We start from the raw sequence: 576,716 nt of genomic DNA, 5'->3' as shown, positions 1-576,716 counted from the left end.
GTCATATTCTAGTGTAAGAAATCTCATTTGTCTTTTAAAAGTGCATTCCTGTTTTCCATTTTTGCACCTATCTCGAAAAAAACGACCTCCACTAAAACGTTCATAACTTCCACAATTTTCATGCTAGAAACAAAATGTTCTGCTTGTAGCTAACATTCACAGCTTCAATTTGCATCCAAAACCGCATTCCAAATCCATATCGTTCTCCCATAATCGTGATTACCGCGCACTGAAAAGTTTGCTGCAAATTTTCATTTATGGAATTTCTGACACGTGTAAAACAGCTTTTGATTGCTTCCAACCTTAATTTTAAGATTTCACATTGTTCCTTAGTATCATTGCTAGTGTTTATGTGCAACTATCCAAAGCAGTTCCCGTAAGAATTATAACCATTTCAGCAATTTAGCCCATATTTAGTGTTTTGCACCTTCCATTCTGAAGATAATTTAAAAACCATTTTGACAGCTTGCCAATCAATTCTGTTTTTCTCTTGTTTTGCTAGGGGGAAATTGGGATTGATATTTTGTTTGAAATCTGCCATTCCTGAATACCCACTCTCTCCTCCTATCTCTTTACATTTTCTATTGGGGGTTGAGGGGTTTGCAGGGGGAAATAGTAACAACACTGCTATCTATTCTGGACACACACAAAAGTATTATTTCTGTGCTGAATTGTTTTGCTCACTATTGCTCCTTGTGCATTAAATATATTGCTTAGTGTTACATCACCCCATTGGTGATCATTGTGTACCCATTAAAATATAGTGTGATTGAATTGTGAATACAAAAATAAATATTTTAACTTTGTAAACCAACCTGATTCCTGGTTCAGTGTGACCAGGGGGTAGGGGGAGGGTTCCAGGAGAGAGGCAAGATATGAGTAGTACATTGTTCATAATAAAATAACTTTTAGACACAAATAAATAAGGATTTCAGTTGTGCATTACACGCTAGGCGTTGACTTAGGTGAAGTGCTGGATCGAAATCACTTACAACCATGTGCCCTTCCTTCCAATTTCTGGTGAAGGAATGCCTTTTGTCTAATAGGCTGACATACCTCTTCTAGATTAGCCTGATTTGACTGGAGAAAGTGTATGAACGATTGCATGTAGTGTAAATAAGAGGAGTAAAGTATAGTTTCAATGGGTGGCAACTGAGTTTCTCAGTTTGTGATGCATTTGTGTTTGGCACAATACATTTTCAAGATGATAGGCCTGAATGAAAACTGATTTACTTGGAAATGGTGTGCTTTGGAAGGGCAGGAACCTACTCGGGTTTCATATTATGGAATCACATATGTTGTTATACAATGCACAGACATAAGAAGATGTAAAATTAATGGGGCTGTATAGTAATTTTTATTATCAAGCATGCAGCATACCTCTACCCATGAAAAACATTGCAGCTGTTTGTGCTTCGAAGTTGGATATCAGGCTCTTCCCTGTGACCCCATATTAGTAACTGCTTCTGTGTCTGATTTGGTGCATTGTTTGAATGCAGTCTTAAATATGACACATCTTATGATGCAGTGTTGTTGATGAATGCTAACTTGGTTCTGATGTTGCAAATGCTATTTTCCTTATTTGCAGTAATTCATGGATTCTTCCATCTTAGAGGGAAAGTTAATTTAAACTGGTAAGTTTCCATTGAACATTTCTTCTGTTTAGAAGTGGTTTGAGAATTGTACTCTGAAGGTATGGTTACAGTATGGCAGGTATTACTAAAGAAATGTTCACTGCGATGAGGGCAATGGCAATATTGATGAGGTTCGCTAGCGTAGCTTTCTCTTGTGAGAGTGGGGATGTGCAGTGGAAGGAGGACACACATCATAACATCTTTTGTTGAGTAGCAGTAGTGGTGATTGGTTTGTAGGGGAAATGCAAGATAGCGGGTAAGGCCATTGGCTCTATGAGGCCTGAAAAGGTAAAAAGTGAGGTTCTGGACTTTGTACCTCACTTGATTAGGATGCCTATGGAAGATTGATTAAATAGGTGATGGGATGAGTAAGTGGCAGAGCCTGGTCAAGTGACCAGCAGCCCACTCAATGCTGTCTGCCTGGAGTTGGACTACAGTCCTTAAGTAGAGGTTTGTAAGGGATGACAACTAGAGCTGTTTGTAGCAGCTGAGTGGCAGTGCCTTACCTTGCAGCTCTCCTTCCTCATCACCTTCCTCATGAATTGAGGACACACCAGAGATGCTTGAATGGCAGGTTGGTACATGAAACCAAAGCTGTGTAACAGATTACCTTGCAACACCTTTATGAATGTGAGTGAACAAGATTTGCTCATTTATGCCATGTTTACTGTGGCCAGCACTAAGCTGCCCACGTTGCAGCTCGAGTCTATAGTGATCAATGAATTTAGATGAAGAAGACCATGTGCCCTTCCTCCACATTTCTGATGAAGAGATACCTTTTGCCTAGTAGGCTGTCATACCTCTTGTAGATTAGCCTCATATAATTGGAGAAAGTGTGCGAACAAATGCATGTATTGTAGATAAGATGAGCAAAGTCCAATTTTAACGGATGATAACTGAGTTTATCAGTTTGTGATCCATTTGTGGTTGGCAGAGTACATTTTCAAGATGCTAAGCCTGAATGTAACATGAGCTAATTGTGTAGATCATAATGACCATTTGTTTTGCAGCCTAAGAATTCATGATACAGGATGTATGTATGAAGTGAAAGATATGTCCCCAGTATGGGATTTGCCAGGTCATACCTATATAAAAAGAAACAAGGACATTTGATATGGGGACTATATTGTCGACGTACATATTGCATGAACACTCTTCAGAAAACAGTGAAATAAAATATGGTAAACTCTACTTTCCAAGTAATACCTATACAATGTAGTACATTACTAACCTAAATATATTATATTTCACATAAACAACAATATTATATATTGAAAATATTTTAAAAAACACAATCACTGACCTTCACCATTGTAAACATTTTTGTTTACAGCTTTTTTCAAAGATGCCATCAATCAAGCAAGAACAACGTGCTAGAATAAAGAATCATATGCAGGGAAGTATACATGTACAATATAATATTTTTTAAAGTAGTGTTCTGAATTCTGTACATACAACTTCTGTAGCTAATACAATACCTGGTATTGATAATACTATGAAAATGTGCAATTTCAAATTGTATGGAACCCAAAATGTTTTAGTGAAAGTAGTGAAAGAAGAAATGTATCAAATTTGTTAGTAGTAAAAAACAAAGATTTTTAGGAGAAAAGATAGCACATATACTATCAATTTGAAACAAAGGAATAAAGAGAATATATATATATATATATATATATATATATATATATATATATGTGTTGAAAAAAAGAGGAGAGGGGCGCACTCCAGTTCCCTGCATAGTAAACCTTCCCAGCCACAGGTGTTCTCCTCCGACCGGTTTCTGTGCCAATACACGTCATCAGGGAGGCTGTCTTAACTTGCAGCTCACAGCAAGTGCAGGTGTTACCACTTAGTGAGGATTCTGCTGCAAGGACTTCTGGTAGCTGTAGTCATCAGGTTAGCAAGGAACAGACTCACACCCAATCCCACAGTGGGGAAAGGGGGGGAGTAGCCTACAGTGAGGCACTCCAAAGTTGGGCATAAATTACCCCGGTGCAGCACCCTATTAGATTTCTGAAGATTCCACCCTTCAGAAAACTTACAAATGTGTTGAAAAAAAGAGGAGAGGGGCGCACTCCAGTTCCCTGCATAGTAAACCTTCCCAGCCACAGGTGTTCTCCTCCGACCGGTTTCTGTGCCAATACACGTCATCAGGGAGGCTGTCTTAATTTGCAGCTCACAGCAAGTGCAGGTGTTACCACTTAGTGAGGATTCTGCTGCAAGGACTTCTGGTAGCTGTAGTCATCAGGTTAGCAAGGAACAGACTCACACCCAATCCCACAGTGGGGAAAGGGGGGGAGTAGCCTACAGTGAGGCACTCCAAAGTTGGGCATAAATTACCCCGGTGCAGCACCCTATTAGATTTCTGAAGATTCCACCCTTCAGAAAACTTACAAATGTGTTGAAAAAAAGAGGAGAGGGGCGCACTCCAGTTCCCTGCATAGTAAACCTTCCTAGCCACAGGTGTTCTCCTCCGACCGGTTTCTGTGCCAATACACGTCATCAGGGAGGCTGTCTTAACTTGCAGCTCACAGCAAGTGCAGGTGTTACCACTTAGTGAGGATTCTGCTGCAAGGACTTCTGGTAGCTGTAGTCATCAGGTTAGCAAGGAACAGACTCACACCCAATCCCACAGTGGGGAAAGGGGGGGAGTAGCCTACAGTGAGGCACTCCAAAGTTGGGCATAAATTACCCCGGTGCAGCACCCTATTAGATTTCTGAAGATTCCACCCTTCAGAAAACTTACAAATGTGTTGAAAAAAAGAGGAGAGGGGCGCACTCCAGTTCCCTGCATAGTAAACCTTCCCAGCCACAGGTGTTCTCCTCCGACCGGTTTCTGTGCCAATACACGTCATCAGGGAGGCTGTCTTAACTTGCAGCTCACAGCAAGTGCAGGTGTTACCACTTAGTGAGGATTCTGCTGCAAGGACTTCTGGTAGCTGTAGTCATCAGGTTAGCAAGGAACAGACTCACACCCAATCCCACAGTGGGGAAAGGGGGGGAGTAGCCTACAGTGAGGCACTCCAAAGTTGGGCATAAATTACCCCGGTGCAGCACCCTATTAGATTTCTGAAGATTCCACCCTTCAGAAAACTTACAAATGTGTTGAAAAAAAGAGGAGAGGGGCGCACTCCAGTTCCCTGCATAGTAAACCTTCCCAGCCACAGGTGTTCTCCTCCGACCGGTTTCTGTGCCAATACACGTCATCAGGGAGGCTGTCTTAACTTGCAGCTCACAGCAAGTGCAGGTGTTACCACTTAGTGAGGATTCTGCTGCAAGGACTTCTGGTAGCTGTAGTCATCAGGTTAGCAAGGAACAGACTCACACCCAATCCCACAGTGGGGAAAGGGGGGGAGTAGCCTACAGTGAGGCACTCCAAAGTTGGGCATAAATTACCCCGGTGCAGCACCCTATTAGATTTCTGAAGATTCCACCCTTCAGAAAACTTACAAATGTGTTGAAAAAAAGAGGAGAGGGGCGCACTCCAGTTCCCTGCATAGTAAACCTTCCCAGCCACAGGTGTTCTCCTCCGACCGGTTTCTGTGCCAATACACGTCATCAGGGAGGCTGTCTTAACTTGCAGCTCACAGCAAGTGCAGGTGTTACCACTTAGTGAGGATTCTGCTGCAAGGACTTCTGGTAGCTGTAGTCATCAGGTTAGCAAGGAACAGACTCACACCCAATCCCACAGTGGGGAAAGGGGGGGAGTAGCCTACAGTGAGGCACTCCAAAGTTGGGCATAAATTACCCCGGTGCAGCACCCTATTAGATTTCTGAAGATTCCACCCTTCAGAAAACTTACAAATGTGTTGAAAAAAAGAGGAGAGGGGCGCACTCCAGTTCCCTGCATAGTAAACCTTCCCAGCCACAGGTGTTCTCCTCCGACCGGTTTCTGTGCCAATACACGTCATCAGGGAGGCTGTCTTAACTTGCAGCTCACAGCAAGTGCAGGTGTTACCACTTAGTGAGGATTCTGCTGCAAGGACTTCTGGTAGCTGTAGTCATCAGGTTAGCAAGGAACAGACTCACACCCAATCCCACAGTGGGGAAAGGGGGGAGTAGCCTACAGTGAGGCACTCCAAAGTTGGGCATAAATTACCCCGGTGCAGCACCCTATTAGATTTCTGAAGATTCCACCCTTCAGAAAACTTACAAATGTGTTGAAAAAAAGAGGAGAGGGGCGCACTCCAGTTCCCTGCATAGTAAACCTTCCCAGCCACAGGTGTTCTCCTCCGACCGGTTTCTGTGCCAATACACGTCATCAGGGAGGCTGTCTTAACTTGCAGCTCACAGCAAGTGCAGGTGTTACCACTTAGTGAGGATTCTGCTGCAAGGACTTCTGGTAGCTGTAGTCATCAGGTTAGCAAGGAACAGACTCACACCCAATCCCACAGTGGGGAAAGGGGGGAGTAGCCTACAGTGAGGCACTCCAAAGTTGGGCATAAATTACCCCGGTGCAGCACCCTATTAGATTTCTGAAGATTCCACCCTTCAGAAAACTTACAAATGTGTTGAAAAAAAGAGGAGAGGGGCGCACTCCAGTTCCCTGCATAGTAAACCTTCCCAGCCACAGGTGTTCTCCTCCGACCGGTTTCTGTGCCAATACACGTCATCAGGGAGGCTGTCTTAACTTGCAGCTCACAGCAAGTGCAGGTGTTACCACTTAGTGAGGATTCTGCTGCAAGGACTTCTGGTAGCTGTAGTCATCAGGTTAGCAAGGAACAGACTCACACCCAATCCCACAGTGGGGAAAGGGGGGGAGTAGCCTACAGTGAGGCACTCCAAAGTTGGGCATAAATTACCCCGGTGCAGCACCCTATTAGATTTCTGAAGATTCCACCCTTCAGAAAACTTACAAATGTGTTGAAGAAAAGAGGAGAGGGGCGCACTCCAGTTCCCTGCATAGTAAACCTTCCCAGCCACAGGTGTTCTCCTCCGACCGGTTTCTGTGCCAATACACGTCATCAGGGAGGCTGTCTTAACTTGCAGCTCACAGCAAGTGCAGGTGTTACCACTTAGTGAGGATTCTGCTGCAAGGACTTCTGGTAGCTGTAGTCATCAGGTTAGCAAGGAACAGACTCACACCCAATCCCACAGTGGGGAAAGGGGGGGAGTAGCCTACAGTGAGGCACTCCAAAGTTGGGCATAAATTACCCCGGTGCAGCACCCTATTAGATTTCTGAAGATTCCACCCTTCAGAAAACTTACAAATGTGTTGAAAAAAAGAGGAGAGGGGCGCACTCCAGTTCCCTGCATAGTAAACCTTCCCAGCCACAGGTGTTCTCCTCCGACCGGTTTCTGTGCCAATACACGTCATCAGGGAGGCTGTCTTAACTTGCAGCTCACAGCAAGTGCAGGTGTTACCACTTAGTGAGGATTCTGCTGCAAGGACTTCTGGTAGCTGTAGTCATCAGGTTAGCAAGGAACAGACTCACACCCAATCCCACAGTGGGGAAAGGGGGGGAGTAGCCTACAGTGAGGCACTCCAAAGTTGGGCATAAATTACCCCGGTGCAGCACCCTATTAGATTTCTGAAGATTCCACCCTTCAGAAAACTTACAAATGTGTTGAAAAAAAGAGGAGAGGGGCGCACTCCAGTTCCCTGCATAGTAAACCTTCCCAGCCACAGGTGTTCTCCTCCGACCGGTTTCTGTGCCAATACACGTCATCAGGGAGGCTGTCTTAACTTGCAGCTCACAGCAAGTGCAGGTGTTACCACTTAGTGAGGATTCTGCTGCAAGGACTTCTGGTAGCTGTAGTCATCAGGTTAGCAAGGAACAGACTCACACCCAATCCCACAGTGGGGAAAGGGGGGGAGTAGCCTACAGTGAGGCACTCCAAAGTTGGGCATAAATTACCCCGGTGCAGCACCCTATTAGATTTCTGAAGATTCCACCCTTCAGAAAACTTACAAATGTGTTGAAAAAAAGAGGAGAGGGGCGCACTCCAGTTCCCTGCATAGTAAACCTTCCCAGCCACAGGTGTTCTCCTCCGACCGGTTTCTGTGCCAATACACGTCATCAGGGAGGCTGTCTTAACTTGCAGCTCACAGCAAGTGCAGGTGTTACCACTTAGTGAGGATTCTGCTGCAAGGAATTCTGGTAGCTGTAGTCATCAGGTTAGCAAGGAACAGACTCACACCCAATCCCACAGTGGGGAAAGGGGGGGAGTAGCCTACAGTGAGGCACTCCAAAGTTGGGCATAAATTACCCCGGTGCAGCACCCTATTAGATTTCTGAAGATTCCACCCTTCAGAAAACTTACAAATGTGTTGAAAAAAAGAGGAGAGGGGCGCACTCCAGTTCCCTGCATAGTAAACCTTCCCAGCCACAGGTGTTCTCCTCCGACCGGTTTCTGTGCCAATACACGTCATCAGGGAGGCTGTCTTAACTTGCAGCTCACAGCAAGTGCAGGTGTTACCACTTAGTGAGGATTCTGCTGCAAGGACTTCTGGTAGCTGTAGTCATCAGGTTAGCAAGGAACAGACTCACACCCAATCCCACAGTGGGGAAAGGGGGGGAGTAGCCTACAGTGAGGCACTCCAAAGTTGGGCATAAATTACCCCGGTGCAGCACCCTATTAGATTTCTGAAGATTCCACCCTTCAGAAAACTTACAAATGTGTTGAAAAAAAGAGGAGAGGGGCGCACTCCAGTTCCCTGCATAGTAAACCTTCCCAGCCACAGGTGTTCTCCTCCGACCGGTTTCTGTGCCAATACATGTCATCAGGGAGGCTGTCTTAACTTGCAGCTCACAGCAAGTGCAGGTGTTACCACTTAGTGAGGATTCTGCTGCAAGGACTTCTGGTAGCTGTAGTCATCAGGTTAGCAAGGAACAGACTCACACCCAATCCCACAGTGGGGAAAGGGGGGGAGTAGCCTACAGTGAGGCACTCCAAAGTTGGGCATAAATTACCCCGGTGCAGCACCCTATTAGATTTCTGAAGATTCCACCCTTCAGAAAACTTACAAATGTGTTGAAAAAAAGAGGAGAGGGGCGCACTCCAGTTCCCTGCATAGTAAACCTTCCCAGCCACAGGTGTTCTCCTCCGACCGGTTTCTGTGCCAATACACGTCATCAGGGAGGCTGTCTTAACTTGCAGCTCACAGCAAGTGCAGGTGTTACCACTTAGTGAGGATTCTGCTGCAAGGACTTCTGGTAGCTGTAGTCATCAGGTTGGCACAGAAACCGGTCGGAGGAGAACACCTGTGGCTGAGAAGGTTTACTGTGCAGGGAACTGGAGTGCGCCCCTCTCCTCTTTTTTCAACACATTTGCAAGTTTTCTGAAGGGTGGAATCTTCAGAAATCTTATAGGGTGCTGCACCGGGGTAATTTATGCCCAACTTTGGAGTGCCTCACTGTAGGCTACTCCCCCCCTTTCCCCATTTATGGGATTGGGTGTGAGTCTGTTCCTTGCAAACCTGATGACTACAGCTACCAGAAGTCCTTGCAGCAGAATTATCACTAAGTGTTAACACCTGCACTTGCTGTGAGCTGCAAGTTAAGACAGCCTCCCTGATGACGTGTATTGGCACAGAAACCGGTCGGAGGAGAACACCTGTGGCTGAGAAGGTTTACTGTGCAGGGAACTGGAGTGCGCCCCTCTCCTCTTTTTTCAACACATTTGCAAGTTTTCTGAAGGGTGGAATCTTCAGAAATCTTATAGGGTGCTGCACCGGGGTAATTTATGCCCAACTTTGGAGTGCCTCACTGTAGGCTACTCCCCCCCTTTCCCCATTTATGGGATTGGGTGTGAGTCTGTTCCTTGCAAACCTGATGACTACAGCTACCAGAAGTCCTTGCAGCAGAATTATCACTAAGTGTTAACACCTGCACTTGCTGTGAGCTGCAAGTTAAGACAGCCTCCCTGATGACGTGTATTGGCACAGAAACCGGTCGGAGGAGAACACCTGTGGCTGAGAAGGTTTACTGTGCAGGGAACTGGAGTGCGCCCCTCTCCTCTTTTTTCAACACATTTGCAAGTTTTCTGAAGGGTGGAATCTTCAGAAATCTTATAGGGTGCTGCACCGGGGTAATTTATGCCCAACTTTGGAGTGCCTCACTGTAGGCTACTCCCCCCCTTTCCCCATTTATGGGATTGGGTGTGAGTCTGTTCCTTGCAAACCTGATGACTACAGCTACCAGAAGTCCTTGCAGCAGAATTATCACTAAGTGTTAACACCTGCACTTGCTGTGAGCTGCAAGTTAAGACAGCCTCCCTGATGACGTGTATTGGCACAGAAACCGGTCGGAGGAGAACACCTGTGGCTGAGAAGGTTTACTGTGCAGGGAACTGGAGTGCGCCCCTCTCCTCTTTTTTCAACACATTTGCAAGTTTTCTGAAGGGTGGAATCTTCAGAAATCTTATAGGGTGCTGCACCGGGGTAATTTATGCCCAACTTTGGAGTGCCTCACTGTAGGCTACTCCCCCCCTTTCCCCATTTATGGGATTGGGTGTGAGTCTGTTCCTTGCAAACCTGATGACTACAGCTACCAGAAGTCCTTGCAGCAGAATTATCACTAAGTGTTAACACCTGCACTTGCTGTGAGCTGCAAGTTAAGACAGCCTCCCTGATGACGTGTATTGGCACAGAAACCGGTCGGAGGAGAACACCTGTGGCTGAGAAGGTTTACTGTGCAGGGAACTGGAGTGCGCCCCTCTCCTCTTTTTTCAACACATTTGCAAGTTTTCTGAAGGGTGGAATCTTCAGAAATCTTATAGGGTGCTGCACCGGGGTAATTTATGCCCAACTTTGGAGTGCCTCACTGTAGGCTACTCCCCCCCTTTCCCCATTTATGGGATTGGGTGTGAGTCTGTTCCTTGCAAACCTGATGACTACAGCTACCAGAAGTCCTTGCAGCAGAATTATCACTAAGTGTTAACACCTGCACTTGCTGTGAGCTGCAAGTTAAGACAGCCTCCCTGATGACGTGTATTGGCACAGAAACCGGTCGGAGGAGAACACCTGTGGCTGAGAAGGTTTACTGTGCAGGGAACTGGAGTGCGCCCCTCTCCTCTTTTTTCAACACATTTGCAAGTTTTCTGAAGGGTGGAATCTTCAGAAATCTTATAGGGTGCTGCACCGGGGTAATTTATGCCCAACTTTGGAGTGCCTCACTGTAGGCTACTCCCCCCCTTTCCCCATTTATGGGATTGGGTGTGAGTCTGTTCCTTGCAAACCTGATGACTACAGCTACCAGAAGTCCTTGCAGCAGAATTATCACTAAGTGTTAACACCTGCACTTGCTGTGAGCTGCAAGTTAAGACAGCCTCCCTGATGACGTGTATTGGCACAGAAACCGGTCGGAGGAGAACACCTGTGGCTGAGAAGGTTTACTGTGCAGGGAACTGGAGTGCGCCCCTCTCCTCTTTTTTCAACACATTTGCAAGTTTTCTGAAGGGTGGAATCTTCAGAAATCTTATAGGGTGCTGCACCGGGGTAATTTATGCCCAACTTTGGAGTGCCTCACTGTAGGCTACTCCCCCCCTTTCCCCATTTATGGGATTGGGTGTGAGTCTGTTCCTTGCAAACCTGATGACTACAGCTACCAGAAGTCCTTGCAGCAGAATTATCACTAAGTGTTAACACCTGCACTTGCTGTGAGCTGCAAGTTAAGACAGCCTCCCTGATGACGTGTATTGGCACAGAAACCGGTCGGAGGAGAACACCTGTGGCTGAGAAGGTTTACTGTGCAGGGAACTGGAGTGCGCCCCTCTCCTCTTTTTTCAACATATATATATATATATATATATATATATATATATATATGAACATTTTTGGAGAAGTGTGAAACCAAAATCTAGATATGTTGTAAATCGCTTTTTGTAAAAGAAGAAAGTAGAAGTGATAATTAAAAAAGCTTTTCATATGAAGAGAACTTTGTTCATTTTTGTATTGAATAAACTTAAGAACTTACATATTCCATAGAAATATAGAAACAGTTCATGTACCTACACATGACAATTTTTGTGATGTGTTTGGAAGAGTGTGGAAACAAACTTCTCATACAGAATGAATTTTTAATGAGGAGAGTTACATTCAAAGAAAGAATGTGTCCCTTGCTATTAATGGTTGCGGACGTAGCTATGAAGTACAACATGGTGTCATTTCTAAAAAAAGAAATCCTAAGGTTTTATAATACAGAAATGGGAAGTTTAGGTCAGTCTAGAATAAAACTTAAAAAAAACAACATTACGTATGGACATGCAATGCTTTGTGCAATATTGATACGTTTTTATGTAAAGTCTTAAAGCGATTTTTGCAAGCTTTGCACAAAAATTATAATATTCAAAGACAGATCAAGGTGCTACAAAGAATAGAAGACTGTGAAGCTTGTGAAAAAACAGGATTTCTGGGTCACTCTCTAGCTTTTCTTGATAAAAGGTCATGTAGGAGACACTTTCATCATATATGAATGCTGGCTGCACATCTCTTGCACTTTTAAATCAAACACCTTTGACTGGAACTGTAGAAAGTTTAGTTTCTACAGTGCAAATGATAAATATCATGCATTTAACACTTACAGGAAGTAGAAATGATGATCAAAGGATTTACTGAAAGACCTGACATTTTTTTGTGGATCTTGGCAATGCACGATTTGTAAGTCTCAAGTGCAACTAGTGTACACTGAAGAGAAAACTACACAGAGTCTAAAAAATGTTTGGAAAGAACTGTATCTATATTTGTTTGTAGGAGACACATTTGACATTTTTGAGCACACTATGTTTGTAGACACTGTTTTCGGTTTTAATCAAACAGGTATTCCTCCAAGAAGTGTCTTGAACAACATGGCAGTGCCTGATATTCCTGTTGTGCTTACCAAATTGAACATGTTTGAAGTGATTCCATTGTAAAACTGTTAATCCTTTCAGGGTTATTGTTAGATTGCAAAAAAATATGTCAAACCTGAGTAAAAAATGATTAGTGCAAGGTGTGAGAGGGAAATGTGTGTATGTATCTCTAAATTTGGAAGAACATGTCAACACTCTAATAGTAAAGCATGACATTTTAGATTCTTTGTTTGTTTTAGTAAATGGTGTTGCCACTAAAAATAAGACCTTTTGGCAATAGCTTATAGATATTGCAAAGGTGAAATATGCATTGGCATGTTTATTGGAGCACAATGATTTATTCAAAGGCAGTCCGACTGCACCAGAGTTGGCTATGCTTGATGTTGGGTCCACAAACAAAATCATTGAAAGTCAGTTCCAATGTTTATCCTTTGCAGAAGGGAATAGTTAGTTTGAATGTTATACTATTCATCCTCTACACTCACGCAAAGTCATGGGCGACAGTTTACAATTGTATCAAACTAAAGCAACAGAAGGTGCACCTATCAGTGTCTGGGAAACGAGGTTAGAAGCTGTTTCCCTATGCTTTTTCCTACTGGTACAGGAGGCAGATTGGATGATCTCAAAGTTCCAATCTTTTCTTTACAATATCATTGTACAAGAATGTATTTTGAAGATTGCCAGTTCTGCACTAATGTTGAATATATTTTTCAATTATTGTATGAAAGTGAATTTTCAACATTATGTAATGCTGTTGCTCATACACTTCAGTCAAACTAGATTTCTAAATGTTTCTGCATCCGAGATGCTTTAACAGGTGAAAGAAAGAAATTATGTTTTAGAGGTTAAACCTACCAATATTCTTGCTAGAATTAGAGGCACTATGGAATATAGGTATAGGTGACACTCGAGGTTAGATACATGATCAGAAACGTGACCCGCCTACTTAGTTTTCCACTTTAAGTTGTGCTGAGTATGTTTGCGATAGTCTTGCAGAGTGGATTTGTCAAGGTAATCCTTAGAAAGAAGAAATAAAAACATGGCACTGCATGAAAATCATGGTTTACAAATTTGGTAAACTGCATGCAAACCTATGCAAACCATAGGTTTACAAAGGTTTACAAGTGTTTGAAACCTGTTTTGTAAACTTTTGGTTTACATTTTGTTTACACATAAGTAAACCGTGTAGTTATGCAAGTCCATTTGGACTTAATGTTCCAGAGATTTGCAAACACTAGGTTTGCCATGGTTTACAAATCATGAATACTTTGTAAACCTAATGTATGCTTAATATTTCACGCACAATTGAACATTTCATTTACAAAGAAAACTTATTTGTAAACCTTTGCAAACCTAGTGTACACCTCAAATTTGGTAATATTTGTAAACATTTGGTTTTCACCATTTACTATTGTTTGCAAACCTAGTGTACACCTCAAATTTGGCATTATTAGTAAACATTTGGTTTACAGAGTTTAGAATGTTTTTAAACCCTTGCAAATAGGGTTCAGTTTAGTCTTTTGAGTGCACTTTTACTTTATTAAATAGTAATGTTGTATACCCCTTAAAACACAATGGGCCTCATATGTTTGCCAGTACGGGAACTACGGTACAGGTAAGCATGCCGGTACCGTACTCCCCGGATCGGCAAACTACGAGTTGTGCTCGCAGGTGCCTTTCTGCCCGCCAGGTCGGACCTGGCAGGCAGAAAGGTCCCTGCGAGCACAGCGTGTCGGATGCACCGGCACCGTTATAAACGGCGCTGGTGCATCCAACCTCCCCATTCACATTTAGCCCTATGGGGCATGAATGGGGAGTAATGGATTCCAGCCCCTGGCAATGGGGACATACAGGGCCCTCCAAGGTCGGAATGGCCCTGTATGTCCCCATTGCCAGAGGCTGGAAAAAACACAACTCCGCCGGCAGCGCACGGCTACCACCAGGGTTGTAATGAGGCCCAATGTTTTAAAGGCTGTGTTTCAGGAGTTTACTAACAAAACCTCATACATACAGACCTGGAATCTACTGCAGTAGCTGTTCTCCCCTCTCTGCATCGACTTCGAAAAGGTACATATGATTTGACGAAAACAACTTGATTGTGCATCACTGGCAGAACCCCTAAAAAAAAGTTTATACAAATATTTAAAGCCCCTCAACCATGTGTTTGCATGCCAACATTACACTGCAGACATAACATAAGATGTAGATCTGTACAAAAACACGCAAAACAATAGCGGGGATTTAGGAGTTAATGACTTCTGACATTCCAGGCAAGTGGTGCTGTACAAACACAGTTATGCAATATTAACTGGGTAGGTTTGGGTATGTGCATAAAAGAGAATCATGGACACACTTAGACATTTAAAGCATATTGGATAATATATAAATGGACAATAAGTAGAGTGTGTGTCTTAAGCAAAGGTTACATTTTCTGTGTTGTATGCACTTGCTCCTCGTTCCCCCGGCATAGCTCCTGCCTAATTGGTGAAGCCTGATGCAAAATTTGCTCCTGGTCAAGAAATCCTTTCACCCCTGCAATTGTAACCACCAATTTTCTCTAGGACGCTAAACTCTTGCTACACCACACCTACATGTCATATGAATTGTTGGTTAATCATCCAGTTATGGCTCTTTAGTTTGTCTTTGATCTAAATTCAACTCACTCAAATGTCGTCAGAGTGCCAGAGTATCAAAATTAACTTTCACATGGCGAACTAGTATAAGCAACAGCTACATAACATGTATACAGCCATGTGAACCAAATGGTTAGCGGGTTTAAAAATGAAAGAAAACAATGTATGCTGAACATTAGGCATATATGCTGAACATTACATTGGCCAATGGCAAATGTAATTAAGAAAAAACACGGATTAAGGCAGATTGAGGTTCTACAGCACATAGAAGAGAACTGTAGGTGAAGCTAATATACGCTATATTGGAAACGCACAATAAAGGCATGCGATATACAGTGCCCTATATTTAGAGAAGCCCAGCATTTGCACCTCCGAGCATGCTAAAGTACTGGTGTGCGCTTCAACCCTGCTTTGATGCTAACCACCCATTCTCACCTCCCAGAGGTTTCATCAAAATCACCATTATCCCAGAAAGTATCTAGGATGATTTTGTATACTATAATTGGAGAGGGGAAATCTGACTGAAACGCAAGCAAAAACAAGGCACGTGCATTCAAAACAGAGTAATTGCAATGAGTGTGACACTGGTCAAGTAGTTGTACACAGTAAGCCTTCCAGGTATTGGAGCATGTGTAATGAGGTCATTAGAAATATAGAAACAAACCTATGGGCAGTTAGACACATCTGCTCTGTCAATTCCCTGCTGCATCATCTTCTTAGCATCAGCTACTGATTACTTTTCAGAGTTCATAAAATAGTATATTGACACCTAGAAATCAAAAATAAACAAAAAGGCCATCATGAGAGTATTGGATAATCTTTTGGAAGAATATTTCCTGTGTAAAAATCATTTGTGGCATATAAGGGACTAGAGGCCAATAGACATTGTAATTTGGCGAAGAACAGAGTCTTGTTAAGTGGGGGACTTACAAATAAAGTCTACTAATTCTCCAGTTTATTGAGGCATGTCACTTACTTTTGAAACAGGTGTCCACAGCAACGTGTTCCCCATACCCACTTTGTAAAGTTTGGTCTCCCCATTGTGATGGTCTTTCTTCTATGTGCCATCATTATGGAACTACGGTTCCGTTCGCCACTTTGTGAAGCCCTGTATCCCCCATGTGAACATGGGTATGAAATTAGCATTGTGTGACTGAGCACATACACACGCATAACTGAAATTCGAAAACAGCAAAACGAGGACTATTAGTTAATTGTGACTTACTGATTATAATGAAAAGAAAGGAAGAGAGACTGATAGGCATGAAGAGAAGAAGGGAGAAAGAGGGAGACAAAGACAACCATTAGCACAGAGTGGCAGACCGCTTATAGCGAGCGCCTCCTCCATGGCAGATTGTAAGAATGTAGGCTAACCATTAGCAATGAGTGGCAGACCGCTTGGAGCGAGCGCCTCCACAGTGCCTCTGATTCAACGAAAGGAAGAGGGTCATTAGAATAGTGTGAGGCTGCTTAGAGACAGATATTTACTTAGGAGCCAAGGGAGTGGAGGGATGTTGGAGAATTCCAAGCTGGAGTGAGAGAGAATTGCACAAAGAGGGTACAAACAAGACCAAGCTTTAAATGCTGGTCTAAAAAAAGTTAATTGGGACAGTGGTGCAGTTTACATCACTAAGCCTACATGCTAATGCATTATCAGACACAGAGGAGCCCTGCCTTACATTAGCTGTTTATTACCGCTTTGCATGCATGTGAGGTCTAAAAACGTCTAACCCTTTAAACATATTCCCTTGGCCCCTTCATTTCAAGAGGTAAAACATTCTTCGGTGAAGATGTTTCTGTGATGCTAAGTTCTATAGTGCTTTTAATCAACTACCAATAAATTCACAACTGAATCAAAATAGCCACCCCAAAATAAAGAGAATTTATTACCAATCGTGTTTAGCGTTAAAATCCATCACCAAGATAAGTCTGTGTGGTGCTGATGTTCCCTCCGACCTAATCAGATTGCCAGAAACCCAACTCATGATTGTAAAAGGCAGCAGGTGCAAACCCTGGCATGCAACTAGGTTTCATCTATTTTCAAATGCCCATCCTTACACTAGAAGTTGGCTAGCTCTCTTAACGGCCAGCTGGAATGGCATAGAAGTAACTCTTGCAACACAGATTGGGCTATCAGCAATTTTGCTTATAACTGAAGTGATTTTACTATCTTCTACCAGTCCAGTTATTACCAGCAATGATTTTGAGTGGGGACATGTTGCTACTACTCAAAATAAAGATTTGATGAGAAGGAGCTAGATAGGAGCAGCTCCAATGTATATGTTAATACCTAGTATACAGGAACTGTCTCTGGATAAATAGAAGCTAGTACATATGTTCATTTGAGATCCAAGCTAATTTCCATTATATATGCCTCGCTGTAATTTTCTTTTTATTATGGTGTGATTGTTTTGTGGAAAGTTTATTTTAAGCATGATATACACAATGTTTTATTATTAATATGCTGCATGTCATATGTGTCACAATGCTCCATTATACACATTCCCATCCCAAAAGAGGTTATTTTCACATACTTATATTTACATGGCGCCAGTTTGACTAGGGAGTCAAATGTAGCTCCTGGTATTGTTTATTGCTTGGTGTCAAGCTAACTGGGCTCTTTGAATATACAAGCATGAGTTAAATAGCTCCCAGCATTTTCACTTCCTTCATTCCATTTGAGGAGGACAAAAGATACCAAAACGATCAGTCTTGCACATGGTACTAACATTTTTCATATGGGCCAAAGCTTTGCACTTTCCACAATGCAAAATAGATAATCTACTGCTAAAACTGTATGGCCCACATTCCCTCCCCCACTCTTGTTACATTACATGTGAACCAACATGTGAACCATGCACATATACATCACCAGTTGCCAAGATTAATTCTGTGCAAGCCTCAAGCCACACATTTTTCGGTTATCCTCACACTGCTTTGTTCCTGGCACCACACCAACTGCACCTTCATTGGCAGAGACTGACACAAATACCAAGCAAGCACCATTATTACCAGTGTTGGCAGCAAATAATCATTTGAATGAGATAATAGCGACGTACACACAGACTGCCCAATATCAATGCATACATGGACAAATAATGGCACAAACATGAACAAATAACGAACACACACCACAGAGTGCACATGCAGACACAAAAATAGCCCCATGGCACCAATTTGCTTCTCCTGCCCCAGCATGGGTGAATGTGTGGATGAGTGACTGTTTAACCGTGAACAGAACAGTGGTAGAATAACATGGGGTTGTATGCATGGAAGACAGATTCATGCATTTATATGAACAGGACAGTATGTGATAAGGGATGATAGGATCCAGGTTTAATTGCCATACCTACAGTTTAATTGCAATACCTATGTAATTGGCACGGGGAAACAATACATTATTTTAAACATACCAAAGTTGTGAGGGTCAACAAGAGTGTCCTGCTGGCCGGTCCCGTCCAGTTAGTTGGTCTTCTGTTTAACCTATAGAAAACACAAAGAAAATCTTTTCACTGTCTAGCTGCATGGGACATTCAGAAGTAGTAATTTAAGTGAGGGAAGGTTAGCAGGAAATTTTACTTATCTGATGGGAGCTTGGATTTGCAACACTGCCATCTCTTTGATGGTCAAATAATGCAGGGGATTTGGAACCTGCGCGGTACATATGAATACATTTGTTTGGATTCCATGATTATACTTAACATACTTCCATCTTCTCACAAAAATCAAAAGGACAATGGCACTGCCATCCGGTTTTGGCTTGGCTTCGGGGTTCATTATGGTAGAGCACAGTGGCTAGTGTCCACAGTTACTGTTTGGGGGCCGTAGGGATTACTGAAGAAGAGCTAATAGGATGCATGTAGTGTCATCGTACCAGAACATCTATGGTGGTCACTGACCTCAATTGCCATGTGCTGAAGGTTCAAATTCAGCGCTGCAAGGGAGGAGCATGTACCAACTGTGTAAATATGACGCAACCAGTGACGTAGGTGGCGACAACCAGGGGTAGGGGCATCATTGATCACAGCACCATATTGCGTACATGCAGCTGTAGAGCGGGAGGTCAAATGGGTGCATGATGGGAGAAGGGGGGGCAGTGCACAAGGGTGAGGAGCTATCAGGGACTAGGGGAATGGGGCAGGGATAGACAGAATGGATGCTTTAACAATATGTCAACAAGGCAGAAGCCATATTTAGTGTAATCCCAAGTTAAGTAAAGCTTTATAGCATACAGCTCAGAGCTGCAGGCCCCATTTAGGTGCGGACATGAATTTCTTGAACTTGCAGTAGAAAACGGTGTGCTAAATTGTTGCAAAGCTGGCGGTTCCCAGGAGAATGCATAAACAATGGAATGAGACAAGCAGATACTTCGAGGCCAGGGAGCCAGGTACCTGGGTGCACACTAGGAATTGGCAGGTAAGAAGGAATTAAATGCAAATAAATAAAATTAGACCACCGTCTTGTGCAGCTTTTTTCAAACTACTGTTGGCAGCTGGGTGTGAGAAGAGGGCTGAGGGCTAGGGAGCACGCAATGGAGAACCAATCAACAGAGGCTTTGGTGTCCCTAAAATGGAACAGTGCTCAGTGGTCTCGCTGAGGTCTGCAAGGAATGTGACTGGTCGGATACGATGTGAATGTCTTGCCAAAGTTATTTTGTGTAGTGCCAACCAATGGCAGAAGAGTAAAGGTTTCAACTGGTCAGCAGAATCACATAATTGTGGGGTGGTTTGTGATGTCACAATGGGTGGTAATAGGGGGTCCGAAAATGTCTTATCCAATAAGGACAATACAACATATGCTTGGATATGGGGGACTGCACCAATCCACTCTTGGGATCTGCTTACAAAATTTGACTCAGTCGTATTATGTTCATCTCTGGTATAAAAGGTGTGGCCACTGTGGGCGTTGTTGACTGCGCATTTCATTCAGTTCAGTTCCACAGGACTGTCTGAAATGTGTTTCCCAGCTGTATATTGGGCCTAATTATGTCCGTTACTTCTTGTTCACCTCAGCCCTGCCACAGAACAAAGCCATGGGAGAGTAGGACGTGGCTCTAAGTGGGAGAGCAAGATATAGCGCAGGCTTCCAGCATCAGAACTACAGAAGGGTGGGCTTTCCCACCGAGGCACTGTCAATGGGCAGATGGTCACCACCCTCCGACGTAAAACGCAGACACCACTGTTGAGGCTGGTATGCACATCCTTAGGGGGCGAGACATTGTACGAGCAGTCCATGACCGTAGGAAGGGCATATCCACCCGAGCACCCCTCAGGTTCTGAGCCAAGGAGTTGGTGGGGCCTGTCAACTGGAGGAGGCGATCACGTCTGTCCGAGGATTTGATGTGAGGAGCAAAGCTCAGCCCTGTCAGTGGCTGGCTTTCTAGCACTAGCACAGGTACGGGTTTAGAAAATAATGTGCACAAACTGTATTGTCTGTCTTCAGCTGCCTTTAGTTAGGTTTACTTATGCACTGGTTAGGCAAAAGTGATCAGCTTTACACAAGTTACAGGAGAGTGGGGGGGGCAAAAAAGTACAGTGATATGGCTATGATACGGGAGGTGAACTGCTTTAGGCCCCACTGGTTGATTAGGTCCCCAGAGAGCTACCTTCTAGGTTAAGGATCTGGGTTAAACCAAATAGAGAGTGATAGACATGGAATGGGGATGCCATCTAAGGAATCGCCCATGTATCTTCCTTGAGGAAGGGGTAGGCAGATCAGAACTCGCAGGTCTGATTAGTGCAAGAGAGCCCTAAGGTACATGCAGAATATATGCCCACATGCACATGTCTAACAATTCAGTACTATAAGTCATCAACTCTAACTGCTTTAGCTTTTGTTTTAGTAAATTATATGACACCTATGACATTGCAGCAGGGTGCAAAGTTAATCTGCACTTTATACTCTGGCTGCTGCCACTCCCATCACACCTGACAACACTACTCACAACATAAGTACCTGCAACTCGTGAAACCGTAGAGACCAACACTTAGCACTACATCCCCTACCATCGTTTCTTATTACCATCAACGCTACCATCATAGACTTGGCTTCTCTTAACTAACCACCTGCTTAGAAAGCAAGAGTAGCACAGCCAAAGCTCCTGTAATAATAGGCTACATTAGCAAGTACCTTCACTTTTATTTTTTGCCTTTCAATTCATGACTCTGACCCTAGCCACTTCTGCATGGCACCAAGCACCCGCCACTTTGGATCCCAGCGTATGGAATCCCAGCGTAGGTTTTCTTTTCCAGAACTGATTTGAAGTGTAATGGCACACAGCATTGGCAATGCCAAAGGTTTTGCTGTGTGTAGGCATGGGAAATGCATTTTGCCAGGCACTGCCTTAGTGGGATTAACTGGCTATTAATGGTAGCATCTGCAAAACGGTGTGAATACCCGAGTATACAATAGCAGTGCATGGCAAATGTCCAATACTTATATACAAGACAAAACGGTTGGCTTTGCCAATGCTAGTTTGGTAACAGGATTTCAGTGAAAGACATGTATATGCAGGCCTGGTTAAGAAATGTTTTACATAGTAAGGTACATACTGCCCCAATTAAGTCATTCACTCGCAGAAGACTGCTTTAAAAACAACGCTGGCAGGCCCTTCCAGTGCAAGGTTTGACGGCAAAGCTTGAAAAAGGTAGCTCAAAGGGATCACAGGCAGATGTACTTTGGGCGGGGAGGGTCAGGAAGTGCGTTGCATTTTAATGTCGTATTTGCAGCTTAAACAAATATTGCGTGGTGCTGGGCAGCCAGTCGCACTGTGCCAAAATGGATGATGCTTGGAGAAAAACCCACTAATCGTCCCGATTCCTGAAGGTCGAATTGTTCAAAGTGCCACATCATTGGATCACACAGACATGTGCCTACTATTCAGGAGTATTGCAGCTGGGATGCGAGTGCATTCTAAAATGTGTCCATATTTCCACCCCAAAAGTCAATAGAACAGTAGAAAGACGGAAGCGAAAGCAAACATAAGTTTGCTAACATTGAAATTACACACTGCATAATGTTCTAAGTACTGTGTTCGACCTCCCTTGACTCAGGAATCTCTCTTTCCCTCCGTTACATGTGTGCAAAAATGTAACACAAGTTGAAGAACTGCACCGTGAGAGTGCATTACAATGCTTAGCTAGACGAGACCACCTCACACCCACGGCTCAGAGCTCTTCACAGCACTCCAGGCACTTGGTATCATTTAACAAAGTAATGCATCCGGAGGGCGATATTTCTAGTTTACTACATTTTCACATGCTAGATTTGAACACTTGGTACCAATGATTCTGGTAAAATGTAAAGAGATCCAGTATACCACCCTTAATTCTGCCATGGCCTCACTGTAAACTCTTCAACTTCCTTGTGTGCCTCTGGTGGAGTGGTGGACCCAAGATAAGTATGTAATAGCACGCAGATTGAAAACAAAAGTATTACCAGCTTCTCCTCTCGAGCAAAAAGGTCTAATTACCTATTTATTCTCTTTGCTGCAGTCCCTTGCTCTGAAAGAAGATCTGTGCCAAGAAACAGTGTGAGCAACAAAATGAAGTACTGCATGGAAAACAGCGTGATGTATGTTATAGGGAAACGCCCAGAGTCGTTGGTATGTGTGAGTTGCACACGTCTCCCCACTCTCTCGGCGAGTTGAATGACTCCAGTTGTGGGGGAAAAATGGTCCTGCCAAGAGCTACCTCAGTGATACACCAGAGGCTCGGGGTAACCTCCCCGACCCTCAGACATTCCACTTGTCTGCATTGTAAGGGGCATGGTGCTTACTTCGCTGTAACATCCCCAGGCGGGTAACCCCATCAGGACCTGGGAAACTGCAAGCGTATTGTGCATAGGGAGGGAATGTGTGACATAAGGCACTCAGGTGAGTACGCAAAATAAGAAGGATGGGTGACACTGCCAAATTAGCACGTTCCTGTTTCGTGCTACTTTTCGGTTGCATCGTGCAAGGTGTCTCTTACTTCGCCAGAACACATTTGATTTTGATTTGCTCCATGTTGTCTTCACCACAATCAAAAACATTTTTTATTTTTCTAAATGTATGCACTTTCACTGGCTCTTCTCCCACCTGACCAGCGGGGGGCACTTACTGCTGTCTCTTAATGTCTGTGTCATCTGTGCTTATATGTGATGCCACCTACCGCCGGAATGGAGTCACCCTGCTTGAACTTTCAGTTTACATTCCACGCCATGGGAACTGGTTTCTAGTGACATTTTGGTCTCATGACTTAAGGAACTAGATTAGAAAGATGCCAGGTCATGCAGGGCCCATACTCATTCGGCACATATGCCATCTGGACCCAAGAGAAACCATCTGCTAACTGGTCCACATCACATTTCAGCAGAGCACAGAGGAACACCAGTGCCTGCCAGGAGATGCCCAACAAGGCAGGCTTTGCCAAGGTAAACACAATGGGTGCATGCAGCAGCCCAGGGCGCATGGAGCTTCCAGACTGATTTCTTGGTAGTGTTGTGGTTTTGCGGGCCATGGTGATCCCCAATGACATAGTTTGCTCGTTGGCAAACACAATTATTCTTTTAAGTCCCAACGCTGCAAGGTGAGCATACTAGCAATCAAAGGCAAACGCGGTAGGTCGCTTATTTAATTCACATGTACGTTTTTCCTGTTTGTAAAGACAAATGTCAAGGTGTACGCTACATATGCGGAAGTAAATGTTACAGAAACACGAGGAAAACAGTAAGGTGTCTCAGTGGGTTAGGTGCATGTTGCACATCTCTCTGCCAACGTGCGGGAGACAGGACAGACTCAATCCAGCTTTTCAATTTTTGCAAGGCCTGAGACTGAGTCCGTTTTATAGGGTACTTTCAACTGGAGGCTTTTTGTTCAAGTGACCAGTCATAGCACAGGTGATACTCAAAAGAAACAAAACAGTCACCAGAGTTCGATAAATTGAGTTGGATCACAACATCCTGTAATGGAAACGATAAAAACAATGGCAGCAAGCACTGTACACAAACACATATTCGTTATTAGCTACGGTACACATTTCTGTGTGAGCTTAAAGCAGCAAAATGCTGTCCTTTCCAGCACCAGACTCCCAACCCTTCCCCTGCATGTAAACACTTGGGATGAACAGCGCTCAAAGACACTGTATGTTATATGGAGGAATGGAGCGGGGTGTTCACGCCGAGCATTCGAGCCACACACTTGGGCTCTGTCAACAAACTTTGTTTTTCTTAATTAATGTCTTTGTCGGTACCATGGCAGATTGTTGTTCCCTGCACGCGATGAGAAGCTCTTTATTCAAATACGAGAGGTGGGGAGGTCACACTCGATCACTGCTGTCTATCCGCCAGCCCGAACAAAAACACTCCCGAGTTGTATTTGGCGCAATTACAAAGGCTGCCAGGAAATACAAATCCAGCGCAAGGCATCCTGGGAACTGGAAACCAGGAGGCATAATGGGCGTTGCAGTCAGTGAGTGACACATGCTGGTAGATGATTCGGACATGTTAAAGGCATGGTCTAGTAAACATTTTTATTGTCCCAACGGGTCGGCCATGTTTTTTTAAGCCTAAGTGGCTCGATTTTAGAAAACTTTCCTATGGACCTTACCCGAGTTTTCGTCCATTAAACGCACGTGAAAACAAGCACCAGGGAGCTGCCATTTTCTGATAATCCTATCTTTTCCCCGATCGCCCTGGCTGACCTGCTTTTGCGGCACTAAATCAATTCCCCCGCCCCTGAGCCTGACATTATCAAAACATTCATATTCCCCGCCTCTCCCCGTGACGTTACTGTGCTGCGTAGGCAAACGCGCCCAGTCATCTTCTGCGCGACTTCACACAGAACCCGGAAACCAACACAGATCAACTCACAACACAGCGCGCCACAATTTGGAATATGAAACTGTACTTTAAAATGAAACAGCAACACGGTACATTTGGTAAAGTACATTTATTTGACATTAAATGTTTAGAGAATATTCAGCAATTGACATATGAACTCCGGAAGCCATTTATTTTCCTTTATCTGTATCCGCAATAACTGTTCCGTTTCATCTTGAGTCACACGCTGTTCCTTTATGGTACGCAGGGTGTTCATTTTCGTAAAAAGAATCACTTTGGAAGCACGGTGAACCACAAGGCTGTTCCATCAACTAGGCACTAGTCCATCCTAAAGGTTGATATGTTGCTTCTAGCCACTAGTACAGCGTAAGGGCATGTGGGCCCTTGGCGATTGTCCCATAATATGGTGATCGTGCTCCAGTTGTTGACACGAAGCTGCAGGTGTCTGCTGAAGAATCCATCCGCCGGTGTCTCAAACAGATGGCAGTGGCAGTAAGGGATCAAATACCTGTTATGAAAACAAAAAAATGATAATTAGTCTCGCTAGCCGAACTTCATTAATAATATCCATTTTATTTATTACGGCCAATCAGAAACTATTTGCTTGCAAGGGTAGTTCAATGGAGTATGTTTGTCTCTAAAATCAATGCGAAAAGTAACGAGATAAATCGAGGCCAACACACAATGATAAACGACAGTCTACATGCGTGAGGAATGATATGATATATGATATGGCATTTGTAACGCGCCTATTCTCAAGTGTTACTAGGCGTGACGAGGCAGGTGGGGAACAAGGGCAGACAGACAAGGTGTCTTTCTGATCGCGCATGGGGATGGGCTGTACAAGGTTAGTTGAATACAAATTAAATAATAGGGCCAGCTGGTGGCAAGTGCAAGGTAAATGCCGGGAGAAGGGGCTGAAGGATACAGAGACAGTCCCGTAGTGCAGGGAAAAGTGGCTGGGACAAGGAGCGAGATCGGTGAGACCAGTGGACCTGCATGCCCATGTGCCCACTACGAACAGTTTTACTTGCTTTTCCTAGCTCTTCATTCATTCATTTATTCATGCATCCATTCATTAAATCTTCATTCGGGTATAAAAGCGTGTAAAGATTTACTTACATTATATTTGAAATTTCCATTGTGTCTCTTCGTAATGCAGTCTGTAAAACGGACCGTGCTCTTAACAATGATTTTTCGTATACTGACCTAAAACTGAAACTCGGTCTAGTTTCTGAATTTTCTGCCTTATCGTCTCTTACGTTATTGTGCACTCCCTTCAAATGTAGTTCTTTCGGCATGGTCCCTGTCTCAAGGTCAAAAAACAATAGACCCTTATACTTCCAGTGCGACTTGTGGGCCTCATCTGGGCGCTGTCCTTCGCATTCTTTATTTGCAACATCACGTAGTATAGGCATCTCTGAGAACTTGAAGTTTAGAATCCGTCTATGTAGTGCGCCTCAATGTGCAAATGCGAACTGGCTTCTCTCCCAAATGCCACGGCCCGCTTGGCTGGTGCGTTCTAAGTGCCCCAATTGTGTCCCCGTTGTCTGCGAGCTTTGCAGCCCAAATTGAGACATTTAATTTTTGGCGGAAGGTCAGGGAAAGTATAAAGTACCACAGGAGTTGAGTTAAAAGTGAGATTTATTGTTTGTTTGTTTGTTTTATTATTTGCAATACACAAGCCTCCCCTCCGTTAACAGTGCGCAGCATTTACATTTACACGAGATGCGACATGAGAAAAATATATACATACACATATGTGAGGTGAATAGAGAGAATTCAAAGATGACACCCAGCTTGTTCGCCACCCATGATGGTGAAGGTAGGGGTTAGGTTTACAGGTACACTGTACAATAACATTTATTTACAAAAAGACAATCGTATTGCAATTATTTAAACCGGGATTTGTACTTCACAATCAGCTGTGCATTGGGTGAGCATGGCACAGTCGCAATGGATCACTGCTCTGCACAGAAACGTCCAAAATTCCATATCTGTGCTTCTCTAACACAGCAACAATAAGGCCTTTCACAAAGTCGAACTGCATTTCATCATAGACTGGTTTGATCACCCATTGCTTACTTCGTTTTGAAAACACCTTAGTGTAGCGAGGCATCCTTACTTTACCCCTAGTCCTAGATTGTTCACGTCTGACATTGCTGTTATGGGCCAAGACCGCTAGTAGAGTGCGATGTTTCATGCCCCGAAAGCTAAAATGCAAGTGCTTTGGCCTGTACTTTAGGCACATATTGTGGAACACCTCCAAATCTCCTGTGTGACAGAATTCTGTCAGTCCTCTCAAATCTCTTGATAGAGTTTTGTCGAAAACAATCTTCTCAATGGCTTTGTGTGTCGGTGAAGATGGAATCAACCACTTCTTCTTCCGTGCCTCCTCCGGGGACAAAGGGCCATGTTCACATTGGTGGAAATGTTCATTTGCTGTCCAGCGGTGAACGTTGGTACAGTGGTGCATCAGTGACCGCCATTTTTCAAGTAGTATTTCCACTGACCCCTCACAAGTTTTTGAGCTCCAACAAAGATGGTTGGTGATAGAATGTGACCACTGCAAAATACTTTCAAAACCTTTTTTTTTCCCTGCAGCCGAGATTTTCTTATTGATTGATTTAGCAAGATGCCATACGTCAAATTGAAGTTTAATATGTGGGAACTGCTCTCTCATTGTCTTGGCAATTGAAACGTGTCTATCTGTGGCTATGAGGTCGATGTGCATTCCCCTCGATTGTAGATATTCCACTGATTTTATAAAACCTAGTTTCTCCATGGCCACTGACGATGTACTGTTGTGTTACCTGCACGACCACCAAACTCACAATTTTCTTACTATCCATGTCCTGAAAGTGGTAGGTGCAGTACTTGGCAGAAAATCCAGGGCTGTCACAATGTCCATCGCCAGCTAGCCTGAATCGTTTGCCTTCGAATGCACTTGCTAGAGACAATTGTTTAATTTTCCAAGCATCACTAATGGCCGGAAACAGATAATCACGTTGGTATGTGTAATACAGCGCTTTAGAAATGAAATGGAGTCCCACAAACTGAAAGAAAGCCTCTAACTTTCTAAAACTGGAGCCACTAAAAAGTGATGCAGCTGCACACAGTAGATTGCCTGCTGGCATTTTCCCCAGCATTGGTTGTGCAGACCATGAGAACCTATGATTTAATCTACAGGCGGCATTTATTTTGACGTTACTGCCTTTTATTTGACGAGTCACATTAATCAATGGCTTCCCACATACTTTCCCTCTAATGGAATGCACACATTTCAGCATACCTATAATTTCCATCAAACAACTGTCGAATACAATGTATTTGCTCTCTTTCATTAGACTGTCATCCTGCGTCAACATTGTTTTGGCCTTTGACGTTGTGGAGATTTCAACACATTGGAATGTAATATCGCTGATATCAAATTCTGATGCGTCTATGGATGCTGCGGCTGGTTCATTCACTGTCATTTCAACATCTATTACTTCAACATTGATGGGAGAACACAACAATGTCGACAGGTTTTTTGGTGGCAAATTTTTGGCGGGTGTAGATTGTGTAAATTGATCTGCAACTACTTCAGAGCTATCTTCAATACATTCAATAACATCTTCTTGTGGTGGTGCGGTCGCACTGTAGCTATGGTCCAATGCAACTTTGCTGTAGTCTCCAAACACAATTAATTCATGTTCTGGCCATTGGGCATGAGCATCTCGAGCCTGAACACGCCTCGCCTCAATTAATAGTTCCTCCATAGTGTACATGGTCTGGCAAGCCACATCTCTCATTCGCTTCACTGTCTGTGTGTGTATAGTTCTGACACCCATGGGTAACTGGAGGAGATATTGGAAAAGGGATATTCAGTTTAAACACAAGTTGGAGTGTAGTAGAATTGACTGGAAAAAAACATAAAATAGTCCCCAGCACAAACATTTTTTTAAAGTTATGAACTGTTTGTAACTAACTTTTTTTTGTTTTTTTTTCTTTGCAACTTTTTTGACTCGATCTTCAACATCTGCACGCTGTAGCTCCGATTCGTTTCCGCATGTCCTCCCTTCCTCTTGCGCTGCAAAGACTATATTTTCTGTATCCGCATAGACAGCACGGAATGAGGCTCCATCGTCTCCCTGAAACATAGTACTTTCATTACTATGTATCAAAATATTTTTAGCATAAAACACATGTGAGGACGAACACACAGGTACATCTCAATAGCCAAATACTATTTAAACATTGTGTGCAACAATCAAAGGACAAGTATTCGACCAGTGATGATCTATTTCGATGGAACTGTCAGTATCCATACCTCTGGCTCTGCATGGACTGCCATGAATGGTTGTATTGGAGAGGAGGCATCCGCATCTCCCTGAAACACAGTACTTGCATTAGTATGCTTTTCAATATTGGAAACACAACACAGAGTTGGGGTCGACGGCACAGGTACATATAAAGAGATAACCGCAAATGATGCATTGTCCAAAAGAATCAAGGAAAATCCAAATATGATCACATTTCATCGACTTATTTCAACGATTCCTTTACATCTGCATCATCTAAATGAGATGTTGTGATTGTGGTGGAAGCTCCGTCGTCTCCCTGAAACACAGTACTTGGATTAGTATGGTTTTCAATATTGGAAACATAACACACACTTGGGGTCGAACGCACAGGTACATATAAAGAGATAACCGCGAAAGATGCATTGTCCAAAAGAATCAAGGAAAATCCAAATATGATCACATTTTATCGACTTATTTCAACGATTCCTTTACATCTGCATCATCTAAATGAGATGTTGTGATTGTGGTGGAAGCTCCGTCGTCTCCCTGAAACACAGCACTTGCATTAATAGGGAAGAAAGTATAGCAAATGGAATCACGTTATATGATCACGCATGATGGAGCTGTCATTATCCATACCTCGTGCTGCTGAAGAATATCTATGGATGTTGCAAATGTAGTGCGCACTTCCGAAAGTTGTTGCACCGATTTGTATACTTGAATTTCAGGCTCTGCATCAAGTGCAGGGGTTGACGCTCCATCAACTGCCTGAAACATAGTACTTGCATTAGTGAGGATTACAATTGTGAAAACATAACACACACCTGGGGTCGACAGCACAGGTACATATCAATGGCTAACCACGAATGAAACATTGTGTAGAACAATCAAACGACAAGAATTCCAGCTCTGATGATGACGCTCGGTGGAGCTGTCAGTATCCAAACCTCCTGATGTTGAAAAACATCTAGAAATGTTGTAGATGTGGCGGACGCTTCAGCATCTCCCTGAAAGACAGTACTTGCATTAGTATGGATAACACTAATTATAACTGAAAACAAACACCAGTGGACGATAACTAAGGTGTATATTAACTGGAAAGCAGTAACCAAACATTCGGTAAAATAATTACACAATAGAATAAAACTATTACTTGACATGCATAAAACAAGTATGTAGCGGATTAGCCTAGTAAGATTACCTGATACGCGCTAGAAATGGTTGATAACTGCGACCACGTCAAGAATGTAGAATGTTCTTGCTTCAGATTCAAGGGATAGTCAAGAAGTTGTAAAGGTCAATTAATGATTGATAATGAAATGCCAATATTAAAAATAGCCATGTAAGCCGACAGAATACTTGAAAAATGCTCAATACAGCACAGTTCCCTGTCCCCATATATATATACATTGCGTTTGTGGGTTATGAAATCGAAAAAGAATATATTGATAAATGTCATTATTCAAAAAACTATACACTCATATCAATATCGAAATTATTACAAGGGATAGAACACCTACAATATCTATTAATCCATTCGGCTACACACTACCGCAAGGCCTAAAGCTAAATCCGGACACTTGACTCACCGGTGGCGCAATTTGGACGAATAGAGTGGGAATAGCGTTTTCGCGCAATTTCCGTGTCGTTCGCCGTTTATTCTTCTTTGTTACCCAAGAAGTTGTGTACATGTCCAAGGAAAAGTGCTGGCTGCAGATACGGTATCGATCACCCCTCTTGTCCTCTAAGACTTGTTGGACTCTACTTTCCAACTCATCCAGTGGATATCCGCAATGTCTGACCCATTCTCTTATTCGATCAACAGTTTTCGGGAATACATGCATTGTAGTTCCTTCAGATTTCGCATGGGTCTTCGAAGGGCAACCGCTAATCGAACAGGCAGGCATTGTTGATAAATCTGAAAAGTAAATATGGACATTATTATACAATCTTCAAGAGTAAAGATTTGATACAAAAGTAAATGAATCATACAATGATCAATGCAAGGTTTGTTTTGGTCGCAGGAACTATACCAATTCATTATGTGCTGCTTCGTATTTGCATAAATTGCAGAAATGTATAATTGATGTGACTGAAATCTGAACATTTGACTCGTCCCTTGGATGTTCTGAGAAGGAAACATGCTAACATTATTGACTGGACCCCCGAAGGATGCAATTCAATCACAATAGTCACAGATGAAAATAAATAGATCTATTGATAGCATAGCAATGGAAACTCAAGTCAATACCAATGAGACCAATCAACGTAGCACTATTGTGTACTCTACTCGAAAATAGATAGAAATTTAAAAATCTGCGAAATATGACCAGGATACGTGGCCTTACCTTGACCAACAAACAGTTGGATTCAGCAAGCAGAGCAGTGTGTTGCGGGAGAATAGGTGGATGGCCACAGGTAGCGCACTGATGGGTATGCTCGAAGCGGTCACAGAAGTTCAGGGATAGCACGACGACGAGCAGATTAGCATAGATCTCAGTGGTTCCCAGGTAGCACGTTCAAGAGTTGACTTGAAAAGCACAAAGACGTTCTCATGAGACATATCGAGTGGTTTTTAAAGTATTAGAAACTGGGGTGTGTTTGTGAACGAATGATGTATGTATGTCGTGGTATTAGGGGGGCGGCCTGCCTCAGGGGAGGCCTGCCTGGAGACACGGGGTCTGAGGAGGCCATGTGACCGATGGCCCCTTAGCGTGGGACACCTTTTGAAGTGTACATGCAGTTTAGCACCTTTGCCTTTCATGCCCCTGACAGCCCCTGACAGCCCCCCATGCTAGCGCTCATCCCCGGGTGTGAACCGCCTTTGATAGAGGGGGGTGGGATGGATGGCCCTGGGGCGTGCAGATAAGGCACAGGAAGACTGCTGAATGGAGACACACTTATGTGGATTGCAGGGGGGCGGCCTGCCTCAGGGGAGGCCTGCCTGGAGACACGGGGTCTGAGGAGGCCATGTGACCGATGGCCCCTTGGCGTGGGACACCTTTTGAAGTGAACATGCAGTTTGGCACCTTGGCCTTTTGCGCCCCTGACAGCCCCCATGCCAGCGCTCATCCCCGGGTGTGAACCACCTTTGATAGAGGGGGGTGGGATGGAGGGCCCTGGGGCGTGCAGATAAAGCACAGGAAGACTGCTGAATGGAGACACACTTATGTGGATTGCAGGGGGGCGGCCTGCCTCAGGGGAGGCCTGCCTGGAGACACGGGGTCTGAGGAGGCCATGTGAACGATGGCCCCTTGGCGTGGGACACCTTTTGAAGTGTACATGTAGTTTGGCACCTTGGCCATTTGCGCCCGTCACAGCCCCCCATGCCAGCGCGCATCCACCGGCGCGAACTGCCTTTATATCAATATACAGTATATCGCCTTTATATCAATGATAGTATATTGTTGCTTATCAATAACAAATGCCACATACCGGAGATTCTTGTGAGCACAGACCCACACTTCAACCGGTGTATTATAGTGGTCAAGACCCTAAGGCCTGTATAATCCAATGGTAATTGTTAGTATAGATATATGTGTGACTTTTATAGACACATAACCTACTGAAAGACTTTGAACAAGTGTTATTTAGTGCATGCATTATCGAGAATATGTTATGTTAGCTTAGATAGATAGTGACCACCCTGCTTCACAGCAACCAGACCTTCACCCATTCGGAGCACAGATGTCGGACGTCCATCCTTGAATGGAGACACACTTGATTCATTTAAAAAATCGAGACAAACGTTGTTAAAATATATGTGGTGTTTTATTTTGTATCTTATTTTCATGACACAAAAATACAAGACTTTAAAGATTATACAGGTCAGGTTGCAGCACAGCGAGAGAAAATCCCCTGTACTGACCGCTGTCACTCGGGAACGTTTCTCTAATGGCACGAACGGCACAGGCGGGTATCACTCTTCGAACGCGGTGTCCAAGCCTCCCGTGAAGCCACCATGTAAAGGAACGATAGGCCACCAGCCAGTACCACGTGTGAAAAGGAATGAAACAAACTGTTTTTAAATGACCCAGATAAGTTTAATAAACGTTTGTTGTCAATGACAATTCTTGTAACTAATGGCATTTTACACAGACAAATGCTATCTAGACAATGCACACTATTGAATGCCTTACATGCGTTACAATGATATGTAGATATAATTTTGGATATAGTAGAAGAAAATGAAATAGGAGTGGCATGACAAGCAGAGTATACTTACTCGTTACTCGGATTACGAGGACGAACAGTTGCTCGAAGTTCGTGCATAAGCACCATCATTATTCTCAACACGGCCCGTGTGAGGCAGGCTGCCCTGAAGTCTGACAGCTCGGTGATGCATTGCGGTCGTGGCTCGCCTTCCGAAATGTAGGCCAGGCATCCCGAGTTTTCTCGGCAGCAGCAGTTCTCGTCCTCAGTTGGCATTAGCTCGCACCGATTGCATGTGCACCAGGTGGAGACGCCCTCCACTTGACTAGGCCCAGGCTCTTCATCTGTTGATTCGTCCTGCCAACTGCCGTCCGAATCCCCATCGTTTTCGCGTGCTTCCCTTTCCAGTAGTTCCTCCTCGGTATGCTCGGGCATGTACATGTAGGGCATTATTGTAGCCATTGTGTGTTAAACAAACTAAAATAATTGATAGCGGTGGTACTGGTATCTGTTCACACGGGCTACAAGCGGCGAAGGTAGCTGACCAGAGCACTAAAACGAGTCACGGAATACTCAAAGTAACACAGAGAGAGGAATGGAATCAAAAATCGGCTGCTGTGTGTTGTGAAACGGTCTGTTTATACTTATTGAGGAGAGAGGCGTCCTGTCATTTCCATGGCGACACATCATTAGCTGAAGCGCAGCGAATGTTGACACGAGACGTGCTTTGGCGTTGGGAAATGGGCGGTACGAGTCTGCTGATGACAGGCTCAGGGGCGGGGGAATTGATTTAGTGCCGCAAAAGCAGGTCAGCCAGGGCGATGGGGGAAAAGATAGGATTATCAGAAAATGGCGGCTCCCTGGTGCTTGTTTTCGCGTGCGTTTAATGGACGAAAACTCGGGTAAGGTCCATAGGAAAGTTTTCTAAAATCGAGCCACTTAGGCTTAAAAAAACATGGCCGACCCGTTGGGACAATAACATTTTTTACTAGACCATGCCTTTAAAGTGTGAGTGCATTGAGCAATATCTGAGACTGTTTATTTAGCAGCCACTCTGAAAAGCTAGATGTGCTTTAAACACAGTTGAAGAAATTATTTATGTGAATCTTGTAGATATGAACCTACAAGCTGGCCTCTCAAAGCTGTCTGTAAAACAAGCATTGGCAAAGCCACTGAAGCCCTGTTTAAAACAAGCATTGGTAAAGCCACTGATGCCATGTTTAAAACAAGCATTGCAAAGCCACTGAAGCCCCTTTTAAAACAAGCACTGGCAAAGCCACTGACACCATGTTTAAAACAAGCATTGGCAAAGCCACTGACGTCCTGTTTAAAACAAGCAATGGCAAAGCCACTGATGCCATGTTTAAAACAAGCATTGGCAAAGCCACTGAAGCCCTGTTTAAAACAGGCATTGGCAAAGCCACTGACGTCATGTTTAAAACAAGCAGTGGCAAAGCCACTGACGTCCTGTTTAAAACAAGCAATCGCAAAGCCACTGACATCATGTTTAAAACAGGCATTAGCAAAGCCACTGAATCCCTGTTTAAAACAGGCATTGGCAAAGCCACTGACGTCATGTTTAAAACAAGCATTGGCAAAGCCACTAACGTCCTGTTTAAAACAAGCAATGCCAAAGCCACTGATGTCATGTTTAAAACAAACATTGGCAAAGCCACTGAATCCCTGTTTAAAACAGGCATTGGCAAAGCCACTGACATCATGTTTAAAACAAGCATTGGCAAAGCCGCTTTCGTCCTGTTTAAAACAAGCAATGGCAAAGCCACTGACGCCATGTTTAAAACAAGCATTGGCAAAGCCACTGAAGCCCTGTTCAAAACAGGCATTGGCAAAGCCACTGACATCCTGTTCAAAACAAGCAATGACAAAGGCACTGACGCCATGTTTAAAACAAGCATTGGCAATGCCACTGACAACCTGTTTAAAACAAACACTGGCAAAGTCACTAACACCCTGTTTAAAACAAGCATCGACAAAGCCACTGAAGCCACTGAAGTCCTGTTTAAAACAAGCATTGGCAAAGCCACTGAAGCCACTGAATCCCTGGTTAAAACAATTATTGGCAAAGCCACTGAAGTCCTCTGTAAAACAAGTATTACTAAAGCCACTGAAGCTCTGTTTAAAACAAGCATTGACAACACCACTGAAGCCACGGAAGTCCTGTTTAAAACAAGCATTGGCAAACCCACTAACGTCCTGTTTAAAACAAGCATTGACAAAGCAACTGAAACCATGTTTCAAACAAGCATTGGCAAAGCCACTGAAGCCCTGTTTAAGAAAATGTTTGGAAAGCCACTAAAGCCCTGTTTAAAACAAGCATTGACAAAGCCACTGACGACAATGGAGAGAGTGCTATTCCTATTCCTGCAAATTGGTATACCCTGAAGATAAATCTTAGTGATTGGGCATTATTTGCTAAAGAAATAGTAAAGAGCAGTTGATCAATCCAAAATAAATAAAACCTAAACTCTTTGACATGTTTTACCACAATAAAATCCTAAATAACTGCAACCAAAACGTTGAAACTAGATTGAAATTATTTTTCCAACATTTAAATCCAGTCAAAATGTGTGCCTATGTTACTGGGTTGTTTTTACAGAGAAACAAGTTGGAACAAATTTAAAATACATCTTCCACTGTAAGACCATAGTCCTTGCTTGTAAACAATCCAAAATAAAACCAGTAAAAATGTGTGGTGTTACAGGATATCTTTATTGAGAAACAAGTTGAAATAAATCATCCAAATATCCAGTAACATTGCTTTGCTGGTAATTGGCATGAATGGATTGTTTTTATCTCATAACAAACCATTAAAACTCCAAAATAAATCTTCCAACTTAAGTCAAAACAATCATTGTTTGTAACAAATCCAAATAAATCCTAAATAAAACTAAAACAAATCTCACACTTGTCATGGGTATCAGGCAGGTAGTTGGGGCAAGCTGGGTGGAGGCTTAGCAGGCCTGGCATAGGCATACAAAGAACCCATAGCAAATCCTCCCTTTAATTCATTACTTCCTGGTTGCCACTTCCTGTTGCCAAACAGGAAGTGCATAATGATCCATGAGCTCTCTAGTGTTTTGGTGTGGCTGGCTATATAAGCCACACCCAAGAATCTTCCAGTGCTTCGTGTTGCTTACTGTGAGCTGCATCAGCAACACACTTGGCATGCTCTGAATCAGCTTACCTGCTCCGGATCATCCTGCTTCAGCTTACCTGCTCCGGATCATCTTACTTCTTTTTACCCGCTCCGGATCATTCTGCTTCAGCTTACCTGCTCCGGAAGAACCTCAGTTCTTACTCCACGCCGCAGCAATCTCCAGTCAAGAGGGGACTTCTACATGGGCACCTGTAAGAAAAAAGAAGAATTGCGTTAGCACGCGCACATCAGTAACGCTGCGCATACTCAACAAATCTTCCAAAGACGCTGGAATCCACGTTAGTTGTATGAGCGCACAAACTCCTGCAAAAGAAAGAAGAGACATTATTCATTGCGCTCGCCCCAATAACGTGGACACTTATTTCACTGCGCTCGCGGCGAATACTTACCAAAAGCCTCTGTGAATACTTACCCAACCTCGAAGTCTCCAGTAGCGCTAAACCTGAACTCGAGGCGCTAATACCCATAATTTCTCCTGCAAAAAAAGGGAGAGACATTACCAGGCGCCCTCGGATTGAAGGTGCTGTGCAAACCTACCAGCAGCCAGCTTCTACACGCAGAGCTGCTCACCCATGAAAATTCAGGCAAACAAAGACAATACGGACAATTTTGGACACTCAACATTCTCCGGGCAATGTTCACTTGTAGGAAGGACTTTCTAGCCAGTGAAGAAACTGGCGCCTTGAACACTCTGCCTCACTGTCAAGGCATAAAACAGCATTTGGCATCTGAACTCAGCCTACAGACATTGGCACCAATCACACGCGTGAATCGCGCCCTTTGCGAATGCAGGATGGAGTGCACACCCTACTAAAGATCAAGGTATTCCTCCGGGTGAAACAGGGGAAGTGAAGACTCGGGGTCAAGGGAGGCTCGTCCATCGCTCCTGCAGAGACACAGGTGAGTGTGACACACTTGAAAAGAAAACAGAAGTAATCCCAAAACAATCCAAAAAGTGGATTTCTTTTTTGCCTGACAGGACACAAATTGACAGGATTGTTAAGGTCAAGGCTGGGTTTCTTTAGAATAGTGATGACAGCGGCCAATTTGTAAGATGAAGCGAAAGTGGCCATGTCAAGGGAGGCATTGAAGAGGCATGTAAGATACAGGAAAACAGTGGGTGCTATATGTTTCACTAGTTGAGGGGAGCGAGGGTTGTGGGAGCACAAGAAGGGTTTGATGCATGTAGAAGGGCATACATTTCTTCAGTGTCAGTGGGGTCAAACGTGGATATGGTGGCGAGAGTGGAGAGTTGGGGTGGTCGAGTGTAGTGGGCAGGAGGAGGGATAGGAGATCATTTTCGGGGGTATCTCGAAAGGTATTTATTTCAGAAGCAAAGTAGACAGCGAGATCGTTAACAGAGAGAGTGGAAGTGATGGAGGAGGATTTAGGGAGAGAGAGAATAGAATGTAAAGATGTATGATGCTTCTAGATTGGGAGGATTTAGAGGAAATAAGAGAGTGGTAGAATTCATGTTTGGCAGTGTCGAGAGCCACGGAGTAGTTTGAAAGAGTGTAGAGGTAGATTTGGAGGTCAGGAGTGACTCTAGATTTTTGCCAGGTGCAATGTTTTTTCACATGACTGTTTACAGGATGAGAGATGTGATCCATGGTCATGGTGGGGAGGGTTTAGGACTAAAAGTGGATAGAGGGAAAATAGTGCAAAGGGGAGCCTGAAAACAGTGTTGAATTTGGAGAAGCTTCATTGGGTTGGGAAGGTGAGTTCAGCAAATGGGGTAAGCAAGTGTTGTAGTTTGGCGATAGAGGCAAAGACTATTGAGTGGTCACATGAAGAGGAGGCAGTAGAGATTTTGGTGCCTGATAGTAGAGATGAGATTAGAAAGGTTGAGGGAGTTCCTGTTAGCGTGGGTGGGCAGGGAGTGGATGGAAGAGAAAGAGTGATGATTGAGAAGGGAGGTAAAGTCAGTGGATGTGGCCGTGGAGCCAGAAAAAGGGTAAAGTTATCTAAGACAATGAAATGCTGATCTGGAGAGAGTGAGTCGATTAGTTCGGAGAGGTGGTCAAAGAATTGGCCTACCGGACCAGGAGGCCAGTCGAGAGAGATGATGTGAATATTGTAAATTGTATTGATAGTCGAGATAGTGTGTTCTAATGAGAGGAAATTAGTAGGGGATTGGGGTGAGATAGCGATAGGGAGTTTGGAAGATGAAAATAGAGCCACCCCACCACCCCTACCCATGAGGCCAGGAGAGAATAAGAAGGTATGGAGAGGGTCGAGGAAGGCAGCAAGTGAAGCAGAAACAGAGGGAGCGATCCAGGTTTCAGTGAGGGCAATAAGGTAGAGAGAGGGCAGATGGGAGTCCTTGTCCCAAGAGAGGAATCTCTGTGTGAGATCCCACTTACCATGGCCCCTACGGGAATATTGTATAGCGGGCTCACCTCCCTACTTTCACAGAGAATGGCTCCCCTATGGGAGAAGTGATGAGATCCTGTGAATCGTCACTTCTGGTAACACCTCAGAATGCTGCAGCGCCATAAACACATAATCTTAGCATTCAATACCTTTTTTCCCATATCAATAGAATTCCTTCTATATATTTTAAGGATTATGAGTACTCAGAAGTGCACTAATGAGAGGTCTGCCCCCAGACACTTTGGCATATTGTTAGCATGTGAATGATGTTGACAGTTGATTTTAAGTTAAAAGTCAAAAAAGGACATTGCGTTCTAATTAAACTACAGTTGGCCAATGTTGTCAACTATTGAATAACCTCAGCTTGCAACTGTTTACAAAGCTCCTTTCAACATTTCATGAACTTAATGTTTACTTACGTTTACACAATATTTAAATGAGTGTACACCTTGTGTGAGATTGGCATTATAGAAGGAGACAGAGACAACAAATTCAAAGATTTCCCTACCTAAAGAAACTAAGGAAGGTTTGTGCTAATATGTCCAACTGAAATGTCTGTCTGTGTCCAAAACCTATACTTACCCCCACAACTAATACAAAACAATGTGTTGGGATGTCAACCATAAACTAAATAGTGTTCCAAAAATAAAGGTTTGAGCTATTTCCAGATCAAGTTTAATCTTCAGCTTCTTTTCCCCCAAATACCAATATGTTCATTACAATGTTCAGTTTACCTTCTTTCTTTGAAGCAATCAAGTTCCACATTTTTGCAAGGTCAGGATGCCCTTCCGCACTTCAATAAGCAATTTTGTGCAACTGTAATGAACCTCGTACCAATCCGCACTTCATGCACTATCATTAATCAGAGCTTAGCACTGACCTGGGTTGGAAGCAGCAGTATGTGGAAAGGAGAATCCTCCTAGTCACCCTATTCCCCTGAACTAGTCAATAGGTCAGAGAGAACAGGATTCCCAGGGAAACCCTCTGGGGGGAAAAAACCCTGCAGCAACTCCTCCAGTTCTTTTAGAATCCTTCTGCAGACCTATCAGCTGGGCACAGGAGGACCTTCGCTGTGGGCATAATCCACTTCAGTGTCCTGCAGGAGATTTGTTAAACACTGAACAAAAACAGAGTAGAATGAAGATTACACGAGCTGTGACAAAGAGGTAAGTAATGACTTGTGGAAAAAAGGTTCTACACATAAGAACAGAGAGAATTACCCAGATGTATGTGTGTTGGAGAAATAATGGAGGACTGGTTTCCTAATAGCAGGCTGGATGGGTGTGACAAAATGCCTGTAGAGAGCCAGAAAAAAGAATCCGTGAGAAAGGGTAAACTAGGAGGGGAGGCGGCTATGGCAAGAGGATCTTCCTACCCGTTGTCGGGGAACGCAGCTCTGTCTCAGTGATGATCATGGACTGGCAATATTTTCTGTCATACTGCGAATTCTGCACTGAACAGAAGGTTCTGAATAAGTGGCCAGAGATTCCAGGTGGTGTAGTCGAGTGTCTGTGAAGAAACGAAACAATGCTTGTAAGTGAAAGAGCGAGTTCAGGTCCATTGCTATGGTGATGAAATGCAGAGTTCATACCCATAAAGGATGCCATGTATAGAAGGAGACTGTAGCGAACGGAAGATCCACATATTGACAAGGGAAATCTACAAGAGTGAGAGGGAGAGTGAAACAACAGTCAAGGCAGACCTGATTAGTTTGAAAACACAGGATAGAAAGTAGGATAGCTTTTGAAGCGATCACTTGGAAATGAAGCAATGCAGAGTGCTTGCTTCCATTCAAGAGGCCAGAAAAACAGTGTCGATGGAGGTGTGCTGATCCTGAGATACGCCTGCATCCAGAAAGAGTGAAACACAGCATCAGCTGGCAGGTGCCATATTAGGTGTATTACATATCGTAGAACCAATCCATTTCCATTGATGCCATAAGGACCAGCAAAATCTGTTCCTCATGACAGCGACATGTCTCAGGGTTTCCCTTCCCCAAGATCAATATCAAAAAGGCGACACAAACAAGAAGTCTCTAACAGCTTTGGTTTCATATTTCAACAATCCATTGCAACTTAGGGTGCCCTTCCAAAAGTCTGGTATACACCAATGGTTGATTTCTTTCTAACAAAACAGTAAACTTCCTTGTTAGCGTATAGAGGTTCTCTTGTCTTGGCGCAGTTTTAGACCACACGGTCCACCCATTACAGGTCACACAGCCAGGAACTTTGGATTCACCCTTCACCAGTTATTTGTTCCACAGATTGTAGTTCCCTTGTCTTGGTGCAGTTTTAGACCACACGCTCAACCCATTACATGTCACACAACCAGGAACTTCTAGTTCTCCTTGAGTATTTCAAAAGTCAGCCACACAAGTAGTTTCTCCAACGTAGCTCCGCAACTTTAATATACAAGATGGTTCCCAACCTTGACTCCTACTTTGCCCGCAGAGCCTTTAATTCAACTTGGTTTCATAATTACTTTCAGTTCATTATTCATTATTTGACAAGTTTGTTCTTCTGTTTCATTCAGGGTTTTAGTGATGCAGGTGTTGCTTATTTAATTTAGTTCAGTACTCAAAAGATTCAGATTTATATATTTCATTCACTTCAGTGTTCCACAAAGGAAACATATTTTCCTTCATTCAATTTGGTATTCCAAAAAGGCTGCTTTGTCTGATTCATTGAATGTGTTAATCAACAGATGCAAATGTGCTTCTTTCATTCAGTTATGTGTTCAAGAAAGGAAACTTTGCGAGTTTCATTCAATTCAGTATGCAGTAAAGTAATTGTACTTGTTTCATTTTTTTCGGTATTCATAAAAGCACCTTTGCTTGTTTCATTCATTTTAGGATTTCAATAAATGCAACATGGCCTATTTAATTCAGTTTGATGTTCAATAATGGTAAAGTTATGTATTTCATTCAGTTTGGCATTTAATAAAGGTAAACCTATGTATTTCATTTAGCTCTGTTTTCAGAAAAGATAACTTTGCTTGTTGCAATGAACCGCTACTACTTTCATGGTCCCTTGGATCACCCCAGTTGTTCCAGAGTCCCTGAAACTCATCCAGGCTTAGCAGCACAATTTCAGTGAACGGCTTTTCCCAAAAAGCCTGTGCACCAGGTGCTTCACTCTGCACTCTTCGGCTTTCAAGCGCAGCTCCACCTCCGCTTCTCGGCAGGTCTTGCTGCCAGTCTCCCCTTCTGTGGGCTCCTCGTCCTGTAATATAACACCAGCAGGACTCCCAGGGTTTTGGTTGGCTTCTCAGCATCTCATGTTCTCCTGCTTCAGCACGGCTCCTGGTTATGCTTCTTGCTCTTTCTCTACCTCTCAATTATGGTTAAACCTTCCACCTTTTATTCACCTGTGGTCCATTGATGGGCTGCAGGTGTATACCATTAACCAACACTGCCTGGCCCTGATTACATGGACATGGCTGACCGTTCCACATTTTCTTTGTCGCTGTACCAAAATGGTAAGAGGAAATTGTATCCATTACTCTCAGTTGTTTCTTCCTCGTCTCAGTACCAGAGTGGGGAAAATGTGTATTATTCATAACTCTCAGTTGTTTCTTCCTCGTCACAGTACAGTTATGTATTCCAAGAGGGGAACAAAGTGGGACTGCCTTATAATGACCCATAAAGTTCAGTAAAGGGTTAAGCTGGTTATCACAAGGATAAGAGGGATACTGTGTTTTTATCCACAGTACCTTATTCCTAGTTTTTCTCCCTCTCTGTCTAACACTTCGGGGATAATAGGATCTCCTGCTCTTTTCAGAGATAAGGGAGCATGGTGTGCAATATCCCATAAGTACTTCTTTCATACTTTCTTTCTCTTCAACTTCAGAGTAACGGCGACATGCAGGCTTTCCAGCTGCATCACCTTACTTACTGCTGTTCCCTCATCTTACTGGGGTAAGCCTGGTGTTATTTAGCGATCGCATGTCGGTGCAGTCACTTTTGCAACAAAAAAAAAGAAATTGCTTTTAAAATGGTCATTCTTTAAAAGTGCACATCGCAGATTGCACCTTTTGGACAGTGTGTGTCCTTTCTGCGCATTTACAGCCTTGTGCCAGTTTCCTCGGCACCATGCAGCCTTTTCCTCATGGTTTGTGGTCTTCCAACATGGCCACATTTGTTTTCTCTTGCCTTGCTGCCTGGCCCGGCCGTGCTTCCCCTCCCATTGATGGCACTCAGCTTGGTAAGCCAATCGCAGCAACCAGGAGGCAGGAGCCGGCCCATTCACCTAAGGCCCACATCGAGGCCCATCTCATTCATACTTTCTTTCTCTTCAACTTCGGAGGAACGACGACATGGAAGCTTTCCATCTGCCTCACCTTGCTTACTGCTGTTCCCTCATTTTACTGTGGTAAGCCTGGTGTTATTTAGAGAACGCATGGCGGTGCGGTCACTTTTGCACAAAAAAAAAATTGCTTTTAAAATTGTAATTCTTTAAAAGTGCACATTGTGGATTGAATCTTTTGGACAGTGCATGTGCCTTCTGCCCATTTACAGCCTTGTGCTAGTTTCCTCGGCAGCCTTTTCCTCATGGTTTGTGACCTTCCAACATGGCCATATTTGTTTCCTCTTGCCTTGCTGCCTGGCCTGGCCCTTCTCCTCCTCCCATTGGTTGCATTCGGCTTGGTAAGCCAATTGCAGCAACCGGGAGGCGGGAGCCAGCCCATTCCCCTAAGGCCCATATCGAGTCCCCTGTCTGCTCCCTGTCCACTCCCTGTCCGCTACCAGAACGCTGCTTGAGGTATTCACTTGTCACCCCTGCATTTGAACTTCCATGATGCTGCTACCTCACTTTACTAAGAAATCTGGACTTCCATAACATTCACACCTCCATAACTATGGGTTAATTCCCTCCTTCTGAACACGCTTCAACCCTCCGTTGACTAGTTTCCTTCTCTGCTTGTCTCCCATTTTTGCTCTCCTGATTGCATTGTGTTTTGCACCAACTGCTAGCATCTGATTCTGGTTGCTATTAAAATCTGACTGTGTTTTATGCATTTAGGTTAGTTTCAAATCTGGCTATGTTTTATGCATTTAGCTTAGTTGCAGATCTGGCAGTGTTATATGCATTTAGTTTAGTTTGAAATCTGGCTGTGTTTTATGCATTTAACTTAGTTTGAAATCTGGCTGTGTTTTATTCATTTAGCTTAGGTTCAAATCTGGCTGTATTTTATGCAAACCTGCTGTGCCATTTGTGCAGCCCCCCTGCTGTATGCTTGTGATACCTGTATGCCTGCACGTTGTTCTTTGCTCCACCCTACTGTATGCTTGTGATGTCTGTTTGCCTGCCTGTTGTACTACGTTCCCCCCTGCTGTATGCTTGTTATACCTGTATGCCTGCCTGTTGTACTTCGCTCCGCCCCGTGGTATGCCTGTGAGGTCTGTTTGCCTGCCTGTTGTACTACGCCCCCCTGCTGTATGCTTGTGATGTCTGTGTGCCTGCCTGTTGTACTATGATCCCCCCTGCTGTATGATATGATATGATGTGGCATTTATAACACGCCTATACACAAGTGTTTCAAGGCCCGACGAGGCAAGGGAGGGGGGCAGAGGAAAGACTGAGACAACAATCTTACTAGGCCAGGTGACATTGAGATGGTGCAAGTGCAGGGGAGGTGGGGAAGGGGAAAAGTGTGAGGGGGAGGGGAAGTGCAGTACATGGGATAAGCAGTAAATAAATAGAAACAATAAATAGGAACAATAAATAAGAAGTGCGGCCAGCTGGTGGCAGGTGAAGTGTAAGGGCAGACATCATTTGTCAAGTGCTGGAAGGGGGTTGTAGGGATACAGAACCAGCCCCAGAGTGCAACAGCTGCCAGGGGGACAGTGCAGGTGTGCAACTGCCAGGGAGGGGACCAGTGCCCGGGAACAAAGGGTAGCCAGGTGACCATTACAGTTTCAGTTTCAGCCAGGAGTTCAGCAGGGGAGAGGAGGAGAGAAAGCTGAGGCAAAGAGGAAGGACTTGTGGTGCTTCCGGAACCGGAGATGTTTCTCAATTTTCAGAGAGGCAGGGAGGCTGTTTCAGAGTGAGGCCCCTGCCGAAGAAAGAGATCTACCACCAACTCGTTGCTTGGATAAGGGACTGACCCTGAGGGAGTTGAAAGCAGATGAGCGAAGAGCTCAAGAAGGAAAAGAGAGTTGAAGGTATTGAGGCCCCAGGCCCCAGAAGGCCTTGAGGACAATGCAGAGGGGTTTGAACTTAATCCTTGCAGCCACTGGGAGCCAGTGGAGAGATATCAATCCTAGAGAGATACGATCCCTGGGCTTGAGGCATGTGATTTCTCTTTGTTTGCCTGTTGTACTACGCTTCCCCGTGCTGTATGCTTGTGATGCCTGTTTTCCTGCCTGTTTGCCTGCATCTGGTACTTTGCCCCCCTGCATGCCTTCTTCTCTTTCACCACATGCACCGTTTCTCAGTCTTCTCTTCCTCTCCCTATCTTTTTCCCTCTCCCCTCTCCCCCTCCTCCTCCCCTTACTATATTCTTTGCACTTACTCTATCCAAAATGTCACCACAACTAGTACGCTAGTAGCTTGTTTGTTTTCCTCTGCCTCCCTCATTGTTTGCTCCTCCCCCTTCCCCTCCAGCACTACCTGTAATGTCGTCAGGCCTAGTACGATAGTAGCTTGTTTTGTTCCTCTCCTCCTCCCTCCTCCCCACACCCCGCACTTCTTGTCAATTCTATGGCTCTATCAGAAATGTTGTCAGGCCTAGTACAATATTCGCTTCTCTGTTCTCATCTCCTACCCCCCAGCCTTATCTTTGTCATAGCACTTGCACTATATGAAAGGTCGCCAGGCCTAGTACAATAGTAATTTCACATTCTTAATGTCTCAAGGCCTTGTAATAATGTCATTGTGTGTTCCCTTGCTCCCTCCCTTGCCTTGAAGCAAGAAACACATTGTGAATAGGCGCTATACAAATAAACTATCAATCAATCAATCAATAGGGGTTCCCTCCTGAAAGGAGGATATGGAATACTGCATTTTACCTAAGGGTATCTCACCTCTAATCCCCAAGTACCCCTTTCCTCCCTCACTTATCCAACCTCAGGGGCAGGTTCCAAAAGCGATGGCCATTCCCTGGCCACCTGCACTGAGGCTACCAGGGTAGTAAATGTGAGAAAGCTCTCCGTTTTCTCACACATGTTTGTCAATGTTTTACAAAAATGTAAACGACAAGCAATACCTTGCATTTACAATGTTTGCTTTTTTGTAAACCTAAACAAAATTATGGTTTGAAAGGTTTACACATGTTTTTGAACCATTAAAACAAAAGGTATGCAGCATTGTTGTAAACTGTTGTAAATCTTTTGTTAATGGTTTACTAAATATTTGTAAATCTTTCAAACCAAAGGTTGGGTATGGTTTACAAACATGCAAACCATTATAAACACAATGGGCCTCATTACACGGAAGGCGGTAAGGGTTAACAGTCACCGGTAATGGTGCCGGTGACCGTTAACCCTTACTGCCTTACTACGAGGTCCCTTTGCGGGTTGGTACTTTAACGCCTGCTTTTTAGCAGGCGTTAAAAACCAACCCGCAAAGGGACCAGGGTGCTAATTACAGTACCGCAATTTGCGGTACCGTAATTAGCACCTTCCCCGTTCCCATTATGTCCTATGGGGCAAAAATGGGAATGGGGAAGGGCAATGGGTAAGGGGGAATTACCGCCCCGCCAACCTTGGAATAGGGCGGTAATTCCCCTTTTCTCTAAGGCGGTGCCGATATTTTACCGGCATGGACCAAGGTGCTAAAAGCACCTTGGTCCACCACCTACTGTGTAATGAGGCCCAATGTTTTGCATGTACTTTACATTGTTGTGTAAACTCCAAGTAGACATTATGTTTGCAAAATGTCTGCAATAGCTGTGTAAACTGTTGCAAAGTTGAGGTTATGCAATGGTTTACCAATCTGAGAACATTGGTAAATTATCTTTTTCATGCATTGTGACACAAGGAGAATTGTGTTCCATGGACCCTGTATGTGTATTGGAGTTCTTTCATCATATTTTTCTAGCCACGTTACACTTTACATGTAATTAAGAAAATGGTCCACTAGGCACTATGGAACATTTCTTTTGAAGGAAAAAGTACCAGACAAGTGGGGCTCCACATATACATATGCTGCTGTGGATTAAAGATGCTCTTAGTTTTGTAAAGAAAGTGATGGCTGTGTGATGGAGTTCAATAAAAGCATTTGTTACTTGTTCCATTCCTGCTCAGCATGTGAATGCTGATCTACAGAACAAGGTGGAAATATTTTAAAGCCACTCACGTGGAAATCACTGTCAAAGAAAATACAAAAGTAAAGACAAGTACTACACTCAATGTTGATTTGGCTTTCAAAGGTCTGTGACACAAGCTGGCCGTGTGAATGGTTTGATGTCATCTGTTCAACATCATGTTACTGATAAGTAACCAATAAATACCTACCATTTAAAGGAGATAAGGAATGCCAAATAATTAATGATTATAATCCTGTCATTGCTCATCTTTGGAATGCAACTACTGATGTACAGTATATTGCTGATGATACAACATCTGTTGATAATTTTGTCACAGCATATTTGACAAAAGCTGAAAAGAGCAATGCAGCTGAGATATTGGCATATTTATCAGCAGATAAAAGTCTTAGTCAGAAACTTCTAAGCTTTGGTCTGAAGATGCTCTCACATAGAGAGTGTGGTAGCTATAAAGCAGCAGATCGGCTAGCTAGGTTGCCTCTGTATTGACATAGCATTAATGTACTTTGGTTAAGTATTGGCCCAGCTAGTACTAGAAATCAGGTACTGAAGCCTTGGAGGGAAATTCAGCAGTTAGCTGAAACAGTATCTGTTACTACAGAGATTCTGGAAACTAACTTCATTGATAGATATTATCCAAATCGATCTTTAGAGTTGGAGGATCTATGTTTATATGAAGGAGATCAAATAATTGAAGCAAACAGTGACAGAGGACGCTTTAAAGTACATGGTCTGCTGGTTGTGTAGGGAGGCATGACAAGGCAAGTTTCATTAACAACATGAAACTGTCTTGCCAAACTGCAGAGACAAAGGAATTATTTCAGTTGTGTCTGTTGCAGGTGTTCTTCCCATGACGTGCAGAGATGTATTTGCTTGGAAGTTTTAAATCTTTTAAAGAATCATGGTTTGCTAAAAAAAAAAAAAGGTTCATTACATATCCCAAATATGACCAGTACTTGGAGTTGCATCAAGAAGAATACTTGGCAGCTGAGTTTTTGACAAAAGAGACTTCCTGAGGGAAGTCAAGATTCTGCAGCAGGAATTCAAAATGTGCATGGTGAGCTAATTATTCAAATGCATGTTAAGCTTGCCACGGAATAAGTTGAAAGTGCAATGCAGCAGACTAAAGTTGCAGATGCACATTATGGTGAAATAGTTAGTAAACTTAATATTAAATAAAAATAAGTTATTATACAATTAAAAATAATTTCTTACATGGTTTACAGCATGACAAGCATGAATGTTCTTTTGTCCAATACAAACCTGTATTGTTGTATGTTAGTGGACAAGCAGGAACAGGTTGTTGGGGAGAAGCTGGACCCCCACCAGGTCTGTGGGGGGCCAGCAGCTATGGGAGACCCCAACACCTCCCATTTGGCCCACAGGAATGCAACAGAGACCCAAGCAGGCAGCCACATGTTCCAAACTGCGTATATTCCTGGGCAGCAAAAAAAGAAAAAACAAACACACAGAGCTTCGTGCACATCGAAAGTCCAGGTGCCGTCTCCCCCGGGGCTGGCTTGCAAGCCAGCTTTGTAATCACACTGCCGGCTGACCTCACATAATTGGATCAGCTCCTCCTGTTATTGGCTGCTAAGTAATAGGTTACCTATGTAGCCCTTATAGAGAGCCTGATAATTGGACATTAGAGTTTTGCGTCAGTGGGTTGGTTTAGCTGTGCCACCCACCATTACTTAACTCTGAAATTGTTGCAGTATGAATCTGTTCCCATCAGTTTTTAGCTGAAACAGGTTTTTTCGCCCCTGGGCTCCCAGTGTTCATTGGCCAGGGCTGAACCATTCTTGTTACAATTATGTTTCAAATGGTGTGCAAGTCTTTGCGAAAATGTCTTTTGTTCCCAGAAAGAAAAGAAAAAAACACACTGGGCTTTGGTGCTTTGCCGTGGCTTAGTCGCATTCGTGGAGAATTAAAAATTGTTTGTCTGCAGAAAGCAATCTTATCTGACTCTATAGTCACACATGAAGCTAGATTGCCAAAGGGTTTAAAGAATTCTTATTTATTATTTTTAGAAGCAATATTTTACAATATATGTTTTATATTCTTTGCAAATACAAACATGTAAAATAAAAGTTTGAAATGGAAGAATAGGGTAATACATGTTTTATGTAAAGTAGGAGATGGATTGTTACTAGGATGTATTTTAAAATCAGAATGAAATATGTTTAGAGATAATATTGTTAAGATTATATAAATTCGAGAAAACTGCATTCTGCAATCTTCTACTTCTGTTTTATTGTGTAAAACAGTGTATATATTACTATTTACAAGTGTTCCCTTGTAGTGCTGAGCTACATAAATGGTTTCATGTGCATTATTTTGAGTGTTATGGAGTGTAGAAGGTCATGATTGTTTACATATTAAACAAGTAAACAGTATGATGTAGATACAAACACAATAAAGTGCAATGTTTGTAAAATAAATTAGATCTAACTACTAATACGAGTTTAGGGATTTAAATATACTGTGTTTACTTGGTATGTGTGTAGGTGGTCAAAATAAGGACGTACACAAGGTTTTAAAAAATATTCCAATTTAATAAATTAATGAAAACAGCTTAATTTAAGTGGTAGTTTGTTCAATGATTAAAGATGTTCTATTTGCAGTGTGGAAGTTTTCAGAAAAGTCGTACACTGTATTGAGTAATTACACTGCATTTTTTTACAGTAGTTTATAGCAAATTGCCATTAGCTTCTTAAGTGTGTAGGTGGCCAAAATAAGGATGCACACCAAATTTTTTAAAAATGGATTGTGATGGCAACTTTTTCATAAAAAAATATTCCACACTGCACACAATACAAATCGAAGTTTAAATAACAATTCCCAGTTTAAAAAAAAATCAAATATGATGTGTACATTTTGATATCATTGATGTCATCATTAACTTCTCATGTGTATATGTGGCCAAAGAAAAGACACACAGATTTTACAAGAAGTATGGACATGCCATTTGTTAGGTTATTAGTGGAGCTTTTGATATGTGTTAATATGTTTTCACACACAAAAGTTTGTATTGCCTAACTATTATTTCAAATATTGGTATGAATTCTTTAACAAGATGTATACTCAAAATAATGTTACAATGTCTGCATGTCTTCATTCATTTATTTGTAAAACTGAAGACATAGTTAGGTCATATGTCTTCGTGTCCTGCTTAAGGTTGCATAAATTAATCAGTACATTTGTCATAATTTAATATTAAATAATGTTTGTAGAGTATTTTAACGCATCTTCATTGTAGGGCAATGCCTTTATAGGTGCTTTAAAGGAGGCATGGTATCACATATATGACACTGACACAAGAGATACAATTTGAAAACCTTTATTCAATTTTTTGGGGTTTGGAAAAACTCCTGCTTTGCTCTATAGCTAGGATGGGAGTAGTCTTTACCATCAAATAATAAAGATAGCACAGTTCGAGTCAGTCTTTGTCAAATCAAATTGGCCTATATTAACAAAACCTAATCCCTGACCCATCTCTTATATAAAACTTGTGTAATGGGCAATATGTATGCAAAGAAAAGTCAGTGTTATAACAGAAAGAATCAATGTGGCTGAGTCAGCTCTTCTTACCACATTGGACAGCACAGAGTAAGGCAGTCCCCGTAAACAGGATGACACACTCTGGGTCAGTTTCTTAAAACAAAAGCAGTTCAAAATGTCGATCAAGGCCAGCTTTAGGAAATGTTCTTTCACAGTTCAACCAAAGTTCATGCAGGTCTCCCTTGGTCGGGCTCGGACCTCTCAAAGCAAAATGTTCAGGTCAGTCTCCCTCAGTCGGGCTCGGACCTTTCAACCAAATAAGCACCTGATTTAATGTATATCTCCCTGCGTCGGGCTCGGACCTTGCAGGGGTTCCTTTCCCCAAGCTTATTTCATATTCCTTAGGAGTTCCCTTCCCCTAATCTATCACACTTTTGGTCTCCTTCAGTCTGGTTCAAACATTTTTCTGATGTGGAAGACTTTTGAATGTGTGAGGCTTTTACTATAGACCTCCGCAGGAACACTTCGACTTTCCCTTCAGATCAGGGACCTTTGTTATTTGCCCCAGTGTCTCTTAGTCTGGGCAGTTCAGCATCACAAGCACAAAAGTTCAACATTCACCTTTTCACTTCGCCTTTTCCCGGGTTTAATTTTGATCATTTAGCATTTTAGAGTTCAATCACTTTCTTGCTTTATAACAAAACATTTCACCTTTTGCTTAGTCAGTCGGGTGGGCTACTTCCTTTCGATGGACCACTCTGCTACTTTCTATCACTGGCTTCACAGTTATCAGTAATTTAAAGTTCACCACAGGCCTGCTTTCCTTCGTGTGTCATCCACACAACTGCAGTCTTCAATTGTGAGATATACTGTTGCACCCTCAATCTTTCCTTAACACAGACCAGCCTTTCATGTTGCTTGCCAATTCATGTGCTGTGTGCATTCCTTTCTGGTCTTCGTGGTTTTAATTCACGAGTCAATGTTAATACCATAGTCTTGGCCTCGCCTCCCCAACTCTGTTGTTCACCTCGGAGGGTCGCTGGAGCCCTTGAAACCCAATCCAGTCTTCTTTTCTGGGATTTGGCCTCCTCTGTGTATCTTTCATGGCTCTTTGGAGGCAACGACCACCTGCAGGGATCACCTGGGTTTCTCTACCCTTTGCTCTCATCCCTCTGTCGGTCGCTCTGCTCCAGTAGGTTCACCTTTGCCCGAGAGTTTCTGCTTCTTCTCACGTTCCACCTTGCTCAGAGTGTGTCTCTATGTTCCACCTTTTATCCATGTGGGGAGAGATAATGGTTATCAGATGTATATAATTAAAATCAAGTGCCTTACTTTGCCTGACCCTATTAGTGGGACCTGTCCAATGTGATATGTAAGGGGTAACCTCTTTACTCACAGTCACCCTCTTCCTCTGCCCAGTGTTTGTGTAGAAAAGGACGGGAGTTGGGACATTGGAGGATCCTTTAAAATAGAATGGGTAATGAGTACGGGAAAGGGGGGAATAGCGTGTCTCACCCCCACTTCCCGAAGACCCCTCACCCAGGTGATCCTCCCGCACTGGTCCACCCACAGGGTCTGGAGTCGAAGGCGATGGCCGTGCCCTGGCCACCTGAGAGAGAGAAATCACTGGGGACTAGCAGGTGAAACACCCTTTGGTTTCTCACAGTGCACAGATTATTGACAATTCTATTTAGCAAAGTTTTTAGTTACTTAAATGGTTAGTGTAGTTGAGGTATTCATAAAGCATTTCTTTTTTATACTACAATGTAGATACCCCTTCTCTTTGAAAGTGTTATTCTCTTAAGTATTTTTGACACAATGTTTATTTTATGTATTTGTATAAATTTGTATTTAAGATGTTATATAGATCTTGTAGAAAGTGAGATGGTATATAATGTGTATATGTATATATAAGTATTGTTAATTATTTTAAAAAACTGAATAGTTTTTTTTTTCTCTACATCAAGAAGTCTTTTCCCCTCTATTGCATGATCAATGAATACAACTTTGTATTGGTTGACTACTAGGAATACATACAGTATTCTTGTTTTTATTTTATTATGGAATAAATTTCATTCTGATTCAGAGTTAGTAATATTCAAGAAAGAAGACAACACATATAAAGGTATTAGGTAAGACATTTGATGAATATGATATATATGTGCAATGCACCTATGTAAACATACGGATTTGTATATTTTTTTATATTATACAGCATCAGCCAATGAGTGGCAGGTGTATGCATGCGCGGCTAAGGCAAGCAATGACTGGAGTGGTTCTATCCACTACTGCATGCCCCCAACCCACATTAACATTGTAACGATGGTTACAAATAAACTTTTTCAGGGATTGTAGACACTCAAACTGCATAAAATAAAGTACAAAATATATTGTAATACATTTTTGCAGTCTGTGTTCAATTTTATCTATTTTTGTATTTAAAGGGTAGCCCTTAAAAGGGCCATTTGGGGGAAGAAAAGAGGAGGGTGGCACAGGGGAGGAGAACACATAAGGATGAAACATATAACAAATGGAATTAAAATAAAAAGAAACATATATTCTTGGGGGTATTTTCTTTGTATTACTTTTTTTAAAAAGGGGAAAAAAGGCCACTTGAAAAAAACAACTAAGGATGACAGTTAGTTGTTGCAGCTCCCGTGGCTACCCATTTGAGGCATCGTCCACACAGGACTCTCATCACTGATAGATTGGGTGCCGGTAAAATTGTTGCAAGTGCAGTTGACACTGCTGCAGAAGTTGAGGCTTCATACAGTGTCAGTGATGTCCCAATGGTGGATGCAGATGGTGGAGGTGGTGCTGATGTCCATGCACTTAGTGCATGAGTGCCATGCATTTTTATTTTGTGGTGCTTGTGCGATTTCCGATACACATTATCTACATCATACCAGTGTACTCGCACCAGATGATTTATCATGATTGATGTTACCAGGCTTTGTGACGGAACATCCGAAGGGCCACATCTTAGTGTTTGCTTGCACAATGTGCATAGTATGTCCTCTGCCTCTTTTTTAGAACAGGGTTCTTTCACTTTTAAATATCGCAAACTGTCTGCACTGGTCTTCATTCCAGTTGATTTTTAACTTGGGTCGTGAGGATTTGGGGACCCAAGTGACATCATTGCTGCTGCTATCACTGGGGAGGAATATGTAAAACAGCAAAAATGACAACACTAAAAAGACAACGGGCCTCATTACAAGCATGGCGGTCCGGGAACTATGATACCGTTAAGCATGCTGGTATCGCCATACTACGAGCTATGCTTGTGGGCACCTGTCAGCCCGCCAGGTCTGGCCTGGCGGGCAGAGCGGCACCCGCGAGCACAGCACGTCGAATGCACCAGCAGCATTCTGAATGGTGCCTGTGCATCCGACGTCCCATTCCCATTCAGCCCATGGGGCCAAATGGGGATGGGGAGTCCCTTATTGCTGGCACCAGCGAATGGCCAATTACCGGGTCCGCTGACCTTGGCTTGACCTGGTTTTTGCCCATTCGCGGGTGACGGTAAAAATGCAACTCCGGCAGAGAGGCTCAATCCCTTAAAATTGAAAAAGGAAAAAAAAGAAAAAAGGAAAACAAAAGATAGACAAACTTTACAAATCACAAGACAGAGGAAATGAGGATAAGGTGAAAAGTGGGTAAAAAGGAAGAAGAATTAATGTGTTAAAGTGCTAAAAGTTCTTGCAGTTACTCAGATAACTTTTCACAAACAAGCACTGATATCAATGATCAATATGAACTTATTTTTTGTGGATGGGGTGATTATTTGTGGCTACGCACTGCCGCACGCGCTGATTGGAAACTTTTGCTCACGTGGATGTCATCATACGGTGTGGGCATAGCTGCGGTAATATATTGCAACGTATGATTGGACTGATCGTTTAAGCAGATAACAATCATATGTGGGTGTGGAGCTGCAGCGTGGTATATGATTGGCTGGCACATGAGGCATGCAGATGTGTAGCCACGTTGAAGAAACTCAACCTCCTACTGAGTCATTTCGAAAGCACAGATGTCATCTGACTGCATGGGCTTAGTTGCGTCAAAAAAAATCACAATGTGATTAAACCATTCGTTAAAGCGTGTAGAAGTCATGTGTATGTGCAAAGCCGCAGCACGTGAAATGAGTGGCTGGTGCATCAGGCGGCAAGATTCATAGCCATCTTGCAAAAGCTCAACGTCCTATTGCGTGGATTTTATCAAACGCAATGGTCGTAGTTGCGTGAATACATTGCGATGTGTCATTGGCTTGTTTGTTGATGCGACTAGAAGGGTACTGCAGCCCATAATGTGATTGCCTGTTAAAAACAGGAGTAAAGCCACATAGCCACATCAACTTAACTTTGAAGTGACTGGGCATTCCATTGAAGTGGCTACTCGCACATGCAGGCACAACTCTTCATTGGGCCATGTGATTGGTCAATAATTTAGGAACAAACTTGTCATTGTGCTTGGGCATACCCGCACGTATGGAACACCCCTTCTGGTTTGCTATATCACGTGACTGTGGTTACACCCCTATCACAAACATCTTTTTCATGTTTTCTGTCATTGCTTTTCGTGTCTTGGTGGGTGAACTTCATTGTGAGCCTTCAGGAACTTTTAAAAGCAGTACCTTGATTTATCCATTCCTTTTTTACCTTTGTTCTTCCTATACCTTTTTCCTTTGTCTTGTGCTTTGTCATTAAGTTTTTTTTAAATATTAAGGGGGTAATTCATAGAATACAGCGCACAAGTGGCGCACGAGGCTGGCGCACAGTGTGCACGTGCGAATCCCTGCGCCAGCCGCGTGCGCCAAAACCCATTTCCGCGCACAGCGTATTCACGGATTCCAGCCACCAAAACCAGCCGTGGCGCACAGTGGCGCAGCGACCTTGCAGCAGCGCCAGTTACGCCCCCAAGAACGCCTTCCGCGCAGGGAAAAGCCATCAAAATCCCCAATCCAGCGCAAAGGGCTGCACCAACCCTGTACCAGCACGGCAAGCGGGCTACGTGTATCACTGGGGTGCGCGGGAAGTACCTCACGCGATTGGCCCCGTGCGAGCAGGGTACGCGTATTACAGGGGTGCGCGGGAAGTTCCACACGCGATTGGCCTGTGCGCGTGTATTTCAGGGGTGCGCGGGAAGTTCCACACGCGATTGGCCTGGGCGCGTGCATTTCAGGGGCTCGCGGGTGGTTTCACACGCGATCGGCCCTGGGGGAGCGTGTGCGTGCATTTCAGGGGTGCGCGGGAAGTTCCACACGCGATTGGCCTGGGCACGTGCATTACAGGGGTGCGCGGGAAGTTCCACACGCGATTGGCCTGGGCGCGTGTATTTCAGGGGCTCGCGGGAAGTTCCACATGCGATTTGCCTGGGCGCGTGCATTTCAGGGGTGCGCGGAAAGTTCCACACGCGATTGGCCTGGGCGCGTGTATTTCAGGGGCTCGCGGGAAGTTCCACACGCGATTGGCATGGGCGCGTGCATTTCAGGGGTGCGCGGGAAGTTCCACACGCGATTGGCCTGGGCGCGTGTATTTCAGGGGCTCGCGGGAAGTTCCACACGCGATTGGCCTGGGCGCGTGCATTTCAGGGGTGCGCGGAAAGTTCCACACGCGATTGGCCTGGGCGCGTGTATTTCAGGGGCTCGCGGGAAGTTCCACACGCGATTGGCATGGGCGCGTGCATTTCAGGGGTGCACGGGAAGTTCCACACGCGATTGGCCTGGGCGCGTGTATTTCAGGGGTGCGCGGGAAGTTCCACACGCGATTGGCCTGGGCGCGTGTATTTCAGGGGTGCGCGGGAAGTTCCACACGCGATTGGGCTGCGTGCAGGTATTAGGGGTGCGCGCAAAGTTTTACACGCGATTGGGCTGCGTGCGGGTATTAGGGGTGCGCGCAAAGTTTTACACGCGATTGGGCTGCGTGCGGGTATTACAGGGGTGCACGCACATTTTCACACGCGATTGGGCTGCGTGCGGGTATCAAAGGGGTGCGCGCGAAGTTTTACACGCGATTGGGCTGCGTGCGGGTATTACAGGGGTGCGCACAAAGTTTTACACGCGATTTCAGCAGGGTACGTGTATTTCAGGGGTGCCGGGGAGTCCTACATGTGATTTGCCAGTGTGGGTCCTCCCAGGTGTTCCCTGTACACCCTCCACGGCCCCTGCAGGCAGCCCACACCACAGGGGACTATCCTGCATCCCTGGTCATGTCCCGCAGGCAGCCCACCCAACATGGGCATGCCCCCCAGCAAAGGCACATGTCTCCTTGCACCAATGATCACCAACTCATGTCCCCTTGCACCCCCACCCCCAGCATTGCGGGGCACCTGCCAGCAGGCCCCCACCCATGTCTCCCAGCACCCCCACCCCCCCCAGTCACCAGGGGCAGCCTCCACCAGGCCCCCACCCATGTCTCCCAGCTCCCCCACCCCCCCAGTCACCAGGGGCAGCCTCCACCAGGCCCCCACCCATGTCTCCCAGCACCCCCACCCCCCCAGTCACCAGGGGCAGCCTCCACCAGGCCCCCACCCATGTCTCCCACCACCCCCACCCCCCAGTCACCAGGGGCAGCCTCCACCAGGCCCCCACCCTTGTCTCCCAGCACCCTCACCCCCCCAGTCACCAGGGGCAACCTCCACCAGGCCTCCACCCATGTCTCCCACCACCCCCACCCCCCAGCCACCAGGGGCAGCCTCCACCAGGCCCCCACCCATGTCTCCCACCACCCCCACCCCCCAGCACTGTGGGGCACCTGCCAGCAGGCCCCCACCCATGTCCACCTCATGTCTCCCACCACCCCCACCCCCCAGCACTGTGGGGCACCTGCCAGCAGGCCCCCACCCATGTCCAACTCATGTCTCCCACCACCCCCACACCCCAGCAGTGCAGGGGCACCCAACCACCAGGTCCCCACCCATGTCTCCCACCACCCCCACCCCCCCAGTCACCAGGGGCAGCCTCCACCAGGCCCCCACCCATGTCTCCCAGCACCCCCACCCCCCCAGTCACCAGGGGCAGCCTCCACCAGGCCCCCACCCATGTCTCCCACCACCCCCACCCCCCAGCCACCAGGGGCAGCCTCCACCAGGCCCCCACCCATGTCTCCCACCACCCCCACCCCCCAGCACTGTGGGGCACCTGCCAGCAGGCCCCCACCCATGTCCAACTCATGTCTCCCACCACCCCCACCCCCCAGCACTGTGGGGCACCTGCCAGCAGGCCCCCACCCATGTCCAACTCATGTCTCCCACCACCCCCACCCCCCAGCACTGTGAGGCACCTGCCAGCAGGCCCCCACCCATGTCCAACTCATGTTCCCCACCACCCCCACCCCCAGCACTGTGGGGCACCTGCCAGCAGGCCCCCACTCATGTCCCACTCATGTCCCCTTGCACCCCCACCCCCCAGCACTGTGGGGCACCTGCCAGCAGGCCCCCACTCATGTCCCACTCATGTCCCCTTGCACCCCCACCCCCCAGCAGTGCAGGGACACCCACCACCAGGCCCCCACCCATGTCTCCCACCACCCCCACCCCCCAGCAGTGCAGGGGCACCCACCACCAGGCCCCCACCCATGTCTCCCACCCCTCCACCCCCCCAGTCACCAGGGGCAGCCTCTACCAGGCCCCCACCCATGTCTCCCACCCCCCCACCCCCCAGTCACCAGGGGCAGCCTCCACCAGGCCCCCACCCATGTCTCCCACCACCCCCACCCCCCAGCAGTGCAGGGGCACCCACCACCAGCCCCCACCCATGTCTCCCACCACCCCCACCCCCCCAGTCACCAGGGGCAGCCTCCACTAGGCCCCCACCCATGTCTCCCACCACCCCCACCCCCCAGCAGTGCAGGGGCACCCACCACCAGGCCCCCACCCATGTCCCCCACCACCCCCACCCCCCAGCAGTGCAGGGGCACCCACCACCAGGCCCCCACCCATGTCTCCCACCACCCCCACCCCCCCAGTCACCAGGGGCAGCCTCCACCAGGCCCCCACCCATGTCTCCCACCACCCCCACCCCCCAGCAGTGCAGGGGCACCCACCACCAGGCCCCCACCCATGTCTCCCACCACCCCCACCCCCCAGCACTGTGGGGCACCTGCCAGCAGGCCCCCACCCATGTCCAACTCATGTCTCCCACCACCCCCACCCCCCAGCAGTGCAGGGGCACCCACCACCAGGCCCCCACCCATGTCTCCCACCCCCCCACCCCCCAGTCACCAGGGGCAGCCTCCACCAGGCCCCCACCCATGTCTCCCACCACCCCCACCCCCCAGCAGTGCAGGGGCACCCACCACCAGGCCCCCACCCATGTCTCCCACCGCCCCCACCCCCCAGCAGTGCAGGGGCACCCACCACCAGGCCCCCACCCATGTCTCCCACCACCCCCACCCCCCCAGTCACCAGGGGCAGCCTCCACCAGGCCCCCACCCATGTCTCCCACCCCCCCCACCCCCCAGCACTGTGGGGCACCTGCCAGCAGGCCCCCAACCATGTCCCCCTGCCCCCAGGTCCTGACGATACACAATCATGGCAGTAATGGGCAGCATACCCAGCACAAACACCCAGCCAAGGATTGCATCCACCCACATAGCAAATGCAATTACATGATACAACCCCAATGGCAAGTATGTAAATGAACACATGTCCGTCACACACACATACACAATGGGTGCAAGTGAATGTCAAAACCCATATCATGACATGCATGAAACCAATGAGAAAATACCACAAAAGAAAGTTATAAAAACATGTATTCTCGAAGAAAATGAAGTAAACTAATCAAACATACAACAATGGGGATAACAAAATAAATTGTCCATGTCCGATAAGTAATGTAAAAATCAAAAAAACAAAGGAATCCAAAAACCAATGTTGTCCAAAGCAAAATCATGGTGAAAAAAATAAGGAAAAACCATTGCCTCATGGTGAACACAAATATAAATCAAAAAAATGTATTTTAAAAAATCCAACTATACACAAGAATATTCCAGGGTCCATGAGCCCAACACTATAAATGAAACCTACTACTACCTAATAAAAAAAATATATACAGAAAAGTGGCCATTGTCCGAGCGGTCCAAAAAAATCTCAAAAAATAAAGGAAACCTAACACTAACTAACTAAAGAACTATATACAATGGCAGCGGCCAAGTCCTGCGGCTCACTCTGTGATGTTGCCGGCCAGGGCATCATCGAACTCCATGTCGATGTCCTGGAGGCGGGACTCTGTCCTGGCCCCGAGGTCTCGCAGGGATAACCCCATGTTCACCTCAAACTCCCTGCGAGCTTCCTCGAGGCACTCAGCCCGCCTCAACGCCCGACGCATGGAGAACTCCGCCCTGACCATGGTGAGCCGCTCCTCTTCCGCCCGCTGCCGCTCCGCACCTATCCGCTGGACCAACTGCTCCCACACGGAAGACACTACCATCCCAGGGTTCTCCTGCCCTCCGGCCGATGCCTGCCCCTCTGATCTTGATGGCCCCGAGCCATGATGCCTCCCACGTCGAGCCTGCTGCTGCCTCCGACGCCACTGCCTCTGCCAGCACGACGGCATCCAGGCTGATGGAAACCACCGACGCCGTCGTGCACGTGCCCTGCCCGATGATGCCGTCACATCCTCCATCTGCTGGGGTCCAGTTGCTGTGTTGTCCACCCCTGCTGGACCTCTGACTCCCGACTGTGGCAGGGATGGGATCCCCGCCGAGCTGGCTGCATTGGTCAGGGCAGGTCCACAGGGGGCCCTGGTGGCATCTGGGCCGGAAGACGGCAAGGAGAACGACTGGCGTATAGTCGCCACAGAGGAGGAGAGGGCCGCCAGATTGGCCGACACATGCAGGAAACCCCCGAACATGGCCGATCCCAATTGGGCCACGTCGGCACGGTGCTCTCCGTGATGACGTGCGTGCTCCTTCTGGAAAGCACGCACAGCATCACGAATCACAGCCGTGCGCATCGCGACCCCAATCAGGACCTTCTCCACACGGCCAGGAGTCCCCTCGTCCGCAGGAGGAGGGGAGTCAGATGACATGGACATCCCCTCTACCTGCGGACGGGCCTGGGACGGGGCATCCCTGCTGGTGCAAGGTGGTGCACCCACAGGTTCAGGGACAGCGACATGCACAGGCCCCTCCACGGTGACCTGTGCTGCCTCCTGCCCCTGCCCCTGGACTGCACCACTTGCACCAGCAGGGATGCCCCCAACAGGCCCCATGTGCGCCTCAGTGGCGGCCTCCTCCTCCTCTGTGGAAACCACCAACCTGGATGGCTCCTCGCCGTCTACCGCCGTAGCAGGCCCCTGTGGGGGCTCACCCACCCCTTCCGCTGCAGCCGTGGGGGCATCCCCGCTGCCTTGCTCCACAGCGCCGTCTCCGCCCTCTCCTTCACTAGCCGCTGCGTAGAGGGAGACATAGAACACAAGCATCAGGGTACTGTACAATGGTCCCCTAGACAGGAAGCAATAGCAGATGAGTGCCACTGTCAAAGTACACTTCCATCATGTCACACCACAACACATGTGTCAGTCCAGGCAAAACACACACAGTGACAGTCATGGTGCGTGCCATGGACATTTCAATGCATGTCCAATGGACTCTCGAATCATACAATGTAATGGGACTCACATGCATCATGGGTCATGCCTATCACATGCACACACTTCACCTCAGTCACATCCATCTGGCCCCGTACACCCCAATCACAGTGCATAAAAGGATGACTAGGCTGCATCAGTGAATCTGTACATTGTCACAGACATGTGTCATGCATCCATGGCACTCACAAGTCACAGACACGCAGGTCAGGCACACAGACATGGATACCACATATGTATCTGGCATCAACACCCATCCCTCGCCCCCACCCATGTCCAGGAACAGAGACTCCCATGCTCTCATGTGTGCAATCTGCACAGGGCTTCCCATGTCGCATTCAAACACATGCAACAACCGTGCGGTTCACACATTACAGGTCGCACATGCATTCCCATGATGTCCCTGCACACATACATGCGTACATGGCCTATGTCACACATGCAGGCAAGTATCAGACAACCAGCACACTGCAACATGCCCTGTCTCACACAGCAATGCTTGGCCACTTACCGCTCAACTCCAGACGGGTCTCCCTCTCAAGGAACTGGGCGTGGAGCGCTGGGTGTGCGCGTTCCAGGACCCTTAACTGGATGGAACTCATGTGGCCCCGGCCCCCCTCCACGAGGCGCCGGGCCTTCATGAGGGTCCTGGACCTCAAGTCCTCCCAGCGCTTCTTGACCTTCTGGATGGTGCGGGTTGCCACCCCCTCCACGTTGATGGCAACCACACAGTCGGCCCAGATCATCTCCCGTCCTTCCCTGTTGGCGCGGGAACTTCCGAAGAGGGCATCATACTGCCCCAGGACTTGCTCCACCAGGACACCAACTTCGGTGGCAGTGAAGCTGGTGCCCCTCTGCCCCTCTGGCCGGGGGTTGCCACTGGGGTCAGATGTGGATGTGCCCGACATGGCAACCCCAGGGTCAGGAGTGGGTGGGCAACTGGGTTCTGGGGCTGGGCTGTGGAGCGATGTTATTCGAGTCGGGAGTCTTCTGTACCAGCAGGGGTGGACACAGCAACTGGACCCCTGCAGATGGCTGATGTGCAGTCACCAAATGGCAGGCCACGGTGGCAGCAGGCAGGCAGGCAGGCAGGCAGCAGCAGATGGCACGTGGGAGGCTGCTCGGGGCACTGGGGGGCAGTGATTCGGCCTTCTGGGCAGGAGCGTGGTCTTCCGTGTGTTTTCGCGTGGCCAGCTTGATACAGAGTGATTTGGCACGTGAAAAATCTGCACGTCAGCGTGTAATTCGAGGAAAGGCCCTTAGCGCGTAAGCGCGTCTGCACGCATACGCATTGTCATTGGACAGAAGGCCCCTCGAGCGCAAGCGCCCCTGTGACGTGACGCGTACAGACGTGCATGGACATTACAGCGCGCGTGAATAAATGCACGTCCGCGTGTAATACGAGGAAAGGGCCCATGCGTAAGCGCGCGTGAAAAAATGCACGTCCGCGTGTAATACGAGGAAAGGGCCCATGCGTAAGCGCGCGTGAAAAAATGCACGTCCGCGTGTAATACGAGGAAAGGGCCCATGCGTAAGCGTGCGTGAAATAAATGCACGTCCGCGTGTAATACGAGGAAAGGGCCCATGCGTAAGCGCGTGTGAAAAACTGCATGTCCGCGTGTAATACGAGGAAAGGGCCCATGAGTAAGCGCGCGTGAAAAACTGCACGTCCGCGTGTAATGCGCGTAATCGCGCGTGAAAAAGTGCACGTCCGCATGTGACGTGACGCGCGCGTGCGTTTCCCTCAGCACGGGTTAAAGGTGAGCGGGCCCAGCAGTTCGCTGTACGTGCCTTTCGTGGAGACCGACGTGTGTTGCTGCTTCCTGTTGTTTCGCGCGCCATCACTACTTCACAGCTCTCAAGGACGTATCTCTTATTTTGACGGGGGTATTGGCTACGCCTGTTTTTCTGCATCGCGCTAGTCAGACGATGAGTCGTAAACGCTCCTTTTCCCACTGCGGGTGCCATTGTGTATCGCACGCATTTTCGATGTCATCGTAGCCTGTGTGTCCCACGCGTACGCGTTATTCGTGTTACTGGGTGCCACCGCGTACTGCGGGAGGTTTAATCCACGCACGTAGGCTGCAGGGTTGCGTGCACGGTTTTATAGCAGTTTTGGGGTGCCTGAGCGTTGCGTGACCCGTCACCACATCACCGGGGTCACATACAGCCTTGCAGGTGCAGGGGGGCTGTTAACATCTTGCTTCCCACCCCCTTCACCCCAATTGCCCAGGTCAATTGTGCTGTACACCTCCCATTGGCACCACTCCATCTGTGCCAGCACTATTACATCTGTGCCATGGTTGGGAGGCCACCAAAGGTGAGGGGCGCCTCAGCTGGGCGTACTCCTCGTGGCGGGCGTGGTCGGGGACGTGGCCGTGGTGACCAGGGAGTGGTGGGACTCCAGGGTGTCCAGGGCAGCCACAGAGGGGGAAGAGGCAGGGGTGCGCCACTTGAGCACAATGTTGTGCCATGTGTCGGTGCAGCCATGCCACCACCCCCTGTGGTTCCGGGGGATGCAGCTCCTGCATCTGGCACTGGCACCTGTATGACCCGGCAGTCCGTTCCATCGACTGCCACGGGCCCAAGGGTAGCGGTAGCTGCAGGTGCAGCTGTGGACACCGCCACCCAGGCTCAGGGTCTGCCAGCGCAGGCTGCGTTGGCACTTGAAGAGCCCTTGGTAGATCTCCAACAGGCCAGGGGGGAAACCATTGGGGCAGGCCGGCTGCTCAGACCAAGACACGTGTCCCTGGGGCAGTCATGTCATCTGCTGCCCCGAACAGCCGGGTGTTGGCAAGTGCAGGGGCAGATGCACCCAACAGCACCCCGGTTGTGAGTCTGCCAACCAGGACCGTTGCGGTCAATGACCCTGCCACAGCTGATGTTGCTGCGCAGGGTCCATTAGTGGGCACCCAGATGCCACTGACACAAGTCAGGCCTTTGGTCATCCCTCCACCTGCCACTCTCTCGGCTCAATCCACCGAACCCACTGGCCATACTGGTCAGGGCGGCATTAGCCAGCCAGGGTCTGCGCCACAGTCCAAGAGGAGGAAGGTTGCACCTGCAGCACAGGCTGGGACCCCACACACAGCCACGACCTCCTGCACGTCGAGGAAGAAGCCTTTCTGTAAGCAGGAACTGGACTTCCTCATGGACTAGGTGCGGGGCCACAGCCGTGACATGCTAGTGGGTGCCAATAGTCAGACTACGGCTGCCCAACGTGACACCCACTGGAAGCATGTTGCGGAACATGTCAGTTAATTCGGCCATGAGGTGCGCACGGCGCAGGAGTGCAAAAAGCGCTGGAATTACATCAAGCGCAGCACTAAGGCTAAGCGTGCCTCAAATTACAACTTGACTCTGGTGACTGGCGGTGGGCCTGCACCAGAGGAGGAAGAACTCACTCCGCATGAGGCTCTCGTTGCGGAGTTCATACCACCAGAATTGGTCGAAGGAGTGGGAGAGATGCTGGACTTTGATGCCCAGTCCAGTGAGTGTTGATGAGTAGTTGTTGAGGACGTGTGTGTTTCACTTGTGGGATGTGTTGTGCATGATTGCTGCTACATGTGACGTGTACATGGTTCTGATGTGTAAGTAATGCAATGCTACCGTCATGCATGTCTCCTCTGCCTGCATGCGGGACTCCATGTGGGCATGCTCCCTTGCCCCTCCTCCGCCACTCTGCACCCCAGTTCCACCTTTGCACTGGTCTGCTTCATTCTTGCCAATGTGTAGTTTCTTGTTCATGTGTCCTGTGTAGATGCTAACTTCCAGCGTAGAAACTGCCAGACATATGCCGTGTGGTACAGCCTTAGTACTCGATGCAGGGTATCCCACTTGTACTGTGCATGGGTCAGATGTCCCGCAGGGACATGAGTGCCCATTCATGCTCCATGTGCATTGCACGCATGCCCCTATGTGTCCTTGACTGGATGATCACTGTAATATGAGTCCTTGGTTACATACATTGCCTGCCATATTATCGGCCTCCCCATGTCAACTGTGGCTCAGTCCTGCGTTGCACACATGTTTAGGCTCTGACAATCTGTGTGGCTCACAGGCCTCAGCCTGTTCAATGGCCAATGACTCTGTCCAACTCTTGTCATGTCTTCTTCACACGTGGCCGGCCTCCGGATCTTCCATCATGTGTCCTGGCCACTGTCCCAGCATCATTTGCAGTGTTGTAATTTGAATCACATTAAGCTGTTGATGCCAGTCAACACTGCCTGTCAATACACAGGTGTATGGTCAGCCTTTTGATACCATGCTAGGCATCCCTGCTTTGGTACTGGGGTGGAGGGGTGCTTGGCTTCTAGACATGGTACACATTGAATACACAATGCACGTGATGTCTAATTTTGACATTGCACTGCCTTCACATTTCCTGGCACACACCATGGAGTGCTTGTACATGTAGGTAGTGAGTGGCGTACACATATTCTGCACTGCATAGACCCACTTGCATGGAAACTGCCACCTTTCAACAGGTCTGATCACAGAAGCTATTCAAAGTAGACCCAGCATGCATGCCAGGTCATATGTTGTGTGTCACATGTCTGCCGGATGCCTTTGCTGTCGGTGTGTGTGTGTGTGTCGTGTGCTTCTGACATGTGTACTGACCTTTTCCTCTCTATTTTTCAGGTGATGACGCAATGGATGCAGAGGATGGTGTTGTCATGCCAGACACAGGGTTGGTAAGACCACATCAACCCAGCACTAGTGGGGGTCGTGGGGTGGTAGGCCACGAAAACCCCCAAGTGCTGCAGTCCATCCTGTCTCTGGCTGCCTATGAGTCCAGCCTTGATGACGACTCTGACGTCCATGTTGAGTTGGATGAGCATCAAGTCCATGTGTCAGGGGTGAGTGATTCTGATGTGGACACTCCTCTGTCTGCGACACCTGCACTGAGGGATCAGACAGTCTTGGTTCCTCCGCCCGTGGTGGATCGGGACGCAGGGTCACCCTCCACACCAGTCACTGATGTGCCTGGGACATCACGTCGACGGGGGCATGTAGTCGTGCAGCCGCAGGCGGTGCCAACACAGCGAGGACCCCCGGTCCTTGGGTCCCGCAGGGGTCAAGCCCGGCAATGCGGTCGCCGCGCGCAACCGCTGTATACTGAGTGGGAGCAAGACATGACTGCCAATTCCGAACGGCAGGGGGCAGCAATGGAGAACATCGCTGACAGCATGGAGCGTGTGGCCCGATCTGTGCTCCCCCCTGCTAGGCAGGTGCTTCTCCAGCAGCAGGCGGCACGGTCCGTGGCCCGCTCGCTCAGGCTGGGCATGACGGCCTCAGACAGGGCACGCCAGGCTGAAATGTCGTCTCTGCGTCAAGCAATTGCTGCTCACGCAGAGGCGCACATGGATGCCCTGAGGAAGGAGTATGCCTCCCTCAGATCCACTCTGGGTGTCCTTATGATGTCCCAGAGGCAGCAGGCAGAGGAGAGGTTTCCACAGCTTGAGCGCACCATCTTGGCTGAGCTACAGGCTTGCCGGGAGGTGCAGCGGTTGTCCAGCCAGGCCTTGCAGGAGGAACTCCGTGTTACACATGCTACCTTGCAAGAGGAAGCACGTGTATCACGTGAGGTTCTGCATGCGACCTATGTAACATCGCCACACAGAACCAGGCTCACCTGTCTGGCAGACTTGCTGCCGACGAGGGACAAGCTGCGGCTAGGCGTGGCCAGGCTACTGTGCCACGTCCTCCTTTCCAGGATGAGCCAGACTCGGACGACCATCTATCTCCCACATAGGTCGTGCTGTGCAGGCGTTGAGCCCATGGAGGTATTTTTTTTTGGCTCAGCATCATCGCATGTGGATGTTGAGCAGCACCCTGTACCTCCCCCCTCCTGGGTGCCTCCCCTCCCCCCCGGGTCGTATGTGGCCATTTTTGATTTTTCTTTTAGTTTAGTTAGTTAAGTTTCTGTTTGATAGTTAGTTTAAATAGGTAATGTAGGTTTTCCATAGTTAGTGTAATTAGTTAATAGTTGAGTTAGTTTAAAATGTGTAGTCTATTGTGATTTCATGTGACAGTGCGGTGCCTTGTGGTTTTTGAAGGCATCCACTGTCTGTTCCAGCTGGGCCCTTCATGGTTGTCTTGTGTATGTGTTTGCTGCTTGGGTTCCTTGACTCACATATGCCACTCCTGCCTCCCTTATCCATGGGCTCGCAAGGATGGTTCGGTGTTACAGAATTTCATTGAGGCACTTGTATCAACCATGTAGCCTTCCGAGACATGGAAAGGGGAAGCTCACAGGGACATACAGCAAGGGACATACTCGGGTGCAGTGCATGTCTATTCCACGTACTTCATGATAAATGCACTGCCAACTTTGTTTCGGTCATGGTGGTACGCAACTTGCTCTGTAGTCATGGCTTGCTATATGGGTCTGTCTGCTTACCCAGGGAACATTGCATGTTGTGTGAATTGTGACACATTGGTGTTCCATTTGCCACGCACCCACCAGCGGCTGACTTACTGCATTGACTGTGTATGACCCGTCACAGGGGTGATGTTATATATGGGTACGAAGCATCGAGCACAGATTGTCTGTTTGTAGAGTAGTTTGTTGCTATGGGGCATGTTTGGTGTTGTGTTTTTGTGTAATTGGCACATACAGGTTGTTGACTGTGTCTCTCTTTGCAGCATTGCAGTGCTCCTGTAACCGGACCTGAGAGTGCGCAGGCAGGAGGCCAGCACTCAAAACCAGAGCTAAGTGTCTTGTTGTTTTTCTTACGAACTGCTCTGCATAGGTTTGCTGGGGAGTGTACTGATGCATGGATGTATGTGTGGTTCTATTTGGTATGTTTTGTTTCCCTAATCACCCGTGATCCTATGCAATTTTGAAACCTGTACCCTCTACCCGGTGTTCCTGCTTCCCGTGCCTATCCAAGCAACGTTCCCTGACCCTCTTTCCCCACTGGGGTTGCGGATGCCTGTGTAAGCCCCGAACTTGCAGGCGCCAAAACCCTAGAGGGGGTGGTTGGTTCGTACCACTCCTGAGCCTGGACTACAGAAGGCCATGACAATGATGTCCAAGTTTGTTTGGATTGTGTATGTGTTCATGCAGGTTGTACATTTTCGTGCATTCCCTAGTTTCATGTGTCATTCCTCCTCCCCTCACCTGCCACTCATTCCAGTCATCCAGTGTGTCTACACCTGTCCCGACTGCATATCCCTGAGCCTCATTCCCCACCAGGATCTCAGGGGCCTGTGTGAGTTTGACCTTGCAGGCACCCGGGACATGGTGTGGGTGGTTGTTTCATGACACTCCCGCGCCTGTACAGGGGACCTGTGACTGTACACATCCATTCATGGTGCATCATCCTATGTCATGTACCACACATGTCTCACATCCTGTCGTGACATTGTTTTGCTGTGCTACCTTGGTTGTTGCATCATTGTGGTAGTACTTGGCGTTTGTGAGGTACTGCTACGTCAAGTCATCTACTGGAGGGTGTTCGGGTTCGTTTTCATGCCTTGGATTTTGTGAATTTGGAAATGTGTGGATTCTGAGGGTTCAGGCATCTTTTTACACACAAGGTGGGAGATGGACACGAAGGGTAAAGGTGATCCTGTGGCCAGGTGGAAATGAGGGTTGGAGGCTCCATGACCCAGGTGCAGTTGTTCAGTGGGTCATGGTCATTTGTGAGGGAGGGGGGGTTGTTGTTGATAGTTGCGTTGCCCTGCAGTGTGATGGGAACTCTGACATTGTAATGTTGTTATCCTATGTACATGTTGGGTTCTGCTGATCAATGCCTGTTCATGTGTTGTGTTTTCCTTTCAGGTGCAAGGGGATAGTTGTGGTTTGACATGCTGGGGTGTACACATGGTGGATGTTCACATGTGATGTGTAGGGAACACTGATGTTCACTTGAGTGCACATGCATATGTGGAGTGCATGTCCTTGCAGAACCACACACTTGCACTCGGATGCACTCCATGTACTCCCACCCTTGCATATCCACGTGTACACTGTTTGCCTTCTGGTGCCCACTGTGTCCCGGCAGCACATGTACTGTGACCGATTATGGTTCCAGAACATGCCTAATTTGATGTTTGATGTGGTCTGTCACTTAGATGTGATGCTCAGGGTGTGCATCACACACAATGGCTGTTCACTGTGCTGTGCGCTGAGCAGTGTGATGCAGGAGTAGGACACTGCACACATGAGCTGCACTGTTGATTTTGCAATGCATAATGTGCATATAGACAGGCATTCATTGTGATGTTACGTCTACGACTGTTGTAATGCATTTGGAAACGACTTTATTTGGGTGGGACATTTTGTTGGTCTGTCATGTCATCTGATTCCGGGTCAGGCATCATTGTCCGATGCCACTGTACATTTAGGACATGGCAATGTGTACCTTATCGTTACTGCGTCGGTGTATGGGTATTGCTTGCCATGTCATGTTGATGTTTGGGAGGGTTTGACTGACATGACAGTGATGGCCATGGCCTGTTTTGCAGGTGTGTGTGATGCACACCTTGCATGTCCAGGTCATCCGCTTCTCAGAGCAACTAGCTGGGGGTGGTTTCTCTCCGCAGCAGGGCCCTCCCCCTGGAACAGACTTCCTGCCTGACTTGAACTTGAGGGGAACCATCTCCAGTTCTGGAAGCACCTCAAGACCTTCCTCTTTGCTTCTACTTACTCTCTGCCTCTCCCTTGCAGAATTCTTCACTGGAACTGCACAGGAGCTGCAACTGGGACACTCTCACCAACCTTGGTCCCTGGCCCAGCCACTCTCCACTTGCACTGCCACCTTGGCAACCCCTGCACTGCAGTACTGTCTCTCTATCCCTACAGCCCTCCCTTCCCAGCACTTGTCTGCACTTACCTTTGCAGTTGCCACCAGGCGACCTATGTATTATTTTTTGGCCTACTTCCCCTGTACTGGACTCCCCCCCACCCTTCCCCTTGCACTTTTCCCTTCCCCCTACCCCTGCACTTGCACAATCTCAATGACACCTGGCCTAGTAGTACCGTTCTCTGTGTTCCCTTGTCCCCCCCCCCGCCTCATTGCGCCTTGGAATACTTGTGTATGGCCCATGTCATGTCACATGTCATATGTGTGCATTTTGGTTGCACAGGATAGCTTGTGTTTAAGTAGCTAGGGATGCAGACGATGTGGCACTTCCATGGCAACTATCTCAGGGTGGTAGGGTTGCGACAGTTGACTGTCACTTTGTCATCATCGATTGTCACCTGGTATGTGCCAGGCCTGTGTGCACTCCGCAGGGGTGGGAGTTTAGGTGAAAAATGTGGCCACAAGCTGGGTCCGGGCTTCCTCGCCACGTGCCCTGTCCCCTCCCATGGGCAGCGCCTGTGCCTGTGGTTGGGGATGTGGGGGCACCACCATGTCCACCGGGACGCCCTGCCGTGTTGCAACATTGTGCAGGACACATGCTGCCACAATGATCCTGCACACTACTGGTGGTGCATAGAGTAGTTGCCCACCAGAGCGGTCAAGGGAGCGGAAACGTGACTTGAGCACTCCGAATGTGCGCTCCACTATGCCCCTGGTTGCAATATGGGCGGCGTTGTATCGTACCTGGGGTGGTGTGGTGGGGTTCCGGATTGGCGTCATCATGTGGTTGCTCAGAGGGTAGGCACTGTCCCCTGGGGAGGTGATAATAATTGAGATTATTAGGGTTGGGATATTTGTCTGTGTGTGACTTGCATGCATGTGCAAGGGCATTTTTACTGACCTAGGAGCCATGTGTCGCCATGCTGCCCAGCTTCCAGGGCCCGGCTCAGGGCGGACATTCTGTATATGAAACTGTCATGGGTGGAGCCAGGGTAGTTTGCATAGACAGAGGTGATGATTCACTTTGCATCGCATACCACCTGTACATTGATGGAATGCCAGTGCTTGCGGTTTCGGTAGATGTGCTCAGTGGCCCTAGGTGGACGTAGGGCCACATGGGTGAAATCTATGGCACCGAGCACTTTGGGGAAGTGTGCCACCCTGTAAAAATCCAGGACAACGGCCTGCCTTTCTGCGGGTGTTCTGGGCATGTATATGTGCCTGCGGACTGAGGGGCGCGCTGTCATGATTGCCAGTACCTGGTGTAGGCAGCGTGACTGCGTGGCCTGTGAGACCCCCCCCACTATGGCAGTGGTCCGCTGAAACGACCCAGTGGCCAAAAAATGCAGGACATTGAGCAGCTTCTCCAAGGGGCTCAATGCTTGGGAGCAAAGGGTGGGGGATGTGAGGTCATCTTCCCACTCCCTGACCAGGTCTAGGATGATATGGGGTGGAAACCTATACCTGCCGTAGACCTGGTCGTCAGGCATCCCAAAAAGGCTTGTCCGTGGTGCAAAAATGCATGCCTTGGCTATTCTCCTCCTCCTGCGGTGTACCACGATCAGTGCAGCAACAAATGGGGCATTCATTGTTGCTGTATATACGCGTTTGTTGTTTGCGCGCACTTTTATGCTGTGCGCGGGACGCCTCCGTGTGGGCGGACTCGTTGACGCCTGTGCACGTCTTTTGCCGTGCGCGGGTTTCCCGTATTCGGGTGTCATCGCGTGTGATCGGAGGGGAGTGAGCGTACACGCGATTGGCCTGGGTACGTGTGTTTCGGGGTGCGCGGGTAGTTCCACACGCGATTAGCCTGGGTACGTGTGTTCCGGGGTGCCGGGAACTTTCACACGCGATTGGTTGGAATCCACGTGTGTTCTGTCATCACGTGCAATGAGGGATACACCCTCGCACGTCACGTCACAGACGCGCTCACGCGCTGAGGGATTTGGTCCAATGAAAATGCGTATGCGTGCAGACGCGCCTACGCGCTAAGGGCCTTTCCTCGAATTACACGCTGACGTGCAGATTTTTCACGTGCCAAATCACTCCGTATCAAGCTGGCCACGCGTAAGCACACGGAAGACCACGCTCCTGCCCAGAAGGCCGAACTACTGCCCCCCAGAGCCCCGAGCACGCTCCCACCTGCCATCTGCTGCTGCCTGACTGCCTGCTGCCCACGTGCCCTGCCATTTGCTGCCTGCACATCAGCCAGGGGTGCTGTTGGTGTGACCACCCCTGCTGGAACCGAAGACTCCCGACTGGGATTCCATCGCTCCACAGCCCAGCCCCAGGACCCAGTTGCCCACCCACTCCTGCCTCTGGGGTTGTCATGTCGGGGCAAACTCCATCTGTGACCACTGACAACCCCCGGCCAGAGAGGCAGAGGGGCACCAGCTTCAGTGCCACCGAAGTTGGTGTCCTGGTGGAGCAAGTCCTGGGGCAGTATGATGCCCTCTTCGGAAGTTCCAGCGCCGACAAGGATGGACGGACTCGGATCTGGACTGACATCGTGACTGCCATCAACGCGGAGGGGGTGGCAGTCAGCGATTTACAACATGTCAAGAAGCGCTGGGAGGACTTCAGGTCCAGGGCCCTGAACAAGGCCCGGCGCCTTTTGAAGGCAGCGGATGCCAAGGGGCGCCGGGACCACTTGTCGGAAGAACAGATGAGGGTCCTGGAACGCATATCCCCAGCGCTCCACGTCCAGGTCCTTGAGAAGCAGACCCGTCTGGAGTCGAGCGGTGAGTGTACATGCATCCTGATTGTGAGCAGTGCGTGTGGTGATTGTTCAGTAGTGTGCAGGTTGCACATCTGTTTGTATGGGGTCCAGTATGGGTGGGGGTGTACAGGGCCGTGGGGCTGACACATGCGAGGGCTGTAATGTGTGAGACATGGATGGTGCCTGTGTGTGTGTGGGCTTGCATGCCAAATGCAGTTGTGTGGGCACACAAGTTTGGATGAATGTGTATGTGAGTAGACATGTCCGTGATGTCACGCATGTATGTTGTTTTCGGCTGCATGTATCAGCGCTGTGTACATGTGCATGTGTGTGTATTTGACAAGGGTGCAACAGTGATGCAACATGGATGCATGTGACAGCGGTATGTGGAAGCCTGATGGGCAGATGTGACATGGATGCCCGTCTGAACACTGCGACACTTGGCAGAGGTGTACACATGCATGCAAGTGTGGTGGTGTGTGTACATGTGTGGTGCACTTCCTGTGTTGCATGTGATGTCTGGCTCACCTTTGGCTGCTCATGCTGTTGTATGTGTATGGATGGTGGTGGCAGTTGCGATATGGCTGTGGTATGTCTCGTGTGTGCGAGTTGTAATGACATGTGTGTTGGGGATTGTGATGTAATGTCTGAGGTTTGGCAATGCCACTCATGTACAACTGTCATGTGTGTATGTGTCCATTGTACAGTGCCCTGATGCCTGTGTTTTGTTTCTCCCTGTCTGCAGCGTCAACTGATGAAGAGGGCGGAGAAGGTGCTGTGGAGCAGAGCGGCGGGGATCCCACCGCCAGCCGGAGACGCAAGGCCCGGCTCCCCTCCCGTGTTGTCATCTCGTCGGGGAGTGAGGAGTCCGGTGCCGCATCCCAGGCCGCAGCTGCCGGGGGGAGGTCCAAGAGGCGGAGGTTGGAGTTGGACTCCTCGGCAGCAGAAGGGGCAGCTGGGACCCCACAGGGCCCAACAGGGGAAGATGGCACGGAGTCATCCAGGTTGGTGGGGGGTTTGGTGGAGGAGGAGGCCGTGCAAGCACCAGAAACGGGGTCTGGAGGTGGGGATCCCACTGGTGCTAGTGGTGCAGTGCAGGACCAGGGACAGGAGGCAGCACAGGCCGCCACGGAGGTGCCTGTGTGCAATCCTGTCCCTGATCCTGTCCCTGCATCATCTTGCACCAGCAGGGATGCCGACGTCCAGACCGGTTTTCAGGCAGGGGATGAGCTGACGTCAACTGGCCTTCCTCTGCCTGCGGACGTGGCTATCCAGGCCCGGGTTGAGCCTGTCCTGGCTGGTGTGGCGTTGCGTCAACGGGCCATGCGAGGTGACATGCAGTCTTTTCATGAAGAGACTGCACGTCATCTCGAATGGCTCGTTGACCACGTCAGCCTGCTGGGACAGGTCACCCAGGCCGGATTCCTCCGTCTGATGGGTCTTGCTACGACCCCCTCCTCAGCTGGACCCCATACGCGCCAGTCGTCCTCTGTGCCATCTTCCCACCCATCAGTCACCTGGGTGCCCTGTGGAGCTGCCTCTGACGGTGCGGCCAGGCTGGTGGAGGAGGCATCCCTGCCACAGTCGGGAGTCGGACATCCAGCAGGGGTGGCCCCGTCAACGACTGCACCCCAGCCGGCGGAGGATGTGCAGGCAGCAGGAGGCAGTGCACGGGCAGAGGCACAGCAGCAGCAGCATCATGGTGGGAGCCATGAAGGCTCGGGGCCTTCAACATCGGAGGGGCAGGCATCGGCCGGAGGGCAGGAGGACCCAGGACAGAGAGTGTCTTCCGTGTGGCAGCGGTTGGGCCACGCCATAGATGCGGAGCGGCAGCGGGCGGAAGAGGCACGGCTCACAATGGTCAGGGCGGAGAACTCCATGCGGAGGGCCCTGAGGCGGGCCGAGTGCCTCGAGGCAATCCGCAGGGGTTTGGAGGTGGACACGTCGACGGCCCTGCGGACCCTCAGGGCCATGGAGGAGGACCGCCTCCGGGACATTGAGAAGGAGTTCGATGATGCCCTGGCCCGGGACATCCACAAGTGAGCCGTGTAACTAGCCCGCTGCCCTTGTACATAGTTATGTAGGTAGTGTTAGGTTTCATTTTTGTTTTTATTTCATTTGGACCTTTCGGACATTGGCCACATTTTTGTATATAGTTTTTTTTATTAGTTAGTGTAGTTAGATAGGTTTCCTTTATTTTGTTGGGATAATGGACCCTGGCGTGTTGCATAGTACATAGTTCACAGTTGGATTGTGTTTTGATTTCACTTTTTGACCATGGAGCAATGGCTTTCTTTTTTATTTCCCATTGGATTTTGTTTTGTGGACATTGACTTTGGACGACATTACTTTGGATTTTTATTTTTGGTTTTTCTTTTTTTGAACGGACATGCTTCTTTTAATTTTTTTACATTCACATTTCTGTTTCTTCATTTTTGATTCTATTTATGTTTCCTTTAATACATTATTTTTTAGGTGAACTTCAATGTGTGGTATCTCATTGGTTTCATGCATTTCATGATATGTGTTTTGAGATTCACTGACACCCATTGGGTTTATGTGAGGGACATGTGTTTGTTTCGGAACTTGCAATTGGTGTTCTGTGATGTAATTGCAAATTATGAGTGGGTGGATGCAATACTCGGGTGGGTGTTTTGCATTTGGAGGCTGACCATAGGGACCAGGGATCTAGATTGTGATGACATGTTGGGTGGGGAACATGAGTTGGACATGGGTGGGGGCCTGCTGGCAGGTGTCCCACAGTGCTGGGGGGCGGGGGGGGTGGGGAACATGAGTTGGACATGGGTGGGGGCCTGCTGGCAGGTGCCCCACAGTGCTGGGGGGTGGGGGTGGTGGGAGACATGGGTGGGGGCCTGGTAGAGGCTGCCCCTGGTGGCTGGGGGGTGGGGGTGGTGGGGGACATGAGTTGGACATGGGTGGGGGCCTGCTGGCAGGTGCCCCACAGTGCTGGGGGGTGGGGGTGGTGGGGAACATGAGTTGGACATGGGTGGGGGCCTGCTGGCAGGTGCCCCACAGTGCTTGGGGGTGGGGGGTGGGGAACATAAGTTGGACATGGGTGGGGGCCTGCTGGCAGGTGCCCCACAGTGCTTGGGGATGGGGGTGGTGGGGAACATGAGTTGGACATGGGTGGGGGCCTGCTTGCAGGTGCCCCACAGTGCTGGGGGGTGGGGGTGGTGGGGAACATGAGTTGGACATGGGTGGGGGCCTGCTGGCAGGTGCCCCACAGTGCTGGGGGGTGGGGGTGGTGGGAGACATGGGTGGGGGCCTGGTGGAGGCTGCCCCTGGTGGCTGGGGGGGTGGGGGTGCTAGGGGACATGGGTGGGGGTCTGCTGGCAGGTGCCCCACAGTGCTGGGGGGTGGGGGTGGTGGGAGACATGGGTGGGGGCCTGGTGGAGGCTGCCCCTGGTGGCTGGGGGGGTGGGGGTGCTGGGGGACATGGGTGGGGGCCTGGTGGAGGCTGCCCCTGGTGGCTGGGGGGTGGGGGTGGTGGGGGACATGGGTGGGGGCCTGGTGGAGGCTGCCCCTGGAGACTGGGGGGGTGGGGGTGATGGGAGACATGGGTGGGGGCCTGGTGGAGGCTGCCCCTGGTGACTGGGGGGGTGGTGGGGGACATGGGTGGGGGCCTGGTGGAGGCTGCCCCTGCACTGCTGGGGGGGTGGGGGTGCTGGGGGACATGGGTGGGGGCCTGGTGGAGGCTGCCCCTGGTGGCTGGGGGGTGGGGGTGGTGGGGGACATGAGTTGGACATGGGTGGGGGCCTGCTGGCAGGTGCCCCACAGTGCTGGGGGGTGGGGGTGGTGGGGAACATGAGTTGGACATGGGTGGGGGCCTGCTGGCAGGTGCCCCACAGTGCTTGGGGGTGGGGGTGGTGGGGAACATGAGTTGGACATTGGTGGGGGCCTGCTGGCAGGTGCCCCACAGTGCTGGGGGGTGGGGGTGGTGGGGAACATGAGTGGGGGCCTGGTGGAGGCTGCCCCTGGAGACTGGGAGGGTGGGGGTGATGGGAGACATGGGTGGGGGCCTGGTGGAGGCTGCCCCTGGTGACTGGGGGGGGTGGTGGGGGACATGGGTGGGGGCCTGGTGGAGGCTGCCCCTGCACTGCTGGGGGGGTGGGGGTGCTGGGGGACATGGGTGGGGGCCTGGTGTAGGCTGCCCCTGGTGACTGGGGGGGTGGGGGTGATGGGAGACATGGGTGGGGGCCTGGTGGAGGCTGCCCCTGGTGACTGGGGGGGTGGTGGGGGACATGGGTGGGGACCTGGTGGAGGCTGCCCCTGCACTGCTGGGGGGGTGGGGGTGCTGGGGGACATGGGTGGGGGCCTGGTGGAGGCTGCCCCTGCACTGCTGGAGGGGTGGGGGTGCTGGGTGACATGCGTTGGTGGGCAGTGGTGCAAGTTGACATGTGGGTTGGCTGGGGGTCATGGCCATGGTGGATGGGGTGCCTGCAGGACACGTGCAGGGTAGGCCCCTGTGGTGTGAGCCACCTGCAGGGGCCGTGGAGGGTGTAGAGGGAACACCTGGGAGGACCCACACGTGCAATTTACGTGTGGAACTCCCCGCGCACCCCTGAAATACACGTGGCCCGCTCCCCCAGGCCCGAACGCGTGGAAAACTTCACGCGAACCCCTGAAATACACGTAGCCCGCTCCCCCAGGCCCGATCGCGTGGAAAACTTCACGCGAACCCCTGTAATACACGTAGCCCGCTCCCCCAGGCCCGATCGCGTGGAAAACTTCACGCGAACCCCTGTAATACACGTAGCCCGCTCCCCCAGGCCCGATCGCGTGAAAAACTTCACGCGAACCCCTGTAATACACGTAGCCCGCTCCCCCAGGCCCGATCGCGTGAATAACTTCACGCGAACCCCTGTAATACACGTAGCCCGCTCCCCCAGGCCCGATCGCGTGGCAACTTCACGCGAACCCCTGAAATACACGTAGCCCGCTCCCCCAGGCCCGATCGCGTGAATAACTTCACGCGAACCCCTGTGATACACGTAGCCCGCTCCCCCAGGTCCGATCGCGTGATTCACGCGAACCCCTGACATACACGTAGCCCGCTCCCCCAGGCCCGATCGCGTGAATAACTTCACGCGAACCCCTGTGATACACGTAGCCCGCTCCCCCAGGTCCGATTGCGTGATTCACGCGAACCCCTGACATACACGTAGCCCGCTCCCCCAGGCCCGATCGCGTGAATAACTTCACGCGAACCCCTGTAATACACGTAGCCCGCTCCCCCAGGCCCGATCGCGTGGCAACTTCACGCGAACCCCTGAAATACACGTAGCCCGCTCCCCCAGGCCCGATCGTGTGAATAACTTCACGCGAACCCCTGTAATACACATAGCCCGCTCCCCCAGGTCCGATCGCGTGATTCACGCGAACCCCTGACATACACGTAGCCCGCTCCCCCAGGCCCGATCGCGTGACAGACTTCACGCGAACCCCTGATATACACGTACCACGCTCACTCGCGTGTGTAACTTCCCGCGCACCCCCGAATTACACGTGCCCCGCTCAATCGCGTGTGTAACTTCCCGTGCACCCCCGAATTACACGTGCCCCGCTCAATCGCGTGTGTAACTTCCCGCGCGCCACTTTTTTGATGCGCTGGGACTCTACCGCCTGCCTTCGTGTGGCGGACGTGTTTCAGCTTGTGCGTGTCTTTGGCTGTGCGTGGCTTTGCCCTATTCGATTCCATGAATACGTGTGGTTCGGGTGCGTGTGGGCGTTCCGTCTGCTTCCCTGCAGTACATCCCCAGTTACGCCCTTATTTTCGCGCGTTGTACCCCATTCCGCGTGTTATGCCCCGTGTCCCGCCCACTTTCTGGTGTATGCGCTGAGGTTGTGCGCTTTCACTGTGCGCGTCGCGCACGCCTTTCGGGATGTTGCAGTGACTTGTGCGCCATGCACGGGTTTGGCGCACATCCCGCGGTGAACACGCGCAGGGACTTCCATGAATCGCACACGTGCACGTGCGCCTGTTTTTTTCCGCTTGCGCCTGCTTGCGCATGCTTGCGCGAGGATTTTCGGCGCACGTTTGTTCCATGAATCGGCCCCTAAGTGTCAGAGTCCTTTCTGTGTTCTGTATAATTTACAGGTTATTTTTCTCCACGGTCCTGCATTTTTATAGGACGAGGGCAAGCAGTGATGATAAGGTGATGTGGGTTGCTTCAGCTTTACTGCCACGGAAGAAGCAATGTGCACAAAAATGTAGCTGACAGTTGGCAATATTTCTGTGTAAAGGACCAACACAGCAAAAAGGAGATTGAGGAGGTCATGTGCAATTTGTGCTGAATGTTTTTGCAGAGGGGACCGTCAAAAAATCCATCGCAAAGCTTGGGGACATCGACGTTAATTCAACATCTTGTCCATGTTCATTGGGATGAAGTGGATTAATCATATAGGAAGGCGCATGTGAAACATACGGTCAAAGCACATGGAGCAAGATCAGCACAGCTGTATTTGTCATCTGTGACACAAACTTCAAACATGATTACGCATTATTTTCCACCATCTAACACCCAACCTCCGTCCATCCTGCCTGCACCTGATCTTTCTAACTTTATTGTGATGTGCAAAACCTATTACAGCTTGACTGAGATGGGAGGTGGCACCCTAGACGCTTTGGGCAAGGCTCTTTCAGAACAAATGGTAAATTGCCAATGCAAGGTATATTTTTAAGTGTACATTTTATTTAACCCTATTCTTTGTTATATGTAGGAATCCTAGTGTTTTCCCTTCCCAGTTCCTACCTCTTTTTTCCTTATTCCCCAAAACTGTACTTTTCAGGGCCACCTTTTCAGTTATAAATGTAGACAATAAAAACACATACTGTATGTATGGATCAAAGACCTTTAAATGGATCCTTTCAAAACAGTGTGTGTAAAAACTGAACAACATACACTTATGTATTTCGTTATAGCCGCGGTTATGCCCTGTGGAAGCTGCAAGTAAAACCCCCCCTGTCATTGCCACACTTAACCACACCTGCATCTTGGTGGCTGTGGCTAGAAAACCGTTAAAAAAATATATATATATATACATATATATGTGGCCAGCCGTTTTGTAAAGATTTATTTCAGGAGAAATTGAGTGCAATCTTTGTACACAGTTAATGTAACCCCTCATTAACTTTTTTTTCATCAACAGTACATAAACATGTAAATACTTTAAAATGTTATGTAAATATGCAAAAAAAGCTTTTTTAAGAACAGGTTTATTTGGGGGACTGTGGTAGCACAATTTATTTGTATTTTATTTTCTACACACCTATGATACATCGTTTTAATTAGCCCAATTGTCTGTAGTAATGTCAATTGTTTATGAAATAACAAAACCCTTGCAATTTAAGGAGAACACTTTAGTTGCAGGGACGTCAAGGTGAGCAATACATTGTAACAGAACCTTTGAAATTCAAGGAATAACTTTAGTTGCAGGGACGTTAACGTAAGAACCTAATGCAACAAAACCCCTAAAATTCAGCTAAAGCCACCTTAACTTCCCACCCCCTGTTGTGCAGCCAATGACCACAATGATGAAATCACAGATCACATCACTAATGACATCACAAATTAGTTTACAACAGTAACCAGCATTAATGATGGCCTTCAGCCATGGTAAGTATGCATGGGCAAATATATTTTAACACATTAATGAGTACTAATCATGGCCTTCAGTCATGGGCACTGGCTACAGTCTTCTCCCATGTGTACTGTATATTTTAAAACACTAAAAGACCACCAACCATAGGCGTTGGCCTTCACCAGTGGGTACAGCTTTCAGTTGTGTCCACTGTATACATGAATCAGACACTAGTCATGGACTTTACCACAATACTGGCAGGTGGCCACAATCGTTGGCTGTGCCCACTATATATTCTAACATATAAATGGGCTTCACTGGTCATGCCCTTTGACAATGAGCAGTTTGTACATCTTTTGGCCATGTCCACTGCATATTTTAAAATAATAAAATGCAATAACCTATGGGCTTTGGCCTTTGGCTGTACCAACTGTATATTCTAACATATGAATGGGCACTAACCATGGCCTTTAGCCATGACCACTGACTACAGCGTTCAACGTTGCCCACTGTACATTTTTAAAAAGTGATTGGCCACTAAGCATGGCTTAAACCATGCACATTGGTATTTTGTTAACACTAATCGACCACTTGTTATGGCCTTTGGTGCTATCCCCAGCCTTTGTCATGGCAAAGTCCACTGCCAAAATTGCTATTAATGCAATCAACATTTTCAGGAACTAACTTATAAATGATGTTATCTCTAATTGCATGTACAATGTAATTAGTGCTGGCACCAGTGATGGCATAAATGATGGCATTTGTAATGTTATCAGTGTTCTCAAACAACATGTAATTAGTGATTTCATCAATGTGGTCAAAGGCTGTGCAACAGGGGGCAGAACTTCAGGGTTTTGTTGCATTCATTTCTCACCTTAATGTCCCTGCAACTAAAGTTTTTTGCTTGAATTTCAAAGGTTTTGTTGCAATGTATTGCTCATCCTAAAGTATCTGCAACGAAAGGGTTTGCCCTGATTTCCAAGAATGCATTTTTTTTATATTCACATATTTATGGAGAATAACACACGCCAAATGACATGACTAAGTTCCTGAGAGAATGTTGCCATTGTCTTGTGAAATCAACCAAGGAAGATGTCTTCTGTTCCAAAAAATCATCATTATGGCTGAACCTTGAGATTACATTGCAAGGCAAAATGCTGTTCTGGCCAAATTGGTTCCTGTGTGGTGTAAAGTGGCTCTGTGACCTATTTAGGCTAGAGGATTGGACATATGCTGAATACTGGAGAATGAAGAGGGCTGTTGGTGAAAGGATTCCTGAATAGAGGGGAGACTTTGCAGACTGGTTGAAGGAATTCAAACTAGATGGTCATATTGCTTTAACGGTTTATAAACACTTAGCGAAATACAAGACAGTTAATAAAAATCGACTTGACAAATGGTCTGAAGCAGTTGGATTTATAATTCATAATTGGTTATCATTAATACCCAGATGTTTCTAAGCCTCGACCCGAGGATCGAACCTGTGTTGCTACGCGTTGTCTTGTTTCCAAGACAAGCACGTTGCCCCTGAGCTATCCTCCCAAGACAATCTGAAATGAGTGTGTATAGATAGGACAATGTATGCGGGCAAATGCACATGACATCATTAAACCTTGGAGAAACTCAGCTAGAACCCTTCAAAAGGGGTTTGCTATGCTCAGAGGCATGTTGGAGATGCAAACACAGAGTGGGTACACCCGAATATATGATGTGGGAGTGCAGCAGGCTGAGGGTTTTCTGGAATTAAATCACATTGACTATGAACAGAGTTGTGATGCTAGCTATCGGTTATGATTGTACGACCATTATTTTGGGGGGAGGAGGATTTAATTGCAGATTTGTTGTACCTGAAAAATGTTGTTTCTTCAGGGCGTCATTGTCCGCTAAGAAGATTGTTCTACGGGAGTGGAAAAGTGAACTAGTGCCTTCTGCCTCTGCTTGGTTAGGGGATAAGCATCAAATGTCTTTAATGGAAAGGGTGATTATGTACTTGAATACGAAAAGCAACCTTTATGAAGGCATTTGGGGGAGGTTCTTGGAAATATGAATGTTGAAATGCTAACTATACATGTGGTTGTGGTTCTACAACAAAGGTTAAAGGAAGTGACATACATGTTTAAATGAGCAGGATTTTGGGGGTTTTCATTATTGAAATTATATGTGGTGTGTACTGTTCACCATACCTATGGGGGTGGGTTTCATATGTATTTGTAAAATGTTTTAACATGGCTACAATACAATGTTAATGCCAACATCTAGATATTTAACGTCTGGTTTGCCTATCAGAGAAACAAACGCACACAAGTAATTGCTGTGATCTATGTAAGAACATGAGTCTGCAAAAAATCAGACCTTGCCAAATACTAAACTTGTGATTGTAAATCCCCCATTTTACAATGAAACTGAAATGCACAGTAAAGTGTAAGTGCAGATCCACACATTGATAGACCATTTGCATGGACCTTGGCTATGATCACTAAAATGGGCGCATCACCAATATGTGTCGTAATGTATGCCAAAGTAAAAGCCAGTGTAAAATAGAGAGAGCATAAATAATTAACAACTGTTCAATATACATTGCCAATGACAAAACGAGAAAGACTCGTTTGAATTAAACCGTGTAAGTGATGCACGCCTCCCTATACACATTGAAAGGGATGTTTGTTTGCCATGAATTTACCCCACATTACTTTTTTGGAACTAACTACTGAAGCGCCATTTCATTTCCACAGGTACAGCCTCTGTACAGAGAATGAGTATTGAGAATTCAGATCGGCTCTACTTCTGCGCTAGACACAGTGGCGTCGAATGGAGTGCGGTGGCAAACGATATAAAGCCTAATCTTTTTCATTTGCCATTGATTTCTATTCAGATTCCAAATGTATCCAAAGTTAAATCCAGTGTCATAACACAGTAATTGGCAAGCGAAGGCCTCCTGTGTGCGCCATAAATCACCAGCTGAATGTGTGATCACAACTTCAGCACAAAAGCCGCTGATGAATCTCCGGGGTTGCATTTCTGTTTCCAGCCGCTCTCTGCCTGGTTAACGACTCATGATGAATGAAGGCTCAAATGACACAAGATAGGAATTGGAATGCGAGCAAATCTCCATAATATCAGGGTTCTGTCAGTCTTGCTACCCAATCTAATATATTCCATTTCTCTGTCTAGCACTATGTCCCCCACTACCCCTCCCTCTCATTATTTTAACCCTTCTCTTTTTGTGACTTAAAATACTCCAGCCTGCCTCACTTTTGCACCATTCTCCTTCACAATTGCTAGAGGCGCAGACCTTGGTAGCCTAACTAAATGAGTGACTACTATTTATTACATCATTGCTATTTAGAAAGTAACTATATACTAGAAAGAACAGGTAGTATCTAAGAGGAGATACAGTTATTGATCAAGTGAAATAGATATAAAGCTGATATGCTGGATAAGGGGTTGAATAATACATTTATATAGATTACCTATTTAGGAGACACTTCCGCAACCGGACAATTTTTCCAGCCCTTAATTACAGCATATGTTAATAGTTAGGGTAATAAACCTGATGGATGAAGGTGACACTGGGAGAGCGATTTTGATGGTGTGGTAGTGCTGCACTCTGCTGCAGTTGACCAACGCTCACACGGGAGTTCATTTTCTTCATAGTTGCCTGGAGGTGACCGCCAAATTTGCACTTACGTGCAAACAGGTCGCCTTGTGGCAATTTGCGTCATTTTCAGAATGCGCTCGAACCCCCGCGCACCTCCCCCGCCTTCCGACTTCAAAAACAATGAAAATCCCCCATAGCGTGAGCGCAAGCGTTCAAACAGACACACAAGAAACACTGTTTCGCCTGTCTTTATCGCCTACATTTACTCTCCAGGGACTATGATAATGAGTATGTGGTAGTTTTAGACTCTTGCACCCTTTATCTATGTGTGCTGCCTCAGGTGTTGTGTGCCTATCCCAATTGCCATCAGCAACAGAAGAATGGGCATTGGAGCTTACCTTGGAATAATAGGTGAGCGCTGTGCTCAACCACTTAGTGGGAGTCATTTTAAGTAAAATGCTAATTGCATGCAGGTGACCACCAACATTTGCACTTACATGCTGCTCGTCCCCTACATGCAATTTTCAACACTCAGAGTTAAGCAAGGTGTAATCACCATCATTTTTTACCTTTACTGTCTGCATTGAGAGAAATTAAACAAACAACTACTCTTTCCAGGAGGCATTTTATTATGGATTCCAGTGGAATTTGCCTGCTATACAACAGGTGTGAAAGGAAGCCAAATTACACAGCCATTTTGGGATTTACACCTGTATGAAAAGCTCATGCAGGTGTAAAAGCAAATCCTCTCCTGAGACATAGAAGGAGAGCAAAGCTGAGATGCATCTTAAGCCTCAGCACAGCTGTAAAATGAACTTGAACTTAAAGGGAATGTGGAACCTGCTTTTACGGTTCCTTTTAATGCTCCACTTCATTAGAAAATGACCCCCATTGTCTATTCCCGTATCATTGATGATGTCTACTGATTCCCCTAGAAACCAATCTTTGCTGCATTCTCTCACTGTCAGTACAAATGTGCCAATCCACTGTCTCATTCTTTGGGGGTAATGTGCAGAGAGCGGTAAATGTGTTCCGGAACTTGCCACCATTTCGGAACGGTCGATCACAAGGGGGCTGATTCATGGAATTTAGTGCACAAATCACACCATGGCCATGCACTGAGAAGGACACTTCGCCAGTTTACGTGCAGAAAATAAAATGCGCGCAAAGCGTATTCATAAAATTGTTTGCGCAAAGTATCCGTATTCACAAGCCAAGGCAGGAACGCCGCCGACACGCCCACACACAAAGCAGGAAACTGCCAGATTAGCTACCTTTGTGCGCTCACCCGGGCGCAAATACCCAAACGCTTCAAATAGTGCATGCGGTCCCCCATAAGCAGGCCTGCGACTCGGGGAGCCTGCACAGGGTCCCCCGTAACTGTATCCGGCACCACACGTAAAATGTTTCTGTACTCCGCTACACATCTTACGTGCACCCCTACATTACATTGGAACCTCGATTGAGTACACGAACCCTGAAAACTGACATGCAATCCCACCTGCGCACTGAAAATCCTACGAGCAAGTGTACTTACGCCAGCCTTCGGGTGGTGGATCCTATGAAGGACTTGCATGGGCATTTCCCAGCCAAGACGTTGCACGATTGATTCCATGAATACGTCTCTTGCTACGCAATAGTGAGCATGTGAGGGACTGCTTGCAGGCCGTCCCTCGGAACGCCCACTTCTTTGTGAGTTAGTCCCCATTTATGGTGTTCCACCCTCTTCCCAGCCATCTGCGCATGCCACGCCCACCCTCTGCTCAGAGTATCACGCAAGGCCCTCAATGGCTCGCATCAGCACGCCAGGCCAGCGCAAAATCCATGCAAATCCCGGAACAGTGCAGCACATTCGGTTCCATGAATCGACAGAGTTGTGCACGCAAATTGGGTGAAAGTAGTCTATTTTATGTGCATTTAATTCCATAAATCGGCCCCTAGGTGTATATGCTTCATTTTTGTTCCAAACAACCTGACATGCCTTTCCAAAGCAGAACGTATCTGGTGTTAAAGTGAGTTGGATTTGCATCGAGATAACACCACACCTTCATCACAGCGCCACATTCCTGTTTCTAGCCATGCATGTTTGGAAAGCACAGCCCATTTCAGTTGGGTGCTGGATCACTGACCTCAGGTCCACAAATGCACCAGAAAGCACAAGTAACCCTCAATTCCCATACCACCTGTACAATTCCCAGGATCAGTCCCACCACCAGGCAATGCCCCAATAAGCCTCTATTTCTTATGCAATCCCTCCATATGCCCATGCCTTCTTCCTCCACTTTTGCCAATTTAGCCCCGATCATCTGCTGCCATCACCCTTTCATTCTCTCCTTCCATTCTTGACTGAGGCTACCCAACATTGGCCCCTTCTACTAACCCGTGTCTACTCCTGTTCCCCTTCTTTACCTGTGCCCCCCTTGACTGCTGCTCTTCCCCTGTTGTTCCCTTGATTACTGATGCCCCCTTTGGCTACCCCTTCCCTTCGGCTGCCCACTTTACACTCGTCTGCCACACCTTGACTGCTACTGCCCCTTTTTCCCTTTTTGCCCCTTTTACTGCTGCTTCTCACCTTTGTCCCTGACTGCCTCCCTTCGCTGTTGCCACCCCATTTACATCTATACTGCCCTCCTTGACTGTAGCTGGTCTATTTTGGCCCCTTCTGCCACCCTTTACTATTGCTGTATCCCCATGTGTGTCCCTTATAGCCCCTACTTATACCTGTTGCCCATCATTGGCACCTGTTGTTCCCTCTTCGCTGCTGACTCTTCCTCTGAGGTCCCTTCTACCTTCCTTTGACTGATGTACCACCTCTCCCTTTCCTCTTATCATCCACCCACTCCCAGTCCACAACCCCTGCTCCTCGAACCACCTTCCTGCATCGGCTCCCTGTAACCTCCCTCATTTGCCACTGCATCCATGTTCAAACCAGGACCATGCTTTAGTCATGCCACTCTAAGTTTTTGGGGGTCATTGCGAGTTTGGAGGCAGCCATGGCGCTATTAGCACCATGGCTGCCTCCAAACCCGGGTCTGGGTCCAGTCTGAATGAATGGGGACTTACTGGGTCATTCCGACATTGGAGGGCCCGGTAAGTCCCCATTCAGTAAACCATCCCCCATAGGGCTCAATGGAAATGGGGAAGGCGCTAATAACGGGCCACAAATTGCGGGCCCATTATTAGCTCCAAGGTCCCTTAACGGGACCTGCAGAGAACGGCTGGTCAGACCGCCGTTCCTGCTGGGACCCGCTAAGGGACCTCGGAATAAGGCGGTAAGGGTTTAACGGCACCGGCATCCTTACCGGTGCCCGTAAACCCTTACCGCCCAACTCGGAATGACCCCCAATGAGTTGACGGTCCTGCCGGACTGTGTCAAGAAGGAGGTGACGTGTCTGTAAAGTCCAGAGCAGCAAAAGAGCCCATTCCACTAGAGCGACAGAATCTGGAAGGACGTCCTTCAGAATCATCAACACCTTGTTGGCTGGCACAGATCCAGATGCCTTGGCAGCCCCTACAGGAACATGTTCAGGAGCAGTGGCCACTTGCATGTATTTGTCTGTAACTCCACTAACATAGACTAGTGCTTGACAATACCGTACAGTAGGTGGAATAGCAGATACATGCAATAACGCCTGGATTGTCCTGGTTCCCAATGGGCTTATTCCACGGATAGCATTGCCTACCCCAGACCTCACCATTCTACACACGTTGACGTGCAAATGATGCATCTATGGGGTGGCTAAAATGGATGTCACGACATCACGACCTCATGGTTAACGCAAATGTAGTTGCATCATACCTTTTACAGACGTGGGGTGGCAATTACCTTGGGGCCCACGGGATACCCTAATTGAGTCACAGATGTCCGAAACTGCTGAACCATAAGCATTTTGGTTAGCTTTGAAAACGCATGTATGTGTACATGAATTCTTAAAGTGTTGGTAGATAAAAGGTTTGTGCCTGTAATATGAATGTAGTACCTTGACCCTGTTCCATTACCAAACAGTTTGACTTGTCCTGGTTCTGGAAAGCATGAGTGAAAGCATGCACCTACTTGTTATAAACGTTTGTATGTGTGCTTCAGAACTCTCGGGACATTGAACATGCTTTTTCTATAGGAGGGTCGCGCATGATTTTTTGTGTCAGACCCCATGTCAAAGCACTGATGTTTCTTCATAAATGACGGCATGATATTTGAGAAGTAACAGCAGGATTTCCAACTACAGTAAATCTGTCATCACTTACTGCCCCATGAATACCCTCATTGCATGCAACTAGCATTTCTGAAAAACATGCATCAAATATCCTCAGTTGTTGCATCAATATTACCAATGAGAGCGCAAAAGAACCCTCGCAACGCTATGGCCTCCACCAGCTGAACAATATGATTAATGAAACAGCAAAAGATGGTCACTCCATCATCTACAAGCATGCATGGGGAAACGCATAAGAGTAAAGTACAAGAGCACATACGCATTGTATCCAATCACCATAGCCTTGTTTGCTAGGTCATGCTGTGATACATTGGGGCACCCCATGTACCCATGCACAGAAAAGTCTGCATCTGACATGTCCTGTGCATTATAACTCCCCATACCACTCCTGCTTGGACACATGGAGAGCAAAAATTGTGTAAGATCATATTTCTTTGTGCAGACAAGGGAACATAAATTACGCATAGAGATATGTTGCAATCCTGGGAAAGCATCTCTCCAGTCCTAAAATCTCTCCACTGGCCACTGGCTCACAGTTGCTGTGAGGATCAAGTTCAAGACCCTCTGCATCATCCACAAGGATTTCTGAGGACTGGGACCCCTCTTCACCCATCTCTCCCAGCCTGAACACCTCTCTACTATAGCCCATTGGTCTTCTAGCTCCAACTTTCTGCAAATCAGATGCTTTTCCAAGCAGAGAGTGGGGGTAGATCTCTCTCCTCCACAGCTGCCTCCCTATCGAATGGCCTCCCTAACCCTGTCAGACTTGAGCCTGATTTCCATAATTTTCGGAAGCTTTTCAAGACCCTCCTTTTCCCTACCTCATTCCATCTTCCCCTTCCCTGCTAATTTTCCCTCTATGCTTCTTTTTGACTGGGTGCCTGTTTCCTTCTGATTCTTACAGGGCACCAGGCCCCCCTTGACCAGTCTACCCCTGCACTTGGTCTCCCCTGATGCTCCCCCCCTCTCCTAACCTGCACTTGCCCTTCCTGGCTCCCCCTGCTCAAGCCTGGCTGGGTCTGCACCCCATTGAGCCCTACCAGCCCCATCCCCCGGACTTAGAACATGGACGTTAATTCCCTTGAACTCTCTGCTTTCTCCTGGCACTTGTCCACCTGGCCTCCCCTTAGCACTCACCTAACCCATGGGCCCTTTCTCCACAAACACCTATATGGATCACATGATGTCTTGCAACACTGTGGCATGGTAGCATTTGCTCAGGGTTTAGACAAGGACTTCCATAAACTACAAAAGCATTGAGCCTTGAATAAACAATTTTGTATTTAATTGGTAAAAGGACTTGATCAGTTTTATGATAATGCATTAATAAATGTACAATACATGAAGACCACTGGGCAAAGCATTTTACTATGCACTCACCATATAAAAAGCACAACACCATTTGACCAATTTATTCTCTAACAGCAACTGCTTGCAAACCTCACCCTCTTCTCAATCACATCCTCACACATCCACCTCATAAAATACTAAACACTACTGTATAAAAAAAACATAAAGTTAACAAAAAGTCGCACAGTGATGAATCCTGACTAGCCTTTGCTTTCTTTTCCGATAGCTAAATGCTTAACAAATGTATGCCCGTGATGCACAATGCATTGATTGGTATCTAAAGTCCAATAGGTATAAAATCCAATCGGAAATCAAGCTGAAAAGCTTGAACAACTCAGGTTTCGGCTAGGTCAATTTCATGTCATCGTACATCCACCTTCATCAGGACCACCACACACAATTCCATACAAAAAATGGGTTCTAACAGAAAGAAGAAAAAAAGGTAGAAGTGACAAAAAGAGTTAAAATTGCAAAAAAAAGGACACATAGAAAACTGCCACTTAATGCATAGCATGATGTCCAACAAGTGACATCTTTGAACACATCCATTCCAGTACATGCAAGTGAGCTTTTGCATGCTGTGTCCCCAAATAAGTGTGCATTAAAACATTGCACGCTTTGACAGTGTCTTGGCACATTAACCGTAACCCACCAGAAACATACCAAAAGTTCAGGAATGCCACCAAACGAGTACCCACAGTCCACACATGTTGTGGACTGGGTTTCATTTAATTGCCACACCACATCTGCTACGCATTATGCACCCAGTGCCACAACAAAACTTTGTGTGAACTGTATCTAGCCGCACCTGCAAGATATTTTTTGTTCAATTAATGTTCTTAAAGGCAACTCTGCCATTGGGACTAGGTAAATCACTGCTGAGTCTGAAAAACCTGTCCTTCATGCCAACCTTTGTGAAGACCAGGTAGAGAGACTACTTCTATTAGGTCTCACCAATGTTCTCAAATCATGTTCTTAACTCCACTTACCCCACATAAATCAGGGGATAAATAATTTCTCCTCTATCCTTTCCTGTAAATCTCTTAGGGCTCTATCAGAAGTTGCGCAGCATCCCAGCGGTAATTGCGCTAGGATAGCACCCAATGCAATTTGTGTTACCGCTTCTCGGTCTGGTGCAATTTGTGCCGGATCACGAGTAGTGGTAAGGCGGTAAATCCCTATTCACCATTGGGAACATTGGACACAATAGGTCATGTGCTTTTAGTGCTGGCGCAAATTGTGTCGGCGATAAAAGTACCAAAAATGCCCTTACCACCGGCGCATTCACCTCCGGCCCATGGGTGGACGTGAATGCATCCAGGTAGGGCCATACTCATGATTGGGCGGAGCAGTAAATGTAGCTGTAATAGTATTACTGTTGAATTTTAGCGCTCTGCCAAACTCATGATGAGGCTCCTAATCTCCTGTTGACAGAGGAACCGACGGTTGATTTTAAAAGTAGTGCCTACAGGTGGACTCTGCCATGTGCAGTATCGGGTGAATCGTGCTCACTAAAAAAAACAAAACAGAAACCAAACACCGAAGTCAAGCGGCAAGCATATTTAAACGGGGCTCGGCAGGGTACTCTCTTGCTTTTCTGGGCCACGTATAGGGACCTCAGAATTATGTCCCCCATGACCCTGACAAAACAAGTTATTGGACTCAGATAGGCAAGAAATCACACATAAACCACTAGTTATATCAAAACAAAATGGCTTGTTATAGGTCCTTTTTTTCACTCTTTATACATGCACACATAACATATAGTCAATTATACAAAAACATAGAAAAAGAGCATCACCGTTAATAAGGTTGCAGAAGACACCTTCATCTCGGCCACCACAACACTTAGTCCCAGAGCAGGTAGGCAGAGCGATCACTCATACTAATGAGGTCTGGGGAGGAGTGTCCTCCCTCTCAGCAGACTGCATCACCCGGGGGTCCAGTTTTATCTGTCTTCCCAAGAGGAATATCTCTTCCCTTTATGGGGGGAAACCTCACCCCTCATTGGTTACCAGACTGCCCTTGGCCAAAGAGCAGACAATAAGCATGAGGAGCCAATAGTGGAAAATTACAGCCAGAAGTGGAAAAACCTGGCTTCTCTTCATTGCCTCCTTTCCTAGTTCCCCTTATCACTGCACCTGCAGACTGCTCCGACTCCTTTTCTGGCACGTCCTTCGGAATACAGTTCAACTATTTTTCACAGTTAGTTCAGCTGACATCATTATGTGACCTTGCCTCTGCTGCAGAAATGCACATTTACCCACTGAGCCCACGAAACTGTAGGCTTACATTGTGGTAATGGAATTGAATGTCCAAAATGGCCATGCATCGGTACCATGTTATTTTTAGCTCATTTTACACACACGCATTACACTCCACCCCTTGGACAATCAACTACGATAACCCAATGGGTGAAAATATGGTTCCCAAAACTTATGGAACATCCTCAACAAATTTGTAATACATGAAATACAGCAACAATAAACCAAAATAACTATAACCCCAAAAATCCTAAGAAAAACAGAAAACAATGCTTCGGGAATCCATGCAAATAACTGACCCCACCCAATCCCACCCTGATCTTTAGTGACCCGGCCAATAAGATCTTTTAACCCACCAATATGTTTCTCAATGGAACTGGAATGATCCATTAAAAACAACACAATCACAGCCTAAATTATGCTTCAAAAACAAATAATCAATAGCAGCCCTATTTTGAAAAATAGCCTTTCTAAAATGTCCATTATCTAACAATAACACTGCTAAAGCCTTCAAAGCCTCATTAAGCCTGTTCACTACCAAGCAAGCAAGTTTAATTATGGCTTTATATTCCCAAGCTGCCTGACCCCAAATCCCCACTAACGTAACGGCTAACACCAACACTTCAGCTTCAGACAATAAATGCACATCAGAATTACATTCAGGTGACAGAGCGGTATAATGAATAGCTTGCGTAAACCACCAAACAGCAGGCTGTAACGGAAATATCATTAAACCAAGACGTGTTAAAGCACAAGGGCCACCCAAAATATTAGCAGGGATATTTGAAAAGATATACTTCCCACAGGAAAACAACCAACCGGTAGGAAGTTTCACATGGTTCAGGTGACTAGCAGTTAAAACAGTATGATTACACAACATGTTATTTGATACATCAACACAAACACTTATAGGTCGTGCACATTGGTGCTGCTCAAAACCAGTTCTTCCTTCATTTCTGTTCAAATCCAACTGTTGACATTTATCAATATAGTTCGTATCACAAGTCATATAACACCAAACATCAGCAGGAGCAACATTGTCGGTGATAATGGGAGTCATGTTCTTCCATTTGCGGTCTGAGTCCGCACAGAATTTACAATACTCATACACGGAAAAAGAACCCTGTACGTCGGAATACTCTACCAGAGAATCCTCATGCAATACCCCAAATAGGTGTTGCAATACCGGGGCATGTGGTGGTATAGCAGATTCGCGGAAACGTGTACATCCGCCAAACAGAAATGTGAAATGTTAAACACTTGTTGTGCCAGGTAAATCCATGTGTTCTCAGGTTGCATGACAATGGCTGAAAAGCCCTGCTGCACAAAGGACATAGAAACCACAGAAGGGGGCGAGGCATCATGCTTACACCCTCGTCATTTCCTCAAAGTACCTGCCATGGATGTGTTCTCTGGTGCAAAGGTGGTAGTAGATGTATCAGTCCTCATCCAGATTCCCGACTCCATCTGCAGAATGGAGACATTTGCCACCTCTTCCAGCATGTCCCTGGACCCTCCCAAAGACACTCCACGTCACTCGACACAGACAACCAGCATACTCAGGATCTAAAAAATCAGAATTCAAAAACAAGATATTAGTGGAGTACATCACTCGCACAAACAACATTTGTCAGCGGGAATATGAGTCCATTTCATTTTTCGAGGTTCCAGCATAAGAACCACCTGATCCTCTCCTGAAGCTTTTACATCTACCGGGACGGTCGGACCATTGGGCTTTTTCACCCACACTTTGGCACCCGGAACCATTGTATCTAATGAGCCAAAACCGTTGTCCCCAGCAGTTGTCACTACCGTAGGCGGCTTCTCTTTTTTCACCATGGGCAATTTCACAGGGACCAGTATCAACTGTGCCACCCTATCTCCATTATGGATGGGCAACATATTCAAAAGAATTACCTTGATTTTTGCTTGATAGTCTGCATCCACAATACCTCCCAACACCTGAATACCTCTAAGGGCTAGTCCAGATCTAGGGTCAATTAATCCCATATGGTCAAGCGGAATTTGCACCCCAATCCCTGTCTCAATCACAATAATGTCCCTGGGCTCAAGTCGGATCTCTTCCCTTGCATGCAAATCCACCCCAGCAGATTCAGGGGTGGCTCGATAAGGAACCAATGCCCCAGTAGACATTTCCCAATATAAAAGGGTTTACATAGATCTGTTAGGTCTGAAATGTAAGGCTGGCGTTAACATGCGCATCAATCGTGTTTCACCATTTGCACTAGGACGATTATTGAGAATCTGAACCACATCCAACACACGTTCTCGCCACCCTTTCAGGGTGTCCGAACCAGTTTTTTGCAGCTGTTCTTTCAACAATCCATTCATTCTCTCAATAAACCCCAAAGCCTCAGGGTGATATGGGACATGGTAGATCCATTCAATTCATTTTTACCGACAATAGTGTAAAACCAACTTACCCTTGAAGTGTGACCCATTATCACATTGAATCTGTAAGGGAACTCCATAATACACAGCCAACCTCACACAGCATGGTTATAAAAAAACAATACAAATTACAAATTACACATCCATATATCCACATACAACGATAAAAAGAATTACAAAAACAGACAATAAATAGATTAAAGTATCCAAGGCTAAAGACCTGTATGGAAAACGAAGCTGGATAACCTCTGTAAAAGTAAACATCTCCCTGTCGCTGTACTCATTTATTTATAAAAGTATCAGCATCAGTGCTTTGTGATTTATTAAACAAACTGCACTGAAGTATGGAATTTGCTTCTGAGCTTATCTGACTGATGTATATGGGTGGTGACTGCCCTCTTTGTTTGTTTCCTGGTTTAGGAAACTTGTGAGAACCCATAATTGTGACCTTGGATTGCATGGTGGAAACCTTGTAATTGGAATATTCCCCTGAAGAAAGTTCATGCATCTGAGCAACCAAGAACTGAAACATGTCGGGAGTTGTTTATACCTGAGTCATTACACTCAGGTTTTGGAAAATTGTTAAATCCATTTATTGTCTGTTTTTGTAATTCTTTTTATCATTGTATGTGGATATATGGATGTGTACAAATTAAACAACTCATCATACCCAAGTACAAACTTGAGAAATCCAGCGGTAAGAGCTGGATTGTTTGTAGTTTGTATTGTTTTTTTATAACCATGCTGTGTGAGGTTGGGTTTGACTCATACCAAACACTTTTATAAGTGTTTTTATGCTTGTGAATTAATGATTAAAACTAAAAAACTTTTTTATAACAGAAACAACAAGTATCGGGTCTATTTTTTCAGGACTGAAGGTACCAGTATTGTGGGGTACACACCAAATACATATGCACAAGATCAGAAAAATTTATATGGTGTAATGATCTCCTTTACATATTAATATATGTATATCTGTCACCAGCATCAGGCAATTTCTGACTCCAAAACCGTAAGGGTACCCGCTTCCTGTCTTGTTTTTGCCACAAACTCCAGTTCGCATAGGTATCCTGTACAAATACTTTCACCTCCCCGTCCCTCAATGGCCAAAGATCCAACACTTTATCCACAAGCACAAGGGCCACCCAAAATATTATCAGGGATATTTGAAAAGGTATACTTCTGACAGGAAAACAACCAACCGGTAGGAAGTTTCACATGGTTCAGGTGACCAGCAGTTAAAACAGTATGATTACACAACATGTTATTTGATACATCAACACAAACACTTATAGGTCGCGCACATTGGTGCTGCTCAAAACCAGTTCTTCCTTCATTTCTGTTCAAATCCAACTGTTGACATTTATCAATATAGTTCGTATCACAAGTCATATAAAACCAAACATCAGCAGGAGCAACATTGTGGGTGATAATGGGAGTCATGTTCTTCCATTTGCGGTCTGAGTCCGCACAGAATTTACAATACTCATGTACAGTGTCTTTGGCTAGTTGGAACGCTTTATCTTGCTCTTTGAATTTGTTGTGTGTCACTTTGTAAAGGGGCACCAAAATCTGCTCCAAAAGTGGGATATGTTGTCTCCAGAATCCAAACGAACCTGATAAACTTCTAAGCTTGTTTCTTTGTTCACAGAGTGGAAAACTCAAGGATCTGTTGCTTAGCTTTTGGCACCATTTCAGGATGCCCATTATGGCACCGAATTCCCATGAAAATTACAGTCTCTGCCGGACCTTAGGTTTTGGCCTCATTAATTTCCCACCCTTCTGTAGTCCTTCCATGACAAGGTCTAATTGCACTCGCACACTATACTCATCCTTTCCCTGCATCAAAATGTCATCATTGTAATGGACAAATTGCAAATCCTGTTTGCACGGAATTCCGACCAAATGTTCTGCCACCAGCCGGTGAAAGATTGTCGGGCTATGCATGTATCCCATTGGCAGGCATTGGAACATATAGTGCCTCCCATTCCAGGAAAATGCAAACTGCTCCTGGCATTCTTCAGCAATCGGTACAGTGAAGAAAGCATTAGCCAAATCGAACACTGCACACCAGGTTCTCCCAAACTTTTGTACATTTTCAATCAGGGTCACTGTATCAGGGACTGCAGGTAATAAATGAGGAGTATATGTATTCAACTTGTGATAATCAACAGTCATACAGTAACTTCCATCTGGCTTTTTAACAGGCCAGAACAGATTGTTCCAAGCTGTGGTTACGAGGCTTAGTACACAAGCTTCTAAATACCCTTTAATGGTGTCCAAAATGTCCTTCTGTCCCTCAGGAATTCGATATTGTTTCATGGATACTCTTTTAGTGGCTATTGAAACCTACACCAGGCAAATTTACAATTTTCATACCACCACGGGAGTACAAATTAAAGCATTCACCCCAAACTGATAAGGTTTACCTTCCAATCCGAGGGTTAACCCCTCTAAAATTTGAAATCCAATAATATATTCAGGGATAGGAACCACCAACACCTTGTAGGTGTCCCTTTTCAAGCTTCTGAATTTCATATTAATTTTAGTTTGAACGGCAAGGGTCTCTTTTCCCACAAACCTCTGATCGTAAAATGTCTTCCCTTAAACCTTGAAGGATTCACATCTATCAATGAGGCCCCCGCCCCGGTATCAATTAAGGCACGCACATCCTGTATGTTTCCTGACTGCCAAAATAATGTCACCTTTACCCAAGGGCGTCTGTCTACTTTAATGTGGGCAGTTGTTAACAGAGTTTGACCACTGTCCTATTCGTACTTTGAGTGCATGTGTTTAGTTTAGTTTAGTTTAGTTTATTTATTTATATAGCGCTCCCAACCCAAAGATATCTGGATGCAAGTTTACATGTTACACTTAGAAATACATATATTACAGATTACAGTACAAAAAATACTGGTGTATTACAATTCAGTCAATGTGGTATATAGTTCTAATATACATATTGTGCAGGTCACAAATACAGTGCAGGTGTGATATATTTACAATAGGTGAGGTATATCAATTCTCAATGTGTAAATTGCAATGAGCAGACAGACATTGAAGTGGTATACTAAATGGAGGTGTATGTAGTCTGTGATCAAGATCAGTGATGAGAGAGCTTAAACAGGACGGTTATGAGGCAGTGGTCATAGGAGGATAAGAACTAGGTTTCTCAAGCAAGGTCCTTGCTTATTCTATGGACACAAGCCAGGTTTTCAATTTGTGTCGAAATGTTTGGTATACTGTCTCTGTACTAATGTTGTGAGGTAGGGTGTTTTATAGCTTAGCGGCTGAGACTGGGAAGCTCTTACTGCTGGATTTCTCAAGTTTGTACTTGGGTATGATGAGTTGTTTAATTTGTGCAGTTCTAGTGGGTCTGTTAGATAGTTGTTTAATGAATTTGCAGTTAAGGAATTTCGGGGCTAGGTTGGATAAGCGTTTATGGGTAATACATAGTGATTTGTACATGATTCTACTCTTGACTGGAAGCCACTTTACTTGTTGTCTAGGGCACGTGATGTGGTTGGCTCTAGGTATGTTAAGGGGTGCATTTAGAGCATTATTTTTGAGTATTTGGAGTTTGTTAATATTGCAAAGACTGGTTCCATTGTAAAATGTGTTGCAATAATTGAGCTTGGATAAGATAAATGCTTTGGCTAATATGACACAGTTTTCAGGAGACAGGAAATGTCTGCATGCAGTTATGAGCTAAGACGTATAAGCTACTGAGAAGCTGTTGCACTGATTTTATTAGTGAGGTTGAGGTTCGGGTCAAGGTAGTGAGGTTGAGGTTCATGTCAAGGGGGGACATTACAACCCTGGCGCTAAGTGGTTAACAGCGCCATAAAAGGCTGCGGCGCCCTTAACCACTTAGCGCCTTACTACGAGGTCCCTTTGCGGGACCCGACCTGAACGGCTGGTCTGTCAAAGTAGGGACCCGCAAAGGGACCTCGCAGGCAATTACGGTACCGCAATTTGCGGTACCGTAATTGCCGCCTTCCCCATTCCCATTGAGCCCTATGGGGCAAAAATGGAAATGGGGAAGGGCCACAGGGAAATGGGGAAATACCGCCCCGCCAACTTTGGAATGGGGCGATATTTCCCCATTTCACCATGGCAGACTCGTTACAACACCGGCACCAACCATGGTGCTAATAGTGCCATGGTTTAGCACCAATGTTGTAATGAGGGCCAAGGTATATTCCAAGTGTTTTGACTACTTTGGAGACTTGATTGGTATTGTTGTCAATGATAAAGGATTGGAATTGGCTGGGCAGTTGGCTTAGGTGGTAGTGGGAGCCAATCAACAGTAACTCTGTTTTATCATCATTCAGGCAGAGGGCGTGGGTGACCATCCATGCCTGAATTATGAGATAGATGTTGTTTAGGAGGTCCGTGTCTGCTGTGCAGGAGCCTGAAAGTGGAATGAGTATTTGGGTATCATCTGCATAATTCATATAGGTGATACCCAAACTGTCTTAATGATCAAAGAAGGGCTTTGTAAATATTTTGTACAACGTTGGTGAGACACAAAACCCTTGGGGTACTCCACATAGTCTGGGGCTGGGTCTGCAGTTGCTGTTGTGGCGAATACTCTCCTAGTCCTATTTGAGAGAAAGGATTGAGTCCAGGCAGTGGCTTTAGTCGAAGAGTGTGCTGCTGATGCAAGGTGCATGCGTAGAATCTTGTGGATGACCAGGTCAAAGGCTGCAGAAATGTCTAGCAGGCGGAGAAGGGCTATGTTCCCTTTGTCCTTAATCCCATCCATTTGGGCTTTGAATTCTATGAGAGCTTTTTCCGTGCCATGACCTGGTCTGAAAACGGATTGACGCAGGCCAAGAAGGTTGTTATTTTTGAGGTATTTCTGTATCTGGAGGTAAGCTGCCTTGTCCAGAATCTGGAGTAAGAATGGTAGTGTAGTTATCGGTCGATAGTTAATGGGAATGTTGGGGTCTAGACAAGGTTGTTTTGGAAGAGGGCGGACCCATGCATTTTTGAGGTTGGTTGGGACTGTACAGCTTTCAAAGGAAGAGTTTATGAAGGTTGTGATAAAGGGTGTGCTATTAGTTTACCCCTCTTTGATAAGGGTGGGCATTAAAGTGTCACCCTAGCACTTTGAGGGTTTGAGGCTTTCAATAATGTTTAGATTCCATCTCCAGCATCACACGCACCATTTTCCTCAAATACATCCCTCCTGTGCTTCTGTACCTCCTGTCGCTTCACTTTTCCGATATAGTACTCGCTTTTTATACAATTGATACATTTCCTGTGTCATGTGAGAATCTCGGCTGTCAACCCTCTTGCCAGTAGTGCGTCTTTCACTTTGGCCCTCCCTTTCTCACTCACACGGTTGTTCCTCTGCTTTTCCCCATTCTCCTAGGTCTGCCAATTGTCTAATAGCATCCACCACCTCATCGGTCATTCGACCAGTCATTAACACCAAAAGAGTCATCAAGACATTCTTATACACCCGCGGGGCAGTTTGAATGATGGTATTCCTAGCTGAAACTGACAATGCTACAATTCCCATATGTTAGCGAGTATCTAAATGAATTGCCTCTTTCATGGCAAGATGTACTAATGGCCACCATGCCAAAATGTTTATGTATGTTTATTGTTGGGAATGTGTTGGCTTCACTTATGTGTGGTAATCACTGATATATATGAAATGCAATATGTGATTTTGATGTTATAAGTATTATTAAACTGTTTTTTTTTGTTGGTATAACTGGGCTCGCCCTGGTCATTTGTTATATAAAGTCTGTATTACCTAGTGAAATCACGGAAGAGCCAGGTGTCCCCTTTTACCCACTATAGATAGCTGTCGTGGGTGAACAACTTTTAGTGGTTCAAGAATTCAAAAATAATCCAAATCGATTAGAAACTCACCGTAAAACTTGACCCAGTTATTCTTGTAATGCTTCTGCAACCACGTATCATAGAACACATTTGCTTTCTCATATGCACTGGAAATAGGTAATAAATAAGTTGTCAATTTCTGGCGTGAGTGCAATAGAAAAGATACTAAAGGCAAACAATTTCTATTTTCACCATGATGGGCCCGCTTGTGCAAGCACAATAGAAACCTTGCTGTTTTTGTATTTCTTGCTCATGGCTGCAAGCGCTCTAAAAAGATCAGAGATAATGGAAGTTGGGCTCACCAACAAACACGTGTATTGCTTTCCAGTGCTAGCATTGGTGGGTCAGGACTGTGTTGGTAATGTAACAAAGACTATGGGCCTGATTCATAAAACGCTTTCCTATGGGATTGCGCCGTTATAAAACACTTCCATGAATCAGGCCCTATGATGTTTAGAAGGATTCGCTAGGATAAGTGCATAAAGGCCATTTCCCCAGAGAGAAATAAAGTAAATAGGTATTGGGAGAGGCAAGGAACGCTACCAGAGACCTCATTGATGTTTAGTTTGTGCATGAGGTGAGAAGGGTTCTGCAAGGTTCGCCCCGACCAATATTCACAGTCTCTGAATGATTTAGGAGTGACTGGCAAATATTTGCTGCTGATGCCTGTGAGGTTGTTGGGTTGAGGTTGGATTCAGCCTTTTATATTTCATGAAATGGAAACAAATAAAGACAGCTAATACTGGTACTTCAGCTGTAATCAGTTCGAAAATGTATTTGTCAGTTGAACTATTTTCCCACAATAACTGTTTCCAAGAGCAAAGTTGTTCTAATGTGGCTAGCTCTGGAAGGGGAAAATACGTTCACTCACAGATCAAATACTCATACTATTGAAATAATTAAAAAATGCCATTTCATTATCTTCGATAACGTTTTCACGAGCACATGCCTATGAATAAATCTGATTTTGATTATTGATTGAATTTGTTATTGTCTCTAGTGTGGTATGGTGGAGGATTTGTAAAGGACCTTTCATCTCATCGGAAGAGGCATGGAGGCACTAACAACATCAACAACGACAACCGCTTCCAATGATCTGGACCTCTACCTCTAGCAATGATGAGAGTTCCAACCCTGCTCCTATTGAAAAAATAAGTATGGCTAATGAGAATTATGGAGTTTCTCTGAGGACATTTCTTTGAGACAGCACTGATTTAGTATATCAAGGAGCTTTAATGGGGAGCCACTGTTCGGGCAGTATTAGTTGGACACCTTGGTTCAATGAAAATTCAAGAGATTGGAAAAATATGAATTGCTTAATATAATGCCTTAGCTGTGCGTGTGACATCATACATTGGCCTGACATTACTGTCATCATTGACAATGTATCATTGCGGTGATATTGTGCTGATAGTGCCCAAAGCTTTGTAACCTCTACAAATACTTATCATCTGATATGTATAGCTGGATGCACTAGAAAAGTTAATAAGTATTAATACATGTATTCCATAATGTTGTATCAGTGGGATGAGTGTGTGACTGAAAACACGGAATACAGTAACTAATGAGCATCCTAGACATCATGGAGTGTTTAGCTGATAGTATTCGGGATTTCTATCTCTGATCTTGCTGAACTTATATGACACATGCTCAGCAGGGTTAAACTGAGGGTGATCATCATATCCTTTTCACAGATGGGAATATACAAAGAAAAACCAGAATGTGTGATATTATTCTTGATGCTCTCCAAAGTCAAACATTGTGAGATATATTACAATCAGTGCAGAAACATACATATACAAATAGATAGGTTTAGAGAGGCTTAACTTCACCTCACTGAGGAGGTCCAACCAAAGGCCGAAAAACGTGGCTGGGGATGTTCATGGTACTCATGTTCAGAGGAAAATTGACTAGCATTTTGGTTCTGGACTGACCATGTTTTTGCAACCTGCCTGATATGCAAATGGATATATCGCCACTGTGAAGGGTACAGTGAGCCTTATTACGAGTTTGGCAGTGTGGTAATACCTCAACCTTACCACCCAAAACCAGCCAAATCGGCGGTAATAACACCAGTGGTAATGCTGCTGGTGGTAATACCATTGAAATCTCCATGGAGTCCTATGGACTCCAATTAATGGGGATTAACACAGTCTACCATCACTTGTAATCTGGTGGTAATTTTCTATTTTTTTATTTCATGTTTTATAGTTTGTACACAAACTTTTAACATTTCATCTGGACTTTGTTGTTTAAAATGTAATCTGGACTTTGTTGTTTACTGTGCTTATTTACACTTAAGAAATTACAAGGGAAGAGAGAAGTAAGATCAGGCGCAAATCTGGGGTTCATGATATCTGGTCAATGTCAGTGTCTAGTTTCATTTTTTTCCCAGTATTGCATTGTCCTGAATACAAGGGGAAAAGAATGTCCACTTATGATCTGTTCCCATCTCTCTGGGGGGTCCTGATGAATTAGTTCACGGGGGAACATCTGTCCGAAGGTTTTTCGTATTTCGGACAGGGAGGGACAGTCGATGAAGAGATGATAAGCAATTCAATTGAGGCGTTCTGTTTGCAAAATCTGCATAGTGTTTCCTACATGGGAATTTGTCTGGTATGTGCAAGGTATTCTCTGGTTCGAAGGATGTTGAGATGAAATCCAAGGAAGGTGTCTCTTGTTCATTTATATGGGAATTTTGTTATATATTTGGGGGGTTCATTGATGGCTCTGGTGCCGTACCGCGTGTAGAGTGAAAGTCTGTATTTGTTTTTCTCTTCGATCGTGTAGATCCAGCCTAGTTCAAGCAACAGTTTCTTTGCTTTCATTGTTCTGCTGATCAGCATTTCAATACTTATTTCATGGTTTTTAAGGATTTGAAGACAGAATTATTTCCATCTTTGTACAGTGGGCGTCGTGAGTTCTGCATGGCAGTTTCCGAGGAATCTAATAACTGGGAATGTCTTCATCTATTATGGTCTTTCTGTAGACAGAGATGTGTTTCCATACATTTAGAGGGTCTATCCACTGGATTGCGAGTTCGAAATGGATTCTGATTATTGGGTAAGACTTTGGGAGGGACAATACTTTTCTCCAAAATATTACCTCCACGATCGCCCATATTTGTCGAGGGATGAAGAGTAGACTCTCGCTTCCATATGTGAGTATGGACATCACTTTTTGATTGTACAAGGTGAGGATCGGGTTTAGAGAGAAATGTCCGTAATTTTTGTGGATGATTAGACCTTGGTGTGCAAGTGAGTAACTTTTATTTTTTAAGTGGTCCATCCATTGTGCTTCAATTTGTGATTGGTTCAGATAGATTCCAAGGTATTTTGTAGTTTTGACTGATTCAAGGCATTTCTCATCTAGCATAAGATGGTAAGTTTTTCTCTTGTTGTTCTTCTTGGAGGTCAGTGACATTATTTGTGTTTATGGGATGTTAATTAACCTGTTGTTGCCCTCAATGTATTTTTCAAGCACTCAGAGTCTCCTTTGTAGGCCGATTAAAGTCTTGTCGAACAGCACAAGATCATGGGCATACAGTATGTAAGGTATCTGTGTTCCATTGATTTTTGGCGTAAATGCTGAAATGTTAGCTTGACTAGCTGTGATGTCGAATAGATAAAAGTTGAATAGTGTGGCTGCCAGGGGGCAACTTTGTTTGAGTCCCCTGGCTGTTGGAATAGAGGCTGACACAATACCAGAGAAAATTAAGTGGCCTTTGACCAAGGTATTACTGTAAAGCGACATAATTGGCTCTAGGATTTCAAGTGGACATTCCCAAGTCTGTAGCTTGTTCCAGAGCTTGTTTCGATTGACACTGTCGAAGGCCATTTGAAGGTCACTGAAGGCCGCATGGAAATGGGTTCCAGTTCTGTTTGCTTCAAATTTAAGCATGTTAAGAATTGTCAAGTTTATATGCGTTCCGGCATTGTTAATGAAACTGGTCTGTCGAGGGTCATAAAGGTTGTTTTTAGTTGCCCATTCATTCAGTCTTTTTAGTAAAATTGAAGCAAATGTCTTGCCTAGGGGATCAAGCATGGCCAGTGGTCTGTAGTTGGTTGGTATGTTTTTTTCTCCCTGTTTGTACACTGGGATAAGGGTGACGGTTTTCAAAGTGTGGGGGATGTATTTCTGTTCGGAGTTTAGATTGAATAAGTCAAGGCAGAAGTCTGTCCAGTCTTCTGGTTGTTGCTTGATGTTGTAGTTACTCAGCCCGTCCAGTCCTGGCGCTCTCGAGGAGTTTAGATGTTTGATATGTTGTAGAATTTCTTCTCGGGCCCATGTATTCAGCCACTCATGTGTCATATTGCTGATCTCTTTGGTCTTTGTTGGGTCACAATAAAGTTTGGTGAAGTGTTTTATACACGCTCTTTCAGGGACCTCTGATGACAAACGAGTTTGGGTTGTACCATTCTTGTTAAGTAATTTCCAGAGCTCTCTGGTGTTTTTGTTTCCTAGCATTCTAAGTAAGTTTTCAGCATCCTTCTGTATAAGGATGGATTTCATGGACTTCATCCAGTTGCGATGTCTGTGTTTGAGCTTGTGGATGGTTGGCGAGCAATAGTTGGTTCAGCTTTGCAGGCAGCAAGTATATGCTTGCGTAGAGATTTTTTCTTGGTGGCAATCAGCTCGGAATATGATTGGTGATGGTCTGGGTTGGTCTTCTTGGGTGCTCTTTGATCAATTTGGTAGGGAGTCAGGAGCCATTCATAGTTCATTTTATGTTTTGCTGGCTTGGACGAGTTCTGGAATGTTTATTTCAACGTGTCTACTTGGGAGTCCAGTATTCGGAAGCAATTTGATGCCGAGTTTATTTCATTGTTACTGGTCTTTTCCTTAGATAAAGGTTGGTATTTGGAAGACCAAGTGAGGGTTACTTTGAGGTGGTCGCTTTGGTTCGTCTGGATGACGGATAGGTGCATAGATGCTTCGATGATCTGACTGGAGGCATATGTAGTCAAGGTAAGCTGTTGAGTCCCCTCTAGACCACGTAGATGCAGTGGTTGATCTCCCTTAATTTTTCCGTTCAGTAAAGTTAGGTTTTGCAAATCCATCTCTTTTCACCAGGTTTTTGTTTTTTGGTCCATTTTCGAGATTGGTGTTTTTGCTCCCGATGTATCAAACAAGTGTTGTTCATGTCTCCACACAGAATCATATTAATGTTGGGATATTTAGTTCTAAAATCATCTATGCTGGTTGTAAGATCATCTATAAATATGGAGTCTATCATTGTTTTTGAGTTCCAGTATATGTTCACCAGCGCTATTTGATTGGCATTCATCTGCCGCAACTTTTTTGGCTTTTTGCTATTGCCATGTACAAGAACGGTGATTTGTGTCCAGCTATTGGGATTATAGGTTTCTTTTAAGTGAAGATTGGCTTTGATTTTCCAGAGTGTCATAAGCCCAGTTTAAGGTCTCTCTTTTTCTCTTAGACGTGCCAAATTAATGCAGTTCAAATAACCATCACATGTTGGTTTGGATGGTAGCCAGGTTTCTTGTAGGCAGATAATTTCATAATTCATTAGATCTTGATTTACTATTTTGTAGAGGTGTGAGAATCCTCTTGTGTTCCATGAGCACAAATTGATCTCATATTTGATTTTCCTGTGTTTTTTGGTGAAGCGGTCTGTTTTCTTCAGCGGCTCCTGAGCTGGTGAGTAGGAGTGAAAAATTGCTCTGTCATGTACGGAATGGCTTCTAGGGCTTCTGTGATATACTGTGTTCCTCGGCTGGAGCTCCCGTGACTCTTTTCCTGTTTTATGGTCTTGTTCTTTAGAGGTTGACCTCTTTTCAGTGGTTTCACAAGGTTTGGAGATCTTGTTATTTGCTACTGTGCAGGCAAATCCTAATTGTCTGAAGTAGCCTGTCTGTGTTGGACTGTTTGTATAGGCATATCTCAACAGAGTCCATTTTTTTCTGTTGTTGGGGAATTTTACCAGTTTTATGTCTTCTGATCTAAGGGTTTCTAGAGTGGGAAAGGCATGGGGGAGACATAGTAAATTTGCCCTATTCATTATGATGCCATCATTAGATTCTTTTGTTCTTTGTAGCATGACTGACGGCTCTTGTTGATGGCACCGAGGGTTGAGGAATATCGGAAGTTTTATTTGTTTGGTGAGTCGATGGATTTAAGATTCTGAATCTTGTAAACGGCTGTTGTTCGTTGTTTTGGAGATGTGATTGTTTGACATAGAGGTGTCATTTTCCCATTTTTCTTCAGTTTCAGATATTTCTTCACAGGAAAGAATTTCTCTTACGCTTGATATGGTCTGTCCTTCTGTGTATTCATCAATTATGTAGAGAGATGAACTTTCTTTCAGTGATGGGATTTTACTTTCATAAGAAATGGGAGGTTTTAACGTCATGGGTTGTGAGGTTCATCAAGGCATCCATGATGGACTTGTCTTCTGTAACTTGTTCTTCGGTTATTTGGGTTTCGTTGTCTTGATCTTTGGTTCAGCATTGGGTTGGATTTTTGTGCCGCTATCACGTTTTCTTTCTGTTTCTGGTGTTGAGTCATCCTGGGAGGAAAGGTCAGGTTTCTCAAGAAGGCCCGCGATCCTCTATTATTTCTATTGGTGTCGTTTCTTTTTGGTTAATACTTCAGATTTCTTTTTTTTGTTATCTGTTTTTTTCCTGGAGATGTCGAAGATGGAAAAAGATTCAACTTCTTTGGATGGGAGAGGAGTAAGTGATGGTTGGGTCCTCGTCTTTGTGTTGAGAGACAATCTTTCTGTAATTATTTGGTTTCCGAAGGATAAATCATTTTGTTAGTATCCTTGTTGTTTTTTCCATTTGGAGTAAGGGTTTTTGATTCCAACTGGTCAGGCTGATCCTGGGTTTTAGTTTTTTCTTCCAATTGAGCCTGCACATGGTCTCCAGGTTGTGTGTTAGAGGGGTTGGTTCTTGGGTTCAGTTGTTTTTTTTTTCTTGAGGAGGACTGATTGTCGTGTGGTTTGGCCCTTGATTCTTCATTTTTTCTTATTGTTTTGCAGAGAGGAGCTTGAGTAGAGTTGTAGTGAGTTGCTCTTTTTCTGTGTGGCCCGTTCTTGCTATAAAAAACAGCCTGGCTTGCAAGTGGTCAGAGATTTTGGCATCTTGTTCGAGGTGTGATTGTATTCTTGTGGTGAATGTTTCAATATGTATTTGCTTAGTGTGAATTTGTCAGGATTCGGGGCTGGCAAAGACGGGGAGTGTTTAAACATGCCTCTTAAGCTGGATAGGACTGGTAACTACAATCCCCAATATCCTCTGGGTCTGCATGTAGTTCAACACGCGCACGCTTGGCCAGCTGTCTGGGATTAAGGAGAGCATGTTAACTGGCAACGGCAGCAGGCAGGTGTGGCTTATTGTGATTCAGCGGAGGAGGCAGGCAGGCCGCGTGCAGAAAGGAACGATGGAAATCAGAACCTCATGAACTGCAGACGTCTGCATTTCGGAAGGAGCAGGAGAGTGCAGATAAGGATCACAGCTCTACGGTCATTGTCTGGGAAGTCCGGTGGGGCTCCCCAGACCAAAGGTAAGCACGGGGAAAGACACGGTCATTGCTTACATTGTTGGAAGTGATTTACGGCAGGTCGCATTTTGTCTGGGAAGTCCTAAGGGGCTCCCACACTTAAGATAAGTATCAGCAAATGCTCTTGAATGTTGTGCTGGGAAATCCCAGGGTGTATCAAGCAATAGTTAATCTGCATCACTAATGGGTGCCTATGTACAATGAAATAGTCACGGACAAAAGACTCTATATGATACATGGGAATTACGTTAACCAAGTCAATGAATCTTCACTGGTGCAGTAAACTAGTGGAGGGGGACATTATTATGTTATATGTTGTTTTGCTGTCCGAAGGGCCATGTGTCTTGTCTAATCAGTATGGGAAGTTTTCCTAATGTTTGTTTTCATCCTGTTGCTTTTGCTTGCTTATGTGTTTTCTTGTGAACCAGCAAGGGTTAGTACACGTATTAAGGTGTGCTAGTTAGGAAGTAAGTAGGTGTTAGTTGTGGACACTGTTACATGCTGGACAGCGTAGGGTTCTTTCCTGGTGCTTCCCCTGTCCCATCCAAAGTAGGAGTTCCTTACCCTTTTTCCGGTGTTCCTAAAACCCCCATCCTATCCACAACCTCTCCCTAACCCCTCTTCCCCCCATTGGCTGCCACATGGCGACCTGTTTTATATATCAGGCGTCTGTGCCAACCACGGTGGGAGGGTCGAGTTCATTCGGCTTCCGTGGTCCAGGGGAGAGTGTCGATCTCTCTTCCTTTCCATTCAAGTGTGATTGTGACAGAATTAGGGTGATTAGGGTTGCCTTATCGTGCATAGTGTCTTTTAGAGATTTGTAGAGCTAAATGAAAGGGATCAATGCTTGGCTGGAGGCTCTAATCAGGAACTCTGAAGTTCAGCCATTGTTTTAGGTATTGGTGTGTGTCATGCCACGCGGCACTTGGCGCCTGTGGAACCGCTGGTGGCGCGGACATTATTCCGCCGTGCACACTGGTAGCCTGTTACGCCCACCTGCAGCTCTGCCCTTGCGTATGCGCGCTGAGGCGGCCCGGAGTTTAAATACAGCTGCTTCCGGGTTGCGTACGCGTTGCAACGCTTCCGGTTTCCTCTGTTAGTGCTGTCTGCCTTTTACCTGCTTTTCCCTCGCTCGCACTTGTTGCAGTATTACCCGATCTCTATCGGGTCCTTGTCCTCTTTCTCCTTGTTTTGCCTGCTGCCCTTTTCTCCTGCTATTCTCCTTCCTCTCTCCTCGCCACCCTCCTTCTCCCGGCTTCTCTCTGTTTCCGTTCTCCTACCTTATTTTTCCCCTTCCTGTTTTTCTCCTTCTGCCTTCCTCCTTGTGTACCAGACCTACGCCTGTTTTCTTGGATTGCTGATTCTACTGTTCGGATACCTTCCTCTGTGATCTTCCGTGTACCAGATCCTGGCCTGTTTAAGGACTGCCTATTCTCTTGTGCTACACCTATGGACTTGGTTCCCCTTGTGAGATTCCTTACTACTTACTGACTACCTTCCTCCGGAGCATCTTCCTTTCTACCACGGAGTTCAGCTTCAGCCGACTGCATTCTCCCTGCATACCAGCTCATTCCTTAGGAGAGTCACGCAGGTCGCTTAGGGGTTTTTTGTGACTTTTGGGTTTTTCCCCATCCCGGCGTTCCTGGGAGGAGGCACCGGGTACCCTTCTTGGGTGACAAGGTGGCTTCCTTCCGTGGGCGCCCCTACCTACATAAAAAAAAAGGAGCGACCAAGAAGTAAAGGAAAGAAGGGTACAGGAAGAAGAGATGAAGGTGAGTAGTTAGGGGATGGTGGTGAATCGGATTCTACGTTCTCTGACGTGGATATCACCGATCCTGGTGACAGTGTGTCGGCGGATTCTATTGCACATTTACATCTCTTGTCATCTTGTAGGTTGGAGGAGCTTGATTTCGTTAAATTGGAATTCGGGTGAATGTCATTGGTATTTCTCGGCTGATGACATTTGTCAGAATGGTTAGGTGCCAGTAGGGCACTAGATTTGAAGAATTTGGTTGGCAGGTCCTCTTGGCTCGGTGTGGATGTTCCGTCCGATTCACATAGATCCAGCCCAGCAGGTAAAAGATTTCTGAAGATCTTGTCACGTTTTTCTTTGTTTGTCATTATTGATTCAATTTCGTTAATGTCAAGAGAGAGTCTCGCTAATCTTTGCTTTTCCGGTGAGATGCCAGTGTTTTTGTGGTTTATGGATTCAGAGCGAGATAGAGCGTAGTTTTGTTGCCAAATTCTTTTTGCGTGGATTGCCTTTGTCTTCTGTCGCGTTTGGGTTGGCTCCTCTTTGTCTTTGAATTTTTTGGTCGGAGCAGTGTGAGAACTGTGTTTTGGTGAGTGTATGAGGAGGAGGTTCTTTTGTTCTCTCTGTTTTGACTTTCTTGTTGTGGGGTTTAGAGTTTGATTCGCAGCAGAGTAGTTGCTCAATTGATTCTGGTGTGTAGGGAATAGAGTGGTTATTTTTATGTTTTGTCTTTGGTAGCTGTCTCTTGACTGGTGACTTTTCAGGCTCGGATGAGGCTCCAAATGCTTCAGGCAGGTTGAGCTGGTATACTGAATTTACAGTGTTCATTATAGGATTTGGGTTCTTGATGCTTTGTTCTTGATGTTCATTTGGAGGTGAGTCTATTGCAAAGATGCTTAGATCCGGGCATTTTGGTTTTGTTGGGTTGTAGACAGGAGTGTCTGGTTTCTGTACATTTGCGTGTGGAGTCAGGGTGAGCTGTGGTTTCACTGTGCACTGGTGTGCTTCATGAGATAGATTTGGAGTGTTAGTATCAATGTTTTCATTGGGGAGTCTTTCTATTTCTATAGCAGGTTGATATCTGGCCCGGTGTCTCGTCAGTGGGCCTGTTGAGGCTACCATGGTTGGGCCTTGGCGAAACAGATTTCTGTGGGAGAATTGATCACCTATCTTCCGAGCGCTGGAGGGGGAGGCTGTGCTTGTTCGGGTATGGATAGTTAAGTTTGGTGTTATCAGGTCAAAAGTTCATTGCACACAGTCCCCGATATCCAGGTTTGTGTCCAGGAAGCCAGAGATTAGATGATGGTTCTTTGGTCTGGGTAGATTTAGTGATTCGGGTTGAGGTGGAATTTTATTTGGCTAGGATTGGGCTGTGCAGGATATGGGTCAAAGGCGGTGTGTCCGCAGTCTCCAATTTCACGTGATAATGTCTATTTTACTGAAGCCCACTTGGTTGAAGTTTATGGAGATTAGGAGCTGCCTGTTTCAGCTGCAGTATCGTTGGATTGGTAAGCCTAAGGGTGGACAATGTCAGCTGAGTCAGGTGTATAGGACACTGGGCAGGGTTTAAGTTTCCCCACACACGACAGTTATGGATCTTAAATTAGGATTAAGGGGTTGTAAATATGCATTCCTTTAGCACGGGTGTGGTCGCTTACCTCGGTTACCCTAGAGGAGGTGTCTGACTCTCAGGGCGGGAGGCGTCCAGCGGCACCAGCAAAACAGTGAAAAACAGCAGACAGAAAAAAGCCCTTCACTTGCGATGGGCTTAAATCTGATGGTAATACCGCCGGTGGTAATACTGATGGACCATGTGTGGTGATACTGTTTGGTGGTATATCAGCGGTTTTACCAACGAGATACAACCATACTTGTAATGATGCTGAGTGAGCTAAAACGTAGTTGTAGACACTCCTGAGAGGAAAGTAGAAGTAGAAGGGCTTTCAAATAGATACCTTTAATACAACATTATTCATTACAACATCTGTAAAGAAAATGCATTGCTATCAAATGCTTGATAAAACATTATTAGAGTTCTTTTGAATCATATGTGATGAAGGAAACTACAACCAGGATGATATACTTCATTGTGAGACCGGTAAAACCGGCACAGCTGCCGCTGGTATCATTTTTTGTCTGGCACCCACAAATGGGCAATTACTGGGTTATTAGGGGCCTGCCGGACCCAGTCATTGCCCATTTGCGGACGCCGGAATGAAATGCTCCCCATTCCCATTTGAGACCCATAGGGCTGAATGGGAATGGGGAGGTTGGATGCACCGGCACCATTCGTGAATGGTGACGGTGCATCCGACATGCTCTGCTCGCGGGTGCTAGTATGCCCACCAGAACTCGTAGTTTGCTGGTCCGGTAATAACAGTACCAGCAAGCTTACCAGTACTGTTGTTACCAGGCCAGCAAACTTATAATGAGGCCCAATGTCTACCATAAAAGATAGAATAAAAATGGCAATAAAAGTTACTTAATATGTATCACATTATATCACTGTTACATAAAAACATATCTTCAATGTTCATTTTTAGAATGATTGTTTATTAGACATTATTATTGTAGGTGTACTATTGTAAATAGAATTGTAGGTTTTTATTGGTGCTGCTCTTTTATAGGAAACCATGCATTTTGTGTTCCTTGTTGAGTGCATCTGACACAGTTCTCATGTTACAAATCAAACTAGGTTCCATCTGTCGTAATCTGTCGTAATTTAAGCTCTCTTTTGCCACCTCTTTCTGTGAATATCAATTGCTGTACTCCTATGAATCATACTTTCTTCTTGTCCTCTAGTTGGTGGAATGTCTGCTAGTGTGCTGCGAGTGGTAGATTGGGGTTCTGGCTGCCTAGCATGCTGAGGTGCTCAAAGATTCTAATTCTTAGCTCTCTTATAGTTGCCAATGTACACTTTTTGACAAACACATACTACAGCATAGGCAACATACTTTGTTTGCAGTTATTTCCTTAATTATCATTTTCCTTCTGTCATCAATAACATTTTTTTTATTATTGATACAGTTGATAAAATCAACTTTTCAATACAGATTCATACAAAATTTTAAAAAAAGAAAAAACTTCACAGTTGATAAAGATATAAAATCAGCTATTAAACAAAATAAAAAATGAAAATAAAAATACAGATTCATATATAAAAGTTAAACAATTTTAACATTTCTAACAATAAATCATTTAGCAGCGGGAGAGAACAAAAAAACACAAAAGCAAGAGAACAACAGAATAAAAACCCAGATATTCATATATGCTCTTCTAAGAATCAAATTAACTTCATCATTAAGGAACAGTAATCTATATATAAACAATCTTGTTTATATATTTTCCAAATATGTGGTTAACATAAGGCATAGTTGTTTTTAACGTACTTAACTGAAATATATTTAATTTTCATTATCTCAGCTCCAAGCAAAGTTTCTTTTAATTTTAACGCTTTCAAAAAATGAACTACAGCTATTCTTATGGTAGTGATCTGGGTATTATAAATTTGCTGCCAAAAATTATGTGTTTCGAAATGTTTTTTGAAATGTTCTATTCTCATAGTCAATAGAGTGGGACATACTGCTATCAGATTATATAAGGTTTCAGCATTTTCTGTGTTCCTACAAAATCGACAAAAACTCTCTTTTTTGCTAATGATTTTCCATTTAGCTAAGTTACTTTTTGTATGCAACCAATTCATTCTAAACCTTAGAAAATCATTTCTTGCTTCTATACCAGGAAATTTTCGCAAGTAACTTTCTGTTGTCCTCAATTTCTTGATAACAATTTCATGTTGTATGGCATGAACAGTTCTTTGACATTGTTCGTAAGTGTTTATCCAGTCCCAAATCATTACTTTTTCTTTGGCTTTTTCAGGATTCATTATTAGCAGTTCTTCTGAAACTTCCGTTTTTATCATGAAGTCCCTAACTTGTTGGCGCCAGATGCTGACCGCTCTATGATCACTTGTTATCATATAACTCGTCAGAACTTTCAATAGGGAAAAATTGTCCTGTTGGATCATGATACATTTTCTATAAAGTCTACATAATTTCCACATATACATAACATTTAACGAAGAAATACCCAGTTTGTATCTTAATAAACACATCTGAGAAGCTTTTGGCACATGCAAAACCCTCTTCCAAAAAAGACCTTCCAATCTTTGCCAGACCATCTCGTTTCTCCACATCTTAGATTCCGCACCATAAAGAATGGTCGGTACTACTTTTCGACAATAAAATAATATTATTGGCTTGAGAGAGAAAGTGCAGAATTTATCGTTTATGATAGAAGCTTGCGAGGTTGAAGAGCTGATTTTTTTCCAATTCCTTTAAATATGGAGCATCTACTTTAGAAGTGTTTATATTCATACCCAGATATTTATATTGGGACACATTCTCCAAGAATTTTCCCCCCATAGAGAAAGAGAGACGAGATATTCTTGCATTTTTGTTGGGTACAATCTTAAGAATTTTGTTTGTTACTACATTAATCACCAGGGTATTTGTTTGTACATATTCATCCAGTTGGGTAAGTAAATTTTGTAGTCCCCTTATCGTTTTTGCCAACAGAACCAAATCGTCAGCATGAAACATCCACGGTATGGAATATTTACCAAGGCGAGGGGCATCTGAAAGAACACAGGTAAATTTCCTTACTACATCTGAAATAAAAAAATTGAAAAGTGTCGAAGCTAATAGGCACCCCTGTTTCAGGCCCTTGAATGTCTTAATCGATTTCGATAGTGCACCGTCCATGGATAAGCGCACTTGAATCGATGTATTCGTGTGGAACTGCATTATCCAGTGTCTTAAGTAGTTTGTTCAGCTGAGCGTGGGAGAGCGGTCGCCGGTAGCCTGTGAGGGAACTGCAGGCCTTTGAAGCCCTGCCTGGCCCATCGGGCCTCCGTGAGTTGATTGTGCCATAAACTGAAGATTTGCATCCGTGCTCTGAGCGCGTTGTTTGTACCAGCTCTCCCCTCCCACTTCCTGGTCCTCCTCGCCCTCCCACCTCCCTGCCCGCCCACCACCCCCTCTGATTGGCTCTGTGGCTGCCTCCCTTCTGGGCTACTCGACGCCTGCTCCCCCTGCTCACTTCTTTGTTCAGCTGAGCGTGGGAGAGCGGTAACCGGTAGCCTGTGAGGGAACTACAGGCCTTTGAAGCCCTGCCTGGCCCATCGGGCCTCCGTGAGTTGATTGTGCCATAAACTGATGATCTGCATCCGCGCTCTGAGCGCGTTGTTTGTGCCTGCTCTCCCCTCCCACTTCCTGGTCCTCCTCTCCTTCCCGCCTCCCTGCCCGCCCACACCCCCCCTCCCTTTTCCTCTCCTCCCTCTTCCTACAACCACCCCCTCCTGGGCAGCCCTCTGCCCGGCAGCCCCCTGCGGCTCAGGGCCTCGAGGCCAGGGGCGACTCCTACAGTTGCGGCTCCCTGTGTGTCTGCAGGTGTCCGCAGGGGACGCTTGGCGCCAGTACTTTGCTATCTCCACCTTCTCCCGGCCCACCCCACCTACACCTGGCCACTGCATTCGCATGTTGTCTTCAACTCACTGTCACAGTTGTGGTATACTAGGGTTTTTTTTCTCCCTCGCAGGACTCTCAAACTTAGGTGGCCTCACCACTCTGTACCTAACTCGCATACTGTTGTTGTTTGCTCTGAAATGTGGTAAGCTAGGGTTTTCTCCCCTCGCAGGACTCTCAAACTTAGGTGGCCTCACCACTCTGTACCTAACTCGCATACTGTTGTTGTTTGCTCTGAAATGTGGTAAACTAGGGTTTTTTCTCCCCTCACAGGACTCTCAAACTTAGGTGGCCTCACCACTCTGTACCTAACTCGCATACTGTTGTTGTTTGCTCCGAAATGTGCTCAACTAGGGTTTTTTCTCCCCTCACAGGACTCTCAAACTTAGGTGGCCTCACCACTCTGTACCTAACTCGCATACTGTTGTTTGTTCTAAAATGTGGTAAACCTGTGCTTGCCGCTGCTCTCTTGCTGTCGGCGTTCTCTCGCATCGTCTGTCTTCCCCCCACCCCCTCCTATTCCATGGTGCTCTCTATCTCGCCTATCTTCTCTAACTGCTTCTCTATTGACTATCCTGCTCTCCTCACTAAATCTGGTAGGAAAAAGTTTAAAAAGGACATCCTGGTCTCCAACCCAGGCCTCCCTATCGCTGACACCTACACTAGTGCCTTCTCTAAGGAAACTCTCACTGACATCCTCTTTTTCGTGCCTTCGCCTGACCTATAGACCCTTCACATGGTCTCTGTGCTCTCTCCTTTTTCCTCTTCTCCCATTAATGGTGGCACCCGTTGGGATGTCCTCTTGGCCCCCTTCCACTCCTCTAAGGCCATCATTAATGTCTACGCTAACAGGACAGTCTTGGTCCAAGGCCTTCAGGCCAACCTTCACCTCTTTGATAAACGCTTCCCACGCCTCATCAACTTCCTTTCCTCTCCTGCTGTCCCCCCCTCTGTCCTCGTCTACCTTGCCTCTACCCTCCCTCCCTCCCCTCTCGTGCTCCTTCTTCTACACCTCCGCAGGGCGTACCTCTGATCTGTACCCCTCCCCGGAAGTCCTTCAAGGATGGCAACCTTCTCCACATTGCCACTCTTAACTCTCGCTCTGCCGTCAAGCATTCATCTGATATCTGTCGCCTTCTTGAGGAACTGGACCTTGACGTTCTCGGTCTCACTGAGACATGGTTCACAGCCAGCTCTGTCACCAGCTTTGACACACTCCTACCTGACGGTTGTAAGATCCTCTCCGTGCCCAGGCCCAACCGTGCGGCGCGGGTGTTGCCCTTATCTTCCCTGAGTGGATTCCTGCCACTGTCACTCCTACGCAGACCTACTTCTCTTTTGAATGTCTTGTCTGCCCACTCTCTCTCTCTCCTAGTCATTCCCTTACCATGGCTACTATCTATCGGCTACCTGGTCAAATTTCCTCCTTCCTCTCTGAGTGGGCTGACCTCTCCTCCTCACTCCTGTCCGCTACCACTCAACTCCTCTTTCTTGGCGACTTCAACATCCACCTGGATGCCTCCTGTCCCCTCACTGAACTCTTTCGTGACCTCTGCGACTCTCTCTCACTCTCTATTCTCCCGTCTGGGCCTACTCATTCTGCAGGGCACACTCTTGATGCCCTGATCTCTTCTGACCTTCCCCTCTCCGTCCCTCTCTCCACTCCTCTCTCCTGGAGTGATCACTTTCTCCTATACTCCCACCTCACCCTCCCTACCCCTCAGGCAAAGTCACCCTCATCATTGCCACCCACCTTCTCGGTCATCCGACCCATGAAGCGCGTGTCAGTTGAGGCTTTCGCTGCCACCTTCTCGCCCCTCCTCCCCCTTCGGCTGACTCCCACCCTGACACAGCCCTCTCCATGCTCCACTCTGCTATATCTGATACTCTTGATATCCTTGCCCCTGTCATGAGAATCCGCCTGAAGCCCAAAGCCAAATGTAACTCCTGGTATGACTTGGATCTCATCACCCTAAAACGCAATTTTAGGGTGGCAGAGAGGAAATGGCGTGCTTCATGTTCATCCTCTGACAAACTGGCCTGCCGCCTGCTCCAAAGGCAATACTGTCTCTCCGTACTCACCAAGAAGAGAGCCCTTATCCAAGCCCGCATCTCTGCGGCATCTAACAACTCGGCTGAACTCTTTAAAATCTGCAAGGAGCTTGCCAACCCTGCTGCAGTCTCTACCTCTCCTGTCCCCTCCCAGGCCCTCTGCACTGCACTGGCCTCTCACTTCATCTCTAAAACTCAGGACATCCTGTCCTCACTCTCCTCCTATAATCTCCCTCCCTCTCTTCCGGCTCTTCCTCTGGCCTTTCTGCAGCCACCCCTCCTCCCTCCTCTCTGCCTTTCCCCTTTTTTTCTGCTGACGAGGTTTCCAGACAAGTCCGATCTATGAAAGTCTTGTCTAAACAGGTTCACCCCTGTTCCTCCAAAACTATCAAGGACCACATCGACTCCCTGGCTCCTGCCCTGGCTGACTTTTGCAACCACTCCTTCGCCTCTGGAGTCTTCCCATCCCCCCTCAAGCACTCCCTTGTGCACCCTCTTCTTAAGAAACCCTCTTCCAACCCCTCCTGCCCGGCTAACTATTGCCCAATCTCGATCACTCCCTTGCTGGGCAAGCTCCTGGAGAAACTGGCCATCACCCAGCTTAACCTCCATGCTGAATCCGTTGGTAGTCTTCATGACCATCAATCTGGCTTCAGAGCGGCCAGAAGAACGGAAACTGCTCTCCTGAACATCCGTGATGACCTGCTCTTGAACCTCGACTCCAACACTCCGTGTGTTCTTATTCTGCTCGATCTCTCTTCTGCCTTTGACACTGTCAACCATGCCATCCTGCTTAACCGTCTCCGTGATAACCTGGGTATCACTGGTCAGGCTCTGGCATGGCTGACTTCTTTCCTTTCCAATCGACCCTCCCAGGTCCAACTTGGGTCCTTCCTCTCTGACATCTTCTCCACCTGTGGTGTTCCCCAGGGATCTTATCTCTCTCCCTGGCTGTTCAACCAGTATCTGGCACTCCTTGCCCACCGCATCGCCGCCCTCTGCCCCAACTTTCAGTGCTACCCTCGGCCTCCTCCTCTCCTTCCCTCATTTCTGACTGTCTGTTTGCTATCCAGGAATGGTGTGCCACCAATGACCTCTGCCTTACTGCCAGTAAGACTGAGATTCTACTCATCGGTACACCCACTCCCTCCTTCCCTGCAGCTCTCTGGCCGGCCTCTCTTGGCCCTCTTCCTGCTCCTACCTGCAAGGCAAAAAACCTCAGGGTCATCTTCGACTCCACACTCTCCTTCTCTCCTCACATATCTGATGTCTCTAAGAAGTCACACTACCAGCTGCACCTCCTCAGAGGTATTCTTCCCTTCCTCTCCTTCCCCCAGAAGCTCACTGTCTCCCGAGCCCTGGTTCTCTCAAAGCTGGACTACTGTAACAGCCTCTATCTCAATCTGCCTGCCTCCACTCTCCGCCCTCTGCAACGCATCCAGAACAGAACTGCAAGACTTGTCCTTGGCCTCAAGCCCAGGGACCGTATCTCTCCAGGACTGAAATCTCTAAACTGGCTCCCAGTGGGTGCGAGGATTAAGTTCAAAACCCTCTGCATTGTCCACAATGCCTTCTGGGGCCTGGGGCCTAAATACCTTCAACTCTCTCTTCCTAAATATCTTCCTGCCCGAGCCCTTCGCTCATCCGTCTTCAACTTCCTCAGGGTCAGCCGCTTCTCGAAGCAAAGAGCTGGGGTAGATCTCTCTCCGCGGCAGGGGCCTCCCTCTGGAACAGCCTTCCCGCCTCCCTGAAACTTGAGGAGAACCATCTCCGGTTCCGGAAGCACCTCAAAACCTTCCTCTTTGCTTCCGCTTTCTCTGTGCCTCTCCCCTGCTAAATTCTTCACTGAATCTGCAACTGGGCCACTCTCACCGACTTCGGTCCTGGGCCCAGCCACTCTCCACTTGCACTGCCTCCCTGGCAACCCCTGCACTGCGGGACTGTCTCTGTATCCCTACAGCCCCCCCCTTGCCAGCACTTGTCTGCACTTACCTTGCACTTGCCACCAGCTGGCCCTATTTATTTATATTTTATTCTACTTACTTTGCACTGCACTTCCCCCCCCTTCCCCTTGCACTTTTCCCTTCCCCCTACCCCTGCACTTGCGCGGTCTGAATGTTACCTGGCCTAGTAGGATCGTTGTCTGTCTTCCCCTTGTTCTCCCCTCCCTGCCTCGTCGCGCCTCGAAACACTTGTGTATAGGCGCGTTACAAATGCCATATCATATCATATCATATCATAAATTATCCTTTAGCTTTTTGTATAAAAGGGTTCTTGAAACCGAATCAAAAGCGGTTTCAAAATCGATAAAAGCCATGTACAATGATTGTTTTACCTGCAGTTCATGTTGTTTGATGGCATCCAAAATCCATAAGTTCACAGAGGTGCCAACTCCAACCATAAAACCTGTTTGGTATGGATCATTGATTCCTGAATCTTTGGTCCATTTATTAAAATCTCTCAAGAGAAGGCGTGAAAACATTTTCCCTGGTGCATCTAATAATGCGATGGGCCTGTAATTTTTTGGATTCGATCTGTCCCCCTTTTTGTAAATCGGGACAATAATTGACTTCTGCTACGAGTTAGGTATTCTTTTACTAGCAATGATTTGATTAAAAATGACTCCTAGAATAGCAGCCCAGCTTTCGGGATTAGATTTTAACATTATATTAGATAGGCCGTCAGGACATGGGGCTTTAGATTTACTTAGCTTCTTTATGTAGATTTCAATGTCCAAATTATCAAAAGATAGTTCTTGTTTCTCGTCCAGACCACAATTATAGATTTTCCCTGCATAATGTGTGTCTGCATACAAGGAATTATAGTATTGGGCCCAAACCTCCTCAGGCACAGCATTTATTTGAGTCATGGATTGAGTAGTCCCATATACAGTTTTAATGAGACCCCATACCAGGGCAGAATTTTTGGAAGCAATCGAGTGAAGCATGGAGTGGGCATCGTGCATTAGCATTTGTACTTTATGTTGTTTAATCCAGTTCCTATATTTGTTTTTACATTTAGTTATCAGAGAAATCTTAGTCTCAGGATACTGATATTTTATGTGTCGAATCTCTCTTCTCAAATCGGCTTTTTTATTGCTTACCTCATCATCATAAGAGTGAGAATGTTGTCTCTGAGTTGTATTACACCTTTGAACTGATTTTTTAAACAATTAAAGAGTGGCAACATAGTCTCCATTTAAATATTGTATGGCCGGCTTTAGGATAGGATACTGCGGCTAATAAGTCATTGAGATTTTGCAAAGACCACTTATAGCTATGTCCCTTAATGGACACTCTCAAATCGGTTATGAGTGTATCTTTTAAGGAGCCATTTATTACACTTGGACAACTCCAGGTTAGATGTAAAAGATTGTGATCGCTCTTAGACTGTTTTAATACTTCAAACAAAGAAGCAGTCGCGAAAAATTCTGTATTGGTCTATATGTTGTCTATTGTTGAGGCAGCATTACCTTGTTGCCAGGTGGTTTTGCTAGGTATATCCCCACATATGGCTCCGTTTAACATATGGAGCCCCCTCTCATGCATCACGCATTTCCATTTTTTCTTAGTTTCTTTCATCTTTCCCCCTTTATCATTCATACAATCCATATTCAGATCTCCTGCAATTACAATTAATTTAACTAGTTTGTCCCTGTCAATCTTGTCCAAGCATTTTGTCTGATCTTTAAAAAAGCGATCTTCTGAGATTGCCAGATGGTTCCAATATATATTAAGACATGCAATGCTGTAACTATTGCAAAAAATACGAACTAGCTGCATATAACTATTATAAGCAGCCCACTTCTTTACCGCAGTGAGAAGACCAGCTTTTGGACGACCTCTAGCTGATGTAATAGCAGGCTCAGAGATTACCACATGATTTTCCCAAACCGGAGGGGTAGAGAGCCATGTCTCTTGTAACATGATAATATCATATGAGCTTAAAACAGACTCAGATGAAGACGTGTGATGCATATGGCCTCTAGTATTCCAGGACGCAAGATGAAGAGATCTCTGTTTTTCTTTGGAAACTAGCTATCATTGATTCATTGTTTTGTTTTGAGTAAAAGACGTTAATATTTTTGTTTGATTTTCATCTGCTGTAAAATATTTTATTGTCATTGGGTCAAATTGTCTTTCCACTAAATGCATCTTCCCATTGGCGTGATTCAAAGATGCATTCATAGGCTTTGAGGGATATATGTTGGCTGCCTTAGAAACCACAATATTGTTAGTATTTACTGCGGCCGTGGGGTTATCTAGCACAAATCCTAGTTGGTAAATTTTGTTTCTTGCTTACCATATCGTGTATTTAACAATAGCAGATGACATCCAAATTTTACAATAGATTTATCAAGATCATGAATAAATTCTATTTGCGCAAAATCATTGGACTTGATCTCTTGTAGGGCTTGTACACTTTTCATGATGTTTAGGACAGAGGAGCGATTTAAATCGTATACTCCAAAATCGCCTCCTCGACATTGTAAAACAAGACTCACATGAGTGGTATCATTACACTTATTATGTCTGTTTTTCTTCTCTTGCTGTTTAGACGGTGCCAATTGGTTTTTAGTATGCCCAAGACCTAGTCTGTCCTCAGGGCTGGCATTATTTTGATATACACTTGTCTCTTGGAAATTCGGGACAAAATCGCCTTTCTGCTTGGAGTTGCTGGAGCAAGATCTTGACATCGTCATATTGGTGTTTTGCATATTATTTGAGAGAAAGATACCCATAGAATTCAGGATTTTCTCTCGTCTTTCCTCTAGTTTTGTAAATGAGGTATTTCTAGAGTCTTTTTCGTTGTCACCACACTTTTCCTTGGTCTGCGCTAGTTGTAAAGGAGGAAAGTTTTTTAAGCTATCTGCTGTCGTTTCATATTTGCAAACTTCGGTTACTAAGTTATCAAGTGGCTCATAACTCAGTTCCTTGGATGGCGCATCCCGGTCTCCTCTAGGGGCTAATTGAATAACCGGTAAACTCGGTTCAGTTCTATTGATTGCAGTGTATTTTTGTACAATAGCCACACTTTTTTCTTGTGTTCTGTTATCTGGTGTAGTCAATTGTTTAATAAATTGACTCGAATTCTTATTTTTTAGATTTTTTGTCAATTTCTGATTCTTCATTTTTTTATTTTCACATTGAGAATTCGGGATTTGCTTTTTCCCTTTTTTTGTCACACTGAATATATTGTATGTTTGATTATCGCCCATAGAAGAGACAAAGATGTCCTTTTGTTCCTCAAATGAATCTTTTTTTCTATTGCCCTCTGGGATTTCGATCTCAGGTTTTGAATCTTGATAGTCAAAAGGTACAATTGAACTCTTTTCATGACTAACACAATTTGTACCACTGTTCACCTCGCTTGCCAATGTTGATTTAGCGTCAGTTTCAGTCTGTTTTGTCTCAATACCGATACCATCATGAATTTTTTTTTAACTGAGTTACAAGGTTCAGTGAGCGTTTTTTGTAAGGTAGAATCTCGACACATGACATTTTTATTTTCCAGCAATTCTCTAAGCAAGAAGTTTTGGTCCAGTAGTCTAGCATCTAGAGTTTCATACAATTTGGCCAGAGAAAAAAGAGCCGTATTCATAGCCTGCAAAGTAAGTTCGGATGACGCTAATACGTAAGGGGATTGCTTACATTTAGATCCTTTCTTACTACGATCAGAGTGTTTGGGGGTATGCTGAGTAAAAGAGATAGAAAGTATAGATGAGTCATCAGAGCATTCTGGAAACATTACAGGAGATTGTGACAGATGGTCCACATTGACTCTTGCACAAGTTTGCTCATCTTGTGCATCTTGATTTATTAATTCAACCTCATTTTGTGGAGTTTGCAAATCATCTCCATTTTTGTTACAGACATCACCCGTGAAATCTCCTTCAAGCGTAGTGCCATTAGTTTTAGCAGGCACATCATGTATTGTGATTTCAGTGACAATTTTATTAGCAATGGGAATGGCAAAATCACCTAACAGATTTTGTTCAGAAAAGGCTGCAAGAAGTGAGTGCGATGGAGTACAGAATTTTATTGGTGCAGTAACCACTGGGTCAACCACAGGTTCAACCTCTGCTGAACTTGTTTTGATTTCACTATCATCTTCAGTGGTATTTATGGTATTTTTTTCCTTGCTCGTTTCGCTATTCTCTTCCGACATATGGTCAGCATAAAATTTCCTTATATCACTAGTATGTGATAAGGATCGACCTCTCCCTGGCCCACGGTTTGAGGGACCGTTGTTATCCCTCTTGTGGGCAATATGGGAAACGTGAGGTTTATCTGACAGAGTTTGAATATTCAGTGGCATATCAGACCGTAGTGAATATGGTTTCGCCATCTGAAAGTTTTGTTAAACTATAAATTGATGTAGGTCAAACGTACCTTGATATGTATATTCAGGGGACACCCTCACCGCTCACTGTTCACAGTGAACAGTCAACAGTTCACTTTCAGGTCACTTCCGGTGCAGCGCGGGTGCGCTACGCACTCACTATTTGAAGGTGAAGGAGGGAGGGGACACAGGCGTGGCAGGAGATACAAACTCCAATCACAGGAGAGCTGCAGTGGTTAGAGTAAAAAAAACAAAAACAGGGGGCGGGTCAGAGAACGATAATTATCTGTCTGCTGAAATCAGCGGAAAGCATCAATTAGACATAAAGCTTATAACCCTTTAGAAAGTTCATATTAAATTACTTCAGGGTCAGGCAACATGAGTGTTGCCTTTAAAGACGTGCTCTCTCCTCTGAGCTGCAAACACGGTGGTGAAAACAGCAGTCCACACAGTAATTTCGCTGCGAGCACAGACGTTATCCAACAGTCAACAGTTCACTTTCAGGTCACTTCCCGTGAGTGCGCGGGTGCACTACGCACTCGGTATTTGAAGGTGAAGGAGGGAGGGGACACAGGCATGGCAGGAGATACAAACTCCAATCACAGGAGAGCTGCAGTGGTTAGAGTAAAAAAAACAAAAACGGGGGCGGGTCAGAGAACGATAATTATCTGTCTGCTGAAATCAGCGGAAAGCAGCAATTAGACATAAATCTTATAAACCTTTAGAAAGTTCGTATTAAATTACTTCAGGGTCAGGCAAGATGAGTGTTGCCTTTAAAGACGTTGTCTCTCCTCTGAGCTGCAAACACAGTGGTGAAAACAGCAGTCCACACAGTAATTTTGCTGCGAGCACAGACGTTATCCAACTGTCAACAGTTCACTCTCAGGTCACTTCCGGTGCGCGCGCGGGTGCGCTACGCCCTTGGTATTTGAAGGTGAAGGAGGGAAGGGACACAAGCGTGGCAGGAGATACAAACTCCAATCACAGGAGAGTTCAGGGTCAGGCAAGATGAGTGTTGCCTTTAAAGACGTCCTCTCTCCTCTGAGCTGCAAACACGGTGGTGAAAACAGCAGCCTACACAGTGATTTTGCCGCGAGCACAGACGTTATCCAACAGTCAACAGTTCACTTTCAGGTCACTTCCGTTTTTTGGTATTGTCTATTGCATGCTTGCCCATGGTACGAGTCCCACATTTGTATAGAAGCCAGTTCTGCTTTTGTTTTTTCCAGCACACCTCTGCATTGTCTATTGGTGTTCTGGTTTTTATATAGATGGACAAAGTTTAGTTCTCAGACTAAGTGCTTAGGTATAAATAATATTGGGCTTGTTTCCCAAGAATTTTTGAGTTCTGTGTCCATCTTAAGTAACTATGTAACAAAAGTGTTTAGTTACACAGTAACTGCAAGTGTTTAGCAAGTATCCTGTATAGTTGGTTATGTTCAATGCAGAATCTAGTTATCATTCTAATCTCTTCTGTCTTGATCTTTTTGTGTTTCAATTTTAGTATTAGCAGATTCTTTCTCGCCATCTGTTTAGTTTTGTCTATGGCTTTGTTTTGGTTTAGAATAGTTACAAATAGAGATAACTGTTCTTGACGCTCCTTTCTATGTAATAAGGATATCGCTGCTATATCTGTGCCAAGATACAATATTTATCAAAAACATGTTGATGCAGAGTGCAACGTTTCTTCAAATTGTCCAATGAAGAGGTTTGCAAGTACTGTTCTATATTTGGCCCCCTTTGTTGCACCTCTTATTTGCTAATAGTGTATGCTGTTGAAAATGAAGATGTTATCCAATGTAAATTGGAGCATTTCCTTGAATTATGTAGCAGGCTGATGTGTTGTCAAAAGTGTAGACTTGCATTCTTAGAGCTAAATCATGTCCAATTGATGTCTATAATGCCTTAAAATTTAGAGAATGTAGTCTGTATTCCAAGTCATTTAGAGTAAGATATTGACAATGTGTGTGGAGTCATTTCCTTAGAATGCATTTTTTTATAAGTTAGTTTTGATGGCTCTGTTTATATATTCTGATATATTTTCTGTTGCCCAGCCTATACCGCTGACAATGAGCCTTACCTCTGGTAAAGTGTCAAAGGATTTGTGAAGTCAAGCAAAAGATATATGACCAGAAAGTTAGGGTATTCCATGAATAGGAAAGATTTTCCATTGTCTGTTAGATGTCTTCATTTGTGCCATTTGTCAATTCGATTTTCTATGGCTCATCATAGGTTTGGTGGCATACCGCTGGTAAATGTGGCGGGATATCACCAAAGGGAATTACTGTTACTGGCGCCTGAACTACTGGAATTTCCAGCAGATTTCAGGTGCCAGTAAGTGTAAGTAATTACCCACCATGGGGGGGATTGCCGTATTACTGGCACCACTAATACTGGTGCCGATGATACTGGCTGTTTCTTACAGGTGGGGTGCCTAACTTACCTCTAGATCTTGGCTGGTGGTAAATCAAGCCACCCCATCTGCAAATATGTACTCTGAGGGCCCGGAACGGTGCTGGTTAATGGAATTACTGGCACTTTAATTCTGGACTGGCAGGGTCATACTGAGGCCCTTTGCCTTTATTTTTCTCTTGAACCAGATTAACTGTCAGTTCCATATAACATCCTGGTGTGTAAAGGCAGAGTCTACCCATGTTTTCTAGTCATCCTTGTTCAGGAATACTATGTTTCCACCTTTATCAGCATCTTTGATGACAACATTTTTGTCACTGGATACATTCCTAAGTGTTTCATACGGTTGTTGGATCGTATCATATTGCTAGATGCCCTCTTGTTGCTTTATTTTTTAATATCTGATATTAAAGCTTGTGAAAGGTGTCTGTGAGACTATCCTGTGCCAATGTAGGTACACATTTGAATTTTCTTTTTAGGTCTGCACTACACATGTTGCGCGATTTGATTCTGAGTTCTTTCAATAACTTTCTGTCTGATTTATTATGAGCGTCTCCTAAAGATAACAGGAGTCTTGTGTTGTCAGTATCAGTCATTGTAAATGTGCTAATTGGTGTGTTCACTTCGTAGTGTTGTGTATGAATTTGTTTGTGTAGAAAATAGACTTCTATCAGAAAAATTGAGAACTAAATGTAATGTCTGTTCCATCTGAAAACCTTGCAGCTGCTCCTGCTAAGGCTGGCCCTGCTGGGCTCCCTCGTTTCTCACCGAAGCATCCAGGCCTTTCAAAAATGGCCACCAATGTTGAAGTGGTTAAGCAGACTGAGCCCTGCTGTCCTCTGGACGCACCTCTACCTGCATGGTATTTCTGCCCAGTGTCCTCATCAGCCAACAGAACAGGAGCCGGCAGGTAAAGCAGGCCCCCCCATCAAGGCCTGCAGTAAGGCCATCTATCCCCGTATGTCCCTGTCTGGCACAGACCCATGCACCGGAGCACCATCACCACACACAAAATCCTGGGCCCTACCCTATTGCCGAAGACCACTGCCAACTGACATCTAGCTACCTACATGGCACTTCTCTTTCATTAGCTTGGTTTTAGTTTCTACTCATTTGGCACTTGTGCTGGAATCTATACATAGACACTTCTTTTCCCAATCAGGTGAATAGGTAGGTAGAGTGCACAAATTTTATTTATCCTTCTTAGCTGTTATTTTGGTTAAATCACTTTTTTTGTTGGGTTCACTGCTCTTAGTACAGAAAAGTGTCAAGGTGTGTTTAACATTGTTTTTAAGTAGTGCCGACAGATGTTTCGACTGTCAAGGTCTTTATCAAGGCTGACATAGTTTACAGTATCCATATATTACCATTTGTGACATTTATTATAATAGTTTAGAAGTGTAAAGTGAGTGTATATGCTTGTGAGGTGTTTCACCATATACAGTGAGGTGATATGGTATGGTCAGGTGACATGATTTTTCAATTTGATATCACATTAGAATGGTTCGTCCAAGTTGTAGATATAGGCATTTGATGGTCAATGGTAGAAATTAAAAATGCATATCCCCATACATGAGGAATTATTGGTTCAGAGAATTTACATAGTTGCGTGGCCCAGTTAAAAAAATATATGTATACATTGATACATTGTCATTATGTATTTGTAGCAAATCAGTAAAAGAAAGAAGAAGGAAGGAAGATAGTTGGACAAGTGTTAATATGATCAGAGGCTAAGACGAGTGTACATGTAAAGTCGGGTTCACAGGTGACAAGGGTGGGCTCACTTGGTGGGTGTCTATCCTTGGTTGGAATGATGTTGGCATGAGGAGAAATTTGGCTGCTAGTGCACTTGCAATTTGTCATTAAAGTCACAGCAGCCAACAGTTCCTAGTTCCCAACAAACCCTGTATTGATCACTTCTCTTTCACTGCCTGAAAAATGTGCACCCTCTTCAGCTCTGCCTGCTTAACAGCCAGGAGTGTCTACCCTCCATATCAAAGATGCCTGCACCACTATGCAGTTTTCGGGAAATCGTCCATTTGCTGCAATTCGAAGGTACGAGGAGCCTACGCCCCCCATCTCCTCATCTCCTTATGGTTGTATGCCTCACCCAGTTTTGATCCCCTACTAGTGCCCACTACAACACCCCCTTTGCTGGTTCGGTTGTACAGAGAATAGTGATTCTCCGCATGCATTCACTGTACAGCGCAGTTACAGCCCGACAGACAGCCTGCTGCAACCATCAGTCAGTTTCTCACCTGCTCACTTCCTTCGTTTACCACCTGCACCACAGCTTCCCCAGCTTAGCACTGTGCCTTTATTCCCCTCCACTTTGCCACACCATCCTCCCCACCAGGCTGCCTCTCACTCTGTACACCTTCCTCCAACTTTGTGCAAGGCTCGTTACCTGATCTGCTCCCAGACCATCTCGCACTTCAAAGAACTCATCACGACTCTGCTGGATTGCACACCGCCCTGTCCTCCCCCTTCTCAGCTGCCTCAGGCCTCCTTAGTTCTTGCTGCTCCATGTCTGCCTATGCTGAACCTGTGCAAGCTGCTCATCCAGCAACTACCTACTTGCGTGCCTCTCCCCGAACACATGACTGCTCCTCCTACACATGTCTTACATTCTACAGCGGCCCCTGGCACCCCCCAACAACAATTCTGCACACAGCTCTCGCACCACTCCTCTGATACTGAACCACCACTTACCGAACTCTCCCCTAAGCTCCAGCCCCCTGATTATACCTGAACTGTCACAAATCTGTTACCCGACCACTACACGGCCTACACTCTCTGTCCTGGCGTTGGACACGAACAAGACCTGCCACGCTATTACACAAAGCCAGGTCGCTAACACCACCACAAAACAGGGACATTTAGCTTACTCTACCCACCATGCTCACAAATGACCTGCCCTTCACACACCTGATGCTCTAAGCTGCCAGCTATAAACCCTACCCTGCATGGGACCTACACTTCTACTTAGACTCTGGGCCAGAACCTCTCACATCATTACTGCCACCAACCCACTATTAGGGGCTCCCAATTGGCAAGATTAGGTTACTGTACCTACTCTCCTCCGACATCTCAGGCGCACTTAAACCCACAGCACAACCCTCACACATTGCCCATCCCTCCTCCTAGGCCAATAGTGGTACTGAACTGTGCCCTAGATAATGTACGCACTTAGGGTGCACATACCATAGACATCCATGATCTTATCCTTGAACACCACTTGGATATCCTAGCCACTACTGAATCTTGGCTTCATGGTGCTTCCAGCCCTCTGCTTTCCCTAGCCATTCCTGACAACTACACCATCTTAAGTACAGACCATATCAACACCATAGTAGGAGGGGTAGCCCTCATTGCTAAATCCTCTTTGCAGATCCGCCCCTGCACTTTGCCCACCACCCCAGGATGTGAAATCTTGCTCCTTAAGCTTATCACGGACCCACAACCTACCTTCAATCGATCTAGCTACCCTTACCAAGACATCCCACTTGTAATAACTCCCTTTATGAAACATGCTACAAAATGCATTATTCCAGGTGATCTCAACTTAGGTTGCAATGATCCTCTAGATGCCACAGCTTCAACATGCAGCTCTCAGCAACAAGAAGGTTGTTCACCTTATTGATGTGTCCACCCACTCCAAAGGTCATACATTGGATTGAATTCTTACAGCTAATGCAACCATTACTATCTCAGCCAACGACCCTGTCTCTTGGTCTGACCACTCTCATCCAATTTCAGCTCTCCTTTGCCAAGCTCCACAATTGTCCATCCACTAGACCTAATCCTATCCAAGTCTGCAATGCCTGCAACTCAAGGCATGAGAATCTAAGGCCCTCGCTCTTAGCAATGGTCAGCTCCACCGCCCAGGTCCTGAACAACTTCCCCAAAAACTAGTACACCAATTCCACACCTGTCTACTTCAGACCCTTGACATCCATGCTCCATTGAAAAATAAAATTCCAAAACCCCACAGATCTTTGTAGGATCACTCGGTCCCTCGCAACCAGGTTCTCGGATGACAGAGTGATCCTACGAAGGAACAGAGCACTAGAACATCTTACAAAAAAGAACCCTTCCTCAAGAAACTGTACAGCAGTTGCTACAGAGGCTCGTTCTTATAACACAGTGGTAGTCGCATTGCAAAATTTGCAACTGCTGCAAACTTGCAACTGCTGCAACATTAGAATTGCCAATTCAAAAGAGTTAATCTCCATTATGTGAGTGCTGGAAACCTCCATCCCCCTCTAGTGGGTTGTTCTACTGACAATGGCCCTCATTAGGACCCTGGCGGAGAGGGTATTACGCCGGCGTAGTGCATGGCGTACCTCTCCGCCAGACTACGAGTTCCCGTAGCGCCATGGAAGGATTTTTACGCCTGCTTTTTGCAGGCGGAAAAATCCATGGCGCTACGGGACTCGTTGTTAATTACGCCACCGTAATTTACAGTGGCGTAATTAACGCCTTCCCCACTCCCATTATACCCTATGGGGCAAGAATGGGAATGGGGAAGGGTAAAATGGGGATTGGGGACTTACCGCCCCGCCAAGGTCGGCATGGGGCGGTAAGTCCGCCAACCACCTTGGCGGAGTTGGCAGCTTTGCGCCATGGACCATGGTGCAAATTGCACCATGGTCCTCCGCCAAGGTCCTAATGAGGGCCAATGCCTGATGCACTATGCCACAAGACACACTGGTTCAAAATATAATGAGACTACTGAACAAGATCAGTGTCAAATATCTCTTGCTTGCCACTAAGCTTCTCCCTCCGGACTCCTCAGTCCAACTAAATGGGGCTCACCCCCTCTATTTCTGCCAAGTCATACTAGAGCAAGTGATCACCACTATCCAAGTGCACAAACCCTGCAGTTGCAAAGGCGACACGTGCCCACAAAGTGAAACTCTGCGCTCCCACGCTAGCACCTATCATCATAGAGTTTGCCAAATCCTCCTTCTCCACCAGCGCAGTGCCATCAAACATCAAATCTGCATGGATCTAGCCAGTCCTAAAGAAACCCTGCCTTAACCCCTCCATCCCTACTAAATACTGACTCGTCACCACAGTTCCTTTTCTATTTAACATTTTGGGCTGACATGCTTAAGTTCAAGTTCAACATTTCTTGGAGCTTTATTACCAGCTTGACAATAGAGAATCTGGCTTCTGCCCCAAGATTGTACATAAACCGCCATTCTGGACTTAAAAATACAAATGGATAAAATTTGCGATTCCAGCAACCTGGCTCTCCTTCTACTCGATCTCTCAGCTGTTTTCAACTTAGTTGACCACAACATCCTTTGTCATCACCTTAGAGAACATTTCCACTTTACACCTGATGCCACTGTTTGGATTAAATCCTTCCTCAGTGAGCATACAGCCAGAGTATGTATTGGTGAATCTGCAGCTGATCCAATTCCCTCCCCATTAAGTGTCCCACAAGGCTCATGCCTTTCACCTACACTATAGAATTCTTAAACCAATCCCCTCTTTGATCTCCTTGATGTCAGGAAAATTATCTACACCAACTTTATGGATGATATGTAAATTCTCTTCCCCATCACTGGCAATCAGGACCAGGACATTGTTCCCATCAATTCTGTGTATAGTAATATTCAAAGCTGGATTGCGACCCATAACTTAAATGATGACAAAACGGAGCTCCTCATTGTTGGCTCGCTGTACCACCTGAATGCTTCCTTCTCATCATTCTGCATCGATGGTGACTATCCCTGTCTTGAACCACATCAAAATCATTGGGCTCCACATGGAAGCAGACTTATTCATGGCTAGGCATATCAATGCCCTTGCCTATACTGCAAGGCACATCTCGCTAAGTAGGACATCCCTCTGCTCTGACAATTGCCTCACACTTGTGCATGCACTGATCTTCTCAAAACTGGACTACTGCAAAGATGTGATGGCTGGAAGGTGGAAGAAGGTGGAAGGAGTCTGCTTCCACCAGAACCACTGTAAAGAAATGTAATTACCTTTCACTTAACCAACTATCTAAAACTATTGTGCAGGAGTGCTTCTGTCCAATTGCTGACCCTCCAAGCCACACCTGGGCTTGCGAGCCCCAGGTCCTTCCAGCCCAATCACAAGTCTGTGGGCCTCAAAACGACCCTGGCAGAATGGATTTACCGGCACCGGTAATGGTGCTGGTGCCGGTAAACCCATTCCGTCCTATTACGAGGTTCCCTCGCGGGACCAAGAACAGATGTCTGGTAAAACCAGACGTCCTTTCCGGGTCCCGCGAGGGGACCAAGGAGCAAATAACGGGCCTGTTATTAACAGACCCGTTATTAGCTCCATCCCCATTCCCATTGAGCTCTATGGGGGGTTGAATGGGAATGGGGAATGGTTTTGTGAATGAGGAATTACCTGGTCCTCCGAGGTTGGAATGACCCGGTAATTCCTCAGTCACAGACCACAGACCCGGACACGATTTTGGAGGCAGCCATGGCACTTATAGCACCATGGCTACCTCTAAACTCGTAATGAGGCCCTGTATGTCCCCAGGCCTCGGTACCATTGGTGTGTGAGTACCTCCTGCAGGAATTCCTCATACCCAATTACCCCTCTACAGCACCTTTCCAAGTGATCAAATATGAATTTTGTGACAGTAGTATTAGTGGCTGAGAGAGAGGTGGAAATGAATAACATATCCAAATCATTAACCCCTGTGTGGGTATCTAGTTATGGATAGAGTGGAGAGCATGGTCACAAAGAAAATAGTGAAGTGCAGATTTCTTAGAAGTGGTTGGGCAGGTACAGTTAATGCCACCTAAGAAAATGAAGTGATGTTTAGTGGAAAGAAAATCAAGGAGTTGCTCAAGGTCATCAAGAAATGGTCCAGTGGGACCAGGAGGGCGATAGATGGATATGATGTGAACCGAGTGAGGCAGAGTAATAGTAGAAATGTTGGATTCAAATGAGGTAGGAAAGGACATGGCATTGGAGATTTGTGAGGCATTGAGGTGGGAAGAAAGTAGGTGTCTGACGCCTCCTCCTCTACCAGTCCAGGAGAGTGAATAAAGGATAGTTTGAAGTCATGAAGGGCAGCCAGAGTGGCAGTGTCAAATGGAGGATTCCAAGTTTCAGTGATAGCAAGAAGGTCTAGTGCAGGAGCACTGGAGTCAAAGTAGTCAGTGATAAAGGATGTTTTGTTGCACACAGACCAAGCATTCCAGAATGCAATGTTCATTTGATGAGGTAAGGAAGAGAAGAGAAGTTGCGTCTCAAAGGAAGAGAGGAAAGGAGGAAGTTGAAGCGTGATTGGAAAAAGCGTAGGGGGAGGTGAGTAGGAGAAGCAGAGGGTGGAGCAGGAGTGAAGGCATTAGAGGTTAGTAGCACACTGCAGAGAGACAGCACAGTAATTCGGAAGCTTGCGGTACTCACAGGCGCAACAGGGAGAAAGGGAAAGGCTAATAGGCTAAGAGGCACAGAGGCTGGTCAAGGGCTGGTGTGCACCCTTCACTGTTCCATCCTTAACTAGGACACCCCTTGGAAGTTCGGAAGGGATTACACACGCTCTTGTCACCTGCTCGCCTAGTCCATCAGTGGTAGGTCTCTCTGATATGGTTCCTGCTGTTGCTGGGATGAGGCAATTTCTTACTGATTGGTGTTGCCAGAGGAGCCTCTTGTGGCTTTTGGTTGTAGATTGGTTTGGTCCAAAATGGCCACATGAAGTGATGTCAAAAAACCAAGATGGCCATAGGAAGTGATGTCATGGATCCAAGATGGCCGCTGAAAGTGATTTCAGTGACCAATCCAAGATGGCCGCTGGCAGTCAAGTTCCAGGCAGAAAGTGAAGCCAAAACCAGAAGGAATGGCACACGCTCTTGTCACCTGATTGTTTAGTCCATCAGTAGTTGGTCTCTCTGATATTGTCCCTGCTGTTGCCGGGATGAGGCAATTTCTTCCTGATTGGTGTTTTCAGAGGAGCCTCTTGTGGCTTTTGGCTGGAGATGGGTTTGGTCCAAAATGGCGGTAGGAATGAATGCCAAGGATCCAAGATGGCCACAGGAAGTGATGCACTGGATCCAAGATGGCTGTTGTAAGTGATGTCAGTGATCAATCCAAGATGGGCACCAGCAGTTAAGTTCCCTTGTGCTTATGATTCAACATTTTGAGTACCTTGCAATTTTCTGATTCCAGTTGATATAAATTGTAGTTGAATGCATTTTCGTGTATACATATTGATCTCTGGCAATTATTTTTTTGAGCCATTTTATTTTACTATTTTGACATTTCATCATCATGTCATGACACCTGACCTGGTATTTTAAGAAATCCTAATTGAGGATATTGATAGGATATGATATGGCATTTATAACGCGCCTATACACAAGTGCTTATATCTAATGGATTATTTAGCTCAAAGAAATCTGTAATAGATTTTCTCCGCCTCACAATGTTGTCATTCACTATTGCAATTTGAACATAAAGAAGAATTTGCTGTCAGACCTAACTACAATGACTGACAGAAATTGCTATTTGATAAGTACACTTCAAAACCAGGGGTGTAATGAGTACATTTTACAAAGTGTGTTTGGCTCGGTCCCGCTCTATTTTTTCATCCCCACCTGGGCTAATCAGTCCACCTTTTCAAGACACATGTATTTGTAGTTTAACTTAATGTCTCATTATGAGTTGATGGCACATATTTATTTTAGCCAGAACTCTATCTGACTTTGAAACCAAATTGTGTGCACTTACTGTGTGTGACGGAATGGCACCTAGTGAGGGTGGGAGAGTCTGAACGTAGATTTATAAGTATGAACTAATGCTGGTAATTATGTTTCTAAAAGTGAAATCTGCTAATCAGACTGTCTTATATATAGTGCAACTATGCTCCTTTGTTTTGACCATCTCCTGACATTCCCAGCAGCTGTCCTGCAGTAGCAATGGGGCAGGTTCAAAGGACGAATGTGTATTCATGAAAAGAGCAGACAGAACCCAAAGCTCCAATAGAAACAGATGGCTTTTTAAATGAATGGATTTCTCATTCAAAATATCATAAGTGTGTATCCCAGCAACCTGATTGCCATTAGTAAAAAAAAAAAAAAAAGACATGTTTGGTTTTGACACGGTGGCCACTGAGATTACACATTATATCATGTTATTGCCAGCCAAGTGGACAGTGACTCATTCATAACATGATATAATGTGTAATCTCAGTGGCTCACCTGGGAACTGGTGCTTCAAAGACAGTCTTGTCATTGCAATGGCCACTTCTCACCAGGATTTTTACTACTGGAGTGTTTTTGATGTAGGCATACAGATGAATGGGATTGAGTCAGAGTACCCGAGGAGAGAGATTTAGTCCATTAAGGAATTCCATAATTTTTGATTTAGCTTGGGCTCTCAAATTTCCTGCTCCCTTCCTGCAGACAAAGCACTGCTGGCATGCTTCAACAGGCAAAGGGCACTTACAAAAGCCTGCAGTGGTGCCTTAACAATAGGCTTCCTATGAACCAGTCAACTGTGGCATTTAGCTTATATAAGGGGGAAGAGTCTGCTAAACAGAGCTCTGCCATAGAGGTGAAGACAGAGATTTCCAAGCAACAGGCAAGCTCTGAGCCAACCCAGGCGCATCTTTGGGGTAAAGCTACTCTATGGATCATGGCCTTACAAGGAGATGACAGAACCATGGAATTGCTTTCTAAAGTCCATCTTAGTTCGGAAGGGCAGAAGCAGGAGCAGACCTTGTGCATGAGACCTTAGATCTGGTCTCCCCGCCATGACAAAACCCGGAAACAGGCTAGAAAATCTACCACCGTGAGACACCTTTGGATACAGGTTGGCTGTTCTAGACTCACATTGAACAGATAAGGCACTGCAGTGCTGCCTTTGACATTCCAAGAACCTTGATCCATGTACCTGCTATTTGAGTCATGTCAACCCTGACTCAACCAATTTAAGCACATCATCCCAATCAACAGACCCAGAACATCCTGACCACTCATATGATCCAACAGAAGCATCATCTCGATCTGACTCAAAAGATGACTCGACCTGCTGGGAGCCATTGATTCACCTAACTCAAATGCTGTTTCGACCAGGTGGAAGCATTGTCTTGAACTTGCTTGACCTGTTGGAAGCCATTGAGTCGACTTGCCAACTGTAGGGGAGGAAGGGTCCATATGCCCCCCCGCCTGTGCTTTCCGCTTGAAATAAGTCTATTTGCTCATCCCATCATGGGGAGACATCCCCCTTGTATTTCACTGATGACAGTAGAAGGAAGCCATGGGATAACACACGTAGACTCCATTTTGTGCCATTAAATGCTCCATCTTTTTACCAGGCCACACATTGATCTCTAAGAAGCCTTCTCGTCCTTTGGCCAGCACCGCGCACAGCCGGCTCTGGCAGCCCTCACCATCTCCTCCCCTATCTGCGCCACACCAGTCCAGTTCTCACGGAAGCCCAGGTGTGAATTGTTGAAAACTGAAAACTGTATTGATTCTCTTCCTCTGAGCTCACTGCCCTGCGTGTGACCGGGGCGAATATTGACTTGTGTATTCATCCAGCTTGACAAACCTGCTCCTGCTCCTTCGCCCCCCACCTTCAGAAATCATTGCCCGCACAACATTTTGGCCCTCTATTTTCCTTTCATGTAGCAGTTGGTGAGACCCTTCCCCACTGGCCACCCTAGATTTCCCCCATATAACTAATCTTGTGTGATCATATACTCTTCATAGGGTAACACCTATCAATCCATTCATTTGAACTATGAGGCACCTGGGTGAATAAATGTCAGATTGAAACCTTTAGATAAGCCACCTGGAAAACAAGGCCCACCGCACCCCTGCCTCACAAAGGCCTAGGTTAAGAATGTGTATATGTTTGCTCACGATTTACAGGCAACCCGGCATTCTGGCATGAGTTTTTTGTTTTCCATTACTTATAGCATGTCAATGATTACTCTGTAGTTTAGATTAGTTAGGACAATTCGATCTTGTGGACCCAGCCTGACCTTCACCCCTCCCAGATGAGCCCAGATGACCCACATGTTGCGAGAAGCAACAGCTCCACACCAACCAATCCACCTGCACATCCCAGTTTGGCCTATACTGCAACATTGTAATGCACCAATGAGCTTGCACTATTCATCCCCTATACTGCTTGTCACTGATGACGAAATGTATTTATAAAGATGTGCTGTTTCTGTATTATGATCAGAGCGCTCTCACGGCAGCAGAGTCCTCTGCATGCATCATTTACTTTCTAAAACTTTATTCAACTTGCAATCATCCTCCTGGTCTTATTCCGTACTGGGGTGTGTCCATTTATTCTGAGTTTGGGATTTGTATTTTGGGGAATGACCACCTTCACTTGGTGTCCCCGACATGATTGCCCCGAGAAGACCCCTGTGCTCTGCGGATAGATCTGGGTTGCCCCCATCAAGACCACTGCCACGTAAGGATGACCAATATTAAAATACCTATGGCCCTGAGCAGGTTCCGCAGGTCCAGGCTTTTGCGAATACCCAACTGCTCGCTGGAGCCGGGTACGGCTTGATTGGGGGGCGGCACCCCAATTGTGGATAGACCTTGAACAGAGGCTCTCAGATCACCATGAACATGTGAGTATTGATTGCAAGGAGAATTAAAGGAGGGAAAATGTCATGATGCCTACCCCCAGGAATCCGGATCACGCCCATCATCCCCGTGAGCAGGCTTCTAGATATTTAGTAAAACCTCAGCAGCCCCGGCTAGGGGCTATCTGGGTTCAGTCCTGGTGCCTTAGGCGCCAGGCTCATAGTAGAAATCAGTCCTGGCGCCTAAGGCGTCAGACTCATAGTCATTACTTACCTCAGGCAGACCATGCTGCAAATTACTCCAATCCAACATGAAGCCTGAAAGGGACTATTTTTCTACAGGGACTATTTTTTACTCGGGTGTGGTTCTAGGGACTTCTTACCTGGGATTACTTTTGAGGCTATTTAAACCATGCCCGACCAGCAACACACGCTTCGCGTTATTCTGCATCCAGCAGCGTAACGCTCACCGTGCCTGCAGCCTGCATCCAGTCTTCTGCCACGCCCGCCTTGAATCCAGAGCTCCTAAAAACAAAGAGGAAAGAAAGGGACAAGATTAGAAAACAAACTTATTCTATTCCACACCTGATTCTGGATCCATCTCATTTCCGGACCTGTAAAGAACATCATTGCTGCAGCGCCGTGCCATACTCACCAGTCTTCACAGCATCCTTTGGGTCAGCGCTGCCTCCATCATTTCTTCGCCGAACTTCAGTATCTAGGAGACAAAAGAAAACCACAAGGTGAGCCGAGGGAACAAATATAATTCTTACCACCATAGACGTACCTGATTTACCACCGGAGGCATTCTTTTGTGACTCTCCATATTTTCACGTGCCGCATCTGTAAAGAGAGACAAAACAACATGTTTTCCACGTGCAAAATTTACCGGACAGCGCTGGGTAATACAGACTCTTACCTAATCGCCACCAGCTGCCACAAGAGCATCTTTTCATGAGCCAGCTGCAAGACAAGAAAGGAAGGGGGGCACAAGAGTGAACATTGGACATATTGAACTCTATGAACTTAATACTTACTGGTCCTCACCAAGAATCTCAGAGTCACATAATTAGACCATATATTGGCTATACTATTTATTTTTCTTTTTCAATATGAGTTGTTCACAAACATTAATGTTTTTTCTTTTTCTTTTTCAATGTATTTTCTTTCTTCTTTTTTCTCCACTCCCAAAAACCTCTTACCCCTTTTCCCCCTCCCGAACATGGTCATTCTCTTTCTTTTTTCTTCAAAAATGTACCAACAATTTTTGAAAACTTGATGTTTCTTAAACAATTATTGTTTGACATAATGGTTTTTATTTGTCGTTTTCTTTTATACTTTGGCAACGGTCATTTAAATTGTTATTTTTTGGAATTTTGAATGTTTTACATTATGTTTGGGTACCTCTTGTTTTTACGTAAATTCTATATAAATTTGCTTTTGCTTTTAAAGCCCTGATTTTAAAAAGACGTTGCATACATCGAAACACGTGTTATCACTAGAGGGCACTGAATTTCTACATATATTAACACTTTGTGCATCAAAAAGAAACTTTGTGTGATTCTTTTTCTTAAACGAATGGGCGCATGAATATACTGTAAAAGTAACCCTTTTTTGTAAATATTAGTAATTAGTTTTCTTTTTTAGTGTTGGTAAACACTCTTTAGAGGTCGGCCCAAAAGGGGCGAGGGTGGAGTGACTGTGAGGTGTGAATGAAGGGGAGAATTTAGTAGTGTTTAAAAGGGATTGAGGTTTAAAAAAGTTAGTTAAAAAATACATGTTTGATGTTCTCTGTTGTTAGTAAGGTTTTTCATTGTTAGTAAGGTGCGTCAGTCTGTCAGGTCCATCTGTTCAGTAGTTTATGTTTCCATGGTTTTCTGTTTGCTCTAGGACATGGTCAAAGCAAAATAAGGTGTAAGTGAAATGTTTTGAAATGCAATGTTCAAAGATGTTATGCTAGAAGATACAAGGTTATTGAAGTACTAAAAACGATAAATAACAAATACACACATTTCACACACACACACATGCACCCAGAGAGTGGAAAGAAATTATGGGGGCAGATACAACATTCCTGCATATTTGTTAACACCTCCCCTTATATAGTAAGAAAATAAAGAAGTATCATGACCAGTGGCTGACCGAAATTAAGGGGGAAGACTGTCTCAGATATGGCCAGAAGGAGAGTCGTTTGATAAGAGGGTGTTGGATCTAGTAGCGACATACTTAATGGCCAAATACAAAGAAAAACAGCTTCAAAATAGTACTGGATCTCTGGAGGATGTTTTAAGAAATGCCTCCCCTAAATAATAATGAAAAGGAGTCACCATCTGTAGTGGCCACAACCCAGGAGGAAGGGGGGAGATGGAAGGATAGGACCCTAAAAAGCTGTACCCATTGTTGACAAAGCCTGCTGAAGGATATTGTGACCTTCTATATTTGCCACAACCAAGTGCACCAACCACACCGACAACAACCCCTCCTCCCCTGTATGACTCAAAAAGCCTGTATGGCCCAAGAAGCTCAAGCCCAGCCAACATCGCATGCCTCACCCCAAACATAGAAGATCACATTATCAATACCCAAACAGAATTGTCTCGACTAACAGCCCTGTGTGAAGTGCTGCCACCACTGCCAGGGGGAGGAGGGCAGACACTGCTGCCACCACTATCGAGAAGCTCCTCCGTTATAGCAGTGGATGAATGGAAGTCCGGGGATTTCCTCTTCCGCATTTATAGTACCCCAGTCAAGGTAGTGCGAGTAGGGCAGGAAGAGAGTCAGGTAAATGCAGGAGAAGGTAGTGTGATATCAGACAAGGAAGAAGAATTTTTGAGCGATATCGATGAGTACGAGGAAGGAGCAGTAGAAGGAGACCTACAAGTACAGTATCTAACCCCACAGGTGGGAAGAGAAGAAGCAGGGTGGCAGGGAAGGAACGGAATGGAGAGAATGCCACTGGCAAAAAAGAAGGGAACAAAGGTAGGTAAAGGAAGAGGGAAGAAAAATCTGCAGATGCCCCTCATCCACAAGAGGGCGGGAAGGCTGCACTATGTGTCTTGGGCGCTGATGGACAAAACAAATTTGTGAAGTCTCTACCCCCACTTTCAGGACGGACGGGGAAATGGATATATGCCTTTGAACAACACACTGCAGTGGTTCCCTTGGCTATAGGGGATGTCAAGAGCTTGCTAGTATCTGCAGTGGTTGATAAGGCAGTCAGAGTGTGGGTGAAAGCGGGTTTCCCGGGAGTAACAATGGATGGTGACCACCATGATGGGGCATCATTTAACAACGTGAGAGCACATGTGTGGGATTCACTGCGGAGAACCTTCCCTGACACCAGCTATTTACAGTTAGTTATGCAATGCACAATAGGGGACGATGAAGATGGGTACAGGATATGTGGAGAGTGGAGACGGGCACGGCCTGGGACCAATTAACCTCCCTCTTTTACTTTATAATCAAGAGAGGCCTCCCGAAGGAGGTGCAGAAGGCATTAGATAAAATTGCTGGGATAGAAGCCAAGGGTTGGCCAGAAATACAAAGCATCATAGTACACCACTGTAGGAAGATCAAAGAAAGGGAGAAAGACATTGCACAGAAAAGATTGGCAGACGAGGCAAAACTCATACAAAATAAGCTGGTGAAGGTTGCAGCAGTAACAGCCGCCCTCCCCGCAGACCAGCAGGGAGACGGGGAGGAGGGGCCAATAGCAATACAGGCTAGGATGCCAGCCACCTGTGTATCGAATGGGCAAGAACAATGGGCAGGAGAGGAGCAGTACGGAGGGCCCCAGTGGAAAGGAAGACCTGGAAGAGGAAGAGGTGGTACGGGGGACAGAGAGGGGGATATGGAGGACATGGACCCCGAGGGTGGGGACAGGGAACATGTTGGTCATGTGGGAGGTGAGGCCTCTTTGAGAGGGAATGTTGCACCCATCCCATGGCATATTACCAAAATTCACAGGGGTTCAATAATGAGCAACCGTGTGGCCACCCCCACCCTGGCAACCCCTATGGGTTACCCATGGGAGGATACAGACAAGGGGGACAGGTTGACACTCGCCTCACACAAAAGCATGGAGCACCATCGCATGGGACACAACAATGAATAACACGCCAAAATCAGATGGGGAACACGCACAACAATCCTTTCACCACCACAGCCAATGGAGCACCAGCACCGTTCTGGGGAACTGCAAAGGTTGGGGAAATGTCTTTGTGTTCCCAGGGACAAACACACTCCCAGACTAGGACAACCCACAAGGAGCACTTGCGTGTCCAGTCCTATCAACTACCCTGCATTCAGATGAGGAACCACTTCTGGGGGCAGAGATAGGAAACAGACAGTTAATTTTCATGGTAGAGTCAGGAGCGGAAAAATTGTGCCTAATGGAAGGCCTGTTTCCACTGTTGGGAAACAATTTGGAAATGCAGGAATTCTCTGGGGCAGTAGTCACAGTTCCATAAACTAAGGATTTGTACATAACGGTGGGGGGAAAAATGGTGCGAGCACCCCTACTGTACAAAGACTCACCCATAAACCTGCTGGGGAGGGACCTCCTTAGTAAACTCAACATGATCATCTCTTTTACTGAAAGGGGCATAGTATGCTCGACTCCGGGAATATGCCCCCTCCGGGCAATGCTGTTGATAAATACAATAGCAAACAAAATAGCCGTACAAGGTGTGCCCACCAATGTAGACATGTTTGTATATGGAATACAGGTCTTGGCAAGAGTGGTGCCTGAAATAACACGAGCAGAGTGGCCACCCCCTGAGATACTACCAGGTACCATCATCTCCCTAGATTTACAGGGAGTAAAAGTGCCAGCTGAAAGCATTGTGTTGATAGGTCTGGACACTTGCGAGTGGTAAAGCGTATTATGCATAGATACAAACATTGCGCTGCACGATCTGAGAGTCAAGGAGCTGTTCACTGACAATGGGCCTCATTACGACCCAGGCGGTAAGTTACCGCCTGGGCCGTGACTTTACCACCATGGCGTAAACTACGTTTACGCCATGGTGGTTGGCGGACTTACCGCCCCATTACGACCTAGGCGGGGCGGTAAGTCCCCAATCCCCATTTACCCTTCCCCATTCCCATTTTTGCCCCATAGGGCATAATGGGAGTGGGGAAGGCGTTAATTACGCCACCGTAAATTACGGTGGCGTAATTAACTCCATGGTCCCTTAGCGCCATGGATTTTAACACCTGCTAAAAGCAGGTGTTAAAAGCACCATGGCGCTAGGGGACCTCGTAATCAGGCGGTAAGGGTCGGCGCTGTTAACGCTGCCGTAAACCCCTTACCGCCTGAGTTGTAATGAGGCTTAATGACAGTTATGGAGAGATAATCATGGAAATATGTATGCCCTGTGGCATAATGGTACAAAACAGACGAGTGACAAACCCCCTCATGGCCAGTGTCAGTGCACCACTGTCATTTTTCAATGAAGACACAAACAGATACCCACGAAACTATGGACAAGTAACCCCCATAACGTAGGGCTCCTGCAAGAGGTGACACCAGTTAAGATCAAACCTAAGCCTGGTGCAGCACAACCCCACGTAAAGCAATATCACCTGTCAGGAGAAGCAGAGGAGCGAATAAAAGAAACAATACATGCACTGTTACGACAGGGTATCATTGTACCATCAAATTTGCCATGTAATACGGCGATGTATCCAATTAAGAAAGCGAAGGGCAGGGTTTGGAGGATGATACAGGATTGATGCCCACTTAATGATGTAATACAGAAGGAGTTTCCCCTTGTCCCGAATCCCAGATCCATTTTGTGCAGCATCCGAAAATCACCACGTGCTTCACAGCGGTAGATTTGAAAAATGCCTTTTTCTTGGTACTACTTGATCCAGGCTCACAAAACCTGACTGCATTTACCCTAGGGGGGAACAGATATGAACATTGCAGGTTGCCACAGGGATACTGTGAAAGACCAAGTATTTTTAACAGAATATTGCATGAAGATCTTGGCAATATTGATGTCAAAAGCACAGTGATACACTACGTAGATGATCTGTTGATTTGTGGTGAGAGTGAGGAACAGTGTAGAGCTGACTCGATCACATTACTAAATTTGTTGGCCAGCAAGGGGTACAAAGTGGACAGAGGTAAATTGCAATACTGCCTCCTGAAGTACTGTATCTGGGACAACTGATATTAAAGGATGGCAAATGAATACTCCCAGACAGAGCAGCAGCTGTGCATACAACAATTAGGCCCCACACAGTGAAAGACATGCAGAAATTCCTTGACATATGTAACTATTGCTGAGCATGGATACTGGACTATGCAGCATACACAAGGCCCCTACTGCAGGCACTAAAGGAAGCACAAAAGGAAAAAACAGCCATCAGATGGACACAAGAGATGAACACTGCTTTAAACACACTGAAGGAACTTATCTGCACAGCACCCGTACTAGCAACCCCAGATTACGATCGAGAATTCTATTTGTTCTCACACTGCAATGGAACACTAATGACAGCTGTCCTAACACAGAAGGCATCCTTAGGGCACAGACCATTGGCATTCTACAGTGGCACTTTAAACTCTGTGATGCAGCAGCACTTCGCACGCAAACAAGCTCTCGCAGCCACTGCCTTTGCAATTGAAAAAAAATACCACCATAGTGATGGGATGCTCAGTAACACTGTTTGTTGAACATTCTTTGTTTGCAATCCTCGAACGATCCAAATCCACACTCACCACACAAAGGGCAACTGCTTACGAAATAATACTTTCCAGCTCTAACATTCACATAGTGCACTGCAAGACTGTAAATCGAGCCACATTCATCACTGAGCCATGCACGGTAGAAGACATGCAAAGCCATGATTGTGCCACATACGAGGGAGGTGGAGGTGACAACATTCCGAAAGCAAATGAGAATGCCCTAGAAGAATGCAAGGTGTACTTTGTGGATGGGTCAGTGTCTATTTGCCTGCATACAGGAGAGAAGCATGTAGGTGCAGCAGTGGTAAGATTGGAAGAAGGGGAGTATGAGATTCTCATGCAAAAAAGATTACCTATGCATTATTCAGCACAAGCTGCAGAACTTGTAGCACTAATTGAAGCATTGCACACAGCAAAGTGATGTGTGGTAACAATTTATTCAGTCTCGGCATATGTAGCCAGTACGGTACATGCAGGGTTGTCCAGGTGGAGGAAGAGGGGTTTCAGGAGGGTAGACTGGTCCCCATTGCAGCACGCAGAACTTCTAAATGAACAGATAGAAGCCCTGGCAGAACCGTCAGTAGTAGGTTTGGTAAAATGCCAAGCACATACCAATAAATGTGACGTGTTCTCAATAGGAAACACAGCAGTAGATGCTGCTGCAAAACAGGCAGCTAATTTTCAAAAGCCCCAAGCAGCAGAATATTTACTAAAAGGTAATGCCCAAGAGGAAAAGGAAGCGGGCTATAACTCACTGCCCATAACACAGGTAATTGACCTGCAAAAAAGGGCTCCTCTTGAAGAACAAGAGATGTCGTCAAAGAGAGGTTGCACGCGTCGCCCACTGATCTCCTCTGGTGTCAGGATAATACAGGAAAGGTAGTAATGCCAATAGAATTATTACAGCTCGCATTCCAACAATTACAATTTCCAGCACACACAGCAAAACAACACATAGCTGCGGACATCCAGGAAGACTGGTTTATCCCATAATTGCAAGAATATCTCACTAAAAGGACAATTCAATGTGTAACATGTCAAAGATATAATTCTGGAATGACCCTCAGAACACTACAAGGAATGCTGCCCCACCCCATCTGACCTTTCCTTGAGCTACACATTGATTATGCAGACAAGGGAGAAAGGTGCAATGGAGCATGATACTTAAATGTGGTGTTCTGCCCCTTTTAAAGTTGGGTGGAAGCAGGACCATGTGCCCACCCAGATGCGAAATGTGCAGCAACATTTTTGGTGAGGGAAGTGTTTCTGCGGTGAGGCATCTGTGATGTCATACACTCCGACAACATAACTCACTTTTTGAATTAACTCTTTAAAGAAGTAAGGTCCCTGCTAGGACAAAACACAAGTTATGTTCAATTTACCACCTGCAAGTGAACGGACTGGTCAAGAAAATCAATGGCCTCATTAAAAGCATAGTATCAGAGTTATGCCACACTCTCAAAAGGAATTGGGTGTACTACCTGCCCCTAGGATTGTTTCAATTTCAGACACTACCAAGCAAAGACCACCACTTTTCCCGCACAAGATACTAACAGGAAGACGTATGCAAACCACATTATCCCCGATGAGGAGAGCCTCAGATGCTCATAGGACTGCCACAATTTTGGGAGAGGAATTTGGAGAATATCTAATACAGCTTGCACAGGCCGTGAGGAGTATAGACAAGCAGGTTGCCCCACCCTTCACATGGAAAACTAAACTGATACAAACACTGCAGCAACGGACAGCCCCACGAAACACTTAATGCCCGGGAAGTGGGAGTATGTGCAGAGCTTTGTAAGGAGGTGGAACTCTCCAAGATTTCATGGACCTTATGAGGTGATATACTGCACCCCTTCTGCAGTAAAGGTTAAGGGCCTGAAATATTGGGTACAACTCTCTGACATTAGAAAAGCACATAACAACGTAATACCAGAGGGGAACAGCCAAATGACCAAGACACGGCTCTACCCTAATGAGATTAAATGATCAAAAAAGAAAATACCTGAAATTATCCACAATATGTAACAGTGGAAATGCATGTACAGCCAAGTGATTAATGAATAAATAAAATATACATACATCTCTCTCTCCCTCTCTGCATATCACTCAACTTCTCTACCTCTTGCACACACACTCACCTTCCTCTACCTATCTCTCTACCCCTATCTATTTCTCTATCTCAACATCTATCTCTCTTTTCTCTCTCTCTCTTCCTCTTGGTATAAAAGAGAAGTATGTTTTGCATAACTGAAAAGTGCACCTAATCCTTTGTATTTCATTCTATAGGTACAAATATGGCAGAAACGAGGGCCCTCAATGGCAACGCTACAAATGTTGATAGCAATAGGGGAAATGTTAGCGCTACTAGAGCATATTCTTATGATTGTGGCCTCTACTTGGTGGCCATCATTTTCTCAACTATATTATTTTGTTTAGGATTGTATTGGTTTATATCTTTTATTTTGGAGGGTATAAAATAAGAGGGGTGGGGCAAAACTGGTGCAAGAGCGAACACACTTAGTATGGGATGGGTTGAAATTGATTTAGGCCCACAAAATTTCTACAAATCTTACCTCTCTGCATAAAAATCGTACAATGAAAGCCCCACTGAATGAACACTCATTAATGGATACTGATGCAGATGTATTTAATGCTTATAATGAAGACAATGGGCCTCATTCCGAGTATGGAGATAACCATGCCGCTTTTAGCAGCATGGCTACCCCCATACCAGGTACGGGGTCCGGGTTCCCGGAATGGGGAAATACCGAGCCATTCCGAGCTTGGAGGGCCCGGTATTTCCCTATTCAACGAACCCGGACGCGGTACATCCCCATTCCCATTTGAGCCCCCATAGGAGGAAGCTAAGAATGGGCCCATTAATGATGGGTTCGTTGTTAGCATCCTGGTCTGCTCAGGGGACCCGCTAAGGACGCCTGGTTTTACCAGGCCTCCTTAGCGGGACCCGCGAGCAGACCATGTAATGAGGCGGTAGGGGGTCAAAGGTGCCGGCAGCTCTACCGGCGCTGTTAACCCCCTACCGTCTGGTCGCAATGAGGCCCGATATAATTCCTGATACATTAATGCTGTCCCATGCTTACTCACAAACAACCTTTGAACCTACTTCAAGCAGCTATCACATGTACTTTATTTCACAAACACCCACCCTTCGTACCCATTATGCCACACAGCATGAGCAATATAATTCTGGTCAGAATGAAGAAATTAATTTAGGGATTTTTCCTATCCAGTATCAAAGACTAATAATACTACATAATGGTCTAGGGGGGAGAAACAGACGGAAATGGGGGTGAAACAAAAAAGGTATGATGCATATCATGCCTGGGGTTGGACGCAGTGGAGGACCCCCGACCCCCAGCTCAGTCTCAGCTCAGTCTAACATCTGGTACTCGGACATGAGCACAATGGGTAAACAAACAACTAATGAGATTTGCTATGTGAGTTCCCTGATACCTCATGCATCAGGAACACCCAAGGTTTTAATAATATCCTAAGAGACCCCCGTAGCAGATGCCCACTGTCTCCTTCATCTTGCACTTTGTAGGATTCAAAGTACCTTCCAAGCAGACACGGTAACACTACAACTGATCCAGAACGAGAAAACCTGTCACAGCAAGCCTTAGGGAGTCCTGTATGTGAAGGAACCATTTTTTGTTATAATAAAAGGGACAATGTTTGCAGAAAACACATGGCAAGAAGAAACAGTGATGTGCAAGACAGAAGCACTGTGAGGACTGTCAGACGAAAAATTCCAATGGGTCAAGAAAACATGCACTCAGGTCTGGTCTCAACACATTGCCAAACTGACATGGGTAACAACCCTTGAATAGCCAATCAAGATCCAACGTGAAGTGCAATACAAACTTTGTTTCCACAGAGAAGCGAAATGGGGGCAAACAAACATTGCAACTAAACAATTATGCTCCCCAACATTAAGAAAGGAACAGCAGCTTTAATGGACAATTGCTTGGTATGCAGCAAACAGACGTACTTGCACCTCTCACCGTCATGGAGAGGTACATGAGCCCTGGCCATGCTGCATTCTGCCCTGATGGTGATTCCGGATAGCCATGTCCAGGGGGAGAGGGTGCCCGCCAGAATGTCTCGAGCACCCAAGTCTACAACCGAAGAACCCCCCACATATTTTGTACTGTCAGAGGATAAGCTGCAAGACAGAGTGTCATGCAGAGAAGGGCATCAAATTACCTTTCTAAAGACTCTTCTGAACATTTGGGACAGATACCGGACCAGTTTAAGCTCTTCAATTCAGCAAAGACATTTTTTGCATCACTCATATCAAGCATTGCGGCACGAGCGAACGCAAAGTGGTTGCAGATCATGCACTGGGAACTGATCCAGCTAGCCAACGACACTGAAGAAGGGTTCAACATCATAAAGATGGAGCTCAGAGCCCTGCGATTGATGACCATTGCAAAATTGTTATGTGCTAGACCTCCTCACAACAATGAAAAGCAGTGTTTGCCAAAAAATTGGGAGTTCATGTTGCACATTTGTGCCTTCTGCAGATGCTGACAGTGGGACACTATCACACGTGATAACTGCAGAACACAACCCCGGAGAAAGAATGAAGAAGGAAGGGGGGTGTGCAGTCAAGTGACTGGTTCCACACGGTTTTTGATTGGGTACCATCCTGGTTCAGGACTGGCATGAAGCGACTGGTCCCCATCATCGTATTTCTGCTGCTGATTTTTTGTGTTTGCCAGGTAGGGGTTCCATGCTGTGCAAAATATATGCCTAGCAGTGCAATGATGCTGGTGACAATGGGCAACCCAACAAATGTGCCTCATTATGTGAAAGATGAACAAGTCCAAACAGGGGATGCACAAGAGCCAAAATACCGCATGACAGCAGTATACAACACCGGGGACAGGGTGGATAATCTGTATCATACAACCATCAAAGAACCCTATGAATTAGAATGGCATAAGGAGGTGTGGGTGGATATCTCAGTGGATGGTTAGTGTATTTATATGACCTGTACTCCTGACGAATACGCAAGAAGGGGTCAAAACCTGAGATCTGTTTGAGGGGTGTGGATGCCAATAAAGGGAACTCCAGCTTGGGATGAAGCGGTAATGGAGGCAAAGGAACGTAGACGTACTAACAACCAAGGTTTTTCGTTACTTTAGGAGTAACAAAGGGGGGAAGTAAGGTAGGAAGGGTCTGTATGCCTCCCCTGTGCATTCTGCATGAAATAAATCTATTTACTCATCCCATCGTGGGGAGATGTCCCCCTTGTCTTTCACTGACGACAGTAGAAGGAAGCTATGGGATGACATACTTAGACTCCATTTTGTGCCATTACAGACTCCATCTTTTTTCTAGGCCAAACATTGATCTCTAAGAAGCCTTATCTCCCCTTGCCCAGCGTCACGCACTGCCGGCTCTAGCAGCCCCCACCACCTCCTCCCCTGTCTGCACCACACCAGTCTTGTTCTCATGGAAGTCCAGGCATGAATTGTTTCAAACTGAAAACTGTATTCTTTCTTTGCCTCTGAGCTCACTGCCCTGTGTGTGACCGGGGAAAATCTTTACTTGTGTATTCATCCTTCTCCACAAACCTGCTCCTGCTCCTTCGCCCCCACCTTTAGAAATGATTTCCTGCACAACCGTTTGACCCTCTATTTTCCTTTCATGTAGCAGTTGATGAGACCCTTCCCCACTGGCCACCCTAGATTGCCCCCATATAACTAAATTTGTGTGATCATATATTCTCCATGGGGTAACACCTATCAATCCATTTGTTTGAACCCTGAGGCAGGGTGAATAAATCTCAGATTGAAACCTTTAGATAAGCCACCTGGCAAATAGGACCACTGTACCCCTGCCCCACAAAGGCCTGGGTTAAGGCCTAGGTTAAGAATGTATGTATGTTTGCTCAAGGTTTACAGGCAACCCTGCATTCTGGTATAAGTTTTATGTTTTGCATTACTTACAGCGTGTCAAAAATGATTGTGTAGTTTAAATTAGTTAGGACAATTGCATCTTTTGGACCCAGCCTGACCTTCACCCCTCCCAGATGAGCCCAGCTGAACCACGTGCTGCAAGAAGCAACAGCTCCACACCAACCAATCCAGCCGCACCATCCCAGTATGGCCTAAACTGCGACATTGTAATGCACCAATGAGCTTGCTCTATTCATCCCCTATACTGTTTGTCACTGATGACAAAATGTATGTATAAACATTTGTTGTTTCTATATTATGACCAGTGCGCTCTCAGGGCAGCAGAGTTCTCTGCATGCATCATTTACTTTATAAAACGTTATTCAACTTGCAATCTTTCTCCTGGTCTCATTCCCTACTGGGGTGTGTCCATTTATTCTGAGTTTGGGATGTGTATTTTGGGGAATGACCACCTTCACAACTCAATCCAGTGGGAGTACCATCTCAAAATCGTCTTGTTGCTCACTTGCCATTGGGACAGCTTGTCTGTATTGACACCGGCTCAAATACAGAATACCTGATGCCTGGCTTGCCACTGCCAAGGCCAGAAAGCCTAGACGTATATCTATTTGAAATGGTATAGTGCCCCACACATCACTTAAACTCCCTGGTAAGTTCCTGTCTCTAACTTTTCCAAGACATATACAGTAACTTTAAACATTTTGGTGCTGAAGTATTTGCCTGAGCATCCCTGTCTACAAACCTACCATTTAAGTTAGTCTCCTTTCTCAGTGTTTCCCCTTACAGCAGATGAGTGTTAATAGCATTTGTATTAGTTGTGTGCATGTATGTGTAAAATTAAAGATCATTATAGAACCTTTTTTGGACATTCTTATTTGGATAAACCTAGTTTGGTTTGCTTCTGCATCAGCACACACCCCTCCTGAAATGTATAGCACGCATTTGGCCTATGTTACCAAAAGATAGTAGAAGTATACCTGTTGAGCTTTGCCTGTTTCAACGTTATGATTGAGATCAGTGCTGGCTTAGTAGTAGGGTTGGGCTGAGTATGCGCTTTGGCTACTACTCATTCCTATACTCCTTCAGTATATAGTAACTTCATTACACTGGGCCTCATTACATGTCTGGCGGTAACCCTGCCGGTGTTATCAGCATGGTTGCCGCCGGGTTTGTAAAATGTTACCGGCGCCTGACTACCTCCTGCAACCGGGAGATTACAGATCTGGCAACCCGGGAAAGTCATGCGCCAGTAAAATGTAAGTCCCCTTTCCCATTGAGTCCTAGAGGATCTCTATGGGAGTGGAGACTCGGAAGCACAGTCCCTGTTGTTAAAGGTTCCAGCACTTCCATGACCGGTATGCCTACCATGCCCGCTGCGCCTGGCAGGGTCAGACATATCAGGCACAGTGGCTCCAGCAGGCATACTCCTAGTTTGCCGGTCCTGAAACAAGAGTTCCGATCAGTTTACCGGCACCCTTGTTTCCGGACCGGCAAAATTCCAATGAGGCCCACTGTCTTGCAACAAGATTTTCAAATGCAAAATAAAACAAATGGTTAATTTGTTTCTTTCAAACACAGTTTGATGCATAGTCCTCAACCGTAATTTCAGACGAAATCCTAAACATGGCAGAAAAACATGTATCCTGGTGTTTCCTGCCAACCCACCCAATCCACGGGTAAACACTCTATCACTAAAAATGCACTTCACAAGTCAAACATACTTGTCCAATCAAGTTGGCTCCTCCATCACCAGCGGATGATTGCTTCTATACTGCTTTTGTGAATCTTCTTTCCAAAAAACGCCTACTCTTTGATGACATATCTGATTAAATTATCCGTGAAACATGAACTATTGCTCCGCCAGTTGACAATTAAAAAAAAAAATATTGTGGGAAAAATAAATCAAAGTTTTTTAAATATGTTTGTTCATTTTAGTTATCAAAGATATGTTGCTATTCTCTTCAGAATAGGAAATCATATCCACTACCTTCAATTATAATACATTTCTCAATAATGTGAAACTTGGCAATGCACATCCGAACTTCATTCTATCTGCCTTCCTCTTAAGCTGTGTTATTATTTTGTTTTTAATTTGATGAAACATCAGTCAGGTATTTATACCTCAGCATGGGGTAGAAAAACACATTCTTTCTAGACAGCACAACTTAAAGTAAGAAGTACAAGAAATGCCCAGAACAAGCCGAAACTATTATGTCAGTTTCAGTGAAATATATGAATCTCAGAGTCTTCCTTTTCAAATCTCAGCAATTTGACCATGTGTCTGAGTAGCATGTGAACCTACAATGCAAAATTTTAAATGATCCCAGTTTGAAAGGTAGGATTTAGAAATTCTGTGATAATTATAACAGCATCATTTCCTATGATTTGGCATTCATTCGACTAGGAAACTGTGACATTCTTGTTAGTCTTGATTAACCTTTCATGTAAACAACGTGCAGGTGTTTGAAGTAGCTCAAAACAAATATTGTGTACTTTTCAACACGTACGTTGTTCGCTTTTGTTGTATGATGAAATATAATTTGTAAATGGTGCAGCCTGACAAGAAAACCATTACATTAACCGAAATAAAGATTAAGATGGACAATGAAGCAAGGGAAGCATTCAGCAAGGTAATTGCATGTGAGAGAGGTGTAGAACAAGCATAGGCAAAGTCACTAGTTCTGTGTTTGTATATAGAGTAGGATTCTCTTTTGTGAAGCCCCATTTTCTATTCGGTCATTTGTATAGCACCTTTCACCATTGGAATGGTCATAACGCATTGTAGGCTGAACACCCTCAGGGGACCGAATTCCAGGTATGGGAAATTTGAGAAGTGCTAGTATGCGAGTGTGCATATCAGCCATACAAAGATATGAAGGGGTGGCAAAGTCCCTGCTAGCCACACATGTTGAGCCGGTAGGTGGATGGGTGGTGAGAGGCAGTCTAGAGAGGGTATGCAAGAGGGGGATAGTCATTATGTGTGCAGCTACCTATCGAAATGGTGTTTCATTGGCTGAATTCTTATGGCGGAGGTGTTGTGCAAAGTGTCTTTGAGTGGTGTTTGATGACAGATGCATGCAGGTCTGTGGCCATGACTTTGGCTAATTTCCATAAGCATGGAGTGTGAAAGGTTCAATACATTGGCTACATTCTATGATTACCTAGATTAATGCAAAGGCTACAATGAATGCCTATTTAGATGCAATGGCTGGCTACATTTTACATCCACTTGTATTCCAAAACCAGCCTACATTCTGCCTTCACTTGGATAACAATGCAACATTCTAGAATAACTGAGATTATGGGGGTAATTCATGGAATTAAGCGCAGAAGTGGCGCTTAATTCCATGAGGGATGTGTGCCAGTTTGTGCCAGCTCTGTGCGCGAAAACCCATTTTGACGCACAGCGTATTCATGCATTAAAACGTCCATAACCAGCCGTGGCGCAGCATGATGCAGTGACCCTGCAGCAGCACCAGTTATGCCCTCAACCTGTCCCGTGCGCCAGAAACATCCACACAAATCCCCTACATGACGCAAAGGCCAGTGGACCAGCATACAGCCCCCCAACAATGAAATTGGGCCAAAAACGCCACTCAGCCCTCATGCGGCAACCCAATTGTGTGTAAAACTCCCTCCGCACCCCTCGGAATACGCGTACCCCGCTTTCAATAACCCATTTCTGTGTAAAACTCCCAGCGCACCCCTCGGAATACGCATACCCCGCGCGCGGCAACCCAATCATTTGTGAAGCTCCCTGCGCACCCCTCGGAATATGCGTACCCCGCTCGCGCCATCCCAAACGCATGTAAAACTCCACGCGCACCCCTCGGAATACGCGGACCCCGCTCGTGCCAAGCCAATCGCGTGGAAAACTCCCTGCGCTCCTCTCGAAATACGCGTACCCTGCTCGTGCCAGGCCAATTGCATGTGAAACTCCCCGCCCATGTTCCCTCCAATTATTTTCTTCTGTGTGCGGAACTGGTCGGCTGTTGTGCACACATTATTTTCTATGTGCGCAAATTACTAATGAAGTAAGCCACTTTGCATGCATATCTAGTGAACTACCATCGCAGAAGAGAGTTTGAAAAGACTTTAACATCTACCAAAGTACCTTGCAAACGTACTTTTAAGCTGAGAAAACTGTATGTTTTAAGCTATAGGAAAATCACTGATGTCACGTGTACCACAAAACACAAATATGTCGTGTCATAACTGATGTGTCTGTCAAGAAATTCCAAAAGAATACAAAATCTACTAATGGATTAATGGCAATTAAAAGCAATGTGCCAAAAAACATGCTGATCTGAGTTCAAGTGCCACTTTAATGCAGTAATTCAAGGCCCAGGAGAACATGCTTCTAATAATGTGTAATGATGATAATTGCATCAAAATAAGTGCACCTCAGAATATGATGATAAAAAATTCCTGTGCCTCTGCTTACTATACACATTATGTTGTTTTGTGGGTAGTGATAACACCATCTTTATAACTAAGAGACATATGCACCATTCATGTTTACTCCATAAACAAATGTGCCTAACAAAAACGAGAAACAATGAACATATTGTAGTGGCCTAGCACCTGGCAGGATGAGCCGTGTGTGTGTAAGTGCAGTGGAGTGGAGATTGGAATGTGGTGAGGGGTCTAGAACCTAGGTGGCACCAGGGATGATGGTTGGTGGGGAAAGAGATAGAGAGCCAAGGGAGTAGAAGCGTGTTATCTGCTCTCCTTACTCACCTTCCTCCCTGTAACTGGTCTGGAATAAGGCAAGTTTACATTTTGTACATATCTGGCTCTGGAGTGGTTCCTGCTTACTACTTGATAATCTCAGCCACCCAAGATACTGCGCATATCATTGCTTCAACCCACAAAGCTCCACTGATATTTTATTGAATTGGTGACCAGAAGGAACCCTCATATTAAAGCCCAATCGAGAGGAATTTTAAGGGGAAGGAACATCTTTTAATACACAGAAAGTATGCCTATTGACAAAGCCAATTACTTTTTTACTCCCTCAAAAATCATTTGACTTTAGGTAGGGGGAAAAATCTGATTAGAGCGCAGCTTCTACCCCTAACATAGGGAGTGAAATTACAGGGCACATAATAAAGGCATTAGTGTTGCCCACACTTCCGCACCACAGTCTAGATCAAATGAAAGCAAGGGCCTTACTGAGGTTTATTATACAAACCTGTTGAAGAAAATCACATATATATGCCTTTTAAGTTGATAGCATCAATTCATCAGAACTACAACTGATTGAGTGCCTTCTTCTGTAACTTCAGATCCCTCTCCTGTAATTCTTTGTTATCAGTTAAATAAGATGCAGGGAGATGCTAGAGACGATACACACAGAACACATGGGTCTATTGAAAAGCCCTCAGCAGCTGAGCATGGAAAGAAAAAGAGGGTGTTGTTGTTTAGATGGTGTTAAGTGAAAAATTATTTTCACTTTACAAAGAAAAAAATATAGATTTATAAAGATTATAAAGACAGAAAAGTTTTTCTAAATCGAACTGTCATGCCCATGCCGCACACAAGTGCGTGCAGGGGCTGACATGCCGGTGAAACCCAGAGGATCTGTTGCAGGAGTGTCAGGTGAGTGTGTGTCTGTGTACGTATGTGTGGGGAGTGTGTGCTATGCTGCTAAGGGGAAGTGGGTAGTGAAATGGTGTATTCGTGGGCTTAAACCCCTGATTAACAAGACTACCAGCAGGAAAGGGTGGGGGTGGGGAAGGGATCAAGTTGCTGGGGCAGTATGTGATATTTCAGCATTTTAAAGCCAACACAAAAAGGGCCGAAAAAATAGTATTTTTTGTGTTTGGTCTTTCAAATGTGGAAATATCTAATAGAACCATCTAGAAGGGTACTAGAATGTCCTATTCTTTAGCAAACAAGCAACCCATGTCCTTCAGTATACTGCCGAAATGTCTGCCTTGGTTTTTTAAATGTGCTGCTTTAAGCATCACATGCAAGGAATGATGACCGGTGCTGTTCCACTCATGCCCTTCCCTGGCTGCTGTACTAGCCTCCAATACTAGCTGAGAGAGCATTGTAAAAGGGGATTGCAGCAGTAAACATCCATTGGAAAATGTGCATGCCCACAATACTTTGCAAGCAAGGCAATGCCTCAACATGATATGTGAATTTTTAAAAATGTAATAACTCTGCATGTATACAATCCTTTTGCAGTGCATACAAGATTGTTTGCAACATACCCCACCCTTATATCATTACGTCGGATTACATAAGTGCTCTTTGAAACCGTCTTTGTATAGCAACGAGTTACCATATAATGTGTGAAGATCTATGGCCAGTGGAACCCTGAACACTTCGAACCGACGCAGATAGTGTGAAAAGCATTCTCCTGCCTGAATCTCCAGTGCCCTGATACTATGCCGAGTAATTCCAGTTATAGTCCATACCCGTTATCCCTTGTAGGCAAAGTAAATGATATTGCAATGTTTGTCTCCACTTATAGGGTAATGATAGCAATGCTAAAGTAGGAGATGCTGAGCATCACATTCGTCTTCTCAAAATCCTTACAGGGAAAATTAATATTTGAGTGTTTTAATGCGTTAACTTGGAAGAGGGTCGCTTCAAAGCACTTGCGTGACTTATGTACAAAGAAGAGGAAGTATGGGATAAGGTTACATATCCGAGTAGCCTGTTTACTTACAGTCAGTATCTGATATTTGAGCTGGTATTTCGATTATATATATAACATAAAACAAGTGGATGTAGCTACACGTCTGCTAACCTTTCGCAGAGCCAAGAGAGGAAGTGTCAAGGTTGTCCAGTAGTATCTTAATGTGTTCTGGGGCAGAAGTTAGAGTCATAAGGTGAAAGAGTGGTAGTCAAGTTTAGGAGGTATGGGTGGGAGGGACCATTATTTGGTTAATGAGTGCAGGCATATCGTGGTTAGATTCTTCTGTTCACAGAGCCAGTTTTTCATATTCGTTTTTAACCTCTTGTGTGTGTATTTTGCTGTTAGGGATTTTAGGTGTATACGGTCACCCTTGCAAATGCAAACAAGTAGTATTTCAAGATTAGTTGCTAATTTTAAGAGAAAGAATATTTCAGGTAATTGCTGTGGTTTGTGCCTTATTAAATCTTTTTGAATAGGTGAGAATTGTCTGTGTGCGCTGCTAAACTTCTTCTGAGCGGCACCCACAAGGAAGCTGGGCAATCGCACGCACGCGCAGCTTAGAGGGAACATTGCTCCCCGCGCACATCTCGGAATACGCGTACCCTGCTCGTGCCAGCCCAATCGCATGGACACCTCCCTGCGCTCCTCTCGGAATACGCGTATCCCACTCGCGCCAGGCCAATCGTGTGTAAAACTCCCAGCGCACCTCTCGGAATATGTGTACCCTGCTCGCGCCAGCCCAATCGATTGTAAAACTCCCCGCACACATCTTGGAATAAGCATACCCCACTCGCGCCAAGCCAATCACTTGTAAAACTTCAGGCACACTGCTCAGAATACACGTACCCCACTCACACCTTGCCAATTGTGTGGAAAACTCCCCGCGCACCTCTTGGAATACGCGTACCCCGCTCGTGCCAGGCCAATCGCGTGGAAAAAGTCCCCCCTGTGGTGTGGGCTGTCTGCGTGGCATGGTCAGGGTGGTTTGGCTGTCTGTGGCGTGTCCAGGGTTGTAGGGGGCTGCCCTTTGGTGTGGGCTACCTGCAGGGGGTGCATTTGGCTCCTCACCACACGGGTGGGCGAATATGGGGGTACGCAAGTGCGCTTTACACGCAATTCCGCTGGCGCGAGTGGGGTACAAGTATTACGAGGGGTGCACATGGAGTTTCACTTGCGATTTGGCAGTGTGGGCCTTGGGCCCTCCTCATGCCCCGCAGGCAGCCCACACCACAGGGGACACCTCTACAACCCGTGCCCATGCTCCGCAGGCAGCCCATCCACCCTGACCATGCCCCGCAGGCAGGCCACATGGCACCATGCACTTGGGAGCCATGATACTTGTCCTCCCCACTCCACCCCCAGTGGCAGCAACCTGCCAGCAGGCCCCGACTCATGTCCCCCCTACCCCACCCTCAGTGATGGCAACATGCCAGTAGGCCCAGACACATGTCCCCCACCCAACCCCCAGTGATGGCAACCTGCCAGCAGGCCCCACCACATTTCACCCCACCCCCAGTGAGAGCAATCTGCCAGCAGGTCCCGACACATGTCCCCCCACCCGTACCAGTGACAGCAACCTGCCAGCAGGCCCTGACTCATGTCCCCCACCCAACCCCCAGTGTTGGCAACCTGCCAGCAGGCCCCGAGACATGTCCCCCCACCCGCACCAGTGACGGCAACCTGCCAGCAGGCCCTGACTCATGTCCCCCACCCAACCCCCAGTGACGGCAACCTGCCAGCAGGCCCCGACACATGTCCCCCACCCACACCAATGATGGCCACCTACCAGCAGGCCCAGATGCATGTCCCCCCACCCCACCCCCAGTGATGGCAACCTTCCAGCAGGCCCCGAGACATATCCCCCCACCCTCAGTGATGGCAACATGCCAGTAGGCCCAGACACATGTCCCCCACCCAACCCCCAGTGATGGCAACCTGCCAGCAGGCCCCACCACATTTCACCCCACCCCCAGTGACAGCAATCTGCCAGCAGGTCCCGACACATGTCCCCCCACCCGTACCAGTGACAGCAACCTGCCAGCAGGCCCTGACTCATGTCCCCCACCCAACCCCCAGTGATGGCAACCTGCCAGCAGGCCCCGAGACATGTCCCCCCACCCGCACCAGTGATGGCAACCTGCCAGCAGGTCCTGACTCATGTCCCCCACCCGACCCCCAGTGACGGCAACCTGCCAGCAGGCCCAGACACATGTCTCCCACCTCGCCCCAGTGACGGCAACCTGCCAGCAGGCCCCGACTCATGTCCCCCACCCGCACCAGTGATGGCAACCTGCCAGCAGGCCCAGACACATGTCTCCCACCTCGCCCCAGTGACGGCATCCTGCCAGCAGGCCCCGACACATGTCCTCCCACCTCACCCCCAGTGACAGCAACCTGCCAGCAGTCCCCGACTCATGTCCCCCCACACCATCTCCAGTGATGGCAACCTGCCAGCAGGCCTCGACTCAGGTGCACACAACCAACACATCACCACAACATATAAACTTGTACCAAATGTCCACCCAAATGCCACCCCAAGCTGCCCCGCTCCACAGTGCAAGACCACACCCATCCATTTCTCCCACATCCCAGTACAGGACCCATGGCATGCCAATCAAGGAAGCACACATATATGCTCCCAAACACATGCGCAACATCGCAATACAGCAGTGGCACATGACTGAGGCAATGACGACTGACACATGCACCAACCAATGAGAGCACACAACACAAAGGGCCTCATTCTGAGGATGGAGGTAAGGGTTAACGGTCACCGTTAATGGCAACGGTGACCGTTAACACTTACCACCATATTCCGAGTTCCCTTTTGCGGGTTGGCATTTAACGCCTGCTTTTAGCAGGCGTTAAAAATCCAACCCGCAAAGGGACCTTGGAGTAAATTACGGCACCTTAATTTACCGTGCCGTAATTTACTCCTTCCCCATTCCCATTGAGCCCTATGGGGGCAGGAATGGGGATGGGGAACCGGTATGGTGAATGGGGAATTACCGGTCCCTCCAACCTTGGAATGGACCGGTAATTACTCCATTCACCATGCTGGATTTCCATGGAGTAAATAGCTCCATGGTTGCTTACCATGGTGCTCTTTACTCCATGGATAGCGCCAGCCTCGGAATGAGGCCCAAAATAATTACACAAAGAAAAGGTGTTATTGAATAACAAAATGAACAAAGGAAAATCAAACATGAGAACAATAAATAAAATAATGTGAACTGAAAAGCCAAATCCAAACAGAGAAATGAAAATCCAAAATGTGGTCCAACTTCAAAGTGCGTAAATTAAATTCCAAAGGGTAAAGAAAAAAAAAACATTGCAGCATGGTTAAAAAAAAAAGAAAAAAATGCAAAATCCAATATTCAGAACTATTTACAAGGAATTGTCAAGAGTCCATGAACCCAAAAAAATGAAACTTATCCAAAAACCAAAAAAATAAGGAACTATGTACACAAAGATGAGCATTGTCTGTTGATTCAAAATAAAAAATGAATCAAAGGAAACCTAACACTAATAAACTATGTACAATGGCGGCAGGCTAGTCCTACAGCTCACTTCTGTTGTTAATGTCCCTGGCAAGGGCATCATTGAACTCCACGTTCATGTCCGGGAGGCGGGCCTGGGTACACTCCTCGAGGGCTCGCAGGGGCGCTGCCATGGTCTCCTCCAACTCCCTGTGAGTCACCTCAAGGAAGGCAGCCCGCATCAATGCCCGGTGCATGGAGTTCTCTGCCCTGACCATCGTGATCGTGCCCTCTCTGCCTGCCGCCGCTCTGCAACTATCTGCTGGCCCAACCGCTGCCACACAGAAGACACACGGACACCTGGGTCCTCCTGCCCATCGGCCGATGCCTGCCCTGATGATGTAGGGGCCCCAAGGCCTTATGCCTCTTATGCCAAGCCTGCTGCCGCCTTTCTGCTGCCTGCCACCACCACCACGACTTCCTCCGGTAGATGGCAATACCCGGGGACGTTGTGCAAGTGCCCTGCTTGTATGTGCCTGCACATCGTCCATTGCCAGGGGTCCAGTTGCTGGGGTGACCACTTGTGCTGGATCTCCGACTCCCGACTGTGGCAGGGATGGGATCCCCATCAGCCTGGCTGCTTTGGTTGGGGCAGGTCCATAGGGGGCCCTGGTGGCATCTGGGCCAGAAGACGGCACGGAGAATGACTGGTGTATAGTGTACACAGAGGAGGAGAGGGCCGCAAGAGAGTGCGAGACATGGAGGAAACCTCCGACTATGAGCCCTCCCAGCTGGGTCACGTTGGCACACAACTGTTTGTGATGATGTGCGTGGTCCCTCCAGGAAGCACGCACGTCATCACAAATGTCACGTGTGCACAACACGACACCAATCAGGACGTGCTCAATCGTGTCATGGATCACCACGTCCGCAGGTAGTGGAGTGCCAGATGATGTGGACCTCCCCCCTACCTGTGGACGGGCCTGGGACGGGGCATCCCTGCAGGTGCATGATGATGCAGTCACAGTGTCAGGGACAATGACATGCACAGGTCCCTCTGCTGCGACCTGTGCTGCCTCCTGCCCCTGCCCCTGGACTGCACCACTTGCACCTGGGGAACCACCGCCACCAGGCCCCATGTGTGGCTCTGAAGTGGACTCCTCTTCCTCCATACACACCACAACCTGGATGGCTCCGCACCATCTTCCGCCATCGCAAGCCCCTGTGGGGGCTCACCCGCCCCTTCCGCTTCAGCCATAGTGGTGGACGCTGCACCAGTCCCCTCGCTACCGGATGATAGAATTACCTGGGAGGGTGACTGGGCCTTGCGTCGCCGGCCGGTGGAGGCATCCTCGCCACTTTCCTCCACAGCACTGTCTCCGCCCTCTTCTTCACTCACCGCTGTGTAAAGGGAAACATTGAACACAAGCATCAGGGTATTGTACAATAGTCCCCTAGACACAAAGCAATACCACATGAGTGGCACTGTCAAACGTCTTTTGCATCATGTCCCTCCACAACACATGGGTCAGTGCAGGCAACACACATGCAGGAAGAGGCATGCCACCTGCAACAGACATTTGCATCCATGTCCAATGCACTGTAGAAACATCCAGTGGGGGGCTGAAACTCACATGCATCGTGGGACATGCTGATCACATGCACACTCATCACCGGAGGGTCATGCATCTGGCCCCGTATACCCCAGACACAGTGGATTCAAGGAGGACTAGGCTGGAGAGATAGGATCCCAGACAGATATGTGTCATGCATCCATGGTGTTTCCCAGTCACACACACACTACTCAGACACACGGACATGTACACCATGCATGTCTATGACAGCAGCACCCATGTCTCACACCCCAAACATGTCCAAGTACAGACACAGGCATGCATACCTGTGTGCATTCCGAATGCTGCTGCACTTGATGCATTGCAACACATACACCATCCATGTGGGACACACCTGACTGGACTCACATGCAGCACCATTATGTCCCTGCACACACACATCCATACATGACCCATGTCACACATACAGCCAAGTTGCTAACTACCCCCACACTGCAAAATGCACTGTTTTAAACGGGAATGCATGGGCACTTACCGCTCAACTCCAGACGGGCCTGCATCCTGAGGATCTAGTGGTGAAGCACTGGGCGAATGTGCTCCAGGACCGTCATCGGCTGGGTGGTAAACTGGCCCTGGTGCGCCACTGCATCCGCTGCGTCCAAGAAGTGCCAGTCCTTATTAAGGGTCCTGGACTTGTAGTCCTCCCAGCGCTTCTGGATTTGTCTGATGTCACAGGGTGCCACCCCCTCTGCATTGATGGCACCCACTATGTCCATCCAAATCCACCTCCGTCTTTCCTTGTCTGCGCACAATGGTGAGAAGAGGGCATCATAATGCCCCAGAACTTGTTACACCAGGATGCCAAATTCATTGGCAGTGAAGCTGGCAGCCCTCTGCCTCTATGCTGGGGGGTTGCCACTGGTGCTGGATGGTGTTGCGTTGGACATGGCAACTCCCGAGGCAGGTGTGGGTGGGCAACTGGGTCCGGGGCTGGGATGTGGAGCGATGGAATACCAGTCGGGAGTCTTCTGTTCCAGCAGGGGTGATCACAGTAACTGGACCCCTGTTGATGGCTGATGTGCAGGCACCAAATCGCAGGGCACTGTTGGCAGAAGCAGGCAGGCAGCAGCAAATGGCTTGTTGGAGGCTCTAAGGGTTCTAGGGGGCAGGATAATGGCCTTCTGGGCAGGAGCGTGGTCTTCCATGTATTGTCGCGTGGACAGCTTGATGCAGACTGAGTCCGTACATGAAAAAACAGCATGTCAGCGTGTGAATGCATGTAATCCGAGGAAAGGCCCTTAGCGTGTAAGCGCACTTGTGACTTTACGCACGCGGGCATTGCCTTCAACTCGGGCCAGCAGTTCACTGTACGTTTTTTTCACGGAGACCATCGCGTCTGTTTACTCTTCTGGATTTGCACGCGATTACTTCACAGCGTTTGCAGTTCGTACCTCTTCTTTTTGCGGGGTATTGCCTACGCGCACAAGCGCGTGAGTTTTTCTTTTTCTTTTCCATGCAAGGCAGACAGTGAGTGGCGCATGCTATTTTTCCCCCTGTGCATCGTGTACCATTTTTGAGGTCATAGTAGCCCGTGTGTTCCACGCGTAAGTGTTTTTTGTGTCCCTGGGTGCCACAACGTACTGTGAGTGGTTCATTCCATGCACGTGGGCTACCGGGGTCACTTGCACGTTTTTCTTTAATATTGGATATATATTTTTTTTTTGGGGTGCCTGAACATTGCGTGACCCATCATTTTTCCGGAGGGGTCACAGACAGCCTTGCAGGAGAACAGGGGTACCTATTCCATCCAGTACCCTGCCCCCTTCAACCCAAATGCCCAGGACAATTGTTGAGTGCACCTCTCATCGGCTTTTCACCATCTGTGCCATGGTTTGGAGGCCACCAAAGTGTAAGGGCGGCAAAGGTGGGCGTCCTCCCAGGGGTGTGCATGGTCAGGCACGTGGGCGCGGAGACCAGCGGGAGCAGGGAGTCCAGGGTGGCCAGGGTGGCTTCAGAGGGGAAGAGGCAGGGGTGCCCCACTGGGGCACGATGTCCAGCCACGTGCTGGTGCAAACATGAAACCACCCCCTGTGGCTCCTGGAGATGCAGCTGTTGCATCACAACTGGGCACCCATATGACCCAACAGCAAGTTTCATCTGCTGTCACGGGTCCACCGGTGGTGGTAGCTGCAGGTGCAGCTGTGGGGACTACCACCCGGGCTCGGGGTCGGGCAGTGCATGTTACGTTGCGTGATGAGGACTCCCAGGATGATTTCCATCTTGTCAGGAGGTGCGGGTTATGTGTGTCCAGTGTAGCTGTGACCGGGGCACATGTATCTTTGGCAGTTATGACATCTGCTGCCCCAAGCAGCCCGGGCGTGGTAACTGCATGGGCAGATGCAGCCAACACCACACCGGCAGTGAGTCAGACCCAAGCCAGACCTTCCATCTTCATTCCAACACCCACTCCCTTGGTCCAGTCCACCAGCGCTACTGCCCCCACTGATCAGGGCCACATTGGCCACTCAGGGTCAGTACCACCGCACAAAAGGAGGAAGCGTGTTCCTGCGTAAGAAGCTGAGACCCCAGACAAGGCTCCGGCCTCTGGCACATCAAGGAACAAGCCTTTCGGCAAGGAGGAACTGGACTTCCTTGTGGACTACGTGTCAGCACACCAACACAATATGCTTGTGGGCCCACAGTGCCATACAACACCTCACCAGCATTGGGTCCACTGGCAGAATGTTGCGGATAGTGTGACAGCCATGGGATCCCAGGTGCACACAGCTCAGGACTTCTACAAGCGTTGGAATGACCTCCGACGCTGTGCAAAACAAAAGTGTGCTTCCGATTATGCCATGTCTCAGGTGACTGGTGGTGGGCCAGCACCATAGGAGGATGAACTCACCCAGCACGAGGAGATCGCTGCAGAGTTCATCCTGGCAGAACAAATCCGTGGAGTGGGAGAGAGGATAGATTATGATGCTTCGCCCGGTGAGCATTGATGCATCTTACTTAATGACATGTGTGTTTGGAGTGTGTGAGCCTCCCAGCTCCAACTTGGGTCCTTCCTTTCATCAATCTCCCTCTTTACCTGTCGTGTTCACCAGGGGTATTACCTCTCAGCCTGGCTTTTCAAACAGCACCTGGCAGCTCTCGCCTACTGCATTTTCATTTTCTTCTACAACTTCTAGTGCTATGCTAATGACACTCAACTCATTTTCAGGCTGCCGTCAGACACCTCTTCTCCCTCCCTCATTTCTGATTGCCTAACAGCCATTTGAAATTGGTGTACTGCCAACAATCTCTGCCTACATGCCAGCAAGACTGACATCCTACTCCTTGGTACACCTTCACCATCCTTTCCCCTTACTCTGTGGCTGGCCTCCCTTGGCCCTCCTCCTACCCCCACTTGCAAGGCCAACAACCTCGGGGTCACCTTTGACTTCACACATTCCTTCTCTGCACACATTTCTGACGTCTCTTGAGATATTTACTTCTTGCTTAACCTCCTCAGTGGTACTGTGCCTCTCCTCTCGTTCACCTACAAGCTCACTGTCTCTCAAGCTCTGGTTGTCTCAAGGTTGGACTACTGTGACAGACTCTATCAAAATTCTACCTGCCTCCACACTCTGCCCTCTACCACTAATCCAGTACAGGACTGTGAGACTTGTCCATGGCCTCAAGCCCTGGGATCCCATCTCTCCAGCTCTGAAATCCCTTCATTGGCTGCCAGTGGATGCAAGGATAACATTTTAGACCCTCTGCATTGTGCACAAGGATTTCTGAGGGCTGGGCCCAAAATGCCATCAAATAACCCTCTGCCAATACCCCCTTCTCGAGTCCTTTGCTCCTCTACCTCACACTCCCTCCGGGTCAGTTGTTTATCAATGAAACACGCTGGGGGTAGATCTGTGTCTATGGCTGGGACCTCCCTTTGGAACAGCCTACCTGCCATGGTGAAACTTAAGGAGGCAGATCTCTGCTTCCGGAAGCACCTCAAGACCTTCCTATTTGCTCCTGCATTATCCCCTCTTCTCCCCAGCTGAATTGTTTCCTCTCTTGGCACTGTTCACCTAGACAACCTCTGTCCTTAGGGCCCAGGTACCTGCTCACCCTGCCTCCCTGCTGCAATGCCTCCAGGCCGCCCATTGCAATGGGTCCTGTACATGTACCCATACAGTCCCCCACTCTTCTTCTGCACTGATCAGATTTGCCCTATCCAATTGATCTTGCACTTGCCACTTGCTGACTGCACTACCACCTTATGAATGTCTATTCTATCATTGGACTTCATTTTCATTCTTTGGTCTCCTCTGTTTGGCACTTTCCACTTCTCCCCCTTCCAGGGACTTTACCCGTTTTCCCTTCTTCATGCACTTGCGTGTTCTCAATGTCACTATGCCCAGTAAGATAGTCGTTTTCATTTTCTTTTCTCCCTTGTTCCCTGCCCTTTGCTTGGTTGCGCTCTGAGCCACTTGTGTACGAGGGCAATCTCGATGAGAAGTCATATCATGTCACATACATCCTTTGTCCTGGGTGCAATGTGTCTCACTCTGACTGTGCTGATGGCAGTGCCTCCTGTGTGGTATGTGCTACTGACATGTGTGTTCATGTATCTTTTGTTTATGTTGCAGGTGATGACGCACTGGAGGCAGAGGATGAAGATGTCATCCCAGACATGGTGGTCAGTTCACATGACCAACCAGGCACCAGTGGTGGTCGTGGGGTGGTAGCCCACGAGAACCCACTGGTGCTCCAGGCCATCGTTTCCAGAGTGGACTCTGAGTCAGGCTCTGATGGATCCTCTGACCACTATGTTGAGCCGAATCTGCATCATGACGTGTCGTCGCCAGTAAGGGATCCTGTGTTGGATGATCTTCTGTCTGTGACACCTGCAGTAGGGGGCCATGCGGTGTTGGAATGTCCACCTGTGGTGGTTATGGGTGCAGGGTCACACTCCACACCAGTTGGCCATGTTCCTAGGGCATCAGGTCAATGGAGGGATGCCGTCCTGCAGCGTGGGCGGCACCAACACAGCAAGGACAACGGCTCCTTGGGCCCGGCAGGTGTCATGTCCGGCAACACGGTGGCCGTGCGCCACCGGGGTCAACTGAGTGGGAGCATGCCATTATTGCCATAGCATAGCAACAGGGGGGAGCAGTTGAGATGATGGCTCAAGGTATGGAAAGTGTGGCCCATTCCATCCTCCCCCTGAAAGGAAAGTGGAGCTCCAGCAGCAGGCTACACGGTCCACATGCCGCTCACTCAGGCTAGGAATGGCGGCCTCTGACAGGGCGCCCGGGGCTGGAATGGTGGCTCTGCATCAAGTACTTGCTGCTCAGGCAGAGGCACACCGTGAGGCCCTGAGGGTCCAACACCAAACCCTCTGATCTACTCTGGGTGTGCTCATGATGGATGACAGTAGGCGGGCAGAAGACAGGATGGAGAGGTTTGAAAGAACAATCTCAGCTGATCTCCATGCAAGCTGGGAAGTGCTCTGTATGTCATGTGAGGTCATGCAGGAAGAACTCTGTCTTACACGTGAGTCCTTGCAGGAGGAAGCACGTGTGACACGCAAGGTAATGCATGCACACCTACTTGTCATTGCCATGCAGGACCTGGTTTACCAGACCCACATGCTTACTGCCGCTGAGGGGCAAGCCGCGGATAGGCTTGGTCAGGCAACTATGCTGCGTCCACCTTTGATTTCCATCCAGAGGGTGGCGACAACAATCTCTCACATAGGTAGGGGCGTGCAGGCGCTTAGCCCATTGAGTTTGTTTTTATCTCAACATCTACACATGTGGGTGTTGAGGTGCACCCTGTACCTCCCCCCTCCTGAGTTCCCCCAACCCCCTGTGTCATATGTGGCCATTTTTGATTTTTTTTTTCTGCAAATATTTTTTTTTGTCTCTTGTGCATTCATGTGACAGTGTGGTGCTTTGTGCATTTGAAGGCATCCACTGTGTTCCAGCAGGGCCCATTCAGGCTTGTCTTGTGTATGTGTTTTGGTTGCGGCCCTGACACATATGCTACTCCTGCTTCCCCTTTCCATGGGCTCGCTAGGATGGCTTGGTGTGACAGCATCTTACACAGCAGCATTGGGCTTCTGTCATATATGTGGCCAGCCTGCAGTCCTACTTGTGTGTACACCCCTAGTGGGTATTCCGGATGGCTTCTCCAATGCATGTCTGTACTTAATTTTGGTGAGTATTTTGTTGACTGTGCATTTCACCATGTTGCTTATGATTTTTTTATGACTTGACTATCTATGTTCATGCACTTCCTGCTGTAGGCGGTACCATGCACCCTTTGGCGTGTAACACACACTGATGATGGGAGGGATCCGTGTGCTGACAATGTTGCATTAGGACACTTGGCCTACAGTGATTGTGATATGCCACGTGAACGCTGCACGCTGAGTTACCCTTGTGACCACGTGTTTCATCAACCCCCAATTACTTGCTGCCCCTGCTTTGGCCATCTTGCAGCCCTGCCTGGTGTTTTGTTGTTCCATTTGAAATATCCCTGCACTGCTTTTGACTTGACTGTCAAAACTTGACTTGACTGTGGCCTGGCCCTGCTCCCCCCTTCCCATTGGTTGCACTTGGCCCTTCTGACAATCCGGGCAACCAGGAGGCTGGAGCCAGCCACCACTACCAAAGGCCCACAATGGAGGCCCTGTCTACCCCTGTCCACCCCTGTCCACCACCCTTTTGGATCCCTTGATTGTCCCCCTGTCTCCCCTGCCCCCGCCTGTCTCCAACTGACCCCTGCCAATCTCCCCCTGTCTCCCTTTCCCCCTGCCAGTCCCCACCTGCCCCGTCAGTCTCCCTCTGTCCTCCCCTTCACTGTCACACAGCCTCCCTTCTGCACACTCTTATTTCCCTCTGCCCACTGTGTGTGCTTTCTTTCCCCCTCTCCCTCTTCCTGCCTTTACACCTTGGCCCCCTCCTGCCTTCTCTCCCTCTCCCTCTCCCTCTCCACCTTGACCTCTGTCTGTCTTTTTCCAGCACTACCCCAATTGCTGTCAGGCATAGCAATGTTGATGCTAGTTTTGTTTTCCCACATTCCCTCCCTTGACTCTCCCTTATTGTTACAAGCACTTGCACTATCTACTTTGATTTGATTGTTATTTTTCACATTCTGGACGGTTTGAAGGACTTGTAGGAAGGTACTGTTATTCTTCCTTGTTCCCTCCCTCCTTGAGGCGTTTTGATGCACTTTGTGTGTAGGCCCTTTGCAGATTTTCAATGAATCAGTGATTGCTCACTGTCTGCCATTGTCGATGCGGGGTACTCTGTACATGATATGTTCTGCTGGTCAATGGCTGATACTATGTTGGGTTTGATTTTGAGGTGTCAGGGGATTGGTGTGGTTTAACACACAGGGGGGTCCTTGAGTGCAATGTTCACATATGCTGTGTACAGTACACTGAGGCTCCCTTCATTTCACATGCATGTATTCGATGCATGTCCCTACTGACAGAAACTCTTAGGCAACACCCCCAACACCAACTATGCGACACCATGCACACACGTGCACCCAGATTCCCTTCTCAGGCATGCTGTGTCCCTACAATCCATGTTCACTTCCAATTCATTGTTCGTGTACATGCATCACAGGGTACTATTTTGTTGATTGTACTTATTTTTCATGATGCTCACAGGGTTTATCCAATGCAATGCACACTCACTGTGCTGTTCGGTGAGTAGTGTGTTGCAGGGGACACACACACAGCACACAGTGTTTCGAATGCCAATTTGCTATTGTCCAATGGGCATGGCAACAGGTATTCTGATTTTTGTTGCTTGCACCACTGGTGGCATGCATTTGTGCCACCGTTTTCCGGGTGTGAGGTTTTGGTCAGTCATTTCTTCAGATTCCATTTCAGGTGTAATTGTCTGGTGCCTATTTACTTTTCTCACGTGGCACTTCATGACTATTGTGTCATGTGTTGTGCATATGGTTTTATGTTTTGCCGTTGCATAACATGGCATGGTGTGGCAGACGGGGGTCATGGGGATTGGGAGGGTTTGGGCGGCATACCAGTACTTTCATGCCCTGTTTTGCAGGGGCGGTGGGTGGGATATGCACCTTGCATGTGTTCCTTTTGGTCACACAGGATTGGTTCTGTTTAAGTAGCTAGAGATGCACACAATATGGCACGTCCGTGGACACATTTTCAGGGTGGTATGGTTGTGACATTTAACTGTCCCTTTCCCATCATCGATTGTCACCTGGTATGTGCCAGGCCTGTGTGCACTCCGCACGGGTTGGAGTTTAGGTGAAAATATTGCCCACAAGCTGGATCCAGGCAGCCTCACCATGTGCCCTTTCCCCTCCCAAGCGCAGCGGTCGTGCATGTTGTAGGGGATGTGGGGGCACCACCATGTCCACCGGTATGCCCCGCCATGTTGCAACATTGTGCAGGACACATGCTGCCACAATGATCCTGCACACTACTGGGGGTGCATATAGTAGCTGTCTGCCAGAGCGGTCAAGGGAGCGGAAGCGTGATTTGAGCACTCCGAATGTGCGCTCCACTATGGCCCTGGCTGCAATATGGGCTGCGTTGTATTTTACCTGGGGTGGTGTGGTGGGGTTCCGTATTGGCGTCATCATGTAGGTGCTCAGAGGGTAGGCATTGTTCCCTGGTAAGGTGATAATGGTTGTCATTAGTTGGGCTTGTCTATTTGTCTGAATGTGACATGCAAATGCACAGGCACAGGCATTTGTACTCACCTATGAGCCATGTGTCGCCATACTTCCCCGCTTCCTTGGCCCGGCTCAGGGCAGACATTCCGTATATGAAACTGTCATGGCTGGACCCTGGATAGTTTGCATACACAGAGGTGATGATTCCCTTGGCATCGCATACAACCTGCACGTTGATGTAATGCCAGTGCTTGCGGTTGCGGTAGATGTTTTCAGTGGTCCTAGGTGGATGTAGGGCCACATGGGTGCAATCTATGGTACCAAGCACTTTGGGGAAGTGTGCCACCCTGTAGAAGTCCTGGAACACGGCCTGCCTTTCTGTGGGTGTTCTGGGCATGTACATGTGCCTGTGGACTGAGGGGCGCACAGTGATGACTGCCAACACCTGGTGTAGGCAACGTAACTGCGTGGGCTGTGAGACGCCCCCCACTATGGCAATTGTCTGCTTAAATGACCCAGTGGCCAAAAAATGCAGTACATTGAGCACCTTCTCCAAGGGGCTCAATGCATGGGAGAACAGGGTGGGTGATGTGAGTACATCCTCCCACTCAGTGACCAGCTCTAGGATGATATGAAGTGGAAACCTATACCTGCCATAGACCTCATCATCAGGCATCCCAAAAAGGCTGGTCCTGCACAAAAAAATGTGGGGCCTGGCTATTCTCCTCCTCCTGCGTTGTCCCACAATCACTGCTGCGAGGAATGGGCCAGTCATCGTAGCTGTATATGCTTGTTTGTTGTTTGCGCACACTTTTATGCAGCGTGGGGGCGCTTCTGCCTGCTTTCGTGTGGTGGACGTATTTGTGCTTGTGTGTGTGTTTTGACGTGCGCAAGTTTTCCCTATTCGATTCCATGAATACGTGTTGTTCACTATCGTTTGGGCGTTGAGTGTGTGACCCAGCAGTACTTCCGACGTTATGCCTACATTTTCACGCATTGTTCCCCACTCCCCGTGTTCCGCCCCCTTTTTAGGTGTGTGCACGAGAAGTCGTGCGCTTTCCCTGTTCCTGTCGCGCACATGTTTGGAAAGTCGCAGTGATGTGTAAGATAAGCGCAGATTTGGCCCACATCCACAGAAAAACATGCGCAGGGCCTTCCATGAATCGCACGCGTGCAAATCGCATGCGTGCGCTAGCTTTTTCATGCTTGCACCAGCTTGTGCCACAAATTTCGGCGCACAATTATTCCATGAATTACCCTGTATATCAATAAAATGATGTAAGTAATACAATGGCTACCATTGAAGAATTATCTGTGTGCAATACATAGCTATCCTTGCAGTTCCCCTAAGGTCAATACATTGGCTAACCTTCCCAAATCATCTAGGAGCACTACATAGGTTAACCTTCACAACTCTTCTAGGTGCCAAACATTGGCTTACGTTCACAATTCTCCTGGGAGTGATAAGTGTGCTAACCTTCAAGATTCTTCAAGGAGCAGTAAATTGGCTAACCGTCAACATCTTTAAAGTTCATTACAAAGGCTTAATTTAGCAGTTCTTCTAATTGCTATACATTGGCTAACCTTCACAAATCTTATAAGAGCACTTCATAGACTAACCTTCACAGCTCTTCTATGTGAAAAACATTGGCTAACCTTCACCGTTTTTCTGACTTATCCCAAAAAATGCGTTATTGTCCACATTCCCAAAGCCAGCACTATTGACATTGCCAATGCTTGCTTTTCTAGATTTGCTATCTAAGAGATTGTCCAATGTTTCCACTTCATATTATTTCCTTGTGACAACATGACTTCTGCTGTGCAGGAGTGTAAATGTGAGCCATTAACAACCCAAACAGCAATACTACAACAGTTCCAAATTAAAAGAATGTTCAAACAAGGTTACATACAAATATATACTTTACTTAGACTTTAAATCGGTTGTACACTTAACCATCAAAAACCTGATCAAAAACCCACACTATAATGGAAGAAAGAGAAATGCAGACTGTGAAGATGCAAGCATTCTGGATACTTAGAAGGGTGGAAAATGCAACCAGGAGTTCAAAAAGGATATGTCCTGTAGGAAAAAGGCACAGGAGGGACTTAACCAGTCTCTACGCCCAACGGAGGGTGGACCAAGTTAACAAGGTGCATTTGCAGTACCCGATTGTAAGTTTAGGCAGTTCAACAGGGCTCAACCAGGCTTCCAGATGCTATAGATGAGGGTCAAATCATGTTCAAGTGGGTTGAGTCGTATTGGTACAAGGGGTAAGTGGGCATCTAGTCCTTTCAAAGTGGTGGCTCAGAGCGAGGACTTTAAAGTGCAGTGCTAGAGAAGGGGCAGCTTTAGATGGGCAGGTATAGCAGAGAATACAGGAGAAAGTATAATTCCATCTTCATTTTCTGTGGACTTTTATTTCCCTTTTGTCCCCCAACTTTCCTGCGAATGATGCAATGAGACACAGGTCAATTGTTATCTAAACAAGGATTGGATACCTTAGTGCTTACTTTTAACCAATCCCCTGTGGTGTGTTCCCTTTATAAGGAAGTGGATTCCCTCGCTTTCTCTGATTCATTTTGGGATTCATTACCAGACTTGACAAATAACTCATTTGGACCTCTGTTGGGAGAGCATATCTTTCCAAAGTCCTCCATAAACTCCCAAAGCAGTTTGCTGCTGTTCAGCGCCCGTTGAGCATGTCATTTGCTCCGACTCGAACAAGAAGGTCACCGCTGTGTAAGTCATCAAACCAACATCGCTCAAACAGCATCTCGAACTAACAGCATCTTCATCATTGATCCAACACTCGACTGTGGTGGGCTCATTGTGCTGCATCCTTTGAATGCTGAATTGAACCAAGCTTCATCTCAATCCCATCTAAAGGCCTGCTCCCTGTCTGAATCCCCACAATTCCACACATCTGAATGTGGTATGGCCCAGTCCACAATGTTGGCAACTCCGGTTTGATGCTGTATAATCACCAAAAATAGATTAAGGTACTGTTGGAAAGCCCCAGCCCTCCGGTACATTTGTTGGGACTCAAGAGGTTGGTTAAGCCCTCTTTTGCATAACAACATGGGTTAAGATGCCCTACTCATAGAAAGATATGTTTTAGGCAGCTCGTAACGTTGGCACAGTTCGACGAATCTTCACCAAACTTTGCAGTATATGGCCACCTCGGAGCGAATTTGCAAAGTTTGGTGTGGTTTGGCCAAGGGAGGGCAATGTTATAGGCCCAAAATGCTGGATGGATGTGCACCAAACTTGTGCGAGACACAGCAGCTTCGTCATGAAAGCATGCTTTTGCACATTTGGTGTAAATCCGTCCAGTCGTTTTTTAAATGCCCAAAAAATAGGTCCCACAAAATTAATGATACCTGCGTCCAGTCCCTGGACTCATTTCCTGGTTCTGTGTCTGAACACCTCTGGACCAATCAGAGAGCCACATGAAATTTGCAGACATCGTTCACACCCGCTTATTGATCAATTGAAAATGTGTGGAGCCTCAAAACTTTTGAAAGGGACACCATGTTGGATTTGTGGACTGCGACCATAGTCTGTGAACATTGCAGTAAAAATATATTAAAAAGCATAACATTGCACTTGTCAAATTAATTAAACAATCTCTGGGGATGTGAGGTGAGTCGAGATGAGGATGTATGTGATATGGCCATAAAAAAACAAAAATGGGTGTTTTCATTTTCTGCAAAGTCCACAAACATCTCAGATTTTCGGAGCCATTGTTGGGATGTTCGCAAAATTAACAAATGTTTTTGGATGGCGTATTACTGTGGTGCAATTCAATGAAACTGCATGAAATTTCAATATCATTTTAGACTGAACGTCAAATGCTTCTGAAAAGTTTGGTGCTGTTTTGCCAAGAGGGGCCAAAATGATAGGGGGGTCCCAAAAGGATTGAACGGGTTATACATTTAGTCCCATTTGGCAAATCTGCATATAAGTTTGCAAAAATATTTTAAACCCAATTTTGAATGTTTTTGCAAAGTCTGGTGGAATTTTTGTCAAGAGGGGGCAAAATTAGAGGGGGGGGTCTCAACATTTTTAGATGGCTCATAACTTTGGTGCCGTTTGACAAATCTGCACATAACATTGAAAACAGATTATAGACCCAACTTTGAATGGTTGTGCAACGTTTGAATGGTGTTTGTCAAGTGGGGGCTAAATTATATAACTATTGTTTGTATGTGAATGTTGACACTTTAAAAAAAACATGGATGGATTTGCAGCAAACTTGTGCTAGGAGCATTGGAAAGGACCCGAAAGCATAGTTTTGCAAATGTGTCTGTGTTTTATTTTTTGAAAAGTGATGTACCTTTGGTGACTGGGGTATAGCTTGTGGTAATGGACAGTGGGCAGAGCCATTGTTGGGATGTTCGCAAAATTAACAAATGTTTTTGGATGGCGTATTACTGTGGTGCAATTCAATGAAACTGCATGAAATTTCAATATCATTTTAGACTGAACGTCAAATGCTTCTGAAAAGTTTGGTGCTGTTTTGCCAAGAGGGGCCAAAATGATAGGGGGGTCCCAAAAGGATTGAACGGGTTATACATTTAGTCCCATTTGGCAAATCTGCATATAAGTTTGCAAAAATATTTTAAACCCAATTTTGAATGTTTTTGCAAAGTCTGGTGGAATTTTTGTCAAGAGGGGGCAAAATTAGAGGGGGGGGTCTCAACATTTTTAGATGGCTCATAACTTTGGTGCCGTTTGACAAATCTGCACATAACATTGAAAACAGATTATAGACCCAACTTTGAATGGTTGTGCAACGTTTGAATGGTGTTTGTCAAGTGGGGGCTAAATTATATAACTATTGTTTGTATGTGAATGTTGACACTTTAAAAAAAACATGGATGGATTTGCAGCAAACTTGTGCTAGGAGCATTGGAAAGGACCCGAAAGCATAGTTTTGCAAATGTGTCTGTGTTTTATTTTTTGAAAAGTGATGTACCTTTGGTGACTGGGGTATAGCTTGTGGTAATGGACAGTGGGCAGATTGTCTTAGTCATGGCCAAAGGCCATGCCCAGGACAATCTGGCCACTGGCCATGGCCTCGAGGGACTGCTAATGGGGTTCAAGTGGACATGACCACCAGGGACCGGCTATGTGGCAAAAAAATTTAAAATCGGGATAGGTTTGAATGGGAAAATAAATTCTGCTTGTTGCTACAGCCCTAAGTGCTGGATGGAATTGCAGCAAATGTTTTGCAACTCTGTCCTGTGTTTTATTTTTTCCAAAGTGTCAAAATGTAAGTTCAAAAAATAGTGGTATAACTTTCGTGCTTGGACATTGGGCCTGGCACTTGGCAAGGACAAATGTCTACTCTGATTTGCTTATTGTGGATATACGGCATGGTGTAAGCCCTAGGTTTGCATGGAAAAAACAATTCTGCTTGCGGCTGCAGCTCAAAGATCTGGACAGGATGGCAGAAAACTTGCGCGAGGAGCATCAGCAAGGACCTGAAAGCATACTTTTGCAAATCTCTCCTGTGCTTTATTTTTTCAAAAGAGTCAAAATGTAAATACAAAAAATAGTGATATAAGTTTGGTGCCTGGGCAATGGGCCTATTCCTTGGCAGAGACAAATGTCTACACTGATTTGCTTATTGGGGCATGCAGCTTGTCCGAAGCCCATGGCCCATGGATTTTGGAGCCTGGACATGACTGCAAGTCATGAACACTGGTCACTGGTTACCTTTTGAGGATATAGTGGACACAGAACTAGGAAGCAGGCTAGGTGTGGTCGATAACGGGGGTGGTTTGCTGGGGCTGTCGTCATGGTCAAGCCTCATGCATTAGGCAATTCAACCAGGACTTGCATCCCCAGCATGCACTGTTGATAACGCCACACATCAGTATGTGTTGCAAACATTTTTCTTTAAAGGAGTTTTATAGTGCTTTCATACATGTTAAAAGAGGAATTATTAATAACTTGTATACAATGATGTAATATCATGAAACATGTTCGCTTATAAAAACCTATGAAATGTAGTGAAAACACTTTGTTAAAGGGAAGTTATGATTAAGTTGCACAATTAAAAACCTTTGAAATTCAGTGAAGAAACAGAATTGTTTTTCCAGGGAACATTTCATTACAGATTACTGGATTTAAAAGGTGAACACCTTTTATACTTTAAGCATATTTATTGGAACATTTCCTCTCTCAGGTAATTTTTCTGGTGTTCATAACTTTTTAAAATGCACAATGCTATTTTGTCCTATGCAATTTCTTCTAAGGGCAAGACCAATTGAACTACATTTGTATATTTCACTTCAAGTCATGAGTATTTGCCCAGGATGTGGTAATAGAGTTTGCAATCTGAACACTGGTGCAGTCGCTGTCCCCTGATTGTGGCTGTTTTTCAGGTCATAAGTAAAGGACAAACATGGGAAAGATAGTGCATGAGATGTACTACTCCTGAGGTTCAACAAAATAAATTTATGTGTACAACTGTAACTATATGTTTTTCATAACGTATATTCTGTAATTAATTATATTTTCTTTTTTTCAAACAGAAAAGTGGAAATTATGACATAACCACTGTGCATATATCACTGTGGCCATGGCTACTGTCTCTACCTCTGTGTGCCTAGTGTATCCCACTTTTTCTACATCTACGCAACCTGCATTATCCTCTCTATCCCAAACGCCCACCATACCCCCATCTACTCACCATACTTACATCTTTTTTGCCACCATTGAATCCCCAGCATCTAATTTCCCACTCATACACCCTACCCACACCTTCTCTATCCTTAACCATCCTCCTCCCACCCTCTTGACCCCTAAACACCCACCCTACTGCAACAGAATCTAGTCATGTTTCTGCACCGTGCTTACACCATCCTGTATACTGTATACATCTCAAAATACAAATTACAAGGAGTTCTGAATACACATGCAAATATATATATATATATATATTTATTTTAACTACTAACTGTGGTTACGTAATAAGTGATGTAATTGGGTCCACCACACATGTGATTAATCACAGAAATGTCTGGAGGGCATACCCGCGGCTACAAAAGCGCCAATCACTGCCCGTTATGGCTATCCATAGACGGCATGTGTAATTGCGGCTATATACAGGCCAATGGTACGTCATGTATTTTTCTGGCTTGCATGACCATGGCTATCCACCATTTTGACTGTAAGTGAATCACAGAAATGACAAGTGTTATAGGGGAATGGGGGAGGGCAGGGGAAGTGAGGAGGACATCAAGGGAGTCGGGGAAGATGGTGTAGATGCTTTGGGCAATTGGTGAGGGCTTGGAAGTGCTGGAAAGCATTTGTTTCAGCTTTTTTTCCAGATTTCCGTGGCTACAAAACAAAGGCCCTCACTGAATTTCGCAATACCCACATGTATACAGCATGCGGCCAGGCACACGTTGATGCATTAATGTATTGCTTCAGTTGATTAGCTGCTGCTGTATGTGTGGCTATGTAAATAGCCACGGGTATTACGCCTTTCTTTTCTGTGCAATAATCGTGTTATTCTGTGTATGTTAGACCACACAAATTTAAATATATTTTTGATTCCATGTCCTCACCTCTACCCCTGTCTCATTTGAACTTTTAAGGGTTGTCAATGTCCGTTTTAAAGTTAGTAAAAAATGTCGGTGTATCCGATATTATGTGAGGGTGCTTATAACCGTAGGTTGAATAGCCGTGGCTATAAAAGAATGGTTGATAAAAAAAAGTGCTGTGTGAATTTCGTTTTTGCAATGGGTTGGTGTTACTTTTGTAATTGTTGTAACCTATGTTAGGTTGTAGTGAAAATGTATCGCCCATTATACTACTTCGCTTAGTATATAGTGCCCTTTTTGTGCTAATGATATTGGAAGGTATAAAAGCCACCATTTTGCACACTGTTCTCATTCTGATGGCAGAACTCACACATTACATGTGCTCAGTCTATGTACGCTGTGAAAGTGTTAGTACATACTTACATATTTAAAGGTCTATGTGTAGTGTTCTGTGTGTCAGCTGTATTAACCACTGCTATCAGATGGCATATATTGCCACTATTTGCCATCTGCTCATATCAAGTGGCAGTTAATTGTATGATACGAAATGATATGATATGGCATTTTTAACACGCCTATACACAATTATTTCAAGGCGGAACAAGGTAAGAAAGCGGGAACAGAGGGAGGACAGAGACAACCATCTTACTAGGCCAAGTCACATTGAGATTGCACAAGTGCTGAGAAGGGGGAGGGGGAGGGGAAAAGTGCCAGGGGAAAGGGGAGGGGGAAGTGCTGTACATGGCATCAAAACAATAACAAGAAGTGAAGCCAGCAGGTGGCAGGTTCATGGGTAAGTGCAGACAGCAGGTGTCCAAAAGTTTAGGTAGGGGGACTGTAGAGTTACAGATACAGACCCAAGTGCAACGGTTGCTGGGAGGCAGTCAAAAATTCAGATTTCAAAGTACATTCGAATTCACAACCATCAATTTACAAGCATTTTTGTGCTCAATAAATAGGAAGCAAATTCATAAATCAAGTAATTCTACTATCATTTGATGGTGGAAATTAATTCTTTGTGGTGAGCTCTACGCGTTTTAGGATTTGATTCCCTTCATCAGGAGCATTTTATTCCTTTTGTGCATTATTAGTCTTCATACTGTTATGTATCTACAAGAATTCAAAAATAGCAATCAATTATTTGATCTTACTAAATCATTTTCAATATATACTACTGCACTGCCATCATCATTAATATATAATCACCTGGATGGTATTCCTGTCTTCTTTCTCGTCATAGACCGGGATACATTTCTACTCTGAAGTTTGATAACGACTCCACGGTGTCAATGCTTGTAGCTACTGTGTCAAGGTAGAGATTGTATGTGTCTACAATCGGATGAGGATGTACACTTTAAAATTTCATAAAAATGGAGTTGTAAAGAAAAGTGGATTTACCTGTAGATAGATGTCGTAGGTATACAAGTGATGATTGCTGTATTATTGTGGTTTAGTTGCTGTAAGGCACCGTTGGTGTTGTTACCCAAGCTCTATGGCTATCTTCCAATATCTGGTGTTTCAACACTGCTTCTCAGGCATATGGCAGCCTTGTGGGCATTAGGATCTATGAAAAAACTGAATGAAAACATTCCTTTAGGTTTGAGCATAGCAAACACAGTTAAATTGGCGCTTAGCATTCTGGGTTCCTAGATTTAGTAATGATGAACCCAGTTACCTGAAAACACACCAATGGAGACAGTAAGATCTCCCCCACACGTTTTTCACCCATGCCGACTTGCGGCAAATCCAAAATGGTGGTTTTTTGTTGACACACGTCATCACGGACTAACGTGATGATGTCATGTGTTTACATCCGTCATTGTAGTGACGCAGACTATTCTAATGGGTCAATTTTTACTGTGGACCATGCATTAATTTTAATGGTGTGCTCATTACTTATCTAGTAAAATTCTTAAATAAACTAATAAAACTAGTTAGAATATTATTGCCACTTATAATTTCTTGTCAGTAGACAATGAGATAATGTGTATGGTAAAAAAATGTTGAAAAAAACATATTATGGATACTGCTGAACGTGTTATAAATGTTTTGTTAAACTGTGTAGTGTCCATCTATCTCTTGGTGGGAGATTAGATGGAATAAGATACCTAATGCTGAGCATGTTCGGTTGAAATGGAGCATAATGGAAATTAGACTACAATTTAGAGCTTATTGGTGTTCATCTATCCCTCGGTAGAAGTTTAGATGAAATTAGATTCCAAATGCTAAGCATGTTAGATAGAAATGGAGAAAGAAGGAAGTTAGACTGTAAAATGGAGCGTAGTAGGTTTAGTGGGTCCATTAGCAAATTCTGAGTAAGATTCCATAAACAGAGCATATTAAATTAGAATGGGGCATCAAGAAAAAATCAAACATTTTGTGTAGCAGGATTTTCTTTTCAAATTCCAAGTATGATTAAGAGTAACTGCTCAACACAGCCAAGTGATTACACATCATTATGCTCACAATATAATGTTTAGCATTCCAAATGTTCCAGTATCTTTTCTATTTGCAGTGGTATACATACAATCACGCAATATCTGAAATGTCATGTTAGGTATTGTGTTAGGTACTATCGAGTCCAAATTTCCTTTATGGAATAATGCTGGATAATCACATACTTTCCAAGTTATTTACTTTTCAAACTTTGTAATAACTATCATACTAAAGTATTGTGTTCACTTGTCATTTAATGACAGTCCAATAATTTGAAAGTGATCCATACTTCTGTCATTAGTAACCACCTTAGAACATTATGGGGCCGATTCATGGAACAAACGTGCGCCGAAAATCCACGTGCAAGCAGGCGCAACAGGCGCAAGCGGAAAAAAAGAGGCGCACGCGTGCGATTCATGGAAGTCCCTGCGCGTGTCTTCCTCGGGATGTGCGCCAAACCCGTGCATGGCGCACACATCACTGCAACATCCCGAAAGACGTGCGCGACGCGCACAGTGAAAGCGCACAACCTCTGCGCATACACTAGAAAGTGGGCGGAACACAGGGCGTAACGCGCGGAATGGGGAACAACTTGCGAAAACAAGGGCGTAACTGGGGATGTACTGCAGGGAAGCAGAGGGAACGCCCACACGCACCCGAACCACACGTATTCATGGAACCGAATAGGGCAAAGCCACGCACAGCGAAAGACACGCACAAGCCGATACACGTCCGCCACACGAAGGCAGGCGGTAGCGTCCCTGCGCATTACAAAAGTGGCAACATACAGCAATTGTGCGAGCGGGGCACGTGTATTTCGGGGGTTCGCGTGAACTTTCTCACGCGATCGGGCCTGGGGGAGCGGGCTACGTGTATTTCAGGGGTTTGCGTGAACTTTCTCACGCGATCGGGCCTGGGGGAGCGGGCTATGTGTATTTCAGGGGTTCGCGTGAACTTTCTCATGCGATCGGGCCTGGGGGAGCGGGCTATGTGTATTTCAGGGGTTCGCGTGAACTTTCTCACGCGATCAGGCCTGGGGGAGCGGGCTACATGTATTTCAGGGGTTCGCGTGAACTTTCTCACGTGCCCAGGCCAATCGCGTGTGGAACTTCCCGCGCACCCCAGAAATACACGCGCCCAGGCCAATCGCGTGTGGAACTTCCCACGCACCCCTGAAATACACGCGCCCAGGCCAATCGCGTGTGGAACTTCAGATGTTCGGAGCCATTGTTGGGATGTTCGCAAAATTAACAAATGTTTTTGGATGGCGTATTACTGTGGTGCAATTCAATGAAACTGCATGAAATTTCAATATCATTTTAGACTGAACGTCAAATGCTTCTGAAAAGTTTGGTGCTGTTTTGCCAAGAGGGGCCAAAATGATAGGGGGGTCCCAAAAGGATTGAACGGGTTATACATTTAGTCCCATTTGGCAAATCTGCATATAAGTTTGCAAAAATATTTTAAACCCAATTTTGAATGTTTTTGCAAAGTCTGGTGGAATTTTGTCAAGAGGGGGCAAAATTAGAGGGGGGGTCTCAACATTTTTAGATGGCTCATAACTTTGGTGCCGTTTGACAAATCTGCACATAACATTGAAAACAGATTATAGACCCAACTTTGAATGGTTGTGCAACGTTTGAATGGTGTTTGTCAAGTGGGGGCTAAATTATATAACTATTGTTTGTATGTGAATGTTGACACTTTAAAAAAAACATGGATGGATTTGCAGCAAACTTGTGCTAGGAGCATTGGAAAGGACCCGAAAGCATAGTTTTGCAAATGTGTCTGTGTTTTATTTTTTGAAAAGTGATGTACCTTTGGTGACTGGGGTATAGCTTGTGGTAATGGACAGTGGGCAGATTGTCTTAGTCATGGCCAAAGGCCATGCCCAGGACAATCTGGCCACTGGCCATGGCCTCGAGGGACTGCTAATGGGGTTCAAGTGGACATGACCACCAGGGACCGGCTATGTGGCAAAAAAATTTAAAATCGGGATAGGTTTGAATGGGAAAATAAATTCTGCTTGTTGCTACAGCCCTAAGTGCTGGATGGAATTGCAGCAAATGTTTTGCAACTCTGTCCTGTGTTTTATTTTTTCCAAAGTGTCAAAATGTAAGTTCAAAAAATAGTGGTATAACTTTCGTGCTTGGACATTGGGCCTGGCACTTGGCAAGGACAAATGTCTACTCTGATTTGCTTATTGTGGATATACGGCATGGTGTAAGCCCTAGGTTTGCATGGAAAAAACAATTCTGCTTGCGGCTGCAGCTCAAAGATCTGGACAGGATGGCAGAAAACTTGCGCGAGGAGCATCAGCAAGGACCTGAAAGCATACTTTTGCAAATCTCTCCTGTGCTTTATTTTTTCAAAAGAGTCAAAATGTAAATACAAAAAATAGTGATATAAGTTTGGTGCCTGGGCAATGGGCCTATTCCTTGGCAGAGACAAATGTCTACACTGATTTGCTTATTGGGGCATGCAGCTTGTCCGAAGCCCATGGCCCATGGATTTTGGAGCCTGGACATGACTGCAAGTCATGAACACTGGTCACTGGTTACCTTTTGAGGATATAGTGGACACAGAACTAGGAAGCAGGCTAGGTGTGGTCGATAACGGGGGTGGTTTGCTGGGGCTGTCGTCATGGTCAAGCCTCATGCATTAGGCAATTCAACCAGGACTTGCATCCCCAGCATGCACTGTTGATAACGCCACACATCAGTATGTGTTGCAAACATTTTTCTTTAAAGGAGTTTTATAGTGCTTTCATACATGTTAAAAGAGGAATTATTAATAACTTGTATACAATGATGTAATATCATGAAACATGTTCGCTTATAAAAACCTATGAAATGTAGTGAAAACACTTTGTTAAAGGCCCGATCGCGTGAGAAAGTTCACGCGAACCCCTGAAATACACGTAGCCCGCTCCCCCAGGCCCGATCGCGTGAGAAAGTTCACGCGAACCCCTGAAATACACGTAGCCCGCTCCCCCAGGCCCGATCGCGTGAGAAACTTCACGTGAACCCCTGAAATACACGTAGCCCGCTTGCCGTGCTGGTACAGGGTTAGCGCAGCCCTTTGCGCTGGATTGGGGATTTTGATGGCTTTTCCCTGCGCGGAAGGCGTTCTTGGGGGCGTAACTGGCGCTGCTGCAAGGTCGCTGCGCCACTGTGCGCCACGGCTGGTTTTGGTGGCTGGAATCCATGAATACGCTGTGCGCGGAAATGGGTTTTGGTGCACGCGGCTGGCGCAGGGATTTGCACACGCACACTGTGCGCCAGCCGCGTGCGCCACTTGTGCGCTTAATTCTATGAATTACCCCCTAAAAGTCGTATCCGTGGCTATGGGACCGTCAATCCCAGCGCAGCAAATCCAGCTATCTTCATAGCACATTTTTTATGCGCCGCTATTCTCAGATGTACTTATGTGCTATGGGTCAGCGGGTGGTGGGTGAGTGCGAAGAAATGTGATACTGTGGGGGTAATTCATAGAATTAAGCGCACAAGTGGCGCACGTGGCTGGCGCACAGTGTGCGCGTGCGAATCCCTGCGCCAGCCGCGTGCGCCAAAACCCATTTCCGCGCACAGCGTATTCATGGATTCCAGCCACCAAAACCAGCCGTGGCGCACAGTGGCGCAGCGACCTTGCAGCAGCGCCAGTTACGCCCCCAAGAACGCCTTCCGCGCAGGGAAAAGCCATCAAAATCCCCAATCCAGCGCAAAGGGCTGCGCTAACCCTGTACCAGCATGGCAAGCGGGCTACGTGTATTTCAGGGGTTCACGTGAAGTTTCTCACGCGATCGGGCCTGGGGGAGCGGGCTACGTGTATTTCAGGGGTTCGCGTGAACTTTCTCACGCGATCGGGCCTGGGGGAGCGGGCTACGTGTATTTCAGGGGGCGCGGGAAGTTCCACACGCGATTGGCCTGGGCGCGTGCATTTCAGGGGTGCGTGGGAAGTTCCACACGCGATTGGCCTGGGCGCGTGTATTTCAGGGGTGCGCGGGAAGTTCCACACGCGATTGGCCTGGGCGCGTGAGAAAGTTCACGCGAACCCCTGAAATACACGTAGCCCGCTCCCCCAGGCCCGATCGCGTGAGAAAGTTCACGCGAACCACTGAAATACACGTAGCATGCTCCCCCACGCCCGATCGCGTGAGAAAGTTCACGCGAACCCCTGAAATACACGTAGCCCGCTCCCCCAGGCCCGATCGCGTGAGAAAGTTCACGCGAACCCCCGAAATACACGTGCCCCGCTCGCACAATTGCTGTATGTTGCCACTTTTGTAATGCGCAGGGACGCTACCGCCTGCCTTCGTGTGGCGGACGTGTATCGGCTTGTGCGTGTCTTTCTCTGTGCGTGGCTTTGCCCTATTCGGTTCCATGAATACGTGTGGTTCGGGTGCGTGTGGGCGTTCCCTCTGCTTCCCTGCAGTACATCCCCAGTTACGCCCTTATTTTCGCAAGTTGTTCCCCATTCCGCGCATTACGCCCCGTGTTCCACCCACTTTCTAGTGTATGCGCAGAGGTTGTGCGCTTTCACTGTGCGCGTCGCGCACGTCTTTCGGGATGTTGCAGTGACGTGTGCGCCATGCACGGGTTTGGCACACATCCCGAGGAAGACACGCGCAGGGACTTCCATGAATCGCACGCGTGCGCGTGCGCCTCTTTTTTTCCGCTTGCGCCTGTTTGCGCCTGCTTGCGCCTGCTTGCGCGTGGATTTTCGGCGCACGTTTGTTCCATGAATCGGCCCCTGTGTGTGTTTGAATGTTCTGGGTGGGTGTGTGCCTGTGTGGAGAATGCAGTGTGAATGAATGTGAGAGCAAATTGTATGGGTGGGTGAAAAGGGGTGTCTGCATTTGTGTGTGTGTCTAAGGCCCTGGGAGATTGGGGATCACTAGATGATTTTTGACACATCCTTTATTGATTTTGCAAGTTTTACTGGTATTTTCGGGCAAAGTCAAGTTCATGCGTGCCATTACCTGGCTACACTGGCATTTTGGTACACCCAGTCTAGCCATTGCTTACTGTGGCATGGTATTTATTATTCTGCATCTTTGATAAAGCAAGCATGATAAGTAGTGTTACCTCACTAGACTGATTATTTGTTGTAGCGGCCTGTATATTTCTTACTGTAGCATGACTATTCATTAACTGAGCATATATGATGCAGCAAGGATGATAAGTGTTCTTATGGGTCTAATCTGGCTTACAGTGGAACCAGTTTGGACATATTTTCTTATTGTGACATTTCACTTTTAACGGCCAAACCAACAGGAGTATTTTCTTACATAGGAGTACTGCCATATATTGGCAGAGCCAGCTTTGTGCATAGTGAAAGTAATGATACTATAAAAAATATCTCAAAGTAAACATGAGTATGTTCTTATATGGGAATACTACCATATGTTGGTGGAGCCAGCATGGAAATGTAGAGCACAACCGTGATGAACATGTTTTTTATACTGCTGTATGTTGAAGCAAACAGCATGGCAAGGCATTGGGAATTGCCATGCTTTGAATTGCATTTATTGTATTTTTTTATTAATTACCCTACACCCTACAAAACTGATTGCACACTGTCTGGCCTTTCATCCATATTTTCACAGAAGGGCTATTGCACCTTTTTAACCCATTATTCAAAAGATTTTCTAATGTGAGAGGGGAGAATGCTCCTGAACCCCCCCACACCATTTTCGTTCTGGCCCCATCGCTATGCTCGGTCGAAATTGCATACTTGTGGCAAATATTTACACCCTCCAATAAAACAACTCACCAGCTACCATGCTAGGTGAAACATTAAGTTTTGATTAAAAAACATATTTACTTCTTTCACATGGAGTAGTGCATGCCTTTGCAGCGACATAATCATCATGTACATTGTGGGATGTATTTACCCATGCATCCGAGCCCTACCTCAAAACTGTGCAGTACTGACATGGAAAACATCATGATGGCCAGAGCTTCCCAGAAAATGCACAGGGAAATGCATGAAGAATAGGCTGCCGCTCATTTTTGCCGATGTTATGGGCACAGAAGGACACTGCCTAAAACCACCATTGGACTACCCACACAGTAGTCTGAAACCATTGGGAATGGCAATGCTGATTGCCAAAAGCAAACCCATAACTGTTGGGAATTCATTTTCTTAAATCCCAAAAAGGGGTGCAGTACCAGTACTCACCACTATCCAAAAGCCGGCGTTTTAAAACCACCAGATTTTACTTTTTTGTAGAAAACTGAATAAATGAACCCAAAACATGCCAAAGAAAGACTTACTGAGAGGTGGATCCAATGTAAAGTTATATTCTGAAGTGACTTGAAGGTTTATAACAAGACTGGCTGAGCTGTGGATTTCAGCAGTTTAAGTAAATGTGGACTGAAAGACACTAAAAAATCTAAATGTTTAAAAGAAATGAGTGACCTACTTTGAGTGTCACATAGGTTGCAATTGTTTAAATGTCATAGTTTTAAACTTAGAATCAGCATTCTAGCTGCATATGTAAACATTGTCTTGACTTAAACTGGGTAACAAAAAGTGACATTTTATCTGAAACCTGGCTTAAGGAACTGAATTACATTTGAATTGCATTTCTGAGAATTGTGTGCCTTCCTTCCATTTCCCTGCATTGCATAAAAGGGGGGGTGAATTGTCCAAGAAAGTGATTACATTGTCTTTTGCTGAAATTCTATCAAGATTATTTTCTGTACTGCATTTCATTCCACATTGCATCCATTGGAAACCATAAAAGTATTGTTGCTATCTTATCCATTTCATGTCAACTCCTTAGTGATTATAAAGAAGTGTGCTAGTGCCAGATTCTCCGTTGTTAATCTTTATCATACCAGATTAAGTGTGATATCCAATTATTAATTTATTATAAAGCGTGATATAATATATATTGTTTAAGTTATCAAATAAACCTTTAAACTTGCAAAACAGAACTACTTCTTGGCTCAGTGGGGTCAGGGGGATTCCAAGGGAGGGGTGTTATATAGGGGTAGTCATCCAGAACGCATGAACTGGACATAAAGATATATCAATAAGGGTTTTCATTCAGTATTCTAGACTAGGCGTTGACTTGGCTGTAGTGCTGAATTGAATCCTCTTACAAATTGGGGGCTCGTGCCGGACGTTTGGGTTAGATCTACCATTTGTGCAGATTAATACAGCGTGCCAGCTGACCAGATACACATATCCGGTCGGATCACCACGCTGTGTTACGCTGTAAAGCACTCCTCAAAGGAACGCTCTTAGGAAAAGGTCTGTTTTGCAAAAATAAAATACTCACTTCTGTAAGTCAGGACAGAGACCAATCTCTAGAATGACGACCTTAGTAGACATGAAAATAGCCAGAGAGCACCTCTTACATAAACTATTTGTGAGAGGTGAATGGACTGAACAGGGCCAGGATGCCTGGTTGCAGGCCATCACGCGACAGTTCACTGAAACAGGGTCAGACCTATGGAGAGATCAGGGTCCCCTACATGTGGCCCTGAGTGAACTATACATGGCTCCTAAAGCTAAGGATGAACAAGACAAGATGGTTAGGATAGTGGCATACCTGTAACTATATATGGGAGACATGCAGGATAAATGTACTGAAAGCCAAGATCTGGCGAATAAGCGACAGATGGCGTTAGAGAAGGCCCGATCTGATCTGGCCTCTTCTGAGCAGAGGCTGCAGAGGAGCCAGGAGTCAGAAAATGATAGTAGGCAATATATCATTAAAATAAAAGAGGATATGGGCATCCAACAACAGGAAAAGACAGACCAGGATACCAGATTTCTGGCCCTGCAGAAGGAGCACCAAGACAGTTTGGACTCCTTACTGCAGAACCAGAAAAAGTTGGAGCAACAGATCAATTTCAACAGGGCATGCGCGGAGCAGGTAGTCACCCTGCAAAGCCAGCTAGATAGAGAGAAAGAGGAGAGCAATAAACTGATACTGAAAGACCTGGATACCCAGGCAGAGTTTGATGAGGAGCGCCAAAAAGATGGTGCCTTTCAACGACAGAGGGACGACCTGGCAGCACAGATGCAGGCTCACAGTCAGGAAAGAGACACTTTAGGCCAGGAAGTCTGCCACTTAAAAAAGGAAATGGAAGAAAATCACCTGGCCCTCCAGGGGCTGGGTGACCTCCAAAAAGAAAACCAGAACTTGGTAGAGCACACCAGAAGGGTGGAAGATGCTCTGGCAAGAAAGGAGCAGGCCAGTAGGGATGGGACTCAGGAGGTAAACCTCCTGCAGCAAAGACTGGCCCAGTTCTCCAGGACCAACCAGGAAGCACAGAGGGAAAATGAGGCCCTCTGTCAACACAATGATAGGCTCCAACAACAGGTAGCAATGCAGGAGAGACTGATAGAGTCTAGTAAGGCCTTGACTGAGGAACTGAAATCACAAATACAGGCTCTTGCATTGCAACAGGGAGCAGGGGCGGATAGAGATGAGGTCCGCTGGGAAAGAGAGACTCCTGACCATAATCTCAGGAGCCCTAACACCAGGGGCCTTCATCCCTCCCAGTCCCTGGACTCTACCACCCCCATGTCCCCTGGCGCACATGAGCACAGGGCCACAGGGATGGCAGATTACTATCCAGCTAAAAGTATGGGGCTCATAGGCCAGTACCACTCAGGAATGGAGGGGTGGGCATCCGGGTATGGGCAGCCAAGTACAGTACAGTTCAGTGGGGAACCCCAGGAGAGTAGGCCCCTTAAGGGCATCCTGAAAACCTCTGCCCAGTTAGGTCAGTGGGGGGGGTACCCGGCAAATCCTGGCAGCAAGGAGGGATCTGAGGACTCCTCTGAGCACCACAGGAAACAGGAGACCAGGTCCCCACATTCTGCCAGCCATTCCCAGGCTCGCAGAATCCGGGAAAACCTGGAAGAACAGACAGGAACCTCTGGGAGCAGTGCCTCTGAGTCAGAGGATGAATGGACAAGGGTTACCCGAACCAAAAAGGCCAATAAGGCAAAAAGGGCCTTGCTTAAGGACCCCTTAAAGCAGATTAAGGCGATCAGGAGCGTCATCACGCCTTACCATAAAAACGCTAAGTATTCTGTTTGGGAGCACTTAGAGTTGTTTGAGCAAATGATGGAGACTTTCCATTTGAAGGACAGCCAAAGCTGTATTCAATATGTAAAGTGGACCTTCTCCCCGGAATACTCCAGTTTCTTTGCGGGGCTGGAGGACCAAAATCATTTAAGATGGTCCACCTATAAGGCGGCCATCTTGAAACATTTTTCCATTCATAGAGATCCTCAAGAGGCTCGCAAGGCAGCCTACAATTTGCAATGTGGGGAGGATCAGGCCCCACAAGAATGTGTGCAAGAACTGAAACGTGCTTTTGCGCAGACCACCAGAAGGGTGCGCACAGACAGTAGAGAATTCATTAATACATTTTTTCATGCCTTGCCCAAATACATAATGACCCAGCTCGTGAGGGATTTTCATGAGAAAAGATCTTTAGACTGGGTCATTGAACAGGCTACCCGGATCTATGAGGTGCAGAAACCGGTAGATAGCAAAAGTAATGCCCAGAAAAACCCCAAAGCCAACAGCACCCCTGCTGCTGCCAAGGTGGCAGAGGTAAAGGTCACCCCCGTTTTGGATTTGGAGATGGGGGGGCCTAAAAACCTACCTGCACCTAACAATGCTAGGCCCAGAAGGTCCTCGGGCCAGTCACAGACAGGGAGCCAAGGAGGCAGCCCCACAAATGGGGTCCCTCGTTCTCCTGATTATGTAAGTCCCCGTTACAAGGGAAATCGACCCATCCTGGGTTATGTGTGGACTCCTCCAGCCCAAGGGGGGGGATCCAGCCAAGCACCTAACCCAGGGAACTTCCCTCCTAACTTCCCACAGGAGGGCAGAAATGCTCCAAACCCTGGGCAGAACTATTTCCCCAGGTATCCACCCAATTTCCAACCCCAAAATCCTCCATCCTTCTTTCCCCAATTCCCTGAGCCCAGACAACCTAATCCGGGAGAGGGGAGGCCAAGGGTGGAGGGGTACCCAAATCTTCCCAACCAGGGGTACTACCAAAGAAGGGATAGCTACCCTTCCCGGGATCAGCCCAGGGGAGAAAACAGGGCCCCGTATCAGCCTGAGCGGGTTTCCCAGTTAGAGCGCCAGGTTCAAAACATGGCGCGGGATCTGGGTCACATACTGAGGGCTCAGCAGAACCCTCAGATCGGCATGCCGGTGCAGAACGCACCCAACTCTGGACCTGGTGCTCCAGAACAATGACGGGGGCAGCACCCCGATAACTCACCGGTTCCCAGGGAGGAGGCACAAGGGGAAGGGGGGTGTAAAGCCTTGGAGGAAGCTTCCTTCCTCACTTGTAAACAGCCCCTGGAAACCCAGGAACCGGAAACAAAATCTCTTGCCCCTGAAAGTCTGCCTCCTAAGGAGCAGAGGGGGGGTAGGAGAAACAAAAGACCCAAACAGACTCAGTTTGAGGAGGAGGTACAGGTCTTCCAATTTGAGGGAGAGGGATCCTCAGAGGGTCCTGGGAAAAGGATCTTCTCCTTCAGAGAGGGGGGAACTCCTCCCAAAGAAAAATGGGTCCCTAGGGATGCAAATCCAGACTGGGGAGATGTGGAGACTGAGCTACCGCCGCCCACCATCTCATCCCAGAACCAACAGCAAGAAAATCCCCTGGTTCAAACCCATCCTGGTGACTGCCTCCAAAAAGGGGGGGGCCGCCCGGAACCGGAGCCAGGGGAACCCACAATGGCTCTGATCTCCAGTTGCCAACTTTTACTTTCAGATTCCCAAGGCTCACCGCAGAATTCCGCCCAAATCTCTTCGCTAGCGATGTCCAAAACCAGAAAGTTAGCCCACCAGTTGTCCAAAAATGTGCATTATCTGTGCCCTCTTGAGGAGAAGGAGGAAAGATACTATGCCCCGGTACAAGTACAGGGGCAGGGTACAATTTTGGCACTGGTGGACACTGGATCTCAAGCCACCCTTCTGTCCAGAAGGGCCTTTGATGAACTGAATGCAGGAAGGGGAGAGAATTACCAAATTCCTCTCACCTCTCTTCCTGGACAACTGCAGAACTTTGACGGGAAGGAAATTCCCGTTGAGGGGACTGCAGACTTGGACATTAAGATCGGGCGACACAAGTTGAAACACCCGGTCATAGTTGTGACTCCAGAGGGCACCCCTTGTTTATTAGGGAATGACCTCCTGAGAAGGTTGTCACCCCTAATAGATTGCGTAAACAAGGTCCTCTGGACCCAGACTAGCCGACCAATAAAATTAAAACGGAGTGTCAACCATGTTAGTTTAAACGGCACCTGCCACATGGATGAACAAAAATCTGACCAAGTAGAATTTCACTTCCAGAATAGCCAAATTCCAGACGTGACAGTAATAGCAGTAGGACAAGAGACTGGTGATGGAGGGTCCTCTCTATTTCTGAAAATCAACCTGCCTTCCAGTCTAAAGTGGTACTCCACGCTGGAAGGAAACACTCTGAGATTCTATACTAATCCACAATCAGAAACTCCCACTCCAATAGTCCAGAAAGATGTGAAATCAGCTCAGAGCCTGGCTGATATTCAGCAAATTGGAGAGCAGTTGTTCATCCCTGTCCAGTTAAATGATGGGAAGGACTCTGTTCTCGCTCGAGTGTGTGTGAACAACGGTAAGAGCTTCATCAGCGAAGCCATGTTCCGCCAACTCCCAAAAGATCCAGCCATTCCCACATTCAAACTGATAGACAAATGGGAAATGGACCTGGAAGCACCCAATTCCAAACATCTCCTGCCAAGCAGGTGTATGCTCAAAATCTCCATTGGCAACAAGAGCATAGTCCATAATTGTTGGGTCGTGCGAGACGTCACTGCCGCCTTTTACTTAGGCAGTGACATTCTCAATCGCTTTGCCATTAGTTTGGACCTAATAAACTTCAAAGCTTGGTCCCGATTAGCGGATAATCCCATGGGCTCTGATGATCCAGAAAAAGCATTTAGGTCAGCTCAATTGCTACCTTATGCAGTTGAAATTCAGATTAAAGAGGAAGTCACCATCCCAGAAAGGACCCGACAATTCTCCCTGGAAGTGAAAGTTAAAAGAGGACAATATTTGCAAAACCCTGATGCTTACATACATCTAAATGCTTCTCTCCAACAGCAAGGGTTGGGGGTAAACCCAACACCATTAGTCAACATAGAACATGACACCATTCTAATAGAGGTGGATAACAGCGACTTAAAGAGTATTACTCTAGCCGCAGGCACCATTATTGGAATGGCGGTTGATGACCGACATTTTTCCATAGATTTAGGTAATGAACTGTTAGGGCCAATCCCCAAGGACTGCTTTGACAGTGACAGTGATGACAATACAACACCAGACAGGATTTTTACCCGGCATGGGGGGAACTTCCTGGTGTACACTTCTTGCCCTTACGGTAAGGAAGATGTGACTTGTGACTTCAGGAGGGATGAGGTGATTTTCCAGGTCCATGAGGGCTGCCTTTCCCACCTGAAGCCTCCGGTCCAAATCAGCACTCTGACCAGGGACTTCTCCACCCAGCTGGAGGAGGCCGCGGAGATAGCCAAACCAGAAGTCTTTCCAGGCTTCAGGCAGATGGTCGAAGAGAAAGTCAACCTAGCTGATGCCTGTGTGACTCTGGAACAAAAGCAAAAGTTGAAACAAGTTTTCTTGGATTTCCAAGATCTCTTTGCGGTAGACTCATATGACTGTGGTCGCACCGACATCCACACCACAACAATCCCCACGGACCCTGGCATGACTCCAGTGTTTGTGAAGCAATATCGTTTGCCTCTCGCATCCATGGAGTCCCTTACTGAAATAATTAAGAACCTTGAGTCCCGGGGAATAATCCGTCCAGTCCACAGCACCTTCAATAATCGGGTGCTGGGAATATTGAAGCCAAACGGCCAGTGGAGACTCTGCGCCGACCTCAGGGAGCTCAACAAACGGGTCCATACTTCCCGATGGCCTCTGCCCTACATTGACCAAGGGCTGGCCCAGATCCAGGGGTCACAGGTATTCACTGCAATAGACCTGACCAATGGATACTGGACTGTGCCTGTCAGCAGGGAGGACCAATACAAACTGGCTTTTACCTTTGGGGGCCAGCAGTATACATGGACCCGGACTCCCTTCGGATACCTTAACTCCGGTAATGAGTTCAATATTTTCCTACATAAGGCCATGCCAGACCTGGGTGCGAGGGGTAACCTGGCTTATGTAGATGATGTCCTCATCAAAAGTTCATCTGTGGAGGAACACATAGCGGAGATCCGTTATGTTCTGACGCAGTTGAGGGCCGCCGGAGCAAAACTTTCCTTTCAGAAAGCACAGTGGTGTAGAACCCGTGTTAATTTCTTGGGGCATGAGATTACTGCTCAGGGTCTCTGTCCCCAGGAAAAGAAAGTGGAAGCACTTCAGAAACTGAAAGACCCCACAACTCTGCGAGAACTAAGGAGCCTCCTTGGACTGACTAATTACAGCAGAAAGTTCATTGAGGGCTACGCAGAGATTACCAGACCCCTGATTCATCTCCTGAAGGGGGGGTCAAGTGGGAATGGGGTCCAGAACAAGCCGAGGCAGTAAGACAACTCAAAAGAAGCCTCTCACAAGCGCCCTGCCTAGCTTACCCTGTCAGAAACAAGGAGTTCTTCCTGGAGACAGGGTTCTCTAATACGTGCCTGACGGCAGTATTATACCAAGAGCATGACAAGGTCAATAAAGTAATCTCCTATGCGAGCAAAACTTTATCCTCTGTGGAGGAAAAATTCAACGACTGTGAGAAGGCACTCCTGGCAACGGTGTGGGCATTGAAGAATTACCGCCCGTTTATCCAGGGGGAACACATCATAGTGGAGACTCCACACCAGCCTCTGCAATATCTCCAAAGTGACAGAATCTGGGCCGGAAATGTGAGTAATTCCCGAATTACTTCCTGGATTCTGTCAATGCAAGGCTTTCCTGTGGAGGTCCGATATGGCCAAAACAAGAAGAGTCCCCTCGCGCAAGGTCTGGCTGACTTGCATGATTGTGCCAGAGAAAACTGTCTCGAGGACGAAAGTCTAAAAATCAAGGACAACATGGAGGCATACCTTAATTCCCCCCACAAAGTCTTTGAAGAAGACAAGTGTGAGGGAATGCCCACTGTCTATGTGGATGGATGCTCTTACCATGTTGACAACAACGGGGAGAAAGAACTGGTGGCTGGCGTAGGGAATGCATGGGTGAAGGAGTTCCCAGAACCCTCCGCTGGATACAAAATTGCCCCCGAAGTAGTCAGGTGGCAGAATTGATGGCTGTGCATCAGGCCATCCTCACTGCTGTCCAGCATCACCTCCACGAACTGGTCATAATCACAGATTCGGATTATGTATGGAACGGGTTCGTGGAGCACCTGGTCAATTGGAAAACCAGAGGCATGTTATGTGCTAACAACAAACCCTTGAAACATGGGAAGTTGATTCAAACCATTGATGATCTGGTCACCTCGAAGGGAATGACCATCTATTGGAAGAAGATCAAGGGTCATTCCAAAGTAGAGGGACCAGACAAAACTGGAAATGACTTAGCTGATCAGCTGGCCAAAACCGGGGCCATCCAAGGGGATCTAATTGAGATTGAGTCCCTGTTGGGGGAAATCCAGGTCACTGCTATCACTAGGTCCCAGACAAATGCTCACAACGACCTTTCAATTGCCCAATGGAGCAAGGAGACCCCTGATGCTGATTTGATTACCGCTCAGAAGGGGGATCCAATAATTGGTCAGTTTTACCAACACCTTGAGGACCCTGAGAAATTTCCCCTGACGGATACCGATTACACTGGGAAAGATGACCTAAGAGTGTTGATGAAATGTCCAAAAATGTTCCGAATCCAAGACGATTTGTTGGTAAGGAAATCCAAAGCTGGCCACGATCAGTGGGTGGTTCCTACCTCATTCCGAAGCCTGATGTTAAGTCACGCCCATGATGCGGCCACTGCCGGTCACAGGGGGTTTCACACAACATTGGAAATCTTAAGAGAGGTTGCATACTGGCCACACATGGGGCAGGACCTCGACCAATACTTGAAGGGGTGTCTTGTGTGTGCACAATTTCAGCCATCATCCCTCACGCACCGTGCGCCTCTCCAAAAGAGGGGGATGACACTGCCATGGTCAGATTTACAAATCGACTTTGTAGGCCCCGTGATTCGCTCTGCTAGGGGGAATAAGTACATGTTGACTGTGACATGCTTGTTTACCAAGTGGGTGGAATGTCTCCCAGCCCCAAATTGCAAGGCAGAAACCGCAGCTGCCTTGATGATTAACCACATCTTTTCCCGTTTTGGTCTACCTCAAAGGATTGAGTCAGACAGGGGTAGCCACTTCACCAGTGAAGTAAATCCTCTTACAACATTGCTCACATATGGTGGTCTGGGCCGGCCCAGGGTGTGGTGTGTGTTGTGCTTTGTTAAGGAGCTTGCTTGGGGGCCCTCAGTATGGCTCACAGAGGACCCCAAATTGTATGGTTCACCACTGATTGCGCTCTGCTCACCTTCAATGCATTCAGTTTGATGTGAATGGTTGAGAGGGGCCCAAACTCGACCATGACCCTGCTCTGATGCATCGCTGTTTAAGAAAATAAGCGCTTGACATGAAGTCTCAGACATGAAAGAGCCATGGAGTGACCCACCTCTCCACACTCAAACGCCTTCTGGGAAAGGGCTTTGTGGAATCTTCATTCACAGGCCGCTCCAGGGGGGACATTGAATAACGCACCTCACACAAGGAGCTCTGAAAATCATAGATGCATTAAGCCTCACTCTTGAGGGAAGTGCACCCCCCCACACTTCACCCCATTAAAAAAGATAGAACAAGAGTCCTGTGAAAAAGCCTAGGACATTAAGGTGTTATGTTAGGCTCTGGGTTCTGGGGGACAACATATGGTTGCTTGTCACATAGCTTAAAGATAAATGCACAGGGAGACAAATGGCCTCAGCTCACACCCACACAATAGGTTTCTCTAACATGGTGGTAGCTGACTCATAGATACATTTGTAACCAGAGATTTCTGTTGATACTAAATCCTGGTCAATGATTTAATGTTCAAGTCTTGCTCTTGCAGCATTTTGCTCCTGGCCAAAGAGACAGTGGACACCTCCTCAGATCAGTACGTTTATGGCTTGTTTAACACATCTATGCCACAGATAACGAGTACTTCTGTGTCCATTGATCTATACATGTTTCATACACTATCTGTAGTCTGCGATAGAGATTGAGTTACACTGTTACAAGTACTGCATTATGCATGTTTTACATATAGGCCCAACGTCGAATCTGGAAAATGGCATTCCCCAATGTAGACAAATAGTAGACAAATTACGACTGTTGTGCCTCAGCCCTTATATCTGGCTGAAATGAGAGCACCTGGAAACACGGGTATTAGATGCATCTGATGGTTGTGTGCCATCACATCCGGTGATATCACTTGGGGGTGGGGCCAAATGATATCACTTCCTGTGATGTCATCAGAGGTCAAGGGTCGTGTTATGTCACTTACATTACTCCTGGCATTTTGGTGAAATGATGTCCCTGAATTGGACTAACTTGAAAACAACGTTTTTGTAGGTGCACTTTGTGCATTCAGTGCGGAGACAGTTTAATGTTTCAACATTTTGTTTCATTGCATAAAATCTACCCTTCATAAATATCACTTTTTATCAATAAGTGGTTAAAAAGTACACCAAAACGTACGAATTCTCATCTCCTTAAAACTGTGATATGTTTGATGGCTCCCTTGTTTAAAGAATGGTAGCATTTATATGGCTTGTGAACATTGTAAAACGTGCAAATAAGCCACATCTGGGACACCCTTTGTTTATTCCAATGAACTAATGGATGAGTAAATCACTTCTTCCGTGACCGCTTCTGTAAGGTCTATACATAATGGGCGATCCGTAAAGTGCTCGACTCGATCTGGGGCATGGCTTGTTTTAAAACATGGTCTGATTCAGCTCTACTTGCTCAAGTTGTAATAGAGCTGACTTGTGAGCTTATTTGAGCAGCAAATCATTCATGGCTCGGTTAGGCTGACTCGTAAAAAAAAGAACAGGATAAATGTCATCCATTCACTATACTAGCCCAAGCTGATTCAAAACGATTTGAGGCAGTAGGCACCAACTAGCTCAAAAAGTGTTCAATCAGCTCACACTAATAAAGTAATAGGGAATGCTTCCTCACATGATGCTAGCTCACCCTGGTTCAACACATGCTTTGAGCAAATAGGCAAGACTTGTCTCGAACCTTGCCGAGCTGACTCGAGCACATAAATATTTGTTTTTAGTAGGAGTTTGAATGGAATTCATGCAGTGTGATATAACTGATGTAAATTAGTTCAAAGCATGCTGTATTGGCTCAAGGTTTTAGTCATTGGGTGGCATACTTCCTGTTTTTTTTCCCATTTAGGAACATGGTGTGGCTGAGATCAGGGAGAGAGGATGTCGAGCTTGTGCTGGCTGGCAGAAACAAGGAAAGATACATGGAGAGACTCGGCTAGCTAAAAGGAAATACATTAAAAAACGAGGGAAGTGAAGTAATGAGAGAGCAGGAGAGGGATGCAGAAAATATCAAATTCTATGGTTATCATCTTTAGTGCCTCAACCCAGGAGCAGGCACAGGGAGAAGAGCAACACCCCACACCAATGCAAGCTTTGCTGGAGCAGTAGCCCAATGCGGATGAGAAGCAACCTCCCCAGTGGCCCCCAATGAGGCTTCACTTCAGTCACTCCCCCATCCCACACCATTGCAGGAGCGTCCAGTGGGCCCAGGTAAACCCATTTGGAGGCCTGACAACATTGTACTGCTTTATCATGGGTGTCTGGAAATAACATAGGGTTCCCAGGGGAAGTGCACTATCTGTGGTGACAATGTGGGCTGGGGAAGAGGACCCCCACATAATGGCCACTGGCTTGTGGAGGCAACTGGGGAGAAATGCCATTGTTTTATCTTCAGGTGATTCCGCTGCAGATCAATCCTCTATCCCTGTCACCGGCAAGTGGAGGCATCAGCCAGGAGGGGAGGTCTAAGTCACAATGACATTCTATCTGGGTGTGCAACATCTGCTATGCCAGGGTCACTGAAGGAAGGGTTTCATACCACATGAGAGGGGATAGGCACCGTTTCCATTCCCAATCTCTTCCACGTTCCTGTTTTTATTTTCCCAGCATTCCCATGAAACCAATACCAAATACAAATTCCCAAAAAACAAAATATAAACTCGCCCCAAAAGTTGGTTTTCCTCAAAGGAAATCTGGTGCTAGAACAGTTGTTGAGGGTCCTCCTTATATCAAATACGGTCCTTCAATTATTGTTAATGGTCAACCCTTGTAGTGCAGCCACTGCATGAAAAAGTGTAAAGGGTCATCACTCGTACAAAATCTGCTCCTTGAAAATTGCTAAGGTTAAAAAATAATGCTGAAGCACCTCCTTGAAATGCGAAGGTTGATCCCCTGTGGAAAAAATATGGTCATACATTGCATGAAACCCGCTCCTTCAAAATGTAAGGGTCATGCTTTTTATAAATGTTGCTCCTTGAAACTGTAAGGGTCGTCCCTTATGCAAAAACTGTTCCTTGAAAAATTAATGTTCAACAGTTGTTCCAGAGCTGCTCCTTTAACGATTAAGGGTCCTTCCTTGGAGCAAAGTCCCTCCTTGAATAAGTAATGCTCATCCCTTCTAGTGAATCTGCTCATTGAAAATGTTATGGACATCCTTTGTATGAAGGGTTGTGTCTTCTACAAAAGCAACTCATTGGCCCTCATTAGGACTCTGGTGCTAAACCATGGTGCTATTAGCACCATGGTCCATGCCGGAGTCCCCCATGGAGAAGGGGGGAATTACCACCCCATTCCAAGGTTGGCGGGGCGGTAATTCCCCCTTTCTCCATGGCCCTTCTCCATTCCCATTTTTGCCCCATAGGGCTCAATGGGAATGGGGAAGGCGGCAATTACGGTACCGCAAATTACGGTACCGTAATTGCCATCAAAGTCCCTTTGCGGTTCCCTACTTTAACGGCTGGTCCAGACCAGCCGTTCAGGTTGAGTCCTGCAAAGAGACCTCGTAGTAAGGCGCTAAGGGGTTAACCGCACCACAGCCTTTTACGGCGCTGTTAACCCCTTAGTGCCAGGGTCGTAATGACCCCCATTGAAAAGTTAAGGGATATTCCTTATAGTGAAGCTGCTTCTTGAACTACTAAGGGTGATCCCTTGATTTGAATTCACTTTAAATTTAGATTGAATGTTATCTTTTGCAGTGAAGCCACTCATTGAAAAAGCAAAGGTCATACCTTGCATGGAAGATGCTCCTTGAAAAATGGAGGGTTATCTCTAGCTGCAAAGCTGCTCCCTGCAAAATGTAGGGTCATTCCTTGTAAAGAGGATACTCATTGAAAACTTGTTAAGGGTCATCCATTGTAATGCAGCCGCTCCTTGAAAAATGGTGTCCTCTCTTGGAGCCAATCCTCTCCTTGAAAGATTTGGGGTTACCCATTGTACTTAAAAAGAAAAGTTATGCCTGGTAGTGAATCCACTCTTTGAAAAAATTAAACATCATCCCTTTCTTGAAAGCTGCTTCTTGAAAAATTAAGATTCACTCCTTATATAAAAGCCACTCCTTGAAAAATGAAGGGTCTGCACGTTTCCTTGAAAACTCAATGGTCAACCTTTTAGAAAAATCACTTAATGAAAAATGAAGGTTTATTGCGTGTACAAAAGGCTCTCCTCAAAAAATGAAGGAACATCTCTTTGAAAAATTAGGTGAATACCTTTTTTGAAGCTCGCTTATTTCAAAATTAAGGGTCACCCCTTGTATGAAAACTGCTCTCTGAAAAATATTACGGGACATCCCTTGTACGAAAGCTGCTCCTTGGAAAATGAACAGTTCTCCTTTGTAGCAATGCTAGTCCTTGAAACAATAATGCTAATTCCTTCTACCATAGATGTTCCTTGATGACTTGTTAAGACTAAATCATTGTAAAATGAAGTATCATCACTTGAAACCAGTGCTTTAACAGGGCTGGGGCAATCAAGGGGAAGTCTCCAGAAAGGCTCCCGAAGTGGGTATCACGCTGCCTAGTCCCAGCTATACCGACCCCTCAGGCAGCGCATTTAGCTGAAGCCTTGCACAGTTAAAGTGCTGCCTGCAGGTGTCAGCACTTCATATTAGAAGAAAGAAGAGGCAACAATGCAACTCCCACAGGCAACCTTTTAACCACACAGCTCCTTGAATGAAAGAGATGTCTGCTGGTTGTTGGCTGCTAATTAACAGACAGAAGGAGAGCTGGGGTGCACTGGTGTGATTCGGTTGGTGCTTTCAGACTCTCCTTTTGTTTCTTAATCACACACTATGACCCCCCAGCCGGTCTTGGAGCCTGTGACTTGGAACATGAAGGAGGGGCTGGGTGCACCAAAGGTAATAATGCCAGTGCCCCCCAGCTCTCTTGCTCTTACCAGACACTACACCCCCCGCCCCCATAGACAAGGTGGGGGGCTCTAGTTAAGGGGGTGGCTTAAATACCCATACTTAAGCCAGGTTCCCTAAGTAGAGCCCCACTTAAAGCACTGCTTGAAGCAAACCCATTCCTTGAAAAATGAAAGTGCGTCCCTTGTGTGTACAGCTGGTGCCTGTACAAATAGGGATCATCCATTACATGAAAGATGCTCCACGAAAAATGAATGGCCATTTCTTATATGAAAGCAACTCCTTGCAAAATGTTAAGTCATCCATTATATCATAGCTGCTCCTTGAAAACGTTAAGTGCCATCCATTGCATTGAACCTGGTCCTTGAAAAATTAAGGGTCATCTCCTTGCATGAAAGTCGAGCCTTTACAAATTCAACATCATCCTTTGTATCGAAGCCACTTGTTGAAAAATGAGGGTCATACCATTTGTGAAACCACTCCTTGAAACATTTGGTGTCATTCCTTGTAACAAAGCCACTCCTTGAATAATTAAAAGTCATCCCTTTTGTGAAAGCTACCCTTTGAAACGTTAAGGGTAATCCCTTCCAAAACAACATCACCTTGTACACTAGCCACCTATTTTTTATTTTTTTTATGTATTAACTGAATTGACAGTTTTTACAAAAACAAGAATCATGTGTCTTTTGCTTGCTTTATATATGTTTTCCATTTTGGTTTTTCAAATAAAAAATGACTTGACTTGACTTGGGCTAAGTCCTTTAAACTCGCATTTGTTAGCAGTAGCTTCCAAGTTCAAACTGTGCAGAAAGTATACCAACGCAATGACTGCTCTTCGACTTAGCCCATTCATCAGGAAAGTCCACCAGTAGTCTTCATCCATTCTTGAAAATATGGAGTGAAGGTGGCCTAAATAAGTTTCTCTGTTGCTCATGGTACCAGGGCAGTGGAGGATCAGGTGTTTTAAGCTTTCTTTTGAGTCTTGTTTCAAACAGAAACGACAAGAATCCTTCTTAGATTTTCCTCGGATTCTCAGAACCTCATTTGTTTTTAAAAGGTTCAATCATGCTCGTGGGAAAGTGGAGCAAAAGATCTTGTTTGGGAACTTCAATAGATAGCTGATTGGCTCATTTATTTTTTGAACAAAGGGCGGAAGATGAGCCGCAGATTTGAAGTTCAATGCTTTCAGCTGTGTGTCGCACCAATCATTTTCTTTCAGTTTTTTTGTCGTCATTGTTGGGTTGAATACTAGTTTGTCCTCTGTGCTTTCTATTGTTTTTAGGAGAATTTGATTTTTGAGCATCTTATTTGAACCTTTCTCTATTTCTTCTTGAATTTATACATACATTTTTTCTTTAGACGATCTCACTTCCCTATAAAACATCAGGCTGTTAAGGGAAACCGTGCCTTCAAGCGAGATGAGGCCAAGTTCTCTTCTTATGAGAATTAGAGGCGTAGAGATGGGAAGTCGTAGAACTTTTTTCCAGATAAAACCTTCCAATGTGGACCAAGGTGAGTCTGGAATATTTGGGATGGCAGCCACTCCATAAAAGAGCGCTGGAACCACTTTCATCCTATAAAACTTAATAGCGGCCTTGATTGAGAAGCAACCACATTTTTTGTCAATAATAATCAGTTGATTAGTTAAGGTTTTGTTTTTGTGGACCAGAAATTCTTGCATTGGTTGTTCTTTTGTCTTGTTGCTAAACATAGTGCCTAGGTATCTAAATGTTTCCACTTCTTCAAGGCGTATGTCGTTGAAAAACCATGCCTTTGGTGTTTTTCGTTTGGCCACTTTTATTAAACGCATCACTTTTATTTTCGAGGCGTTGCTTTCCAGATCGTTCGTTTTCAGATATTCATTCAAATTGTCCAATTTTCTCTGGAGCCCTATCTTTGTTTGATCTATTAAGATGATATCATCTGCATAAAGCAGCCTACTGATCTTTTCGGAGCCCAGAGAAGGAGGGAAAGGTTGTACATTTTTTTCAGAATGTTGATAATCGCCTGTATAGGTGTTATAAAGGGCCGGTGCCAAAGGACATCCTTGCTTAACTCCGCGAGTTGTGCGAATTGATGAAGAGAGTAGGCCTGTACCATTAAGCCGAACTCTCATTGATGTTTTGGAATAAAAATCTTGTATAGGGTACAACAAAGCGGCCGGACATTTCCAATTAATACGTTTTCTCCATAGCTTCTCTCTGTTAACTTTGTCAAACACTTTGGACAGATCTATAAAAGCCTAAAGGAGAGGTGGGGCCCCTTCCTGTACTCTTGCCGTGAGAATGTTAAGAGTAAGGGCCTCATTACATGGTATGCAGTAGCCATGGCGCTATTAGCGCCATGGTTGCCACCGGTATTTTACCGTGCACGCCTTGGTGGGTGGCGGAATTACCGCACTACTCCAAGGTGAGCGGGGGTGGTAATTCCCCATTCACCAAGGCACTTCCCCATTCCCATTTTTGGGAAAACCAGCTGTTAAGGTGGGGTCCCACAAAGGGACCTCGTAGTAAAGTGGTAAGGGTTTACCGGTACCAGTGCCCTTACCGGTACCGGTAAACCCTTAACGCCTACCGTGTAATGAGGCCATAAATATATTATCCATGGTGCTTAGATTTTTCCTAAAGCCCGTTTGGAAATTGTCCCAGCCTTCTGAAGAAAACACCCAGGTCTTGAAGCTGTCAAGGAGGAAAGATCCAAATAGTTTTCCAATGCAATCAAGAAGTGCTATTGGGCGCTAGTTGTTTGGATCGACCTCTATCGCCTGATTTGTAAATTGGCACTATGTTTGCTGTCTTCCAGGACGATGGAATAGATCTAGTTGCCATGCAAGATTCGAAAATTTCCGCTTTCAGGATAGACCAGCTGGCGGGGTTAGATTTTAAGTCCATATTTGACAAACCATAAGTACCTGTTGCTCGAGATGATTTTAGTTTTTTTATTTTAAATTCAATGCACGCTGGGTCGAGTTCTATGTCCCAGAGAGAACTTCGGTCTGTGTGAAGTTCAGTCTTTTTCGGAAATGGATCAAAGAGGGCTGAGAAGTGGGAAATCCAGACTTCTTCCGCGACACTTGATGTTAAAGTATCTTTGCTTGATGGACCTTTTGAGGCAATCAGTGACCAAAAGGCCTTTGTTTGCTTACCACTTAAGACTCTCAACATTTGCTTGGAGTCGTCTTGGTAAAGCAGGAGTTTGAAACCTTTTAAGCAGTTCTTGTAGCTATTGGTTGGAATCCGAGCTGCTTCGCTGTTTCTGATTGAAGGCAAGCGTCGGGCCTTTCTTTGGGCTCGTCTCATTGTAAGCCTTTTTTCTCTAAGTGTCGGGTTATTGTAATGGTTGGTCTTTGCTTTGGTTCCACTGCCATGTTTTTGAACCTGGTATGGCTATAATAATGGACAGTAATCCGTGAGGCTAGGTGAGTTTTTTAAGTTTTCCAAAACTTTAGCATGACAATAGGTTGTTGTTAATGCCGTGATAGATGAGCCTTTCAGTCTCAGGCGTGTAGAGCTGGCGTGAGTCTCTAGGTTAGTCGATCTGAGGGCACTCAGACTCTCATGGATAGGTAAGCAAGAAGTTGTCCACTTCAATTGTACAAGGTTATGGTCGCTGTTGAGTGTCCTGATAACCTCAAAACCTGTTACCTGCGCCAGAAGATCTCTGGAAAGATAGACATAATCTAGAGTGGCGCTTCTTCCGGCCAACTCCCAGGTTGGGAGGACCGGATGGGGTGCTTTTCCCAAGAAATGGGCGTTGTGGAGGTCAAAAGTGTCCATCAGATTTGCCCATTTCCTTCCCTTTTGTAGCGAGTTTTCTGACGTTGTTGAAATATTCGCTTTTGTTTGTGAGTTTTCAGCTATTTTTTGCAAGATCTTAAGATCTTTACATTTAAGTCTCCACAAATAATTGTGCTGTCTATTGTATCGTTTGATTTCAATATGTTTTCAATTTTTGAGAGGAAGTGGTCCGTTGCGCATTCTTTTGGGTTCCAATACAAATGTATCAATAGGTAGGCTGTTTTTTTTTTGTTGACTTGAGCTTTGAAGGCTTGCACTTCGTTGGATCAGTGCTGCTAGAATGTGAGGCTCATCCTTTATTACTTTAAGGAACTGGAAATTGGAACCAATACGCAAAGCAATCAGGTGTCTGGCCCTGGGTGTACCTGTGACTCCTCTTAAGGCTGTGGAAAAAATGGTTACATGGCCCTCTATTGTTGTTTTTTTTTGGATCCATGTTTCTTGTAAATACCAAATATCAGAGGAGCCCAGATTAACATCTGAAGCGTTTATTAGGTGAGAGAAACCTTGGGTGTTCCACGAACCCAGGGTTACATCGGTGGTAGTTTCCGTATTTGCTGACCGACTCAGAGGATCCTTGATTGTCGGTCTTGTAATTGGTTGCTAGTGTCTCTGTTTTGTAGACAGAGCTTTGGGCAACCAGGCCCAGCATTTTGGATCTTCTTTGAAAATGGTTCTGTTCTGGTCACGAGTTAACTTTTCGTTTCCTTTTGTTGTAATATCTTGTTTGCTTGTAATGGTCCAGTTTTTCTGAAGACCTGGTGGAACTCTTTCCAGTTCTTAAGAACTTAGACAATGGCCCTTGCTTTTTTTCAGTGCGGCAGGCCTTGGGTTTTGCCCATTCGAAGATGAAGGGGCTCGGTCGTGCAACCGTATGGACCCATCGGTGTGTGAGTCATTGGTCTTTCTGACTCGTGGTCTTCCTTCCTAGTGGTCACTTGAGTGCTCCTTGTGCTCCTTGTGTGATTGACCTTCTTTTGTCTCATAGTCTGAGATCGTATCCCAAGGATCTTAATTTATTTTTAGCCTTAGTTAGGAGTGACTTAGTTAGATCCGACTGTATGTGTAAATAAACACTGTCTACTCGCTTTTTATCTTGGAATTCCACCTATAGCCACCTATTGAAAAATGTAGAGTCATCCCTTGCAGTGAAGCTGCTCATTGAAAGGTTAAGGGCCATCCCTTGAAAAAAGCCTCTCCATGAAAAATAAAGTGTTATCCCTTGTTGCAAATTGGCTCCTTGAAAAAGTAAGGGTCCTCCCTTGTACAGAATCTGCTCCCTTGTAGCGCAGCCACACTTCGAAACATGAAAGGTAATCTCTTGTTTGAAAGCTTGTTCAAAAGCTACTCCTTGTAAAAATGAGGATAATCCCTTGAATAAAAAGCATATTCTTGAAATATTGAGAGTCACCCCTTGCGCAAAAGCGACTTCTTGACCAAGTTATTCTTTCTAATGATGCATTCTTTCCTTGTGATGCCTTGTAGTGAAGGATGGAAAATCCCTTGTTCAATTGCAGCTCATTGAAAAATAAGGGTCACCCCTTGTAACAAACTTCTCCTTGAAAAATTAAGACATCCCATGTATGAAAGCTGCTCCTTGAAAAACTCAGGGGCAGACCCTGTTTGAAAGCCCCTCCTTGAAAAATGAAGTTTCAGTCAATATATTGCACTTAGAAGAATCCTTAGGGTAGTGTTTCACTTGATACATTTTGAGCAATGTGTTGCACTTAGAAGAATTTTGAGAATAGCCAATGTATTGTGTAAGTGATTTCGCTCTGGCACACACCCAAGTCACACCCAGTATGTAGTGCACAAATTAAACCCTTATTTATTTTATATATAAGTTCAATATTCTGAATGATATACCACTCATATCACACCCTTCTCCTGAGATCCCCCCCCCCAGACTGAACCAGGAATCAGGCTAGTTTGCAAAGGTAAATATTTATTTATGTATTTAGAATTTAAATCACAATATATTTTAATAGGTAACAACAATCACCAATGGGGTCACAGAATACTAAATAATGTCTTTAATCCACTGGGAGTCAGCTAATGAACAGAAAAACAAATGCTGCACAGAAAAGAATACTGTTGTGGTGGTTTGGGACAGATAACACTATGGTTAGAGGTTCCCCCTGCAACTCCCCTCAACCAACCAATAGGCCATTTAAATAAATCTGAGGAAAGAGCAGGTATTCAGGAATAACACAAATCAAAACAGAATATCACTCCCACCTTCCCCCTTTTAGACCAAGAGAAGAACGAGTTGGCTTTTCAACTGTCAGATGGCTTTGAAATTGTGTGAGCAAAAACACCAAATGTGGTAAAAAATGCTTAAATTATGATACATTTCTATGGGAGCCGCTTTGAACAGATGCACACAATCACAAGCAATGATTTAGTCAAACGAAAACATTTGGAATGTCAAAGTCAAAGTATGAAATCATTTAAAGCTAATGCACACATGTAAAATCTTTCAGAATGTCAAATCACGGAAAATCACGGAAAACTTTTCCTTGTGCGATTTCCACTGTAACGGTCCAATTGCACTGCAAGGTTCTATGGATAGCTATGGATGTTATGTACAAGTAGGAGTTGAAATTTTGCTTCTATCATAAAAACGGAGGGAGTTATAGAGGTTTTAGTAAGAGTCGTTTTTGCAAAATAGGCGTGAGAATGGAAAACAGAAATTTAAACCTGGATGTAAAATGCTGGAACAAAGTGCTTCATCGGAATCAGGAAAGTGAGTGAGTCAGTGAGTCCCTATGTGTTGTCAGCTGTTTCTATTTATCCTTTCAAATGACATCACAAAATGGGTGTATGGGCCGGTTTAGCTAAGCTTGCCCCTGTGAACTGGGATTGGATCAGGACCTCATTTCCGCCTTGCATCTGAGTGATTTCATGAAGGACGGATGATGTCACATTCATGGTTTAGCTTTACAGTCCTTAGAAACCTCCCCTCAGCCACTAGTGTCAAAATCGGATTTTATCCTAAATACATATTTCTACATTGGTCACCTCTACACAAATCACACACAACAATTCCATATTTTATGTAGCATCTGTTCTTCAAAATCCCGCAGCTGTGGGATCTTGTTTCACGTTTCTACAGAATTGTGTCCTTTTCGCCATCATCACATTTTCCAAATTGTCTGCAAATTTTCACAAATGTGTGTTTTTAACATAGGGATTTGTGACATTTTCACAATTCTAGTATTAATACAGTTCACATGAAACCACATGTCATTTTGGCCCAGGAGGGCCACTGTTCCTGCATGCTCTCAGGCCACGCCCCCTTCATTACTTTCCCCAGGACCTGAGGCCCGCAAGGGTGAAGCCCGCGGGGATAAGGGCGTGGGTGTTGGCGTCCCGCGGAGGGTGTTAGCGTCCAAGCGGGGGCTTGCAAAACAGGTCTGCTAATCATCTGGACTGGCCTGGATGGTGAGGATGGTGGGGTGAGTCACACAAGGCCTAGCATGACTACCGAGTGTTTGGCGCTGCAGAGGGAGTACTATTGGAGATTTGTCAGATGTGGGGCAAGTAAGTGCTCAGGGTTATTTGTTTTGTGACAATTGGCAAAGGAGAGTGGGGCACTCTGGTCATCTTGCTCCTTGGTTCTGGTCCTTGGCCAGTCCCTCATGTCCCTGCTAAAATCCTTAAGGTCACTTAAGAGCCACATGACACCAAGGGCACCAAGGGGATCTCCTGCCACTGTGACTCTCATTCCACCTCTCCCCTGCCCTGAGCCCGCCACCCAAGCCACGCAAGCCACCAAGCATGTTTCCCAGCCCCTTTCGTTGTCATGATCTCTGCTTCCAAAAGGTTAGGGTTTTCCCAACTCCCTTGGAAGCAGATCCATAACCGAGGTTCCGAGTGCCAACCAGTCCCAATTGGGACCTTTTGGACCCAGTCCTGGCGCCAGTGGCACCAGGCTCATAAATATGCCCAGTCCCAGCGCTGGAAGCGCCGGGCTCATAATGCATGGGTGGACTTACCTGCAGCAGACCATGCTGCTTACTTGCCTGCCAGTTGAGCCTCTGATCCTCTTCTGTTTGGAACTACTTTTCCTGTTGGGTGGGCAGGAGCCACTCCCTAGATTCAGAACACTGGAACTCTTCTGGAAAGCAGGAACTCTTTTCTTACCTAGGCGTGGCTGTGGAAGGAGACACCTAAGAACTACAGGAGGCTATTTAAACCACACCCGATGGATGAATCTTGCTTTGCGTTATTCTGCATCCTCTGCAGCAGAACGCTCATCGTGTCTTCTGCATCTGATCCTGGGCCTAAGGAAAAAGGCTTGCCATCCTGAATCCAGTCTTCAGCAACACCTATAAAGACAAGAAAGAACAGGTTAGCATTACGGTCTTCAGTGACAGCTCTTCACTTACCTGGTCCATCGGCTGTCACCAACGCCCTGCTTACCTACTCTTCGTGACCTCCGGAGGTCTTCACACTGCATTCCGGCATCTGAAAGACAAAAGCTTACCAACTCTTCGCACGCTCCGGAGGCCTTCGGCGCTGCATCCCGCATCTGAAAGACAAAACAAGGTGCGTTTAAAGACATTGGGGAACTTTTATACTCACGTGCCATTACTCCTTTCCACATCTAACCCAGTGGGTATTCCGGCACCCTGCAGCCGCTCCGAACTTGTACCTGCAAAATAAAAAGACAGTTAGAGCGCATCGTGAAGCAGGCAACAAGCGCTTACTTACGTGCTTCCAGGTGCTTCTATTCATCACACGGGCTCCATCTTCAACTCACTTCAGCCCGTTATCCGCCATCGCCGGAACCCTGCAAAACAAGAAACATCATTACTAAAGACTTTAAAGACATTAGAATTACTCGAAACTTACCGTTCGTGCAGTAAACGACGGACAGCAGTCCTCTGAAGTCAAGAGGCCTGCTCCCCTTATCCAGTGAAGAAACTGGTTACAGCACCCTGCCCCGAGGCAGATGGAGAGCACGGCGTTCACTTACCTAAGGTGAGAGCGTTAACCTTTGGGGTTCTACAGGAGAAGAGAAAGGGAAGAAGAGAGAGACATTCAATAACCCAGTTCCTTAATCCCATATTTTCTATCTGCAGACATCTTACCCTTCGAGTCAGACATACAGTGCACAGAGGTCCAGCCCAAAGAGCCAGCCGTGTGTTACACATCACCTTTGAAGATACGGTATACGCCCAGTCAAGACCGGCGATTCTACGGGAATCAGGTGAGCGTTACAGAACGCAAAGCCTACCACAAAACTCCCGTCCAGGCGCTATGGAAACCTCGGATACCGACCAGCTAGCCCAGTTACTTGGGGAACTAAGGGCAGAAGTGCATGCAGCCCGTCAGGAAACGAACGCTCTAAGAAGGGAACTGATTATTTCCAAGGAGCGAACAGATGATCTCGCTAGACAATTGCTACAGTCACAAGCCGGACAGACCCCGTTACCCGCATCTGGGGGAAATCTTCCTTCTACATCCTCTATGAATCCAGTGCAGATCAACCTACCTGGGAATGTACCTCTGGCTCCGCCCGAACTATTTTCTGGTGACCCAAAGAGGTTTGCAGTATTTATCAATCAGTGCCGGTTGCATTTCTTATGCCGGCCAGCAGCCTTTCCAACTGATCAAGCTAAAGTAGCTTTCGTGCTTTCGTACCTTAGTGGCAATGCGGCAGACTGGTCGATCCCTCTAGTAAATCAAGATGATCCGGTCCTCCATGATTTTCAAGCTTTTCAGCTCAGTATGGAAAAACTGTTCGCAAGACATTCACAGGGGCAGGCCTTGGACAATGAGCTTCTTTCGTTGCGACAAGGTAATCAAGACCTTTTGGCTTATATTGCGTCTTTCAACAGACTGATAGTGGAAACTCAATGGCCTGAGGACAAAAGGATTACGCTGTTTTATAGAGGTCTACGTGGAGAGCTCAAAGATGTGTTAGCCCAAGTAGTGAATCCCCCACAAGATTGTTCGGACTATATAGTCTTAGTCGTTCAAATAGATCACAGACTGCAGAACAGGAAGGCCGATCGTTCCAAGTTTGATGCTCGAGTATTTTCCAAACCGCCAACTCCTTCCAAAGGAGTAGACTCCAGGGAACCCATGCAAATAGGGGGTCTGAAAGGTCCTCTAACACAAAAGGAGCGGGAAAGGAGAAAACAGTTTCAATTATGCCTCTATTGCGGAAACTCAGGGCACTTTCTTTGAGACTGTCCGGTGAAACCTGCCAAGAAGGCAGTAGGAGCTGCAGTTAGCAAAGTTACAAACTCTGAGCAGGGAAACGACCTCGCCCGACAAGAATAGAGGTCCTCTTGCCGAGCGTGAAAACCAGTTCCGTGACCTCGCATTTCGTGATACCTATGGTCCTCATTAGCCCTGATAATCCGGATCGATTACATGCAATTGAAGCTTACGTCGACAGCGGTGCCATCGGCAATTATGTGGATCATGAAATGGTTTTGGGGATGAATCTAACTCTTTGTCCCAAGGCTGCAAAGGACGTCATTACTACGGTGGATGGTACGGAGATAGCCTCCGGGCCAGTAACGCATACCACTCAAGAGGTGACGCTAGTAAGTCAAGATGGACACCATGAGAAGATCGTGTTCGATGTGATCAAGGCCCCTCAGTTTCAGATTATTCTAGGAATACCTTGGTTAGAGAAACACAATCCTCTGATCGATTGGCGAGCAAGAACGGTCCAGTTTCCAGAATGTGTCTCTACTTGTCACCCTCCACCTGGTGTTGCACTGGCAGCAATTTCTTCAGAGACTCCCCAGTTACCTCCCGAATACCTAGAATACCAAGATGTTTTCTGGAAGGATCAGGCTAACTCTCTACCTCCTCATAGGTCTTATGACTGCCAGATAGACCTGATACCTGGATCTACTCCTCCTTGTAGTAGAATTTATGCCCTCACCGAGCCTGAGAACCTTCACCTTCGACAATACCTGGATCAATACCTGGCAAATGGGTTTATTCGTCCTTCCAAGTCCCCTGCTTCTTCAGCTTTGTTCTTCGTTCCAAAAAAGGAAGGAGACCTTAGAACTTGTATAGATTATCGCTCCCTGAACCAGATCACCGTTAAGAAAAGATATCCGTTACCTTTGATCCCTGAACTCCTGGACCAAGTCAGAAAAGCATGCATATATACAAAGCTGGATCTTAGAGGAGCTTACCACTTGGTACGAGTAAAAGAGGGCGATGAAAGGAAGACGGCCTTCCGCACCAAGTATGGGCTATTTGAATATCAGGTCATGCCCTTGGGACTTTGCAATGCCCCGGCCGCCTTTCAATATTTTATGAACGATGTCCTCAGAGAGCTCATAGATGTGTGTGTTGTTGTTTACATTGACGACATCCTCGTTTATTCTTCATCGGAATCTGAACATCGGAAACACGTGAAAATGGTCCTCGAAATATTGCGTCAACACAAACTTTTCGCTAAGTTGGAAAAATGTGTTTTCAACGTGACTGAAGTTGAATTCTTGGGATTCATATTATCACCTGGCGGAGTGCGTATGGATTCAAAGAAGGTTCATGCAGTTCTCAAATGGCCATCACCATCCTCCGTAAAAGGTGTGCAAAGCATGTTAGGCTTCGCTAACTTTTACCGCAGGTTTATCCCCGAATTCTCTCGAATAGTCCAGCGCATCACTGCCTTGTTAAAGAAAAACAAACGTTTTTAATGGTCTACCGAGGCGGAACAAGCTTTCCAGGATTTGAAGACTAAATTTATCTCTGCACCAATTTTAAAACACCCTCGCCCCGAACTCCCCTACATCGTGGAAACTGATGCTTCAAGCCTTGCCATGGGGGCAGTTCTATCACAAAAGGACCCGGTAACCAATCAGTTGCATCCCGTGGCATTTTGGTCCCGCAAATTCTCGCCTCCTGAAATCAATTACACGATTACTGACAAGGAACTTCTGGCTATCAAGTCTGCCTTTAAGGCTTGGCGGCATTATCTGCTGGGGGCCCGACACACCGTTACTGTGATTACGGATCACCGAAACCTGCAATATTTGAAAACCGCAAAAGCCCAATCCTCTAGACAACTCCGTTGGGCATTATTCTTTGCCGAGTTTGACTTCATAATTACCTATCGACCTGGTACAAAGAACGGTAAAGCTGATGCCCTTTCTCGGATGGGAGTGGAAGAACACTTGATCAACCCTAAACCTGTACCAATCATTCCCGAACAAAGAATTCTGGGTGTAATCGCCACAGAATCCATAGAGGAAGTTAAGGATAAAGCCAGGCAACTTGTAACTCCAGCAGACATACAGAATTGGCATCTGCAGGGAAAGGACTTTGCAGTAAAGGACAATTTATTGTATTTCCAAGAACGATTATACCTACCCAGCACAGATTTACAGAAAAAAGTAATCTCTTGTTATCACGATTCTTTAATGGAAGGACATCCCGGTATGGCCAAGACCTCAGAAAAGATCAAGCGCTACTTCTGGTGGCCGTCTTGGAAAAAAGATATCAGAGACTTTATAATGTCCTGTGGAGTATGCGCCCAAAACAAGAATCAAAAGGAAAGACCAGCAGGCCTCTTACGCCCTATTGACATCCCACCTCGCCCTTGGCATACGCTTTCTATGGACTTCATCACCGATCTACCTCCATGCTCCGGATACAATACGATTCTAGTAATCGTGGACTTATTCTCCAAGATGACGCATTTCATTCCGCTCAAAGGCTTGCCAACAGCTGCAACTCTGGCCCGAGAATTTCTCAAAAACATCGTCCGACTGCACGGTTTTCCTTCGGTTCTAATTTCGGATCGAGGTAGTCAATTTATTTCTCATTTTTGGCGAAGTTGCTGTCGGTCGGCTCAAATTGATGTGAGACTATCGACCAGTCACCACCCTCAGACCGACGGACAAACCGAGAGGACCAATCAAACTCTGGAACAGTATTTACGCTGCATGCTGCAACAAACTGAAAAAACTTGGAAAGACATCCTTTGGATAGCCGAATATGCCTACAATAACTCTGTCCATTCGGGAACTGGGAAAACCCTGTTTTTTCTTTTGTACGGCAGTCACCCTCGAACCTCGGAGTTGGATCCCCTCCAAGATCTTGAAACACCAGCAGTAGACTACCTGCATTCTACAATCACCCAAGCCTTTAAGGAAGCTGTTTCTCACCTTCAAAGGGCTAAAGAACAATACAAGAAAGGAGCAGATCAACATCGGAAGGAAGCCCCTCAATATCAAGTAGGGGATCAAGTCTGGTTATCCACCAAATATCTACCTCTAAAAGGGCCACGCACATTCAACCCAAGATACCTTGGTCCCTATTCCATCACTACCATAGTAAACCCAGTAGCGGTCAAGTTGGACTTGCCCCCGCACATGAAGATACATCCGGTCTTCCACGTCTCTCTATTAAAACCCGTGCAACCTCAAACCCGACTAACTAAATCTCCAAAACCTATCCTAGTTGATGGAGAACTCGAGTTTGAAGTCAAAAGCATTCTGGACTCCAAGATCTCCAAATCTAAACTATTTTACCTAATTGACTGGAAAGGCTACGGCCCCCAAGAGAGATCCTGGGAACCTGCTGAATATGTCCACGCTCCTCGCCTAATCAAAAGATTTCACCGAACATTTCCTGACAAGCCAAAACCCCCGGAGAAGCCCGGTTTGGGAGGGGCCTTGAGGGGGGGTACTGTCATGATCTCTGCTTCCAAAAGGTCAGGGTTTTCCCAACTCCCTTGGAAGCAGATCCATAACCCAGGTTCCGAGTGCCAACTAGTCCCAATTGGGACCTTTTGGACCCAGTCCTGGCGCCAGTGGCACCAGGCTCATAAATATGCCCCGTCCCAGCGCTGGAAGCGCCGGGCTCATAATGCTTGGGTGGACTTACCTGCAGCAGACCATGCTGCTTACTTGCCTGCCAGTTGAGCCTCTGATCCTCTTCTGTTTGGAACTACTTTTCCTGTTGGGTGGGGCAGGAGCCACTCCCTAGATTCAGAACACTGGAACTCTTCTGGAAAGCAGGAACTTTTTTCTTACCTAGGCTTGGCTGTGGAAGGAGACACCTAAGCACTACAGGAGGCTATTTAAACCACACCCGATGGATGAATCTTGCTTTGCGTTATTCTGCATCCTCTGCAGCAGAACGCTCATCGTGTCTTCTGCATCTGATCCTGGGCCTAAGGAAAAAGGCTTACCATCCTGAATCCAGTCTTCAGCAACACCTATAAAGACAAGAAAGAACAGGTTAGCATTACGGTCTTCAGTGACAGCACTTCACGTACCTGGTCCATCGGCTGTCACCAACGCCTCGCGCTGCATTCCGGCATCTGAAAGACAAAGGCTTACCTACTCTTCGTGCGCTCCGGAGGTCTTCACACTGCATTCCGGCATCTGAAAGACAAAAGCTTACCAACTCTTTGCACGCTCCGGAGGCCTTCGGCGCTGCATCCCGCATCTGAAAGACAAAATAAAGGTGCGTTTAAAGACATTGGGGAACTTTTATACTCACGTGCCATTACTCCTTTCCACATCTAACCCAGTGGGTATTCCGGCACCCTGCAGCCGCTCCGAACTTGTACCTGCAAAATAAAAAGACAGTTAGAGCGCATCGTGAAGCAGGCAACAAGCGCTTACTTACGTGCTTCCAGGCGCTTCTATTCATCACACGGGCTCCATCTTCAACTCACTTCAGCCCGTCATCCGCCATCGCCGGAACCCTGCAAAACAAGAAACATCATTACTAAAGACTTTAAAGACATCAGAATTACTCGAAACTTACCGTTCGTGCAGTAAACGACGGACAGCAGTCCTCTGAAGTCAAGAGGCCTGCTCCCCTTATCCAGTGAAGAAACTGGTTACAGCACCCTGCCCCGAGGCAGATGGAGAGCACGGCCTTCACTTACCTAAGGTGAGAGCGTTAACCTTTGGGGTTCTACAGGAGAAGAGAAAGGGAAGAAGAGAGAGACATTCAATAACCCAGTTCCTTAATCCCATATTTTCTATCTGCAGACATCTTACCCTTCGAGTCAGACATACAGTGCACAGAGGTCCAGCCCAAAGAGCCAGCCGTGTTTTACACATCACCTTTGAAGATACGGTATACGCCCAGTCAAGACTGGCGCCTCTACGGGAATCAGGTGAGCGTTACATCGTACTGAGAGCAGAAGATCACCAACACCGAAGGAACAGTAAATCTGACTCTGACTCTGATGGCCCTTATGATGGGGCAGATGCTGGGGTTTGTAGAAGACCAATCACGGGCGCGCAAGGTGGGCTGAATGAACAACAGTGGGCAGCGGAGGGCATCGCCTGCGTCACACCCCTCCTTACTGGAGTGGCAGTAAAGCACTCGACACTGATCTCAATATCAAGCCTGTCATCTATCATGTCCATACCCGGCCAACCCAACCCTGGGGCGGAGAGGATGGAGGGGGAACTGGTTAGGCCTGAAGCGTTTTCCATCGGCTGTTTACAATCCAGCCCCACACTCGTAACCGCCAGCCCAGTGTTTATCCCAGCTTTGGATCGCAGTCTGGCACCTAGATCCGAATCTGGCTCTGCCATGGTTGTGTCCCTGCCCATTTCCACGTTAGATTACCCACCAATTGTGAATGTTCTATCTCTGGATGCATCCACGCTTACCTTTCCCTCCAGCTCTCGAAGCTCATGGAGTGAGCCAGTGGACCCATCGAACTCACCAGCGAGTTCCTATCTCCGTCTTTCTCCACTCAGGGCCACTAAGCCCCAATGCTGTGGAATTAGTACCATTGCAGAAACGGCTATTGACCAACTAGCAATGTAACCAAGTGCTGGTGGAATTAGCAGCAATAAGAAAGATACTTTTATCCCTTTTAGAATCTTGGGGCAGAGAACACGGGGAGGGGGAGGAGGAGGAATGTAAATCTCCAACTGTATGCAAGGCTCACCCTGAAATACCTAAGGATCTCCCATGGGAAAAGGCTACCCTGAGCCCAGCAATCCCTGGAACCGAAACTGTCTGTCAAAGCCGGGTGCCAGGGTTCTCGGAACTGGCAATTGTTACAAACTCCAGTGCAAGGGCTGACAAGAGCAGAGAGCCATACAGGGTGCCTAATTCCAAGGCAAGGCACATGCCCCTGCGAGAATGGGCTCCACGAAGGGAGGGTCCAAAATGCTATAACTCGGGGGGGGGGAGAGTACATATGCCCCATGGGGTAGGGGGGGTTCATCTAAGCCTTCCCCTCAATGCAGGCCAAGACCTGTTACCGTGTACCTTCATGGGGTACCTAAACTGGCAAGGGATTTATTGGAATCAAGGGATGCTCTTCTAAACAAAAGCTTACACTGGCTACAAACCACTAGAGGTTATGCTTCTGTGTATAGATGATCCATGGTGGGTTGCCGCAGAGTACAAAGTGTGGGAAAACAGTCTGGTGACATTGTGGAATTGGATTTTTGGGATGGGAGAGTGGCAAACCAGGTCTTGGAAAAGGCTGAGGGTGCTGGAAAGTCATTGAGGAGTGGGATTCTAATCAGCCCACATTTGCATTTAGACTCTGGGTGCCCCACAAGGGCAAACTTGAGGTTGCCCTCCTGTCTGGCGCAAACCTCATTCCTCTGGGTCGAGTTCGGACAAGCATCATGGTAGACAGGCCTCCGTAAAGGGAGAATTCGGGATGGAACTGTACAGAACATTTCCTTTCTCCCTTCCAGTAACTTCTGATCTATTGCAGTACGCATGGGACATTGAATTGTAAATGAATGTATGTAGTGTTTGCTTTTTTCTTGTGTTTAATGGATCTTTGAAATCTGAATATACTTGTTTGATTGATAAAACCACATATATTGCCATTCCTGTCCAGAATATGTTACACAGTTCTACCGCCTCTGAAAATGTGCAGCCAAAAATTAGATTAACATCTCTGTCCTTTTTATATTTTTCACCACATTGAATAACAAGTTATGAGTCTCTAAAAATTGTTAATTGTTCATTCTTAACAGCAAATGGTCCGCCCCTTTGTCTCTCCCTGGAGTCCAGGAATAGCCCCCTCCTTCGGGGAATTCCTTCCAGGAGCAGTTTACGACCCTTTCACACATCCGTTTCCTGGGCTGGAGGATCTGCCATTGTTCATTCTCTTTTTGTAGACAAAAGTCTGGCCTTACCCACAATTATTATCTACCAGTGAATTTCTGCTGAGAGGATTTCCCTCCCCTTGGGAGAAACCTGTTTTTCTACTTGTTGCAGCTCAGCCAGGCTAATTTATTCCTAATTTCTTAAAATCCAGCACAAACCGAACTTGTTGCATCAAATAACATACATACTTTACTTACTTAGCTTTAAACCTGTAGGATCAAAAACAACTGAGAACTGTATTCTTTTTAGCAACAATCCTTTTATGTTTGCTAATCCGGCAGACTTTTAGTTTAGATACTTTGAAGTTTCATCAGGAGCTCATCTGACAGCTGTCATTCACAGGTAGCCCAGTGTACTGCACACAGATTTTGACAGGAGCTGTTAGTTTACAGACAATCCAGTTTGTCTGAGGAAATGTTTTGCTCTTTACACTTTAGGACTTTGTATATTCGTCATGCTTCATTAGATTACATGCATTTTAGCGCCAAGCAAGATTTTGAATGTTGAGAAGTGTTGTATATAGGTATTTTGGAGTTTTTAGCAACAAAGCAAATATCATTTATAGGCACATTTAGGAGTATTATTAAGTGCTGCTTCTCTCTCTGCACCCTTTTGCTGGTCATGGATCCCAGTGGCACATTTTCTGCAGTGTGTGCTCTATCCCACCACATATGCACCATGGGTGGTAGGTTGTGTATCCATCTTTTTGTGCATTTAAACACACGTTTTTGGAGTTTTTTGGCGCACACAACAGTTTTGCTGCCATTGTTGCTGTTCCTTGCACCATAACTATCAGAGTGATGCCGCATAAAATAGCGGAGTGGGTCACTACATCCCATAATTGCACATAAAAGAATGTGAGAATAGCCACTGTATTGCACTTAGAATATTGAGGATAGCCATTGTACGGAACTTAGAAGAATTTTGAGAGTAAGCAATGTATGACACTTAGAAGAATCCTTAGGGTAGCCAATATATTGAACTTCGAAGAATACTTAGGGTAGCCAATGTATTGCACTTTGAATAATTTTGAGGGTAGACAATGTTTTGCACTTAGAAGAATCCTGATGGTAATCCATCTATTGCACTTAGAAGAATTTTGAGGGTAGCTAATGTACTGCACTTATAAAACCTATGAAGCATAGACACTGGGCTTCATTACGAGATTGGAGGTAGCCATGCCCTTTTTACCGGCATGGCTACCCCCAAACTCGGGTCCGGGTCTCGCAAAATGGGAATAACCGGGCCATTCTGACCTTTGCGGGCCCGGTAATTCCCATTCACGGGACCCGGACCCGGTACATCCCCATTCCCATTTGAGCCCCCACAGGGCTCAATGGGAATGGGGAGGATGGTAAGAACGGACCCGTTCATAACAGGACATTTGATACCATCCTGTTCTGCAAGCGGGTGCCGCTCTGCATGTCTGTTGTGACCAGGTGTGCAGAGCGGCCCCACGAGCAGAACAGGATGGTAGCAACGGTCCCATTATGAATGGGACAGTTGTCACCATCATCCACATTCCCATTGAGCCCTATGAGGGCTCAAATGGGAATGGCGACGTACCGTGTCCAGGCCACGTGAATGGGAATTGCCCGGTTATTCCCATTTTGCGGGACCCGGACCAGAGTCCACAAAAACATAACATAATACACTGCTATAGCCACCACTGCCACAGTCCAAAGGCAAAGGAACAGTCCTTCAACTAATCAGTCTAGGGCTGCGCTGTAACATGCTTTGAGTCATTTGTGATGTCCAGGTGCCTGTTTGAGGATGGCTGATGCATATCTGTTTCGGTCATGACAATTGAGTGGTGTTGGATATATTTTGGGGTTATATCTATTACTTTGTGGTATTTGTTTATGGTGGTATTTGGTGGTATTTTATAAATATATCATGGTAACTCATTGAGGTATTTTTATAGTGGTGAGACTAATTTCAGAATATTGCCTAATAATAGTTTTTTTTTACCAGGGTCACTAACAGCAAACAAAATACTGGACATGATTCACTCTGGATGGAGGGCTCATGCCCTCTTCCTCGTGGTACTGTATGTACAAATCCACACTATGCCCTTTTTGCTGAGTTTCGATAATTGTAAAGCATGCAATTTAAACACTGCACATTCATTCAATCTCTCTAGCTATTTCATACCACACGTCTGTCTTTTTATGCATGTCAAATAAAAGAGACTAATTCCAGAATAATGCAATAACACTACAAGTGACTTTGAAATCTGTTTTTTATCATGAAATAGAAATATGCAAGTTACACAGAGTAACACTTATGCTCACTTTTTATTTCATAGTGTGAATACATTGCAAAAGCTTTCAGGGTTCTTATCTGTGCCAAGTCTAACCCACTGTCCTTGGCAACGTGGAACTTGGCAAGAGAAATACAGTTTGAAAAGAAAAACACAGCAAGATTTTCCAAATATAAGCACAGGATTACATGCATGTTAAAAATATGTAAGTAAAAATGCTCAATCTAGACTATCTGACCTCATTCAAAACCGCAGCCCCTCACTTAAATTCATATTTATCTAGATATGTTGGAAATGTTTCTAATTCAGTTTAGCATGGACATCTTCATCAATCTTTCTGCCTGCCTCACCCAGGCTTGCTGTAACGCTCACCTGGTTCCCACGGAGGCGCGGCGTCGAAGGCGCAGAACTCTGAAGATGGACAGGATGGGCCCCTCTATTCTGGCTTCCCTGGCTCGTTGGATACCCTCCTGTGTGTGAAAAGGGAGTATTACCAACTGTGGAACAATGCTCAAGCCTCCCACTCCCTTCCAATCCTCCACGATACATCCTCCACGATTCCCCGTGAAGCCTCACCTTAGGGTTTGGAAGGATGAGCTCTCCATCCTGCTTCTGATGCAGGGGCGCGTTGAAACCCAGTTACTTCACTGGATTGAGGATTGATGGGAGTTCAGGTAAGCTTGACTGTTCAGGTAAGGCGCTGTAAAAGTTCTGTTCAAAAGTTCAAGCTTAATAATAATGTTCGTTGTCTAATTGCAGCAAGCGCTAATGCTTATGTCTTTTTCCCCTTAGGGGCAGGGGTTCGGAGTGCCGGAGATATGGCGCCGACCCGAAGTGAAACAGTTCTGGATGAGCACTCAGGTAATGTCTTTGCATTCGCTCATTCAATGTCTTTGTCTTTTTTCCCCATAGGGGCCGGGGTCCGGAGATGCCAGGAAGCGGCAGGACCCGAAATGCAGTGGGAATAATCCAACAGGTAAGACTTAAAAGGAAACTGAGCTTTCCTTATTCCTTTTCTCCCTCTCACCTTTGTTCTTGTCTTTTTTCCTCTAGGCGCCGGGGCGTAGCTGAATCCGGAAGATCGCTGCTGAAGATGGAAGCGCCTTGCAAAGGTGAGTAAAATGCAGCGCTGCAGCGATCGAAACAAAATGCCTTTAAAATGATGTCTTCCTTTTCAGGGCCGTTGGAGAAATGACTCCGGGATGCAGATTTAGCAGGTAAGGGCTTTTCTTCTCCTATTCTCTTCCTTTCTCCCCTTGCAGGTGTTCCAGGGTGCTGGCAGGCGTGGCTGAAGTCAGGATGCAGGAGCTGACACGGTGAGCGTCCAGCTGCTAGGTGCAGAACAACGCGAAGCACGTGTGGCTGTTCGGGTGGGGTTTAAATAGCCTTGGAAGAAGTTCCTGGTATGTATCCTTCCACCAATCAGGTATGTATCCTTCCCCGACCACACCCGGGTGGTGAAGTAGTCCTACAGGTAAAGTAGTCCCATTCAGGCCTCAAGAGGGCCTGGATGAAGCAGCAAGGTCTGCATCAGGTAAGTGTGCACCCAAGCACTTAAACACATATCCTCTTCTATGAGCCTGGCGCCTAAGGCGCCAGGACTGAGTCCAAAGGGCCCCGACTTGGGCCCGCTGAGACTTCCCTGGGGAAAATGATGTCTGCCTCTGGGGTTGCTGGGCCCGGCCTGGCTCCTTGGAGGTAGGCATCATGACAGTACCCCCCCTCAAGGTCCCTCCCAAGGTCTTTTCCTCCGGGGGTTTTGGTTTGTGCGGGAATCTTCGATGGAATCGTTGAATTAATCGTGGTGCGTGAACATTGTTACTGGGTTCCCAAGATCTTTCCTGAGGTCCATATCCTTTCCAATCAACAAGATAGAAGAGTTTCGACTTAACTATCTTGGAATCTAAAATGTCTTTCACTTCGAATTCTAATTCTCCATCAATTTGGACAGGGCCTGGGGGCTCAGACAGTCTGGTTCCAGGTTGTACTGGTTTTAGAAGAGATGCGTGAAAAACGGGATGAATCCGCATGTTGGATGGTAAATCGAGTTTAAAGGCCACTGGGTTGATAATAGCTTTGATGGGGTAAGGCCCAATGAATCTGGGATTAAAGGTTCGCTGACCCTTGAGGGGTAGATGTTTAGTTGCTAGCCATACCTGATCTCCTACTTGGTAAGGAGGAGTTTTACTTCGGTGCAAATCAGCGTTTTCTTTATACTTTTTCTTGGCTTGCTGTAAGTGGGTTGTAGCTTCTTTGAAGGCTTGGGTTATTGTGGAATGTAGGTGATTTACTGCAGGCATCTCCAGGGTCAGAGGTGGATCTAGGTCAGAGGTCCGAGGATGGTGACCATACAGGGTATAAAAAGGAGTCTGTCCGGTTCCAGAATGCACTGAATTGTTGTATGCATATTCTGCAATCCAAAGGATGTCTTTCCAATTTAACTCGGATTGGTGTAACATGCACCGCAGATATTGCTAGAGAGTCTGATTGGTTCTCTCGGTTTGTCCGTCGGTCTGGGGGTGGTGGCTGGTGGATAACCGCACGTCTATTTGTGCTAGTTGGCAACATTTCTTCCAAAAGTGGGAGATAAATTGACTTCCACGGTCTGAGACTAATATGGAAGGGAAACCATGTAACCGCACTATATTTTCCATAAATTCCTTGGCCAAGGTGGAAGCTGACGGCAATCCTTTTAAAGGGATAAAATGGGCCATTTTGGAGAATAGATCCACTATTACGAGAATCGTGTTGTAACCACCACAAGGAGGCAGGTCAGTTATAAAGTCCATTGACAAGGTGTGCCAAGGTGCTGGTGGAATGTCCAAAGGTTGAAGTAGGCCGGCTGGCCTTTTCTTTTGACTCTTATTTTGGGCACAGATTCCGCAAGACAACACAAATGACTTCATGTCTTTTCTCCAAGAAGGCCACCAGAAGTGGTGTTTGATCTTTTCTTCTGTTTTCGCGATACCGGGGTGTCCTTCCATTAATGATTCATGATGACGGGTAATGACAAGTTCCTGCAATTCTTTACTTGGCAGAAATAACCGCTCTTGGAAGTAGGGTAAATCATCCTTAACGGTGTAGTGAGGACCCTTTTGACTCCATTCCAGTAAGGCAGAAGAGTCAAAAAGCTGTTTTACTTGAGCTTGGATGTCCTCAATGGTTTGCAATGAAGTCAAGCCCAGAATTCTTTGTTCCGGTATGATTGGCACAGGTTCTAAACTCGAATTGGGTTCTTCCATGCCTATCCGGGATAAGGCATCTGCCTTACCATTCTTGCAGCCAGGGCGATAGGTAATTACAAAATCAAATTCCGCAAAGAATAAAGCCCATCGGAGTTGTCGCGAAGATTGAGCTTTGGCCGTCTTTAAATACTGCAAATTTCTGTGGTCCGTAATTACGGTGATGGTGTGTCTTGCACCGAGAAGATAGTGACGCCAAGCCTTGAAAGCTGATTTAATAGCCAGTAGTTCTTTGTCGGTAATTGCGTAATTGAGTTCAGGTGGAGAGAATTTTCTGGACCAAAAGGCTATAGGGTGTAGTTGGTTAGTTTCTGGGTCTCTTTGCGACAGGACAGCTCCCATGGCCGAACTGGATGCATCGGTTTCCACGATGTAAGGGAGATCTGGGCGCGGGTGCTTCAATACAGGTGCAGAGGTGAATTTGGTTTTCAGGTCCTGAAAGGCTTGTTCAGCCTGAAGAGTCCAGTCAAAGCGTTTATTTTTCTTTAGGAGAGCTGTGATGGGTTGAACAGTTCGAGAAAATTCCGGGATGAACCTTCGATAGAAATTGGCAAAGCCAAGCATGCTTTGCACTCCCTTCACATAGCTAGGAGATGGCCATTTGAGAATGGCGTCCACTTTCCGCGAGTCCATTCGGATTCCTTGAGGTGTCAGGATGAATCCGAGAAACTCCACTTCTGTGGTATGAAAAACGCATTTTTCGAGCTTGGCAAATAATTTGTGCTGGCGCAATTTCTCAAGAACTGCCCTAACATGGTTTCTGTGATCAGATTCTGAGGAGGAATACACCAGGATGTCGTCAATATAAACAATGACACAAACATCGATAAGTTCCCGAAGAACATCATTCATGAAGTACTGAAAGGCGGCAGGTGCGTTGCACAAACCGAAGGGCATTACTTGATATTCGAAGAGCCCAAATTTGGTGCGGAATGCAGTCTTCCACTCGTCGCCCTCTTTTATATGTACCAGGTGGTAAGCTCCTCGGAGATCTAGCTTGGTGTACACACGAGCATCTTTTACTTGGTCGATAAGCTCAGGTATCAGGGGCAAAGGGTAACGATTCTTAATCGTTATCTGATTTAGGGCGCGGTAGTCAATACAGGCCCTAAGGTCTCCTTCCTTTTTAGGTACGAAGAACAAAGCGGAAGAGACTGGTGACTTTGATGGGCGAATGAAGCCATTGGCCAGGTATTGATCCAAATACTGGCGCAAATGCAGGTTCTCAGGTTCAGTAAGAGCATAAATCCTACTACAAGGTAGTTGTGCATTGGGTACCAAGTCGATTTGGCAATCGTAAGATCGATGGGGAGGTAAGGTGTTAGCCTGCTCTTTCTGAAAAACGTCTTGGAATTCTTGGTATTCAGATGGTAGCTGTACAGGGGTGGAAGTTACAGAGGCTAGACCCATAGCTGGATTCCTTGGGTAACAGGTTGGTTCACAATCAGGAAAAGTTATCTTCTTTGCTCGCCAGTCTATTCTCGGATTATGTGTTTCTAACCAAGGGATACCAAGAAGTACTTGAAATTGTGGGGCCTTGATCACATCAAACACGATTGCTTCCCGATGTCCGTCCTGACCCACCAGAGTGATTTCAACTGTGGAATGCGTTACAGGCCCTGAGGCTATTTCGGTTCCATCAACTGTAGTAATTACATCTTGGGTTACTTTCGGGGGGAGAGGAAGCTTAATCCTGGAAGCCAATTCACGGTCTATGTAATTTCCAATAGCTCCACTGTCTATGTATGCTTTTATAGCATGCAACTGCTGAGGCTGTTTTGGGTTCACAAGCACCATTGGCATGACAAAATGCGAGGTCAAAGAGTTTGTTTTCAAGCTCGGCAAGCGGACCCCTACGCTTGTCGGGCTAGGTCGTTTCCCGAACCAGGTGTCAATAACTTGTTATCAGTGGCTCCAACCACCTTCTTGGGTGGTTTAACTGGACAACTTTGAAGAAAGTGACCGGAAGTTCCGCAATACAGACAAAGTTGCATTTGTCGCCTTCTCTCTCTTTCCTTCTGCGTTAATGGTCCTTTAACACTGCCAATTTGCATAGGTTCGGAAACGTCAGTACTCTTGGAGTTAACGTGGGTCTTGATAGGTACTCTGGTTTCATACTTGAGCCGATCTGCTTTTCTATTTTGAAGTCTGTGATCAAGTTGAACCACTAAGTCTATGTAGTCTGCGCAGGCCTGGGGTGGATCTACTATCTGAGCTATAACATCTTTAAGCTCTCCGCGCAGGCCTCGATGAAACAATGTGATCCTTTTATTTTCAGGCCATCCGGTTTCCACAACTAGTCTATTTAAGGTGGCGATATAGGACAAAAGATCCTGATTACCTTGTCGTAAGGATAGCAGTTTGTTGTCAAGGGCCTGTCCCTGCGAGTGTCGAGCGAACAATCTTTCCATGCTGGCCTGGAAGCCCTGGGAATCCCGGAGAATGGGATCATCCTGATTTACCAATGGAATAGACCAATCGGCAGCACAGCCACTGAGGTAAGATAGTACAAAGGCTACTTTGGTCTGGTCGTTGGGGAAGGCCCCGGGCCTGCATAAAAAGTGTGAACGGCATTGGTTCATAAAAACGGCATATTTCTTGGGATCCCCCGCAAAACGTTCCGGCGGGGCCAAAGGCATGTGTCCAGGTAGATTGATTTGTACCGGGTTATTCGAACCCATTGTTGTAGAAATATCTCCGGAAACAGGTAAAGGAGTGTGCTCTGCCTGGCCCTGCAATAACCTTTTGGCCAGATCATCAGTTCTTTCCTTGGATAGGATTAGTTCCCTTCTGAGAGCATTAGTCTCCTGGCGGGCTGAGTGCACTTCTGCCCGTAATTCCCCTAAAAGATGGGCCAGCTGATCTGTCTCGGAAGTCTCCATAGCGCCCAGGTGGGAAATTGTGGTAAGGCTTCGCGTTCTGTAACGCTCACCTGGTTCCCACGGAGGCGCGGCGTCGAAGGCGCAGAACTCTGAAGATGGGCAGGAAGGGCCCCTCTATTCTGGCTTCCCTGGCTCGTTGGATACCCTCCTGTGTGTGAAAAGGGAGTATTACCAACTGTGGAACAATGCTCAAGCCTCCCACTCCCTTCCAACCCTCCACGATACCTCCTCCACGATTCCCCGTGAAGCCTCACCTTAGGGTTTGGAAGGATGAGCTCTCCATCCTGCTTCTGATGCAGGGGCGCGTTGAAACCCAGTTACTTCACTGGATTGAGGATTGATGGGAGTTCAGGTAAGCTTGACTGTTCAGGTAAGGCGCTGTAAAAGTTCTGTTCAAAAGTTCAAGCTTAATAATAATGTTCGTTGTCTAATTGCAGCAAGCGATAATGCTTATGTCTTTTTCCCCTTAGGGGCAGGGGTTCGGAGTGCCGGAGATATGGCGCCGACCCGAAGTGAAACAGTTCTGGATGAGCACTCAGGTAATGTCTTTGCATTTGCTCATTCAATGTCTTTGTCTTTTTTCCCCATAGGGGCCGGGGTCCGGAGATGCCAGGAAGCGGCAGGACCCGAAATGCAGTGGGAATAATCCAACAGGTAAGACTTAAAAGGAAACTGAGCTTTCCTTATTCCTTTTCTCCCTCTCACCTTTGTTCTTGTCTTTTTTCCTCTAGGCGCCGGGGCGTAGCTGAATCCGGAAGATCGCTGCTGAAGATGGAAGCGCCTTGCAAAGGTGAGTAAAATGCAGCGCTGCAGCGATCGAAACAAAATGCCTTTAAAATGATGTCTTCCTTTTCAGGGCCGTTGGCTTTTCTTCTCCTATTCTCTTCCTTTCTCCCCTTGCAGGTGTTCCAGGGTGCTGGCAGGCGTGGCTGAAGTCAGGATGCAGGAGCTGACACGGTGAGCGTCCAGCTGCTAGGTGCAGAACAACGCGAAGCACGTGTGGCTGTTCGGGTGGGGTTTAAATAGCCTTGGAAGAAGTTCCTGGTATGTATCCTTCCACCAATCAGGTATGTATCCTTCCCTGACCACACCCGGGTGGTGAAGTAGTCCTACAGGTAAAGTAGTCCCATTCAGGCCTCAAGAGGGCCTGGATGAAGCAGCAAGGTCTGCATCAGGTAAGTGTGCACCCAAGCACTTAAACACATATCCTCTTCTATGAGCCTGGCGCCTAAGGCGCCAGGACTGAGTCCAAAGGGCCCCGACTTGGGCCCGCTGAGACTTCCCTGGGGAAAATTATGTCTGCCTCTGGGGTTGCTGGGCCCGGCCTGGCTCCTTGGAGGTAGGCATCATGACACTTGCTCAGATAAGGACTGCTTCAGCATCAGAAACCCTGCTAACAGTGAATTCTGTCTCCAGCCAGCGCTCAGTTACTTCGTATTCCAGTGCCCAAAGATGTCTAAAAGCTACTAGCTCTCAACAGTCGTTTTATTAAATCCCCCTGCCACTCATGGGAAATACTTCCTATTGAGCAGGTCATTCCATTGAAACAGCACTTGATTTCATTTCGGGAGAGCAAAAGATACATCTCTCCATGAGCTTCCTGCTCAATACAGTGCCTTGTTTTCAGTGGAACGGATCTTCGCATTTTTCATCACCCAGTGCAAATTCAGCCTGCACATTTAATTTCCCATTTAAAGGGATTATTCCCACTGCATCATACATTTTCCAATCTGCCTTCAGCCTATTTCACGATAGACTAATTTGCACTAAATGTTATTATGGGATTCAGTTACATGTTAACTGGTGTGGGGTTAGTATGTTAATTTATATTAGTATTATATTTAGTGCCGATTAATCCATTGAAATATCATCCTGAAGCAACGTGCAATTTCAATCATGTGCTCTGTGCATTGGCATCTATTTAATTCTGCCTGAGACTCACACTCTTGAATCCAGAAATGAGTTTCACCCCCTGAGCCCCTATTGTAGTTCAACCCACGCTAACATGTGCATGCTAAAATTATGAACCGTCGAAAAGCAGAGTCTCATCAGTAAAATTCAGAGCCCCTACTCCTACAGTGGTAATCTATGTATAATCTACTAAACCATATTCTATCGTGTTTAGGTTGGTTTAGTGTTGTAGTGGTGTGTATCCTAATATCTATTGCCTGGTATAATCTACCAGTCCCAAAAATGTCCTCCTCTGTTTTATGGTCTCTGGTGCAGGGGTTTTCAGAATTGCTTCTCTAAGGGAACTTGCTATGAGCCACCTAACATATTTTTAGAGTCCTAAATAATGTATGCTTTCCATACAGTGTTGTAACTTGCATTTTGGGAAATAGTGGCTTTTATTTGCTAATGCTGGCAACAATGCCTGTGTATCTTTTTTCAAGTCTCATATAAGGATGATGTTAGCAAAAGTTCATCTACATACTGGGCTACAACTGTTTTTGTGGGTAATTTGATGCCATCTATATCCTTCTTGAGTCTGTGCTCTTGCGGGAGTCTAGTCCACTATATTACACAATAGGAAAAGGGAAAGAAAAACTACATATTTTAAAATTTTAAACAAAATGTATTTAGATGTGTCTTATGGCCTAAAAAATAGGCCTTAACACAATGAATTAGATATTTAAAAATACAAATAAAAAAAAAGAAACATTTGAGTCAAAAGGAAACACAAATTCATTCACAAACTAAATTAACGTAAAAAGCAATGTAGTGCAATTAATAACGACCTTGAACAATGGTCCAAGTAAAAACGCTCCAGAAGGAAATTTCAAGGACGCAGTCTAATTCCCTCAATTGAATCCTCCAAAATATAATTCCTAAGAGTAGTCAATTCTGGGCATTCACACACCAGATGTTTACGTGACACCACAGAGGATAAGCATCCACTGCAGGTAGTGTCTTCCCCGTCTTCCAGGGCCTGTAAAACTGAGATCCTTTCCATCAGGACCCCTGCTCCCTCCTTCTTCCCTTTCCTGTGGCCTTCCTCTTTGGGCTCTCCCCCTGTGCCCTCTGCTGAAGCCAGAAACCTTGGCATTCTCTCTAGGCTTCACTATTGCAATAGCCTCCTCCTGAATGTACCATCTTCCACACTGCGACCCCTCCAGATAATCCAGAATAGGGCAGCAAGACATATCCTTTGTCTGAAGCCCATGGACCTCATTCTCTTGCACTAAAAGATCTTCACTTGCACCCGTTTACTACACAGATTAAATTCAAATCCCTCTGCATCATTCACAAGGGGGTCTGGGCCCGAGGACCACCCTATCTTCAACTGTATCTTACTAAACACTCCCCCTCTAGACAACTATGCTCCTCTGGCTCTAACTCTCTTTATACAAATCATTTTGCTAAGCAGAGGGAAGGTGGTTGTTCACTTTCCTCAGCTGGCTCCCTCCTATGGAACAGCCTACCCCTCCTTCTGTGCCTTGAGCAGGATTTTCTTAAATTCCAGAAGCTCCTTAAGACTCTCCTCTTTACCTCCTCCTTCCCTTCTACTCTCCCCAGCTAATCCCACAGTTGTTGTGATTGGTGTCCGGGCCCTTATGCATCCTCAGGGCCCTGACCTCCCACATCCAATTGTCCCAGTTCCTGTCTATCTGCACTCACACTTAACCACCCACCCTGGCAGCTCTCACTTACACCCCTCGCGGCTCCAGGCTGTGTAGCACTCACATTTCAACATTCCCAGAACTTCATCTGTGGCTCACCCACGAGCTCAGACTCCACAGCACTGACCCCCTGCCTTCTACCTTGCTGCACTTGGACATTCTGAATACTCACCATGCATCGTAGGTTTGTCCTGTTTTCCTCTTCCCCCACTGCTTTTATATATTGTGTTTTTAAAGTATTTTAATGTATTTTACACTCCTGCTCCCTCCCTTGCCCTGTGGGCACTTTGAAACAGTTTGTTCTTATTATATAAGCGCCTAACAATCAACCAATAAATAAACGTCTGTAACTTTCCATCGAAATGTGTTATCCTTGGTTGACAACATATTTAGGTGGAGGAGTAGAATAATTCTAGCAAATACTCAGGATGGATACAACAGGATGCATGGTGCACAACAATTTAATTTACGGTGCAGCCTTGTTAAGTCTGTGTAGCTCTTATAAGTGTTTAATTTTTCACAAGCAGTGATCCAATCATGTTGCCAAACTTTCTTCCTTGCCAAAGTGCATACTGCATGATTGCACCTGGGCAATTTCAATTCGCACTTAAGCTTTGCCCATCTGCGCAAAGATGCAATTAGCAAATGGTTGGTAGACTTTCAGGCACAATTGTTTCCTATTCCACTGTATCATAGAATTTAAGGAAATCAGAGCCAACTCCACTTGAATGACAGCTATTGGAACCGATTTTGGAATGCCCAAGGTACTTTTCCATAACAGCCCTTCCAGATAGTCAAAATAATGCTATGTTAACTGATAATGAACCTCCAACCCATACAAGACAATCAGAACCATCTTTGATTGGTAAAACTTGAGCAGTGGCTTTAGTGAGAATTTACCAAAGCGACAATGTAATGACTTTTTTTGGCATAGCATACGCTTGATCTCAGCAGTCACCTGCTTCATCAGAAGTGTTTTCCCTTTACCCCATATATATATTGAAACCCAGATATTTCAAGTTTCGCACCACTTTGGTATTTTGAAAGTCCAGCATCCAGCTTATTGAAGGATTCCTGTGGCAGCATAAAACACCAGCATTTCTGTTTTCATGCTTAAGGAGACACTGGATGCCAAACTCAGAGTGCCCCAATAGCAGGATGGTGTATGGGTAAGTAACCCAAAATATTTTATACCCAAGAACAGAGGGGGAGGAAAAGACTGCATCTACAAGTTCCTCTCCAATGTCTGGCAAATAGATGTTGAATAAGAGGGACTCCAGGACATAGCTCTGGCATGGCCCATTATATGCTCCACATCCTTCATTTCATAGAGAGCAAGTTTTGTTCAATCTTATCGAAAGCCATTGATAATTCGATGGAGACAGCATAGATGTAAGGAACTTGCTTTTGCTATACCTTCTGCTGCAAGTGGCCAATAATGAAACCTGCAGTGGTGGTCCCAACCAATTTCCAAAAACCAATTTGGTTGGGTTTCAGAATGCCTAAATTAACCACCCATGTGGTGAGTTCAGCCAAGAAAAGGGAAGCAAAAATCTTGGAGTTCCAGTCCAGGAGGGATATTGGCCTGTGATGAATAGGACAATGTTTGTCACTCCTTTTGAAAGCTGGGACAATCGAAGCAGTATGCCATGAATCAGAAAATTCTAGTAGCTGAACTTCAATATGAGTGCTTCAATATCATCACAATCGAAGGCCAAATACTGTCCCCCACCCCACATTCGGGATCACATGATGGTATATTTCTGCTATATAACTAGCAAAAGTGAGTCACCAATAGCAGCTCAGAGGCTGTAGATTCTTGTAATGTCACCTGGGTACTCTCTTTCTCATTTATAATCTGCAAAGAGTTCTTGTCCTACTTTCTCAAAAGAGCAGACAAGATACACTCACCTTCTCGCTGATGTTTCATCACTTGTAGACATTTTAACTTGTTCCTGAAGTTCATCTTTTCCTCTTTTATATGCATAGGGCATTCAAAGGGACTCAGATTTAAGTGTTTCATATTCCTGATATTCTTTCACTTCTTGCTCTTTAATTTCTGTACTTCAGGATTGTAGATGCCCCTTTTGTAAGCGGCAGAGAATCTCCTGTTCATAATACTCACAATGATATCCTGGATTACTTTGGCGACCAGCTACCTGTGACATCCCTATCATCACTTTCCATGTTTTCCATGCTTCAACAAACAAGGTCGTAAACCTTCCCATGTTTCTATTTCTCTAAACTAGTCTATTTTGGGATGCATTTACTGTTAAGCTTACCACCTGGCCTACCATTTCACCCCATTGAATACATGCAAACCTGGCCCATATCAATGAATGGTCGCTGGGTAAGAGCATAAAGTGGTCTCAATGTCAGAATAGCCCCTGTGCGACACAGATTCAATCAGTCCTTGAGGTGTATTCTCCATGATGCCATGCCAGCTGGTACTACCATCCAGACCTCCCTGCACATTCCCATTTAGTGGTACAAGATCCCACTGTCTCAGAAAGTTATCCCACCTCAAGCCTTCCCGCACCCAGTGCGTTAGCCAAGCATGGTGAATTTCCGAGACAGTCCATGTTAAAATCACCTGCCAACGACACATGGTTAGAGCTTAGGTCATTCTGCTTATACATAAGGATGGATTCCCACTATTTAATAATCACAGGGTGTTTCCCTCCTCTGTAGTTTGCATATGGGTTAATGACGATCAGTGAACCCAATTTGCATTGGGTAGAGAGTCTCACAGCTTGAATACAGGGAGGATAGGAGTATAGAGGTTCGATTTAATCAACCCACTCTTGCCTTGTTGCGACCAACAATGCCCCTCAAGGCCTACCAATCTGATTTTCCCATGCCATCTTCTGGCATAACCCAAAGCCATCAATGATAACCTTCTCTGTCAGGAAATACTCATGTATCAAAATTAACTCCACAGCACCAAGTTTCACTACAGCGTTTTCCCGACAGGTGAGGTGCTTGAAGCCTTGAGAGTTCCAGCTAGCAATGTTAAAAACACCTTCCTTCAAAACGGGCCCCCAAATCACTGGTCACCTGCAATTCCGGGACCCATACCGAATTACCCCTGTGGAAATAGGTTTTATCTTATGATGCACCACACTGCCACTCCCAGGGCCGGTACAACACTCACAAACAGGGAGAGGAGAGCTCAGTTCAACAGAACTGGTCACTTCAACACCCCTGAATCTTAAAACATCAATGTGTGACAACGAGTGATTCTGACCAGGGTCTATGGGATATCAATCCTTGATTATGGATTGTCATTCAGCAGGGACAGGGTGGTAGTTTGGTTCGTAATTAAGTCTTCTTCATTGTGAAACAAGTACTCTATTTTGAAGGAATTTCTCTTCTCAAAAACATTCTTTGTGCCATACAGTTGGCCAAATATTTGAACCGCCAACCCCCCTGCAATAGAACCCCTATTTCCCTGACTCCCACTAGCTTTCCCTTAGAAGTATTCTTCTGTGGAATCTCCCACAAGGGTGCATGTTTTTTTGAGAATTTTGGGGGCACACATTTTTACCTAATAATGCCCATTATAGCCGAGGCCACCACAATTTTGTTATTCCTTAGTGTGACTGTATGTTGACGTGTGTTCTCTAACGTGATCGGCTCAGTTTGACAAGCCATATCCATTGGCCCAAGGGTATTGTTACTATTTGCCACATTTGGTGGCACTGATGTCTGAAAATTCTTACTCTTCTTCGTAAAGATGGGCGTGACTTTAATCACTTTAGTTGAAAGGCCCACTCTTTCTGGGGAACTTATATCACCTAAGTACGCATTCAACCTTGAGGTCGATAATGCACGTAGGTATTTTAATTTGGGACCATTCTTGATGTTGTCTCTCTTTTTTTTCTTGAGATTTCCATCCTTGCGGGACAAATTCCCCTCATCCCTTCTTCTTTTCTCTTTTGTATTAGCGATTTCAGGTTCCCTTTGAAGATCTTTTGGAAGTTCAAGCTCCTTCTTCTCTTCCATCTCCCCAATTTCCCCATCTCACAAGGGAGATGGGCCAATCAAGCTAACTCTTCAAAAACTGACTGGGAGAGTGGTGTATCACCCAAATCGTTATGCACTTGGACAGCCTTCATCGATGTTCCTCGCTCAGTTTGATCAATATTAGTCTGGTTACCACTTGCCAGATTTCCTTGCATATTTTATAATTGCCTCGTTGATATTGATGAGGCCGATTTCATGTCATTCAAAAGGGATGAGTGATGTCTCAATTCCACTTTGATTAGATCAAGTAGTCCCAATACAGTTGTGTTAACTGCAGTCTTTAGGCCACAATGGATGAGTCACAATATTCTAATTCCTTGTTCATTTCCAGTAGAATTACAGAGTGGACTTGGATTTCTCCCTTTAACATCTTAAAGACATTCACAAGGAAGCTCAAGACAAAGTTCAGTGCTGACAAAGTTACTTCACTAGTATCTTTGTAAGACTCCTTCGGTGTCTCAGTAGTTTGTTGTGCCATGTGAATTTGTTCCACGGTTTCCCTAACTACATTAGTGCGCTTAAGGAAATCTTGTTGAACCCTGACAACTGGCATCATAGAAATGGGGCTCAGGTTAAAGCTGCCCAGCAGTTCAAAATTGGGCATATGATTTACTCGTTGAGGTGTCCCCAGTTACACAGAATCAACAGTATCTCCTCCAGGTTTTCGTTGTTCGCATGGATCAAGGAGGGGCCTCTCATCCATTCCCAAACTGTGCCCTTTTGAGAAACAATTTGGTTATCTTCCACTTCATTAAAGAAGCAGACAAAGTATAGACACAGACCTTGTGGGCCCAGTTTCAGGTAGGGGACTTGAGGCTATGTTAGGCAGGTGATGCCTTTGATAACCTGATATCAATGGTCTGGATGCTTTTGCCTGTTTTACTGTTGTCAGGTTTGCCACTGCTGCATGGCCCGTATAATCAGTGTAATCTATCTCTATTGCTTTCGGTTCATCGTAGAGGCACGCACTCCACAAATTATACATTATGTCATGCAGTCCGAATATCTTAATGTTTAAGGATTAAACTGTGCTCCCACAAAACTCCAGGCACAGCTAGTAATGCAATTACAGTTTGTATTTGAGTAATTTTCAAGTTCAGTATTTCAATAATTCACTAAAACTGTGGTTGTCAGAGTTACATCTTTGTAAGTCAATAAGTCAGTAATAAAGGAGAAACAAAACAAATCATAAGTGCTCAGAATTCTCGCCATGCTCACCACACCACTTCCAGGTCGGGGCCTTAACGTAGGGTATGTCAAGAGCATGCTGTACAGTATCCACAGATAAGTGAAGAAGCTCTATAACCTCCAAAGCTCCACACTCCCCATTGTACCCCGCTGACCACTCCAGACCCCTCTGTCTCACTGCTCTGCGCGGGTCTGATGTTCTTAAATGTTGACTTCTCCAGCTACTGCTTTGGGTACTGCCTCCACAATGGACACAATGAAAACACTTGAAAGGTCCTGGGCTGAGCACTGCAGACCACTCTGTCCAAAATGAAATATCTGGTTGTATAGCGATTGAGAACAATGTGGAACACAAGGCCGAAACATGTTTGGAGATGTTTGTGGTCCCATGCAGAAGGGATGTGACTAAGCATTTTGGGCCGGACTGCTTCTTTTGGGGTGGGACCAAGCCTAATTTGCATATGGTCTTTCCCCTTTTGTAATGGCTTGGCAGGCAAATAACGATGGTCTTGAGGGTTGCCAAGAGCAATGCCAGAGGTTTGGATTAATTCCAAACCTTCCAGCCATCGCCTCTTTTGTTTTGCGTGTGGAACACATATTCACAACTCTGCAGTGTGTGACAGTTAGATGAATGCAGGATATTGTTATTGCCATTTTCTGGACCTCTGGGAATGCTAGTATAACCACTGCATTAAAAGCTCTCCTTTTTTGGCATACCAATGAGTATCTCTACCTGGCTTCTTGACTGGGATTATAGGAGTACAGCAGTGCAACAAGGGCTGATTGTGAGTACTATTAGACCATATTTCAACAAGGGGTCTACCACTGGTGCTATACCTTTTTTGGCTTCCAGACATAAAGGGTACTGAGGAATGTGTGGTAATCTTTTAGAATGAACTACTTCAACCTTAACTGGCTCGGCTAATCTAATATAGCCTACATTATTGTTGATTATAGATCAGAGTGTTGCCAGGATTGTGCTTATTAACTGTATTAGTTCCCAGCTTTGTCTGAACAATATGTAACATGACTAAGACCACTTCTGCATTTCTACTGGGAACATCTAGGAAAATTCCATCCAGAGTGCGTGCAATTAATTTTACAAAGCAAATCTCTGCCTGGTAGGTTGACTGGTGCTCATGGGCTTAATAGGAAGGCATGCTTATCAGTAATGGGCTGTAAGGTAATTGTAACTGATTATTTCTGTAATGGGGTGTGGTACGGGAATGTTGGAAATGCCCACATCATGAACAATCTTGTAGGGCAAAGGAAATGTTGATGAAACAATCAGAATGAATGGCTGATCTACTGGTTCCTGTGTCAACTAAGCATGAACTGATCTGTTCACTATCTTCACATAGTACATATTGTCCATTAGTACCCGGTGAGAGTCAAGCAGAATGCAACACGCATTCTGCTTGGCTCTCGCCGGGTCCTTACCCGGCCGAGAATCCTTCGATTCTCGGCCGGGATTCCAGCTGCCTTGTCCTCGGCAGGGGGCGTGGCAGCCCCTCAGCCAATGTGGAGGCTGGAAGCGGGGCCATCCCCGCTCCGAGCCTCCCCGCGGCTGAGAGGCTGCCTTCGCCCCCCGCCGGGGATTCAGGTAAGGCTTTTTATTTTTAAACTCCCTTTCCTTCCTCCTCCCCCCTACTCCCACTTACCTGCTTGTTCCTGCTTCCCCGGCGAGGGATGAGGGAAGCCTCCAGCCGTGTGGAGACTCGGAGCAGGGCCATCCCCGCTCCGCGCCTCCACACGGCTGGAGGCTTCCTTCGTCCCTCGCCGGGGATGCAGGTACGTTTTTTTTTTTCCCTTCCCTCCCAACCCCACTTACCTTCTGCTTCTTTTTTTTCTTTCGGGAGAGGATACGCTGGGAACAGTTGTGTTCCCAGCGCGTCCGCTCCCGATGGCAGCCATGGAAAGGGAAGACGGACTCCGTTTTCCCTTTCCATGGCGGCAATTTTCTTGGTCGTTTCTTTTTTTTTTTTTTCTGTCCCGAAACACTGCAGCGTTTCGGGACAGAAAAAAATGCTTTTAGTGCCCCGGTCACACACATAATGCGGGCCGGGGTACTAATAGCAATGTAACCCAAGCGGTGGGGGCATTACCGACTCAGGTAATGCCCGGGGCCTTCGTTAAGGCCCTCACGGGCATTCCTTGAGTCGGTAATGCCCCCACTGCTCGGGTTATATTGCTTAATTATGATCAACTTGCATTGTGCTGCTCTTCATTTGATGGCAACAATGCTGGGCTTTCTAGCATTTTTAGCAAGGAGTTCAGAATGAGAAAATAACTTTTCCTGAGAGTGGAGGAGAATTATTGTGCTACTGTCTGTATGGGCACTCATTCTTCCAGTGAACAACTTTCCTGCAATAGTTACAGGCTAACAGGTCTGGGAATTATCTTGAGTGGCATGGATGATGTTCCATGGTATACCCCTGCCCCTTCGTCATTCTCTCAGCCCCAAAACACCTTCTGAAAGCCCCCTACCTGCTGAGGGTCCCTGTTTTGTATGTTCTGTAAATGTAATTTCATGAACGCGCTTTCTTTGTTCTCTTTCTCTTACTCTTGGCATACTACACAACAGTTTGTGACCATCACAAGTTCTGATAGGGGTTTATCACACCACCTGCTACACGTCATCTTTCATTTTAACAGGTGCTACCCCATGCCGTGTCACTCAAAACAGATATTTATAAGACTTATGTTACGAGAGATGACCAGAGAAGACCAGAAATTCTGCATCATGTCCTGCCACTTTAGAAAACTCTTTGCTCCCTGAGTGGCAACGCATAAGCACCACTTACAGTCAGCATTCTTCTGACATTCTTCTGACCATCCTGTTAATATTTTCAAATAGGATTCATTACCTTTTTTTTGGGTGTTCTAGAGGTGTTTTGGAGGGAGCAGTCTGCATGCTGCCTGTTAAGATAGATTTCTAGAATCTGGCCTGGTGGTCAGATTTCAGGAGCTCACCATAGGTATGAAGAACAGGGAACTCTGAGAGGTTAGCTAAAACCCAATTTAAGTAGGAGGATGAGCAGTCAAGGTTTACTCACAAGAGATTGTGAAGGTGGCCAGGGACCCTCAACGAGTCCACAAAGTATATCACACAATAAACATCAATAACTTAATCAAGCAAAGCAAGTACGTATGTTAGATGCAGTAAATGATGGGAACAAAAATCACATGAGCAATACCCTAACTTGAGAAGTTGAAACAAAAAGATGAATGGGGTCTTGTGCCCATAAGTCACTGGGTTCAATACAGTGTTTCTCACCAGTATGGGGTTTCTTTAGAAAGGATGCAATGGGCTTGGTGTGATGTAGTTACAAACTATTCCAAAGTTATTCAACAATTTATCAAAGGAAAGGTAAGTGTACTCCTTTCTTCCAGACCCAAGGCTAACACTGGGCAGAATACTAAATCCTGGTGTGTCAACCAAAGGTGAGTTGAAAGGAGATAGGAGACAAAGGGACTTGTTCCCAATGTTATTCTATGGAGGACAGGGTGGCAGGCACACCGATGCTTACTTACCACCGTGACTCCAATTTCCCCAGATCTCTTTTTGGATCATCTTTGGGTTGCTAAGGGCTTGATCTACCACCATTGGTTCCAGTGAGAGATGTCCAGGAGTTGCGGGTTTGAGCATTCATCCGGTTGGCTGGTAATGCAAGATGCAACCACTGTCGTAAAGGAATTCAGAATCAAAAATGCAGATCCTCACTATTCAAACTGCCAGTAGTTGTCCAATGAGAGACAACTACAGGTTTCACATGGTCCACAGAAGCAGACTTTTTTAGCACCAAGGATATGGACTGGTGTTTAACAGTCCCAGCCCCTTTCTTGGGCCACACATACACAAAGGCTCACTAGCCAGCGAAATCCATAGCTTTCCCGGGCAACTGCATTAATGTACAAGGACTTTCTTGAAATGAGAAGCCAGGAAGAAGACCTACAATATGGCCAAAGAACAAGCAAAAATCACATCATGGCATGGACATTTTTGGGCACCATACTGGTTTAGTAGCCATGCAAGGTAAATGCAAATGTGCACACCAAAAATAATGTAAAAATGTAAATGCTTCAATCAGCTTGTCTTCAGGCACAAATAAAAGTAACCAAAAATCCTATGTGCAAAAAGCTAGGGTGAAACAAATGTATCCCTCTTGCACTGTTTTTTTATAATGCTGTGTGCAAAATTAACGATACCAGAATTCAAAAGGGAAAAAATGTTTCCCAATACTGATATCCAGAAGGACTAATCAGTTTCCCCATTACATGTGAGCAAAAGACAATAGAAGTGAAGCAGAAGTCTTTACGTCCCTTCAAAAAGTCATGAGAGGATCAAAAACAGAGCAAGAAGAATGGGTTTCCATAGGAAACTGTGGAGAGAAGGTTTCAAAAAGAAGATATTTCCTAACCCCTAACTCCCCAGACTTTGGACAGGGGGATCTGTTATACTTCCTGGGCAGCCCATCAGAATTGCCACGTGGAATACCTGCAGTAAGCTTAATGGTGAAGTCAAAGTCGTGAAGACTTATGGACCACCTGAGCAACTTAGGATTCTCTCCCTTCATATTCATGTTCATTAGCTACTTTAAAAGTTTATTATGGTCAGTCTGCACAGTGAAATGAGTCGCAAAGAGGCAGAGTCTCAGCCTCCTAAGGGTCCACACAGAAGACACACTTTCCTTATTTGTAGTCGCCCACCAAAGCTCCCTGTCCTTAAACTGGTAACTAATAAAACATATAGGATGTTCGCAGCCATTGTTTTGTAATAGAGCTAGGAAGCACTTGTCCCAGTGTCAGAGGCATCAGTCTGCACAATACAATATCTCTGGTAAGCAGGTGCCCTGATCACAATGGCCTGACAAAGGGAATCCTTTGAAGGCCTACTCACACTGCTCAGACCATGAAACATTATTAGCTTTCCTTGCAGTAGCGAGGGCAGGCAGAGGAAAAGCTATGGTATCATAGTCTAGGGTCAAATTCATTTAGTAGTCAGAGGAGCCTAGTAAAGATTCTGTCTGTGTTTGGGTTGTGAGGGTTTACCAGTCTTGTTGAGCTTGTAGTTTACTTGACAGAGGCTAACTCTTGCCACCACCAACCTCATCCTTAAGGTAGGTCACTGAACCACATCCAATCTGGCATCTGGTAGCCTTTATGATCAAGTGGGCCTTCTGAAGGGCCTGCAACACAATGATGAGGTGTCTCGCATGTTCTTCCCAAGTAAGGCTGAAAACTACTACATTATGCAGATTTGCCATGCATAATTCATCTAAACCATTCAGGATATAGTTGACCATCACCTGCAAAGTGGAAGGTGCATTCCTTAGATCAAAGGGCATTACCCTGAACTGGTAAAGTCTAGTGAGCAGAGTGTTACCAGTGTTCAGTGTGAGTACGGTTTTTGCTAGAGAACCCTTCTGGATTGGTATTTCATCCAATTCTATTATCATGGAAGATCAACTAACTTTGATAAAGAAAAACCTCATTAGAGCGGAGCAAGGCAGAGTGAGCCGAGTGTTGCTAGTGTTCTGTGTGACTACGTTTTTAGCTGCAAAACCCTTCTGGATTGGTCTTTTATCGATTTCTATTATTGTGGAGGAGGAACTATCTTTGATTAAAAAAAACATCATTAGAGCAGAACGAGGCAGAGTGATCTGAGTGTTGCCAGTGTTTCCAGTGGCTTCGGGGTCTGAAGGCTCGAGAGGCTGATGGTTGTTTCTATAATCTCATGTTAATGGTTAATGGCATCAAGCCGCAAGGAATCGAGGCTTTGCAGGTACTGTGTATAAACTGTTTTCCTGTGTTTCATACTGGGCCGTGAAGAGGACCACGGTTGTTTGCATTTTTATTGATCAACATTATTGCTTAACGATATTAAGCTGTGAGAAATAGAGGCTTAACAGCCATTGTGCTATATGCTTTGCGCCTTCATTCTGTGCATGTGAGAGGCCGACGGTTTAAGCTCACCAAGTAAAGATTGACTAAAACATTACAAGAAGAGAGGACGCCGTGAGGCTGTGTCTTTCCCATTAACAGGAAACTTTTAGTCATGATTAACCTACTTTCCTCATTTATTTTGATTGCATTCTACTCCACATCCACTCTGGGTTCCCTGCTTAAATGTATTCAAAGGTATTGTTGTGTTAATTCCTAACACTCCCACAGTTGTTGATTATAAAGTGGTTGAACCACGGAGTACATAGGTGGGGACTGACCGCCCCCAGGAGAGCCGAGGCATAACAGTTGTGTTCAAAACCTTGTAGATTCATTTGAATATTCATTTTTCTCATCAGTTAATTTCACAAACTACCAGTTAATGCCTGGGAAAAACCTAAGCAAGGATAAATCTGCCCAACAGTGACATCTCAAACCTTATATCAAGATGTCAACAACTAGGTTGCAGTCAACAGCGACTGAGCCTCCCACAGTAATCGATATGGAAGGGGGAAAGGAGCAGGGTCTTGACAAGACGAATGGTGTTGATACCCGAAGAATGATTACCACCTTTTTCCATCGGGAGGTTGAATGAAGCTCGGTTGGCAAGGCCCCGGAAACATCAGTGCAGGAGGAGCAAGCATAGAAAACAAACTTTGACCATAACTGCACAGATTTTGGTAGCATAGATAACAATTCCCTGCTTGACCTGTGCTATACACTACACAGAACATTATAATCAGGGTTCCACCAATCAAAATCAATAATGGATGTTGGTTCTGCAAAACCACAACTTCTTCGATACAAAGTGGGACTCCTACATCACCACTACGTTGACTGCCTATGGCCTCTGAACAATCACCAAGAATGTCGTAAACCCCTGCGCTGTACCCATCATCTGGCGGGCCGAAGCGTATTGGAGCTTCAAGAAAATTAAATTCAATTGCTTGTAGATTCATTAACAGCACAACATTGCCGTAATTGAAACCATAGCAGAGCAGCTTAAAAATAAGACCATAGGTGAAATAGATCTTCAAAAGGCCACAAGTAGCTCATCAAACAAGTTGGAGGAAAAACCTGGTTCGGAACAAACTGGGTAAATAGCTGTAGAAGAATGAACCATTTCCAGACACGAAAACAAAGAAGAATGGCTAAATGCTGCCTCAACGGACTGAGGAAGCAGGAAGAAGTTAAGAAACTTGCCGCTCCATCACAGCTCCATAGCTCTGGACTAAACACGCCTCTAAACGCTACTTCAAACTCAGAGACCCGTCCAAAGTCACAGAGAATGAGGTGGTAGGGGAGACTAGATGCAAGAAGAAGACATATAGGGGCAAAGGGATTTTGACCAGCTGGCTTTTGATAGACAAGAGGACAGAATTAATTGAGGTAATAGTAGCCACTATATTGGAGCCAAAGCTGAGCCTTCTGGTGCCGCAGTCGCAGAGGCTGAGGCCAGTGTGTATGTAACTTGGATACAATAAGCCAGCAGGCAAAAGGAAATGCCAATCTTGTTACAGAGGCACAACCACCTGTGGACCCAAATATTTTACGACAGATATAGAACCATATGATAAAACAAAAAAGAAGATTAACCGTAGTGAGTTCCTTCGTATTCCCACAGAATTCCTCTTTTGAGGGTGTTGAACTCTACTGATTTTGAGTTTGTGGAACCTCTCATGGGTAATAGTGTCAATATTTCATGCATACATTGTACCTTACCCAAAATAGCCCAACTCATTTGTTCATATAAGTCTACATTACTCAGTCTTGGCTATGTAGTAGATAAAGAAGTTGTTAAAGGAAAGGGGTGCTGTGAGAAATGCCGAGAACATGTTGTCAATGACAGGAAAGGGAAAAACAGTGATAAAGTAGCTGTTCTGGCACCATGTGACGAGAACAAAAAAGGATGGATATGGTTGAAAGGCTTTCTCTTTACTCAGGGGGTAGAATCGAAGTGAAGTATTGAGATTGCATGTTGGAACACCAGGGGCCATATGCACTTACTGGGGAATTCTGGTTGTCTAGATATTCTTACAAAACACATCTTCATGGTACAGGAGACTTGTCTGACATCTGGTGTAGTGTAGACAGGTCTCATTTGTATGACGTATTGGCAAAGAAAGGAACAGGGGGTAAACCGTATGGTGGGCTCATTATTGGTGTTACAAATGCACTTAAATCAAACATTTTGCCACTTTCAATTACCAACGAGAATGTGATTGCTGTGGAGATACAATTGGAGAAGGGGAATGCGTTTGGTTAACTGCTTATTGTCAATGAATATGTCCCACCAGGCTCTGAAGATTTAGACTTAAGGAGGTGGAAAGCAAGGTGCCATTTTGGTGGGTGGTGATCTAAACGCTAAATGTGTAGACAACACAGAATGTGCTGTTTATAGTAATATCCTGAGCAGAAGTATAATGCTGCAGGGCAAAGGTAATCACAGTGGTAAGCAATGAATGGCTTTAATTAAATAACTGTTTCTAATAAATGGCAATGCTAATGTGTCGAACGGGAAATCATATAGTGCCTCCTATACAGTATAAATATATGTATATTGGCCTAAGCCAAGCCGATTTGCGAAGAAATCCGTGTTACAAGGTCTTGACCTTAGATCAGTATAAGCCGCCATTTTAGGTTCACCCGCCATTTTAGATTCTCTCTCTAAAGTCACCCTGTGTTCTAAGAGGGTGGACAGTGTCATTTCAAATGTAACTTGACCTCTGTGTACAAATTAATAAGTAACTTGCCTGCAGGCCACATGTTGGGTCATGAACTGAGACCTTGTCCTTTGTTGAGCTGTGTATAGAGGATTACCTGCGCCAATGAAGCTAATCCGCGAGCACATGTTAAACATAATATATTCAAATACTGAAATGTGAACACTTGTTTAAATGCATTGTATAAAGATGTATGAGAAGTCTCAACGAGAAATCCGAAGACACACTGTTGCCATTGTAACTTGTTGGTGAATATGTTAATGGTAAACCCTAAATGTATAGATTCATGAACTCGGCATGAACCCTAGATCCATGATGTATTAACTTGTAGGTGGGCTGGACATCATGTTTCAAACTGTATAAAAGGTGTGACTATTCTAATGTACAGCCCCACTCGCTGAGCACACTGAACAGGGCTGGAGTTCGCTGTGTTGTACTGAAGGCCCGATAGCTATCTGTTGCTTTGTCCTTTGAAACTGTTCAGTATCGAATAAAGATCTCTGTATCTTTCTTTGTAACCCGTGTTTGGTGTAGTTCCTTTTGGGGTACTCAGCCTCGGTATATTCTTTTTGATTTCACAAATGGGGATGTACCCGGGTAATATACATGGAGTAATGGCAAGTCTCAAACCACGTTAGATGACTTCGTTGGTAGTAACGCTACCCAGAAGAGGATACTCGAACTCGATGTCAAAGTTGAAGACAACAGCCTTCATGCAGTTCTTTCATTGTCCATAAAAATTCAGGCTGTGGAAAGCAATCTTAAGTTAAACAGGGGTCTTGATTGAAATAGTGCAGGCAACCACATTTATTGGTGAACAGCAAATCTCCAGAGAGCATCAGATGTTGCATCCAGGGTGTCTTGCCACGAAATAGAATCCTTGGTTGATATAACTCCAGATGAATTTGAGGATTGGTTGAAGAGGTTGGCAGATGGAAGTCTCAGAGAAAAGGCATTTGAAGAACTTTGACAGTGTTATCTGAGACGCACAACATAAATTATGAAGAACAATAAGGAGCATTACTCAGTTTAAGCTAAACCAGCAGGAGAAACTAGTCTTGGCAAGAAGGTCGATAAATTGATACCGAAATTGGCTTAGACACTGGAACGTCTACATTAAAAATGCACAGTGGCAGCAAATGATGGGTGTCCTTAGATCCAGGAATACTCGCTCTATGTGGCAAATTCTATCTCAAGCCAAGGGCGAAAAGGGCCAGGATGATCGTAAACCCAATAAAAGTAAAGGTTTGGGTGAGTCATTTAAAATCAGTGGGTTAATCAGGCCCCTCCGGCACACTAATAGATCCAAATCCCAAGCAGCAGTGGCCTGTGCAACTCACACATGAGCTTTTGGTTGGGGCTCAGGGACGTCATTTGGGAATCGCAGGGGTCACTACTGCGGCCCCTGAGGTCTCACTTACTACCCCTCTGTTCTCTCTTGCTACCACTAAAATAAAAAATTAAAACATTTCTTTAATGCAAGCTCCTGGGCTGTGGCCAGCGCCAAGTGGCTCTTTGTTTCCAGAGTCTCTGGCTTTCTTGTTGAGGCTGCTTAAAAAAAAAACAGGGGGGTCCACAAGTGTAACACTTTGAGCAGTGACACTAAATAAGAAAGAATAGGAATAACAAATACTATTTTTGGAATTCTATGCAATAATTGCTAGGCTCATTAAAGGTTTATTTTAGGCACACTTCAGGGGTGACTGATTTAGTCTGATTTAGTCTGTTCTTAAACACCTCAAATTCACAATGTAGACAAAAACTTTATGTATTTTGCTTTTTGCAAGTTACAGTTATAGCATGTTTTTTTTCTGTCGTTCTCTCTGTGATGATCATCACAAGACATTCCATCTCAGTGTCCTCATTCACTTGACAAAATCTGTGTGCCTAAAAGCGTGTGTACAGTGTAGAAATGTTTGACCATAGCACAACAAGTGGCCATTGATTTAATTGTGCCACAATAAATGTGTTGGTGTAATGTGTCTATCTTTTCTATCTCCCTGGCCCGCTGTTCAAGATGTTTGTTTGCATGTATGAGATAAGGAGTGCCCAGAGTATGATATGCCGTGTGCGTGTGCTCTTTCCCTGCCCTACTCTCAAATCTTGAATTCACAGTTATGAACCCTCCCAATGCTATGTATTTTGCCAACCTCTGAAGCCTGAAATGTAGATCCAAGCAGGATTGACATGTGGCCAACTTTGCACCAGACCTGCAGATGAACTGGGCTGCTGTTAAATCTCAGTTAACAGTTTAATAGTATCCACTACAGAGTGTAATTTGCTTTCTAACTTCGAAAACTTTCAGAAATGTAATTGCTCATTTTACTAAAGGCGGTGAGATAGCTATAGCTGGTAAAATAGCTTAGTGGGATGAGCACTTACTGCTGCGATGTGTGTGTGATCTGCAGGTTGCAGGTTTGAATCCCGGCAAGGCCAACTCAGACTTTCATCCTACTGAGGTCTATAACAAGTACCAACAGAGGTTGGGTGATATCGTATGTATATTTGTTCTATATGTAATGTAATGTAACTGCATTTATAAAGCGCTACTAAGGCCATCAGCATTTAGGTGCTAAAGAAACAACGTGGGCAACTGAAGAAAAGCCACACCCTCGCTTCCACCTAACTTCAGCTGCTACAGAACTAGAGCAGATAAGTCTTCAAGGCTTTCTGAAATAATAGATGATCGTCAATATTAGATGATAGTCAATATTACGCAGGCCAATTGGGAGTTTATTCAACATAATAGGTGCTAGGCTAGAAAAGGCTCAGCCTCCCATCCGACTTCTTTGGAAACGGGGACTCTCAGAAGCCTCTGGGATTCGGATCGGAGGCACCTAGAGGGGACGTACGGAATAAGCTCGGCCTGCCCCACCCTGATGCATAGCCCAATGTGTAATGCCCAGGGCCTTAAACTCAATGCCGCTATGTACCATGAGCCAATGCAGTTGACGAAGAAGATCGAGGAAATGAGACAGCCAACTCGCTCCTAGTGCCAGGCGGGCAGAAGCATTCTGTAGTAACTGCAGTCTGGAAATCAAACACACCGGTTGTCCCAAATAGATGCCATTGCAGTAATCAATAGCTCCCAATATTGAAGCAGCAACCACCTCAGTGCGCGTTTCCAAAGGGAGAAAAGGCAGAGTCTTCCTCAAAATGTTTAGTTTGACAAACCCTGAATTGTACACAGATGCAATTTGCAGTTCCTGAGAGACAAAGACTTGAACTTTAATGCCTAGGCTTATTACCAAGTTAACTGGAAGTGGACGGTTCCAATGAGACAGGCCAGCAATCGCTGGTCCAGAATGCTTCAAAGTCTCCTGTTTTTTCCCTATTCAATTTCAGCCAGTTTTTTATAAAGCACTTAAGCGTAAGTGCTATATAATAACACATTGTTATCAATTGGCCTTGGACGTCTGCTTTCATTCACAGTAATTTGGTAATATGGGCCTACACGCACTGATATTAAAGGTATATCACATTACAGTGATATTGTAACCATGTTTATTGTAGTGCACTTAGGAACAATGCTATGTGATGCCACTTTCTGTTTTGTCAAGGGGTGAAAGGTTGTGTTGCATCACTTCCCATGATGCCACTTCGGGGTGGGGTAAAATTACATCACTTCTGGTGATGTCACCAGAGGTCAAGGGTCGTGTGATGTCACTTTTGCTACCCCTGGCATTTTGGTGAAATGACATACCTGGTTGGGGCTATTGTGAAATAAAAAGCTCACGAGCACGAGGCCCTAATGGACTGCCCAATCTGGTATTAAAATGCATCCTGATGGGTAGGAAAAAAACTTTTAGTACTGTTTAGGAAATTCTGTATCTAGCATCATGTACCATCTTCATGGCAGCAGTCTGTGTAAGTCCCAATTTACAAGAAAGGTGACAGAACTGTCCTGGACAACTACAGACTGCTGTCCATGCTGGACAGTAACAGGAAAGCTATTTGGAACATTCCATTAAATCCTATTAAAGGAATTCCACATCTGTGGCGAGGCATCAGGAGTCCTCTATAAGTATCAGGCAGGCTTTTGACCAAGCTCGGCAACAATCCACATTATAAGAATGCTGGCCATGTTATAGAGGGGGACAGCTGGTAAAGACGGGCCATTCTTATATGTAACCTTTGTGGACTTCAAAGCCGCCTTTGAAAGGGTGGACCGTGCGAAACTGTGGCAGAAGTAACGGAAGATGGGATGCCCAAATTGGTTAATGTATGCAATACAGTTATCGCACAAGAACACTCATGTTACAGTATGTTTGGATAACGAAGGTGGCATGTCAGGATTGATAGGTACCTAAAACCTAAAGGTCGGTATTCCCCTATCTTTGCAGGCACCTAGGGATCAACTATCACAAAAACGAAGGGTCATGTCTCACAGGAACTAATTAGAAACAGATTCACATTGAATTCTCCATTTTGGCTATTGTGAGTAATCATGGATCTGTTCAGGCAAAAGCATACATATTATTCATTTATTAGCATGTTACAAAATAACATAAACCAAAAACACACACATATTTCACAATAATATATCATTGACATAAAACATTTCATAAAATTACTCAGACAATGCATGAATCAGACATTGTGAAAAGTCCAGCAAATAGGCATAGTTGTGCAAAAAGATATTTTTTGTATTGAAACCCTCAGAATCTAAATACATAAAGATTCCTAAAAACGCAATGTTTGTCCTTATGCATAACTTTGTGGCAAAGAATCGTCACGTGAAACAAATGTAATTATAATCATGCAGAAATACATTTATCTTTCTAAACATTTGTCTACTAGAGGTTGAAAGGAGGAACACAAGTTGTAAAATGCTCCTCGTTATTTCAATGTAAATCTTCTCTTTTCTAGTTTCAACAGAGAAACCATCTAGATTCTCACTAGAAATAATGTCCGTCGTCTTCAGGTCCTGAATGTATCAATGGATGTTTCTTGATATCTCTATGATTCTCATTAACAATCCAAAATAGTCTCTATCGGTTCAAGAATTTGCACTTAATTTTTTGACTTGGAAATCTTCATGTTTAATTAACTAACAGGATATCATAATCCTAAACCGCATTTGAATTCTTCTAGCGGAAAGGTATATTCTCTCTATTTCTTATTTCTTTTTTCTCTCTTTCTTTTATCTCACTTCAGGTCAGGGTAGCCGGCTGCTGCACTAGCTTCCCACATCTCTGTAGTGGTGCTGCTAGTGTCTGTGCACCTCTTCTCAGCAAGACTCTCCAGTGCAGGATACAAGTATAAAAGAGGACAAAATAAGAAAGGCACAGCAATTAACACTTCTTCTCCAAATGTTTGTTGCAAGGACAGCAGGATACACGATCCTGGGCATTCTAACACTTTACAAGCAGTGCTAAAGTCCTACCACATTATATGGCCTCGAGGCTTTATCCAAGAAGGATCTTGGCTGGTTGAATTGTTTGGAGGGCATATTTTGGTATAAGGCTTTAAACTTGCCAAGCACATCTCCTATGGAGTATTGACGACTTTAGATTATTTATTTTATTTATTGAACATGTGTACCTATACAGCAAAAGTGTTTCCAGACACCACACGACAAAAGAGGGGGGAGGCAGAGGAAAAAAACAACAATAATGGTCCCTTTAGATCTTGTGACATTCTGATCATGCAAGTGTGGATCAAGAAGTGCAGGGAGTGGGAGTGTGGAGGGGGAAGTGCAAAAGTGTTGTGGCCCAAGGGGCTGGGCAAGTGCTGAGAGGAGCCCAGGAGGGCAAGTGCAGGGGGAAACCAGGGGTAGGGCCCAGCTAGTGTGAGGAGTGGGTGAACCAAGCTCAATAGGCTAGTTGGGCAAGGGTGTTCAAGGGCACCTGCTGGTAAAAGGGTACGAGCGAAGATTGGTCAAAGAAGGGCCTGATCCAATAGGCAACCAGTCTCAGGCAGGAGAAGACTTGCAGTGGAGTGGGAGAGGGAATGAGGAGCAGAAAAGGAAGGTCTTGAGAATCTTCCAGAACTAAAGGAGATGCGACCGAAGTCAGAGAGGGGCAGGGAGGCTGTTCGAGAGGGTTACTCCTGCCTAAGAAAGAGATATACCTGTCACGACTCCTGGCTGTGCATCTTGCATCAGCCTCAATTCGACAACATGCACATGCACACATATTTCAGGTCACCCCCGAGGGACATGTGGGCCCCAGAAATAGCAATGAGTTAAGAGAAGGAGAAGGGTTAGCTGGGCCCACAATCCTGGTGCACCTGGTGCCATGTTCATTCCCTTTTGGATGATTAGGAATCCACATCACTCCCAGTTCCTCCAACATGGAGGGGGATTAGCCTAGACAGAACTGATAGAGTGCATTCCTGCCTTTTGGGTGTGGCTGGGGGTGGCCTAGACAGAACTGATAAACTGCAGTCTTGCCTTTTGGATGTGGCTGGGTGTGGCTGGCGATATAAGCATACAAGCATGCGGCCCTTGCTTCACGTTACTCTGTCTCTGCAGCGTGACGCTCACCAGCTTAGCTCCAGTAACCTGAAAAGAATAGACGGATGTGATCCATAGGACAGAAAGGATCAAAATCCTTGAGTCTCGCAACCCTTACCTGACGGTCCGGTTCAGAATCCAGTAGTCATCACGGCCCTGTGATGCTATTGAGAGAGAAGAACAACAGTAAGTGGAAATTAAGGCATTTGAAACTAACGCTGCGTGCACTGAAAAAAGGCATTTACAGAACGCTCACGGGAAATCAATACTTACCGCAGTGCACACAGAAGCTATATTGCAACAACTCTATGAACTAAAAGCGCACCGACAGCGCAGCAAAACCGAGGGAGCAACGCGCACTAAGAAAGCACCACTTACCGCCACGCGCACCAAGCTTCAATACAGGCATAAAGACTACGAACAAGGCACGCACCGAGAGTTCATCAAAACCTAAAAGAAACAACATGCTTCAATCCAAAGAAGCAGCACGTGGCTGCGAGTACAAACAGCGCGCACAGGAAAAACCGGGCATGAAAGGACACTAACAGAAAAGAGCCGAGCAAGCAACAACCAGGAGAACAGCACTACCAAGCTGGTTCCCCATTAAGGACAACAGCAATCCACGATGCAGCAGGTCTGGGTGGGAGAACTACCAACCAGTGAAGTAACTGGTTCCACACCTGCAAGAGAGACAGCAGGACGTAGAGTCTCCCTTCCATATAAACAAGGTGAGTTTAACCCATAAGGGGTTGGGGGATAAGGAATGGTGCAGGGTGGAGGGAAGGGGCCAGTTTCCTAACAGTTGGTCCTGTGTCCCATTGCAGAGGCAATTCCAGAAGTCCCAGTCCCCAGAAGGTCCCCACACAGATACCAGGGAGAAGGAGGTTTCCAGGAGGTTTCCAGGTGCTCCCGCAGAGCTACAAATGTGCCCATCTGCCCCTAGGAAAAGGGAAAAACACAAAAACACATATGTAACTTGCTTTGGATGGGGGTGAGGATCTCTGGGGGAGGGGCACTACACCACCAGGATTTTCTTGCCTTGAAAAGGGTGGTGGCCCTCTCCCCCCCACCCTGAGTGGATGGGGGAGCACCTCATGTAGCCCTCCCTGAGGGCATATTTCTGCCCACAGGAAGGGGTACATGAGATGCCCCCCATCCGTTTGGGGTGGGGGGAGAGGCCACCAGAAATATTGGCACATGTGCCTATCTGCCCCTGTTGAATCAGAAAAATACAATATTAAGGATTTTACACCATGCAAAAGGAAAATACACCGACACAGGCTTTTAAAGATTCCCAGCATCTTTATTACACAACTGAACACTTATAAAACAAAGTACACAAATAGCTATTTGGCCGGAAACACATCACAGAGACCACCAGCAGGGTTCAATGTGAGCAGTGAGCAGGATTTGCTAGCTGGACATTGGCGTATTTATACATTTTCGTTATAACGATGTCCAGACTCTTTCAAGTTAATCATGTACTGGGCTAGGGTCATGCCAGTTTCGTATCTAATTTACATATCTCGTGTATGCGGTTTACTTTTTTAATACATTCACTAACAAACATTATTATTCTCTAGTTTAACGTTACACTCTTTACACATTGCTTTAATACAGATCAAACTAATGTTTTGCATGTCGTATTTGGATAGCGTTATTGTTCTTGTATACTTGTAGGTTAACATCGCTGATTCAAGTAATCCCTTGATCCTGAGGTCAACAAAGGACAAGGTTTACATGACCCTAACATGTAGCCTGAAGGCAGGTTGGACATTAACTCTCCTACATAGGTTGAAGAGGTTAAGGCAAGAACAAGAGCACACGAGATGGCCATTTTAGACTACAGGGTGACTTTGTACAATAAACTAAAATGGCGGCTCTGACCTAAAATGGAGGCTTGATTCACTTGAGGTCACGACCTTGTAATACGAATTTCCTCGCAAAACGACTGGGCATAGGCCAACATATGCAATGAGGACGAAACAATATTATATCAGTTCTAACACTCCTAGGAAAGGGGCAAAACAAAAACAAATATAACTTGTTTTGGGTGGGTTTGGGGGGGCACTAAACCACAATGTATGTTTTTTAGTGGAAAGGGGGTGGCCCTCTCCCCCACCCCAAATGCATGGGGTTGGGGGGGACTCATTGAGTAACCACCCATGCGCCTGTGGCCAGGGATGCAGGATGACTGCGGGCCGACACATTTGGCTGCAATGCTCATCTGGGAGGATGGTACCAGACTCCATTTTGTGACACACTCAGACTCCATCTTGAACAAAACAACTTAGGCCTCACTGGCCCAAGCGGCCTGCAGGGCGGCTGCTCTCCCCTCCTGATCACGCACAGCGAGCAAGTTCCTTCCCGCTCCCTCCTCCCCTCGTCAGACCTGCTGCAGGTCTGTTCTCACGGGAGACTAGGCGTGAACAAGTTACATGACATTCCGCAGTCCCTTACTGACCTGAAAATGAACGGGCCGAAGCCGGGGTTTGAGAAAAACAAGCTGTCTCCATAAAACCTGTCCTGTCCCCTCAACATATTCTGTGGATACCCCCCCAACTCTGTTCCCCGTTTGAAGTGCCAGACACCTATGCCAAGCCCGTATGCCACCCTGTTTCACCCTGGCAGATAATCCCTCTGAAGGAACTATAAATTCACTTCTGTTGTTATATACAACGAGATTGATTGCAAATAATGAAACAAGGTGACCCTCACCTATCCCCCCCATCTGCACACAGAGACGCCATGAATTGTATGTTTAAGCTTCTCGACCTTGATCAAATAGCACTGGTTGCTGTAGACTGTTCAAGGCAATGTTTTAACACCAATATGTACTCAGTGATTTTCTAGACGTGTATAGTTTTCTCCATGACCTATCAGCATCGCCATATGCAGGGCCTTTTTATGGTATGTGGTACAGTATATATCAATCGTATATGTATTTGCTGAGGATTGAACCATGTAACCCATGTAATAAGTGGCGTATTGTACACCCTGTTATTGTATTTACACACAAACTAACCTGTTCCTACCTCATTCATATTTTCCATGTGTATGTGTGTGCGTCCTGCCCAAATAAACAAGGCACGGCCAGCAAGAGTATAGGGCCTCTTCTCCCCTCTGTAACAGCGCCGCATACCAGCCCCCACCGTTCACCCTCCTATGGCCAGACTGAGATGTAGAGCCTTGGGCCTACCGGAGATGCAATGCTATGATTATTACCCCTCACCACCCCCCTGGAGTCAGCACTAGGTATTTGCCATCCTGGGCCCCCAGGCCCCTCTCATCATACCGCCTCTCAGATGTATATCATGTGCCCTCTAACTGCAAAGCAGTCCAGTTCTCCCCAACCTTGACTGACCATGATGGCCATATACTTACTCTTATACTAACATACTATATAGATGTCCCTCTGCTAGATGTAATGTAAAAAAAAAGAACAGATGTATTCCTGGAATGTGCCCCCTTACAGGTCACCTAAACCCATGAAAGCTGCTCACCTATTGCTCACCCCTCGTATAGTAATTAGTCTCCAAGATGATGAAATACTCGTTTCCAAGTTATGTGTTATTTTTCTTGTGATGTTAGGATAACGATTTGTAGGATTTACTGGACATAGTGATTTACAATTACCACTCAATGAGTATGTGTGGCCACAAGGGCAAATGTTAGAATAGTTGAGATGTATCAATCAACCATCATCTGACCAGAGCACCACCCCGATGAGTCCAGCTGACCTGTGAGCATCACCATGACACCTCAAGGAGCCTCACCAATCCCAATGCTTTGCACCTATGCATCTATAGGTGCCCTTCGCCAATGTCCAATCTCATCGATTCATGTATCCCTTAGCTCCCACGTCATAGGTGACGTGGTTTTGTAACAAAATGTGAATGTTTGCTGATGTCTGGCAGAGCACTCTAAGAGTTTGCAGAGCTCTCTGCTTGCCCTATATTGATTTAGATAAACTTTTACTTTTTGACTTCACCTGCAGTTGGTCTTGGTCTCATTCCTATCTGGGGTGTGTCCATCATTGACTCTCACCGGGGAGTTTTAAATGCCTTTTTTGGGGGATGCTCACTTTCAGGCATTAAACCACCATGTATGTTTTTAGTGGAAAGGGAGGTGGCCCTTCCCCCGACCCCAAATAGATGGGGGTACCTCATGTAGCCCTCCCTGGGGGCAGATTGCTATTGCAATCTGCACCTAGGAAGGAGTACATGAGATGCCCCCCCCATCCATTTGCGGTGAGGGGTGAGGGCCACCAGAAAACATTGGAATGGCCCTCGATTGCATGGGGCAGTACGTTTTTCCCGCCCTGGGGTCTGATGGGCACACTAATGTGCCATCTGCCCCAGGAAAGGGTCAGACCAAAAATAAAAAATAAAACATATAACTTGTTTAGTGTGGGTGTGGGAGGGACAACTAAACCACCATGCATGTTTTTAGTGGAAAGGGAGGTGGCCCTCTCCCCCAACCCCAAATGGATGGGGGGCATCTCATGTAGCCCTCCCTGGGGGTAGATTGCTAGTGCAATCTGCCCCTAGGAAGGAGTACATTAGATGCCCCCCCCATAGATTTGAGGTATGGGGGGATAAGGCCACCATAAAACATTGGAATGGCCCCCCCAATGGATAGGGAAGTGTGTTTTGCCAACCCTGAGGGCAGATTGGCACACCAAGGAAAGGGGAAAAACAAAAATACAAATACAAACAATTATAACTTGTTTTGCGTGGGTGTGGGGGGCCACTAAACCACCAAGAATGTTTTTAGTGGAAAGAGGGTGCCCACGGGTGTCTCCTTTTCAGAAGAGCATGGGGTTCCCTGATTTCCTTGGTGACCATGACACCGTAGACCCAAATCTGTAGGTTGTCCACATGAACAAGCCGAAAGGCTTGGGGTTACCAGTGGGTTAGCCTTTTCCCTTTGTGCCCAGGTGGGTGCACCCACACATGCAAGGTACAGTTTTCATCAGGACACTTGTGGAAATGCGGAAAGGTAGGATATGTGGTGTTGGCGGCCTGTTTCGCTGGCTGGGCAGAGTGAAATGTCCAAAATGTGTGATTTTGTTCACCAAATTTTGGACTTTGCCAGGGGTTGTGGGTAATACATTCTGGGGCGATTCGTGCAAGTCATGCCTCTGTGGATTCCCTCGGGTGTCCTCTTTTTGGAAATGCATGGGGTTCCCTGTTTTCCTTGGAGGTTTCGACACCCTAGGCCCATATCTATACCTTGTCCACATGAGCGAAATTCCTCAAAATCTGCTCTGCCGAAAGACTTGGGGATACCACTAGTTTAACCTTTTCCCTTTGCACCCAGGTTTGTGCACCCACACATGTGAGGTACCATTTTTGTCAGGACACCTGTGGGAAAGCAGGAAGGTATGACATTTGTTGTGTTTGCATGGTTTCCATATCGTTTCCACACATTTGCTTCTTCCCTTTGTCATACAACCCTTTCATTTCCCAAATGTGACCTACATTTAGTTGCTGCTTTAGGCACTATACACTTTTCTAACCTGCACAAGTCACCTACCCTTAAAAAGGCCTGCCTGTGCTCTTTCAAAAAATGTATGCTTGCCCTTCCTCACCACATTTGTTTTCCTTATTTACACATAAAACTCATGTGTATATATTGCTCCGTTTTTGGCCTGTGGTATTGCTTGTTTTGTGAAATATTACATAAAATGTATGACTTCCTAACTGGAAGAGACAGGGGAATGTAGAAGAGAATTGCTTTTCTCAAAATTCACAGAAGCCATTGCCTTACCGGGCCAACCATGTCCACAATATACCTTTTTTTTTCTGTCATTTTCCCGATTTTTCCCCAAACTATGGCATTTTTTCCTATGTAGTTGATGCCTGACCTGCGCAAATCGCCCCTTTCCAAACTTGGAATTTTTTTCTACTTTTCAGATATGTATGCCTTTCTGTTTTCCCATTCAGCTTTCCTACCCTTCTCTTCCATTATGTCCATGCATGTCCTATAGGAAAAAAGGCCAAAATCGCAGCCGGTTCTTATTGGTTCTCCCCAGGACTCACCGGCTTTGATGAACCGCTTGGTATTTCTCTTCTCTGGACTCAAGGCCGGTATCACGGGCACAGGAGCGTCCCTCGCACCAGCTTATCAGTGTAGGCTTGCCCCGTGTACCATTGACATCTGCTGCAAGACACTTGTGCTATTGTTCATGGTTTTAGGCACTCTTCCATGAAGGTTCCCGGGGTCTGCGATGAAAAGGATAAGATTACTTCTCACCTCACCACCCTCTTGATTCCTGATGCCTTTCTCCTTCACTTGAACTGCCGCACCTGTATAGTCGTCTCGTTGTGCTGTCTGCCATGCTCGCTATGTGCTCTTGGGCTCCACCTTTTCTCCCTGTGTGGAAGGGAAAGGGCATTCAGGTGTGTAAGATTCATGTCAATTGCCTGACTTTGCCTGACACTTGTATTGAGACATGTCAAGTAAATGGCTCTGGTGTTAGTCCGTTGTCCTTTGTGTTGTGCAAAAGTATTTGTTTTGGAAAAGGGGGGCAGTGGTTTTGAATGTCCTACGTGATAGGAAGGCAAAAAGGTGTCAAAGGAAGGGGGATACTGAGTCTCACCCATCTATGTCCCAGTCCCTGAGGACCCCCATCCAGGTGATCATCCCTCACTGGTGCACCCCCAGGAACTGTATCCAATAGTGATGGCCATGTCCTGGCCACCTGGATGACAGACCCCCGGAGACTAACTAGAGAGACACCTTCAGGTTTCTCACAGTACTCAAGACCTTATCCTCACTGCAGAGCACCAATTGTTAAGATGGATTTTTAGAGTCTGGCCTGGTTCAGAGATTCAATGAGGCCACTCTAGTTATACTAAGGCTTCCAGTTTTCTGTCTTTGTGGATTTTTACACATAAATACAGACAGAAATCAATCTGCTTTCCATCTGTATTTATTCATTAAAATGGAAAAAAAACACATCGAAAAAAATATCTTTCTGTTTGGTTCTCTATGATGCCAATCATACATCGTAGGCCTATTTAGTGTGGTGGCAAACCATGAACAGCTCCATTTGGTTTGCAAGACAAGAGAAGAGATACTTTTTCACCTTACTGAAACTGACCAGCCCTACAAACCTTCTACTTTTATAGGCCACTTGCCATGTGACTGATTTGTAACACATTTTAAATCTAAACTTTTAAATGTGTTGCCAACTTTTATGACAGCAGTCCATCGTTAACAAAGATGTCCACCAGATGCGTGACAAGACAATTTCCTCTGTGCTCTCCATCCGGAGGGATTTTCTCCATCCCCACCATCAGTGTCAACTCCCTTTACTCCTTAAACCAACCCATTGTGTCTGAGGGATTAAAACAGTTCCTTTTGGTAACATGCTCAAACATTTCCTCTGCATGATCAATACCAGACCTCCGTTTTTGGGTTACAGTATGTGCATGTTAAATAAGACACCTCCAAGGCAACAATAATTGGCACAGCTAGACACAAGCATCAGAATACAAAACAAAGGGCCTCATTACACATTACACACATTAAGGGCACTGGTAAACCCTTACCGCCTTACTACAAGGTCCCTTTGCGGGTTGGTACTTTAACGCCTGCATTTTAGCAGGCGTTAAAAACCAACCCGCAAAGGGACCAGGGTGCTAATTACGGTACCGCAATTTGCGGCACCGTAATTAGCGCATTCCCCATTCCCATAGAGCCCTATGGGGCAAAAATGGGAATGGGGAAGGGCAATGGGGGAATTACTGCCCGCCAATCTTGGAATAGGGCAGTAATTCCCCTTTCCTCCAAGGCGGTGCCGGTATTTTACCGGCATGGACCAAGGTGCTAATAGCACCATGGTCCACCGCCTACCGTGTAATGAGGCCCAAAGTCTGCTAAAGGTGAACATCACATAAATAACAAGAGAGAAGGGACCATTGATTATTCATTGTTTAATCAGGAATGGTGGACCTTGTGAAAAATTATGGGTTTATTCTCTAGATTTGGCTTCCCATTCAGGGCCCTCTCTAATGATTTGTTGAATAGATCTAAGTTTGCTCATACAATCAGGGGTTACACATCTCCTAAACGAGGTTTGACTCCAATGTAAGGCCCATCTCACTTCTTGTTGCTTTATGGGTTTTTCTAAATTGAGCTGGAATGTGCTACCCATGGCCGGCTCATACTTCAAGCATGATTGGTGAGATGTTGTCGCTTTTGAGAGGTGGTTTAGGACTGTGGAGGAGTTTATATGGGTGATTCTCATCTTTTGTTCATGCTCCGACTCTTGAGTGTTTTTATGAATCTACATTGTGTGTTCCTTTATTGTACCATTTGCATTGGTTGTGATAGTGTGTTGTGTTACGTTCCCATAAAATAAAGAAACACATTATCTGCCTTTTTCTCTTGTGTTTTTTCCCTTTTTGTCTCTTTAGAGATTTTATAACGCGCAAACAAATGTTCTACACCTATTTGTATCCCTAAAAATAAATAAATAAATGAAAACATTTATATTTACATTTCCCTTCTGTTTGTTTGCCATGTACTCTTCTGTGTATTATTGTAAAAGTAGTAGTAGGATTATAGTAGTATTAACGAGGAGCGTTTGAGTTGTAGCTGTAGTTTTTTGGAGCAGGAACTTGTGTTCCTGTGTTTGTTCACTTGTTGGAGTTATCTTGTATTTGTGCTCTGATTTTCTTTGGTTCTTAAGTTTACATGCTTTTGGGTTCTCCCTCTGGTGGAGCACATAATCATGGATCTGAATGTTGCCATTTGGGGCAGTCCTGGTGTGCTTACAATTCTGGAAAGTTAGAGGGTTAGATGGCTGGTGGTAGGACGTTAAAGGGATTTGTTTCTCCCTTGATGAATGAAGAGAGTGGGGAATCCTTGTGATCTTTGTGGGCATCTGTTTGCATTCCCAGGCCACAGAGCTTTGGATATCCTCTGGGCTGGGGCCGTCAAAGGCATTTGAAGAGGCTTCAGGCGTACGAGAGGAGGCAGGGCTATTGTAGGAGGCCCTGGCAAACAGAACACACAAAGGCAGGTGAGGCAGGGCTTCATGTGGCTATGCACAGAAAGCTATTGAAGGATTACAGATACATATGTCTCATGTGGGTGGTGAGGGGGTTCCATGTCTTAAAATTGTGGCAAACATGGCCGTGAATACAAAATATTGCAGCAAAACTGCTGTGGTTTTGCTGCCACAATCATCTAAAGGATGCGGGGACACCCCCACAACCCCTGGACCCATTATTCCATTTAAAGGGAGTGGGGGACATCCCTGCAACCCCCGCTCCCCTTAAATGGTATAATGGGGTACACCTTTACCGGGTCAAACCACTGCATTTTTGCCACAATTTTGCTTTGCCGGCAACATTTTGTGCCGCAATTTTATTACCTGATACCAGTGAGGGTAACTACAGCAAACACCCCGGACAAGCAGTTTGGGATGGCTCCTGTCCCGAGTCAGGGGCATTGAGGAGGAAGGGGTCTTGACCCAGCAGGGTGAGGATGCTACTGTGGATGAGCGGAAGGAGGAGACAGCAGGTGGTGGACTAGCTTAGCAGGAGGATTCGGAAGGGCAGGTATTGGAAGTTGGGGTGATGGTGAAGGAGCATCTGCCTTCACCTGTGCTGAAAGCAGGTACATCCAAGCACAGGACGAACCACATAGATCAACAAACTCAAACCTCTACACATCCACGAGTGTCATGCGCGTAGGACTATATTACCCTGTCAAAAGGGAAGATTGACATGGGATGGAGCATGATGTTGTATGAACTTTGGAGGGAAGCAAACGAGTGTGAATTGGGGGAAGAAAGGAAGGCAAGGGCAACACCCTCGAGAAGATGGTCTGGAGGGACCATATGGCTCCGGGTGGCTGCAAGGATCAAGTTCAAGACCCTTTTCACTGTCCACAAGGCTTTCTGGGGCTGGGGTCCACACTACATCCAATGCTCTCTTCCAAAATACCTTCCTCCTCGAGCCCTTTGCTCAGCTACATCCAACTCTCTGAGGGTTAAACGCTTTTCGAGGCAGAGAGTGGGGGGAAGATCTCTCTCCTCTGCAGGTACATCCTTCTGGAATGGCCTCCATGCCCCTCTCAAAGTTGTGCCAGACCGCCTAACGCTCTGGGATCAGCCCAACACTTTCCTCTTCTCCTCTGCTTTCTCTCTCACCCTCTCCAGCTGACCTACTTGACCTATCTGTCTGCTGTACCAACTGTTTTTTTGGCTACCCTCAGAGCCTCACTGGGTACCAGGCTCTTTCTTGATCAGTCACCATTGCACTGCCTCTGGGTCTACCACAAATTTAGGGGCTGTAACTTTAACCTAAAGTGCCTTGTTCTCCTTGCACTAACCAGAGCCGCACTTCCCTGGCTGCACTTGCTCAGAGCATGACTGCCTGTTTTCCCCTCCCCTCTCTCTTGCACCCCCCCTTTCCCCTTGCAATTCCCGTTCTCGCACTTGCATGATCTGAATGACACAAGGCCTAGTAAGATTGTGTGTCTTGTTCTCCCCCTGTCTTCCCTCCCTTGTCGTGTCGCACCTAGAAACACTTATGTACAGGCACGTTATAAATGACTTACCATATCATATCATAAGTGGTATCAGGTGAACATGTGGTCAGAGGTCACTATACACCATAATGAGAGGGTTCTAACACAACCCAATGTCAGGGAGCAGTAGTATGGCAATATTGGGTACACCACTCAACTAGTGTACCCAATCCATGCCAGTAGCACCAGCAACTGTGGTAATCTGTAGTCCCCTGGTGCCAGGGCTGCCAGTCAAGTGGTTGGGGTGATGTATAGCTAGCAACATGCATCTTTAGCACAAAGCCCCTCACCAAAATCATGTGGCATAGAGGGACCTATGCCTTTATGATAGGAACTCCATTAGCTGGGGCAGCTAGAGAGTGTAGTGTTGGCAGTCAACCTGAGGGGACATATTGAGCCTCACAATTCTTCCTCTCTGTAGGGTGTCGTACAATGTTGCAGGAACAAGCCAGTCATGGGGAAGGGACTGCAACCAAGGGAGATTTTCCCACTCAGGATAGTAATAGTAGTTTGTGGGAGTAATGTAGAACTTCACAAAACAGAGACTGAGAAGTGTAGTGGAACACTGAATCCCAAAGTTAAAGAATTCATTCAAGGACATTAGTGGGTGCTGTGCACTGTCAAAGAGCCTGGGAATCTTAGTGAGTAGTTTCACTCTCTGAGAGAGTCTGATAACCTTAAGGGATTGGCTATGCCCTGTGGGAGTATCTTAGAACTTTAGGGAGTGGCTGTGACATGTGAAAAATTCCAAGAGCCTTAAGGGTTGATTTTGCCCAGTGGGAGAACCTGGAACCCTTACGCGGTAGCTACACCCCATGGAAGAACTTGAAAAACTTAGTGGGGGTCTGTGCACTGAATATTAAAAAAGACACTTAAGGGGTAGTTGCCTCCTGTAACAGAACCTGAGAACTATGAGACTGGCTACACTCTGTGAGAGAATGTGAGTACCATAGTGTTAGGCTGTGAGCTTTAAAAAATAAAAAATAAAAACTGTGGACAATAATGGACAGCTGCACTCTGTGGGAGAACCTCGGAAATGTTAGGGGTTGATATGCCCATGGACGCAAAAGACCTCATGGAAATGAGTGGGTGTCATTGCCCTGTGAGAGAAAATGAACATTTTTGACAAGTGTGTGTGAACAGGATTTGAAAACATTATTTGCATTTTAGTAACCACAATGGCATGTGTAAAGCAGCAATTGTCAGAGCCTCTCATTCACTGTTGCTAGTAGAGCTAACTGTTTCCCTACCAAAAATACCGTCAAACATCCCTTTCCCTCTTTTCATTTTATGGCATGTACTGGATAACAAATCATCTTCATCATCCAAGATTGTTTTTCTGGCTATGGGTTTTAATGTTCCATAGTCTTCCACAATGAATTGCTCATTCATTTTTATTTAAACACATGTGGATTAGAAAGTGTAGGGCTAGATTTCTGTCAGATCTAAATCAATGTATCAACAATTCTAGGTTTTAAGCCATGTTCTCTTTGTTGCTGCAACTACGTCACTCAAGTGTACTTCTACTAGTATGCAACTCCCCAAAATAACTGCTTATCATACAGAAGAAACCTTAAAGTTGTGCAACCACATTTTATTTGAACCGCCCTATTTAATAATTCCCAGGACCTAAAGACACATATAGGGTTTCGGAGAAAATACAGAAAATGTGCCAATAATGTCACTGTACAACTAGTTTTTGTTAAGTAATATCCGACCCAATTCACTATATATATCATTTCTCTACCCCTCTCCCAAAGAAAATGTTTCTTTTTCTTTTTCTTTGGTTACGCCTTGCCTGAGTATTTTTACATACATCAGGTGTTATGTCCATATCATCAAGATGTAATTTGTTCATTAAATATTAAACTATTTCTGTGCCAACACATGTTTCACTCCCTGTGTGCTCATGCTCATGAAAAACGTTTGACTGAAAAGGATTTAGAATAGTATAATTTCCAGCATGGTCATATGTGCAGATGAACTGTTAAGCAGCCAATCATCCATATATTAGAATAGTGATACCAACTACTGATGACGTAGAACGGCTAAAGATGGATGTTGGTAAATAGAAATTAGTACCTCATGTGGTCTAAATAGAAGACATGTACAACACCATCTGGGCTATCCCATCCTAAATCTGAGAAACTGATGAGAGCCCATCTTGGGTGGCAACAGGAAAACAAGAAACCATCATAACAAACAATACTTAAACATTGCCAGTTATGAGCATGTATTAAATAACCCGTTTTACATTAATGGGTTGCACTGTTTGATTGGTGCCCATCCTCTATGAATATAATGCTTGTTAAATGGCTGATGGAAAGAAGCTAGCTAGGATGCCAATATTATTTTGTTCAAGTTTAAACTCTTAACAACTTATTTTGATGGCGTTCGATACGTATCCCAAATCCAATCCACAGAAAGCAGTCTTGCTGCAACAGGTACTCTGTAGAACAATTTTGGAAACAGTGATCGCATTGTAGGGCAGACCTAAAATTCCACTTGCTGCGCATATCATTCCAATGGACACAGATTCTCTATCCCATCCAGGACTACCTTTCTGATGGAACTGAAATCTGTTATCACTGAGAGTGTCATATTTGGTGCACATCTGTGTTAGAACTTATGGAAAGGTAGAACTCAGCAAAACATTCTTTAAAGTACGTGTTATGCTTCTCCAGATCTAGGTATCTCTCCAGGGAACCTTTCAAAATGCTTTCATCCCATGTTCGTATTCTACTGACTTTTCCTTTTCAATTATAGAACCGTATTTGTGGATGAGGATTATGATGATGAGAAATTTGTTTATGACCCTAGATTTCTTTTTGTATCAGGAAAACATTGTCAGAGAATAACTATGCAGCACAAGATCACTGTTGTTCTAAGTTTGATTCTATCTGTCTAATGAAAACAATGAATGATGATGGCTTTAACATGTAGGAAAATATCTACAAAAGAAAAAGAGAAAATGAAACATCAACATTGAAAAATAAGTATATGATTTGCATTCTAAACAAAGCATTTGAAAGAAAAAACGTGCAAGTACATTTTGTGATGTCAGCAGACTAGCTAAAACAAATGTGTATTCGTCCCCAGTATTAACAGACCCAAAATAGATATTTTCATTTACATGGAAGTATACAGGAATCTGTATTAAATAGAGCACAAGTATTGTGGCAATAAGACCTGAGGCGGCGGGCCAATACCGCCCCAGCTAATGCCCCTTGGGCCGTAGTTACAGGCCCGAGCGTAGCAATGCCTTAACGAATCCGCGGGGGCATTACCGTGAGCGGTATTGGCCCGCCGCCGAGGGTCTTATTGCCATCAGCACCCTGGCCCGTTAGACGGGGGTGCTAATGGCATTTTTTTTTCTTTTTTACTTGTTTCGAAACAGAAAAAAAAAAGAAAAATGGCCACCAAGAAGGGGAAAACGTAGTCCCTTTTCCCTTTCCATGGCAGCCATCGGGAGCGGATGCGCTGGGAACACAAGTGTTCCCAGCCCGTTCGCTCCCAAGATCAGAAGAAAAAAGAAGTGGGGTTGGGAGGGCGGAAGGGAGGGGGACGGGGAAGGAAATAAATAAATAAATAAATAAATAAAGTACTGCGGTCTCCGGCGGGGGACGATGGAAGCCTCCAGCCATGTGGAGGCTTGGAGCAGGGATGGCCCCGCTCCGAGTCTCCACACGGCTGGAAGTTTCCATCGTCCCCCGCCGGAGATCGCAGGATAGAAGGTAAGTCGGGTGGGGTGGGAGGGGGGAGGAGGGAGAAAAAAAAAATTCTTACCTGAGTCCCCGGCGGGGGACGAAGGAAGCCTCCAGCCATGGGGAGGCTCGGAGCGGGGATTGCCCCATTTCGAGCCTCATCATTGGCTGAGGGGCTGCCACGCCCCTCGCCGGGAACAGAGTAGCCGGCAAGCACGGCGTAAAAGGGAATACTGTGTGGTATGGCTCGCAAATGAGCCAATCACCACGCAGTATTCCCGTTGCGTCTGCTTCCTTACTTACAGGACTGAGAATCAGCCTTACATGAGAAACCTATAGAGACTTGAAGTGTAAATTGTTATCAATAGGAGCCTGACTGCCAAAAATGTACAATGCCCCTGATTAAAGAACAACATAAAACAAGGATATGTGGACACGAAAAGTGACTTCATATGTTACATTTGTAAATGAAGCCAGCGACATTTTTTATTTTTTTTTATTTATGAGATTATAATGACCGAGGTGATTTTTACAAGTGTCTGACAGCAGAATTTGAAAGAAAAGAAGAGTTGAAAAAGTCAAAAAATGTCAAAGCAAAAAATAAGCAAGTAGATCCGTGATCTCTTAGTTCTCGCTGGGAGCCAACCTCTGGAGAGGTCTTCGTTATTCTCCAGTAAAGATCTGGTCCTGAATTTTCGCCACTGCTATTGCCCACGATGGTCTGATTCCACCAAGCCAGCAACATTTGCTAAACAGCAAATGGCATTTTCTCTGACATAGCAACACTGCTGAGGAGGTGTTTCCCCCACAAAAAAAGAAACCAGGCCTTTGAGCCTGGGTTGTAAACTTTATAACAGAGTCCTTGCATCAAAATTGTCATAATCTCTCTTTGTTCTGAGAAGCAGGCCTCAGTATTGAAACAAATGATGCCGATTAAAAGTTGTAATTTCTCACTGGATGTATACATCCATTCCCTAAAAATACAGAAATATATTTGTACACCTCACCTTACAGTGGACTTACTCAAATTATCAGTAGCTCTTATTCAACAGGTTTTGCATTAATTATGCCTGTCACTCTTGCAGTGATATGGGGTCTGGCATTTGTGAAGCCAGCTGATATAAGAGACTGCGGACTGGGTCAACACTTGGACCCAAGCAGCTTAATTTCATATAATCATTTGACAATAATGACAACTAGGCTTCTTATGGTCATAAATGGCCCAGCCATGAGCCTGAAAAGATCAACAGCAAATGGCTTTTGCCAGGCCAAAGAAATGAACTGCTATATAATAATTTGTCAAACCCATTACATGACCAAGAAAATAAGTGCACCTTTGCATTGTATAAATGGGATAATATTTTCCTGAATATATTTTGATAGAAGCGTCGTAGCAACTTACTGTTTTTACAGATGAATGTGAAACAATATTTAATGTTATTGTTTTTACAAATGCAAATTATACGAATGTAGATATTTTTGCACAGAAAAATCACACATAAGTGATTAGTATAGGCTAGTGGCAGTGCCATCTAGGCTGATATTCTGAAATGGGTATAGAATATTTGAGTGAAAGTATCTGTCAGGATTAGTCAGGCGAGTACAAAGGCATTGAATATGGCAAGGGAAATGTGCACTAAATTACACAGTGAAAGGCTTCGAATTAAACTACGTGCACACAGGAACAACGACTCATGTATGCTAGAACCCAGGAGTGCAAATAGAGTGTGACAACAAAACCAATATATGAAAAGGGATGTGGGGTAAGCACCTGACCGCGAGGAAAGTCGGCAAGCGCCTTACCCCCAATTGCTGTTACAGGCACTGACAGCGCTAAACCCACGTGGAGGGCAAGCAATGACAGGATCTGTGAACTAACACTCTTGATGGTATTAAATAAGGGAACTAAAGAACTGTACTCACGAGGACGAGATAAACCTCTTGAATGTCAGCTAGCCCACAAATCCTGTTGATGAAACTGGGACCCAGAAAGGCTAGAACAGCAATGGGAGGAAAACTAAATACCTAAGTTGGAATAGTGATTACAAATTAGTGAGGAAAACATAAGCATTCACACAGGAGCTAGCTACAACCGCACACTACACCTAATAATCAAATGGGAAATAAATGCAGAAGTGCAATGGAAAACATGGAATGGATCCCAATAGAAAGTAAGGATCAGGAGCACGGAAAAAACGAAATAACCAATGCAAACTTCTCCCTACCCCTCCAAGGAAAAGACAGGAAGCTAATCTAAGAGGAAGGCTAAGGCATATGGGTTTACAGCAGCAAAGGACAGAGTCAAAGAAATATAGAACACAGACAAACTGGGCTGCATCTAAAAGGGGAAAGCACTGAAAAATGCTGCCTGCAAACAGAGGAAGACAAAAAAGGAATCAAGGGAGCAGAAATCAATTAGCGCATAAATCCGAGATTCAGGGCGGAGGAACAAGAAAACAGGAACTAGGAACTAGGAACTAGGTACAAAGGCAAGGAACAAGGAACAAGGGACTAGTCACAACAGGAACACTGCAAACGATGACCAGCGCTGGACTGAAGTAAGACCGAGGCTTTTAAAGCTGCTTAACGAGCACACGCCTCAGGTGTGCTGATTGCTGCACCTGCAGCCACAGGTGTTGCCTATCCTCCACCCAACGTTGTCCTGCAAGGGTGGATGTGAAGCAGTGGGCCAGGCATTCTGGGAAGCATAGTCATTTGGTTAAAGAAGCATGCTGGCTGCCAAAAACCTGGAATGGATCCGAAAGGGAAGTAGCTTGGAAAATAGGGATTTAGCACTCCCAATTCATCACAGCACTGTAGCATAAGGTTCGGAGGAAAAGTCCAGTAGGGAATAAACCCCAAATCATGCCCCCAAGTGGTGGGAACAGGAGCGAAGGGAGCGAGTCGTGACAGTATCAGAGAATAAAAAGCTAAATATCTGTCCCACGCACATCACATGTAGTGTTGAGAGGAGACCCGCATCATGTGATTTACCCGAGTGTGAGCAATTTGGCAAATTAATTAGTATCATAATCCATCACATCAAATGGGAGGGAAAATGGCTTAGAATATTACTCCACTGGACTGCCCACTTCATTAATATGGCCAGTGTGTGCAAATGGGAACACTGTCCAATCACAGAGACTGACCAAATAAAATAGAGAAATTATACACACCTTCAAAGTCCCAATGCAGAATGCGAGACACCAGGCTGTGGAGAGAAGCTTACCCATCTTGCTGACTGATTCTGACCTGTTTTCAGAGGGCAAGTACTGAACCAGTACTTGAGAGGATACTTACCTGTCTGTGAGAGAGCCAATGGAAATTTCCATGCAAGTATAATGCTAAGGGGAAATATAATTCTGTGAAGTGGTGTGATTTAAAGGGGAATATATTAAATCCCATCCCTTATTTTACTTGTGAAATACTGAAGGGGTTATATCAATATACTGTACATCCGGGGAAATTAGTAAATATTTCAGTATTATAAGTGATTCTGGAAACTGAGGAGTTGATCAAATAGAACCAAACGGTGTGTCTATTGTAAGATCACTGGCTCTTTCACTCTCTGCAATGGGCAAGTCCAAGGTGGGAGCCAAATAATATCTCACTTTGAAAATGCCTTGGAAAATAGTGTAATTGAGGTAATTCCATGGTTTTATCATGGGGGTCATGTTACTGGTTCTGAACTATTAAAGACAAAGGGAATCACATTTTTAACTGCCACCCATTTTCACACTTTAAATTGCCATTTGACAATGGGCAAAAGTGCACTTTCTAAACAACAATAGAACCACCATGGAAGAACATTGAGCAAACATACATGTTGAATAGACATGTTCATATTTGAGTGATTTACGCGCAGGAATCTTAAGTAGCCTGTCTTTGTATTGAGTTTCCTAAAGTGTGGTTTGAAACAATAACTTAACCATTGAAAAAATTAGGTATGTTCTGATTTAATTTTGTTTTCTCTAAAATGAAAATGTTGTCTTGAACCTTCATTCAATTTGTAGCCCTTAGAGAATGTGCACTAAGGGTAAATCAAATGACGTGGGTGTTTTTACAAAAGTATATTTGCAAGTTAAATGCAGCAATAACCACTGAAATGGCCAGCATATTGATCATTCAACATTGTAGTAAGCATTGATGTCAGAATGATATTGAGGATGATAAAGATGTATACTTTGTTTATGTTATACATTGGTTAGATTATTTCTATTTTTGATAAATAGACCTGCTGTGCACAGTTGTGTATTTCTTGTCCGGAAAGGGAAGGTATGCTATAGGGAATGTATACTGTTAAACTGGCATGTTCCAAGTCCATAAAAAGACCTTGTTTAAATAAGCGTAAATTGTGCTTGCCTGTTTTGGGGTGCATGGAGAATTCCCCAAACTAGACGTTGCCCAATTAAGTTATCCTATAAATATATCCATATATCGGAGTGAGCTGCAGAGTGAGGTTGCAGACTGTGGCAGACCCTGACCCTTTCTGCAGTGACTACCATTTCCCCAGCTTTCCTGAATTTTACCTGAGCCTTCGAATACTCACTCCAGCCGCGGAGCGGCCGCGGAGTGAGCTGCAGAGTGAGGTTGCAGACTGTGGCAGACCGTGGTATGACCGCGGTCGCCAACAAAAGAACTGTCATCATGGACTCACAGCATCGCAAAACCGATGGTTTGGTCTTCACATCGGAATATTCGAAAGAAGAAACACAAACAGTAAGACAAGGAGCAGGAGCGAACTTGCAGCCAACATCGCTGCCATTACCTCCACGAAGTGGGCTTCAAGAGGATACAGGTACGACGCTCCTTTCCTTCCCCTCAGTGGAAGCCATAGACGATGCAAAATGTCTCTGCGTGCCTGCTTTCCTTTCACCCCCTTCCTTTCCTCCTTTGCCTTCTTCTTTCCCAACCCTTCCTCTCCCCTCTTTCCCGTCCCCTCCTTCCCATCTCACCTGTCCGCTTGTTGGCTCAGAGGCTGAAGTCCCGCGACGGGTACTTCGACCGCCGAAGGAAACTCCAGCAGGAAAAACGCTCACCAGGAGGCGGGGAGAAAAGCCACAGGCGCCCAAGCGGGTGCCGAAACGGACTATTTCCTCAGACCAGCCCGAGCTCGCAAAGGACTTTCATCCGAAAACCGCGAGGCTTTCAACAAACATCCACAGTGAATCCATCTCCGAGGCTGAAACGGACCCTGCGTCAGTACCGTCAACGGGGCTACAGAGTGAGCTTTTCCAAGCAGAGACCCGGTCCACGCCTCTCTCCGAGGCGGCGGGTTCAATTCTCCAGTCTGTGAGCAGTGTCCTCACTGGGGAGGGGCCTCAGTTCACACCTGAGCGGCCCGACCACGAAAACGCAGCCGGGTGTGCGTTAACCACAGAGAAACAGGCTGGATCTACTGACCAGGTCGAAAACTCTTCAATAAGGGATATACAGACGACCACAATTACTGAAGGTGTGGCACCTCACCACACAAGTTCCATTAAAGACGCTCAAGATGAACCGACACACGTAACGAAGTATCAAGCAGAAACTACCTGTGCGGCTCAAGTTCACTATGTGCTATTGTCAGAGGTCAGGGAGAGTATCACAGAGAAGGTTTCTATAACACCAATTGCCTCAAATGGAAACAACGGAGAGCCAAAGAAATGTAGAAGTCCCTACCGAAACCCAGCTGTGTACGATTCAGCCCTCTGCAAGCACAAAGACAACATCGAATCTGCGGTCGAACCCGGCACCTCTAGGAAAAACCTAATCGCCTCCGTAGCCGCCGGTATGCATACGGCAAAGTCACCCAAAAAAAAACAAGGAAAGCAAGGAGTGCAACATGAGGATCATTACAACTCACTCCCAACGATGACCACAAAAACTCTTCGACACAACCACAACAAGGTGAGAAGAAGACTGACCTCTAGATATAGGGTCCCCCCAAACAAGAAAATGGGCCCTATGTCTGGTCCCCCTAAGCCCTTCACAGTGGCAGCCCTGAACGATTTCTTTAGGAAAAAGACGGAGAGTTGTTCAAGCTTCCAGAAGGAACTGTCGGACGGCGAAATTTTGGAGAGCCTGGGTGAGACAGAGGCAGAGCTATCACCCTTGGGTTGTCTCGCAGAAAAACTTACTACATCTCCGGAACCCTCAAAGACCACCGCACTCATGACACCGGCAATCGTCGCACCGCCACTTAGATGGCACTATTCAAACAAACCTACTTCGACGATTGAAAATGTTCAACTTCAGGAAGGGACAAGAGAAATGAACAATTTAGAATTATTCCTTGTTGAACCAAGAATCGAAATCAACCACACTGCAGCTGGGTGCCTGAAACAAAAGCCAAGTTCCAGTCAGCATGAAATTATTTCCGAACCATGTTATAAAGCCTTAGAATTACGAAATGAAGAACTGAGAAGGGGGAGAGTCCCGGGTCACAAGAACTCTTGGTGCGATCGTCAACGACACGAAATATCGATTCTGGCCAAATCACTTCTCAGAAAGATACAGGAAACAAATCACCAAAAACTTTACCGTTGACCCACACTCCGATTCCTATGCGGAAATTTAGCAGAACCCAACAGCTTTCTCCGCTAAATCCTGCTCAGTACAAGCTGGAATTAACAACTATAACGTCTACAGTATCGATTGCAATGGCCACATTCACCATTCACCAAGTTGTATGAAAACATTAATGACACGCTTCGTGACCAGGTGTCAATGCTGGCCTTAATGCAAGCAAAATTACATTACTTGGAAGGCTACATTATGGGGGCGCAAGGACCTGATATCAACAGAAAAAGGAGCAGGACAAGGCTGGGTGAATCTAGCCCCAGCGACCAACAGACAGAACCACGATCACCAGACGATGAGCGCTCAACCTGACGGTCGCAACAAAATAACGTCGCACCGACCGCCCTGCCTGACACCATTCAGGAGGCTGCCAAACCGTCACTGCAACAGGACGGAGACCTTGACATCCATATTAGCAAACAAGGGACTGAACCCCTAGATGCCATTATTGCTATACTTGAGGAGGAAGAAGATCACCCACATCGATTTCGAGGCCAGAGAAGGTGTGAAGAAACAAGTAACTAATCCCTTCTCTTACATAAAGAACGCTAAAGAAGCACAAAGATCAAAAAAAGGCCTTGCTGCAAACCCTAAGAACTTTACATACGGCATATTTACCCAGCAAAAATCGATTGTTAAGCGAAACATCAAGTGGAATGAGAACAAGCCACAAGAAACATCGGGCCCTCAAGCCCAGACGAGGCAGACGAAGGTTGCTGTCAGGAGAAAAGGGCCACTTATAAAACCTACGGAGACAGCAAGCTCACATCAAAATTAAGTGAGAGAAAAACAAAACCACAGCTCAAAGGAAAACGCTCCTGTCCTTGTCGTAGAGGAGCAATCAGACTGGAGCATTCTGACAGTGGATGAGACTGGGTTCGAAAACAACCCAAAGAAACAATCAAAGAGAAAAGCAACTAAAGGGATTCCAGACTCCCCTAAAAATGAACCACCACACAAAGTTCAAATACATGAACTTTCTGTTTCACCGACAAAACCCCTTGAGACAACTCAAAGACGCCAAAAAGTGGACTATGTGGACATCGTAAACCCAAAACCACGAGCTCCCGAGGAAAAGAGACCAGATCTAGAGCGCAGAGTAAGCTCAAATATATGGAAGAGGAACGTACACGTGCACTCACCTGTCCTTTCTCGGACTCAGGGTGGAAAAAAAAATCAGAAAAAGACTTTAAAGTCGCGTAACGAAACAGGAAAAAAACCCACGGATTCATATCTGCAATACATCTCCGAGGTGAACAAGAAGAGACAAGAAGAGACCAGATCGGAACTAGATCGCGATCGGAAAAAGGAACCAAAGCCAATCGTGAGTGCCTACACGCTAAGACTGAAAAACATCAATTCAAAGATGAATGACTTGACGATGAACAGAACCACCATCATCAAAATTTTAACCCAAATTCCAAGCTTGAAACACTTTGAAAATAAAGATCTCTGGATGGTGGAACCAAGTACGTCTGGCAGAACAGACTACTCCTACATACATCTCAATTCCGAAGCCATCAAACTCCATTTAATGAGAGAATCCGGTAACCTGGCATCAGCGGGATTTGAACTATCAGAAATTAGGCGATCGAGCAAGCAAGAGGATGTAACAAAAAGAAATGAAAGAGGCCCAAGTAACCAAATGGATACTCCAAAGACGACAAAGGACAACCGCACTCGCTATATCAGCAGGATGCCCCATACTGGTCATTCGAAGACCACAAAATTAATAAACAGATCTGGAACCTCTAACCCTAATCAGGGGGAACGAGAAAGACCTGAGAAAACTCTCTTGTCTGACCGTAATCGAGAACAGAACTCTGTCCGGAACAAAAGGTTACAGCAAACCTTTCAAAACGATCGAATTTCAAGTAACCACGGAACACCAGGAACAAACATAACCGAACTGTGGACGTGGCACAAAGCCGACACCAATGTCAGGCATAAGCATTAGCAACGACCTCTGGAAAAGAAGACCCAGCCCCAGATCTGTCAGGATAAGGAAAATCAGAAGTCAACATCTGCGCTGAACCTGTTAAAATTAGGCTGCTGGAACACGAGGGGCTTTACACATCTCACAAAGAAAACCGATGTCAACCTGGGCAATTTTGACGTTCTGTGCTTACAGGAAACCTGGCTGACTAACAAACCCCAGTTGGACGGGTATGAATTAATCTTGACGAGCGCAAAGAAAGGAGAAACTGGACGATTAGAGCAGGGGCAGGCATGGAGATAATTGAAGTCTTCCCGACACCGCACTGGATCCAGGCCGTGCTACTCGCAAGAAAACCCTGTCCTACGGACCGAAAAAGTAGCCCAGTGCTCTTAATAAACGTGTACTGGAATCCTGAGACAACAACTAATGAAGATTTCACTAACGAACTCCAAAATGCCCTGGAAGAAGCCCAGAAAACAAGAATCGACCACAGCACAATCATAAGTGGTGACTTCAACGCCATATGTGACGGGATAGGAAACCGTGCAAATCAAAAATCTCTAGCACGGGAGAGGGGGAAACTCCTGGACAAGATAATGTCTGACAGGGATATGAACAATCTTCACTGGCAGCGTTTAGAAGCAAACCTGTCGATCCCATCATGGCAAAGATGCGATCAAAACGGGACGATAGACCACATATTCGTTTCTAGAGACATTCTGCCAGAGATCCACTCCTTCGCTATTAGACCGACAACCTTCAGCGACCATAATCTTTTAATTGTAGAAGGCTGGGCATCTGGAACGCAAACGACTGCGTGTCCTCTCCCACTCGAGACAGCGGAGAAAGGAAAGCGAGTAAAGATCTCCGAAAAGGGATTGTTAGAATTAGAAACACAATATACACGTTTAAGACACAAGAGCATGACAAATGCAAAAAGGAGCGGGATCGATCTGGACTACACACCTCTACTAACCAGATACCTTATGGCAACAGCAAAAACATCCACCCAAAAGAAAGACCATCCACATTCCTAGAGCAAAGATCTGGTGGAGAAAAGGAAGGAGCACAGAAGGTTAAAAAGACTGTACCAAAAAGTACCATCCCCTGAAAACTTGGCAATCTGGACAAAGGCAGTGGGCGATTATAGAAGCTGGCTGTTACACTACTGCCATAAACTGTACCTGAATGACTCACAACACATGCTGTCCGCTATTTGTGGAAACAAGCCAAAGGAATTCTGGAACCTGATCAAGGGTACACAAAGTAACATCAACGATAAGATCCAAAATAACGTGGGTGAGGTCCGCTGGATTAACCACTTCTCAAACTTATTTGCTCCAATCAGGGATGAAAAAATAGATAAACCTCAAAGCAAAGAATGTCACAAATCCGACACTCCGTGGAACATCCCCAACGACAAAGAGTCTATTTTAAACAAACTCAAGAAACTGAACAACTCAAGGGCCCCGGGTCCCGATGGTATCAGCAATCTGGAACTCAAAAAACATCCTGAGCTATGGGCCAACATCATGAGTAAGCTTTTTTCAAATTGCAATCAGATCAAGGAAATTCCACCTACCTGGAAAAAAAGCAAACATTGTGCCTATTTTTAAAAGAGGTGCAACCGATGACCCAAACCAGTATAGGCCCATTGCCCTTCTAGATGTCATGGGGAAAGTTTTTGCGTCTCTGGTATTGGATGCCTTTCAAAACTGGTCACGCATAACAAACACAATGGACCCTTTTCAGAACGGTTTCATTAGAAACTCAGGAACAACTACCAACATCTTGCTCATGAGCGCCCTGAAAGCAAAAGTTCTACAAGGTGGCCAAACGATCTACGTTGCTTTTATTGACCTGGTACAAGCCTTCGACCAGGTCAATAGGCAGCGCCTCTGGGCAAAATTGGAAGCTAAAGGATGTCCGGACTCAATCCTAAACCCAATAAAGGCCTTACATCAAGAGACTTCCATCAGAGTCCGCCTTAGTGCGGATGGACGCTTGTCTGAGGAGATAGGCACAGCGAGAGGAGTCAAGCAAGGCTGCCCTTTGGCGCCTTCGTTATATAACTCCTATATTGCAGATTATGAGGAATCAACGCACACGGTCAGGCACTTTCCACCTTCGCTGGGCGGAGAGAAGATCGATCGTCTACTGTACGCCGATGACATCATCCTGATGGATTTGACACCCATAGGCCTCCAACGCCAACTGGATAACTTGGTCTCTTACTTGTCAGAAAACAACCTTCGACTTAATAAAGAAAAGACAAAAGTGCTAATTCTGGGCAGACCTTCAAACAAGAAACAAAAACTCTCTTGGCATTGCGATGGTAAGACCTTAGAAATAGTCCACGCCTTCAAATACCTTGGAATTACCATCAGTAACGACAGGGACGAAAAAACCATGCAAGAAACCCTGTGGTTAAAATTAAAAATCTCACAGCCCAAGCAAAGGCCGTGGACAAGAAATACGGACGTTTCTCGATCATCCCCGTCTTGAGATTTTTCAAGTCAAAAGTGGTTCCTGCCTTGATATATGGCATGGATGCAATGCCATTGGCTCCGAACACCATATGGGAGAAATGTGAAAGTTTTTTCTGGCGAAGTGTCCTAGGCCTTGCGGCATCCACTCCAATTGAGCTAATAAGGAGAGAACTTTGCTTATCATCATTGCTAGCAACAAAAATGAGAGCCACTCTGATGCTATATCGCAAAGTCATCAACAATCCCGAAGGACGAGTGTTGGACCTCATACGAAAAGAAATCGTCAACGAAAACAATTGGATGCTTGCAAAATGGGAACAAACTAACCTAGCGATCCTGAAAGAACTGGACCTGACGGTCGAGACTCTATTTCAAAATCCTAACAGAGTATCGAAAAAACTGTACGAAGCAGATTGGATCCACACCCAAGAAGTTGCATATACATATTCCTTGACAACTAATCTGCCATCTGTCCCGATGAAGCTCAATGCAGTGCGAGGTTATCTCCACAGATTTCCAAACAAGAGCCTCAGCCGGATGTTCCTGAGATTCAAACTAAACCAAATAAAAACTAATGAGATCTTACTAATTCGTAACCAAGCGCGATCGAACATCTGTCGCTTCTGCAATATAGAGGAAAACATAGAAAGTACAAAGCACTTGATAATGGAGTGCTCAAGTTTGGCAATGGAAAGATCTCGGTTTCTTATGGACCCGCTGAAGCACTATTCAACCTTAGACACGGAAAACCTGTGGGCACTACTGACTAACGGAAACAACAAGCGATACGTCTTAGGAGTGACTCTGTTTCTCAAATCTTTGAACTTATAGTAGAAGAAACCCATTCTTCGACAACGACCTGGAAACCAATAACCTTCCAACTACTTGAAGGCTATTCCCGTGACACAAGCTGAACTGGAGGATCAAAACTCTAAAAAACAAAAGTCCGAAATAAACTAAATCAAAGTAAACCAAGGACGTCTTTAAGGAAGTTTGTAGACAGGAGTCTACAAATGTACTGTATTGTTGTTTTGTAAAAATTGTTATACAATTAAATCAAAAAAAATATATATATATCCATTTTAATGTAGGTGCATATATACACTTTCAAAACTTAATCCAGGTCGGCACATAATTGTTGAGAGCAAAAGACCGAAGAATGCAAGAACCATCTCGCAAGTTAATGCCATGGGAAGCCAAAGGAAGACATCACATCGAAATCCCAGTTCTAAATTCAATGATCAACTAAGATGCATGGATACATCACTTGGCAACTATGTAGTGAGCATGCTCAAATAGGGGAAATAACTATGGCCAAACAAATTTAGAGTTGCTCTCTTCCTCAAGTAGTCAATGAGAGTAGTGGACATATTTAAAATTACAAACTAAATAATGCACCTTCTTGGATATTATACCTGCAAAGGTCTTGGATATTATACCTGCAAAGGTGTACAACAATGGGATGGAGAACTGGGCCTCTGGTAATGACACACTTATTGAATTTGAAAGCAGAACCTGGATTGATTCCTGAAACATGGAAACACACCATTATCATATAATGGTGCCTTAGTAAAAGCGTCAAACAAATTATGTAACACAAAGGTCAGCTGATATCCCTGATACGGACAGTAACTAAATAGACTAGTGTGGTGTGTATACTCATCCTTTGCTTCCTATTCCTTGTACATATATGTCACATCACACCTTTGCATTATACTGAACATCCTGTATGGTTTGTCCCGGGTGCTTTGAAGCGACACCAATGTAAGTTAGTGCAATAAAAAAAGGATTTGCATTCTAAACAAAGCATTTGAAAGAAAAAAAACGTGCAAGTACATTTGGTGATGTCAGCAGACTAGCTAAAACAAATGTGTATTTGTCCCCAGTATTAACAGACCCAAAATAGATATTTTCATTTACATGGAAGTATACAGGAATCTGTATTAAATAGAGCACAAGTATTGTGGCAATAAGACCTGAGGCGGCGGGCCAATATCGCCCCAGCTAATGCCCCTTGGGCCGTAGTTACCTTAAATGGTATAATGGGGTACACCTTTACCGGGTCAAACCACTGCATTTTTGCCGGAATTTTGTTTTGCCGGCAACATTTTGTGCCGCAATTTTATTACCTGATACCGGTGAGGGTAACTACAGCAAACACCCTGGACAAGCAGTTTGGGATGGCTCCTGTCCCGAGTCAGGGGCATTGAGGAGGAAGTGGTCTTGACCCAGCAGGGTGAGGATGCTACTGAGGATGCTACTGTGGATGAGTGGAAGGAGTAGACAGCAGGTGGTGGACTAGCTTATCAGGAGGATTCGGAAGGGCAGGTATTGGAAGTTGGGGGTGATGGTGAAGGAGCATCTGCCTTCACCTGTGCTGAAAGCAGGTACATCCAAGTACAGGACGAACCACATAGATCAACAAACGAGTGTGAATTGGGGGAAGAAAGGAAGGCAAGGGCAACACCCTCGAGAAGATGGTCTGAAGGGACCATATGGCTCCCGGTGGCTGCAAGGATCAAGTTCAAGACCCTTTTCACTGTCCACAAGGCTTTCTGGGGCTGGGGTCCACACTACATCCAATGCTCTCTTCCAAAATACCTTCCTCCTAGAGCCCTTTGCTCAGCTACATCCAACTCTCTGAGGGTTAAATGCTTTTCGAGGCAGAGAGTGGGGGGAAGATCTCTCGCCTCTGCAGGTACATCCTTCTGGAATGGCCTCCATGCCCCTCTCAAAGTTGAGCCAGACCGCCTAACGCTCTGGGATCAGCCCAACACTTTCCTCTTCTCCTCTGCTTTCTCTCTCAACCTCTCCAGCTGACCTACTTGACCTATCTGTCTGCTGTACCAACTGTTTTTTTGGCTACCCTCAGAGCCTCACTGGGTACCAGGCTCTTTCTTGATCAGTCACCATTGCACTGCCTCCGGGTCTACCATAAATTTAGGGGCTGTAACTTTAACCTAAAGTGCCTTGTTCTCATTGCACTAACCAGAGCCGCACTTCCCTGGCTGCACTTGCTCAGAGCATGACTGCCTGTTTTCCCCTCCCCTCTCTCTTGCACCCTCCCCTTTCCCCTTGCAATTCTGTGCTCGCACTTGCATGAACTGAATGACACAAGGCCTAGTAAGATTGTGCCTTCCCTCCCTTGCCGTGTCGCACCTAGAAACACTTGTGTACAGGCGCGTTATAAATGACTTACCATATCATATCATAAGTGGTATCAGGTGAACATGTGGTCAGAGGTCACTATACACCATAATGAGAGGGTTCTAACACAACCCAATGTCAGGGAGCAGTAATATGGCAATATTGGGCACACCATGTCCATAACCCAACACTCAACTAGTCTACCCAATCCATGCCAGTAGCACCAGCAACTGTGGTAATCTCTAGTCCCCTGGTGCCAGGGCTGCCAGTCAAGTGGTTGGGGTGATGTATAGCTAGCAACATGCATCTTTAACACAAAGCCCCTCACCAAAATCATGTGGCATAGAGGGACCTATGCCTTTATGATAGGAACTCCATTAGCTGGGGCAGCTAGACAGTGTAGTGTTGGCAGTCAACCTGAGGGGACATATTGAGCCTCTCTGTAGGGTGTCGTGCAATGTTGCAGGAACAAGCCAGTCATGGGGAAGGGACTGCAACCAAGGGAGATTTTCCCACTCAGGATAGTAACAGTAGTTTGTGGGAGTAATGTAGAACTTCACAAAACAGAGACTGAGAAGTGTAGTGGAACACTGAATCCCAAAGTTAAAGAATTCATTCAAGGACATTAGTGGGTGCTGTGCACTGTCAAAGAGCCTGGGAATCATAGTGAGTAGTTTCACTCTCTGAGAGAGTCTGATAGCCTTAAGGGATTGGCTATGCCCTGTGGGAGTATCTTAGAACTTTAGGGAGTGGCTGTGACATGTGAAAAATTCCAAGAGCCTTAAGGGTTGATTTTGCCCAGTGGGAGAACCTGGAACCCTTACGCGGTAGCTACACCCCATGGAAGAACTTGAAAAACTTAGTGGGGGGCTGTGCACTGAATATTAAAAAAGACACTTAAGGGGTAGTTGCCTCCTGTAACAGAACCTGAGAACTATGAGACTGGCTACACTCTGTGAGAGAATGTGAGTACCATAGTGTTAGGCTGTGCACTTTAAAAAATAAAAAATAAAAACTGTGGACAATAATGGACAGCTGCACTCTGTGGGAGAACCTCGGAAATGTTAGGGGTTGATATGCCCATGGACGCAAAAGACCTCATGGAAATGAGTGGGTGTCATTGCCCTGTGAGAGAAAATGAACATTTTTGACAAGTGTGTGTGAACAGGATTTGAAAACATTATTTGCATTTTAGTCACCACAATGGCATGTGTAAAACAGCAATTGTCAGAGCCTCTCATTCACTGTTGCTAGTAGAGCTATCTGTTTCCCTACCAAAAATACCGTCAAACATCCCTTTCCCACTTTTCATTTTATGGCATGTACTGGATAACAAATCATCTTCATCATCCAAGATTGTTTTCTGGCTATGGGTTTTAATGTTCCATAGTCTTCCACAATTAATTGCTCATTCATTTTTATTTAAAGAAATGTGGATTAGAAAGTGTAGGGCTAGATTTCTGTCAGATCTAAATCAATGTATCAACAATTCTAGGTTTAAGTCATGTTTACTTTGTAGCTGCAACTACGTCACTCAAGTGTACTTCTACTAGTATGCAACTCCCCAAAATAACTGCTTATCATACAGAAGAAACCTTAAAGTTGTGCAACCACATTTTATTTGAACCGCCCTATTTAATAATACCCAGGACCCAAAGACACATATAGGTTTTCGGAGAAAATACAGAAAATGTGCCAATAATGTCACTGTACAACTAGTTTTTGTTAAGTAATATCCGACCCAATTCACTATATATATCATTTCTCTACCCCTCTCCCAAAGAAAATGTTTCTTTTTCTTTTTCTTTGGTTACGCCTTGCCTGAGTATTTTTACATACATCAGGTGTTATGTCCATATCATCAAAATGTAATTTGTTCATTAAATATTAAACTATTTCTGTGCCAACACATGTTTCACTCCCTGTGTGCTCATGCTCATGAAAAACGTTTGACTGAAAAGGATTTAGAATAGTATAATTTCCAGCATGGTCATATGTGCAGATGGACTGTTAAGCAGCCAATCATCCATATATTAGAATACTGATACCAACTACTGATGACGAAGAACGGCTAAAGATGGACGTTGGTAAATAGAAATTAGTACCTCATGTGGTCTAAATAGAAGACATGTACAACACCATCTGGGCTATCCCATCCTAAATCTGAGAAACTGATGAGAGCCCATCTTGGGTGGCAACAGGAAAACAAGAAACCATCATAACAAACAATACTTAAACATTGCCAGTTATGAGCATGTATTAAATAACCCGTTTTACATTAATGGGTTGCACTGTTTGATTGGTGCCCATCCTCTATGAATATAATGCTTGTTAAATGGCTGATGGAAAGAAGCTAGCTAGGATGCCAATATTATTTTGTTCAAGTTTAAACTCTTAACAACTTATTTTGATGGCGTTCGATACGTATCCCAAATCCAATCCACAGAAAGCAGTCTTGCTGCAACAGGTACTCTGTAGAACAATTTTGGAAACAGTGATCGCATTGTAGGGCAGACCTAAAATTCCACTTGCTGCGCATATCATTCCAATGGACACAGATTCTCTATCCCATCCAGGACTACCTTTCTGATGGAACTGAAATCTGTTATCACTGAGAGTGTCATATTTGGTGCACATCTGTGTTAGAACTTATGGAAAGGTAGAACTCAGCAAAACATTCTTTAAAGTACGTGTTATGCTTCTCCAGATCTAGGTATCTCTCCAGGGAACCTTTCAAAATGCTTTCATCCCATGTTCGTATTCTACTGACTTTTCCTTTTCAATTATAGAACCGTATTTGTGGATGAGGATTATGATGATGAGAAATTAGTTTATGACCCTAGATTTCTTTTTGTATCAGGAAAACATTGTCAGAGAATAACTATGCAGCACAAGATCACTGTTGTTCTAAGTTTGATTCTATCTGTCTAATGAAAACAATGAATGATGATGGCTTTAACATGTAGGAAAATATCTACAAAAGAAAAAGAGAAAATGAAACATCAACATTGAAAAATAAATATATGATTTGCATTCTAAACAAAGCATTTGAAAGAAAAAACGTGCAAGTACATTTTGTGATGTCAGCAGACTAGCTAAAACAAATGTGTATTTGTCCCCAGTATTAACAGACCCAAAATAGATATTTTCATTTACATGGAAATATACAGGAATCTGTATTAAATAGAGCACAAGTATTGTGGCAATAAGACCTGAGGCGGCGGGCCAATACCGCCCCAGCTAATGCCCCTTGGGCCGTAGTTACAGGCCCGAGCGTAGCGATGCTTTAACGAAGCCACAGGGGCATTACCGTGAGCGGTATTGGCCCGCCGCCGAGGGTCTTATTGCCATCAGCACCCTGGCCCGTTAGACCGGGGTGCTAATGGCATTTTTTTTTCTGTTTCGCTTCTTTCGAAACAGAAAAAAAAAAAGAAAAATGGCCACCAAGAAGGGGAAAACGTAGACCCTTTTCCCTTTCCATGGCGGCCATCGGGAGCGGATGCGCTGGGAACACAAGTGTTCCCAGCGCGTTCGCTCCCAAGACCAGAAGAAAAAAGATGTGGGGTTGGGAGGGCGAAAGGGAGGGGGACGGGGAAGGAAATAAATAAATAAAGTACTGCGGTCTCCGGCGGGGGACGATGGAAGCCTCCAGCCATGTGGAGGCTTGGAGCAGGGATGGCCCCGCTCCGAGTGTCCACACGGCTGGAGGTTTCCATCGTCCCCCGCCGGAGATCGCAGGATAGAAGGTAAGTCGGGTGGGGTGGGAGGGGGGAGGAGGGAGGAAAAAAAAGAAATTCTTACCTGAGTCCCCAGCGGGGGACGAAGGAAGCCTCCAGCCATGGGGAGGCTCGGAGCGGGGATTGCCCCATTTCGAGTCTCATCATTGGCTGAGGGGCTGCCACGCCCCTCGCCGGGAACAGAGTAGCCGGCAAGCACGGCGTAAAAGGGAATACTGTGTGGTATGGCTCGCAAATGAGCCAATCACCACGCAGTATTCCCGTTGCGCCGCGCGTGCCGGTTGCTAATGTGAGATTAAAAAACAGAGCATTTTATAGAAAAACTTAAAATTAAATTGAGCCCTACATTATTTCTGCTTCCTTACTTACAGGACTGAGAATCAGCCTTACATGAGAAACCTATAGAGACTTGAAGTGTAAATTGTTATCAATAGGAGCCTGACTGCCAAAAATGTACAATGCCCCTGATTAAAGAACAACATAAAACAAGGATATGTGGACACGAAAAGTGACTTCATATGTTACATTTGTAAATGAAGCCAGCGACATTTTTTATTTTTTTTTATTTATGAGATTATAATGACCGAGGTGATTTTTACAAGTGTCTGACAGCAGAATTTGAAAGAAAAGAAGAGTTGAAAAAGTCAAAAAATGTTAAAGCAAAAAATAAGCAAGTAGATCCGTGATCTCTGAGTTCTCGCTGGGAGCCAACCTCTGGAGAGGTCTTCGTTATTCTCCAGTAAAGATCTGGTCCTGAATTTTCGCCACTGCTATTGCCCACGATGGTCTGATTCCACCAAGCCAGCAACATTTGCTAAACAGCAAATGGCATTTTTTCTGACATAGCAACACTGCTGAGGAGGTGTTTCCCCCACAAAAAAGACACCAGGCCTTTGAGCCTGGGTTGTAAACTTTATAACAGAGTCCTTGCATCAAAATTGTCATAATCTCTCTTTGTTCTGAGAAGCAGGCCTCAGTATTGAAATAAATGATGCCGATTAAAAGTTGTAATTTATCACTGGATGTATACATCCATTCCCTAAAAATACAGAAATATATTTGTACACCTCGCCTCACAGTGGACTTACTCAAATTATCAGTAGCTCTTATCCAACAGGTTTTGCATTAATTATGCCTGTCACTCTTGCAGTGATATGGGGTCTGGCATTTGTGAAGCCAGCTGATATAAGAGACTGGGGACTGTGTCAACACTTGGGCACCAAGCAGCTTAATTTCATATAATCATTTGACAATAATGACAACTAGGCTTCTTATGGTCATAAATGGCCCAGCCATGAGCCTGAAAAGATCAACACCAAATGGCTTTTGCCAGGCCAAAGAAATGAACTGCTATATAATAATTTGTCAAACCCATTACATGACCAAGAAAATAAGTGCACCTTTGCATTGTATAAATGGGATAATATTTTCCTGAATATATTTTGATAGAAGCGTCGTAGCAACTTACTGTTTTTACAGATGAATGTGAAACAATATTTATATGTTATTATTTTTACAAATGCAAATTATACGAATGTAGATATTTTTGCACAGAAAAATCACACATAAGTGATTAGTATAGCCTAGTGGCAGTCCTATAAATATATCCATTTTAATGTAGGTGCATATTACCACTTTCAAAACTTAATCCAGGTCGGCACATAATTGTTGAGAGCAAAAGACCGAAGAATGCAAGAACCATCTCGCAAGTTAATGCCATGGGAAGCCAAAGGAAGACATCACATCGAAATCCCAGTTCTAAATTCAATGATCAACTAAGATGCATGGATACATCACTTGGCAACTATGTAGTGAGCATGCTCAAATAGGGGAAATAACTATGGCCAAACACATTTAGAGTTGCTCTCTTCCTCAAGTAGTCAATGAGAGTAGTGGACATATTTAAAATTACAAACTAAATAATGCACCTTCTTGGATATTATACCTGCACAGGTCTTGGATATTACACCTGCAAAGGTGTACAACAATGGGATGGAGAACTGGGCCTCTGGTAATGACACACTTATTGAATTTGAAAGCAGAACCTGGACTGATTGCTGAAACATGGAAACACACCATTATCATATAATGGTGCCTTAGTAAAAGCGTCAAACAAATTATGTAACACAAAGGTCAGCTGATATCCCTGATACGGACAGTAACTAAATAGACTAGTGTGGTGTGTATACTCATCCGTTGCTTCCTATTCCTTGTACATATATGTCACATCACACCTTTGCATTATACTGAACGTCCTGTATGGTTTGTCCCGGGTGCTTTGAAGCGACACCCATGTAAGTTAGTGCAATAAAAAAAGGAAAAAAAAGAAAGTTAAATAAATAAATATATCATTTTAAATTTAAACACATAGTTTATGTTATCACTCACATGCTATAGATGACTAATAGCACTGATATATAAAACATTCTTAGTTGTTCAGCAGAGTCATAGTTGGATGTCTACTAGAATGAATGCAATCACATTATCTGATAACTCCAGTTAAATATATGTTTCTGGCTGATGAAAGTACTATTGATCAATGCATTCATTTCTTTTTGATGATGGCTAGGAGTTAAATGATCGACTGTGTGTGAAGATACATTGCTGTCATAGGCTACAAACTGTATGTGGTATTGTAGATGGAGAAAATGATGAGTTCTCCTTCACCATATAAGAGATTGCAAGAGGCTGTTGGTATCATTTTGATGATCCTGCTGACTGAGTGCTGCAAAGTGGGTGTTTTGAAAAACATCTTGCCAATGGAGCAAAGATGATCTGAGGGTCATATTCTGGTGCCACTGCTTCTCTTTTTACTTGTTACATGGTTTAGTTAAAACAAAAATCAGCATCCAGAGGGCCTCCATACTACTCTTAACGAATGACCATATCTGGTACAAAGTGAAGTAGTGATGGGGTGCAAGCTGTCTTGGGTGAGCTTTTCAAGTGTATAGGTGTCATGTAGGGTATTGGAGCCAGTGGTTTCGACAGTAATGTTCGTTGGGTAGAGTCCTGAGTTGAGTTTGTTGTGGTGGGCAATGGACGGATGATGGCCAACTATACGGATGAGAAGGCAGTGTGATGTGTAATGCATGGCTTTTTAGGGGCGAGAATGGTAGGAAAATAAGGCAGTGGTAGAAGGCACATATATGGAAATTAAGTCTAATAAGGATTTTATTTTAGTGAATGAAAAGGAACTTTTTATTGGAAGCTGATGATGGTTCTAATGAAGAATTATTCCGACTTGAATGCATGAGGCATGTTGGGAGATTTGAAATAATGCCAAAGAAAGTGTCACAATTTAAAAGTGACTTGAGAAGTATGTTCCTTGGAGGATTAGGGAAAAAAGGTGTTACAAATATCTTCATGCAACTGCATAATAAATATTATGTTTATATCACACTTCTTGCCAGACTCTATACTCTAAGTGTGGGACTCGTGTTCATGTATTGAAATTGTGGGGAACGACATATTCTTATTTCTAATATAAGCAAAATGCCAGAGAGCTAATCTTCTGGCCGTTATGGTTCCTTTGTTAAAAAATGTCCCTGGATAAAGCATACAGATCAGCGTACACCATATCAAACATTGCTAGGTCTAAAAGAAAATACATTCATTTTTAGTAGGTGAAGCGATTGGAACGAGACACGTTTTTTTAAAAAAACAGTGACTTACCTTCAGTGTTCAAGCACATTTCTTCTTCCCTAGATGTACTGAAACTTTCTTTGGATTCATGGAAACATTCACCTTTTTGTGTGTTTTGCCTTCAAATTAAGTTAATTAAGTCCCAAAACTAGTCCACATAGAAGAACATTGCATGGCATGGCATACCTAGTACAGAACCTCTTGACCTCCCTTTGAAGCACAGTATTTTCAAAGATCCATCTATGACAACACAGTATTCAGAAATGAACCTGGTGCAATGGTAGCACTTGAAATCTATCCCTTATTTATGCACTATAAGTACCAGTGACACATCAGCAGATGTTCTATCATGCATATTGTTTTTCTTTTTGCTGCGGTGGATTAACAATAAGCGCTTAGATCAATACCCTAGAAAATAATTAATGTCTATTTTGGGTGAAATAAAGGTCTAATTTGCCATTGATGATGATAACACAATACAGCGAGAGTAACAGACCTGTTTAGCATGCTGACATTTTAGGGCGTGATCCAGTTGAACAAGACCAAAAATTCTCTGCTGATATAGGATTCTAGCCCAGGACATCCGACACAATGATGTCATGGGCCACCTAAGTGTATGTTTTTAAAACCGTTCTTGAAAGTTCATTACAAAATGCATACCAGAATACATTACTTCCACCTAAATGCATGTTTTTCTTTTGTGTTTTTGATGTGCTTTATCCAAGTGCTGAAAGGTGAACAAATGCAGTAAAATGGGCTTCAATGTGTACTAGATTGTTACAATGCATATGCAACAAACAGAAAACAGAAGGACCTTAGTACTACAGATGTACTTACCTGTGTTTTCTGTAAAGTGTGGCAGTCGAGCCTACTGTTTCTGAAGTGCGAGCTGAGCGGAAATCTAATTCTGACATTTTTTAACAGAAATCCTTTAAACCACATGTGCTAAGAGGTCAATTGGTTAAGATACGAATGTACAACCTTGAAAATCCCACACTAGACCAAGGGTCACAAAACGGGCACTACTAGCTTTAAAAACAAATGTGATGTTTATACTCTTTCAATCACCGTTTTTTAATTCTGAATAATTACAAACAGACATGCCAAACTAAGATATACATAGAACATGTTTGTTCAGAAAGTGAGAGTCTGGCAGTGCAAATGATTTGAGCGAGCCAGGGTGCTGGGAGAAGGAGTGTGCAGCTTTTGTCTGACCGGAAGAACATTATTATCTTGGCATTTTCTGTTTAAAATGAGTATACATGATCTGTTCTATGGTCTCCATTTAGAAACTAAGCAGGTGGTGTTATGTGAAGGGCAATGAATGTGCAGTTTTAGAATAGTTTTTCTTTTAACCAATAAAACTTGAATATACACACTCAATGATTATAATGTACACAATCCTTTTGTTTTTCTTTTAAGCATCTGCTACGGCTTAACCACCATTGTTATTGTTTTTATGATGAACGCATACTAGGGAAGTCTCTTGTATAGATTGAACTATTCTGCATAAGCATGTACTTTATGTTATTCATTAAGGAGAACTGTCATCTGAAAGCTACCTGACTCTGGATTCATCATAATTATTTCCTGATAGAATGTGAAATAGTACCCAGGAGCTAGAAAAAGTCATATAAGACGTGCAAAGCTCTAACAGATTTAAGGGTTGATTCCTAGATATAAAATATAGGCATGGTGACCACAACGACTCCCATCCCCAAGGAGGACTGAGAGGCAGATTTGAGGTTCACATAAAGGATAGATCAGGTCAGGTGAAAAGGCAAACAGGAGTCTTAGATAGATGGCACTAATTGATATTTTACAATCTCACGCCTGGTCACCACAGATGGATCAGGTAATTATTTTCCTAAAATGCTTTAGGAAAAAAATTGTCCCCTCTATCACCTATGGAGCTGAGGCCATGCAAATGATTCCAGCCAAAACTTGGCAGAAACTAGAAAGCACGTTTTGGAAGGCAGTCCTTCCTCTCCCAAAATCCACATCCATTGCTGCAATCCGTCGTGAGCTGATCCTAGTGTCATTAACGGCAACTGTAAACATCAATGTCCTCATGCTATTCAGAAAATGTATCATGGACGACAGCGATCAAATCTACGGATTGATAAACAAAGAACTTCAATCTGGCAAGCTGAAAATGTTAACATCTTGGAAAGAAAAAAACAGGGCTTTACTTGAGGCAGTTATGTGCTCGGAAGCTGACCTCAGCACAAACCCGTCTAGAGTCTATAAGAAACTGCAAGACTTAGACTGGATACAAACACAAGAGTTAGTAACCAATAACAAACTTCTTCTTCACCTGCCCCCATCGTTCTGTAAACTCAATGAGCCGATGAAGTACCTTCAAATATTCCCGAGCAGGGGGCACGAAATGTTCTTTTAAGGATCAGGCTGAATTTGCTTGAGACCAACGAAATCTGCAACATTAGAGGCCTATCAGACTCAAGTACCTGCCGCTTGTGCAAGTCCAAGACCGAATCAATCAGACATCTACTCTTGTCAGGCTCGAAAACTTCAGACTTAAGATCGGCCTATCTAAACCATCTGACCATGGAGGATCGTGGGTGGGACAAAGAAACATGGTGGCCAAGACTGATCGGAGGAGACCGAACTACCTGGCTTCTAGCAACCACAAAAATAATATAACACACCATGATTAGGCTAACAGGCTGAGGGTCCCCGTGTAATGTGTAGTTACTGTGACTTTCAACTTTCAACTTCTTTTGTAAAGTTCTCTTTTGAACATACACAAATAAAACAAAAACAAAAAATGCTTTTTTTAAAGAGATTAAAACATGAGCCCAGAAAATGGCTTACAAGGAGGTGCAGATGCAGAATTGACTCATATGATTGAATTCAGACAGGAGACTGTCACAAGCCAAATACAAACGTTACGTAGCCATATCACAACTAGGTAGAATGCGAGCTGAAATGCTATTTGCTTATCTGAAAACGATGTCAATAGAACATGGGTTGCTGCTGGCTCTATTCCAGATGGATTCACAGGAGTCCACATCTGTGGTCTCAGATTCAGATTAGATTGTCTGATCTCACAACACTGACTTTTGCAATGGTGGATTCAGAATGATGAAACTGTCTCCTCCAGACAGCTCTGGAAACAGGTTTGGGACATTACACAGGCACTTCATTTTTTATGGATGGTACGTACCAGACAACATACACAAGGGCATGTTCATAGTATTGGCAATGCATTGGCAGACAAATAGGCCACATATCACACAGAGAAAAAGTCTGTAGCAGCCATAACTCGGTCAGCTACAGCAATTGATGAAGGAATTAAAGTATCATGTTTAGATATTCACCACAGGACAAAATGGTTTCCATACACTTATATACATATGGCATGGAGAACAACAAAGCAGTAGTCCCAATCCTTATTAAAGGTGGAGAAGTAATTCAATGGTTAATCCCCAAATGAGGCAGATAGAGAAAGGCTGATTTCTACCACTCATGCTGGACTTGTATCTACCCATTTTGGAATTATTGCAACCAGACAGCTGCTCTTGATGGATATTGGTGGCCAGTTTAAAACATGAGCACAGGTTGAAATATGCATAGCAAATTGTAATATAAGTCTGAAGACAACTGTAGATCACAGTAGATATCCAATTGACGTTCCCTTAAGAAAGGCACATTCTTCTTTTCAAATCCAATATTTAGACCAGATAGGCCATTCTCCAGAGGTGAATAAGTATAAACCTATCCTAGTAATAGTAGATTCTCACACAGGTTTCCCTTGGATGATCTCTCAGAAAAAGGTCAGACAGGAAACCAGTCATACAAACAATTTAGGGTGTAGTTTTCATGACAGCAACTCAGGTATTCAATGTTGATAATGACCCAGCTTTCACAGGGTTAGCCCTGAGAAAACTTTTACAAGCTTGGGGATCTGAGTTGTACTTTTCTAATTCATTTTGTCCAGAGACCAATAGGGTAATAGAAAGGGTAAATGATTCCATAAAGTTATGCCTGATGAAGTGCAGCCTTTCAATGGGGGGTAACTGGGTGGATGTTGTACAGCTAGTAATGAGAAGCTTAAATAATTTACTACACCAGTCGCTATGCAGATGTAAGATAGCATTGAAACTCTTGTTTGGGAGAAAAAAGTTCATGCAAGATCTGCACACTCTTCGCTGTCCTATTTCTGCGCAAGAGAAACTGCTGGCAACAATGCTGTTGAGTTATGCTTTCTAGGTGGAAGCCCACTTCTGATGCCACGCTACGGGCAGGAGTCTGGGCATTGGAGAAAATCCATGACAAGACTTCATTTCACCCTTGCTACAGACTGGAAATGCAAATAATTAGAATTAAGGGTTCCAGAAGCACTGTTCTGCCTGCACTACCAACCAGGACGGGTATCAGGCAAGTTTCTGTGGATCACCCGAAAACTGCTCCAAACGATTCCTGTGATTTATCAGAACAACTGTCCACTTCCCAAGGAGGGACCAAAAGAACAGGAGATGGAGTTTCAACAGATGATGATGACTGACATACAGGGCAATGCAGAGTATGCCACACTTGATCACAACACATCAATTCAGGAAACTACTGAGGGTCTACCCATTTGGAAGCAGAACACCTCTTTGGTTGCTAAAGCCAGGAAGGAATTATTTTGGTCAGACTTTCTGAAGCAAATGTATGTAATGTTGGTGGTTCACTTTAGTCTGTTATGATTAAGTGTTACTATATTTTTCATTACAGAAGAAAAAAGAGGTTAGGAAAAAGTGTGGTATATGTAGTAGTGGGAAACACAAGGAAGTGAGTGAACATAAAACATAAAATGCAAAATGCAAAACATAGGAAAAATAGAATACTTTAATCAATGAATATAGAATTGCCACATCATGCCTAAAATTGTATAGCACACATGAATAAATACAAGATCACAGAGACTCAAAAAGTCAATGCCTCGTAAGTAATACAAATAAAGTACAGACGGACCACCAAAAATAGAATAATGTGCTATAGTGAATCTAGTTCTACCAAGATTAGGACTAGCTGGTTTGTAAAAAAACAGATGAGTTATCCTTGTCTGTATTAAATATCGGAGCATACACAATTTGATTGCTTAATGTATAACCTTAAGCTTATACATGGGCCCTTGCTCTTAGCAATGGCCTTTGCGCGACATATTTCTGTTCATAAGTCCAAAATGTTGAACATTACTCAGGAGCTGATAGATATTCTGTTTTATAGGGAGCTAGTGTCTCACACAACACTTGAAGTTCTCACACTGCAAGTAACCAAAAGACAAAAAATAGCCATTAGTGCTATGAACCTCATTACACGTGTGCCGGTCCGGTAACAATGGTGCCGGTAAACCTACTGGCACCTTTGTTACTGGACCTGAACACTACAAGTCTGCAGGCGGGCACCCACCTGTATACTTTCACAGAAGCACCAGCACCGTTATTAACTGTGCCTGTGATTCCGTCATTCCTATTCACATTGAGTCCTATGCCACTAAAATGGGGATTAACAATTTACCGGTGCATGATTTCCCGGATCACTGAGGTCATAATCTCTCAGTGATTCCGGAAAGCCAGGCACCAGTAAATATTGCAAGTCCGGCTGCAACCCATCGGCAGCACCGGACTTGTAATGAGGCCCTATGTCTCTTAAAAGAAGGGCAGAAAGATTTACCCATCAACCCCAGAAATGACATAAAAAACTTAATAAAGTTACCTCGAGGGGAATGTGGTATGTTCCCATCACTTAGTCACATGTAGACCGTCACAATCCAGAATTCCACCGTACATCTGAGAACACAATAACATGTGGGTTGGGGAGCAATATTTTATTTCATTTTGCAACAAAAACACTCTGGGCGAATGCCTGTGGTGCCAAATATCACAGTACTAGATATGGAGACTGCTCACCTACTAGCTTGCTCTTACTGGGGCTACTTCTATGAAGGGGCTTGTGTCAAAAGGGAAGATAATACTTTATTTTTCATCTCACTGACTTCTGGATGCTTTCTGAGCATAGTTCCGACTCCGCTCATGATCAAAGACAAGATTCTAAAACCTTGGAGTCCTTCATACATGTAAGAGAAAAGAGAGCTTCGGGGAGCAAGGTTATCCAGTGTGTATGTTTTCTCTAGCCATCGGTCATGTGCGGATGCCATAAAATAAAACATGTATTGGTCGACCCCAACTGCTGAAAGTTCATACTTTTTCTCTAACTGATGAATTCAGGCTATTTGCATCCAGTAAAACTCCATTCAGACCATACAGAGAACTGTTAAGAACCAGGCTGCAGTCATTTGCACAGACTACTTTGTTTTATTCTTTTGATTATGTTGAAGACCTCCTTAATTTGGGGTCACCTATTTGTTATGTGAGATATTACAATGCTAGGCCTTTTCCCTCAGGGGGAACAGAGCCAGAGCTGAGGTGCCCATAAAGGATAAATCATGTCACTGCATATATCTCCAGCTGAAATACATGAGAAACAAAAGTTGCAGCAAATATTATTTAATAGTTGCAGTGGCAGCCTGCTGTGTGTTTCTCACTTTCAAAGTCTGGATTAACACTTTGTAGTGCTGGCATTCCTGTCTATTTAGAACACAATTCAATCACAACTCAACCGAGATGGATATCCCGCTGGAGGGACGCAAGAACAGTTACCCTACCAACGACAGCTGGGAGGAACTGGAAATATGGTGGAGGGTGGGTAAAGACAGGAGGAGACTGTCAGAGCTACTATGTAGAAGGCAGTAGACATGAGATCCAATCAAAATAAAATCAATAGTAACTTACATTTCACCATCTCCCAGTCCCTTCTGAAAATATTTTTCCAACAACAAGTACTTTAAACTAATAATGTTCTCATTATAACTGGAGCACTGCATGCCCCAGAATGCACTGAGAACTATTTTCCAAACATCTCACAAAGAATAATGATGTAGTTCTAAAAATGTAATTGGATCTTTGTATTCTACTAAGCTATTTTGATTATTAATAATGAATAATTGTAGAGTAATAAGTATAGCATACGCTCAATGGTGTGTTGAACAATCTGCATCTTAGTGAAATTCGTTTTTTGAATTACAAGGAGAGTCTGTTAAATCGGGTAAATGTGTGCATATGTAAATACAATGTTCTCCCATTACAATCTGCCATTTTGTGTAGCTCATGGATATAACACATTCCATTCTGGATTGGAACATAGGGGTACTGTTTTTGGAGAGGGATGTTATGACTTAATGGAAGAAGGCAGACTGATGAAAAGGCAGATTGGAGCTGCTTACTACATAACTTGATGAGAATTTGACGGAAGTAATACATGCTTACAATTACTTAAATGTGTTTCAAGTGTGAATCTCACTACTGGTGATGAGGATCTACTGAAGGAGCCCCAGCCTGAGCCTGCTTGTGGCTATACTGCATTGAAACTGCAGAGGAAAAAAAGCGAAGGCGAGAGGTGCAGGCAGTAGAAAAAAAGCAAAATATCCTCACAAAGTGACGTGGAAGTCCTGTTGATGTCCTAAAAGCAAAGCGGAGATGGCACATCATTTACGGAGATGTCTCATGGACCTACCGATAGACATTGTAGGGCAGTTCTGGGTGCACTTCGAGTATGGTGAAGGTGAAGCTCCAGGGATGGTGAGAGTCATGGCAAAAGAAGGGAACCAACTGTCGTGGGACGCACAGGCTGTTTTGGGTCTGAAACTAGACCCGACAAACCCAACACAAGTGATGGTCAAAGGTCAAACGAAAAAACCTAGGGAAAGTGAAGTTAGTGGAAGATGAAAAAAATGAGATCACAAGATGGCTTCCAAAAGTATTTGAGAAGACAACTGGTTGTTTGAAAGGAAGTGTACATTTAACAGAGATGAAACCAGGTGCCATGCACGCACTATACCTCTGGCTTTACACACGGATGTCAAAAAAGAGTTGGAACATATTTTAAGTAAAGGGATCATCGAAGAAGCAGGAGAGTGGATAAGCCCCATAGAAGTAGTAGGCAAACGTAATGGAATTGTGAGACTATTTTTTTTCTTTTTTTCTTTTCTTTTTTTAGTTGTCAATACAACTTTTCAAATATGTGTGTGAGACTATGTATTGACCTGAGGGGGCTAAATAGGAATGTGATACCAAACATTTTTCCATTGCCAAAGATGGATTGTCTGTTGTCAGAAATTGAAGGAGGAAAGGTATTCTCAATGGTAGATTTGAAAGCGGCTTACCATCAGGTCAAGCTACATCCTTCTTCTATGGGTCTTATGGCATTTATAACACCCTTTAATTTGTATCGGTGCAGGAGGATGCCATTTTGTCTGATTTGTGCATCTAGCATATTTCAAAGAGTGATGAATACATTGCTCAAGGGAATAGAAGGTGTTATCAAGATGATAGCTTAGGGAGGGGAAGGGATGTAGAGGAACCTGATGAACAACTGAAAAGTGTGTTGGAGAGGATGGACAAAGCTAATTTGACCATATCAATGGTAAAATGAAGGTTCAGAGTGAAGAATGTACAATATTTGGGTCATGGGTCACTGAAGGAATAAAGCCCAAAGCGACTGTAGACAGGAAGCAGTTATCTTCATATTTCGGTCTTGTGGTCTTGTGGAGAATTGTGGTAAATGTGTTAAACACCTGGCAGAAAGAGCTAAAGCAATGCTGATGAAGAAATGAGCAAAATATATTTGGTGTGAGGAGTTTGTAGAAGTAAGAAGTTGTTTGATGCAGGCACCCATCTTAAAAAGGATTTAAAAAGGATTTAAAGACAATTGAGATTTGACATTATTTACAGATGCCAGTGAGAATGGTTTTGGGTGTGTGCTTCTGCAGAAAAGAGAAATAATTGGAGACCACAGAATTTGCGCCAAGAGTATTGAAGGAAGCAGAATGGAAATATTCGGCCTTAGAATCGGAGGCTTTGGCTTGTGTGTGGGGAGTTGAAAATGTAAACAGTTTTTATGGCAGAGAAAATGTGTACTGGTTACGGATCATAAACCCTTATGGGTGTTTTTGAAAAAAAAAGATTTTTAATGGCATTGCTAGGAGAATTGCTTGGTGGATCAGTGGGCTGCAGGGTCTGGATATGGTAGTGAAACACATGAATGGTGCACTTCATTTGATTGCAAATGCAACATCACGAAATGCAGTAGAGGATGAGGAATGGAAGGGTGCGAGGAGGATTGAGACGTTTTCACAAATTGCAGAGTGGCAGACGAAAATGAATGGAGTGAACAGTCTGAGAGGGATGAAATGTATACCCTGGGTGTAAAGTATATGCAGGAGGGCTGGCCGAAGGAAGACACTGAAGAAGAATTAAAAGAATATAGAAGAGTAAAAAAAAAAAGTTCAATGTTGAAAAAGGGATTTTGATCCGAGGAGATAGAATGGTGGTACCGGAAGGAATGAGGGGGTGGTACTTGGCATAGCCCATGAAGGGCATTTGGGTGTGTGTAAAACCAAGGGATTGATTCAGCAAGATCTTTGGTGGTTCGAATGGAACATTGGGGTACTGTTGTTGGAGAGAGATGTTATGACTTGAAGGAAGAAGGCAGACTGATGAAATGACAGGGTGGGGCTGCTTACTATGTAACTTTATGAGAATTTGATGGAAGTAATACATGTTTACAATTACTTCAATGTGCCTCATTACAGACCTATTTTTGAAATAATAAGACACCTCAAAATACTTTATCGGAATAATCTCAGGAATATTTTTATGCAAAATAATGGAAAAATATGTGTATAAAACAGCCTTTTCAGGTCAGAAAAAAAGAGTGATATTTACAGATGTCACTCACAAATACAGAAGAACAAATTGGAATGCAGACGGTGAGAATCAGATAAAGACCCCTGATTGGACATGTCCACAAGCTTGGGACTCAGTTTTGCCAAAATAAAATGTTTTTGCGCAAAAACAAAAAGAAATTAAGATTGTATACCTGAGGAAGACAAATTACCTCTGAATCATTTCAGTCTGAAGATACCCATCCAGCAGGACATGTATCATAGCCATCTTATCTACAATGTCAAGAGAAAATGCAAGTAAGCCTACACCATCCAGTGTTTGTACTTAAGCATTTTGTAGAATGACATGTGGGTATCTTTGCTGGATTTGACAATTAAGTTGACCATTGATATCCAGGTTTACATTGGGCCTCATGAATGCTTTTTAATTTATTGTCAGATGCAATCACTATTCCCTCAGTTATTTTATTATCTCTCTGTTTAGAAGATAGCATTTCAACCAGTTATTGGATCAGTTTTGTTGAATAACTTTGGGGTCAGAGAGAAAATATACCCTGGTAGTATGACAATATTTTGGGGGGGGCCTTCCGAAGAGTTGGATGGTACAGAATGTTCGAATAGGACCTCTATGGATCTTCATAATCCTAATGTGGAGAATCTTTGACCTTTGATCGTCGACAGTCAGTGAAAGTGCCAGCACATCGTTTTCATGAGAAGGAGCCACAGACTAGACTAATTACTAACCTTCTTCGACTCATCATGCGACAGTGGGAAATGTTCAACAGAAGCATTGGCATCTTCTTGTGAATGATACAGATGTGGGATTTACATCTAATCATCTCCTGACTTTTAACTGGCTTCCAAATTTGAGAGACACATATTTCAGAGTGATCATCAAGTAATATTTCTTGCTGAGTAATCAACTGTTTCATTGTTTCTATTGTGGAAAATGGGTGATGTTGCTCCTTTGATTACATGAGTATTAATTGATGCAGGGCACACTGCTATGTAGAAAGTAAACACATTCATGGCACGTACCACATCTATTGGGTTCCATGTGTTAATATCCCTACAGAAATATGGCCATACAAAAATATCCACATATTTTTGCGGTGATATTAAGGCATGGAACCTGCAGGCTACACCCCCTCAACTCCTGCATTATTTTTAAAGGAGCGGGGACCATCACCGCAACCCCGGCTCCCAAAAACCCCCAAAATTATCCCCCCCAGAAAATATCACCTATAGCCATTCCAGACGACCATATATACAGTGATATTTTTGGTGGGGATAATATGTAGTGATACCATCTAATGTTGTATATTCCTGATATCCCTACAACAAGAAGTATGTTGCCTCTGATATAAGACCATTAAAAGTCAATGGCGGTCATTACAACCTTGGTGCTAAGTGCACCAACTTTACCACCATGGTGTAAACTATGTTTACACCATGGTGGATGGCGGATTTACCGCCCCATTCCAAGGTGAGTGGGGCGGTAAATCCCCATTTCCCATTTTCCCTTCCCCATTCCCATTTTTGCCCCATAGGGCATAATGGGAGTGGGGAAGGCGCTAATTACGCTGCCGTAAATTACGGCAGCGTAATTAGCACCATGGCGGGTTAGCGCCATGGACTTTAACGCCTGCCAAAAGCAGGCGTTAAAGTGGGAATCCGGCGTTAAGGGTTAACGCCGTTGTGAACCCTTAACGCCGGGGTTGTAATGAGGGCCAATATCCAAGATTAGCATACAGTGATCATTATTGACCTCCTCTCTGCCAATCAGAATGTTAACAGTGCAGTTAATAACGCTGGTATTGACTGTATTTTAAACATTCAGCCTAAAGAAGCAGACAGGGAAACACCCATGCAATTTTTAAGTACAGTTTTTTTTCAACAGGCCACTTACTTTACTTTTACATCACACCAAATGCATGCTCATTTTACGCATGTTCTAGTTTAACTACGTTGCAATTAAAATGAGTAACTTATGAAGACAACCATGTTATTCAAATACTACAAAATAAACCAACATTTAATTTACTAACTCAATTTTTCTATCTACTTTACTCACTCTTAAAGCAACATCAGTTTCTTGACAACACAACTACAAAACATGTATTGCTACCACCACTATGTGCAGATAGACTTATGGAGCTTAGGAGAGGGCTATATCACTAGGGATAATGACCCTTCCCCAACTTATGTCCAGAGGCAAACTTGGTGGCATGTCACTATCCTAATGAATCCTCCCTCACTCTATAAGGATATATTTTTTTTTTATTTTGCTTCTATCAATTCAATGATTTTGCAAAAACAGGACAAACAAGTCAGTCAAAATTTATTTTCTGTTCTTTCTTCGCAAGCTTAATTCGACTTGAAGTTAGAGTTTGGGCTTTGCAGTTACCCTTTTAAACTTAAAAGTCTGATTGAATTTCACGCTCAACTTCTACCTTTCGGTAAACTGGAATTTGCTCCTTCTGGCCCCTCTGATTTGCGTAGACAAGACTCTAAAGCATTCTTTAATATTTTGGAAGTTGCCAACACCCAAGTTGTTCTTGATCCACTCATCAGTCGATTCCACCAGGTTTTTTCTTCATACAAGGAGTCACTGTCTATTAGTGGTCTCAAGTAAGCTCTTCTCCACTTATTTGTTTCGGGGCAATGCCGAAGGAGATGCTTTACGGTTTCTGGCTCACGTGTCGTTCCACACAATCGACAGAGGTTTGTTTGAGATTGGCCTCTAATAGCCCTTATTTGATTTGTCGGCAGTAAATTAAGGCGAGAACGCAAGTAGACGGATCTTAACGACTTGTCAGGAAATCTCTTCAGAACTTTGTTCGGTGTATGTAATTTTTTGGGTTCAAAGTTCACGTGACAGAGGAGTTTGTTTTTTACAGCCAGTGTCAAGGTCTCTATCCAATCAAGTTGGTCCATCTTGCGTTTTATTCTCGTAGGATTTTGAATTAGATCTTCTTCGCTGCAACCATTATTGGCCAGAGATACTCGCTGTTTTGCTGCCCAGCAGGAAATGGCCTTGCTTCGTCCTTCAGTAATTTCAGAGTTTATTATTTTCTATAGCGGCGGAGATTCTAGCATTATTATTTTTCTGAAAAGCGCCATTTCTCCCGCTTCGATTGTTGCTTTTAAGGAGAGAGTTCCCAATTCTCTTCTGATGATCGAGATTCCTGTGGAATTCGGGAGTTGAAGGACTTTGCGCCAAAAATATGCTTCCAGTTTAGGCCAAATTGTCGGAGGAATCGCTAGCATTGCTTCGCAGCCGTACGTCAAACTTGGTATTACTTTACCCTTGTAGAATTTAATAACAGGGAGAAGTGAAAACCGCCCGTATTTTCGATCGATTGTTCTGGCCTGTGTAGTTAGTTTTCGGGTCTTGTCCCATAGGTGTTGTTGCATTGAGGCTTCTGTTTTCGAGTTGTCCAGCCACACCCCCAAGTATTTAAAGAGTTTTACCTCTTCAACAGGCGAATTTTCGATGTACCATTTAAACGATTTTGAATTCTTCTTTGATGGTTGGCCTAAAATCAGAATTTTTGTTTTTTCCTTATTAATTTCTAAGTTGTTGTTCGATATGTAACTGCTCAAGTTGTCAAGTTGCCTTTGAAGCCCAATTTCGGTTTGATCTAAAAGGATGATGTTGTCGGCATATAATAGGCGAGTCACAGGTGTAGTTCCAATTTTCGGAGGAAAAGATCTTATCGCATCCAAATTGTCTTTAAGGTCCCCCAAAAAGGAAATGAATAGAGCCGGGGCCAGTGGGCAGCCCTGTTTCACACCTCTAAGGGTCGAGATTTCGTCAGAAAGCCTTCCTGCTTGATCCAGCTTGACCCTGATCGATGTCTTATCGTGGAAAGCCTTTATTGGGTCAAAGATGTTAAGTGGGCACTTCCATTTGCCTAATTTTGACCAAAGCAGATTTCTGTCAATTTGATCAAACGCTTGGGTTAGATCAATAAAGGCAACATATACATTTCCAAGTCTTTGCGTAGATCTTGCTTTTATAATGCTCAGGGCCATGATGTTCGCTGTGGTCCCCGAATTTTTCAAGAACCCTGTTTGAAATGGGTCTCTGCAAAGTGCTGTTTTTGCCCATGATTGGAAGCTCCTTAGAAGAAATGAGCCATAAAGTTTCCCGATTGTGTCCAGAAGTGCTATTGGACGATAATTTCTCGGGTTGGTTCTGTCTCCTTTTTTGTAGATTGGTGCAATCACTGCACTGCGCCAAGAGTTAGGAATCGATCTTGTAGCGCTGCAGTTTTTGAATACCTGCTCTATAAAGTTTGCCCATTTCTCTGGATGATTTTTTAGGTCAATATTGGTTATTCCATCTGGCCCTGGAGCTCTGGACGATTTCAGGCGCTTAATGGCCAGTATGATATCTTCTTTATCCGAAAAATCTTCCCATGCGGTTTGGTCTGCCTCCGTCATCGGATCTTCTGTGACTTGACTAGGAATTTGGAACATTTTGGCGAATTGGAACATTTTGGCGAAATGTGCTTTCCATTGTTCTTCTGGGACATTATTTAAACCTTTTGCAATTTCTCCTTCATTAGAGTTTCTTATTAATTGCCAGAAGGCTCCCAAATTTTTGGTAGCCAGTTTTCTAAGCATTTCTTCAGAGTCCTGTTGGTATAGGAAAATTCTGCGGAAGCGTAACCAAGATTTGTACTTTTCTGTTCCTTCAAAGTGAGGTTTCTAGGATCTTCTGAGATTGATTGTGCTGCCAGTTTCTTTAGCTTTCTCAAGGTAGAACGTTTTGATGCTAATTCCTTGTCATAGGTGTGAATAGGATTCTGGATAAGCTTTCGGGTTTGCCTTCTGGGAAGTCAGTAGGTTTTAATGACTCGTTATTACCCCGTAGACAATGGCTTTTGTAGCTTCTGGACAGTTCCTCTATTCGGTTGGCAGTGAGTCTTATGCGATTTCCTTGAATATTTGATTCAATGTGTTCTGGCATTATTGTTTTGTCTTCTCCTCCCGTAGGCCATACGATTTGCAAAATGTTGTGATCACTCGCCTCAGCCCTTAAAAAGATGAGATTCGGCGGAGCATCTCCTCTGAGACATATATATAGTCAATTGTCCCATTCAGTGCGCCCCTTTCCCAGGTTGCAATGTGGACCGTCTGCGGAAGTGAGTGGTCAATATTGCGAAGATTTCTTGAAGCCATAAGTGATTCCCATTTCTTTCCATGAGATTCCACCTGGCTTTTCGGATGCGGTGATGTGGTTCTTGAGGGAACAGTCGGACATTTGGCGTTTAAATCTCCACTTACAATTATTAGTGGACTATTTTGGGTTGTCATTATGTTGTCTATCTCTCCCTCAATGGATTCAATGAAGAGCCTGTCCGAAATGGCTTGTGGGTTCCAGTAGACCGTAATAACAGTTATCACAAGGGAGGTTAAGGTTTGGCTCTTCCTGTCTAGTTGATCCCACTTTATTGAGACTGCAAGGTAGGATTGGGTTGCTGCCAGCTTCTTCTGTATTGAAAGGCCTGAGCCCGATTTGACTGCCACAAGTAGCCAGATGATGGACGGCCCAAACAACCTTTCTTGGCCGGGGAGATTGCAACTGCAAAGCCGTCAATAGTCGGGGGGGTGGTAAGCCACGTCTCTTGAAGAGTGATAATATTGAATGCTCCAAGGTTTATTGCTCCAGGTTTAGTGAGATGGTTAAAACCCCTAGTATTCCAAGACATCATTTTGAGTGAACGTGACTGGAGATCATATGGCAGACTTTTTATTTTTGGACTCGCATCTACTTTGTTGAAATCCGCCTTGATGCTAGACGGCATTTGTTGCTATTTCTTTGTTTGCCCAGAGGATGATTTCGGGAACCATGCTAGTAGTTGTTTAATCGGGGCAAAAATTGGTAGATTAATTTAAGGTGCTGATTGATTCGTAACTCTGTCAGACAATTTTTGTTCTGACCTTTTTCTCAAGGGCGACAAGGTTCTTTTCTTGGTTTGCACTCTTTCTTCTAGTCTTTCATTGGCTCTGTATGAGTCTATATCTGCTAATTTGCTAATAGTTGAGACTCGATTTTTCGGCTTTTCTCTATTAGCTGATCGATGAGGTGAATCTCTTCTTTGGGACGATGACCAATTCCGGTCATTAAATTCAGTTTTGGACCTGTAATGAATTTTTTCGTGTTGTTGCGGGGGGTTTTTGGACACCGAATTCGGTCCGGGTTGCCCTCTTTTTATCTCAGAAATCAAGTACCCCTTTCTCAGGAGATCTTCCTTTCCTTCTTTAGTCAGTCTGCCTTTGGCTTCTGCACTTGCGTGTAAAAACGCCTTTGCTTTTTTGTCCTTATGATAGGGCTCTACCAGTAGCAGATCATTTGTTTTTAGGTCTTCTAAGTTTTTGACATGTTTCAGAATTTTCAGAACAGTGCCCCTATTTAGGGTAATCTTTTCGAAGTTGTCCGGGATCTGTTCCATTTTAAAGACTGACGCAAGAGCCAGTCTTTGTTGCTTTGCTATTTTTTGGTTTCAGATGCTGGATTTAAGGTGGAAGTCTTCTTTCGGCTCTGTGGGGAAGGTAGGTTTGTTTTGCAGAAGCTGACCTTCTTTTCGACTGTTTTCCTTGTCTTTTGGTGATTTTAGGTCTGTATAGTTTCGTTTGATTGCCACCGATTTTTTCCATGTGGCGTCTGGACCTCTAGGGTGTCTTTGATTTGGATTCGACCGCTCTTTTATTTGCTTGCTGAACGTCCTCTGTTTTTTAGGCGTTGGAGGAGTTGCGTTTGCTTGGTTTTTAGGCGAACTCGCCTCATTTTGCTTTTCAGTGTGAGGTGAAGTTTCACTTGCAGGAGACGAATAAGTGGAAATGTTCATCATCGTTTCATCTCGTAGGAAGTCGACAACTGTGACAGGAGAGTGAGACTGTGAGTCTTCTGATGGGCTCCTGACAAAATGACATATCTGGATTGGAGATTTAATGGGACTTGTGTCCATGTTTGATTTTGAGACCGTCTCGCTACATTCCCCTTGAGGGGGGTGGATGGGCTCGTGTGTCAGGCAAGCTGAGGATCGAGACGAAGAACCTGCTGTCATAGATTTTGTGCTTGGTGTTTTGCTTACTTTCTTTAGGTTAACAGGATCAGAATAACTGATTTTTTTCGATGGTTTCAATGGGCAGTTTAGAACTTGCAATTGAGGAGGCTTTGAAGCTGGTTCTCTCAGGCAAGGTTTGAGTGTTTTTTTTGTCATGCCTTCGAATAGAAAATGCTTCGGTGGATCCGTTTTTTCTTTTGATTTTTGGTTATTTGAAAGCTTTCTCTCAAAAATTGAAGCAGAATTTGTTTGCAAGTTGGTTGTCGACTGACTATGTCTGTGTACTCATTTCTGTTACTTTTCTAACAATTTGATCAGCTTGTTTTGCACTTTCTCTTGAATATTTTATTACAATGGGATGTGATGAGAAAGTTGAGATTTTTGACTTCGGACACTTAAGGTCGCTTATGATTTTGTCATAAATTGCACTGTTGACTTTTTCTTTTGCGGTAATGTAGCCTTCAAAAAAGGTCATTTTGGTGTGAGTCATGGCGATCAGTGTAGTCTGATCCTTTAATGTGTCATTTATTGCTTCATATAACTTTCCGATGGGGCGAGCGCAATAGTCAATGCTGACATTAATGTTGTCAGGTCTTGCTTCCTTGGAGGGGTCTCATTTGATCCCTCTTCTGTTTGACCAGGTCCCATGCTTTCCCTTCGAGGTGGAGTATGGGCAGGACCCTGTGGGGTAGAAGATGCTGTTTTAGATGAGGGTTCCAGAGACTTTAATTCAAGTGAGACAGTAGAAAAAGGCAGCTGGACTTTTGCTTTCATCGGAGACTGAGGATGAGGTGATGGTTGTTTCTCGATGAGCGGGCTATTCCTTTCACCCTTTGTAACCTTATCTGTTGGCTGCATTTCTTTATGTTGAAGAAAAAGTGGAGGGTGCTGAGACTCATTTGCACTGGTTTTCGTTGAAATTTCTCGGGCAGGCAAAAGCATCTTCTCTGGAGATCGATTTGCTGAAACAGGACTTTGATTTTCCAGTGGTACTGTTTGCGCTCCGTTGGCACTGCCCAACGGTGGGAAAACTACCTGGTTTCTTTCACTGCCGACAGAATTTGTCATCCTTTCTTTTGGTGTATAAGGAAACTTTGGTGCCTTTGGGCCATCAGTCTCATCAAGTGCTGCATCCAGCATTTCTGCATCTGTCAGCTCGAGCAAAACGTCGTATTTCCGTTTGCCTTGACTGGCAAAGTACGCTTTTAGCGAGTTGGCTATTGCAGTGTTTCCCAGCATCCTTTCTGATTCATTTTTTTTGTTATTTTTGTTTTTTTGATGCAGGGTTTTACCCAATGGTTTTTTCCTTTTGTTTTGATTTTTTTGTTTGTGCTTTACCGAGTGAGTGGGTTTTACTATTCTTTTTTAAAAATTAAATGAGGTCTGTTGGTCTGTGGGAGAAATTTCATTTAAATCTTGTAAACTAGGGTTCCATACGTCCCGGTTTATCTCTCTATTTTCACCCTCCTTTGGTGCTTGTTTGTCCTTGGCTCCACCCCCTTGAGGAAGTGGAGCCTCGCTTTCGCTCGTGTCGACCATCCCACGGGCCTCCTTTTGCTCTGATGACGCCTCCGTCATCCGCTTCGCTTCGGGCTTACTTGTCCTCACTTCAACCGCGCCCGGCGTCCTCCCCGACGTCAGGTCCGCGTCCCGACTGCGGCTGGGGCGGCTACCACCAGTGCACGGCGAACCACCCAACCCCAGCCCCGTCACCTGGGTACCCGGCCACGAGGTAAGATCGGGGTTTGTGGGAGAGGCAGTTTGGTGCAAGCCCTCCTGGGCTATGTCGGGCTGACGAAGTTGGGAAGCCGCAAGAAGTTCCCTCGCAGCCCACCCTTCGGTCGGCTGCACTGGGGACTTTTGGACGTGCGAAATTCCCTGCTCCGTTGTTGGTTTTCTCGGTTCAGCCGCCGTAGTCCAACTGACATGCGTCTTCCCCGCGGGTGCCTTCTTGAGGTGGGGCGTGTAGACTTTTCCCCTGGATTGTTATGGATGGCACAAGTGATCTTTGTAGAGCCTCCTTGCCAGGCACAGAATTCAGATGTTTTGAAGGTGTAGCGAGGTCAAGGAATTTTAAAGAGGTGTCGCTTAAATCCCTCGATTTTTGTAGATACTTTGGTCTCGGTAGAGGGCGCACAGCTGGTGGTCATGAAAGGTCTAAGCGAAGGGGAGCTGGCCTTAGGCTCTGGCTCGAACTTCTCATCCACCTGGCCTCCTCATCGTCACCTCCTGGTGGTGGCGAGGTTGGATTGTCGAAATGCCTAACTTCCATGATGGTTTAAGTGGCTCCTGCCCCCTCCTGCACACGGACTGCCACAGACTGCAACTCAGCAGCCAACTCTGCGGCCACTCCGTGGTGTAGAGGGGTTTTTATGTCCAACCCTCAAAAGCAGCAGCAACTGTAGAATGACTGTAGAGTAGACTGCCACAGACTGCAACTCAGCAGCCAACACTGCGGCCGCTCCGTGGTGTAGAGGGGTTTTTATGTCCAACCCTCAAAAGCAGCAGCAACTGTAGAAAGACTGTAGAGTAGACTGCCACAGACTGCAACTCAGCAGCCAACTCTGCGGCCGCTCCGTGGTGTAGAGGGGTTTTTATGTCCAACCCTCAAAAGCAGCAGCAACTGTAGAAAAACTGTAGAGTAGACTGCCACAGACTGCAACTCAGCAGCCAACTCCACGGCCGCTCTGCGGTGTAGAGGGGTTTTTATGTCCAACCCTCAAAAGCAGCAGCAACTGTAGAATGACTGTAGAGTAGACTGCCACAGACTGCAAATCAGCAGCCAACTCTGCGGCCGCTCCGTGGTGTAGAGGGGTTTTTATGTCCAACCGTCTAAAGCAGCAGCAACTGTAGAAAGCCTGTAGAGTAGACTGCCACAGACTGCAACTCAGCAGCCAACTCCGCAGCCGCTCAGCGGTGTAGAGGGGTTTTTATGTCCAACCCTCAAAAGCAGCAGCAACTGTAGAAAGACTGTAGAGTAGACTGCCACAGACTGCAACTCAGCAGCCAACTCCACGGCCGCTCCGCGGTGTAGAGGGGTTTTTATGTCCAACCCTGAAAAGCAGCAGCAACTGTAGAATGACTGTAGAGTAGACTGCCACAGACTGCAAATCAGCAGCCAACTCTGCGGCCACTCCGTGGTGTAGAGGGGTTTTTATGTCCAACCGTCTAAAGCAGCAGCAACTGTAGAAAGACTGTAGAGTAGACTGCCACAGACTGCAACTCAGCAGCCAACTCCGCAGCCGCTCAGCGGTGTAGAGGGGTTTTTATGTCCAACCCTCAAAAGCAGCAGCAACTGTAGAAAGACTGTAGAGTAGACTGCCACAGACTGCAACTCAGCAGCCAACTACCTTGGATTCTGAGAAATTGCCCCCCAGGCTGGCTGGGCTGATGCTTCCAGGGTCAGACTTATTATCAGAGGATCAGGTGTGACAAACTTAAAGTCAAGTCAATAAATGGCTTGTGGCAATTACAACTGGAGGTCACTACCAAAGGATCTGTGGCCAGGTTCATCTAAATGTGTTCATCCAGGTAAACAACAGGGTGAATGATCATCATATTCCTGGTTGAATAAAGGGTCGTACTTCGTGGCTACGAGCACTACGGTGCCAGATATGGATTGCGAAAATTAACTTCCCCAGGACATAATTGTGCTGCAGTGCTCGAAAAAAAACCTCAAAACACTGGGAGTGTGGGAGAACACGCAGATCACTTGTAGCAAAGATTTTGAAGTGCGGTTAGAGCAAAGTTGTTAATCCGCTAAATAGTTAATGGAACGGCAGGTACTATCTGTTACAGGCGTGTCAGTCGCACAGCTCTGAAACAGAAGGAAACAATGCTGCAGTAGTTTCCAGCAGAACGTCTGCTCGCATACCCGGTTGGGCTCCAAATGAACTAGGCTATAACAATCAAAGGCGTATAATAATCAACGCAGTAAAGCCTCACCTGTCCACTATAAACTGCCTCAACATCGCCAGGGCCACCATAGGTGCCAAATTAGATTACTGCAACGTCCTCCTACTAGGCACTTCTGCCAAAAACATTAATAGACTTCAAATCACACAGAACAACGCCTTGAGAGCAGCCCTTAATATTCCTAGGAGGGAACACATCTCCCTAGCAAGACAAAATGCCCACTGGCTCCCAGTCAAAGAGCGCATCCAATTCAAGACTCTCACCATTACCCACAGATGCATATCCCAATCTGCCCCTAGCTACCTTACTGAACGGATACAACCAGTCCAGTCACTCAGACCCAAAAGGGACCTGTACGCTAACCAACTCTCAATCCCCAACTTCACCAGAGCTAAAGCTGGCGCTCGAGTTTCGAAGTCCTAGCGCCAAAAGCTTGGAACTCCTTACCGCCTAAACTCCTTACCGCCTAAACTGAGAGCTGAAACATCCCTCATAGCTTTCAGAAAAGCACTGAAAACCACCCTATTTAAGTGAATCCCACTTAAAATACTACTGCAATGCAATGATGTCTGTAATTTACAACTGTACCCACACTCACTGTTCCCATGTAACCTCAGAACTTTTAGCTATGCCTGTAACTATGTCTCCACTTGTTCTTGTGATACTCACCTATGCCAAGTAAACTTTCTTGTAACTTTCTTGCATTCTTGTTTAAAGATGCAAATAAATAAATAAATAAATAAATAAATAACATGCAGGGTCACCAGGAACAGGAATAACAGGTGACCTGTAGTGACACATTGCTGGGATTTCACAATTCTTTGGGTGTCTTCCAGTTTCATGGTCTCAGATGCAATCTCAGGAAGATAGCTCAGTGGCAACATGCTCACCTTGGAAACAAGAGGTCACGAAACAACACAGGTTCGATCTCTGGGTATGCGCTTAGAAACATCTCGGTGTTAAGCCTCTTTTAAATAACCTATTATATCATACAATTGGCAGCAAAAGCTAAGAATACTGAGTTCCATTTACAGAGAAAAGCATGTTTCTTGATCCCGAGGGGTTACATAAAGACGAGGAAATGTCATGTTTTTGGGGCTAATGCTGTATATGGATTAGGCCCACTTCGTGCTCCATTTTGACATTAGCTATTTTCAAAATGAATAGTCATCATTGAAATAAAAACGCAATATAGAAATTAAGCGCAAACAATTAGCAGGGAAAAGACAGGCGACACTTTAACCTCTGATGTGTAATGTAATGCATTTTAGTATAGGGTATGTCTGCGTGCTTTGCGGTTTCTGTTGTGTCTTGACGTAGTTTAAGAAGTGAAGTAATTAAGATGAGTTTGCATGGCACACGTTGGGTTGTTGGATTGTTATTTCAAGACTATATTTGAAATCCAAATGTGAGGAGTTGTGTTCTGAGTGTTTGTAGTATATTTGATGCAGCTGTGTCAATTTGCTCCTTTAGAATTCGCCTTTCGACAAACACGGACGGTGTCCCAGGGAAACACTGATTTTGAGTGTTGGCAGCTTTTCATTAAAATGTAACAAAAAAGATTGCATTATTGCTCCACTCTCACAGAGCAATTGTTGACAATTGGGGATGGCGAGTGCGCCCGCTGGCTCTCTGCCTGTGGAATGCTCTCCTTTTTATATGTTCAATTTGGAATGTTTTCTTAAAACATGAAGTAGTTGTTATTTGAAGTGTAAGTAAATCAATGAGGAGATTAGCATGCTCTTTGCAGTGGCCTCATAAGCATTAGCCAGCAACAGGCACAACAGAGGACAGCAGCGTGATGCACCCGCAGCTGTTATTTGCTGGATTGTAAAATGGCGAAGGGTGTTTTAGATGGTGCATAGCGCCTCCCCAAAGCCAGCGTCCGGACACTGTGTAGCTGACGTAGGAATGCAGTATCCCATGCACTCAGGCACACGAAATATGAGGAATCCAGCGTCTTGACTTGCCCTGATGAATCGGTAATCCCAACAGAGTCAATTCAGTGGCCTCGGCCCTCTGGGTGTGTATCCAAAGTTACTCTATGTACTGCCAGAGAAGAGTCTTGCTCAGTGAGAGCATAGCTCTCAACCATTTCTGTCACAAAAGCAGGTGAAAAACCCGATTTTGTTTTTGGCGGGTGAGAGCCCATTGAAATGAATGGGCGTGCAGAAGGTTTGGCGGGTGAATCAGTTCTTTACAAGGCGGGTGACACCCGCCAAAAGTGTGTGAGTTGAGAGCTATGTGAGAGCGAAAGCACTCAGCCACTGCCTATACTTGGGCAGGAGGTGCCAGTCATTTCAACCCTGTGCTTTGAAAAGGTAGGAGGCCCTGGTTGCTATTGGGGAGTCCACAAACTCAGATTAGGTGCTCTAGGTTTTATTGGAGCCCCTTAGCCCCCCAAGAGCTTTACGTTACCGAAACGCCTACATTCATGGCACTATTCAATGGATTGTATAGTAGTGTGTTAAAGAGAGGAAGGTAGTATAGCTCAGTGGCAACGCACTCAACTTGCATGTGACACGACGGCCAGGTTCAAATCCCGGGATTGCGCCAAAACCACTTATATAAATTAAAAAATATATAATTCATTTCTGTTAATCTTCAATTCCTTTCGGATTCCCTTCTTGATTAAAATGCCCATCTCTCTGTGTTGCCAGTCAATTCGATTCATGCGCATTGCTCTTAATTGTGTTCAGTAGCTAGGTTTTGGAGTAGCACCAGGAAATCATTTCATGTGTACCTTATTTTGCGATGCCATAAGACATTATTATAACCACCACTGCCTTCTGCTTCTATCAGAGTAAAGGACATCTGCACTCTACATTGTAACATGGGCAATGTGATATTCTCAGGATATGCATAATAGAACTGGCCCACTTCAAAATATATCTTGTCTGGCACTCAAATGGATTTACCTGCATGTATTAAAATTACATTTACGGTCAGAATGCATTAATTTAATAGCTGAATGCAACATATTTTGTTCAAGTATCGTCATCAGAGATCAAGAGCAGGATGTCTAAGAGCTACTCAATTTAATGCACAAATACGATTAATGTACAGGAAGAACAAAACCACAAGGAGTATTCTCAAAATAAAACAACGACTAGAAATAAATGAGAAAAGCTGGGAGAGATTTGTGAGGAATCGGAACCTGGCAAGGGTGCGGGAGCTATGGCTTTTACAAAAAAACATTGTATTAATGAATACAATGATGAAGGTAATTCCATATAAAAAAGGGTGGTCTAGTGATCAGACCATCCTTTCTTAAAGGTCTGTTCTAAATGCACAGTGGCACATGTGCCCTGCTGTATCAATCTCCTGATTTACAGCACCTGCTCTCCAGTGGCACAAATTTGGTTTAGAGGTCACATGTGCCCTTTTGACAGCAGGGGTGACAGCAATGTCACCTCAGCATGAAGGTTCCATTTACATTAAAATAGCACTTCTGTTCCAAAACCACACAGTTCTGAAGAATTCCTCCCCTGTTGGTGGTTTTATCTTTAAACAGAAGACATACCAGAGTTTGCAGTATGGTGGCTGTTAAGTCACATAATTATGAAAGTCACATCCAATCCATATCATACATGTGTCAACTCAACACTGTGATCCCAGGCCAGGTAGGAAGGGTTGTAGGTATCTCAGACCGATAGTATGTCCCTGCTAGCTAGCAGAACAAGAGACTGAAAGAATATGCCACTCTATTGATCCTTTGTGATCGTCAGGTAACCACTCTGAAAACAAAATCAAAGGCAATACCATGAACAAAGGGACTAGCCTTACACCAGGGTGTTGCATAACAAAGGGCCTTCGATGCTATGGGTCTGACAAGGGGCATGGTTAGTGTAGCCAGAGGGAGCTCAGCACAATTGGGTATCTTGTATCTGTCCTTCCTTCCTGTCTCATCCACATTCTTTAGTATAAAGCATGTTGGGTATGATGCAAGAAGGAAATGAACATTTTCACAAAGACAGTGATTTGAGCTATTTAAGCAGGCATATTGTTGTCCAATCACCTGGTGATTTCTGCCTGTAAAAAAGCGGATATCCAACTCGTTCTCTCATTCAATTCTACCGAGACCTCAAGGAAGAATTGATCTTTCCAGATTACTCCACCAGTGCAGTGAAGAATAAGTGTTCCAAGGCACAGGCAAGCTCTACTCCCCAACCAATAACAGGATACACTGGGATTGCAAGAGTAAGACTTGCCTCTCTGCTAGCTACACTGGTACCCAGGACCTCACTGGAGGTGTTTGCCAGCCTCCCTTTTATTGGGAGAACAAGAACAAGGACTATCTTCTCCATAAACCCATCGATTGAGACTCACACCACCCTAAGAACCAGAACAGCCTGGATTCCTATTTTTTAGGTCAAACCATGTCTAGCCATCTTCAAGCCATGTTCAACAGCTGTCAAACAAATAGGTCCTACCGCTGATGCTTTTGGCACTCTCTCGACCTTTGAACCGATGTTGCTTGTTCCTCCAAACCAGCTCAACGACTCAACATACCAAGCTGTGGCTGCCACCTGTTCAGTTCAAACCAACAGCTCCTTTCCATACTTCGTCTAGAATTACTGGAAGTATCATGTCACGCTTCAAACCAAACCAGTGGTTTCCAATGACTTGAACCACCTCACCATCGAATTGCCTCCTTCGAACCATCACCAGACATTGACTCAAACAGCTGGAGTATCACTCGTCCTCCTAACCTGCAGTTACGATGTATCCAACCAGTCCGATCTTGGAACCGACCCTGGTGACCACTCGGAACTGCCTCGGTGGAACATTGCATTTAAACTGCTCTGAGCAACTGCTTCAAACTGACTTGATGCTCGCTCACTGCTTGAATCTGCTTTACTCGCTGCACCAGAACCTGTTTTGATCTCCTTCCACAACACTAAGAAGCAGGGTTTGACACTGTCAAACCACCATGAACAGAATATGGTAATATCTGAAGGCCCCTGTCCCCCTTATCCACTTGTTGTGACCCTAGAGACTGGCCAAGCCTCTTTCTGCACTTTTTCATGAAGAAGCATACACTTTTAGAACATTGTGGTAGTTCTTAGCCTTTTACCTCCATGCTAAATATCCAGAGTGTTTGTATCTCTTATATTCTATGTTTGCCTTCTTTGCAGGGGTGAGTTTTTATACAGTGTGTCTAACAGTTATTTCATCAAGACATTCCTTTATTTTGGACTGTTTGGGTTGCTACTGGATCACATTTAGATCCTTCTGACAGTAAAGCCTTCCCTCTGCCCAGGGGTGTTGCTAGGTCTGGAAAATACCCGGGGCTAAGCTGATGTCGGAACTGTCGGGACTGGGGGCTAGTTAGCCTTTTGGCTGTAGCTCCTGAGATTCTATCCGGGGCTACAACCAAAAGACCAGGGGCTATAGCCCCCTTAGCTCCCCCCCCTAGCAACGCCTCTGCCTCTGCCCACATTACGACAAAAGGCAACGGATGTATATCTTTTAGCTGGGCCTTTTCTACCTTTCTGATTGCTATATGTCTTTGTTTGTAGATGGGTGGGGGCTGAGTAGGCGGTTCAGCCTCTACTAATCCTTACAATATGTAGAGGGGAAGACATGTCACAATATTACAGAAACTTTGCAACAATACAAGTACAATTAGCATGAAGGCAATAATTTATAGTTCAAAACAGAAATAACTTTGATGCATATTTTCAGCAGGGTAAAGGACTGTGACTAGGGAACATTGCTCTGGTACAAGCTGGCCCAGTAGTGCATTAATTCAAAGAATATGTTTTTGGCTACAGGGCACATTTTCCCCTCGATAATTGCAATTGCACCAGGGCAAAGTTTTGGTAACACTCCCCCGAGAGGGATGCATTTGCTCTGTAGGATACACAATACAAACATATTCGTTTCTGCAGACCTGCCTGTGCTGCACTGATCTGTGGTGTCTACCTTGATGTCATATGTTTGATTGGTTATCTTTAATATTTGCATAAGTGCTTGGATATTTAACCTTTATGAAAAATGTCCCCAAAACAATTTCACAAAAAGCACAATCAATTCTCCATTTTCCCTGTGATGTATGATGTGTGGAAGTGTAAGCTTTTCAGCTCTAGAGTAAAACATACTTATACATATTGGGAAGCAATGGGTTCTTTTGAGGATTTGAGGGTTATTTGGCGACTTTGTATTTGGGAGGAGAAACGTATGCCTCCTTTGCCTAACTACCTGTACATAAAACCTAAAACTTGGAGGGAAATGCTGCAAGAGTAGTTACTTGAATGTGTGTGTTTCAGTGATTTGGAAGAACATATGAAAATTACATTTTGGGCACTGCTTCTGAGTCTGTTAGTCAAAATGGACCTGATTTAAAATATATATATAAATCAATGGGGAATCCCACTGAAAACGCTTTGTAAATCAGACCAACGTATGCTTTCGTGGGGGTAGATCTATTTTTTTTTCTCCTGCCGGTAATCATGGGGGCTCGAGAAGAGTGCACTGATATAGTTCAGTGTGGCCTGAATGTAGTGGAAGGTGTGCAAGTGGATGCCTATCCTTACCAGCTGGAAAGAAGGCTCAATTTTTTACAGTGCTGAGTTGGTGGGTGTTTTTAGAAAATAAAGGATATTTTTTTTTTTTCGTTGTGCTCTATTTTATTTGTTGTATATGGTCAACATTATTTGTACCTGAACTGACACTCTGCATTTCAAACGTATTCATGCAATCTTGTTTTTAATTGCAATAGACCTGATCGCACACCAGTTATGTCTTTATCAATACTACTTCTCTATATGTGAGTCGGGCAAATTAACCAGTCTTTGAAATATCACAATTCATGTGTGTGACAATTATACAATGCCCACAATCTATCACAAAGTCAACTTAGACCAATGTTGCACCAGAAAGGAGGCTAAATCCTGTACACCATGTACATCATGCACTCATGAATCAAAGCAACATATTAGTACCAGGTAAAGGACAATCAGATTGTTCTAAACAATCTGATTGGCCCTCGCCAGGTCGTTACCTGGCTAGGAAAGACTCACCTGAAGCGCTCGTTTGGAGCAACAAGTCCCACGCAGGGACTTTCCTTTCTCCCCCGGTCACCATAGAACAGGGAGAAGCAACTCCTTGTAGTCACTTCTCCCCATTCCATGGTGGCCATTTTGTTTGTTTATTTCTTTTTTAATGGCTGCCATGGACAGGGTAAAGGGACTATGTGTAGTCCCTTCTCCCTGATTCATGGCAGCATTTTGCTTTTCTTTTCTTTCTCGAGTTGAGAAACGGTTTTGCAAATATCTCCCTGTTCTTTTAAACCTCTTACCTAGAAGAAACTATTGTGTTCACAAATACCCTACCCTGGTAAAGCATTTCGCATATTGGATACCTACCCCCACAGACTTGCCACCCATAATGTGCTGCATCGTGAGGAGGAATAGCATGTGGGAGGGTGAGGTGCCATTTTCTAGGATTTTCGGAGAGGTGCATTATGTTGCAAAAGTATCTGAAATCAATAAAGTGAAACACCTTTTCAGTAGGGGTTCAGGTTAATTGTTTGTGGATTTTATTTGCATAGCCTGATGTCAATGGGATGTTAATTAATCATGTGTAGATGTATTTACTGGGAATGTAATTGTGTCAAATGCAAGACCACTTTAGAGCACACGGGAGAAAATGGAGTTGGGTGGTGGAGCAGGACTAGGTCAAGTGGATGAGGGCCGTCCGTGATGTGGAGGTCACATTCCTGAAGCTACGTACGTTTTACAATACACGATTTTCTTAACATCTTGTTTTTGTATGATTCTTATAAGAATTACATCAGTAATCAGGAAAGACCAAGAATCATTCAACTTTCACAGGTACACTGGGCCAGGTCAATCCAATGACTATGGTCAGTGTGACTGACACCCCCAATGGGCAGGCCTGATCCTTGTTGCTTGGATGAACGAAAAGAACTTACATTTCTTAATGAACTACAAATGCCCACATTGGAGCTTAAGATCAGGGGTGTTGCTAGGTCTGGAAAAGATCTGGGGCTACGCTAATGGCAGGACTGTCGGGACTTGGGGCTAGCTAGCCATTTGGGTGATCCCCTGAGTTTATATCCAGGTCTATAACCAAAAAACCTGGGGCTATAACCCCTGTAACCGCCCAGTCCTAGCACCGCCTCTGCTTAACATACACTGCAAGCTTCGTCATATTTGAAAATACAGGACATGGTGTATGATGTCCAGCAGAGGTTACTTTAACGTTCAAACTGTGTAGTGACGGTGGGCATGGTTGTACATCCAACTCTCTTAGAACTTAAAGTTTATTCATTTTTTTAATGTTATGTAATTGCCTAATGAGAAATGTAGGCGCACCTTTGTAGAAATTGCACCAGTAGTGTAGGTATGGGATCATCAAAGCCTTGACAATTTCCATCTTGTTTTAAAGATGTTTTCTGAACGGAAGAAAGAACTGCCCACTTGAGAACCGAGGATAGCCATGGAGAAAAAGGGGAGTTGTTTGGCTGGTTGCTGTTTTGTCACCCTGTTAGGACTGAAATACTTTCACGGTGTATTCCGGGGCACCCATGGCTGACATCATCCAATTGGGCAAGTATGTCTCATTGAATGTGCGTGATTTTAATGTCTCAGACTGAGCCTTTTTTGGAATTTACTAGATCAAAACGTTGCAAAAAGCTACAGTTTGGAAATGAAAACCTTGTAAAACATCTTGAAGAAATAGGAAGAACGATTTATGGGCGAGTAGGTGGCTAAGACTGACCCCAATTATGCTCTTCATTCTGTTTAACTTTTTCAGAGTTGTACACCCAGAATGAGAGATGTTAGTGATGATAATAACTTGGAGTGAATGTATTCTGGCTCAGTATCTCTCTCAGATTGGGTAACAAAATCCACCTGGAATAGGCAGAACATGATACTTCAATGTAGGGCATTCAATTAGTTTAGTTTAGTTTAGTTTATTTGCTTATATAGCGCACCAAACCCATGAGTATCTGGCCGCTTTTACTTGTATATACAAACGTTGTTATAAATTCGATGATGAAATGCAATCACATTTTAAAAGGATGCATGTGAGATGGGGCATGGCTTATAAAGGGAGCATGCAACTAGTTGCAGTGTGATAGCCTGCTGCACACCTTTACCTTGATCCAGGATACGTTTTTAAATGCTGGGATTGACATCTTGGAAACCACATCTGACAAATACAACACCCTCCGCCGCCACTCTGCCTCCCGCGCAATTCAGTGTAGCCACTGGAGCAAAACAACAAAGAAACAAGAGGTAACAAAGCAGACTTCCTGTGCACTACTGAGTCTGATTAATTTAGCTGGAGTACTAGGCATCGCAATCAGATAATAAAGCACCAGACGAAGAAAGGCACATCACTGACCTAATCACATTCACCTGTCTGTTAGTATGTTTGAGAATCATGGGATATTATATCTTCATGTTTACCACATAAGTGAAGCAACAGCAAATTACTGTTTTTGGTGTCTCACAAGGAGATTTTATTTTAAGTTAAACGGTAATTGCATGCAGGGAGGTCACCAACACTTGCACTTACTTGTAAATGGTCGTCTGTATGCAATTCCTCTGAAAGCAGAGCCTAAAAATAAAGAGTAACGCAGGGCAAAATTGCATTTGGGCTCATTTCCATCGTGCCGTACCATTACATTGAATGTGTGAAAATCCTGTTTAAGACCCTTATGCATCAATATAACTGTGCGTTTTCTTTGCAACCATTTGCATGGTGGAGAGAAGGAGCGGGTAGTAAGTGTCCATTCTGCCTTGCCCTTCCTCGCCAGCATTTGTGCCAGCGTGCATTTTCATTGTGGCACAAATGCTGTGGATTCCTCTTATATATGTCTTGTTCATACACCAGCAAAAAGCGGGCAGATTCTCCAGGGATCCAGTGTAAACGCTGCTTGCCATGAGTACATACCATGCAGCAATTACTTGTTTTGTACGGTGGAGAGGTATTGCATTAATATGCATTGCAATTATTAGGACAGATGTACCTCCACAGCTCGCAATTACCTAACCAGCCCGGCCACACATAAACAAGTGTCACAATTCTGTGTGCACTTCTTTTAAGAAAGCATGTTCATATATATTTGTATAAAGTTTGTATAACCTAAAAGAATGTTGGTAGAGTTGACGATTAACTGTGCATGTTTTAATAAATATTGTCTGCAAGAGATTGGTTGCTCTCAATGTTAGCTCTCTGTTGTTTCCTGTCTCTGTTGTCAGGCAAATACCACAGATACATATATGAGTATTGATTATTAGTTATTTGTGTTGAATAGATGCACCAACTTGCTGGGTCTTAGTGGGGTAGCTGATGTACCATTCAAGATTAGTATTTTGTGTTGTCTCACCAACTGAAGGCTGAAACCACCTTCCGTTTGGCGGGTTAGATATACCCACTAGTCAGTAATGAAGAACTGAAGAACCACTAAAAATCCTGTCTATTGTGATAGGGTCAGGGTTCAGACCATGTCAAGTGATGCAGGGACCCATATCAACCTGGGATAGGTGGCCTACCCTTGCATTGCCAGAGCCTGACCTCCCCCAGATGTGGTGGATGTGAGTTGTGAGGTACCCCCTTCCCCTGACTCATGAGAATGTGTGAATATGCATGACAGCATGGGTACCACTGTTCCCTCTACAATGTCTATCAGCCTGTGTTCTGGTCATATTTCTTGTGTTTTCTAAAATTTCAGAATCATATCTCGCAGAAACTCTGGGACTGTCCCCCAGGGAAACCTGGAGCGGAGCTGTAGAATGTAATTGTCTATCAAAAGCTGGGTGGTACAGAATATACAACTTTTGGGATGAGAATTACACAACCCCACACCAACAGATGGACCCGGCAAAAGCAAGGCCAGGAATCCTTACCGGTGAATGAAGATGGAGACAGAGAGAAGGAGTTGCTTGCACCGGCGGTAGCATTGATACCACCAAAGACTTAAATGTGGTGGGGTCAAGAAAACCTTTTGAAACGTTTCTGACGTTATCCCAGGGGGGAATCTAGTAAGTGATTGGACTCAAGGAACAGCTGACAGGGAAAGACAATGGGAGCTGGGAGGAGGAATATAACGGGAACCTCTAGTTTACATACACAAAAAACGGCAAAGTAGACCACTTATAAAGGTGTTCGGGTGAGGTTGTGAGCAGAGTTCTAAGACCAAAATATCAGGCGTTGGAAAGCGAACAGTGTACAACAGTGGTAGAGAGACTGTACCTGTGCTTGGAGGGAAGGCTTTGCAAGTGTACCAGGTGGGGCAGGGTGATGTGGTGTGCTGTGCAGATGTGAGGGAGTGTATTGTAGAAGAGAGACTAGAGAGCTAGAGAGAGTTTAGGTGTGTGTTCATAAATGTGCAAGTTTGAGAGAGAGATAGTGTCAAGAGGGTAGTGGGAGTGTGATGATAGCAGCAGTGGTGGAAGGGAGAAGTTTGAAGTTTGGGGGGAAAGAGAAATCTGGTAAGATCAGGATACAGAGGGAGAGAAGGGGGAGAGCAAGGGACTTAGGGAGGTGTTGAGATCAGGACGCAAAGGGGTAGGAGAGAGGGAGGAGTAGACAGTGTGGTGAAATCAGTGTATAGAAGGAGAGGGGTTTAAGAGGGAAGATTGAAGTGAGAATTAGAGAAAGAGAGAGAGAGACGAGAGAGATCAGTGAGATTAATTAGGAGGATTGTGGAGAAATAAATAGAGATATTAAGGAAGGGAGAAAGTGTTAGGAAGAGAGACGGAAATAGAAAGAGTTAGAGAAATAGAGGGATTAAGAGAACCTTGAGTGGCAAAAGCTTGGAGAACTGACCATTGAGTGGCGTAGTCTCGGAAACAGGCAACCAAATGAAGTCCCTTCCCACCACCTTTACACAAGAAAGGTGATAGATTCAATACTCTTCTCCTCTGATTCTTGTGAACTGGAAAGCAACATTCCAGCTTCTCAATAACTTATGTAGTTAGTTAGAACAGGGCACAACCTTTACGACTTCCCTTAGAAGGAGCCTTGGACAAGACAATAAGGGACATTGATTGATAACAGTAAATGCTCTGGAGGTAGGGGCTCCTGGACTAAGGTGGTGGGAACTACTGGGCAGGTTGAAGGTAGATGTAGGGACCTTCATATTTGGCCACCCGAATAGTTCTCTGAATCACCTGTGTGAAATTATTAACAAAACCCTTTAAACTACATATGTTGTTGCTGGATTCTTGTGGCTATCCATGACACTATATTGTTACAAACCTAATTCCTAATCCCATAAAAACTCAAATAAATGAGACCACACAGGACACATTTTAAATTCTCAAAAATAACTTTTCTGAACGATAGGAACTAGAAGTAACTGTCCAAAAGTCTAGTAACTAAACGTTTTCCTTCTCAAATCTATACCATAGACTCGCTAAATGCAGTACCTGCTGAATATTGAAGGCATGGTGGAGCAATGGGCACTCCATTAGATATTTATTCCAGAAGAAACTACACATTGATGTCATCCAACATTACACATGTATTATATGGTTTGAGCTACACTGACCTGGAACATATCTGTAGAATGCTTTTCTGCCTAACAAGCTATGTCTCCTAGTTTGCTGCACAGTCATCGCTAATTGCTGGAATAAACCCTTGTTTTGCTACCAGTTTGAATGAAGAAACAAACTGACTAAATCCCCTTCAGGCTGACTGCTAGAGAATGGGGGTCTCATTAGAAGTGCCATAGAAGGGAGCATCCAAATGCGGAACCATATGCACATATTTATCAACAGAGGAGATAGCATTCCATTTTTGACCAAAATGGTTACCAACTACAATCTTGAACCTGAACCTGATCTTGACCAGAAGCCAAGGGATATGCACAAATTGAGATTGAGGCAATTCATGCCGTAACCTTGGACACCATGTCAGAGATAGAATGTCACATTCTCACAATCATGGATAAGGAGTCTGTGAGGGGTCAGAAATGTGAGGTGGACTACTTGATAAAAGTTTTTCATAAGGTGCCATTTTATTAACCCAACAGGGTTTGACAAACGCCTCGCTAACCCTACTCTGAAGCAGATTTCCCAGTTTATCAAAATTAACTAAAGGAAACACTCTAACAAAAGGAATCCGTCCCTCACACTGATAATCCAAAAAACCTATAAAGGGAATATATAAAAGTTCACATATAACATAAATAACAGTTATGTCCAACATAAACCAAATAACTGTTTCTCTTTGTAACCTGGGTGAGATCCCCTTCCCCAGATTCAAAGCAGGATTTTCAATCAACAGTTCAAGTTCCGTCTTTCAACAAAGTTGTACTGATAAAGTTCTTCTTTCTTGAAAAGTCTCTCCCTTGGTCTTTGACTAACAGTTCAACCAGACAACAAGTCTGTATCTCTCCACTTGCAGCAAAGAGTTTAACACGACTTCTTCTTGAAAAACAAACTGCTACCACAATTCATCTGTATCAACAACAATGTTTTGTCCAATTCATCTGTATTAACAACAATGTTTTGTAGAATGCCTCGACAACAGTTCACAAAATACTTTAGTGGTCTTGCCGCTTCTTCTTCTTCACAGTCTTTAACCACAATGCAGTACTTCAATGACTTCAAAAAAGAGACAAACATTCCAGAATAACCAAACAAGCATTGTCTAAACAAAAGAGCATCACGTGTGATAGAAAGCCATTTTCAGCATGTGGTTGATGTAAGAGTAGGAAAACAAGAATGGAAAGAAATCAGCCCTTCCAATAGAAAGTATTCAGGAAACGAGTAGTATGACCTGCACTGCATGTGACAATCATGAGTGTGGAACAAATAGCACCCATGTGTTCATATCTTCCCATAGGAAGTAGTCAATACTAATGTTGTTGAAAGTCAAAATACTCTGCTATATTGTTTGAAGTAATATTTTACCATAGAAGTACTTTCTGTAGTGTTACAAGCTTTAAGTCCCGGCAGAGTTTTCACTAGCACTAAGCAGTCTAGTGCCTATTTATCTCTCTTCCTCTTCCCAGTACTATCTCTATTGTGGGACTAGTATTGCCCAATGTTTAAATCACCTCTTGTATGCTGAATACTGTTATCAGATGTACATACTTCAATACTATCATAAATTACATCTTCAAAAAGGTGTTTTAAAGGGACTCAATGCTTGGTTCAGATCTAAAGGCGAGTTAGATTTATCAGAACCCAATATGTTAATGTTCTGATGTTCACATTTAGCATTCTCCCGTTGACTGCAAGGCTTGTTATCACTATAAAGTTGGGCAACTTTGTGACAGGGAGTCTTACCCCTAATAAATGATTGATTATGACAGTTCTCGCAACCACCAAGATGGATAGCTTTGGGAAAGGAGACCTCACTCTGACAACAAGCCATTACATATTTTGGTATCACTGAAACCTCTTCCTCTGAGGAAGACAAATACTGTGTCTCTCTCAAAGGAGTCCTCCTGTTCCCTTGGGACCCATCTCCTCTGAGGTGAACCTCCCAGCTAATACCACCCTCTGGTAGCATTTGCCTCAACCTGGCCTCCTGGGAAAAGACTTTAGATAAGGTCTTTGTGAGGACTCTGCAAGATCCATCACAAGTCTTTGTCTAAATCCTGGATAGAGGAACAATGTCCAAGTACTGAAACACACATAAACTAGGCACCCCAAACCTCCTGAAGATGATTGAGGATAGCAAAGAATCATTCAATAGCCAAGTCAATTTGGGATCTACAGTCTTTGGCTCTCCAGATTCTCTAGACAACTATTCAAATCAATGCTTGCCAAAAGAGTCAATTGTGAAGCATCATGGACATCTCAGTCAACAACCTCTCGTGATCCAAAGGTTGCAGACCCCAGCAAATGTATTCAACAGAACATCCTCAACCCAACAAACACTCTCTAATGGTAGGGAATGTAGGTTTATCCCAATCTATGTCTCCATAGGAAACATATTTCCACAAATCTTCCATTCCTGTCTGTTTGCATAGGCAAGATGTCACTCTATTGCCTGCTCGTATAAACACTGCCACCAACCACAAGAAAAAACATTGGATATTATCTTTTGCTGGTTCCATTGGAACCAGCGACATTTACTTTTGAGTACTTAACTTATAGTATGAATACAGATATGAAACCAATGGTCAGAGGTTTAATCAGGGCTTTTGTCATCAGAAAAATAGAAACCAACAGGTGAACCTGGATCCTCTCTCACTTGTGTCAAGAACCAATTTCCACTCAAAAGCGGTGAGGGGGCAGTGACCAATCCCTTAGAATTAGTCCTTTCTATTTTAGCACCCAGGTAAAATGATCGCCTTATCTGACATTCATATCCTGGGTTAGTTCCTGACAAATCCATGACAGAAGAGGATTATGAATACCGTAATTTCCAGCATCACTGTCTCTTCAGATAGAGTGTGTGGAATCCAATCATGCATGCATTGGCCTATTGAAATACTCTACTGATGAAAAGCCACCAAAGACGTCAGGACATATCCCCAGCACCACATTCACCAGGATCAGTCTGAAAAGGAGAAGTGCAAACTGAAAAATGGCATCTTCATTGTTATTGTAGCTCAAATAAAATTGTCATTTGTCCTGACCTACATGGGAATTCACAAGGGCTGCTAAAGGCAATGACTATGATCAAATTTCATTGATGTGAATCATTAAAGAGGGTGTTTTTTCAAAATCCTTCCATTAGTGAGAGAGAATTAAGGGAGATGTATCCGAGCGTTGAGTCTAGGTGCCACTGCATCTCATTGTATATACCTATTATGTGTAAAATACTGATCAGCAAGTTATGCCCAATTTTCCTTAATTCAGCAACCTGGGTCTCTACATACTACTATTTCTGAATCATGCAGCCTAAATGTATTTTCTTCAATTAATAATGACTGCTTACAAGATAATTTGAAGTGAATATGCACTGAATATTAATATGGACACATCAAATAAAATGATTGTATATAAGACAAGCTACAGAACCATAAATGTGGTGTTCAGTTGCACACGTGCCTCTGTTTTACTACAAAGTAAAATCCTAGCCAATTATCTTATTTGTGGCCGAGATATGGGATCTGCTTTTTTGGTAAGGCGTACTAATCGGGTAAAAAAGAATGTGCCGACTATTGGTGCTCCTCCATGGTACACCCAAAGAGATTCCTCTTTGGGAATTAGATATCAGCCCCATTGAGGATGCACTACAGCTGAGCTCTTTCATATACTGATATACGTTGCTGGAAGATCCCATGAGTCCATCCAGGTGCTATGCAGTCCTGTGGGTTCATTGGATCAAGTAAGAGTTGATAGCTCCTGGCTTTAGTACATGGTTACATGAGTGGAAAGCACTCCATCCTTATTCAATGTCATTTATTAGAGCAAGCTATTCTGAACTCAAGGTCTTGCAAAGGTTAAGGAAAGTAGACCATGTGATAACTTTAAAAAGATATCTCGTGCTGGTGAAAACACAACTTGATGGACAATATTTGGATATCAATCCTATATCATTACTATGTTAACGCTCCAACCTCACCACCTTATGTAAGATCTGAGTGTATGTTTTTGGTGATTAATGCCATGTGCTCATGTACTCATATTCTCCTTTCTATGTTTTCTCTGATTTGTTTATGATATGCGACAATTGTACCTTTTCTGATATTTATGTTTGGGTTCAACCAATCTACGTCTACTTTATTTTATTGTTTTTTTCTTTAAACATACAGAAACATGTTCTGCCTTGTTTCCCACTCCCCTAATGCCCCTGTTTTCGTTTGATATGAATAGAATAATCAACAATGTAAAATCTTTGTAACGTTCAATTGAATGTATGTTTGTGAATACTCAAGTTATTTTGCACTGCTCTAATACGTGGATATCAGCCTGGAAGAAGACCTGTGGTCAAAATACGTGTCGGCTGTATCCAATCCTATTAAATCTAATCAATATTGCATTTTCTGTAATTGCGCAGTGTGGTTTTGTAATTCCTTGAATTGCTAGTCTGTTTTGGATTCCTTGGGCAGAGGATCCAGATTAACACATTACCCACAGCAGTTACACTTCACTGTTACCTAAATTGCAAATTCTAAGCACCCCTAATCCTCTCATAACTAGGTCACAGACCCAACAAACAGTTAGGTTTCCAGTCTTATGCCCCACAAGTTTGTGAATGTTAATTAGCAGTGAACCACAGCAGCTGTCTATCCTAAACAGACTTAATTGTTGGTAATGTCTCTAACCGCAGAATATCTTTTGGCTCGTAATGCCGACGTTAAAGCACTTTTGCACCACGGGATCTACCTTGAATTTCTCCAAACGGCTGACCTCTTAACATGAGGATCTATGCCACACATTCTTGAGATTAGAAAGATTGAGTGTTAGGGAAATGAATACGTTTTGGGAGATGACGACACTCAAACATTACTTATAGCAGAATAATATTCCACGGAGCCTTCAAATACTTATTTTCCCAGATTTTAAAAATACTCTGGACAGTGATTTAGGAACCCAATGGGAAGACAATCTGTCTGCTAGCTCTAATGATATGATCATGCTTCTTAGTGAGCATGCTGAACCTGGACATTCATTCACGCATCATTGTGCAAATAGATTCTCTAAAACAAGAGATTGAAGCAATTGATGCACCTATAGCTACCAAGGGATAAAAAAAAACATTAAACAATGTACTCTGTTCTTCGGCAGCATCAGGATGAGCTCAAAATACACAAATCTTGTACATTTTCAAGGGATGACCGTGATTATATGGACAACAGGGTCTATACATATCAACCCAAATATGAAGAAATGCCAAGATCTGGAACCAGCAGTGCAGTATCCTCATCAGCAAGCTCTGATATAGAAAGTGACCCAGATACTCAAGCAGCTAGCACAAGTGACCCAGCTCCAATACCTCCTAGTGGAGCCGGTAATGAAGTAGTACCCTCCGGTTCACCTTGTTTGGAGCAAATACGCTGCTTCCAGGGAGTAAATTGGGGGCAAACACAAAAACGAGTCCGTTCCAAGACCCCGTGGCTACCAATATTACAAAACTGGGCAAAAATTCAGGGGTACTAGAGGTGGGAAACAATGCAGAAGGAAAAGACGCACTAACAGCCCGCCGAGTCACCCGAGCATCACAACAGCAGCAATTGAACCAGAGCAGACCACCAATCTAGTACATAATTTGTCTACTTACTAGCTCTCTCCACAGGAAATTGGTGTATTGAACAAGGGTTTATCATTTATACCTTCAGCCTTCAATAATTATGTTGACATTCAAATTGATGTGTTTAAATGTGTATGAAAAGTAAAGTAAAAAAAAGTTCTTTGCAACGCAAGTTGAACAATATGTGATACCAGAAATTCAATTGTCTACATCGGGTATATCCATGCAAACCATGTTGTCCACACATGTGTTGGTGTCTTTGGAGGACAGGGCCTGTGAACCTGAGCTCACAGTATATGATGTGTTCAATGAATTAAACATAGAACAGCAGAACATGGATATTAAAGAGCCAACAAGAAAACCTTTTTTTTACCCCTGTGTTTTCTGGTGAAAACGTGATTGACACTTTTTATAAGACTGTCATCCGAAAGATGCATACAACCACAGACAGTAAAAGTGGCAAAATATTCTTTAACCTCACTGTCTCTGAATTGATGGCTCTAAAAACAAACATTTAGCCAATACATCTCTCATTATTAAAGAGGCTGACAAAGGAGGCAAAGTAGACATCTTAGACAAAGCAGACTACAGACAAATGGCTCAGAATCATTTGAATATACCTGGTTCTTCTATTACTTTACCAACTAACCCAACCAGAAGTATTGTATCAGCTGTGACTCAACTTATCTTAAAATGGCACAAGAAGGGGCTTTTGACAGATGCTGAAAAACTATTCCTGGATGTTGAAGATCCTATCATACCAACAATTTATTTTTTTCCCAAAATACTCAAGGAGTATGAATTGATCCCTAAAGGCAGGCCAGTTATGGGAAGGGTTGGGCAACTGAGCGCTTGTCTCAGTACATCAATGAGTGTTTGATCCCTGATGGTGCATTCGCACCAACATATATACGAGACACCATGCATGTTTTAAAGATATTTCAAGAATTGGAAATGGGCAAAAGCCACATCTTGGTGACTTTAGACGTCATGGCTTTATACAGTTCTAACCAACATGATTTAGCAATCAAGAGTGTGAATTATATATTTAGGGGCAAGTCTGCATCCTTTTACGAACATATAGAAATGGTAAAAGAACGGTTAATATTTGCCCTTGATGTGTTTCTGTGTTATGGCACTTTTTACAAACAGAAGTTGGGCATTGCCATGGGAGTTCATTTCTCTCCAGCCTTGGCCAACATCTTTATGCACCAATTTGAATAACAGTTTGCATTGGTTAATCCCGCATTTCAGCCTCATCTCCATTTATGGTGACCTTACATTGATGATGTGATTATGCTCTGGACAGGTTAATTCAGTGAACTATCCAATTTTGTTGAATCGCTTAACTCAAATAATTGTGGGCTTTCTTTCACCTAAACATGTAATACCTCCCGTGTAGATTTTTGGGATTTACGAATCACCATGAGCCAAACTGGTTACATGACACATACCTTTAGAAAAGTACAACTGTGAATTCCATCCTACAGTTGTCACAGGAAAACTGTTATTAGAAACATACCAAAGGGTGAATATATAAGAGCGGATTTGCAGTCTTGTCTGCGATTAACTGTCTGAACGTAACACTATTAGAACAAGGTTCTTAGCCAGCGGCTACCCTATGGCAACATGAGATTTAGCAGAACACAAAGTCAATCAGATGGAGAGAGCAGTTTTGTTGACACTGAAGACAACGAACCAAGGGTTCAGATCCAAAAAATAATAGGTTCATTACAAGGTACAATTCAGACAGCCAACGCTTATTTGGGATTTTACATAAGAATTAGCACTTATTACAACTTCATAATGATCTGGCAGAGTACATTGACAACAGAGAACATGTTAGTACCATATCTAGTCAAGATGCCAATGTCATAAATCAGATTGTACTGCAATAGTACACCAAGCAAGGATACAGGTTGAAACACGTTAAAGTATACAGGGTGAAAGCCATTCATGAATATTGAAGAGTGGTCCGAGGTACAACAGTGTCTAAGCAATAATAGACCTTCCAACTGATGTCACTCTCTGGCTGTAAAAACCTGACAACCAGAGTGAGTAATCAGTGGAAAGGGCAAGGATGAACAACAAATCGCCAGACTGAAAAACAAATAACACTAGATTAATGACTAAACTAATGCTTAACTTCAGAGTATGGGTGATTCAACAACACTCTAACCTGCAAGGGAGTCCCGGGTAAGTCTTCATAGGAACACCAGGTAATCCAAGAGGAAACAACGACAAGGTTAGGGTATTTAGTAGAGGAAACTAAACCCAAACGGCACAAATGCCGCACTAGTGTCGGGTTGGTGAACTTCAGGATAGCGTCCAAGATGTCAGTGCACATATCCGGAAGTAAAAGAAAATGCCTGGAGGGTGTTCTGATGGTGGTAATAGAAGTTGTTGTTCAAAGTCTTTGATGTACGTGAATAAATATTAAATGCCCTTGTGATGATGACAAAATATATCAAAAGTCATAGGCTGGTCAAGCGCAAGGAAATATTAGCAAGAAGGAATAACAAGTCCCTGCTAACACAATGCCACTGGGATTCCAACAGAAATAACCACCTATGGAATATAGCTGGAAGCTGCTAGGACAGGAAGCAGACAAGCTCCGTTGTCGTGCTGACGGGGATCAGCACGCCAGTGATCAGAGAATTTAATCCATTCTAAATGGAATGAAGGGAACTCCGTTCAGAACGAAGTAGAAGAATGAAAGTACCGCTATGGAGGAAACACTGCGGTCCGAAGCCAAAAGGGCAAGGTAATTCGAGGAAAATTAGGAAGCAAAGATAGCTCTGGAACGCCAGGAAAAAATAATGATCAGTGCAGCGAGCATATTCAGACGCACTGCTATATACATGCACAGATCGCATGACTGCTCGCGTACCACGTGAGATTACACACATGAGTGTAATTGAAATCGCTTCCCAAGCAGGGAGCCGAACAGCCTCCACCGAGTGTAAAACGGTCTGGCTGTTCTATCGGCAGTGTGGGAAGGCTGTGCCACAGTCCTGGGGGAGATTTGTGTAGAAGGAGGTAAGTGAGGACTGGCAGGCATGATAGACAAATATCCACTTGTCATGCATTGGCAACACTATCCTCAAATGGATAACACCAAAGATATACCATTTGTCAGTATGATACAAGTAACCTTGCCACCAAAAGATGGCAATCGACAACTTAAGCTGAGACATTTGGAAGCATGTCTCATTTGAAAAACACAGGACTGTGTACCACGGTTTTAACACAGACCATGAATTGTCTCTCTTCTTGTAAGACATGTAAAGCGACATCTATTTTGTGTCTTCTTTGTGTATTCAATATTTGGTATCTCCTTAGTATCGCTTAAGCTGTTCAAAACTGTACCAAGTAATGGCAAAGATTGAAGTTTAAACCAGAAGTCAGATATCAGGTTGCTTTATTATCACTACATAATTGGTAATCATGTTTGATGCATCTGCACAATGTATGTATGTATTGGGTCATTGTAGATGTGGGGCCCTGATTGGCAACATCAGAGCCGAGTTACGGTGAATGTCCCTCAGTGTCGGGCACTGGCCTCACATCATGGTTTACAATATGTCTGTAAGCATGGTAAGTCTGTTTGTTTGTAATTGCAATCAGCATTCTGCAGCCTTCTAATTGCAACTAGCAATGGGTAAACACATTTAGCTTAATACTGTCATGATTACTGCCCCGCATGTCCCCAGCCCTCCAAGATGTCAGGTTGGAGCCAGGCCATGATCACCTACATGGCCCTGAAGGGCCTCTCCATCCCTCCAAAGACCCACTTGGAGTCAGACTTGACGCTTGTGGCACCAGACTCACTCACTCCCATAGGATAACATTGCGGATTGGACTTTAAGTGCATTGATGGGGACACAATGGCTGCCCCCACATATCTCGGTTCCCAGAACTGCATGTGCAGTCTAGTCTTTTGGGTGTGGTTCAGCCCAGAGACACCTGGGATACCCAGAGACTATTTAAGCCATGCCCAGGCTGAGAAACATGCTTTGCATTTTCTGCACCTGCAGCGTGACACTCACCGTGTTTGGATCGGTCTCCAGTAGGCCTGCATCTTTCTTCTTCGCTCAGCTCCTGTAAGAACAAGAACACTGTTAAAAACAGCCTTACCTTGCGGCGCTTCTGCCCATCATTCATCGCTTCTTCTGTTCTGCGGGCATCTTCGGCGGTGTCATTCCCATCCCAGCACGCCGCTTCCTAAGGAAAAGGGAAAAGAACAGAAAAAAGGCATTAGTAAGCATTCAGCAAATCTTTGCTTATTTTTAAAGATTGTACGAGCTTCAAACGCTTACCTGAATACCAGCCGCTCTGGGAGAACTCTGTCTCCGGAACTTCTCATCCATCTGCAAGAGGGAAAAGACACTCCAGGTTAGCGTGGAAACATCTAGAGGCGCTGCATACCGCGCTTACTCACTGCATTTCTTCTTCATAACCGGCATCCACGCTGAAAACGTCGCAACACCTAAAAGACACAGAAAAATAACTAAGTTCAATACAAATATGAAAGGGTCTCATCGCGCATCGCGCTTTCACTCACCTTCAGCTCTACTCATCTCAGCAGCACGTCGACATCCCCGGACGCCAGCCATCATCTAAGGAAGGAAAGTCACGAAGTTAGAGAACTGTTCAAAAGACTCATTATACTTACCTGTCGGACTCTTGCCAGTGAAGTAACTAGGCAGCAACGAGCCCGCCTCATTCAACGCGCCCCTGCGCTGAAAGCAGGACAGAGAGCACACTTTCCAAGAAAACAAGGTGAGCTGTGGATCAAAGGGAAGGGTTGGACCCCGGGGAAGAAGGGGTTCAAGCACACAGAGTCAATAAGGAGTTAAACTCTACCAATCCTGTGTTTCAGGCCCAGTCTCCAGTCGAGTAGACTCCAGGGAAGGGTTTGAGGTCGTAAGAGGTCAGAACAAGCTGAGCGACGTCCCAGTGGATACTAGGTGAGCGTTACAAATACACAATCAATGTCATGCAACAGTAAAATTGCCATTTATATTATAATTACAGTGCTTTCATGAATACAGTCTCATCACAGTCTCATCACAAATTTGGTATCACCCTATTAAGAGCTTGGGCTATATGCGAGTGTCACAATTTAGGTGAATTATTTCCAAGATGGCAGACAGTGGTGCAAAAAATAGGCCCTTCCGGTTTTGCCTGCAGCGTTTCCATTACATGCCAGTATTCTGCAGCTTTAAATTCATAACTAGCAACAGGTAAATACATTCAGCTTAATATACAATTTTTGCCATGTATCAGCAAATATGTTCCTAATATTATAACTATGTGCCTCTATATATATAGTCTCATTGCAAATTAGGCATCACCTTATCGATATGTTTGGCCTACATGCTAGGGGTACACTCTAGGTAAAACCCTTCCAGAATGGTGAAGTGCGGTGCCAAAAAAGGACCTTCCGTTTTGACTCCAGTATTTCTATTATGTGACCGCGAGCAGGCAGTTGCCTTGAAAAATTGTGTGTGCATATTGGGCTATCAGCATGAGACAGGAGGTGAGAGCCTTCAGTAATAATGGCAAGACCAATTAGTATGATTCGACTGCATGTGGCAAATTATTGTTATAGTGCCACGTGTTGCCCCGTCCCCTCCTTTTTGGTTGCTCCAACCGTCCCTGGATTTTTCATCTCGAGACCGTGGTTCCACACTCGCGGCATAATTGAACTCAGATCATTCAGGAAAGGGAAAGTGCCCTTGAGTTCCCCTCACAGTTAATATCAGTGAAGCCCACTAGGCAGTGCTTCAGACAGTGATGGTGCATGATTTTATTTTAATTTTAGTTTGCTTTTCCCAAAAGTGGGATCTTAACACAGGAAGCATCTACATGTAGGTGGCCACCCTTTGAAGGAATGGGGGTCACGCTGCGCATTTCTTAAACAACACATGGAAGTCCAGCTAGTCATTGCCTAAAAAGGTTACATGGCTACACACTGCATGGAACATGGTGAAGTTATGGTGAACTTGGCTCTGATGTCACCCAATGGGTCACAATAATGGGTATTACTTATTTTAACTCTGCAATCTCGCCACCTTATATAAGATCTGAGTGTATGTTTTGGCGATTAATGCCATGTGTTCATGTACTCAAATGCTCATTTCTATGTTTTATCTGCTTTGATTATGATATGCGACAATTGTATCCTTTTCTGATATTTATGGTTGGGTTCAATCAAATACAACAAATATTTTCTGCCTTTTGCCCCCCTCCCCTAATACCCAGTTTTCGTTTGATATGAATTGAATTTTCAAAAATGTAAAATCTTTGTGACTTTCGATTGAATGTTTGTGAATGCTTGAATACGTGGATATCAGCTTGGAAGAAGGCCTGTGGTTGAAACACATGTTGGCTGTATTCAATCCTATTAAATCTAATCAATATTGCATTTAATGTTATTGCACAGTGTGGTTGTGGAGTTTCTTGAATTGTTAGCTAAGTAGGACATCACATGAAACTCTGCAGTGAGATATCTCAGTACAAGAATGTACCTACTGCAGAGATCTATGTGTATCGTGCAGGTCCAGGGTTTTAGTCTTGTTAAGAAATACTCTGCATTCATCCATCGCAATCTGATAAAATTAGTAAAGTTGAAGTGGGGAATTTAAAGATTGCATGTCAGACCAGCAGAGTCAGTAGTATGCTGAAAAGCAAGGAGACCCCACACTCTGGACCAGGGAATTATCAAGACAATGTACACTGAAAAAATATATCCAGAGGACTAAATTTACCAAATCGGTATCACAAATATGTATTTAAACTGATACAACAATTATAAATGACAAATAATCATGAATAAATCATCTCTAAGAGCAACAATTAGGTTGCAGGTAAAATCACATCTAAAACAGTGTAGATGGTATTAATCATTTCTACTCAACACAATCCATTCATTAATTTCACAGTCATACTCATGCAAACAGATGCAATAATGTTTCACATACATTTTGAAAACTATTCAATGACAACATAAATGAATAAATAATATTCAACAGATGTTATATGTGTCGCCATAGAGTGGATCCTAATGATGATTGTAAGTTATATGATCGCATCACCAATTAATTTCCGTTTCCAACCGGTTTCAACGTATTGGTTTATTTTGACCACGTCTTCATCAGGGCATCTGAATGACCTACTAAATGCTAAGACACTGGCTCCATGTGCCCAAAAAGCTGGGCTGTAAAGTAATTTCTGCAACCATCAGTCTTACTTGTACAGCGGTCTTTCTAAAAATCAATGATGACCTCTAAGTAGCAGTAGATTTTGTATTTGAAGCTGCACATATGCGTGGCACGACTGTGTGGGCAATGAAATTGCTGCCACCAGTGGTGGTTCTCAACCAAAGAGAAACTTGCATTCTATGTTGGTTGCTCTAAAGAGTGCTCCACGGATGAAAAGCATCTTCTAAACACATGGCTCATGCAGAACCACACGACTGCGGCTACCATCTTGATTGGCCAGCAGATTCAGCCATGTGTCTGGCATGCCTCGGTCTGCTTTTCATCATTTCGTGGTTGAAACATTGTATATTATAATTGAACTTTATAATATGACAAATCAGGGAACTCATAAAAGACATGTACAACCTATAGTCTGGGGAAGTGTTTGTCATGTATTAGAGGTGCATGAAGTTTCATCCAGCTGAGTTTGCTTCCATGAGGAATACTGTGGTTACACACTTATTGATAGGGAGAGTCCATGGCTGCAGGTGAATGACCTCAGAAAGGTCCATAGGGATGTGGCATTTAGCCACACAGAAATCATTCATGATGTAGACTCAGATGTACCTTAATGTAGTATAATTTAGCTAGGTAGGATTGCAATGTTATGAGCCCTGTAACCAGGAAAGAACACACACCGTAAAGCTACAGGAAGATGCCGATGGGTGCAGGGAGTGCCATACATTACCCAACACTAATGTATGAAAGGGGGCTTGGCAGCACATTATTTGTGCTACAAAACAGACCCCTCAAAATCTGTAGGCCACCTTTTCGAATATGTTGAACTATGCATTTCTCAAAGTAATGCAAATAAAAAAAAATCCTCAGCACACTATTTATTTGCATTACCTTTTGTGAACTTGCCACTATTTTCTTTTTAACATTACAATGTTTTGTCATCTACAAACAACGAATTCTGTTTAGTTTCTATATTAAAGAAGTAGCTGGGTGCAAACCATTAGTGATTTCGAATTTTTCGGCATGCATCCCTTTATGGAAATGTAAATAACGTTATGCTTGGTTGCTTTTACCATGTCTTGGCACGAAAAGGTCTGACGTTTTTAACCCCAGCAACATTTCATCCGTTGCACAGACATACACTTAGCCAGAATACATTGATAATTCAAGCCAAATAGGGTTCGAACAAACATATTCATATTGGGTTATTTAGCAATGATGTGTAAAACGTTTACACTTATTTGTACATCTCATCCAACACTCTGGCAAATTCTGCCTGTCAATAGCAAATGCATTGTCTCCATCATATTAGTTTTAAGCTTGCAGAAATGCATTAGATTCCTATAGAATCTGCCAGCTTTTAGATGATGCCAAACGCTGATGATTTCCTTAGGAATCAATGTAAATGCCTCCCACCATGCACGTACAGGATGAGGCATTTATGATTGTTTGTACTTTGAAGTGCATTCCATTTTTGGAAACCCCGGTCCTTCAGATTTTGGGCACTGATTGTAATTCCTAGTGCAAACCTGCACACTTGTATGGATGACAGTGTTTGTAAAGTGCAGACTTTTGTGGTTCCATCGGTGCAAATAGCACATGTAAAAAATTAGCCCTTGACATGTATCATTCTAGATTACAACATAAGGCTGGACATTTAATTTATTGCACATTGTGCTCTGTCTTATTCTATTGGTTTTATTCCTATGATAAAGCTGAGCTAAATTGAGTTCTACTTTTCTTTATCTGCTTCTCTGTCCAAGCCCTCTTCATTGCAGTCCGCAAAGTGCCTTGTTTATCGTCTATGAAAGACTAAGAGATGTATTCTTCTTTCCCTTCATTTGATGTTCCTTATACCTCTTAAATAGTGCAGATACATCTTACTGTGCAGAGGAACTCCTACTGTCCAATATTCTAGGATTAATTAAGCCACTTATTCCCCCAGGAATACTCCCTATGCATTCAGAAAACAGTTCAATTTCTCAAAAGGAAGATGGAATGGACAACCCTTGCCTAAAGATCCACCTGTGCCTTTATGGTGGGGGCCTCTATTTTGACCATGTTTCCATTACTGATGTGTGCATGATCTCAGACATTTTCTATGTTCGCATACTCCTCATGTTGCGCTGTTCCTTCCTGAATCTTTCCTGGATACTTGTCAACTGGATTGTCTGGCTGCTGTATCACTTCCCTACAGTGCAGAACTTCTGTACAGTCTTTCTTTTAATCTTGAGACCGCTGATTAACTATACCTAAAACCATTGCCTCACAGTGATGATCATGATGGGAACACGTTTGCCATACCCACCCAACCTCAACAGGAAACAGGTCTGGAACACAAAGAAAACAAAGGAGCAATAGTGGGAAAATGGAGATTATGTTTCCCATGAGAAAAATGAGGAACCAATGATTCTATTTAGCACCCACCGGAGTTGCAGTTTGTAAGGTGAGGACTTCTCATTATTATGGAATTTGATGAGGAAGTGTGATGTGAAGTTTATTGATATTTTCAAAAATGCATTGAACTCTTTTACCCCATGAACAGCTTAGAATAATGCAGTCATTTATTGTATCATTAAAATGAGGTAAAGTTCACAACTGATGTATCACAGACCTATCTCTGGAATAACAACACTTCCACTCTAAGGAGCAACATGCTATTATTCAAACTGAGAACCATGGAGTGAAAACAATGATGTTAACAAATTCCCAGCTGAATTCTGTCCCTCATATGGGAGAGTCCCCATACTTACCCTTTTTTTTCAGTATAGGCTAAAATAAAAAATAGTGCTATACTTCTTTTTCGGCCTGTGTAGGCTTGATAGCAGCATTTGATGTAGTGGGCATTATACGGTTGTTGACACCATTGGAACAATTGCTATAGAGCGAGCTTTCAACAACTCTGTTAACTCTGGTTAATTTGGTGTTTCCCAAAGAAGAAGCTTTTCAGTTTATTTTTATAACTGTGTTACCATTCAACAGATCTGCATGAAACTTAGCAATACACCATCCTCTGATTTCCTTATAAATGTTTGTGAAATTCCATCTGTGGAGGACAATGTGGTAGCGTGATCCCAAAATCTGATGTTCCCATACAAGCTCCACAGGGAATTTTTGATATCACCTACAGAGGAAAAGCTGAACAGGTTTTGAAAAAGCCTTTTCAAAGAGATGTCACCTGTCCCAACTTGAGGGGTTGTCCTGATTTATTTAAAAATCAGCATGGCTTTAAAAATTTTTTAAAAAATACCAAATCTGTGGCATTTTGACTAATGTATACTTTGGCAGTTAAAACCACAGATCTGCACTTTTAAACTGAAAACTTCAAATGAATTTGCTAAAGAGAACAATATTCAATTTGATTGGCTGAAACTGGATCTGTGGATAAATACAAGTATCTGCCAGATCCATTCTTAGAATGAAGGTGGATCACAATTGGCTGAGTAATGACAGGAACATGTGATGCACCAGCCAACTTGAATCCAAGGGACAAATATGGGCCATGCAGACAGAGCACCACAAAGTGCAGTGAAGCAATGGTCTAAAGAGCCATATTGCAGCATGCTAAGACTTGTTCTGACCTCAGGATCAGTAAGGGGATTCCCCAGACGGATGGGGAATGGCCTTCTTTTCCAAAATGATCCAGTGAAGGTTGATCTCAGGGATTGTCTATCCAGGCTAGATCTGCAGATGCTGTGGAATGAAGAAATGCCTGGGTTAGGGTGTGAAGGGGTTGATTGGGATAAACAAAATACTATAGGGGTTGAGGGTTTAATAGATGATTGTGGATTATCGTTTACAGAAGTGGAAATTATTTTCCATGTGGTATTTGATGAACTTCCACAGACCTGCAGATCCTACCGTGCCATGTTACACCTGGATTTCATATAAAGACTGTTCATGCATTATCTCAAGACCAGAGCAGGGGAGAGAACATTCTCGCCACGACAGTCAAAAGAGATCCCTCTTTACCGGCCACTGCCCTAGGGAGCTGCCGTCTGCTCGTCACCAGAAAGAGATGATTCGTGTGAAGCATACAATCACCTTCATTCTGTAAATATCAGGGGCTCAGCGTACTACAGGTGACGTTGTGTTGGCTTGTCAAATGCTCTTTGTGGGGCAGTAGCTCTACTTCACACCATTGGATGGAGTCTCCACAGGAGTGCTTCACGAAGGTGCCCACTGCAATAAAGCACAGAGCTCTGAGGTGAGTGTTAACTTCAGAAGGCGAGGATGGATAGTGAACTAAGCTATTGCTCATGGCTGTGGCTTTCTACTGTGGCATAGGAACGTGGGTTAATAGTCTCAGATTTCCATGAGATCGGCATACAGCAGGAGAGCTGAAACATTAAATGATCAATTTAAAAAAGTAATAAGCACACTGGTCTTGGGTAATCTATAGAATGAAGGTGATTTACTCACTTATAGATTTGCCTATTTCTGACTGAGAAAGAGATTTTATTTTTTACAAACAGTCTCATAATGTATTGCTTGGGGTAGGTTGCCCTTGCAAAGTGGAGCAAAGGCCAGGTGTTGTGGTAGTTAATATGGCATGCATCATTGTCCTTTAATAAATGCGATTCCAGTACAAAAAATGTATAACATAATCAGAATGAGGACAGCCCTGCAGATCATTGAGCCAGCCTTACACACATGAGATGTTCGAGATGCACTCTGACCCTCTAATAGCCTGGAGAAAATAGGGCACTTGAACGTGATTCATACACCCTCCAGTTGATTGGATTAACTCTAAATTAGAATCTATTTAATATATAGCCACTTTCAATTGACCAGAGAAGGAACATTCATCCCGATTCACTAGTGTGACTTGTACACACAGGGAGCAGAATACAAACAATCCTGACCTATGAGCCCCTGAAGTAGGGGCGGACACAGGGTGATTGATAAGGTATTTATTTAAGTACTTTGTTAACTCGTTAATACATATGTGAAAATATCATAAGGATTAATGGGAGGAAAGGGGACATGAATGATGACTCTGCTGCTCTCTCTTCATTCTTCTCCAACTGCCGCACCTCCACGTTACATGCGCAAGTCCTCCCTTATAGCTCGCGCTCCACTCTTGTGTCTATCCTTCCTTTCCTCTGTGTAGCATCTCATGCCAACGGGATACATATGAACACTAGACAATACACATCCCCTTTCCTTAAACAATTCATTGAAATATACAAGATTTTTAAAAGTCTACAAGTCCATCAAGTGTCTGGGACGTCTGTAGTTCCTTCCACCTCTTGACTTCTTCTTGGACTCTTCCAAACTCATATCTGTAATGTTCACCAAGGAAAATGATTTCTCTGATTTATGACTACAGCTAGCTCTGGAGCTGTTATCATAATCGTCACCTTCACTCAGTTTATCACTGCCATCATTACTCCTCGTCTCTTTTCTTGCCATGTACCATTCACCATCAGAAACATGACCATCTCTCAACACCATCACTCTCTCATTATTCCATACTCTACCATCTCTAGTTTTAACCGCATGACTAAAGACTTCCACCAGTTCCACAGGACTGGACCAATGACATCCATTCTCTCTTAAAGGAAAAGGAACTTCGACCCGAACAAAACACCCCACATACGTTTCATTACCTTTCCTGAAGCACATATCATCATGTTATTTTTTATTGTGCAATTGCTTTTGCATAATATTAAACCTCAAATTGACCAACTTTACACCTTTACCAATCACACCACTCATCCACCCAGGGAACAACATGGCATTTACCTTCCTCCTTCTTCTTAGTTCAAACGGTGAAACACCAGTGGTACAGTGTCGTGTGAATCTATGGGCTATAACAGTCCTTTTCACAACAGATTTCCAATCTTTTCCATTAGCCCAAGCCCATTTAATAGCGTCTTTAATTATGCGATTATACCTTTCAATAGTTCCATTGGATTGGGGGTGATAAATCGCACAAACGCTGTGTACTATAGACCTATCACTCAAATACTTTTCCATTGCTTTTGATTTAAACTGCGAGTCATTTTCTGTAAGTACTTATTCAGGGTACGACTCTCGCCCACACAGCTCCTGAAGAAAATCAATAACTTTCTGTGTAGTGACCTGAGGCTTAAAATACATTTCTACCCATCTTGTAAGCATGTCAATAACTACTAAACAGAATGAGGAATAGCCCTCACTCCATATTGGTCCCAATACATCTATTGCAATTTTTTTCCATGGTGCATTTAGTATTTCTCTTATCACCATAGGATAGCTCACCCCCACAAACACTTTATCACTCTTTGAACAAAGGATACACTTCTTGATCTTCGCTTCCACTTGTCGGTCGAATCCTGGCCACCAATATATGCCGTTTTGTCTTCACAATGCCCTGATGGCCTTCATGGCCAAGTTGAATTATCTTCTCTCTAAGGCCATCTGGAGGGATTAGTTTGTCTCCTCTCACCAAATACCCACTTTGTATATACAGTTAATTCCTGATGTTCCAGAACTTATCAGTTCCCAGTTCTGTCATTTCTCTCCTATTCCATTTCGATTCTTCCACACTTTTCATCACTGTCTTCAACACTTCATCTTTGGTCATTTGTTCATCCCATTCCTGTTTCGACAAAGTTTGATCTGACATTTCACAAATCAACTCTTTTTCTTCTGAACTATCTTCTGCCTCACTGTAATTGGTAAAATGTGACAAACAGTCTGCTGTATAATTCATAGCACCTGGAATGTAGATGATGCCAAAATTAAACTCTTGAAGCCTGGAGACCCATCTTCTGATCCTGCTAGAAATCTTGTCAAAACCCTTCGTACTGAAAACTTCCACTAAAGGCTTGTGATCCGTATGAATTTCAAATCTGACGCCCCACACAAAACTCCAACATTTCTCAGTTGCCCATTTTATAGCCAATGGCTCTTTTTCTATCATTGCATAGTTCTTCTCTGAGCCTTTGAGAAGTCTGGAAGCAAATGCTATCACATATTCTCTCCCTTCGTGATACTGAGTCAACGATGCTCCCAGACCCACATCACTAGCGTCAGTTGTGATTATGGTTTTCCTCCCTCTCACATAACTCTTCAAAGCCGGTGCTACAGCAAGTGCTTCCTTGATGAACTGAAATTCCATTTCGCATCTTTCATCCCAATCAAACTTTTTACAACTTTTCAAGAGACCTCTCAAGTTAACAGTATGATCTGCATACATTTTTATGAACTTGGCATAATACTCAGCCATCCCTAGGAAGGTTCTGAGTTGTTCCTTGTTTCCTGGTGTAAGCATGTGTTTTATAGACTCTGCCAGTTCTTTCTTTGGCGAAATCCCTTCACCAGAAATCACGTGACCCAAGTATTTGATTTCTTTTCTGTTAATTTTGGATTTTTCTTTACTGAGCATCATTCCAGCTTGATGTAATTTCCTCAGCACTCTGTTTAGTCTTCTATTGTGTTCTTCCTCATTTCTGGCATAAGTTAGAACATCATCCTGAAAAAGTACAACACCATCTTCTCCCTCCAGAATTCTGTACATTACTTTTTGGAAGACAGATGCTGCGGAAATCAGGCCAAATGTCATCCTCTTATGCTGGTAAAGACCTTTGGGTGTTATAAATGCCGTCAAGTGTTTGAATTCTTCATGTAATTTTATCTGGTGGTAGGCAGCCATGAGGTCTAAGGTGGAAAATATTCTTGCTGCACCTAAGGTCGATATCAGTTCCTGGATGTTGGGCAAAGGATGCCTTTCAGGTATTATGCATTTGTTCAATTCTCTCATGTCCACACACAACCTTACTTTCCCAGAACTTTTCCTGACAACCACTAACAGCGATACCCATTCCGCAGCATCTATTCTTTCGATTAAGTCTTGGTCTTCCAACTTCTTTAATTCCAGCTTGACTTCGCTCCTGAGCACCAACGGTACATTGCGCAACTTCTGGGCAATAGGTCTGGAACCTGATTTGAATAATATCCGATGGGAGAACCCTTTTAAACATCCTATGTTGTTCTCCTTAAAGATTTCATCCTTGATCTTCTGAATATGATCTACATGTGTTCCTTCCCACCGTGTACACAGTGTCACTCGCATTAGGATCCAATCGAACTTTCAATAATTTCTGATGAGTCGTACTAAGTAGCGAGGTTTGTCCATTCTTCAATACGTAGATACGACCAACAGCTTCCCTGTCTCTGAACTTCATGGTGACATGAAACCAGCCCAGCAGTTCAATCTTGGCCCCTCCTTAGGCTTTTGGTCTAACATCAACCTCTCGCAGATACTCAAGACCACAGCGTCTCCATACATCTTCAGGAATTATCGTGTATCTAGCTTGAGAGTCTACCATCATAACAATGGGTTGACCATTACCAGATATCGCTGTCCTGGGACTTTCAATCTGGTGATCTTCATCCGTTACCATGAATGCACATTCTTCTCCTTGATCATCATCAGCATTCCAGTTCATGTTTGGATCATCTCATTTGCTACTTCTGCAACACTTGGCTAAGTGCCCTCTTCCACTGCATCTTCTACAGATCACCTTCAGTGCAGGACAACTGTTGCTACTCGCCCAATAAGACGGACTGCCACATCGATAACATGTTCTCAGTCTAGCTCTTCCCCTTCCTTTTTGAGCATTTCTTCCTCTAAAATAGTGTTCAGGCTCAGGTGTCACCATTCTGTATGAGTCAAACCGACTTGCTCTCCTGTCAAACTCATGCTTCTCATCAGAACTCACCTTTGCATCTCTCTGTCGAGGCGTATTCAATTTTGGTAAAACCTTTCTGTTGTTCCCTCTCACTGTTCCAATGATTTCCTCTTGATCTGGTTGTACAGTGCTGACTGTTGATTTAACTGTGGCATCCTTCATTATATTCTCCAGGGCCTGTACACAAGTTTCTGTGTGTTCCAATTCTTTATCCAGTCTTAGTACCACATCGAGCGAAGGGTCGTCTTCAGACCACCATTTTTCTCTGACTTTCCCACTCCTGCATTCTAACATGTACTGGTCTCTGTTCTTTTCCTCCAACTACTGATAAAATGTGCAGGTGCGTGCAAGCTTCTTTAAGGCTGTAACATATTGTTCTACCATCTCACCTTGTTCCTGAATTCTTTTGCCAAACAGTTACCTTTCTAGTATGGTACTAACTTTCTTCTCATAATGCTTGTTGAGTTTTCTGATTGCCTTGTCATATTCATTCATGTCCCCTGCTTTTCCTTGCAGAAGATCCAGCAAATCCTCATATTTCTCCTGTCCAGCCGGTCCTAAACAGTGCAATAGCAAATACTTTTTCCTCTCAACAGAATAATTGGACCCACAGACCACACTTGTGTAATGTTCAAAGGCCTTGAGCCATCTTTTCCACGGAAGAGTTGGTTCTCCCGCTTCCGGTAAGAACATTTGAGGAGCAGGAACTCCATGTAGCGCCATAGTCTGCAGAACTTAGTTGTGATGACGACTACTGAGCTAATATACTGTTTTGGTTAGGAGTTACTTCTAGGTATCTAGGCCACTGGACTTATGCAATGAACAGTGTGGTAGCTTGACAGAATATCACTTCAGGCTTTCACAGTCTTTCCTGGATTCAAATACAGAGAGTGCTGCTCTTTCAGCTTCCTTTATCTTTATTTTCTTTCCCTCTTTTTTTAAATTCCCTTTATTACAAGGAATGCAGTGAGGCTTGGTTGGAATTGTTGATACTATTTCATTAGATGAAAGTACTGCAACGAAGATGAGCAGAACGAGAGGTGAAGATTTCCTTATCCGGATCATGCGTTGTCATCATAACAATGAACAACAGTGCGGAAGCGTAGTTCAGTACCTCGCCGTACTGTGAGCTAGGTCACATGAGTTAGGTCGCTTCTGCGATACTGTGCGCATGTGCAATCCCCTTTTCTTGTTCATTAGTGTGACGGCTGTTTCAAGTCCCGTACGAAGCGAGAGGTGGGCGTGTGCATGAACACATGTGTGGAACGTTTCAACACTGCTGCAAACTCATTCGTGGATCTCTTCAACGCCGCCTCTGCCTCCCATTTACTTGGCTGCAACAACCTTCTTACTCACAAAAGCGCAGTGCCGCTCGGGGCACGGAGTCGATGCAAGCAGAAGTGTGTTGCTTGGAATGATAGGGGCTCCGTTCAACAGCACAACGCAGGAGAAACAGCCCACTCTGACTCCTAAATGTGTAGGATGGGCATGGGGCAGTCGCTGCCGCTCCTACCTGTTCACCGGCCGGAGATCCCTCTCAACGGCCGGTCAAGATGAGAGATCCTCGTCGCCATTGAAGTAGGGGCAGACACGGGGCGATTGATAAGATATTTATTTAAGCACTTTGTTAACTCGTTAATACATATTTGAAAATATCATAAGGATTAATGGGAGGAAAGGGGACATGAATGATGCCTCTGCTGCTCTCTCTTCATTCTTCTCCAACTGCCGCACCTCCACGTTCCATGCACGAGTCCCCCCTTCTAGCTTGCGCTCCACTCTCGTGTCTATCCTTCCTTTCCTCTGTGTAGCATCTTGTGCCAATGGGATAACTATGAACACGAGACACTACAGCCCCTCATCCCCAAGATATTAATGAATTATTGGCGGTGGGATAGGAAGGGATCTGATCCGGATGGTCGCACATGCAGCGATATGTACCAAATGGAAAAAGCGGACTCGGATGAGGGACAGAGTTCCTCTAACTTCCAGTGCACTGCTCACTTGACAAGACATTGTCTTGTCTTGCATTGGACTGTCTGGAGCAAAAGTCTTTCACACAAAGTGAGAGAGACTCTGCAGAGTCTTGGCCATGGATGAATGCAATTTACAAATGGAAAATGTGTTTTTATGTGCCATACAATGTGATGTCTTGAATCAAATTCTAGTTTACACAGTGCTTTAAGTGGGTGGGGCCAACTGGGAATAGGTGCTAGCAGTCTCCAGAAAGTAGGGCTGAACCGGGGCTCCCCAGTCCCACCATGCCATGGTGTGACTGTGAATGACAGAAGTGCCAGCCAGCCACGGAATCAAAGAAACTGGACATTGCAGTTTCAGCAATGCTGTGGCTGGCTGTCACTTCTGTCAGTCACTGTAACTTCCTGTTGTGACCCCTCACGTGAGAAGTTCTGGTGTCTTTGTTTCCCCGCTGCCTCACAAGGTCATTGATCTAAGATCATGGAGCCTCCATGTTCACCGAGGGTCAAAGACGCCTTGGGCTCGGTGATCTGATCTGCTCTGAAGAGCAGAGCACAGGCGTCTTTGTCCTTTGGCAAAGCTTTATAAAAGATGCCTTGAATTGTGTACTTTTCAAGCCATATTTTATAAACAGAAATATGTAACATATTTCTATGTTTATGAAAGATGGCTTGTATACATTATTTTCCTGTAGTGTTCCAACCTCCAGACAACTGCTGCTGCTGCATGGGACATACTCAGGAAATAAATATGTGTTGGGGTCAATAGACTCTTTTTTAGATGAGCACAGTGTCCCATACCATAACACTTCAGTGTTATATTATTGTTTGCCTACCCTACTATAGTTTGGTCACTTTTCAGGCCACACACATCATAGAAGCCATGCCCCCAAATGTAGGTCCCCCCCTCAATTAGTTACCCCACTTAAAGTACTGAGTGTACAGTCAAAGAGGTGGATTTTTCTGACCTCAAGGTGAGCAGCATGGCCCATGCATTTTGAGCTGCCATTGTTTGCCCGGTTTCTGAAAGGTGTAGACCTGGGCCAGGGTTAGAAGGAGGTGAGGGAGAAACATGAACAAATCAGACTTTGATGAGGGCAGACGAGATAATTTCACTTACTGTGCAGACCAGCTCCAGATGTGCAGCGTGGCTGAGGCATCTTGAGCTGGTAGAGTATCACCGGAGGGAGGACCTCTGAGGTGTGAGTGTAGGTGTAGGTGAGGGGGAGACAGCAAGCAGAGCACACTCGGTTATGGTACAATCAGGGTGACTTGGCCTGGGCAAAAAACAGCCCAAGAGAGAGAGTGAGACTGGGATTCATCTTGGAGCCATACTGAAATTATTTAGAACTTAATGCATCATTTCATATAAATCTTCTATTATTGACGTACACACTTCACAAAACATTACAGTGCTGGGAAGTGTGAACAGGGCACCGCATTAACCTGACATAGAAAGACATAAAAAATCAACACTCACACCAATTGAGGTTTAGCTTCCCGCACTTATCTCAAGTTTGACACTCTTCCAAATATATATTTCTTTTAATTAAAAGTTGTTTTGTTAAAAAATATAGATGTTTATATTAACTAAACATGTATTTATTTCTCACATAATTATTACTTTAATTCCCAAGAATATCAACATGCATTCTGTTACTTTACACTTGTCATAATGATATTCAGTTCTTAAATAATAACATAATAGTTTCTTATTCATACTAAAACATTTCTCAAAGTAAGGTTTAACCCCACTGGATTAATTCCAGCTCCATGAATATTTACCAATCTCAAGTAGTTATACATTTTGTATCCAACACATTTCGAATCAAAATTCTTCATCAGGAATAGTGACCACTTCTTTAATTTTCTATCTCCATGTTTCAATTAAACCCTAACTCAGACTTCTGTTTCATAAACAAATAGATCTACAAAATGAACATACACCAATATCTTAGATGTTCGGACCAATCAGTCAATAGAGTATCTACATATTCCACAATTAAAAACTTGCTCTAAAAGTATATTAACACAATCTATGTTACTGAAGAAGTTATGCAGTTTCCAGAGAGATAAAATAACCTTTATTACATGTCATGAAGTACCGACCCCCAGCTCAACCTTACACCTGGCTGGCTAGTGCAAACAGTAATAGAAGCAACATTAAGAGTAAAAATTCTCTGCCCACAGGCAGGCTATGACACCCTGCTCAGAACTATATTACACTGTGACATTCCACATAGATCTATACTACATCATACACAATGAACACCCTGCTCAGAAATATAATACACTGTGACATTCCACATAGATCTATACTACATCATACACAATGGACACCCTGCTCAGAACTATAATACACTGTGAAATTCCACATAGAACTATACTACATCATACACAATGGACACCCTGCTCAGAAATATAATACACTGTGACATTCCACATAGAACTATACTACATCATACACAATGGACACCCTGCTCTATATGAATAGCAAGCTTGGCCATAACTATTTACATACAGTGAGACAACGTCATGACATATCCCCCTCTCTTATTACCCACACAATCTTCTCACCACAGTGATTCTATTTTTATTCCAAACTTGTCTTCCACTCACCCTCACAGCACCCCTCAACACTGCTACCACGCGTACAGGATCCAAATACAATAGATCTCCCTTCTTCTTGATCACTTCCTTCCTGATCCTCACATAATCTCCAGATTCCGTATTTCGCCTTCTCCGGTTCTCCCTCATAACAAACTGGTCTTTCTTATTTCTGAGATATTTTCCCAACTTTTCAATCTCACAATCTGATTCCACTCCCCTTTCCATCCAATGGGGACACACCAAAGAATATCTTGTGTGCCCTCTCATCAATTCAAATGGTGAAACTCCGGTAACAGAATCACGCCCATTCTTTCTTCTACTGCCAAACTCCTACTCACACCACACACTTCCGCCAATCGAACACCCTCCATAACACATCTATTAATTGTTTCCACCAGCCCATTGCATTCAGGATGGTACAATGCAGCCTCATGTATTATGCCTCAATTCCTCACATATTCTTTAAAGCATCCTCCCGTAAACTGGGAAAACCTTCTCTCCCAAATACCTCGCATAAAAACGTAACAATACTACCTCCATCTATGTCTGTAACTATCGTATACTCGCACCAGCAGGAGAATGCATCAACCATTTCCAATATGAACCTTCGTTTCCCATAGCCCATTTCCACGGGACCCAAAACATCAAATGCCACCTCCTCCTGCACTCTTCCCGGGAGATTATGGGCTGTTTCCTTGCTACCAAACCTTTACTGCACTCAGCACATTCCATACAATCTTTCAATCTCTTTTCCACATCCTTGTCAAATCCGGACCACCAATAATCCGCCCTCAAAACTGCTTTTGTTTTGCTGATCCCTATGGGACCTTTATGGACTATATAAATCATCCTGTTGTGGATCTCCTCTGGCAACATAGCTTTGCCCCACTGAAATACAATGCTGTCTTTAATACTCAATTCCTCTCTAACTTCCCAAAATGGCCTTTCCTTCACACCAAACTCACTTTTTCTGGGCCAATAACTTTGAATATACATTTTCACTTTTGACAACAATTCATCATTATCTACTGCTCTCACCCATTCCTATTGCATACCACATTATCAGTGTTGGCAAAAACCATTTCTATTTCCTCATCTTGAGTCTCTTTATTCTCCTTCATCGTTAATCTGGACAAACAATCCGTAAATATGTTTTCCTTTCCTGATATGACCTCCACCTCAAAGATATGACACTATAATCTGGTAACCCATGCCACAACTCTCTGAGACACCTTATCTAATCCTTTGTTTTCTGTGGTCGGTCCTAATCACAAAATGTGTGCCCCATACGAAACTTTTGAACTTCTCAATCGCCCATAAACAACATAAGGCCTTCTTTTCCAGGACTGAGTAGCTCAATTCCACACCTCTCAATGCTCTAGAGCAGTGGCCTTCAAACCTTTTATGCCAAGACCCCCCTGAGCAAAAAATAAATGGTTTGGGACCCCCCTACTCTGCCCCTCTGTGTTGATGTTCTTTTTTTTTTATAAAGATAGCTGCGAAATGTGTGATGTCCATACACAAGCACACTGGATTGTTTTGTATTTGAGACTCTAACGAGCATGCCAATCAAAGAAGTTGACTCACATTGTAAAGGCCAGTGGTCTTCAAAAATGTTTAGCCTAGGCATCCCTGAGCAAAATTTGGGCATGTCGGGCCACCCAAAAAATGCCAAATGGACAGTATGTATTGCGCACTGCACCCTACTCCCAGTATAGTCCCTGAGCTCCCCCACCTACTTCCATCACAGTGGCTGCGCTCCCTCATCCCACTCCTACCCAGTCCCTGGGCTCTCCCCACACCATCACACAACCTGGGCTCTCCCCACCCTGCTCCCACCACTATCCCATGGTTCCCACCCATCCTGCTTCCACCACAGTCCCTGGGCTCCCCCATCCGGATCCCAACACATATCGAGAGCCAGTGGCGGCTGGTGAATTTTTTAAGTGGTTTTAAATTTCTTTAAAGGTTCAACCAGATTTATTTCCTCCTTAATCTTTTTTAATTCCAACTGGCACGCATCGTTCCACACAAACTCTTCACTTTTCTTCAATAACTTTCTCATCTGAGTTTGCAAAATGCCCACGTCTTTTGCACTTTGCACATATTGCCCTCCTCCCAGGACATGCTAATGCTGCCACAAAATATGAATTACTCGCACATCTGAAACATCGACGCTCCTTTTCTTCCCTTCTTTCCCCTTTCCATTCATCCGTTTTGAATTCAGGCTTCTCCTTTTCTTTTTTATCCAATGTTTCCTTCACCTTTTTCTTCTGTTTTGACTCTACTACATTGAGTACTTCAATTTTTCCTTCATTGCCATCCTTTTCTGACAACTTTGCAACACATGCCAAGGAGTGTTCTACTCTTTTTGCAATATTGAGTACCTCATCCAATGAAGGTTCATGTCGAAACCATAGTTCTTTACAGATTTTGTTACTTCGGCAGTTGATCATGAATTGATCTCTTATTCGTTCATCAAATGAGTCTCTATATTTACATGACAAAGCTAGATGTCTCAACAATGTTACAAATTCCTCTTTGCTTTCACCGGGATCTTGAACCCTCACCCCTAAATTGTATCTTTCAAGAATAGTACTTGTTTTAGGTTCAAAATTAATATCCAACTTCTTTAAGGAAATATCCAACTCTGTCATGTCATCTCCATCTCCCGCTCCTGTTATATCTGAGTGTCATATATCTTCTGCCCCTCATGACCTAAAAAATGCATGAGCAGTGCTACCTTTCTTTCCATTGAGTATGAGTTGCTGCATACCGCCCTAATGTAGTGTTGAAACCCTTTTTTCCATTGAGGCCACTCCACCTTTGGGATTCCTGGGCATGCCATAAACAGTGACGGTCCCGGCACACCTGTCATGGCCATGATCTCCACTGCACTTGTTTAGTTGGTCTGTATACGTACGTAAAACTTCTATTTAGTTCTCTCACTTTGCGTTTTGCAATAAGTTTTGCTTGCTGATATTTCTTACTTTGTGTGCATTTCTCCTTAAAGATAAGAGCTGTCTACTTTGCACCTGTTCAATGTATATTGTATATGTAAATGAAGTGATCATTCAGTTCTTTTTCCTTGTTTTCTGCAGTATTTCTTTTGCTTGCTGATGTGTTTAGTGTATACTTAATATTTCTATTTTGCAGCCCAATATCGTTCGCACGGTAAATGCAAACGTACTTGAGCCTTTCAAGTTGCTCATGCGCCCACTGTCACTGTTACTATACTTGGCCAATGTTGGCTGCTATGAACGCCTTAATTATGGAATATAAGGCAGAGCGGCTTGTCGCTTATCTCAGTCTGGAGGTGACTATGTCAAGGCAAGTTGGCTCAAGGCATTCTGATTCTGTTGGCTGTCTTGATGCCCACCAGTCTGGTTTCAGAGCAGCCAGAAGCATGGCAACTGCTTCCCTGAACATCCGTGAAGATCTGCTCTCCAACCTTGACTCTAACATTCACTCTGTCCTCATCCTACTCGATTTCTCTTCTGCCTTCGACACAGTCAACCACACCATCCTGCTCAGCGTCTCCGTGAGAACCTAGGTACCACTGATCAGGCTCTGGCCTGGCTGGCCTCTTTCCTCTCTGATCGACCCTCCCAGGTTCAACTGGGGTCCTTCCTATCCTCTATCTTCCTCTCTACCTGTGGTGTTCCCCAGGGGTCTAAACTCTCGGCCTGGCTTTTCAACCAACACCTGGCAACTCTGGCCCAGTGCATTGTCTCTCTATGCTCAAATTTCTAGTGCTACACTGACAACACTTAACTCATTTTCAGGCTACCCTCGGCCAACGCCTCTCCCTCCTCATTGCTAATTGCCTAACTGCCATTCAAGATTAGTGAGCCACCAATTCTCTTTCTCTGAATGCCAGCAAGACAGAGATCCTCCTCCTCGGCAACCCTTCTCCATCCTTTCCCCTCTCTCTCTGGCCGGCCTCGCTTGGCCCTCGTCCTATCCCCACCTGTGAGAACCTAGCTAAGAACCTCCAGGTCCTTTTTGACTCCAAACTTTCCTTCTCTGCCCACATCTCTGAGGTCTCTAAAAAGTCAAACTTCCTATTGCATCTCCTCAGAGGCACTCTTCCTTTCCTCTCCTTCCCCCAGAAGCTCACTGTCTCCCAAGCTCTGGTTCTCTCTAGGTTGGACTAATGTAACAGCCTCTTTCTAAATCTACCTGCCTCTACTCTTCACCTTCTGCATCTTATCCAGAACAGGACTGCAAGACGTGTCCTTGGCCTCAAGCCCACGGATCGTTTCTCTCCAGCTCTGAAATCTCTCCATTGGCTGCCAGTGGATGCAAGGATTACATTTAAAACCCTCTGCATTGTCCACAAAGAGTTCTGGGGCCTGAGTTTGAAAAACCTTTTGTTGTGCCTTTGCAAATACCTCAACTCTCGTGATCTTTGCTCCTCTACCTCTAACTCTCTCAGGGTCAGTCGTTTCTCAAAGAAACAAGACAGGGGTAGATTTCTGTCTTCGGCCGCGGCCTCCCTCTGGAACAGCCTCCCTGCCACTCTAAAACTTGAGGAGAGCAAAGATGAGGAGAACCATCTTTGCTTCCTGAAGCACCTCAAGACCCTCCTCTTTGCATCTGCCTTTACCCCCCCCCCTCTCCCTTGATGATCTGCTCTCTCTTGGCACTGTGCATCTGGCCACCTTCCGTCCCCTTGGCCCAGTTACCTGCTCACCCTGCCACCCTTTTGAACTGCCTCCCGGCCACCCCTTGCACTGGGGACTCTGTATCTGTACCCATACAGTCCCCCATCCTCCTATTTTCTTATTTTTATGCACTTATCAGATTTACCCAGTTCTGCTGCCGTAGACACAGCACTTGCCACTTGCTGGCTGCACTATACCTGTTTATTGCTCCATTATATATTTTATTTGTATTTATTATTATTTATCTATTTACCTCTGTTCTGCACTTTCCACTCTCCCCCTTCCATGCACTTTTCCCCTTTGCCTTTCAAATGCACTTGCACAATCTCAATGTCATTGGGCCTAGTAAGATCGTTGTTTTGTTCTTCCCTGTTCCCCTCCCTTGCTTTGTCATGCTCTGAAACACTTGTGTATCAGCGCGATACAAATAAAATATCATATCATATCATAAGTCACTCCTTGTAGCACCCACGTCGGCCGCTGCAAATGCTGTATGGCGGAGCAGCTTCAATGTTGTAACTGCAGAGCAAATAGGTTGCCAATCCATTAGTCCGCAGTACCGGGGGTCTGTCAGAGGATCCTCATCACCAATGAAGAATAGTGCCACGCAGTTTCCAGTGAGATAAAATAACCTTTATTAGTACCCAGAGAGAGTCAAGCAGAATGCATCACACATTCTGATTGGCTCTCGCCGGGTCATTACCCAGCCAAAAATCCCTCGATTCTCGGCCGGGATTCCAGCCGCCTTGTCCATGGCAGGGGTCGTGGCAGCACCTCAGACAATGAGGAGGCTTGAAGTGGGGCCATCCTCGCTTCGAGCCTCCCCATGGCTGAGAACCTCCCTTCGCCCCTCGCCGGGGACTCAGGTAAGGGTATTTTTGTTATTTGTTTACCTTTCCTCCCACCTCCCTGCCCTCCCCACCCCACTTACCTTCTGCCTCCTTTGTCTACGGCGGGCGGCGTGGCAGCCTCCAGCCGCGTGGAGGCTCGAAGTGGTGCCATCCCCACAATGCGCCTCCACACGGCTGGAGGCTACCATCGTCCCCCACCAGGGATCCTGGTGCGTCTTTTTTTTCTTTTCCCTCCCACCCCACAAGCCCATATACTTTCTTCTCTGTTGTCTATAGGGAGCGGACACGCTGCAAACAATTCTGTTCCCAGTGCGTCCGCTCCCGATGGCCGCCATGGAAAGGGACTCTGTTTTCCCTTTCCTGGCAGCCATTTTCTTGGTCGTTGTTTTTTTTTCTGTCCAGAAATGCAGCAGCAACTATGGGCCCCGGGGCATTACCTGACTCAGTGATGCCCCTGCCACTCGGGGCATATTGCTTAATTACAGGTCATGGAGTACAGACCCCCAGCTCAACCTTACACCTGTCTGGCTAGTGGAAACAGTAATAGAAGCAACATTAAGAGTAAACATTCTCTGCCCGCAGGCAGGCTATGACACCCTGCTCAGAACTATATTACACTGTGACATTCCACATAGAACTATACTACATCATACACAATGAACACCCTGCTCAGAACTATAATACACTGTGACATTCCACATAGAACTATACTAAATCATACACAACGGACACCCTGCTCTCTATGAATAGCAAGCATGGCCATAACTATTTACATACAGTGAGACAACTTCATAACTTTTACCATCACCAGAAGTCTGAGATGTGAGACTTCCCGTGATGGCGACATAGAGTGTGTAAATATACTTTTAGAATTAATATGTACTAAAAGAGGATGTTGGTTTTGCTTTTGTAGAGTGATATCACATTTAGTGATATTGGAAACTGCGGTAGAATAGAAGTTTGCTCGACTTTTAGAGTACATTTTTAAATTGTGCAATATGTAGATACTTTATTGACTGATGTGGTCCACTGCATAATACAAGAACACTGTCTATTTATTAGCCCAGACACAGACAAAGCACCTGTTTTACTCCTTATGCATGTTTCCAGACACAGGGCACCTTACAAGGTTAACTACAAAGCTGATCATTTTGACTCATGGCCTAGGAGCTGAGGGATGGTCTTTTAATCAAAATGAGCAGCCTGTGGACCTCTCGCCCTCAACTCCCAATTTGGCTTATGTTTGGATGTCCTGTCAGTTGCTCATGGTTGGTCAGCAAAATGAAAACCAATGAAAGCCTTAATGTCAGGCCGCCCAATACATATCAAGCTAACCAATCATTTTGTTGTATAGAGTGATGTACTTGTGTCCATTCTTCGCATAACTGCTCTAATATGATGTCGCAGTGCCTTCACGTGTTGTCAGTTTTAGCAAAGGGAATAAGGATTGAATTGGGATCATGTCTGATTTCCCTTTTTTACTGTTGTGCATGTATGATGCAAAATTGTGGGCTATGTGAGACATTGATATTATGGCAGGAGATGTATCCCATAGTGCCGTTAATCTGACACATTTCCTTAACTTTCCTCTCTCGTGGCTTATAAATGACTGATGTTGTGCTTTTAGCAGGATGGACCATTTTAGAAATCTTATATCCATATAGGATGATATGATCAGATGCTCTAGCAGGGGCGCCCATAAACTGAATGTGCTTTTTGTGTGGCTGGAGCTGAACAGATTTTGTGACAGAGAACAATGCTATAACCAACACAAGGCTCTGGAGTGTTAGATCACTCTGCGTCATGGCAGGAACACCCTCTATCCTTAAGCAGTCTTACTATTAGTTAACAGAATTGATATGAGTCTAACCCCAGAACATATAGTAACCAATTGTTGACCACATGTAATTAATCAACAATAAATGTCATCAAACTTCCCCAGCAGTTTTATCACTAAATGAAAAAGTATTTCCACTTGAAACATAGTGGGCCTCATTACGAGTATGGAGGTAGCCATGCCGCTTTTGCCGGGTACCGGGTCTGGGTTCCTTGAATGGGGAAATACCGGGCCATTCCGACCTTGGGGGCCCAAATGGGAATGCGGAGGATGCTTACAACATGCCTGTTAATAATGGGCCTGTTGCTGGCATGCTGGGCTGCTCGCGGGACCCGCTAAGGACGCCTGGTTTTACCAGACGTCCTTAGTGGGTCCCGCGAGCAGACCTCGTAATGAGGCAGTAGAGGGTTAATGGGGCTGGCAGCTCTACCGGCGCCATTAACCCTCTACTGAGAGGGACGTAATGAGGCCCAGTGTCTCTTTAAACTCTTGTAGAGAGCATTTGAAATAGTACAGTTAAAAAATAAACTATTCTCAATGTTATTAATAGTGTCCATGAGGAAAAGCCTAACACACCACACTTTTCCTGTTAATTTCTCCCGGAATCTAAAGCCTACAGCCTATTATCAACAATGTGTGAAGCCATCTAAATATGTCATTGTGAACTAAAGATATACTAATTTTAGTTATGTCAGGACACATGGACTTATATTCATGGCATGCTATTTCAAACACTGTAATGAATGCACTCTCACAAACACAAAGGTTGCTAAAAAGTAATATTCTAAAAACAAGTTAAATCCATGGGTAAAAAACACAGTTAAACCAAATCAATCCATCTGCTGGAATTCTCTCTGATATTCAACAATGTATTTATCTAGCACTTATCCTGCCCAGAAGAAATGAAAGGGAAACACAGGTTTTAAAAAGTGTTTTGTCCAAACTCATACTTCAATTTTACATAGTGCTTCCGAACAGGGTTTCCATTTGAAAAACACTTTTGTAAATCAGGCACAGTGTGTTCCAAACACCAGTGGACAGTGACCAGCTAACATAACAAAAATAGCATGTCCACACCACTATTCCATTCAAGATCATGGAAAACATAAAAGTCATTAACACATCTAATTTGAGCTGTCAAGAACTAACATGACATAAATATCATGACCATGACACTATTAGGTTCAAGACCATGGACAATATTAAAATGATTAAAAAATCTAATTTGAGCTCTAAAAAAATCTAGGAACAAGTCTACAATTAGAATTGAAAAAATACCCCCAGCTTACAACAAGGGTGCAAATATACCCTGGAGATTCAGAGAATTTGCTGGTCATATCTGCTCTTTATATAGCAGTGTCAGCCCTTTCCCCATGATCTATTCACCAGGGGTTCTGGATCATCTTTGTAACTCCACCCATTTCAGAGTGTGTTATATAGGGTTGAAGGATGCTTTATCTACTATTGCATGACTTCTAACCACTGATTATTTTCTGTTCTGCAGTGTCATAGTGAACATTCCCCATTAAACTCCTTTTTACGTTCCCTATATTTTAGAATGAATGCATTATGTAAACAATGACAGTAAGCACTGTTGTTGTTGCCTCTTATGACTCCCCCTTATAACACCCCCTCATTAGCCATCAATTTGCCTTCCCTATACTTTGGAATGTTCATATAAAGAAAACGGTCATTACATTTTGTGAAGGGTGTTCACTGTAAGTATAAACAAGGAATTCTCAATTGAACATTAATTATAAATAGCAGAGATCTGAGTTTGCTTGGTTGATGTCAGCGTTTTGAACGTGTTATTATTTTAAAAAGTTTTTTCCAGTTCATAAGAAATGTTTTAGAACAAACAAATACTAATTAAACAATGTAACCAAATATATCCAGTTTCATCGACTTGATCATAAATTGTAATGCAGTTAACCAAGTGTCCTCAATATGAATTTAGTCATTAGGCATACAATTAATCCCTTATTTCCCTCCAAGCCGATTCCCCCTTGGCCATTCGGCTCTCCAAACCCTGGTGATTTGTTTCTATGAGTGTTGTCAAAGCTATTATTAAGGCTTGATTAGAGATAAGCATTAGCCTTACCCATAGGTTTATGGTCAAGATCAGGGCTGTTGAATGTAAGAAGCCCCCCTAATGACTAATTCTCTGGGCCAGAAAGAAGGGGCACTCTAATACCAGATGGAACAATGATTCGAGTGAGACTAAGGCGCACATCTGGGACCCACACATATCTCTGGGTATACCCAGTTTCAGCCCGTGGCTTCAGAACGTAGATAAGGCGTTGAGATAAAATTTAAGGTAGAGATCACAATGTTTTTGGGAAGGGAACTTCTGCAAGTATGATCGCAACTTGCATGATGGTGTAAACAAATGGTGGTTATTTTTGAACAATACCAATCTGTTTAGGCCATTGTGGTCATTATTATTGAGTTATTATTAAGAGTAGGCTTTATTACAGAGTTCCCAGTTAATAAATCTGGGTTTCATGGTGACGAGTGGTCTGTGTATATTTTCTGGTGTGAGTTATGGTTAATCTGATGATGTCTGTGTATTACTCTGAATTCTTTCTGGCAAGAACGATGACTTGTTGTGATTATGTGAAGTCATGCTAACATTTATTGTACTTCAGTAGACAACTCTTAAAAGCCCTCTTCCCAAAATATGTTGTGGTAATGGTATGGTCCAGTATGTGGATGTACATTTTCAATGGAGCTGTTCTATATTGGAACATTATAATAGTACAGCAAAAGTATGTCGTCTACGACCTGGCTCCCAGCATCTAGTGATTTTAGAAGACTTAGACAAAAAAACAGCATTACCAAGCAGAACCTCACCGCTGCACAGGGTTTGGCCATCAGTGAATTCCAATAGCTACCAAATATCGTCATCAAACCAGGCGATAAAGGCTCAAATATCGTCATCCAAGACAGAACTAAATATGTGGCTGAGGCACATCGACAACTGCATGACCGTCTGTGCTACACTAAGCTTTCCAAAGATCCCTTTGAAGAAATTAGAACAGAACTCACTGCCGACGTGGGAACCGGCTCAAAGGGACAGCAACAGGGCAGATCAATGCGTTCTGGTGTAAAAAACTAACAACGGACAACATGAAGTGCTGCCAAATTATCAATCTTTCGTCCCATGTCCTTACGAAATCACAGACCTCGCTCCTGTCTTTGGGTCTTAATTTTTGTCCCACGATGAGCTATGACTATGTAGAAGCTTGCATCGATTTTGATAAATTCTTGCATAAAATTAAACTAAAAAGGTTTTTTGCCTCGAATTCTATCACTACCAAGCATTCGACACCTCACATCGGTGGCACTGATCTTCTTATTTCAGATATTCCAACACTCATGGATCTGGCATGCCTCGATGATGACAAATTTGACTCAAAATTTTTTGATTTTTCTGATTTTGACATCAATCCAAATTGGGACATATGTACCAAACTAAAGAATAAATCAAGATTTAACCCACAATTCCCATTGGGGGGCTGTATTGAGGCGTTCCATGACCTTTGTGTTAGTGATTTTAGAAGACTTCGACAAAAAAACAGCATTTCCAAGCAGAACCTCACCGCTGCACAGCGTTTGGCCATCAGTGAACTCCAACAGCTACCGAATATCGTCATCAAACCAGCCGATAAAGGCTCAAATATCATCATCCAAGACAGAACTAAATAGGTGGCTGAGGCACATCGACAACTACATGACCGTCTGTGCTACACTAAGCTTTCCAAAGATCCCTTCGAAGAAATTAGAACAGAGCTCACTGCTCTATGTACCAAGTGGGCGAGTGAAGACCTATTGGAGGATGACTTGATCAAATTCCTCATTCCTGCATGCTACACCATACCTACCATCTATTTTCTTCCCAAAACACATGAATCCCTTAATTATCCCCCAGGTAGGCCCATTGTTATCTGGTGTGGCGCACTATTGGAACATTTGGCTCAATTTATCGACAAACCCCTTTTTCTGATTGTTTCAGTGTTGCCATCCTACCTGAGGGATACAAAGGATTTTTTTTACAACATATTACTAATACACCTTGGGAGGAGGGTTTGATTCTGGCCACACTTGATGTGGTTTCCTTATACACTTCTATCAACCACACTGTCGGCGTTAATGCATGCAAATATTATTTGGACACTCGCTCTCTTAATTATCTTGGACATAGTTCTATGATTTTGGATGTGCTTTTGTTCTGTTTACACAACAATGTTTTTTTGAAGGGTCCTTCTATGGGCAAGTTAGGGGGACAGCAATGGGAAGTACCTTTGCACCAACTTATATTAATCTTACTATGGGGTGGTGAGAGGCTACTTTTCTGTCTGACTTACTTTTATCTTACTTTCCAACACAGATTGTTTCTTGGTGGCGGTTCATTGATGATGTTTTTATTATTTGGAAGGGTACGGAAAGTGATTGGCTATCTTTTGTCAAAAGTATCAATGGCAACAAGGCCAATCTTAGCTTTACCGAATGTCACAGCTATTCGGAGATTGTCTACCTGGATGTCATCGTTATGTTGGATAGCTCTGGTATCAACACGGCACTCCATAAGAAACCCACCAATACCGGTCTGCCCTTGCATGCCAAAATTTGTCACCCTCTGTCATGCAAAAAATCTATTCCTTACGGTGAATTAATCCGCTATCGCCACAATTGTACCAATATTGCTTTGTTTGATCATCACTGTGCACTGACAGCCAGGGATTTATTGAAACAAGGGAACGATGAGAGAACCATTGAAATGGCTTATACTCGTGCACGTGGTATGTCCAGAGACAAACTGTTGTATGACATCAAACCTAAAACCATCACCAACGATGAGCCCAGACTGATCATCTCATTTGATACAGCCTCTAACCATATTCGGAAAATTGGTCAGAAACACTGGCGTGTCCTTACCTTAGACAATGATCTCAGGCCCATTCTGGCCAATCGCCCTTCCATAACATACAAACGTGTGCCCTCCTTAAGAGACAAAGTTGTGTCTAGCTTTTTATCTACAGGTGGCAAAAGTATGTTGTCTACGACCTGGCTCCCAGCATCTTCCTTGGGATGTACAAAATGCGTGAAATGTAAAGCCTGTGCACATGCCACTGTGCAGAAGTCATTTGAACATCCAGTCACGAAAATCCAGCAGAAGATAACATTTTCTATTAATTGTAACCCCACCTTTGTTGTGTATGTTCTCTCATGCCCATGCATGAGATGGTAAATTGGGAGTCCCACATGTAAATTGAAGCTGAGAATCTTGCAGCATCTTAGAGCTATTAAAAACTCTGATCCAGCGTACCCCTTGGCCAAACATTTTAAACAAGAACATGACAATGTTTGAAATTGTTAACTTTCTTTGCAGTGGCTCATGTGCCACTCACCCCATGGGTGGTGACCGTGTTTTGAAACTGAGACAACTCGAAACCAGATTTATTCTGAATTTCGATACCAAGCATCCGAAGGGTCACAATGTAGACAATGAGTTATACACTTTTGTGGGTACTTAATTCTCTGTTTCTCTGCCACCTTGGTTTTGTTTTCTTTCTTTGAAGTTTTTCGTTCCTTGCATGGCATGTCCACTTGGACTCCCACTATGTGTTCCTCTGTAGTTTCTTTAGTCCTGGGATGTTTTATTTCATATTTCATACTTATACGTTCTTCTGTCTTAATTTTGATTTGGATGTTTACTCTTGCAATCTTTGGGGAGTGGTACGCACATGATTCATTATTGTGGTCCTTCTGTTCTTGTGGCTTTTGCTGCTTGTTTTTTTCTCTGTCTTTGGTTGTTGATCCTCCCTGTTTTAGCATTCCATCTAGTTAATGCAATTTCATTCTGGGCTTTTACTGTTGTGTGTTTACTTTTATCGCCAACTGAGGCATTTGATAAATAGGAATGTTCCTGCTGCTTTTGCACTTGCACTTTAGTATGGCATCGCCATCATGAGGCTCGATAGACACATTGTTGTCTTACTGCTACTTATGCACTTTATTGGGGAACATTCCTTGCACTTGCACTTTATATAACACATAACATATGCTTTTATTTACCACAATTGCAGTGACCACTGCCTGCCTTAATAGGGTAGGCTGACTTTCAAGTTGGATGTATGGGTGTATAATTATTTTTTGTATATGGTGAGATATGGCTGAGTTTTTAATATTGCGGTTTTACTATTTACCTTTGTTACAACCTTTTGTAATCATATGTGTCGATTTTAGCTATGTTATATATGGGACCTGGGATTTGTTATTTTTCTGCAAATCTGGGATTATTACTTCATTTTCCCCCCTTGATGATGACTTCATCTTCATCTTTACATTAGCAATTTGGCTCTTTGTCCTATTTATATTCTATAGTTCATTTGTAATTTATTACATTTATTTATCGCATAATGTGGTTACTGTTGTCAGTATCCGTAATGTATCCTGTATATATCTCCCATAGCTTTGGTCATGTCCCTTACTAGTTTTGATGGTTTTTACACTGTATGATTGTCATCTTTTCACCAACTGATTGCCAATACGGGGTATTGTTCTGTACAATGTGCATGATTATTATAATCTATGCAATTTTTGTTACATTTGGTTTTAAACCTGGCTGTTTAGAATGTGCTTTCTGCATTGCCACACTCTTGTAGATTTGTATGTGCACCATGTACTTAATTTGTGGCTTTATCCCTCATTTCAACATTCAATGAGGGTTTGTTTCAGCTCTTTTATCACTTTACTTATATTTCTGCATGCACTTTACCCCTTTCCATCATTGCCGTCTGTATTTCCATCCATAGCCATGGCTCTTTTAATTGACTGACAGAGTAATAGGACTGCATTTTCCATGTGTATTTGTATCAGTTTACTCTTTCTCCCCTCACGTGATCAAGCGCTCAGTATAGCGCGAAATGTGTTGTATGCTGGTTGTGCACCACGGCGTCCTGCCTGTGTTTGTCTATGTGTTGCTGCTTATTGTACTATATATTATTTTGTACAATCTTTTTCTTTTTTAAAACATTAAAAGCATCCATATTTACAAAACCAGTGTTTTTCTGTGTTTATCCAGATTTTGGAGTTTTGCTATTCATGCCTGGCCCGTGGGAGTGCGGTTCGCCATTTCCTCCTTCTTGTTCGATATATATATATATATATATATATATATATATATATATATATATATATATATATATATATATTTCTAAATCTATATTGCACTATATTTCGGATTGCAATCGGTTTCCTGCTACAAAATTCCATATGCTAGTTTTCCACAGAGACTATTATTAATGTTGGACATTATTTCTTTTGGCACAACCTTAATGATGGGCTTTATGTGTACTGTGAATTTTGTTTAAGGTGAACAGCATTACGGTTAACACAAATTAATCTGGGCTTCAGATTATGCAAAAATATTTCATAGGGAAATAATAATGTGTAACATACTAAAGACTGAATCCACTGTGGAAAATGTTAATGTTTTGGTAAATTCAGTTTGTCTGTATCATATCGATCATAAAAACAACAAAAAAACATTTTAAGTTACTTAAATTTGTCAAAAATAGGTTGTGCAAGATTAAAAATGCTGAGTTTGCTGTCCTGTTTGTTTCTTATGATGTCTCAGCACTAAAATGTGATTTTGTCCTGAACCTGCTCTCTAAAAATGAGAATACCATAGCGCATAACATTTTAACCATTTATTTGATAAAATCTGCTTCAAAATAAACCACTCGAACCAATGTTTCATCAATGCCGTAGGTTTTTGATTGGTGACATATGTAACGGTTTATTGAGAGGCCACCCTCAGCAAGGGGAGTTCCTTCCCTCACCACTCAAAGTGTCACGCAACAAATTGTTTAATGGATTATTTTATTCAGCCCTATCCCCAATTCATCTAATACTCCTTGGATCCCTTGCCCTGAGCTACCAATGAGCCAAGAACTAGGCCGGTGTACAGGAAATATATGTATGTTTATTTTTTTAATAGATATTATGAATAATCATACAAACTATGCATGCCACCTTCTTTGTGGCTCACCATTAACTTCTTGTTACTCAAATCAATCATACAAATTAGTTAAGAAAAAACACAAATCACAATACTTGATCTCAAGAAATAATTAGCGCTGGTCAGCTAACATAATGTATAGATTTTCCTGAATGCTTAAAAGGTTAGCAGTTTATTTGTGTACACATTTGTAAAACTGCATATGGCAATTATTATTTCGCCCACACTTTAACTTTAAAATAAACACTGGGCGATTTAGTGGTTTGTTTTTCAGACCCCAAACCCCTAGAATGGTCTGGGTTGGGGAAGTCAGACAGAAAAATTGGAATGATTTGGGAATTTTGGATTTTAGACACCCTCCACTTAAAGGCCTGTATTAGGGAAAGTTGGCCCACCATAAAGGGAAAGTATTTAAGGCCAATAGAATCCCCCACCTTTTGGTTACAGCGGGCTCATTTCTACTTACATTTAAAACCTTTGTTTAAAGTTCAGGACAGCCAGCTGCATGTCAGGACCCTCTGGAAAAATGGGGGAGGCTTCTGGTCACTCCATTCTCAAGGATGGCCTTCTGCTCTCCACCATAGGACCCAGTTAGCTTTTAGGCCTCCCCGCAATAGACAGCTCCACCCAGATGCACCCTCAGCAATCTCCTATGATGTTCCCTTGCTGCTGTTAGTTGGTACATTTCAGCAAATATGTCCTGATGATAAATTTCAACAGCTCTGTCACTTCCTCCTAGTGCATTCCCCCTTATATAGCAGCAATGACACCATCAAGTTTGCAATTTTTGAGGAGTACCCTGAAAGAGTTCTCGTAACTAGGATTGGACAGTTACCATTGTCTCTCCTCCCAAATCCAGCCTCCCACTAAGGATTTCTTTAGGGGTCAGGAACAGACATGGCAATTCCCATTTGAAATCCCCAATTGTTCTTATGTCAAATTTTTGCAAACATCTAGTTATGTGGCAAAACTTCATAGTTTTACTCCCAACTGCCATAATATATATATTTTCAGATTCAGCTAATCATAGGAAATTAAATAAGACAACAGCCAGGTCTGCACCATTTTTCACGCCCATGTGGCAATTTTCAGCCATTTTCACAAAAAGCATAATCGTTAGAAAAATGTATTTCTCATATTCCTAATTTTACCCCACCCGTTCACAAATTCTCACATTTGGAAAATGTTCAGATCAACCAGAAACACATCATAGCTCACCATTACAGTTCCAGGAGTCACAGGTGGATGAATTTTATATCTCCACAATCACCTAAAGAAATTACTTTAAAAAATGACACATACATTAAAAATAATCCAATTTATGGTTGCTGGGAAAAAGGCCTAATTTATAATAGTCTGTTATGCTCACCTGGCTCCCACAGGGGCGTCGGTCGGACCCGGACAGCTGCGGTCTCCACCCAAGTAATGCGTACTGCAGCGATGACTGACTGGATCTGCCCTCCTAATCTTGTCTGCTTAACCCGTAGAAATATTCTCCTGCAAGTGGAGAGATGGATTTAGCCACTTGTGGATTCAAGTGATGGCACCCCCACAGTCCTCCCCAACTAATTACCTCCGAAATGCCCTCACAGCAATCTCATCTTATATTCTTGAAAGATGAGCTCTCCATCCTGCGTGGATTTGCAGGGGCGCGTCGATTCCAGTTACTTCACTGGTTTGAAGGCTCGGGAGAGTTCCGGAGAGTATTGACTCTGAGGTTCCTGGTGAGGACCAGTAAGTATTAAGTTCATAGAGTTCAATATGTCCGATGTTCACTCTTGTTCCCCCCTTCCTTTCTTGTCTTGCAGCTGGCTCGTGAAAAGATGCTCTTGTGGCAGCTGGAGGCGCTTAGGTAAGAGTCTGTATTACCCGGCGCTGTCCGGTAAATGTTGCACGTGGAAAACGTGTTGTTTTGTCTCTCTTTACAGATGCGGCACGTGAAAATATGGAGAGTCACAAAAGGATGCCTCCGGTGGTAAATCAGGTAAGTCTATGGTGGTAAGAATTATATTTGTTGGTTCCCTCGGCTCACCTTGTGGTTTTCTTTTGTCTCCTAGGTGACGAAGTTCGGCAAAGAAATGATGGAGGCAGAGCCGACCCGAAGGATGCTGTGAAGATTGGTGACTATGGCACAGCGCTGCAGCTGGAGGTGTGGCGCGTGCAGAAATGATGTTCTTTACAGGTCAGGAGACGAGATAGATCCAGAATCAGGTGTGGAATAGAAATAAGTTTGTTTTCTAACCTTGTCCCTTTCTTTCCTCTTTGTTTTAGGAGCTCCGGAGTGTCGAATAGAAATAGAAATAAGTTCAGAAGACTGGATGCAGGCTGCAGGCACGGTGGATGCAGAATAGCGTGAAGCGTGTGTTGCTGGTCGGGCGTGGTTTAAATAGCCTCAAAAGTAGTCCCAGGTAAGAAGTCCCTAGAACCACACCCGAGTAAAAAATAGTCCCTGTAGAAAAATAGTCCCTTTCAGGCTTCATGTTGGATTGGAGTCATTTGCAGCATGGTCTGCCTGAGGTAAGTAATGACTATGAGCCAGGCGCCTTAGGCGCCAGGCCTGATTTCTACTATGAGCCTGGCGCCTAAGTGGCCAGGACTGAACCCAGATAGCCCCTAGCCGGGGCTGCTGAGGTTTTACTAAATGTCTAGATGCCTGCTCCCGGGGCTGATGGGCTTGGTCCGGATGCCTTGGGATACGCATCATGACATAGTCCTTTTAAATTATTGTAAATCTGTATGTTCAGCAAATGGGAGCTCTGCTTCGTCCAACCATTTGTTTCTCTGGTCAAATTTGTTTTTCATTAGTCTCTTTCTAAGTTGGTTCATTGCTCTTTGTAGTTGGAGTTTCAGTCTCCCTTAATTGAAGCCCCTGTCTTCACACCTTCTGTCTACATTCTGGTCATGCATCAGCCAAAGGAAAAGGTCCTGCAGATACCGGCAGTCTAAAGGAGACTTGGTTTTCCACACCTTTAAAGCAAGCCCCATTTTATTGCTGTTGTAAACACTAGTTTGCCAGCCTTCCAGTGGGGATGTTCTTTGTTACATGTGTCCGACAGCCTACATAAACCTTTTTTTTATGGAAACCAAGTGGACTTTTCTTTTTAAATGTTTGTTGGGATTTTGTATGCAAAACATAATATTCATCACTTTTTATCAACACACTGCAGGGGTACCTTTTTCACATTTAAACTGTGAATATACATGCAAAGCCATTTTTGTGTGAAAGGGACCTTTGAATTCCTTCTTCCTTAATGGATTAAAATGCTGCTTTTCCTTTGGCAGTGACAGGTGGGCCGTTTCCACATGGCCTTTCAGTTTTCACTTGCAGCCACACATGTAAAGCCGTTTTTGTGTGAGTATTTAAATATCCTGCTTTTTATCTGAATGGAAAACAAAGATATTGACAGTGTGGGTTGAATGATGGGATAGAAGTCAGCATTTTGAACAACTTCTCTGGCAGTGCACTTTTAGAAGTGTTGGCATCTATGATGGCTGCTATTTTGAAGTCATCAATGGGGATCTGTTATTTTGGTGAAATGTGGTGCATATCATGACATTGTTGTCCAAAGCATAGATGCAAAACATATCTTCTCATTCTTTGACCGACTCTGCCTTTTCTTGGGATTGTCTGAGTGGTAGACAGTTGTCTTGGCATTCCAAAACTAAAACTGTTCATGGCTACCCTTCCTGGCCTTGTCCATTGATCTGGAATCCTTGGCAAAGTGGTTGAGCACACACTGGTGAGTTGTACACCTTCAATGGGGGCATTTAGCAACCAGGTGTACCATTAATGTCTCAGCAGAATCTGCAGGGCTCTTAGGCCTCTGACAGTTGCAAGTCACTTACTTGAACTACCATCTTGGCCACAGACAGAATTTAAACAGTATTTATTCTGCGTTGGACTCATTGTTGTATTGCTAAATCATTAGACTCTTCATGGTGGAGACTCTATGGTCAGTCATTGGTGATGACTGTGCACCATTTCCAGGATGTTCTCTGAGTGATACACCATTCTTGGAGTATGTGTTTGATAGAGGTGGAGGGCCAGAGATTTCATGGATAGGGCTGAGCCAGGGCCGAGTCTGGGGGTGTCGCCTGGCTCTAGGAGTCCACCACGGGGCGAGCCCAGGAAATGGCTGCACAAAACACATTCTCCAAACCATCTCCCTTCAGTTGAGTGAGAAACCCATATTGCATTCTTCACCTGAACATCAGAAGGTCATAATGCCAGAGCAATGTATTTGATTACACTGAGAGTCAGGGCTACACTTCTCGTGTGCAAGGGTCTGAGAAGGGTGTGGGGAAGCCCCAGCCTCCCCGGCATCCACTCCTGGCATCATCACAGCCAAGTAAAATTCTCAATGAAAGCCCTCAAATAGATGAACTGGTGGTGATGTGTACAGAGGGGGATGAGGGGCAAACATGCAGCAGGTGATGGCACCTCACCCGCACAGGAGCGCAGTTGCTGCCTTCACTCAAATTCCCTATTATTAGAAATTATTTTCAGATTTGTATTCTTGAAAGTAATGCGCATCTTAACACACACCCTTTCATCAGAGCTTCAAAAATACAAAGTGTTTGCGCAGATGACATTCAGTCATAAAGGGCACAAATGAACGCATTTTGAAGAGTTTGAAATATTACTGACATTCCTCACACTGAAATGATCAGCCACCACACATAGCCATACCATTTGTTGTTGGTGTGCTCCAAAACAAACGACGCCAGCAAATCACTTGAACAACAGCACTGGGAAGTGCCCTTCTTCCAACCTGAACTCACAGTGAAATACAAACCTGAATGAGGTCAAGTGCAGTCAACTTATAATTATATTGCCACATCTGTCTCTAAAGTAAATGGCACTGACAACTTTGATTTAGATATATTAACACACGGTTTTCTATTATCGAACACCATCTCAGCTAATCCGTGAATCTGCTCCAGTGCTGTCCCCAGGTCTGCCAGTGCCCGATGTGTAATGCAGAATAGCAGGAGGCTCAGTTCTGTATTTTGGCTAATAGTCAGTAGAACTGAGCACTCTGCTGTTTTAAAAACAGTTTTTAAGCGCTGCGCCCAATGTATTTAAAAGGCCATGTGCCAGACCATGCCTTCAGCTCAGTGTTATGTAAACTTAATTGCATAACACTAAGCTAGAGGCAAGGCGGGTCGTGCTCTGCTCTATATTGCCCCTTGTCCCTCATGATGCTGGCTGTCTGGCCGGAATTCAGGCAGACAGTGCGTCTTGGTTTTTTTTCTTGGTAAATGCAAGGAGCGGGCGAGCATACGTGGGGCTCATGGACGGCCCTTGCTTTGGGCACACCTGGGCGAGAAGGGCCAGCCCAGAGCCCTAGGTGGGGCTTGAGCCAGCCTGAGTCCTGCCAGGCTCGCCCAGCTCTATTGTTTGAGGATCTGAATCTGGATTCAGCCCTGCCCTGTGTTCACGAACGTCCAGTGCTGCATCATAAAGGAAAGCAAAGATTTGGTACCCAACTTTCACAATCTCCCAACAAAGAGTTCAGATGATGAGATGCTGTTGCTATTTTTCCTCTAAGAAGACATTCCACACTTTCCATGTTCTCAGTGGGCAAAGATATGTTCTACCAATGTCAGCTGCCCATGAAGGCGGTGCTGGGGTTGGCAGTGTGCCTACCACACGTTGATGTTTTGCACGTTTTAATCCTCCAGGGCCAGTTTGAGGATTTGATTCAATGTACATCCATGTATGACTTAAGTCTTTATTTCATCCTCCATTTTCAGCATCTCAAAAGACTTTGCTAAGTGGCAGACCCTTGTGTGAAAACAGTCGAATGATTCCTGGCAAATATGTTGTGCTCCGCAGAGGATGACACTTTTAAAATCTGGATTAACCTGTGAGCAGAATTATTTGATGTCACTATTGATATCTGCAAGTGTCATGATAAATTCACGCACATCCTGACCAAGCCAATGCAGGAGCATAGGCAAATTTACTCCAGGGTCCATTTTGTTGGTGGGGCAGAAGTGTTCTTCAGTGCTCGAGCCACAAGGTCCAGCACAGGGTGATCAACGGTACAGCATTTGCGTATGTTGAATGGAGAAAGCTGGGCGGAGGATAGCAAGCTGTGAATATTTTGATTGGCTGTATGCTCCCATTCAAACATTGTAAGGCAGCAGTGAGGGTTGTGGTTCTGCCAATGCCAATTGCTCTGCAGTTTCTTTAGGTGGATTCAGACTCACATTATCATGAATTTATCGCATGATTGCTTTGAGGGGCTTAGCGTGCATTAACAAACCACGGGGAATCCAATGGCATCGCAGGACAGAAGGTGAAGGGCTGGCTGTTGCCATGTTCTCGTACACCCATGGTTAGGATTGAGCCGTTATTTACAGGATCTGATGTTATCCCTTCACAGCTTATGCATTGGTTGCGTGCATTGGTATTTTTACCATGGCATTCCATGTCTAAGTATTACTTTCCTAAATCTCAATCATCTATGTCGGCTTAAATTAATATGCTCTTTTCTATCATGCTTCATTTTACCTACTAATGGTCACATATGAATACATAGATGTTAAACTGCGCTAATTGCTAGTGGGTTAAAATATGTCTAAAAGTAACATAACTTGTCCATGTCACTCACTGAAATTGTTTCTTCTTTCTTTTAGTTGTAAAATACATCTTTGACTTCATGAAAGAACACATTCCAATCTGTTGATACATTTGCTGTTTCCTAGATATTATTCCTAGGTGGAATTTTTAAAAAAACATGTTTTTCTCGAGGACAGCTATATGCATCTATAGAAGTAATGTATGTTGTCAAAAAGCAAGGACTGAATGAGCAAAACAAATATGCTTTTATTACACACCCTGATAGTTATCAATCACAAAAAAAAAACAGTAATACGTTGACCTGTTGCTAATTAATAGGCGCCAGCAGGATTGTTCATTCTTAAGAGAGATTTGCGATTTAAGAAAGTGAAGCAAACTGAAAAACTTTTCACCTGAGGTATCCATGCAATGTATTGACTGACACTACAGAAAGAGTCGTTTGGACAGTAGGAGAAACATTAGTTTCCCTGCGATCAATAGGGAAGAGGATAAATATTCGGTCTATTTTTGCCAACCCTTGCAGTACTGTCGCTGTGAGCAAGGCACATGCTAACCAACTGCTGGATAATGAGCCCCGGCATATTTCCACTAAACATATCCCCTCCTAATTAGACCTTTCAGCAATTTGGCAAAAAGGGAACGTGTTTTCAGGAATGTCATGCGAAGAATTCTAAACACATAAAGCATTGTGCATTCAAGTGATATTTTGGAAATCCGTTGTAGCAATGTTAACGATGCTTCTAACGGGAAAGGAATGTTTCAACAACCTTAATGATAAGGTTTCGCAAATGGTACATTGTAAAAGCTTAATATTGGCGGACTGGCGCGTCATTCAATGAGTCATGTATTGCGTGCTGGCGCTGGACATTGAGGACCTCCTTCCTCTTTTTAGACATCAGGATTATTCTGATAGCTCCAACACCAACCCCCCTTGCCCTCGCAATGTTGAGACTTGGCATGCAAATCTACATGGATGCCCACCAAAACGTGTATGGATTTTGGCACACCTCTGTACCATCTGATTCCAAGCACTGTTAATAACACCTGAACATGACGGTAACAATGTACCCCACATCTTGCCCTTGCATGTTTGTGGTGTAGATAGATTATTGATCAAAGTACACTCGCAGTCCTGTGTATATGGATTTCATTGCCCACAGCATTATGCCCTTTTTCTCATCCTCCAACAAATTAAAATTCATTGTTGTCATCAAAATGGAGATGTTAATTACCTTAAAATCATTGCTCTACAGTCCCACAATACAAGTTCAACGCGTTAAACAATGCAATATTATCTGGCAAAACTCACCTACCACAACCATACATCATAAGGTGCAGGAACACATAGCTGACTCCCGGTGCTGAAGTTCAAGGACCTCTGCTTCTCCCCCAAGGTTGTCTATGTGCAAGGCCAAGAGGAGCGCTAAGACGATGTCAAGAGGAACGAATGATACAACCCCTTAACATCTTCTCATACCTCATTGTTCTTAGCTGTAAATGAGTTGAACAACTACAAGGTGCCAATGATTCAAAGTCCCAGGCATCATTCTCTGGCAAGCTTGGACACTGAATCGAAATCACTACTAAAACGTTTCTTCCTCCTTAAAGACCCGTTTAGTTACTTTAAGTAACCCACTCTAATGCTCATTCTGAAACTCTGAAACCTTGCTATCCACCTTTGAGCTGACCTCTTCTCTAGCAACCTTCCTCAAATTGGACAGCATCTGTTTACCATCCTATATTCATGACTGGATGTGAGCAGCAGGTTACAATTGCCCACTGAAAGAAAAACCTAAACACAAACAGCACATACACATACACTTACTCCTCTGAGCTATTGCTACCTGTGATAACACCCAATGTCAGTCTTCATCACAGCAGTGATCGATAATGTTGTCGTTCTCCTTTTTAGGCAGATGTTGGCCCTCTGTAGCTCTGCTTCATCCATCATGTATATGATTCTGCTGTAGCAGAGCAGTAGAGCATTCGCCCATGCGGAATAGTCGGGATGTTCTTCCTTTTGTAGAATATTGAATCCCTTTGACAATCAGGATTATTACCCTTAAGGACATATTACAGTCTATCAAAAAATGTTCCAGGCAACTGAAACATGGTTCTTGATTTCACATGTACTACCCATTTAGTCTTCTGCACCAAAACGATATTGAAGCCATACCTGTAGCTCCGTGGAATGGGATCAGGTAGTTTAAACAAGGAAAGTATTAAGGAGAGAGATTGCATGCACGAGAAACACCTACATAAACAGGAAACCACACTATAGCGTACACACGAACGAGAAGTTATGCTGATGCTTTCTACTCTTACTGGAGCAGAGTTGCATGTTTCCATGTTTGCAAGAACATACATGAAATCAGCAGATTATCAAAGATGGACCATTACATAGAATGAGCAGTACATTAAAAACGTCTGAGATAAACAAGCAACGCCTGATAGCCATGGGAATGCGACAATAAGGGACCACACAATATAGCCATTAAATATCCAAATGTGTCCCTAACGTTATCCAAATTAAACCAATGAAGAATGTGCTCATTCATTATAAACGTCAACAATAGGCCTACACAGTAATGCTTCAATATAGCAATTCTTTTGTTAACTTCTCTTATTTAATGTTCAGTCATGGCACACTTTCCATCTTTAGCAGTCAGATGATAAGGTGTGTCTTTCCTATGTACTTTTGATGCCCCTCTCCTTTTCATCTAACATTGAACCCAACCTTCAGAAATTTGCTGACATTAGGTCACTTCTAAATCTTCAGAGATTTGCTGGATTACGGTGAGCTGTCTTCGCCTTTACCATTAGGGGCGTATCCGCAGGTACTGTTTCAAAAATCATAACATGGGACTAATATAATTCAGACATCAAGGAATCAGCACCGCCCGTCCAACAGAAATGTATTTTTAGTGTACAACAAGCAGCATTAGTTAACCCCTTAAAAGAAAAGATCATGTATAGTCATAGCATGAATGTATGATATTGATCTGTTTGACATTTTGACAAATTCACCTGTGGGGCTTGTGGAGCTTAGCCTTCCCGTCTGCACCGGACCTGGACCAGCCTTTTTCCTTGCTTGGGTATTCGGTCAGTCTTGTTCTCCAATTGGTGGATGAATAGCATTTTAACTCCCACTTTGCTGTAATTGAAGTCCAGATGAAAGCTCACTTGAAATGTTTGTGTAGTTCGGTCAGTAAGGAGGTCAGCTACGTCTGCAAAAAGTCCCTACCTCTGATCCCAAGGACAGAGATTACAAGAAAGGTTAGACACCTGTGTGGCAAGTCACATCTGATCAACCGGTGGAAGGTGTGTGAGAGACTCTGAGATGCATAGAAATACCAGGAGGAGGAGAACAGGGAGAGAAGTGGAAGTGTGCAGACAAGTTGGCAAGGCAAAAGAGACAGAATAAGGGAAGGGGAAGGAGTGGAAAGAGGGGTTAAGAGAGGAAATCTGACAGAGATGTCGGACGTTCTCCCAAGCTATTCTTTTGGCAGTGCAGCACCATTGACCATGGTTTTCTGGTGGTTCTGACCTCAATCTGGCTCATAGGGTAGAGCAGAGTTAAGCAGAAGAGAAAATAGGAGTGAACCCATGGTGGTAAGGAAGCCCAGATCTAGGGGAATACTGAAAACCCTAAAAAGGACAAAGAGCTCTGAGAGTGAAGAAAGGTAAATATATGCAATACACTATCCAGACAAGGGAGGAAAACTGCAATGGCTTATTTCTAGCCTGAAATGGAGTCAAAGACAACTGGGAGATCAAAGGCTGTGGTCATGGAAACATAGCCTGTCGGATTAGTTAGACTTGTATACTGCCCTAGAATGAGGGATATCACAGTAATAACTGCAGCCTGGAACATTTCCCCAGGACAAACAGACATGTGAAGGTAGGCCCAAAACCCAATTGATTAATAAGCAATGCAAGGGGTCAATAAGGAGAGCACGATTTGTAAGAAAACAAGTTTTATTACATGCAAATACAGCCAGGAGGGTCAGCCATTTCCATAGAACTGGAAAACTGAAAACACTCTTGACACACCGATTTCAGTTATGCGTTTTACAGAAAAGAAAACATCTACATATGGAACATTTATCAAATACAAGTCAATCCTACATGTCCTAATGGATTGACCCTATACAAGAATCTAAACATCACCTATATTTTACCACCCCATTGGTCAATATCCTACCTTTGATGACATGAGTACACTTGTCTGCGAATGTCCTAACTGTGTAGTCAGCAGAAAATAATGTGTCAATTTACACTTGGGTAACTGACAACAATGGACTTTCCTTATTGATCAACACCCTTTGGCAATTAGGTGGACTTTCTCAGGAGACCAGACAACTTGTCACCCCCAAAGAGCTCTTTCAACCTGGCAGCTGTACCTTTTTGGCAACACCTCTTGCGACTCCAGTCTTGAAACATGTTGCTTTCTTAGCATGCATCCTTCGTTATCTCTATTTGGAACTAGGTGTCTTTACAAAAAACTCAAGAAACACCTTGCTCTTGGGGATTCATTTCTCTGATTAATTTGCTCTATTGGGTGTGTCTGCTGCAGTTCCATTGGTGTTGGCTCTTTCCAATGGGGGCAGTATAACCCCAAACTATTTCCCTGCCTTGGCAATGCCTGGAACCTAGGCCTTGTGCACAGTAAGATGTGTCATTCACAGCTGCAACACTAATCTATCATCTGTAACAAGAATGTTATAAAAAAGTTTCAGAACCAGCCCCTGTAGCTGCTAGGCCTTGCAACAACTAGCCAATCTCTTCACCCACCCACCAGGGACCTTAGCTTCCTGAGAACTGGCTAAACTCTAACTAAATAAGCAAGAAAGAAGCTCCAAGATGTGGTCTGATACGCTTACTGACAGAAGCTGCAACCTCTAACTGGGCCTAATTCAAGATGGCAGAACTCTTGCTAATGTGGCTTTGGCCGACAGCCCTTATGTGATGAACAAATCAGCATCTGTCTTACTTAAGATTTGTCCTGCGTGGCACCTCAGCCATCCTTTCACCAATCACCAAATAGCATATTCTGAGTTCTCCTGGATACAAACAAAGCACAACTTAATTCACTAATGCCTGCTATAAAGCCCTTAAAATATTCTGTGCCTAAACTCTAAATATAATAAGCAATATTGTTGCTGCTCCTCCTTTCACCAAACTCTGCTCTCTTAAGTGTGATAAAGCTAACTACAAATAACAAGTGTGCAGAAATGCTGACACAAAATTACCCGCTTTGTATGCCAATGGGATTTACGCAATATGAACCTCTTTTCATGCTTGAGACCTTGTACTTGCATTCTTAAATTCTCACCTTTAGTTAATTGATGAATTAATCTAGCTTCCCTGTCCCTGTCAAAATCATCCTTGGGCACCCACACCTTACACACATGAAATAAGCTATCTCTGTGTGGGGCATATTCTTCTGGGGTACATTTCATAAAGCAGCATCCCCCATCCCCTGAAAGATCTACCCAGTGCTCTGTGAAATTCTCTAGATTGGGTGGGGATAAGAAAGCATCCCCAACTGGATGTTCTAATCTTACCATTGTGTGTTCAATCTAACATTTGTCTGTCTGTGGGTGCACATGTCTCAAGAGTGGGGTGGTCTCATGTGTTTTATGGGTTAGGGACATCATAGTTGTTCCTCTGGGCAGCCTCTTCATTTATCACCTTAGGACCAGATGACAGGAGCAAACTAACTATGACAAGAGATAGGACAACAATGGGAACACGCACATTTACAGCTATGCTTATTCAGGAAAGAACCCTTGAACCCACCAATATACCTTCCTTTTTAATTGCAGCATGTAAATAGTGTAGGGCTCCAATGGCATTTGTTAGGGCCCCATGGTCTGAATCATGGGGTCATAGGTACAACAAGAACTACCTATTTTAGTATATACGCTGGTGCCCTTCATGGTGGTGAAGAGGTCCAATATGTAGAAGTTCTGGAGTGTCATTAATCTGATGCCCCACAACTCCTTATTCATCATGCTGAGGCCATGTTCTATGTCATTAGCGATATGGATGAGCTCCCAGCGGGTGATGTGCAACCATTTGGAATTGGCAGCTCTATGTATTCTTGGAATGAGCAGGGAAGTGAAAAAACTTTCAGTCTTGTAAACAATTTATATTGTTCCAGAATAGCTTTAAGCTTTTCAGTAGATTCCTCAGAGAAATAGTTCATACCTATGTAACGATGAGGCCCGTTGATCGGCGGGGCCCAATGTTGGGAAAGGGGCACAGCTGTTACTGGGGGGCACATTTATTAGGGTGGGATGGGCATCTGGCACAATAAGGACAGGGGAATGTAAAGTTTTAGGGTGCAAAATCGTTTCCAGAATGGTGGGAGATGGAGATTTGCGGAGCCCCCACAAGTCCAGATAATGTCCATGAGTGCTGAAGTTCCTCCATTGAGGTCTGTAATATAAAATGTTCTGTTGCATAATGTGTTGTGCCAACAGGCACACCCCCATTACCTCTTAAACACAAGGAGAATTGATTAAGTGCCTGTACTCTATTGGGACATTCATGTTGCTTGATCCAGGTCAGCTTTTATATATATTTCACACACACAACATAACATGTCTCCTTGATATGTGCCACTACTTCCTGAGGAAAACTCAACAGTCTCTCTGCTATGCACCCCATCTGTCCTTTGACCCAATTATTGGACCCAATTATTATTATCTGCTTCTAACCTGGCTGCTTGAACCTTATGTCCCTGAAACCCACACATCCTACATAGGATCACTTTCACTAAACATTGTGCTATTAGAGGTGGTTAGAGGTGGCATCTCTCGGGGTATGAACAGTGTGGGTGTATTAAAGAACAAATGTAACATGAACTGTTTGACTTCTCTCTTCCCATTTCCTGCATGTGATTATACCATACATTATCTGTGTCAGGGTGATGCACATCCAAAATACTGTCAAAAAGAACCCCCTGATATAGAGCCACCTGCTCTACCTGCTCCCCTGCATACTCTTTTCTTCTGATCATGGCTCATTACCACCTGCAAGGCCAGATGCAATTTCAGTATCATTACATGCCTCTTTCCAGTCCCCATCCCAATTAACATTGCCAGAAAAATGGAAAGAAAAAGAGAGAAAAACAAACAGCCAATACACAACACAATTTTTCTAATCCTATCTGCTGTTCCTGGAAGCTGTGAATAAGGGTTAACGTTTGCTGGTCCAAAATGAACACTGATACCACGAGTGTCCATAACGTAATAATTCAACTCCTCTTTATGTTACCCCTCTTCTGTGTCCTGCTCCTGGGGAGGAGGGTTGGAGCTGGTGTACTTTGAACATCAGTGATGTGGAACCAGGTTTTATGTCCTTTAACCATTGGTGTGGCATAGATGATTTCGTACGGTCCTTGAAATCATCTTTTATTGCATTTTCTGACTAATGTTTTGATAAACACCTGATCGCCTGGGAAGAGCTGTCGTTGCTGCAGAGATGCTGGCTCATCGATCTGCTATGCAGCCAGCTGTTATGAATGTGGTCCGAGCTGTTGAGGTATTACTTTAACATATTTGGTTAGGTCCCTAAGATACTGAAACTCATCCCCTAATATTTCTTATGTTTTGTGAGCATCAGAGGCTGTGGTGCGGTTATGAGTGGTGTGTGCAGCCTCCTGCCATCCTGATTGTGTGTTAAATGAGGGTCTTTTCCTGGCTGATGCCTGAGTCTAAACAAAACAATGTGAAGCAGTGTAGCCAATTATTCTGAAGGTAGTGACATACTTTAGCTAAATGTTGCTTTAAGAGGCCATTCAGACATGCTACAATCCCTTTGACTTGAGGTGACACACTGAGCACAGTTTGTGCTTTATTCTTAGCAGGGAGGTCATTTCTTTAAGGAGTTAATTAAAAATGTGTTTCCCCCATCAGATTTCAGGAAATCACATATTCCCCAGCCAGGAAATACCTCACACACCAAAAATGTAGCTGGCGATGTGGTGTCAGGGTGGACACATGGACCAGCTTTAAGCCAATGAGAGAATCAACACCTTTCTTGGAAGATAATGATTTCTAGTAGACATCAACAATGTATTAACCTTTTGAAACCAGTATTTGAAATTCTGAAAATAATGTACAAGGTTGTATTCATCCGACCAGGTCATTTGGAAAAAACCTCCATGAAAACTGTTAGGCAACTCAAAATATTTTAACTTAGTACTCCGCATCCTTTGCACATCTCATGTACTGCTAACATGTATATCTTACCCCCAACCCTTCTATTTTGCAAATTACTGATCTGAATGTTCTTTTATGCAGTGAAAGAGATCCCTTTGCTCGATGAGTGCTATAAAAAGTCATTGGCTATTGCTGGTGCCTTAATATAAAAAATGATGGTGGAGGTAGTTTGAACTTCTTTTTGGAGCTGGGAGAAAGATGTTGTGGCTGAACTTTTCAAACCCTTCAGGACATCCTCATTCTTTTAGATGCCATATCGCTGTCATTATTCAGTAAATGAGTCTATAAGTAAAAAGCCACACTGGATGAGCAGGGCAGAATGTTAAACAAGCTCAGACAATTTTGTTATGCTTTGAATTTTTAGCCAAACAGGCTTTAGTGTGTCAAGGCTCTTACACTTTACTTGTATTTGGTGAAGAGGTTGAAACTACAGGTCTAAAAACTTGTCTGACCTAAACAAAGAAGAAGAAATCTATTCCTAGCCTTACCCCGAAAGAACAGAAGCCCAATTTGCTCGGTTACTGGAAGGAGTTACATGCTTGAAATGTCTCATCAATTTGTACAACTTCTTTTTCACGGATTCTTCATCCCTTCTTTGGGTAAACATCTTCATGCATACATTAAGAAATCAAATGCACCACTCCTTCACATTTATGAACTGTTGGGTGAAGCTATGAGAGTCTCAAGACGTAGGTAATTGACTTTCGTTCATTCAATTTTGTGTGAAAACAACCAATAAAAGACAGATGATGTAATTTGTTGTTTGTGTAATTCTCTCCAGATATCCCATATTCTCTCCAGAGTCTAGAACGTGGCACTTTATAAATTGTTCCTCATTCAAATTGTTTGAAAGAGGCCATTGTACCATTTCTTTTAAAAACATATTTTAACATTAGGAGACACCCCCTACAACCCCTTTCCACCTTTTGGCCCAGCGTCCAAGGAGAGCCTGTGCTGTGCTCATACTTCTTTGGCAAGGATAAGTTGATCAATCTGAGCACAAAGGAAGTGCGAGAGGAATCCTTGGAGGGCCATTTAAAATGCTTTACCTTTAACTCTGTATCCATGGCTGAAGACTGCTTTTAGGTTGATTTTAGTTAACTGCTGCCCATAGAAGCCATGACATTTTGATAGAATTGTTAACCCTTTTCATCTATTGGGTTATTCAGAAGTTGGTTGGGAAGACCTCACCTTTACCACGGGTTGCCAAACCACAGATTCTTGATTGTGAGCATGAATTTTTGTGCTACTGTGCCTCAATTGCTACATGCACATTGCTGATTGGTTAGATAGACTTAACATTTTATTCATGAATAGATGAGTAGGATTCTGGGTATCTATTCAACTACATTATTTAATTTAATAGTTTTTTTTATAATACACCTAATACCTACCTGAGTTTGGCTTCTATGCATAGATCCGGGATTCGAACCTCTGTGAGGTCTTGCTTCCAAGATCAGCATGTTGCCCCAGTGCTATCCTACGTTCACAAAGTATTACTAGTATTGGGGACTATATTTTGTTTGACTAGTCTATTTCTAGTGTTAACATATGGTCTCTGCACGGTACTAAATATGTATTAATGCTAAACAAGAAAGTAAGGGCATTCTTAAGGTATTTCTATTTTGGTGTATAAATTACACTATATTACAAGTGCAAATATTTGTTGCTTTAGTGATAAAACTGTGTAGGGGAAATGTTGATAGCATCTAATATTTATAATACACAAAAGGGTAAAAAGCATTGGTGCAAAGATATCTTTGGAGTATTCTCTTAGTAAAATAAATGTATTCTTTTTCTTTTGCTACTTCAGAGCTCATAGTGCACCGATTTTCAATGAGGTGAAAACACAATTATCAGACCTTCTGAGGGTTTTTTTAATGTCTCTCATGAATAAATGTAAAAAAACATCTAAATATAAACATTCTACCAATCATGTTTCTTGTAGATACATAATGGGCCTCATTACAACTGTGGTGGCCACGAATGAACGGTGCTGGTAAGGGAACGGTACTGTTCATTCCGGGCTGCCACATTACGAGTTCTGCAGCAGGTCTGGCTGTGGACGCCTGACTGGACCAGACGTGCAGAGCGGGAGCCGCTAGCAGTACAGGATGCTAGCAATGGGCCTGTCATTAACGGGCCCGTTGTTAGCATCCTCCCCATTCCCATTGAGCCCTATGGGAGCCCCCTTATCGACTGTTAGCCTCCCTCTGTCGGGTTCACTACAGCCTTTTACTTTCACTTGTTGTATTCACTAGTATCAACATCTTTTTAAACAATCTTTCACTGTGAACATCCCTCAGCCGGGTTCACTCTTGTCAACACAATGTTTACAAGGTTATCGCTCTTCACACTGTTTTACAGGCATCCCTCAGCCGGGTTCACATTTGCCAGTTACACAGATCACTTTGCTTTAAACAATGCAGTATTTACTTCCCTCATCTTTCCTCTTGGTTACGGGTCATAGACTTTCGACTGTACAAGTGCTTTTTCTCAACCCTTGTATGACCACTTTGACCTCTTGCGTCGGCTCTCCTAGGGTCTTATGATATTGGTAGTTTTAACAAAAGGGGACAGGCCAGGGTCTTTCGAATGAGCACCCATGTGGTGCTGGACCACTCTTCAGCTGGTCTCTCCCTGTTTTTTTTTTAACAGTTCTGTAGCACACAACGTCTGTGATCGCATTATGTTGCAATTTGCAACCTTTGTTCAACACAGTTCAGTTTACTATCTGTTCTCCCTCTGACTCACTGTGTGTGATGAACCACTGGTATTTCTTGTCTCTGTAGTCAAGGATGGTACCACGGTAGCAAGTGTCTCTCCCTGCCTTTGTTATCAGTGTTGGAGGCCTCTCTGCACCATTGACATCTGTTATACCACACGCTAGCTGTTGTTCCCTGCCTTATGATTCCTTCCACAGAGACTTTGCAGGTTGGGGAGAAAAGGCCAAGGGCACTTGCCTCCTTGTCGTCCGTTCGATTCTCGCTACCTTTCTCCTCCTCTTGAACTAACTTCCTGAAATAGCTGCCTCCTCGTGCGGTTTGCCTTGCTCCCAGTGTGCTCTTGTGCTCTACCTTTTATACATGTGGGGAAGGAAAAGGGCCAACAGGTGTTTGTAGTTATTATCAATTGCCTGACTCTGCCTGTCAGGTAGACGGGCCTGGGGTTAATCTGTTGTCTTTTGTGGTGTAAGAAAGTGTTTATGTCGGAAAAGGCGGGTAGACCTTCTGAGTATCCTATGGGGTAGCATGGGGAAATGGTGTTATAAGGAAGGGGGTATTGCGTCTCACCCGTCGGTTTCCCAATTCCACTCTCTGGCGACCCCCCATCCAGGTGATCCTCCTGCACTGGTCCACACCCAGGAACTGGATCCAATAGTGATTGCCGTTTCCTGGCCACCTGGATGACAGATTCCTGGGGACTAATGGGTGAGATACCTTCAGATTTCTCACAATTCATTATTCTTTATAAAACTGTTATAATCCTAGGTGTTCCATGAAATTAGTTTTCACCCAATGCTAGGAATTCATCAAGGGAATAGACTGTAGAGCACTATATGTTGTCCCATGGCGCTAATGTACCCAGAATCTTAGTCCAAACAAAATCTGCTTATGGATAAGCGGGTCATAGTGAATGTGCACATTTTCCAACACTTGAGGGAATTTCTTTGTTTGAGATATTTGTATTAAGGATTACTGCATCTTGTAAACCTGTGTTTACCATAGGCAATCTCTTATGAATGCCCATATCATAACCCATCTTTTTAAATGTTTGGGTTTGTTCTATGATCATTTTATCCATGATATAATAAAGTGGTCACAAATGTAGCACACTTTGCTCTCATGCAGAAATGTGGTCAAATGAATGTCTCTAATACTCTAAGCATTGGAATCCCATGACAAAGAGGCAAAGAAGCAAAATAGACAAAGAGGAAAAATACATATAAATTTAAGAGGTAATTTTTGGATTCTCATATAAAGTGTATGAGATAAAACCTCTGGTTCCTCTTCCACTGTTCTCATTGCCTCCACTGCCTTGATATTATCTATTTCTTTTGTATTTGCTTACTACTTCATTCTGTCTTTCAAGCTGTAGGCTGGGCTTTGAAGTACCAAATGGGTTGTAATTAGAAACAATGAACATATGTATATCTCTATTAGCACCCCTGACAGGAAATGCAGTGGTCTTTCCAATGGCGATGTTCTTCCCAGTAAAACAATGATAGCCCTTTGTTTCCACTTAATCACTAGAAGGCTTTTAAACGTGATTACATTTATGAGGAACTTTATCGATAGGCATAAAGGAGTAGCAACCATGCTCATTATTATTCAATGTATAATTTGCTGAATTACTGCCAATTCATAGGCGTTGATATTTAAGGGACAGCCTTTTACCTTGTTATATTTGTTTTTTTGTATTGCTGGATAGTGTATTTCCACAGTCCCAGGCCTTTCAGTTTCTTTTCTATGGTTCCACAAGTCTATATCCAAAGCTGCATGCCCTGTGCTGATTGATTTTCCTGCCCAAACATGTGTTTGTTTGAGAAGAGTCCTACAGGGTTCAATAAGCAACATGCTTATATGGCTAAACTGGTCACGGAGGGATAGAACTCAACCATTACCATGGGATTAATCAAACAAAGAGAGCTATTGAGATGGGTCACGATTCTCCACTCTCTGTTTGCCCTCTACAGCTGGTTATTTCCATAAGACCCCCTTTCAAGTCACAAAGGGCATGAACAGATCTTTAAGCAAATCAGTTTGAAAATTAACTTCTTATGAGAAGTCCTCAAACATTATTATCGGGATTAACAAAACAGAGTGCATGTCTCCCAATGATGGTGGTTTGAAATCTGGATGGTGAATTTGGACTGTCTTGAGCTTGCACCTTATCAGCATTTGAAAGGTTGACCAAATCACTGTTCTTGCTTCAAACTGATGCAGGTACACATTAATGATGATTGAAAAGATTTTTGATGTGGGTAAAATGTACTCCACGTCACGCTCTGTCTTTGTGCAGACAGGCTCCTGTGGTTCAGCCTGTGCTCCAAATTGGCTTTATAATTATTATGGAGGTTCTTTTATAACACACTTAATACCAGAGATTGGCTTCTAAGTACAGCATAGTGATTCAAACCTGTGTTGCAATGTGTTGTCTTGCTTCCAAAACAAACACGCTGCCACTGAGCTATCCCCCTCACCCTGTTCATTTTTTTAAGTTGTTTTCTTTTTTTTTTTAACAAATCATGCGCTACGACGACTCTCCTCAACCTCAGGGCTAACTGTGACAGGTTCTAAACAAGAAGTGAGTCATTTAAAATATTGCCACTTGATTGGGTCTAATGCTTTGAATTATTAAGGGTGGAGCTTTGGGATCAACACAAACGTCTACGTATGTTTCACGTCCAATTTTACTCCATGAGTTCTGTATGTTGGTATGGTTCACCTTAGATGTCCTCTTTTGTTTTGTTACCAGGGTGTTTAACAGAGCCATCCCTTCCTTAAACGTATGGTCACGGAGTATAAGGGCTCCCTCTCTTTCCCCTCCACATGTGCCTGGTTACAATTGCAGACTATCAATTTCAATCACCTGATACCTACCACACATCATGTGGGATAGTGCTTTCTTTTTTCCCTTTCAGGTTTACCCTATCCAGAGTTCCTTCTGGTGGAGCACGCAATATATAACCCACCAGAGAGAGATGAGGCAGCAAACACCAAGAGAGCAGTATTTTGCTTTCAGTGGCCTGGCAATCAGGAAGTTCATGAAACTCAAATTCTGAAATGAACTTTGGATGTGGCGAGCCAAAATACAAAAATGCAACTTCCAAAATGCCGCCAGCCCCACGTTCGAAAATGGGATGGAGCTTAGGTGGGATTTATGGTTTACATCTCTGTGAGGCGTTGCCCCTGTGGGAGAGAAAGCCAGAGATTGAACTGGTGAACCAGCTGAGGCTCAAAACCAATGGAAGGGGGAGCGGGAGGAAAAAAGGTGACAGGAAACATGGGTAAGTGTGTGCTGTTCGGGTGAGGTCTAGGTAGATGAAGGCAGACTGAGAGACTAGGTGGAGAAAGAACAGTGGAGCAGAGGACCAGATAAAATTAAACAGAGCATGTGCACAGTGAGTATTTGTTGGTAAGAGATAGAAAGCATGAGGGAGGAAACAAGAAAGCGAGAGGAAGGCAATCTAGGAGAGTAGAATGGAGGGGAAGGAACAATCATCAGGGTGAGGACTAGAAGGTTGTGAGACTGAATACTTTGAGTGAGACCTGGACAGTTGTACAGCACCAATTCCTGTGATCATTCTTTTTGTGAGACTCCAAGTTAGGATCCACCTAATATATCCTGTATGGAGTAAGACAGGTAAGGTGCTCGTTTACATGCCCTCACCACTAGCCAGCAAGATTCTAGACAGAAGGGGTTACCGATTTCGATTTAAGGAAATCTGGTATAGAGTGTGGGGAGATCTGGGGCAGATGAGAGAGAGAAGGACAGCCCTTACTTGGACCCTATTTAAGTTTATTATAAACATCCTTGAACTGTCTTTGACAGTTGGTGTGTGCCTGAGGTCATCTCTGAGACATGGTGTAATTGTGTAATTCATGAGAACCCAAACTAGAGGTCGCCAACAGCCAGACGAGATGTTAAGGAATGCATGACTGACATAGACCAACTGAGTCCCTACTAGAGAATCCCCATTGGCTGTAAATTGTTACCTCTATGGCGATGATGAACTGGTGGTTCCATCCCAGGAAAGTCCCTAGTGAAGAGCATTTTCTAGGTGGAGGTACCAGAAGCAACATACTGGCAGAACCCCCCACTCCCCAAGTTAGGATTGGCTCATATATATTCCCCGATATGGAAGCTAGAGTCATTGATGAGGGCTAATTAGGAGAGGTAAAGGTACTCCTCTTTAACCTGGGAAATCTCACCTAACCCATAAACCCAGCCAGCCCATAGCCCGACTGGTGTGTGAAATGATATTAGCTCCTAAGATTGAAGAAATGGAGGAGCTCAAGGCCACTGAGAATGCTGAAGCTGTGTTTGGTGAAATAACAGAGGCCCTGAGGGAATCTTCCATCCCCCAGGAATCCAGACTTGATCGCTGGAACATGCAGAAGCCCAGAGAACAGATCCCCTTCTGGAACAAGCTCTCAAGAACTTGATGTCTGAAACTGAGAGCCAAACACTGAATACACACTGTTTCATCAACAGATAGGGGCTTCTACACCGAGTGGATATAAACCTGGGTTAGCAGGCACTGATTACTACCAGCATTTGGTCCCTATGCATTTCCAGAAGTTGGCAATGCTGTGCTGTATGCAGTCTACTAGAGGACTTAACCAGAAGATGCACCCATAGCTCCCCTCCAACAATCACTTATAATAGAGATTTCATTCTTCTGAATTGGCATTGATATCTTGGGGTGGACTAGAACTCTAAAGCGCAAGAACAAGTACATCCTCATATGCCTCGATTATGCAACCGGAGCTTTGCTACAGAAATACTCACTAAACAGTGCATCAGTTTTATATCCAAGATGATGGGTGAAATGAAACACCACAGGAAGACCATGACCCTTAGAAAATTGTTGTATCGCTCTCAGAAAAATGCACTTGTTGAGAGTTTTAACCAAAAACTGAAGCACTTCCTTAGAAAGCTGGTCACTATGGATGGAAAGAACTGAGAGTATTTAATCCCAAAGGCACTTTTTACTGTAAGAAAGATGCCCCAATCATCCACAGGATTCTGTCCTTTTAAGTTGGTATATGGCTAGAACCAGCATGTTGTTGTTGATATTATGAGAGATGAGTGGGCAGGGTGAGAGAGTCGAAATCAAAGAACATCCCATGGTAAAAATACCCAGGAATACATGAAAAGGGTACATAGCTTAATAAAAGCTTGGCTGCAAACCTGCAATAGAGAAGCCAAGCTACGCACATTTCAAGTAGGGGACAAACTCATGGTGCTACTTCCTGCTGACCCAATTTACTGGATAGATCTCATGGGCCATATGTCATCATGGAGATCATGTTCCGTCTCACATTCCAGTCTAGAGGTGGGGTTCAGGAGTTGGGAGGGCCCCAGTCTCAGTCCCCCCATACGTGTGCGGTCACAATTGAAGAGTACCATTTTAAATCACTTCATGCCTGCCATACAACATGCAGGCCAGTGTTTCCTTTCTTCCCTTTCAGGACTAAAAGATCCAGAGATCCTTGCCGCCGTGGATGGACCATGCAATGCACTGGTGAGACCAGCAGAATGTTACTTGCAACAGGCATGCAATCAAAACACTAATTGGCCTTAAAACACAAACTCTGAAACTGACTTTTGCTGCAGCATGCCACCATTGCAAAATGGCAGTAGACCCACATTTGAAAAGTCACAATGCTTAAAGGGAATGTTATGGTTTCTCTGTAACCCTGTCCCTGGGGAGAGCAAGAAAGAGATCAGCCCATTGAACCTTCTGAGGCTGAGAGCCAATAGAAAGTGGAGGAGGAAGATAAAAGGGAACAGGATGAAAGAGTGGGTATTGGTTGTCCAGGAGACGTCAAGGGAGGAGAAGGCAGGCCGAGAGACCAGGCAGAAGAAGGTATGTGGAATGGAGCATGGAAGATAATTACAGAGGGTGTGTGCAGAGTAAGGAATAGGTTGGTGAGAAAAAGTGGTATTTGGGTGTGAACATGTGTGTATGGTGATTAAGGAAGGTGAGTGATTGAGAATAGGTGGAAGTAGAGGGAAGTAGGTGAGATTGAGTGAGAAAGGTTGAGAGACTGAACGGGGGCACAAATGAGACAAGCAGGGGTGGAACTTAGTATAGAGTAGAGAGTAGTGAAGATGGGATAACAGAGTAGAAGAGAGTAGAACGAGTGGAAAGTAGTGGGAGCAGAGGGAAGAGCATAGTGGCAGTGAACAGCAAATAGATTTGGCAGTGGAGAGTAGTTAGTGGGGAGTAGTTGGAGTGGAGAGTAGTGGAGAAGGCAATGAGTAATAAAGTGTAGAGGAAGAGTAGGAGTAGTCATGAGGTGGAATCATATCAGAGGGACAAAAAGAGAAAGAGAGAGAGAGAGAGAGAGAGAGAAAAAGAGAGAGTGGGAAGCGGAGACTGGAGGAGAAAGGGAATTGAAAAAAAGAACATCACTATAAAGTGAGGAGTAGAAGAGGGAAATCATGTGATCTGGGCTATGGGAAGGCACCAATTCCTGTGATCATTTTTCTTGTAGGACCCCAGGTCAGGATCCACCTAGAAGACCCCAGATGGAATAAGATAGGTAAGGCAGTTGTCTTTAGTCCCTCACCCTTAGCCAGCCAGATTATCGAGATTTGGGGTTACTGATCACTAGTGACCAGCTTGGGGATTAGTGAAGTCTTTGCGAGGGGATAGGGTGACCCCGGGAAGTTGAGAGAGAGTAATGGATGGCCCTTAGTTGGACCCTATATTAAGTTCTCAATAATTATCCTTGAACAATCTTTGAGAGTTGATGTGTTATTGAGGACATCAGTGACAGAGCATACAGAATATCTCAGAAATTGTACAGTTTGGTGTCAGATAATGGTGGTGTTCCCCAATTTGGGTTGGCATAGACTTGATTTGTTCTTGTGTACTGCATAGTGTGGCCAGAGTAATATCCAGGTAAAAATATGTGTCGAGAACCTGCCTGTATGGCTACATTTTTATTTCTGTATTTCCAGGATCACAACATAACCACTTGTTCAGATTGTCTTATTATGATGTCCTTGTTTATTTACAGTTATCTTACCGCCCTTCTCCTTCGTGGGCTAAAGGTAGGTTTAATTAACTGTTTTTTATGCCCAGTATTATGTGGACTAGATGAGAGTTGAGGCTTAGATCTGTTGAACTTTAAATCAGCAAGCCATTTCTGGATTGGACATGTTTAGTAAGATTTCCTAGTAGAATTAATTTGGTCTTTGTTCCGTTGAGCTTCAGGATGGTACTTGAAATGCAGGCTTGGTTGGGAGATGGAGAATTAATGAGTTGATGGATGCTGTTGATGCAATTGATCTTTAGGAGAAGATGGCTGTCATCTGGGTATTGGTGTATCTTGGTGTTGGTGAGTAATTCCCCCAGAGGTTCCACGTAGTGGTTGAAATGTCAGGGGACAGGGAGGAGTCTTGTGGGGCAGGTTACTTCAGATGGACATGGATGCTAAAAGGATGTAGCCTTTGATTATATTTTTGATATATTTTCCTTCCCTTTATTGTTGCTGTTTGCGTAAACTATTTTATTTTTTGGGTACAGCACTTTACATGCTGAACCTGCATATCTAAAATTAGTTTTGTTTAATTATCATTGAATTAGACTTTGCTTTGCTTGTCAATTACATTTGTTTGATGTTTTTATGTATGTTGTATCTTTATATTTTCAAAGATTAAAAATGCATATATTAATCAATAATTTGTAGAACTTGTTTCATATGACAACAACACATGTAACAATCATCTCCAATGGTGTCCTTTCTTTTTGGATCTTGTTCCCATACCAAAAAAACTTGAAAACATGTTTTGGACATTTATTGTGCCTCACTCTTTCTCACACCAGTTTTTTGTTACATAAATGCTTGACAATCTGGGTCCACCCAAAACAGTTAAAGCTATCATCTCTCAGCAAATGGTGTTCAACTTGAGGTTGGCGAGTATGGGATAGTATGTAAGCATACCTGCCAAGTTTCCCAGTTTCATACCGAAGCTTTGAGTCAGTCCTGTGCTTTTTTCGCACAGCATGCTGGGTTTTGTAGGTCCACCCTTGCAATGAGAAAAAACAAAACTACTGGTAACAGCATGTAATTGGAAGCAAAATGCAGGATTGGCTCGAGGTGTCATGCATGGAACTGGGAATCTTGGCAGGAAGGTGTAGGTCGACCATCTGGCTGCCCAGCAGCGGACCCAGGGGCACCCCTGCGGGGTCCCGGTCCCTCCATGAAGGGGAACACTCTAATAAGCCCTGGATGGCAGGGGCTGCCGCCCCCTTCCTTGGGAGCCTGCCTCGCTTGTGGGTTGTCCTTCCGCACAAACAGCGGCGGACCTGGAGAGCTTAGGCAAGGTCCTGGTTCCTCCCTGCTGGAAAAGCTACATGGCTCCCTGACCAGAGCTCCAGGATAGCTGGGGTGCTGACCCCTCCCTAGCTGAAGTTCAAGGGGGCCTGCCATTCCTTTGCTAAGGCACCATGGGCCCTTCCTGGGAGGGCCCATTGGAATGCATTGCACTACCAGATGGCCACTCTCCGAACCCGGCAATCTGGTAGTTGATCATAGGAATGAATGGAAGGACCAGATAACCAGCCTGCTCTGGAAGTCTAAATGTCCTCAAATTTGATATTATATACCAGTTGGGTGTATAAGGAGGCTGGAAACATTTGCCCAGACCTCCCCCTCTGTCACACAGGGTACACAGATTACAATTATGCTTAGTCACCTTCCTGTGGGATACTGTAGATAGTGTGTATGGGTCCTGTCTGTACTATACTTGATTCTCGCTGCCCAACCCGTGCTGTGTTGCAAAACCACTGCACCCCCGCAAGCCAGCCATTGGGTCCCTGTCCCTCTCATGAGGGGAAATCTCTACCTCTCCCTGGCCCGAGCTCTAAGATGGCGGGGTGTTGCCCCCTGCCTTGCATGCCTGCCTCACATGTGGGTTGACGGTCCCACTCCCAGCAGTTGTCCCGGGGTGCCCTGGTGGGATCCCGATCCCTCCCTTGATGGAAAAACTATAACATGCCCTGGGCCAGAGCTCCAGGACAGCCGAGGGACAGACCCTTCCCTTGGGCGCATGACTCGCACATGGGTCAACTGTCTGCCTGCACAGTGGATGCGGGCAGCATGCAATTGGAAGCAAAAAGCAGGACTGGCACGAGGTGTCATGCATGGAACTGGGAAACCTGGCAGGGTGGTTTAAGGTTTGTGTACTACGCTTACACTCAGCTGATAGTCCACATCTCTGGTCAACAGGCAACAATGTGTAACACTTGATAGCACACCAGCTCATCCCTTCTAGGAATTCAGTGAGAAGAAGACAGTTGTCATTCTGTGCAGTACACATTCAGACCCATATATACCTATTATGCCTATTTTGGCAATCCTCAAGCCCAGGTTTCACGGCTGTGTTCTATCACACAGGCAAATGCTGTTTAGCTTTTTCAGATTATTTTGTATAAAAGTGACATATTGCTTTTTACAAAATATTGTTGTGAGGCATAAATTGGAAATAACTCTTTGACATGGACTTTGCCGTGATCCACAATCTAATAAGCTACTGTCGATAGAATGAAGGATGCAGTATTGGGCCTCAGAAACCAAGTGGTATTGATGTACTGCAGCTATACTGTGGTACATGCAATATTTGCTATGACAAGTGTTACTCTGTTCAAGAATTATGTGATTGTCTACTGCCTGAGGTTCCTGAAATACCCTGCCATACATTGCCCTACAATTGTTGTGCCCTTTGCCCTGTAGTCCCATATTAACAAGTTAAGCACATATAAACTATTAATGATGCACATATAATTGATCAACAATGTTACTGTCGTAATGTGTGTATATTTAAATACACATTTTATTGTTTTCTAGGATGACAAACATGCTTATGGATACATAGTGCTGTGACTTGGACATCAATGCAAATATATTTGCAAGCATTTTAGAGCAATTCCAAAATTCGTTCTCAATTCGTTCTCAATCTTGCTAGAACAGTGTGGTGCTGCATTTGGTACATTTGCCAGGCTATCCAGTGAGCACTGCAATGTCCTTGGACAGTTCATTGGTGTCACTTCTGAGTCTAGTGGATGCCAACACATTAATTATGTGAGTATCAAGGAGAGATTCATATACACAGTGTACCATTAATAACTTGCTCTGCTGGATCTTTTGTAATGTAGTTTGGCATCTGGCAAGCTGGGTCATGAGCCAGACCATGTATTAACAAAGACTGAACAGTTCAGAGCATAGATCCTAGAGGCCCTTGCCCACAATGGACCAGGTATTCAATAACTCTCTTTAGAAGTCAATTTGATTCATCATTAACTCATTGGCCCAAATGCATCTTCGTTCACATGGTTGTAAGATGGTACCTGGTACTTTTCACACTCTTCTTCTTCCTTGTAATCCCCTTAGATTGTCATATTTGTATATGTGTCTTTATTTTGCTGTTTGCTGTCAGGCAGGGGAAATGTGTATGTGTTACTGACAATGTTCTCACCCCTAGTATGCTAAACCCTAGTCTAGCTGCAATGATCACCTAAAGACCAATAGCTTTCCCTATCTATACACCCTCAGGGACTTCCTAACTTTCCCTATTCTATTCGATTGTTAGTGTTCTGCAGGGATAGGCAATCATGACTTCCAGACACCCTGCTTGAGTCAGTCATTGTCTATCACATTCTCCTTTAACTCACTCTCTCCTTACCTTCTACTGCACTCCCACCTCTTTTGCTACCTTCCCTGAATCTCCTCCCTTTCTCCTTTATCCCTCAAATGTTTCTCATCCATACTAGACCTTACCCCAATCCTTTGAATGTCCTACTCTTCCATCTACACTACTACTCCCTCCTCTACATTACAAATCCCTCTTCAACACTACCACTACTCCCTTTAACTACTCAAACAATTTCCTTTCACTCAGTACAATTAACTTCACATTCACTCCTTACATGAGTACACTAGCCACACAGTCACACTCAAAAGCTAACACTGCAGTACCCTTGTACTCAATGCACCAATACCTCACCTTCTCTAATAATCACCTCCAGAATCCGCTGCTCCTTCCATCATTCTGCTAGCCTCGTGGTCTCCCTCCTTCTCCTGCTCTGGTCTTACTCGAACTACCCACAACATGCTACTTCCTGTTTTCCTTATATGCCCCCCACCTCCTGCAATGGGTCTAATTGCCCTGGTCTTACAATCTGTGGAAATATCAAAAACAGGCTTAAGCCCTGCCCACTTTTGCTGCATGACCTCACAGTGGTGTAGCATGGTGGTCCGGGAAATACATCATCCAAGTTTGTATAAGAGGACATCAGTAGTGTGGGATGTTTTAACCCACCTAGGCTCTGCTATGCTGCAGCACTGTGTTATGATGGTGCCAGGAACACCAAAATGGCCGCAAACCCTTGTGCATGAAAATCGTACTTTGCAATACACAAAAAGATGGCTGCCCAATCTGCCACGCATGTTGTCAGTGGTGGAACAGAGATCTCACTCCTGGATAATGTCACTGGGCTCCACAACATGTGAAAATGGAATGCAGAAGGAAAAAGCAGTGTTGCTTAATGAAAACCCAAAATCTTGCTTAAAATCCCTTTTTCTTTGGTGCTGAAACTGCAGAATGCCGGTACAAGACACCCTCAAACATCCAGCATTCTTGCTGGTGTCATGACCACAGGTTAGTTTTCCCATACTAGTCCTAAGAGATGCAGGTTCATAAGGAACTCATTTGCCCTAGCTGGTTATTGATTCTAATTCCCCATGTTAATGGTTGGTTGGAGTTTCGTTAATGGCCGCTAGGTGGTGCCTGTGGGTCAGTTAGCTAGCGGGTCTAGTTGTTTTCATGTGCCGGCTATTTAAACCCCGCCCATCAGGAGGCTCGCGCTTCGCGTCGTTGTCTGAGTTCAGATGGAACGCTCGCCGCGTACCTCCGCTTTCTGTCACAGCTCAATATTCCTTGTCCACAGATAATTACCGTTCATTCCATGAGTAACATTTACTAGATATTAGTTCCCTTCCTGTATTTTCCAGTTTGCAGTCGTTCCGGCTCCGTCACAGTCCATAGTCCGGAGTCCTGTCATAGCGGTCTCCTCACCTCACAGTCCGTGGTAGTTTTCTCTCACGCAAGTACTCCCAATGATGTGCGAATGCATTTGCTTCGTTTTTGTTGCCTTATCAGATACATTGAATTGTGTGTAAATGTTATTAGAATCCCTCACGATTTTCAGGGTATTACGTTGTTATTAGCGGGTTTGTGCCCTTTCTGTGGAGTTTGCCTTGGAAGCCTGTTTCTAGTCAGATATTTTTGGTCACACTCATGTTCATATTACGCAAAGTCATAAGGTGCTTCCATGTTTCCGATCGAGTAGTTCTTTGACCCTTCTACTTGTTTTTAGGGGTTTACTATTTCCGTCACGCATTGTAGTTAGGAAGTTCTTCACAGCTCTTTTTTCTGTAATTGTACACGAGCATCTCACCACAGCATATTGCCCCTTTTAGGGTCTAATTAGGATAGGGTTTCTGTCATTTCCTTCTTTCCCAGTGATAATTGCTCTCCATAAGTGCCCATTTAGCCCCTTATAAAAGAAACCATTCTCCTGTGTCCCATCTTCAGGACTTGCGCCCCTGTATAGAACAGGATGGAGAGCTCAACAAATTAAATACCAAGGTGAGCTATTGCTGGTCCCATAGTTACCAGTTTGTTCCTCCTATTTAACAAGAGAAAACTAAGGAAGGGAAAATTGTTATTTTCTTCACAGAAATTCTGTGTCTAGTTCCTAGGAAGGTAGAAGTCAGTTGGAGTTCCAGAAGGTTCCCGCAGAGTTCAGGTGAGCGTTACAGAACGCGAAGCCCACTTTGAAAAATACTCTGCCTGGACATTATGGAAACTCCAGAAGTAGACCAGTTGGCCCAGTTATTGGGTGAACTAAGGGCTGAGGTCCATGCAGCCCGCTCAGAAACCAGTGCTCTCAGGAGAGAATTAATTGTTAACCGGGATCGCACTGATGATTTAGCTCACCAGATGTTGCAAGCCCAAGCGGGTCAAACTCCCTTGCCTCCTGCCAGTGCTTCTGCCCCCGTTTCAGTCACGCCCCCTTCACCAGTTCAAGTAATTGTTCCCGGCAATATCCCATTAGTTCCTCCTGAACGCTTTCTAGGAGATCCTAAGAGGTTTGCGGTTTTTCTCAACCAATGCGGATTCATTTCCTCTGTCGCCCTGGGGTATTTCCTTCTGATCAGGCCAAGGTAGCGTTTATATTATCCTATTTAGGTGGGTATGCAGCTGATTGGTCAATCCAGTTAGTAAATAGGGATGATCCGATTTTGAGAAATCTTGCAGACTTTCAGAAGGAGATGGAGAAATTGTTTGCACGTCATGCTCAGGGTCAGGCTCTGGATAATGAGTTGCTTTCACTTCGCCAAGGTAACCAAGAATGGTTGGCATATGTAGCAGCTTTTAACAGATTGGTGGCAGAAACAAATTGGCCCACCGAGAAAAGAACCACCTTATTTCAGAGAGGACTACGTAATGAATTGAAAGATGTCCTGGCTCAGGTGGTGAATACTCCAGAAGGAATTGCAGAATTTATTGATTTAACGGTATAACTTGATCAGAGATTGCAAGACAGAAGGATGGATCCCTCTTGCTCAGAAAACAGAACTTATTTTGTGCGCCCCAAGGAAAATCAGTTGAGAGCCAGTTCAGAGAGTTCCGTTGAACCCATGCAGTTGGGAGCCGTCAGAGGACCGATATCACAAGCTGAAAGAGACAAGAGACGCCAACAACAGTTGTGTCTTTACTGTGGTAAGGCTGGTCATTTTCTCAAGGAGTGTCCTATTAAACCTTCCCGGAAGCCAATTGGAGGTGTTAACCCAGACAAGAAGGACTTGAATTCGGAAAACTCCAGTACCCGACAAGTGTAGAGGTCAACTTGTCGAGCCTGGAAAAAGGTTTGATGACCTCACATTTTGTTTTTCCCATTACCTTATCCATTACGAAACAGCCCACCAGAATGCAGACTTTGCAAGCCTACATCGATTGTGGAGCAGTTTGAAATTATATGGATATCGATTTGGCAACTAGGATGGGTTTTCCTCGTGTGAACAAGCACGAAGCTGAAAATGTATCAGCAGTCGATGGTACGCCTTTGGCTTCAGGTCCTGTTACTCAACGCACGGAGAACCTTATTATGTGTTGTCAGGGGAAACATGAAGAGAAAACCACGTTCGACCTTATTAGCGCTCCCCAACTCCAATTTATACTTGGCTTGCCCTGGTTGGAGAAACATAACCCAAGGATTGATTGGCGAACTCGGTCTCTGACCTTTGCTGCTGAGTGTAGAGAATCTTGCTGTAAAACAAACACCCAGGATGATTCCCGTTTAATGAAGAAGGTCTCTGTATCAACGTTAGGAATAATCGGCTTACTACCTCCCGAGTATGCAGAATTCCGAGACGTCTTTGAAGAGAAATTGGCCGAGGAGCTCCCTTCACATCGACCCTATGATTGTCAGATTGATCTTCTTCCTGGAAGTGAAATTCCGTGTAGTCGGATTTATTCGTTAACGGAGAAAGAAGATTCTCACCTAAAGAAATACTTAGACCAATACTTAGCCAATGGTTTCATCCGACCCTCTAAGTCACCTGCTGCTTCGCCTCTTTTTTTTGTTGCCAGAAGGAAGGCGATCTCAGAAATTGTATCGATTACCGAGCACTCAACCAGATTACTGTCAAGAATCGATATCCTATTCCTCTCATTTCAAATTTGTTGGACCAAATTAAAGGAGCTCAGATATTCACCAAACTGGATCTTAGAGGGGCGTATCATCCGAGTTAAGGAAGGCGACGAGTGGAAGACTGCATTTCGCACAAAGTATGGCCTCTTCGAATACCAAGTCATGCCATTCGGGTTATGCAACGCTCAAGCAGCATTTCAGTGCTTTATGAATGACGTTTTGAAAGATTTGCTCGATGTCTGCGCAGTAGTCTACATTGACGATATCTTGATTTTTTCAGCAACCCCCTCGGAGCATGTGAATCACGTTTCAGCAGTTTTGAATAAATTGCGAGAGAACTCCCTTTTTGTGAAAATGGAAAAATGTTCTTTTCATGTTCCTGAAGTAGAGTTTCTAGGGTTTGTGCTGTCCTCTCAAGGAGTGAATATGGATGTTCGTAAGGTGGAGGCAATTCTATCATGGCCAGTTCCAACTTCGGTGAAAGGAGTCCAAAGTTTTTTAGGCTTTGCAAATTTCTATAGAGGATTTGTGGAAAATTTCTCGCAGTTGGTTCATCCCATCACGTCTTTGCTTAAAAAGAACCAGAAGTTTGCCTGGACCCCGGAGGCCACAGTTGCCTTTCAGACTCTCAAGTCCAAGTTTACTGAGGCTCCTATATTGAGACATCCTCGTCCTGACTTACCTTTCATTGTAGAGACAGATGCCTCGAGTGCTGCCATGGGGGCTGTTTTGTCTCAACGAGATCCACAGACTCAAGTTTTGCATCCAGTGGCGATTTGGTCGAACAAATTTTCAGCTGCAGAATGAAATTATACAATTACAGACAGGGAACTGTTGGCAATCAAGTGCGCCTTAAAAGAATGGAGACATTATTTGCTAGGTGCTCAACACACAGTCACCATCCTTACTGACCACCGAAACTTGCAGTATCTCCGCTCAGTCAAGGCCCAATCGGCTAGACAACTGCGATGGGCTTTATTCTTCGCAGAGTATGACTTTGTCATCACTTTTCGGCCAGGAGTTCGAAATGGGAAAGCTGATGCCTTGTCCCGGATTGGCAATGAAGACGAGACATTTGTTCCCCAAGTTCCAAACAACATCATTGCTGGAGAAAGGGTTTTAGGATTACTAAACACTTCAGACCCTTTTTATGAAGAACTACTGAAGGAAGTCAAGAGGAATGTGGTTCCTGAAGAGTTGCTTGCCTGGACTAATCGAGGCGATCAATTCACCCTGCAGGAGGATATACCGCATTATCAAAATCGCTTGTACCTACCTACTGAAGAACTGAGAAGACAAGTAATTGCTAACTACCATAGCTTCTTGATTGAGGGTCATCCAGGGGTCACAAAGTCTTTGGAAAAAATCAAGAGACACTACTGGTGGCCTCCGTGGCGCAAGGATGTCGTTCAATTTATTCAAACCTGTGGAACCTGTGCACAAAATAAGAATACTAAGAAAAGACCAGCCGGTCTTCTTCAACCTTTGGATGTACCACCGAGTCCTTGGCATACCGTGTCAATGGATTTTATTACCGATCTGCCTCCATGTAGGGGTTTTGACACCATTCTAGTGGTGGTTGACTTATTCTCCAAGATGGCACATTTTATCGCAGTCCAAGGACTTCCGACTGCTTCTGGATTGGCCAAGATATTTCTGGAGACCATTGTTAAGGCGCATGGTTTTCCTCCATTGTAATCTCAGAGCGAGGTAGTCAATTCGTTTCTAAATTTTGGAGGCAATGTTGTGCTCTGGCCAAGATTGATGTTCGACTATCCACCAGCCATCATCCCCAAACCGATGGTCAGACAGAGCGCACCAACCAGACTTTAGAACAGTATTTACGATGCATGCTTCACCAAACAGAAGACTCTTGGTTGGATATATTGTGGGTGGCAGAATATGCTTACAACAATTCAACTCATTCCTCTACTGGGCTTACTCCATTCTATACATTACATGGCAGACATCCTCGAACTTCTGCCTTTGACCCTCCAGAACCTTTAGAGATGCCTGATGTGAAAACTCTCCATGAATTTATCTCAACGGCCCACACTAGGGCTCAAGCTAGCTTATCTGCAGCCAAGGAAAGTCAGAAGAAGTTTGCTGACCGCCATCGAAGTTTAGCTCCTAAGTTTCAAGTCGGAGACTCTGTGTGGCTATCCTCCAGAAATTTGATGTTGAAAGGTTCAAAGAAATTTCTTCCCCGATTTTTGGGTCCGTTCTCCATAGAAGCAATCATCAACCCAGTGGCAATGAAATTGACCCTTGCTCGGAAGATGCAAATTCATCCAGTTTTTCATGTGTCTTTACTGAAACCAGTAACGCCAGATACTCATTTAGAACCAGCTCCTGCTCCCGTTGAGCTTGATGACAATCAATCTGAATATGAAGTGAAGGATATTTTAGACTCCATGATTGTCTGGCACAAGGTTTTTTATCTGGTTGACTGGAAAGGTTACGGTCCCTTAGATAGATCTTGGGCACCTAAAGAAAACATACATGTCACTAGATTGTTAAAGAGGTTTCATCAGAATCACCCCAATAAACCGGGAGGAGAGTCCTTGAGGAGAGGTACTGTCATGACCACAGGTTAGTTTTCCCATACTAGTCCTAAGAGATGCAGGTTCATAAGGAACTCATTTGCCCTGGCTGGTTATTGATTCTAATTCCCCATGTTAATGGTTGGTTGGAGTTTTGTAAATGGCCGCTAGGTGGTGCCTCTGGGTCAGTTAACTAGCGGGTCTAGTTGTTTTCATGTGCCGGCTATTTAAGCCCCGCCCATCAGGAGGCTCACGCTTCGCGTCGTTGTCTGAGTTCAGATGGAACGCTCGCCGCGTACCTCCGCTTTCTGTCACAGCTCCGGCTCCATCACAGTCCATAGTCCGGAGTCCTGTCATACCGGTCTCCTCACCTCACAGTCGGTGGCAGTTTTCTCTCACGCATGCATTTGCTTCGTTTTTGTTGCCTTATCAGATACATTGAATTGTGTATAAATGTTATTAGAATTCCTCACGCTTTTCAGAGTATTACGTTGTTATTAGCGGGTTCGTGCCCTTTCTGTGGAGTTTGCCTTGGAAGCCTGTTTCTAGTCAGATATTTTTGGTCACACTCATGTTCATATTACGCAAAGTCATAAGGTGCTTCCATGTTTCCGACCGAGTAGTTCTTTGACCCTTCTACTTGTTTTTAGGGGTTTACTATTTCCATCACGCATTGTAGTTAGGAAGTTCTTCACAGCTCTTTTTTCTGTAACTGTACACACGCATCCCACCACAGCATATTGCCCCTTTTAGGGTCTAATTAGGATAGGGTTTCTGTAATTTCCTTCTTTACCAGTGATAATTGCTCTCCATATGTGCCCATTTAGCCCCTTATAAAAGAAACCATTCTCCTGTGTCCCATCTTCAGGACTTGCGCCCCTGTATAGAACAGGATGGAGAGCTCAACAAATTAAATACCAAGGTGAGCTATTGCTGGTCCCATAGTTACCAGTCTGTTCCTCCTATTTAACAAGAGAAAACTAAGGAAGGGAAAATTGTTATTTTCTTCACAGAAATTCCGTGTCTAGTTCCCAGGAAGGTAGAAGTCAGTTGGAGTTCCAGAAGGTTCCCGGAGAGTTCAGGTGAGCGTTACAGCTGGGTGCTACAATTCACTTAGTCTAAGAAATCATTGTAAACGTGCAAGGTCCTGAAAAGCTGAAAGCATAAAGGGATTTCCACAGCGAAAATGGCCTGTCTGTGGATTTAAAATATCTCTTTGCAGCAGTGGACTGCTGAGATGACAGCTGTCAAAAGCCTGCCTGATTAAACTTTAAACATGGATAAACTGAAAACAGATGTTTGCAATCTAAGAGGCCTGTACTGATGGTAACCTATGTTGTAATTGTTTTGATCCCATGGTTTAAAATCTTGAATAGGTATTCTAGCTACTATTTTGAAATCACAAGTTTGTTTTAAGCTAAGGAAAAATGCAACAGAATTAACAATTAAATCAAGCCTGGCTAAAAGCTACCAAACTGGAATATCAGGTTTCTCCACAGAAGGATGGCCTTTCCCCCCACCAGGAAATCACGCTAAAGCGATAATTATAGGGTTTGGAAAGAAGTTGTTCTAAAGAGGCAAAAGGGAACAATAAAGAGCTGCTGCTAAGGAAATGCGGGGTGTGAGGACAGTCGTAAATGGCCTCTGCCAAGAGCAAACAGGGAGGAGACTGCTTCTGGACTACAGGGAGAGAAAAAGAGGCGGACCCGAACAACTATCTGTGGCTGAACCTTCACAAAGAACATTTACTTGAAGGACTTATAATTTGCCAGTGAAAATTGTACAAAATATAAAAATAACAGATTTGTGAATCTAAATTTTGGCTGCACGTTTCAAGAGGCACCATAATCGTGTGACATGTTCTGGAAAGAAATGGCAGAAAATGTGATTTTACACAAAATGTATTTTCACTTGAAGTCTGAAACTTTATACACTTATGCCTATGTTAAACGCGCATATTTGTAGAGATTTTCTTATGAATTGGACATTGTGTTCCTGAAGAAAAGGGCAAAATTCTATGAAAAACCGAGACAAGATCCCACAGCTATGGGGTTTTGAGGGATAGCTGCCATGGAAAATATGTAATCTGTATATGTGATTCTTATAAAGATTGTACATGTGGAACTATGTATGGTGCCAAAAGTAGATTTTGTGTTCAAGAGGCTAGGGGTGGATTCTCTGCATCATAAAATCGCACCATAAAGATGACACACTGTTTCTCTCCTCCGATCAAGGCAGAGAGGAGACTCTGACCCAATCACCTGTCAAAGGGGCAAGCTTAGGATAAACCAGCCCACACACCCCTTTATCATAGCATAAATAGAGACAGCTCACCACTCAAAAAGACAGACCGATTCACTCACTATCCTGATACTGGCGGAGCACCCTGCTGCTGAACTCTGCATCTTCCTTGCTCCAGACTCCAGAAACTTGGCAAAGCAGAAACCCATTGCATAGCTGAACCATTGTCAGCTAGGCCTCACATTCCAGAACCCCACAAACCTAAGGGGAAGCATCAAAATACAGCCGGGCTGCGCTGTACTGCTTGCGTGCTGAAAGAATTATCATCAGAACCAAGATGGGCTGCTCCAATCCAGTCCTGTGTCGTGCTGTGACCAGAGTGCATTGCAGATCCAGTCCAGTCCTGTGCCGTGCTGTGACCAGAGCGCCTTGCTGATTGCAGATCCAATCCGATGTGCCCAGCTGTCTGTCCTAGAGCCAGATCCCATTCCCTGAATGGAATCTTGACGAACCAGATTCCTGACGGTTCCATTTAAAAACATATCTAGTGAGTATCTATAGATAGAACTGTGTCACTAGCATATGTACTGTCCATAGTCAATCCTTACCTTAAACCCATGCTATCTTGTATTCAGAACCTGTATTGTTAGGAGTATTTTTGAATTGTCTGAACTCTTTATCCAAACCTGCTACCTTCCTCTGTACTAGTATTGCTAAATCTATATTTGCGCTGATCTTTTCTCATCTGACGAAGGCAAGTCCTTAGCAGGCAGTCATTCTGATCAAGTGGCTGTGTTCCTATGGGGCATTTGTTTTGTTCAGAGTCATCTTCTAGTGTAAGAAATACTTTTGTCATTTTAAAAGTACATTCCTGTTTCCCATTCTTGCGCCTACCTTGAAAAAACGACCTCCACTAAAACGTCCACAATTTCCTCCGTTTTTGTGCAAGAACTCTGTTTGTAGCCAATATCCACGGCTTTAAATCGCATCTAAAACCGCATTCCAAATCCATGCGGTTCTCCCGTTATCATGATTATCGTGCAGTGAAAAGTTTGCCACAAATTTGTTTTGGGGAAATTCTGACACATGTAAAACAGCTTTTGATTGCTTCCGACTTGATATTTAAGATTTCAAATTGTTTCTTGGTATTAAATTATTGCTTGTGTTTGTGTGCAACTATCCAAAGCGGCTTCCATAAGAGTTTATAGCAATTTCAGCAATTCAGACCATATTTAATGTTTTTACCCAGTCCGTTCTACAGATAACTTTAAAAGCCATTCTGACAGCTTGGCAGTCAATTCGGTTTTCTCTTGTGTTTGAAAGGGGGAAAGTGGGATTGATATTTTGTTGAATTTTGCCATTCCTGAATACCTGCTCTCTTCTCCTATCTCTTTACATTGCCTATTGGGGGTTGAGCGGTGTTCAGGGGGAACCTTTAACCACAGTGCTATTGGATCGGAACACACACACAAACGTATTATTTCTGTGCTGAATTGTTTTGCTCACTATTACTCTTTGTGTATTAAAGAGATTATTCAGTGTTACATCACCCCATTGGTGATTATTGTGTACCCATTAAAACATAGTGTGATTAAATGGTAACTCCATAAATAAATATTTTAACTTTGCAAACCAGCCTGATTCCTGGTTCAGTGTGACCGGGGGTGGGGGGTTCCAGGAGAGGGGAGTGATATGAGTGGTATATCCTTCAGAATAAAGAACGTTTAGACACAAATAAATAAGGATTTCAGCTGTGCATTACACGCTAGGCGTTGACTTGGGTGTGTGCCGGATTGAAATCACTTACAGCTTGGGGGCTTGTGACGAGATCCTGAATTAGACATACCACTTGTCACAGTCTAACACAGCGTGCTAACTGACGGGGTACATAAACCTTTTTGGGCTAGCACACTGTGCTACACTGTACAAACAACCTTCAATAGAAATACTCAAAGGAGTTGGGCCTGTTTCGCAAAAATAAAATAACCCTGAGATAAGTCAGAAGGAAATTAATATTTCCGGAATGGCGACGTTAGTGGAAATCAATATTGCATAAGAACACCTACTGCTCAAATTGTTTGTCAGGTGTGAATGGGTAGAGCAGGATGAGAATGTCTGGCTGCAGGAAATCAAACAACAAATCACTGCCGTAGAATTAGATACATGGTAGGACCAGGGTTCATTACACCAGGCACTTAGTGAATTGTATATGGCCCGAAAAGTAAAAGAAGAGCAATGTAAAATTGTCAAAATAGCGGCTTACCTATACCTCCACATTGGAGTAATACAGGAAAAATATGCTGAAAACTTAGATAGGCAAAGAGGCAAGTACAATCGCTAGAGAAAACCCAAACTGATTTGGACTCTGCAGAGTAAAGGCTACAAAAGAGCCAAGAATCAGAGAAAGAAACCAGACAGTACCTGATAAAAATGAAAGGAACATCTGGATCTCCTGCAGCAAGAGAAGGCAGAGCAGGATAGCAAATTACTGACACTGCAAAAAGAGTGTCAAGAAAGGTTGGATTCGCTACAACAGAGCCAACAAAAGCTGGAACAGCAAGTAAATTATAATAGAGCCTGTGCAGGGCAGATAGTTGCCCTAGAAAATCAGATTGATGAAATGAAGGAGGAAAATAATAAATTAATAGTGAAGGATCTACACACTCAAACAGATTTTGATGAGGAGCGCTAGAAATTATGTGCCATTAGAAAACAAAGGGATGACCTGACTGCACAGAGGGATACTCGAATTCTGGAAAGGGACGCCTTAGGCCAGGAAGTCAGCCACTTAAAAACCATGGTTGAAGAAAATCACCTGGCCCTTCAGGGACTGGGGGAACTCATAATGGAATACGAAAAGCTGGTAGAGCACACCAGGAGGGTGGAATATGCTCTGGCAAAGAATAATTAGGCTAGTAAGGATCAGACTCAGGAGGTGAGCCTCCTGCAGCAGAAATTGCCCAAATACTCCCAAAGCAGACAGGAAGCACAGAGAGACAATGAGTCTCTCTGTGAAAAAAATGACAGGCTCCATAGACAGATTTTGCAGGAACAACTAATAGAGACCAGTAAGGCCTTAATAGAAGAACAAAAGAGTCAGATTCTTGCATGGCATCAGGGAATAGGGGCTGAGAGAGATGTTGCCAGATGGGAGAGGGAAACCCCTGAGCATAACCTCAGGAACCCTGTTCTCGCCAGAGACTTTAATCCCTTCAATTCCATGGACTCTGCTACCCCCATGTCCACTTGCTCACATGAACCAAGGGCCACGGGGATGGTAGACTTCAACCCAATGGGAAAAATGGGGCTAATAGGTCAGCGCCTCCCAGAAATGGATGGGCGGGCATCTCTGCACAGGTTCCCAAGTGCTAGGGCCATCTTCTCTGATCAGGGAGACTCCTTGTGAGGTGAGAATCAGAGAAATGGATACTCAGAAATAAAACTTACCAAGAGATCAGGCAGTGAAATTTGTGGGGAAATTCCATGAGACTAGGCCCACTAAGAGCATATTAAAAACCTCTTCCCAGCTAGGACAGTGGGGGGTACTCAACTAATCATGGGAGCAAGGAAGAGTCAGAAGACTCTTCTGAGCGCCACAGGTCCCAAGAGACTGGGCCCCCACATTCTGCCAGCCATTCCCAAGCTCACAGAATCCGGGAGAGCCTAGAAGATCAGACAGCCACCTCTGGTAGCAGTGCCTCTGAGTCAGAGGATGAGTGGACCAGGGTGACAAGAACTAAAAAGGCTAACAAAGTTAAGAGGGCTCTACTTAAGGATCCCCTGAAGCAAATAAAAGCTGACACAAAAATGCCAAATATTCAGTTTGGTAGCACCTTGAATTATTTGAGCAGATTATGGAGACTTTCCACCTGAAGGACAGCCAAAGCTGTATTCAGTATGTAAAGTGGACGTTTTCTTCTGAGTACTCCAGCTTCTTTGTGGGGCTAGAGGATCAGAACCATTCCAGGTAGTCCACCTATAGGACGGCCATCCTGAAACATTTTCCTATTCATAGGAACCCTCAAGAGGCTCACAAGGCAGCCTACAACTTACAATATGGGGAAGACCAGGCCCCAAAAGAATTTGTTCAGGAATTGAAACATGCCTTTGCGCAGACCACTAGAAGTAACAGTAAGGAATTTGTGAACACCTTCTTTCATGCTCTCCAGAAATACATTATGACCCCGCTAGTGAGGGACTTTCATGAGAAAAGATCCCTAGACTGGGTCATTGAACAAGGTACAGAAGCCGCTGGAAAGTAAAAAATATGAGCAAGAGCCCCAGACCAACCAACACCCCTGCTGCTGCTAAGGTGGCAGAGGTGAAGGTTTCCCCCATGTTAGATCTGGAGATGGGGGGCCTAAAAACCTTCCCGTGCAGTATCCGACCAGCCCAAACCCAGAAGGCCCTCTTGCCAATCCCAAACAGGGAGCCAGGGAGGTAACCCCACAAATGGGACCCCTAACTCCTCTGACTACATCAGCCCACGCTACAAGGGAAATAAACCCATCCTGGGCTATGTGTGGACTCCTCCAGCCCAAGGGGGGGTATAAGCAAACAGCAGGAAAGACAGGAAACTTCCCTCCTCAGTTTTCCCAGGAAGGCAGTAATCCCCCAAATGCTGGACCACATTTCTTTCCCTGGTACCCGCCAAACTTCAACCCCCAAAACAACCCTTCTTTCTTTCCCCACTTTCCTGAGCCCAGACAGCCTAATCCGAGAGAGGGGAGTCCAAGGTCGGAGGGATACCCAAACTTTCCTAACCAGGGGTATTATGCAAGAAGGGATAGTTACCCTTCCCGGAATCAACCCAGGGTAGACCTGAGGACCCCGTACCAGCCAGAGTGGGTGTCCCAACTAGAGCGCCAGGTCCAGAACATGGCACATGATCTGGGTAGCATGCTGAGGGCTCAACAGAACCCTCAGATGAGCATGGTGGCTCAGAACTCCTTGAATCCAGGGTCTGGTGCACCAGAACAATGACGGGGGAAGAACCCTGACAACCCACCGGTTCCCAGGGAGGAGACACAAGGGAAGGGGGTTGTAAAGCCTTAGAGGAAGCTCCCTTCCCCACTTGTGAAAAGCCCCTGGAAACCCTGGAACTGGAACCAAAATCTCCTGCCCTGAAAGTCTGCAACCCAAGGAGCAGAGGGTGGGGAGGAGAAATAAAGAGCTTAAAAAGACCCATTTTGAGGAGGAGGTGCAAATCTTTCAGTTTGAAGGAGAGGGGTCCTCAGAGGATCCTGGGAAAAAGATCTTCTCCTTCAGGGATGGGGGAACTCCCAAAGAAAAATGGGTCCCAAAAGATCCAAATCCAGACTGGATAGATGTGGGTACCGAGTTAAAACCGTCCATCATCAAACCTCAGAAATGCCCTGGTGCCAACCCATTCTGGTAACTGCCTCCTAAAAGGGGGGGGCCGGGGGGCAGCCCAGAATCAGAACCAGGGGAACCCAAAACCTCCTCAATATCTAGCTGTCACCTTTTTTTACAGGTTCCCTAGATCCCAAACAGAATCCTGCCCAATTCACCCCTCTGTCACTATCCAAAACAAGGAAATTAACCCACCAGTTGGCCAAAAATGTGCATTATCTTTGCCCCCTTGAGGAAAAGGAGGGGAAATGTTATGCTCCGGTCCAAATACAGGGGCAATGTACAATTTTGGCACTGGTTGACACTGGATCCCAAGCCACCCTTCTGTCAAAAAGGGCCTTTAATCAGCTGAATTCAGGAAGGGGGGGAAAATACCAAATTCCTCTCACCCCTCTTCCTGGACAACTTCAGAACTTTGACGGGAAGGAAATTCCTGTCGAGGGGACTGCGGATTTAGACATTAAAATTGGGTGACACAAGGTGAAGCACCCGGTCATAGTTGTGGCTCCAGAGGGCACACCTTTTTGACTAGGGAATGACATCCTGCGTAGATTGTCTCCCCTCATAGAGTGTGTAAACAAGGTCCTCTGGACCCAGACGAACCGACCAATAAAATTGAAACAGAGCATCAACCATGTTAGTTTAAATGGCACATGCCACATGGTTGAACAAAAACCTGACCAAATTGAATTTCACTTCCAGAATAATCAAATCCCAGATGTGACAGTAATTGCAGTATGACAACAAACTGGTGATGGGGAGTCCTCTCTATTTCTGAAAATCAATCTTCCTTCCAGTCTAAGGTGGTATTCCACACTGGAAGGAAACACTCTGAAATGCTATACAAATTCACAATCAGAAAATCCCATTCCTATAGTCCAAAAAGATGAGAATTCAGCTCAAAGCTTGGCTGATATTCAGGAAATTGGAGAGCAGTTGTTCATCCCTATTCAGGTAAATGAGGGGAAGGACTCTGTACTCCCCCGAGTATGTGTGAACAACGGTATGAGCTTCATCAGCGAGGCCATGTTCTGCAAACTCCCACAAGATCCAGCCATTCCCACATTTAAACTGTTAGAAACATGGGAAATTGACATGGAAACACCCATTTCCAAACATCTCCTGCCTAGCAGGTGTATGCTCAAAATTTCCATAGGTAACAAGAGCATAGTCCATAATTGTTGGGTCGTGCAAGATGTCCCTGCTGAATTTAATTTAGGCAGTGACATTCTCAATCGCTTTGCCATTAGTTTGGACCTAATAAACTTCAAAGCTTTCCCGATTAGCGGGTAATCCCATGGACTTTGATGAACCAGAGAAAGCATTTCGGTCACCTCAACTGCTGCCATATGCAGTTGAAATTCAGAGTGGAGAGGAAGTCACCACCCCAGAACGGATCAGACAATTCTCACTGGAAGTAAACATGAAAAGAGGACATAAACTGAAAGATCCTGACGCCTGTGTCCATCTTAATGCTCATTTCCAACAGCAAGGGTTGGGGGTAAACCCAACACCACTAGTCAACATAGAACACAATACCATTCCAATAGAGGTGGATAACAGCGACCTTAAGAGTATCACTCTGGGCTCAGGCACCATTATTGGAATGGCAGTTGATGATCTACATTTTTCCATAGATTTAGGTAATGAACTGTTAGGACCAATCCCCAAGGACTGTTTTGACAGTGATAGCGACAATGACACAACACCAGACATGATCATCACCCGGCATGGGGGGAATTGCCTGGTGTACTCTTCCTGCCCTTATGGTAAGGAAGATGTGACCTGTGACTTCAGGAGGGATGAGGTGATCTTTCAAGTCCACAAGGACTGCCTTCCCCACCTGAAGCCATTAGTCCAAATCAGCACTTTGACCAGGGACTTCTCCACCCAGCTGGAGGAGGCTGCTGAGATAGCCAAACTGGAAGTCTATCCAGGCCACAGGCAGATGGTTGAAGAGAGAGTCAAGCTAGCTGATGCCTGTGAGACTCTGGAGCAAGAGCAAAATTTAAAACAAGTTTTCTTAGATTTTCAAGATCTCTTTGCGGTGGACTCATATGAGTGTGGTTGCACTGACATCCACACAACTACAATTCTCATGGACCCTGGCATGACTCCAGTGTTTGTGAAGCAATATCGCTTGCCTCTCGCATCAATGGAGTGCCTTACTGAAATAATTAAGAACCTTGAGTCCCGTGGGATAATTCATCCAGTCCACAGCACCTTTAATAATCCGGTGCTTGGGATTTGAAACCAAACGGCCAGTGGAGACTCTGTGCTGACCTAAGGGAGCTCAATAAACGGGTCCATACTTCCAGATGGCCTTTTCCCTACCTTGATCAAGGGCTGGCCAGGTCCAGGGGTCGAAGGTATTCAATGCCATTGACCTGACCATTGGGTACTGGACTGTACCTGTCAGTAGGGAGGACCAATACAAGTAGGCCTTTACCTTCGGGGGGCATCAGTACATGTGGACCCGGACTCCCTTCGGATACATCAACTCCAGAAATTAATTTAACATCTTTCTACATAAGTCCATGCCCAACCTGGATGAAAGGGGTAACCTGGCCTATGTAGACAATGTTCTAGTCAAAAGCTCAACTGTGGTGGAACACGTATCAGAGATCCGTTATGTTCTGACACAGTTGAGGGCTGCTGGAGGAAAACTCTCCTTTCCAAAGACACAGTGGTACATGTCCTGTGTCAGTTTCTTGGGGCATGAGATGACTCCTCAGGGTCTCTGTCCCCAGGAAAAGAAAGTAGAAGCCCTCCAGAAAATAAAAGACCCCACAACTCTGTGGGAACTAAGGATCCTCCTTGGACTAACTAATTACAACAGAAAGTTCATTGAGGATTACGCAAAGATCACAAGACCCCTGATCCATATTTTGAAGGGGGGGTCAAGTGGGAGTAGCGGTCCAGAACGAGCTCAGGCAGCAAGACAACTCAAAAGAATCCTCTCACAAGCATCTTGCCTAGCTTACCGTGTCAAAAACAAGGAGTTCTTCTTGCAGACAAGGTTCTCAAATACATGGTTGACTGCAGTATTATATCAAAAGCATGATAAGGTCAATAAAGTAATCTCCTATGCGAGTAAGACTTTATCCTCTGTGGAGGAAAAATTCTACGATTGTGAGAAGGCACTCCTGGCAATGGTGTGGGCATTGAAGAACTACCGCCCGTTTATCCAGGGGGAACACATCATAGTGGCGACTCCACACCAACTTTTGCAATATCTTCAGAGTGACAGAATCTGGCCCGGAAATGTGAGTAATTCCAGAATTACTTCCTGGATTCTGTCAATGCAAGGCTTTCCTGTGGAGGTCAGATATGGCCAAAACAAGAAGAGGCCACCCGCGCAAGGTCTGGCTGACTTGCATGATTGTGCCAGAGAAAACTGTCTTGAGGACGAAAGTCTTAAAATCAAGGACCACATGGAGGCATACCTTAATTCCCCACACAAAGTCTATGAAGAAGACCAGTGTGAGGGCATCTCCACTGTCTATGTGGATGGGTGCCCCTACCATGTTGACAACAACGGGGAAAAGGAACTTGTGGCAGGCGTAGGGAATGCATGGGTGAATGATGCCCCAGAACCCTCCACTCGGTACAAAATCGGTCCCTGAAGTAGTCAAGTGGCAGAGCTGATGGCGGTGCATCAAGCCATCCTCACTGCTGTCCAACACCAACTCCACAAACTGGTCATAATCACTGATTCAGATTATGTACGGAACGGGTTCGTGGAGCACCTGGTAAACTGGAAAACCAGACGCATTCTATGTTTTAATAACAAACCATTGTAACATGGAAAATGAATACAAAATATTGATGATCTGGTCAGTGCGAATGGGATGACCATCTACTGGAAAAAAGATCAAGGGTCATTCTAAAGTAGAGGGACCAGACAAAACTGGAAATAACCTAGCTGATCAGCTGGCCAAAACCGGAGCCATACAAGGGGATCTCCTTGAGATCGAGTCCCTGTTGGGGAAAATTCAGGTCACTGCTATCACTAGGTCCCAGACAAATCCTCCCAATGAACTCTCAACTGCACAATGGAGTAAGGAGACCCCAGATGCTGATTTGATTACGGCTCAAAAAGGGGATCCAATAATTGGTAAGTTTTATCAACACATTGAGGACCCTGAGAACTTTCCCCTGACGGATACCAATTACATTGGGAAAGAGTACCTCAGAGTGTTGATGAAATGTCCAAAAATGTTCATAAGCCAATACCGTTGGCTGGTAAGGAGATCCATAGCTGGCCATTACCAGTGGGTGGTCCCTACCTCATTCCCAAGCCCATGATGCGGCCACAGTCGGTCATCAGGGATTTCATACGACACTAGAAATCTTGCGAGAGGTTGCATACTGGCCACACATGGGGAAGGACCTCGACCAATACTTGAAGGGGTGTCTTGTGTGTGCACAATTTCAGCCAAAATCACTCACACACCGTGCTCCCCTCCAAAAGAGGGGGGTGACACTGAATTGGTCAAATTTAAAAGTCGATTTTATCAGGCCTGTGATTCGCTCCTCTAGGGGGAACAAGTACATGTTGACTGTAACATGCTTGTTCACCAAATGGGTGGAATGTCTCCCGGCGCCAAATTGAAAGGCAGAAACAGCAGCTGCCCTGATGATCAATCACATCTTCCTGCGTTTTTGACTACCCCAAAGGATTGAGTCAGACCGAGGTAGCCACTTCACTAGTGAAGTGATGACAAAGATGTGGGAGATATTTGGGGTCAAAAGGAAACTACACATTGCCTACTGACTTTCATCTAGTGGTGGAGTTGAGAGATACAACAAAACTATTGTGAGCATATTAAAACATTTTGTGGCAGATTCTGGGCCAAGTTGGGACATTCGATTACCTCTTGTCCTGATGGCCATCACATCTACCCCTTCTTCTACAACAAAAATGTCTCTATTCGAGCTGATGACTGGACAAAGGATGGTGCTACCCCAGCATCTGCTCTTTCGAACCCAAGAGCAGACCTTGATGAATGCCTCCACAACTCATGTGCATGTTGAGAATCTGAGAAAACACCTTCAACATGCTTTTGCCTATGCTCATAGGAATCTAGAAGGATCTGCAGACAGTGTAGGAGACTGGGTCTACTTGTACAATTTCCGTAGGAACCAAGCCAAACAGCACAAATTTCTCCCAACTTGGCGGGGTCCTTTTGAAATTGTAGACATAGGGGGTCATTCTGAGGTTGGAGGTAAGGGAAAAACGAAGCCAGTAAAGGATTACTGGCATCGCTTACCGCTAGGGGCTATTCTGACCAATCAGTCCGCTTTTTATGGCACTGTAAAGTACAATGCTGTAAATAGCAGTCAGGGCGCGCGCACGCGACACACCATGCTGGCATTACCGGCATGCCGTAAACCAGACCTGATTCCAAGCCATGCGGACATGCAAATAACGGTATACTGAAGCCCGATAAAGTACCTTAACGGTATGGAGTAAATACCGGCATCGCTGAGAAGGTGTTAAGAACCCTGAGCAGTGTTTCCAAGAGCCACAGGTGCACACAATCAGCACAGCTAGAGGCAATGGAGTCTGGCACAGCACAAAAGGAGCACACCCACACACCACACCCCCTAGCACACCAAGATGATACCAATAGTAGTAGCACTACTGGAGCTGGAGGCCATGCTTGCAAGGCAGCAACAACAACAACAGCAACAACAACAACCACAGCCCCCACCACAGAGGATACACAGGAGGAGAAGGAGGGTGAGACAGGCCCAGCATGCCCCAGCATTGCAGTCACCGTTACCACGCCAGCAGCCCCCAATCCCTTGCATCAGAGCCACCCCCTTCAACCTAACACCAGAGCAGATCCACACCCTGTACTGGCTTGACCGTGACACCATTACCACCATAGTGGACCTGATACATGATGACATAGTGAGCCTCGTAGAAATACGCACCGCCATCCCCCCTCTACTGAAGGTTGTGCCTGTGCTCCACTTCCTTGCCACAGGCGCGCCTTGAAACACTTGTGTATAGGCGCGTTACAAATGCCATATCATATCATATCATATCATATCAGGCACCTACCAGCACACAGTGGGGCACATGCATGGCATATCACAACCCTTATTTTCCCGGATACTGACCCAAGTGCTGGATGCCCTCCTCAAGCACACAAGTGACTACATATCCCTACCACGGACTCCCCAGGAGATATTCGATACAAAGGTTGCCTTCCATGCACTGGCAGGCTTGCCAAATTGTATAGGTGCCCTCGACTGCACCCACGTGGAGTTGGTGGTCCCGCATGCCATGGAGGTGGCGTATCGTAACTGCAAGCAATACCACTCCATCAACGTGCAGATGGTATGTAACGCCAGCGAGATCATCACACATTGCTGTGCCCGATATCCAGGATCAACTCATGACTCTTTGGTTCTGCGGAACTCCACGCTACCATGCTATATGGAGCGACATGCTGGACGACGTGCCTGGCTGCTTGGTGAGTTGCCTGACTGGGCCATGGCAGTACATCGGGGTTGTGAGGTGGGTGGCTGCATACTCCACCTGGGTGGGAAGGGGGGGATGCATACTCCACCTGGGTGGGAAGGGGGGAGATGCATACTCCACCTGGGTGGGAGGGGGGGAATGCAAACTCCAGCTGGGTGGGAAGGGGGGGGAGATGCATACTCCACCTGGGTGGAAATGTTGATGCCAGTGCACGATGTGCACCACACCGAACACTGTGTCCCAAAGCAAGTGAAACGGCACATGACTAGCAAATCCCACAGTGATGAAGTAAGGCCGACACCTTACACTACATGACTAACAGGTAACCAGGCCACATTCAACAACACATGCATCACCCATCGGCGGCCTTCACACACCCTAAGGGCATCCTGCACTATGCACTGCATATGCACTATGCTGCTGCCTCCAGCATGTCACCACACAGGACAGTCATCCCTGGGAGTGCATTGAAGTGAGCCTAACTGGATACCACAGCATGCCACTGGTTCCGCACACCCATAGGAGTGCTGAAAATCACCATGGTACTGATCAGTGCAGAATGATGAATATGCTACTGACTACAGCCAACACTCCCTACTACCAAATCTCACTGAACACAACACATCAATGATTTTACCCCAAGACTGCTGCATGCATATACGATGCACGTGCAACAAGATGTGAGTGCACACCATAAACCATCTTGAAGATGCTACCCCCTCCATCATTCCATTGCAAAGGACACATAGTGGGGCCAGAAATGGGGTCAATGCATCCAGGGACATGTGCGTATGGGCAGAAATCACCTGCTGCCATGTAAAACTAGTTCAGTTGTCCGCCATGAATGTACGAACACTTGCCTTCATTCCCCTCTCATGCAGGTGACTGTGGCTATCCCTTGAAGCCGTGGCTCATGACCCCTGTCCGAAACCAACATAACAGGCACAAGGAGGACTACAATCGCTCCCATACCCGTACACGTGTGGTGATTGAGCAGACCTTTGGCCTGTTGAAGGCACGTTTTCGGTGCCTCAGACGGTCGGGTGGGGCACTCATCTACAGCCATGAGAAGGAGTCCAAGATCACCATGGCATGTGTAATGCTGCACAATATGTGCATCCATCAGAACATGCCCCTGCCCCCTGACATGGAACTGCTACCACCTGATGATGATGAAGGGGAGGAGGAGGAAGAAGGGGCAGAACAGCATCACAGTGCCAATGCACAGGAGGGACGTGCCGTGCGACAAGCATTGATTGGACAATATTCCTGAAACACAAGTCAGCAGAGGGTGTGAGGATGTCAGGACATTGAGCACTGGGTGTGGGGATACATGTACACTATGCACTGTGCAATATTAAATGACACATGCCCAATGATGAATGTCCACTCTGTTTTTTTTAGATGAACAACCTGTGTATTTAAAGTGACAATTTCAATGTGAAAATACAAACCCTATACCACCCTCCTCCCCTCCCCCTCCCACCACAACTCCCAAACACACCCTCAACCCCCTCCCCCTCCCACCACAACTCCCAAATATACCCTCACCCCCTTGCCCCTCCCACCACAACTCCCAAACACACCCTCACCCCCTCCCACCAAAGCTCCCAAACACTCTCTCCCCCTCCCCCTCCCATCACAACTCCCAAACACACCCTCCCCCATCCCCCTCCCACCACAACTCCAAAACACACCCTCACCCCCCCCTCCCCCTCCCACCACAACAACGCCACACTAGTCCCATAGGGTCCCCATAGCCCACATGTGGATGGCAGTAATGTCACTGTGCGCTCCTGGAGCCAGGGGGAGGCACAGCGTATGGAGCGATGGATGGAGCGGGCTGGTCTGGGTCGAGTTGCTAGTTGAGGGGGTGACCTCATGCTGGGGCTGTTGTGCAGGATGTGCAGCCTCCAGAGCATAGGCTTTGCGGCCGAGGACCACACAGAACCGGTTGGTGCTGTCCATTATCACCTGGCCCAGTGCCCTAAATTCATCCCGCCACTCCTCCCTGGCATGCCTATTGTGCTGCATGAAGTCAGTGATGAGGGCTGTGAGCTGCTCAGCCCTCTGTGCATCTGCGGCTGATGTTGTGGCCCTGCTGGGGAGCTGGCTGAGATGTTGTGGTGGCAATTCCTCAAGGGAACTGGCCACAGGACTGGCATGTCCCTGTATTGGTCCTTGGCCAGTTAGCTCAGGTGTGTCGGTGTCACCCGAATCACTATAGGAGACCTGGGGGTTAGAGTGGGCATCAGGGGTGTGGCCGACTTCAAATGTGTCCTCCTCAGTCACTCCACAGATGGAATTGGGGCTGTCAGCAACATCGATGGGGGCCGTAGCTGCAACCTCCCCTGCCGCACTCGACTCCTCAGACTGCGGCGTTGGGCATGTGTCTGCAGCCAGTGCAGGGAGGGGCGGGGGTGGTGCACCCTCCACCAGCCTTGCTGGAGCCGGTGGTGTGCATGCAGGTGTTGTCCTCCTCGCTGGGAGATGGTGGCTCCTGCCTTGGCCCCTGGAAGTGCTGGGGAGGTTGCTCTCCTGCTCCTCGCTGTCATGCTCACTGCCTGTCCGGGTGGAAGAGAGGGACGGCATGAGTGATGATTTTAGAGCCAGCATTTATTCATGGCTACAATAGCACATTCAGATATTTGTGGGTTATCAGCATTTGGGTGGGGAACGGCACATAATTCAATACTTGGGTGGTAAATGCATGCATATGTCTGTGTTACTCATGTTGGCTGGGTACTGTGCTGTCTAACATGCACACTGTTTGCATCAACTGCCCTGTGTGGCTCATGGAATGGGCCACTTCGTGTGGTGTGTGTCATATGGGTTACAGCCTCGCACCTGGCACTAGCCTGGGTGTCACTTGCTTCGGCATGATTTACAGGGGGTGAGGGGATGTGGCCAACCATGTTGTGACTCCTTGGCCAGACCTTAGCAGTGACTTTCATAACATTGGCGTTGGCAGTATTGACTTTGGACACTCACCTCCATCAGCGGATGATGTTGCACCACACTCCATATCCCAGACCCCTTCAATGGATTCAGGGCCTATCATGGCCGCACAGGTCTCCTCCCACGGCATTAGTTTCATGGGCGAACCTGGACCTCCTCCAGTCTCCAAGGCCTGGCTTCTATTGGCAGAGAGGATGCTCCGCACCCTCGCTGCAGGTCGTCCCACCTTTTGCGGCAGTCCTTTGTGGTGCGGGGGTTGTTGCCCACAGCACTCACCTTCTGCGCCACTACTGCCCAGATGTCTTTTTCTTTTTAGCACCGCCACCCCCCGCATGTCGGTGCTGAAAACGGTGTCAGCATGCTCGTGGAGGGTGTCCACTAGCATTTGCAGTTCGTCAGTGCTGAACCGCTCCTTTCGGAAGCGGGCAGCTCCCTTTTTCGGCGCTTTGGGCATTGCTCAGTAGTGGTGGTAACTCTCCGGTATGTCAACAATGTGCCAGGTGTCCTGTCTGGTGAGGATGGCAGTGGATTGTGTTTTTAAAGATGGCTGCCATGCTCCCTCCAGTTCCTGTGCGATGAAGCTATTTCCGGTTCCGCAATTTAACTTTGACCCTAAATAATGGTGACCACTATTTACAGTCACCACTTATGCCGTGTTGCTCCATGGTGGTAGTGTTCGCTATGGTGCATTCATGCCGGTAGTGGGTTTTTCGGGCATTTTTGCACCATGGTGCTACGTCCATTACCGGCATGGCGCAAAGCTCATGCCCGCGAACTCATAATAGTGTGCTTTTAGCGGCCTATTGCCAGCTCGGACACGCTATTTGCGCCATGCCAGTAATGGACGGAACTAACCTCCAAACTCGGAATGAGGGTCATAATCTCACCAGTCGCCCACAAAATCAGCATCCCCAGGGGCAGTTTGGCAGAAGGGGAAGATAAGTGGGTCCACATCAACCAGCTGAAGAGTTGCCATCCCAGTCATACTTTGCAGGCAAATAGAGGAGCCAAAAGGGAACCCAGAGGGGGACATTCCGGATACCTACAAGAATCCCACTGTTAAAACCTTAGTAAATACAGGCAGGGAATATTGTAAATTGTATTTTAATGTATGCATCTGCCCCACAACATGAGTAGTAGTGGGGAAATGTCCATAACCATGCTCTGCTCTGTCTCATAGCATTGGAACCAAGAATTTCTAATTACCAAGGAGGACCACTCGGGGACCGGGAGGAAAGACACAAGGAGCCCGGAGTATTGCTCCATACTCTCATCTAGAACCGGCGAGGAGAGCATGTTGATTCAGCATTGATGGGAGAAGCAGACGACTTTCTCCACTTGGACCAAAGAAAGAAAGAACATCCCAATCTTCCGACCTCCCCTTGATGGGCGGTCAAACTCAAGTCGTGAGGGGGGGGCTGTGTGCGATGTTTTAACTCACTTAGGTTCTGCTATGCTGCAGCACTGTGTTATGATGGTGCCAGGAACATCAATAGGGCAGTAAAACCCTTGTGTGTGCTAAAATCCCTGAAAATCACACTTTGCAACGCACAAAAAGATGGCTGCCCAATCTGCCACGCATGTTGTCAGTGGTGGAACAGAGATCTCACTCCTGGATATGTCACTGGGCTCCACAAAATGCGAAAATGAAATGCATAAGGAAAAAGTAGTGTTGCTAAATGAAAACCCAAAATCTTGCTTTAAATCCCATTTTCTTTGGTTCTGAAACTGCAGAATGCCAGTACAAAACACCCTCAACCATCCAAAATTCTTGCTGGGTGCTACAATTCACTTAGTCTAAGAAATCATTGTGAACTTGCAAGGTCAAGAAAAGCTGAAAGCATAAAGGGATTTCCACAGCAAAAATTACCTGTCTTTGGATTTAAAAAATCTCTGTGCAACAATGGACTACTGACATGACAGCTGTCAAGAGCCTGCCTGATTAAACTTTAAACGTGGATAACTGAAATCAAATGTTTCCGATCTAAGAGGCCTGTACTGATGGTAACCTATGTTATAATTGTTTTGATCCCATGGTTTAAAATCTTGAATAAGTATTCTAGCTACTATTTTGAAATCACAAGTTTGTTTTAAGCTAAGGAAAAATGCAACAGAATTAACAATTAAATCAAGCCTGGCTAAAAGCTACCAAACTGGAATATCAGGTTTCTCCACAGAAGGATGGCCTTTCCCCCACCAGGAAATCACACCAAAGCGATAATTATAGGGTTTGGAAAGAACTTAGTCTACAGAGGCAAAGGGGAACAATGAACAGCTGCTGCTAAGTAAATGTGGGGTGTGAGGCCAGTCATAAATGGCCTCTGCCAAGAGCAAACAGGGAGGAGACTGCTTCTGGACTACAGGGAGAGAAAAAGAGGCGGACACGAATAACCATCTGTGGCTGAACCTTCACAAAGAACATGACAGATTTGTGAATCTAAATTTTGGCTGCATGTTTCAAGAGGCAGCATAATCGTGTGACATATTCTGGAATGAAATGGCAGAAAATGTGATTAGACACAAAATGTATTTTCGCTACAAGTCTGAAACTTTATACACTTATGCCCATGTTAAACGCGCAGACTTGTAGAAATGTGCTTATAAATTGGACATTGTGTTCCTGATGAAAAGGGCAACATTCTGTGTAAAGCCTTGACAAGATCCCACAGCTACAGGGTTTTGAGGGATAGCTGCCATGGAAAATATGTAATCTGTATATGTGATTCTTATAGAGGTTGCACATGTGGGAATATGTATGGTGCCAAAAGCAGATTTTGTGTACAAGGGGCTAGGGGTGAATTATCTGCATCATAAAATACTACCATAAAGATAACACCCTGTTTCTCTCCTCCTATCAAGGCAGAGAGGAGACTCTGACCCAATCACCTGTCAAAGGGGCGATCTTAGGATAAACCAGCCCACAAACCCCTTTATCATAGCATAAATAGAGACAGCTCACCACTCAAAAAGACAGACAGATTCACTCACTATCCTGATACTTGCGGAGCACCCTGCTGCTGAACTCTACATCTTCCTTGCTCGAGACTCCAGAAACTTGGCAAAGCAGAAACCCATTGCATAGCTTAATCATTTTCAGCTAGGTCTCATATTCCAGAACCAGAATCCCACAAACCTAAGGGGAAGCATCAAAATACAGCCGGGCTGCGCTGTACTGCTTGCTTGCTGAAAGAATTATCATCAGAACCAAAAAGGGCTGATCCAATCCAGTCCTGTGCCGTGCTGTGACCAGAGTGCATTGCAGATCCAGTCCAGTCCTGTGCCGTGCTGTGACCAGAGCGCTTTGCTGATTGCAGATTCAATCCAATGTGCCCAGCTGTCTGTCCTAGAACCAGATCCCATTCCCTGACCGGAATCTTGATGGATTAAAATCCTGACGGTTCCATTTAAAAACATATCTAGTGAGTATCTATAGATAGAACTGTGTCACTAGAATATGTACTATCCATAGCCAATCCCTATCTTAAACCCATCCTATCTTGTATTCAGAACCTGTATTGCTGGGAGAATTTTTGAATTTTCTGAACTCTCTATCCAAACCTATCTTCCTCTGTACTAGTATTGCTAAAACTATCTTTGTGCTGATCTTTTCTCATCTGAAGAAGGCAAGTCTTTACCAGGCAGTCATTCTGATCAAGTGCTGTATTCCTGTGGGGCATTCGTTTTGTTCATAGTCATCTTCTAGTGTAAGAAATCCTTTTGTCATTTTAAAAGTGCATTCCTGTTTCCCATTCTTGTGCCTATCTCGAAAAAACGACCTCCACTAAAACATCCATACCTTCCTCAGTTTTTGTGCTAGAAACATTGTAGCTAACATCCACAGGTTTAAATCGCATCTAAAACCACATTCCAAATCCATACGGTTCTCCCGTTATCACAATTATCGCACAGTGAAAAGTTTGCCGCAAATTTTGTTTTTGGGAAATTCTGACACATGTAAAACAGCTTTTGATTGCTTCCGACTTGAAATTTAAAATTTCAAATTGTTTCTTGTTATTAAATCATTGCTTGTGTTTGTGTGCAACTATCCAAAGCAGCTCCCATAAGAATGTAGAGCAATCTAAGCAATTTAGACCATATTTTGTGTTTTTACCCAGTCCATTCTACAGATAACTTTAAAAGCCATTCTGACAGCTTGACAGTCAATTCCGTTTTCTCTTGTGTTTGAAAGGGGGAAAGTGGGATTGATATTTTGCTGAATTCTTCCATTTCTGAATTCCTGCTCTCTTCTCCTATCTCTTTACATTGCCTATTGGGGGTTGAGCGGTGTTCAGGGGGAACCTTTAACCACCGTGCTATTGGATCGGAACACACATACAAAAGTATTATTTCTGTGCTGAATTGTTTTGGTCACTATTACTCTTTGTGTATTAAAGAGATTATTCAGTGTTACATTACCCCATTGGTGATTGTTGTGTACCCATTAAAACACAGTGTGATTAAATGGTAACTCCATAAATAAATATTTTAACTTTGCAAACCAGCCTGATTTCTGGTTCAGTGTGACCGAGAGGGGGGGGTGTTCCAGGAGAGGGGCGTGATATGAGTGGTATATCATCCAGAATACAGAACTTTTAGACAAAAATAAATAAGGATTTCAGTTGTGCATTACACGTTAGGTGTTGACTTGGGTGTGTGCCGGATTGAAATCTCGTACAGTACCTGTTCCCCTTAGATAAGTTCAGTATTGATCTTTTATACTGGATCTTCATCACATGCACACAAATTAAGTGTCCTGATCATAAGTTGATGTATAGATAAAATGAGCATCTGAAGTCGATGCATCATTAAAAAGGCAGCTACCAAAATGTTTTGAATACATAACCATTTTCTTGAGATTTTTTCAAAAAAGAGCTACCCAAACCACAAAAACAGAAGCATCCGTGAAGGATTATTATTGCTATTACTGCTTGTGATGCAGTTCCTCCCTCAATATGGATTCCTACAGTTTAATGAACAAGTGTGCTGGTCGCCTCTCCAAGCTAGCGAATGATGGGATCAGGGGCAGTATGGGGAAGATCCTGCTGCCACCCTTACTTTACTTTATCCACATCTCAGGGCAGTGCACAGTCACATGATACAAAATGGGAACAAGGTCCCTTTAGGGGACACAGCTCTCTACACCTAGGAAGCACAGACCATATGGTATCCGGTAAATCAAACTGTCTATAACCCAAGAGCATGGTGCTTTTGTCCACAAAGTCGGTGACTTTGCAGTAACTTGCTCCTCTTAGGGAATTGAGTAAAGCCACCCATGCTTTGTTGGACTGTGAGAAGGACTTTGATTTGATACTTTGTGTTTGTTTTGAGACTGGTGGCAAAGGAAAATTAATAGAGGATTATGTGAGGTGTTTAAAGATGTCGTCCAAACATACCCTCATCCACATAGTAAACACAATTTTACAGTGGCAAGAATGTATTTCTGCCTTTCAGGGATGTTGCTAAGTCTGGAAAAGATCTGAGGCTACGTTAATGTTGGGACATCTGGGACTCACGGTTAGCTAGCCTTTTGCTTGTAGCACCTGAGCTTCTATCTGGAGCTACAACCAAAATACTCCTGGCTACAGCTCCCAAAACCCCCATCACCACACCCCCTAGCAACACATACCTTCCCACTAACATTCCTCTTAACGGTTCTCGTTTCACCTACTTTGGGGAAAGTGGCTGAACAGTCGCTGCCATGCAAGTAATGCTTTATTTCTGCAATCAAGGGGAAAAGCATATGGCTCTGACTGTATTGGACATGAGAGGCAGAAATACTACTCTTGATTTGTGTTAACAATGTATTAGCACAGAGATGATCTTGACCAAGTATGGACATTCCTTCCGCCTCTGCAGTAACAGCAGGGCAAAAGAAGAAAAGCAAATATTGTTGCCTCTCTTTTAAAAAAAGAGATATGATCATACACATAGTCGCTCCTAAAAATGTGTACGAGTAAATGTACCAAGTTGCCTACTTTTTTTATCCATTTCACGTATTAATGTTCCAGTTTTCAATGGATGCATTTAGAAAAGTGATAAATATACACTGCTTTGCAAACTAAGCCTTGTTTATACGCAGCACAAATAGAGATGGGCCTTGTATGGGTATGTTGGCAATGGGATATTTTGAATAATAGGTAGTTATGTATATTGTGCTTGTACAGTGGAACATATTCACTCCTTGAGATGACTGGGACATTTGTGCATCTCGTTTTGAAGGGTTTTTAAACTTGGGAAATGTATACATCTCCGTGAGATGAGTACGAATTGTGGAGATCTCAACTATATGTGCTTTAAGGTGTGAGAATGTAATGGAGATGTGTACACAATGTTTACCTCTAATGGAACGGAGTGATTTCATTATGCAAACATGCACAATGACATCATGTGATCAGATCATTTGTCATCATACTATTTGAGCACTATGAAAGGGTCAGGAGGTTAGCTCAGGGTCAAAGTGTTTGTCTTCAAAACAAGGCAACACAGAACAGCACTTAGAACTGGTGTTCGGTAACTAATACATTACAAAAGATTAATTAAATGAGTAACTTGCAATGTGTGATTATTAAAAAGATTTTAACACCTTATTATTTGGCCATAAAAAAATGTGTGTAATGGCCGATTATTTATCTAAGTGTCCGTCTCCATACATACGAACACAATTTCTTCGATTTAGGCTGAACTTATGGCCAACTCGAGATGTGATGGCAAGAAGAAAACTAACACCACTTGAACAAAATTATTGTCGATTCTGTAAAAATGTAACAGAGCGAGACACACTTCAACACTGCATTGTAATGTGCCCTGAATTAAAGGATTAGCAAAACATATTTTTTTAAGAATCTTATTGCTAAACATTGCCATATGGGACCAGATGAAATATGGTTCTGTCTTTTCACAAATACGAAATTAGCTGTTCGTATTGCGTTAGTTCAATATTTAGATATTTTATTTCCCTAACCACTAAAGTAGCTCGATTAAGTGTATTTGTGATTGTAACACTGTGGAATAACTCTGTCATAAGCTTATGAAAGTTGTAAATGATTTTATGTAAGAAATGAAATATTTATTGTTCCTTCTTTTCTCTGAATTCAATGTGAATTGTATTCTTGGAAATTGTTAAATTGTTTAAACATTACTTGTTTATTTGTATTTGAAAGGTTGATTATATTGAACAACCAAATACAAAAAAACAGTGTGATTATTCATCTAATTCTTTTAGCGATTTTTCATATGATGGTGGTGCATTACTTTTGTTGCTTCATGCTCTAGATGTTGACTTTTCATGCTTTTAGTTCTGTCATACTTAGAATGTTCTCAATATTGGCAATGTACATTGAATTATAATGACCAAAAGTGAGCATATGCGAACAGTATTCAAATAGCAGTCTTGTATTTATCATCATCTTGTCAAGGAACCCACCTTGAACCTTGCTCCGCCAGAGAATTATCACCCATCACTAATACTCCTTTTTTGTTAAAAATGATCAATAGGGTGCGTATACTTGGATCTAAGAGTTCTTGGACACGTATAACATGCTTGTTCAGAAGCAATAGGGCTTTAGTAGTGCTCACAGCACCGTTTCCACCTTGTAAGATCTCACTGCAAATATTTTAAAAAAGGGAGCACAGCAAATATTTTAAAAAAGGGAGCACAGCTATTCTGATGCCCCTTGATCTGTCCTCCCCATTTGACTTGGTGGACCACTCAATACTTCTTCCCAGATTATGGAATTAGCTCTCTTTTTCTCCTGACGCAGCAGAGTGGATCAATTCCTTTCTGTCTGACCGGAAAGCCAAAATATTTTCTGAAGACACCATAGCAGATGAATGCCTAGTTATGTGCGGAGTACCACAGGGATTGTGTGTCTCACCAACAATTTCTAACATCTTTACAATGTCTCTTTTGAGATTTTGGATGCAGAAGGAGGACTTCTGCAAACTTTGCTGATGACACAAAGTGTCCCTTCTGGTCTCTGGGCATCACGAAAAAGACACAGGGCCTCATTACGACCCGGGCGTTAAGTGGTTAACGGCGCCGTAAAAGACTGCGGCACCGTTAACCACTTAGTGCCTTACTACGAGGTCAATTTGCGGGACCTGACCTGAACGGCTGGTCTGGACCAGCCGTTAAAGAGGTACCCCCCAAAGGGACCTCGCAGGCAATTACGGCACCGCAGTTTGCGGTACCGTAATTGCTGCCTTCCCCATTCCCATTGAGCCCTAAGGGGCAAAAATGGGAATGGGGAAGGGCCATGGGGAAATGGGGATATACCGCCCCGCCAACCTTGGAATGGGGGGGTATTTCCCCATTTCACCATGGCGGACTCGTTACAACACCGGCACCAACCATGGTGCTAATAGCGCCATGGTTTAGCGCCGGTGTTGTAATGAGGGCCACAATCACTGTCAATATCATTTATAATTTGAGTGATTCCTGGGTGGTGGAGAACGGTCTAGCACTTAACAACACTAAGACAGAGTTTATGATAGCTGGCACAGCACCCCAGCTTCATAAGCTTGGCAGTGAGTATCAGCTGTTTCAGATCGCAGGCTGTGCCATTGCCACACTTCCCAAAATCAAGACACTTGGTGTAATACTAGATCAGTACTGAATATAACAGTGCATGCCAGAAGCCTTGTATCAAGCACGTCATATTACCTCAAACTCCTCGCACAACTTGGGGCTTTCCGTAACCCTGCTAACTGTGCCACCATAGCCAGGTCCATCATTGGGATACTACTGGATTACTGTACAAGTCTCCTCCAGGGCATTGGTAAAGGCAAAATGGCTCGCCTTCAAGCGTTTCAGAATAATGTAGCAATCATTGTAGAGTGATTGCGCAGATCGATCATGTCTCAACCACAAGAGGCCTTTGCATTGACAACCTATGTATAGCAGAATTTCCTTTGAACGCTCTGCATTAATCACAAGTGCCGTTATGGCAAGAGCCCCAGTTACCTGGCCAGCAGACTCTCCTGGCTTCCAGGTCATAGAGTTATCTGGTCAAATAATGCTAATCTACTACAAATCCCAAAATCTAAACTAACCATAGTTACTCAAGGGTCCTTTCCCCATTGCACTCCTAGATGTTGGAATGCACTGGCCCCAGATTTAAGAGCTTGCTCCATCTTTGATAACTTTAAATGGGACCTGAAAACGCTGCTCTTTCACTGATTAATATAGATGCTACCTGTGTTCCTGACTTAAGCACTCACCCCCATGGCTATATAGGTTAGATCTTCAACTTGTTGTTTGTCTTGTCTTAGCTACTATGCCTAAAGTTCCTGTCTACGCGCTTTACAAATAAAATACAAAACATAAAATACAACTTTATAACACCAACATTAGAGACCATAACAAATTATCTTAAATTCACATCTGATCATTTTATGTAAACATAATTTCTTTCCATAAATAGTAGTTGTGATTAATTTCTCCAATTAATGTAATGTGTTATCTAAGTAAAAGTCCAGCAAAGTATTTTCATTGTACAATTAGTTTAGTATATATAGACAAAACATTTTTCAGTGTTTAAATGGAATGGTCTTCCAATTTAAAGCAGGTTGCTTGGAACTTTGTGCCATACTCCTTTGACATCCTGAAGTTCCTGACACACAAGTCTTAGATTCATTATTTTGCTCTATGTAATTGTTCTTGGGATTTCCCGAGAGAGCTCAGTCAATCACACCACTCAAATATGTCATCATATCTTATCAGAGAATTCTCACCCCTTGCCATAGTTGTTGTCATACGTATTTCCTACCTATGTGTCTCCTGGATACATGGTTTTAACATTCCTCTCCAGCATCCCAAATTGCTCAATTTCAATATGTATAGCCGACCCAATAATTTTACTGCAAACCCTCGCCATTTACATTTTATATTGCCCAATTGCTAATAAAAGATGTTTAGAAAATATACAGCTTTCCAAATACTGAAGAGTACATTAGTAACATAATGTTTTAGGCACATATTATATACTCATCTTGTACACAACATATGTCAAATATCAACAATTATATGGATGGCAAACATGGGTGTGTTCTTTGCCCGGCCAAGTGCAATACGTACATAAATTCCTACTGTAAAAGGGTGGATGTGGGGCGATACCCTCTCATTTTTGGAGACAAGATCCTAAATAATGCATTCCACTAGTTGGAGGGAAAAAAACACATGTATGGATGAAGAAAATCATGTAGAAGGCAAAGGCGGAGCTCAGAGTGGCTAAATAAGGAAGGACAACATCCATTGGGTGGGACAAGTAAAACCCAGCTGCCATGTGATTGGAAGTAGAGTGATTTAGAAAATAATCCTTTGAAATCCATTGATTTGCTGGCTACCTTTGTTAATGAAAAATATAATTGTTGTTACTAGAACATTTAATTCAACATTATTTTTTATCAGTTTCTTCTAATCCAAATAAACACATTTAACAAAATGATTGTTGCCTTCTTTCACTTATTTATGGGAGAAACACCCAGGACAGACAGTACAACACATCACTTGCAAACGCTCTGGAGCTTCAGGCACCCTGGGCCATACTTTAATCCTGAGTGCCCCTGGAGGAGCCCTTTTGTTGTACACTCCCACTCTCTGGAGCTTGGCGGGCACCTACAGGGGATCATTCACCTCCAGTGAACAAAAGTGTGCTTCACGTGCATCCAGTAGAGAAGCCTTGGTCTAGCAACTGCCCCCACTCCCCTTCCCTGGGGATATTTAGGGGCCAGCTCTATCACCTGCCTTGGATGGCTTCAGTCTTCACCTCTACAACAGAGACCTTTGGAATGGACTTTATTACTATTACACTCTTAATGGTCTAAGGACGAATCAATCCATTAGGTGTTTCTCATTTCTATTGCAGAAGGCCACAAGGTATGATTCCAAAATGAGCTACAATAGGGGACCTTGTCCTGCAGGAAAGGGATGGGCCAGGAAAAAGGAAGTAAGACTGGATGGCATTTGTCTTCACCTCTACAGCACAGAACTTTGGAGTGGACTGCACTGCCATCAGTGGTCAACAAGCGTAACCATCATCTGCTCTTGATGATCCAAAGATGAATCAAAGAATTAGAGGTGTCTACTTTTTATTGCAGACAACCATAAGGGATTGGCCACAGTAAACTGCTAGAAAGGACCCAAAACTTGTAGTAACAAATGCTCTTTGCCTTATCGCATCACACCCCCATACTACCTTATACTGCAGGAAATGAAGGAGACAGAAACATGGAAGATATCCCTAAACGAAATCAAGATTATGGGACCCTTCTCCTGTCATACCTTCCTTCTTTGGCTCCTCTAAATTTGACATCTTCCCATGCCTGCTAGCTTCAGAGGGGTTCCAGTGATCAGCAGTATGGAATAAAGTTGGCTACATTATGTCAGTGTTGTCTCTGAAGAGCCATTCCCAGGAAACCTTCTGGTGGATGTGCCTATACCGTGGCTGAAGGTCTATCCCTCTTGCTGAAGAATCATATGTCAGCATCCTGGCTACTTATCCCCATAACAACTCTGTAGACAGTCAGCATAGGAACTGATATTCATCTGTCCTGTCATAGCTGGTCTTGCTCATAGAGCTGAAACAGAGTGAAACTGGTGTGATATCAAATTGCTGTGGCTGCATAATTGTGTGTCCTTAGCAATAACCACAATCCCACCACTAGACAGGTTTGTATTTAAAGATCTGTGAATCATCAGACTGACTAAGGCATGCATTGTTTTAATTTAGATTAGATGTGCAAAACCTCTGCCTGCAGGAACTTTGTTGGTAATTTTAAAAGAAAGGCAAATTGCATTCAGGGAAGTGCCAAAATTAGCACTTTACTGCTGTTCTCACCCCATTGTGAAATGAATGTCATTAACACAGCAAAGTGTAATTGCAAAGAGTTAATTGAAGGGAAAATCACATTTACCCTTCACTTACTGTATGATTTACTATTTTCTTTATTAGGTTATTTATTCAGTGTGGGCCTAGCTTCGGGAAGCAATGGAGCATGTTACAATCAAAAGGGTAAGAACATGGTGAGGGAAGCAGAGAAAGAAGGGAGTGGAGAGCTAACAGGGGAGGGGGAGTGAGGCCAATTTGGTAGAAAGGGTCTACAAGCAAAAGAGGGAGGAAACAATTGGGATCAGATCACTCAGTCAAAGGTTGTGAGCTCATTCTGGAACTGCGGAAGCGAGGGGGTGAGTGCGATGTTGACAGGGAAGTGGTTGCAGAGTTTTGGGGTACAGACATATAAGGTCTGTCTTATGGTTCTTTTGTTCTTGCACCAGCGGAGTTCAAGTCTGCATATCTCCTTACTTCTGGAGGATCATAGGCCTCCAGAGATGCTCGGTTTCTCAGTGAGGTCCCGTGTGGACTACAGGGTGACAGCCTTGAAGATTATGCAACAATATTTGAGGATAATAATAATAATAATAATAATAATAATAATAATAATAATAATAATAATAATAATAATAATAATAATAATAATAATAATTTGGCATTTATATAGCGCTACGAACCCTTAGGTATCTGAGCGCTGCTTATTATTACCCACGGTGTGTGGTGCTCATTTATCGACCTCGGAAGGATGAAACGCTGAGTTTGGCGCTGCCGGGATTCGAACCTGCGTTCGCAGGCTCTGCACTGATGTCAAAGCGAGTGCTCTACTCGCTGTCGGATGATACAGGATTGTATCAGGAGCCAGTACAGTTTGATAAGGATCGGGGTGATGTGGTCGAATTTGCAGAGTCCTTTAAAGACAGTTTTTTTTGTTTGTTTGTTTATTAATTTATATTGTGCACCAGGCCCGAAGGCATCAGGGCGCAGGAGTTACAAGATGATTTACAGCTTGAGTTACAAAGGAAGAGATACAGAGTATCAGTACAAAGAAGTATAGTCATACAGGTATATCATGTCATAAAAGAATACGGTTACATAGAAACATAGAAAAGGGTACAAAGCAGTCATAGGTTACTGTAATACAAACAGGAATCCGGCCTTACTGGTCAAGGGCTTTGAACCAGTTGATGAGATTCTGTCTGAAATGCCTATATGGTTGATCAGTACGTAAGGGTGGTGGCAAAGAGTTCCAAAGCTCAGCAGCTTTTACAGGAAAGCTGCATCGCCCAACCTTGGCTAGCTTAACTTTTGGAACAATGAGGCAGTTCGAGTTAGCTGTTTTTGTGGGCCTAGTGGATGATTTTCTACGGAATCTCTCACTAAGGTAAAGAGGGGCAGTATTGTTCGGATATTTGTAAGTGAGCGAGGCAGTTTTAATTTGGATTTTGTCACTCGTGGAAAACCTATTATTTTGTCTTCTGATCTCAGATTTGTGCTCTCTCCTTGTAATGCCCAAGGCAGCCCTGAGGGCATTATTTTGGAGAGTTTGAATTCTCTTGGTGATACTTATTGGAGCCGATGTCAAGGAATTTACAGTAGTCCAGTTTGGTCAGGATGAGGGCTCTGGCAAGGATAATACGGATGTCTTTAGATAGGAAAGCTTTGTCTGCTCTGATGAGTTTACATGTATATGCAGAGGTAGATGCCATGGAGTTTACTTGTTTAGTAAATGACAATGTGGAGTCAAGGTAAAAAACCTAGGGTTTTAACCTGTTTAGCAACTTTGATAAGATTGCCGTCGATCATAAAGGAGATATATTCATGGCCTAATTTTTTGAGGTTGGAGGTAGTGCCCAGGATGATGAGTTCAATTTTGTCATCATTCAGGCATAGACAGTGTACTGCCATCCATGCCTGGATGATGAGGTAGACCCTGTTTACCCAGGACAAATCCTTATCATAATCCCCGGAAAGTGGCAGGAGAATCTGGGTATCATCTGAAAAGTTTGTGTAGGTGATACCAAGATCGTCCAGATCATAGAAAAGGGGCTTGATGAATATATGATACAGGGTGGGTGAAACACAAGATTCCTGGGGCACTCCACACGTAATGGGTGTAGGGTCTGCTGCGGCTGAACATGAGAAGACTCTCTTGGTCCTGTTGCTTAGCATGCAGGACACATCTGAGGGGTGCCAGGGCAGTGGGAGAGAACAAAGGCTGGACTGCTGATCTGAAATTGTTTTCTTGGATGAAGGGCTTGATTTTCCACAGGGGAGAAAGTTGATACCAAGAACTTTGTGTCTTTCTATGTGTTTGAAGGAGTGGTGTCTGTCTATTTGGAACCCAAGGGACATGGCACAGGTGACCAGCTGGGTTGTGAAGCCTTCAAGGTCCATAGCAGAGAGCCAGATCTATGTGTCATGGTATTCAGTGTTGTTCAACAGCAGCAATTCAGTTTTGGAGGGGTTATGCTTCAGGTTAGCACTGGACATCCATGACTGAAGCAATGTGAGGCAGGTCTTGAGCCTGTGAATGTCTTCGATGGAGGATAACTTGAGGTGGAATTGTGTTTCATATGTTTATTGGTGGATGTGCAAGTTGTGTCGAGTGAGGACGGTCCTGAGCAGTTCTATATAAAGATTGAAGATCACAGGAAGAGGATGGATCATTTAAGGACTCCACAGATGATCAGTAGAGTTGTTGATCAGGAGGAATAGCTTTGTATCAACAGGTGGCGATTAGCAAAGTATGATTTGAAAGAGATGAGGACAATCTTGCTGATCCCCATGCATTGATGTAGATTGTCAGTGACTGTCTTGTGGTCTACTGTGTCGAATGCTATTGAGAGGTTAAAGAGAACGAGAAGGAAAGGATAACGTTCTTTGAGGATGTGTTGATCACCTTGATGGTGCCATTTTGGTGCTAAATCTGGGCCTGAAACCAAATTGATAGGACTGAAGGAGGTTGTTTGCTTTGATGTGATGCAGTTGCATAGCCACTGCTTTCTCAAGGGTCTTACCTAGGAAAGGCAGATGGATGACGTGGAGGTAATTGCTGAGGTCATCAGGTTCTAGTGCTTGTTTCCTGAGATGTGGGAATTTTGTCCGGTCTTGAGTGTCAAGGGGAATGTGCCTTGGGTTAGGGAGCTGTTGATGATTTTCAGGTTACGGAGGAGTGCTCCAGTCAGAAGGGTCTTGAGTATGGAGGCAGGGAAGATGTTAGCTGCATATGATGTGACATTTGGGAGTGCTAGGGTGACAGTGAGGTGTTCCATACCTAGGGTCTTGAAAGTTGTCCTGGTAGATATGGTTTTGGGAGATCGGATGTGTAATGTGCTATGAGTTGTGGAGTTGATGTCAATGTATTTGTGGATGATGCTGATCTTGTTGACAAATAAAGATTTGATGGCAGTGGGTTTTTTGATGGAGTGCGGTACGGGTGAGTTGGGCAGAGGGTTGATGCAGTGCTTGATGGCTGTGAAGAGGGCTCTGTTTCAATTGCTGGCCTTGGCTAATGTGTTTTTGTAGTAGTTGTCCTTGACAGTAATGATCAGTCATCTGCTTGAAGCACAGAATTCCTTGAACAGGGCAAGGTTGGATTTGCTGCACTGAGTCTTTTATTGTTTTCTGAAGGTTTCTTTGTTGAAGTTGAGTTCTTGCGTTTACCAGTGTGTGAAAGGTCTAGGCTTAAGGGTGCATTCTTTCACTGGTGCATGTCATATAATGTTTGCTGTTAGAGTGGTGTTGAGTTCTTGAAGAAGTGTGTCACAGGCCAGGGTCATCAGAGGTAGATCAGCCCATGTGAGGTGGAGTTTGCTAAGGTCATCCATGAGAGTCTCCGCTGGGAAGGTCTTGAAGGATTGTAAGGTGTGCATGCTGGATTTCCAATGGGTTTGCTTGACTGGTGTGGTGTGACTAATTTCAAAGGGAACTGCCAGATGGTCTGAGCTGTTGAGCAGGAATGGAGAGCTGTGATGCATGGTGGGCAGGGCGGTGATGATGAGGTTGCGGATTTTACCTTTCCTATGAGTTGGGGCTTTCATGTGCGTTGTGAGGTTCAGTGTATTGAGTAGGCAGTGGAGAACATCCTTCATTGACTTGGTTTCTGAATCACCAGGGATGTTGAAGTCACTGAGAAAGATGTTGTGGGCATGCACGAGAAACATGGTGACCAAGTCCATGAAGTCTTCGATAAAGGACTTGTTGGGCTTGGGTGGTCAGTAGATGAAGTGAAACATGACTGGGTCTGTTGGAGAGAGTGGGAAGTGGCAGGAAAGATTTTTGAAAGAGCCAATGGTGGTGACGCCCAGTTGGGTTCATGACCATGGTGCCTTTGGATTCTTTTTTGGTAGAATCCTGCAGCCATTATGGATGAGGTCATCTAGAATATGGATGTCATCCAGGTCTCAGTAATGAAGGTGGCATGCAAGTCATATGCAGTGATGAGGTCAGTGATGTCTGCTGCATGGTTGATTGATAAGTGGACATTGGCAAGCATCAATTTTCATGTAGTGGTGAATTAAGGAGTCCTTATGGGGTCTTTGATGATACATGTGAGGCTGCTGCAATACAGATGTTGCCGGTGAGCTTCGTGGTTTGGCCATGAGTAGTGATGGGCTGTTAGGACAGAGGGGTGAAACACATTTTCAAGGGAGCTTCCCTGATGTTAGAGCATCAGGGGTTCTGGTCTGAACAGGTTCAAATAGATATTGATGTTTTCTTTGCCTGTGCTTTTCTTTGGAGGGACACCATTGATCTAAGAGTGAAGAAAGGAAGGAAAGGACAGGTCTAAGCAGGTGAGTGGGGCTTAAGTAACATGACCAAGATCTACTTTCACCTGCTTGCCAACTGCAAAAGAAAAGAGGATGAAGGGCTGCTTGAGTAGGGAGAAGGGTGGCAAACCAAGAAGGCACCAAAGAAAGAGACAGAATAAAGACAGAAAAGACATTATAACTCACCTGGAAGACAGCAAGCAGAGTCGGAGTCACAGCCGGTCTGGACCCAACATAAGGACACAGGGACCAGTGAAGCAACAAGGTCCACGGAACGGCTGCACCAACCACGCCCCCCTGCACAGAGACACAGGACGGAGAATTCAACGCACAAAACCCTAAGGTGACCAGTAACCCCAAGGGAGGGGATTTGGACCAGAGGGAGGTGGGGGTCCACCCATCATAGAACCAGTATCTTAACCCTCCATTCTCCTTTTCTAGGCGCTACCCGACGTGTGGCACATAACCAAGCAGAGATGGGTCCGGGATAGCGCTTAGACCTCCATCCAGTATCGTGTGGCTCCCCCGTGGATACCAGGTGAGCGTAACACTTTTGTCATAACACACCGTTATAGTAGGTGAGTAAAAGCTAAGGATGTAATATAAAATTACAGGTGATTTTGAAATCAGGGAACCCCAGATTGAGGTAAGAAGTAACTCTTTTAACTTATTTGGGATGCCACACAGCTACCGCAAGGTAAGTAAAACCCACATACTTTGTTTAACCTCACAATGGAGCGGGAAAGTAAAACCCAATGTTACACTTTACTGAATAGTTATTCTAGATAGGCAACAACCCAATGCAGAATTATTAAGGACAGGCTAGCAGCAAGTCAGGGGAAGCAAGACTTTTTGGTGGACACTCATATAATTATCCTCAAGGGACTAATCTGGTGATACCAACACTTTACTTTTGGGAAGAGGCACAACCTAATCAAAGGAGAGTAAAATACCTTCACATCTATTTTCTATTAGGCTGGCAAAACAGTGGCTAAGGAAGAAAAGATTTTAACCATACTTTTAAGAATAGTGCATCATGCATTCAAGATCAGTTAGAACTTGTGTAACTGTTCACTCTTAGAATTACAGTTACCAACCAACTCTTTACAAGTAAGTAACTTCGAAACAATTATTTTCTTTTCTAGGCAGAAGTCCCAATCCCTTGACAGTCTTTCCCTTATTCCTGGAGCATGAGAGTTCTCAGTGGCAGAAGGGGGGTCACTAGGATGAGTGACCAACAGGCAGTGTCAGAATAGGTTCTTTAGTAGCAAAATTCAGAATTTACTTAGGAAAACTGGGTAAACATGTAAGCACTGTAGTTTAGAGTTAGAAGCAGGTCCGGGGCCTTTGCAGAAGACACCCTACCAGGATTCTAGCAATGTGAATGGGTGTACTGGACGAGGGACCTCCCAATCACAGAAAACACAGCATAGCTACAAAGAAATCCTAACAGGCTTAAGGTAAGTACATACCCAAGCCAACACAGCACCTCAACATTGAAGATGATTTTGCACCAGGAGAACTTCAAGGTCTGCAGCCAAATACCCGGTCAGTGGATTCCTTGTTGTGTAGACTGAAAACAAGACCTCAGAAGGGACTTTGCAGCAGGGATCGATGAAGAAGGCTCTAGGCAAGGTTTCCCTCGCAGCTGAATGCTGTTCTGTGGATTTAGCACCTTTTTAAGGAGCACAGAATAAGACAGAAAATCATGGTTGAATTCTTGTTGTTACAAGGTTCAGAAGACTGTGCACCATACAGTGGCTTGAGGTCCCAAGGTATTGGGGTATTGCAACAACGCAAGGTCGCAGCAATGTGTGGGTAGCTTAAAATGCAGGAGTCCTTGAGTCTAGTGGGTTTCACTAGGCTCTGGGTCGGGGTCATCATTTTCGGACTCCCAGATCATTTGGAAGGAAGGGCTACAGCAGGCTCTGGTTACACAGCAGGCACTCTGGTCGCTCGAACTTTTCTCCGCCGCTTTTCCCTCATCTTCCTCTTCGGTTTAAGTTCTAGTAGTCGACATAGCTTCAGTTTCCAGGTTTGCAGTATTTATCAGAAATTACAGCACAACCTCTGCATTCTCTCCGCGCATTTTCCAAGAAGGGGCAGTCTGGTTTTCTAATCAGGACAGCCAGCCCCACTCTGGGATTTGTCCCCATGCAAGCAAGGCGTAAGACAAAGGCCTGGGGAGTTTTGGACTCCTCACTCACTTCCTGCTCTCACAGACAGACTGGAGCCTGGGTGTGGAGGCCAGGGGACACCCACCGAAGATACAAACCACACAAGGGAATTTCCCACCCTAGAGGTCAGGGGAACAAAGAAGAAACAACAAGAAACCCTAAAATGGCGAACAAAGAAGTTTGGGGACCATTTTAGCAAAGATGGTTCGACGCCATTTTGAAAAAGATGGCTCCCGCGGTTAGCGTTACTGGAGTTGCAAACACCCATGGTAGATGCAAACCATTGTAGTTCATTATGAAACCACTGCCACCAGCCATTGAAGGTAACCCTGTCACTGTAACAGCATTATTACAGTTTAATATGAAAGGGGATACAGGGTATCTCCCCAGCACTCCACAGAAAGGGGGTGCCCTGGCTTCACAGAGTAAAATGTAAAAAGGGATCCAAAGATCCTTTCTACCCTTGGGAACTGTATTTCACTCAAGGTTAGCACAAGAAAGTTAAAAGGGCAGCCTCTAGGGCACTCCAGCAAGAGCGGGCACGTATTGCCAATAAATGATAACTTTAAAAAGACACTATGGAGAGTCTTAAAAATGACACCCATAAAAAGAGTTAAAGATTATGTGAGTGTGGAAATAGGTTCCCACTAACTGAGGTATTAATTAAACATATTCCACTAATAAAGCAAAAAGCTCTGGGGTTGAACCAGGAAAGGGAGATTTACCAGTTTTGTGCAAATCTTACCTAACAAGGTCCAATGAGTCAGCTTGGGTACTGCACCCCCAAAATGCCTAGCGGCACCCCTGCACCTCCCTGCTGCACCACTCTGCTCTGTAGATGGGCAACAGGACACCGCCCGCACCCATTATGGAGGAGTTGAAGCCAGAGCCAAGTGATAATCGTTGTCAAGTGAGCTTAGTGATTTGTTTTTTTAAGTCCAATAGTGCAGTTTCGGTGCTGTGCCCTTTGCGAAATCCAGACTGTCTTTTTCCTATGACAGAATTAGTTTCAAGGTGCAGTTGATTTTGAGGATGCGCTGCTTTATCCAAAAGTTTAAGAAGGAACGGTACAGTGGTTATAGGCCTATAGTTTTTGTGCTGAGTGGGATCTAGCGTAGGTTTTTTCAGAAGGGGGCAAACCCAGGCTTCTTTAAGGCTGGCGGGGACAATGCCTGTATTGAATGAGGAGTTGATGAAGGCGGTGAGAAAAGGGGCAAGGTCCTTGGCGCAGTCTTTTACAATCTTTGGGGGCAGATGTCCCCTTTGCAGAGTGAGGGTTTGAGGTGTTTGAGGAGGTCTATGACCTTGCGTTCTGTGATGTCCTTAAAGTAAAATTTAGGGAGGTGGAATGCGCTGTCAGGTGGCGTGACCTGCGTAGTTGTGTTTTGGTTTTGTAATGCTTTTTAGTGAGCTTGGATTTTATTCTGGAGGAGGTCTATTTTATTTAGCATAGCAGCTTGGATGCTAGCACACCAAGCTTCGTCCTTAATGATTTTATCTGTGTTGGTGGGCTGCGTAGTAAGTTGCTTAAATATGGTGAATAGTTCTTTTGTTTTAGAATTTGCATTGGAAATTTGTAGGTTAAAGGAGTTGGATTTTGCAGTGAAGATGGCTTCTTTATACGTTTGCGCCAGTAATTTAAAGTCGTTTCTAGTGAAGTCACAGGGGTTAGATTGCCACATTTTAAGGGCAAGTTGCTTATTAGAGTGCATAGTTTGCAGTTCCTCTGTAAACCATGAGTTTGCATGAAATTATTTTTTTCTCTTTCTTACTTTCCAGAGGTGCAACAGTGTCAACTGCCTTGGAGAGGGTGTCCATAAAGATGTCTGCTAGGATGTTGGGGTCTTGTGAGAAGGGAGGTGCTAGGCAAGGGGTGTTGAGGTGGGGTCGGATGTTCTCTGCTGTACGTTTTTTGGAGCTCCTGGCTAATGTGGTGGGGGCGGCCGGGGTGACTTTAGGGCTGGAGGCTGTGGGGTTGGAGAATTGGATGCAGTGGTGCTCTGTCCAGGGATAGGCACGATTGGACGTGATCGAGGAATTGCAGTTATGGTCAGCAATCCAATCAAGGGTGCGACCTTTGGCGTGGGTAGGGCTCAGGCTTTTTTGGGTGAATCCTTAGTCTGAGAGGTCATTGAGGAGTGAGCTAGCAGCATTGTCATTGGGGTCATTGAGACCTAGATTGAAGTCGCCTAAGATTAGTGTTTTTGTAGATTTTTTAAGGTTGCTACTAAGTAGGTGGCGAATGTGTCCTTGGAAGTCCGCTGGAGATCCTGTTGGACGGTAAAGGAGATGAAGATTGATGGTATTGGTGGGTGAGAAGGCTAATTTTGCCGATAAGATATCAATGCCATTTTCCCCAGAGTGCGATGTTGACCTTATGGAAATTGTCTCTTTATAGATTCGTGCTACCCTCCTTCCTATTTTGGAAGTCCTATCCTGCCTGAGAATGGTGGAGCCAGGTGGCAGAGCTAGAGTGATAGCCGGGCCTTAGGCCTCATGTAACCAAGTTTCAATGGTGCATAGAATGTCTAGGTCTTGACTGAGCAGGAGATCGTTGATATCTAGTGCGTGGGCAGTGAGGGAATGAACATTGAGTAGTGCACATTTAAGGAAGGAAGATTGTGATTTTGTAATTGGCTCGAGTATGACATTGCGAGCTTTAGACAAGTGATGGAGCTTAGTGCGAGAGGGGGATGGCAAGGTCACCCATGATTGTGTTGACTTGACTTTGTGTGTGGATGTGCTAGCAGTGTGTGAGAGGCATCCGAAAGAGGAACAGGATCCAAGTCAGAAGTTTCTGCAGGTAGTGTGTATGGGGGGGTTAGAGTGAGCATGGGCTGAGTGTGTGTTCTAAGTCTAAGGAGTCTGGTGGGGGAGTTGGGAGAATAGGTGAGATGTGATTCCATTGAAGAGTAAGGAGAAGATTGCGCGTCACTGATGGGAGCAGCATGGAGTGGAACAGTTGTTTTGTATGAATAGTGGTGCATGGAGGTAGAGTGGTTGTTGGTGGCAAGTTGGAGGATAAAGTATGCGGATGTTAGGCACACCAAGGTTAATGGGAGTGTGGCCAAGTGTGTTGCGGGTTTGCTAGGAGGAATATTCCGATTCATGATGTGAGGAGCAGTGGAAAGAAAGGGCTAATGCGAATGTTGGTATGTCTGGTAGGCCACTGATGGCAGGAGCGAGTGATGCAGTGGTATAGCAGTTGGTTGGGCAAGTATAGATGTTTAGCGGATTTTAAGCAGTACAGTAATACAGTCTCATTTAAATAGTGCCAGCATATTATATACATTTTCAAAGTGCAACATAATATTATCGTATTGAGCGTGACAAAAAGATATAGTTAAGAGGATACATATATATATGCCTAAGTGGTCAGCACTAATAATGTTTAACCATACACTCCTAAGAGGGCTTTGCACATATTGACCATGGTGGGGTGCAGCATAATGCAGTCTAAACAGGCAGTAGTAGGTGCAGCATAATGCAGTTTAGACAGACAGTAGTAGAGCATAGATATAGGTGCGATATGAAGTACCCAAGGGCACAATTCAGATCAAAAGACAAACAAGGAATGCAGCGGTGGAGTTCAGATCCATGGGGCACAAATGGTGTACATTAGACGTAGTTCCATTAGGGAATGCAGGTTTAGACACAGTGGGGCGTGCTGGAAAGCGTTCTCATTGTAGTGGGTTATAGTTGTTTATATAAAATGCGTAATCAACGCATGCATAGTGGGGCAGCTTGACATGCTGGACATGCAAGTCTATAATGATGCGAGGCAGAGTAGCGTGTAGCATTAGGCGAATGAGTTCAAATTAGCACTGAGGTTAGTGTGCTAAATTGGATTCACTTGTTGCTTCGGGAGTCACTAGGAGATAGAGTCAATGGCCCAAGACTTAGGCAAAGTGGGACCATGAAAATGATGCAGGCAATGGTGTGACCGGCAGAAACAGTAGTTAGAGGGTTGCAGGAAGGTGCTGGGTGAGGAGGAGAGGTTAACTTACCCCAGGAGGAAAGGTGCCTTATGGGCAGCTGCTGATAATTGGTGAAGCACCCTGTAGCCTGTTCTGGAATGGACAGGCACAGACAGGATGGTCCTTGGGTTGGGAGGGCCGTAGGTTCCGGGGGTCGGCTTACGCCTTCTGGCTGCTCTACTGGCCTATGGAGGCGAGGGTCGAAGGTAAGCACTGGTCGCTAGGCAACCATTAGAAACAAAATACAGCTCTGGGGACAGCAGCCATCTTACTTGGCAAGGATCCACAGAGTCACGGCTCCACGTGGAGTATGGCGCTCTGGGGAAGCAACTGCTGGTGGAGACCACGGTCTCAGGCCAGGAAGGCCTTGCAGATGATATGATATGATATGATATGGCATTTGTAACGCGCCTATACACAAGTGTTTCAAGGCGCGACGAGGCAGGGAGGGGGGAACAGGGGGAAAAGACAGACAACGATCCTACTAGGCCAGGTGTCATTCAGATCGCGCAAGTGCAGGGGTAGGGGGAAGGTAAAAAGTGCAAGGGGAAGGGGAGAGGGGGAAGTGCTGAACAGGGTAAGTAGAATAAAAGATAAATAAATAAATAGGGCCAGCTGGTGGCAAGTGCAAGGTAAGTGCAGACAAGTGCTGGGAGGGGGGGGCTGTAGGGATGCAGAGACAGTCCCGCAGTGCAGGGGTTGCCAGGGAGGCAGTGCAAGTGGAGAGTGGCTGGGCCAAGGACCGAGGTTGGTGAGAGTGGCCCAGGTGCAGGTTCAGTGCAGTTTCAATGAAGAATTTAGCAGGGGAGAGGGAGAGAGAAAGCAGAAGCAAAGAGGAAGGTTTTGAGGTGCTTCCGGAACCAAAGATGGTTCCCCTCAAGTTTCAGGGATGCAGGAAGGCTGTTCCAGAGGGAGGCCCCTGCCGCAGAAAGAGATCTACCACCAGCTCGTTGCTTCGAGAAGCGGCTGACCCTGAGGAAGTTGGAGACAGATGAGCGAAGGGCTCGAGAAGGAAGATATTTAGGAAGAGAGAGTTGAAGGTATTTAGGCCCCAGGCCCCAGAAGGCCTTGTGGACAATGCAGAGGGTTTTGAACTTAATCCTCGCAGCCACAGGGAGCCAGTGTAGAGATTTCAGTCCTGGAGAGATACGGTCCCTGGGCTTGAGGCCAAGGACAAGTCTCGCAGTCCTGTTCTGGATGAGTTGCAGAGGGCGGAGAGTGGAGGCAGGCAGATTAAGATAGAGGCTGTTACAGTAGTCCAGCTTCGAGAGAACCAGGGCTCTGGAGACCGTGAGCTTCTGGGGGAAGGAGAGGAAGGGAAGAATACCTCTGAGGAGGTGCAGCTGGTAGTGTGACTTCTTAGAGACGTCAGATATATGAGGAGAGAAGGAGAGTGCGGAGTCGAAGATGACCCCGAGGGCAGGAAGCGGGCAAAGAGAGGCTGGCCAGAGCGCTGTAGGGAACGAGGGAGAGGGTGTGCCGATGAGTAGAATCTCAGTCTTACTGGCATTAAGGCAGAGGTCATTGGCGGCACACCATTCCTGGATAGCAGACAGACAGTCAGAGATGAGGGAAGGAGAGGAGGAGGCCGATGGTAGCCTGAAAATGAGCTGGGTATCGCTAGGATGCCAGGACAAATGGAATTGTCGGGCAGCTAATCCCTCTTAGCACTGTAGACGGAGGACTCGAGGAGCAGAAGTCCAGCTGCTCCTGCAGTGGACATGTCGAACAGATTCGGGAGACCAGCTGCTCCTGCAGCTCCAGCGAAGTGAGCTCCAGCACAAACGTGGATAGATGCAGATATGGGCACAGACAGGATGGGCCTTGGGTTGGGAGGGCCTTAGGTGCAGAGAGCCGGCTTACACCTTCCGGCTGCTCTCATGGCCTATGGAGGCGAGGGTCAAAGGTAAGCACTAGTTGCTAGGCAACCATTAGAAACAAAATACGGCTCTGGCGATGGCAGCCATCTTACTTGGCAAGGACTCACAGCTCCACATGAAGTATGGCGCTCAGGGGAAGCATCAGCTGGTGGAGACCACGGTCTCAGGCCAGGAAGGCCTTGTAGATGCCAGGACAAAGGGAATTGTCGGGCAGCTAATCCCTCTTAGCACTGTAGATGGAGGACTCCAGGAGCAGAAGTCCAGCTGCTCCTGCAGCGGACACGTCGAGCAGATTTGGGAGACCAGCTGCTCCTGCAGCTCCAACGAAGTGAGCTCCAGCACAAATGTGGCTGGATGCAGATATTGGCACAGACATGATGGGCTTTGGGTTGGGAGGGCCTTAGGTGCAGGGGGCCGGCTTACGACTTCTGGCTGCTCTCCTGGCCTATGGAGGTGAGGGTCGCACTGGTTGCTAGGCAACCATTAGAAACAAAATATGGCTCTGGGGACGGTGGTCATCTAACTTGGCAAGGATCCACGGAGTCAGGGCTCCACGTGGAGTATGGCACTCAGGGGAAGCATCAGTTGGCGGAGACCAAGGTCTCAGGCCAGGTTGGCCTTGTAGATGCCAGGACAAAGGGAATTGTCGGGCAGCTAATCCCTCTTAGCACCGTAGACGGATGACGCGAGGAGCAGAAGTCCAGCTGCTCCTGCCATGTTGCTGCTGGTTCCACTTCCATCTCCTCGCTGTCCCATTACGCATTGATTGGCTGCTGGCCCATTTCTGTTTGGTGGTCTCCAGACCTCGTTTCCCCAGCACCATTTCACATTTCCAGTGCTGGGGTGAGGCTGGTGTTACTGCAGGCAAGTAAATTTGAAAAAACAAGGAAATGTTTATTTTCTGCACCACAGCAACAACATATATCCACGGCCGTCTTCCTGCCTCCTAACAGGGGATACAAATATTTCACGTTCTCAATCTGCATCTACAGCATTGCCTTGTAGATAAAACGCCTCTGCAATTTGTGATAGCTTCACTTGGTAAGCTCTATACACAGGGATAGCGTCATCCACGACCCGAGCCACAACGCTTAACCCACAGGAAATCCAATATTTACATTGCTTCTGTCATCCATACCCTGGATCCAATCATCTAGGCCAACTTCTGGAACTGGTCAACTCAAGATCGAATGTTCCCTAACCACAAACAATTAACATTCACCTCTGTGTCTTACCACCCCAAAGTATTCAACACCTCCCCACACCCAACATCTGTTCATCACTTCCCCTATTTGCTGCATGGATTAGTATAAACTTACACTCTGTGATCTCCCGCCAATCTGCCACTCTGCCCTTCCAGTCTTCTGTGCATCCCAAAGACAGCAGGCAGGATTTTTTCCAAGGTAGCTCCTGACGACCTCTTCATGTGGTGCACCTTCTGTGTGATTCTCGGTCTCCATAGGTCACCTCTCAGCCCTCCAGGTAGTGCAACGGGAAGAGATTGTTTTGTGCCGATAGAACATAGCCAACCGCTCTCTGCTACCACTTTGCAATAATATACCAGAGGACGGGAGTGTTTGTATCGGTAATATCACAAGTCAACAGAGTGTGTGGGGCCCATCCAAAACCTTCCCCCTGGCAATAATGGAGAACTCAGCCATGGGACAAATAAACCGTCGTTATTTTCTAAAAGACAGGAATCATACAGGAAACAACAAAATCTCCAGCACTCACAGATCCTGAGCCTGCTTCACTTGGTTTTGTGATGTAACAACCACAAACCCACCCCAAAAACCTATGGGCCGTATCCATTGGGTAGCTTGGGTGGTACTACCTATAGAAGTCCCCAGAAATAGCCGCTCTATTTTTCTTTCCATATCAGTCGGGTACACCTGAGACTTCCACAAAACTATCTATTACTTTGTTGCCGGGTTGATCAATGACCATTGACACGTGCAACATTACAGACCACCCCAGGGTTTGAGCAACTTGATTGGCTGAAGCGGGTCTCCCCAGGCCTAAGAACCTGTTCTGTTCACAGCACTTAGTGTACCTTTTCAAGTTAATGAGAAAGACTGTGTGTCCCCATTGTTGCCACTGATATAGCCACCTAGCCTGGGAGAGCACCTGCAGGTTGCAATGTTTGGTGGACAACGCATGTATCAATCTGTTCTGCTTCACTGGCAACAGCTCTTCTTCCCACCATGAGTAAATAGCCATTGTTCGGTTTGGCAGGGTCACATGGGTGAGGACCACAAAACGGAGCCTTTTAGTCTGCAATTATTGAGGATTTTATTCTGTATTGTGCAGGTGGCTCACCACCTCGGGAATCAGGAATGTTCCCCCTGCCCTTGTACTTGGCTGCAAACACTGTCTCTGTGCTTTGCACTGCAGTCTGCATCTCTTCTTCCATATTCTGACGCCTATGGCTTCATGAAAATTGATTACAGTCATTCTATGGTTTCCCTATGTTATATTATTTTCATTAGAGAGTAGTAGTGATCAAGCCCTTATAGAGTCCTTATACATCTGCGCAGCTCCTCATGGTTTGTTGTGATAAAGAGGTTGCAAGCTCAGTCCATGTATGCTTATCTTTCTAGCATTTCTGCATTTGGCTAGTGAAAATGAAAAGCTTTTGACAGTGTGTATATGTATCTGTCCTCTATCTACAGAATGCTTGGGCGATGGAGCGGTCAGCAACAAGGATGGGTAGGAAGCATTCATTGGTGAGGTTACGGGAGCATCTAGTGAGTGCAGGAGGTAGAGTGGGGGCGATGGGGGGTAGACAGGTGTGGTGGAAACTCTGAAGGGAATGAATGGTGTGGTGATCTGACCAGAGGTTAAAGGAGATTATGATGTTTTCCACATTGCAATCTAGGTCAGCAATCCAGTCTAGGGATCTTCCTAGTTGGCCAGTTGTTGGGTTGGTGAGTGTATTACTGGCATTATGCACAAAGCAAACATGAGCATGTTCTTACATGTTAATAATGGCATATATTGGTGCAGCCAGCATGGAAATGTATGGGCACAAGCAGTATTAAGATATTTTTATACTAGCATATATTGAGGGCAAAGACATCATACAAATGTGTTTGGAAATTCTTCTGTGCACTGTTGGTGACTTGCATCTATTGGATTTTTTTCATTAGTTATCCTACAAAACTGATTGCAAACTGGATTTTTACCTTACATTTCACAGAAAGTGGGCTGTATAGTACACCATTTTAACCCATTATTCAAAACATTTTCCTGGGGAGAAACCTCCCTGCACCCAAATATATAAAAGCTGTGGATGATTTGGGCTACTGTGCTATGCGCGTTCACTCCACCATATTTGTGGCAAATAATGATTTCCCTAATGTTCACCAGCCACCACTACTGTTATACTCACTGGACATATGAACATAGCTACAATAATATTTTCTTTACAATAGAGTACAACAACGATTTTACTTTAATTAAACAATTGGGCTACAGATGTACATATATGTAAGTTGAGCTACAAATCTATTCTAAGGTTTGAGTTCAAGTGTTTAGGTGAAGTTGTGGATTGAATTCACAAGAGTTTGTGAATAGCATGAAAGATTTCTTCAAACAATTGAATTCAAAGTAACCAATAATGTTTGGAACCATTCTGCCTGAAAGCTATTGCTGTTAAGTAGAACAGAATCACGGTCTGATAATAATACTTCCATTTTAAGAAGTGCCTCCATTTTTAGTAGGGTTTTCGTTCTTTGGGTCCCTCTCTACATTTGAGCTGTCGGTATAGCATGGCCTTGCAAACTGCTACGTGTTCTTATTGGGCATCCTTTTCTGTATACAAGATTAATTAAATTTAGGTTCATCTAAATCTCTATTATCTTATCATACCTCTTCCTCATCCAACTCCTTATTCTATCATAGTGGCACTGGCGTAAGGAGGGCCCCCGCAGCCCCTGCAGTGTGGGTGGAGAGGGGGGCTGTCAGGACATGTCCTGGGATGGGCCCCCTTGGAGTAAAAAAAACAAAAATCCAAATTTTTTTTTTCTAAATATATTTATATATTTGGTTAAAGGTTTTTTTTTAATTCACTGTACCTTCATAAAGAAATTATTTCTGTAACAGAATTATTTCTTTATGAAGATAGTGCGACTATAAAAATAAACTTTCTTTTTGAAGTCTGAGGCTCCCCCACCCCAGGACATGGAAGCCTCTAGGTTGGAGGCCTCCACGTCATGGGGTGGGGAGAGCCCTATGACTTCAAAAAGAAATAATTTATTTTTGAAGTCACTATGCCTTCATAAAGAAATTATTTCCGTTATAGTTTGGCCCCTAAAGGAAACAATTTATTTATGCAGTCAGAGTGACTTAAAACAGAAACCATTTATTTTTGAAGAAATATGACTCTGCTCAACCCAAAGAAGTGTGTGTGTGAGTGTATGGCGAAAGGGTGTACACATATATGTATAGGTAGCTGCTTGTGTGAGTGTATGTGAATGTTAATGTTAAAGGAATTTTATACCGCACACTTTCACCACTGGAGTGGTCCCCAGGTGCTCTGGCAGATCTGAAAAGGGCGGGAGTGGGGTGCTTAATAGTGGGAATAGGAAAGTGATCTGTTGTATGTGCTGTTGGCAGCTTCAGTTTGGTTTTTCACCATTCGTTGAGCTTAAGTGTGCTGTTGTGCGAGTATTGTGTTGTTTGTTGCAATGTGGTGAAGTATGTGCAGATTGCTTTGCAGAGAAATGGTTGTGTGAGTTTTCTTTATGAGAAGTGTATGTGGAACATTGAGGTTTTAGATTTGGGTTAGCAGGTTTTGTCTTACCTTTTTAACTTTGCGTTTCTGTGCTCAACATCTATAATTATCCTGTGTGTTTGGGGTTTTGTATGTTGTCCACCTAGTTGGCACGTGTGTATGTGTGGAGTTACCTCTGTGTTACTCTGATGGTATGTGTATCTGGCTGATGCAGGTGTGTTCCCCAGCCCTGTGTTGGTGATTTTTGGGTAAGAGGGTTCTGGTCACTCCCTCCCTGTCCCGTGGGGGCCCTTACCTACCTAGGTTTCCTCTGTGGACTAGCTGTATGTGGCATGGGTTGTTGGGGTGTCCTCTTCCCACCCTCCGGTATTGGAAGATTATTTTAGGGGTCATGGGTTACTCCTTGGGATTCTTGTTACCCGCTGGGTGTATGCTTCCTAGCCGTTTCCTTCTGGTTTGGAGCAAAGACCCACGTTTTGAGTAGATTTCTGAATTCCAGATGATCCCTTGTGTTGCATATGTTTTTTTGTGGGTCATTCCAAGTTATTGCCGCCAGATGAGAGAAAGATGATCCTCTGAATTGTCTTTTATTCGATGGTTTTGGTCCTATGCGAATGTTGTTGCATGATCTGAGTGGTCTTGTCAGATGGTAGACAGTTATTTTCTCATTTAGGAATTCTGCTCCTTGGCCGTGGATTGTTCTGTGTGTTATGTACATCGTTTTGAACTTTATTCTCTGTTTTATTGGTAGCCAGTTTAGCGTTTTCAGCGCTGGGGTAATGTGTTCTCTTCGTGGTATTTTGAGCAGGAGTCTGGCTGCAGCGTTTTGGATGCGCTGAAGTTTCTTTAATAGACGTTCTGGCTTTCCTAGGTATAGGCTGTTGGAGTAGTCTACCCTGGACATGAGGAGTGCGATGATGGTGAGTTTTTTTGTGGGTGAAAAAGAGGAATGGTTGGATCCTTTTTACTGTGTGTAGGAGGAAGAATCATTTCTTGATTATAGCGTTTTACTTGGGGTTCAAGTGTTAGTTTGTTGTCCAGCAAGACTCCCAGGTTCTTTACCATCGTTGATGGAGTCAGTGCCATTCCTAGTTCTGTCGGCCCTGGGTTGTAGTGATTGATTTCCCTGCTTTTGGATATGGTTATTATTTCTGTTTTGGCCGGGTTGAGTTTGAGGCTGTTAGTGTTCATCCAGAGTTCTTGTAGTCAGTCTTCCAGCATTGTGTTTCCTTCCTGTGTATCTTGTATTTTGTAGACGATCTGTGTATCATCAGCATAGTTGGAGCATGTGAGGCCATGTTTTTTAATGAGCTTGATTACTGGCATCAGATATATTTTGAAAAACAATGTGGATAAGGAGGATCCTTGTGGTACTCCACAGGTGGAAAACCTTAGAGTGGATTTGAAAGGTGTGATCCATGTGGTTTCCGTTCTGTTTGTTCGGAAGGATTTACTCCACAGTAGGGCTAGGCTAGGCTAGTGATTCCTATTCCTTCCAATCTCCCGATGATTTGTTTCTGCAGCAGTTGTTAATTGCATGCATTCTACGCACGATAAACATTCTATCCTGTTGAAATTGTGGTTGCTGAAAACAAATAGATAGATTGTTCGGTGCCTGTTCGTATTCTCTGAGAATTGCAACGTCATAATGTTTTACCCTAAGAATATCGGCGTGTGAGAGCTTGGGCAACAGCATTAAACTTACTTTACAAGCAGACCTTTTCGAATGCAAATTAATAAGAGCGTCAATGCGCATTGTGTTACTAACTACTAGCCAAAAGCTGAAATTAGGACAAGCCATACCTTTTTGAGAATTCATTGATTCTCGTATTATTTTCTAAAGCGGCTAGCCTTCCAGACATATTTCTAAATCTCATGCCAATACACAAATCCTTTGCAGAGCAACAGCATAAATCAGAAATATGAGATAACATGAGAATCAGTTTATTACAAAATGCAGCAAAATATCAAAGGGCTTTTTTATTTCACAGGTAGTGAACACCCCCATCTGCCTTAACAGAAAGCTCTAACTACAGTAGCCGTTTGGTATAGCACCAGCGAAATTCGCATGATTCAACAGGACGGTTATGCAGCCAAGGTCATCATCCACATTGGTAATCCTGAATGCACTTATATTATAACCTGTTTAGTGTGAATGGTAATGCTTAATAGAACACATACATATTTATCCACTCTTACTATATATATTTTTTGCAACCTAATTAATGGGGAGTTTCCCCGGGGATAATTACGCGATGAAGGTATTTGCCACTTAATTCAATTAACATATTCAGTAATCAGTCAGGGGACAAAAGACAGTTAAAGTCGCAGATATAAGTACTTAATAGATGTGTTCAATTAATTAATGAAATTGGAGATGACACAATTATCTAAACAGCTGTTTTGTTCGCCTTTACTTTCTCCTCACAGGTATATTCAAACATACATGAAGTCTCTTCCTAGATTCTTGTTTTTTAACTCTATTGCATGTAACAGAAGTTTCTGATTTAAGCTAGCCCTGATGATGACCCATTGGGTTGAAACATGTGTTGGCATAAGAGTTTAATGTAAAATAATATAAACCAATGAATTCTGCTTTCTTATTTGAAAACTGAAATGACAAAGCGTGTTCCTATGTCAAACTGAGGATGGGAAAGTCACTAACAGGCAAAATATCTGCCTCAATACTGCTCATTTATTGATTTAATCATCTGGTTTAAGTGTTTGAAGTTCAACATTGCAATAGAATCCTTAATTGTTGGCATTTGTTTGAAAATGTCATGCACCAAACAGTCCTCTATGCCAAACTATGACTGGCACATGGCCTTAACAGACTGCTTTTTTTTAAATGTGTATACATTCTTTCTTTGGGAAATCCTTGTCTTTATTTTCGAGCTCACATTTGTTATTACAAGTGTTCATTTTGATAGATACGCCAAATTTATCAACTGTTATCAATAAATACTCAGTATTGTTCACTGGCAATTCAGTTTGCATTATTGTTCTCATCTATTTATTGCATCACGTCTACTAAATAGAGTGTTGAGAGTGACAGAGGAGAAAAATCGTTACTCTTTATTGTTAGGTAGGTGGGTAGGGGTAAGCCGCCTTTGTACCTCCACCGCAGCAAAGCAATTATCACTCAATTATCACACAGTCTCTATTTAAACCAACCAGTGAGATCTAGCACACTCCACATAAGGTACCCCACTCACATTTCATCTACTAGCCAAACATGGTGCTAGATGGTAACCTTAAACTGAACATAAGCAAGATCAAATGTGCCTTCATCAGTACCCCCACCAAACAACAATTTATGCAACAATTGCTAAATGACATGTGTATGGAAGGATTCAGCCATCAGCTGTCAAACTCAGCCAAATGCCAGAGTTTCATTGTTTACAGTAGCCTTTCCTTCAAAAAGCACACAGCCACAAAGGCACAGACCGAATGACTATGGATCAAAATCCCAGAGTTTCATTGTTTACAGTAGCCTTTCCTTCAAAAATCACACAGCCACAAAGGGACCGACCGAATGACTACGGATCCACACACTCTGCAAAATAAAACCCTTTATTCCCCATAGTAAATTCAATTGGGGAAATGCCTCCTTACTGGGTTTCCAGCTGTACACCTTGCCCCTTCAAAGCAGCTCACCACACTGCAGCATACCTTCTTACAGTTGTGTGCAAATTCAACCGTAACTTTCCAACACTGCTTCACTGGCTCCCCTTGCCCACCACTGCATGTGTCACCTAGAAAGCATTCTCAAACAGAACACCAACACAATTTGAGGCTAAACTCCAAACCTCTGGAGGCTCTCGCACCTCACATACCAAAACTATTTTGAAAGTTACAGCTAGCCTGCAAAGAGACGATTGAAAAGGAGCCCTTCTCCTGCCATGCTTGACCATTTGGAACTCAATTCCAGAAGAGCCTCAAAATACCCCTACCATCCTCCAGTTCTACAAAAAACTAAAAAACGTGGCTCTTTCAACAATGCCTGCGCGATTAACAAAACTCTCTCTCCCTCCACCAAAAGTACTGCGTTAAAGTCTAAAATGCCAATTCTAATTCTGCCACAATCCTGTTGTGAAGCGCTCTGTTGCTCTTGAGCAATAAAATAAAAATGAAAATAAATGAGCTATTAAAGGGGGATAATAACACAGTTCATACCTCGAACAGAAAGTTTTGCAGGAGCCACAATAGATTAGATATGTGCAACCTGAATTATTATAGGATAACCATGTTAATTTTCGGACAGGTAAAGTCCAGTGATTCTCAGCTTTTCTAACAGATATTCTAAGCTTCACCACCTGGTTTTAATAAGTACAAAACCAAATGTAGGGTTGAATTAAATGGACACCCATTGATATCGATCTCATTACCCAAGCTATTGGTGAGTAGTGTAGTCTGACTAAAATGCTGGAAACATTCCCAAAATTACAACCCTGTGAGTGTGTAGTAGTATAGCAAATATATATGGATTCCAAAAATGAACCAATAGACCAAACACGGTAAAACCCTTGATGTTTGATGCCTTAATTTGAGCTAAAAAGCAAGATATGAGGAAAGTCTAAGAAGGAAGCTAATAATCCTCTGCAATGAATTGCGTAGTGACAGCATACACATCAAAAAGGTGTAACAAGCACAAGCAAAATAGACCAATGCAGGAAAGTTAACAGATTTTATGGATAATGAAAGGAAATCAGACCACTATTTTCTGGAGGATTATTAATGATGGCTTGAACAAATCTGAATACTTGTCAGCAACTATCATACCGACCAAAAATATGCAGAGAACACTTTATAAATATTCATGCATCTTTATCAAATGATAGCATTCCAATGTTTACTGATGGGTTGCTCCTATCTGATTGGACCGAATCCATCACGATTGTTGACATTGAAGCACAAATAATGCATTTAAAAGATATTCACTCTCCGGCATCTCTAATGGTGTGATGAAAAAGCACCCCATTATGTGGGCCAACATTTTGTTCACCTTATTTAAAAAACAGGACCTCAAAATTATCTCAATCATGACCCGCTTTTGTACCTGGAATACAGCCATAGTGGTGACTATCTACAGGCAGAAGGAAAAAAGAACCCAAACGACTGCGTCCAAATAGCGCCCTTGGAGGTCAAGAGCAGGAAATGGGTACTCTTTCTCCTGGAAGACTTTTTGCAATGGGTGGTTGACTCCGGCTGCATGTCTAAATTCCAAACGGATATTAAAAATTGTTTGAGCACCAGTCTTAATGGCTTCATTTATAATCTCTGCCAAAGACGCAGGAAGACTTTTGAATAAGTCCATCAGTTCAGCTAGTTGGGTGCATAGTTCACAGGTTCATTAAACACATTTGAAACATACGAAAAATAGCATGTACCCATGGAGTACTTTTGGTCTGGGTGGAATGTCCAAGCTCCCCCATACCATAATCCATGCAAAATGTGTTACTTGCTCAATGTAAAAAACGCAACACTAATGTTATATCCCCCCTTTCCTAATAAGCTACATCAGGCCAGCAGGAGGAACCTAAACATACGCAGAATACACACTAATCACCTACAGAGCTAAACATGCTGTTTCAAAGAGGCATTGAACATACTATAATCTGAAATGTGAGTATTTTGAGAAGGGTGAGAAGTGTGATAAGTGGCTGGCATATAGGTTGAAAATGAGGGAATCTGAGCGGTCAATTGCATCTATTCGGGATGCGGCGGGCCATTTTACGTTCATGCCGAATGACATTAATACTGTTTTTCGAGATAATTATAGGCATTTATATAGGAGTGAATTTGATGTGCCAGTAGGGAGTGTAGACTTTCTTGAGAGATCAAACCTTGCTAGAGTGTCAAATTATGATTTGCAGGTACTGGAGGAAGATCTGCCTGTGGATGAGATTAAGATGGCAATCAGCAAACCGAATGTTGGGAAATCACCAGGGCCAGATGGCTTTCCAGTAGAATTCTACAAAATATTGCCAGATTCGGTCTTGAATCTACTTAAAGTTATGTATGAGTCCTCTTTGGCTAGTGGATTTCTGCCGGTGTCGACTAGATATGCCATGATATCAGTCTTTCCGAAAAAGGGTAAAGATGAGACGCTCCCTGGGAATTATCACCCGATTAGTCTTATTAACACCGACAACAACATTTTGGCTAGGGTTTTGGCTCTTCAGTTGGAAAGGCTTCTACTACAGCTGATCGATGAAAATCAGTCGGGTTTTGAAAAAGGGAGAAAGGCGTCCAGTAACATCAGGCATCTGTTCCATACTATCAATAGGGCATCGGATGAATCAGAGTATGCAGCCATTTTCTCATTGGATGCAGAGAAAGCTTTTGATAGGGTAGAGTGGACTTTTCTATTTCAAGTACTCGAGAAATTGGGATTTGGAGAGAAATTTAGATCATGGATTAAGCTCTTATATTCGGGTCCGACTGCAGATGTTAATACCAATGGAATTTGTTCTAGTCCCTTTAGACTGGAGAGGGGAACGAAACAGGGTTGCCCTCTCTCGCCTTTGTTATTTGTTCTGGTGATTGAACCTCTAGCGGCCATCATTAGAAACTAATTGGATATAAGTGGTGTCTCTTGTTGGGGTTTGCAACAGAAAATTTGGTTATTTGCAGACGACATACTTTTGGTCCTGGAAATTTGGTTATCTGCAGAGGAACTACATTTGTCTTTACCTAAGTTAATGGATGTCTTAACTTCATTCCAGGGGATATCGGGTTATAAAATAAATTGGAGTAAATCTGAAGTGCTGCCGCTGGCTCCTGGGTGTAACAAAAAATATGTTTCAGATTTAGGTTTTCAGTGGTGCCCGGAAAAAATGTTGTATTTGGGGATTTGGATCACTCCCGAAGATTTGTGATTTGGTGAGAGTGAATATGAATGTGCTAACTGTGGCTTTTAAGAATGATCTGGCTTGATGGGGGTTGCTGAACCTGTCACTTTGGGGGAAGGTCAATGCACTAAAAATTATGTCGGCCCCTAGAATTAACTATGTTTTAAGTATGATCCCATTGTATATCGAAGTTTCTTATTGGAAAGAATTGGACAAGCTTATACAAGGTTTCTTGTGGGATGGTAAACCAGCAAGATTGAGTATATGGAAGCTGCAACTACCTTTGGAGAAGGACGGGTTGGGTGTACCGAACTTCAGGGCCTATCATTTGGCCTTCAGTTGTGCTTTCATGATAGATTTCGTGGAAACAATTCAGAGTATATGGGCTGTGGCCGAGGCTGGTGCTAATGGTCCTCTGTCGCCTAGGGCACTGTTAACCACAGTCTCGAAAGGTGTGAAAAATGTGTTGACGACTTCATTGAGAAATTTCTGGAAGAATTTGAACGTCTTGTTGGGTGTGGATGCATGCAGGAATCCAAATGCATCGATTTGGATGAATCCGTCTATTAAATTGAATGATAAATCATTTTTCTGGCCTGAATGGTTCTTGGGTGGTATCAGCTGGATTGGTGACCTTTTCGCTGAGGGTGAATGGAAGAGCGCTAGAGATTTGCAAAGGGAATTTAGCATTGAAGGATTTAGAGTCTCGGAATACAGGAAACTGAAACAGGCCGTTGGTGAGATTGATTTTCAGAATTGTCTGCATTTGGAATTTCTGACAAAGAAAGCATTGGTGAAAGAGGGTGGCTTGGCGAGCCAAATCTATAGACAGGTTTTAATTGAATATAAAGGCAATGATTCGCTGAGGATTGAATGCGGTAGGAGAATTGGGGCAGACATTACTGTTGAGAGTTGGACTAGGATGTGCGAGAATGTCAGATTGTGTTCCTTGGGCTTGACAGAGCGGACAAGACAAATTAAGATCCTGAATAGGGTCTATTGGACCCCGGAAAAACTGTGGAGGAGAGAATTGAAGGATGGTCCTGAATGCTGGGCATGTGTACATGAGGATGGAACAATGGAACATATGTTGTGGGACTGTGCGAAGGTCCGAGGGTTTTGGAGTGATGTGGGTGAAGTATGTGAAGAGATCCTCAATGTGACAATTGAGTTTAATTTTGAGATGATAATTCTGCATAATGATTCCCTCTTGGAAGATCTCTCTCAGTGCCAAAAAAAATGGTTATTTAGAGGGGCTGCTATGGGTAAGAAAGTTATCCTTCGAGATTGGAAATCTGTTGCTCCGATAAATAAGGAAATATGGCTGAGTGAGATGAGAGATTTGGCAACTATGGAGGAACGTTTATATAGGAAGCAAGACATGGAAAGTTTATTTGCAAAGATATGGGGGACATTTGTGGAGATTTATTGTCTTTGTATTTGCGGATGGTGAGATGTGAACAAGGGGTGGGTGGGTTTCTGTGGCTTTGAATATACATTTCGTACACATGTTCTTGTTTTATATGCTGATGCCTTATGGTTATGCTTTGAAAATAAATTTTCAAAAAAAATAAAAAAGAGGCATTGAAGAAAAACAGCAAAAGAGTAAACATACTCCACTGAGAAGTTGCAGGACTCATCCTAACGTACCCCAATCAATACTCACACCATGGTCCCTCATTGACCAGTAAATATCCAAACAGTGCAGCCATGACTGGAACAGCATCACAGACACATTGGAGTACACAGAGGATGTGCATGGTTACCCGGATAAACCCATGATGCCCTGCACATGACTAAAACCTTTGGAGAGTTATGGAGACACACATGGGTAGAAGGATGTGTCTACTAGGTGAGTCTGTCTCCAGCACATCGTGTCCCATGTTCTCCATTACACAACATATATTTCGCCACACACTGCCCTTGTCACTCAAAGTCCCTATGCATGCCGCCACGACTAGGGTGACCAGATGAGACAAAACGGACATCATGATACATTGAGCCACCAGTAGCCTTCTTGCAGTCTTAGTGTTGTATCACTTCAAAAGAACACATTGAAGTCCATGCAGCCAAAAACAGTGACTACATTTGAGTGGTGACATGAGAGCATCTCCAGGCAACAACCAACACCCCTCTGGCTCCTTTAGTGGTTTAAAATGCCAGATGCGTATCTGATCATGGGGGCTGCTCACATCCAAGCACACATTACTTATGTCAATGGGAGTAACACACGCATTTCTGTCTTCTGAGCAGGTATCACTCAGATCCTATGCAGATGATTCACACTATTCTCTTCTACTCTGTCCAAGTACCACCACCATGACAATGTGAGGCAACAGGAGCATCAGCATAATGATGGCAATTTCTTTGGTGATCCTTAAGCTAACTTTAGAATACTGCCTTTTGGCAGTGCCAAAACATTTTTTGGTTGCTGAGTCTACTTCAAAACATGGTGTAAGGAACAGTGTTTCTCTGACACTAGCTATACGCACAATGCACAACAGGTGCTTACATATGCCCAAGTCCGGCATCACACCTGTAACCAGTGGTAGAAGTGTACCGAACCAAGTAGTGTAACTGTGGTCTGGCAGGGGAGGGGGTAGGCAGAGCATAGTGCAACATGTGACAAACAATAGTCTAAGTGAGTAGTAACTAAGGCTCCTATTACAACTTTACAATGGCACAGGGACATGAATGGACAAATCCTCAATATAGAATGGTAAAAATGGACGTAAAAGTAGAGGAACTGTAAACAGATCAAAATAAAAGTAGCGGATCTCAGCTCCCGACCGTTCCCGTACACTTTGATCACTGCCATTAAATCACATTCCAGATAACCACTACACCAACCTAGTAATAAAAGAACTAACTTTATAAAAATTGAATCTTTGGTGATGTGCAATATGAGCGCAATCAAACATGGACTCAACATGTATCATAGAATAATGCACATTTTCCATCACAGATTCAGCCGTATAATGTTACTTCCTGGCCCCTACCATGCACGATTTCTAATTTGCTCCTATTTTCCAGCATCACATCGGTGCCCCTCCTGTTTACACTATAGTTTGGAATCCCACATACACCCATGCTCTTAACCTCCCATGCAAATAATGGATATTTATACCCTGCTAGGATTGGCAGACACTGCGGCTGAGACACCTTGTGTCAATCGTCTGAAACAGCTTCTTTGCAGCAATGGTTTTTGAACTTTAGGGACCAAACCAAACCTTCAGGGTCTCACCCTCCATAACTGTAATTCATCTTCAGAAAACATTATACCTCTGACCCTTGACTGTGGTTTATCATCTTCAGATACCTGTTAGTGTGGTAGGATTGCAATGGATTGTACATTCCAAAGTTGAATTTTAAGCCTGTTGTAACTGATGTCAGCTAATGGAAACAATATTTTCCATGGAAGTCTGCTGGTGTTACCTGATTTGTGAGTAGTTTGCTGTGGTGGAACACCAGTAATAAGGACGGAGGAGGGTAAATGTTACAACCACTTGTGCCTGAGACTGCACTGCATCCAACTCTCTCTTCCTAAACATTTCCCTTCTCGAGCTCTCCGCTCAACCACCTCTAACTCTCAAAGGGTCAGTCGCTTTTCCAAGAAGAGAGTTGGGGGCAGATCTCTATCTTTGGCTGGGGGATCTCCCTTGAACAGCCTCCCTGCCGCTGTCAAACTTGAGCAGAACCAACTATGGTTGCGGAAGCAACTCAAGACCTTCCTCTTCGCTTCTGCTTTCTCTCTTCCTCTCCCCTGCTAATGTCCCGACTGCTCCACATGCTGGTCACTTGGCTACCGTCTGAACTTGGACCCAGGCTCCTGCATGTCCAGTTGCACTTCGCACTGCCTCCTTGCTCCCCTAGCACTTGTGGTCTGTATCTGCAACCCTACAGTTCCTTCTCTGCACTTATGAGACACCCGTTGGCTGCACATTTTGAGTTACCTGCACTGAGCCCCTGGCTGGCTGCACTTTGTACCTGCACTTCTCCCCTCTGTGCACTTCTCCCCTTCCACTTCCCTGCACATGCGTGATCTGAATAACACAGGGCCTAGTAAGATTGTTGTTTTGTCGTCCCTATGTTTCCCTCTCTTTGTCCTGTCGCATCTAGAAACACCTGTGTACAGGCACGTTTAAAATTCCATATCATATCATATCAAGCAGTGGAGTTTTTTGTATAAAGCAAACTTTACAAATGGCACACCCATCAAAATGTAATACGGAGCTGCATTTTTACAAAGTATCAGTTATTGTTGAGTCACATAATAAACCAATGAGGGAAGTACATATATTTTAAAATTACTTTTCATTATTAAATACACATTTTTCAGTTGTTACTGTGTTAGTGCCCCTTTGCTAGTGTAGAGGAGCAACCAAATGTCTCTGCAGGAAGCACAGCCCTCATCCTTCCCATATGCTGGATACCAGAAATTGCAGCACGCATGAAACCAGTGAGTATGTCTATTCTGTGAGAGCCTTCAAGAAAAGGTATCCACTAAGAAAACCCTATCTGATGTATCCTCATAGTGATGACAATCTCTTGGCAAAGATCCCTGAAGGAATATAAGGATGAAAGAAAGAGAAGCTGGTGCCATCACAGGAGATTAGCGTGACACACTGAGAACAGTGCCTGAAGAAGAAGATGTATAGATCTTATGGAATCTGATGATGAAGTAAAGAATAGAGTAAACGTTCATATGCAAGGTGAAGAGTGCACGTGTGAAGAGCACTGCAGAAAATGCAAGCTGTTTAATTGTACAGACGCAGCAATGCAACTAGACTCAGTAATCATAGAGACTAGCTATACCTAGTGAATAGACTGCAGGCGGTGCCACCATTATATAGAATCTGGACATTGGTGTCACATATTTAGTAAGCTCAGACCCACGGATAAAGAAGGATCGAAAGCTGTGTCACAGCAAGAAAGCAGCTGGAATCAAGGAAAGACCGAGAAGGGTTGTCTGGCCTGGTGTCAAAGGCTGGAGCAGCCAAGACATGGTTATATATCATTATGAACAGAAACCGTGAGATGTTGAATTATCCCTTGTTAAGGTTCAGAGAAAGAACACTATGAATGCCAAGTTTATTCATTTAATACAATTAAATGTTAAGAAAAGGAGCCGAGTTGTGGTCTCCTGTCACATGGGCTATGGATAGAAATTGAAGGTGCGCATGCAGCTCTAGACTCGAGATAGCATATGCTCACAATACTTTATATTCCCAGGAGCGAGGACACTTTTCAAGGCCAAGTTCAAAGGCAATCTCCATGGCAGAAGGCATGGACAATGAGAGATGTTCGGCTAATTGGGTGGGGAGACACGGTCAAGTCCACCCACTGACACCTGGGGTACCAGCTTACAATCTGTTAGAGTGCCTAATGTTCCAGAAGGGCACAAGCATGCCAACCAATTATAGTCCTCAGCCCTCCAAGATGTCAGGCTGGAGCCAGCCCACAATCACCTACATGGCCCTCAAGGGCCTCTCCATCCCTCCAAATACCCATTGGAGTCTGACTTGGCACTTGTGGCACCAGACTCTCTCACTCCCATAGGATAACATTGGGGATTGGACTTGTAATGCATTAATGGGGACAAGATGGATGCCCCCACATATTTCGGTTCCCAGAACTGCATGTGCGGTCTAGTTTTTTGGGTGTGGTTCAGCCCAGAGACACCTGGGATACCCAGAGACTATGTAAGCCACACCCAGGCTAAGAAACATGCTTTGCATTTTCTGCACCTGCAGCGTGACACTCATCGTGTTCGGATCGGTCTCCAGTACGCCTGCATCTTTCTTCTGCGCTCAGCTCCTGCAAGAACAAGAACACTGTTAGGAACAGCCTTACCTTGCGGCACTTCTGCCCATCATTCATCGCTCCTTCTGTTCTGCGGGCATCTTCAGCGGTGTCATTCCCATCCCAGTACGCCGCTTCCTAAGGAAAAGGGAAAATAACAGAAAAAAGGCATTAGTAAGCATTCTTCAAATCTTTGCTTATTTTAAAATACTTACAAACTTCAAATGCTTACCTGAATCCCAGCCGCTCTGGGATAACTCTGTCTCTGGAACTTCTCATCCATCTGCAAGTGGGAAAAGACACTCCAGGTTAGCGTGAAAACATCTAGAGGCGCCGCATACCGCGCTTACCCACCGCATTTGTTCTTCATAACCGGCATCCACGCTGAAAACGTTGCGGCACCTAAAAGACACAGAAAAAGAACTCAGTTCATTACAAATACGAAAGGGGTGCATCGCGCATTGCGCTCTCACTCACCTTCAGTGCTACTCATCTCAGCAGCACGCCGCCATCCCCAGACGCCGGCCATCATCTAAGGAAGGAAAGGAACAAAGTTAGACAACTGTTCAAAAGACTCATTATAGAACCTGTCGGACTCTTGCCAGTGAAGTAACTAGGCAGAAACGAGCCCGCATCAATCAAAGCGCCCCTGCGCCGTAAGCAGGACAGAGAGCACACTATCCAAGAAAACAAGGTGGGCTGTGGATCAAAAGGAAGGGTTGGACCCCGGGGAAGAAGGGGTTCAAGCACACAGAGACAAGAGTGAGTTAAACTCTACCAATCCTGTGTTTCAGGCCTAGTCTCCAGTCGAATAGCCTCCAGGGAAGAGTTTGAGGTCATAAGAGGTCAGAACTGGCTGAGTGACGTCCACGTGGATACCAGGTGAGCGTTACAGAGCCTTATAGTTTGATAGCCAATGGTGTATCGTGCGTCAATTAATTGTTGATGACGACTTGCACTAGGGGTGGGCATAAGGAGTCCACCTGGCTGTAGAGACCCAATCACAACCCGATCCCTTATAGAAAGTATACTTAGATGATCGCTTTAAGCCAACCACAACACCCTGTGGGGTTTTCTTGCTTGCCACGTAGTATGACGTAATGTATGACAAATTTCCACTATTTAAATGTTACTTTTTACTAAATGCTTTAAGAGAATGCTGTGTGACATCCGTTGATGTCTGTTGTAACTCCCTGTTTTAGACAATTGATATTAAAACAGTCGGATGAGACTCTTACCAACTTCCTGTGCCGGTCTGATTATTTGGTGTAAGAGTTACTCTTCATCCCATCTACTGAATGATAAGCTATCTATTTAAGGGCCATAAACCGACACTGGTATGCTGTGTGCAGCAGGAACAAGCTTTCAGTGAACCTTTATTTGAATCCAACTTTATAGCTTTTAGGAAATCATTGATGACCTCATCTTGAGGTCAGGCAGTTCACATAATTTTAGTTGGTTTTCCATTCACACTTTGCTATGTGTTATGCTCAGGGCAAGGGAGCCAATACTTTGTTGCTGTAAATGTGTGATGTGTCATTATTTGTGTTTTGTAAAGGGTTTTTTCTCATTGTTATGGTTAATTTATTCTATAAAAATGTTATACAATAAATCTGTATGTATGTACATAGTGGAAACCTAGCTAGAAAGAAACAGAGGGCCTGATTCAAAGAAAAAGCACAAAGTTCCTGTAAAGTACTCTGAGTGTAAAATAACTTTGCACCTACCTCCAGCAAAAGCATGTTTTGCGTGTTCCGTGTATTCATGGAATTATAACTGCAAAGTAACCCTAGGTGCAAAGAAAGTAGCATCTGGATGCCCATGACACGCCCCCACGCAAACCAAAAACAGCAATATATACCAACCTTTGCACCTACCTTATCTGCACCATCAAGCACCCCAGCAATATGGGCTGTCCCCCTGCAACGTAGGCGCACTGCACTGCTTACGAACCCCCGTAAACCAAAACTGCACTGCGATAATCTGTCTACTATTTCGCGTAACTCAAGGCAGTGGCCAGTAAACCTGCATGCGAACCCCCGTAAATCAAGACAGCACTACACTAATCTGCATATGATCAACCCTAACCTCAAGATGTACCTGAACTACATGCCATCACCCCTAAATTGCCATGTATACATAACCCTTGCACTTGTGATCCTATGCACATAATGCTTTGCGCCACCTTTCATGTGACGGTGAGTTCACATGGGTTGTGTGTGACTTTACCCGATGTTACTCGTTGAAATCCATGAATGCGGTTGGGTATGCGCTTGACTGGGCGATCAGATGGCCCATCCCTCAACATGCCCATGTTCTTCTTCATTTTGCCGGGAGAATGGGGAATATGCATGTTCTGCCCCTTATTTATTTTTTTGCGTAAGCCCATCGAAATCTCTGCGTGGAGTGTGGCGCACAGCACTCCACTGCAGGCAAAGTCATGATGGAGACACACAAAGTCTCGGAAATACATGCAAAGTCCAATCCATGAATCACTGAAAGGAGTTTTGCACAGTGAAAAGTGTCGAAAGTCACTTTTCAGTGCACAAACAATTCTATGAATCAGGCCAAAAGTATTGTACTATTAAGGTGAGTAGAGCATAGTGGGGGTAATATCTTGTTTTTTGCTATGCTCCTCATTTGTCGGTAAAGTGTTCTTTGCGGAGCAGGGTCTTTAGATCATTCCTGAATCATAGGTGGGAGGTAGCCAGTCTGATGTTCCAGAGTGTGGTATCAGAGCAGAAGAGTGCTTGTTTTCTGGTCATCTCCTTCTTGCACTTCTTAGATACCAGTCTGAGGATACCCAGGCTCCTGGGATTAGGCGGGTATTAGTTTGACCTTTTTGGATGGTCATCATTTCCACTAGGTTTGACTAGTACCATATCACAGGACCGCTCTGACTACTACTAATCTGAATAGAAAGGTGCATGATCTTCCAGATAGCAAGCAACACAGGCTAACTACGTAATACCACACATACAAAATAGACCCCACTGAAATTAACACTGTGGTGGTTTTAATATAACTGCTCATGATTCAGAGTATCTAACACATCTAGATATTGATAGTATTGATAGTACAACAGTCTAATAACATGATATAATAAAAAAATAGAAATTGTATTAAAAAATATATTAAAATCACATATTAGTTTCAATTATCCAATGTGACATGTGCATCGCAATAAAGTGACTTGTGCATCAACAGTATATTTTGTAATTGAATCAGATGATACAATCTAGCTAACAGATTTTTTATTTATCACAGTACTATCAGTAACACACTCTCTGTCCAAATGCAATTTGTAGTAAGACCACTACACTGCGGTTTGCATATGGTCTTATTCCATTGATATCAATATACTCTCATATGGCTTGTAATGTTAAACAACATGTTTCATTCCCTTTACACCAATTCAGAATATTGTGGTGGGAACTTCTTCAAGGGAATCTTGACAAAAATATAGCGTTAACGTTTAAAAAAATATATATATATTAATAGAACACCATTCACACGGTGTTCGCTATATGTTCCCTTTGCATTTCCAAGTTCTTGTTATGAATTCACAAGTATTCTTTAAGTTGCCTGTAACACAATGCAGAAATGCCTAAACTAGTGTTGTGCAAGTTATTCTCTTGTTTTGATCATTTTATAAATTAATGACTCGACTCATACTTACCACCAGTCTGTATTTCATGTTGTCATGGTGTAAAGTGCCTATTGATTAGGCCTTAAAGTAGGAGTAAAGCCAAACATACACAATTCCTCACAGGGTCAATCATATTCTCCACCTTTTTAACAACAATATTTCTTAATGTTCAAACGTAGAAGTGGAAGCCACTTGCAAATTTAAATGGAGGAGCTGGTAACAAGGGGCAACGGTAAAGGATTCTAGCTTAACCATCTAAGTAAAAGTGTCCTGGTGCAGTACGATCTATTCAGCATGCTGCCTATTCACAATTGCATACAATAGTTCTCACCTCCAATCTGTATTTATGTCCATAGATTCCTAGTGCTTGTCACGAAAAATGTATTTGGAAATGTTCTGGTGTTCTGATAGAGGACATGCAGTTGGGACACGAGATATACTTCTGTGCTTAATCGCACCGAATTCAAAAGACACAGAGCAAGATAATTGTCAGCTGCATGTGTTTCGGAAATCTAGCGGTAACATTGCCAGTATTTTAAAATTGTCACTACTACAATCAATATGTTTGCTCGCCTATCTAGTTGCTGCTTCGTAATGGGTATCTTGTCCACACAGGCCAAATCTCGACTACTGGATGGTACACACTGAACAGATTTTGTTATTGGTAGCGGTCTCATTGATCGCATGAGTCACGTGAAGAAACCACGCGATGACGTTATGTGTTTACAGGCACATCTAAACCACTGTATCTTTAAGGTGGCCATTTTTGCATTTTTGAATGTGTGTCTATACAGAGTAGTTTTATGTATTTTAATGTGGGCTGCTACTCTATGTTAATAAAAAATGGTTTTATTGGGAGGGAAAGGGTGTGGGGGACATGCATCCGAAGGGTAACAAGACACATCTCGACACCATTGAAGTCAGACATAATCGGCCAAATGCATGTGCGTACCACAGTGGCTGTTTGCTGTGTGCTATGGCGATTAAGTGGGCACATCAACCAATATGTGTGGTAAGGCAACAATCAGAAAACCACCATGGCATCACTTGACGGAATAAAGTTTGGGTCCCTCAATTTTAAAGGCTTAAGGTCACTGTAAAAGCGCTCTATGCTAGCAAGGCGAATTTAAATTATCCAAACTAGATGTAATGTTTGCGCAAGAAATGACATTTTTGCACGGAAAGCAATACAAGGTCATTTGCCAAAAGATAGGAGGAACCCTATGGGCCTGGGGGGGGGAATAAGAGGGGTTGGTGTGGGCATTATGTATAGGAAATCCCTAGGTCTCCAAATAACGCAAATATTCAGAGATGAGGAGGGGGGATACGTTTTGTTAAAGGGAAAGGCGAGGTCCCGGTTGGTTACTTTCTGCTCTGCCTACGCACCCAACCAAAATCAGCTACACTTCATCAAATCTCTCTTTGGCTTCCTTGATATTTGTAAAGAGGGTATGTTAGTATGTCGGGGGATTTTAACATCATATCAGACCCTATAATGGATTGGGATTTGATGAGACAGGGTGCGCGCCCTCCATGCGGTTGGATAAGAGAGGGATTTCCTGGTCTTTAAGAGCTAACCACCTAATCGACACATGGAGCAAGGTACACCCGCAAGAAAGGGCATTTAATTGTTATTCCTCCCCACACTTCACCTATTCCCGAATCGATTACATTTTGGTTGAAGCTGCGAATCAAGGCATTACACTGTCAGCAGCCATCGAGATAGTAGCATGGACAGATCATGAATTATGCACACTAGATATGCATCTCGGCCTGTCCCTACAGATCGTGCACAGATGGATATGCAACAACACCCTCTATAAAGATCCACTATTTAGAGTAACCCTAGCAGATGCAATAAATAATGACTTCATCACAAATGACTGAGGGGAGTTTTCATTAAACATGGTTTGGGAAACGGCAAATGTCACAATTCGAGGCATTTTGATTGCATAAGGGGCCTACAGAAACAAGGTCAGAGTAAAAAGGGAAAAGGAGCTAAAAAATGACATTATACAGAAAGAACTGTTCCTCTGAACCCACCCCAATGGTAGTGAAGAGATTCTAGAGCAGATTGGAATGCTCTGGAAAGAGTTGAGCACTATTTGACAAAGCAAGGCGTTGACCCAACAGTGATACTTAAAGCAGACATTTTATGAGAAGGTCGATAAAGCCTACACTATGTTGACCATCCACTTGTGGAAACAGAGGCCGGAAAGAGCGATATACAAAATTAAAGATGAAAGGGGGAATTTGCTAAACCATGAGAAATCACAAAGTGCCTTTCCCGATTTTATACTACTTTATACATGGCAGAAGAGGGAGGCACAGAGGATGAAATAGCACAATGCCTGCCCTGCAATGCCACAAAACAGTCGTCATGCTGAATAATCCAATCACAGCGGAAGAAGTTCAGAGCGCTATCTCTAAACTGAAAGCAGGCTCAGCACCAGGGCAAGACGGGTTCATGCTGGCTTACTATAGTACATTATCTCCTTTTTTGGTGAAACTTTTTAACACAATTCTAGAAACAGTCAGGCCTCTGCTTCATTCACCGAGTCAAGTATCTCAATATCTCTTATAAACGTTGATTGGGAAAATTTATGCGAGCATCCTCGCCAGTCATTTGGCCCAAATATTGCCGCAAATGGTTCATACAGATCAGGCGGGCTATGTGAGGGGAAGGCAGGGTGCAGACAATTTCTGTAAAACTCTAGACCTGACTGCTTCCATAGACGAGAATGAAGACTGTCCCATCTTAATGTCCATTGACGCAGAGAAGGCATTCAACAGAGTTGAGTGGCCTTTTCTGTGTGCAGTAATGCAGTGGGCAAGTCTGGGTCGAAAATGATTATCAGGGGCACTGGTGTTTTATCAAAATGCCAAGGCTAAGGTTTTAGTTAACGTTATTGCAACAAAGTTCTTCAACTCGACGCGAGGGACACGACAATCCTGCCCTCTGTCCCCTCTTTTGTTCGCCATTAGCACAGGCAATTCGGACAAATCCCCAGGTAAGGGGTTTCATAGGACCAGGGTGTGAATACAAGTTGGCTCTATTCGCGGATGATATCCTGGCTTATATCACTCAACCATTGGAGTTGGTACCCACCCTCTTTACCACATTAGCAGAAACTGGGGCGCTGTCGGGATTTCGGCCAAAATTAAATAAAACTGCAGCATTAACACTGCAGCCAAACTCAGCTCTTCCAAGACACTTAGTTGCGGAGTGGGGTTTCCAACTGCAGGCAGAAGGAATTAAGTATTTGGGCGTGATGATCATGAAAGACTTAACAAGTTTGTTTCATGCAAACTACACACCTCTTTATGGAATTCCATTAAATCTGATTTGGAGAGATGGTCCAAAATGGCGCTATCCTGGATGGCTAGATGTACATTGATCAAAATGAACATTCTCCCCAGGTTTTTATTCCTTTTTGAGTTGCTCACAGTAACTATCCCGGATGCATTAAATGTACAAGTGCAGGGCACCCTCCTTGCATATTTGTGAGCAGGCCCGACGCCTCGGGTTCGTACACGACTCTGATAGCACCAAAGGATAACGGAGGCATGGGTTTCCCAGACATTTTTGAATATTATAGGGCATCACAACCCCACATTTTAGCAGCCCATTTGTGGGAAAACACTGAAAAGCAGTGGGTCGGCCTTGTGAATGGGCTATTTGCACCAGTAACCTTGGGTGAGTGGTTGTGGGTTCCCTGCAAGAACATGCTGTGCAGAATTTGGGAACACCCAGTCTTGGTAGTACTGTGGTCCCTTTGGTGCCCCACACACACTATAAAGGGGGTGATGTCCTGGCCTTTTTAAGCCCCAGTATGAGGTAGGCCTGGTGAGAGCGGGGCTTATGTGGAAAGAAGGCCCTTACATATCAAAAACAGAACTAGAGGAGGCACAGCAGGGTATCACGATATTGCCCCTACACTATCTGCAGTTAAGGAGCGTGTTGCGAGACTTGCGCTGGGGCGAGTCTTTCAGAAGGCCGCTCACAGCTTTTGAGTGCATTTTAAGTGAACGCTGTGACACCAGAGAATTGATAGCTCAATTATATAGCACACTGCTTTCCAGAGGCCATCTGGCACGGCTGAACACTCAAATCAAGTGGGAGACAGAGTGGAACTATTTAAATATTCCTGAAAGAATTCAAGATAAAGAGCACTTTGATTCCACTTGTAAGCTATTCCATTATTGACGTATTTCAGAAGATTGTCACGGCAGACCTCAAAATGTTATCCTTTGCACCACCTAAAAGGAGCAATTTTCAGAGGAAAGATCTAAATGTAATTCAGAATGTGTTCTCCGATTAAAGTATTACATTTAGACCTGCAGATAAAGGAGGAGGACTGGTCATTTTAAATACCAGAGATTACGAAGAAGTGTGCTTCAACCAACTGACAGATCAGTCAGTGTATGCTCCTATAGATTCGGACTCAACACCAGAAATACAAAAGAATCTTGAGCATCTTTGACCATAGCGTAAGACAAAAAATGGATATCTGGAAAAAGCACATAACTTCCTCACAACTCCTCATCCAAGAATACCAGTTTTTTTATACACTTCCAAAAATCCATAAAAGACTGGGTAAACCACCATATAGACCAATTGTTTCAGCTACAAACGGTATCCTGCAACCAATATGGACGTACCTAGATTACTTTCTTCAACTGTTAATTCAAACTAGCAAGACCTACATCAAGGATACCACACATTTTCCTCAAGAAAAGTTACCCACGTTGAACAACACTATTCTTTTTACAGCAGATGTACGTCGTCTTTACACATCCACATCGCATAACATAGACAAGAAGCCATTGAGGGGTTACCCCTATGTGCTGGAGTCATTGAAGCATCTAAAGAATGTGTAATGATGTTACTTGAGTTCATTGTTCAGAATTCATATTTTAGACATAAGAATCAATACTACATCCAAGTGAATCAAACCTTCATGGGGGCAACCATGGGCCCCATATATGCATATATTTGTATGTATAAATTTAAAATGGACAACATCATTAATCACAGGATTTGGTATGAACGTCACTACTGTGGCCATTATAATGACGATGTCTTCAGAATATAGAAGGGAATAGAAGAACAATGTCTCGCATTTACAGAATACATCAACACCATTGATGAATGCATACAATTCACAACATAGCATAGCAACTATGAGGTGAATTTTCTAGATGACACCATTAAAAATGTGGGTTCCAAACTTACAGCACCCTTATATCACAAGCCAAGCGGCCACAATAACCTACTACATTGCGTAAGCTTTCATCTACCAAATACTTTAAAGAGGCTCCCCTGCAGTCAATTTCTCAGTGTCAAGAAATAGTATAGAATGGAAGTATATGTCACAGACTATTAAATTAAATTGCCAGAAGATTAAAAAAAAGAGGATACTTGGACAAGGAGATGAACACCTCATTGCAAAAAAAACAGACATCATCACCAGTAAGACTATATTAGAAAAAGCGAAAACCACTAAAGAACCGTCACTCATACATGTGACCAAATATTCCACACAGAGCTACAGAATTAAGAAAATTGTAGAGAAAGGGAAACACTGGCAATTTTTGTCTGAGGATAGAACTCTAGAGAATCTTTATACAATGCCACACATGTTCGCATATGCTCGCAGCAGAAATATAAAAGACATGTTAGTAAGGAGCAATACTAGGAAAATCAAGGAGATATCAGCAAAAAAAGCACGTTTCGATGTCTGAACTGCTCAAATTGCAATATGGTACCAAAAGGAGACATTATATTTCACCCAAACATTGGCAAAAAAATATTTTTAAAGAAATATGCAATATGTGATCCGACTAATGTGATCTACATTATCATGTGTCCATGTGGTAAGTATTATATTGGACAAACCACAATGAAAGCAAAGATACGATGGAACGAACATCACTCGGACGTCCGTACTGGTATCACCAAATCCCCAGTGTCATGCCATTTTCATGAAGCGCAACATCAGATTGCCCAGATAACATTTCAAATACTGGACATTGTGGAAAGAAGAAGAGATAAGAAGATTGACATCAACAACATTCTAAATCAAAAAGAGACTTTCTGGATAGAAAGATTGAATTCTCTCCAACCCCGGGGGCATGAACGAAGAGTGCCACTATGATATGATATGATATGATATGATAAAATAGTTTATTTATATAGTGCCTATAGACAATGCCTTCTTTCTTTAAACTATGCAAGATCCAACACTAAAGACATTCATCAGCCATGATAGAGTCAATGACTCCCATGATGACATGTGATTATCTGGAAGAAAGATGACATAGGATTTGACATGTTTTATAAAACTCAGCCAGGAGGAAGTATTTGACTAACTGTTGGTAACTGCAAAGGATCTCATGAAACTTTATTTAGTTATTCAGTGATCACTGTTTAAAAAATGTTTCATAAAAATGTATTGGTCTTACTGTTCAATAGTGTGTTTTTTCAATCTCTTTTAATGGTTCTTATTGCATCACATCACTATGTGAAACATATACCCAAAACGCGAACAACAATACGGTTAATATTATACATCGGCATGCAATTGTTATAGTTGAGAACAACCATCTACACAGCATAAGAATGAACAATGTCAACACTGTATGTAATGCATGCATTTAGCCTAATTCCAAAATGGCTGCTGGCATGCGATGACATCATCATGTTGTTGGCGTCATTTCACTACGCTTGCCGGAACCATTTTTGAACATTTAAAAACAAGCAGGGCACTCAAGCGTGTGCATCCTTGTGAGTTGGTGCCCTGCTGCCAAGATTCTCTTCAGAAGAAGGTAAGATTTTGTTTCAAGAAGAGGCTCATTATAATTATGGACTTTGTTCCACCAAGGAATTTGGAACTCTGTCTAAACATTTAAATACTGTGATATTTTTTAACATACAGATCATGTACTGACTAGGACCTATGCCTACTCAACCGTTCAAGTAAACCAAGGTATGCCATTTAATATTATCTCTTGTACCATATTATTGTACATTTCCCATGAGAACTAATAGGACATTATAACATTAGTGAATTAACTAATGCATTTCAGAATGATGCAAAGCCCCATGTTCTACACAGAATATCATGATGAACAAAACAGGCTGGTAATAAATTCAAGGTAAATTATACCACGCATATTATCTACTATACCTAAAAATTTGACTATCACAACATTTGAATATTTAAAAACTTAACATATTCGTTTTTTTTGTTTGTTTGTTGAATAGTCCCTGAAGATGGTCACTACTGACCCAAATGCATTGGACATGGACATAATTTGTCACAAGCCTACCTTTGAATTATAAAAGCTATTTGTTGTGAAAACCCTTACACAATGGGTTGAATTTTCTTTGACATATACATCAGGACTATTAGAACAACATACCACGAACCAGGTGGTTTACCACACAGGTCATTCCAGTTGTCTAGGATACCTAACCCAGACTAATAGTAGGTTAAGCAGTAACAATTGAGCCAGAATTTGATATATGAAGTTCGCTTTCTGAGGCATGATAACCACTCCAGATATTGCTTACATCCCCAAAACGACTTCATACATGAATATTTGATAGACATGTGACCTAGTTTAGGGCTACTGAAGAAATGGCACACATAACATTCCTACAAATTCGTCTTGATGCACCTTATGGATCCATTCGAAAATTAAGCATCTTTCTACCGCAGAAAGATCAGCCTTAAATCCTTTACTAAAAGAAATTGTACACAAAATAAGCTGTCCAATAAATGTACAGTAAACACGTTTTTACTCACTCACACAACAGTTCAATCTATGTACACATGCTCTTCATAGAATCTTTAATAAGGTTTTAAATAATGTCTACAGTAGGTTGCCATTACAGAAGAGCCAGACAGAGCCTTTGAAAAACCCAAAGAGAATAATTTTGTGAGGAATCACATATAAGTAAAACAGAACAATAATAAAAACGTGTTAATAATTGTAAATAAACATTCCCAGGCTTGCTGGCTGATGAGGAATCAGTCTGTGATATTCCAGAGCTTGATGCTAGTACCTGTACATTTGGTATGGAGGCGGCTCAAACCCTATAAGACCTGTAGCTCAGAGCTTTTGATGCGAGAGCCATGAATGATCAGCCATCACAACCCATTTTTGTGGCTGAGGATAAAACTGCACATATTAAATATTGCTGGATCCCAATCAAATATTGCCAGATGGAAAACTCACTCACAGTTCTAGAACAACATGGGAGTGATCATCAACCTCTCTCCTTAGTGTTTAAAACAAACAGTTGGGTGTCGCTGTCAATTTCCGACAAGAGTAAAAGCGTGTGCCTCAAAATATCTGGACACTCTAAATCTAGTATTCACTGTGTGGATATTGATGCTACTCCTGTATTACCAAAATGTATGGATCATGTTGCTGCATTTAGAAAAACTCCTAGCTACCAATCTGGTTGATTCAAGAGCTATCATATAGCTATATGAAGTCATGGTTGCGGATTTCAACCCATCCATCAACAAAGACAGGAAATGTATAGCAAATTGTGCAACTAACACCACACATTGGTAGGATAAAGAATATTGGCACAAAACAGCCAATCCAAAAACTGCAAATGCCATACCATTGGATTATTGGTATCAAGTCAAAATATCTAAAGAGTGGTACATTTCAGAGTGGTCCATAACCCTGAAAAACACTGCAAACATGAATTAAATCAATAAAGGTTAGTGGAATAAAGGGGTTCAAAAAGGACAGGATGGGGTTGGTGTGTCGTTATAAGGGTAAAAAACAGGGGGCTTTTTGAGAGACCCCTACATTTTTCTTTTTTTTTAAACCAGAGTTTGTCGGGGTTTTGTCTACAATGAAATGTACTACTCTAATTGTTTTCGGTAAGATCACATAAAACCAGATTTTTGACATCGCATTTCAGTGAAAACATAGATCGGGGTGGGGTTAGGTTCATAATTAAGGTGGACAATGTGGGGAGGATGCAGGGGTCTCCCTAACATATAATTGCAGATAAATGGGGTAAAAAAACAAAAAAAAGAATCAAAGTTATGGGGTTCTCAGAAATGGATTTAATGTTATCTCATAGATCCTAATAAAGAATTAATCGAGGCAAAAAATCCATTCTTACTGACCCTAAAAACACTCCAGGGCCCTAGAGAAACAAGCTATGTCATTTAAGGTGCCAATATAAGGCCCTAATGACTGACACACAAAAATAAGATGGAGCTAACAAGTGGCAGGCATTGATGGCTTACAGCAACGATTGTGTTACCTTCTGGAAACTTGCCACTCAAGGTAACAAAGCTGCCAACAAAAATATACAGTTGAGTATCATGGAACATGATTTGTATCAGCATTTCTCAGATCTACATAAGGAGACAAGGCATTTATTCAAGATGCCAGTTGGCACAACGGAGAGTCCACACTAGGCAATTGAATGTGTACCATTAATATTCACTATAATTGAAATCAAAGAAGCAATTTCCAGTTAAAAGGCTGTGAAGGTCCCAGGATCTGACAACATACTGATTGATCTTTTTAAGTCAGATACCACGACTTGGGCATCATCAGATACCACGACTTGGGCATCACTCCTTTTCCTCCTCTTTAATGCAGTGGCATCTGAGTCCAAGGTTCCAGTACCATGGACCAGAGCAGAAATTGTACCACTTTTCAAAAGAGGAGGCAGAGAGTACCCTTGTAAATTACCGGCCCATATCGATGCTTGATGCGTAAGGGAAAATATTTGCAAAGGCAGTGCTGTCCCGCTTGACTGATTGGGTAACAGAGGTGCAGAATGTAAGCCACATGCAGGCAAGGTTTCAACTAGGTGAAAGTACAATCGACCAAGCATTTAGGCTCTTTGTGCTGGCCCAAAAATATGTGGAGCTAAAGAAGACATTTTTATATGTAGCTTTTAAAGACCTTAAGACAGCTTTTGATGGGGTACCCAGAGTTAAACTTTGGGAAGCATTTAATGATGCAGGAGCCCCATCTAACATTCTTAAGGCTATCCAAATCTTTTTTTTATTTTCAAAATACTGCCAATGTTGGATGTAGTCTTTCAGGTGATATTACCACGTTCTTTGGTATCAAAGCAGGAGTCCGACAGGGCTGTGTTAGCAGACGTTTGGGCCAACCCATGAAGGGAAACAATTGATTTAAAAAAATGCTTTCTGTCACTTTCAATTGCTGACGAATAGATCATCCCATAGCTCATATGTATAATGCACCTACATCAGCCTTGGCCTGACATGCTGATGGAGCGGTCATTAAAATAAGGGCTATCCATAGTCCTTTCCTTTGTTAGGTACTCCCTTTGGTTTGGATTCCTTCCTAGGCAGAAAGATACATTGTTTGATTAGCACAGATTTTTACCTAGCCTATTTATTTAAGCAATAAACCCTGAGCCGCGGGGGCATTACTGAGTCAGGCTCATCGTTAACGAAGGCGAGGGGTTTATTGCTATTAGTATCCCAGCCAGCAAGACCAGGGTCTAATAGCATTTCTTCTGTTCTGAAACGCTGCACCGTTTAGGAACATAACATAAAAATGTAAAAAACAAAATGCTGTACGGAAAGGGAAAACGGAGTCCGTTTTCCCTTTCCATGGCGCCCATGGGAGCAGATGTGCTGGGGACTGAAGTGTTCCCAGTGTGTTCGCTCCTGAAAAGGGAGAAAAAAGAAGGTAAGTGGGGTTGGGCGGGCAGGGAGGGGATTTTTTGTAGGGGAGGGGGGAGCAAGATAGAAATTACTTACCTGAATCCCTGGCGAGAATGCCCCCTTTCGAGCCTCCTCATTGGATGAGGGGCTGCCACACCCCCCGCCGGGAACAAAGGAAAGGAATCCCGACCAAGGGATTCCCGGTCGGGTAAAGCCCTGCCACGGGCCGATCAGAATGTTTGTTACATTATGATTGACCCTCACTCGGTACTAATATACAAGATGACTCAACAGCTAATATCAGTTTCCTCAGATTGTTCTCCATTCTGGCCATCAGAACAGCGTTGTCCACTAAACAAACCATAGGGAACTAACAGAAAATAATCTCATGGAGGTAAGCTCTCATGGCCATCGCCTAATACTTGACATCATAAATATAAATATTGAACAGGGTCTTTCCCAACACTTGTCCCAAACAAAAACATCTCAGTTAACTCACGGATGCTCCAAAACACCACCATTCCTTGTGTTCTATCATAGGTTTCCCTGAGTAGAGCAACACACCCTTGCTTCTCTGTGACCCTGCACAGGGTCTCCCACATTAGTTCTTACATCACTATGTTACACCACAAAAGGGTGAAAACAATAGGCCACCTCAAAGATGCATATATTTCATACTCTATATGGACAGAGTCAGCCACTGCCTCTGGTTACCATCACCACTCCTATATCACCGCTCGCTCTGTACCTCAAGTATAATATTGCCTTAATCAGACCATTTTACTAACCTTCCCAGGATAAATTCAAATCTGAGTTTACATAGAATGTTGAAAATGGATGATGGCATTTCGCCTAGTTGTATTGCCTATGCATTGGTCCGTGTAATCCCAGATCAAAGGGGGATCTATAACCGTCTCCAAAACATGTTAAGTGATTGACAGCAACAGCGGTCCACATATCAGGTGAGGCGTGACTGTTTAGATATATGTTACAAGCTTTTCATCATATGTAATGCATTTTCAACTTTGATCATGTGCACCTCACTATATCAAATATTATTCCCATCGCGTTTTATCATGTCTTTTCTTATACAATATTTAAGAATGCTCTGTCTATCTTAACATTATTCTCGCATGCCACTAATGGCCCTCATACATAAAACACGTTATGCTTGTTTCAAATAGTATCTCGGTTCCTTAGATGTGAATGAACCTGCTGTCTCAGAAGTGTGGGTGTGCGCGAAGGGAAAAGAAGACGACACACCATGTCTGAAAATACCCTGCGAAGAATTACTAGAATTCCAAGACGGGCACATCATTTTACCATACAGTAGCTTTCTTGTAATTATGTGAACATCTTTTTTTTTTGCCGTTAACGTATTTTGTATTAAATTATGTCTTTCAAGTAATGGTGTCTTTTTAAGACAAGCAATACAGCTCTTCAAGCCCCCCCAAAAAATCCCTTTCAAATAAAATGTTCATAAAACACATTTCTAAATGTGCAGGGACAAGCAGTCTCCAGCAATAGAATATATTGTCTTTGATAGATGTAAAGGTCCCATGATATTTAAAGAAAAAAGAAATGTCTCTCTGAACGGATGAGCCTTTGGGATGACAAACATGAGTACAATGCACGTTTCCAAAAGGCTTCCCACAAGCCTAAAAAAGGGAGAGGTTATTAGCAATGTTTGAAGCGTTCCATGCCTGTTAAATGTGGTTTGCAGCACGTTTATGTTCAGGAAACAGTTTGGACATCAAGTCAAACGGACAGAAGTTGAATACTATTCTGAACGTTTCCCAATCTTCGTACAGCGCTGACAGTGAATGTAATTTCTATCGACAGAATCGCGTGCGCACGTGCCTGTATCTAAGAAGGGAACTCGAAAGCCGCCTCTGTGTCTGCTAACGGTTACTATACCTGCACGAACGTCTTGCACTCAAAATATATTCGTCTCGACTTCACTTCATAGGAAAACATATATTTGTATCAATTCAAAAAATTGTTCAAATCATATTGCTCTGCTTTCATAAATCTACAAGATTTTTAAAATATGACTATCTTATATAACCCCTTCATAAGAACTGCAACAATTGGATTTATTGTTTTCCAATTTAGTATTGCTCTACTTTTCAACCACAGATGGATAAAGGGCTGTGTCCTCTCCGATTGGATTGAAACCTCAGACTGATGGTCACACGCAGATGTATGAGCCAAGCATTAAACTTTTTGATCCATCTGACTGGACAGTAGATGAACCTTGACAAGCCGTCAACACCTAAGGAGGTGAGGCGTCAACACCCAAGGAGGTGAGGCGTCATCACCCAAGGAGGTGAGGCATCATCACCTCCGTCAACACCCAAGGAGGTGAGGCGTCAACACCCAAAGAGGTGAAGAGTCAACACCCAAGGAGGTGAGGCGTCAGCACCCAAGGAGGTGAGGGCAGTCAATGAGAAGGCACTAGAATGTGGGCACTTACAGGATTATACTTTGTCATCTGCGCCCTAAAACCTACCCTAAACTCCTTTGGTCAGACTATTTTTCTCACTGAACTATATTGGTACAGTCTTATTCCTGGCCATGTTGTCACAATGGGACACAGACATCCAGTGGGACCTTTGGCTCACTGCAAAAAAAAGGCAACACCGCTCCTTTTCTATTCATTTGGAATATAGTGCTGCATGCTTTTTCATCTCACTCATTTTGGAGCATCTCATGCCAACCTATATAATGTTCCTTCCTCTGTCCCCTACCTTTTGCCTTCCCCCAAAACATTGACTCCCCATTACAATGTGCTCCATATTCCAGCCTTTTTTCTTCAATCTTTTTTCTTTATATTCTCCTATCCACTCTACCCCCAAACCGAAATGCGCTGTTCAGCATCTTAAGATCCATTTAGAAGCCCATCTGGTAAAACTTTGTTGAAGGTTAAGTCGGTCTAATACAATCATCGGACTAACACACATACCATGAATATGACATCACAAAGGGCATACTTGATGACATCACTGATAACAGCACGTACCCTAGAAAGATACTTTTGTTTAGTGATAGTAAGCAACGGACTAGACCTGGAGGTACTGCATTGAACATATGACAAATATACTCTGAAGGTGATTTATATGACGGCCTAAACCTTGCAGAGTGTTTTACGTTAGTTTTCTTAGTATTTGGCCTGATCGATTGGCGCACATACATGGAAAAATATGCAGGGACAAGAAAAATAATGCAATTTGTATATTTCAAATGTATGAAGACATACTCTAAACTAGGTTTCATTTTCTGTTCATGGCATTTGTTTCCCGCTTACTGGATGTTACCTTTCTGCGCATAAGATTTGTATGCATTGATTCTTAAATATACTCTCTACATCCACACCCATGTCTAGAAATTCTGTATAACTCAACCCTCCACTTCAAGTTTAACATTACTCAAGGCTGCTAGGCTTGGATTTATAATTCTACTGGCAAAGTCCATCAGATTAAGAATACTCTACTTCTATGGTCCACGATGTAGCAATTGCCTATGTTCATGCATTTTAATATTTCTAAATTATCAACAGAACTTCGGCAGACAGTTTCTATTTGAATACTATTTGAATTAGTACATTTTGAGATACATTGATCATCCTTAGCCATCCTATGCAGCAAGCACCTATCAAAGAGTTTACAGCCTGTTTGGGATTCTTTTGGATGGTTTTACCTATGTTTTAGTGTGAATTCCAATCTGTGTTTTGTGATGGATTGCTTGTAGAAGGCACTGCCTTTGTGGTAATGTACTTTTCCCCCCTCTACTCCCATCTTCAAAGCAATTGTCTGAGTCAGTGAGGTGTGCCTGTCCTCTGTTTTTTGAGTCCTTTGTTACTGCTTTGCCCTGCCTCGATGTTAGTAATCCTAACCCATCTTGTGCAGCAAGCACCTGGGAAGGAGTTTACACCCTGTTTGGATCTTTTTGGAGGGTTTTACCTGTGTTTTTAGTGTTAATTTACAATCCGTTTTATGTGCTGAATTTCTTGTAGAAGGCCCTGCCTTTGTGGGGTAGACCTTTGTCTGTTTCTGTCCTTTTTTCAATCTTCATAGCAATTGGCTTAGGAAGTCAGGTGTGCATGTCCTCTGTTTTTGGAGTCATTTATTTCTGGTTTACCCTGCATTCCTATCAGTAATCCTTAGCCATCCACTGCAGCTTGCACCTGGTAAGGTGTTTACATCCTGTTTGGCGCTCTTTTGGAGGGTTTTACCTGTGTTAATAGTCTGATTTACAATCCTCTTTTTGTGATGGATTGCTTGTAGAAGGCACTGTCTTTATGAGGTAGTCCTTTGTTTGTTTTGGCGCACTCGGGCAAGTACTGGCATAAGTACCGCTTTCCCGCTTGACTACTCTGCTGGAATTATATTCCTGGATTGGCGATTGGGATCCTGCAACCAACGGAAGAAAGTATTTCTTCAGTGTTTCTTCAGTGGCAACTTTTGAGTTTTGTGTGATTGACACTTCGCACTGTTGGTCCCGCCTTGGAATTGTAGGGATTGACTCCTGTGCTAACCTGTGATTGCATACTAGCTGCATATTGCCCGCGTGCGCGCACTCGGGCAAGTACCGGCATAAATACTGCTTTCCCGCTTAACTACGCTGCTGGAATTATAATCCTGGATTTGCGATTGGGATCCTGCAACCAACGGAAGAAAGGTGACTTTGTGGCTGCAAGACAATAGTGCCCTGTGTGAACTCAGTGACGACCATTGACACCATCTTTCTCTTTGTTTCAGTGTTTCTTCAGTGTTTCATCAGTGGCAACTTTTGAGTTTTGTGTGATTGACACTCCACACTGTTGGTCCCGCCTTGGAATTGCAGGGTTTGGCTCCTGTGCTAACCTGCGATTGCTTACTAACTACATAATGCCCGCACACGCGCACAGCGCGCACGTACTTGGGAAAGTACTGGCATAAGTACCACTTCCCGCTTGACTACGCTGCTGGAATTATATTCCTGGATTTGCGATTGGGATCCTGCAACCAACGGAAGAAAGTGTTTCTTCAGTGTTTCTTCAGTGACAACTTTTGAGTTTCGTCTGATTGACACTTCACACTGCTGGTCCCGCCTTGGAATTACAGGATTTGGCTACTGTGCTAACCTGTGTTTGCTTACTAGCTACATATTGCCCGCGCATGCGCACAGCGTGCACGCACTCGGGCAAGTACCGGCATAAGTACCACTTTCCCGCTTGACTACGCTGCTGGAATTATATTCCTGGATTTGCGATTGGGATCCTGCAATCAACGGAAGAAAGGTGACTTTGTGGCTGCAAGACAATAGTGCCCTGTGTGAACTCAGTGACGACCATTGACGCCGTCTTTCTCTTTGTTTCAGTGTTTCTTCAGTGTTTCTTCAGTGGCAACTTTTGAGTTTTGTGTGATTGACACTCTGCACTGTTGGTCCCGCCTTGGAATTGCAGGGATTGGCTCCTGTGCTAACCTGTGATTGCTTACTAGCTACATATTGCCCGTGCACGCACACAGGCACAAGTACAGGCATAAGTACCGCTTTCCCGCTTACCCGCGTTAGCTGCGGTGTGCGGCAGCCGCTGTTGTGTTTCATTAGTATTTTTATTTATTTAATTTTTATCTTTCTTAATCTGTATTTTAAATTGAGTTGGAAGTTATACTTCAAATATATTGGTAAGCACATACAACTATCTTACTTTGTTTGGGTAACTAGTGAATGGTGTTTCTTACCTACACACTCACTACAAGTATGCCTGACAACGCGTGCGCTCTCCTTAATCTTGCCGCGTGCGGCCAGGTGGCAGCCCCATCTCCAAGATTTTTTTCTGCCATTGCGCTGACCCCTCTTCTAGCGCCTCGCAGTTCTGGCCTAATATTACCCTCCAAATTTCCTTTTCCGCCTGCAGCACGTGTGGCTCCCCAGATGGTCGAGCCCAACTTTCCTTCAATCATGCCCAAACCTAGATCCAGTGCTCTTTCGTGCACTGTTAATAACTCCCCATCTGACTTCCGCACGCTGCAGGCCCATGTGAACACCCATCCATTGTCTGATGTTACTATGCTTAATTCCGTCAATCCCAACTCCTTGGCCCCAGGCCAAGGCTCTGTTCCTTCCCCGATACAATTCCCTTCCTTGCTCCCTGATTCCTCTGACATTTCCATACCCGTATCCTGAGTGTTTCACCCACTTCCTCGAGGTCAGAAGAAGACTTGGCAGGGATATCTATCCACTCATTAGTCCTACGTTCCTCTTTGTTCATCCACTCATTCGCTTTGCCAACACCAAGAGTCCTCCAAGTGCCCTCGACAAATAACATGCGCCAACATCTTGCATTCATTCAGTCGGCTCTTACTTCAATTAACTTGACAGTTGCAACATGAGCAAGCTCTATGATACGATTGGTCATAAACTTTCCAATCAGTCGGCTCTCTTTGAGGAACTAGCAAAATGGCCACATGCACATGGCCCTACTCCCATCGCCCATACGTGTGCTAGTTCTCTCTCCAGCCATTCTCAAATCCAGCCTTCCAATTCCAGCCTTCCGATTGCATTGATGTTGTTGCTACTACCGAAGAAGTTCCCAACCCCTCATCCCCTGATTGCTTCATTGTCCCCTTGACCAGTCACCTTCCGTCTATTCCAGGTGTCATCCGACCTGTTGTTGCTTCTTTTCCCCCATCCGTTTCACCCCCGCAAGGTGTTCCTGATGGTTCTGTATCCGTTCTCCCCACTGCTCTTGCTCCTGCTTCTGAGCCCTCCTCTGCTCCCTTGACTGTCCCCTTACCTCAAACTTCCATTGCTGACCCTGCCCCTGCTCTCCCTTCCCTCTCTAAGCCTTCTCTTGTTCCTCTGCTTGATCCAACCTCAGATGTTCCCTCTCATGCGCATTATCCGCTTCCTGATTCAATTCCATCATCTCAATCTTCTTCTCCTGTGCACCCCACGCCGACAAAAGACATTCCCATTGCTAAAATACCAAGCAAAAGATCTCACCCTGCAATCAAGAAAACCAAAAATCTGGTCAGCCTGAAACACATCAAACATACCCTCATGGCTTTTTTTAAAGGGGCAGCCTTCCAAGTCCACTCTGCCCAATGTCACATCCCCTGTGCTAGCTCAATTTCATGTCCCCATCATCCCCTCCACTAAGGTGTCCTCAGACCCTTCCACGTGCCCCCCCTCCTCATGCTAGCCAGCCAGTGTCTCTCTCCCCATTAAGTCAATTAGTCCATTCGCTTGAACAACACAAGTCCCCCCAATATGTGGCTGCTCAGACTGATCCATCTAAAGCACAAACTGTGCATCATTAAACTCTTCCTAATTCATCTGCTCTTCATACAAGTCCTTCTTCCATGCATGTACCTTTTGATCTTAAAGCCAATGTCAATTGCTACCTGGCTCTACGTTTGAGTAATTTGCAGGCTCCCACGGGTCTCTCAGTTGTGACGACCACTAGGACTTTCGTCCCTGTTACTCCAATGCAAGATGAAGAAAATGCTGTTCAGAACGCACCTTCCAAAAATAAAAAGTTTCCTTTCAAACTCCCTGTACCTTACCCACACCCCAAATACACATTCCCTCTGCCCATGCACTCTCTGATTTCAAAGCAAGTGTTGATGCTTATTTGGCCTCACGTTTAGGCTCCTTGCAGGCTCACTCTGGTGACTCTGTCTTGCCCGCTCATAGTGCTTCTTTCCCGGTGATGTCAATGCAAGATGAAGAAAATGCTTTGCGCTCATGTTTTAGAGTGACCCCCTTGGTGCCTTCATCAAAATGGCCTACGTCAAATTCCTCTTCCAAACCATCCTTCAAACCATCAATGCCATCCCGTTCCCATTCCCATTCTTTTATCCTCAAGTGTAGAGATGGGAACTTTCTGAAGTATTATTTAAACCGGTCTAGCGTTTTGAACATCTTTGGTGATATTGAGGACCTGCATGACATCTCCACTCATGACATAGACCAGATTGAATTTGTATCCGATACTTGCTCTTCCGTGGTCAGACTTTGGATCCCATCTGGTGTAGTCTGGAACTCAATATGGCATTGTAAAATGCAACTTTTCGACCTGGAATTCCTTCTAGCTCTAGATCCTAAGTCCTCATCGAATTTGATGCATGCGCCCAAGTCCAAAGTTAACATCTATCAGGGCTCCATCAACAAACATACCAACTGCTCGTCAACTCCCTCTCATCGACCAACTTAACCAATAATTGCATCAAGCCCATTGCCACTGAATCTAGCCAGCTGGAATACGCGAGGCAATGCTCATCTACACATCTCTATGCTCACTTTGTCCCATTCAGATGACATTATAGCCTTACAAGAAACCTGGTTTCTTACCCCTCCTGTATGGGATGGTTTTGACCTTACCTTGCTCGCGGCCCTTCCTAGCAAGGGCACACCTTCCTCTGGTCTCCTTGTTGCAGTCAATTCGAAGATGGGCCTTACTATCTCACCATGGGCTTCAGTGCAGGCCCATATTCAATTGGTCAAGATCACTCATCACTCCTTTACCATTGCACTGGTGAACATCTATCGCAACCCCCTTGGACAAACCGATGAAGCCTTCTATGAAGGTTTAGCCTCTATTCTTGATATGGTGCTGATAACTCCTTGCATACCACATACAATTGTCCTAGGTGATATTAATCTTGACTGCTGGAATCAGGCTCGATTAAATCACGCAACATCTATGTAGTCCTCCTTTATGGCTCAGCGTAACTTTCATATGGTCAATGGGGCAGTTCCCGGTGACCTTCCACCTCAATACACCTGGCATCGAGGATCTAGCATGAGCACCATTGGTTATATCTATGTGAATGCTGACTTATTTAAATCCATCGATAACTTAACCATCATCAATCAAGCCCACAGCGACCATAGACTACTATCCATGAACATTCAGTGGTCCCTTTCTCATGAAGAAGCTTGCCATTTCACCCCTGAATTGTTATCAATCCAGCCAGATCACGAGTGCACTGGAATCCATCTATTCTATCATCCTTTAAAAACATTGTTGAATACAATGCACAATTGAGTCACTCAGCGCACTACTCTGATCTCTTACGTCCTTTTGTCAGCACTTTAAACGCTTTGGGGCGGTTGAGTGGTAGACATAAATAAACACTCCTTTGAACCGGAAATTCAAGCGGCCAAAGCGGACTATCCGAGAATGCGAAAAGCTATTCTGCCTTAACACCGTCAAATGCAGGTATAAGAACTGGCTCAGAAGCAGAAAGGCTCTTCTCTACCAACATGACAGTGAAGCGATGTATAGGGCGATGGGGAACAACAATACAAGATCTATGTGGCAATTACTCCACAACCAGACTTCCAATTCACAGGGTGCTTCGCAGATTAACGGGGTATCAGATTCTGCCTGGCTGAATTTGTAAATTGAATACAGCCATCTCGCAGGCCTCTATTATATTGTTCAAGTATGGCAAATTTTCAGTTAATCCCGCATTACAATTCTGGAACATGAAAGTTGTGCCCACATTACTTTATGGACTAGAAACCTCTCATGAAGACCTGTCATCCCTATTTTTGCAATGGGAAGCCAAATTTCGGAGGCACATCCTAAAATTGCCTCCATGCACCCCCTGCCAGTGGCTCAGGTATGAGCTGGGCTTAGTCCCTCTACAAGCACTTTACAATTGGCGCATTTGTGCACTCTTTAGGAAATGCCTACTCTCAACTAATCATAAATCAATTCTAAAATTATATGTTTTCTGTCACACATGTTTTTATACATACCTGGTTAACAAAAGCTTTTCTATTTTGGCTAATGCAGAGATATCAATTGACACTTTACTCACAAACCCAGACAGAGCAAAATTTAAAATCTATCAAACTGACTGGATATTAACAAGAGACCTTTGTTTGCAGTATGAAGATGTGGATGGTCTAAGGTTCCCACACAAAAAAACCTGAATCTTAGCACCCTATTTGATGCTTTCACCCACTCCAAAATATCGTCTTGCTATCCTTCGTCTGATGTTTAATTTATGGATCACAAGAGATATACTAGTCAGATGCCATCTCTTACCACCCACAAGCAATTTTTGTTGCTTTTGCATGACTCCTGATGCTTGCGAAACATTAATCATTTGCTTACTGAACGTGTGCCTCTTTGTGGTCAATGAGAAACACACTTCTCAAAATATTGTAAATACCTAGGTAACCTGGATCCTCGAGACTGCTGGGCAATTATCTTAAACTCGTCTTGTACAGTACTCCAAATTGCCACTGTTAATTTTCTGAATTGCTTGATGCTAGAATTTGCACTTTGTTAGACTTAATAGTCTAAAAATTGACATTTATGAATGACATGTAATTGTCTTTTGTTATTATTTTATGTTGTTTTTACTATATTGAAATGTTCTTGTTTGCTGTTTCAATGATTTTTTTGATGAATTGTTTTACATTTGAAAGGTTGATTAAATTCAGCCAAATAAAAAAAAGAAAAAAAAAAGTTTGTTTCTGTCATTTTCCCCTCTCCTCCCATCTTCATAGCAATTGAATGAGGTAGTCAGGTGTGCACGTCCTATGTTCTTGGAGTCATTTTGTTACTGGTTTGCCCTTCCTTCCTGTTCATAATCCTTAGCAATCCAGTGAAACAAGCACCTGCTAAGGAGTTTACAGCCTGTTTGGGGATCTTTTTGAAGTGTTTTACCTGTGTTTTTAGTGTAAATTCATTTTTTAATGCTGAATTGCTTGTATAAGGCACTGCATATGTGAGGTATTACGTTGTTTGTTTTTGTCCTCCCATCTTCATAGCAATTAGGAGAGGCTCCCTCAGCGTCCTACAAACTCAATTTCCTTTCACCTGCCCATCTCCCCGCCAGTCTCCCGCCTACCCCATCCCAGATAGGGACATCCATCTCAAGAAAGTACTCTTTAAAGTGAGCCCCAGAGCAGCCTTTCCCTGGCAGCTGGCTAAGAGCCAGAGGCAAAGCGCAGCTCCCCAGGGCAGCTCCCATTCCCTGTTTGCACCTGTTCATGTGTGGATGCCTGGTGGGACAATCTATAACTACACTCAGATAAGGTGGTAAGGGTGAGGAGTACAGCCATTACTATGCTCTGGTGAAAACCTGCCACTTCTTCTTACTATCAACTACTCTTAACACTGTGCTGTCTTGCGCTGTATTGCACTTAGATGAATTGTGAAAATTAATTGTTATATTGCATCTAGAAAAATATGTGATGGTCATCCTATGTGTTGCGCTTAGATGAATTGCAAAGTATTGTCCTTATACTGCTCCCTTCTGATTAGTCCTGAAGGCTAGCCCCTACCTTTCACTCAAAAGTAATTTACAAGGTAGCCACATACTGCACTTCGAAGATGGTGAAGCTAACCTATGCATCACACAAAATAGATTTATGAGGATCACTAATACACCGTACTTAGATGAAAATACAAAGATAGCCAATGTGCTGCACCTGAGGAATGGTGAGGTCAGTCTATGGGCCTCATTACGACCCAGGTGGTAAGGGGTTAATGGCGCCGTAAAAGGTGGTGGCGCTGTTAACCCCTTACAGCCTAATTATGAGGTCCCTTTGCGGGTCCCTACCTTAACGGCTGGTTTTACCAGTCGTTAAGGATGGCACCCGCAAAGGGACCTTGGAGGTAATTACGGTACTGCAATTTGAAGTACCGTAACTACCGCCTTCCCCATTTCCATTGAGCCCTATGGGGGCAAAAATGGGAATGGGGAAGGGCCAATGGTGAATGGGGAATTACCACCCCGCCATCCTTGGAATGGGCGGTAATTTCGCCATTCACCATGCAGAATCGTTAAAATACCGGCGGCAACCATGGCGCTACCAGCGCCATGGTTACCGCACGGGTCGTAATGAGGCCCTATGTGTTACACATACACACAACAGATTCTGGGCCTGATTCATGGAAGTGTGTTATAATGGCGCAATGACATAGGAAAATGTTATGTGAATCAGCCCTTTATGAGGATCACAGACACACCACACTTAGATAAAATGTAAGGATAGTCAAGGTATTGTGCTTGGAGGATTTTGAGGGTAGCCAATGTGTTACAATTAGAAGAATAGTGAAGCTACCCAATGTGTCGCACACCGTAGATTTGTGAGGATAACAAATATGCTGCACTGACTTGAAGTGCGATGGTGAACAATGTATTGGACTGGCTTTTTTTAAGACAATGGGCCTCATTCTGAGTCCGGCGCTAATGGAAAAACGATGGCGGTAAAGTAATACCGCCATCCTTTTCCGCCGTGGACTATTCCGACCCATCACACCGTAATTACCGCCGCCGTAAAGTACGACGGCGTAAATAGCGAACCAGTGTCGCGCGCCCGAGACACCACGTCGGAAATAACGCTAGGCGTTAACCAGTGCTGATCCCAAGTAAAACGGACACGGTAAAAACGGGCTCCACAAGGGCGCAAAGTACCTTAACGCCATGACGTAATTACCGGCATCGCAGAGAAGGTGTTAACAACCCTGAACAGTGCCAGAAAGAGGAACAGGTGCACCCAATCAGCACAGGTGGAGTCCATAGAGTCAGGCACAGCACAAAAGGAGCACACCCACACACCACACCCCCTCCCACACCAAGATGATACCAATTCTCGCAGCATTCATGGAGCTGGAGGCCCTGCTTGCAAGGCAGCAACTACGACAACATCAACAATAGCAACCACAGCAACCACAGCCCCCACCACAGAAGATACACAGGAGGAGAAGGAGGCAGAGACAGGCCCAGCATGCCCTACCGGTGCAGCCACCATTACCACGCCGTCAGCCCCCAATTCCACGCATCAGACCCACCCCCTTCAACCTCACACCAGAGCAGATACACACCCTGTACCGGCTTGACCGGGACACCATAACCACCATAGTGGCCCTGATACATAACGACATAGTGAGCCTAATAGAAATCAGCACTGCCATCCCCCCTCTACTAAAGGTAGTGTCTGTGCTCCACTTCCTTGCCACAGGGACCTACCAGCATACAGTGGGGCACATGCATGGCATTTCACAGCCCATATTTTCCCGGATACTCAACCAAGTGCTCGATGCCCTCCTCAAGCACAGAAGGGACTACATATGCCTCCCCCGGACTCCCCAGGAGACATATGATACCAAAGCTGCCTTCCATGCACTTGCAGGCATGCCAAATTGCATAGGTGCCATCGACTGCACCCACGTAGAATTGGTGGTTCCCCATGCCATGGAGGTGCCGTATCGCAACCGCAAGCAATATCACTCCATCAACGTCCAGATGGTGTGTAATGCCAGTAAAGCCATCACACAATGCAATGCCCGATACCCCGGATCAACTCATGACTCCTTGATCCTGCGCAACTCTACACTACCACGCTACATGGAGCGACATGCTGAACGACGTACCTGGCTGCCTGGTGAGTAACCGGAATGGGCCATGGCAGTCCATTGGGGCTGTGAGTAGGCTGTCAGCATACTCCACCCGGGTGGTAAAGGGTGGGGTAGAGAGATGCATAAGGGTGGGACAGTCAACGCCATTGTACGATGTAATGGGGTGACTGTATCCTGGGACATGTGTGCATGGCCAGTGAACACCTGCTGCAATGTCAGATTAGCACAGTTCTCCACCATGATTGCACGAACACTTACCTTCATTCCACTCTCATGCAGGTGATGCTGGCTACCCATTGTAGCCGTGGCTCATGACCCGGTCCGCAACCCACAAAACAGGCACCAGGAGGACTACAATAGATCTCATACCCGTACACGGGTGGTGATAGAGCAGACCTTCGGCCTTTTGAAGGCACGATTTCGTTGCCTCAGCCGGTCAGGTGGGGCCCTCATCTACAGCCACGAGAAGGTGGCCAAGATCACCATGGCATGTGCTATGCTGCACAACATGTGCATCCATCGGAACGTGCCACTGCCCCCTGACGTGGGTCTGCTACCATCAGATGAGGAGGAGGAGGAGAAAGGAATGGCAGGACAGCATCACGGGGCCGATGCACAGGAGGGACATCACGTGCGACAAGCATTGATTGACCAATATTTCTGAGTCACAAGTCAGCTGAGGGGGTGAGGATGACAGGAAATTGGGCACTGGGTGTGGGGATACATGTACTACATGCACTGTGAGACATTAAAAGACACATGCACAATGATCAATGTCCACTCTGTTTTCCAGGATACACCAAACTGTGTATTGTATAATCATGTGAAAACGTGTACAAATAATCCTCCACCCTCACCCCCCTCCCCCCCAACTCCCACGCACACCCTCACCCCCCTCCCCCCCAACTCCCATGCACACCCTCACCCCCCTCCCCCCAACTCCCACGCACACCCTCACCCCCCTCACCCTCCCCCCACAACAGCCCCACAATGGTCCCATCAATACTACATAGGCCACATGTGTGTGGCTTCATAGTCAATGGGCACTCCCCGAGCCTGGGGTATCATTTTCGCATTGTGCGTTGTGACCTGCAGACCGGGCTGGTCTGCGTGGAGGAGCACTGGGAGGGTGGCTCCTCCTGCTGGGGCTGAGGTCTGGGGGTTGCTGCCTCCAGGGCATCAGCAATCCTGCCGAGCACCTCACAGAGCCGGTTTGTGGATGTAGTGATGACCTCGCCCAGAGCCTGCAGGTCATTGTGATGCACCAACCCTGATTCCCGGTTGTCCCGGAGGAACTCCTCAATCATGGCCGTGAGGTTCTGGGAGTGCACAGCTTCTGCGGCCGATGTGGGGGATGTGGTTGGCAGGCTTGGTATTGGGCCTGCAGGCCTCTCAGGTGTTTCGGCAGGGGAAGTGGGCTGATGTGAGACAGGTGTTACCCCTTCGCCTGTGAGACCTGGGCCATCACTCGACCCGGAGTCGCTGTGTGCAACCTGGCTGTACGATGGTGACTCAGGGCTGTAGACATTGGTCTCCTCCACGTTGACCACGGAATAGGATGTGGGGCTGTCTGGCACACTAAGGAGGCACATGGCAGCATTCTCCCCTGACATGCTGGATTCCTCAGGGTGCAGCGTGGGGCATGTTTCCGGCGGAACTGCAGCCATGTCCAGGTGCGCGGGTGGGGGTTGTGTACCCTCCATGGGGGTTGCTGGAGCAGGTGGTGTAGTATGGGCCTTATGTCTGCCAGCAGGTATGCGCTGTACCCTGTTCTGTCCCGGGAGGTACTTGGCCGGGAGCCTTCCTGCTCCTCACTTTCATGACCGCTACCTGTGGGGGGCAAGAGAGAGACAGCATTATCAATGATCTGGGGGTCATCATGACTTCAAGCCTATGGTAACACATTGGGAGAGCAGCGTCTTGGTGATATTTTGGTCGGTGAGTGAACTTGGCTTGGATGGTAAAAGCATACTGTTGGCGGGGTCAATCATGTTGGCAGAGTACTGTGGTGAGTGACATTGACCAGCTTTCTGTGTGGCATGGCCAATATGGGTGTCAGCCTTGCACCTGACATCATCCTGGGTCCCACTTGTTACGACATGGTTGCAGGGGGGAGAGGGGGTCTACGAAGCAAACATGATGTGACTCTTTGGCCGGCCCTTTGCGGTGAATTACATTAGGGATGCATGTACTGTTTGGACTCATGACACTCACCTGCATCAGCGGATGAGGGATAACCGCAATCCATTTCGCCAACACCTTCGATGGCTTCTGTGCCCATCATCTCCGCACATGTTTCCTCCCAGGGCATCATTTTAATGGGTGAGCCTAGGCCTCCTCCTGTCTCCAGAGCCTGCTGACGGTTTGCTGACATGATGGCCCGCACCCTGAGACGGAGGTCATCCCAGCGTTTGCGGCAATGCGTTGTGCTGCGGGGGGTGTTCCCAACGGCGCTCACCCTCTGTGCGACCAACTCCCATATCTCCTTCTTTATGAGGATGGTGGGCCTACGCATGTCGCTGCAGAATACGATATCTGCATGTTCATGCAGAGTGTCGACCAGGACCTGTAACTCATCCTGGGTGAATTTTTCTTTTCGGATGCGCGCAGCGCCCTTTTTCAGAACTTTAGGCATGATGATGTTCTCTGTAGTATATTTGGTCGATCTGAGTCCTGTATGGAGTCCTGTATGTCCTGTATGGAGAGGATTGCAATGGATTGTGATTTTAAATATGGCCGCCGTGATGCTTCCCGTTCCTGTGCGATGACGTTATTTCCGTTTCCGGTATTTAACGGTGGCCGTAATTTACGGTTAGCGTAAATTACGGTCTCCGCTAATTACGGATTCCATCGAAGGCGATGGTGTTAAATACGTCTAGGTTTATGGCGGTAAGGGGTTTGACGGGACCTTTTGCGCTATGCCGCAAGGGAGTTTACCGCCATGGCGGAATACTCGTGCATGCGAAGTCGGAATATGGTGGAAATAGCGCCTTCCAACCACATCGTACATGGTATTTATGCCATGGCGGTAATTACTGTTACTTACCGCCGGACTCGGAATGAGGCCCAATGTGGCCATAGGTCAAGGCTGCCGGCTCTTGTCTGGAGGAAACAAAGCTGTTGTGTGGGTAAAGTGACTAATGGGCTGTCATGCAATCTCAATCCACTACCAGGGACATCATTTGGGAGTTGCCAAGGCTGTCAACTGCGACCCCTGGCAGCCCCCAGTGGACCGTTGCCACTGCCTCTGCGACCCCTGGGGGAGGGCTCAGATTTAAAAAAGAAACAAATTATTTTTGAAGTCACTCTGACTTCAAAAAGAAATAATTTTATTTCAGTTTTCCGTAACAGAAATAATTTATGTTTGAATTCAGTCACAATGACTTCAAAAAGAAACTATTGCATTTTGAAATCCAAGTCCACCCCCCAAGACATGGATAGCGCTGGCTCCTGTGCTCTACTGTTCATGACAGGAACCAGAGCCGGTTCCTCACGTGCATGGTGGAGTATGAGAGCCACAGTTATGCCAGCAGAGGAGTAGCAACAGATTCTGGAAGGTAAGGACATACATTTTTAAATGTAAAAGTGTATGTGTTTGTGTGTGTGTGCATGTGTGCATATTTCATGTAATGTACATGTGTTTATGTTCATATATTATGTAATGTGTTTGAATGAGTGCATGTGTTTAGGTGGCTGGGTGTGCTTGTGTGAGTAAATGGTGAATGAGTGCATGTATACATGAGCAAGTGGTGTGTGAATGTGTGTTCTTGTGTTAAATACCTGGATTACTTACCGGTAATCTTTATTACTCCTAGTCCCACTCTTTGCCAGTCCAGTACTTGCCTATGAAGCACCTTTCCTCATACATAAGTACTGGGATGAGGAAGATGGACATTGAGGTAATGGGATGAGAAGTTGATTTGGGGGGTTGGAGGAGGACAGTGGGAGGGAGAGGGGACCTGTTGGAGGGGTTGGCAAGAGAGGGGTATGCTAATTACATAAAGGTCATCACTGATATAGCATGCATGATATGTATTAGTGGCTAGACTGGCATTTTGGTACAACCAGTCTAGTCATTTCTTTCGGTGGCATGACATTCTTACTGGGAATCTATCATAAAGTAAGCATGATAATGTTATTACATGTCTAGCCTGGCATTTGCGTGCAGCCAGTACAGCCTTTTCTTACTGTGTCAAAAACCAGTGGTCTACTGGCATGGCATATTTTCTGGGCATGCATAATGAAGTAAGCATCATAAGTGTTATTACGTGGCTAAAATAGCATTGTGGTGCAGCTTGTCTAGTAATTTTATACTTTGGCTTGACATTTTGTGATGGACATCTCTGATACACTTTGTGTATAGGTGCATTATAAAAATCCAATTAAAAAATGAAGCAATCACAAGTGTAATTACCTGGCTGGACTGGCATTTGGGTGTAGCCAGTCTAGCCTTTCCTTACTGTGGCCTGGTACATTTCTCTGGGCATGATCAGTGCTTATCTATCTATCTATCTATCTATCTATCTATCTATCTATCTATCTATCTATCTATCTATCTATCTATCTATCTATCTATCTATCTATCTATCGATCTATGTTATTTATATATTGTGCCACACGCCCGTAGGCCTCAGGTTGCTCACAAGGGCAGAAAACATAAAACATAAAGTGGAAAGCATTCAGGGTATTATCTAAAAAAGGGCAACAGATAGAGGTAGTGATTAATAAGAATGTAGTTAGATTGGCTTTTGGTGCAACCCATCTAGGTATGTCTTACTTTTGCATGGCATTCTTTACTGTGCATCAAGACTACACCAAACCTGACAAGTGTCTTACCTGTCTAGCTTACATTGTGCAGCCAGTTTTGATATGTGTCCTTATAGTGGCATTCCATTTTGAATAGCAAAGCGGTAAGATAGCTCAGTAGGTTGAGCGCTCGCTGCTGCGATCTATGTGTCATCTGCAGGTTGCAGTTTTGAATAACGGCAAGGCCAACTCAACCTTTCCTTCATCCAAAGTTGATAAATAAGTACCAACTTCAGTTGAAATAATAATTTTATTTAAATATGTCCTATGTATAGTGCTTTGGCGAAAGCGCTATATGAATAACAAATCATTATCATGAATCAAAGCATTAATGCTCCTGTGCATTGTTGGTGACTTCCATTTACTGGATTTTTGGATACTGTAATAATGCAGCAACTGGCAATGTAGGGGCTCCACGTATCATAAAATGACAATACCTGACATGCAGCTATAACTGGCATAATTTGGAAGTAACTGAACATACACTGCGGAAGTGTCATATCTATGGCTGTTCCTTGGCCTATGCCGATTCTATTGGGTCTAACCCGATCATATCATGACCCCATCCATGGCATGTAAAGGAAGCACCCTTGTTAAAATGTGGTTGGTATCTAAAATATGCTTGTCTGCTTTAGTACATATTAACATATGTCAACAGGGTTAAAGAGGACATGATGCCGCCCAGGTCAAAGGTCATGTGACATCACTTCTGTGATGTCATCAAGTGTGTGACGTCTCTTCCACTACCCCAGGCATTTTGTTGAATTGACTTGTGCACTATTGGCATTTATTGGATTTCAGGAGTCCGGGCATGAAGGAGTCTGTGCCCTGGGCAATCTGGCCACTGATTAGGGCTGTAATGCATAGCTAGTGTCCTACAAACACTCTACAAGATTAAAGCGGTCAAAGTGATGGGTCACATGCTATGTGCATTATTGAGGTTGTTTGGCTTTGAGGGGCCTAGAGCATTGTTTAAAGTTCATGTTAGAGAGTTGAAGAGATACAAGCTATTTGCGCCATGACTGCCTCTAATAACGGTACTGGCACCGGTATGGTTCAATGGGGACTTACCGGTGTAGTCCAACCTTTGTGGGACTGGTAAATCCCCATTGAATAAGCCATTCCCCATTCCCATTTGAGTCCCCATAGGGCTCAATGGGAATGGGGAAGGAGCTAATAACGGTACCGCAAATTGCTGTACCGTTATTGGCTCGGAAGTCCGACCAGGCATTAAAGGAGGGACCCGCTAAGGGAACTCCTAGTAGGGCGGTAAGGGATTACCGGCACTGGTCTCCTTACCGATGCACGGTATCCCTTACCGCCCTACTCGGAATGAGGCAACCCTTTAAACAACAATCCTGATGAGAGGTACACAGTTTTCAAGATGTCATGGAATTGTCAGAGAATGAATCGTTTTCTTAACAATTTAGTTTTAAATATTTTCACATACATGATTATGTATGCTTATAAGAAGTGTGGTTGTGTGAGAAAGTAAGCTTTGATGTATATGACGCAATTCTCAAAAGGGCTCCTGAAGGGTCTGAAGGCCGCCCTAAGAGAGGATATTGGTTGCTGTGAGAATATCTTTACCAGTTAAATCATAGAGATCGAGGCAAATAAAATACTAATGCGGTGTTGTTAATGTCACATGACTCTAACCATGTTATAATGCATCTTAGTTCCTCAGGAATGTGTAAGGCCTGCTGCATTTGAACCAAGATCATTAATTAAGATCCATTTTGGAAGAGGTGCTGACCAACTGGACTGGGAACATGCACTTGCCTTTCTTTTTTTTGGCCAAATACTTACACAGTGTGCATATGGAGCCTCCAGACCCGTTCTTTAATGGACACACTTTAATGTATTAATTAATTGATGCAATTTAATTAAGCAACAAACCCAGACAGGCGGGGCATTACCGGGCCAGGTGATGCTCCAGGCCCGTTAGAAGCCTGAGTGTTAGCCTGGGGCATTACCTGCCACAGTAATGCCCCTGCCCAGAAGAGTTTATTGCTATTAGTATTCCTGCAGGTTTGTTTTGTTTGGGTTCCTCATAGTTGTTTTTTCAAGTTGAGAAACGTAATCTTTGATGTTTCTCAACTTGAAAATAACATACAATCCAAAATGCCAGACCTGGACAAAGGGGGAAGGGAACTATATGTAGTCCATTCTCCCTTTCCATGGCAGCCACTGCATTGATGGGGAATCGCCAGGAACACTTTGTGTTCCTTGCACAAGTGAGGGTCAGGGCAGTGCCAGTTAAGTGGGTCAGAGTGGGGAGGTTAGGGATGCGAAAATCGGGGGTGAGGGGAAGCGGATGAGCGGGGAGCACTTATCGTCATCTTGGTGGGGAAGATGGTGGCTTCCCACTTTGAAGAAGACTCATAGCAGGGGTTTTGCCATATGGCAAAGCCCCCATTCTGAGCCTCCTGATTGGCTGCGAGGCCGCCACATCCTCCTTCCTTGGTACTAAACCTTATTAGAGTTTCCTCAGGAAAAATGAGTGCAATCAAATAGTACCATAATCGGCCAAGCATAGGGAGAATGTTTAGATGCATGACAACTTCTAATGCTTAATGGTAGAGTTAATTGGGACATTCTAGCAAGTTATACTTTGTGTTTAGGCTCACATAAGCTGATGCTGCACTATATATGTATGTATATAAAAGCCATGCTCTTATCCTAAGCGTCAACTTTACCACATTTTGTGACTGTGTGTTTTTAAGTGGTGATGTTCTCTTGTGAGTGAGACTGATGTAAAGTAGGTTCCTCAGGCACTTCAGGTATGTTGCCAGTAAGTTAATTTATTCAGTTACAATAGGTTACATCAAGATGTCTCAGTAAGAACCTCTGACACCCATCACCCAGGCAAGCTCTCTCTAACTGAGTGTCGAACCTTTACCCTGAATATTCTCTCATTCATACCACAACATTCTCTCTTACATCACCAGTAACGTGCATACTTCGCAAGGAATATATAACATATCTCCCTTCCTACCAGAATTCACCATATCTCAACCAAGCACTTCAAAACACACCTCCTTGCCTTACAAAATCCAAACCATCAATCATACAATGAGTATCTACACATCACTCACTGACATCCAAAAGGTCCCAACTGCACGTTGACAACACAAAGAGCTTGTGAATAGAGATGGGGCAGCACAGACCTGTCAGCAGAAACCAAAGAGAAGTGGAGGCCATATGTCTTTACCCTCATACAAAGCAAGAAAGCACCTTCCACCGACAAACACTCGTCCTTCGAGAACATCATGTGTTGCTAAACACAACAGACACACACACTACACTTCTCACACAGAGCCTTTTCAACGAGAGCCAAACTCTAGACATGACAGAAGTCATAACCCCCCTTCTACTCAGATTGACATCTCTTCACATCATCCACTGTCACGGAAGGCGTATCCCCCTTTCTACTCTTGCTAACATCTCTTCATATCAACCACTCTCACAAAAGGCATACCCCCCTTTCTACTCAGGTTGACATCCATACACATCAACCACTCTCACTTAAGGCGTGCCCCCCTTTCTACACGGGTTGACATCTCTTCACATCAACCACGCTCATGGAAGGCGTACCCCCCTTTCTACTCGGCAACACATCTCTTCACATCAACCACTCTCACGGAATGACATCTCCTCACAGAATGTTACAATTTCTAACACCACATGTATGGATATAAACATTTCTTTTTTACAAATTAAAACATTCTAAGAGTTGATAGCTGACTTGGAGCCATAACCTGAAAATCCTCAAACAGGTTAATTCCTTCCCACATTTTCAGGTTCTCCACACGCAACCCTCTAAGCTCTGCATGCTTTAGCTTCAGCATTCGTTATTACCTTTTAAGCAATGAAGTACTATAATTTCGTAAATGTCCATAGCTGGCAACACAGCTCTAACCTGAAAATCCTACCGAGGTTAGTATTAATATATTGGGCCTCCAGCAATTTAATATAACCATAGTATGTCACCAAATAACCTTGACCCTCCAGCAATGTTAAACAAAATACTAAATTACTGAATACTGCTAAATACGCGGAACCTCCTGCAGTGTATAGCAGACTTCATAGTAATAATTCATAGTAATGACCATTACTCTCACTTAGTCACACACACATCTTCATTCACTATATACATATCATGTCACCATTACTCTCTCACACCATCAGCTATAAATATCCCTATTGAGAAATTTTACAACTTCCTTGAAGCCAAATACATGAAGGCTAATAGAAGAACTTAAAGAGATCCCAGATGCTCGCAAACCCTGTTCCCTCACAGTGCAGTGAAAATATGCCCACCGTTCCTCTATACTTCCCTGGGCAGTTCACAAAGCTGTTCTAGGAATGTCTTGCACTTTTCTACGATACTGCACATTTCTCTGCACACAGTGATTTCTCCTTCCACTTCTTGTTATCTTGTTAAACCTTGCAGATGTTAAACCCTGCAGTTTTAAGATTCAGGCACTGCTCTCCCATGTTTAATTTCCGATTAGTGAAAACACCCTTATTCGGCACACCAGGGTTGAGCTTCCAAAAGGTGTGACCTTAGGCACCAGTGGCGCAGTGAGGTTTTTTACTTAGATGCTTCCTGCTTCATATGAAATACATCACCAGGCCTATGCATGCACGTCATCGCTCTCAGCATTCCAGCTGATCGCCATCCCTCCGGGCAGCACATCTCACATCACCATTGGTGTGCTGACTACAGAGCACAGTATAGCTCCAAAACTCCAACCACTGCTTCTGCTCTCCAGCACCCCAGGTAGCAGGTGGATGCTCTACCGCCACTCACACCAGGGTAGTACCATTGGCAAACATGATTTTAGCTTCTTCCACCACAGACTAGGGCACTGCTTGAACTCATAGGCACACTATATTACTTCAAAAACAGCCCTCCCCTCAGCCGCCAAGTCTCTGACACTGGCTAATTATCCTGGTGACATACTTCTGTATCCTTATACGAAAACCAGCCACTTGTCCTTCACTCACCCTGGGTGTTATTGGTGTAGGAAGAGTAGCCCTTCATCATCTCTGAGCATCTCTAATTCTACCCCGTGCATTGCCTCTTCCATGGAACATGCCTCAGATTGCCCTGGATTTTACTGAGTGCTGCACACTGCTTCTTTGCCCTGGCTCTTCTACAGGGGACTCAACTCTCCTTGCGTCCTTTGCCCTGGGGAATACCTCTGATCGCCTGGGGTCTTACTGAGGCACATCACCCCTTTCTGTCTTTCTTTGCCCTGGGTGATGGGACATACTTGTTAGGGGCAGTGGATCATATCTCTCCTTTTCTGCACCCCATGCTGCAGACTTCTCAGCGTACACTTCTTCCTCTTCTGCATAGGTTAATTTCTAGGACTCACACAGAGACCAGCTTGTTGCCATTGATGTAAAGTAGGTTCCCTAGGCACTAACGGTAGGTTGACAGTAAGTAACTTTATTCAGTTACAATAAGTTACATTAAGATGTCTCAGTAAGAACCCCTGGCACCCATCATCCAAGCAAGCTCTCTCTAACTGCCTGACTGTGGAACCTTTGCCCTGAACATTCTCTTACTTATACCACAACATTATCTCTTACATCACCAGTCTCAGGCATCCATCACAAGCATTATACAACAGAGACATACATTAGGAGACAGACAGAGAGGGGTGGTAGAACCCGTGCAGGGCAATAACTGTCTGTGCGGTCTCTAAAATATATGAATTCCATTACAAACTGGATGAGAAACCAATGAGACCAATAGGAGTATTCTGTCTCCTATTACTTAGAATGGATGTCTCCACCTTTGCTTTCTAAAACTAGTGTTGCATGGACATCACCATTCAAAGTAATATCTAGGCCACTGGGACTTTTGCACCAATATACAATTCAAAATATTTATGACAGCCTTATTGAACAATATTAGAGGGAACTCTGTAGTGTGTCGATTCACGAGATGCAGAGCAATAACTGTCTATTGTGGTCTCTGAAAAATAATTCTGTTACAACTTGGATGAGAAACCAATGAGACCATCTGGAAGCAACCTTCAGAAAGACATACAACAGGGAAGAATTGCTGGAACTATAAAACAAGCCTTTAGCAGCTCTTGGGAAGTACTGGAGAGACTTTTGAGGACTATTGCCAAAGACTATCCCAAGGCAGCCCTTAAGACTGTGGAAGGTGGGTCAGGAGAAGGGAGTCATTCTCCTGACCATGTTCTCTTGGTTGAATCATAAGCGAGTGCAAAATATTTTTAGGAATGACATAAAGACTGAACCAGTTCACCAAGAGAAGGAAGTCATTCTCTTGGTATTATTTTCCTTTGGTTGATGAACCCTTTTGTAGCTTAGTGGTAGGGTTACAGCAGGTTTTGGATAGTGCATGGACACTTTTATTGAGAGAAACATCCTGGCTATGAGCATCCAGGTTGATATTTATTTAGGTTGGGAAAACACTTCAGAGATAGGTAGAGGTAGGTCATTTTCTTTGTTTCTAAATAAAGTATTGTTGAACCCTGCCAACCCTTTGTCCGACTCCTCACTCCACCACACCAGAGCAGTGATCTTAAAATAATCCACACTGATCTCGGGCTGACTTGGCCTACACATAAACAAATTACCAGGAAGTTGAAATGTCAATAAATACATTCATTAAAAATGCATGAATTTAATACCACACCTAACAAACAGAGTAAGATGCTGAGGATTCTTGCTGCAAATGATTCAAGGAAATGTGTGAATTTATTGAAGGAATTAAATAAGATATATTTCTGTATGTCTACCACGCTAGATTAATAGGTTATTCTTTCAGGATTTCTGGTGTTATTTATTCTCTTACATACAAAAATGTAATTATCTGTCAGGTTTGACTGCAAGAGCCAACATGCGTCTAGAGGTTTCAGACAGGGTTGTGTATCGTTCCCCTGTCTATGTTGTTCTTCTAGACAGAGATAGTTGTCTGTCTGACGTCAATTACTTCCTAGCTGCCTTTTGCAGGTGACATGACAAGTTGTGATCAAACTTCAGTTGGACTGCAGTGTAGATTGGCTAAAATATGGAACTTTTTAATTTAAATTTGCCAAAAATGAAACCCTACCAGATCTATAAAAACGCATTTAAAAATAATCATTTTTATTGCAACATTGGCAAAACACTATTGGAGGAAAAATGCAAGATTCATGAATTAGGTCTCATTATTACTAACACAATGAGAGATATAAATAGAGAGTTGGAAATGAAATGTAACAGCATGTTCCTAACATAAAAACTGTCCAACGTTTTGTTGGCTTTTTTTTGCATCCCCGGGATTTTCCTTTTAAAACAGATAATAAATACATATTATGTATTTTCTACAACATCCAGAGAAGTACCAAAGAAAAGTTCTGTAGTAATTTCTTCTACAACAGTACAGTCAGTAACCACAATGTACAGTCAGTAACCACAATCTATGTCAATCACTGGAACTCAGGCACATCAGCAACCCTTTTTTGTGGTGATGGTATGGACTGGGTGTGGTATGGTGACACGCTAGAGGGGAAAGAGCAACAGTGTTCATAAAAGTTCTGTGTATAGTATCTCAATCTATGGCACTACAAAGATGTGTTACCCAGCTTAGACTCATATATTCCATGGTTGTTTTCCAAAGAGTGGAGGTGGTAAAATGTTGTTCTTTGTCCCGTATTACTAAAAATGGCCACACAGAGCTTCATTATATGAATTACTGATTTTCAGATTCTTGGATTTGAATGGGATACATTTATCTTGGTTTTCATCTTCATCTTCATTCTTCAAATAGACAACTAGAAGTCATGTATGTTGCATATTCTTCTACCCCCTCCCAATAATTAATCTCATCACAAGCAATTGGTATTTTATCTCTCCTAACATAATATGTTGCACTACAGCCAATAAATATGATATGATATGATAGTCTATTTATATAGCGACTGTACACAATGGGCCTCATTACGACCCTGGCGCTAAGTGAAAAACGATGGCGGTAGATGGTTACCGGCATCGTTTTCCGACCCGTGACCGTTAACTACGATGCCATTAGCGGCATCGTAGTTTACGCTGCCGCTAACTGCGCTAAGGGTGCGCGCACGCGACCGGCCACACCGTACTTAGCGCCATGGCGGAAAGGTACGCAAATGCCGACCCAAGCGGACATGCACCTAACGCCATCACCCAGCCCGTTAAGTACCTTACCGCCATGGTGCTAATTACGCCATCGCGAACCAACCGTAAAGGGCCATGTAAAGTGAATGCAGCTGCCACAAGTGCACAGAAACAGCACAGGTGAAGGCAATACAGACTCAGGAAGTACAAAAAGAGCACACCCCACCCCCACACCCAGTCACACTCCACAATGATACCAATACAACTAGCAATGTTGGGGCTGGAGGACCTGATAGCAATGCATGTGCTACAACAGCAACAACAACAACAGGCAGCACAGAGGAGACGCAGGAGGAGAAGGAGGGCAAGGCAGGCCCAGCAATCCCCACCAGCACAGCCAGTGCCACCACGCAGGCAGCCCCCAATCCCACGCATCAGAGCCAATCCATTCAACCTCACTGCTGAGCAGATCCACACCCTGTACCGTTTGGAAAGGGACACCATCACCGCCATCGTAGACATGATACACAACGACATTGTCAGCATGATAGAAACTCCAACCGCCATCCCCCCCCTACTGAAGGTAGTGTCTGTACTCCACTTCCTGGCCACAGGCACCTACCAGCACACAGTGGGGCACTTGCATGGCATTTCACAACCATTATTCTCACAAACACTCATCCAAGTGCTCGATGCCCTCCTCAAGCACACAGACGACCACATCTCATTACCACAGACTGCCCAGGACATTGCAAACACCAAAGTGGGTTTCCATGCACTGGCCGGCATACCCGGTTGCATTGGTGCCATCGACTGCACCCATGTGGAATTGGTGGTTCCACGTGCCATGGAGGTACCGTACCGCAACCGGAAACAGTTCCACTCAATCAACGTGCAAATGGTCTGTGACTCCAACAAGATCATCACACATTGTTGTGCCCGATTCCCCGGATCAACCCATGATTCTATGGTCCTGAGGAACTCCACAATACCACGCTACATGGAGCGACATGCAGGCCCAAGATCCTGGCTACTCGGTGAGTCCAATGTCATGGAAGTGGGCAGGTGAATGACGTACCGATGCATACTCCACCTGGCTGAAAGGGGGGGGGGATGATGCATACTCCACCTGGCTGATAGGGGGGGGGGGATGATGCATACTCCACCTGGCTGAAAGGGAGGGGGGATGATGCATACTCCACCTGGCTGAAAGGGGGGGGGGAATGATGCATACTCCACCTGGCTGTGAGTAACACAGAGAACGGAGACAGAGGATGGGCACTCACAATGCACTGAACCCCTCTGCATACATTGGGTGATGGCATGCAAAACAGGCCATGGGAGCCATGAGCATATACTGGTTGCATTGTGTGAATCAATTAGTGCATGTAGAAGTGAGCCGAAGTAACAGTTGGATGCAAGCCATGGTGGCACATCATGTCCTTGATCAGAAGACATGACTGACACATACATTCTCGCCTACATACAGGTGATGTAGGCTATCCCCTGAAGAGGTGGCTCCTTACACCAGTCCGGAACCCGCAGAACCAGCACGAGGAGGACTTCAACCGCGCACATACACGTACTCGTGTGGTCATAAAGCAGACATTCGGCCTATTGAAGGCACGGTTCCGAAGCCTCAGCAGGTCTGGTGAGGCACTCCTGTACCACCATGAGAAGGTGGCAAAGATCGTCATGGCAGGTGTCATGCTACACAATATGTGCGTCAGACGGAATGTGCCCCTGCCCCCTGACGCAGAACTGCAACCACCTGACGATGAGGATGAGGAGGGTGCAGATGGGGCGGCACCCCCTGGAGGAGGCGACGCACAGGAGGGGCGTGCAATGCGCCAAAGTATCATCGACCACTGCTTCTAGCACACACGGCTGGTGTGAATCACATGGAGACTGCACTTGGGGCACTGTGTGTCTCTGGGACATGCACACTGTGGACTGTACACAAATAAAGCACACATGCGCAATGAAAATGTCCACACATTTCATTTTGGGAACGAAAAAAGTGTATTTAAACTATGAAACGTCGTGACACACCCCCTCCCTCTCCCCCCTGCACACCCCAACACACCCCATGTAGGTGTCAACAGATGCCTGTGACAGTGGCCACAGTCTGTTACAAGCCCCCTCTCTCGGCCCCCGGGGCACCCCTGGCTGTGGAGCGCAGGTTACATCCAGAACGTCGGACGGGGCTGCTCTGTGCAGAACTGGCAGTGGAGGATGTCCCTGCCTGCCCCCGTGCATGCACGTCCTGTAGGGTGTGGGTGAGCTCAGTGAGCGCACGACGCAAGCCGGCAAGTTCAGCACAGATGTCCCTGGACATGGCCTGCATGGCATCCCTCAGGGTGGCAGTGCTCTGCGCTACTTCGGCCCTTAGGGTCTCCGTGGCATGTACAATGGTTGCCCTAGCCCCCACACATTCCGCGGCATGCTCAGCCAGCATCGTGGACAGTTGTTGCTGCCGTTCTGTGATGTCCTCGAGGGACTGCTGCCCCTGCTGGCCCATGGCCAGTGCTGGTGGTGTGATGGAGGGGCTGCTCCCCTCCTGTGGACTGAGGACTGGGCATGGGGTAGAAGGCCACTCCTCTACCTCTGTGTGCCCCTGTGTGTGATCCTCATGGGGGCTGGCGTCTGACAAACAGGGGGAATGTAGTAGGTCAGTGGGGCTTCTGACTTCGTGCTCCTCAATGTCTGAGTCTGAACATGCAGCTATTGCAGCTGTCTCACCCATGTTGCTGCTGGCCGCTGACCCGGTGCCTTCTGTGGCAGGCAATGTTGGTAGAGGTGGAGCAGCTGCTGCTGGCCTGCTGACTACAGGGGTGCTTGCCGGTGGGACGTCCGGTATGCTTGCAGTGGGTCCTGCTTGTTGTGGGGTCTGCCTCACTGCAGCTGAGGTTGAGGGTGCGGGGACGGTATTATTGGCCTTCTTGGCTCTCTTCGTCGCAGGGGTGTCCTGGTCCTCGGGGTGTGAATCTGTGCCTGTGGTGGAGCAAAGGAGGGAGGGCGTTATTGATGGGTCTGCGGACTTTGGAATGACAATGATAGACATTATTCTGGTCAGTAGATGAGGCAGATTTCAGGCAGGGCCATGCAGGTTGTCTCCTTTTAGTGTGGAATGTGGATTCAGGTATGCGGGTGCCAGCAGTGTATACAGGGTGGTGCTCGCATGTGTTGCATTTACACTCTAGGGCAACCTTGTGCTACACATGAATGGACTGCAGTGACTATGGCATGTCTTGTTTGAGGCACCTACCTTCATCGCCTGATGTCGGAGCTCCCCTTTCCATCCCTCCGACGCCTTCAATGGCTTCCATGCCAATCGTGGTTGCACAAATCTCCTCCCACGGTTGGAGTTTTAGTGGGGATTCCGACCCTCCACCGGTGCCCAGGGCAAGGTTGCGGTTCGCAGAGATGACGGCTCTGACCCGTATGCGAAGGTCGTCCCAGCGCTTCCTGCACTGCTGTGGGGTGCGGGGTACGGTCCCCACCGCGCTGACGCGCTCGGCCACCAGGGCCCAGATGGCCTTCTTTTTCCCTATCGCTGTCCTGGTCATTTCCGGGGAGAAAACGACAGCTGCGTTGTCTTGCAGGGTCTCCGCAAGCATGCAGAGTTCCTCCCGGCTGAATCTTTCCTGGCGCTGGCGGTCACATGCCTTCTTAACAGCTTTAGGCATTTTTGGGTAGTTGGATGGGTGGGTGATTGGTTGGGACAGGTGTCAGGGTTGGATCTTGTGTTGTTCGGTAGGATGGCAATGGATTGTGTTTTTAAAGATGGCCGACGTGCTGTTTCCCGTTCCGGCGCGATGACGCTATTTCCGGTTCTGCTTTTTCCGGCCACCGCAAATTACGGTGGCCGCTAATTACGGTGGCCGCTACTTACGGTGGCGGAAGTGCACCTTGCTCGCTTTACGATGCCGGTAGGGGCCTTTTCCGCCATGGCGTTAATTGCATTACCGCCATGGCGTAATGCTCGTGCGCGATGGGTCGTAATGTGGCGCTCTTTACGCCATCGGCCCACGGCGTAAACGCTCATTACGCCATGGCGGTAATGACGGAAGATTACCGCCTGGGTCGTAATGAGGCCCAATGTGTTTGAAAGCGCTTCAAGGCAAGGGAGGGAACAAGGGAAAATACAATGGTATTCTTACAGGCCATGAACAGTAAGGATGTGAAATTAACTATCGTACTCGGCCTTATGACATTTCACATAGTGCAAGAGCTAAGACATAGATAAGAAAGGGAGGGGGAGAGTGGGAAGGAAATGGAAACAGACAGGCAACTACTGTACTAGGCCTGACGACATTTCTGGTAGAACCGGAGAAAAACAAAAGGTGTGGGAGAGGGTTGCAGAAAGGGAGGGGAGGAACAAAAGAAGCAACTTTTGTACTATTCCTGACTATTTGGCTATTTGGCTATTTGTCTATTTGGTTATTTCTAACGCGCACCAGGGAGAATGAACTGCATTCGGGCACAGTTGTTAACTAAAAATCGACTTTTAACTGTGAGGAACTGTACTTGCCCTTATTACTTAGATTCACTTAAATATGAAGGTTTTCAGTTCTTTCCTGAAGCATTCTAGTGAGGTGCATGATCGTAAGGCAATTGGCAACTGGTTCCATAGCTTTGGGCCAAACACAGAAAACCTCCCGTCACCCTTCCAGGTGCGTTTGGTCCGTGGAACGTCCACCAAAGGTTTATCTCCTGACCAGAGGTCTCTTGTTGGTTGATAGTGGTGGATTCTGGTGGTCAAGTATCTAGGTGCAATTTTATAGAAACATTTATACATAAGACACTCCACTTAAAATTTAACTCAATCCTCCACCATGAGCCAGTAGAGTGCTCTCCTTGATGTTGAGACATGGTCGCTTTTCTCCAAGTTGGCAATTAGCCTGACTGCTGAATTCTTGCCCCCGGTAGTCTCAACATCTGTTTTGCTGGAATCCCAGTCATCAGACTGTTACAGTAGTCAAGGTGGGAATTTACCAGTGCTCTTACAACCACAGAATGATCTTGGGGTGCTATAAAGGGGAGTACGTTCCTAAGCATAAGCAAGGAATAGTACACAGCTTTTACTTTAGCCCCTACCTGGGCCTCACTGGCCAGGTTCTCTTGCCAAGTGCACCCACAGTTTTTCACTTTCTTCGAGAACAGGATCTCTTCACCCAGGATCTGCGGTATTATATTTTGTTCTTCACTTCTCTTTTTTTCTCTGATCTAAATAGTATCACCTCTGTTTTTGCTGCATTGAGCTGCAGCTGGTTACATGCCATCCATTTCTTTATATCTTGCATGCACCTATCAATCCCTTCAAATACCTCGGACAGGTTGTCTGTCTCCACATAAATCTGTGTGTCATTGGCATATGAATGGAATCATAAACTGTGTTTTCTTAAAATATAAACAGCGGTCAGATATACAGGTTAAAGATCAGAGGTGAGAGCGCTGAACATTGGGGTAATCCACATTTTAGCTGTATTATCTCTGAGAGGAAAGCTCCCAGTATCACCTGCTGGGTTCAATTCTACAGGAAGGAGTCAAACCAGTCCACCACTACTTTAGCGGCTCTCCCTATTTTTCCAATCCATTGAAGGATGATATTATGTTTGATTGTGTCAAATGCCGCAGACATGTCAAGCATCAAAAGTATTGAAGAGCTACACCTGTCTGCAGCTTCCAATAGATCATCCTGGACCGCCAAAAGGGCAGTCTCTGTCCCATGGTTTGGGCGAAACCCCAATTGATATTCATCAAAGAGGTCCTTGCTATCTACGATCTGCTGGAATTGTCTGCAGACCACTTTTTCCAGGATTTTGGTTGGCCAACATAGATTGGCGACTGGACGATAGTTTTTCAACACCAGGGGATCTAAGTTAGGCTTCTTCAACAAGGGTTTTACCAGAGCTCCTTTAAGGGAGCGTGGACACAGCCCTCCTTTAAGGATTTATTTATAAAGGAGGTTATAAATGGGGTGAGGTTAGCTGCCAAACGAATGGTGGTACATGCTGGAATGGGAAAAGCCATGTCCTTTGTGGGTTTTAGTTGGAGTATTAGGGCTTGTTCTGTTTCCTTCTCAAAAGGTTGGAAGCAGAAGCTCTCCTCTTCTTCCTGATCTTCTACCACTCCTATCTCTTCTCTGGGTTCTTCCCACTTTTCTATAATCATCACTTCAATAATGCTTTTCAGAATATCCACAGTTTTTTGTTCAAAGAAGCAGTTGAACTTGTTGGCTTGTTCCTGTGAATCAGCAGTGGGTGCTGCCATACATTTGGGGTTCATAAACCTTGCCACTACATCAAATAAAGCTCTAGCGTGGTTACCTGCCTGCTTGATTTCTCTTTGAAGAATTTCTTTTTTTGCCACGAACACAGACGTTTTATATTATTTTAAGCAGACTCTCGCCTTCTCAGCATCTCTATCCAATTTGGAAGACCTCCATATTCTATTGGCCTGACGTACCTGTTTGCGCATCAGACCCAATGCTGGGCTAAACCAAGATTTGGATTTTTTAGTGATTTTAAGTTTAAGTGGTGCGTACTTGTTGCAAATCTCTTTTAAAATGGCTGCCCCCTTACTGAAAAACTCTTTGCATGTAAGGCCAGAATCTAGATATGCCAATCGGTTCTCCACTTCCTCCCCAGGGATTGTTTCCAAGTCCATCGCCTTCCGGCTCCATACTGAAGTAGTCTCCCGCCCTTTCTCTTTATGTGGTCCAGTTCCCCTGATAGCAAATAATTGCAGACAATGATCTGACCACAGAAGTGGGATGGACTCACAGAATTGTGCAGCCCCTCCTCTTACTGCTAGAAGACCTAAACCGTGGCCCTTAGTATGAGAGGAATCCCTGGTAATAACCTCTAAATCATGATTATCCAGGAGTTCCATCAGGGCACCGTGATTGGGGTGGGTATTATCCCTCTCCAACCAAATGTTCCAGTCTCCTATACATAATATGTTTTTATGTTTGCTTCCCATTAAGGTGAGGTGAGCATCTTACATTTCCAAAAAGTTCTGTAGGGGTCCAGGCGGCCAATAGCCCGGCAACACTTTTATTGCTCCGGTATGGGACAATGACGGCATTTCAGATAGTGCGTAAGGGGGGGTTGAAGTAAGGGGAGGGGGGAGACAGACAAAGTTGCTATCATACTAGGTCCAGTGACAATTCTGATAGAGTAAGTGCATAGAAGAAAGTAAGGGAAGGAGTGCAGGAGATAGAAAAGGGACAAAGGGAGAGGAGGAGAGAACAGAGAGTAGACATTCAAAAAGAGTATAGAAGCAAGAGGGGAGAGCAAATACAATTGCAGAAGTCAATAGTAACACATAATGTTGCAAGCCAGGATACAAGATGGAGATGGGAACAGCATAATTCAGGGCCAGCATGAGCACAAGATGCAAAGGAAGTCCAGCATGAGAGTTGAGAAAGGGTGAATGAAGTCCATAAACGTGAAATCCAGCATTGGCCACAAGATGGTGATGGTGAAACCAGAATGTATCAGGACACACTCCTGCAGAGGTAGGCTGGTGCTGGTGTGGGGGTGGGTGGAGAGCAGGGTAGAAGATTCAAGTAAACCAGCCAACACCTGTGTGCAAGAAGGGTGGGGGCACAAGGGAACATCACAGGGCGAGCAGAGGGGTTGGGGATGGCCTGTGGGGACAGAGGGAGTAAACATATGTTGACACATGATTACCTGCTGTCTGAGTAGGGGGTTGGGCCCTGGATCCTCCTGATCTGAACAGGTCCAAAAAGGAATTGCCCTTTTCTTTGTCTGCCCTTCGCTTCGGACGCCCAGGTGAGAGACACCCTTGATCTAAGAGTTAAGAGCAGGAAGAAAGAGGCAGGGCTAGCCAGGTGGGTGGTGCTTTGGCCAGGTGACCTAGATCCACTTGCACCTGCTCCACATCTGCAAAGGGAAAGAGGTTGGAGGGCTCCTTAAGTAAGGAAAAAGAACAGAAACCAGGAAGGCACCAGATGGGTGGGGCTTACGCCAGGTGGCCTAGGTCCACTTGTACCTGATCCCCATCAGCAAAGGAAAATAAATATGATCTCCTACTGCCTCAAAGAAATATAAGAAATATGGCAACACATGGTACAGATATTGGATGCAATCTTTTGCTCTAAAGAAAGAATTCTTCAAGGCAACACACATTTTATCTCACAGATTGTGTATAGATTTACATCCACTGAATATAATCTTGCCCCCTCCAAAAAAACAAATACGTAATTTGCTTTGTAAGAAGAATTTGGTCCCACCACAAAATTGATGGCTGAATGAATTGCAGCCACTGAATATAAGCTACTCTTCCCTCCAAATAATCATACGGATTTTTTCCATAAGTGGTATTTTGTCTCACCAAATAATCATCACAAACTCATTGAAATACACTGAATATACGCCCATGCCTCCATAAAATGCGTGTTATTCTCTTAATAAACACTATGTTCCCATGCCACAAAAGATAGCTCATTAAATTGCAGCCACTATACCCTCAAGCTGCCAAAAAAACGAGTATCTTGTCTTGCTGTCTTGCTGCCGAAAAATGACAAACCCAGTAACAGACAGTGAATCCCCTCTTCTGCCTTTCTTCACAAGTTGTAAGTATGTATTTTCAGTAAACAAAAGATGGATCAATAAGTTACGTCCACGGAATAGTACATCATTCTACTGCAAAAAATTAATAAGACATATTATCTGCAACTAGTGTTGCCACATAAAATGAAGCACCCAGAAGCAGATATTTGTATCTCCAAATAATGTTTTTGAATGTGTTGCTTGCAACTAGCAACACATGTTTTTCCTCACTGCGATAGGATGCACATTGAGTTACAGCCTGCATCTGTCTCCAAAGGATGATGGGACATTTTCTAAGCAGCTAGGTTTTTGTGTCACAGTAAAAATATATTGTACTTAGTTAAATACACTGAATGCACTCCTTCCCATCCAAAGCATGATACGATGTTGCATTTACAACTAGCAGCAACTGTGTTGTCTCACTACAAAAAGACATTGCACTGGGTTACAACCACTAAATGTAATCTCCTACTGCTTTCAAATAATGAAATTGCTATTTTTATGGAAATTCTATTTTTCCTCCCAAATAAGATGACACGCTCTGTTAAAGCTAGTGGACACAATCTCCTGCATGCCTTTGGCAAATGCTATTCCATCAATGTACTCACCCAAACAAGAAAAGCAATGTAATTAAGTCATGCAAGGTGGTCAATTGGATGTAGCATTCAGTAGTCGCAAAAATATTGCAGAGCCTATTTTAATGTTCATCCCCTACCTCAAGTACATCATATGTCTAACATCTACTTCTCCCTCAACTGAATCCTATATATGTTCTACCGCCTCATCACCTAAAGCCTATACCCTCCTCTGACCTAGCATCTCATGCATCTTCCTTTTCCTAACAAGACAACACCGAAATTGAACCATGCTACCTAAATGTATACTGATTTAGCTTTAACCGTCAGAAAATGTTTGCCTGAACCATGGATAATGTTTGGGAAAACGTAATTTTACAGAAATGCTATAGAGTTTTGAGTGTTTTGTAATATGGCTGAATACATTTGACCATGCTTAGTCAGCAGTGAAGCATCTAAACTACCAACAATGTTAAGTACTAAAAGCAATGCTTAAGCAGGTCTCTGCAAAAATAGCTGTCTTACTTTACAATACAACAACCGGAAACAGTAGCTCATTTACACTTTTTCTACAGGACAACTAGGAATGGAGCTTTCTTTTACTTTTTCTCCCGACACTCTGAAGTTAATGGAGCTGTCTGCCGGTATACATTCTCTGTCAGGGTATCTGGGTGTCCTTGCCTCTGGTCTACAGCAGCAGGAATATCCCTCGTGTTTCCCACAAATATACCTGTTGTTCCTAAGGGATGTTAGCTATGGAAATATCTTCTCCCTCTTTTGATTTGCTTGCTTCACTTCCATGAAAGAGGGCCTTGAATCCAGGCAACCTCCAACAGTAATCTACAGAGTGGGGCTCTTGCAGTTCATTTATGCATCCAGCCCAGCTGGAAATGGATTGCTTCCAATACCGCTCTAAGAACCAATGGGACATTTCCGATATGGGGCGTCTATGGCTCTTTTGCAGCAATTCTCAGCATGTCTAGTTCCAAATGAACCCACTTGGGGTAAGATGCAAAGCAGTCTAGGATTTATATAAACTGATGGACATTATCCCTGCTCCCCCTCAACTCACATGATGCCTTAGTGCCAGCCGTTTAGTTGTTCCCCCCCACAAACAAATGGTCCTGATTGCAATTAGCAACTGTTACACCAATGAAGCCCTGTTTCATTGGTGTAACAGTCTGTTTTGAGTTGAGTGAAATCTTTGGGACTCTATAATTCACATCCAGATGAAAAGTGAACATGGTGCTTGGGAATTCAAAAGTCTTTCCTGGATTGTGTTGATGCCAGATGTGGTAATTCCTAAAACAGCAACTTCTATATTTGCCTTCTGCTGTTTCATATCAGGGCCAGTCCGTTAATCCTCATTTCATACCTATGTTTTTCTTAAATAGGGTTATTCCTTTATTTCTTCTCATACCATATGTAATTCCTTAGCAAATATATTTAAAGCACCAAATGTCTAGGCTGCTTGGCAATTCTCAAGATATGAACATAACATTGTAAAGATATGAATGTAGTTTTTAAATCAAGTATTAAGAATTAAGTAAAACTTCATTGGTGCCAGATGATCTGGGGTGTTAGTCGACCTTATGGATTAGTATTATTATTTATCTAACATAGTGTCTTTTATAATGATTGGTCCGATGTGCCACTGTACATCTGTACAAAGTTAAGATACTATTTGTTCCAGTGGACACTTGAAGGAAGATTCCAGGAGGAAGAAAACTGCTACATGGGTCTCATGTGAGTATGTGCTTGCTACATGAATAGAATTTCCTCTTTTAACCGCTGGGGTGACTTTAGACTGCACACTGTAGAGGTAAACAAATATGGATGTCAATTATTTCATTACGTAATCTCTGAGCCAAAAGACTTGTCAGATATAACCACTACATCAATTATTAACCTCAGAACATATGTAAAATATGTCCCGGCTTGGCATCTCACACTTTCCTGCAGTAAATACGTTCACTTTGTTCTTACAAAATCTAAAAAACAGAGAAGGGTTCACTTCAGTAGATTCCTTCAACGACTAACACACTGAGGTTCATGTTTCTCAATTACATAATTTGACGGTGGGGCACTGCTACTGGTTGGCTTACACGTAGGCGGCTTCCCCACCATAGTTTTGTAATTTGATGGCAGAGTGCAAAAGTGCAGGGAAAAAGGTGGCAGACACGTGCCCCGACATGCTTGCATGTCAGGCAGTATTTCATTTTTATTGTGAACACTGCTTACCATGTGTTCAAAATTACAAATAAATGGTGCCCAGCATGCTTGAATGTCGTGCAGCATTTCATTGTAATCGTACACGCATGGCAGGCAGCATCTGCTTATTTTATGCTGGCGCAGAAAGCAGTCAGACTCCATAGGGCTCTCCAGCATTTGTGTTGGTATGCAAATCCATGTCAGTGCCAATGCTGGAGCATTTTTTATGGCAGAGAGAAAGGGAAGCAGCAGAAATGCAAGTTGTGTTCCACCCACCCCGCCATACAAATGATTAAGGTTACGATTCATGGAATTAATGTGCGCCGAAAATTTCAGTGCAAGCGTGCAAAAGCGTGCAAATCGCAGTGCCAGTGCGAAAATCGCAGCGAAACCCGCGCACAACGATTCATGGAAGTCCATCACGTGGAAATCCATGGATGGGCACCAAAATCCTGCTTGGCGCACGCTGGCGCACACGCCTTCAAACAGCTTGCGGTAAGCACACAGCGAAAGCGCACATAGCACGGCGCACACAACAAAAGTAGGCGTAACACGGGGCGTGACACGTGGAATGGGGAACAACGCCTGAAAATGTGGGCGTCACGGGGGAAGTACAGGAGGCAAGTGCGCGGAAAGCCCACACGCTCGCCTACAACACGTATTCATGGAATCAAACAGGGCTAACAAGTGCGCCAAAAAAGCCACGCTAATCCGGAAACACGTACACCAGCAGGAAGCAGGCGTACGTGGACCCGCGCAGCATAAAAGTGCGTGCAAACAACGAACAAGCTCAGACTGCAGGATGAATATACCGTTCCTAGCAGCAGTGGTCGTGGGATACTGCAGGAGGAGGAGGAGGATAGTCAGGCCCAGAATTTTTACACCCAGAACCAGCCCTTTTGGGATGCCTGATAACCAGGTGTATGGGAGGTACAGGTTTCCACCTCACATAATACTCAACCTGGTCAGTGAGTGGGAGGATGACCTCACATCACCCACCCTGTGCTCCCAAGCACTCAGCCCCCTGGAGAAGGTCCTCAATCTACTGCACTTCTTGGCCACTGTTGCGTAGTGACTACGCAAGTGTTATGCATGCGTGAGCGGGATCGAGGCTCGCGCATGCGCTGTTATGAATAAAGACGGTCCTCTGGCAGTTCAACCCAGGGACCCGAGCAGAGCACACACGTCCTCCGTGGTTCCTGGTCTGTGTGTGTCGGTGTGCGTGCGAGTGCAGGTGGGGGCCCTGGGAAGCCCCCACCATCTAACACTGGCGACGAGGAGGCTCAGGAGTGTCCCGTACCCGCTCCGACTGCATCGGAGTGTGAGTTGATGCTCCGTGTCGTCTCGGACTCACACGTGCGGCCGGCGGCCATTTTGTGCTATCGTAGATTGCAGCGGTTGCGGCCCGAGAGGGTGCTCGTGCGCCGGTTCTGATCTCCAGTGCAGCATTTACAATTTCTGGACCCTCCCACTGCCCTAGGGCTGTGGTTTTGATGAAGAAGGAGAAGAAAGGTGGTTTTGGTGCCGAGATCACGCCTTTGCCATCAAGTGTCATCGTGAGTACGTGGCCTGCTTGCCAGCATGGGTGAAGAAGGAGAGAATGAGGGTGCCCTTGCGCCCATCCCACACAGAATGCAGAGCACACTAGCCCCCACGCCCGAATTTGACACCACAGACCCACCCTCCAATCTGGGGCCGAAATGGCTCCTGTGGGTCAAGAAACTGGAGTGGTTTTTCAGGGCCTCTGGGGAAGAGGACGACGAGGCCAAAATTGCCATCGTGGTGTATTCTGCAGGCACAGAGGTGCACAGAATTTATGACTCTCTCAACATCCCGGTGGTCACGTATGATACGGTTAAGCAAGCCCTAAGAGATCACTTCCTGCCCATGGCCAACGTGGACTTTGATAGATTCGTCATGGGAGCGGAATGGCAACATGATGAGGAGTCGCTGGACCAGTTATGTGCGCGGCTGAGACACATGGCAACCTCCTGCAGGTGGGTGAATGAAATGGAGATGGTCCATAACCAGCTGCTGCAAGGGTGCAGTTCTGGGAAACTAAGAAGGCAAGTACTGAGAGAGCCTGGTCTAACTCTGCAGCAAATCCTGGACACGTGAAGAGCGTACAAACTGGCGGAGGCCAGGGGGGCGAAAATGGACACAGCCACGCACTCTAGCAAGGGCAAAGAGGCATTTGCCATTGGACGCTCTGCCCTAGGGAGGGCGAGATGGACACCAAAGAAGGGAGATGGCCATCCAGTGCCTGGGGCTGCTCTGTCTTGCCCCTACTGCGGATATGACTTGCCACAGGTGGGGGTGTGCCCGGCAAAGTCGAGGGTCTGTGGCCGGTGTGACACACCAGGACATTATGCGAGGGTGTGCAGGGCTACCGCACCGGTAGCAGCCTCAAGAGGACCAGCGATAGTTGGCAGGAGTAACACTCGGAGGGTGAGGGGCGTGTCAGCTGTCGAGCAAGGCATGCAGGACCTGAACATTGCAGAGGAGGAGAAGGAAGAGGAAGAAGTCTTCTTCATCTCAAGCATCGCCAAGGGCCCAGGAAGCCGGCAACCGACATGTACGGTAAACATCGGGGAAGTCCCCACCCCAGTCCTCATAGACACAGGGGCGTCGGTCTGTGTGTTAGCAACGGACCACTATGAAGCACTCCCGGGCCCACCTGAGTTGGCACAATCCACAGCGCGGATATATGCATTTGGAGGTGACTCGCCACTCCCCATTCAGGGGGTGTTCGTGCCGCCGGTTTCCCACGGGCAGAGCAAGATAAAAGCGAGGTTCTTCGTCACCAGCATGAGCCCGCACTCCTTATTAAGCTGCGCTGCCCCCGAGGCGCTGAACTTGGTGCACTTCATGTTTGCCGTATATCACACTGACCTGGAACGCCTGCTGCAGCGCTATGACATGATCTTCCAAGGCATCGGGAAGCTAAAGGCCGACCCCATACGACTTCACATCGACGGGTCGGTGAGGCCGACAGCGCTCAAGCATCGCTGCATCCCGTTCCATCTGAGGGCGCAGGTAGAGAAGGAACTACAGACGATGGTCGATCTAGACATCATCGAGAGAGTGGAAGGGCCCACCCCTTGGGTCTCGCCAATAGTGGTGGCCCCGAAGCCGAAACACCCTGGGGCGGTCTGCATCTGCGTGGACTTGAGGCTACATAACCTGGCGATCAAAAGGGAACGACACCTCACGCCCACCCTGGACGACATTGTCGGCGAGCTGCAGGGAGCGAGAGTGTTCTCTAAAGTGGACTTGAGATTTGGCTACCATCAGCTGGAGCTTCACCCTGAGTCAAGATACATTACTACCTTTACGACTCACGAGGGGCTGTATCAGTTCAGGAGGCTCAGCTTCAGGGTTTCGTCGGGAGCGGAAGTCTTCCAGAATGCCATCAGGGGAGCACTGTCGGGACTGAAAGGGGTGATCAATATGTCGGACGACATCCGGGTGTTCGCGAGATCGGAGGCGGAACACCTAAAGAGCCTGGAAAACACCCTGGAAAGGCTCTGTGGCCTCGGCCTGACTCTCCACAAACAAAAGTGTGAGTTTTTGAAAGACCGGCTGGAATTCTTCGGCTTTGTGTTCCACGCGGTGGGCATCTCCCCAGAACCGGAGAAGGTGAAGGAGATCCAGGAGGCCGCCCCGACGGGGTCACCCGCGGAAGTAAGGAGCTTCCTGGGGATGGTCAACTATTGTGGACGATTCATTCGCGACTTGGCATCCCTGTCGGAGCCCTTGCGGGCACTGACTAGAAATGACGTGGCCTGGAACTGGACCGGGAAGGAACAGAGGGCGTTCGCCGCCATCAAGAACGGCCTGTCGGGCCAGGAGACGATGGCCTACTTCAATCCGGACCGGGAGTCGGAGATCGTGGTGGACGCCAGCCCCGTTGGACTGGGGGCGGTTCTCATGCAGGCGGACCCCCAAGGTGCCATGAGACCCATTGCATATGCCAGCAAGGCTGTCACCGAGACAGAGAGGCGCTATTCACAGATCGAGCGCGAGGCCTTGGCTATCCTATGGGGCTGCAAACACTTTCGCATGTACATTCTGGGGAAGCCCATAGTGGTGGTTATGGATAATAAGCCCCTGATCCCGATCATGTCTGGAGCGTCGTCCAAACCACCACCACGCCTCGAGAGGTGGATGCTCTCGCTAATGGAGTACAGGGTCAAGCTGATGTACCACCCTGGCACCCACAATCCAGCGGATTATCTGTCCCAACACCCGGGGGCTGGGCGACCCAGGGACTCGCACGAGGTGGCGGACTGTGTTGAGACGGTGCACCTGGTGGTGGAGGCAGCACTGCCCGTCGCCCTGGCGCACCAGGAAATTGCGGACAAGTCGAATGCTGACGAGGTGTTCTTGAGGATCAAGGAGGCCGTGTCAAGTGGGGAATGGCGCGAGGTGTTGATGAACAATGCCAGAAGGGGCGACGATGCTCAAAGGGACTTGAGGGCACTCTGGAAGACACGTCATGAGCTGTCGGTGGCCGAAGATGGCCTCCTGCTGAGGGGGCACCAGATAATCATCCCGCGCACTCTGGTGGGCAAGGTGCTGCAGTTGGCCCACAAGGGACACCAGAGGACGGCAAAGACGACGGCACGGCTCTGGTTAAAAGTGTGGTTCCCAGATCTAGAGAGCAGGGTGGACGAGTTTGTGCGGGCCTGCGTTCCATGCCGGGCAGCGAGTCCGGTGCAGAGAGGGCCTCCTATCCAAGCCATGGAGAGGAGTGAACGCCCGTGGGGGACTGTGCATGCAGACTTCCGGTCCACGGGCCGTGGAATGTACTTTCTGGCGGTGACGGACCAGTGGTCCCGCTATCCCAAGGTGGAGCTGGTTGAGTCCATGGCAAGTGACCACACCATCCTGGGCATGGAGAACATTTTTGCCACCCATGGTTTCCCTCTGGAGATCTGTTCGGATAACGGGTCGCCGTTCCAAGGGCAGCAGTTTGCTCGCTACTGTGAGGAAAGGGGGATAAAGCACCGGAAAGTCACCCCGCTCTGGCCCAGGGCCATTGGGGAGGTGGAACGCTGCATGCGGACGCTGAACAAGATCTTCCGCATATCGATGAATGGAGGGGAAGATCTACGGCGCAACCTGTTTGACTTTTTGCGGGAGTATCGCACAACCCCACATCAATCTACTGGGGTTGCGCCAGCGGAGGCCCTTTTTAAACGGGTACCCCGAGGACTGTTGCCCGAAGTGGAAGGTCAGGGTCCGGGGGAGATCGACAACAACTGGGTGCGAGCAGAAAGAGCTGCTCGGAACGAGAGTGAGACGGCTCGGCGAGGATTGCTGGAGAAGGCGATCGCAGTGGGGGACACCGTGCTGGTGCAAAACAGGAGGCCGGAAGGAAAACTGTTGTTGCCCTATGAGGCACAGCCACTGGTGGTGACCCATGTCAAAGGGTCCATGGTCACGGCGGCCAATGCACAGAGAACAGTCACGAGTAATGTGTCGTTCTTCAAGCGCATAGAGGCGGCGCATGACCCGCAAGAGAGCACCACGCGGGAGCCCGAACAGAAGGCTGGATCGGCACAGAGGGACGACGGACCGCCCGAGACTCCAGGGACACCAGAGGTGCCCCCAGCTGAGGCACGCGGGTACCCGAGCCGGGCGGGGCGCAAGCCGCCGCAGAGGTTCCAAGACTTTTTTATGAACACTGCCTCGTAACCGGTACGAGACTGGCCGTTAAAGTTTGAAGTACTGTTGGCAGTTACATAAGTTGTTATGGTTTCTTGTTTGGGGGGAAAAGGAGGGATGTTGCGTAGTGACTACGCAAGTGATACGCAGGCGCGAGCGGGATCGAGGCTCGCGCCTGCGCTGTTATGAATAAAGGCGGTCCTCCGGCAGTTCGAGCCGGGGACCCGAGCAGAACACACGCGTCCTGCGTGGATCCTGGTCTGTGTGTGTCGGTGTGCGTGCGAGTGCAGGTGGGGGCCCTGGGAAGCGCCCACCATCTAACAGCCACTGGATTATTTCAGCGCACAAGTTCTATAGTGGGGGGGTCACAGGCCACGCAGTCACACTGCCTACACCAGGTCTTGGCCATCATGACTGCACACCCATCAGTCCGCAGGCACATATACCTGCCCAGAACACCTGCAGAAAGGCAGGCTGCCGTCCAGGATTTCTACGGGGTGGCACAATTCCCCAAAGTGCTACGTGCCATTGATTCCACCCATGTGGCTCTACGTCCCCCTAGGGCATCTGAGCATATCTATAGAAACCGCATGCACTGGCATTCCATCAACGTGCAGGTAGTATGTGATGCCAAGGGAATCATCACCTCAGTATATGCCAACTATCCAGGGTCCACCCATGACAGTTTTATTTACAGAATGTTAACCCTAAACCGGGACCTAGAAGCTGGGCGGCATGGCGATACATGGCTGCTTGGTGAGTATAAATGCCACAGCACATGCATGCATGTCAGATACTGAGTAATGGCACAACCCCACTAATGATACCCATCGCCACCTCCCCAGGGGACAGTGCCTACCCTCTGAGCACCCACATGAAGACGCCAATTCGGAACCCCACCACGCTACCCGCTGTAAGATACAACACAGCCCACATTGCAACCCGGGGCATAGTGGAGCGCACATTCGGAGTGTTCAAGTCACACTTTCGCTCCCTTGACCGCTCTGGCAGGCAGCTGTTATACGCTCCCCCAGTAGTGTGCAGGATCATAGTGGCAGCATCTGTCCTGCACAACGTTGCAACACGCCGGGGCCTGCCGGTGGACATGGTGGTGCCCCCACATCCCCAACCAGATGCACGCCCGCTGCGCATGGGATGGGAAAGGGCACGGGGTGAGGCAGCCCGTACGCAGCTGGTGGCTAATTACTTAACCTAAAATCTCACCCCTGTGGAGTGCACACAGCCCTGGCACATACCAGCTGACAATCAATGATGATGACATAAGGGACAGTCAACTGTCACAACCATACCAGCCTGAGATTGGTCACCTGGAAGTGTTACATTGTGTGCATCCCTACCTACACAAACACCACCAATGCTGTGTCATCAAAAGACACTTCTATGCCGCTAAATTAATTACCCCCTTGCAAAATACAACATGACAACAGCGCCATGTCACCCAACCCCTCCCCAGCTCCGCCACCCAACACACCATGACATGTCATGCTATGTGAAAGCAAACAAAGCAATCCCCAAAACCTGACACAAGTGTCACAAAGTACACTGTCCCTAATGGAAACTGGCCACACACAATATGCTCCCAGTAATGTAGAACTAACAACACACATGACCAAATACTTACCAACAATACAATGCAGCAACACAACCTCAAACATAGGAAAAACATGACAGTACTAAGTTAAAGTAGTCGTAGTCTTACAACCCAATATGCCACCACATCGACCCCTTCCAACTGTAGTGTTGCAGCCTTCCAAATGTGTCAGTGTACTGCATCTCCAAAGTAGACGGCCTTGTGAAGACATGAGGAATGTACCTGCAAATTTGGAGGGAGACATGGAAGCACAAGCACATATCAATACACCATGCAGTGTACAAAACAACAACAATATCCACTAGGAATGTCTACACAGTACTGACTACAGACTGCCCACACAGCTCATGGGAGCCCAACGTCACAGTGTAATTCACTGTCACTTGGTCACACCCTTTGCAAGCCCATGGAAATGGGAAGCAGGAGGGGTGTGTGTCTCACGAACCCAAGCATCTAACCCAAACTCAGAACAAGCCTGCATGTGCCCAGCCGGAATACAGTGGATGCCCACGGGAGCCACACAAGACAACACACTGTAAAAAAAAAAAAGAAAAAAAAATGGCCATGTGGGGGCCGGGGGGCTGGGGGGGAGGCCACCCAGGAGGTCCGAGGACAGGGTGTGCACCAACAGCCGCCTGTGTGGATGTTGGGAAAAAGAAACACCTCCATGGGCTCATGGCCTGCACGGCTACGCTATTGTGGGAGAATTGCTGCTCTCATCACCCTCTGCTGCTGCATCAGGCGGTGGTGGTGCTATGGGAGGCAGCCCACGCAAAGCCCTGGTATGGTCCTCCATGGCAGCAAGCATGCAGGTGTTGAAGTTCTGATTCTGGAGGATTAAAGTGCGGAGATCCCCATGCACCACCTCACGGGTTGCATGCATTTCTGCATGCATGGCCTCCCGTGATACCCGGATCTCCTCACGTGTTGCCTGCATCTCAGCTGAGAGTGAACGTGTGAGCCGCTCCAGCTGCTGTTCTGTCCTCAAATTAGTGGAAGCCTCAAGGTCAAGAAAAGTCTCCCTGAGGTTATGGAGTTCTTCCCTCAGGGCTTCCCTGTGGGCCTGGGACTCTATTGAGATGGATTGGCGCAGAGTCTCCAGTGCTGCCCGTCGGTCCCTGTTGGACGCCAACATGTCTTCCCTGTGTGATTGGCAAATGGAGTCTGTTGCCTGCTGTAGTTGCTCCATCTGCCTTTCAGGGGGGATAATGGAAGTGGCCAACCTCTCCATTGCCTGAGCCACCATTTCAACTGATGCTGCCTGTTGGGTTGCCATACCGTACATGGAGTTCTCCCATACGGTATTGCCTGATGGCGTACGGCCACTGTGTCGATGGGCAACACACCTGTTTGGGGCAAGGCGATGTGCACCTTGCTGTGCTGGCACTGCCTGAGGCTGCAGGACTGCATTGCCCCTCTGCTGGCCCAGGAACAGGATCCAATGCTGTGGAGTGTGACCCTGCATCCGTAACCGCCAAAGGTGGATCTACCAACACTGACATACCCATAGAGGGTTCTACCCCTGGTGCAGGTGGGTTGGACAGAACATAATCCGTGCCAGAAACACTTACCTGCGACGGCACATAAGTCTCATCATCCGATTAAGCACCCGAATAGAGGTCTGGGGAGGTGCACCCAGAGGCACCCCTGGAGAGTATGGTCTGCAGTAAGATTGGGTTCTCACCCACTACCACACCACGTCCCCCACTGGTGCCTGGTCATGCCTGAGAGTCCTCCTGGGTCTGCACCAGCTCCTCAACCTCAACAGCATCAAGTGCGTCATCACCTGCAAAAACATGAAAGACAACAAATGGAAACAGTCATGAGCACCATAGCACACACATAGGCCATGACAAGCCACAGAACCAGTATAACCCTGCCATGCATGCACTGTCAAAGAGTTGGAAGTGGAGTCAAAAGGGCAGACACTGGGGAGAGCAAGACGGAAAAGCAACACATTTGCAGCATGTTGGGTAGCACTGGCATCACACATCAGGCTGTGAGTGCCATGTCCAATACACATACATGACACATGCCAGCACACACATGTCATGTAGCATAGCCACGGTAAAGTACAAAACTACAGCTATATGCCAGTGTATTGGCAATGTCACACATCCATGTGACATCGACATGATGAGAGGATTAATGCTGAACAGTGTTGCAAAATATACATGTGCCACACACTGAAACACATCCAGTGTCCAATAATACAGTAATTGTGGGCTGATCTATTTTTCGTCACTTTGACATCACAGGAAACATCTGTCATTTTCCACATGCAAACAGGCACTTATCAAAACATGTCTGCAGGCCAATACTCCATCAGCCTGAATGGTCTAATTGTGAACATAACCAGGTAAAAAATTGCCCCAGTGTGGCCAGTAAACAATGTCCGAAGCATATCACATATGTCGCAATAGGGTAGATAAATGTCTAGCAAAAAGGAGAGAGTGGAAACTATCATTCTGAAGGCACACTTACAAATTCTGACCAATGTAGTTGCAAGATGGCAGTACAAGGTAAACTGCACTAATGTGGCCCATATAGGCTAATGTGGGCAGAAGGGATGCAGTCATAGCCAAATACAAGGCACGTGATTGTATGTGAGGAAGGAAATGAGTACACACCCTCACCTGGCACTCAATTAGAACCCGTCACCCAAACAACATACACATGCATTACACACACACGCATGGGCACTCACCGGACAATGCTTCGTAATCAGGTAGTTCTCCCACACCTTGGATATGTTCCTCTGTGACGAAGGTCCCAGCAACAGACTCATGTTCAGTGAGTTTGTTGTCCTCTTGTGGAGACCCACCGCCAGTCACCAGAGTAGCGGCATGATTTGAGGCCAGCTTGTTCTTTGCTCTGCGTTTCAGGTCATTCCACCGCTTGTAGCAATCATCAGCTGTGCGCCTCACAAATCCAAGGGCACTTATGCGGTCCGCGATGATCTGCCAGTGTGCCTTACGTTGACCAGTTGTGGTCTTGCACCCTGCAGTCAACAGCATTTCGTGGCTATGTGCCGACACATAGGTCACAAGTGCATCAAGCTCCACATCATTAAAGCTAGGCTTCCTTGACGTGCCGGAGTGTGTAGCCGTGTCTGGGGTCTCAGCCTGTTGTGCCAGAGCACCCTTCTTCCTCTTTTTTGAAGGTGGAGCAGAGCCAGAGTGGCTCACGCTGCTCTGGTCAGTAGGGGCAGAAGCCCCGGTGGACTGGGTAGTAGGAGTATGGGAATGCACAATGACCATAGGTCTTGGTGCAGGCATTGGTTGCAAGGTGTTTTTGGCAGGGGGAACGTCAGTTTGATGGACCTGGACCAACACTGTCCTGGCTGGGAGAGTCAGAGCTGGGGCGGATGGAGCTGCAGCTGCCCCTGCAGCCTCCCCGCCCAGCATACTTGGGGCAGCAGATGACATAGCTGCCCCAGATCCACGTGGCTTGGTGACAACAACTTGCACCGCCACACGTGGCCTAAACTTGCTGACCTGGAAGTCAGCCTGGGAGTCATCCTGTGCCAGGTCTGGTGCCACACTGGGTTGGTTCAACAAGGGCTGAGCTGGGATGGTCTCATCCATGTTTCCCTCAACCATGAGGGGGGGCATGGGTGTCCCTGATTGGTCCTTGACACATGGGGGTATAGGGGCACCCTGCAAATCCCGGCCACGTCCCCTACCGCACCCACCACGTCCACCTTTTGAAGGTCGGCCACCTTTGCCTCCCTTACCGCTTGGTCGCCTCCCAACCTTGGCACTGATGTTGTTGTGCATATGGGAGGAGCAATAAACTATTGTCCTGGGCAATTGGGGGTCAAAGGGGTAGGGTACTAGATGGAATTTGTACCCTAGTGCTCTAACAAGGCTGTCTGTGACCCTTGGGGGAAGATGATGGGTCACGCAAAGCACAGGCAGCCCAAAAACAAAAACTAACGTGCACGCAACCCCTCGTAGACCACGTGTGTGGAAAAATTAACCCACACTACCCTGTGATACCCAGAAACACAAAAATAAGCCTACTCGTAATACACACAGCCTACAATGACCTCTGTAGGGGTACGCGACACACGGGGCAAGCACAGTTGGTAAATACGTGCGCGACTCACCGTCTGCCTGGAAAAAGAATGTGAAAAAGAAGCGCGTGTGCGTGTTGGCAACACCCCCGCCAAAAGAAGAATTGTACGCTGTCTGAGGAGACAGGACAAAAGGAGAAGTGAACGCTGTTTGAGGAAACAGGCCCAAAAAAAATAAGAAAAATGAAAGCTGTCAGAGGTAACAGGGAGTACGAACTAGAAACGCTGTGAAGTAATCGCGTGTGAACCGACAAGAAGTACAGATTTCACCCACTCGCTCTCCACGAAAAGCACGTACAAGGAAATGGCGTCCTACACGTAGCTTTTAAACCGGCCCACACGTACACATCACATACGCGTGTACGCAGGCCCTTTCCTCCAATTAGACGCGATGACACTCGGACGTGAGGTTTTTCCACGTGTGCTCTGTCATCACGTGCTATGAGGGAAACGCCCGCGCGCGTAATGTAACTTATGCACTTACGCGCTAAGGGCCTTTGGTCCAATGAAATCGCGTATGTGTGCTGACGCGCTTATGCGCTAAGGGCCTTTCCTTGAATTATACACTGACGTGCACTTTTTTCACGCGCCAAATCACCCCGTATCAAGCTGGCCACACGAAAACACACAGAAGACCACGCTCCTGCCCTGAAGGCCATTTTCCTGCCCCCCAGAGCCCCGAGAATGCTCCCACCTGCCATCTGCTGCTGCCTGTCTGCCTGCTGTCCACGTGCCCTGCTATTTGGTGCCTACACATCAACCATCTGCAAGGGTCCAGTTGCTGTGTCCACCCCTGCTGGAACAGAAGACACCCGAATGGGATACCATCGCTCCACAGCCCAGCCCCAGGACCCAGTTGCCCACCCACGCCTGCCTCGGGGGTCGCCATGTCGGGTCAAACACCATCTGAGACCACTGGTGACCCCCAGCCAAAGAGGCAGAGGGCCACCAGCTTCAGTCAGAAGGAAGTTGGTGTCATGGTCGAGCATGTCCTGGGGCATTATGATGCCCTCTTCGGAACATCACGCGCCAACAAGGAAGGACGGGAGAGGATCTGGGACGACATAGTGGTTGCCATCAACGCAGAGGGGGTGGCATCTCACGACATCAAGCATGTCAAGAAGCGCTGGGAGGACTTGAGGTCCAGGACCCTCATAAAGGCCCGGCGCCTCGCGGAGGGGGGCCGGGCATGCATGAGTAACATCCAGATGAGGGTCCTGGAACGCATAGGGCCAGTGCTCCACACCCAGATCCTGCAGAGGCAGACCTGTCTGGAGTTGAGCGGTAAGTGGCCAAGCATTGGTGTGTGAGACAGGGCATGTTGCAGTGTGCTGGTAGTCTGATACTTGCCTGTATGTGTGACATATGCCATGTATGGATGTGTGTGTGCAGGGACATCATGGTCCTGCATGTGAGGCCACTAATGTGTGAACCACATGGTTGGTGCATGAGTTACAATGCTACATGGAGAGCTGTATGCGTAATGCACACATGAAAGCATGGCAGTCTCTGTTCTTGGACATGGAGGGGGGGTGAGGGATGGTTGCTGATGTCATGAACATGTATGGTGCACATGTGTGTGTGTGTCTGAGAAGTGTGTGTGTGTGACTTTGAAACGCCATGGATGCATGTGACTGTGAAGGCAACATCTTGGTTAACAGAGTCCCTTGTACATGGATGCTGATGTTGATTGCAGGCGGCGGGACTGTTTCTGCATGTGTGTTGCGTGCATTCAACCATGTGTTGTGGAGGGACAGATGGAAGTGACATTTGACAGTGCCACTCATGTGTTTTTGATTCCTGTGTAGGGAAATTATGTACTGTACCCTGATGCTTGTGTTCTATGTCTCCCTCTACGCAGCGTCAAGGGAAGAAGAGGGTGGAGACGGTGCTGTGGAGCCAAGCGGTGGGGATGCTTCCACCGGGCAGCGACGCAAGGCCCAGCCACCCTCCCAGGAAGTTCCATAATCCGGGAGCGAGGGGGCTGGTGCCGCGTCTGCTACTACGGCTGTAGCAGAAGGGCCTGGTGAGCCCCCACAGTGGCTTCACATGGCGGAAGACGGTGCGGAGACATCCAGGTTGGTGGTCTCCACAGAGGAGGAGGAGGCCGCTACTGAGCCGGACATGGGGCCTGGTGGGGGTAGTACCACTGGTGCAAGTGGTGCAGTCCAGGGCCAGGGTCAGGAGGCAGCACAGGTCACCGCGGAGGGGCCTGTGCATGTCGTTGTCCTTGGCCCTGTGACTGCACCACCATGCACCAGCAGGGATGCCCCATCCCAGGCCCGTCCGCAGGTAGGGGAGAGTGCCATGTCATCTGCCTCTCCACTACCTGCGGAAGAGGGGTCCCACGACCGTATTGGCTCCGTCCTGGTTGGTGTTGCATTGTGCACGTGTGTCATTCGTGATGAAGTGTGTTCTTCATGGGTGGAGAACACACGCCATCACGAAGAGCAGCGTCGTGACGTGGCACTGCTGGGAGGGGCCCTGGTCAGTGGGTTCCTACATGTGTCACGCACTCTGGCGGACCTCTCCTCCTCTGTGGAAACTATGCGGCAGTCGTTCTCCACTCTGTCTTCTGGCCCAGATTCCACCAGGGCCCCCTGTGGACCTGGCCCGACCAACACAGCCAGCTTGGTGGAGCTCACATCCCTGCCACAGTCGGGAGTCGGCGGTCCAGCCGGGTGGACACCACAACTGGAGACCAGCTGATGGAGGATGTGCAGGCACCATCAGACAGGGCACATGGACAGCAGCAGCAGCAGGAGCAGGCTCTAGGTGGGAGCAATGATGGCTCGGGGCCATCAACATCGGAGGGGCAGGCATCGGCCAGAGGGCAGGAGGACCCAGGAATGGGAGTGTCTTCCGTGTGGCAGCGGTTGGGCCAGCGGATAGATGCAGAGCGGCGGCGGGCGGAAGAGGCGCGGCTCACCATGGTCAGGGCGGAGTTATCCATGCGTCGGGTGTTGAGGCGGGCAGAGTGCCTCGAGGCAACTCGCAGGGAGTTGGAACAGGCCATGAGTGCCTCCCTGCGAGACCTCTGGGCCAGGGCAGAGGCCCGCCTCTGGGACATCAACATGGAGTTCGATGATGCCCTGGCCCGGGACACCACAGAGTGAGCCGCAGGACTTGCCCGCCGCCATTGTATATAGTTAGAGAGTGTTAGGTTTCCTTTCTGTTTTGTTTATTTTGGAGCGCTTGGACAATGCATCACATTTTTGTATATAGTTTTTTTATTAGGTTGTTGATTTGTACATAGTTCACCAATGGATTAATCTCTTTTTTTATTTTCACCATGGAGCAATGGATTTCACTTTCTTTTTTCCCTTGGATTTGCTTTGTTGGACTGAGACTTTGGACACCATTTCTTTTGGATTTCTTTGGATTATGATTTCTTGTTTTTTATTATTTTACGGACATGCAGCATTTCTTTTCTTATTCCCATTGTTGTGTGTTGTTTTTTAATTACATTCATGTTGTGTTTAATACATTTTTTTCATCATACTTCCATGTGTGGTATTATCTCATTGGTTTCATGCATGTCATGATATGGGTTTTCACATTCACTTGCACCCATTGTGTGTGTGTGTGACGGACATGTGTTCATTTACATACTTGCCATTGGGGTTGTATCATGTAATTGGCATTTCTATGTGGGTGGATGCAATACTTGGTTGGGTCTTTGGGCTGTGGAAGCTGGCCATAAGGCCCATGATTGAGGATCATCATGACGTGGGGGCAGGGGGACATGAGTGGGACCCTGCTTGCAGGTGCCCCTGACTGCTGGGGGGTGGGGGTGCAGGGGGACATGAGTGGGACATGAGTGGGGGCCTTCTGGCAGGTGCCCCTGACTGCTGGGGGGTGGAGGTGCAGGGGGACATGAGTGGGGGCCTGCTGGCAGGTGGCCCTGACTGCTGGGGGGTGGGGGTGCAGGGGGACATGAGTGGGGACCTGCTGGCAGGTGCCCCTGACTGCTGGGGCGTGGTGGTGCAGGGGGACATGAGTGGGGGCCTGCTGGCAGGTGCCCCTGACTGCTGGGGGGTGGGGGTGCTGGGGGACATGAGTGGGACACGAGTGGGGGCCTGCTGGCAGGTGCCTCTGACTGCTGGGGGGTGGGAGTGCAGGGGGACATGAGTGGGACATGAGTGGGGGCCTGCTGGCAGGTGCCCCTGACTGTTGGGGGGTGGAGGTGCAGGGGGACATGAGTGGGACATGAGTGGGGGCCTGCTGGCAGGTGCCCCTGACTGCTGGGGGGTGGAGGTGCTGGGGGACATGAGTGGGACACGAGTGGGGGCCTGCTGGCAGGTGCCTCTGACTGCTGGGGGGTGGGAGTGCAGGGGGACATGAGTGGGACATGAGTGGGGGCCTGCTGGCAGGTGCCCCTGACTGCTAGGGGTGGGGGTGCTGGGGGACATGAGTGGGACATGATTGGGGGCCTGCTGGCAGGTGCCCCTGACTGCTGGGGGGTAAGGTGCTGGGGGACATGAGTGGGACATGAGTGGGAGCCTGCTGGCAGGTGCCCCTGACTGCTGGGGGGGTGGGGGTGCAGGGGGACATGAGTGGGGGCCTGCTGGCAGGTGCCCCTGACTGCTGGAGGGTGGGGGTGCTCGGGGACATGAGTGGGGGCCTGCTGGCAGGTGCCCCGCACTGCTGGGTGGTGGGGGTTCTGGGGGACATGAGTGGGGGCCTGCTGGCAGGTGCCCCTGACTGCTAGGGTGTGGGGGTGCAGGGAAACATGAGTGGGGGCCTGCTGGCAGGTGCCCCTGACTGCTGGGGGGTGAAGGTGCAAGGGGACATGTGTGGGGGCCTGCTGGCAGGTGCACCTGACTGCTGGGGGGTGGGGGAGCAGGGGGACATGAGTGGGGGCCTGCTGGCAGGTGCCCCTGACTGCTGGGGGTGTGGGTGCAGGGGAACATGAGTGGGGGCCTGCTGGCAGGTGCCCCTGACTGCTGGGGGGTGGGGGTGCTGGGGGGCATGAGTGGGGGCCTGCTGGCAGGTGCCCCTGACTGCTGGGGATGGGGGTGCAAGGGGACATGAGTTGGTGATCAGTGGTGCAAGCTGACATGTGGCTTGGCTGGGGGGCATGCCCATGGTGGATGGGTTGCCTGCGGGACATGACCAGGGGTGCAGGGTAGTCCTCTGTGGTGTGGGCTGCCTGCAGGGGCCGTGGAGGGTGTAGAGGGAACACCTGGGAGGACCTACACTGCCAATTCAAGTGTAGGACTCCCCGCGCACCCCCGAAATTCATGTACCCCGCTCTGACAGCAAAATTGCATGTGAAACTTCCCGCTCACCCCAGGAATACACGTACCCCGCTGCACACGGCCAATCACGTGTGAAACTTCCCGCGAACCCCAGTAATACACGTACCCCACTCGCACAGGGCCTATCGTGTGTGAAACTTCACGCGAACCCCAGAAATACACGTACCCCACTCGCACAGGGCCCATCGTGTGTGAAACTTCACGCGAACCCCAGAAATACACGTAACCTGCTCAAATCGCGTGTGAAACTTCCTGCGAACCCCAGTTATAAACGTACCCCACTCGCACAGGGCCAATCACATGTGAAACTTCACGCGCACCCCAGTAATACACGTACCCCACTCGCACAGGGCCTATCGCGTGTGAAACTTCACACGAACCCCAGAAATACACGTACCCCGCTCGCCCAGGGCCCATCGTGTGTGAAACTTCACGCGAACCTCAGAAATACACGTAACCTGCTCAAATCGCATGTGAAACTTCCTGCGAACCCCAGTTATACACGTACCCCACTTGCACAGGGCCAATCGCATGTGAAACTTCACGCGCACCCTAGTAATACACGTACCCCACTCGCACAGGGCCTATCGCGTGTGAAACTTCACGAGAACCCCAAAAAATTCGTACCCCGCTCGCCCAGAGCCCATCGCGTGTGAAACTTTACGCGATCCCTAGAAATACACGTAACCTGCTCAAATCGCGTGTGAAACTTCCCGCGAACCCCAGTTATACAGGTACCCCACTCGCACAGGGCCAATCACATGTGAAACTTCACGCGCACCCCAGTAATACATGTACCCCACTCGCACAGGGCCTATCGCGTGTGAAACTTCACGCGAACCCCAGAAATACACGTACCCCACTCGCACAGGGCCCATCGCGTGTCAAACTTCATGCGAACCCCTGAAATACACGTAACCTGCTCAAATCGCATGTGTAACTTCCCGCGAACCCCAGTTATACATGTACCCCACTCGCACAGGGCCAATCGCGTGTGAAACTTCACGCGCACCCCCGAAATACACGTACCCAGATCCAATCACATGTGAAACTTCCCGCGAACCCCAGTAATACATGTACCCCACTAGCACAGGGCCTATCGCGTGTGAAACTTCCCACGCACCCCTGAAATACACGTACACAACTCGCACAGGGCCTATCGCGTGTGAAACTTCCTGCGCACCCCTGAAATACACGTACCCCACTCGCACAGGGCCTATCGCGTGTGAAACTTCCCGCGCATCCCTGAAATACATGTACCCGGATCCAATCACGTGTGAAACTTCCCACGAACCCAAGTAATACACGTACCCCGCTCGCACAGGGCCTATCACGTGTGAAACTTCACGCGAACCCCAGAAATACACGTACCCCGCTCGCCCATGGCCCATCGCGTGTGAAACTTCACGCGAAAACCAGAAATGCACGTTCCCCGCTCGGCGTTTGTTGTGTGGCGGCCCTGTAAACTGGTACAGGGTTAGCGCAGCCCTGTGCGCGGAAATTGATTTTAGTGCACGCGGCTGTCGCAGAGGTTCGCACGCGCACACTGTGTGCCAGCCGTGTGCGCCACTTGTGCGCTAAATTCTATGAATTACCCTATAAATATGTGGTGTGGAGTGAATGGAAGGTGTTAAATCCTTAATTGTATGCCTTTCATTCACGTTACGCCATTGAAGAACATGAGTTCCTATCGCTAACATGTCTCTTACCTGCTTACAGCAGTTCCATGTCAAATATGTACGAGTTGCACTCTAGATGGTAAATTTGTCAGGTGCTGCCATCTGTGAGTATGATTAGGAACTCAATTAAGTGGAACAATTCCATCAAATAGTAGCTCTCTTTTAGAAATGTACCACTATTAGGGAGAAAGGGAAAACCATGGCACATACACTTCAATCGGATTCTTACAGTCGCCTAGCACTTGTGTGACTGGAATTTGGAATTGTATCACAACCCCTATCTGCAAATATCAAGTAGAAGATCAAGTTTCGTAGTATGGAAACATATTGTCAATTATCTATTAACAGGGCTTTTGTGTACATTTCTGGAAGATTGAAATAAAACAGTTTCTCTTCATAGAGCACTCTTTTCTGCCATGTTCTTTTGTCGGGATCTGCTCAGTACGCATTTACATTTGAGTAATGTTATCCATTTAGGCTGCCGTAACCATGGCAACATTCAGAATATTCCCATGCCTCTGAATGAATGCATGTTTAATACATATTTCCTTATTACTATTACTTTGTTCCTGTCTTACAAAATATCAATTTGTTGACCAATAGTTCAGTGGGCATGCTTGCATTATAAAATCATGGCTTGTGGTTGTGTAAGTGATGCACTAATGATTAATAGAGGAGGAAACATGACAAAGTGGAAATAAGTGCTCCTGGTTGTCAAGGAGATTAACAACTTGATTAAGAGAAAGAAAGATCTTACATTGCCAATGTGCACTTTTTCAAAAAATCAATTGAACAGACTGAGAATCAGCTAAACTCTGCAAAAGTTGAAGAGCGAGCACGGCCCTCTCAGACCCATATTTCAAATCGCAATCTTAGTTGAAGAAAGAAACATCAGCCTTTTGAAACAAATTCAATTTCCAAAAATAAGTAGCTACAGGTCTCAAAGAAACTGTTGACAGCTCGAATTTTAAGCAAATGTGTTCGCCTTTCTGCAACTGATTTGCACAGTATTGTTTCAATATACATATGCACAAACACATTTCTAGAGGACAATGTGCTGATTATATTTTACATTCAAATTAAATGATTGATCAAATTCCTTGTTTCAAAATAAGTAAATATTAACATGTTTTGCTCCAGTTCATTCTTGGTGTTTGTGTACCATTTTCATTTGCACCTACCACTTACTCCTCTATTGCTCATGTGATTCTCTTTCAGTGGCTGGATTTCCATAAATGTTGCTGCCCTACCTTCCAATATGGCGGGTCCAGAGAGAATACATTGGAAATGTAAGCTCTCTCTAAGCTGCAGCGAGCAGCTGAGGTAGGGGCTCCTGAGCTGGCTGTTCCCTGTGATCAATGGTCCATGCAAGACTGGGGGCATTTTGCTTGTTCAGCCTTGCATAGCCAACTGTGAATGTAGGCTGGTGTACTGAATACCCATATCTGGACAGAGACCATTCCTGTGCATTCCTGCAGATAGGTCTTCCTCAAATTACCCAATTACTCATGCCAAGGCATGTGTAGAAAGTAGGACTCAAGAAGGGTGTCAAGATGCAGCTCCCCCTGCTACCTGCCTGCATGTGCGTGCATGACATGGGGCCCTGATGGGATCAGCAGGCTGTTCGAACAAGTATATAAAAGTACATCTAAAATCTGGTTTTGTATGTGTGTGAATGCACGTGAAGTGTTTGAGTGGCTGTGTGTAAACCCATGGGTATGTGTGTATGAATGAATATGTGCACATGCGAAAGTCTGTGCATGTGAATGTGCGTGCATGTCATCAATGTGCATCCAGCATGTATAAAGCTATGGTCTAGGGGCAGGGAGATAGTCATTGTTGGGTCGAGTGAAGAGGTGTCAGCATTGATCTTTGGAAACTCGCCACAAGAGAAAATGTTATTGGGAACTATATTGGCATATATTGGATCAGTGTTATGCTCACCTGGTCTCTGCGGAGGCAACCCAATAGCAGCAGCCCCGCCCAAGAGTCCACATGGGGCTGCTGTAGTAATGGAAATTCCCATGTCAAATACACTTATCACCCAAAATGAGGTGTCATGTTCATAAATAAAAGTATTCTTAACCCAATTAAATGTTCCTGCTTATTGTTTTTCATGAGCCTGGTGCCAAAAGCACCAGGACTGTGTCCATACGGGCCCCCTGAGTGAGTGACCCTGTAATGTTTGTGTCCTTGGCCCGAATGCCATGACAGCACTCCCTCTCAAGGCCCCTCTCAAGGGTGGTCCTCCTCCTGGCCCTGGCTTGGTGGGATTATTGTGATGGAATTGCATGATTAAACGTGGAGCATGGACGTGTTCACTGGGTTCCCATGTTCGGTCTTGAGGTCTGTAAACTTTCCAGTCTATAAGGTAATACAATTTGGACCAAACCACCTTGGAGTCCAGTATGGATTTAACCTCATACTCTGGTTCCCCATCTAGTAATTCAGGCTCTGGTGGAGGACTAATCCGTGTATCCGGTTTCATTGGTTTGAGGAGAGAGAAATGAAATACTGGGTGAATCTTCATGTGAGATGGTAATTCCAATTTCATGGCGGCAGGTTTGATTATTGCTTTGATAGTATAGGGGCCCAAATATCTGGGGCGGAAGGCCCTCGGTCCTTTCAACGTTATGTATCTGGATGCTAACCAGACTTTATACCCAATCTGGTAATCAGGTGCTTGTTTTCGGTGCTGGTCAGCAAACAGTTTTTGTCTTTCTTTGGCATTAGTCAAGTGTTCTGTCGCTTTCTCAAGAACCTGTGTGATGGTTTTATGCAAGGTTTTTATTGCTGTCAATTCCAGAGTATCGAGTGGATCAAACATTGATGTCTGTGGATGTCTTCCGTGCACAGTATAGAATTGGGTTTGCCCAGTACTTGTGTGAACAGAGTTGTTGTAAGCATACTCGGCTACCCAGAGTAGGTTTTTCCAGGAGTCTTTGGAGGGCTTTAGCAAACACCTTAAATACTACTCTAACGTCTGATTAGTTTGCTCGGTTTGCCCATCAATTTGTGGGTGATGGCTTGTGGACAACTGGAGGTCAATTTTGGCAATTGTACAACACCTTCTCCAAAAGGCGGAAACAAATTGAGTTCCACGATCCGATATTAATATTGATGGGAATCCATGCAATCTGACAATTTGTTCTAAGAACACAGTAGCGAGAGTCAATGCAGTTGGAAGTCCCTTCAGAGGGATGAAATGGGCCATTTTGGAGAATCAATCCACAATCACTAAGATGGTGTTGTTACCATTGCAGGGAAGAAGATCTGTGATAAAGTCCATTGATAGAGTATACCGAGCTGCTGGCGCTACCATCAAAGGATGCAGTAAAACAGCAGGGTTTTGCTTCTGAGATTTGTGTTGTGCGCAGACAACACAGGTTGCAATAAACTGGGCAATATCTTTTCTCCAAGTTGGCCACCAGTAGTTTTGTTTTATCTTAGCCTGCTTTTTGGCTATTCCTGGATGTCCTTCCACTAATGAATCATGAAAGTTTGTGATGATTTGATTTTTCAGTTTTTTGTCCTGGATATATAAGCGTCTTTGAAAATATGGTAGATTGTTTTCAATAATGTGCTGGTCTCCCTTTGAAAGCCATTCCCGTTGTGTTGACTGATTCATCTGGGACTGCTGATGGGTTTTTAAGTCATCTACACATGTGGTGGCAGCAATCATGGTTTGGATTCATTCTTTGGGAATGATGGCCATGGGATAGGATGTTGTAAAAGCCTCTTTTTCTTCACTCATACCTGACAGTGCGCCTGTTTTTTCATTCCGTACTCCAGGTCTATAGGTGATAATAAAGTCGTATTCTGTGGAAAAAGAGTGCCCAACGAAGTTGACGCGAGGATTGCGCTTTAGCAGTCTTCAAGTATTGTAAGTTACAATGGTCCGTGATGACAGTGACTGTGTGTCTTGCCCCAAGAAGGTAGTGTCTCCATGCCTTGAATTCTGCTTTGATTGCCAGTAATTATTTATTCGTGATCGCGTAGCTCAGTTTGGAAAAATTGCGGGTCCAGAAGGCAACGGGATGTAACTGTCCTGTTTCCAGGTCCCGTTGGGACAATACTGCTCCCATTGCTAGGTTTGAAGCGTCTGTTTCAACTATATATGGCAGGTCTAGTCGAGGGTGTCAAAGAACTGGTGGAGTTGTAAATGCTAGTTTCAGCTTCCGAAAGGCTTCTTCAGCTTCTGTGGACCAATAGAATTTCTTTTTCTTTCTCAGCAGGGAGGTAATTGGGTGTACAATTTGTGAGAACCCCGGTATAAATCGGCGATAGAAATTAGCGAATCCAAGCACGCTATGTACTCCTTTCGTGGATGTTGGTGAAGGCCATTGGAGGATTGCGTCCACCTTTCATGTGTCCATATGTACGTCTAGTGGTGTTACCATGAAACTGAGAAATTCGACCTCGGTCACATGGAAGAAACATTTTTCCAGCTTGGCATACAACTGGTGTTGTCGAAGCTTCTCTAACACTGCCCGGACATGACCGATATGTTCTTCCTTGGAATTTGAGTAGATGAGAATGTCATCTATGTAGACAAGTGCGCAAACATCCAATAGCTCACGGAGCACGTCATTCATAAAGAATTGGAATGCCGCAGGGGCGTTATACAACCCGAAGGGCATGACCTGGTATTCGAAGAGGCCATACTTCATGCAAAAGGCCGTCTTCCACTCGTCTCCTTTTTTGACTCTCACAAGATGGTAGGCCCCTCGCAAATCCAACTTTGTGTAAATCTGAGCGCGCGTCACCTGATCCAGGAGCTCTGGTATAAGTGGTAAGGGGTATCTGTTTTTTTATTGTGATCTGATTGCTCTGTAGTCAATACAGGTTCTTAAGTCCCCCTCCTTCTTAGGCATGAAGAAGAGGGGTGAGGAATCAGGGGACTTGGATGGGTGGATAAAACCGTTTGCCAGTTACCGATCCAGGTAAGTACTAAGATGTTGATTTTCCTGCTCTGTTAGAGCGTATATCCGACTGCAGGGAATTTGAGGTCTGGGCACGAGATCTATTTGGCAATCGTAGGGTATATGCGGGGCAAAACGTTGGCTTACTCTTTTTGGAAGACATCCTGATAATTCATGTATTCAAGTGGTAAAGAGCCAGTGAGGCCCAGCACAATTCCTTTCTTAGGTTTCAGGTTGACGACGTCTTGGTTGTAACAGGGGTCGGCACAGTCTTGAGGAAAGGTCAAAACTCATATTCGCCAGTTGATCCTAGGATTATGGGTCTCCAGCCAAGGTGTTCCCAATATCATCTGGAACTGTAGAGATTCAATGAGATCGAAGTTAATGTCCTCTTGATACCTGTCCTGAAACAGAGCTTGACTTTCTCGGTGTATTGTGTTACCAGGACGGATGATAGCTGGAACCATCCACTTCAGTGACATTTTATAATTTCTGCTTTTGATGGAGAGGAAGGTGTACTCTGAGGCCCCTGGCCGGCCCATAGAGCCGATGTTTGCTCAGAAGTACTTTAAGATGAAATAGTTGCACCCTTGAGATTGATGGGGGTGAAGATTCATTACTCCAACACCAATCAATACGGACAACTCAATGGTTTGGCGAAGGGATTCCGTTTAATGACAAGTACAGAAAACGGGGAGTCATGGATATCAGCAGTGGTGCGATCGTCCTCCTCGCTTCAAACTCCAACTAACTTCATACAAGTTGTAACATTTATACTGAAAACTCATCATCATCGACGTGTTACACTCAAAAGTTAACATGCGATTCTATTGGTTTAGGAAAAGGTAATTTTACTATAGGTACTATATCTGTACATGATAACGGAGTGAGGGGATTGGGTAAACACTTTTAGGTGGGTATCTAAGCCCTTCCCTTCCTTCAAAAATGACTACTTTAGACGTCACTAAAAGTACGACGTCTCATTGGTTCTACTAACTATAGGACCCTAAATTATTTGGTCCACTGTGATTGGGTTGGCACCAACCCCATGCATACTTTTCCACTTCGCTTAGCAGCATGCAGAATGGTCGGCCAGGTGCGGGGTGCCCCTTGGATACCCGGCCTTCCTCCAATTATGGTTACAACCAATCATCACTTTAGTATCCATGTGTCAATTAGTTCACTGTGGTTGGCCTCGAGACTGCATCTTCTGTCTGATTTCTCCTGCCTGGTCAAGTGCCAAGTATAGGTGTGAACCCTTGCTTCTCCTTGCTTGACTGGTCACGTGCTTCCCACACCGTGAATTTGTCTTGTTTCTCTCAATTTGTGTATTTGATTCTTATTTAGCCCGCCACCTGCCTACGTCTTCTTATCTCGACCTTTCAGCGGCAGGATATTCTGTTCCCGGTTTCAATTAGATGTAGCTACCGTTCGTTCCTTCTATTGGTATGACCTTGGCTCTCCTGGCACGAGTTGCATCTGCTGAGTTTTGTTTCAGCCATCCCTTCTCGTTTTTCTAGAATATGAATCTTTTCCTGTTTGACATGTAGTAACCTGAGTTGATTCTGCTTTTTGTGCAAAGTGGAGATATACTTATAATACTGTGTTTTGTTGAGGTAGATTATGTATAATGGCACTTGCCGCACTATTCTTCTACTAAGAATAGCAAGCCGCACTGCTTTCTTAGCTTACTTGCGGTTCCAAGCATATTTACAGGTGTAAACTGGTCGAATGTCTTAATCTTGCTTACAGCTTGAACTTCTTTGCATTTCGACATTGTCCTTTCACTTTAGGTTCACGATATCCTCATTCATGGTGTTTCATCTCTGTGTGGCTCTGGTTGTCATTTCTTCTATCTACAAGTCAGTCTGGGTCCTTGTGACTTCACCATTCGTCTTCCATTAAGACCTTTTTGGTTTCTTCTGGGACTGTACTTAGGCAATCTTCATTTCGTTTCATTTGAGGGTAGGGTTTTCTTAATGGATACCTTACTGTCCATGGTTTTCTTGGTATTGGTACTTCAATAGGTGCTGCTCTTCTGATAGGCACTGGGCAAAGCCCTACTGTGGCTCTCTGCTTGTTTATTTGTTCATCATACGTCATATATTTTGGTGTGAACATTCCTGGAACTTCAAAATGGATGATTGGAGTGCAGGCTTTATTTGGGACCTCCTCTACACTCGCCCCCTCTGTGCGATTAATCGACCACTTTCACTTCCGTTTTTGGATTCATCTTACTTGGTTCTTCTGCATTCATCTTCACTTAATCGTCTGGGTTCATTCCTTCTTCATCTTCTGGATCTATACATGATGGTCTGAAGAAGTGTCTCTTTGCAGTCCATATTTTTATCACTCCTTTCAGGCTTCCTGATGTCCTTACATTTTTGTCTTTATTCCATGTCATCAGTTGACATTGTCCATTTGGGCTGCAGTAAACCCATCTTCCCACATAGTTTCGATGTTTCCTGGGGTAGATGAACTTTGTTCCCTCTGGTACATAAATGCTGGCCTTCACAAAGTCTCTTATTTCTTCATCAGTCAGGTCTTTGGGCTTCCATCCTGGCTTGACATCAATCATGATCTTCATCCCTATGGCTTTTTTCGCAGTCTTCTGGAATTGAGAGATTATTATCTTGATAGCACAAAAGCCTAGTAATATCATCACTAGCAGGGCTCCCAAGAACTTAAATGCATCTGCCATCCATTGTGGGACCCATGAGAATAGTGATCCAAACCAGCTTTCCTTATCAACTTCGTCGGTTTCATCAATCATCTGGTTCTGCAGTTTTGTCAGCATACCTATGGCTTCTGTTAAAGTATTTGCTCCAACTTGGAATCTTGGCATGAAAACAGTCGCAAACATTGATGAGGTGAGGCTGAACAGCCTTTGTTCATATGGGATTGCATGAAAGGCTTCTTATGATTTGGCAGAGAAGTCCTTTTCCCTTTTCAACCAAGTCACCATTTCCACAGATCTCTTTTTCCTCAGGTGAGCATCTGCTTTCGGCAAACTGTCAATATTCAGATTACTTTTCGGGATCACCAGTGCTGGAACATGGACATTCACTATTGTGCATATACCTCCCCAGTTTCTCGGTAGTCTGATGTATGCTTTGGATCCACATGCCCAATAATGATCCATAATTACTGCAATCCCATGAACCATTCCTGGAGCAACAAAAACTCGTCCATAGTTCTGATTCTCTCCCATCTTTCTTGTGTCATTATTCCTGGAGCAGAATTTTGGGCTTTCCAGTGGCACTATCTGCAAAGGTCCTCCTCTGTCTTTGACCCATGTCAGCAGTTTTGCAAGTTTTGGCCACAATGGCTTGCATCCATTCTGTACAATGGAGATGGTGCCTTGGTAATGACCAGTGACCATCCAGTCTAAACAAATCACTACTCCCGTCTCCCATCCGTCTGGTGAAAGCACTGTTCCCCAAATCTGCATTTGGGCTCTGTTCTTCCAACTTCAAGCCTCTTCTGGAGTTTTTCCTTGGACATTTAGCTTCTGATTTACTTCCCATCTAATTTCAGCTCCTTTTACTCCAAGTTTCTTCGACCTGATCACATGGTTCCTTATATGAGCGCTGTTTCTTGTCTTTATGTCTTAACATAATCATCTTCATCGGCATAGGCTGTTTCAGTTGCCCATATCAGTGAGGCATCACTACCCATGAACTGGCCCCTGATCTTGCACATGGCTACGTGCGAAAGACAGTGTGCTGTCTGGACATCCATTTCTACAGCTACGAAGATCTTAGACTTCCCCATGCTGTATGGTAGGAGTGCTCAAACAAAGCATTCCCCTTCTGAATTTCGTCTTCCAACTTCTTTCATGCGCTAGTACCAAATGTTGTTTCCTAAATGTGCTGTGCTGTCCAGGTAATCGTTTAGTTTGCTGTCGTCTCCATGCATGCTTCTCTTGATTCTTAAGGTTTTCATGTAGTTTGCTATCACTACATCCCTGAATGCATCTCTATGGCAACTTCTTACAGGAGGGTTCTCAGGTATCCTGGTCCATGGTGCAGGCCTCCTCATCTGCACCATTTGAGTAGACAAAAGTCTGGCAGTTCTTTCCTTGCCCTCATACATCCTTTTCCTGCTGGTTATAAATGCCCACCTCATCCACCCTGACATTGGTCCTGTATCTGTATGTGCTGTAGAACTTGTACTAGACCATATATGCTCGGCAATGTTGTCTCTGCGGGCTTCTTCTTCAGCTCCTCTAATCTTTTTCTTTCTCTGGCTATGAATAGCCATAATGAATCTATTATTAGTTGTGCCCGTCCAAGTTTGCTTCTACCTTTCCTGGTGTTGGATTAAGGGTTTCTAATACAGCTGTCTCTGTTGTCTTTCTTTCCATTTCCTCTTGTCTCTTCAGGAGTTCAGCTTTTTCTGATTGTCTTTTCACTTCACTTGTAGTGGAACTTTTCATAGTATGCAGTCTCTTCTTCACCCATGCTTCGGATTGTGGTTCTGCAGTCTGCTGCATGGCCTGTTGCATGTGCATTCAGTGTTTGCATGCATGTGGTTGTCTGAAATCTTGTCACATTCATGCTTTGCCGACCCTGTCTCAGGCTTTTCAATTAATCTGTTACCACAATTGTGTGTGTGTCATTGCTAATCACATCCATTTCAAGTTCATTCATTCCACCATAATATCTTCTAGGGACAGGAATGACTATGTAAGGTCTGAGTGCCTTTGTAGGGTTCAGCTGTGCATCATTAGGCGGGTGCACTGGAATTGGGATGCTTTGTGCACCAATACAAAATGCAGTTCTGATCGTTAATGACAGTAAAACAATGATGAATATAATACACATGATACCCCTGTATGTCAGGCGGCAGCATTTACTTCCAGAGAAACGATGGACGTCCTTCCTCCAGAAGGAGGACGAGGTTGCTGCTCTAGATCCCCATCTCCATCATTCACCAAATGTTAATTTTTTCGATACTCCTGTAAGCAATATTGTCTTTCAGAGTCTTTGTTGTGAATTTCAGGTGTTACACAAGTGCCCCCCTCTTGTGAATAATGAATTGTCTATTATCTCGGGATACAGTTCTTTTACTAAAATACGGGAAGTGTCAAAATTAAGTGATAATTCAGCAAATCTCTTTACTGTGCATGTTCAAAGTATATCAGCTCCTAGTCCGTGCCCCTGATTTGCTTCAGTCCCAAAGCCATATTGGGCCTCATTACGAGTCCGGCGGTAACCGAGGCGGTAAAAACGCCTGGTTACCGCCAGACTCGTATTACCATTCCGCCTCTGTGATTCCCGAATTACCGGGGCATTACAACCCCGGTTTTCCGGGAATCACGGAGGCGGAATGGTGTTAATCCCCATTCCCATTGAGTCCTATGGGACCTATGGGACTCGATGGGAATGGGGATCATGGAAACACCGGCAGCATCTTGTAATGCTGCCGGTGTTTCCACGTCCGCCTGTAGGCGGGCGGTGTTAAACCCGCCAGGTCAAACCTGGTGGGAACATCACCTCCCGCCTGCAGGAGTCGGGATCAGGTGTTCCGGAAACAACGGTGGCAGCGGGTTTACCGCCACTGTTATTTCCGGACCGCCTGATTTGTAATGAGGCCCATTGTCTTTGTTAATGGAAAATAAGAAAGGAAATCTCTGGCAATGCTCTCTCGATCTTTTGGGTCTCTGATGAATGTGAGGTCGCCAACATTGATCGGTCTCCCCACTAGCTCTGGAAAATCAGTTACTAAACGAAAGATTATGTTTTGGGCCAATCTATTGTCTTCTGGTGACAGGGACATTTGTCCCGTTTTGCTGATGTTCAGGACTGTCTGCTTTCACTTCAATGTAAACTATGTCGGCACTGTCCGCTTGCGTGGAGTGCAACAAAGATCACAATTTTATTTAGGAGTTGGCGTAGATGTTCTGTATTTGCTGGGTCTCGAAGAAACGTGAGTGTATCTGTCATTCTTCCGACAAGATTTGGACAGTCTTCGATTATGCGAAAGAATAATGTATTGACAAGCTCATTTATTTCCTTCTCTGCTTGAGACATTTGGCTTCTCCTTGCTGTATTCAGGAAGTAAGAGAAATTGTTCGGAAATTACAGCAAGCAATCTTCTTATTGTCTTTTCAGTTTCATGATCTTGAAGAAAGTCAGTGACACTGGTGAATCTTCCCACCAATGAAGGGTATGATCTTAGCACTAGATTAAAATAGGTTACCCCATCTTTGGTGATGTCACTAGTGTGGGACACCATACGTGATTCCGAATAGGGTCTCAGTGTGGAATGAGTCTGGATACTGTATCTTCTTCCAATTTATGTGTCCTTGATCAAAACTTGGCATATTATTTTCTCGTCACAGTTTTAATGTGTCTCGATCCAAAGTTCTAGTTCAACAGACTATGTTGTAGCTTATACGTGCAATTCTCTTCTTCAGCCTGCAACTAGGATGCACAGAGTGTCCTTTGTTTATGTCCTTGTTTATGTCCTTATCCCCTTTTTTGCTTGGAGGAAGTGTCCAATTTTAAACCACATTTGAAAAGAAAATATTTGTCTTTGTCTGGCAGGTCATGCGTCCTTCTTCCTCGTCATGGATCTCGTCTGCATGTGCTGTGGTTCTTCCCCATCGTTCATAGTCTCCTTGAGCTGGGGTGCAGGCAGGGGGCCTTCTCCGATGTAGGGTTTGATATCGCCCAGGAAAATTCAAGCTCTCCTGCCTTGTAGTTTCACTGCGGAGGGAGTACAGTCCTCCACTATAAAGGGACCGTTAAATCTTGGCTCATCCCACTTTTTCCTCGTATGGTTTGTTACAAGGATGGTATCTCCAAGGAAAATGGATAGTACACAAAATCCTTGAGCTGTGTCTGTAGTAATATCTCCTTCTATGTCCTGTGCTTCCCAACAGCCCTTTCGTCATCGCTGCAGCTGGTCTGAAATTACAGTAAGGCAAGATGTCATGGAATTCAGGTAATTGTCCATTTCAGACCCTAAGATTTCTCCTGTGGACTGGGGATCACATCTAGCTCTATCTCAGGGTGTCAGGGGAGCATGCATTCTTCTTTGTGTGGCATAAGATGAGGGTCAGAACCAGGTTGGTTCCGGAGTGCATACAATGCCAAAGGAAGGCAGTGCAACCATCCCTTTCTTAGAGTAAGCTTCAACTTGTCTATCCTCTCCTTTAATAAGCTGTTGAGCTTCTCACAGATTTCGTTACCTTGCGGATGATACGCAGACGAAAACGTGTGCTTTATACCAAGCAGCAAGCTAATCTGTTTGCATGTCTCATTCACAAAGTGACCTCCATTGTCTGATCTCATGATTTCACACACCCCCCACCTGGGAACACTTCTCTCGCTAAAAATGTGGCCCCACAGGTAGAGTCTGGGTGTGTACATGGACTTGCTTCTATCCATCTAGAGAATGGACACACCACAACAATTAAGTATCTGTACCCGTTACATACTTGAATCATGTTGACGTAATCGACATGCTAGTGCTGAAAAGGCACATTTTGCATAGGAATGACTCCTCTCATTACTTTTAATGTGTGCCCAGCTGGGAATTGGTGGCAGATTACACAGTTCACTATAAAAAATGCAACGTGCTCGGTCAAGTTCAGTAAGAACCAGTCTTCCGCGAGTGTTGCTAGATTCTCTTTTTTTATGTGTGCTGGATAATGTAGCTGCTCCAGTGCTATTTTTAACAGGGATATAGGCATCAGCAGTTTACCAGTGCTAACTTGTAACCACAAACCGTCAGACAGGTTTAAAGAACACCCTTGTCGTTTCCAAAGATTTTTCTCCTCCTGCGGTGTCTCCCCTTGGAGTTCCATTAACTGGGTTTGCCCTAAATTGTTATAGCTTTCAGGTGTAGTTTGTGCAACCATCATTCTCTCATTGGTATGGGTGACTTCCACTTCCATGATCGTCTTATTCTTGAATGCCATACGTTTGTCTTCCGTGTCTGCTGCTTGGTTTCTGCGTGAGATAAAATCTGTCCCTTTCGTGTGGGCAGCGCATTTCACGACCGCAATGCCCACTGGGAGCTGTAGTGCCTTAATCAGCCTGTCCAATAAGGCTGCGTGCTGCACTGGCACACCGTCTGCTCGGAGGTAGCCCCTCATTTTCAAGCGCACTAAACCTGCGTGCACTGTCGACGTCACATAGGTGGAGTCACTGTACACCGTTACTTCCTGGTCTGTGACCTGGTCTGGTCACAGGCCAGTCTGTGTTGAATAGTGAGATGGTATTCGCACACTAATGAGTACTCAAAATTCTCCATTTGCTGTGTGCTTCATCACAGCGATGCCTGTATATCTTTGCCTATCATTTTGATCGATTCTTGAAGAACCGTCAATAAAGACACTTTCTCCTTCTGTCAAAGCATTCACTTTCACTCTGGGAATCTCATCATAAAATTCTTCATAGTTTGCGCATTCATGGATTGGTTCTCCTTCAGTGACTGGTTCTGCTATAAACATAGCTGGGTTCACTATCTTGCATCGGACTATCTTAATCGATGGATTCGATGTGATCACTTCATAAGCAGAAGTTCTCTGAGATGTCAGTGTGCCCTTTGGTTTCTCTAGAATAGCAAATAGCGCATGCTCGTTGTACAACGTCATTGAGCAACCCATCACAATGGTTGTAGCATTCTCTATGGCGAACGCTGCAGAAGCTAAACTTTGTTTGCATGGGAAATGGCCTCTCATTACTGGGTCCAAATTTCCACTATAGTATGCCAGGGGAGTGTACCCCAATGTGGCTCTCTGAGTGAGGACTGCCGTCATAATGCTGCCATTCATTTGTGAAAACAGGTAAAATTCTGCTGCATAATTGGGAATCCCTAGAACTGGTGTGTGCAAATAGCTTTTCTTGAGTTCAGCAAATCCTTCCTCCATGGTCTGAGACCATTCAATTTTTCCTTTCATCACGTGGGCCTTATTTAGGGCCTGAAGTAAAGGCTTAGTGTAAGAGCTATAGTCAAAGACCCATGCATAACATAGTTGCACAAGCCTATGAAGCTCTGCATCTGTTTTATCGTGTGTGGCTTAGCCGTGTTCAATATGGCTTCAGCCCTTTCTGGGGTCACTCTTTTTCCCTCATATGAGATCAGCTGGCCTATGTACATAACTTCTTGTTCACAATATTGTAACTTTTCCTTGTCAGCCTTATATCCTTTCTCAACAAGTATAGTCAATAGCTGAACAGAATCGCGCATGCATTATTCTTCTGTCGTGCTGAAAATTAAGATGTCATCCACATATTGCAGGACAACGCTTTCCAAGGCAATATTGCTCTGGTCCATCTGTTAAAAATAGAAGGAGACTCACAGTACCCCTGGGATAGCCTCGTGCTGTTCAGACGCATCTGCCTGAATGTGAATGACATCAGATCTTGAGAGTCACGGTTCAACAGGATTGAGAAAAATGCATTTTTCAAGTCAATCACCCTAAAATACTTTGCCTCAACAAGTATATTACATAGAATTGTAGCCGGGTTAGGGACTAAAGGCAACCCGGCTTCAACAATATCATTTATTGGCCTCAGATCTTGAATTAGCCTCCAAGACCCTCTCTTTCATTTCTTGATCAGATAAACCGAAATATTGCATGACGACTCTGACGTCACTAAGATGCCTTGCTCCATCATAGCCAAAATTTTCTTAAAAATCCCTTCATCTGCCTCTCTGGACATGGGATATTGTCATGCTTTGGGTACAATTGCTTCTGGTTTTAGCTTAATTCTCACTTCTCCAACCCCTTTCAATAGGCCTATGTCATAAGGTCCTGTGGTCCACACTGAGACAGGCACCTGGGCCATGTCGTCATCAGAATAATGTGGACGGTTTCGTGCCAACATCGTTCTCTGAGGCACTTCTCTTTTGATCATTCTCACCCAAAAAGTGAGACTCACCTCCACTATGGTCTCTTCCATATCTGCTTGCTCTTCAAACTGATTGTCATCAGTGACGTCAATCAATAGGTATCCTTCTTTAATGGCGATTACTGCGCACCATTGTCGGCCTTCGTCGTCATAACCATCAATCAAGGCCATTCTCCCGTGTACTGCAGCTGTGTGTATCATCAAGGGAAAATACTTGTCCCTTCTCCTCATGCAGCAGTTTTCTTGGTCTAAATAGAAACTCATCTGGGGTTCTGATGCTTCTGTCTGCAAGACCTGGCAGCCCCGCCATTAGTATGCGCATGCCATACTCGAATATTTCTGGCTCTAATGGTACAGCCCTCATGGTTGTGTGTCCTGCGTATGCTCTAATAATTTCGCATATGTTTGAATAGTGCATTCCTGGAGTTGAACAGACTATGCCCTCCTCCGTGAACAAGATTGTCATATTTAACTTTGTCATTAGATCTCAACCCAAAATCTTTACTGGGGGTCTGTCGTGAATATAATAGAGCATGTTCATTTCACAGTCTCCTATAGAGGATGGAAGTGCATTTGTGAAGGGAACACCACTTGTAGCTCCTGTGAAACTTTGAGTATTTATGGCCTCACCGGACCAGGAAAACTTGCCTTCACGTATATATGAGCATGTTGCGCCATGTCAACTAAGAAGGAATATTCTTTATTCCCTATAACGACATCCACCCTAGGATCCCAGTGAGGGTCTGGTGTCACTGATAGGATAGAACACATCAGGGTTCCCAGTGAGCTGTCCTAGTCCATATATAATTTTGTCCCACCTTGTGCCAATGGACTTCCCCCATCACCAGTGTTACTCCTCATTTCAGGATTCGCAGCCTGTCCTGTAGTTACTGTCTGTGACAGTTGCATAGATGACTGTTGAGACTGTCTTTGTGGAAAACTCATCAAATTCCGAGGTTGGGAGTTTTGCTGTGCTCCTGGCGTTTGCTGTTGAACTGTGTGATTCTGTGCAACTCCCGGCTGTAAAACTGCAGGTGGATTCACCATGCCTGCTCCCATACCTTGGCCATTCTGCACAATGCCTTTATTCTGCATGTGGGCTAAATGCCCTGTCATCCCACACAACCATCATACTGGTGGTGGTCGGATGATTTGTCCATTTGACATATCTTGATTGCCATTTTGCATGTTTTGGAAACCTCCTTGATTATTCTGGAAACCTCCCTGATTGCTCTGCGTTCCTCTTCCCCTAAATCCTCTTTCCTCTTTCCCAGTACTGCCCTGATTATTCTGTTGACTTGTGGCATGCTCGATTCAGCTGTGCTAGTTATCATGGCTCCCTCAAGAGAATATTTTGACAATTTCTTTGCACCAATTTGGCTTCCTCACCCTTTCATGTATCTTCCTTTTTTCGATTCTTCTCTTGTAATAGCCTGCAATAGTGTCTGATGGTCAGTTGTATTTCAGGCCAAAGTTTAGCCTTGATTCCTACCAATTTCTTGAGCTGTTTCTGCACCGGCTCTGGCAGCCCTTGGCACAATATATGGGAGAATACAGGTATAGATTTCGTCCAAGATTCATGAGTCTCAAGCACCCATGCGTCTTGAAAATTCTGTATGTAAATCAATGGATCCTCAAACTCCTAAATTTTACGTGTCATTATAGCTCCCATATCCGAAGTGTCTGGGTAAAGCACTCATAGTGCCTTCCATACCGCAGCTCTGCAATTGTTAAATGGAGCTCCGTCATGCGCAGTATTATTTGTGGTCACACCAGGGTAGTCTGCCCGTGTCTACATGTTGTCTGCTCTTTCACCGAGTATGGCAATTAGGAGACCCTTAATATCCCCTATAGCTAACGTATTCCCTCCTGTCATCTTTTCTAACTCGTGTATCCATTTTCCAGCTCCTGATGTCAGCATTGGAAGCTTGTTTTTCAAGTTTTCACAATCCATGTGTGGCCTTGGAATATATTGTGGTCTCGCCCACCCCTTTCTTGAGTAACGGAAATTGGGATGTATAGCTCTCTCTCTCTTCTCTCATTGTTCTCCTGTCTATTGCAGGGGTAATATTTCTGCATCGCTGCCTGCCTGGCAATGTCCTTAGCCTGTCCACATAGGGCAGTGATGACACCCCCCTCTGACCGTGAGATACTTCCTCGTGTCGGTCTGACTGTGTGGCTAACTCTGATGCCCTCGGTGCAGACTCACTAGTGTCTGACCACCTTATGCTTTTCTCCCTTGGGAGTCATCTTTCGCGCCTTCTCTCTTCCTCTTTTTCCTCGCGCTCTTCCCTTTCTGAGTCGGACATTGTCTGTGCCCAACTTGTGCCACTTTTTGTGTCATCTTTGTTCCTGTTTATTTCTAGTCTAACCAGGGAAAGTTCTCTATTCCCGCTACTTCGGGAGACATCGTCAGTGTCGTAAAGTTGAGTGCTCTCCAGGTTCTCGTCTTGCCCCTACCCTTGGGGTGTTTGTTCTAGCCCCATTTCATCATATATTCTGTCAATCGTTTCTCTGATGCTTCTGGTGTCAAAGTCATTGATATTCGCCCTAGACGTGCCTTGCAATGAATCGTACGCAGGGAAGAATTTTTCGATGTCTTCCCAATCTACCACTGGAGCAGGCTTTTTAACCTCGATCTCCAGTTATTCAAGATCGCGTGCTCTCTGTCTTTGCTTGCGTTCTACATCGCCATCGAATTCTCTGAGCTTCCTCGCCTCTTCTCTGACCCTATCTTCTTCCTTTTTCTTTTCATTTCTACATTTATCTGCCCTTTGAATTTCCTCATCCCTTCATCTCTTTATTCTTTTTTCTGGTATTCTTTGCTCTTCCTCTGACCTTTGCTGCTTCTTTCTGTCTTGATCATTGGCTGCTCTCTGTTTGCGATCGAGCTGTCTTAATTGCTCTTCGTGATATAGCTGTTCTCGCCTTTGTCTATCTTTCTTTCTTATTCTTTCGTCTCTTAATTCTTTCTTTTTCTCCTTTCTTTGTACATCATCTAGCCTTTCCTTTTATTTTGCATCATCTATGCCTTTGCCATCGAGTTTCAATAGAATTTTCCCTCCCATCCATTCGTTTTTTGGAAATGCTATCTCATCAGTTCTATCTTCGCTTCCTTTCCATCTTTTGCCTTCTCACTCCTTGTTGAGAGATGCACTTGTCTGTGTCTGGTCCTTTCTGTCATCCTCGCGTCTCTCTTTGTCCCTTTAGACTGTGGAGGTAATATCCTTGTCTTTTTCTTTACCTTGATTTCATCACTACTTTGCGTAGGTGACTCATATGCCGGGTTGCTATACCCTGTGGCTGCTTTAAGTTCTCTCAGCGGGTATAATCTCGCAACTTTATTTTCGTCAACCTTCGTTTCGGATACGGTGGGTGGCGCGGTAGGCGTCTCACCCCCCTCAGTGCATACATTAAGTATCCAATCTATTGGTGGCTCCTCTTCCTATCCCTGTTCATACATCTTCTAAAGTTCTAGAACAGCTAGGCGTTTTTCTAACTTCTTGCCTGTGTGTATGGCGTGCAAATATGTCGTAATGTGTTGCAAGACAGCTTTAGATAAGGACCCGCCCTGTGGTCATGGCATAAACATTTTGTGGGCGGTCCCCTTAACCCACTCTGTACTGTATTTAATTTAGCTTAGGTGCATATTCCGGCAATTGCTTGCATAGGTGTGCCAATGGAGTTATGTCCTCCATGCTTAAATCTGTTCCCTTTCACTTTATATAACACTTGTCAAATCTTCACGTGACTTAAACAGTTCCAACAATATGAGCGAGCACAAATCTCTACAAGCTCCAATACCAATTTTTCTGCAAAATGTTATATCTTCTATTTTACTCAATTCGTATACTATATTATCTCAGCTATTCAATCGCGTAAAATTTAAAACAGTTTTCCTAAGGAAAATGTTCAATTTATGTCATCACAACAAACAACATGTAAGACAGACGCTTAACAGACTAGACGGACACCAGCTGGTTACATGTATCTCTGCCTCTAAAAATTACCCTGACATGGAGTTTAAATGTCTCACTTTCATGGCCTCTTTAATCACTGTGGTAGTCTATTTGTTCGCCATTATATGGGACTCTGGATACATGTTTCTTCTAGCCGCTATATTAGCATAGGAATAAGGCAACTCATCTCACTTCTCGGGTGTCCTCCCCGGTAACCTCTCTCTTCTTGGGTGTCCTCCCCAGTATCTTTCCACTATTTACTTAGTTAATAATAATAAAAATAATAATAATTAGGCATTTATATAGCGCTACGAGCCCTCAGGTATCTGAGCGCTGTTTATTATTACCCACAGTGTGTGGTGCTCATTTATCGACCTCGGAAGGATGAAAGGCTGAGTTTGGCCCTGCCAGGATTCGAACCTGCGTTAACAGGCTCTGCACGGATGTCAAAGCGAGCGCTCTACTCGCTGTGCCACTTGACCGGCTTGTCTCTCGGCTTATTATCGAGTCATTATCCCCTTCCCCTTATATATATACATTCTTCTCTACTTCTAGCTATATTTTGTTTTTTCCTCCTCCCTCCGTTACCTTTTCCCTTTTCCTGTTCTAAAGCATGCACTTTTGCCAAAACACTTAGTCTTTTTCACTCACTGTTCGCATTTTTCCTCTCTAGACCCTCGGGATCAACGCCTTTGTTACCGCCTTCTTCGGCTTTTCTCCCACTCAGCTGCCCGTAGGAATGGGAAGGGGTTGCGTGGGTAAACACAGGTTCCTTCAGACCTTTTCCTGCAGGTTTCATTTCTTACACTACCACTGTCTAAGGGGAGCTTCACGGTCTACTCGGCCGAATGGCAAAGGACTTGTGATATTGCTGAAGACCTAGAGTTACTTTATGTCGACGGTCACTGGCTGTCATATTCTAATTGATAACCATCAATCTCTGCGACCAAGTGTACTGTGAGATCCCCGGCCAGCCCATAAAGCTGAGGTTTGCTCAGAAGTACTTCAAGATGAGAAGCTGCACCCTTGATATGGATGGGGGTGCAGATTCATTACTCCAACACCAATCAATAGGGACAACTCAATGGTTTGGCGAGGGGAGTCAGTTTAATGACAAGTACAGAAAACAGGCAGTCATGGATATCAGCAGTGATGCGATCGTCCTTCTCGCTTCAAACTCCAACGAACTTCATACAAGTTGTAACATTCATACTCAAAACTCGTCATCATTGACGTTTAACACTCAAAAGTTAACATGCAATTCTATTGGTTTAGTTAAAGGTAACTTTACTATAGGTACTATATCTGTATATGGTAACGGAGTGAGGGGATTGGGTAAACACTGTCAGGTGAGCATCTAAGCCCTTCCTTCAAAAATGACTACTGTAGACGTCACTAAAAGTATGACGTCTTATTGGTTCTACTAACTATAGGACCCTAGATTATTTGGTCCACTGTGATTGGGTTGGCACCAACCCCATGCCTACTTTTCCACTTCGCTTAGCAGCACGCAGAATGGTTGGCCAGGTGCGAGGTGCCCCTTGGTTACCCAGCCTTCCTCCAATTATGGTTACAGCCAATCATCACTTTAGTATCCATGTGTCAATTAATTCACTGTGGTTGGCCTCGAGACTGCATATTCTGTCTGGAAAAGTTCTGATATCTCCTGCCTGGTCAGAAGCCAAGCGTAGGTGTGAACCTTTGCTTCTCCTTGCTTGGCTGGTCACGTGCTTCCCACACCGTGAATTTGTCTTGTTTCTCTCAATTTGTGTATTTGATTCTTATTTAGCCTGCCACCTGCCTACGTCTTCTTATCTCGACCTTTCAGAGGCAGGATATTCTGTTCTCGGTTTCAATTAGATGTAGCTACTGTTTGTTCCTTCTATTGGTATGACCTTGGCTCGCCTGGCACGAGATGCATCTGCTGAGTTTCGTTTCAGCCGTCCCTTCTCATTTTGCTAGAATATGAATCTTTTCCTGTTTGGCCTCTAGTAACCTGGGTTGATTCTGCTTTTTGTGCAAAGTGGAAATATACTTATAATACTGTGTTTCATTGAGCAGGATTATGTTTTATGGTGCTTGCCGCACTATTCTTCTACTAAGCATAGCAAGCCGCACTGTTTTCTTAGCTTTCTTGCTGTTCCAAGCATATTTACATGTGTAAACTGGTCGAATGTCTTCATCTTGCTTACAGCTTGAACTTCTTTGCATTTCGACATTGTCCTTTCACTTTAGGTTCACGATATCCTCATTCATGGCGTTTTGTCTCTGTGTGTCATTCTCTCGTTGTCATTTCTTCTATCTGCAAGTCAGTCCGGGTCCTTGTGATGTCACCATTCGTCTTCCATTAAGACATTTTTGGTTTCTTCCAGGACTGTACTTAGGCAATCTTCATTTCATTTCATTTGTTGGTAGGGCTTCCTTAATGGGTATCTTACTGTGCATGGTTTTCTTGGTATTGGTGCTGTTCCTCTGACAGGCACTCGGCAGAGCCCTACTGCGGCTCTTTGCTGCTTTATTTGATCATCATACGTCACATATTTTGGTATGAAGGTTCCTGGAACTTCAAAATGGATGATTGGAGTGCAGGCTTTATTTGGGACCTCCTCTACAAAGGCCTATTGCGGATAGCCAGATCTTGGTCAACATAGTTTCCCACCGCTCCGCTGTCAATGTATTCTATGCCTCCAAGGCATGTATCTTTGATGGTTGCTTGTGATTCACCAAAAGTACTGGAAGGACTAGATGTGAGGTCTGCACGGATTCCTTTTTCTCGCTTGACAAGTGGACCCCTATGCTTGCCGGGCATTGGAGTTTCCCGAGTCCTGTATTTCTTCTTCATTAAAATTTTGTGTCTGTTGCTCCAACTATTTTCTTGGGTGATTTTACCGGGCATTCACGGAGGAAGTGACCTGCTTTACCACAATATAAGCACAGCTGTTACTGTCTTCTTTTCTCTCTTTCTGTCTTGGTAACAGGACTCCGTAACTCACCGATTTGCATTGGTTCTGACTGCTCGTGTGGTTTGGTCTGGTTCTCATGGGGTCGCGCATAAACTGACCTTCCCGCTGTTCTGGCTCAATCCATTTTCCTATTCTGCAACCTATGATCAAGTTGTACTGTCAGGTCTATGTAGTCCCCACACCCCGCAGGTGGGTTCACAACTTGAGCCAACACATCTTTAAGTTCTCCACGTAACCCTTGATAAAAGAGCATAGTTCTCTATTCTTCTGGCCAGTTGGTTTGGGCTATGAGACTATTGAAGGGTGCAATGTAGGTTAATAGATCTTGATTCCCCTGTCTGAGCGACAATAATTCGTTGTCCAGAGCTTGCCCTTGAGTATGTCGGGCAAACAATTTCTCCATCTCGTGCTGGAAATCCCCAAAGTTCCAGAGCAAAGCATCATCTTGAGTTACCAATGGTATTAACCAGTCTGCCGCATTGCCTCTTATTTATGAGAGTACAAATTCAACTTTGGCTTGATCGTTAGGAAAGGCTCCTGGTCTGTATAAGAAATGAAGACGACATTGGTTCATGAATATGGCAACATTGTTTGGATTGCTTTTGCAGCATTTGGGCGGGGCTAGAGGCACTGTCCCTGGAAGAACCACCTGACCAGTGTTGATTGCGGTGGCGTGGAAGCCGGGGTTATCCCAGGCAAGGGAACCTGTCCTGCTTGTGCCTGCAGCATCTGTCTTGCCAAGTCATCAGTTCTTTCTCGAGTTACAATAAGATCATCCTTAATGCACTGGTTTCCTGCCTTCAAGCATGTACTTCAGCCCGTAATTCCCCTAGTAATTGGGCCAATAGATATGTCTCTGAAGTTCCCAGAACGCCCAGGAAGAGATTTGTAGGGGCTTCGCGTTCTGTTATGCTCAACTGGTCTCTGCGGAGGTGTTGGGGCACGGTTGCAGCCCTCCCAGGAGTTAGATCACCCCTGTCAGGTCTCTCCCTGTGCGGATAAACTGTGGACAGCGACAATTGGTGGCACTGCTCCTGCGTGGATATGAGAAAACGTGAGTGTGCTGGTCGGTGACTGTTGTACCTCTGAAAACCTTCAACCCAAGGTGCGATTTCTGTGGGCATGTACCGGCCCAAAAGGCTCACCTGTTAATTATTGATGATGAGCTCTCTGTCCTGCTACTTTGGGCAGGGGAGCTTTTTGATGGGATCTAGTTCCTTCACTGATCCGTGGTGAGTAATAGTTCAGTCCAACTGCGACTATGCTTTCCTCTGGTTGATGGTAAGTGTCTCTTAATGACTCTTGTCTTTTCCCCTTTCTGTTTTCTGTCTTGGTATTATTGCTCTCAATATTGTTGTTAATCCCTGAATAACGTTTTCTCTTCTGTTTTCTTCCCAATAGATGGAAAAACGGCCCAAAAACAGCTGTGGAGGCGCGGAGCGTGGCCGGGAGGAAGATGGATGAAATCGCAATGTCCAACAACAGGTGAGTGATGGTTTAAGGAAAAGCGCGAGGTTCGGGGTAGCGCAACCTTAAACTTAATGTCTGTTAAGTGTCTAACCTTGCCTTTTGTTTTAACTTGCAGGTGCTGCGGTCACGGGTGGAGCGCGTTGTGCTGCGGTGTCAAGATGAAGATTTCAGTGTCCTGGAAGATTTGAAGATGAGCTGCGATACCAAGGTGAAGATTTCAGCGTTCTGGAAGGTTTGAAGGTGCGCCGCGGTGCCAAGATGAAGATGTCAGCGTTCCGGAAGATTTGAAGGTGAGCTGCGGTGCCAAGAACAAGATGTCAGCATTCTGGAAGATGTGAAGACACGCACAGGTGAGAACGGGTTTCACAGATGGGAAGTATGGAGACAGGAAACAGGATTTCCATGGTAAGTTTAACCCCAGGCAGCGGTGAGCGTTACGCTGCATGGAAGTGCAGAAAAACGCAAAGCGACTGCCTCGGGGATTGGAGCAGCTTATATAGCTGCGATTGTGGGCACGCCCACTAGTCCTGGCTTGCCTACTACACCCTGCCACTCCCAGAGAGTCAGCACGTGCAAGGCAACCCAATAGCAGCAGCCCCACCCAAGAGGAAACGTGGGGCTGCTGTAGTAATGGAAATGCCCATGTCAAATACATTTAGCACCCAAAATGAGGTGTCATGTTCATAAATAAAAGTATTCTTGACACAAATAAATGTTCCTGCTTATTGCTTTTCATTAGCCTGGCACCAAAGGCGCCAGGACTGTGTCCATCCGTGCCCCCAGTGTGAGCGGCCCTGTAATGTTTGTGTCCTTGGCCCGATGGCCACGAAAATTAGCCAACTTTGAAATATCTTCTGAAAGTGTCAACATGGCATGTTTGTGCCCAGCAAACCTGAGTGTTCTTAAAGTGGCAATAAGGCAATATCAGCAAAGTTAAAGTGTGTTCGTAAAAGTTGCAAAACAGTATTATAGTATAAATGAAATATGAGTAGGTGCTTACAGTGACAACATTGATATGTATCATGCACAGCTAATATGACTTCGTTCTTGCAGAGGCAATACTGCCATATGTTGGCAGAGCCGGGTTAAACATCTCTTCTTCCAGTGGCAATATGTAATTATTGTGCAAAACGAAGTGTGTTCTTACAGTGGCAAAGTAGGCAGTCATTGACACAGCCAGCATGAAGATGTTTTCTCACACACTTTCATATGCATTGGGGATGCTGACAGCATGACGTGTGTTTTACGACAACATCTTTGTCATGTTTTGCCTTACAGAACTGATTGTAAAGTGTATGTCTATCAACACAATCTGCCAAATAAGGCGTGCTATGAAATGCACCACTGTCAAACATTTTTTACAAGTATTCTTGAGGGAGAAGCTCACTGAACACATCCTAGGTTGATGTGATGGGGGGGGGGTTCCTTGATATGTCCAGTCACTGTTGCTCATTAGTTTGAAATTGTTATGCCCATCGAATGGAAAAATTCGCAAGCTGCGACACAATTATTTCTTTTACTATTGGATCCATTACAGCAAGTAGGACTGACATTACTAAAAGATGGATTTAACAAGAAAACAAATAAACTAGATACATTAAAAGAAGTTATCCTATTTCAGGGTTTGCTAGACCACCTTATGTTTTATAGTGGGTCCTTATTTGTACTCATGCACTCGGTCCTTACAAAAGCACCACCTTCCTTGTTCCTTCACCTAATCCTCTCACATTCAATACTTGATTGTCTTCTCACAGTGACCCTGTCCAACTTACTACACTATGTTCCGTCATCTTTCAGTTTTACCATTCCTTTAAGAGTCACCACTGTTCCGTCAGATGCTGTGATCGTATTTTTTGGTGTGTTTTTTCTTACTATCAAAACCACACAGATAATAATCAGGCCTTGAATAGTAGATGTGTTGTTTCTCCTTTTAAGAATTGGACCCGTCAATGCCATGCACCTAAAGAGCTGCAGCCTCCGTTTTAAGAAAAGTGGAACTGAATTACCCTGGTTAAGCACATGGAGAAAATATACAGTAACTTTGCATAGGAGCAAATCCAATTGACATCAATGCCAATAGACGACGTCTGTTGTATTTGCACTAGTGGTAATGTGACCGCACATGTGAAAACAGTGTTTGTTCAAGCACTGAGATCTCGAAATACCACTGAAGTATTTCTGGAGGGATGCCATGTTTTACCCATTTGTACTTATATAAGAAACATTGCCGGTGTGCGCGACGTGTGCAGTCGCAGTTCTGCAGTTCTGCAGTGTCAGAGGTGTCGAGGCTGGCTTCCATGCTGTGAGGAACATGAAAGTCTGGTGAGTCGTGGTCCCTCATCGAAGAAAATCTGCATTCAAGTAATTAGTAGTGAATACTAAGTGGGACTTGAAGGGTGGAGAGAAATTAAATGGAAGACTATCGAAGGGCTTGGAGGCTCTGGTTCATGTAACCAGCGGACGTCGTCTCCTGCCTTGTTTTGCAAAAATGTGAGCAATTTTCAAATTTTGGATTAAGCAAACTGGCAGTGGTGGGGGCGAGGACGAGTAGTTGCCACTTACTGCACAGTGTGCTCTGTAGGACCTGCAGGGTTGGCCACTCGACTGACTGCGGATTGAGTATTAACTGCGCCCCCCTCATTGTCTTGCAAAAACAAATGAAAAATAGGCTACATAGATACGGGCTACGGAGTAGTCTCCCAATCTGGTAAACGAGTGCAGAGCCCCTCTACTCCTTCCATTATCACTACGCCTTACTCAATAATTTCAGCTACGAGTGTACTGAGTAGCATATGTGATATTCATCCGGATAAAGGAAAGCCTGTTAAGTTTTCAGCTGAATCTGAATTTTAATTAAATGACTAAAAAAATAAAAAATCAATTAAGCAAACCTGAGTTGCTCTGGGTTATCTTGCTTCCAAGACGAACGTGCCCTGAGCTGTTCCAAACCTTTAAAGTACACTTTAGGAAAAGAAAAAAACACCACTTTAAATGTGTTCCAGTGTTTAATTTTATTATCTCCATTTTAATCAACATATTGTCCCTATCTAAAGCATAAACACCAGAAAAGAAAGGAATACACAAAAACTGGGACCAAACATATAGAAGGATGTTGAATATGCAAAAACACAGTGATTCAAACCGACAGGTTTCACAAATGCAAAGTGCTCGACTGCAATTCACATAACACATTTTGCAATTGCCATTGCGAATCACACACATTGCTTTATCTTGTGAGTGGCAAGGCTAGAATAGGCGAACGTGAGTTTATAATCTTCTTTGCAGTGCACGTAGAAATGTCCGAAAGGTTTGCACAAGTCACTGCACATATGAGTGGACTGCATCTCCAGACTATCTTAAAGTTCGGACCTGCCTCCCTCTTAGGCCAATTAAGGAAAAGGACCTCCTTGGAATTGCTCATAAGATGGGACCAACCATGTCAGCAACATTTCAGAAAACCCAACATGCGGTTGAATCTGCCTTCACCCTGCAAGCTAAAAGAATCTACTTGCATGTTGGGTAGTCACTCAATTTCATCAAACCTCTACCCACTTCCATTTACCCATCATCCTTAAACACTAACCCCAAAACACCAGCAGATACAGAGCACCCTATCTTTCTGTCCACCCAAAGTGCTTTCATCTCGCATTTCTAATGTGTGCACAGACTAGCCTATAATGTAAGTTGAGCGGTTTCTCCATGAGAAAGTTCCCCCAAGAACCCAATATGTATTGGGATATATTGGCAACATATTGCACTGTCTGCCATTAACTTGACTTGAGAGAGTGGTCGATGAATCTCCCAGAGGGGGGATTGTAGAGGAAGAGTCAAACGCCCCTACCAAAAGCTGACTAATCCCCAACCCTATTGACCTAGAAGAGGAAGCTTGCCTATTGGGACCTTTTATGATTTCCGAACATCCTCCCCTTCTAAAAACTTCAACAACAGGGCAAATCCCTCTGGCTATGCAACATGCACACCGAGTCATCACACCTGACAGACTGGCCCATAGGGAAATTTCACTGAGCAATTTCCTAGCATGACATTTATCGGAGTAAACACTTTAAGAGTCACCACTGTTCCGTCAGATGCTGTGATCGTATTTTTTGGTGTGTTTTTTCTTACTATCAAAACCACACAGTGGCGACATGTCATAATGGCTGAAATAATTGATTAACGCATCCCTACGGGTCTCCTTTTTCCTAATTCTCACCACGCCTTCTCTCTAAAAAAACAAAGAGATGTACTCTAGTTTGATATTTGATCAAGAATACTGTCAGACAATGTTAGATTCCATAGTCATTTGCAGGCTTCACTCTATATGTAGCTACCTGAGTTGTTATTTTGCATTCAAGAGCAGCCCATAATTCTGTGTAAGCATTTATTAAGTGTTCCCCTTCTTTTGAAAAGGCTTGTTTAAAAACATCTTCTCCCTTAGGACTTGCTGCAGTATATAGTGGGCCCAGTCTTCTGCTGACAATATCACATCTTGTTTGAAAACAGTGCATTCATTTCCTTGGCTACTCCCCGTAACTAAATTAATTTCAATATGTAATACAACCTGTCCTCTGAGCGTCGTTATTTGTATAAGCTGTTGTGTTCATTGAATGGTAATTAGGTTTCTCTACAAATATGTAAATGTCGAAGTCAGAATATAAAAGGTTTTCTATCCGGTCACTGGAAAATGTACTTACTCGGATTATCCTATGGGTCTAGAGTGTTTCCATTGTTTGATTGAAAAGCTGCTGTCTGCTTTGTCTACCTCTTATTGTCTTGCATTCTCACATGTTTCGGCTCTCTCTTGAATGCTAGTATGCCCTATGTGTTTTCTTTCTGTAGGTAAGAGAAAGTATAGTCTCAGGGATGTCACACGACCCTGGCCCTCTGATGACATCACAGGAAGTGATTTCATTTGACCCCACCCCGAAGTGACATTGCAGCAAGCAATGGAACACAGCCATTCACCCCACGAAAAAACAGGAAGTGGCATCACATGTATTGTTTCTGAGTACACTACGAAAAATATGGTTACAATATCACTGTAAAGTGATATACATTCCATACAAGAATGGATCACCATATGTAGATCACCATATGTATTGTTAATATCAGTGCGTAAAGACCCATATTACCAAATCACTGTGAATGCAAGCAAACGTCCAAGGCCAAATGATAATGATGTGTTATTATATAGCACTTATGCTTAAGCGCTTCATATAGAACAAATATACATACAATATCACCCAACCTGTGTTGGCACTCATTTATCAACCTCAGCAGGATGAAAGGCTGAATTGACCTTGCTGGGAGTCGAACCTGCAGATCACACACACTTTGCAGCAGCCAGCGCTTAACCCACTGAGCTATCTTACCAGATATAGCCATCAGAAAACCAGCCACTCAAGAAACAAAGAGCCACATGATGCTGGCCACAGCAATAAGCTTAAATATAAAAAGAACATAAAAAATTAGGAGTAGCAAGGGAGACCCCAGGGGTAGCAAGGGAGACCTCTGGCAACCCATAAATGACATCCATGTATAGTCTTCATCTCTATACCTGTGTGGTTCTCCGAGTTATGTTCTAGCTCTGAGATTATATGTGATTGTTTTTGGACCTTAAGCTTTAACACCTGGTCCCCTTGTCCCATTGGATCATTGTTTAATGTTAAAATAATGTCTTTCAGAGGAGCTTGCTCTGTCTTGGTTGGTGACATGAGCCCTATAGTCATCCCCCACTATATTGGCTAAATGTGATTTGTGCCATATTCCTCATTTCCTTTGATTTGAGAAGGTAGTCCTGGCTATATGAAAATTGCTATGGGATGCCTTCCCTTCCTCCTACTTTCTGTTCTTGTGTTCTTTGCTGGATCCTTCACCTGGGCATCTGCCCAAGGGAACCCTACATAGACCTATATGTGGCTGATACTGTGAATCCAGTCTGGAGTTTCCTATCTTGTTCATTAGGAAGCAAAGCCAGTCTCCTTGCAACATGTATTCTTGCAGGTTCTTGTTTCAGAAGTGGCATTATTGCTATGAGATAGTTTCACCCAATATGTCAATGTCTAATCCTACACTCTTTGCTGTGGTTGCCCTGTGGGTGTTTATTATTTCCCTTAGGTTATTAGTTAATGTTGTAATTAATGGAGCACCTATGAGTTCCAAATCAAACCAACTAAAAACAGAAACTTAGCTTTTGCAGTTTTCCAATGATGAACTGCAACATGCTGGCATGATCATCGCTAGTTATCTATGGCTTTGTTAAGAAGGGACCGGAGGAAATGCTGCATCAGGTTGACTACATTTAATGGATTGCAATCTGGGTGTCTCATCTTGCTTTGTTGGGCATTAACTCATTAGAACTTTGAGGGTACAGAATGAAAGTCCCCCTTCTTCACTAGCTGAAGCATGACCTGATGCTGGAGCATTTACTCAAGCTGCAATGTTCATCGCATTCACTCAGTTGTTGTCAATGTGTGTGCTCAATATTATATACTTGTGTCTATTGTAAGGATCAGTATGCTTTCTGCTTTGGTTGGATCTGATTAGTTGTTCTATTGTTAATCCCTCGGTCGTTATGAGCTGTTGGATATATTTTGGGGTTATATTTATTACTTTGTGTTATTTTTTATTATGGTGGTATTCGTGGTATATTATAATCCTTGGTAATAGATTGTGGTAACCTGTTGGGGTATTCTTATATTGGTGAGACATATTTCAGAATACTGCCTAATCATTCTTTTTTACCAGGGTCACTAAGAACAAACAAAATACTGGACTTGGTACACTCTTAATAGATAGCTAATGCCCTCCTGTGGTTCCTTATATGTAATACCACACTACGCCCTTTTGGCTGAGTTTCAACAATTGTAAAGCATACAATTTCATTACTGCACATTCATCCAATCTTCTAGATAAGCGGTTCTCAGCGGTTACTTTTCTTTGAGATATTTCTTACCGCACATCTGTCTCCCTAAACATGTCAAATGAAATGTACTGGATTTACAATAAATGTAGTGAGAAAAAATACTTTTGAATCTGTTTTTTTTTATCTTAAAATAAAAATGTGTAAGTTACACAGAATGACACTTATGCCCTCATTGTATTTCACAGTGTAAATATTATTTCGCCTTGCAATAGCTTTCAGTGCTTTTTTTTTATTTTATTTTTTTATTTTATTGTTGTTTTTCGATAAAAAATGGATCTTTACAACAATTTAAAATATTTTTTTTTACATTATCACATTCCTGTTTTATTAAAATATCATTCTACTCTAAAAGCCAGTTTCACAGTACCAGCTGCGCTCACATAACGGTTTTTTACACAAGACCTTATTTACATTTAAATACTATTTGTGACAAATATAACTTATACATACCCACACGTCATCACCACCTCCATTTGGATATACCATGTACAAAAAATTAAAATCAACGATTTCTCATCAGTATCTAAATACTTGTAACACTTTCAAGCATACAATGAGCGCACTGCCACCGCATCAGTTGATGTATTTAAAAGCTCATTAACAGATCTGTCTAAGCAGGATTCCCTACACTTTAGGTTCTTTTCGATGTCATATAACAATTGCACTAAATCTATGATCAAAGGCATTCTATAGCCCCACATACATTGTATCCAAAGCATTTCACATTGATAAGATGAAATTTCATTATAATATTTCGACAGGTTAGTTTGCTGTGCTTTTGTAAAGTAAACACAATGTATAACGAGATGTTTCAGGGTTTCTTTTTGACGATTTTTACAAAATCTACAGCCTTCGTCTTCCATAGATACATAGTTAGGCCATTTCTCAATACGCTCTAGAGTTGGAAAGAGGTTGAATTTAAACCTCATATAAAAAGAGCGAAGCTTGTGACCAGGGCACAGACTCAAATATGGCAATATGGGTAACTGTTTATGTCGAAATTTTGCGTACTCTTGAAATAATGCATAAGTCCCAATTTTGTCTGAGTTCAATGCCCAATCATATTGTAATAGTTTGACCTTAACAACTTGTGAGTGTTTTATTAGATCTTCCCTTTCCATAGCTAGTAATCCCAGCTTTTCGTCACACTTTTTTCCTGCTTCGGCTACAGATGTTGGAAAACCCTTTCTTAACATGTTTCCAAGATCTTCACAAAGGGAGTTCAACAATGGGTCTAATATTTTTGCATGAGAAGCAAGCTTACGCCACAGATATTTAGTAGCCAAGGATGTCAGTCCTAATTCATGTATAATAAGCGAGTTTGGGAGAGACATAGGCAAATGTAAGACTTTCTTCCAAATTTTCCCTTGGATTCTATTTAGCATGGGACCAATTTCCAAGTAGCACAAGTCCAACCCATATATAATAATTGCCTCTACTTTGAGCTTGTAAAATTCAATCAGGGGAATCATAGAAAAATTGCAAATTCTTGAGTAAATCAATTTCATGTGTGCAATTAGTGGCATAACTTTAATTGAGATTTCTACTTGCCATTTATTGATCGAATCAGAATTATTCAAATTATACCCCAAATAGATCATACCCAATGACCGAGGGATCGACAGTCCCTTTATTTTCCATTCATATCTTACAATCTTTCGCTTGTTTGTAAACACCAAAATATGGGATTTCTTTGGATTCAATTTGAGATTGCGGTTTTCACAGAATTTTACAAGACATTCTAATTTATTTTGTAGCCCGAAGGGCGTTAGGTCGAACATAATCAAGTCATCCGCAAATGCCAACCAATCCAATTTAAGATCCCCTAATTTGACTGAAAATGCGTTACACGCAGACCAAATTGTGGATATCTCGGATAAATACAAATTAAACAGGGTGGCTGTGAGATTACAGCCTTGCTTTACACCAACATACATTGGAATCGGAGGTGTTAAAGATCCTTCCTTGTCGATCTTAATCCTGTAATTTGTATCAGAATGTAACATTATGATCATTGCTATCAGATTAGCTGGGATTAAAAGATCTTTCATCCTTTGCCATAATAGTTGTCTGATTACAGAATCAAATGCCCCCGATATGTCAACTAGGGCCATATATATCGGACCATGTCCTTTCTTCCTACTCGATTTCAGTAGGTGGGCCAACAAAGTCGCATTCAACTGTGTGCCCATACCTTTACGAAACCCAGTTTGAAAACGTGAAATAATTTTATGTTTTATAATGAAGGCGTTTAGATCTTTTAATATTAATGCTGCAAAGATCTTTGCAGAAATATCAATTAACGCTATAGGTCTGAAATTGTTGGGATCGTTCAATAGACCCTTTTTATGTAGTGGGATTATGATTGCCGTTAGCCACGACTCTGGCACCTTCTTTGATTTAAATACACATTCTAGCCTCCTTAATATAATTTTTGCCCATAAGATCGGGTCATCCTTTATGGCACACGGTGGGATGCCATCCGATCCCGCTGCTTTAGACGGCTTTAACTTTGCTATTGTTAATATAATATCGTTCAAATCCCAAGGACATTTAGAGGGAAAGAACGTAGCCAAGTCTAAAGTCAGTAACTCCTTAAATTTTGATGGTAAGGCATACTTGGTCTTATAGATTGTGCTCCAGACTTCCCCACTTACTGCCGAACATAAATCCGGTTTACCCTTTAAAAGAGGATCTTTCAATGTTGCCCAAATTTCCCTGGAATTTTTTCCGCTTAAGTTCCTAATCATTTTTTGATTGGTTTCGATGAATATACCAATTTTCAACTGTTTTACATCATTTCTATAACTGGTAATGATTTCTTTTTTCTGATTTACATAGCCCACAATGTCCTTAGCTACCTTTGTCAGTTTACGGATTTCGTTATTTTTTTGTTTCTTCCTCAATGCAATTCCTGCATTATAACTGCTCTTATAGCCAAACTGTTTGATTATTGAGCGTTCCTTTACCAAAGTTTCCAGATGACCACGTATCATGGCCTCGTTCTTTCTTTCCCATACAGTGACCTCGCAACTGTTCGTTGTTTCGATATTGATTTTTACAGTGTCTCTGTTAACCAGATAATTTAGTTGCCTATATAGGCGAGCATCCCACCTGATGGAGATAGCTTTCTGATCTGTCTCCAACAGGGACAATGCAGGCCTAGTTTCATACAGGGATAGGTTGCAGTCTAAGAGACATTTCAGTATGCAGTGATCACCTAGGTGTGGCTGTATGATGTTACAATTTGTTGTAGCTCCTATAAGCGCATCCGAAATTGCTAAATAATCTATAGTTGATCTTTTCGTACCACGAGACCACGTATATATATGCTCACATTGTACAAAAGGTACAACAGACAGTTCCCATTCATTTAGGAGGTTCTTCCATATTTGCCCCCTTTCAAATGCTAGTATTTCATAGATATTTGTCGCTATATCAGTTTTTGCCGTTTTGGAGTTCAGATTTGAATTAAAATCGCCACCTATGATGATTTGTGCATTTGGAACGTTGATTGCAACTTGTAAAAGTACCGAGTTCACTTTTTCAATAAACACATCTATTATTGTAGTTGCTGGATTCCAATATAGTGCAATAATGATTAACTGAAAGAACACTTGAGCATTCGATGACACTTCCACAACCAGTATGTCTGAAGAAGAGTAAAATTGCAGCAACTTAGTATAAAATAAGTGTCTCACAAGGATAGCAACACCACCAAATGGACGGCCCTGTATACCTTTTACCGCTCTTGAACAAAAAGCTACATATCCTTCCAAATAAATATCTTGGATTGCCATAGTTTCCTGCAATATAATTATAGCTGGTAACTGTTCATGTGAAATGTTCTGAAACCATTGCTCTAGATTGTTGAAACCACAGCAATTCCAAGAATTTATAACCACTCTATTGTGTTATTGCTTTTCTTTGACTGGCATGTCCCCTATTAGAGTTTTCATAAGAGGTTCAAGCCATGCCAGACTTGTAGCAATTTGAGCGACAGATTCAGATTGAATTCTGATTTTCTCATGTAGAGTTGCAAACTGGTTCTCGTGATCTTCAATGAGCTTATTATTATATGAAGCTGAGGGCTGATACTCTACAAAGAGTGTAGCATTTTCCAATGAGTTGTACATAGACAACTCATACCCAAGCAATTGAAGATCTTTCGAATGTTTCCATATTAGGGCAGCAATGATAGTGTTTTGATATTTACATAGCATTCTACCATTCGATACATACGGTAAGCGAATCCAATCAATGTCGTTAGATACTAAGTTGCGTAAAGCTGGTATTTGATGGAATACTTTCATCAAAGATGCTCGATTTAGGTTGGGTTTATCTACTTTCGTTGGGTCCAACGTCCAACCCATTACCAGTTTCATTTCGGGCCCCAGTGTATTATAATAAGACCATTTATCTACACACTCTCCATCAATGAGTACAACGGGCGGTATAGACTGCGATTTCTGAAGTGCATCAGGGCCTCCCTGCGTAGCTTGTAAGTGGGTAGAATTTTGTTCCTGAGAACTTACAACTTCCTTCGCATCCTGACTTATTTGGTTCTGCACACCGCTAATTATTAAGGTGTTCGCAGCAGAGCGGCTAGCACTGATGTCTTCTACATTCTGAGGTTTTTGTACTAAGGAAGTAATTTTTTTATCGATTTTTTCAAAGAAACGCTGTAACTGCGTTTGTATAAGAATCGGTGACGAAATCGCATTGTCATCGATTATATTTACATCATGGTTGTTTGATAGATCATCTGAGCCCTTTTCACTTGTATTCACGTCAGATTTTGAGGGAACAATGATTGTTGACACAGTATCATTTATACCCAAGACAGCTTGACTTTCAATATTAAGTTGCATTATATCTATGTTGTTGTCCTCCTTAGGAACGCACTTGTTATTATTTTTTTTTGTTTGTTGTTGCTTTTTTACTTGTTGTTTTTCTATTAACATAGACTTTTTATTTTTTACTTTATTATTGCCAGCACTATTAGACCCTGCTAACATCAAGGGATTTTGCAGGAGAGCATTTTTTTGTCTTTTTAATGCTTTCGCATGCATTTTTTTAGCTTTGCGAGACATAAAGAATGTGCTCTGATTTCCACTTCCTGCCTCAGCCAAGTCATCGGTACATTCCTTTTCCCTCACGCTAGGATCCGAATTTAAATCTATCAGATCTATGAGCACAGAGGGACTATCAGGAGCGTACCTTGAAGGAGATAACTTTTGGGCTTCATTTGAACTAAGTACTTCAGCCATCCTTTCTTCTGGAATTAGATTTGCGGCTAGCACTATCTTTTCTAGAATCAGTATTCTTTCATGTTGTAATTTTGCTATTTCCTCATATGGTGGAGTCTGATTCAATATAACGGTCTTAGCCCCATTACTTAAATTTGTTTCCATAGTGCATTTTTTTTCAACATTCTCAGTTTGAGAAGCTACAGATTTTACATTGTGCAGTTTTTCCTCTTTTGATCCAGTTACTATGACTTCTAACTTTTCAGTATGATGACATTTCTCACACAAGTGTTTCTCAGCCCAAAACATGTGACATTTTTCTTGAGCCATCAAAAAACCTTCAATCTTGCATATTCTCGAGTTGATTTCTGACGTTGCTAGACTCAGAGCACCAATCGCCCCATGAGTAAATTCGTGCCCCTTATCCAGCAGGTTCAAGATTCTAGTCAAGACTGGAAGATTCTGTAATTCCTGGGGATTTAGATCTACCAAAGTGTCTTCTAGTGGATATAACGGAAATGATGAGGTAGGATGGTGCAGTTTTTCAGCACTTTGCCTCGAGGGTATAGGGTCAATGCCCAAGACCGGTGAATGAGGATCTACTGTGTCTGATGGATTAAATTGAATTTCTTGTGTAGGTGAGCTAGAGGAATGTTTTAAATCCCTAATCCCCCGCCCCTTTGCATTTTTCCTCGTTTCTTTTAGTTGACTCAAATTTTCGGCTATCGCTGCATGAAAGTGAACTTGCTCCCTAATGCCCCTTGACTCTGCAGCGGGTGTTGAGGGGCCATTAGATAAACGTGTTCTACTATGGAGTTCTGCTAGGACTACTGGGGCAACTAGTGAAATATCTATCGTTGGATATTACAATCGTCGCCTACCGCTCCCAGTATTGAGCTATCAGTAATGGGTACATTGTGTATCGGATTTGATGGATAGATTATGCCTTCTTTCTCTTCCCTGTGAATTTGGGCCACAATGTCAACCTCATTTACAGTTTCTAGTATTTTGACTTTTTTTGACCCAGATGGTATAAGTTCAATTACATTTGTATCCACTAAAGATTTCGATTGCGAACTAGCACTCAAATTCTCAGTTATACCTTTTCCTTTTTTCCTAATTTGGTTAACCGTTTCATTCATGGACTCATCGTCTGACATATTCCCCTCAGACAGCATTGAGGGTGATCCATTTAGGCATCTCTTCCCATTTCGCAATTTTTTTACCATGATGCACGTACGAATACACTCGATCCCATGCGATCAACACAATACTTAGGATACTTATAACCTAAAGTACTCCTCAGTATATACTGCGAGACCCCCTAAACACACTCCATAGGCACCCCGCGCCACGCACAGCGAACAGCAAACAGTACTTGTCCGGTACTTGGTGCGCGGCGCGGGTGCGCCAAACTGCTACAATTTGAATCCCAAACAACGTGACTCGTCACAGAGGGCGTGGCCACCACAGTAGGAAGTGCCTTCAAAAAAAGAAAGGCGGAGTTAAATGCTTGTGATTGGAAATAGACAATGCTATGTGCACAACTATGACGCCTTGACTTGCAAACACGTCAAACACGTCGTCTGAAAGGCACACAAATTGAAAGGCACACCAGCTCAATTAAGGTAACACAATGCTGACACAGAGCGGCACTAGATTGAAACAGTCACCTCTCAAGTCAGGCACGCTGGTGTAACCAGCTAAGACTTCCTCCTTGTGAAGCAAGCAAAGTCCGCTGCCGCACGGCTGTAAAGAGGCAAGGCAGCAATAATCCACAAGATGTAAAGTGAAGGGCGCAGCTGCAGCAAACAGTACTTGTCCGGTACTTGGTGCGCGGCGCGGGTGCGCCAAACTGCTACAATTTGAATCCCAAACAACGTGACTCGTCACAGAGGGCGTGGCCACCACAGTAGGAAGTGCCTCTCAAGTCAGGCACGCTGGTGTAACCAGCTAAGACTTCCTCCTTGTGAAGCAAGCAAAGTCCGCTGCCGCACGGCAGTAAAGAGGCAAGGCAGCAATAATCCACAAGATGTAAAGTGAAGGGCGCAGCGGCAGCAAACAGTACTTGTCCGGTACTTGGTGCGCGGCGCGGGTGCGCCAAACTGCTACAATTTGAATCCCAAACAACGTGACTCGTCACAGAGGGCGTGGCCACCACAGTAGGAAGTGCCTCTCAAGTCAGGCACGCTGGTGTAACCAGCTAAGACTTCCTCCTTGTGAAGCAAGCAAAGTCCGCTGCCGCACGGCAGTAAAGAGGCAAGGCAGCAATAATCCACAAGATGTAAAGTGAAGGGCGCAGCGGCAGCAAACAGTACTTGTCCGGTACTTGGTGCGCGGCGCGGGTGCGCCAAACTGCTACAATTTGAATCCCAAACAACGTGACTCGTCACAGAGGGCGTGGCCACCACAGTAGGAAGTGCCTCTCAAGTCAGGCACGCTGGTGTAACCAGCTAAGACTTCCTCCTTGTGAAGCAAGCAAAGTCCGCTGCCGCACGGCAGTAAAGAGGCAAGGCAGCAATAATCCACAACATGTAAAGTGAAGGGCGCAGCGGCAGCAAACAGTACTTGTCCGGTACTTGGTGCGCCAATTCAGTGCTTTATCTGTGCAGAGTCCTTTGCCTCATGAAATTTGGAAAGAGAATACACTTTTTTAAAAACACAGTATGACTTTGAGAAATATAAACACAGAATTACATGCATGTTCAAAATAGACAGCACCTAAAATGAAGTGAACTACTTAACATAAACTAACTGATCTCATTCACAACATCAGCCCCTCACTTAACTTCATATTTACCTAGATCTGTTGACGGTATTTCTAATTCATTTTGGCATGGAAATCTTCCCTAATCTTTTCACCTGCCATGCACAGGGTCAACCCAAATAAAGACAGCTTCAGCATCAGACAGCTTGCCAGCACTGAATTCCGTCTGCCTAACCAGTCTTCTGCTCCTTCGTCTCCCCGTGCTCAAAGATGACTGAATCCTAGTCTGTCTCAAAACCATTTTTTTCAAACCCCTTTGTCAATCAAGGAAAACACCTCCCCTTGATCTGATCATACCACTGATATGGCACATGATTTCATTGCTGGAGAGCAAAATATACATCTTTCTTGCGCTTCCTGCCCTAATACAATGCCCTGTTTTCAATAGAATGGATCTCCATATTTTATTTTTGTTTATCACCCGGCACAGATTCTGCCTGCATGTTTAAATTCCCATTTCCGGGGCATCATGCATTTTCCCAATCTGCATTTAGCTTGTTTCATAATGGACTAATTTGCACTAAGTGTTATTAAGGGATTCAGTTACATGTTAACTGGGCTTGGGTAAAATGAGTATGTTAATATATGTTAGTATTATATTTTCTGCAGCTCAGTTCATTGAAACATCATCCTGAAGCAAAGTGCAATTTCAATCATGTGTGCTGTGCATTGGCATCTATTTAATTTTGCCTGATATGATATGACATGATATGGCATTTATAACGCGCCTATACACAAGTGTTTCAAGGCGTAAGGCCTGAGACTCACAATCTTGAGTCCAGTAATGAGTGTCACACCCTGGGCCCCAGTTTCAGTTCAAACCCATGGTAACATGTGTATGCTGAAATGATGAACCTAACTGTTAAAATTCAGAGCTCCTACTCTTATAGAGCCCATTTCTAGCAGCATTTTCAGGATATCTTAAATTGCCCAAAACACAGTTTTGATAGTTTACATGTTCTAAGGCTACTTTTTCCAAATACCTGTATAGTGCATATTCTGTTTGGTATATATCCTTCTTCATGCAAAGGATTTCAAATAAACCCCTACATGTGCAGTAGGTGTTTTCATGAATGTCAAAACTCCAGGTTGTGCTACTGCCACATTAAAATTAGTGTTAGGATTGATCCGTAGATCAGCCATATATTGATTGCTTGACCACATTCAGCAGGTATTGGAACATCGGTACGTTGTAGGTTAGACATTCTGATATGCATTTTTACTTGATGTATTGCTCTTTTGTTGTCAAACTTCAAAACCCTATTGCACTTCTTCAGCATCTAAAAGAGAGTTTACAGCCCCCCCAAAAATTATTTTTGTGTGAAGAAAAAAGACAGATGATCTTTTAATTTTAGAATTTTCTAGATAGTGGGAGCCAAATCTAATGGCTAACCAGGACCCATTAAGAGGAAAGAGGACCAATTGTCTCGGTGCACTGCATACACCCCTTTCAATGGTTGTAAAAAGTCAGTGAATATATGTGAATGGCTTGACTCTGGAGATGGGCAGAGCCCCACAGTGACCTTAACCTGTATAAAGTTCCAATTCTGCCCTAGATTTTTGTGTATATGTATATTATAATGAAACGTGGCAGACAAAAATGTACTGGCACCCTCCCACCCCGCTCTACCCTCCCCAACCCCGCATACTGGATATTTTTGGAAAGACCTGTTAAAAAATAGAAAAGGTTATTAAGAAAATAAAAAAACACACTTTGGCTAAGTTCCCATTAATTTTCCCATAGACAAAAAAAGGCCAATTTTTGCCAGAGTGCAAAGCAAAAACCGCTGGACGGAATTGGACCAGTTATGAAACAACTTGGGCACAAAGTGATGACTTGAATTCCATGTGGTCTGGAGTTATGGTGTCCAGTACTTTTTTTATATATTTGACGGAGAACTGGGTGCCCCCTTCTCTCAAAATTATAGAGATGTCTATCAGGGTGCTTTGCACCTGAGAGGAAAAATACGCCTTTTTTTCTGATCCAAAAGATTACTGTAGTTATACTTGTGGCTACCCAAAAACACAGATAGATGCCATTGGGAGGAGAAACAATGTTTGAACTACATCAGTCTAGAAGTGTGGGGGGGTTACCATGTGAAATTGCAGAGCTGTAGGGGGCTAGGTACAACGTTAAGAGCATGAACGATTTCCCATAGCAGCCGTTATTCGGCATGAAAACTGCAGCTATAGAAGAAAAAGCGGGCAGGAATGAAAGTGTATAACACTAAACAACAATGGTTTGGGGGAGCCTGGGAGAGGGCTAGGAAGAGAAACATATGTTTATGGAAGTGGGGGAACAAGGCAGGAGAGCAGGGGCAGCCGGTGAGTGACTGGGATGGCAGGGAATAATTTAGGTTTCCTGCCATTTTTCCCAATAACCACACTTTTCTGATGACTACAGATAACTGCAGCTATTTGTAGTTGTGAGGGGTCAGAAATGTGAGGCGTACAACATTTTGAATGTTTTTCAAAAGATACCATTTTGTTAAACTTAAAAGGTTTAATAAATACCTCACTGTCCCTACCCTAACAAGGATTTCCCTACCTATAAAAATAAGCTAAATGAAAATCTCTAGCAAAAAGATTCTATCCCTCACACTTGAACATACAACAAACTCAACAAGATGATACATGACAATTCAGATATAACAAAAACAACAGTTATCTACAACTGTTCTTCTTTGTGTCCTGGGTGAGTTCCCCTTCCTTAGGTTCAATCAGGATTCCAATCAACCGTTCAAAGGAATAAGTAAATCCCGTCTTGCAACACAGTTCTAATAAAGTTCCTCTTATGCCAGTAAGTCTCTCACTTGGACTTGACAAACAGTTCAAAATGTCCAGCACGTCTTTTATCTCTCCACTTGTGGCAGAGAGTTACACACACCTGATTGTTAGCAAACAGGTATACTTCCACCATCAGTGTGAACAATAATACCTCTTTCTGTTAGGAGGATTCTGCAACAGTTCACAATGCACTCACATCAGCAGTATTGATTTGTCAGGATGATTCCACAACAGTTCACCATGAGCCTTTGTGGTCTTGCCACTTCTTCTTCAACACTTTTAACCACACCGCAGTACTATAATTACTTCCACCCGTCCAATCACCTGCCAGGCATACACGACAAGGTCCCTCACCCTGGTGTACTAATGTACCAGGACTAAGAAAATTACTAACACTACTACAAGTACTGCTGTGGCACAGTTCTACTTCACACAACTTATAAAGTCTTTTGACTTTGAACAACATCAGTTTTAACTACTTCTTCTGTGAAAACATGAGATGTTTTTGTGCTGTTTTTTTTCCACACATCTGATTGCCACATGCAGTACAGGTTATGTTCCTCTCCTCCTGAACACCTTCTGTCAGGAGGGCATTCTTCCTGTCACTCTTGTTTTCCCACTCTTTCATTAACCAAGTGATGATAATGGTTTTCTCTCAAGTGTGCTCTTCCTTGGCTTAGGCAATGCTTATTTAGGACAGTTCTTGATATTGTTTCTTTCTCCCTCTGACAATAGGTTCTATAAACAACTTGCTTCTTAATTGCCCCCTCCTGACTTTGGCAATGGTGGTTCTCTTTAACTGGATTTGTTATTGCCCCCTTTTGGCTTTGGCAATAGCTGTTTATACTGGTTTCTAGTAATATTGCCCTCTCGTGTTGTCTGGGTTTTCCAGGACTGCTATTGTCGGAAAAGGAACATTCTTTGATCCAAACGTTCTCTGGTGCTCGCACGTCACCAAAGCCTGCCTTATTGTCGGGAACGCTTCTCATCTTCACCCTTCCCGCTGTGCGATCTCTGCAACCACGATATTCATGTAGAACGCTTTCACAAATAACGCTTTCCACTGGGTCTCTGAAGGTGGAGACCCTCTCAGAACCGGCATCTGTACAGCAAACAACAGTGGTTCTGGTGTCTCTGGTCTTCTTCAGCTGCAACAGCAATCAATCCACCTACTACCACTGCTCATCACTGCTACTACTCCTTCTTCTCCTTCTGGACTGCACCTAAGAGGGCCTTTTATACCTCTCAGCTCCCTCAGGTGTGGGTCATTAACCATATTAGCCTGCAACGTGCAGTCCATGGCCTCTGCGTCCCTCTTCTTCGTCTCAGTACATTTTTTTGGGAATTGTCAGACTTCTGGTCCCCAATGTTCAACTCACTCCTTTTAATTGCATAATTGTTATCAAGTTTATTTCCATCCTTAATTACCTTTACAAAAGGAATAGCATGAGGATCTACTGAATGGTTTTGCTTTACAGGGAAATTAAGGGTTTCAGAATCCAAGATGTCAATATTTAAAGATTAATCTTTAACATTTCCTTGTTGATCATGGGAGCTTTCACCTCTACAAATGTGCTTGACTTTGGGGGCGGGGGATTTTTACTTCCAAAGCATGATTGATTAAGACAGTTTTCACCACCATCAGGATAATTAGCTTTAGGAAAGAACATCTCCCTCCAACAGCAAGCCATAACATATTCCAGCATCACTGACTCTTGCACCTCTGCGGAAGATAAATGCTGCGTCCCTTCCAACACAGTCCTCCTGCACCCCTAGGGCCCTTCTCCTCCTAGGTGATCCTTCTGGTGAATACCACCCCCTGGGTCGGGATCAGGTAGCGACTGCCTTCTCCTGGCCACCTCGGAGGAGACTTTATGTAGGGTCTTTGTGAGGACATCACATAGTTCTTTGGTATTATAGTCGTGGTTGTGGGGAAAAAGTAGAAAAATTAGACTTTTGTAAACACCCACCATGTTGGATCCACAGACTGCTGCAGCTGGCCGAGGTGGGTGGGGAAAAAGTCTGAAAAACACATTTTGGGTCATTTGATGGTGGAAAGAGGGGCTGTGAAGGTAATGGAAAAAAGATGATATGGGGCTGTTTTTGTTGGTTGATAAAGGTCCGGCAGGGGTCATACCTGACCACGGACACCGCGGTAGTTGCCAGGCACCGCCATGAATGGGTGGCTTGGAAAAGACATTTGTGGTTATTTGATGACATGAACAAGGCATAGAAATGGTAGGGAAGTGGAATGAAGGTAAGGTGCAGCTGTTTTTATAGGTGAAAAAGGGTTCAGAAATACAACTGAGTCTGCTGTCTATTTTGCTGTCCACAGACATCCCTTTGATTGCAGAGGGGTCAGGGTGAGCTTTATTAGTTGACAGCGTATGGGTTGTGTATGGTATGTACTTGTTATATACTTAATTGTGTTGTGGTCAGTGGACAGATTCTGAGGGGCATGGCCACAGGACATTCCCCCAAGAATATGTGCACAGGGCACAAATACCACAGTAGTGATGTGTGTATAGTAATCATAGGTAATGTAGTAGGAGTTGGCCAGAATCACCATAGTAGCAAAATGTGTACAGTAATTGTAGATAATGTAGTGGGAGTACAAAGTGTTTGTAATATGGAGGAATGATGTAAATGAACTGTGTATGGTACTTATGATGATAGTACAATTGAAGATAGTGCGCACAGAATATGGTGTTGATTATAATTGATGTGGTCAATTAGTGTTGTAGCGTTTTGAAGCTGCAATCTCTGCTTTCTTTTCTGTGAAAAAAAAACAGTCCAATTGGTTAAGCGTGATAGTTCAAAAGCTGTAGTAGTATACGGTTTTAAATATACATTTTCTTTTTAGACCCTCATACATAGTAAATGTTAAAGACTATGGGCCTCATTACACGGTAGGCGGTGAGCCATGGCGCTATTAGCGCCATGGCTCATGCCGGTAAAATACCGGCACCGCCTTGGCGAAAAGGGGATCTACCGCCCCATTCCAAGGTTGGAGCGGCGGTAAATCCCCTTTCCGCCATTGCCCTTCCCCATTCCCATTTCTGCCCCATAGGGCTCTATGGAAATGGGGAAGGCGCTAATTACGGCACCGCAATTTTGCGGTGCCGTAATTAGCTCCGAGGTCCCTTAGCGGGTTGGATTTTAACACCTGCAAGAAGCAGGCGTTAAATCCTCCAACCCGCAAAGGGACCTCGTAGTACGGCGGTAAGGGTTAACGGTCACCGTTGCCATTAACGGTGACCGTTAACCCTTACCGCCGTCTGTGTAATGAGGCCCTATGTTTGGTACAACATTAGTGTATGACACACTGCTGTTGTTTTGACATTACATAATCATTGGGTCATTGGGAAAAGAAATCGTACTGGATAAAAGATACCTGATTACAGTTGTGTGTGTGTAAGGGTGATAGTATGTTTGTTTTTAGTATGTTGTAATTAAGGGAATGCTTCCCATAGTTACATACCTGTTGGCGTATTCTAACTACATTAAAGGTTAGAAGCTGTTTTGTAATATGAGAATTTCTATGGCGTATTTGAAGTGCTTTTCAATGAAAGGTGTTTTTCAAGTTTTGATGCACCTCACATTTTTAATCAACCAATCAGCGGCACGTATGTCTGCAAACATTGAGCAATTCTCTGACTGGCCCAGAGGCATCCGCAGACTCTGAACCAGGAAGTAAGCACGCGGACTGGACAGAGATATCCCAAAATATTTTTTACCTACTTTTTCACCATTTTGAAAAATGATTTACTGAACGGATTAACCCCAAATTTTCAAAAGCAAGCTTTTGAAACGAGGCAGCCTCTCATAACGCAAATTTGGTTCCATTCATGTCTTTCCAGATTTCAAAATGTTTGGGACCCCCTTATGACTTTCCCCCTTGACAAAATCACATGAAACTTCACAAAATAATTCACCTGTTGGCTGTATACTTTTTTGAAAATATTTGTGATGATTTGTTGAATGCTGCCAAAGTGATAAGCCACCCAAAACCTGTTCTTCCTATGGGTTGAGCAACATAACCATAACTACATGGTCGCTATCACAGACCCTGTAATATGGAACACTGTAACCTTGTGTATATGTTTATATATTGTAAGTCATTTCGATCGGCACACACCTAAGTCAACGCCTAGCATGTAATGCACAACTGAAATCCTTATTTATTTGTGTATAAAAGTTATTTTATTCTGAACGATGTACCACTCATATCATGCCACTCTCCTGGAACCCCCCCCCCCTGCTCCCCTGGTCACACTGAACCAGGAATCAGGCTGGTTTGCAAAGTTAAAATATTTATTGATGTATTCACAATTCAATCACACTATGTTTTAATGGGTACACAACAATCACCAATGGTGTGATGTAACACTAAATAATCTCTTTAATACACAAGCGCCCTCATTACAAGTCAGGCGGTGGACCATGGTGCTATTAGCACCATGGTCCATGCCGGATTCCGCCATGGTGGATGGCGGAATTACCGCCCCATTCCAAGATGAGTGGGGCGGTAATTCCCCATTCACCATTTGCCCTTCCCCATTCCCATTTTTGCCCCATAGGGCATAATGGGAATGGGGAAGGCGCTAATTACGGCACCGTAAATTACGGTGCTGTAATTAGCACCAAGGTCGCTTGGCGCCTTGGACTTTAACGCCTGCAAAAAGCAGGCGTTAAAGTCTGAATCAGGCGTTAAGGGTTAACGGCGCCGACGGCGCCGTTAAGCCCTTAACGCCTGACTTGTAATGAGGGCCAAGGAGTAATAGTGAGCAAAACAATTCAGCACAGAAATAATACTTTTGTGTGTGTGTTCAGAACAAATAGCAGTGTGGTTACTATTTCCCCCTGCACACCCTTCAACCCCACCAATAGGCAATGTAAAGAGATAAGAGGAGAGAGAGCAGGTATTCAGGAATGGCAGAATCGAAACAAAATATCAATCCCAATTTCCCCCCAGCAACACAAGAGAAAAACAGAACTGATTGGCAAGCGGTCAGAATGGTTTTAAAGTTATCTTGAGAATGGATTGGGTAAAAACACTAAATATGGTTTAAATTGCTGAAATTGTTTACATTCTTAGGGGAGCCGCTTTGGATAGTTGCATGCAAACACTAGCAATGATTTGATACTAATAAATAATGTGAAATCTTAAAATTAAGGTCGAAAGCAATCAAAAGCTATTTTACATGTGTCAGAATTTCCCTAAAAATAAATTCGCACAAACTTTTCAGTGCGCGGTAATCACGATCACAGGAGAACCGTATGGGTTTGGGATGCCGTTTTAGATGCAAATTACAGCTGTGGATGTTAGCTACAAGCAGAATTTTTGTTTCTAGCACAAAAATTGAGGAAGTTATGGACGTTTTAGTGGAGGTTGTTTTTTTTTTTTTTTAGATAGGTGCAAGAATGGGAAAATGGGAATGTGCTTTTAAAAGAACACACAGGATTTCTTACATTAGAGGATGACTATGTATACACAGATACCACACAAGAACACAGCCACTTGATCAGGGCGACTGCCTGCAGTGGTCCCGCCTTCTTCTGATGAAAAATATCAGCGCAAAGATAGTTTTAACAATACTAGCAGAGGAGGAAGATAGGAGGGATAGGATAGAGAGTTCAGGCAATTCAAAAGTATTCCTAACAATGCAGGTTCAGAAGACAAGCTAGGATGGATTTAAGATATGGATTGGACTAAGCAAGGTACATATGTTAGTGACACAGTTCTATCTATAGATACTCACTAGATATGTTTCAAACAGGACCGTCAGGATTCTGGTCCGTCAAGATTTCTGGTCAGGGAAGGGATTCTGTTTCTCGGATAGACAGCTGGGCACACTGGATTGGACTGGGTCTGTTCACAGCACGGCACAGGACTGGATCGGATCTGCAATGGCTCTGGTCAGAGCACAGCACAGGACCACAGGACTGGATTGGATCTTTTGGTGCTGATGATAATTATTTTCAACAGGCAAGCAGTACTGCACAGCCCGGCTGTATGTTTGATGTTCCCCTTAAGTTTCTGGGGTTGGTTCTGGTTATGGAAATGTAAGGTTTAGCTAAAAAGGGTTCAGCTATGAAATGGGCCTTTCTGCCTTGCCAAGATTCTAGAGTCTAAACAAGTAAGATGGATAGTTCTGCAGCAGTGTGCTCTGCCAGAATCAGGATAGTGGGTGAATCTGTCTGTCTTTCTGAGTCCTGATCTGTATCTATTTATGCTATCAAAAAGGGTGTGTGTGTGCTGGTTTATCCTAAGGTCGCCTCTTTGACAGGGATTGGTCAGGGTCTCCTCTCTGCCTTGATAGGAGGAGAAAAACAGGGTGCCACCTTTATGGTGTGGGTTTATGAGGCTTAGAATCCACCCCCAGCTCCTTGAACACAAAATCTACTTTTGGTACAATACATATTTCCACATGTGCAACCACTATAACAACCATATGTACAGATTACATATTTTGTTTAGCAGATACTCCTCCAAGCCCGGTCGCTGTGGGATCTTGTGTCTGCTTTTCATAGAATGTTTCCCTTTTTATCCAGACCACAATGTCCAATTTAGGAGCACATTTCTACCAATGTGCGCATTGAACATGGGCATACGTGTATAAAGTCTGATGCTTCTATCAGAAATACATTTTGTGTAATATCACAAAAATTAGATTTACCATTTCCTTGGCAGAGGCCATCACACCTAGCATTTCCTTTAGCTGGAGGATGTCCATTGTTTAGTCTTGGGCTCACCAGCAATTCACACCTCCGAGTGAGTTTCAACTCGGGGGAAGTATCCTATTTCTGTGAGGTTTTAGCCAGGCTTAAATTTAAATGTTATTTCTGTTGCATTTTTCATTAGTTTAAAGCAAACTTGAGATTTCAAAATATCAGCTAGAATACTTATTCAAGATTTTAAACCATGGGATAAAAACAGATACAACAGAGGTTACTCTCAGCAACAGGCCACTTAGATTGCAACATTTAATTTCAGTTTATATATATGTTTTAAAGTTTATCATGCAGGCTTCTGACAGCTGTCGTTCAAGAGGCCGAGGGTACTGCAGCCAGATTTTGACAGTTTTCACAGGCAGGCAAATTTTGCTGTGGTTGTTTCTTTGATAACTTCCACTTTTCAGGACATTGTCTGTTAACAATGATTTCTTGAACTAAATGAATTGTAGCACCCCGTAAGAATTTTGCATGTTTGAGGGTGTTTTGTACCGGCATTCTGCAGTTTCAGCAACAAAGAAAAAGGATTTAAAGCAACATTTTGTATTTCTTTTAGCAGAGCAAGACCTTTCCCTCTGTACTCCATTTTCACTTGTTGTGGAGACATGTGACATATTTCAGGAGTGAGATCTCTGTTCCACCACTGACAACATGCATGGTAGATTGGGCAGCCATCTTTTTGTGCTTTGCAGAGCGTGATTTTCAGAGGTTTTGGCGCACACAAGGGTTGTGCGGCCCTTTTCATGTTTCTGGCACCATCAGAACACAGTGATGCCGCATGGCAGAGCAAAAGTGGATTGAATCATCTGACAGAGCCCCCCCTGCTGATTTGAGTTCGACCGCCCGTCAAGGTGAAGTCGGGAGATTGGGATGTTCTTTCTTTCTTTAGTCCAGATGGAGAAAGTTGTCTGCTTCTCCCATCAGTGCTGGATCAATAGTTCTCCTCACTGGTTCTGGATGGGAGTATGGAGCAATACTCCAGGCCCCTTGGGTATTTCCTCCCGGTCCCCGAGTGGTCCTCGTTGGTACTTAGAATCCTTGGTTTCAGTGCTATGAGACAGAACAAAGCATGGTTATGGAACTTTCCCCACTACTATTCATGTAGTGGGGCAGATGCATACATTTGACATATAAAGTACAATATACCCCAACTCTGATTCCTATGATTTTAACATGTGGAATGGTTTTAACAGTTGGAATTTTCTAGGGATTCGGAATGTCCCCCTCTGGGTTTCTGGTTTGTTCCACTATTTGCCACAAAGTATGTCTAGGATGGCAACTCTTCAGCTGGTTGATGTCGACCCACTTGTCTTTCCCTTCTGCCAAACTGTCCTTGGGGATGCAGATTTTGTATTCGACTGGTGAGATTCTGTCTACAATTTCAAAAGGACCCAGCCAAGTAGGGAGGAATGTGCGCTGTTTGGCTTGGTTCCTTTGGAAATTGTACAAGTAGACACGGTCTCCTATTTGGTATTCTTTTTTAGCTGTCTTAAGGTCATAGTGGGTCTTCATACTGTCTGCAGATCTTTCTAGATTCCACTGAGCATAGGCAAAAGCATGTTGAAGGTGTTTTCTCAGATTCTCAACATACTCATGAGTTGTGGAAGCATTTATCAAGGTCTGCTCTTGGGTCTGTAGAGCAGACGCTGGGGAAGCACCATCCTTTGTTTAGTCATCAGCTCAAACTGAGACACTTTTGTTGCAGAAGAAGGGGTAGATCTGATGGCCATCAGGACAAGAGGTAATCGAATGTCCCAACTTGGCCCAGAATCTGACACAAACTTTTTTAATATGCTCACAATTGTCTTGTTGTATCTCTCAACTCCCCCACTAGAGGATGCCGGTAGGCAATGTGTAGTTTCCTTTTGACCCCAAGTATCTCCCACATCTTTATCTTCACTTCGCTAGTGAAGTGGCTACCTCGGTCTGACTCAATCCTTTGGGGTAGTCCAAAATGCGAAGATATGATTGAAGATCAGGGCAGCTGCTGTTTCTGCCTTGCAATTTGGGGCCGGGAGGCATTCCACCCATTTAGTGAACAAGAATGTCACAGTCAACATGTACTTGTTCCACCTAGAGGAGCGAATCATGGGCCCGATAAAATCGACTTGTAAATCTGACCACCGAAGTGTCATCCCCCTCTTTTGGAGGGGAGCACTGTGTGTGAGTGATGTTGGCTGAAATTGTGCACACACAAAACACCCCTTCAAGTATTGGTCGAGGTCCTGCCCCATGTGTGGCCAGTATGCAACCTCTATCACAATTTCTAGTGTCGTATGAAACCCCTGATGACCGGTTGTGGCCGCACCATGGGCATGACTTAGCATCAGGCTTCAAAATGAGGTAGAGACCACCCACTGGTCATGGCCAGCTATGGATCTCCTTACCAACAAACCGTCTTGGATTCGGAAAATGTTTGGACATTTCATCAACACTCTGAGGTCCTCTTTCCCTATGTAATCGGTATCCGTCAGGGGGAAGTTCTCAGGGTTCTCAATGTGTTGATAAAACTTACCAATTATTGGATCCCCTTTTTGAGTCGTAATCAAATCAGCATCTGGGGTCTCCTTACTCCATTGTGCAGTTGAGAGTTCATTGTGAGCATATGTCTGGGACCTAGTGATAGCAGTGACCTGGATTTCCTGCAACAGGGACTCAATCTCAAGTAGATCCCCTTGGATGGCTCCGGTTCTGGCCAGCTGATCAGCTAGGTCATTTCCAGTTTTGTCTGGTCCCTCTACTTTAGAATGACCCTTGATCTTTTTCCAGTAGATGGTCATCCCATTCGAGGTGACCAGATCATCAATATTTCATATTAATTTCCCATGTTTCAATGGTTGGTTATTAGCCCATAGCATGCCTCTGGTTTTCAAATTAACCAGGTTCTCCACGAAACCGTTCCGTAAATAATCCAAATTGGTGATTATGACCATTTCGTGGAGTTGGTGTTGGACAGCAGTGAGGATGGCTTGATGCACAGCCACAAGCTCTGCCACTTGACTTCTTTGGGGACCGATTTTGTAACCAGCGGAGTGTTCTGGGGCATCATTCACCCATGCATTCCCTACATCGGCCACAAGTTCTTTTCCCCATTGTTGTCAACATGGTAGGAGCACCCATCCACATAGACAGTGGGCATTCCCTCACACTGGTCTTCTTCATGGGCATTGTGTGGGGAATTAAGATATGCCTCCATGTTGTCCTTGATTTTAAGACTTTCGTCCTCAAAACATTTTTCTCTGGCACAATCATGCAAGTCAGCCAGACCTTGCGCGAGGGGACTATTCTTGTTTTGGCCATATCTGACCTCTACAGGAAAGCCTTGCATTGACAGAATCCAGGAAGTAATTCAGGAATTACTCACATTTCCCGCCCAGATTCTTTCACTCTGAAGATATTGCAAAGGTTGGTGTGGAGTCTCCACTATGATGTGTTCCCCCTGGATAAACGGGCAGTAACTCTTCAATGCCCACACCGTTGCCAGGAGTGCCTTCTCACAATTGTTGAATTTTTCCTCCACGGTGGATAAAGTCGTACTCGCATAGGAGATTACTTTATTGACCTTGTCATGATATAATACTGCAGTCAAGCATGTATTTGAGAACCCTGTCTCCAAGAAGAACTCCTTGTTTTTAACAGGATAAGCTAGGCAAGGCGCTTGTGAGAGGCTTCTTTTGAGCTGTCTTACTGCCTCGACTTGTTCTGGACCCCACTCCCACTTGACCCCCCTTCAAAAGATGGATCAGGTGTCTTGTGATCTCTGTGTAATCCTCAATGAACTTTCTGCTATAAGTAGTTAGTCCAAGGAGGCTCCTTAGTTCCCGCAGAGTTGTGGTTGTCTTTTATTTTCTGGAGTGCTTCCACTTTCTTTTCCTGGGGACAGAGAGCCTGAGGAGCTATCTCATGCCCCACGAAATTGACACAGGTTCCACACCACTGTGCCTTTTGAAAAGAGAGTTTTGCGCCGGCAGCCCTCATCTGTGTCAGAACATAACGGATCTCCACTATGTGTTCCTCCACAGTTGAGCGTTTGACTAAAACATCATCTACATAGGCCAGGTTACCCCTTTCACCCAAGTCGGGCATGGCCTTGTGTAGAAAGATGTTAAATTCATTTCCGGAGTTGATGTATCCGAAGGGAGTCCGGGTCCACATGTTCTGCTGCCCCGAAGGTAAAGGCCAGCTTGTATTGGTCCTCCCTACTGAAAGGTACAGTCCAGTACCCATTGGTCAGGTCAATGGCAGTGAATACCTTTGACCTCTGGATCTGGGCCAGCCCTTGGTCAATGTAGGGAAGAGGGCATTGGGAAGTATGGACCCGTTTGTTGAGCTCCCTTAGTTCAGCACAGAGTCTCCACTGGTTGTTAGGTTTCAAAATCCCCAGCACCGGCACCCGAT

The sequence above is a fragment of the Ambystoma mexicanum genome, chromosome 4p, assembly GCF_040938575.1.
Source record: "Ambystoma mexicanum isolate Mex_15411 chromosome 4p, UKY_AmexF1_1, whole genome shotgun sequence".
NCBI lineage: Eukaryota > Metazoa > Chordata > Amphibia > Caudata > Ambystomatidae > Ambystoma > Ambystoma mexicanum.
This window is presented reverse-complemented; position numbering follows the sequence as displayed.